The 510,363-nt window shown below is 34.3% G+C and overlaps 15 protein-coding genes across 18 annotated transcripts; 5 read left to right on the forward strand and 10 right to left on the reverse strand.

Moving 5' to 3' along the window:
- Positions 1-2,552: 2,552 nt before the first annotated feature.
- On the reverse strand, positions 2,553-5,919 carry LOC129751530 (uncharacterized). The gene has a single exon (XM_055747080.1). It carries the CDS (start codon positions 5,456-5,458, stop codon positions 5,036-5,038), a length of 423 nt encoding a protein of 140 aa, XP_055603055.1. The 5' UTR covers positions 5,459-5,919; the 3' UTR covers positions 2,553-5,035.
- Positions 5,920-11,027: 5,108 nt separating this feature from the next.
- LOC129751229 (uncharacterized) lies at positions 11,028-11,573 on the forward strand. Its single transcript, XM_055746598.1, has 3 exons — positions 11,028-11,062; positions 11,134-11,202; positions 11,289-11,573. Exons 1-3 carry the CDS (start codon positions 11,045-11,047, stop codon positions 11,517-11,519), a joined length of 318 nt encoding a protein of 105 aa, XP_055602573.1. The 5' UTR covers positions 11,028-11,044; the 3' UTR covers positions 11,520-11,573.
- A 1,411-nt stretch (positions 11,574-12,984) lies between these two features.
- On the forward strand, positions 12,985-16,531 carry LOC129755573 (protein maelstrom homolog). Its single transcript, XM_055752129.1, has 4 exons — positions 12,985-13,449; positions 14,043-14,244; positions 14,318-15,240; positions 15,304-16,531. Exons 1-4 carry the CDS (start codon positions 13,297-13,299, stop codon positions 15,937-15,939), a joined length of 1,914 nt encoding a protein of 637 aa, XP_055608104.1. The 5' UTR covers positions 12,985-13,296; the 3' UTR covers positions 15,940-16,531.
- Positions 16,532-17,109: 578 nt separating this feature from the next.
- Positions 17,110-21,348, reverse strand: LOC129755572 (uncharacterized). Its single transcript, XM_055752128.1, has 3 exons — positions 21,028-21,348; positions 18,629-19,863; positions 17,110-18,058 (listed from the first exon to the last, which is right to left on the reverse strand). Exons 1-3 carry the CDS (start codon positions 21,290-21,292, stop codon positions 17,120-17,122), a joined length of 2,439 nt encoding a protein of 812 aa, XP_055608103.1. The 5' UTR covers positions 21,293-21,348; the 3' UTR covers positions 17,110-17,119.
- A 7,083-nt stretch (positions 21,349-28,431) lies between these two features.
- LOC129756762 (1-acyl-sn-glycerol-3-phosphate acyltransferase alpha-like) lies at positions 28,432-51,723 on the reverse strand. Its single transcript, XM_055753755.1, has 3 exons — positions 50,892-51,723; positions 30,438-30,571; positions 28,432-30,213 (listed from the first exon to the last, which is right to left on the reverse strand). Exons 1-3 carry the CDS (start codon positions 51,071-51,073, stop codon positions 29,552-29,554), a joined length of 978 nt encoding a protein of 325 aa, XP_055609730.1. The 5' UTR covers positions 51,074-51,723; the 3' UTR covers positions 28,432-29,551.
- An 8,892-nt stretch (positions 51,724-60,615) lies between these two features.
- LOC129755460 (NADH dehydrogenase [ubiquinone] 1 beta subcomplex subunit 8, mitochondrial-like) lies at positions 60,616-69,210 on the reverse strand. Of its 2 annotated transcripts, XM_055751968.1 has the most exons (4): positions 69,047-69,210; positions 68,614-68,837; positions 60,746-60,968; positions 60,616-60,691 (listed from the first exon to the last, which is right to left on the reverse strand). In XM_055751968.1, the coding sequence occupies exons 1-3, from the start codon at positions 69,132-69,134 to the stop codon at positions 60,756-60,758; spliced, it is 525 nt and encodes a 174-aa protein (XP_055607943.1). In that variant the 5' UTR covers positions 69,135-69,210; the 3' UTR covers positions 60,616-60,691; positions 60,746-60,755. The 2 variants fall into 2 exon arrangements, with proteins under 2 accessions (XP_055607943.1, XP_055607942.1); XM_055751967.1 differs by having other exon boundaries at positions 60,616-60,968.
- LOC129755459 (uncharacterized) lies at positions 60,739-62,267 on the forward strand. Its single transcript, XM_055751966.1, has 2 exons — positions 60,739-61,224; positions 61,281-62,267. The coding sequence occupies exons 1-2, from the start codon at positions 61,162-61,164 to the stop codon at positions 62,229-62,231; spliced, it is 1,014 nt and encodes a 337-aa protein (XP_055607941.1). The 5' UTR covers positions 60,739-61,161; the 3' UTR covers positions 62,232-62,267.
- A 2,373-nt stretch (positions 69,211-71,583) lies between the features above and the next one.
- LOC129753929 (collagen alpha-1(III) chain-like) lies at positions 71,584-75,578 on the forward strand. Its single transcript, XM_055749782.1, has 3 exons — positions 71,584-71,590; positions 71,667-73,118; positions 73,513-75,578. The coding sequence occupies exons 1-3, from the start codon at positions 71,584-71,586 to the stop codon at positions 74,340-74,342; spliced, it is 2,289 nt and encodes a 762-aa protein (XP_055605757.1). The 3' UTR covers positions 74,343-75,578.
- Positions 75,579-80,770: 5,192 nt separating this feature from the next.
- On the reverse strand, positions 80,771-82,268 carry LOC129753930 (uncharacterized). Its single transcript, XM_055749783.1, has 2 exons — positions 82,130-82,268; positions 80,771-81,824 (listed from the first exon to the last, which is right to left on the reverse strand). The coding sequence occupies exon 2, from the start codon at positions 81,818-81,820 to the stop codon at positions 80,771-80,773; it is 1,050 nt and encodes a 349-aa protein (XP_055605758.1). The 5' UTR covers positions 81,821-81,824; positions 82,130-82,268.
- A 323-nt stretch (positions 82,269-82,591) lies between these two features.
- Positions 82,592-84,851, reverse strand: LOC129754073 (poly(A) RNA polymerase, mitochondrial-like). The gene is made up of 2 exons (XM_055749934.1): positions 84,536-84,851; positions 82,592-84,472 (listed from the first exon to the last, which is right to left on the reverse strand). Exons 1-2 carry the CDS (start codon positions 84,702-84,704, stop codon positions 82,725-82,727), a joined length of 1,917 nt encoding a protein of 638 aa, XP_055605909.1. The 5' UTR covers positions 84,705-84,851; the 3' UTR covers positions 82,592-82,724.
- A 2,508-nt stretch (positions 84,852-87,359) lies between these two features.
- Positions 87,360-89,920, forward strand: LOC129754585 (ESF1 homolog). Its single transcript, XM_055750726.1, has 2 exons — positions 87,360-88,292; positions 88,352-89,920. Exons 1-2 carry the CDS (start codon positions 87,486-87,488, stop codon positions 89,900-89,902), a joined length of 2,358 nt encoding a protein of 785 aa, XP_055606701.1. The 5' UTR covers positions 87,360-87,485; the 3' UTR covers positions 89,903-89,920.
- Positions 89,921-93,400: 3,480 nt separating this feature from the next.
- Positions 93,401-371,922, reverse strand: LOC129757891 (disheveled-associated activator of morphogenesis 1-like). Of its 3 annotated transcripts, none has more exons than XM_055755265.1 (9): positions 370,709-371,922; positions 126,622-127,137; positions 107,618-108,178; positions 106,060-107,550; positions 105,380-105,516; positions 105,138-105,299; positions 104,515-105,075; positions 104,281-104,452; positions 93,401-95,762 (listed from the first exon to the last, which is right to left on the reverse strand). In XM_055755265.1, exons 1-9 carry the CDS (start codon positions 370,754-370,756, stop codon positions 95,373-95,375), a joined length of 4,038 nt encoding a protein of 1,345 aa, XP_055611240.1. In that variant the 5' UTR covers positions 370,757-371,922; the 3' UTR covers positions 93,401-95,372. The 3 variants fall into 3 exon arrangements, with proteins under 3 accessions (XP_055611240.1, XP_055611239.1, XP_055611241.1); XM_055755264.1 differs by having other exon boundaries at positions 105,380-105,534; XM_055755266.1 differs by lacking the exons at positions 126,622-127,137; positions 370,709-371,922 and adding an exon at positions 108,239-108,375 and having other exon boundaries at positions 105,380-105,534.
- On the reverse strand, positions 129,836-130,546 carry LOC129757893 (tetraspanin-3-like). Its single transcript, XM_055755268.1, has one exon. The coding sequence runs from the start codon at positions 130,498-130,500 to the stop codon at positions 129,847-129,849; it is 654 nt and encodes a 217-aa protein (XP_055611243.1). The 5' UTR covers positions 130,501-130,546; the 3' UTR covers positions 129,836-129,846.
- LOC129757892 (tetraspanin-11-like) lies at positions 138,124-138,852 on the reverse strand. The gene has a single exon (XM_055755267.1). The coding sequence runs from the start codon at positions 138,812-138,814 to the stop codon at positions 138,161-138,163; it is 654 nt and encodes a 217-aa protein (XP_055611242.1). The 5' UTR covers positions 138,815-138,852; the 3' UTR covers positions 138,124-138,160.
- A 116,417-nt stretch (positions 371,923-488,339) lies between the features above and the next one.
- Positions 488,340-495,479, reverse strand: LOC129755685 (uncharacterized). The gene is made up of 6 exons (XM_055752302.1): positions 495,278-495,479; positions 492,581-495,212; positions 490,628-492,520; positions 490,353-490,567; positions 488,824-490,296; positions 488,340-488,769 (listed from the first exon to the last, which is right to left on the reverse strand). The coding sequence occupies exons 1-6, from the start codon at positions 495,341-495,343 to the stop codon at positions 488,416-488,418; spliced, it is 6,633 nt and encodes a 2,210-aa protein (XP_055608277.1). The 5' UTR covers positions 495,344-495,479; the 3' UTR covers positions 488,340-488,415.
- Positions 495,480-510,363: the final 14,884 nt, after the last annotated feature.

Consider the following 510,363-nt stretch of genomic DNA (forward strand, 5'->3'; position numbering starts at 1 on the left):
TTCATAAATTCAGCCGCTTGCTGCAAGACAGACGCTGTTTGAGCCGCCCCTGACCTGGAGAACAGACGCTCGGTTGTTGTTGCATGCCGCCCCTGACCTGGGGAACAGACGCGTGCGGCCACCTTCTCAGTCTGCATGCGACCAAAGCATCCACTGGGATTGGGTACCCGATCTCCGCTTAGGTTACTCGCATCCCAGCCGGTACCACGGGGAGGTAGAGATAGGAGTTGTGAATAAGAGGTGATATGACCACTATGGGGTCTCGTGTTGCACATTATTCACCGTTTACCAGCCCCCCACCCATAACCCCTAAATGATTTTTTTTTATGAAATATGTAGATTTATAATATCAAATATTGGTCATAACGGAGGCAATTGAATCGAACAGACAATATGGTACTTGCAAAACATTGCATTGTTCTCATTGAAGCTCTTTAGACTGAAATAGATATATTATCAAATGAAAATACCTTTGAGATTTGATCTCGTTAATTTGAGCTGGCTTAGCAACCTGTCAGGTCAGTCACGTGGCCACAGGGATGAAGTGTGGGACCAGTATTTTTATACCATCATCGTTGCTATCTTAATTTGCATGTCTATTTCCACGTGAACCCATCGTGAGTTGTTGAGTCGATAATTGGTGAAATACGTTGACTGGTTGGCAGATGATAACGAAAACGCGAACGAAAAAATCTCACATGTTTCGTTGAATAACAGATTGTATCTAGCTGATGTCGAAATGCAATCACATAAAATTGCATCTCCATCCATATGGTCCATCGACGAGTCAGACGAGCAACTGCGCCGATACCAACCAACTTTTTTTATTCCGATCCCATATATTAAAATGTAGTCTCTTGATTGATTCGAAGGAATTCATTGACGGAATTCAACTACATATCTAGCAACTAGCTGCCAGCTGCCACTCAAAAAAGCTGTATGCTTAGCACAAACAACAATATTGCGCAAATTTGCGGTCATCGCAAGATGAATAGGCTCAAAAGAAACCGGCTTCGAAGCTATATAGAATGCCTGCCTACCGGTAATCGTGTAAGTATAGCACTTAAAACTATTGACTAAGCTTCGCAAACTAGGTAGGGAGATACATACATATATAGATATGTTAGTACGAGAGAGTGTTCTATTTCTGTACCCGCGAATCTCATCATTCCGGGGGCGGGACCCGGGCAAAAATGTGCAATCTTTTTTTTTCACATTTTTTGTTGCGCTGAGCTGCGCGGCACGAGATTGTAAACATCTTGGTTCGTCCGTTTTGGATGAGAAATCGTGCTCGTGCATCCTCGGCGATTTTTGCACGGGACGTGCGATTTGTGAAAAATTGGTGTTAAAAATATCAGAATCCCCACCATTAACCATGAGGGAAATCTGTAACCTGTGTTAGTAGGCATAAGGCCGGCTTTTCAATGTCTTATTCTAGAAAAACAGGAGGGAAAAAGCAACAAAATTGGCGACTTGAAGTCGCCAGACCCAGTTGTGTGGGCCGGATTTTTTTTATGTAAAAAGAGTAAAACAAGAAAATCGAGGTAGAGTTTTTGAAAATATTTATACTTATGAACGGCAACGATTGACGCACGTAGAATCATCTGTGGAATGTGGAATTTAATGACGGTAGTAAGAATTGAATACATACTCAACTAAAAAGACATTGACAAACGTGAATTGAAATAAATTAAAAGAAGAATGATGTACCTTTGACATTTGAGGACAAATTTTAATGGTTAAAACTGGCATCATAATGTCATTTTACCTAAATTTGTACTGCGACCCAAGTTTCATGATAATGACCAGAAATTGCAACAGATATTAATGAAGACTTGAAACCAGGTCGTAATCATGTTAACTATACAAGCTTTTCAAAATGGTATGGAAGTCGAGAACAATTTGTCGTAATCCTTAATTTTGCGAGCTGAACTTAACAGCTAAAGAGAAACATTGATCTGTATGGACTGTTTCCAAGATCCCATAGAAGAATATTCAATCAACCATGCACTGCAGAGTCCGTTTACTTCGATGTCTGTTTTAGTGAAATACCACTTTAACTTCTTTATACTTCTTTCCTAGTCGAATCGAAGTCTTCTGGCTGTGGCTATACCGCTATATGGCTCTCTAAACTATTCTGTTCTTGTTATATAACGATATAAACCCAACAGCTCTGCATTATAATTTTAAGTTCCTGACACGTTGTAGAATGCGTATAACTGTCAGCGTCAAGATGATATGATTGAGATCTCTACGGGTTCTTCAGATCATGTACGACAATTCCAATTGTTTCTCACACTATTGACCGGCTTTTGAAAGCTACCATAAACTATTTTAAGACGGGAAATGAAGTCGGGGTTAACGATCGATGCGATCAGAGGTTACACTGTTCAGCGGAGAAATGTTTTAAAAATATCGACCAGAAGAATGACAACAAGTTACAATGACCCAAACAAGCTGAACCAGTCGGGACACCCTTCTGACCGAGAAACAATGAACCAAACACTTGGGAAAAGAACTTTCGGAACTTTGAAAACCAAAAACAAAGAAACTGATATGACTTAATAATCGTTTATTGATATTTATTAGTATTGATATTGTTTAAGGTTTTTTCATGGGTGTTATTATTTGTTATTTTTATAATAGATATTGTATATAAAATATTCTGCTTACCGACTAATAAAAACAAGAAACAATATTGTTTTCCTATCCGATCGCCTAAACAATACATACACAATCGTGCCCGCATTTGTTGTTGTTGTTTTTTAAACAAGTTATAACTGATCTTCAAAATATTTTTTTTTTTTTTTGTTTTGAAACGTTCTCTCTCCGATCAACAGATTTAAACAGTTTCCAATAAAAGTGTTGGTAAGTAGTTTTTCACCAAAAATAAAAATTCTAATGTTTTAGAGTCAACTGAATGGAATGTTTCTCTTTCCGGGGGAAGCTTTGCAAAAACCGAATGGCGCGGAGATAGGAATTTTCTAAAAAATTACAATCAACTGCTATCACTCGAAAACAGTGTAAGCTGACCAATAGAAGACACATAAACAATTTTGTTTTCATAATATTTGAAACCAAAAAAAAAAGGTTACCCAAATGTGGGACAAGAAACATACATTGTACATTTGTATACAATGACAATAATTACAATAGCGACTATGCGTAAATGATCTTACAGATTACAAAATGTATAGTAACTCTTTTGAATAGTCTTACAGCTGTACATGATGATGTAATAGTTAACTAAAACGGGTGACCTAACATTCTAAGCAGCAGTCTTCAATCAATCGAAATAAAGCTCAATCTCAACGGTTTTTTTTCTTTCTAGCTTATATTAATTTTTTTAACATGATAATGTAGATTCTGATCAATGTCGACCGAGAGGGGTAATTTTATTTAGCTCAGTAGAAGAAAGAGCAAAGCTTAACATCCAGATTGCAAAAGTTGGTGCAACACTGCGTTTTTCCAATAGAATATCATTTTTGTAAGTAAATATTTTTCTCAAGCGTGTGTTGAAACGGAATTTTAGATACGGTAATAATATCCATCTTTAAACTATTGTGTGATTATGTTTCTTAGACTTTCCTCCATAATTTGAAGTTTGAATGCAAATCCAAATGCGTTGCAATGGTTTGGTCTCTGATTTATTTATTTTTCAGCTTCATTTCAATCACAGTTAAACAAACGCGCTTAGCCAATATAAGTATGAATATAGAGATGGTGTTTTGCTCATCGTTTCGATCTATTGTCTTTCGCCAGTTCAAAACCGCGTTTCTGCCAATGAGTTTCGTTCAATGAGACACACACAAAACATCAATACACAGCACAGGACGTTTCCAGATCTCTCATAAGGTTGATTATTTTTTTCTGATTTGTAATAAGACATTTTTCCGTTTATTCGATATTGGTGTACGGTTTTTAATATCAAATCCCTTTTAAATCAGGTCGATTGAGTAGAATTGTATATATAGTGTACCCTTTGTTTCCAATTTGCCTTCTGAACATCTAATTTAAATCTATGTATATTTAGCACATATCACAGATTTGGATTAGATCAATTTAAGTATTGTATATCCCGTTGTGTTTTGCGTTTTTCACTGTGGTTTTTAGAATTTTCGTCCACTATGCAGCGTGATTCGGCACAGTCCAAACCGGATTTCGGTTTGTGACCCAGCAGAAGCGGTTACGTAAGCTACCAGTTTTTATTTCTGCCAACTTTCCTGCATTCAATATTGCCAATCGCAACATAAAATACAACTATAAGCGCGATGTATCGGTTAGATTTGAGCAACTAAGCGAATCAGTGATGGATATTTCTATCTACAGATATGAATGTACATTTCTCCAGTGTGTGTTTGGCTCCACAAATAATTTTCTACTTAACGGAAAGTAAAATTTTTCTTATGATTATTGACCGGTTATTCGTTGTAATTTTGCATGAGCTAGAACCTAAGTTAACAAACTTCCCTAACTGCTGCTTCCTAAGCTACATTCAGTTATCGAAAAAAAAAAACTTATATTTGACGAAACCAGACAATTCCAAAATGAAACATTGTGCATCCTCTCAATGGGGTAAACAAAACGTATATCCACCGGTTTCGCTCCCACCATTTCCGTTCAAAGTTTATTAATACATAGTTGTTGTTGTTAAATGGCACCCGTTTTTCCTGGATGATGGTTTTGCTGATGGTTATTGGTCATTTAGATAAAACTTACAGAGTTAACAATACCCGATAAGATCTACACCGCTGCCGTACACTGTGAATGACTGTGTGCCGCCACTCGACTGACATCCCGAAGGGCCAAAAAGTTACCTCGGGGCGCTGAGAGTGCCACGCCTGGTTCGAGCCCTCCCACTGTGCCGGTGCGGAACGCTGGCACGGTGCGGGAGCGGTGGTTTGGAAGTGATGTGCAACACACTGTCCGACAGCACTAGCTCCCCATCCCCATCTTCGTCGCCCTGTTCCTCCTCGTCATCCTGTAGATCCGTATCGGGGTCCGGAGGTTGACTACTGGTTTTCGATGTGCCTTCTCATGACCGTCCGTCGGAAGACTTGCTCTTCCGCAACGATTTTCGCAACTTGTCGACCAATCGGATGTGGAACTTGTTCAAACTGCTTTGACTTCCGGAGGAAGCCGGCTTCGGTGGACTGCTTCCGGTGCTGGCCTTCGTCGGACTTGTAATCAGCGAACTCTGTGAATTGCGGGACGAGGTCCGGGAATATTGTGGCCGCGCCAAATGAGACATATACATCGGGTGGCTGCGATGACGAGCCGGCGATCCAGCAGCAAATTCATTTCCAGGCGACGTCGACAAACTGGGACAGTCTGATCTAGAACTTTCTGACACTTTCCGGGAGCGGCACGCACTCTGATTGGAACATTCAGAGACACGCCGCTGACGACCCTTGTATATGTCGAACTCATTCTTCATCACTGGCATCATGAAAGCCATCTTTCTCGAATGTTTCTTTACTTCACTTTCCTCCGATAAACGTTTAGTAAAATTCAATTAAAGCTATCGATTTTTTCGATGTACACAAACTTGTTCGGCTTCAACAAAACCGTAACCACGAGCGTTTTTTCACGTAGGTATCCAACGATGTTTTTCTCGGCACACACCAATACTCGAAAAATCGATACTCAGCGTACGGCAAAATTTTCCGCCAGTCACACAATTTTTCTTACGACAATCGTAGTCGGCTATGCACTCTACACACTCCGACTTGGATGGAAAAAATAACCTTTTGCAATATCCGAGCGATCGCTATCGATGGAAGAAAAAATCGAAAACCGGAATCCAGTTGGTCGGTATCTTTTCACTTGCGAGAAAAAGTTGCTTTGAAAATTAGGCCTGCCCGCGGTCGTCGGTTTGGTTTCCGTTTTTGCTTTCGCGATCCGTACTCGTTGCCGTTTCAAGACTGATTGAGTGAACGCGGGCCGATGCAGTTGCTTTTAACGATTTTCTTTCGGCCGATGACACCGGCGCGGTGCCGTGCCGGTGGGTGGTGTTCATTTTTAACCGTTGGCCGTTGCGTACACTGGTGTTCGTTTGAGGTGCTGTTAAAATTTTCATACTGGCATTCATTTTCAGAAAGACTTTGATGCATACAAAACACGTGTTCAACTTTTTCCGCTACTTAGAAAATGTTGATTGGTTTTCTGTATTACATGATTTGAACGTTATGATTTCGAATCAGTCTAAAGATTGCCTATCGTCTAGCTTTGTCGATTTATGCCTTCATACCTACATAATCTTCTCTTGTCATTTTTTTTTCGTAATTTCTTGTCGTTTTTTTGCATTTTTCTGTTTACTGTAAATTTTGTTATTTCGTCATTTATTCTTTTTTTTAAATTTGTCAATTTTATGTATTCCGTAAATTTTGTTAATTTGGTATTTTGATGAATTATGTCAATTTGGTTTTTAAAGCCCTTTTTTTGTCTTCAGACCATTTCGGTTTATAAAACTTTGTTTTTTTGTGATTTATTCAATTGCTGTTCGCTTGTGTCATTTTGGCAAATTTGTAGTTTTTAATTATCGTGTTCTATTTTCATTTTTGTAATTTTTATTCTGAATATTTTTTGTCATTTAAGAAATTCTTGTAATTTTTGTCATTTTTGTAGGGGAAATTGGGGTATCATGCGCCAGTTTTTTTATTTGCTCTATATAACCTATATATTATAAAGGATAAAACGAAAAAGATAAATTATGTGGTTTTATACATTTCTAACGTATCATTTGGCTATTTCTTTTATTTTTTATTTAATTTATTTCTCTGGTTCTCGCTGATTTAAAAAAAAATCTTGGTATTGAACTATGGGAGGAATTGAGGGCCACGAAATCGAAAATGACAAAATAACTTGCAAAGTTTATGAGATGACCCAACCCTGTAATTTACACAATTCATTGATTTAATTTAAAGCAATTGCGAGTGAAGACATCAAAAATAAAAAGTTATGTATATGACAGATAAATCAAAAACCTAGATCGCGAACGTTTTGGTAAAATTACTTGCATAAGATTTATGTCCGTCTCTCTCGTATTGAATGAAATTGAAAGAATATTTTTCATAACTTTATATTTGGCATAAGAACTTAAGTGATAGGAAAATTTATTTTAAGTTATGATTGAGTATAAAAACACCGGAGGCCCGAGATACCTCACATTATGTGTCCCATGATGCCATGTTCATGATTTCTGTAGTTCTTGAATTTTTTGTCATTTTCATGAAATTTTTGTATTATTATTTTTTAAATTTGTCATTTTTGTCAATTTTGTCATTTTTGTCATTTTTGTCTTTTTTGTCATTTTTGTCATTTTTGTCATTTTTGTCATTTTTGTCATTTTTGTCATTTTTGTCCTTTTTTTTATTTTTGTCATTTTTGTCATTTTTGTCATTTTTGTCATTTTTGTCATTTTTGTCATTTTTGTCATTTTTGTCATTTTTGTCATTTTTGTCATTTTTGTCATTTTTGTCATTTTTGTCATTTTTGTCATTTTTGTCATTTTTGTCATTTTTGTCATTTTTGTCATTTTTGTCATTTTTGTCATTTTTGTCATTTTTGTCATTTTTGTCATTTTTGTCATTTTGTCATTTTTGTCATTTTTGTCATTTTTTGTCATATTTTGTCATATTTGTCATATTTGTCATTTTTGTCATTTTTGTCATTTTTGTCATTTTTGTCATTTTTGTCATTTTTGTCATTTTTGTCATTTTTGTCATTTTTGTCATTTTTGTCAATTTTGTCATTTTTGTCATTTTTGTCATTTTTATCATTTTTGTCATTTTTGTCATTTTTGTCATTTTTGTCATTTTTTGTCATTTTTGTCATTTTTGTCATTTTTGTCATTTTTGTAATTTTTGTCATTTTTGTTATTTTTGTCATTTTTGTCATTTTTGTCATTTTTGTCATTTTTGTCATTTTTGTCATTTTTGTCATTTTTGTCATTTTTGTCATTTTTGTCATTTTTGTCATTTTTGTCATTTTTGTCATTTTTGTCATTTTTGTCATTTTTGTCATTTTTGTCATTTTTGTCATTTTTGTCATTTTTGTCATTTTTGTCATTTTTGTCATTTTTGTCATTTTTGTCATTTTTGTCATTTTTGTCATTTTTGTCATTTTTGTCATTTTTGTCATTTTTGTCATTTTTGTCATTTTTGTCATTTTTGTCATTTTTGTCATTTTTGTCATTTTTGTCATTTTTGTCATTTTTGTCATTTTTGTCATTTTTGTCATTTTTGTCATTTTTGTCATTTTTGTCATTTTTGTCATTTTTGTCATTTTTGTCATTTTTGTCATTTTTGTCATTTTTGTCATTTTTGTCATTTTTGTCATTTTTGTCATTTTTGTCATTTTTGTCATTTTTGTCATTTTTGTCATTTTTGTCATTTTTGTCATTTTTGTCATTTTTGTCATTTTTGTCATTTTTGTCATTTTTGTCATTTTTGTCATTTTTGTCATTTTTGTCATTTTTGTCATTTTTGTCATTTTTGTCATTTTTGTCATTTTTGTCATTTTTGTCATTTTTGTCATTTTTGTCATTTTTGTCATTTTTGTCATTTTTGTCATTTTTGTCATTTTTGTCATTTTTGTCATTTTTGTCATTTTTGTCATTTTTGTCATTTTTGTCATTTTTGTCATTTTTGTCATTTTTGTCATTTTTGTCATTTTTGTCATTTTTGTCATTTTTGTCATTTTTGTCATTTTTGTCATTTTTGTCATTTTTGTCATTTTTGTCATTTTTGTCATTTTTGTCATTTTTGTCATTTTTGTCATTTTTGTCATTTTTGTCATTTTTGTCATTTTTGTCATTTTTGTCATTTTTGTCATTTTTGTCATTTTTGTCATTTTTGTCATTTTTGTCATTTTTGTCATTTTTGTCATTTTTGTCATTTTTGTCATTTTTGTAATTTTTGTAATTTTTGTAATTTTTGTAATTTTTGTAATTTTTGTTATATTTATAATTTTTGTTACTTTTGTCATTTTTGTCATTTTTGATTTTTAAAATTTCCTGTGATTGAGTTTTAACATTTTTGAAATTTTGTTATTTTCTGTGATTGTAGTTTTGGTAATATTTGATAATTTTTCAACATTAAATGTCATTTTGTCAATTTGTTTTGTACTTTTTGTATCTTTTGATTTTAGCTTATGGAACTGATGATAATTTGTCTATTTTTGTTGATTCCTAATTTCTTTTTTTTAATTTTATAAAGGTTTTTGTTTTTTCTTGCTCTGTTATTTTTGCTACTTATGTAATCATTGTTATTTCCGTAATTTTTTATGTTTTGCGTGTTTTTTCATCCTTTAGTTTTGATGAGTCTTTAAACTTACTCCTAATTTTTCTTATAAAAATATCACTAAGAATGTTTTTTTTTTTGTTCTGAGTGTCATTAGTGCAACTGTTTCAAATAGGGGGCCGTTCAGATACCACGTGGACAGAAAAATGAGATTTTTGACTCCCTCCTCCCCCTCCGTGGACAAGCGTGGACATTTGGCAAACCCCTACCCCCCCTCCCCGGATGTCCACGTGGACAAATTTGAAAAAGTTTTTATTATAAATACCTATAATTTGACAGTTAGAAAACACCACTTTTTGCCTTTTTGTTATAAAAATGGCTGATTTTGTAAAACCGAACAAGATTTTCCTGGTATGAAAAAAAAAATAAAATTTTAAATTTCTTATTTATCATATTTATCACTTGCTTTCAAGTAGCTACTTATTGTTTGAACTTAAACTGGAAAGGTATGCCACTTTTAGACTTTGATTTAAACATCTTAATATTTATTCACCTTCAAAAAATATTTTGAAAGGTCCTACGCCGTTTGGCCTAAAGTCATTTGGCATAAAGCCGTTTGGCATAACGTCGTTTGGCATAAAAGTCGTTTGGCATAAAGTCGTTTGGCATAATGGCCGTTTGGCATAATGGACGTTTGGCATAATGGTCATTTGGCATAATGTCCGTTTGGCATAATGGCCGTTTGGCATAAAAATATAAAAAATTATAAGGTAACATAAAATGTTGCTAAACATTAAAATACATAAGTTTTTTTCAATTTACCGATTTTCTAGGTTTAATCAAATCCCTAGGAAGGCCCCGTGTTTCTAGGTTTACCCAAAGCTAGGGACAATCCCCTAGCCCGGTCCGCAACGCGAAGCGTAAGGACCATACTTCATTTTAGTTCGAAAGCGAAGCGTGAGGAGGCTTCCTCGAAATTTTGATTCATCATTTTAGGACGGCCACATCTTTCTAGGTTTATTCAAAGCCCTAAGAAGGCCCCGTGTTTCTAGGTTTACCCAAAGCTAGGGACAATCCCCTAGCCCGGTCCGCAACGCGAAGCGTAAGGACCATACTTCATTTTAGTTCGAACGCGAAGCGTGAGGAGGCTTCCTCGAAATTTTGATCCATCATTTTAGAACGGCCATGTCTTTCTAGATTTATTCAAAGCCCTAGGAAGGTCCCGTGTTTCTAGGTTTACCCAAAGCTAGGGACAATCCCCTAGCCCGGTCCGCAACGCGAAGCGTAAGGACCATACTTCATTTTAGTTCGAACGCGAAGCGTGAGGAGGCCTCCTCGAAATTGTAACCGTCTGTTACATATTTTTGTGTGGCTCCGCCACAAAATCCAGTAATCCCTGTCCTTTACGGAAAAACAACAAATTTCACCCAAAAGAACGGCTAACTTCACCCATCCCAACTGTCATTCCGCACAGGCACTCTCTTTCTCTGAGTGATCCATAGGCGTCGTGCTCAACCAGGGTCGTCGCGGGGAAGTGTGGGCACCCAGAGAACGACGCACCATGTAATTTTGCAGGATGTATGGGCGTCGGCCGAAATTGTAGGTCTCGCGAATTTTGGCACCACTGAGCATGTTCTTTCTGTCTGTGATCTCGTTAAAGAAAAGTAGTGCGCGTCTTGTGTCGTTAAAGTAAAAATTTATTAAATTGTATGGTGTAAATTGATTAACCTATTTCTACTTATTCTAGAGTACAAAAACAAAAACACATTAAAAGTACAATGTTTAGTACAGTGTAAATTAAAATGCGGAAAAATAGTACGGTTAGTAAAATAAGAACGAAACATTGAAGTCGAAAAGCACATGTTAAAAGTTTTATGTAAATATGTTATAGCCAAAAAAATCGTTAAAAGAACAACACATTGTGAACGTTAAGCAGAACAAAACACATTTAAAAGAAAAGGTAAATGTTTGTGTGTAAAACAAAACAATTTGTGAACCACGTGGACGATGTTATTTAGTCGCTAGTATTATAACCTTACTTGGCAGGTCCAAGAGGGCCTTTTCTTGTTCGCATGCTTTTTCTCCAGTAACATCGTCCAGCTAGAACGCACAGCGGCACTAGAAACCCAAATCCAGAAGCAGACAGAAGAGACCACAACCCTAACCTTGCTCGCCACTTCAAGGTTGTCGACGAAGCCCTCCCGGTGCTTGGTAAAAGCTGAGATCATCAACAACAAGTTCCAGGCTCTTCCGGGACGCCGGAAAGAGGCCTGCTGAAGCTATCTTCGTCGTTGAAAACAACCCTATCAACTTTCGATGGAATTCCGTCGACTCAACCTAGTTCTAGCTTACAAACATCGTTCAACGGTTCCGCTGCATGCTGCAGCTAAGTACGAAGAAGAAAACCGCAAGTATGCTAAAATGAAAATGTGACGTCACCTTCCCAAAAATTGTTTAAAATAAACCCCAACATTATGTTTGTATACAAATTCAGGCTTTAGTAATTTGCAAGAGATAATTGGTTGATTTACACCTTTCTTAAATTCATACTCGTTTTTCCAATCATTTGCTTAAAAGTTCACTTTCATGAGATTACATGCTTTGCCCGCCTCGATTTAATGTTCATTAATAGTGTGGACTGGTTGCTAGCATGCGAAGTAATCACCCGTGTACGCCCCTGGTCGACTCGATTCTAACTGGATCACTCTGCTGCGAGTTCCGCGGAAAGGAAGTGTCGCGTTGCATCATCAAAACGACCCTGAGTTCCCATTTGTTTACCTTTCCCAAATCCCCACCCACTGAGCTAACTCCGTGTTACAAAATTTTGATCCATCATTTTAGGACGGCCATGTCTTTCTAGGTTTATAAAAAGCCCTAGGAAGGTCCCGTGTTTCTAGGTTTACCCAAAGCTAGAAACAATCCCCTAGCCCGGTCCGCAACGCGAAGCGTAAGGACCATACTTCATTTTAGTTCGAACGCGAAGCGTGAGGAGGCTTCTTCGAAATTTTGATCCATCATTTTAGGACGGCCACGTCTTTCTAGGTTTATTCAAAGCCCTAGGAAGGCCCCGTGTTTCTAGGTTTACCCAAAGTTAAAGACAATCCCCTAGCCCTGTCCGCAACGCGAAGCGTAAGGACCATATTTTATTTTAGTTCGAACGCGAAGCGTGAGTAGGCTTCCTCGAAATTTTTATCCATCATTTTATGCCAAACGGCCATTATGCCAAACGGCCATTATGCCAAATGACCATTATGCCAAACGGCCATTATGCCAAACGGCCATTATGCCAAACGGCCATTATGCCAGACGACTTTATGCCAAACGACTTTTATGCCAAACGGCGTTATGCCAAACGGCTTTATGCCAAATGACTTTATGCCAATCGGTATACAATCATTTTGAAAGCAAGTATGTACACGTGGACATGACCCAAACCCCTACCCCCCTCTCCGTGGACAAGCGTGGATATTTCCATACACCCCTCCCCCCCTAAGTTGTCCACGTGGTATATGAACGGCCCCTAGATCAATTTTGTTGGTTTAGCAAAATTAAAAATTTTAAGAATGAAAATAATTAAAAATTTTATAAATCGCTATTTTAAATTCAGTGTGTTTGAGAACATGAGTGAACTACAAACGTTTTGGAATCCATCTCTTCGTACTAAGCGGAACGGATGAACTTTTATTGGAAAGATCTTCTACTCGGGATCGCTTCGCTCCAATATTTATCTTTCTGCGCGTTTTCTTTGTAGCAGCTCTGTGGGCTGACATTTTGTATAGACTTTAGAGAGGGCTAGCGTGTCCAGAATTGATTGTGTAATTTCGTGTATATTTTAGAAAACTGAGTGTATATTTTATCGTGTTGTGCTACCGTGATATATGTTCTACCGGAAATAGTCGGTATTTGTACCGAAAGTTGATCGAGCTGCTCGAAAAATCCATGCGAAAAACTTTCATCCCGGAAGGCGATAATCTAAAGATAACTTTTTTTATTCCCCCTGTGACTGCACTGCGCGGCGTGTCCTAAGAAGAAAAGAGAACAAGCAAAAAATAAAATGGCTCCACCGCACAAGAAATACCGGAAGAACCAGTCCAAGGGGCCGTACTACTTCTTCATGATGGAGTACCGGAAGAAGCAGGAAGCGGCCGGGCATGTCTTCCGCGGCGGCAACCACGAAGTCCAGCTAAAGGCGTCCCCGATTTGGAACGTAAGTCGGATGTTGATCATAATCATAGTACTTTAAAATATTATTATTTTCCATTTACTATGGATCATGATCTTATTTATTTATTTAAAAAATTCGTCGTTGGGACTCTATCTCGAGACCATTGGCTCAGAAGGCAAGCGTTCTACAAATCAGCTATGGCCATAGTCCTTATTGAAATAAAAAAAAAACTAATTTGGAAAATCATTTAAGTACAAAATTAGAAAATTTGATTGAGACCCTTTTTTACAAAAAAATGCTTTTACAACCATTCTTCGAATACTTGGTAGGTATTTGCTATCATACTTTTTTAAGCTACATACATCATATCTCTTAAATTTGGTTGTCAAGATTTTCATTTTTCTTTGAGAAGTTTTTCTTAAGTTCGCTAATTTGTTAAAGGAAAAAGTAGAGTAACATTGAAATAGCTTCAAGTTGAGAGTTAATCGTATCTGAATTCTGAAGCACCTGTTCGAAAACAACTCTGTTTTTTTTAAAGTAATTTCTTGTTTTAAGGGATAATCGAGAGCAACGAACCTACAAGTGCAGTTTCGCATTTATTCTTTACCTTTATTTGCTATTCCTTAAATTCGCAGTCCATGGCGCCCGATGAGAAAACTAAGTACAACGAGATGGCCCGGGAGCATCGCGAGTGGCTCCGGGACAACGGAGAAAAGTACACCTCCCAGGGTGTACCGATTTCGGTCGTCGAAGCGGAACAGAAAGCCAAAGTCCAAAAGGGCGAACTGATCCGAAATACCATCAGCACCATGCTGGACAACGGCATCGCCAACAACGGTAGGAACGAATCCTTGGTTTGGTTGGTTTAAGTTGTTGAGCAGTTTTTTTAAATGGTTTTCTATATTTCCAGAGTTGGAAAAGGTCGAGTTCTATTTCATATCCTTTTCATATTTTTGCGTAACATCCGGGGGCACTTATATTCCGGCCGAAATGGGTGTGGTGCGCTACAGTTTGAAAGACGGTGTCAAGGATAAGTTGCACATGTTTATCGATCCTGGCAAACTTCCGCTGGGCATGGCCTATGAAGCGAAACAACACGCCGAAAGCGACCATCAGCTTCCGATCCCGCCAGATGCCATGGGGGAGAAGGATAACGATGAGATTATCCTGCGGCTTTTCAGCTTTCTTTCGAACCAGGAAAAACTACCGCCTCTATTTACCGATGCTCCTGATATCAAGGTGGTAGAAAATATCCTGAAGGGTATTCTGGCTCAGGGTGCCATGGACGATAATACTTTGCTGGTTTGCCCGATGGCCGAACTGTTTTATCAACTGAAACGTGCCACCGAGAGTTTTGGCATGGACATCAAAACGTTCCCTTCTGTGCACATTGCACAGGCCATCATTCAGAAGGACGTGTACGAGTACACGAAAGATATTGCATGCGACTACCACGAAGAGCTGGGCAACGGCAAGTATTGTCCGCTTTCTAAATGTGTCCGATGGGCGTTCATTATTTCCGACAGTTGCTGTCTGGATTTGAGCATCGAGATGAAACCGGGCAAACATTTGCCCAAGAACGCTGACACGGCCCTCTGCAGCACTACCGTGGGCGATACGAGCACTGTGCTCAGCAACCAGATGGATAACTGCTCGTTCGTTTCCTCGTCGGAGGTAACACATATAACGAACCCGAGAATGAACAAGCTCCCGCGGGACCACTACGATTCGTTCGACGACAAGGGGTCCAAGTTGTATAGCCAGAGCTATGGAATAAAGCCTGGGTCGTCTTCGTCGAGCTATCGCTCCAGCCGGGACTACGAGTCAACTAGGGTAGGTTTTTTTCTGCTTTATTGCCGAACAATTTCATTCTTGACCGAATTGTTTAATTTGCAGATCAAGGATGACCCGGATGCAAAATATGACGGTTACAGCAGCAGCAGTAGCCGACATGACTCCCGAGACCCGCGATACTCACGCGGTTCAACTTCTTCGTACCGTGGATCTTCGCCGTCTCGAAGCTCTTACGATAGTGGCTATCGCCGGGACAAAGATTCCTACAGAGATTCACGAGATCGCGACTCTTACAGGGATTCTCGAGATTCTCGAGAGCGGGGGCGTGATTCGTACCGAGATCGCGATTCGTACAGAGACCGGGACAGTTATAGTCGGCGCGGTCGCGATTCTCCCGATTACAGTGACTACAGTTCGTCCCGAACAGTCAAGCAGGAACGTCGTTCACCCGATTCGGACCGCGGTCGCTCGTCGCGTCGCCGGGTAAGTGACGACGATTACTCTCCGGTTCGCGTTAAAGACGAACGCCGTTCGCCGAGTCCGGGCGCCTCGAGCAGCCGTCGAGAAGACCGCCGCAGATCGCCACCGGCTTCAACAACCTCGTCGTCGTACAGTGCCGTTACCGGGTACGGGCGTGGTTCACTGTACAGGCCACCGGCTTCCCCGCCAGGAAGCAGCCAATTTTCCACTAGTGACTTTCCCGAGCTGGGAGCAGGTCGTGGCAAATTGAGCAAATAAGAAAAAAGAAATTTTACTACATATATTGACAATCGAAATGAACATCTTTTCGAAGGAACCGATTTTGCTAGCCCTCACACAAACAAAACACAGATACCTTTAAGAGAACCCTCTGGTGAAATCAATCATTTCAAACCAGTCTAAATTTACTAACTTTGAATTGTATATTAAGCTCACAAAGTTTTAATCTGTTCGTATCATTTCACGTAATCTCTTCATGTATATTTTTTTTGTGTTTTTTTGTATCCTTTTATGTTTTTCAAACAACATTTACCTATGATTTTACCATATTCTGCACCCATTTGCTAACTAGGCTTATCAGTTTTTTTTGTACACTGTAAGTAATTTTTGTGACAACCAGATTTTGAAGAAAGTAAATATCCCAGAAATTGGTCCTTATTGTCCAAATAAAATAATGATAAAATATAAACTATGATATGAAAAAGAAAAATTAAATCTTACTGGTTTCCCCTTACTAAATTCCAAAATGATGAGAGCTACGCCGCAACGCTTTTCTTACTACGATAAGAATCAAACTACAATTTGAAAGATAAGTTCACTGTCGTTCAAGTCTTGAAAAAAAAACGAAAATCTATAACTTGCTCTAGGCATTCATAACATTGAAGAAAAATATTACGTCTCAAAGGATAATAGAAATATATTTGAATCCCAGTCTCTGTCTGTGGAGAACCAGAAAGAAAAAATATGTGAACAAGTGTTTTTGAAATTGCAGTCAATGTGAGATAGAACTTAAACTTAATATTGGTACATCCTACTAAAAACAGGCGAGTATAAAATAAAGTTAAAATTTCCCGGTATCACCTAGTGAAAAAAAAATTGTGTTCACTTTTGTTTGATAAATTGTCTTCGAAAGCCTTAAACATTAATCGCTCAAAGCTAAAATGCTTCTGATAAGAGACAACAAACGGAAGTTTAAAATGTGAGCTAAGACTTTTGTGTTCAGGACCCGGAAACGATTCCAGCGCTTTCTTTAAGCTTACTCGACCAACTAATCCAGGTGATAAAAACCATCAGAACATTGTTTGAAGTCGTAAAAAATGCTTAAATACCTAGCTCACCCAGCATGCAGTTCGAGTCACAAGACAATCCTATCATTCTTGGATGTTTCAGAGCAAAGCAAAAGCCAGCACTACTTGGAAAAAGTACAGCTTTATTTCGTTCAACAAGCGTGCTGCAGCTGCCGGTTAAGATTGCTTAGCTTAATTTGTAACCGCTTCTCCACGTAAAGCCGAATAATGTCGACGCCCATCTTGGGATAACGCTTCGAAATCGAGCGAACCAAGTTCTCCACGATGCCTTCGTTCTTATAGAACGTTACGTCCCTCAAATAGCTGTCGAGCTTTTTGGCCTGTTCGGTCCACAGCTGTGAGGGTGTGACATTGTCGACTGCGCCGCGTCCATCCGGAGTAACCACGTAACAATCGTTCACCCGCTCGATGTTGCAACTGTAATCGCCCAGGTATTCGTACTTGTATTTGAGTGTGTTTGCAATGTTGTAGGTCAGGTAAGAGCACGCGCCCGCTTCGGTGATGGTATTAACATCGTAATCAAAGACGCTTTCTTCGAAGGAATGAACGTTGTTCGGCAGGTCCAGGCTGGATTGAACCTTAGCAGTAACGATTGCTTCATCCTCCTCGGTGCACAAGCTAAACTGCCAAAGGATTGTACTTATTGGGGTAGTTTCCTCTTTATGGTGGTCTTGAAATTTCGAGAACAGATTATTCATGTTATGCAACGTCAGTTGCTCCGTCGGTATCACGATGTTATATTTCAAATTTATTCCAGAAGCAAGCTTACGCAACGAGCTAATCGAAACCATCACAATTTGGCGAATGAAACACTCTTCCTGGTCTTCGCTCTTAACGGTTTCGAATATCTCGAAGAGATCATTCAACACCTTGGTTTGTCGTTTTGCCGCTTGTTCAGTTGTTGCCGCTGGCTTCAGAGTTGCAAGATCGAACCAGTCTCGCAAGATCTCTATCATTTTGCCCAATGCAGCAACTGAAGCTTCACCTTCCTCAGCTAGTGTTGTCAATGCTCGTGATGTACCGTGAGATATAAGGGTTTTCGTACCCTCAAAGTCTGTGTCATCGAATGTCTGCAAGGAAATTTTGAAAGAAATATTCAGTGAGATGAGAATTATCTACTAAAGTGATCGAACACTTTTTTTTTCAAAATTAGGCGGTGTAGTCTACTTGTAGAGTTAATTTTACAGTTTATCATGACAAACGATTTTTTTTCATAAATTTAATCTAAACCCATTTACAATAGAGATCTGATGGGATAGATTTAAACGCCTTTGTATAGGCAACGGAAAAATTATCATTGCTGGTGCCAAATTTCAATCAAAAAATTTAATGAGTTGCATTGAACAAGGTAGATTATATCTGGGATTCTTATCAGTTGATTAAATATAATTATGTTCGCAAGCCCAATCTGTGGAAATGTTGTATTCAAACGTGCCAATGCGACATTACGACGAATATTTAACCCTCAAGCAAACATAAGTATAGTTTAATATCTTCTAATAGCTGAGCGAAAAACATTGGTTTTAGACTAAAAACAGTGAAAACTTTGTCTCAGTTCATTGGAGAATTTTCTGTTTTCTTTAAATCAGGAATTCCTCATGACATTAGAGATCAAAGATTAAAGAGCACAAACTCCATACCTGCTCACTGATGAGATGTCTCGTTATTTCCAGTTTATCCTTAATGAGGGGGTGTTGCGATTCGAACAGCTTTTCAATCACTTCTTTCGATATCAGCACGTCGTCCTGTATCAACAGTCCCTCGAACACCAGTGTCCTGTGCAGCATCCTGAGTGTTGAATATGCACATCCAAATGCAAACACCGGTTGGTTCGTTTGTGGATGTCTTATGAAGGGTTGCTCAACGGTTACGTCCAACTCGTTCCACAGATCAAAAGTTTCCAGCTCGCAAGGTCCGCAAATTGCCAGGACATTGAATTCAATACTATGTAATTCATTGATTAAAGCTTCTATTAATTCGAGGGTGTAAGTTAAATCAAATTCCAGATACAACGGCTGGTACCAATTATCAAACAACCCTTGGACTGCTATACAGTACAACTGACCGTTGTGATCTATTACCTGATCACGAATGGGATCGTAGTGGTATTGAGTTTTGACTTTGGTTCGTCCTAATGTAAGAACGCATTCACGGTTTCGCGGCGATAGCTGTTTGCCAAATGCTTGTAGAACGCTAAGAACCCGAATGAGGTAACCTCTTTCTTTATAGCACGGTTGCAACCATTGAGCTATCGCCTCCGAAGAGGGTAACGGGTATTTCAGTTCTTTCCGAAGATTTTCATAGAAATCTTTTGCCATCATCCGAGTGTAAACAGCCTTGAACATATCTTCGTTGTCCCAGGAGACTACACAATCGGGATCTAATATCTTTTGTATTTGATTTTTAGTCAAACAGCTTTTCAGCACTTCATTCATTCTTATGGTTAGATTTTTCTTCTCGATGTCCTTCAGTTCTTGCAACGCTTTTGTTATATTAATCATTTCCGTTTTGGCAAGTTGAATTTTTTCATTCTTTTTCTCCACCGTTTGTTCCAGTTCTTTGATTCGGCGCTGAAGTGTGGCTACGTCTGGTTCGGCTGCTGAACCCAAGTCGCAAAACTCGATAGCGGTATCGATTTGAGTTGGTTCAGATTTATCCAGCTTTATAAGGAGGTTACGTGATCCGGATCCGTTGCCTGTTTCCGTAGCCTTTTTCAATGAGCGTTTCAGTTGACGAAAAGGATTTCGAATCGGTTCCGGCGGCCCCACTTGCAGCAGTTTATCAACCTCGGCTTTACGCTTTCGCCGCTGTTCTTCTTCATTGTCAATCAAAGGGCGTCTCTGTCTCTTCCGTGTTGTCCTGATTGTGGGAAAAGCTAAAAATATTTAAGAAATCAATAACACATTTTCTAAGTCACCGATCACAAGTGGTTAAATGTGGACAACAATATTCATCCGAGCGAAGATTGATCGATGGAACACCACAAGGTTCATGCCTGAGTGCCTTGTTATTCAGCCTTTACATCAACAGTATTGTCAAAGATCTTAAGTGTCAATATCACCTATATGCAGATGATCTGCAAATCTATACATCAGGTTCCATCAACAACTTGAATAACATGGTTACTTTGGTTAATGAAGATCTAGCCTACATTGAGCTCTGGAGCAGGCAGAATTCTCTTCATCCCAATCCGAAGAAGACTCAAGCTATCATTTTTTCCAAGACTGGTTCACTAACCACGAGCAATGATATAGTTTTCTGTGGAGAAATTATTCCGACACAAAAACACATCAAAAACCTTGGCTTGGCGATGGACGAACAACTGAGTTGGAATAGACAGGTGAACGAAGTGGTCTCAAAGGTATACCTGACCCTCCGGACTTTCACAGGTTTCAAGGCAGTTCTTCCTATAGCGACACGTATTAAGCTGGTGCAAGCAGTAATCATCCCGATTTATTCATATTGCGACGTAGTGTACTATCCCGGTCTGTCAGCTCAGCAAAAGAATCAACTACTTCGCAGCTATAAATCGGCAGTACGATTTGTATACGGTCTACGTCGCAGAGACAGTACTACAAATCTAAGGAACAGCATCCTGGGCCATGATCTACCAGAGAACTATCACCAACGCATTAGTTGTTTTATGCGTAACTTGTACTACGAGGGCGCCCCAGAATATCTGCAAAGTGAAATGCAAAGAACGCGGAGTGATAGATCCAAATCCTTCGTTGTACCTCAACAAACCACAACATCTAGGAAAAGTATCCTGATTTACGGCGCGTCTCACTGGAACCAACTCCCAATACAAACCAGATCAGCGGAATCCATGGCAATCTTCAAGCGGAAACTCAGACAGTGACTTTTGAACCTACAGAACCAGAGTTTTGTATTATTCAATCTCTCCTAAATTGTAATTCCTTGACCTTGTGCAATAGTTACATATAACTTTAAGGCTACCGTAATTTCAATGAATAAATTATTATTAATTAAATTATTATTAACTAATTAAATTAATTAAATCCCAAACAAAGAACATTACCATTCTTGTTCAGCACAGTTTTTTTGATGCCATCGAGCAGTTCCGATTTCAGATCTCTTTCGATATACTTTTTCTCGAAATGTTCGCTGCATACAAATTTATTGAAGATTGCATCGTTTTTCGTGAGGCCACAAAATTCGAGCCATTTTTTCTGCCGTTCCCCATTGGCCGGCATCCTGTGGTAGGTGATTTTCTCGAGTGGATCCACAAGCATCTTGTCGGTTACCTTCGCCCTGTTGTCACAAACTAAACATTGCTTGGCCATTGTTCCGGAAATCGTCGATTATGCGGACCGGTCAACGAAACTCCGAAATAAACAACGCAAACCATCTAAACAATAATAAATTATTTTTTTGTTTGATAACAACAACAAACAATTACCTATTGATTCAAAAGGTCGCATGTTGGAAACACGGACTATATGGTAAACAAGGTAAATATATAAAGATAAAATATGATCCGACATACATCATCCGCGCTGGGTGGCCTGGCAATTACTAGATCTCAAATGAGGAACTACATCGCCCGCCGTTGTCTTCTAAATGCGCTATGGATACATGGAAAATAATAAAAAGGTAAAATTTACCTTTTTGCGAGGTGCCTAGCAAAAAGGTAAATTTTACCTTTTTTCAATTCACCTAGCAAAAAGGTAGATTTTACCATTTTCTCATTCACCTAGCAAAATAGTAAATAATACCGTTTTCCCATTCACTGATTTAAAAGGTAAATGCTTAATTGTTTGTTTGATTGGTTTCTTCAATAAAAATTAATTTAAAAAAAACACAATTCATGAAAAAATTGGTATTTATTTAAAATAAATAGGGAGTTACCTAATATTTATTTTTGAAATATATCACCGTGTTCTTTAAAAATTGTTGAGGCAAGTCCTTTGTTCGCCAAGCTTGTCAGGTCCGGCTTGCCCGGAATAATATCTGAAGGCTGACGGGAATACAACACGAAGCTCTGTGGGCCGATCTGAAACAAAAGCAAAGTATTATGAAGAGAACCAGCACAACTAAAAGAAATCTAAGAAAACACTTACCATTTTGTTCCGATTTTCACATATTGTGCACGAAGCAGAACTTGTTCCTCAACGGAAAAACAGCTTAACCTCAATAAACGGATTCGTCAAATAGTTACTTTTTTTCGAGATGATTTGTACCGTTTTGTTGAGCTCAATCCAGGTCAACTTCACCTCGCTACGAGGTAAGTTTTACCTTATTTGGATTTACCTTTCTTTCTGGGTGAATTATACTTTTTGATTCAGCTCAATTCAGGTGAACTTCACCTCGCTACGAGGTGAAATTTACCTTTTTTGGATTCACATTTTTTCTCGGTGAATTGTACCTTTTTTCATTCTTCGTTTCAGGTATATTTTACCTCGCTGTGAGGTGAGTTTCACCTCGAATAGGTAGAAGTTACCTTTTTGGCTTTTGCGAGCATTCATCTTTGCTGTCTCGGTAAATTTTACCTTTTTATTATTTTCCGTGTATGAATTGGGTACACGCTGCGAAGAGATGAAAACAAGATTTGCAGAGGCGCGCGAAATGGAATCCAGAACACGGAAATAAAAAAAAAAAGGTAAAATTTACCGAGAAGTGAGGTGATTTTTCTCCACCCTGCTTTCTCGGTGAATTCAACCTTTTTTTCATTCACCTAGCAAAAAATACCTTAATTTTACCTTTTATTCAGATCATCTTGCAAAAAGGTAAATTTTAACTTTTTCGCATTCACCTTGCAGAATAGTAAATAATACCGTTTTCCCATTCACTGATTTAAAAGGTAAATGCAAGTTGGTTTGGTTGGTTTCTGCAATAAAATAAAACTAAAACTAAATTTATTTAAACATTGATGTGAAATTTATCTGTGGACAAATCTGAAACAAGAGCAAAGTATAATGACGAGAACCAGCACAACTAATCTAAGCGAACATATACCATTCTATTCCAATTTTCACATATTGTTCCTGACTGACAAACAGCTTAAACTCAATAAACGGTTTCGGCAAATACCTAGTTACTTTTTTTTTAGATGAATTGTACCGTTTTGTTTAGCTCAATCCAGATCCACTTCACCTAGCTAAGAGTAAGTTTTACCTTTTTTGGATTTACCTTCTTTGTAGGTGAATAATTCAATTATACAATTATTGTACTTTTTTATTCAGCTCAATTCAGGTGAACTCTACCTCGCTACGTGGTAAGATTTACCTTTTTTTGGATTCACCTTTTTCTCGATGAATTGTACTTTTTTTTGTCTGCAGAGGTCAGGTAAACTTTACCTCACCCCAAAAAGGTAGAAGTTATACCTTTTTGGCTTCCACGAGCTTTCACCTTGCTATCTCGGTAAATTTTACCTTTTTTTTCATTTTCCGTGGAAGGACATCGAAGGAGAGACTTTTTTTTAAACTCAAAATTAAGTATTTTTGGTTCAAAACAGCACTTCGATGGCTTCCCTCAACTTTGAGTTTGACTGGGCAATAGCAAAACTAAGTTCTGATACTAAGCCGAACTCGGATTTATCCTTTTTTTTCGAGGGTAGCTGATTCTCAGGGAATTAAAGGATGATTAAAATTTGTTGTACCCGGATGTTGCTGTTCCGGTACATTGCATTGCAATTACAGAGCGGTGGAAAGTTTTGACATTCCCGGTCAAAGAAAACTTCCGGATGTTACTTCCCACGGGAAGTAAACAACATCCAGAAGTTTCCGGACATTCCAAGCCACTCACCATATGATGAAAATGACGGACAGAATTTTACGCTGACACGGTGAACATGCATTTCATTATGAAGTTCCTTCATAGTCTTCCGGTAATTGTTCCGGAACGACATAATTTTGCGACGTGTTCGTTGGTTGCTGTTCCGGTTCGGACTGAACTCGCTAAGTGTTTTCAGTCCAACAAAGAGAGTTCAATTTTTAGTTCATAAGGTCGAACTCAGCTTTGATCCCTCGCCGAAAGAAAAAAAGGGATCAATTTTGAGTTCGCAGTTCGAACTCCGTTTTGATCCATCGCAAGGAGGAAAAAAGGGTACTTAACTTTAAGTTCATAGAATCGAACTATGTTTTGAACCTCGGTCGGCGGTCGTACTTAATTTTGAGTTAAAAAAAAAGAGCGTGTAGTGCCTGAAAAAGCTGAAGTTAAAAGCTATATGTTGCATATGTAGGAAAAAAAATAAAAATTTTTTAAGATCATGGCCCCAAAAAATGTTAAAAAGTGGTGTAAAAACTGTACTTTTTAATAAATCAACAATCAAAGCCGTTCCAGGAACAATAATTTTTTTTTGAAAAGTGAATTGGAAAGTTGACGTAATTTGTGACATTTTGGCATCTTTAGATTTACAAAAAAATGAAACACAGAATATTTGACGGCTATTCAAATGTAGCTGTTTTTAGACATTTTTATCAATTTTGATTTTCTGAGATTATTCCTCCACTTACGTTCCGCTTTGCTCTGGATTTTTATTATGTTAACGCAAGATTTGAGTAATAAAACTATATGCACAAGTAAGGCTGTTTTATACCGGTTCTAGTGATGTAATTACATTGTCAATACGGTGATTAGCAAAAATATTCTTATATATAAAAATGGAGGCATTTTCTTTGTAACAACATCACGTATGAATGGTCGGTCGGAATGAAGTGAAATTTGGTATCCGAGGTTTTTTTGGGTCAGAGATGGTTTGTATAATAGTTTCAAGAATCTCACTTTTTATGAAAGGGGGGTCCCCATACAAAGTTATCTCTTCTTCACATCTTCTTATATATAAAAATGGAGGCATTTTCTTTGTAACAACATCACGTATGAATGGTCGGTCGGAATGAAGTGAAATTTGGTATCCGAGGGTTTTTTGGGTCAGAGATGGTTTGTATAATAGTTTCAAGGATCTCACTTTTTATGGAAGGTGGTCCCAATACAAATTCAACGTTATTTGTTACGATTTCCATAAGAATCTATTCGCGAGCACGATGCAGTTAAGGACGTGTAGATGAAATTAAACATTTATTACGATTTATACTTAAGAAAGTAAAACGAAGTTTACCGGGTCAGCTAGTGATAAATAAAATAGGCAAGTAGCTTCTGAATTTTTAAAAGTCAGCACAAGTTCTTGCTTGGCAGACGGGCGCAGTGGGTGGCAATATCTCAAAGCCCCGTTCACGAAGACGGGTGAAAGGAAACGAAAAAAACCAACAAGCATTAGCGCAAATATTCTGGTTATAATTTCATAAAAATATTTATCATAATTTTCTAAAGCATTGCACCGCTAATATAATTTCATCACTAGAACAGGTATGAAATGACCTTTCTTGTGCATATAGTTTTATTGCCCAAATCTTGCGCTAATATACTCAAAATCCAATGCAAAGCAAAATTTAGGTGAAAGAATAGTCTCAGAAAATGCAGATTAATAAAACTTCCTAAAAATAGCTTCCTTTAACCCATTCGAGACGGCAACTTTTTTCGAACGCGTCCCCCAGGAGCGAAAAAATTTTATTCTTTGATTCGATCAATTTTTATCTGAAAAACATGAATTCAATGAAATTTCCAAAATTTAATAGTTAATTCACAAAAAATGTCCATTGCACACCGTGTGTGCAGTCCGCTCCTCGAAATAAAATTATTTCGAAGAGCCGCATTGCACACACGGTGTGCAACGGGTAGACAAATGAAAATACACCATTTTTGACATGTTCATCATTCGTTTAATTTTTGTTTGGATATAAAAGAAAGAATATAAAGCAAAAAATATTATGTAGTGTGGTTTAAACCAACAATAAGTTTTTTTAAGCTGTATCCTGTATCCAAAATGTGTTTACTTTTGTGATTCATGACCATGATTTAAACTTTGTCGGTTTAAACCCAATTTTTTTTTGTGTCTTCCTATTGATTTTTTTCTATCTGATAACTATTTAATGAGTTCAACTATTTAAGTCCGGCTAACTAACTCTTATAATAATTTAGATCAATATTTCATAAAAAATAGACATTGAAAAATCTTACGATCGTCACATAATCTTGCGTATATTCTACTGAATAGAACCTTGAAATGGGGGTGATTTGCCAAACATTTCATGAAGGCACATCGAACGGAACGTTAAAATTTCAAAAATTTCAACACAATATAAAACAAGAAGTTACTAGAAAATCATGTTATTATTGTTTGAATACATTCCATGAAAAAAAATCCATGATGATGATATTATTAGCAGCTATTGGTAATAGCTGAAGTTTATTTCATTTGTTTTTTTAGATAAATTGTTTAAAAGTTACCAATAGTTTATTTTATTCAATCATCAGTTAGTTGAAAAGCTATCGTAAATAATGTTTTCAACTATAAGATACAGATTTCGCCTGGGTGAAAGCGGAATTTACTAAAATTACTCCGTCAGGGGCCTGGAGAACCCAACAGCACGCTCTAAAGCTTGATTATTTGAAAATAAGACTTAACAATACGAAGTTCACACAAACGCTATACACAAGGTCCTAGATGCATATCAATTTCAGTTAATCTCCCCTCACCATAACCTTAACAATCACCGACGCACACTTCCACAAAAACAGCACAAATAGCCTGCAAATGACCTACTGTTTGTATCGACGAAACGAAACTCTGTCTGCGCTGCCTTATTTTCTAGGTCATTTTCAACCTCAGATATTTTGAAAACATTTTCATACACAGTGAAACCAATGCCAAATTACGATTATCTATGCTTTTAAGATTATATTGGTTCAAGAACCATGAAAATTGGTCCACTGGTTTATTCAAAATCATGAAAAAGTTAAAACTACTTCCATTGCACACACGGTGTGCAATCGGTCTTAAGCCTAGTCCACACTTGGCAACTTGAAATGCGATTTCGGTTGCTGAGACTTGTTTATGTTTACATCTTGGTTGCTGAATGTCTCCTATACTATTCGGGAGACTTGAGACGAGCATCTCATCAAATGTAAACAAAAACAAGTCTCAGCAACCGAAATCGCAGTCCAAGTTGCCTAGTGTGGACTAGGCTTTATAGCCTCGGAAAGTCATTGCACACACGGTGTGCAATCCGTCTCGAATGGGTTAAACAACCGTCAAGAATTCTGTATTTCGTGTTTTATAAATCTAAAGATGCCAAAATGTCACAAATTACGTCAACTTACCAATTCACTTTTCAAAACATTTCTACTATGACTAGGACAGTTTTCGCGGTTGATTCTTTGAAAAGTACGTTTTTACACCACTTTTCTACACTTTTGTTGGCCATGGTCATACAAAATTTTAAAAAAAATTTCCACATGCGCAACATATAGCTTTTAACTTCAGCTTTTTCAGGCACTAAGTGAATTTTTCTTCGAGCACTTATTAACAGACTTACAGACTTTTCCCCGAAGCATGTTTTTTCGGACTTTTTTTCTTTGACTTCGAACAACTTTAGAATCGATGTTTGAAGCTCAATGTTGTCTGAAAACTATATTTGAGCCACGTTACAAGCTTTCCAAAAATATAAATTTTGTAAAAATCGGTTAAGAAACAAGAGAGTTTTAGCGGAAAAGGTGTTAGGGGTCATTTGACCCCCGGCGGTATAAATAGGTATATACAGAGTGCCGGTATGTTTAGTGTTAAGTATGTACAGTACAGGGGGGGGTAGGGTCTAACGGGTATAAAAAAAACACCATTTTCACGATTTTTTTCTAGAGCTATCGTTCAAACAAATGTATTCAAATTTTTTGCATTATACAAATCATTGTTAAAAGAACATTTAGTATTGTTTTCGTAGAAAAATATTGAAAAATGAGCCGGTGACGGAGCACTTTCGAGGATGCCTTTTAGAAAACAGGATTTGCGGTGGACACTGTATCTCAGCACAGAATCATCTGAAGGTAAAAAATCAGAGCAAAATATTTTTAATAGATGTTTTTCTGGACCCCAACGTTTTTATTTAACTTAAAAATATTTTTATGAAATTTTTGTGGCTGTTTGAAGTAAAAACTACGATTTTTCACTTAAAAATCCGCCATTTTTCACCTGTAAAATCTCCCCAAAGTTAAAAAATCAAAAAAGAAAAACGTTGGGGTCTGGTATTTTATATGTAGAAAATATGTTCCAAATTTGAAAAGAATCGGATAAGTAGTTTTCAAATGACGATGTCCACGGACTTTAAAAATGTGCTTTCGAGAAAAACGCGTTTGAAGTTTCTGCTCTTGCTTTCTTGCAGTATTAGATAGGAGGAATTAAAGGCCTATAACTTCTACAGTTTTGCTTCAATTGACTTGAAAATTTGACACAACATTCTTGAAATGTTTTACAATAAGAAAATAAAAAAATGAAAAAATCGATTTTTTGAAAGTGTTAGACCCTACCCCCACCCCTTAAGTAAGGGTAAGTGATACATCACAACGCGAAACAAGTTACCAAATAACAGAATTCTTCTTAGGAATGTCTATTTCGATAGTTCGAACTGTGGGAGATATTTGTACGGGAATCCAATCATTTCTTCGATAGATGACAATAAAAATTAACAAGAAGTTCACGCAAAGTGATCATCGACTGCTTTACAAAACTAATAAATACATTGGTGAATATAGGTATCTTACAATGGTTCACTTTCATAACCTCCTTTCTCTTTAAAATAGTTGACTTTTTTGCATCGGTTTCGAAATCAACTACCATTTTTCCCTTCTTTAAATACTGACGACGAAAGTTGAGATTTAACCCGAGACCTGCCGGTAGTTGTGTGATTTTGCCATAGGTCGTGAGGCATCAGAATAACATATGAATACGGAATTAAGTATGTGTGTATATGATTGGAATTTTACTCTTGTTATTTTTTTTTTGTAATATTTATTGCGCCACAAACTTTAAAAGAAAATTTTCAACTTCAAACTTCTTGACTATTTGCTACTCTGATTTGCATTTTGTTTATGTTCTCATAAATAATGTTTGTTAATTGTTGTTGAAAATACACATAATTTCAAATTGAAATAGAATTGAAACTGCTTTTTTTTAATGTAAGCTTCGCATTTCCTAATTTGAATAAGTGTCTGTTATGGGTTGATTTTTAATGATCATGTCACATTAAAATCGTACAAATCAACAATTTGATTTGGTTTTGTTTTGGTTCATTCTAGGCCAATAATTTGGTTCCGAAATAAATAAGGCAGTATTTGTTAACGATAACTAAAACATTGATTGACTGTTGTTGCTTTGCGATTATGATTGATAATAAATATCGAACTATGGGTTTGCAGTACTTTACAACGTTAAATTAAACGATAAAACAGTTTTTTTTATGTAAAAATAAATAAGAAAAAAGTTAACAAAAGCTATCTGGTGCGCTTGCATCAGATCAATCCATCTAAAAAATGTTACTGTCTATCGTCATTTGTCCGTTGATCCTCAACGGACTATTTCAGTACTATATCCAACCTCTAGCTCGAAGCTCTGTTCCCTTATTCAGCGGGAACAAACATTTCGATCAAAATACACACTTTTATCACACACCGGTTGCATTATCTAGAATTGTCACGTTCGTTAGCAGTGGACATTACTCCTTCCGTCGGTGGATTTCTTGTCCGTCTGCAGTTGTTGCCGATTTGACGTTGTTGCTGCTGTTATTAATGGTTTGGGGTAACTTTGGCTTAATGAGATCATCGATGCATCGCAGCCGAGATTTAGATACGTTCAACCCGTTGTTGGCACTGTTACCGTTGACGGAGTACTTATTTTCCACTTCCTTGGTGGTGGCCTTGAAGGTTTCGATCATGACATTTCGAACCCGGTCCATCAGGTCCGGAATGTCGTCACAGGTTAGGCCTTTGGTTTCGATAGGTTCCAGTGTGGTCACAATCACATGGCCGTTGTTCAGTATCTTTGCTTTGTCGTCCAGGAATGATCCGTACGAGCTATACACAACCGGCATGATCGGAATCTGGGCCCGAACGGCCACGTGGAATGCACCCTTCTTGAACGGGTGGATTTCATTAGTATTTCGACGCGTTCCTTCCGGGAATACCCACAGCTTAATGCGTTTCTCCTTCAGCATGTCGGTGCAATCGTTCATAGAAGCGTGAGCCCTTTCGGCATTCTTCCTATCAATAAAGATCAATCCGCACAGCCAGGATGCCAATCCGAAGGGGCCGGTGTAAAGCAGCTCCTTCTTTGCTATGACCGTGCATTTGTTCATCACGTGCCAGAAGTCAAACATACCTGGAAGAGAAAATGGAATCTACACTAGGTTCTTTGATTCTGTATACAAAAAAAGTGGCTCCAGAGAGTGAACGCTGCACATGAGCTGTTTAGAAATAAAAATAATCCAGTACAAAAGGAATCTTAAATCGTTCTTGTAAAACACTCTCTGGAGCCACTCTTTTCAATCGATTGCACAATTTAACATGATAATACCTAAAACAATACGCTGCGCATGGACTTACCGAGAATGTCGAGCGAGCTCTGATGGTTGGCAACGATGATGTAGGCTTCGTCTCGGGACAGGATGTCTGCCCCGCGAAGTTCCCATTTGAGCCCGAGGACGGCAGAAATTGGTCGACATACAGTTCCAGCCCATCTGAAACGTACGGAAAGAAAAGTAAAAGTAAAGTTTCAATTATAATTAAGGAATATTTTAGGAACAGTCAATTGAGTGTGGCGGACCAAAAGGTTTTACAATCAAAGCTTCTAGCCTGATGACGATGACGGATCTCAACCCTCAACTCCACTTTGATTTCCGACATTGATTTTGAGACCTGCTGCCTTGGAATTTCCGGTGAAGTCGTCGAGAAACAAATTGTAGTTTTTTTTTTTTCTTTACAATCCGACACTGTTTTTAAGATAGGAATAGCAGACCTTTATGTAACCAATTTTAGTTTTTTTTTTTAAATGATATTTTAGTGCGGAGTTGCAGAAACATATTTTGGGAAAAAAACTTATGTTTCTTTTGAAAAATGACAATCATAAGTTTTTAAATTCAAACTACACTGAGTTTTTACCGATCATCATTGAGATTGACATATACCTTAAGGGTGCAAACTTATAGTGTTTTCGTTTATTGGCAGTGGCAACCTAGTTGCCCACGAGTTTTGCCCTAACTGCTGTTATTATGTTCGGTTATTAATTCAGAAGTCCACTAGTTTTGCCCGAGATTTGAACCTCAAGCAGGCGGTTGCACACCGTAAAAGTTGTCAGTGTTGGGGGTAAGCATAAGGGGGAGTATAGCAACCATATATTTGCATCGTCCCGGGTAACGATTCTGTTTGTTTATTCAGAAAAAGTTTTGACCCGCGCGAGTGGAGATAAACGAAAACGGCATTAATAACTTTTTTGTCGTTACTCGTGTGAGCTGACGGTTTTCAAAGGAAATATATGAAATATCGACTGAATTATGAAAACCAAAGTAACCGGTGAATATGCATAAAAGCTAGGGGGAAAAGTGGATTTTGCAGTCTTTCTAGAATAAATATTGGCAAATTTACAGGACTCGGTAGGCTGCGGCTGAAGGACGACGAAGGACGACGACGCATTATTTTTTGACAGTATAAGGTGGTATAAGTACTAGACTGCTCCAAATTTGTATGGGAAATTCAAAACCTGTGAAATATTATGCGCTGTAGGCTGAAATTGATTCTAGTCCTAGTACAAGATCTCATGCCAAATTTGGGCCAGATCGGATCATGGGAAGGGGTCGCTCAACGAGCCTGAAGTTTGTATGGGATTTTGAGACATTTTGTTCGGGAGAAACATGAAAAACCAGTTTTTCATCAATAACTTTGGTTCCCGTCGTCCGATTCATTTCAAAAATGGATTTTTTTAAAGCTCAATTTATGAAAAATATTTCATCCGAAGACTGCATTTCGATTAGATTTAAGACAAGAAAGTTATTAGGCTTCAAATATGGGCTAACTTTTTGAAGGACGGTATTCATCACTGTTAATGAGTCGAGGCGGTCGAACATATTGACGCCTCATTAACAGTGCTGAATACCGCCGTTAGAAAAGTTAGCCCATTTTTGAGGCCTGATAACTTTTTTATCTTAACTCTTATCGAAATACAGTCTTCGGATGAAATATTTTTCGTGATTTAGGCTTTTAGAAAACCCGTTTTTCAAAGAAATCGGCAGACGGAAACCAAAGTTACTGATGAAAAACTGGTTTTTCATGTTTCTCCCGAACAAAATGTCTCAAAATCCCATACAAACTTCAGGCTCGTTGAGCGACCCCTTCCCGTGATCCGATCTCGCCCAAATTTGGCATGAGATCTTATACTAGGCCAAGGATCAATTTTAGCCTGCAGCGCATAACTTTTTAAAAAGTCGAGTCATTTGGGGAACTCTAATAAGTACATATGATCAGTGTTATAAGTTCTCACAATTTTCAAAATCCGGAAGACTGAATTTTATCAAGTGGTGCGTAAATCTGGACGAATAGAACCGGTTCAATGACCATCACACCTTCGGGGAACCTTAAGAAAGTGGACTCCACCTTGCATACCAGGACGAGTTTTTCTAGGCGGACTACTTCCATATTCAAAATTGGCATCTTTTTTTTAACATTTTTGGTGAGCCCCTTCCATTTTTTTCAGTTGCTGTTAATGTTTCAGTTAGATTTTAGAAAAGGGGCAACATTCATGTTTGACTTTTATTTATCTAATTTGTAGATTTCAAGTTTATTGGTTCCTGATATTTTTTTCAACTGACATAGTTGTTGCTTCAGTATCTAAAGAGTTTTGATGTTTTCAGGTTTACGGTTTATTATGAACTAAATTATTAAGTACAATTCGTTTCTATTTATAGGCAAGACCCTGTTTACAGTATTAAAAAGTTGCCAAAGTGACTATGCTTGTTACGATGAACCTACTAGAAACATCTAATAAACTGCTTACTAAGAATTAAGACTCTAACTTTGACATCCCATCTCAGTTGATGACTTATTATCCTCGATCTCGAATGCGATGGTTGTACATAAAACTTCCAATACATGCCTTGCAATATTCTAAAGTTCATCCACGTAAACGATAGCGTAGGCTAAATATTTCTCTTGGTTTCGTACCCTCTCTCCTCATGAGGACTTTCGCCACCTATCTCGCTTTATAACGTAGGTATAGAAAACACTCGTTTACTCGGGTCAAGGACACAGGAAACCATCTCCCAAGTCTGGTTACGGTCCAACGACCTCAGCCTTTTTCTCTATCCGTCATGATGTCAGCGTATCACATGGGAACTTGAGAGAAATTATCACCGGATCTAGGGGTATCCGCAAGCTGTTCTTATCGATTTGTGGAGGAAACCTCTTCATTCGCTGAACCATCTGACGTCATCAGATCTGCATCATCTACATCTGGTGCATCGATCGGTGACTATCGGCGATGAATGCCACAAATAACGCCTTGACCCTTTCGTCCATCTGCTTGAAGGCCATTTTCTCCACTGCCGCCGCCGTCGCCTCTGGAGGGTCCTCCTCAATGGCGTCCTGTACGCCATTTGGCACAAGTTGGCTCTCGATACGGAACTTCCATGTGTCGTATTCTTCTCCAGCGAACTGTACGATGTCCGCTTTCTTGGCGCTAATAGCCTTTTGACTGAACCAGTTCTTCGAAATCAGCTTCAAGAATTTAACTATTCTTCAAGAACTAATTTTTCTTTTCAGAATCCACTTGGACCCATAACCTAAAGAGTTTTGATGTTTCCAAATTAACGGTTTATTATGAACTAACTTATAAGAGCAAGTTCACTGGTGTTGGGAAAAAATGGTAAAAATTTTGACATTTGGAAAATTTTATCATGCAAAAATGTTTTCAAGATCTTTAGGCGTTGTATTTTTTTTTACAGCACTGTTTCTATTTCAGTCATCTGTAATAGAAATATTGCTATTTTTGCATCACAGTATGCGAAACTACAACACGTGTTGTTAAAAAACTTGAAGGCCACAGATCTTGAAAATGTTTTTGCATGGCAAAATTTTCAAAATGTGCAAAAAGTGACAAAATTTCTACCACTTTTTCCCAACACCAGTGAACTTGCTCTAAGGTACAATTCGTTCCTATTTATAGGCAAGACTCTGTCGACAGTAGCAACAAGTTACGGTGAACCTACTAGAAACATCTAACTGCTTACTGAAACTCTAACTTTAACAGTATCAAATTATATTTTTAGTAATTGATTCATAATTAGTAATTAATACGCATTTTTTTTTTTGAAAATAAAACTTTTTTCTGTCAAATAGTCAAATATCAAAACAAATGACAAATTTGTAATTGCGATATAGGGCTTTTGCACAGTGCATTAGTATTAGTAAGCCGTTGGGCAAACAAATGCGACAGCCTCATGTGAATAAATACAAATCGACGAGAGAAAGATATTTTTCGAAGAATTTATGAAAACTATTGAAAAGTTTCTTATGTACGACACATTTTTCAAAAGCTGGATAATTTTTTGACTTGTTTGTGATTTTTTTTTTCTAATTTTTGGTGAGGTTCTTTCACAAAAATGAAGACTTTATACAGGATACGAGCGTTTTCAGTGGAAGCAGGACAAATATTGCTCAAGTTTCTTAACCAGTTTCGTGATGAAAACTCTTAATTTCATCTTCCTTGTTCTAAATTTTATATAAGAGACCCCAATACGTGAGCAAAGGATCTGGGGGAACCGTTTAATGTGCTCTACAATGATGGTTGGCTTATTTTTCCAATATCCAATGATATCCAATAAAATACTGACAGGATCGTTTCCAATTGTTAGCAAATGATACGAAATATACTTTTTGAATGATTTTCAGATAAATTTAGCATTCATTTAAGGGAAAACCAACGTCTTGATGGAATTTTGTTTTTTTTAGCATATAAAAACCCCTAATGTGTGCCCAACAGACCTCTTGTATGTGTGTGTAGCAAAAGCCCTATTAGTCACGCAGAGATAAAATTTTCATTGGAGGTGTCAGGATCATTGATGAATTCATGGTTGGTCCGCACTTCTCAAATCCGACAGTGCGCTGTGTAAATCGCACCGTTATCTTCTACGATTTTTAGAGCACCACACTTCATTCCGAAATGCTCTTTCCGAGTACAGCCGAAGCCAAGTGCCGAGGAAAACCGGTGCCCCAATAGCAACACTACTGTGTGAGCAAGAGAAATCCCGAAACACACAACCAGAGATGCCAATATGCCTGATTTTTCAGGGATTGCCTGATTTTTCGAGGCTCTGCCTGACAACCTGAAAAGCCATTAAATTTCCCTGATTTTTCAAAAAATGCCTGATTTTGCCTGATTTTTGCGAATGTAATGAAAAATGGGTAGTAAGGAACTAAATTAGGTACTATTGCTGAAGTTAAAAAGCGAAAATGTGGCTGAATGAAACCAATCGAAAGATTCCCATTAATTCATATCTTAAAAAGGAAATGAAAAGGAATCTTTCGGCTTTGATTCAGTAGAATTATGCAACCAAGTAGGCCCACAACACAGTAAAAATGTAGAGTGATGACCAAAAAAAAAAAAAAAAGGTCATCACTTTTAGAGGAATTTCCGTTACTTATGTAGCCTGGTTTTGCCTGATTTTTATTTCACCAGTTCCCTGATTTTTGAAAATATATGTTGGCAACCCTGCACACAACTGAAGTGCATTTTTTTCCTTCTCTTCCTACCACAGTAGGCAAACAAACATCACGAAACGATATTGCTTCTTCTTCTTCCTTTTCTTGTTAGGAAAGAACCAAGCCTACTGAGTTGCTTTAGCGCTGCTCCCCTACACTTAATGTGATGATTTTTTTCTCTTGCTCCCACCCTAGCGAAGAGTTCTCTGCTCTTTGATTGTGTGTACGCCCGGCGTCTTAACAGAGCAGGGCAAGTGTTTCAGAACGAAAAGTTCACTGAGTTGCAAGCCGCTCTTTTCAAGCTGCTCGGGGAGAAATGGATAACCATGATGAATATCATTGATATTTTCATTCAAAATTGTTTTCTAAAACTTTCATACAAATTTAAATTGCTCGCTTCATCAGATGAATGAAATGCTATTGTTCGTTCATCACATTGTTTTGTTAAGTCATCTTACTTAACCAGTTAGATATGTAGATACCGATGATACTTGGATAGAATAGTGTTTGCGCATCATACTCCAAATCAAATTAGCTTATTGTACAAATTTTATAAATACATAAAAAATATAGCAAATGTTAAAAAAAAAACGTAAAAATTTCACATAGAAATATTCATACGTAACTAAATCGGAAGTTCAAAATGAGCGATTATTTTAAACATATTGAAGAATTTGTTTTATACGGATACGGGATGATCTTTCAAACTAAAAGTTCGGGATAGGGCTTGATGGAATTTATAAAATTGTATACGATGCTTAGGCCTGAGATAATTATCCTTTTTTCTTAATCATATTATTTTATGCTGATAAGGGCTGAGTTAATTAAAAATTTTAATTGAAAATAAGTTTTTGGATCCATCAAATGAATTACAGAACAGCGCAGGGATGATCACAGCAAAGGCGTTTTAAATTCTTGATTAAAAAGTTATTACGATGCTGTTTCTGGACTAATGTAAAAGCTTTTGAAATGAGTCTTGAGTGCTGAAGGCAGAAATATTTATAGAAACTTAGAAATTTTAGGAGGATATGACCAAAAGCCACGTTGCTTACCAAGGTGACATTCCATGCCACAATACCTTGATCCCCAATAACTCAGCGTGAGATTTGTGGAGGGATGGCGTACAGCCGGTCTCCGCAAAACAAATTATCACAAGTGCTGCACTTCTTTTCCTTTATCGACTACATGGACTTGGCCGGCGTCGTTATTGATTCGTTTAAAGAAGACCCGAGCAGACTTTTTTGGCAAAAATATACATAATTTTGCTATTATGCCTTGAATGTAAAATGAGGAATCGTTTTACTCGAATAAAGGTGGTATAATGTCAAAATTTGGGTCTCGCTTTTCATATACCGTTAAAACAATTACACTATTTTTTTCCACTGAAACCTTAATAATACCTAGATTAACCACCCTCTGAAAACGCCCTTTCAGAGCACAATGATGCCTCTTTTTGGTTTCGATTACATCAAAAAATAATAATACCTTAATGATGTCTAGTTTTGATATTACTCTAAAATCAAAAGCCAATCAATGTGTGTTTGTTTTCAGTTCGTTCGACTATTTCATAAACTTTTTTTTATCCAAAAATTGAATCATGCTATCGTTTTGATCTTACTTTTATGCTCTAATGTGATAAATGAAACCGTAATGATGCCTCGTTTTGTTATCTTGGAAAAACACAAAATCAAATAGTGCATACATATTGGTCTTAATGGCTTATCTAGGTATTGATTTGGGTCGTTGAGCGACCCTTTAGAGTTAGTCATATGGGTTGAAATTTGGCTTCTGGCCTCCTGACAGGCTCAGGCAGCCACCAAGATTTCGATTCTAATTTATACCCCAAATTTTGGATCACCGTAATGTCCAGGGCAAGCTGCTAAATTAAATCGAAAACCCTACTTGCCGAACCCACTTTACCATTGAGGAATGCATCCCGTCCCCTAAGAAGCACAAGAACAAACAATTGCCGTTTAATTGGTTCTCTTGTTGACAACCGGCCAGGAGAAGAACGATACCTATTTAGCAGGCACACTAATCTCTCTCGTCCCCCCATATTGTAGGTTTTGATAACGTTTTGTGACTAACGCCGCAGATAAGACTAATAAAATGCGAACAGCAGCAGCATTTGGCACTCTACTTTGGAGACTTCTACTAGTGCCTCTATCAGATCTCGTTATCTAGCTAGCCGGCGTTTTATATGCCTATTGATTTTCAGAAAAATGACTGGGCCAGATGGTTATTAGGCGATAGTGATATTGAACTTGACTGCGTTGGCACGCTCAGTGTGGAATTTATCAGATCGCACAACATCGAAAAAAAACCACGTGTGCCGCTCTATATTTATCTGTGATACAGTTTTGGCGCGAAGATTTTTCCTCATTGAGAATTGAGTCTGGGTTTTTCTCGTACATTCAAAGATGTGAAGTGCATCTACACATCTTTGTTCATTTTGTTTCAAAATTGTTATCATTTGAAACTTTTCATCGTTCTCTGATGTGAATTAAGTCCGGGTGACAACATCCATCACCCAAGCATGACCAAATGCGTTTTAAATTGTATCACGCCTTCTAATATTAAATGGTCATAACAAGCATCACGTTCGGCGAAAACAACCAGACGTGAGCAGCGCATTTCGTACTGGGAAATAGGCGAAGGTCTTTTGCCGAAAAAATATACCGAACTAAATAGGTACCTATCTATAGAGATTACACACGTTGTATGACCGCCACCGGTAAGTGCAGGATATCATAGCCTAAATAGCAGATTAATTTAAGTTTCCCGGTTTTCGTAAACACATCGAGAGTAAACACAGACTAAATATTGATACTTTTACTCGGACAGACTCGTGCCTTTGACCGTCCCATTTATTCGAGGTGTTCCCAATGTTGTGACTTTTGGTTTAATCTAACTTTATTTCGTCTTACAAGTTACAACTCTACTTTTCAATAACACTTCAACAAAACCTTCTACCTGTATTAACAGGTTTTTTTTCGATAAACGATTCGTATCAATCTAAGCTTAAAGCGCCTCAAACCTCATATCCATATCGCTGTTACACTTACTTAGGTTAGGTTAAGCCTACATCCTCGATGACCGTCCGGTAGACAGTTGCACTTGACATGCATGTTGCTGGCAATAAACACATAAATAAGTCACCCCCTTGTGGTGCAGTGGGGCATAGACTCGTTGGCGCTTTTACAAAACAAATGTCGAACGCCACCGCGGCTGTCCGTTCGCTGTTCTTTGATGAGACATCAAATGAGGGAGTTTAATTTCTGCACTACCTGTTTGTCTGTCTGTCTCCTTTACGAGGTTGACCAGACTGGAGCGGAGTCGTCGGGTTCGAGTGCAGGAGAAACGATAACTGAATGTAAAATAGGTAGCTCGAAATGTAAAAAGCATTAAAGTACTGTCTGCGCTGCTGTTTTTACACATTCTAATTCTTGGCGTAATGTTACAAATTGTTTATGAGACATCATCAATGGCAATAAAGTTATATCTAAACTAGGGTGGCAATGGTTGTATGGGAAAATATTTCATCACCGAATTTCAAAAACTGACCATGACCAGTGTAAAATTTCAGCTCAATCGGAATTGACTTATGGATGCCTCAAAGTTTCGATTGGTTTTGACCCTTTAAAATTATCAAAGGATAATGAAACCTAGAAGATCGAAGTTTTTCTTGATGCCAACTGCCATAAAAAATATGGTTCAAAATCGACTTTCTACTTAGGACTATCATCGACTTTTCATGGTTAATTCATAAAATTCTTTCTTGCCTTGTGTTCAAAGTGTATCACCCTCAAAACGCATTGATTAGATATGTTGTCTTGTCAGCCATTTACTCAAACGGCCGTAGGCGCATTTTTCCCGATAGGGTAGGGCATAGGTCGGCAACCTGCGGCTCTTTTCATATAAAGCTGCGGCTCTTTAGTTCACTGCGCCAATATTATATTTATTTTTGAATAAAATATTTATAAATTCGTGCTAAAGCGATAATTAAGTCTTGAGACCTGGCAAAGGTATTTTCATAGGTCCAGAAGACAATTTTAAAATTACATCCGCTGTAGGAACAAGCGCAAAGGACGAAATGGCAAAATAGCATTTTTTATGCCTAATTTTACAATTTTTAGCTTTTTACTTATTTGGAAGCATCGGCATAGAGGTCAAGATTAAATTTATCATTTACCGGAAATGCAAAGAATAACTTTTAATAATAACATTAAATTTACAAAACTGAAATAGAATAATTTATTTCCAAAACGTGTGTATATTTTTCTCTCAATTGAAAACAAACACAAGAAAATAATCGTTTATCAATTACAAATGAGTACCTAGTTCTTAGACAGCTGTTTTATTATCAAACAACGTAATCTTTATTAAATTTTATATTTTAAGCTAAGCTTGCCAGAATACCTGGATTTCGCCCGTTTTTATTCGATTTATTTGAAAAATCGAACAAAAAAAAACAACTAACGCCTCAAAAACGATTTTTTAGAGAGTTTTATAAAAATAATCTTAAAAGATTTTTTGGAAGCCTTAAATACGATTCAAAATCTGTCGATAAACCTTGATGAAAAACTTTTTTTTTTAATTTTTTTCTTGAGTTTGATTGAGGAATTTCTGAGTATTGAAAACAATTGCCCGGCTATATCCCGGATTTATGGTGATCACTTTTGAAAACAAATGCCCGGATTTTATTAGAATTAGAACCATTTTTAACCATTTTGAAAAATATTCACAACTTTGATAGAAAAAAATTTGGAAAAAACCACCTTTACCCTATCATATTTATTTTTGAAAATAATAATTTTAATGTGTCTGCATATTGATACCTGAGATAAAATTTGAACGCCGCTGATGTAAGTGGCTTGTTAAAAATCATTTTTCGTCTTTTGTAGCTTTTCTAAAAATAATCCTGGATTAAGACTGAATTTGTTCGGTTATTAACCAGTTAAAATTTTATAAACCGAATGCCAGGATTTGCCGGTCTGGATACGTTCAGAAAAATTCTTGGACGTCTACTCCATAAGTAACGGATTAAAAAAAAGTGAATAATACATAAAATTAAAAAAACATAATTTCAAAACAAAGAATTGAGAATTACAAATTAAAGTTGGACAGCTTCTCAAAGTTGAATTAGCAATGAGAATGAGTGAAGTTTTTTTTCTTCTGAAAATCTATTTGAAAACTTAATAACAGGCTCAATTTTTGTTATCAATAGCTTAATTGACTTTTTTACCCCGAAGTCGTTTTTAATAATTAAATTGTATGTTTTAAACAAAATTAAAAACTTTTGAGCCTTAGAACACATTTATAATTTCAACTGTGATATGTGCAGCCAATATTTACCAAAAGCACACATACTTTGAACGAAGTTTCAGTAACGGACTTTTTTTTTTATTTTTTTTTTGTTTAATAGTTTATGATTTTTTCACCGTTGATTTATTTTCATAATTTATGTTTTGAATCTTAAAAAGTTTCCTTGAACTGAGTTTGCCGGATAAAATGTACTGTTTTAATATTTGTAACGAATTTTCTATGAAGGCTACAAAATCACATTATTGATGATTTATAGTGGTCGAGCAGCAGCTGCAAGCTTTGATGGATAGTATAAAATGTGTTAAATTTAATTTGTCAATAAATAGGACCCACAACACTGAAGAATCACATATGACATACATTTTTTTTTCTAGATGCATAAAATTCTGAAGACACGAAAATTGTATCAGTAGTCAGGGGCATAATTTTTGAAGATTAAATTTTTCGACTAAATAAATTTTAGCTTAATTTTACCTCATCCATCTGGATTGTGGAAAGGTTTAGCTTTTTTTTAAGGATTTTTTAACGGCTATCAGTCTCGGATTTTTTAAGTAAAAACAACTGTTTTTTACTCCAACGTTTCGATCCTTATTGGATCTTCATCAGGGACTAAAATTTATTGCTAATTTAGTGAAAATCAACTTCGAATTTTGTTGATGCTTACCGATAAAGTGTCGTTTTCTTGTTAAATTTGATTTGGCTTATCTTGAACTGCTGTCATTGGGTTTCTGTGTTGGATTATGTTGGTTATAATTTTGTGTTTTATGTATCTTAAAGTTTGGTGAGACTTACTGTTGACGAATTTTCGTAGAATATTCGTTTGTCTATTGAATATTGGGAGTTTTACAATTTTCTGCATCGGAACTTTACACTGTGGACTGTTTTGGTTTTCGAATTGTTTTTTAAATATGGCGTTCACTTATTTGTGTTGGTGTAATTTAATGTTTGTGATGTTGTGTTCTGATCCTTAGTATTGTGTTTTGCTTCTTGGGTTTTGATTTTTTCTAAACACTGAAAAATATTTGTGTATGTTGAGTGTAAAATATCTGTATCCTTTTTAATGTTAACTGATGATGACGTTGTTTTGATGTAGCAGCTTTCCAGCATCATGAGTTTGTTTTGATTGTCTCCCCTGTCGATGATTTTGGCCTTATCGATCTTGATCAGGGGGTGCATAGCTGCTTCATGAACTAAATTAGCAATAAATTTTAGCCCATGATAAAGATCCAATAAGGATCGAAACGTTGGAGTAAAATCAGTCGTTTTTTACTTAAAAAAATCCGAGACCGATAGCCGTTAAAAAATCTTTAAAAAATCAACCAAAACACTCGTTCCATTCATAAAGGAAAGGATTAGCTAAATCTGTAGAACATATCAGAAAAGCTCAATAATTAAATAAAAATCTCTTCATTTCCCTTTACTATTGTTTTTTAAAGCTTTTCTTGACCGTAGAAATTATAAATATTCAGCTTTTGTAAAAGTGCTCAAATCTTTCGCTACAACGTCATGCTAAGTATTCATTCAAGCTTAATATGGATTTAAACTTTCTTGACTCGATATTTGCCAACCTATTCAAATTGATATACCGTAAACTGGGGGAACTTTGATCAGCGGGTTGACTTTTATCAACGTGAAATTTTCGCAGAAAATCATCATTAACTAAGTATAATGTAAAAATATCTGGAAACTGTTTACTAAGTTTGAAAGCCTGTAAGTTGAGTTACAAATAATCTAAATTTGGTTTATATTAGGAGATTTTTTATTTTACTTAAAATATAATTTTAAAATCTAAAAATATCTGGTCTTTTGAAGGCTCACAAACAAACATCTCTCCTGATCAAATTTAAGCATTTAGGAGCAAATGGGTTGTTTAATGTGAAAGTTCAACTTTTTTCTTGGTCCAGGTTAAGTTTAAATGTTGTTTTTATGGTCATTTGATGATAATTTTTGGATACTGAAAAAACGGTCATTTGCCATGAAAAAGCACGTAAAGAAAAAATGGCTAAAAACCCTATCAAATGGTTAAGTTTGAAGAAAAAAAGAACATGGGAACAGCACGAGGACTTAGGAAATGGCATGAAGGTAAAATTTTATTTGTTTTTGAGGCCAAAAAATATTGAGAAATGTTTATAATTTTTTGCCCCTAAATGTATGCAACAACATCTTTCGAGTATATTTGTTTTTGAAAGAAAACGTTGAAAAATTCAATTGAGTCCAAACAAAAAATTACTGTTATCAATGTATTTAGCCTTTTGTCAGGTACTATCGGCTTCTGAGAAATTTTGGGGACAAAACACTAGCGCCAAAATAATATTGACGAATAAGACTTTAACCATTAATTCGAAAATTTTAACAGCATGCTTTGAAGTTTTTGTTTACACCTAGTGCAAGAGATATTTTCGTCAGTTATTAAAGCTCAAATGTGCCCCAAGCACGTCTGCACAATCTTGCCAGATGAATCTACAGGAAAATCAAGTCGGAATTGGGTAAGTCGTGTTCAAATTAGATTTTTTCGATATTTCAACTAAAGGGATATTTATTTATCAGATCCATCCTTAAAACAAATGGAAGTAGCGGAGGACCGGTTTGATTGAAAGATCCACCAGTGTCGGCGTTGTGCTGAATCATCCTCCCCAGTGTTAAACTCCGCCACCTCCCCAGGAAGATCATGGTAGCTATCGTAACGCGGGAACCCCGATCCATCAACCGGATGTATGCAACTGTCGGTATTTTTGCTAGTCAAATACGGAAGGTTGCAACAACTGCTCCAATCAACTCCCAACACACCCAGTTTCAAGAAACATCAAAAGAACCTCAGGAAAAACAGCAGCATAATGTGGAATAAAGAAGACCCTACGACGGGGTGGGAACAAAGTTGAAAAACGAAATCATCCAGAACAACGGGCTCGGCGGATCGCAGCAGAAAAACTTCTTCAGAAAGCAGCAGCGAATGGGAATGGGACGATTTCATCCATCGGAAGTGGGACTACAGTACCGGAGGAACTCCGTCATGCTACCATCATAGTAGATATGGTTCCGATTGCATTATCTGTTTGTGTGTTAACAAAAAATATGAACAATGCAAAAAAAAAAACGAAACGAAGTTATGAATAAATTCACCATTAAATCTAACGAAACCTGAGTTTAGTATTTTAAGTCAGAAAATATTGGAAAACATTATAGTTTCTCTCCCGAATTTACTGAACGTATTACAAGTTGTTTTTGTTCAGACGTTCAAACCGTCTTCAAACGTAAATTTTTGAAAACAATTCAGGATTCGCGAAACCACCATAACCCAAATCTGAATTGAACCCCAGAAATTAAAATTTGAATAGTCTCAGTGATGACGAATTTTGTTTTGATTCAAATCTTGATTCGGTATTCCATCCCAGTAGCTCGGAGAGTGCGGATGTGTTTTGTTTTTTCGCTGCTTTTCTCGTGCTATCGAGGTTAAAAATCAAACGAAGTTCCCTCAAGTAGTGGTCCTATTCGGTCGTCAATTGCCGAATTCATACAGCAGTGGAGGTTGGCCAACTGTATTCCTCCACCAGCCCAAGAGTGCGGTCCCGACGTCTGGACAGAAGCATCAATTTGTTTTGCCATCACCATCGGCACCAAGACCATCAGCAGAGCATCAATTGTGTCCCCCGATTATTCTGGATTTGGAAACCTTACGGAAGACTATCCGGGCAATCCGATTCTGTTTGCCGTACCCGGATAACGGATTTATTGAGCAGCTCCCCTGGGAATCCCTTGTTGACGTTTCCATATCAAGGCCATCTTCAATCAAAGAAGGAAGTCCGGTTGCCGTCGTTTCGCCGAAGCCTACTCCTATCAACGAGGTGTACCACGTGTCTGGACGACTCGAGAAGCTAACAGTGATTGCAAGTTTGTAAATTTTCTTTTTTCACTATCCTTTTTCTATATTTTCTCTGTATATAGTTTTCATTCATTGTGTGCTTCGTTTTTATTGCTGGAGCGGGAGACATTTGTCTTTCCGCTTTAAAATATGAACGAAGGCGGGGGGTTAAACCCAGTTGGGGATGATGGGAACAACATCTCCGAAGATGAGGAGCTTCCGGAGGGTTCGGCTGAAGCTGGTCCTTCCAATGCTCATATTTCTTCGATGGAGGGTAAATCCACATCATCACCAACTGAGAGTAGAGCAACCCGGCTCCGAACATATCCTGATAGTTCAACTTTTTCTGGGCCTTGGGTGGTTTTTATCCGGCCCAAAGAAAACGGAAAAAGCTTAAATGTTGTTCAGATTACAAAAGATCTGGCGAGGTGGAACTCCGTAACCAGTATCACTAAGGTAAGACCGAACAAATTGCGCATTGTTGTGGCCAATCGGAAGGCTGCAAATGGAATTCTTGCCAGTAATTTTTTCAAATTAGAGTACCAGCTGTACATTCCGTCTCGAGACGTAGAGATCGATGGTGTTATAACTGAAACGAGTCTGGAGGCGGAATATGTTAAGTCCCACGGCGTTGGTAAGTTTAAGAGCCTTGATTCGACTTCGGTCGAAATCTTGGATTGTCGTCAACTCACAACTGCCAACGTCGTTAATGGAGTTAAAAAGTATTCTCCTTCAGGCTCGTTTCGTGTGACCTTCGCGGGCACCGCTCTCCCTCACTACGTCTTGATTGACGGAATTTTAAGACTTCCTGTTCGTCTTTATGTGCCTCGCCCAATGCAGTGCAAAAATTGCATCAAATTGGGTCACACTGCGTCCCATTGCTGCAATAAGAAGCGCTGCCCTCTTTGTGGAGAGAGTCATGGGGAAGGAGCATGCTCAGCAATAGAGCAGAAATGCGTCTATTGCGGGGGCTCACCCCATGATATCTCGTTGTGCGAGGCATTTAAGGGCAGCTGGGATAAACAGAAGCGCTCTTTGAAAGAACGTTCCAAACGTTCTTACGCCGCTATACTAAAGAGCGCTTCTCCACCGACCCAACCTCAATCTAGTAACATATTTTCTGTGTTGTCAGTTGATCATGATGACACGGACACAGCTGATGATGAACACCCTGTCTGCTTTGTAGGAAACTCTCGAAAGCGCGCAAAAGCGACTTCTCCCAAAATACCTTACAAAATTGCAACCGTTATCCCTCCAATCACCATTGGGAAAAGGCCGACTAATGGGGAAAAAGTAAATCAAGTGCCTCCTGGTTTTCGAGGAAATATTTCTCCACAGAATAAACCGACAGCTTCGAGATCTTCAAATCCCGAATCCCAGATCCCGAATTCTAATCACTTTTCTAGTGAAACGCCTACTCAATCTGGGATTTTTAAACTAACTGAAATTTTAAATGGGATTTTTTCGTTTTTCAACGTTTCTGAATCAATTAGAAGCATTGTCACTGCAATGCTACCTATCGTGAAGTCATTTTTAATGCAGATGATGCAAACTTGGCCCCTTCTTTCAGTGTTTGTCTCTCTTGATGGCTAATTCAAGCCGAGAGGTCGGAGATATCACTGTATTACAGTGGAATTGCCGTAGTCTAATCCCCAAACTGGATCCGTTCAAATTTCTTCTGCATGAAACTAATTGTGATATTTTTGCTTTGTCCGAAACTTGGCTTTCTTCTCAAAATGATATCTCTTTCCACGATTTTAATATTATCCGCCTGGACCGTGACGATTCTTATGGAGGGGTGCTTTTAGGGATCAATAAGCGCCACTCATTTTATAGAATCCACCTTCCTTCGTCAGGTGGAATTGAAGCTGTTGCATGTCATACAACTATAAGAGGTAGGGACTTATGCGTTGTCAGTTTATACTGGCCTCAGAGAGTTACAGTGGATCGAAGTCACCTAGAGAACCTTTGCTCAGTTTTGCCTGAGCCAAGGTTGATCCTGGGTGATTTCAATTCGCATGGAACTGTCTGGGGAGAACAAATTGACGATAGACGTTCTAATCTTATTTATGGCATTTGTGACAGTTTCAATTTAACAGTTTTGAACACGGGTGAAAAAACACGAGTACCTAAACCTCCTGCAAGACCAAGTGCAATTGACCTCTCACTCTGCTCAAACTCACTATCATTGGATTGCCAGTGGAAGGTAATCCCCGATCCCAATGGTAGTGACCACTTACCTATCAAAATTACAATCACCAATGGGGTCAACACTTCAAATTCAACAAATATGGCATATGATCTCACAAGACACATCGACTGGAAAAAGTACTCGGACGCAATTGATTCAGTCATAGATTCTGCTGCGGAAGTTTTACCTCCGTTGGAGGAATATACCTTTCTTGCTCGCTTGATTTATGATACTGCAGTTCAATCTCAAACGAAACCCATCCCAGATCCATCTGTTCGTAGAAGGCCTCCCAATCCATGGTGGGACAGTCAGTGTACCAAAATTTACGTGAACAAATCGAACGCTTTTAAAGTTTTTCGGAAACACGGAACCTTGGATAACTTCAACGCGTATTTTTCTCTTGAGCAGCAATTCAAAAACCTGATCAAGGGGAAAAAACGTGCGCATTGGCGTAATTTTGTGGGAGGTTTATCGCGGGAAACATCCTTGAGCACTTTGTGGAATGTGGCGCGAAGCATGCGTAATCGTTCTTCCACGAACGAAAGTGAAGAACATTCGCATAAATGGATTTTCAATTTCGCACGGAAAATCTGTCCAGATTCTACACCTGTGCAAAAAATCATCCGAAGTGTGCCTCCGAATAGATGTGATTTGGATTCTAGTTTCTCGATGGTGGAATTCTCACTTGCTCTCCTCTCTTGTAACAATTCAGCTCCGGGATTTGATAAAATAAAATTCAACTTGTTGAAAAACCTTCCGGATTCTGCTAAATTTCGCTTGTTGAATTTATTCAATCAATTCTTGGAGCAGAACATTGTTCCCGAAGACAAGTGAGAGTTATTGCCATCCAAAAGCCTGGGAAACCAGCGTCCGATTTTAATTCATACCGTCCAATAGCGATGTTGTCTTGTATTCGGAAATTGATGGAGAAAATTATTTTGTTCCGATTGGATAAATGGATGGAAACAAATGGTCTCCTTTCAGATACTCAGTTTGGGTTTCACAGGGGCAAAGGGACAAATGATTGTCTTGCTTTGCTGTCTTCAGAGATACAAATGGCGTATGCGAAACGTGAACAAATGGCTTCAGTGTTTCTAGACATAAAGGGAGCTTTTGATGCAGTCTCTATAGAGGTTTTGTCAGACAAATTGCACTCCCGGGGTCTGCCTCCTCTTTTGAACAACATCTTATACAATTTGCTTTGTGAGAAACGTTTGAATTTTGCTCACGGAGATATTGCAGTTAGAAGAACCTCTTACATGGGCCTCCCGCAGGGTTCATGTTTGAGTCCACTTTTGTACAACTTTTACGTAAGTGACATCGACAGTTGTCTCTCTGAAGGCTGCACTCTAAGACAACTTGCAGATGACAGCGTAGTGTCTGTCACAGGTTCTACTGAGTCTCATCTGCACAGACCTTTACAAGATACTTTAGACAGATTATCAACTTGGGCTTTGGGGCTTGGGATTGAGTTTTCTCCACAGAAAACGGAGATGGTTGTTTTCTCTAAGAAACATAGACCTGCTCAACCTAAGCTTCAACTCCTAGGAAGAACGATCACTCAAACGAGGTGTTTTAAGTATCTTGGGGTTTGGTTTGATTCCAAATGCACCTGGAGAGCCCACATTAAGTATCTGAAAGGAAAATGCCAACAGAGAATTAATTTTCTCCGATCAATCACTGGCACCTGGTGGGGAGCCCATCCTGAAGATCTTTTAAAATTGTATCGAACAACTATTCTCTCAGTTATGGAGTATGGTAGCTTCTGTTTCCAGTCAGCTGCTAAAACTCATCTCATCAAACTCGAGCATATCCAATATCGTTGTCTCCGCATCGCTTTGGGCTGTATGCACTCAACGCATAACATGAGTCTTGAAGTTTTGGCAGGCATACTCCCACTAAAAGATCGATTCAATTTATTATCACTCCGGTTCCTCATCAGGTGCGAGGTCATGAACCCATTGGTGATTGTAAATTTTGAAAGGCTACTTGAGCAAAATTTTCAAACCAGATTTATGTCTGTATACCATGTCTTCATGTCCATGGAGGTGAATCCTTCTTCGTACTCTCCAACTCGTGTTTTCATCCCAGACTACGACAACTTTTCTGTCCAGTTTGATTTGTCTATGCAGCAGGAAATTCGTGGAATACCGGTATAACATCGTTCCCTTGTTGTTCCCGGGATTTTCTTTGCAAAGTATGGACACGTCAATGCTGAAAAAATGTACTTCACCGATGGTTCTCTAATAAACGAGTGTACCGGGTTTGGAGTGTTCAACCAAGTATCCAGTGCCTTTTATAGCCTGCAATGTCCATGCTCAGTGTATATCGCTGAATTAGCAGCTATTCATTGGGCTCTGGACAACGTGGCTTCACGACCTGTTGAACAATACTATATTGTAACGGACAGCCTTAGCTCTGTTGAGGCTATTCGTTCAATAAAGCCCGGAAAGAACTCATCGTACTTCCTTGAGAAGATAAGAGATATTTTGAGTACTTTATCAAAACGCTGCTTTTCCATCACCTTTGTTTGGGTCCCCTCACATTGTTCGATAGTAGGCAATGAGAAGGCAGATTCACTGGCAAAGGTGGGTGCAATGGAAGGTGACACATACCAACGGGAAATCGTCTTTAAAGAATTTTACTCTTTAGTTCGGAGAAACTCTCTTCTCAACTGGCAGCGAAAATGGGACGAGGATGAGTTGGGTCGGTGGCTCCATTCCATTATCCCAAAGGTAAGTCTTAAACCCTGGTTTAATAGATTGAACTTGAGTCGAGATTTTATTCGAATATTTTCCCGTCTCATGTCCAATCATTATTCCTTAGACGCGGTACTCTATCGTGTAAATATTGCTGGCAGCAATTTATGTAGTTGTGGCCAAGGTTACCATGATATTGAGCATATTGTTTGGTCGTGTGAGACCCACCTTGTCGCCAGATCGAATCTTATTGACTCCCTTCGGGCCCGAGGGAAACCACCTAATGTTCCAGTGAGAGATGTGCTAGCTGTGATAGACTTGGATTACATGTTTGAAATCTATCTTTTTCTAAAAGCTATCGATCTCCACCTGTAATTCTTTTTATTTTCATGTTTCCCTTTCTGTCTTCTTTTGCCTCTAAAAAACCGTTAGTTTTAAGCAATCAATTGTAAAAATCAAATCGAGTTTGGCTCCTTCAAACCTACTGGTACGAGCCGTTTCAAATAAATAATTGTTAAAAAAAAAAAAAAATCTTGATTCGGAAAGCCTAGTCCACACTAGGAGACGGTTCGTCTAGAAACGGTCTCAGCGTCTCAACACAATTTTACAAAAATTTTTATTAGATTCATATCGAAATTATGGGAAGCAAAATCGATTTAATATCTGTAGGTACGGTGCTGCATTATCAATCAACTAACAACTGGCAATTGGGCGTCGGAAATAAGTCTTCCTATCATAATTCCAAGACAATAAAAAAAAGTTCCAAAGCACTATTTAATAATGCCACGCGAGAAAACTGGTGCTGAGTGATGAATTTTTTAATACAAAGAAAAACTACAGATAACCAACTATGTATATACATCCCAGTGAAATTCTCAACAAAAACACGGGTTGTTTATCTTTTTTCCGTTTTTCTATTTTGTTTCCTCAACACTCGTTTCCTCCCCCATGTGCTTTACTCACTGACAGACGAACGACGATACGCAAACCACTCTTTGACGGCGACGGAGACGTCGGTTAGCTGAATATTATGTTATTGATTTTTCAACTCCTTGCTGGTTGATATTTCCACCGACGAAAAAATGGAAAGAAAAATAATCAATCGACGCTAGGCGTCTTCTAAGCACTTTGTTCCGGGGGAAATTAACTCCTAAATCACTTTTAAATGACTTTATCAGATGTTAGGATACTCCTTCAAATGGTTTTGGATTGTAAGGAAAGCGCTTAGTACTTACATCAGGTTGCGAACGTCCTTCGGGCGGAACATCATAGCAGGGATCACGAAGAGGGAGTTTATTAGCACCACCGCATAGTACACAAAGAACTTGAAACGGTATCGGAATTTTTGGGACGTTTCGTAACAGATGGGCAGCAGAATGATGCCACAGATAAGAAATATCTCAAAGTAGCTGGCCATCTCCAGGATTTGATCTGTGCTGGTCGTGGATAAATTTACCAAAAGCACCCTGCCCTCGAGGGAATTTTTCGTCCTTTTTTTTTCACCAAACGGTAGTTTCACTTTCTGTGACCATTTGGTGGCCACTAACTACACAGGTACAGGCACAGTCCACTCTTTGTATTTGACTCGACACTCGACGGATCAGCCACTACTGATGTGTCGTATTATTCAATTAGGACCAATAAACAACTATATAACTGCTGCGCTGTTTCCACAGAACATACTCCGAAATCTCGACCAGGAAGGGCTTGGCTGGGCACAAAGAAGTACAATCCACAATTCTCCAGATGATTCGCAACAGCTAGCTCACATCACACTTCAGCGCCAGTGCTCTAATTAATTTTGGGTTATGCTGAAAACTTAATATTACAATTACAATTCAGCCCAGGCTCACATCTAAGAGACGAACGTTAGCAGCAAAAAAAACGACTAGAATATACACAGAGCATAAATACGCGCGCGAGCTGCACGAATAAGCCGTCCGGAACAGACTGTTTGTGGCGTCGAACCGATTCGTTTATAATTTCTAACGTACGTAAGTATAATAAAAGCAGCATACGACACGATACGATACGTACGTCCGCCTGTAAGAAGACGGGTAAAGGCGACCGAAAAAAGGGACCCTTTTAGCCAGGCACCAGTATACTTTCTCTCCGTTCGTTCGCTCCCGCTCTGTGGTGGCAGGGTTTTTATTCTTCCAAATGATATGCTATGATATGATGCGTTCTGCTGTGTGCTACTGTGAGAGAGAACGACGACGATGACGATACATATTTGGAAAGGTCGAATTATGCATTTCCCTTCCTTCCGTTCTGAACTAAAGTCTACTGACAGTGCGGAACAGTGGGCGTCCATCACATGAGAGGATATTTTCTGTTTATGATGTGATGTGTTTTCCTTATTATTTTCTGTTTTGTTTAATTTTTCGTTTCTATTTATATTGCTTCCGTTGTCATTTTTGTTGGTTTTTTTTCAATATTTCTTGACTTAAAAAAAATCAATTCAACTTTACATTTGTTTAAAAAACATTTTTATTTTTCATTGTACTTGTTTTGGGTTCTTTTTACCTTTGATTTTTGTTTTTTGTTATTTTTTTCCTCTCAAATTTTTTTTAATTTTTTTTTGATTTTTTTTGTTTTTCTTGGAAATTTTCATATTTCTGTTTTTATTTATTTTTGATTTATTTTGATTTTGTTCCATTTTATTTTATTTGTTGATGTTTTGTATTTAATATTTATGTGTTCGTTTTTAAATTTTTGTGTTTTTCATTTCAATTTGGTTTTTTTTGTTGTTTTTATATTATTTTGTTTTTTTTTTGTATTTTTTTAATTTTTTGTTTTTTTTTTTTGTTTTTTTTCTCATTTTTTTGCGGTTTTTTTTCATTTGCTTTTTTTAATTTTGTTTTTTTTTTGTTCTTTTTTTCCTTTTTTCTTTTTTTTCCTTTTTTCTTTTTTTTTTTCATTTTTTTGGTTTTTTTCATTTTTTTTTTGTTTTTTATCCTTTTATCGTTTTTTTTTATTTTTTTGTGTTTTTTTTTATTTTTTCGGTTTTTTTTTCTTTTTTTTTTTTTGTTTTTTTTTTCATTAATTTTTGTTTTTATCATTTTTTTTAAATTTTATTTTGTTTTTTCATTTTATTTTTTTTTTGTTTTATTTTTTAATTGTTTTTTTTCTGGTTTTTTTTATTTGTTTTTTTTTAATTTTTTTTTTGTTTTTTTTTATTTATTTTTTTTTTGTTTTTCTTTAAATATTTTTAGTATTTTTTTATTTTTTATTTCGTTTAAATTTTTTTTAAATTTTGTTTTTGTGTTTTTTCATTCTTTTTTTGTTGTTTTTTAATTTTTTGTTTTTATTTTTTGTTTTTAATTTTTTTTTTGTTTTTTTAATTTTTTTTTGTTTTTTTTAAATTTTTTTTGTTTTTTTTAATTTTTTTTTGATTTTTTTTAATTTTTTTTTGCTTTTTTAAATTTTTTTTTCATTTTATGGTTGTTTTATTCTGGTTGCATTGTTTTCTTCATTTTATTGTTTTTGTATTTAATTTTATTGTTTTTTTTCATTTTTTGGGTTTTTTTTCATTTTATTGTTTTTTTTTTAATTGATTTTTTTCTTCATTTTACTTTTAATTTTTGTTTTGTTTTTTTTTTGCATGTTTCCATTGGTTATTTATCTTTTTTTTTCATTTTTTGTTTTTTTTAAAATTTTTTTTTGTTTTTTTTTATTTTTTGTTGTTTTTTATTTTTTTTGTGTTTTTTTTGTTTTTATTTAATTTTTTTGTTTTTTTTCCTTTTATTTCATTTTTTTGTGTTTGTTTATTTTTTTAATTTTTTTTTATTTTTTCAATTTTTTTTATTTTTTCTATTTTTTTTATTTTATTTTAATTTTTTTTTGTTTGTTTTTTGTTTGTTGTTTTTTTTCACTTATTTGTTTTTTTTATTTTTTGTGTTTTTTTAATTTTTTTTTGTTTTTTTTTTCATATTTTTAAATATTTGTTTGGTTTTTTTATTTTTTTATTTTTTTTTGTTTTTGTTTTTTCATTCTTTTGTTTTTTTTTCATTTTTTCTTGTTTTTTTCATTTTTTCTTGTTTTTTTAAAATTTTTTTTTGTTTATTTTTCATTTTTTCTTTTTTTTTCATTATTTTTTTTTTATTTTATTTTTTTGGTTTATTTTTCATTTTATGGTTGTTTTATTAATGTTTTTTTCATTCTTGTTGCATTGTTTTTTTTTCATTTTATTGTTTTTTTTTTCATTTTTTTTCATTTTATTGTTTTTTCATTTCATTGGTTTTTTTATTTTATTTTTTTTAATTGTTTTTTTTTTCATTTTACTGTTAATTTTTTTTTGTTTTTTTTTTTGCTTTTTTCCATTGGTTATAAATCTTTTTTGTTTTGATTTTTTGATCATTTAAATCGATTTGTTTTACGTTTCTTCATTAAATTTTTTTATCGTCATTTAATTCAATTTTTTTCAATTTAATTTTTTTTTTAAGTTTATTTCGATTTTTTTTATATTGTTTGAATTTGCATTATTTTCGTTTTGTTTTTGTTATTTTAGTTTTTTGTGTTTGATTATTTTTTTTGTTTTGTTTTCTTTTTTTTTGTTTTTCATTTTTTTTTTTAATTTAAAAAAAAATGTTTATGTTTTTTTTCTTTTTTTTTTATCTTTTATTTTATTTGAGTTTTTTTTTCTAATTGTGATTTTTTTTAATTTAAATTTAAACTTTTTAAAATTTTGATCATATTTTTTTGTATAAAATGTGGAGCATTTGTCAATTTTTTTGAAAATTCGGTACAAATAGTTGTTTGTCAGATGGTTTTGTGTTGTTGTTTTGATTTTCTGATAATTAACAGACGGGTGAATAATAATAATAATATTTATTAATGACCCTTTAACTTTATAAGTCATTCAGGTCAGAGACAGACGGGTGAAGAGAAACGAAAATAAAAAAAAAATTACTTACTAAGGTCGCCAGATTTTTTCCTGCACATCCCGAGGAAATCCGGGATATTAAAAAAAAAAAAAAAACTAGCAAAGTCCGGGCATTTTACTTACAAAATTTCAACCCTGCCCAAAATCTGGGCAAACTTAATCAAAAACTTGTCAAAAATTCAACAAAAATGAAAAACGTGTTATTCCGTAAGACATTTTTTTCATAGGAATACTTAAGCAGTTTTTAAATCATTTTTTTTTTTAATCCAGAAAATCGTAATTGTATTTATAAAAATTTATAAAAAAAATTGGTTTTTTGACGCAAAATTAGAAAAACCTAAGAACACAATTTGAGTTTTTTTTTTCTGATATTGCAAATAAAGTGAATAAATCCGAGCAAAATCCTGCCATTTTTTAACCGGGTGGGTCCGGATTTTTTCCAATTATTTGTGAAATATCCGGGCCAGTCTGGGTAAAATTGGGCAATCTTGTTGATCATATTTTTGGTAAGTTAGTATCACCGAGTAAATGAATTTACTACCGGTATGAAATAGTTTTTTTTTTTGGTGGGTATAGCTTTATAGCAAAAATGCTGCTTTTATATACTCAAAATCCAGCTGCAAACTGAAAGTTTGTGAGAATAACAAAAAACACAATAACAAGAAAAACAAAAGTTCGAAAAATAGTTCTCTTCGAAAAAAATCTGTATTTTTTTTGTATCCAATCCAATTTTTTTTAAATCCAATGATGCCAAAATGTGTCAAAACACGTTAACTTTTAAATTCGCTTTTCAATAATTTTAGTGATTTACATAAAGAAATTTTCAGCAACACTTTTCGGAAAGCACTACTAACAAGATCAAATACTCAACTATACATTTTTATAAACAAAAAGGAACGTTTTTCTCAATTTACTCTACTTGTTTTTTTTAGCAAAAATAGCAGTTAAAATGATAGAAAAAGTATAGCCATGTGACAATATTTCGTATAATTAGTAACGATATGCGTTCTGATTATACGCAAAAATGTCACACGAAGCAAATGATGGTTGAAACATTGCTCGGTTTTATCCGGGTTTGCTTGGATATTTAATAAAAAAAATTGAGAATATTCCGGTTCGGCCCGTGTTGCCAGGATTTCATTTAAAAAAGCCCGGATCTTGCCCGGATTTATTCACTTTATTTGCCAAAACTAACAAACAAAAAACAAATTGTGTTGAAATTTTTTTATTTATGTGATATTTTTTGAGCAAATTTCAGTAAAAATCATAAGAAGTTTCTATAAAGCCAAAAATACAATTTAAAATCTGATGAAGAAAAATATGTTTTTTATCATGTTTTTTTTTCTCGATTTGTGTTGAGCGATTTCTGGATTTTGACAAAATTTACCCGGATTTCTGGTCGACATTTTAAAATCAATGTTCGGATTCTGCCAGGTTTTTTAGATAAAATACAGATATGCGTTCTGATTCTACGTAAAAGTGTCCCAAAAGGCATTTTTGGCTTTGATTTTTGGAAATGACTATCGTGAACTGTTTAATATGAAAAAAACTAAGGCGGAATTTTTAATTTGAGAGAAAACTTGGAAATACAGCTGAAATTTCAATCGCCTTTTTCTCGTTAGCATTTTTTCTGTATGAGTCAATTTTTCTTGAAACGCAGTTTAATACATTAAAAAAATAAAAAAATAATAAAAAACCAGATCCATTTGTGCAACATTTCTTACTTCGGCTTTTTGTGCACTAAATATGTAGATTTTGTTTCCAGCATTTGATGGCGGATCTATAGCATTTTTTCTCCGAATTTGAATAATATAAAAATAATGATAATAGTTGTAAATGAATTTTATCCGAAAAACATATTTCAGTTACTTTACCGGGTTTCCAAAATATAAATTTTGTACAAATCGATCGCAATACGGGGGAGAAATAGCAATATTTACTAACTCTCTTTACTTACTCTTTTTATAAACTCTGCTTTAAGCAATACACGTGAATTTTTTTTTGAAAAAGTTGGATTGAAGCTGACAAAGGTAGAATTCACTCATCGTTGGACGGATCAATTCTGCACAAAGGATGAATTATCATACATCTGTTAAATAAAATTTACAAATTTTTACGATATTTCAAACTAAGTTTTTGATTTTTTTTTGGAAAATTTAACTTTTACCATAAGAACAGGTGTCCACTTTCCTTCGTGAATAGTCCTTATATAACTTTCCAATAAAAATTTGAAAATTATTGGCCAACTTGTTATGTGAAAATACACGATTGAATAAAGTAAATCTAAATCATTTAAGATAAATTTTAACTAAAAACATCTCTCTGTATTCAGTTTTGTCGGGATTGATAAGTTGCTTTTTTAATCTAAGAAATTTTTTAGATGTTGATTTAGCATGAAGATGTGGCTACTTTATAAAAAAAATACTGAGTTATCGATTTGCTTTGTTTATAAATGCTCTAACTCAAAAATCATTAAAAAAAAAATGAACAAGACTAAAATCCAACCATTTTAAGAAATTTTCTGGAAAATGTAACGAGATAAATTGTTATTATGGCATTTAAAAAAATATTTGGAAAATTTATATTAAAAATTTCCAATGGCAATCTACAATGGCAATTTTCCTGATCATGTATTGAAATTTCCAATTTTTTCAGATTTCTCGGAAAAGCAATTAAATTCCACGGTTTTTTCGCATTTCCCGGCTCGCTAGCCACTTTCTTAAGCTCTTCTTGACACGGCAAACTTTTTTGGGCGATAAATCACACACTTATACTTTGGAATCGATGTTGCTGAAATTTCTTAAGTTTTTGCGTTCAACCTTAAATTCTGAAGTATGGAGAAGAGTTCAAAATTCTGAACACTAAATCCGTAACATTTTATTTTGATTTCTAAATTTTTTGAATTTTTTTTTTCATTTGGATTGCCTTTAAAATCTTTGATTTGATAAATCCGTAGCCCGAATCGAATGAAACTTCACGCATTGCACAGTGGTGCAGAACATCAATCTAGCTGTACGAAATTAATAGCGCCCAGGGATGAAGAGATAGACATTTGATGTCTTCAGCAACATTGTTCAGTTTTACAAGGAGCATATTCTAGTATCAAAATTTTTGCCGAGGGGTCCACCGATAGCGAGATCAAAATGCTAACTTTTTTGTTTTTCAAGTTAGGGCTTTGATGTCTTCGACAAAGTTGTTTATCTGATCAAAATACATAAGTTTGTTGAATACGTCAAAGTCCTATCACATCACCCTCAGGAGTTAGAGTCAAAGTAAAAAAAATCTCTTGAAAAAACAGTTTTTTGAACCTGACACGTTGTAGATTGGATAAAATGGTTCACTGTCTTTGAAACAAAGTTGTAACAAGCCACGATCTACATTTGTCTCATACATTATGATGGGTTTAGAAGTTGCTGAAGCTCTATAGAAAGCATTTAGTGTATTTTTTGGCAATTTTGGAAGGCTCGTCCATCGAAAAGTGCACATTTTCGCAAATCCCCCTTTTTTGGCATTATTTTTTATGGTAAGCGGAACCATTTCCATTTAAAATGAGCGCGGAAATCGGTGGAACTAGTAAAGATTTGAATGATTGAAAATACACATTTTATGTAAAAATTACCTATTTTACTTATAGAAAAAACGTTTAAACATTTAATTGATTAAGTAATAAAATGTTGCAGTTTCTTTTTATATATTTTGTCTTATTAAAAAGCATTTAAATTTGATTAAAACTTGGGACGCAACGAAAAGACAAAAGCGAATAGCTTGTATGATTGGTTACTTGGAACCAGTTTAAGCAGTTATTTTGTAATGGCAAAATTCTATTATTCATTTAAGTGATATCAATTACTAATTTAGTGCTCTTCCAAATTTAACAGATAAGTTCCATTCATTTTTTTGGGGTTTTAAATGATTTGAAAAATCTAATTTAAATATCTTTAAAGAAAACAAAATTTATAAATGAAAACTGCATCACTTTATTAATTAATTAAATGTTTTAACGTTTTTTCTATAAGTAAAATAGGTAATTTTTACACAAAATGTGTATTTTCAATCATTCAAATCTCTACTAGTTCCACCGATTTCCGCGCTCATTTTAAATGGAAATGGTTCCGCTTATCATCAAAAATAATGACAAAAAAGGGGGATTTGCGAAAATGTGCACTTTTCGATGGACGAGCCTTCCGAAATCGCCAATAAAATACACTAAATGCTTTCTATAGAGCTTCAGCAACTTCTAAACCCATCATAATGTATGAGACAAATGTAGATCGTGGCTTGTTACAACTTTGTTTCAAAGACAGTGAACCATTTTATCCAATCTACAACGTGTCAGGTTCAAAAAAACTGTTTTTTCAAGAGATTTTTTTTACTTTGACTCTAACTCCTGAGGGTGATGTGATAGGACTTTGACGTATTCAACAAACTTATGTATTTTGATCAGATAAACAACTTTGTCGAAGACATCAAAGCCCTAACTTGAAAAACAAAAAAGTTAGCATTTTGATCTCGCTATCGGTGGACCCCTCGGCAAAAATTTGATACTAGAATATGCTCCTTGTAAAACTGAACAATGTTGCTGAGGACATGAAATGTCTATCTCTTCATCCCTGGGCGCTATTAATTTCGTACAGCTAGATTGATGTTCTGCACCACTGTGCATTGGTTACGCATTATGATTTTTAAAGTCGTCCGAAATTAACGATTGTGATAAAAACGGCATGATTTGAAATAAGTAGTATATATATAATTATTGTGAACTAAGCAAAATACCATCAAGACGCCATTCACCGCCCAGTTAAGCGGTTTTTCAACTTCAAACATGTGTAATAAAAAAACGACTGCAGATTTTTATTCGCTTTCTTTTCCAATACATCCCAAAACTGCTCTACTTTAAATAAAAAATTTAGTGGAATGCGAAAAATGTACGCTTTTCAAAATAATTAACTAAACTTTGGGGTATTCAACTGGCCCAATTACCGCCCACTCGACTTTTCCGAGTATCGATAATGCTTTCTCAAGGAAAAACTATCTAAACAACACGGAAACTGTTCTTTTTAGTATTTTCCATACAACGAGCTGTCAAAACCATATTTTGGCTCTTTAGAGAATGAATTTTGTGAATTTTTTTCCGCAAATTTAGTACAAATTTTAACTAAGTGCGTTGACTGACAAAATGATGATTCTCGGCAAACAACCTCAAGTAACCGGTTACTTTCAGCGATAAAACATCATTTTCTAACATAATCAAAATAAATGCTTCTTACAATTTACACATTTGACACAATACATGCGTTAAAAACAAAGAAATTGTGCATGACCGGTCATTAGGAACCCACACTTTATTTTAAACACCAATTACCGCCCATCACTAAACGCTTCAAAAAACAACAACTATTGAAAAAATCGAAAATTTTTTGATGCAAATCTATTCTACGAAAATAAAACTATCGTTTTAAGTCGACTTTAGGTCCAATAGGTACTATCTAGTAAACAAAAACCCTTTTTGCCCTAGGAGTACAGTAATGCTTAGTTCGCTAACAGGCGTCGAATTCAATAATTTGACCGGAAACGAAAAACCAAATATTTTATTTCTGGCTATAGTTAGCATAATTAAGTGAGTTTTTTCAGTGAAATGGTCGAACAATGATGCCGACACAGAACACAGGTCTTATATTTGGACAAAAAATCCCAGTTTTTCCAAAATACTCACAAAAGGGTGATTTTGGGCGGTAAATGGTGTCTGGGCGGTGAATGGCGTCTTGATGGTAATTATTCGGCCTATACTTAGGGCAACTATTCGGTGAGCCGAATATTCGGCTTAACGGTTTTTGGGCGGTATTTATTCGGCGCCGAATATTCGGCCAACAGAATATTCGGTTCATCTCTAATAAATTTTATAATAATGACTAAAATAATGTTAGTATTATTACCTATAAAACGTTAAAAAAGGGATTTGAACACAAAACAAAATGATGAGAACAAGAATTTCTTGACCACAAATAATATTAAATCCGTTTTTATCTAGGCTCTTTTAAAAACTTCCATGACAGTCATCAGAAATAAGTATAATGTTTGGTTTCACCAATTTATTTACATGATTTTGTAGAATCAATCTTTTTTCCAGGTGTTATTTATTGACAAGATGTACTAAAAAGATAATTCAAGATTTCGCAACAATTGTACCAAATAATTTGAACCTACCTTTCCTCGTCTACTTTTCATCGAACGTGTAATGCTTTCCGTCACGGGGATACTGCTTGGCCAGCACCGGCCGGAACATCTTGTAATCCTCCAGCCAGTAGTAGAACACGAAGCAACCGGTCATAACGCCCAGAAACGCCAGCCAGTAGGTTCTCATCGGGAAGCGCGACGGTTCTGCCGCACCATAACGATCCTCACTCCACAGGGGAGTTTCGGCGTGCAACTGAAAAGAAAAGAAAAGATCATACTTATTAGTCACAAGTTTCACAGGATTCTTGTTCAATTCACAGCAAGCTTTGAAAAATTGATTCATTGTTGGTCTGTTTGACTTATAGTTAAGAAGTTATTTTTCTTTCGGAACAATTTAATTAAAATATTCTTTAAATTATTTTAAATTATTTAGGAAATTTTTAATAATGGCTACCAATACTGGAGTAAATATATTTCGCGATATTTTGAGGGACAGCCCATGCCGAATGGTAGGATTTTACTTCAGTTAATGTGAATTGAAACTAAGATTTGCTTCCTCAATAAGGTTTATATTGCGGCTCAGCAAAACCTCGCTCAAACAGGTCGCTATAAAACGGCTTCGCTGGTCCACAAACTGTCGACTCGTCCTGTCACAGCACCAATAACGCCTTCGAGTTTGGCTCGCGCTATAATCCAACACCAATTGATGGACCCCGTTGAGAATAAAGTCCGACCGGCAACTACTACCCAAAAAATTAAACGTAGCCCGGACACAAATCGATTGCAGAAATTGTTGGAATTATCGCACAGGAAGACTTCGCCTTGCAGAGAAAGTTCCAGCGGTAAACGGAAACATGATGACTCTAGAAGAGGTTCAAGAGAATCATCGATCAGCAGAAATCCGCGGGGGCGAAAGTTACCTGGATGTGCCCCGCCCAAGCATCCTCAACCGACAAATTCGGAAAGGAAATCGCCTACGGATAGCTCCTGCAAAATTTGCAGCGAATTGCACCATCAACGTGAATTTATTCCAGCTAATTGGCAAGATCGTCTGATTGCAGCCATCGAGCCCCCAGAGGAAGACATTAACAGTCGAATTTCTAAGATCCGGTCAGCTCGGTCGCGACTCTTGGACGAGGAAATAATGCATCCACTAACCCTGCAGGAGTCACTCTACCTCATCAATGAAGTTCACCAGCACGCACCGGCAAATTCGTTCTTCGCAGATTTTACTCCATTGCACACGTCGTCCATTAAAGATAGCGCTAGCAACCCCCTCAATAGAAGGAAGAAACCCAAACAGATACATTTCGAAGGCGGACGAATTGTGGACCAAGATTTTCGAATAATGACCCCTCGGAAGCCCAGCAGTCGAGTCAGTTTGAGGGCTGGCAGTAAAGCGGTAAAAACTGCTACGACAAAACGTGCCGATGGCCCTTTAAGGTTGGCAATCCACTCTTCAAATTTAAATGACAGAGCTACGGAGAAGATTTTAAAATTCTACAATAAAATGTAACAAATTAAACACTGAAAGTAACTGAAAATGAGCTTTTTTTTAATAAGATTTTTTTTTCATGATCCCATTTCGTTCATTTCAAATTTTAGTAAACAAATAAAAATGGCTTTCTCCATCATAACTGATTCTACTCGCTAACTTTGAAATGCCCAGAGCCCAGCTCAAATTTGGTATAATGCCCACGTTAAGAAGAAAGCCTTTTTTTAGAGTACATTTGAAAAGATTAACTATAACTTTCGATCGTGTTTGGAAGTTTGGTTTATTTTTTGTCTAAATCTGATAGTTTGAATAACTGGAAGGTCAAAAAAGGCCACAAATTTAATGAAGTTTGAAGAGTAGGTTGAAAATTGGATTTCAGATTCAGTAGGGGCATAATGCGCATATGTGTGTACCCAATCGCGCCATTAAACGTTTATTACGTGTAGGTATATTGATTTAAGTGCCCCCAAAAGTGTTTGACAGTTTAAGATACTTGTATTTTACTTCACAGATTGAAAAATGTATTGCTACGCGCAGATAAAGCCTCGCGAAGTGTTGCATGGAAAGTAGTCACGCACTACCTCGCTAGGCACCCTGCAGGGATGTCAATTGAATTTATTGTTTATCAGTGCGAAGAGACATACCCCTGTTAAATAGCTTATAAATTTTTTTCCTAATAAGATACGAAGTTACGGTCTTCGACAAAGTTGTTCAGCGGAAAATTTCCTTTAGGAATTTTATAAATTGGCACAAAAACCATCAGCTGGCTCGGTTCCACAGACGAAACAAAATGATGTTGATTTTTCAGTACAAAATATTCAATTTTCCCATACAAATCTAAAAGTTCAAATTTACTCATGTAAAAGTTACTTAAAAATTTTGCAAAAAATCATGGATGAGTTTTGGACCAAGGCGAAGCTTTCAAGACCCCAGGGTTTGAAAAATTCAGAAATGACCCCAAATCGACTCAGTCTATTGCCTCACCTCGTCAATTTTATTTTAAATCGCTCATGTAATATGAATAATTATGCAATTAGGAAATGTTTTGTTTTTTTTTTTTTAATGAATGTTAAGACCCATGTTTATCATTAGAACAGATGACAGGTAATTTTTTTTTTGCTTTTAGTTGACGTAATTCCTTAGGAGAAAAGTTGAAAAAATGCAAGAAAACTGCAAAAAAAAAAATTATTTTCGTTTTTCGTCAAATTTACGTGATATAAAAAAAACTCAGAAAATCTTAAAATTTTTATAAACGCATAACTAAATAGAACAAACTGGCTTCTTCAGAAATGTTGAAACATGTTTGATTAGTGAAATACTGATGGTGGCACATCTTGCCCGCTGTGGGCATTTTGGACCCAGTTCCCCTATAAGGCCGATGACAGGGGCTTATTCTGCGACTCGAGTGACGTGACTCACGAAATTTCACTTCTTCGTCCTGACTCCAGAAAATGCTTCAGAAAACAAATTTGTGTATCGATGAGCTCTGGAGACCAAAAGTAGCTCATCCGAACGAAAATTTCGAGGCTAGAGAGGCTATTTAAGCCAGCAAAACGATATGAAATTTCGTAAGTCACGTCACTCGAGTTGCAGAATAAGCGTCCAATGAGAGCGCATTCGCGAACGCGACCAATGCAAACTCGAGCGGCGGCATAAATTCGCCGCATTTAGTACGTCAGCTCAAAGTGATTTCAATGGTAAGAAAATTGTCACTCAGCGAATTCGTTTGCATGGAGGCAACAACTAAGTATAAGGTATTAGTTCATCAGTTTGCTCAAATCACTAGACTTTTGTCTCTGGAATATGAAGGGACAAAAGGTTGTCGATTGATCCTATGAAGTATCCTACTAACAATCCTTCCTTCATTCCTTATTGACTAATAGGATGTGGCCGGCGCCGTTATTGATCATTTTCAAAGGGAGAGCATGAGTTTTGTGCATTGTGAATGAACTGCGAATCCCAAGCACCGTTTTTTTTACCCTTGCGCAAAACTGATGTTCCCGCGCCGATCCTCCGGTGCATAGGGCCGTGGTCAAAGACCTCCACTGTTAACAATCCGGAGCCAGCGTCTTCACTTGGTCCCATTCAAGACTCTCGTCGACAGTTCGCATTTCGGCGGCTAGGCTTCGCCGCTACGAGTTTCTGGATTTGCCTCTTTTTCGATGTCCTTCTGGATTCCACTCAAGCGCCTCTCTGCAAATCTCGTTCTCATCTTTTCGGAGCGTGTGCACAATCCATCTCCACTTACGTTCCCGAATCTCGATTTCAAGCGCCCTTTTGATGACACCGGCGATGCAGTTCCTCATTTGAGATCCAGTTGCCAGGCCACCAAGCGCGGATGATATTCCGCAGGCAGCGGTTTACAAATATGTACCTGCAGTTTTCGCGTCGTTACCGGAAATGTGCACCAAGTTGTGAGTGAGGGCCAGATGTTGCGGAGACTCGCACATGCAAATCGGGCTTTTCTGATCCGGGTTTCGATGTCTTTCTTAGTACCACCATCAGGCGTTATCTGGCTACCAAGATACTGGAAGCACTCCACTTTCTCAACTTGTTGGCGAGCTACCATGAAACTGGAGGGATTTCCTGTGTTGATCGCCATCGACTTGGTCTTTCCAACATTGACTTTGAGCGAAACAATATCGTCTGCCTGGTCGAGGTCGGTCAGTTGCTTCATTGTTGAAGAATTTAACGACAATCCAGTCAGAATCTCATCCATTACGTTTAAAAAAAGGTGCGGTGGCAAGATACATCCCTGTCTCACTCCAGCAGTTACCGGGATTGGATCGGACAAGACACCGTCGTGCAGAACCTTACACGAAAATGCCTCGTACTGTGCTTCGATGAGATGGACGACGCGCAAAACTGCAAAACCCTGCCGGTTGGCGAATGGTAGACAATGTGCAACTCGAGACCTCATACACCCAACCTTCGGGTAGTGGTCATATCACCTCTTGTCTTACAACTCCGATTCTCTATCTCCCCGTGGTGCTAGCTGGGGTGCGAGCAACCTCCAAACAGCAACATCACAACGATCCTCCTGCGAGATAGTGTGGTAAGCTGCGGGCCTTGCTAGCCAGTAACTGAGAAAAAAGAACCCGCAACGAGTAATGAACTAGAAATTTCGGATGGAAATCGGCAAAGACCCATGCAACGAAAAGGGACTAGCGATTGAAAACTTGGAACATGGAACTGCTGATCTCTTGTCGTGGGCACTCCCCACGTGCTCTTCAACGAATTGAGGAGGCGCAAATTCGACATCTTAGCGCTGCAGGAGGTAGGCTCTAAGAGCTCCAGGGTACGTGTGTTCCGAGATGGTCAAACCATCTACCAGAGCTGCAGCAACACAAATGAGCTTGGAACACGATCGACCCACGAATGTGTCTGTTGAGAATCAAGGGCCGCTTCTTCAAAATCAGCATCATGAACGGGCACAGCCCTCACCTCGGAAGTACCGGTTACTACAAAGACGAATTCTACGCGCAGCTGGAGCGTGAATACGGCAGCTGCCCAAAACATGATATCAAGATCGTCATTTTAACACTCAGGTCGGCCAGGAGGAGGAACCACTTTATTTTCCCTAGCACTGTAAGGTCGCAACACTGGACAGTGGACACTGGTAAGTGGTAAGATAAAGTGGTACTTAGGAACCACACGGTAAGTTCACCCCCGGGAAAGATTGTTTGGTCCTGCCTTAATAGCTGGCGTACCGTGTGCTGGCGTATTGCGGAGCTCGTCTGCGGTAGTCCCCTGCGATGGTCGGTGATAGTCTCGCCGTTGTTGTGTGGCGTCTCGACTGGGACTCAGTGGGCTTTGGACACCGGCACAAAACTGGAGACCAAACCACTGGCCATACTGACTGGACACTCGATTTCGTTTTCTGGATAATTTTTCCAACAGTACGCAATGTCGATTCCAGAGTGCGCATCGATCGATTTGAGAAATGCTATCCCAGTTAGGAAATGCCACCCAACTTTCAAAATAAAACACGCAATTTCTACGATAAAATCGGGCTAAACAGGACCATTTTTCCTACAGGGAATTTTTTGTCAAATTTTTCAGGTTCGCCACCTGCCGTCGGTATTGCGAAGCTGTGAAATCTAACAACAAAAAATTAGACAGAAAATGGTTGAATTTTTGTTCTAAGTGTCATGTCAGTGTGGTCAGTGCCAAACCTCGGGTGATAAGCGGTTCACCGAGTACCACGATAACATAGGCTGGATCTGGACGTTCCAGCATACAGCTCCTCAGATCGACGCTAGATTGACGAGCGAACGTGGCTGATTGTTCAGCAAAGTTTGTGGACGATCGCCAGGTGGAGCTGACGGCCAAATTCCAGCATAAAACTTCGGGGCCCTGGGAACATGATGGGGGTTGGGATTAGATACAGATTGCCTGGTACGGGGCTCGGGTTAGCGTTTACCTGGATGTCTCTTATTCACTATTTTTTATTAAATTTTTATTAAGATCATGGCCACACCAAGTTCCAGTTACATTTTGGCATCTTTAGATTTCTGAAATACGAAACACAAAATTTATGACAATTTTTTAAAAGTAAATGTTTTTCGAACTATTTACCAATCTGGATTTTCTGAGACAATTTCTACATCTAAATTCAGCTTTGCACTGGATTCTGAGTATGTCTGAGTATGTTTTGGCGATTTATTGTTAGAAAAGTACAGGTTTTATGCGACTTTATTAAAATTTTTGTGGCCATGATCTTAAAGAAAAGTCTAAAAAATATTCCATATGCGCAACATATAGCTTCTAACTTCGGCTTACTCAGGTATTAAATAAATTTCTTGTTTGAGCACTCAATAACTGACTTTAGCTGAATACTATCTGGGAATCATATTTGAGTCACGTCATAAGCTTTCTAAAATTATAAATTTTGTAAAAATCGGTTGAAAAACAAAAGAGTTTTGCGAAAAAAGTGTTTGCCGTCATTTGACCACTCGCAGTATGAATAGGTATACTTTCCACATGCGTTATTCGAAAACCACAAAACTTAGAAAAATTATAAAAATGCACAAATACTTGCATTTTAAAAATAAAATTGTTCTGTAGTTGAATTTGCGAAAGAAAAAAAAATTAGGCGTAATCATCATTTAAAGTTCAAAAACCGTCATTTGGCCGTCTCCGGTACGTTTAGTGTTAAAGAAAAGTATTTGCTGATAAAGAAACAGGCAGGCTTCCCGTAAGAACATTGCAAGGAATGTCATATTTTCCGGCCTATAGTTTAACATTATTATACACATGACACACGACGTATTGCAGGACACGACACATAACGTTCTTACTTTACGGTCTATGTGTCGTGTCCTGTAATACGTCGTGTGTTAAGTGTATATAGTTAAAAGTTCTTACGTAAGCACAAATCATATAAAAATGAGTTTAACATTATTGATATTGTAGAGCCAAATTTCTAACTAAAACCTTAAATGTGGATCGAGTTAGTAAGAATCAGGTTTGAACTGCCAAAATCAATCTATTAATTTTACTTTTGAAAATTTAATTTATGTTTATTGATGCGTAAAATCTTCGAATTTGTGCAAGACTTAGATAGCTTTAGTTTATTTGTTTTTTTTTTTTTTTTGAGAAATTGGAGGCTTGTTTAATGATAAAAACTTATTCTATATTCAAACCAACTAAGCAAAACTCACTAATTTTTAAGCAAATTCAAAAATTTTAACCATTGATTATAGTAAATTTCCTGTTTTGTTACTAAAGACATCCTTAAACAGTTCTAGTTTACCATTTTTAGATGCAGATTTTTTCAAAAGTTTCAATTTGATTCGAAAAACTATCAATGTCATTAATGTCCTAGACATAAATAAGTTACCATTACCATATTGAATTTCATCAAAACTTTTTCTCTGAACCAATAATCTAAGGTAAGAATAAATCTGTTTTTTTTTTAACTTTGCATAGATGAACCAAACATTTATAGCTATCTTTTAATTTCAATTTCTAACCTTTTGAGAGGAGAAATCACCGTGAATTTGTTTTATGGAATGAATTTGCGGCTTTATCGGTGAGGGTTCTAACCTTTTGTTATGAAGAACAACAATGATGTTCGTTAAAATAATCTCTAAAATCTCTCTACATCGAAATCTTAAGGCAGAAACACAATACAGCGTCGGTCGTCGCGTCACGTCAGCGGTCAACGCTGTCGATAAGTACTAAAACGCGGACGCGACGCACCAGACGATTTTTGCATCACAATTCAGCGTCAAGAGACATCGCGTTGACCGCTGACGTGACGCGACGACCGACGCTGTATTGTGTTTCTGCCTTTAGAATACGTTGAAAGCATCGAACATTTAGGTGCAGTTTTCAATGCACAAAATTTAAGTCGAATGCTGAAGATTACCTCAGTAAACAATTTTTGAAATACACTCACCGTATCGTGCAAGTTTCGCTTCAGCTCGGGAAAGTCGTACGGATAGTAGGGATCGCGTGCCTCCACGGGCACATCCGGCAGTTTGGGATAGTCACCGATTCCGGTACCGTCGTCGGCAAGTGGCTGATATTCCGACGGGTGCAGCCCATATTTACGAGCAGCCGCTTCCCGTTCCTTCTCCGTCTGTGGAAAGGGGGCTGGTTTGAAATCCTTATTCCATCCGTCTGTAAGCATTTGAAGAAGATTAAAGCAAGGCAAAAGTAACAAACGATGTTATCGTGAGTATAAACAGATTTTCGTTTTGGCGACCCGACCCGAAGATCGATATTACGTAAAGTGGCACAAAATACGCACATCTTCTGCTATTGATAGCGCAATTAATTCAAAGTGGCAGTAACATTTTCAATCGGATAACATTTCCGGTGATACTTACGGGCTTGTCGGGCGGCCAGAGCCAGGAGGGCCGGGTTTTTGGGTACTACTAGGGAGGCAAACTTTAATCCTTTGATGAGCGCTGCCATTTTTCGGAACACACACCAGTCGTCGTTCGCTGAAGACCGATTCAGATTTTTCTGATGTTTTGCGATCAAACGATGATGAAGAAGAAGAACGAATGAGCAAGCAAAACATAAACGTCAAATGAAATTTTAGTACAATTGTACTAAAATCCGCTATCCGACAGAACGAACACTGTTTCGAAAATGAATTGAACACTTTGTAGAAAATTTGAAAAGAAAGCTTTTCTAAATTTATAAAAACGCGTACTAGCGATTAATCAACCGCAGATCATACTCCAATTACTAGCTCTATATTAGGAGCACCATCATGCTCCGAACCAAAAAAATAGAAGATTAATGATTGTTTTTTTCACCAAAATGTAAGCGTAATTGTGCGGGCGCCTTTATACCACCTTTATGTCTACAACGTTCAAGTTAAAATTTAACTTTATATAATTCACTTAACTAAGATATCTGTTCGTATCTAATGAACATCATTTAAATGTCAATATGATGAGTTACTGAAACTCTTAAAAATTAACTTAAGTTATGCAATAAAAATTGCTTTTAATAATATATTGCCACCTACCAAAACAGTTTTTTGAAGTTTCGCTGAATATATACACAGTTTTAAAGGAAAAAAGAGATTCCCGCGGACTAAACCTATAAAATTTCTCATGCTGTTTTGTACATTCGAAAGCAGCAGCGACGATTCTTCTATATTAAATGGTTTGTTCAATAATTTGATATTTGGGATCCGAATCGGTCTTTTGAAAACCTAGAATATAATTCTAGAGTTTGTCTTGATTAGGTCGTATGAGCCACATGACTTGTTTCGAGAAAATAGCTGTTGAAGTTTTGTTACACATTTTTAATTCTCACATTTAACATATTGCTCAAAATTATCTAAAAACTTCGTTTTCGATACTAAAAAAGATGATAAATATGTTCGTGTATTGGATAGAGGCATACATTTAGTTGTTCAAGCAAACATGCACATACAACCTTATGCATTGCGCAATTGGTTGAAACGTCGTTTTGCAAATTAAAAAATAATATCTTTAAACCTTTGTTTACATGTCCTAAACTTCACTATTTCTAGTTAACATGTATATGGTGCCAAAGTTCTACGTGGTTCTACCATGATTAATGTTCTTAAGCATATCTGCACAATTACTTGCATGTAATTTTGGATGTTTTTTATGTAGCAGTTTTCAAAGCACCTTCTCACATAAAGCAACAGAAAGAGGACTTACCATTGAACGCGTAGAGTGTTGTCTGGATCCCCGTTGTGATATGCGCTCTACAGGATCTTCGGCTCCTCCGAATTGCAAAACAATCTTGGGACGGATCTTGCACAAGTCTCGAAATCTGCTTCGCCTACATTGCTCTGCCAATGGAAAATCTCCTTTTCACCGCTTCAGCAGCCTGGAATCGAAGCCAAGGGGGCTGCTTGCATCAGGAATATGCATTACTATCCGACTGGACAACTGATTTCTACCTGTGACTCCGATAACTGATCCACTGCCACTGTAATGAAAAATTATGAAGATGAAAATTTATCCAGCCATATAAATTACGCTTCTAGAACTTACCTAGCAACAGCAACGAAGAAATTGCTTAAACTTAGATTTAATAAACCACTTTTACAAAACGTTTTCGTTTAAATTTCTTCACTTTGTAACACTTGGTGACGCGATTTCGGCAAAAATGCAAATCGTCGCAAAAACCAATTAGCCAAACAGTTATTTTGCGTCCTTTGGCTACACGGCAATTCAGTACAGCGCAAAACGTCGTTAAAACCAAAATGCACTCGAAAATCAAAAAGTCATTATACGTCTTAAATTAAAATCAAGTTATTAAAGTTATTTATTGATCAAATAAAACCAAATTTTTACTTAACATAGAAAGCATGTTTATTAATCGTTTGCAGCCAATAACTCAGTTTTGTTTATATTGGTTCATACGACCTAATCAAAACAAACTCTAGAATTTAATGTTTCAAAATTCGTTCAAAATTATACAGAAAATTTTAAAGTTGCAATAAGTGACGTCACCGAGCAACGGTCCATGAAGCATTTTTAGTACTGGGAACAAATCGGAAAGTGAAACTGCCCTAGCGAAACAAACGCAAAAACGCGAATGAAAATATCAAAAAGAAGAGGAAGAAACCACATTCAAAAAGAAAGGAATTTCCTCGATCAAACTCCCCATCAAACCATCATCAAGCTGTCACATCGCGGCGGAAAATCAAAACTTTACCTATTGGTTCCGGATAATTGGGTGCTAAACTGGTGGAAAGTGCTGGCCGAACGCCGACTCTGGACATTAGAAGTGGTCTTGTGACGCGAAAATCGCTCGTCGAACAGTAATTAGCAATTATCTGAAGGTCGCTTTTTCCGGGGTCTTGTGTTTTGATTGTTGTGACCGCGCGTTTTCCGGATTCGCGGCTGGAGTTAGCTGGGTGTTTTGAATGACCAGTTGCTTCGAGCGGAAGTAATTTCGGTGGTCCGTTGTTTGGGAGAGGAACGATATAATCTCCGGTTTTCATTTTAGATGGCAACTTGAGTGGAATGTATTGCGATTATTTTCTGCCGTCGGAGCAACAGCAGCAGCAGCAACATTATCATCCCAGCGCAGGAGGAAGAGGAATGCCGAAAAAATCGGAACCAGGTGAGTTCAGCGGACCGGGAAGTCGTAGTAAAAAGATGAACAAGCTGGATGCTGGCGGAGGACCAGGCCAGCAACACCAGCAGGGAGGACCCGGAGCGGATAGTGATTTGATGAGTAGTTTTGGGCTGAAAGACGACGGTTCCCAGATTATGAAAGGAGGTCCTGGTAACGGATCCGGAATGAACAAAAACGCTGATCCATGCAGCATCAATAGCAGTGTCGCCAACAGTGGACCTGGTATAGACACTATGTCAAAAGTAGGACCTGGTATGGGCATGGATGGACATCCGGATGTGGGAAAAATGAACCAAGGACTGCCAGGAATGATGTCAAACAAACCATCGAATAAACTGGAATATACACAACAGCAAAGTCAGATCTTTGTGTTTAGCACGGCATTGGCCAATAAAGGGGCGGAAGCTGTAATGAGCGGCCAGTTCAACTCGATTATTGCATATCATTGTGCACAGATGCAAAAGCAGAATCGACTAGGTCCTTGTGGGCCAGAGGATGGCGTTTCCGGGGCCATGTCCCCGTGGATGGACCATGGACACGGATCACCGGATCATCACATGCGAATGAATCCAGGACCAGGTCCTGGGATGCCACCGGATGGAGTAAAAAAATCTGCCACAATACACCATACTCCCAATTCTTGCCTGGAAAACGATAATTCTGTGCCAATGTTCCCAAACGACCATCACATGCGAATGGGTCCTGGAGGGCCAGAAGGTGGCCCAATGGGAGGCAAAAAACCAGCAACAATCCACCACACGCCTAATCCTTGCATGGATCAGGACGGCTCACTTCCCATGTACCCAAACGATGGCCATCACATGCGGATGCCGGGACCCGATGGAATGAGTAAACCCTCGACGATTCATCACACTCCAAACTCCTGCATGGACGGGCCAGACCCAAATGAAAACCATCCCGGTGGACCCGGTGGTCATCCTCCGGTAATAAAAATGGAAAATCCATCGCCCGGTGGTCCAGGAGGACCAGGACCTGGACCCGGGCCCGGCAGCGGTGGCGGTGGACACTCCAGCTCAACGATTATCGATCAAATGAACTCACTGGTAGCTTCCTTACCGCTGATGAAGGGCGGCAACGTACTGTCTCAATCGCGCGGCCAACCGCAGCCCTCGTTGCAGGGCGTCAAAGTTCCCGACGAGAACCTCACACCCCAACAGCGGCAGCACCGGGAACAGCAGCTGGCCACGATCCGGCAGATGCAGAAAATGTTCTTCCCCGAGCAGCGGGCCATGATGGATCCGCACGGTATGGGCATGCGAGCGCCGTTCCGCGGTGGCATGGGTGGACCAGATTTTGGAGGTAAGGGTTTAACTGTTTCTAATCTCATCATTACATCGAAAATATTGATTTGTCTCCATAGACTTGTTTAGCTTAAACTACATGAACATGTAACATATGAGAAAGTCTGCTGTTTGATTTCTGATGCTTCAAACTAGTACTTTTCAAGTTGACAAAAAATCTAGAACGCTTTGAGAAAGTTTTCATTTGCGAAGCCAGTTCTTCTTCTTCTTCTTCGTTTTGACGATATGGCCAGAGAATGGTACTCTATAACACCACTAACTGCGAAGCCAGTTGAAGCTTTTATTTCTGGGCTGTATTTTAAAAAGTTAATCCCACCTCCCTTTTTTGTTATCTCATTGCATGGAGTTTTGCTCAATACTAACTTCTCCTAATCATCTTTAACATTCAACAGGAGGACCCATGAACAGGCCACTGAATCCAGCGTTCATGAATACCCCGCTAGGAGCGAACGGCCCTATGGGACCTGATGGGCCAGGACTCGGACCGGGAATGATCAATGAACAGATTCCCCCAATGCAATACAACAAACCGGGCATGATGAATCCCGGCATGTACATGGGTGGTCCCGGAGGTGGCCCCATGGGACCAATGGGAGGTCCGATGGGTCCTGGTGGTGGCCCGATGGGACCGGGAATGGGTCCAATGGGACCAGGAGGACCCGGAGGTCCCATGAATCGCATGTACAAACCCGACCCAGATCCGATCTTTCCACCGATGGGAGAAATGGGTGGCGGATACAATATGAGCAATCACGGTGGTTCCGGACCAGGTCCGGGTATGTTCAACCCCAATATGCAACGAATGGGCATGGCAGGTGGTCCCGGACCGGGAGGACCTGGCGGCCCAAATATGATGGCAAAAATGCCAGATCAAGGTGGCCCGTTGCCCCAATCACCGCTAGTGGATGATGTTGATCCTCTTAAGGCAGGGCCCCATCAAATGATGCTTCCCAACGCTCCACCTCAACAATCAGTCACCCCGGGCGCCAACGGCCCCGGTAGCAATGGGACGGCCAACTCGCAAAATCCTCAGAACCCATCAAACAATGGCAAATCGAAAGAGCAATCTGTTTCCCCAGAACACCACATGCAGCAGCAACAGCAGGGCGGACCCGGAAGCCAACAGGGTCCACCGACGCCCCAAACGCCGCAGGGAGGACTTCCGACGCCCGGCGGAGCAGGAGGTCCACTTACCCCGCAGACGTCAATGGCGAGCACTTAAGGGTGAGTCTCTTGTTTCTTTCGTTAACTCGAAATTGTGTTTTAAATCTGCCTTATGACAACAAAAAAAAACAAAACAAGCAAACAAACAAAAATCGGAAACAACCGAAACTGAGAGATTGCGCGAAACAAAAATTAATATCAACTGTTTAGCAAGAGACAAGTTTTTCGCGCGACAGAATGAATAGAATACAACAAATCTAGTTAAGTGTAAAACCGTGGCTAGACAAAAAAAAAGAAACAGATTTATTCAGATTTGTAAGGAAAACGAAAATGAAGCTCTTGTATGTTTTCTTCCCTCCCTTTCACCAAATCCACGAGTAGGATTTTGCTTCCTTTTGTTTCCCAAAGGGCTGCCTGTAGCTTTGAGACTCGTACGCTATACAGTCTTCCGATAGAAAAACGATTACTCAATTGACTATCCCCGTAATATGCTAATGATTTCTTTTTCTATTCTTCTGAAACTCTTTTATACTTTTGGATTTCAATTTGAACTTTTCAAATCGGTTAGCCTTTGTAGAATTTTTTATTCTTCTGGTTGAAATTTTACTATAACAGATTGGATTTTTTTTTACAAATTGATAGTGTACGATTCTCTAATAGGCACTTCTCATTGCTTAGCTTTTAACTAAAAGAGATAATCAAGTATAAGTCACTTACTATTTCTGGTACTGCGTAACAGTTTCACACACTCGAAGGTAGACATGATTTTGTTTTTATTTTTACCCTAAAAATAACTCTTGTAAACCTCATTTCTCAACCAGAGCTATGTGGTAGCTTAAAAATATAATTTCATTGTGATGCAGATGATTATCTCTCTTAGAAGGAAAGCTGTTTCAAATCAAAACCCCCCATTTAGGAAAACAAAACGACACCGAAAGATGTGTTTTCAGAACAAGAAAAACGCATCCATAAAATAAAATATGAAAACCAAACTTTCCCAACAATCAGATTGTGTAGAGACACCCGTTGATTCCTTATTGTTTGCTGGAGTTTCTTTTTTCCTCCCCCCCCCGTATCTTCTGTTAATCGATGACTGTCGGTTAACGAATGATTGGTCACGCGTAACCCTTTTCTCCATTCAAGGACCTGCGTCTTTTGTCGAAATTCTTTCTTTCGTTCTTGAGTATACTTGTAAGACTAACACACGTACACACAACAACAACACACACACACATACAGAAAGATAAGAATAATAACAGTTAAATAATAAAATAAAACGTGTAATAATTTTAAAGTGGGGTGATTGCTTTCCATTCTCCGTAGCAAACGATCACAATGTCCAGTTCAGTTCAGATATTTTAGCACAACAGTCAGGTAGGTACGGTACTTAAGGTACTTACTGGTACTTTACTGATTATCTTAAAAATTGAGGGTCGATTGTCCGAAGCAGCGCAGCTGTAGCGTGAATACGACCGCGGCCCAAAACATGATATCAAGATCGTCATCGGGGAATTCAAAGTTCAGCGCGCACTAGTTGACCAACGAAAACAATCTCAGACTAATAGATTTCGCCGCCTCCAAACGAATGGTCGTACGTAGTAATTTTTTCCTGCACCGCTTCCCATACACTTACACCTGGAGATCACCGTACCAAACGCAATCACAGATCGACTACGTTTTGATAGACACCCGGCACTTCTCGGACATCATCGACGTGAGATCATGCAGAGGCGCTAACATCGAGTCAGACCATTATCTGGTGATAGTGAAGATGCGCCCAAAACTCTCCGTACAGAACAACATACGAAACCGACGCCTGCCTCAGTTAAATATCGCACGACCGAAGCCCCTCTCGAGGACTGTTGGAATACCATAAAGACAGCCATTAACGGTGCTGAGGAGAACGTCATCGGACATGTGGAACGAACTCGACGGAACGACTGGTTCGACGTGGAGTGTAGGAGGGTGATGGACGAAGGGAATGCCGCGCAGGCGGCAGTAGTGCAAAGATTCACCCGTCGAAATGTGAAAAAACACCGACAGCGGAAGAGGCAGCGAGTCCGAATTTTCCAGGAGAAAAAGCGCCGCCAGAAGGAGAAGCTCGGGGAGCTGGAGCAGCTGCATTGTTCCCAAGAAACACTAAAGTTCTATCAGAAATAAAACGCATCCCGCAAAGGCTTCGTGCCGCAAACCGAAATGTGCCGGGATAAGAACGAATGCCCCCGGAACACCTGAACGGCGCACATGCACGAGATCAAGACGGTGGGGGAAGGTACATCGCCGGAGTAGCCAACGACGTAGAGGAGCCACTCCCAACGATGAGTGTTTAGTATCCCTACAATTACCTAATTGTAAATAATTAATTCTAAGCGTGAATCACCTCGAGAGAAAGAGAGAGAGAGAGAGAGCTCGCACGAGAACAAAAAAAAAAAAAAGAATAAACGATCATGGAAGATCATTCGAAGTCTAGCCATCAGTCAAGGTGGAGGCGAACAAATCTAAGAGTTTTATTCCTAGCCAGAGTCGGAAACCCTTAACAGTTTAAAAGTATTTTTACCAGTCCGTATTAATAGTTTTTCTAAAAGTAATTAAAGTGCGTATACAATAGAGTGAAGTTAAGGAAGCGATTCGCCAGCTGAATAGCAATGGGCCCGCACAAGTGGGCCGATTACCTACACCGGTTGATGGTCCAGATATGGGACACAGAACAGCTACCGGAGGAGTGGAAGGAAGGGTTAATATGTCCCATCTACAAGAAGGGTGACAAATTGGACCGTTAGAACTACCGAGCGATCACTATCCTAAATGCCGCCTACAAAGTGCTGTCCCGAATCCTACTCCGCCGCCTAACGCCACAAGCAAACAGATTCGTGGGAAGTCATCAGGAAGGCTTCATGGAGACAGTCAACTGAACAGGGTGGTTGAGAAAATTCCGAAGGGTGTCATTCAAATCCATTTGGGCGACTTCAAGGCAAAGATTGGAAAACGGAGAGCTGTTTGTAGAATTTTGTGGTTACAACAAGATGGTGGTCGGTGGATCGCTCTTCCCCCATCGACCAAGGTTATTTGGGTATCCCGAGATGGCCGAACAGAAAATCAAATCAACCGAAAATGGAGAAGGAGCCTCCTTGATGACCGCAACAAACGAAGCGCAGACATTGCATCTGTCCATCACCTCGTCCTTGGCGAGATACGACTGAAAATTGCGCGTGTCCAAGGCCCTTATTCTGCGCCGCGCGTGACGTGATGATTGTCACCTCACCTCGGAGTCACCGTGAGATTTGTCACCTTATTCCCGTAGTCGATATGGGTAAAGTGACAGAGGTTCATTCTAGGTGAGTGGCCGAATGAACACATCTGTCAAAATGGTAGAATTTGTTCTGTATTGTTTTTTTTTTCTCGCAATTCGAATTTTCCGAGCTGATTTTCCAAGTTTTTAGTAATAATTTCGGTTCGTAACTGGCCATCAACGGGTCGTGAGGTGAAAGCATACAACAAAAGAAAAAAAAACGGGCATTATTGAGCGCCCTAAGTGAAAACGCTGAATCCGGAATTCGCATCGAAAAGAACAAAAAAAAAAAACACAACAATCGATGGCTGCTGCTTCAACCAGCCGGGTCACAAAAGGCGGATTTGACCGCGGGACATGGGGAAGGCGTGGGATACTGCGAGTGAGGAAGAATGGTTTAGGGCAGGACTTCGAAGCCGAACCTTTAATTTGTCCGAAATCACCACTACTCGGTGCAAGTGAAATTCCCCCCCAGCGACGGGAAACGAATAAAATGGAGTGAAGTGTGTTTTTTTTATCATGTTAAATATTAACAGTGAAATAAAGTTAACCGTCGCCCAATTTTATATGCTTTTTATTAATAACGTATCATAAAAAAAATTGTTTCGCTGTATGAATAAATTTAAAAATACAAATATAAAAGTGAATTTTTCTTAATTGATTCTTAAACCATCATACTGTAGTAAAATTCGGTATTTACAGCCTAACTTCTCCGTTTTCAATAAAATTTCTTTTAAATTTCTATCTCGTCACCACCTGAAAAGGTACCGACAATTGTCACCTAAAATGGTCACGCAAATGCGACGATTCTCACCCAGGGTGACTACGAGAATAGGGTAAGAACTCAGAAAGTTCATCCAAAGTGACGTTTCTCACCTAAACCGACTGCTGGAATAGAGTGACTTGGGTGATTCGACAATCGTCACGTCACTCGAGGCGCAGAATAAGGCCGCAACTGCGCGAGGAGAAAGTCGGGTGTCGATACCACGTTCGCCGGTTGGAGAATCCAGAGGTGAACAGAGCATACGCTGAACAGCTAGAGTCCCGAGCCTCGGAATCGCCGACAAACAGAACAGTCGAGGAACAGTGGTGTGGAATCAAGAATGCCTTTATCACGGCGAGCCATGGTACTTTCGGTAAAGTTTGTCGAAGAAGAAGTGAATGGATGTCGGATGAAACTTGGAGGATGGTCGATGATCGGAGAAAGGCCAAAGTCGGAATTGAGCAGGCATGTACCGGGTCAGCCAAAGCAGCCGCCCGCTTACGATATGCGGAGCTGGAAAAGGCAGTTGAACGAGCTTGTAGACGAGACAAGAGAGCCTGGACAAACTCTCTAGCCGAAAAGGGAGAAAGAGCCGCCGCCAATGGAGATATCCGATTACTTTATGACATTTCTCGTCGCCTCAGTGGTGCAAGGACTAACGCAAGAATGCCGCTAAAAGACCGAGCAAGTCAGTTATTGACCGATCAGATCAAGCTTTGGCCTGAGCACTTTGAACAACATTCCCGGCCGACTGGATGCAGGGTATCCTCGTAAAGGTCCCAAAGACAGGAGACCTGACAGAGTGCGGTAACTGACGAGGCATAACGTTGATCCAGGATCCAGGAGAAAATCGACGCAACACTCCGACGGCAACAAGCTGAATTCCGATCCGAACGATCATGTGTGGACCACATCACAACGCTACGAATCATACTGGAACAAATCAACGAATTCCAGCACTCTCTTCTGCTGGTGTTCGTTGATTTCGAAAAAGCATTCGACCGACTTAACCATGAAAACATCTGGGCGGCCCTAAGGCAACGAAGCACAGTACGAGGCATTTTCGTGCAAGGTCTTGCACGACGGTGTCTTGTCCGATCCAATCCCGGTAACTGCTGGAGTGAGACAGGGATGTATCATGTATCTTATCACCGCTTTTTTTTTGTAATCGTAATGGATGAGATTCTGACTGGATCGATCGACGGTGCACCGAACCGAGGATTGCCGTAGAATCCTTCAACAATGGAGCAACTGAACGACCTTGACCTTGCTGACGATATTGTTTTGCTCGCCCAGACACAACCGGATATGCAGAGCAAACTTGACGATCTCACCGAAAGCTTCAAAGCAGCAGGTCTCAAAGTCAATGTCGAAAAGACCAAGTCGATGGAGATCAACACAGGAAATCCCTACAGTTTCATGATAGCTGGGCAACAGGTTAAGAGAGTGGAGTGCTTCTAGTATCTTGGTAGCCAGATAACGCCTGATGGTGGTACCAAGAAACACATCGAAACCAGGATCAGAAAAGTCCGATTTGCATCTGAGAGTCTGGAACATCTGGTGCTCACGTCAGATATCTCTACGAACGAAAATTCGAATCTTTAACTCAAACGTCAAATCCGTACTGCTGTACGGGTGCGAAACTTGGTGCAAATATGCGGTAACGACGCGAAAACTGCAAGTATTTGCAAACCGCTGCCTGCGGAATATCATCCGCGCTTGGTGGCCTGTCAACTGGATCTCAAATAAGGAACTCCATTGCCGGTGTCATCAAAGGGCGCTGGAAATCGAGATTCGAGACCGTAAGTGGAGATGGATTGGACACACGCTACGAAAAGATAAGAACGAGATTTGCAGAGAGGTGCTTGAATGAAATCCAGAAGGACATCGAAGAAGAGGCAGGCCCAGAAACTCGTGGCGGCGAAGCCTAGTCGCCGAAATATGACTGGGACCAAGTGAAGATGCTGGTTCCAGATCGTCAACAGTGGAGGTCTTATGCACCGGAGGATCGGCGCGGGAACAGTAAGAGGTATGTGAGTGCAATGAAACTTTCGTTGAAAGGGATATGCTCGAGTTTCGTATCGAAATGAAATTGACGAATGCCAGCTTCGAACGAAGGAAGCCGAGGTGAAAGCGGAGTGAAGTTAGCGTTTGGCGAAGGTGAAGAGAGGCTGATGTGAAATGAAACTGAAGGTGAAGCTCTTCAAACGAAGCGTTGTGTACTCATTCTCGAGTGACGATTGACGATTGCATGAAGCTGCATGAAGATAACTGGAAGAAGCATAGTTCTGCATAATCGACGAACCAATCAACGAAAATAGAAAGGTTGGTGGATGAGATGACTTTTATATTTGACGTGGGACGTGATATTATACAAAACGGTCATCGAGATAAGGACAATCTTCATGGAGTTCAAAAATAGGATTCAAATAATTTATTCAATTTCATCCTCAAAGCAAACCTCTGTCTTAACAAACAATTCATCGAGCGGATCTGGATCCTCTTCGTCGATTGCTGAGACTTCAAGACTTTCGGAAGCATCGATCGGAGCTTCATCGCCATCGTCCTTTACTTCATCCAACCGAGGCCGCTTAACCACCGGTGGTCCTCTCCGTTTGAACGCGTTGCACTTCTTCTCTAGCAGCTCCACTCGTCTATCCAACATTTCCACCAAATCACGAATCTGGGTAACGGTTCTCCGAAGCGCCCGTACTTCGTCGTCAAAATGATAACCGTCATCGATGATCTGTGGCGTCGTCGTCTCGGGGCTTTTTGCTTTCACAAGAGTTATAAAACGAGATGCCAAAGCCTCCGGCGGTTCATTTTCTATCAACGTATGCTGCATACGTGCAGGAGAGTTAAAGACATACGTGGCCCAATCCATAAAGGCGTCCGTCGTTGTCGGTCGCAGATTTGCTGAGTGAATCCGTTCCAAACGTTTAGCTATAGCTTGTAGTTTTTGAGTTTCTAGCTCTCCTAAAGATTTCGGCAGTCCTGCAGTTTCTTCTTTGTCCGGTTCCAACAGAACTCTGACAACAATGTCCCACGCAGACTTACTCACGATACCGTTTCCGTAGAGAAATATTTGCAAGACTATCACCCGACCGTCCCAACGGCTGAGCTGAATCCAATCCACCTGGTTGTAGGACAAATATCTCTTACCTTTGATATCTTTAAAGCTCACGAATCTATCCAGGTCATCCGTTGTCAGTGGTTTCTCGGAAAAGTAAGGGGTCTTTACGTCGGTGAAAAGAACTTCCTTCTTCACGTGGCACATGACCAACTCGAGCAGTTGATATTGAAAATCTTCAATCGAGTCCGATCGAACGACCCAATTGGCGGGTTCGATCGCTGCTTTTGATCCTTTGAAATTCACAGGGTTAATCTCGAATTCGTTGCTGATTACAGTGATATCTTCAGCTTTAGCTTTTTTCGATGATCCTGATTTTGAATTTCCCTCTCTGCCGCGGTTTAGTTCAGCCATGTCCCTAAAAGGGAAACGTTGATTAATGCGTTGATTCCCCATTGGATTATTTTTACGATCAACAAGTTTAGGGGTTTCAAATTATCTTTACATTCTGTTGTTTAGTTGGAATTATTCCAACTTTATTTCTCTAACTTCCACTCATTTTAACAAACAATGTTTCGTTTAAAAAGTTGATCTTAAATTTTCATTCGATTCAGCTTTCCGTTATCAATCATTGGCTTTAAGCGCATTTATTGTCAACAACTTGGGAAACTATATAGAATTTCTGAGCTAGATTAGTCAAACTGCTCTTCCTTATAAGCTTACCTGTGTACAGTCGCTGCTTTCACGATATGCGAAAATTGGGATCCTTTTCAATTTTCTATCATTTGACCTAATATTTGCGGTTAAGCACTGCTGCGGCCAAATCGAACCGTTTTGTTTTGATTTTGCGCTGTACTGACAACATTATGATGAAATTAGACACAGGAACTAGGGGTGCTCAAGTTCAAAAATAATACGCACTCGCTTCATGTTTTAAAGTTTTTAAGTGCAGTGTTTATGATTGTTTTTGTTGTCTGTGTAATGAACATTGAAAATGCAAGGGATCATCCTTAAATGTCTTACATGAATTGTGAAAAATCTTTTTAATTTTGAAAACAACATCTAAAACGTGCATGCTTGTTGCCCGTTTGTTTTACTGGAATCTTCTGAGGTTGTTTTCAACTTTACTTTTCAAATACGAAAGCCTGAGAAATGACAAAAAATATTTTATGCTGTTTCAGGCTCCATATTTAATTTATGCTTATATTTAATAATTTACATCTTAAAAAGAAGTGAAAACCAACAAAAAGTAAGGTTTAACAGTTTTTATTTTGTCCTACGCAATCGAAAAATAAAGCCAATGTCATCTAGCTAGCTATCACCGTCGTTTGGCGTTCCGCTTCATTTTCATAGGGCCCCCATTCGCAAAAGAACTAGGCGGTCCATTTTTCCCTCCGCCAAGTTTACTGATCTCCTCCCTGGTGCTTTTCTGTATGTGGGAAATTTGGCTCTTGACGGTTTGATTCTTGTACTCTACTGGGGCGCTATCGTTATCCCCACCCGCATCATCCAGTATATCCTTCACGTTGACCAATCGCTTGGTGAAGAACATTTGCGGCGTTATGCGGTCCTTGATTTTGTTACCAAACAAACTTATCAGGCCCCAATCTTCGCCACTGGTTCGGGTTGACTTTTCGTGAGTGTCCAGGAGCCACAGCGCGTTCCTAACCTGTATCCGGAAAAGTTCCGTTTCCTCCAGGTTTACATTTTTGCTCACGTTGAGAACCGTTTCCAGTGGGTTAACGATATACATTGGACTATGATCCGGTTTAAGGATGTGGGATCCGATGTTAAGACTAATAGCCCGTTGATTGAAATCGAAATGGGAATAGAACTCGAAAAACTGAAGCAGCAGTTCGTCTAGTGGGGTAGTATTTTTGGTACTGAAATTGAGTTTCTGAACGTCCCGCAGAAATGAGCAACTGATGTGATTCTCTGTAATTCGAAGATCCGTTTTTGATGCGCTCTGAATCAGCTTGTTAATGGGCGGAAGGATGGGTTCTTGCAGCTGTTGCAAGAAATACATAACTAACATTGTAAGGGAAAAGTTCGTTATCCAATAACCGGGAGCGTGATTTGTCAGTCCAACCGATTGTGCCCATCTTCGAACACAAAAAGTTAAAGGCTGAACACGTGGGTCAATTTGGCCGAACAGATACAATAGTTCCGACATATAGACACCAGTCATATTGTTCATCGTTAGATCGATTTCGAGATCTAAGTGCTCGTGGTGGTATTTGATTATAGGAACACGAGCCTTTAATATACGCCTAACACTGTTGACTCCAGGCAAAAACAGCTGCAAAACATCACCTATTGATTCCAGATATCGTTGAACTTGTGTTCGCTCATTCGAATTTGAAGCTTTTGTGTGGAAGACCAGTCGAGAGTTGCTGTTTTGGACTAAAGACGATTCCGAGTCTAGATCAAGGATAAGATCTAAATCACACCCCATCTTCCCAAATCCGTTAACGGATGAACCAAACGGGTATGCAACAGCCTGAGGAAACATCCCTTGGAGAGATGTTTCCATTTGTCGGACAGCCAAAAAGCGCAACCTTTTCCCCACGTCGTTCAGACATGTTGCCTGGTGAAGTATTTTAATCTGATCTTCGGCGTTCTCTGCCGACAGAAGCAGATTTCTCAGTTCCTTATCGTCTATAGTGCGGCTAGCATCGACATTGGTCAGCTTTGACTCGTTCGTAGATTTAGATTTTCCCGAAGCAACTTGTAGTTTCGCTCGTGGACCAGCTCTAAACCACAGAAATATCGATCTTGCCCTAACGCCTGGTTTTTCTTCGTTGAAAACCGCAGACCGTATGGCCGCATCAGCAGATTCCGGTTTCTCAAACTCGACCACGATGTAGTGACAGTCGGCCTCGTCATCCCCATAGCCGGAACAGGTTCCTCCTACCCGATAATGGTGGGAACTAGTCACCGTGCCAAACTGCGCACAATACGCGTCCAGTTCCGAAAACGATCGCTCTGAACTCACTTGGACTAGAATACTACGGCGAGCCTCAGATTTCCGACCGACCAGCATACTTTCGAAAGTATGAACTCCGCCTAAAAATATTAATTTCTTTTATCGTATACAATTGTTATGATAGGAAAGAAACTCAAGCCTACCGTGAACACTTCTCATTTGTGCATTGCTGTTAAAACCGGGACATACTTGCTTGAATCCGGTTTGTGGGTGTTGCGCTGATAAGACCTTTCGCAGTGCCTGTAAATTCCCCACGCCAGCACCGATCCTGTGCTGATAACTTTGCCAACCCGCTAGGTATAGCCGATACATGGCTATATCTCATCAAAGTAAATTACACCGAAAATTTCTTAGAATGAAAGCTAGAACCACAAAAACTATGCCTGATTTGAAATGCACAAACGAAATGCAATTTTTTATGTTACATGATTCCCGGAACTGTCAGTAAATTTCGATGCGTGTGCGACCATCACACACTCATCTGGCGCAACCCCTTATAGTGTAGTTTTGACCCGTTATCGGAAAAGACTGGGTTAACTCCTTTTTCATGTATAGTCCTTGTACCCCTTATAGTGTACACAGCATGTACGTCAAAGCAGAGGTGAAAATTAGTAATGTAAGCATGTAAAATCTACACATTATTTTGGAAGCCCACTCTGCGATGTCAGCCCTTTGATGTTAGCCCTTAAAATGTCAGAAGGATGGAAAGAAAATAATAAAAACAAATCAGTAAGTTTTGAATTTCTGTATTCGGCAAGGTATGATTTTCATGCTCCTGTTATAGAATAGGAAAATATTCAATCAACTTAATCAATTAAACTGATCTTTCAGCATTAACCGATTCATTGAATCGTCGAACGAGATCGGTTACGGTAGAAAGAGTTCTATATTCTGAATGACAAGTCAAAAAACTACCCTTTATTTAGTAAGCCAGCTTTTCTAAATAATGTGTTAAATTGACTCGAGGAAATGACACTTTTTTTGACAGATCTCGGCTGTTCGCAATAATGGGTCAATTTTACAAGTTTAAGGTGTTGCGCCAAATGAGTGTGCACACACTCATCTGGCGCAACCCCTTATAGTGTAGTTTTGACCCGTTATCGGAAAAGACTGGGTTAACTCCTTTTTCATGTATAGTCCTTGTACCCCTTATAGTGTACACAGCATGTACGTCAAAGCAGAGGTGAAAATTAGTAATGTAAGCATGTAAAATCTACACATTATTTTGGAAGCCCACTCTGCGATGTCAGCCCTTTGATGTTAGCCCTTAAAATGTCAGAAGGATGGAAAGAAAATAATAAAAACAAATCAGTAAGTTTTGAATTTCTGTATTCGGCAAGGTATGATTTTCATGCTCCTGTTATAGAATAGGAAAATATTCAATCAACTTAATCAATTAAACTGATCTTTCAGCATTAACCGATTCATTGAATCGTCGAACGAGATCGGTTACGGTAGAAAGAGTTCTATATTCTGAATGACAAGTCAAAAAACTACCCTTTATTTAGTAAGCCAGCTTTTCTAAATAATGTGTTAAATTGACTCGAGGAAATGACACTTTTTTTGACAGATCTCGGCTGTTCGCAATAATGGGTCAATTTTACAAGTTTAAGGTGTTGCGCCAAATGAGTGTGCAGAGGAAAAGGCGATCGCGCCCGGGTTTGTTTACATTTTTTAATACGCATGCGAGGGGCTCTTCGATGTTCAATTTCGTAGACGCTGAGCAATGTGATACAATGAAGGTGATGAACAAACACCACACTATTACCACTGACCACACTGACATGACACTTAGAACAAAAATTCAACCATTTTCTGTCTAATTTTTTGTTGTCAGATTTTGCAGGTTCGCAATACCGGCGGCAGGTGGCGAACCTGAAAAATTTGACGAAAAATGCCCTGTAGGAAAAATAGTCCTGTTTAGCCCGATTTTATCGTAGAAATTGCGTGTTTTATTTTTAAAAGTTGGGTGGCATTACCTAACTGGGATAGCATTTCTGCAAATCGATCGATGCGCACTCTGGAATCGACATTGCGTACTGTTGGAAAAATGATCCAGAAAACGAAATCGAGTGTCCAGTCAGTATGGTCAGTGCTATTACAGAACTCGTTATTCAAAAAGTAAAAAGGTAAACAAATTTAAGCTTACGTCACATGCCAGGATGTTTATGTATCCTAGGCGAGAATCGTAAACAGCAGTTGGCAATGATTTTTTTTCGTTAGTTTTCGCTGTTGGTTGTTTGTTTGAAAATGCAACTGACGTAACGAATTGTCATGGTTACAATGTTTACCGAAAAAAACTTTTACTAATAGTGTTTTCGTTTATTGGCAGTGGCAACCTAGTTACCCACGAGTTTTGCCCTAACTGCTGTTATTATGTTCGGTTATTAATTCAGAAGTCCACTAGTTTTGCCCGAGATTTGAACCTCAAGCAGGCGGTTGCACCCCGTAAAAGTTGTCAGTGTTGGGGGTAAGCATAAGGGTGAGTATAGCAACCATATATTTGCATCGTCCCGGGTAACGATTCTGTTTGTTTATTCAGAAAAAGTTTTGCCCCGCGCGAGTGGAGATAAACGAAAACGGCATAACACTTAGCACGGAATTTCCATCGCCACCTGCGATATGTATACAGGTTGCACGCTGAGCATGTGAAGTGCGAAGTTATGCGAAATGCAAATCCTACTTTTCTTTAACATAATCTTATAAACAAACGTATGCAAAAGTATTGTAAAGTAATTTCACATCTATCAAAAATATAAATCGACGCGTCGTAATGAGGCTATGTTTTTAGTTCGACTGTCGAATAACGTCAGTACCCAAAAATGGGTCAATCAGTTTTCAAGTTGTTAGCATCCGCGGTAATTGCATCCATTGAGGCACCCCTTGATTTGTGGAACAGTTCGGCAAAATGCGAGGCGCAACGAAAACATTCGGTAAAAAGGCGACCACGCTGGATTTGTTTTGTTTTGCTTGCACGGCACGGCATGCACGTTCAATTTTTTCTTGAATGAACGAAATTTGGTAGTTTTTCAACAGTCTCGCTTTTGTAACAAAATCAGATAAGTCTAAAAGTTTCTCTTGGTACGAGGTAAGATGGCCAAATCGAAAAAGGACAAACAGCTGAAAGCATACGGCACTCAAAAACAGCAACAATCTTCAAATGGCAAGGGACAGGCATCGTCGTCGTCGTCGTCCTCGCATATCTGGAACGATGCCCGTTTCGCGCACCTGGTCAACGATCCCCGCTTCAAGGGTATTCCGAAGGCGGAGAAAAAGGTCACTATCGACAAACGCTTCCAGTCGATGTTCAACGATGAGCGGTTCAATGTGAAGCACACGATCGACAAGTATGGTCGGAAGGTGAAACAAGGTGGCAGCGAGGAGTTGCGGAAGTATTATCAGGTGGAATCGAGTGAGGAAGGGTCCTCAACTGGTGAGGAAGAGGTTGAAGAGAAGAAGGTTAAACCTAAGCCTAAGAAACAGGTTGAGAAGAAACCTGCCGTTGCGGAAAAGAGTGATGAATCTTCCGGTGAAGATGAATCAGATTCGGATTCCGATTCCTTGGAGCTGGACGAGGAAGAAAAGGCATTTGCCATGTCGGATCAAGTCAAAAATCGTCTAAAGGATATGGAGGTGGATTATGCCCGTGGGGAGGCCGCTATAGCGTCGGACAGTTCCTCGGATGATGATGAAGATTCGGCGGGTGAAGGTGAGGGTGACGATGATGAGGTGTTCATAGAACATGTTTGGGGTGAGTTGGATGCGGATGCTGAAACTACGGACGAGTCCACGGCACGATTAGCTATTTGCAATCTAGATTGGGATCGTATCAGGGCCGTTGATATTATGGTTATGCTGAGCTCGTTTTTACCAAGAGGTTCCACAATTTTAAGCGTCACAGTAAGACCAACGACTTGTAGGTTATTGAATGAGGTTTTATTAATCGATTGGCTTTTTAGATATATCCATCGGAATTTGGCAAAGAGAGGATGCGCGAAGAAGAGGAACGGGGACCCCAGGAGCTGACTGGACGGGATCAGGCAATCGATGCAGATTCGGACAGTGAAGAACCGAAAACGGAAGAAGAGCTAAAGGAGGCCCAAATGGAAAAGTTGCGAGAGTACCAGCTCAATCGTCTAAAGTACTACTACGCGGTGGTCCAATGTGATCGAGTCGAAACGGCCGATAAATTGTACAAAGAATGCGATGGAGTCGAGTATGAGAGTACGGCCAACAAATTGGATCTGCGTTTCATTCCAGACGATATGGAGTTCGAAGATGAACCTAAAGATCGCTGCATTGAGCTTCCTGAGATAGGGAAATACGAACCAAGAGTTTTTACCACGACAGCACTGAATCAGGCCAAGGTTGAGCTCACTTGGGATGAGAACGATGTGGAGCGAAAAGAGTTCAATGAAAAAATTCGTACCGGTAAGCTCAGTGAACTGACGGACATAGATTTGAAACGATACGTCGCTTGTAGCAGTAGCGAAGGTGAAGGTGAAGACGAGGAAAGGGAAATCGCTGAGCCAAGTTCGGAAGAGGAAAATTCGACAGACGAAGAAGATGAACCGGAAAGCCAAAAGCTCAGTAAGAAATCTAAGAAAGAGGACATGATTTCAAAGTACAGAGCCCTCCTAGGAGAAATCAAGGAGCAAGAGGAGCAGGATAAAACCGATAAAGTTGAAATGGAGTTCAGTTGGAAGGTAAACGGTAAAGAGACCGAGGAAGCTAGCGAAAATGATTCCGAATCGGATTCAGGCAAAAAGAAAGCCGATAATGCGAATCCGTTCGAAAAAATCCTGGAGAAAGCTAAAGAGAAAAAAAAGCGTCGGAAGGAGCTGAAGAAGAAAAAGAAACGAGGTGAGCTGGACGGCGACAAAGATCAGGAAGGAAGTGACTCCGAAGACGATTTACCGTACGGTGTGGACCTGAACGACCCCTACTTCGCCAGTGCCTTCGATGAAAAAGAGTTTGACCTCAAAAAGTCGAAAAAGAAAGATAAGAAAAACAAAAGCAAGGATGAGGACGAAGAAGACGAAGAGGAAGCGGCTAGAAAACGTGCAGAACTTGAACTGATCTTAGACGATGCCGATGACGATAAAAGTCACTTCAACCTAAAACAAATCCTAGAAAACGAAATCGACCTAAAGTCAGTCTCCAAATCAAAAAGAAAGCGAATCCTCAAAAAAACTAAAAAACAGATCGAAGAACAGAAGCAGCAGAAATCAGCAATCCAGGGTGGTGATGATTTTCAGCTTGACGTTGACGATAGTCGATTCAATGCTGTGTTTGAAAAACCGGAGTTCAACATCGATCCAACGAATCCGGCCTTCAAGAAGACGAAGGGAATGGAGAAGTTGATCGAAGAGAAGCTGAAAAAGCGACCCCTAACGAAGGAAGATCTTCCGATCGAATCGTCGGTTGGGCAGCAGGAGGCGAAGAAAGCGAAACGCGATGTCAGCACCAGTCTTTTGGTTAAAAGTATCAAAAGGAAGATAGGAAAGTAGGTGCGCGGTTGTGCTGAGCGGAAAAGTTCATTTTAATAAATAAGTTGAATTTAGGTATTGATACACTTTTTGGGTCCGAAAGCATTACAACAGCAACCTAGGTGTATGTACATTTATTATTTGTTGGTACATTTAGGGATTTAGGGTTTTCGTTTCTTTCAAATCTTAAGATGTATTGTCAATTTTATCGAAATTTGAAGAAGCAAAACTCAAGAAAAACCTTCAGATTCTCGATTCAGCTGTCCAATAATCACTCGAAGAAGCTTCAAAACTCGTAACAAGCCTGCCGAATGGAGGATTTATCAACCTTGGTGTACCCCTAATTACAACAACCCGAGACCAAACCAAACGGTGAGATACGACGAAAGTTACTATCAAATATGGGTGGATTGACTATTGATTTTAATACATTTCCAGATTTCTTCGACGATAATCTCCACCATTGGTAGTATAATTTATGAGAAAAGGTCGGAGACGAAATCTCATATATTCTGCAACACTAACGCAGGTTAGAAGCTATGAGGACGTGCGGACATCATCACTAGTTATCATGGAAATTAGATAGGTAATTACTGATTATCGGAACTGCTGATAGACTAGAAGGAGGAGTCGTCAGGACCCTGAGGAGTCGTCAGGACCCTGAGGAGTCGTCAGGACCCTGAGGAGTCGTCAGGACCCTGAGGAGTCGTCAGGACCCTGAGGAGTCGTCAGGACCCTGAGGAGTCGTCAGGACCCTGAGGAGTCGTCAGGACCCTGAGGAGTCGTCAGGACCCTGAGGAGTCGTCAGGACCCTGAGGAGTCGTCAGGACCCTGAGGAGTCGTCAGGACCCTGAGGAGTCGTCAGGACCCTGAGGAGTCGTCAGGACCCTGAGGAGTCGTCAGGACCCTGAGGAGTCGTCAGGACCCTGAGGAGTCGTCAGGACCCTGAGGAGTCGTCAGGACCCTGAGGAGTCGTCAGGACCCTGAGGAGTCGTCAGGACCCTGAGGAGTCGTCAGGACCCTGAGGAGTCGTCAGGACCCTGAGGAGTCGTCAGGACCCTGAGGAGTCGTCAGGACCCTGAGGAGTCGTCAGGACCCTGAGGAGTCGTCAGGACCCTGAGGAGTCGTCAGGACCCTGAGGAGTCGTCAGGACCCTGAGGAGTCGTCAGGACCCTGAGGAGTCGTCAGGACCCTGAGGAGTCGTCAGGACCCTGAGGAGTCGTCAGGACCCTGAGGAGTCGTCAGGACCCTGAGGAGTCGTCAGGACCCTGAGGAGTCGTCAGGACCCTGAGGAGTCGTCAGGACCCTGAGGAGTCGTCAGGACCCTGAGGAGTCGTCAGGACCCTGAGGAGTCGTCAGGACCCTGAGGAGTCGTCAGGACCCTGAGGAGTCGTCAGGACCCTGAGGAGTCGTCAGGACCCTGAGGAGTCGTCAGGACCCTGAGGAGTCGTCAGGACCCTGAGGAGTCGTCAGGACCCTGAGGAGTCGTCAGGACCCTGAGGAGTCGTCAGGACCCTGAGGAGTCGTCAGGACCCTGAGGAGTCGTCAGGACCCTGAGGAGTCGTCAGGACCCTGAGGAGTCGTCAGGACCCTGAGGAGTCGTCAGGACCCTGAGGAGTCGTCAGGACCCTGAGGAGTCGTCAGGACCCTGAGGAGTCGTCAGGACCCTGAGGAGTCGTCAGGACCCTGAGGAGTCGTCAGGACCCTGAGGAGTCGTCAGGACCCTGAGGAGTCGTCAGGACCCTGAGGAGTCGTCAGGACCCTGAGGAGTCGTCAGGACCCTGAGGAGTCGTCAGGACCCTGAGGAGTCGTCAGGACCCTGAGGAGTCGTCAGGACCCTGAGGAGTCGTCAGGACCCTGAGGAGTCGTCAGGACCCTGAGGAGTCGTCAGGACCCTGAGGAGTCGTCAGGACCCTGAGGAGTCGTCAGGACCCTGAGGAGTCGTCAGGACCCTGAGGAGTCGTCAGGACCCTGAGGAGTCGTCAGGACCCTGAGGAGTCGTCAGGACCCTGAGGAGTCGTCAGGACCCTGAGGAGTCGTCAGGACCCTGAGGAGTCGTCAGGACCCTGAGGAGTCGTCAGGACCCTGAGGAGTCGTCAGGACCCTGAGGAGTCGTCAGGACCCTGAGGAGTCGTCAGGACCCTGAGGAGTCGTCAGGACCCTGAGGAGTCGTCAGGACCCTGAGGAGTCGTCAGGACCCTGAGGAGTCGTCAGGACCCTGAGGAGTCGTCAGGACCCTGAGGAGTCGTCAGGACCCTGAGGAGTCGTCAGGACCCTGAGGAGTCGTCAGGACCCTGAGGAGTCGTCAGGACCCTGAGGAGTCGTCAGGACCCTGAGGAGTCGTCAGGACCCTGAGGAGTCGTCAGGACCCTGAGGAGTCGTCAGGACCCTGAGGAGTCGTCAGGACCCTGAGGAGTCGTCAGGACCCTGAGGAGTCGTCAGGACCCTGAGGAGTCGTCAGGACCCTGAGGAGTCGTCAGGACCCTGAGGAGTCGTCAGGACCCTGAGGAGTCGTCAGGACCCTGAGGAGTCGTCAGGACCCTGAGGAGTCGTCAGGACCCTGAGGAGTCGTCAGGACCCTGAGGAGTCGTCAGGACCCTGAGGAGTCGTCAGGACCCTGAGGAGTCGTCAGGACCCTGAGGAGTCGTCAGGACCCTGAGGAGTCGTCAGGACCCTGAGGAGTCGTCAGGACCCTGAGGAGTCGTCAGGACCCTGAGGAGTCGTCAGGACCCTGAGGAGTCGTCAGGACCCTGAGGAGTCGTCAGGACCCTGAGGAGTCGTCAGGACCCTGAGGAGTCGTCAGGACCCTGAGGAGTCGTCAGGACCCTGAGGAGTCGTCAGGACCCTGAGGAGTCGTCAGGACCCTGAGGAGTCGTCAGGACCCTGAGGAGTCGTCAGGACCCTGAGGAGTCGTCAGGACCCTGAGGAGTCGTCAGGACCCTGAGGAGTCGTCAGGACCCTGAGGAGTCGTCAGGACCCTGAGAAGTCGTCAGGACCCTGAGGAGTCGTCAGGACCCTGAGGAGTCGTCAGGACCCTCAGGCGCTTTCAGACAGCCCTAGATCAAGTCCGATTGAGCTGAAATTTAGCACAGGTCAGTTTTTTGTGCCAATCTACAAAATTTATACGGCTGTATGGCTGCCTCCCAAATCGAGGTGGGTTGCCATAGAAATTTCAGCTCCACAAACAGGGATATTCTTCAAACCAGGTTCTCAACAAATTATTGTAATCTACTTTTATTTTTCATCCTTCATCAATTGTATTGGACTTTTTCGATCATTCGTTTCTATTCGGTAGTTATTGTAAAATGGTATCATAGCAAATGTTCGACGACCTCCCGCACGCTTCCGCGCTTCAACGCGACACATCTGCGCTGTGTGTATGATGAAAAAGTTCGATCACCTCACTGAGTGTAGGCGTGCTTGTTGGCGGGTCACTCTTAAAGTCATTGGTTGATGTTGTGGTTGTTGGCAATTTGTTCATTCTTTTTTTCAAACATCTATACTACCTTAGCAGTGAGATTTGTTTGTTTGTTTGTTTTTTTTCTCTCTTGTTAAACTTAAAACATTTTACATTTTGGGTTAACTACTTGCTTGTTTTTCTAGTTTGTGCATTTGTGTTGGTTATCATTTTATTGTATCGGTTCGGGTTTTTTTTTCAAAAACAACAGTTATTGGAAAACCTTCCATTTTTTGACAAAGCAACATTTAGAGTTCTGTTTTATAAGTTTTTTTATCTGTTATGTAAAGTGGTTGTATTGTTTCATACTCTGGAATCGTTCTATGAGGGAAAAAGGGACGAACAAATGGAAGTCGCGACAACTGAAACTTGGTGGTCTCTTTCTCAAACTAAACGACTGCTTCGAATCTACTTCTTTTAAAACTTTTCAGCTGTTGCTCATATTTTACTTTGAGTTTAAAAATTTCCATTTTACTAGACTACCGTTTTACCTAGCGGGCGTAAATGTATTATATACTTTCTTAAAAACACGACTATCATTATCCCAATCTTTCCATCGATCTGTTGTGTGAGTGAGTGTATAATATATGTTTTAATATGTATATTTATTTTTGTATATCGATTATCGATTACTGAAAATTCTAGTGGCTGTGCATTTCGTGTATGTGGGTGATTATATACAGAAATTAAAAAAAATGTCCCGTTTTTCATATCGAATTAGTGCGTGAGTTTTGTGAATTTTCCGGCCAATTACGGTGGAAGACACCTTGCTAAAAAAACCTATATCACTAATCACGAACTAGGTACTAATGAATGAAACCAATTGATAACCAACCGATCAATTGATTTATAGACAACAGAAATTTTGCACAAACTATTCCCTGTGGAGTAGCAGAAAGAATAACTCATTTAACATACATCGGTACGTAAAAGTAAAGATATGCTTGGGTTGGGGATTCGGGGAATTCCGATAAAAGCACTAGAAATGATATTACGAGGTTTTACATAGGGAGTTGTTAGAATATGCTGTTAGCTGCTGCTAGAACGCTACCGAGAGATAAAAGTAGAAAGAACGTTAGTGTTGAATAAATACAGATTTTGCTCTCTTTTTCCGAACGTGCGCGCGCGTTTCGAACAAACCTAAGATGCTAAGAGTAAATCTAGATTATACACATAATCGGTAGTAAAAACGTGGGACAAAAATATTACAATTTTTACAATCAATCTCCGGGGTTTTCTCCGATTTCTGGTTATATGGATATGGTAACTAAGGAGAATACTTTCTGCGTTATGGTGATCATCGACTTCTTGACTTAGAAGTCGAAAATTGCATCATGTTAGTAGAACCAAGCCAAAGGCTTTGTAGAAAGTTTGGCGATTAACGTCAGGGAAAGAAAAACGAAATCGAAAGCTTAAGCACAGGTCATCATTGAGTGAGAGGCTGACTTAGGAAGTGACTTTCGCTATTCCTTCTACAATAACAATAAAATTCCTATGATTGGTGGTGTTTCTGTTATCATCTGTTATATCTATTACCTACTACACAGTGCTCTTGACTACAATATTACGTGTAAAATTGCCCATATTTTGCCACCGAATAATCGAAGGGGGACAGTCTAAAAGGGATAAATCTCATTCCAAAAAAAGCGACACTCGACACTCAGCGTGACGACATCTGGCGGTGGTGACCTGTTTAAAGTTGTCGATTTCTAACAGTCTGCCCAGAGATTCTCTTATAACCACAATTATTTTACGGTTTCATAATTTTCTATACATTCATTGGATTACTTTTTTCCAAATTTTTCAGAGATTATTTTGTTGTAAAGCGTTTCCTTACATTGCTACAATCACTTGTAAACGATCCAATTACTTTTCGGGTTTCACAATTTGAGCTTTACTCACAGTAAGATTTAAATTTTTGGTCTCTCTTAGCCAAACATTAACAAAATTTTTCGAAAAGAAAATTTTCCTAACCATACACTTGAAATTTCAGTACGTCATCGTTGGCTTGATTTCTTCCTCCCTCAGATCGATTCACTGATTCCGCCGGTTGTTGTTCCCACCAGTCACGACAACGGTCCGTTCCCGGCTGTCCTCTCGGCCCACGCTGTTCCGGCTCCTCGGTGGGGAAGTATTGCTTGTCCCATTGTTGTTGCTGGGGCTCAGCCGAGTTTTGCGCGATCGCTTGAATTTAGCCATATCCTCACCGAACACGTCTCCCGTCCGCAACGCACTGATTAGATCGTCAAACTCACCCTTGTTGTTGGGATCGTTGCCGCCGGATGAGCCACCGTCGTGGTTTCCGTTGCTTCCACCGCTACCGGTTCCGTTGGACGATTTCGAACCCTTGGTGAGGCCGAGATTCTTCGCAACCGAGTTCAGTAGACCCTCCTTCGATTTGCGCTCGATGGTCCGTTTCTTCAGCTGAAAGTTGAAAGAGGTTTTATGAGTTTTCAATTTTTAAGCCATTCCTTCTTTAAGGTTATTTGTCAAATCTCAAAATAACTGGAGAGTACAAGGGTGGTACTGGAGGATTTTGTAGTGAATCGATCGAAGGAAGAGTTCACCGACAATCAGATCGCTCTACTAAACAAAAGTCTGAAGTACGCGGTGTCGAGGAAACCAAGGATGGACCAGAAAATCATCGACGGCTATCAGGTCCAGTAGGCTGTCCCCGGCCCAGAAGGATTGCGCCAGAGCTGAAGTGGCAGATGTCTTGAGAAAGGGCATCAATGGAAAATCCAACGACGAGGAAATCCAGATCGCGAAAGAGTTTAAGAAAAAGGAGGTGTTCTACGTCAAGGCGGACAAGGGAAATTCGGTGGTCTTCATGGACAAAACGGATTAGTACTGGTTGATACAGGCCAAAATCGACGAAGGATCGTACCGAGTTCGAAGAGGACCCACTACCGGAGATGGTCAAGGATGTGGATGAAACGTTAATTTTTTTTTTGTTTCGATTATAGTCGTTTTACCATTTTTATGGCATTCGCGACTTTATCAACGTTGCAGTTGGCGGATCGTTATTGAAAAACTTATCCGGTACAACTGTGTTCGATGTTTACTCTTGGGCTCGAACTCGCGGACATCGGCTCAAGAGACAACAGACTTGCCAACTTACTTACTTACGAATCCCGACGTCCGACGCATGAAACGTTAAAGGACTGCGGGCTTATCTTGGGGTTTGCGCCAATCGTCTTGAAAGTGTCCACCCATATCGTCCCTAGAATCAAAGGTTTACCGAAGATTCACAAACCAGGGAATGAGATGAGGGAGATAAATAGCTAGAGGAGGCTGTATTTCCCCGGATCTGGAAGACTGCTTCAATTACTCCAATTCATAAAGCTGGAAACATACACTGAGCTGTAAATTATTGCGGAATATCGATTCTGAGCTGTTTTCCGAAAATTTTTGAGAGTCTCGCTCGTTTATGATGTGTTTGACAAAACTGTGCGATAGACAATCTCTGAAGATCAACATGGGTTCATGAAAAGAAGATCGACGACCACCAAAATCATGACGTACGTATCGAAATTAGTTGACAGGCTTGACAAACGTAAAAAAGGTGACGCCGTGTACGTAGATCTAAGTAAGGCTTTCGACAGGGTATCGCATGATTTGGCTGTTGCGGCGATTGGGGTTTCCTGATTGGCTCTGCAATTGGATTACCCCGCATCTCATAGGCCGGGGACCTGGGACCTCTGATATTTCTTCTCTTCATCAACGATTTCAATGCTACTCTTAAGTCAGAAAAACTGCTGTACGCCGACGACCTCAAAGTTTTCCGGACACAAAACGGCATGACTCCGAATATTACCAAATGTACTACCTGTGTGGATGCGATACACCCCTGCTGTGACATAAACATGACATCTTCAAACGCCTTCTGTTGTTGGGTTCCCCAAGTCCAAGTTTTCCCTGAACACGCTGCCCAAAGGGGGCTCGTTAACTCACTAAAATTGTTGATATGCGGACTTAAAAAGGCAGCCAGGCCCAGGAAACTGCGGAATTCAGAGCTTGTTGTCGGAGGGCGAAAGTTTTTTATATCTTTAATCTTCGCTTCATCCACATGGAAGCCATGCTCGTCCAGCTCATGTCCGAGGAACTTGATGCGAGTCCTCTCATATTCGCATTTGGCGCTATTAAGCGTCAGGTTATTTAAGCGATTCCTCATACGACACACGCACACTAATGCTCTGCGACGTAGTTCCACCTCCCCGTGGTGCAGAGTGGAAACGTGTCTGCAAGTCCGGCGTATTGCAGATGTACGGCCAAGAGAACTACACCAAACCCACTAGAGGCCGTCGACGGGTCCCGCCAAACCCGCTCGGAAGAAGTGGTGCACCCGGGTACTTTGGTACCAGTACTTGGGTGTGAGCGTGATGGTCCAACACGCTTTCGGGGGGTCATGACCCTGATATGCGGATGCGACCGGAGGGAGAGCGATCGCCAACTTGTTTTGCGCTTCGGTGGGTATAGACCCGTCTCGCAAAATGAGTAGATGCGCAAAGTGGTGGCCAATGGTGGGCCGATCACTTAGGGACGTGTTTACACGTCAGTGTCCGAGAGGCACGTTCTGCCGGAGGTGTCAGGGTTCGACACGCGTTTCGGGAAATGTTGCACCCGAACCGCGAGTGTGACCTGATGAGGGCGTTCTATAGCTCGATCTGCGCTTCGGGTGGTCAAGCGCCCGACTTGAAGATCGGGTAGTTGCGCTGAGTGGTGACTTAAGTCAACACTATTTGTGAGTTCGGAGGAGTCTGAGTCCTACACGTGGCCTAGGGGGCTTACCCCCCCTACCCGCGTGTTTGAACAGAGAAAGTGCCGTCGACAACTCGCTTTGTGTTTCTGGATCTTGGACTGGATTCACAAAGTTAGTAGTTGCGCTACGTGGGGACCTCATTCACACGATGAGATGTCGGGTCCTAACTCGTCAGAGGAGGGGTCGCGCATCGAGTTGTGTTAGAATGAGGCTATGCTATCAGAGGGTTCGGAAACGAGTATTGCCTTGGAGCGCACTAGCGCGAAATGACCTCCCACTATTGAAGCAAAGTGTGTCAAACAGTTCGAGGTGGGAACAAAGGTCAGTGGCCCCAGGTGGACTTTATGGCGTAGGGGGTACAGTGTTCCTTAGCATTGTATCATGAGTCGTCCAATTGCACCCATGGACCCAGAGTAGCAAACTGGGGGGACGCGGTGGCTCGCCGTGCCTTGGAATGCAATCCGTAAAATGGATTTACCACCTGGGTTAACAACTAATAAAAAAAAAACACACGCACACTAATGGACCAAACAGTCCACGAGAGTGACATTCGACCGAACTCGTCCTCTTTCGCATTTTAGACGCCGGACGGACCAGAAGTGCTTTTCTCACGGTAAGTTAAGCCGCAGCAGACAAAGGTGCTACCTGTACACTACCATCACGTTCGCTTGAAAACGAAGTCCCATCACTTTCGAGTACAAAACGCCAACGACTAACTTGAACCACACATCGGTCGTCCTTGGTATCACTTTAGACAACAAGCTCAACTTCTCCCAGCACATTTACACGACAGTAGCCAAAAGTTTCGCAGTTTTTTCAGTGACTTCTACAGTCTGAAATCACTGTATTGTGCTCTTGTGCGTAGCATGCTCGAATTTGGAGTGCAAATTTGGGCATCATATCAGGCGGTGCAATCGAAAAAAATAGAGAGAGTACAAAGATGCTTCGTCAGATACGCTACCTTGGAACGACGCCCTTGAACTTCCGCCTTACGAACAACGTTGCTTGCTACTAAATCTACCGACGCTGCCATCAAGGCGAGTATTCTTACAACGACTCTTCATTTTCGACATCTTGCAAAATAACGTGGATTGTCCAAAACTCACATCTACCGTTTAATACTCCTCTAAGAACTACTCGATCCCAGGAATTGGCGAGACTCTCTCATCGTCGAACTCAATACGGTCAAAAAAGCCCTTTAGATGTATGTTGTGTTAGATTTAATAAAGTTGCTAGTGAATTTGATTTTAATATTTCGAAATCTGTTTTCAAATCTAGAATAGGAAAGTTTATTTTCTGTAAATTATTGGAAGTATCTGCAAAGATTGTTGAATAAATAAAAATACCGGATGTGAACACCTACCAAAAAAGTGGCTAAGTGATTATTGGACGATTTTAAAAGGATGCCGAAACTCTTTAAAACAAGATCAGTTACCAACACACTTAAATTCGTCAACCAACTTTAAACGTGGGAAGGTATCGAGAGGAGATCATGGTTTCTTTTGATGTTTCAGCTTTATTTGGAAGTGTTCCCATCAAAGAAGCTTCGAATCTGTAGATGATTGGTTGCTTCTGGTAAGAAGAGATGTAAGCCTATTCAAATTCGAAATTTATAGAAAGCCGACAAATACCATGAGAGTAATACCGAGTACCTCCGGCCATTCGTTCGAGCATAAGATGGCGGCGTTCCACCAGATGATCCATCGAATGAACTCCATTCCTCTCTCAACTGAAGGAAGAGAAAAGGAGCGTCAATATATTTTCCACACGGCCAATAAAAATGGATACCAAAGTAGATCTACCAAAGCCATCCTAAGGAAAAAAGAAAGATTGCTTCAACGGAAATCTTTCACTACTTTATCATCCATTCAGAAGGAGTTTTAACGAAGATCCAAGGAGTTCAACAGTGTCAACACACTTGAATTACGACAAAAGTTGACAAACTTTGATATTGAGCTAGTGTTCACTAACTCAAATAATCAACATTCGGAGGTTTTTGCTACCTAGTACCCAAGCAACCAAAAGTTCGGATAACATTCCTCTATCAGGTTTGATCAGCTTAATCGAGTATGCTAATACAACTTCTTTTCAGCTCAATTTTTAAGTAGTTAAACGAACTTTAAAGTTGACAAAAAGTTCGCATAAATCGTCAAACAACTTCTAACCAGCTTCAAAACCCACTTTATAAGCAGCATAAAAAATCGAAAAAATTACTCTTCCGCTCCTTCAATTGCCTTCTCAAGTCTGCTATTTTGATTCATATTAATCAACTATATTTGTTACTAACTCACATTACATTTAAAAAACATGTTCTTACCAAGCCTCGAACCCGAGCTCACCGCTTGAAAGTTGAGAAAAGTTCCACAGAACTTTTGTACAGCTATATATGAACTTATTAGTTCGTTCCTTAAGTGATATTCGAACTTTTGGTTGCTTGGGTAGTTGCTTACCTAACTCGGATAATATAAGGGAGGGAAATGATACAAAGATAGTTCTGCTCTTGGATCCGGTTAATTATGTGCACGTTCAGGAAGTCGAACTTCACATGAGGTCGAATCTGGAGAGAGCGTTTGAAGAATCCGGCACGGAACGCAAGGTTGGTTTGCTTAGAAACTTGATCAACCCGAACTGTGGTTCGATGGCTGAGTACGTTTATCGAATCATATCAACGTCCCACCAACTGCGATGCATCAGATTCGACGTCAGCCACGAATGGGTTGGAGCATTGCTGCTTGCTGGCCTTCCTTCCGAGTATCGCCCAAAACCAAATGCTTCAAGAATACGAGGATCCAGCGGCAGGTTCTGCACTCGTTACCAAGAACTACCGGAAGGTCCAACACAATTCTCAACCCAACCGAGAAGTCATCATGAACCGAAGTCACACAACGAAGAGCCGGAGGGTCGGGTCTGAGATGCCATGCGTGTTCGAAGGTCGGACACATTGGCAGGAATTGCCCTAAGAGGAACCGGAGAGGAGTCAGAAAGGACAACACGTTTTGCACGGTCCATCCTGAATCTCCGCGCTCTTAGCATCATGCAAAATAGTGAGATATTTTTTCTCGTCCGTGAACAAGAATTTATCCTTAGCACGTTCGTCGCCACGCTCATTTTGGTAGTTTTACTAGCCGGGCCCCAAAAAATTGTCAAAATGAAGAAGGAGAGCTCCTAGCTTTGCAACGTGTGCCTAAACTGAGCGGCTAACATGAGTAAGAGAGTGTCATTCGTTTTTGATGTGATGGGGCCTCACAGGAAATACACCCGTCATCGGAATGCACAACTTATCGAGAGCAAAATTGATATTAAAAAGTGCTGGTCTAGTGTGTTTGCGGATAAAAATCTCTCTCACGGGTGTTAAGGTCGTCAAATTTTATCGGATAATAACGATTTTTGGATTCTCTGCCTGGTGTTTACTCTTCGAAGCCGGTCGTCCGAAGTGTTCCTGGGCAGAAGCGATGTTCACATCCGGGCATGGAATTCCAAGCTGTATTCCACGCTTTACAATCAGGGGTTCCAGCTCTGCGAAGCGGATCCATGTCTCTATCGGAAGGTAGCAGCAGTACATCGATCAAATCATTCGAGAGACGGGTATGGCAGTTGTCAAGGACTCCAAAATTCCGTTTGATCCGGGATATATCAAGCAAGCAGGAAAGGAAGGACGCTCCGTTGTCTTATAATCAAGCGTACCAGAAGGTAATTGGTCAACTTCTCTACCTTTCAGTCAACACACGACCGGACATATCAGCATCGGTGTCCTTTCTGAATAGCCATACCAACTGCCCCACGCAAGGAGATTGGAACGAGGTCAAAAGGGAATCCGCTACCTGAAGGGAACCGGCCACTATCGTCTTCGATTGAGCAGAGCTGGAGATAGGTCCGAATTGATAGGATATGCAGACGCGGATTGGGCTGAGAATATTGAAGACCGGAAATCCAATAGTGGCCAAGTCTTCAAGTTTTGCGGAGGTACCATAAGCTGGAGCTGCAGGAAGCAAGCGTGCGCTTCCTTATCCACAGCGGAGGCCAAATTCATAGCATTATCCGAGGCGTCACAGGAAGCAATCTGGCTGACCCGCTTGTTGGCCGACATGGATGAGGATGGAGACGTTATAATTTAGCCGCCGACCGTGGCCTAGATGATAGCGTTCAAGTCTTCTAAGCCAGAGGTCATGAGATCAAGTCTTGGTCACGGCAAACGTAGTACTCTTTCTGTGGGTTGGTGGTGTTAGCATTAGTAAAATGCTAGCCATTATATCCTTGAAAGAAGTACGCTTAGTCTTAAGTAGAATTTAGATCTCTTCAAAGAAACATGAAGTTTCACTGAGATCCTATATGGGTGTGTTCGTTAAAAAAAAATCAACGAGGACAACTAGAGTTGTCTCGATATCAATGAAAAGTTCAACACATCGCTAAAAAATATCAATTCGTTCGAGACCACCTCAAGCAGAAGAAGGAGATCGACGTCGTCTTTTGCCCGACTAAAGACATGGTAGCCGATCTATGGACCAAACCCCTTTTGACTACACGACTCAAGAAGTTCAAGTTGGCGATTGACGCTGGATTAGAATCAGCCGATCGGGGAGGAGGAGCGTTGGAGTAGGCCGATCTCAAGGTGAAACTAATCACAGCAATGAAGATGCTCCAATGTCGTTAGCTCTTAAGTCATCATTCGCTAATACAACTTATAACTCTCAAGACGTATTTTTTCTTGAACTCTGTTGATTGATTGATTGAAGTGCGTTTATTTGGGAGGGTGCCGTGCGCCATGCGATTAAGCACCCTTGTTTCGGTTTTAAAACTAACAATTACATTAAATTTCTCCTAACCATAGACATTAGATTTCTTTCAAAAGGTTTGTTAATCTCAAAAATTTCAGCACTTTAGTTTCTCTAGCAGCATCGTAGGATAGTATAAAGCCGACATCATCTTCAAGTTCAGCCTCGTCACGTGCATCTTGGTATAGACGGCATTTGAACAAGATATGTTCCACCGTCATTCGTACTCCACAGGATTCACAGTCACCACTCTTTCTTTTGATGTAGCAGGAATGGGTTAGTCGGGTGTGGCCGATTCGAAGTCTAGCCAAAGAACGTTGCTCGTGCCTGTTGTCTCGGTCTTTCCAAGCACAAGGAGTCGGTTTAGTTTTGAGAATAAACAAGTCTCTCTCAGACAGGAAGTGAGAGTTCCATTTACACCACAGGACCTCATTGAACCAACGAACAGCATCCGGTGCTGGAACTTCTTGGGTAAGTAGGTCCCCGCTGCGCCCAATGTTTGCCAGAAGGTCTGCTTTATCGTTGCCAGGAATACCGCAGTGGCCGGCAGAGCTTGGTTTCGGTGTTTTTAAGAGCCGACCTGGCCTTCAATATCCAAGGGTGTGAAGATTTTTCGGAACAGATTGCATCAATGCAGCTTGCAGAGTCGGAAAAAATGATTTTTGGTTTGTTGGAGGGCAGTTCGATGGCAATAAGTAGAGCCAGCGCTTCGGCCGAGAAAACAGAACATTGCTTGGGTAAGCGTCCTTTGATTTCAATTTCTTCACTGTAGCAGCCAATGCCCACAGAGCCGTCCAAAGCAGCAGAGCCGTCGGTGTAAATCGCATGATGGTTTTGTTAGGGGGTGTTTATCAGATGATTGGACAAGGCTTTTGCTTTAGTAGGGGGATCGCCTACACGGAAAGCACACTACTCTGTTGAAACCCCATACTTCAAGACTATGATTCAAAAATTCGAAATCAGCGCGAGTTTAGGGCGCATTATAACACTAAACTGCACTTTACGTGTGTGGTGCGGATTAAAAGTTGTCAGCTGCTGACTTTCCTCAGCAAGGAGAAAGGGAGAAACTATCCGAAACCTAGTAGTATCTCGATCTGCCGTGACTATGGCTAAAAAATCTTACGGAAGTGAATGCTGTGGCGGGCGCGAATTGCTTTGAAAGCGTTACTTAATCGGCACACCTCTCGGGGTATTATGTACCAGTCAGAAGTTGGCGGTAAAGGAATTAAAAAAATTGTTGCGATCATAGGATATGAAGCCAAAATAGTTTTAGCAGGGCGAACCCACACACGGCAGTGTAAACGCAGAGTATTTCTTATTTCCATCAACAACGAACTCCATGTCATGAAGTTTGGCATCCTATAAAAATTTGTTAATATTGGAATGAGTTGTAGTTAGATGTACTCACCTCAGCTTCTTGCTTAGCCCGCCGGTCCTCTTCCTCCTGCCGCTTGCGGAAGTTCTCGTTGTCCTGCTTGGCCTCGATAAGCGCCGTCAGAAACCCGTCAAAGATTCCGAAGAACTCATCGGGTTGAACAACTGCTCCATCTTCCCCAAATAGCCGCACTGCTCGGTCAAATCTGTTGAAAAAAAAATTAAAATAAGGTCTTCCCACTTTTGCTTAATATTACACCAGTCATACCTAGTCTTCATATCCTGGAACTGATCTTCCAGTTCGGAGAACCGCACCGACGCTTGGGCGTGGAATTCACGCATCACCGGCAGGAACCGGTCACCGGGCTGCTGTGCCCCACTACTTCGGTGGAACTCGATCTCACGATTAACTTCCGCCAATCCAGCCCGCAGCATCGAGATGTCCTTCTCCATTTCGCCGAGCGAAACCTTCGACGCCTCCTTAACGTGTGGCAAATCATCCTCCAAGAGCAGAATGTCCTTGAACTTCTTCTCGACGATCTGCACCAGATAATGCAGCAGGGTGGTTCCCTTGACGGCACTGCTCTTGGTATCGGCTAGCCGATTGAGGGACGATAGCCGGAAACCGGACGCGTTGCCTCGAGCTCCCCGGTTCATGTAGTTACCGAGGGCTAGGACCAGTTCCAGGAGTTTTCGTAGTCGTCGAGATCTCGCGACTTCCCGGGAGGCTTCCATAACGCTGGCGATCCTCGGCGACAGGTCGTTGACTGTCAGCAGGAACCGTTTCTTGTAGTGCAGACTACGAAGCCGTTGCTCGTTATGAGGAATTCTACGAAAAGGAGAATCGAGGTTAGGAATAGAATTGATGGATCAGATTATGGAGGAGCTTACTTGGAAATCTCGTACAGAAACCGATCAGCCCGTGCAAGTGAATCGATATCTTCGGAATGTTCGTCGAGAAGGGCGCGTTCTTCAGCCGAGGGTGTGAACTTCAGCAGCTGTTCAACCATATCGATCGGAAGCTGTTCGTTTGAGTCCATTGATAGGATCGCTCTTTAAAGAAATAAAAATTTATTATTTTAGAGAGTGTTAAATTTACAAGACAAATTTCAATTTAGAAAAAGTTGGAATACTTGGAAATCTCCTCGTCGCTCATTTTGAGCTTGCTCAGCAGGATGGTACAGTTCTGGGCCCGCCGTCCCTCGATCACCGAGAGGATCTTCGTCTTCTGTTTGCCGATGAGCCGCAGGTCCTCGATCGAACCCTCGTTCTGGAACGAAAAATTATACTAGTGGTCTCGCCAGCTTTAGTCGAACTCAAAACAAACTCAAGAAGGGGCAACTTATACTTAATATATTGGTGGTATGAAGAGGGTACGGAGGGTGAAATGAAAAGTTTTGAACAGGCAAAAAATTATACAAATATAAGGATGAAAAATAGGGTGACCCTTTTTTGTCAATCTTCCTTAAACTCAGACCTCAAGCCAAAAGTCGAGCGTCAAGCGTCATCACTGTGATTTCCTATCTGCCGTGGTATGACGAAGGACGTACACAGCATTTTCAGGGTTTTTCCCTTGAATTATTTTCGGTTTCCTATTTTAACTGATCATAATTCTGTACAATTTTAATGTGATCTGTAAAAATCATTCATCAATGTAACATTAAATGAGTCCAAAATCTACAGTCTAGAAACGAGAGTCCACGAGATTCCAAATTCAAGTTTGAAAAACATTCACGAGTAGAAAGTCCAGAGTTTACAGTTAAGGGTCACCCCATTGAAGACACAAACTACTCAGAAAGAAGCTACCACTTACCGCGACGCCATTCTTCTGGTAGGCCGAGAACAGTTTGTCGATCGATTCCATCTCGATGGTGTTGTACCACTTGCTGTCGTCCAGCTCGCTCCAGACCGTTCCCTGTAGTTTCGAGTCGGGCAGCTTGGACCAGTTGAAGCTCTTCAACGGGTTGGCCGACTGGGGGACGTTCTTCTTGGGGGCTTCCATTTTTGGGGGTGCGGGATGATTGTTGGCGAGGTTGGGATTGGCGAATGGTTTCGGAATGCCACCGGGAGCGGGCGGAGGAGGTGGAGCAGCCATCATCATCATCGGTGGAGGTGGCGGGGGTGGAAGTTTGCTTGGAGGTGGTGGAGGAGGTGGAGATACGGCTCCATTGCATCCCTGTAGGCCAGCGACCTTCTGATCGTCCGGTATGCTACCTTCGGTAACGAGTCGTTCCAAGCGTATCCGTTCCTGCTGTTCGCTCAGGAATCGATGCTGCAGGTCTTCGATACGCATTTCGGCGTTGACAGCTCGTTGAACGGCTTGGGAATGATTTGCGCTCTCCTTTTCCAGTCTTTCGCGCATTCGAGCCAGTGAAGTTTCCATGTCTTCCTTCTCTTGCGTCCGTTGGTCCAGTTCTTGTTCCTTTTTGGCTAGCTTGGCTGTAATTTCTGTGTTTTCCTTTTCCAGATCATCGGCTCGTGTTCGAGCGGCGACTAGTTCTTCCTCTTTAACGAGCAGTTTGACTATTTTTTTAACTTCTATCTGAAGTGGGGCGATGTCTGGGTCTTGCAGTTTCATGGAAGACTCTGACGTTTTGTCCTGGTGATCGGGATCAATTTCGCTCGAGGGTCGTTCTTCCTGCTGAAGAACGATCTGCTGAACTATCCGATCGAACATCAACCAGTGTTGGGCATTGGCACCGCCTCCCGGTAACAACAGCATGTGCTCCAGCAGACTCAACAAATGAGGGTAGGCCGTTGAATGGCTCAACTTTCTTCGGAGGAGTTCAAACATTGCCGTAGCACTCTTCGTATCCACATGTTCATGGTTGAACTTCCGCGCCAACTCCTTCTCGTCTTCGTTTCTTACCATCTCGAAGAAGTCCAGATGCCGATTTAACGTCTCATTCTCGTGCTTCCTCAGCTTATCGATCACCGGTTGAATGCCCAACATGAGGAATTCATACCTCAGATGAAGTCGGAACTCCAAATTCTCCTGTCCCGGTCCATAGTTCAAGACGGCGTTGATAAACGACATAATCGCCGTTTTGAGATTGACGTCGTCCCGATAGGCTCCGGTTGATTTGTCCAGATCATTTACGATACCCTGAAATCGCGCCCGCTCTGCAGCGTATTCCTGATAGTTCAGCATCGCCGTCAGAACCTTCTTGTGACCTCCGGGAACCAAACACACCGCTCCGAGTATTTCCAGGGCTGCGATTTTGGTCTTGATGTTGTCCGCTGCCAGTGACCTCGCAATGGTATCGATTCCGGTGGGATGGGCCAACACATGAGAACGACCCGTCTAAAATTAGGAAAAAAAAATCTTTCAGTACAGTATTCAAGGCTTGAAATTTGTACAATAAACTCACCGAGTTGTTCATCAACGCCTTGATACACCCGATGAGACTAGTGTGGAGGGGACTGTTGGCCACCCGGATATCGAGTGCCTGTAGCAGTTCCAACAGAGCCGGCAGTCCCTGCAGCTCAATGAACCGGATCACAAAACTATGGGCCGAAGTCCGTAGAGCCGTCTTCAGCGCATCGAACAACGCCGTGTGCGATTCGATCTTCGGACTGTATTCGTGCGTCGGAGATTCATCCGGTGACGAGGCCTTCAGCTGCACCGCCATATCCTTCAGTCGTTCGATGTAGTGTTCCGGTGTCGGTGGAAGAGTTGCTCCCGGAAGGGGTGCCCCGTTCGGACCGGTCGCAGCATCCAGGGGACTCTTCCGGGAGCAGTAGATTTGCCACTTCTTCTGCGGCGGCAGACTGAGCATGGCCGCTTTATTGGGGGCCGTGAGATCCAGTTCCTCGACCAGTTCGGCGAACTTGCTGTCCAGCTCGTCGATGGCCGGCATCGGTTGGGTGGGGGTGAGCGTTTGCAGGGAAAAAACTCCCTCGACCACGCAGATTTCGGGCGGTTCATCGTCCTGGGGAAAAGAACGGAAATCGATTATTGAAAGCCTTTTCTCAGCATACAGAAACTATACTTCGTAAAACAAATCGGCGATGTACTGCATAAATTTCTTCAGTATGTTTCGTTCAATAATAATTTGGTTTCGAAAAAAGACTCTTCTTTTTGGCAGTTCACATCTTCGTAATTTCACAAGAATTTAGAATGACATTTTCGGCGATTTTTGCTTATAAGTAAAATTTGGAGCATACTATGATCTCCAAGAAGCACTTTACAATTATTATTTTTTTAAAAATCTAAAAACTTGAATATTACTTTCAAAAACATAAAACGACAAGCATTTTGGAAGCAGCATTTTCATAGCTTCCGGGACTGTCAACCAAGAAATTTACGTGAAAGAGTGTTTAAATAAACGTCTGCTGCCTTTCCTGAAGAAACACGGTTGTTCCGTACTGTTTTGGCCGGATTTGGCATGGAGTGGTACGCCGCCAACAACGTGCAGGTGGTTCCCAAGGACAAGAACCCTCCCAACACGCCAGACCTCCGTCCAATTGAGAAATACTGGGCTATTGTCAAGCGGAACCTAAAGAAGACCAAAAAAACTGCTAAGGACGAGCAGCAGTTCAAGGCAAACTGGCTTTCTGCGGCGAAAAAGGTGGACAAGGTGGCTGTACAAAATCTGATGGCAGGGTTTAAGCGTAAGGCCCGACAATTCGGATTTGGAAAAGCGGAAGCCTAACTGAATATTTTTCTTGAATTTTATACTAATTAAACTTGAAAAGGAAATTTAATTTGATTTTTTAAATAAACGATTTCACCGATTTACACGCGTTTTCCCTTGACCAAAGTTTGACCGTATCACCCTTTAAGGTCATCTTCATGGGCAATTCTTGTGAAGTTATAAGTTGTGAAGTTGTTGCTACCGGAGCAGAATTGCAATTGTGGCATCGTCGCTAAGGCCATTTTAACGTGAAGAGCCTAAAACAATTGAGAAATTTGACCACAGGTGTGAAGTTCCGTGATGCAAATATGGAGCATTGCGTACCATGTATCGAGGGCAAACATCAGAGGCAGCCTTTCAAAGCGTTGGGAATACGAGCCAAAGAAGTTCTAATATTGGTTCATTCGGATCTGTGCGGGTCCGATGGCGGAACCGAAACGTTTGAGAAGTGACAATGGAAAGGAGTACGTCGGGCAGAAGTTTTAAATGTTCCTCAACGCGAATGGCATCAGCCAAGAATTGACGGTACCGTACAATCCAGAGCAAAACGGATTGGCAGAACAAATGAATCGAAGCATCATTGAGCGAGCGAAGGCAATGTTCGACGCTGACATGGAGAAACGATTTTGGGCCGAAGCTGTTGGTACAGCGGTCTGTACTTAATCAACCGATCGCCATCCAAGAAAGTCGAGGTTACGCCGGAAGAGAAATTCACAGGGGTTCGACCAGATTGGTCGAACCTGCGAGTTGTCGGCACAGCAGCGATGGCTCACGTACCAAAAGTGAGAAGGAAGAAATGGGATCCGAAATCTCAATCCTGTTTATTCGTCGGGTATGCAACCAACGCCAGAGGGTACCGAATGTACAACGAAAGGACTGGTAAAGTGTTTTTTAGCCGAGACGTGATATTTTTGAGCGAGGGAGTTGAGAAAAACCAGAAACCAGAAACAGAAACTCCGAAGGTTGGAACTCTCGACTGAAGCAGTAGAAACGGAAATCGAATAATAGCTCTGGGAAGGGACGAGTGAAGATGAATCAATCTGGTGTGATTCAACTTTCACTGGTGAAGAATCCTACGAAACAACGGTGGAATCTGGAGCGGAGTCAATCACCGTATCATCTGCGCTCACGTCGCATTCAGAAGACCCACAGCCCGTATGCTGATTATGAAGTAACGTAGTCCCCTAGTCGTCCCTAAGAAATCCGATTTCACAGTGGGCCAGATTAGGCCGGAAATTTCCGCAGATTTCCCTTTCACAGCAAACATCGATCCTGAAAGCTTCGGTGAAGCGATGCGGCATCCACAACGAGAACGATGGACCAAGGCCATGCAGAAGGAGTATGAGTCCCTGGAGAGAAATGGAACCTGGGAGATGGCCGACTTACCGGAAGGACGAAAGGCTTTGAATAAGAAGTGAGTGTTCAAAGTAAAAACCAACGTAGACGGTTCCATTTAAAGGCGAAGGCGGTTGAGCTGAACTTAAGGATTCACCAACTCGATGCAGTGGCAGCGTTTCTTCAGAGCGAAAAAATTTGCATACGCCAACCAGAAGGTTTATGCGGTCCCAAAAAGGAATCGTAAGCTGGACAAGCAATTGCGGAAGATGGGTCTATCTCGATCAGGACATGACACGCGCGTCTTCTATCGTGCGGAAGGATCTAAGGTGCTGATTTTGACGATGTACGTGAACGATTTCTCATTTTTTCAAATGATGAGAAGATGGTCACTAAGGTGAAGCAAGGATTAACGCCAACATTCCAAATGAAGGATCTTGGAGTGGCTCGACAAATCCTTTGGCTACGTATCACCAGAAAAGAAGGTGAGATTGGAATTGACAAGGAAAGCTACATCGACGATATCTTGACGAGGTTCAATGTGTCGGAGTGTAATCCTGTTCAGACCCCTTTGGACCACGCTCAGATAAGACGTCACCATCGTTTGAACTTTTTCGGAGACGATCAAAAACACATCATTCCTGATTATCATGTTGAGCACTATCGATTGATCGGAGAGCAAAAAATGTCAAATGATATTTCGGATATTTGTGGTGGTTAGTCGTTTGCCTTTCATTTCATGCGTGTAAATAATCATTCCACATTGTTCGACTAATACATCCAAACATCGCCTGGCGCTGAAGAACAGAGAATTTTGCAAAGGAGAGAGTGAACAGAAAGGATAACCTTTCTTTATTGTGCCTATAGCTTCTGCTGCGTGAAAAGGACAGGCGACGTCGTAAACTGTCGCGAATTTCCTTCGTTTGACCACCAAATCATCGTTCTCGTGTACCATGACACGAAATTTCGTAGGTGAAGCGGATGATTAAAGCAAATCCCAACGTCTCAAGCCTTGATTTGGCCAAAAAGATCGGCATGTCGCAGAGCATCGTCCAGAATGCAATCAAGAGAGCTGGACAACATACGTACAAGGTACAGAATCTCCCAAACCACGATGAGCGGCAACAATCGACAACTAAAACTCGGGCACGGAAGCTCTACGAGAAGATGTTGACAAAATATGGCTGCTGTGTGATGGACGACGAAACGTATATAAAAGCCGATTTTAATCAAATTCTGCAAAGAAAATGTCGAGGTTCGCCTCCAAATATCCCGATTGGCAGGCATTCTGCTCTTGCGTACTGAGGAGTGAGCCTTTTGTGACAAAGGGCACAGTAAATGGCGAGATCCATCTACAGATCTAAGTGCCCCAAGAAGAGCCATTTGCCGTTCTAGCAGCAGCACGACGAAGCTCCGCTATTTTGGCCAGATATGGCATCATGCCACTATTCTAAAAGTGTCCCGGAGTGGTATGAGGTCAATTCTGTCCATTTTGTTCCGAAGAACATGAACCCGCCAAACTGTCCGAAGCTGCACCGGGTGGTTCAGTCCTTGGCAATAATGAAGCGGAAACTTCGGAAGAGTAAGAAGACAGTCAAAGACGAGAAGGACATGTTAAGAAAATGGAAAAAAACTAAAAAACTGGTTCCGAATGACACGTTTAGAAAATGCGTTCAATTTTACACTCAAGGCTCCAGCGATTAACTTTTCTTTTGAATTTTTAAGTAAATATACAACTAATACCCTAAAATTTTGGTGCGATTCTAAACAGTATAAGGTAATTGGCATGACATTTTCGGAGTCGCAATAATTTTGTGTTTGCTCTTTGTATGATCAATCAATATTTCCATTTTTAAAATATGAAAAACCTCGTGGGAAGAAAAAGGTTGAGGTGAAGGTGTTTATTTAATCGAAGTTGTATTCTTATTCTGGTTTGGAATAAATGGCATAAGATGATAGAATCTTGTTTATTTTCGGAGTCTTCCAACGCTGAATTCGAACACACCGAGATGGCGCACCCTGTATGAAATTGGCAAAATTAAGGGAAATCTAAATAACACAAATTAAATCTAACTGACATTACTTTGAAAATAAATTTGTCAGGAAATAGTTAGGCAAATTTTAAAAAGTTATTCAAATCAACAAAATTTTAGGAACTTGTTTTCATCTTCGATTTTGATCGGTTAACTTCTGCCAAGTTGGCTTTGGTTTTTAATGATGATTTAAAAAAAAACAGAGGAATTGTTATCATAATTTTGTAGAATAAAACACCAAATTCCAAAATGCTGGTCGGAATGAACGTTTCGGCCCTGAAGACATGGATCGTGCTGCTAAACTCGATCGGCTTCCTGGGCGGCTTTTCGCTGATCGTCGTCGGATCTGAAATATTCGACCACAGCTACGCTTTGCGGGAATTTTCCACGAGAAGTGGTAAGCTGCTGACCCAGGAAGTGAACACCGGAGTGCTGCTTGGACTGGTGCTGATACTGCTGACCGCTGTCGGAATCTTCGGAGTGGTGAAGGAATCTTTCTTGTTTATGTGGATTCATAGTATGCTTTTGGGGGCTATGATCGTAACGGAAATCGTGCTGGTCGTTTATTTCAATTACGAGATCGAAACGGCTGCCCTGGCTACCAGGAGAAGTTTACAGCGGACCATGAGGGAGGCCCGGATCGGAATATACCGGAGAGAAAAGATCCACTCGGTGCAGACAACGTTCGATTGTTGCGGATTGGAGTCCCACCGGGACTGGGGCTACGAAGTTCCGGCGACTTGCTGCCTGAATGAAGTGTTTCTGGTTTGTATTCCGCGGGAACGTGGCTGTCAGCTGGCCATCGATGAGTACATGACCGTTATGACCCTGAAGATCTCGTGGATTCTGGTGACCCTGATCCTGCTGCAGGGCCTGAATCTGTGCTTTAGCTGTTCCATTCTGAACTGTCTGAGAAGCGGCATCATGATGCCTTATTAGTTCGAAAATAAAACTTCCTCATAAGATACCACGTAGATTTTGGAAGTTTTGATTACCTTCGAAAGGACACCGATTTTCCTTAAATGGGCTTTAATGGTTATCGTCATCGGTAAAAGATCAGAACGTCAAGCGAAGTAGGAAATGAAGTAATAATTTTTACGCAATTAGCATCCCATCGATTCGGTCGATCGATGTCAGTCCATCAGTAGGTCACCCGGTTCATGGATTCGCAGCTTGACAAACAAGGCGCTAAGAGAGGGTCGGTCAAGACCCAGGTCGCGCACAAAAGGAACGTTCTTGCATATTTCCGACCCGCAGATCTGGGACGATACTCCGTTGTTGGCCTCAAAGAGCGCATGAAAGATACCGAGAAAAGAATCGCAAAGAGGTAGAGAGATTCCGCAAGGTAATGTCCGTTCATTTATCTCATCGTTATCGTCATCATCCTCTAGTTACTGCCGGTTTCGGTGAATTGTGGAAGCTGCGACATTTGCCGATACGCGTGCAATAATGATAAATATTTATGTCACGTATGTGACATTGGACGTTGCCGCCTGGTTCGATTTATGGTGCAGCAATTATGGCACCTTTTGAACTGCGCTGTGCGTACCGGAAAAAAGAACTGATATTAATAACTTTTTCAAGAGCAAGCTGTAGCAAAGAAGCTAATTTTGTAAGTTTGTAAAATAAGCAAAACCAAACAAAACTTTAGAAAACCTACGAAACTACAAAAAAAAATTGTTAAAAGGAAAAAAATTGTTAATTTGGAAAATTTACAAACTGTTAGAATCATATGAAATGCCATTTTTCTTTTTTTATATTTAAAGTGTTTTTGTAGACTTGTCCATCGAACCATCCGACACATTATAATTTTCTAATATTAACCCCTCACTTGTCCTAAAAAAGGCAGATGCAAGTGGAGTTTTGACCTTTCGAGAAAATTTATTATTTAATGTACTCCATTGATTGCATCGCCTACTAAGAGAAAGAAACATGTGGAACAGCCACTTAAAACCAGAGTAAACATATCGATCGCTGGCTTTTTACCACCCGATAAACGGAGCAACCAAGTTCAATAAATCAATTTAACATCATATCGATTGGTTGTTTGAAAAGCCCGTAACGACTAGTAGGCGCTGACCAGTCCAACTAGTAGGTAAGTAGGCTTCCTAGGAGCTCTCGCTAAAGGCAATCGCGATCGTTAGGTTGAACACCTTGTTTTGGCAAAAAAAATCTATCGCTAAAGCCATTCGCCGATCAACAACCGTTGTTGTAGCCCAAAACCTTTTAATCATAAATGTAAAGAGGCATTTTTGTTGTTGCTGAAAAATCTAACCTAACTTAACCTGATGTTAGAAACAGGGTTTAAGTTTATGGTTGCTCCGGGACTAATTCATTTTATAATTGCACTCGTTTGGCCTAACCATTTTTCGTAGGTGTTCGATTTAACAAGTGGAATAAATGTTGATAGTTATCGATTGTAAGCAGGGTTCAATGTATGTGGGGCTTTTTTTTATGAAATGAACCTTTTCAGGTATGTGTACAAAATTTGATTCAATATTGCGGTCAAAAAAGCAATAAAACAATCAATCTGACCACTATACATATCATAAATTTCGCATTTTGGAGGTTGATTCATTACAAAGTAAGGTTTTCACATCACATTTTTACATTTTCTGTAACCATGATCTGAAGAAATTTAAAAAAAATCATTTTCATATGTGCAACATATAGCTTCTAACTTCGACTTTCTCAAGCACTAAGTGAATTTTCTTTTCGAGCACTTAATAACTGACTTACAGCCTTTTTCCCGAAGAATGTTTTTTCGGGTTTTTTTTCCTAGACTTTGAATAACTTTAAAATCTGTAATTGTAGCTGAATATTGTCTGAAAATCATATTTGAGTCACGTTACTTTCCAAAACTATTCCAAAACTATACATTTTGTAAAATCGGTTTAGAAACAAAAGAGTTTTAGAGAAAAAAGTGTTTAGGTCATATTTCACTTTAAAAATTAAGCCTGAATGGTTGTTACTCTTAGACCTTAATGTCAATAACTTTTTATGAAGCTGCCAAAATAATAATCTAAAAAAAATAGGTCCATTTACAGATTTCTAATGTTTTTTTTTCTCTAAGCTATAGCGTTTGTGAACTGCTTATCAAACAGCTGCTATTTGTATGGTTTGTAAGATTTATATGTTTTGACACATTCCGCGCAAAAATTAGTTAAAATAATGATTAGCTTTGGATTTATGTTTATTGTTAAATGATAGAAAAATACCATAATTTAATTTTTTTTTCATAGACGAATGAAATATTGTGCACCATTCTATTCATATTGTTGTACCACTTCTTATTACGTTCGTGAACATTCAACAGCCAGTTCAATACCCTGGTTTGGGTTAGTGGTCCAAAATAAGTCTCTAAGGAGTCATGGGTCAAATTTTTCGAGTTTGCATACTAGTTTTTTAGTGTTTTATCATAGTGAGCCCGTTCTAAATTTTTTTTCAATATGAGATTTCTTCTTATATTTGTTTCATTTTTCTAAAAATGGTTTCCTCATAAACATGATTTTGGTATCCTTTTTTAACCAATTTTCAAAATCGATAAAAGTGTCTAAAATTTAGTTTTTTCTGTATTAAAAATGCAATGATCGATTTCTCATAAACTTGGCAGAAAATAAACTTATGGATTTTTTATATGTAGTTTGATGCTTTGGAGGCTGATTAAGTGAATTTTTAAGGCTAAATATAAATTTAAAAAAGTTAAACTGATTTCAAAGGATTGTTAACGTTTTAAACATGTTATATCATAACTGCAGTTTTGAAATTTGAGTAAAAGATGTATCCATTTTATCACTATTTTCTTAGATAATCGAATTTTAGTTGAGCTGCTAGTTATGTTAGGTATATTTTGATAACTAATTTGTTATTGATTGTTGAAAAGTTTTTTTTCGTGTTTAAAAGCTGTTGTATTCCAATCAGGTTTTTTTTTACTTGGCAGGATTTTAATAAATATTTCAAATTGATTCTATAAAGAAGTCATTATTTCTGTTTTCATGCATTACATCGTAGGCGATTTGAAAAAAAGAAAAGTAATGAGCAAATCATGATATCATCCAGGGATTATGAACACTGTTGCACTACAAAAATATCATTTTTCAAAGTATTGCAAATAATAGCAATGAGTTCTAATATTTTAAAGATTCGTTTAAACAAATCTTTAATGAAAAGAAAAGCAGCGGTTAATATGTTTTTATTGATCAAATTATATATTAAAAAGAGTTCGTGCGTTCTACACAAATAAATAGTAGGAGCGCAGGAATATACGAGGTTTATTCTACAAGATCACAACACAGTCTAAAGCAGTGGTTTTCAAAGTGGTCCCTACCGCCCCCTTGGGGGCGATGAGAACTTCCAGGGGGGCGGTGAGCTCAATGTTGAAATTTGGGGGGCGTTGGAAAAGCTCAGGGGGCGGTGAGGTCGTAATCCACATTTACACAAATCACGAAACATCATAAATTTCGAATAACAACGAGTAAGTGCGATGCAAAAAATGAAATTACGTTACAAAACTAGACACCAGGTTGAAGACTAAAATATTTATGATTTCATAGAGCTGCAATCAAATTTTTTGTTCTAGTATCTCAATAATTATTTATTAATGTAACTAAAAGATTTTTTTTAATTGTCCCTGATTTTGTATACGCTCTAAATGTTGCTCTTGTTTGGGAAGAATATTTTGGGTTATACTCAAACAAGAACAATTTTAGATGGCAATGCATGATATTGAAATGTATTGTCTTCAAAAATCTGATAAACAGAAAATACCTTTGAATAAATCTGTATTCAGAGGCGTTATCTGTGATTTAGTGATGGATTTTCTTTAAAAAAATTGTGTAAGAACTATTTTAGGTTAGAGAATTTTTATTTTAAGTTCTTTTTCGTTCATCTCGATTTCAATCGATGCACAATACCAATTATGCCATTTGGCATGGATAAACTTTTAATCTTTTTGGTTATCACGAACATTGCCTGGATTTAGTTATTAAAATCTTATTTAAACTTTAAGACCCGTGAATGCTGCATAACATTGAACAGAACTCAAATTCAAATATCGAGAAGTAATACTATTCTCACGTTATTTTACCGGCTTTACAGTATTTGTATTCAACAATAAAATTTAGTTTTCAACACTTATGCGAATTAATGGTAAATAAAAAAATTTGTTTACCAAAATTTAAGATATATGATTTTATATAAAACTTATTAATCAGTTAAAGTAAGTGTTCAGGAAACTTTAAATAGAATTAAGTGTTTACTGGAGGTTTGGAGCAATATAAGGCCCTTGGAACCAAATGGATGTACTTTAAGGTAGCCAGATTTGCCAAAACAAACTAAATAAAATCAAATTGTGTTTTTTAAATTTTTATTGTTACTTCCAAAAAGAATTTTTTTTGAGCAAATTTTAAGGAAATAATCATGAAAAGTTTTTTGAATACCTGAATAAAAACTGCTGATTAATTATGACGAAAATTTTTTTTTTCAAGTTTTTTTTTACTTGATTTTTTGTTAAGAAATTCCTAAGTTTTGAGAAAATTTGCCTGGATATTTTTGGTCTACAATTTTGGAATCAAATGCCCGGATTTTGCCAGGTTCTTAGATAAAATATCTCGGATTTATCTGGCTCGGGTACGTGCTAAAAGCGAATAAAAGCAAATTTTTAGAAAACACGCTTTTAATTTGTTATGTTTGGTAATTTTCCATACATTAAAAAAAATGCTGTTTTCAATGCAGAATTCAAATAATATTCTGAAAATCTGAAAAATCAAGAAATATAGTTCGAAATATAAGAATCGATTAACATTATTAAATCAAAATCGATCATTTTCACACTTATAATACCCTTTTAGCTCTGAGGGCCTCATATAAATTTAAATGAATTTTGAGTTAAGACTTACAACAACATCAAGTCAAAAGCTAATGGCTTTTTAACTATCTAAATTTTCATTTTTTCAATAAATTTTCTGAAAATTAGCTCAGGGGGGCGTTGAGTTCAAAAATTTTGCAAAAGGGGGCGGTGAGTGAAAAAAGTTTGAAAACCACTGGTCTAAAGGGTCTCCAGATCATATTCTTTTACCCAATCTCCCAAACAAAATTATTTGCTAGGATGCAGAAGTGACCTCCTAATGTACAATTTTTTCTTTTAACCTTTTCTTTTTTTTTCATATTCAATAAAAAGAAATGTTAAATGTCAATATAACAAGCTTAAAACAGTTAAAAAATTAAGCATTTTCGGGTTCCATAGTTTTAAGGTGGATGTGAATAGTCAATCAAGCTAAGCTAAGCTAAGCTAATTTTTAAGTGTTTTATCATAGCTGAGAACATATGTATTTGTAGTTGTTTAATTCATCACAGCTATGCAGAAAATCTCCTGAAAGTTGACTTCAACAATGGCACGTCCTCCTGAAATGAGCATGATTCGGCCCAACTGTGAAAAATTCAAACTTTATTTTCAATTTTCTATCCCTTAACAGCTTATTTAAATGAAATGTGAGATATGATAAGAATTATAGGAGCTTTAACTATATTCGTACAAATTTCTCATGATTGACTTGTTTATGAGTGAAATATTGGAAAATAGTTGCAAGGTGGTCCAAAATATGCACCCGGTCCAAAATAAGTCCGCTTCTCTAGTAACTTTTCTTTAACTTACTTCAACTTCGCTCATGTTTTCAATGGTTTAACTCATTGTTAAAAATTGGTTAAAATTAAAAATGTTGATATATGCTTAAATTTTGTTCAGATTTGCTCTTTTGAATAGTAAGTATGTAGATATGGTATGCTTAAGGTCAAAGATTCTTAAAATTCGACCTTTTTCTAACTCGATATCACACAAGCAATTTCAAATCGCTTGACACCTGTTTCAACATGTTTTGTTCCAGATTTCACAGGAACCCAATCTCTTTGGTGATAGACGTCCTAGAAGCGACAACTCATCTAATGTCATTTCAGTTATTGGTGACTTTTGAAAATCAATGAGACCCCTACTTGAAAAAGATTTTAAAATATTTCATTTGGTAATATCATCTGGTTGAAAATAATCGACTCATAAATTAAGATGGGCATTAAGATGGAAGAAAAAGAAGAAAATTGAAAAAAATGCTTATGTAATGTATTTTTACTGAAAACTCAATAAAAAAAATCGACCGAATATTCGGCCGAATAGTTGAAAAGGTCAAATGTTAGATATGCTTTTAATTTTCCACTTTTTGATCGTGTCATTCCTTTTTTTTCAATAGTACATAAAAAAGATACAAGCGAAGTAGGTTTGGAGCAAAAAAAAACCTATCAATTTTTATTGCCACCAGCCTTATGTACATCACATTAACCATGCAATATCTCTTGTATTTACTGAGGTACAAGAACAAAAAATTATACTGTTATTCTTAGAATCCGAGGAATCGAATGGTACATAATTTCTGATATTTTGAAGCATGTGTGACTTTGAATCCGCTCAACTACCGTGCATATGTTTTTAGAAATTATTTGCCTCTCGCTACTTTCTCTCAAGTATCCCACTCTTCACCCCCGGCGGAAAGCTGCTTGTGCGTTTTTTTATTGGTTAGAAATTTTAAAAATATGCTACAAGTTTTCGAAAACTGATATGAGTTACTACATCATTGCCTTTCTTAAAGTTTGTAGTTTACGCCAGTACGGACTTTCTGAGGATTTTTTTTTGTAAATTTTGTAAAGCGGCCCACCACACTCCCCCATACCAAGAGGCTCGTGTGATTTATGACCGTGCTAAGAAACATCGAAGTTGGATGTCTGATTTTCAAAATATTTTTGCTTCTAAATTTTCATTCAGATAAAATTAAAAAAAAAATCCTGAAAGTTATTATTTGTCTGAATATGATAACTAAAAAATTAAACAGGTGCACTTTTACATTAGAAATTCTCATTTTCTCATTCCTTTACATTTTGGTGTTTAGTTCCAAATTCTGAAGCCAAACAAAAAAAATGGTAGGGGAGATGAGGGCATAACGAGCACCCGAGGCATAATGAGAACTACGCTTTTCTACGAAAGTGCGTATTTTCTTAAATAAATTTTCATGAGGATTTGTTTCGTACTTCCTATAGTATTAATTTTTCACAAAAAAAGGAATCTCCTTATCATCTTTACAGAGATATTTAAAAAAAACTAGCTTGGTTATCAAGTTACGAAAATATTATAATTTTTGAGCACCACGAAATGAGGTCTTATGATGTTAAAATAACCTTGATCTATAATGTACGCACTGCAACATGATGTGCACATTGTTTCTCAATTTTTACCATCAAAAAATTTTTGATTTTTCACTTTTATCAATTTTTAAACACGTTTTTACTTAAATTTGTTGACTAGGGGCATATAGAGCACCATATTATCGAGGCATAATGAGCATTTTCTGCCGTAGAATCTAGCAGCGAATTAAAATTGATTTATAGCGCCACACCTTGACTAGTTTTCATCCGACAATTTAGCCTATTGGTAAGGTGTCGGAGAGGTAATCAAAAGACTAGAGTTAGATTTCTGTTCGAGGTGATTTTTTTCCATTCACAATTTATGATCGATTTTTTTATTGTTACATTATACGGCTAGTAGCATCATCCTCCGAACAAAGCACTTAATGTATGAGCGTGCGTGAATTGTTTGTATTCTACAAACAGACCTAGATTATTTTGTTATTGCTTTGATTGATGAATCTACGACTCACCTGACTTCATCGAATTGAATTCGCTGCTAGATTCCCCGGCAAAAACGCACATCTTGCTCTGATTAATGGTGCTCATACTGCCTCAGGGGGGGTTCTCATTATGCCTCCACAGTGGCTGGTTTTCAGCTTTTGGAAATTTTTTTTAAAATGCATTTTTTAACGTTCTCATCTAGTTTTTCAGGTTTCAGCCCGTTAGGGAATAGGCTTTTCAAGTGTCTGAACACGAAACAATAATGTAACCTCCATATTATAGCTATTTTCTATGGTTAAATAACCGTTTTCCTTAAGGTGGCCATTATGCCCCCATCTCCCCTATGACAAACAAAATCTTGAGATTTCAAATGGTTCAACGGAGTAAAGTTAACCCAAACAACCAAAAGAGACATATTTACTTAAATGAGGGCTTTGAAAGTTATATATTGGCTGACAAAGAGAAAGTTCCCTTGAGTGAATTGTATGTCCTCATTAACAGGGCCGGATTAAGCCATCGGGGGGCCCGGGGCAATTTTTCTCGGGGGGCCCCTATGACTGGATTTTTTTTCCAATGCTATGCCAGAGGATACAAACCATTTCAAACGTGTAAAAGAACTGGAGATGAGTTCAGTTTACTGTCTTCAAATAACCATGTTGTCTGCGAAGAAGATAGTTTCTGGTACCTTCAAATAAAAATTGTTAAATAATCACATGCAAACATTGCGGAAGAGTTTGGAAATTAAATGGATTAAATGGAAATTATTTACCAGATGACAATTAGGAAGTATCATGATGATTTGAAACATAGAATACAAAATTCAAAATAATAAACAAAATAATTAAATTCAAATTCCCTAGATATACAGATATAAGATTTTAAGAATTCAAGACAAAATTCAGGTTATATTCAGAACCATAATTCAGTGTCTCAAATCTAAATCATAATTTTAAATAAAGTTTTGAGAAACAAAATATGAATTAAATTAAAAAAAAAGAGATTCAAAGATACAATTAGAGCCAAAGCAGAAATTGAAACAAACGTGAATTTCAATTTTATATCTTTGAAACACAAAAAAAAACGTTTTCATGAAATGTTTATAAATATAATTCTCATCAGATAAAAAAAACTATTATCGTATTGTTATTCTAAATGTGGCAAAAGTTTCATTCGATGACCTTAACGCCAAAATGATCGATTGAAATAAAAATTCGGAATAGAGATTAAATGTTTAAAACACAGAATCAGTTATCACTGAAAAAAGTCAGATAAGGAATCCAAATGAGTTTAGTGCAAAGATCCTGATTTCTCAAAATACAGAAAAACCATGAAACTGAACTTTAGTAACTGAAAAAACAACACACGACTTCAAATTCTCAATGAATTGATTCTGGATAAAGATGAGATTAAAATCATAAAAATTTCGTGTTGAGAAAATCACTCAATGACATTAGCAACTGAATCGTTTTTATGGTAATTTGAGAATAATCATTTGGAAAATGATATGCTGAATTCAGGATATTTACTTCAGTAGATGATAAAATTTTGGTTAAATCAGTTGAAAATGTTTCAATACGAGTTTTTAGTCTTAGACAGTCAATTGGTTCAATTTAAGCAACTACAGATTTTTTTTAAAGATTTTATTTTCAAAAATAGGGAGGGAAAAGGGGTAATAATTTTATAAACCAACGGAAATTTTAATAATAATCATTGAAGGGTGAAAAGTTGTAATAATACCAGGTATTAACCCGGTATCGCCCGGGTAAAATTTTGAAATCATAAAGACTTTAAGTTTAATTGAGTAAACGTGAATATATTCATAAGTTGAATATTTAGAAAATTCCTGGCAAAAATGTAAAAGTTTGATTCAAGAAATCATAAGCACTAACGACTTTTCAAAATGGTATTCAACAAAAGCTTAAAAGGTTCTCTGTTCTCTATTAGCACTGTGAGCCAGTTTTGGAGAAATTAGCTGCTATTTTAGTACAGTAATCATTGATTGAAAAGTTAACGTGATAATGAACATTATTATTGCACAAGACGTTTTCATGTGATAAAAATGTGGAGATGTTTTTTCTTTGTTTTGCCTGTTCTGTACAGAAAATCCTGACTGAGATGTTTCTATAAAAAAATGAGGTGTTTTGCCTCATATTCTTCTTTATTTTTCTCGATTTTTTTAAAATTCGGTTTACATTATTTTTTTGTTCAGATTTTAGGTTGAAAATTTTGAAATTTTGATATCAAGATTTCAATATTCTCGGCCCGCAAAATGCGAAAGAACTTCTTCATTGCTTACCCCAGGGGGCCCCCTTAACTTATGTAAGAGAAAAACTATTCCAGATATTATTTCACGGTGGCCACTTTAGTTGTTATATTTCCATTTTTCATTCCGATTTTCTAGTTTTGATTTCTTTCCACAGATTTGTAGAACTTAAAGTAATCATAAAAGTTTTTTACCTCGGGGGCCCCCCCTGAGCCGGGGGGCCCGGGGCAATTGCCCCTTTTGCTCCCCCTTTAATCCGGCCTTGCTCATTAATGAACTCGAAAGTTGCGAAAGTGATTTATATGCACGTTGTAAGGGACTTAAGTCATAAGTGCTCAAAAGTGCACAAAAGTATTCAGTTTTAGTACATCAAGACATGGCCTTGTGGTCGCGTGTTCGATTGTCATCATGAAGGTTGGGGTTCGATCCCCAAGCCTAAGCCCAAGCAAGAATTTCAGATCAATGATGGTGCTGAGTAAGAATTTTCGTGCCTGTTTTATGGGACTTTTGGATGCTTGTTAAGGCTCAAGACCTGGCGTTCCCTCTTTTTTTTCTCGACTGTTCCTAATGTAGATTAAATATACATTGAGTCTTTGAGTATAAATTGGCGTTGAAGACTATAAATATTTTTAAAAAAAGTGAGAGTAAATATGCACTACTTATATGTGGTTTTACTCAATTCCCCCAAAAACTTTTGCCCAGAATTTAAAATCTCCAGAATTTCATTCGCGAGAGAGAAAATTTGGTCGACGGTCATTTTAACAAGCAAAATAACAGAGTGGTGCTATTCATGTTTCTTTCAGTGTATGAAGGCAAGAAAGGTAAGTAGTTAATTCAAGCTTAATCAATAAAAGGAATACTATGGCTAAATCGTGAGCAAAAGGTTGTACCGCGAGCAGTTAGAATTTTGAAATGCTTACTGAATCTGATATTCAGCAGATCTCCGGCCAGACTTCTTGTGTTAGCAAATCCCGCCAGAATATTCCCGGAAAATTCCCAAACAAAAAGTTGATAGGTTAACTCATCACTTAATATGTCTGACAATTTGTGAGGGTGCCAATATCAGTAAGTCATTAGAATAATTCCCCAGCTAACGGCCAAATGAAAAAAGGAGAATGTCCTAAAAAGTACTCGCTTAGCTTTCATGGGTCCTCACGGAGCTAATACGTTGGTTACTTCGGGCACTGTGTGAAAGCTGTTCCAATCACAGAAGAAATATTTTGAATAATGAATTGGAAAGTTGACGACTATTCAAAGGTAGCTGTTTTTCGAACTTTTTATCAATCTGCATTTTCTTTCGGAGACTATTCTAGCAACTAAATTCGACTTTGTACTGCATTTTGAGTATGTAAAGGGTGTTCACGATAAAATGCCCACTATGCAATTGCGCTAACTTCTTAACCGTTGGGTAGAATTTAATGAAAATTTGGGTGGATTTAGTTCATAGTGCATTGTTTACATCCTGCAAGTTTTAAATTCCTGTTATCAAAACTCGCGGAAATGGAGTCGAAAGAACAGCTCGTGTGTGATAAAACCATGCGCATTCATCACGAGAACAAAAATCTCTCGCATCGTTCCATCGCTAAAACGTTGGGAATCGCAAATTCCACGGTGTCGCTAGTGATTAAGCGGTTCTAGGAACGATTTATTTTTACGCCTCCGTTCGGGATGTGGCTAAGAAGCCGCACCTAAGCAGAAGTTTTGTCCAGAAGGCCAAAACTAAGGCTGGGCTTCGATCGTTCATGGTACAAAAGGCCCCTAATCGCGACGAGAAGCAGAATATGTCCGCCAAAACCCCCGTGCCAGGAAGTTGTACCTCATCATGCCGATGTGACAACATATGTGACGGCCGACTTCAAGCAGATCCCCGGCAACCTTTTTTTCACGGCCAAGGATAATTTCAGCGTTCCGGAGCATGTCGGAACTCTGAAGATGTACAAACTTGCGAATAAATTCCCTGTTTGGCAAGCCATCCGCACGTGCGGGAAGCGGAGTGCACCTTTCGTGACCCAGGACACGATGAAAGGACAGGTGTACATGAAACAGTGCCTCCAGAAGTGTCTGCTTCCTCTCCTGAAGGCCCACAACGTCCCAACAATCTTCTGGCCGGATTTGGCTTCATGCCACTACTCCAAGGGCGTGCTGAAGTGGTATGCGGACACAAAAGTCAATTTCGTGCCGAAAATGTTCAACCCTCCTTACACTCCGGAGCTCCGCCCCTTCGAGAAGTAATGGGCGATTATGAAGCAGCACCTTCTTAAACGACCTAAGGTAGTGAAGACAGTCGAGGAACTGAAGAAAGCATGGGTTTACATGCAAACAACGTTTAATTTACAGATTGAACAGAATTTTAAGGCCGGGGTTGAGGCCAAGGTGCGGGTATTTGCGTATGGACTGTAAATAAAATTCGAGTAAAATGGTAAAATGAAGTTTAATAGTTATTTTTCAATCCATGAAAATTTGATGGCAATCGGATGACAGCTCGAATTTTGCGCATCAATTTCGTTGTGGACACCCTTTAAGATACGAAGTTAAGGTCCTCGACAAAGTTGTTCAACGGAAAATAATAAATTGGCACAAAAATTAATAGCGGCATGGTTCCTAAGAAGAAATAAAAATGATGTTGATTATTCAGAACAAAATATTAAATTTTCCCATACAAACCTAGAAGTTTAAATTTACTCATGTACCTAAACGTTAAAAATTCTGACAATAACCATGGATCAGTTTTGAACCAAAACGAAGATTTTTAGACCCCAGGGTTTGAGAATTTAAAAAATTATCCCAAATCGACTCAGTGTAATGACCATATCTAATCGGTCCGGATTGAGGGAAATACACATTTCATGAACAAATTTCAATGAGATACAAAGTACAAAAATTGTTTAAATTCCAACAAGGTTTTGTAAAAATTTGATGCAATATTGAACTTTGAAATCATGAGTACATAATCTCTAAACAAAAATGTTTGTAGGGTTTCTTTCTAGTTTAGTTGAAAATCATAAATTCATTAAATTGAAGCTTTTAGCAAAGTTATGAATATGATAAGTTATTGATATAAGAGGCGGGTTTTCATTGCCCATATCAGGCAGGTTAAATGTCTATCACGAAAAAATAGGTTACTCATGTAAAATTTATGCTTTTTATCATTGAAAACTCTAATCTCAGCCCTAATGATAATCTTACAGTGAAAATAGAAGAGCTACCAACATCCTGAATGCACTTTTTTGTTTATTTTTTTCTTCCTGGAATAAATTATCCAATAGGATGAAAATCCCTCAAAATGTTTTTCTTATTTCACGTGAATGTTGTGGCCGAGGTACAAAGGGCTTTTCCAATCATATCGTCTTTGGTGTAATGCATGTTTCAGCGCATTTTTGGCATAGAATTCTATGCCAGCGCCGAGCGTACATTTTTTTTTAAATCTCGATTCGACTCACCTGCAAACACCCGCACCACCCTCGGCGGCCCCGAAAGCCGGGCATCTTTTTGTGTGCCTTGTAGAATTTGTGCAAGCTAGTCTGGTGGTTGTGCTGCTGCTGTTGCTGTTGCTGGTGCACAGCTAGGTTGAAATGGTGCTGCGGCAATGGTTGCTGTGTGGTGGTTGTAGGCGTCGGGGTGCCACCGTTAGATGTCGCCGATCCACCGCATCCACTCGTCAAGGTCGTCGATGCCGTCACACTGGACAGGGCCCCTAGCGACTGGGGCTGATAGAAGGAATCCGCCGCTGCCGTCGTGAGATTGTTCCCGTAGTTCCCGTTGCTGGTGATGTGGTGCTGGATGTGATGATGGTCTGATCCGGCTGCGTTTGGGTTGCTGCTGTTATTGTCGGTGTTATTGTTGTTGTTGTTGTTGCCGTTGACAGCTTCTTTGCATATGTGCGGCAGGCTCCAGTTACCGAGTTCCGGTAGCCGGTTGCGAAGCGTGGACAAATTAATCGGGCACGTCGGAATACCCTGTGGGGGATAAAGAGAAAAGGAGAAAAAATTATTCATTTATTCATACTTTTTACATTTTAAATATTTTTAAGTTTGCTCCAAAGGCATTAATTACAGTTCTAGAATGTACCTGTTCAAAAGTTCAATTACGAGATGAGGATCGTCAACCTGGATGCAAAATGCTTCGATCACACATAAGGGATATCGTATACAATTTTTCGTATTCGATTATGCGACTACCGAGAAGGAGTCCAGAAAGACATCGAAGGAGAGGCAGACTCAAAAACTTGTGGTGGAAAAGCCAAAGGAACCAAGAGAAGGCGCTGGCTGTGGATCGTCAACAGTGGAGGTTTTACCACTGACCACACTGACATGACACTTGGGAAACATGAACTATCAAAGAACGAAAGAACATAAGCCGTAAATATCATGAAAATTTCGAAAAAGATACAACGGCTCACCGACAGGACTTGAACCTGCAATCTCCGCTTCGGTACAACGGAGCGTTAGCCAATTCCACCACGGTGAACCACGGTGAACGTGCCAATTCCACCACGGTGAACGTGACGTTTTCAAATTTTTATTTTAGCTACAGCGTGAATTTTTACAGATCTCGAAGCTTTTGAAGTTCTGAGTTGTTGAACGAACAGTTTCAGTGAAAGTACTTCTAGAAATTTTGTACCTAACCGTGTCTTGAAATCTCATAAACTTTGTATGAAAATGATATTTTTCGTCTGTAGAAGAAGACTGTCTACCTCGTTCAAAAACATAAGCAAAAGGCATAAAGGTGTGGATAATGAAACCTTGTAGGAAGGAAATGTATTTCAACAAGAAAATTTGAGGAACAATTTCAATTTCGGCTCGAACCCTGAAAAGTTTGGTTAAAGTGATTTCAAATTTCAGTACAAAACATATTAAAAAATTTTTTTAGATAGGTCAGCATGTATATAAAAAAAAGTTACACTTTACCATCTTTGTGGCAATCGTGTCATTTGAAATGCAGTTTAGAGCTTTATAAAATCACATTCTCTCAGAGATTTGAGTAGCGATTATTCATGTGGGTCATCATTTTTTTTAAGATTTCAAAAACACTTCCCCTAATGTTGTTTTTCTGAACAAGTGCGCATGGGTCTGCCTTGTATGGCCTATTCTAAGCTTGCCAGATTGCCCGGTTTTATCCGGGTTTGCCCGGATATTTGATGTAAAATTTCGAGAAAGTCCGGTCCGGCCCGGTTGCCCGGATATCGTGAAAAAAGTCCGGATATTGCCCGGATTTTTTTCACAATTTTCACAAAGAAACCCAAAAAAAATCAAAGTTTTTGAGTAAGTTTCAGCAAAATCGACTAACGGTATGGAAATTTTCAACGGTTGTTTCAAATAATTTCGCTGATTTACTTTTATAAACCTTTAAATATTTAAGTGTTCCAAAAAGTTTTTGGAAGTCTGCAATTACATCAATAAAGTATTAATTTCATATTTTTTTGCATTTTTTCTTTGCTTTTATGTATAATAACACCTTAATTTTGCCCGGTTTTTGCCCGGTTTTTGGATTTGAAAAATTGAAATCCATGCCCGGATTTTGCCAGGTTTTTTTGAAAAAATGCCTGGAATTGCTAGGCCCGGATGGGAGTGAAAAAAATTCTGGCAACCTTAGCCTATTCTCAATCTTGGGCCAGCATGAAATCTTTATTATAATCCCAAAGAGATTTTTTCGTCATATATTATTGCACAGTAAATTTGAAAAAGGATCCTGGCTGAAATTCTTCCAAACATGGTAGAATCATAAAGCTTCAAGATATTTTTGCGATGAAAGACGAACAAATAATTGATAAAATAATTGATTTATTAAAAAAAACGGTAATCAATAATTCTTCCTTCAGAAGCTGCATATCACCTCTGGTATTGATGATATACCGTTAAAAATTCGAAAATAATCAATTCTGAGCATAATCAGCCATTGGAAGATAAAACCATCAAAGCTGTGGCGAACCTGAAGAAATTGACAAAAAATGCCCTGTAGGAAAAATGGTCCTGTTTAGCCCGATTTTATCGTAGAAATTGCGTGTTTTATTTTGAAAGTTGGGTGGCATTTCTTAACTGGGATAGCATTTCTTCAAATCGATCGATGCGCACTCTGGAATCGACATTGCGTACTGTTGGAAAAATTATCCAGAAAACGAAATCGAGTGTCCAGTCAGTATGGTCAGTGGTTTTACCACGGCGCTGCCGACCGTGGCCTAGAGGATAGCGTTCAAGTCTTCCAAGTCGGAGGTCATGAGACCGAATCACGGTCATGGCATATATAGAACACCTTCTGTATCGGTGGTTTTAGCATTAGTAAGATGCTAGCCATCTTATCCTTGAAAGATGTACGCCTTAGAGTTGAGTAAATTAGATCTCTTCAAAGAAACATGAAGTTTCACTGATATCCTATCCCAAGTAACACCGATAGTTTTGTTAGACTTCTTAAGCTCCTCATAAAACCATAACGTTATCTAGGAGCCTGCCATAAAAATTTAAATGTTACTTGGGATATGTGTGTGTTCGTTTTTGAGCGCGGGACAATCGACGCGGGACCATTAAGTAGGAAAACGAGTTAAGGGATGAAAACGGTTGAAAAAAAGCTCATATCTTAGATTAGAAAGCTTTAATGGTACTGATTTTGACGCCGGCTTATAAATTATTATAGTTCGAAATAGATTATCTTTTCCCTTTTTTCGACATTTTCTAGTAAAATTCATTGATCACAATACAAGCCAACACGAGTGCAACGAATTCCGCCACCGTGATCCCAAGTAGCACCCATCCGACCATCACACCAACACCGGAAGCGGCCTGCTCCATCATGGGTTCACATCCGGAGCTGTACGGAACGCAGCTGATCCTAGCGGTTCCCGGTTTGCAACAGGACCGTGGCACAATCGCTCCCCAATCGGCAGACGAGTGCAACCCACAGCACTGGTACTTCCGCTGGACCCAATTGATGACGAACTCCATCGACGGTTCCCTCAGGTACATATTCTTGGCGAAGAACGCTTCGAACCATTTCCGGATATCGTCCTGGTGGGTTTGGCTCATGTTCAACATGATGGCCAGCACTATTTGGGTGATGATCAGAGCGACCAGAAGTAGTGCATAGGTACACAACAGGCAGTAGGAACTTTGCAAGATCCCGCAAAGACCCAGCAACGACACCAGGACGATGAAAACACCGAGCGCCACATCGATGGTGGTCACGTGCAGCACTACTTTGTCGTTCAGATAGATCGTGTCGGAAATTGCGTTACGCAGCACCAGACCCGTGATGGTCAACGCCGTACCCCACACGAAGCAGAACAGATTGAACGCCACCAGGACCATCCGGATTGTGGAGCCCCCCATGGTCGGTCCGTTCGATTTGGTTACAAGCTGCCGGATTTACGCAAAAACTATAAACAAATATTTCAAAATAATGTTGACTTTTGTTCAGATCCAAGACCTTCTTGGATTTTTTTTTAAATTATTATTAACTATTTTCGAACAATTTCTATTCATAGAGTTCATTACTTCAGAAAGATCTTCAAGAGAAGCACTTCACTCCACTCAAGGAAACTCCAGCTTTAAAACTGTGTGAAAGATACGATGTCTTTTATTGTTTTCTCTTGAGTGTCCATATGACACTATTGGAAGTTTGGGAGCTTGTAACATAATTTGGACCCTCAATGAATTATTGAAATCTTTAATTTTGCATCATTTTTTCATGGACGCATCCTGAAAGCCCAGAAAAAAACTCCCTAATCAGACCTTGAGTGTCAATTTGATAGTCCTCGCTTAAAACCGCTATATCTCTCTTGTTCTCAACCAATATTTACAAAAACAATAATTTTGGAAACCTAGTAATGTAACTCAAATATGGTTTGACATTATTCACCAACAACATCTCTCAATTTCATATAAGAATATATTTTTTTGAATTTTTTAAAGATCGTGACCTCAAGAATTGTTAAAAAGTGGTGTATAAACCGTACTTTTTAATCGACGAACCGTCAAAATTGCTTAAGTCACACCAGATAAACATTGAAAAGAGGACTGGAAAGTTGACTTAATTTGGCACATTTTCACATCTTAAGATTTTCAAAATACGAATCACAGAATTTTGGACGAATTTTCAAAGGTAGCTGTTTTTCGAACTTTTAGTCAATTTGTAATTTCTCAGATTTTCTTGCACTTAAATTAGAATAAGACCAAGTCAGATAGGTTCAGAGTTCCTGCTGACCAGTGACACCCAATTTCGGAACGAACAAGCTGCTGCTAGCGACAAGGTTGCCGAGATCACAGAAAATTTGACATGACTTTTGGATGAAATTAATGGAAAAGCATCATAAAATCCCTCACAGAATTTCTGGGTAAAATCACAGAAAGTCAGATTTTTTTTCATCTAAACACAGATTTTTTTTGGCAACCTTGGCTAGTGGTAGTTGACGTTGATTTTTGAATATTCAGAAATTATGGCAAATTTCTATTTATCATATTTATGTAAAGTATCGCAGTGCTTATGTAATTAAACCACTAGAACCGGTATGAAATTACCTTTCTGGTGAATATTTATTTTGGAAATCTTGCGTTAATATACTCAAAATCCAGCGCGAAGTTGAATTGAAGTCATAGAATAAATATCTGAGAAATTGCAAATTAACAAAAGGTTCAATAAACAGCTATCTTTGAAAGTTCGTTAAAAATTCTGTGTTTCGTATTTTGACAATCTAAAAATGCAAAAATGTGCCAAATTACGTAAACTTTTCAATTTTTTTTTCATCTGGTGTGTAATCTAAACAATTTTGCCGGTTTGATTGATAAAAAAAACCGTTTTTACACCACTTAAAAATTTCTAACTTTAGCTTTCTTGAATAATGAGTGATTTTTTTTAGCATTCCTGTTGAAATCGAAGCAATCTAGCTATTCCAGTTATTATACATAGGTAGCATAGCAACCTTAGTTGCTATGTAGTTAATAAATAACAAACTCAGTGTATAAATACGATCACGTTAACCATTGTAAGTTAGTCTGTAATAAACCTCCAATCAACACACTAAAACGTGTTCTTCTTTAATTCCATAGCTGATCTGCAGTCTTTTTCCGAAGCATGTTTTTTGGGATTTTTTTCTTAGGCTTTGAATAACGGCAAACTCAACTGTTGTAGCCTAATATTGTCTGGGAAGCATACATATTTGAGTTACATTACGAGGTTTCCAAAACTATAAGTTTTGTAAAAATCGGTAATGAAAAAAGAGAGATATATTGGTTTCAGGAGTGTCAAATTGACTCTCCAGGGATTGTAACGGGTAAAAATTTGTAGGACGGATGAGGGTTAAACTTCTTGTGAGTCAGTCAAATAATTGTTCAAAACATCCAAAAATCCTAAAATATTTGCTCTACCAAAAACTAATTATTTGCTTAACCCATCATTGATTATTTCATCCCAACTGTCATTTCATCACTGTTAATATTTGCAGGCGAGGCGTTTGCAGTTTTTGCCTATTTTCTTTTAACCAAAATTGTTCACGAGTTCAAGTTAGACTCAAATAAAGATCCTCCATCTCCATGTCTCAACATTTTTGGGAAAGACATAATTTATTGTCGTATCGTATTTAATATCAGCAAAGAAACTGTCCAATAAAAACGCAAAAAAGAGGAGAACTCGTGAAACCATAAAACGGAACGGGACTCATCTAAATGAATTTATCTGAAAAGAAGGCTAGCAAAATTTTAAGATGCGCTTACTCCCGGCGGACGTTTAAAGTGGTCTTTATTTTTACTGTTCAGCAAACATGTTTTGAAACTTATCGAATGTTGTGTTTTTCGTTCATCTCTTGCGGTTTCAAAGCTTTGAAAACTACAAACCTCCCACCAAGACCACCCCGGATGGAGATAATTACCGATGCAGGCTCAAATGGCGACACCACCAAAAATTGGCAAACAATTCGTAAAAAGTGTGTCCCTCTTGTGACTTACGTGACTGCTAACGAAAAGTGTGTCGTTGTAAAACTTAAAAAACAAAAATTTAAAAAACCTTAAACTTCTCCACTTCAGCTCCCTTTTTCCATATTTCCAAATATTGGAAAAACATAAAAATCTAGAAGTTCAAACTACATCTGCGATTTATAATATAAACTTCAATAAGTAGTAAGGTACTTATGCATAAAGATTCAAGAAGAAGATTTTTGTAGACCGACTTATAACTTTTTTCCGAATTTGATGATTACGGTAAGTAAAGAAAAAATCGGGTTTTGCAGCGAGTTGCAAACACATTTTTTTGCAATTCCGGAAAATACTTTAGTGTAAGTACTACACTTGAATACAGTTGATTAAAAAAATCGGAAATTCAAATTTAAAACTCTTACAATTACTTACAATGATGAATCGAAATATATTAATAATTTTGTCAATTTTGATATTTTAGATAACTCTGCAAATCTTAAAAATTTTGTCAATTTTACCAATTTGGTCAATTTTGACATTTTTACAATTTTGTCAATTTTGGCAATTTTGAAAATCGAGGGAATATTTTCATTGAAAATTTTGTTTATTTTTTAAAATTTAGTAGATCTTGTCAATTTTATCAGGTTGAACTGTTTTATACCTTTTGTCAAATTCACGTGGACGATTACGGCCCCTCTTACTAACACCACAAAAAAAAAGGTGAAATGAATACTCGGCACAAAAAAATTTTATGAGTTAAATGCCTTAAAAAAACTACTTTTAAATAAAAAAATCTGATTTTTTTTTAAATTGCAACTATTTATGAATTGAAATCTAGCATTTTTTTCTTTTTTGACCAAATACATTAAAGACATTTCAAACCATGACCTTTGCTGTACGAACGATGGAGGAGGGGGTTTGGGGGTTAACCCCCCCTCCCCCTCCATTAGGGTCCAAAACTTTCAAGTGAAATGTTCTTCTTGAAATTGATGACTACAATTCTGCAATAAAATTGTTGATAACGACTAAAATGATTCAAGAGTAACAATGTCGACTCTAAACTAAAGCCAAACCCTAGAAATCTTCTCCCAGGTACACAATTCTAATACAGATTTTCAACAAAATTTCATTGATTGATAAAAATTTCATCCCGAATATCAAATTTTAACAAGATTAGACTGATGAAAATAATTTAATCACCGGTTGTTGTTATAATTTTTACACTTATTGATATTTCTCGGTGAGTAAAGCAGCAAATTAATTTTCACGTGACGTTTCGGGTTACTTTGCTTCACCCATCATCAGACGTAAAAATAGAAAGCAGCACAATTTTCCTCCTAATCAGCTGCTGGTCGATTTTTAACTTAAAATTTAACCATTACGGAATCAATTTGCAAGAGATCGCAGTTTAATAATTTTGATTCTTGATTCATAAGATGAGTTTACCATGAGTTAATTGATTTTCGTAAATTTATTTTCGGCATATCGGCGAAAATGTATATTCTTGGAGAAAGAATATCAGAATTAAAAATTGATTAATATGTATAGAAAAGTAAGGGGAAAATGCTCTTTTGCTCTTTTCAACATTTGTAAATTTTCTCCTAAATTTTCTATCCATTTTTATCAATTTTCTATGCTGATATTATTTCTCCAAGAATATACATTTTCACCGATTTGCCGAAAATAAATTTACAAAAAAAAAATTAAGATTTTTGATTCAAAATAAAATTTTACACTTTTACAGAGTCAATTTGGCAACACAAACCACCAGAAATCACAAATATAATAAAATTGATATTTATATTGAGGATCTCGTTATATGAAAAATCTAGATTTTATCTTAAAATAGTTATTCACATGATACTAATTATGAACTAAGATAATCAAACTTTTTTGTTGGTCATAAAACTTGTACTGAATCTTCAGGAGAAAATTCAGCTAGAAATATATTTTACAAAGTTTTAAACTAAAATCTTACTTCATAAAACAATGGTAGCTAAGTACTAATTTTCGAAAATTAGGATTCAAAATAAATATCTTCTAATGTGAAATAACTTAAATCTGAATAATTAGGTAGAATCTACACAATTTTTTTTCTTTTCTTTATGTATGCATAGTTCAAGCAGAAATATTTTAGGAAAAAAAAAATTGTCACCAAGCCGGAGCAAGGAGCAAGGTTGCCGAAATCACAGAAAAATCTGTAATTTCATAGAATTTTGAGCAAATTTGCATCAAAGAAGCTGTGTCACAGAACACAGACCTTTGAAAAATTTACAGATTCCTCAGATTTTTTAAATTTTGAACGGATTTCCAAAATTAGATTTTTTTTCCCAATATAAAATTTAGATTTTTTACTTTGAATTAAAAAAAAATATGATAACATTGGTTATTTTAATTGATTTTACCCAACTTAAATGTAAAAAAAATATCCAATTTATCATAAAATTCCAATGAAATTGAAGGAAATAGCACACAAAAAACTATCACAGATTTTTTTTCTCAAAAACACTGGTTTTTTTCAGCAACCTTGCTTAGGAGTCACTTTCTATTTAGTTTTGATTCATTTTAACTTTTTTCCGATCCATTTCTAAAGCATTTCGAAATCATTCGTCAATTTTTAGTTACTCAGATTAATCTTCTAAAATATTTTTGAGCCATTGTTTAATCACTAAGAAGTGATATTTTATTGAGTTTTGTGTCATTTCACAATTATTTCTAAGTAATTTTGGAGCTCGTTTCGGATAATTTTATAATACATTTCTGACATATTTTTGGGTTTTTTTTTGTAAATTTTTGACATTCCTGAGTCTTTTGATAACCCATTCAAGTTTTTAAAATATTTTTCAAGTCTTTGTTCATTCATCTCTCCGTCCTTTTAGATTTTTGGTAGTCTTGTGAGTAATCTTTATAAAAATTTGGAAACTATTTTGGGTCGTGTTTGATTTTTTTATTATTTTAGAGCCATTTTTGAGTCACTGATACGGTGACATGAATAAGAAAATAGCAATTACTTTGATAGCTTTTACTTTTGGTTGCTTAGGTTAGCTCTAACTTGAGAATGGCGAAATTAGGAAGCATTTTATCAACTAGCAAGGATAAAGGGGGGGGGGGGGGGTGGTGGGAGAAGCAATGAGGGAAATTGCCTCGAGCTCCGGCTCAAGGAGGCCCCCCGAGGAGATAAAAATTATAAGTTTTTCTGTAAACAGTTATCAAAACTAGCAAACTATATTGAAAGTTCAAAGTTTATGAAATCTGAGGCCCCTCAAAATATAAATTAATTCAGGATTTGTAATTCAGCGTTTGTAATTCAAACTATATTTGTTGATTTGTTTATTCAATACAAATTCTCCGCGACCTGAAATTGTATTGAATAAACAAATTGCAGGTTGCAAGAATTTCTGGCTTTTTTTTAATTTAAAAATATGGCAAAATTCGGACATTTTATTTCAAAATAGTCGAACAAAAATCAGGGCAATATGAACCTTGATATTGAAAATCCGAGAATAAAAAACGAATACGGTCTTTAATTTTTCAATTTTCAAACTTATTTGTTTGGTTTTGATCACTGCACTTTCTTGTGTTTTTCTTTAATTGATATTTTTCGGTGATTGACGACGATAAATAAGACTGCTTTTTTTTACGTTTCGGCTTACTGAAAAACTATATTTAAATTGATATAGTTTTTCGGAGGATGACTGAGCTTCAGTAAGCCGAAACGTAAACAATAGCAGTCTTATTTATCGTCGTCAATCGCCGAAAAACATCAATTAAAGAAAACCACAATTTTCAAACTCCAATCTGCCAGCCTTCGATATCCGAAATTTGAAAAATTTTTCTGCTTGTTTTCTCAGAGATTCTCAGCTTTGATTGAACATTACAATACTCATTAGTTTTCCTAAAGTTTGAGCCGTTTTCAACAAAGAAATGACAAGAATGCTCTTTGTTCAAATTATCCATTTGTTTTCTAATAAGAGTTTTGATTTTAGTTTTTGAAATTAAAGATTGATTTTGAATTTCTATCTTGATAACTGAACCTAGCTCTCTCTCTCACTGGATTTATATTTGAAAGTCTTTATTGTTGAATTCTGTTTACCTTTTATTTCTATTTTATGTTTTAACTGAATTTGATTTGAATTCTAGCACTTGAATCATGTTCTTTATTCTAATGTTCATTTCGAGAAATAAAAAAATCATCATTGTTCTTGAAATTAAGGATTGACAATAAACTTTCGTTTGCTAACCGACTCAGGTGGTACCACTGGATATCGGACTGGCGAGCCGAGATAAGATGTTGCAGTGAGTTCGATTCTCACTATATGTTTTTTGGGATGTATTATCCAACAGGATGAAAATCCCATAAAATGTTTTTCTGTTCGATAGAAGGTCCAGTAGTTGATCGGCAGAGCTCGATTGTTCGTGGTGGCCGATTTCATCATGTTCACCGTGGTGAAATTGGCTAACGCGCCGTTTTTTCGAAAAATTCATGATATTTACGTCTTATGTTCTTTCTTTCTTTAATACCTCATGTTTCTCTTATTCTTTCCATCACCTACGAAAATGTTATTATTTTCAGGTACAAAGATGTACCAACCGATTACATAACATTAGTATTGATGTTTTTCTTGTTTCACTCGAATGTAGTGGTCATGCATCATGTTGCTTGGGTGGGAGTATGAATTTATGCCAGTAGGGCTTTTCCAATTATATCATCTTTGGAATAATGTTTGCATGTTTAGGCGCATTTTCGGCACAGAGATTTGTTAAATAGGCATTGAATTTTTGCAACCTTTTATATGGGTATGCTAACCAAAACGTAAGGAATATTACGTTTTGGAACAATCAATATTGTCAGGCCGAAGACGAGTTTCCCCTAAGGTATTAGTTTCATTCCAGTTTTTCCTTTTGTCGAATAGAGCCATACTTCGGTAAAACATTCTCTCATTCATTTGCTCAAGTACGACACGGGTAAAGACAGTCTAAAAAAAGATAAAGTACACAACTTAGATTAAATACCGTTAAATTTATTGGTCTTAACCCCATCTCATAAGTTCAAAATAAATAGCCCTCTCCTCTTGTTTTTCCTCTAGGAAATTTCACCGATCACCGCATAAGTTAAAACAAGCGAAACAAATTCTACCACAGCGGTCCCGGAAAGCCCCCATCCGATGGTGGTTGCCACGTCGGATGCAGCTTGGTCCATCTTGGACTTACATCCGGAACTAAACGGAACACAGCCGGTTCTAGCAGTTCCCGGTTTGCAACAGGACCGGGGCACAATCGTTCCCCAATCGGCGGCCGAATGCAACCCACAGCACTGGTACTTCTGTTGAATCCGATTGATAACGAGCTCCATCGGAGGTTCCCTCCTCATGTACATATTTCTGGCGAAAACCGCTTCGAACGACTTACGGATATCGTCCTGGTGTCTTTTGCTCCAATTTATCTCGATGGTCAGCGTTATTTGGGCGATGATCAGAAGGACCAGAAGCATTGCGTAGATACACAACAGCCGGTGGGAAGTCTTCAGGATTCCGAAAAGACCCAACAACGATGCCAGGACGATGGAAATTCCGAATACGACATTGATGTTGGATACGTGCAGAGCCACATTCTCGTTCAGATTGACCGTGTCCATGGAATTCCACAGCACCAGACCGGTGATGAGTAGCGCCATGCCACACAGGAAGCACAGCAGATTGAATGCCATCAGGGCCGTCCGGGCTGTGCACTGCCCCATGGCTCTGGTGGGTTCTGTTAGTTTCGTTTGAGGCTTAAAAAAATTAGTTTAGACTTCAGATATAATCTACACAAAAATATTTACTTTTCAGAACAAAACAAGACCTACTTTGATTTTGTTTTTAAAAACTCTTTTACTTTCATCATGGTAGAATTAAAGTGTTTTTTTTCGTTTTTTTGCGTGAATATAGTTTTTAAGGCAAAAAATGACGTCATTTTAGACAAACAAACAAACACTTTAGCGACGAATGTTGCCTAAATAAGTAAAGCTAATATTCAAAAAGAAAATTTGAAGAACCTTATTGGCTGAATGAATCTACGAATGAAGGTAATCGATGGCAAACAGATGAACTTACGGCGCTTTTAGATAGGAAAATGAGAAAAATTCAGATATTCTATTCTACCACTACAATTTCTTATCATGACCTAATTTAAACACGTTGTAATTACGAGTACCTACTCGGTGCACAGTGGTCCAAAATGCGAAAAACGTGATCGTTGCTTATAACTTTTTTAGGTCACATTTTAGCATAACGGTGTCTTCGGAGAAGTTTGTCAGTAAAATCAGCTCTATAATAAAAAACTATCATTTTTCTGATTAATCCCCCTACAAGTGAGATAAAATTTCTAACTTCTCTGTTATAGGTTTTATCTCTTTAATATCTTCGACAAACTTGTTAAAAATCAAATTTTCTACAACTTTGTCTCAGATGCCAAGTTTCTAAAATAATTATTATCCGAGATATCGGCCAAATAAGAAACTTAACCTCTAAAAATCAGTTTTTTGATAATAACTTTTTTCAGTAAATTTTAAGTTTAATAAAATGTTCCACAAAGTTGTTTGTCTTACTAAAATACACCACTTTGTTGAACATTTTAAGTTTGTAAAATGTGATACTGCAGAGCTATGTTAAAAAGATTACCGAAAATAGGGCTTTTTCACGCATTATTTTACAAACACCGGGCAACATCGGGCAGCCCGCTTTAGATGCAAAATAAAGTCGAAGATTTCGTCTACAAGATGCAGGTACAATCGTCAGTATCCACTTGTATCCAAGCGAGATACATTATTTTTACTTTTCCATATTTGCATTAAAAACAACGATTTCTATGAAAGCACATACAGCGAATTCTACTAGGTAGGGGGAAGTGTTCCTAAATGCGCATGTTGGGTAATATGCGCATACAGCCGATCGACAATATGGCTGGAGATTCATGATATCTAATCAGTGCAGTTTGAGGGTAATACGCTTTTAACACATGGCATGAATACATTAAATTGTTATATAAAGTCGAAAAAATTTAAAAATTCAAACAAGATTTTTGTCAGTTTTGTTATAATATATTGAACTTTAAATATCGTGCGTACTGATTCTGTGAACAAAAATTTTAATGGTTTTTCTTTCTTCTTCATCTGGAAATCGGAAATTCAACAAATTGAAGTTTTTGGCAAAGTTCTAAATGATAAGATGATAATGATGATAAATGATTGGAATAAGTGACAGGTTCTGAATGCTCATATCAAGGCAGGTTAAATGCCTATATAAAAAAAAATAGATAAGTCTTATAAATTTTTTACTTTTTATCATTTAAACATTAAATCTACGCTCAAATCATGATCTTGCAACAAGAACAACAAAAACAAGAACTGAATAATGATCTGATAAAAATACGATATGATCAAAATATTTCCATGAAATATGGCCATATGGCATACTTAACTATGTTTCATGCAAAAGAACTAGTGATGTAAAAATTTTCACCAAAATTTCAGCTTTGACGTATGCTTAACATCCGTTCCTACCATTTTCAATGAAATAAAATCAAAATATTGCAAGTGTAAATGAAATATGGCTGAAAACACAAATATGCGCGTTTAGCCCGCCAATTTCGGAAATCGGCTATTTTGACTTCTTCTATTATAAAATTATTTTCACAAAAACTGTAAGAGATTTTAACAGAAAAATAGCTCTAACGTATGTAAAACAGATTTCCGCTCATGTGCATATAGTTTTCAGACTCCTATCTATTGGAATATGGAAGAAAATGAGTGCTTTCCTTAATATGCGCATATAGCCCGCCTCTCCTACGTGTGTTTTCTTCTAGCTTTTCCCTGCGCGATGTCAGAAGCAAAGGTTTGGAAGCGCATTTGTATTACTAGTACAGGTTATTGTGTGTTCAATTAAAATAGATATCCTCTACCAGCTGGAGATGCTAATAATACAAATGCGCTTCTAAACCTTTGCTTCTGACATCGCGCAGGGAAAAACTAGAAGAAAACACACGTACCTAGTAGAATTCGCTGTATGTGCTTTCATAGAAATCGTTGTTTTTAATGCAAATATGGAAAAGTAAAAATAATGTATCTCGCTTGGATACAAGTGGATACTAACGATTGTACCTGCAACTTGTAGACGAAATCTTCGACTTTATTTTGCATCTAAAGCGGGCTGCCCGATGTTGCCCGGTGTTTGTAAAATAATGCGTGAAAAAGCCCTATTTTCGGTAATCTTTTTAACATAGCTCTGCAGTATCACATTTTACAAACTTAAAATGTTCAACAAAGTGGTGTATTTTAGTAAGACAAACAACTTTGTGGAACATTTTATTAAACTTAAAATTTACTGAAAAAAGTTATTATCAAAAAACTGATTTTTAGAGGTTAAGTTTCTTATTTGGCCGATATCTCGGATAATAATTATTTTAGAAACTTGGCATCTGAGACAAAGTTGTAGAAAATTTGATTTTTAACAAGTTTGTCGAAGACATTAAAGAGATAAAACCTATAACAGAGAAGTTAGAAATTTTATCTCACTTGTAAGGGGATTAATCAGAAAAATGATAGTTTTTTTTATTATAGAGCTGTTTTTACTGACAAACTTCTCCGAAGACACCAATATGCTAAAATGTGACCTAAAAAAGTTATAAGCAACGATCACGTTTTTCGCATTTTGGACCACTGTGCGGTGGGGGGAAAAAAATCAAGAAATCATACGGTCCTTCGAGCCGGATCCCAGTCAGTTGTCTAAACACTAAGGTTGCAACATTGCGTATTGCTCCTGAAATTCGGAGAAAATCTTTTTCGAATGCTCAGGAACATGGGCAATCCAGAACACCAATTGTATGTAACGGGATTTTGGATTTTTTTTTGGGTCCAAATACTCAAACATAAAGCAGCTCAGAGAAAAATGAGAGTGTGTATGTGTTAGCTTTTTTTCTCCTCCTTTCGCCAGTTTTTTTTGTTTTGTTTATGTTTGCCCAGTTTTGTTCAAAATGCCGTCGAAACAAGAAGCGTGCCTCAAGAAGACAAGATCCCCAGAATACACTGAGGATCAGATTTCGACTCTTACATTCCAATGACGCTGGATAATAAACAATTATTCCGGAAAATGATTTATTTTGGAAGAAAGTTACTTCCCTCTTTCGAAGACGCACATCCCCGGAAACGATCGATACTATTTTAAGGATAGTTCTACTACATCTCCGAACATTAAATACAAGTTTAAACATAAGTCTAAACAGAAAGTGATGCTGTACATCGCAATTTTTGAAAGTGGTATTTCTAAGCCATGGTCCAAGCCGTCTGGTTTGGTTGTCAATCAAGATTTGTAACAGAATGAATGTTTGAAAAAAAAAAATTGGATGCCGTTTCTACACAAACATCATGCAGATGGATATAATGGTTCAAAAATAATTGTATATTGATTTGTCTTTGGTAAGTGGACCTCACAGACTTTGTATCTTAAGATTAAGGAAAACGACTTATAGCTATTTCAAAACTAATTTTACATATGTTAAAATCGAACAAATGGTATACTTAATTGGAACGTTCACAACATTTATCCAACGGGTGATTTCGGCTATATGCAGTATAGTGATAGGGGATCCAGAGTAATTGTCGTTGTTGAAGTGTTCGGGTCGAGACGTACATGTTGACACGTTGGAGAATATATGAGGAATCCATTCGGCAGGTTAGGGTATCGAAAGTCCCGCCGTCCCGCTTTGTCCTCAAAATGTCCCCCTTTTTTCATGGAAAACTTCTACCAAGTTCACTGACACACACTGGAAAATATCAAATTTCAATTCATTGGTTCATCACAAAAAATCTTTCCAATACGTCTTTTTTTTCAAAATAAGCAAAAAACACAAAAAAATCGATTACATATTTTTTTCTCAAAATAAGCATCAATTTTTCAGAGTTTACATGAGAATATACTGAATAACCCTATAGTTACAGCAAGATTCAGTTAAGCGTTTGTGGAGCACGTTCAACCAATGCAATATAAATAATTTTGGTATGAAGAAAATATATGTAGTTTAAGTTGTTTCCAAATGTTTTTAGAGCTTAATTTTTCGAAAGAATCTTAGTTAAATTGCCATACTCTACCTTATTCGACTAAATTGTTAAAAGTATAAAATGATGGCAGTTTTCTTGAGCTTTCAAATTTTTTAAAACAAATATGACATAAATTTGTTATTACACAAAGGTTATTTACGCGATATCAAATCCGCTGTTTACATGTAGAACTTGAAATATTTTTCTCACATAACGTGTTGATTTCCGAGAACCGTGGAAAATAACACTGGTTATTGCAAAAAATCTTGTGAATGGAAGTCATGTAAGAAAAACTGAGCAAAAACAATCCGCTTTAAAAAAAATCTTAGTGTACTTTTTATGAATAACTTTGGCTGATGGTATACTTGAGTAGAGTAGGCGTTGCCGGAGTGAAATGTCGAAAATTTTCTTCCGAAGAAATTTTTCTCTCTTAAATACCCCAAAAAAATAGGAAAAAATGTAATTATTCGTGTAATTATTAAGTGAAGTGCCTTTTACTTATCTCAAGCGAAGGAAAATATAAAAAGTATAATTTCTCCGGAAAAACAATGTTTTCCAAGTGACGAACCTGGGCTGGTGCTGGGCCCTCCGGACCGATATTGGATCAGTGGACATCGAAATAAAGAAAAGATCCAGATACAGCTAAGTGTTTTTTCTTGTGTTCTCTAGATAGTTTTTAAGCTGTTGATTCAACAAGTGTTTTTTTATACATACTTCTTAATTGAATCGAAGTTTTCGAAATTTTGACGATGATTTCACAGTAAAGGTTTAATATATCTGCAGACATTTCCACGGAAATATTTCAACGGTATGTTACCTTTAAACTTGTGCACAAGGCTTATTTAAAAGCAGCATACATTCAGGATTTTTTTTTGCAGAAATCGCATGAAGTTATGCAAAACTTTTTTTTTTAACATTAAGATTTTTTTCGGTTTGGTTTCAAGCTTGGTTACGGTTCCTGTGAATATGAAATGAAAATACGTTGTAAATTTTTATAATTTATTATTATTTAACAATTTGCTGCTGTTAATAAGGGATTTTTTTTTCTAATCAAATGAATTGTCCAGTGAGGGACGTGCTCGCTGTGAAAGACTTGGACTACATGTTCGAAATCTACCTTTTTCTAAAAGCTATCGATCTACGTCTATAATTCTTTTTATTTTCATATTTCGCATTCCTATCATTCTTCTTTCTTCTGAAAAAGTGTTAAGCTAAGCAGACCATTGTAAAAAAAACTAAAAACGGATTTGGCTCCTTAAAACTTAACGGTATGAGCCGTTTCAAATAAAGATATTATAAAAAAAAAGAATTGTGCCAGAAGAAATACTTTTAAAAAACGTAGTTCTGGAAAGTTAATTATACCGGCCTTTACTACTGATCGGATTTTTCTTAATACAAGTCAAAACTAGAAACAAAATCGAAATATAAGAGGATTACGAATTGTTTTATATATTCAATCATATCGCATAAACAAAATTAGAGAAAAATCTGTAAATTTTACAATTCATATTTATTTTAGTGAAACAATAAAAATTCTGTTTTTTTTTTATTTCTGATCATATATTCGTTGTTCATTATTAATTGATAGAGGAAATCTGAGTGGTTCTGCTGAATGAAAAGTTTAAAATATTTCAATCTGAGTCATGTTTATTGAATGATAATTAATTAATATCTCTAATAGAGGAAATAGTGTGCTTATGACTAATGAAACGTTCAAAGAACTTGAATTTGAGTATTTTAAAGGGCATATTTAACTTCTTGTGGATAATTTTTCCCCCTTTTTCAAGTTTTTTTTTGTATTCATATTGAATTGTATGTTTCCACCACACAAAATAGTAGCGAAAAAAAAATTTTAATTGATTGTTTATATATATGTTAACATTTTAATTTTGCTTTTGTTGTTATATCGTTACACTGCAAAAAAGTTATTTAAAGTAAAATATCAAATCATTGAAAAATATTTTGTTGACATCTGACAATACAGAGTTTTGATAATAGTTTTTCAATCAAACTTGTTTTGTACTTTATTAAGAAGAAAACTAATACATGTATGACAATGTTAAAGAAAAGGGTAAAATTTTGTTTACACAAACTCTCTACTAAACCTGGGGCTTATATTGATGGAGCATTGAAAGATTAAAAATTAGTTTTTTTTCTCTTTCGTATCATTTATTAATTATCTTGAGCACTGTTGATAATCCATAAAATCTTTTTATTTCAATCTTTTGTTGAAAGTTGATTAGCAAATTAATTGAAGAGTATACACTTGAGATACAAGTGTGTTATTATATATTAGGAAAGTAAGGTAGTTCTTCTTTTTTTACAATATCTTTTTATTCACTTAGATTGTAACGAATAACAATTTTGGCTTTTAGAATAGGACAGTAGGATGTTCAAATAAAAGGTCACACTAGTCAAACGTGTCTCCCGATCATATCCTTTAACCCAACCCTTCAAACCAAAATTACTTTGCTAGGATGCAGAGGTGACCTCGGTCCTAAAGCATGATTTATGAATCTTTCAATCCTTTTTCTCTATTTTCCTTCTATCTATTGACTACTAGGACGTGGCCGGCGCCGTTATTGATGTTTAAAGAGAGAGCATCAGTTTTGTTCATTGTGAATGTGTTGTCAATCCCAGACACCATTCTTTTGACCTCTGGGCAAAATTGATGGCATCGGTCATTCACGGAGTAGCAACCATTGGCGAAACCTTTTGCAGCAGTTAGCGCAATGTGCTCGGAAAATGTGAGTCGGCTAACACCTAAATCTACAATAGACTTCACGTTCTCCAAGCTCACTCCAGAAAGTTGATAGTTGTAATGAACAATATTACGTGAACGTTTGAAATTGACCAATGTCGGTTTGTAAGTCGTAGCAATCAAATTCGCTAAGAACTTTCCTAAAGAGTTTTAGATCGTCAGCATACAATGAGCGTGTCAGATTGAAGCATTGCAGACAAGTCATTTACAAAAATGATAAATAATAGAGGTCCGAGGTGACGTGACGATGGTGACGATCGTGATTTTTTTATTGTTGTGTACGCCTGACGGTTAGCAAGGTACGATGCAATCCACTCAAGCGACCAGGATGGAAAGCCAAATCTATCCATCTTTGCTATCAGTATTTTGTGCGGGACCCGGTTTAAAGTCTTCGCGAAGTCGATATAAACAGAATCTACTTGACGTCCTTTATCCAGATTGTTGTTCAGTAAGCTCACGTAGCACATTGAGTTGGTGACAGTTGACCTTTTTCATACGAAACCATGTTGAGAATCAGCGATCAAGGATTTGACGACAGCATACCATACGTTCATGCAACAAAAATTCGAAGACTTTGGAAATAGCACTGAGTATCGAAATCGGTTTGTAGTTTTCTACACAATGTGCGTTATCGGAGTGATAGCCGCAATACGTCAGGCGCTAGGAAGTTGCCTTTCTCTGAGTGAGCGGTTAAACAGGTGACAAATCGGTGCAGCTAAGATGCAGCGCATTTTTTTAGAGCTGTTGGAGGTATATCGTCTGGTCCAGTACCTTTAGATAGGTCGACTGTCGATAATCTTTCGAAAATTTTTTGTCAGTGAGGGATGGCGCTTGAAGAGTTTCCAAAACTATTGAAGGCGGCTGATGTGTTGACGATAAAGATAGTCGTTTAGTTCTTTAAAATCTCGTTCCAAAGACCTAAAACGGCGCCTTTGATCTTTGGTACGGTTCTTAATAAAACACCTGCGTGCCTTACGTAGCTGGTTACGTAATCGTCTAAGATCAGGTCCACCATGCATGTTTAAGTGACTGGGGTCTTGGTAAGTACTTCAAAGGCACGTACTGTTTTAACACGGAGTGGAATTTTCTGTAGAATGCATCGACTGCAGCATTGACGTTGTCGGTAACGGTAACGGTGACGGTCGTTGAATTCTCAGTTTGTAGAGTCAAACGCAGCAGCAATCAGGTCGAAGTTACATTTACTGTAGTCTAAGACGAAGTCGAATCTTCCTGTGCAATCGCTCGGGGTAAAAACGGAGTGAACTTCTACGCATAAAACGTACGGCTTGTGATGACGGTCGGTAGGAATAATCGAGATAGGTGATTCGAACATGATCTCATTACTAGGATCATTACAGAAAGCAAGGTCGAATAAGCTCATATTGTTGTTCGGTATGGAGCATATTTGATGCAAGCCAGCGGAAAAAAAACCATTTCAATTAGAGAATTTTCGGCTTCGGTGGAGGCGATTTTCGGCAGGTAGCTGTTTAAGTCATGATCAAAGATCCATTGCAGGTGTTTTTTACCCAGATGGTAAATTCGAAGAGGAATTTTACGAATTGGTACCGAATACTTCGGCAGGGGGTGTCTGATTCACGCATATGCGCTAGTTATGCAACACTCGCCAAGAAGTTCATATTTAAATTAAATATCATCCTGACCGCCCAAGATCATCTTCACGTTGTGGTCCCATCGGCTACGCTGATTGTTTTGCGTAGTTCATTTCATAGCTTCGGACTCTTTAAGCTTAGCAAAGTTAACCAACGTTATCCTACGTCAATCGCAATTTGCGTCAGTCTCCAACTCCTTTGCAAAGCAGTCATTATCCGAGCGAGCCCATCACTGGCTACCTGCCATGTGTTGATGTCATCACACATCTTCTGCAACATGTTATCCGCTGTCGTTTCTGGTCGGCAGGCGGGGAATATGTTGGCACGTTCCTCTTCAAATCTTGGACAATAGAATACCACGTGTTCGGGCGTCTCGTCCACGTCACCGCATGGTAAGCAGACCGGCGAGGCCGGATGTCCGAACCTGTGGTGATACTTCATGAAGCATCCATGACCAGTCAGGAATTTCGTAATGTAGAAATCCACTTCGGCATGCTTTCTCTCCATCCACTCCTTGATGTTTCAGATCAAACCATGGGTCCACCTTCCTCTGTCTGAGCTGTCCCACAGCTGCTGCCATCTCTGCTGCTATCTCTGGCTCGTGTTGTCACGTTTTGCGTGCCTCTATTTTCGTAGCAATAAAAATCCTCCGTCAACAAAACCGAGATGGGCATGACTCCCGCTACAACGCATGCAGCCTCCGACGAAACGGTGCAGTATGCACTGATGACCCGCAAATAAATTCGCCTTTGTATACTGTTCAGCTTCTGCTGGTTACACTGGATGTTAAGACCAGATTTCCGAAGGATTGACGAAACTACACTCGAAATTATCCTCCGCTGACTACTTCGGATCCCCGAGTTGTTCGCATTATCCTCGTGAGTGCGGCCGTTGCTGTTGCCGCCTTCTTGCATACATACTCAACGGGGTTGTTAAAGCTGAGCCGGTCGTCAATCATCACACCCAAATATTTAAGCTTACGCTTTGATTCGATAGTGCATGATCCAACTGTAATCCTGCATGTTTGCGGTGAAATCAGGTTTTATATCAGGACCATCTCGGTTTTGTGGTGAGCCAACTGCAAACTTTTGGAGTGCATCCAGCTCTCTACCGCTCCTACAGCCTCTGAAGCTCTTAGCTGGGTGATTTCTGTTGAGTAACCCGTCGCTAGTAGCACGACGTCGTCCGCGAAACCAACCAACTTTACTCCCTCTGGCAGCCTCAATGTCAGCACCTCATCATACGTAATATTCCACAGAACCGGGCCCAGTATCGACCCTTGCGGTACTCCAGCTGTAACATCCATTTCCTGAAATCCTTCGCTCGTCATATATAGTAGCTTGCGGTTCTGGAAATAGCTTTCCCCCAATTTGCAGAGATATTTCATTTTTATAAGCGAAGAAATAATCGCTGCCCAGCTGACACTATTGAAGGCGTTGCGCACGCCCAATGTTACTACCGCACAAACTTGCAGGTGTGGGAAATTGTAATCGCCAACAGCTATGACAGATCCAGTGCGGTGGCCAAATTCATTATTCGTTGTACTGCGGCAAAGTGTATTTCGTAGTTGCGAAGGCAGCTGTTAGGCCAAAGATATATGCAACATAGGTACAAATATCCCGAACCGGATCTGATTCTGACAATAGTTTGCTCAAGGTGTACACAACTATCTAAAGTTATTGGAATTGCATTCAACTCCTTTTTTTTCAAGCAATCAGGACACCTCCACCTCGTTGAGCCGTGGTCGTCTCAGCACTACAATCACAGCGGTATAAACCTTAGTCGAAAAAAGTTCGTATTTTGAAATTTGTCGTTCAACCATGTTTCTGAGATTAAAATGCAGTCATGGTCACTAGCAGAAAGCGCGTTGTAGAAATAAGTTGTTTTGGTGCGCATACCACCTGCATTCTGGTAGTAGTACTAGTAGTAGTAATACTAGTAGTAGTGTCGGTGGAGTATTGAAATTTGAAGTAATGGGTTCAAGGATCAAGCTGATCAAGCTGATTAGCGTCATCGCGTTAAGCCGAAAATACACAATCCTTCCTGAATACCCATCCGATCTCATTTGTCCCCAAGATCCACAACCCGACAAATCTGCCTCAGTGTCGCCCAATCGAAGATTTTTTCGGAACTTTGAGCTCATTGGTATACAAAAGTAGTTGGCAGCCAAGAACTGAAAACAATTGGTTGGTAGAATCAAGTGATGAATTCACAAAGTTGACATGAAGGCCGTACAACGCTCCTGGTCCGACATCAAACGGAAGCTTCGGCGAACAGCCGATTATGGAGCGTTTTCAACTGTTTACTATTTTTTTTCAACAATGGACAATGTACTTTCAATTCCAATTAATCAAATCTTTTTCAAGTACACCTGACCTTTTTTTACAACTTGAAAGAGAAATTCCAAAATTTTTGTTGTCACCCAATATATTTGTTATCCATTGGAATAGTTTGGAACCTATTTGTTTTAAATTTTCATTCATATTAGTGAAAATTTCAAACAAACAGAAAACTGAAACTTTTTTAACATAAGAGCATTATTCTGAAAGCGTATTAATCCTAAAAGTTTATTGACAATTCGCACCTCCGACTTTTTTAAAACAATACAATACATTGTTGTGCTTCCTTCCAGTGTAATATCAACAATTTCGTGTGGTCGGCTATTGTATTAGGGAGGCGTGTTTTCAAGAGACGGCCAATTTTAGGAACATAGAAATGGCCACAATTTGGAGGGGGGGCCACAATAAGGAACATTTCAATCAAAAGTTTGATTTGGGATTTATCTCAAATAATCCACAGATTTAAACCAAGCCAAATTTTTACTACAATCCAGTTAAGTAAGCAATCAATTTTGTCGAAGGACATTCAAGGGTGCACATTACAGGAAAGTTACAATCTTGAGAAACCTAGTCCACCATGTTTTAGGGGCTAATATCAGGTACATTTACCCTACATTTACCTAGATTTTTTTCATACTTTCCGACACTGTAAGATTTTATCCTACCACTCATATGCAACTGAGACAAAATTATTGCCACCGCCTTAAAAAAAGGATCCCGGTCAGTCACTAGTTCAATGGAAAACCCGCTGCCCATCATGACGCAGACAAAAACGAGGGAACTTGCGATCTAATGCATGATTGTAATTACAAGCCAAAATGAAGCTCTCACGGCAAGTAAGTTGTTCAATTGGTTCCGATGATATCTTTATCGTGTTAAGGATTGATGAAACGAAGCCGCGCCGAATTGTCTTGAGGTGTCAAAGTCAACCACATTAAACTGTCACTCGCTGAAAGTGACAACTGTCTGTCTTGCTTCTCACCCGCTGTAGATAGCTACTTTTTAACTTAATAAAGCTTTTCCAACTAACCAGGTTATGTGAAGGATTGTTTCTTTTAAACAATCCTTTGTACCGCAACTTTGTTGTAATGTCGTGTACAGTAGTCTTTCCAGTGTTTCGCAATAGGAATTTTTTTTCCAATTCAAAAATTTTCTTCTGAACTTGCCTCTGAGCAAAACAAGTGCTGTAGGTAGGCTGAAGCCTGTTTACATTCGGCTATTAAAGTCACCTTATTTTCCATATCAACTAGTAGTACCAACACCTGTAGGTTGAGTTGACTTAAAAACCCACGTGCTCGCAAATAAACAGACAGACAGAAAGACAACAGGCTGCCAGCAGCGGCCACTCGTTGTGAACAATTGCTGGAGGCCGTATTTGGCCGGAACTACCTCGTAGATACTACGACATAAACCGGCCTTTTAATAAACTCATTTAAAACCGGTCATTTGTCGCGGCACCGCACGAGTAACTCTACTTATACTAGGTGAGTTTGGTACCGTTTGTTGTTTTGCATTTTCTCCACAGGTCATTTTTCAGTCGTTGATGTTGGATGCTGCATGGCACTTTTTTTTTGTATGCGGTATTGGACTGGGTCCATTTTAGGTCATTTTAGAATTTCTCAAAGCCTGAGGTTTAAAAAAACAGTTTATATCAGTTAATTTCAACTTGTAGGTTTGTATGGGAAATTTAATATTTTTTTTCTGAAAAATTTACTTTTTTTCATTATTTTGCAGTACCTAGCCTTTTAAAGTATTTTGTGCCAATTAATAGTTTTTAGCTGAATAACTTTGTCCAAGACCGTACCTTTGTATCTTTTAAGACAAAATAGTTTTAACATGGTGAATATGTAAAAAAATCAATTCAACTGGCATCACTGCTGTTGCCTAGCGAGGAATCGCTTACAAAGTAGTCATTCAATATTTAGGTAGGCATTAGCAGTGATGTCATTGAACAGATTTTTTTAATGCCAAAAAACATATCCCTTTTAATTAGCTTATAACTTTTTTTTTGCTTTAAAAGATATGATATGTTGATTTTTCATAACAAAACATTAAACCTTCCCATAAAACATTAAAGTGTAAATATTTCTTAAAATTCTGAAAAAAAATCGAGATTTTCAGTCCTCGGGCCCTGAGAAATTCAAAAATGACTCAGTCTAATGCGGCATATGGTAATCAGTGTCCACCTCCGGCCTTCGGACGCCACCATCATCATTCAAACGAATGAACGTCTTGCTTGGAATGAAAATGTTGTAGAGCAGAGAAATAAGGAGTACAATTTTTCCCCGTATGCATAGAGAAAGGTGCGGCTGCTACTACTTAAGTAAGTAAAGTAGCTAAGGAGGAAGGTTCCAGATGACTTATTCAGTTGTTCTCAATTGAAGGTGTTCGTCGTTCGTCATTGAAAAGCTCGGGACGAGATGATTGCCTTGAGTGGAGATTTTCCAACAGTTCTGATGGAAGTAATCGGGAAGTGCTGTTTGTTTTATAGCTTTTTTTTGCGTTTCAATCGACAATTATGTGAGAATCCACTTCTACCACTCTGAAATATTAGTTTCCGTTGATCCGTTTGAAAGTAAAATAAAATAAATATTCACCCTCTTCTAAACAAATCCTTTGCTGAAACCCAACCATTGATTACTTCATCTGAAGTGTCATTACATCACCGCCAACATTTTTTTTTTCGGTGTTCGCAAATTTTGCCAATTTTTATTCACCAAACACAATAAAGATCTCTCAACCCCAACATTATAGGGGGGAGCCATCATTTATTATCGTATTATCGAATTACCAACAGCGAAAACCATCTGAGAAAAAGGAATGAAGAAGAAAGAGGAGACCCAACGAAACCCCCAAAAAAAGACGAAACGAGACTCATCCGAAAGGAATTTATCCGGAAAGAGGGGTCCCACACGTCGCGAAATTTTAAGATGCGCACAATCTCCGCGGGTGGGCGGTGGGTGATAGGTATTATGTTAAGGTGGTCTTTATTTCCTTTTTTTTTTCGAGAGAAAACATGTTTTGGGACTTATCGAATGTTGTATGTTTTTTTTTTCAAACTTTTTGGCAGATTCAAACCTCCCACTGGGACCACCGGATGGAGATAATTACCGAACGAAGGTTCAAATGGCGACACCACACAAAAGTGGCAAACAATTTGTTAGAGGTGTATCGGATTATTGGTTAAATATTAGCCCAACAATCTCCCTGATTCGTAATGATGCAGGCACACTGTTATTACCTAACACATAAAAAGCCTCACGTTGGAAATCATTTTCAAATCCAGTTTGAAATTTTACAATAATTATATTTCAATTTGGTTTGTTTGTTTGTTTATTAATAATGACTTTTTGAAACGTTTCAAATTGTTTGAAAATTTAAATAGCAGGAATATTTTGGGATTTTTTTAAAAGGAAAAAGATATGAACATATTGGAACAAGAAGAATATTTTTTTATTTTTGCTCGATAAAACAAAAACGTGATATGTCTAAGAAACGAAAAGACTTTTTGGTTGTTCAATAAGAGCAAGTTCACTGGTGTTGGGAAAAAGTGGTAGAAATTTTGACACTTGTGGCTCATTTTGAAAACTTTACCATGCAAAAACATTTTCAAGATCTTCAATTTAGTTCGGCCTTCAGTTTTTTTTTACAACACGTGTTCTATTTTCGCATGCTGTGATGCAAAAATAGCTCGATTTCTATCACATTCGGCTGAAATTGAAACAGTGATGTAAAAAATACAACGCTGAAAGATCTTGAAAACATTTTTGCATGGTAAAATTTTCAAAATGTCAAAATTTCTACCACTTTTTCCCAACACCAGTGAACTTGCTCTAAGAACTCTTTTTCTCTTATTATTTCCAACAGACATAGTATGCTGATTTTTTTGAGTCGGTTTTCGATGATGTTTTTGCACTATTTGCACTTTTATCTTTTTGTGGCCCGCGAACCTCATTTTCAAAAAGCCATGTTCTAAGAATTGGTCGGTTTCCTTGGTCTGCATATATCATTTGGAAAAAATATATTTGAATCTACTCTTACTAAAATCAAAACAAACATCTGAAAATCCCTTTAAAGTGATAGCCAAAGGGGTAAATGTGTATAAAAACTAATTTCAAGAAAACACGCTTTTAAATTCTTGTGTTTGGTAATTTTCTAGACATTTTTCAAACATTTGCATTTTTCTTTCAAACGTAAAAATATGCGAATATAATTTAAAAAAAATTAAGAAATTAAACATGGAGAATCGATTGGCATTATTAATTCAAAATTGGTCATTTTTGCACTTATACCCCGTTTGGCTCTGCAGGTCTCATATATTTTTTCAAAAAAGGTTATCGTCACTGAATAAAAACAATTACAATTACAATTTTTATATTATCAAAATTGTACGATATTTGACACATTGGGTGGTATGAAAAAAACTTAGTAATTGCTTTTGCTAAACTGAATCGAGCAGTCGAGCAGTCGCTTAAAGCAATTGCTTCGGTTGTTATGAATAAAGTTTTTTTGACAGCTGTTTTCTCAGTCAGGAGCTTTTACTTTTAGAACAAGCTAGTTTGGTATGAATAAAGCTCAAATCTGAAGCAATTGCTCGACAAATCTCATAGCAATTGCTCTATTTTCTAAGCATGCTCGGTAGCAGACTTTTCCAATAAAAAATTCTTTAATAACGTCATGAACTTATCAAATTAGCAATATTTCACTTCAAAACAATTCAAAAAGGTATTTTCAACATGGATAAAGAAAAGTCGAAGTGATAACCCAACTTTTTTCATATTCCTGTCGTTATAAAATCCGTATAAAATCATTCGTCTAAGATGACAATAAACAAATCAATTAGGAAATATTTCAAATTAAAAAAAATCCGGCTATAGTGGAAGAAGTCCCAATTGGCTCAAAGTAAGAAATAAATTGTAATAATTTAAAACATTATACAGATCTCTCATTTTTATATAATTTTTTATAATCCTAAGATTAAAAAAAAAATCTAAATTAAAATGCGCGCCTATTGCCTATTTTTTTATACATCGGATTATCCCGATCCGAATACATGTGGGAGAGCTTATGATAAATATTAAATTTAGGCCATTTTTTGTTTGACAATATTCGAATATGTATTCATTTTTCTTTAAACATCAACATACAAGCATAACAAAAAATTACGGTCGTTCTTACACCCACCACCCGCTTCGTCGACTTCAAGGCTGCTTTAGCCGTACTTTTCAATTTTTTGATCGTCTTCTTTCATTTTACTTTAGAAAACTTCAGATTCTGCTGGTTGGATAGCTCTATTATTCGAAGCAAAAGCTATGTTCTAAGACTTTAGTACACATCCGCTAAGCAAATATTTATTCATACCAAACTAAGCAAATGCTTTGGACTTTTGCTTTGATTGATTTCGAGCTAAGTAAAAGCTACCAAAGCGATTGCTAAACCTTATTCATACCACTAATTATCTGTAAATTCTATCACACATTTTTCAATGTTTCCCGAATGAGTTTATGTGACTACATATCATTGGCATGAAGATCATTCGAGCGTACTGCACCTCATCTCAGAAAGATAGTAAGGCCATATCAAATTCGTTCAAAATCGTAAAAATCACCAAAGCATATCAACATCATAATTCAAATTATACTTTTACAACAACTTCAACCATTCGTAACATGAATTCTATTTCAATAACTTCGTTCATCCATCAAAATTTAATAACTTTTGCAAATTATGTAAAATATCAAAGGTTTGATCTGTAATTTTTCCCAATTTGCTGTTGTTTGCTAAGCTTGAATAGAAAAGTGTATATTCATGAAAATGAGACCAAATCCAAATATAGTTTAATTGGCATCTTGCTCTGTGTACATGAACATCAATAATAAAAAATTAAAACGAATTTACTGTTGTGTAGTAAAATTCAACTAGAACCGGTTTAATAATGACATATCTTTCAGAAGAACGATTTATTTTAGCAAAACTTTGACTTGAAGAGGTGCAATGATTAAAAAAGACTCAAATTCGTATTTATCCTCTTCATAGAAAGCCTTCATAATTCACTTGAAAATTGGAAAGAGTTTGATTGAGTTGAAGTTGAGGTCCGTACTTTGAAAAATCAATATTATTTATGAAATAACTAGAGCTCGTTGAAGAAATTATTCTTTTTAATGTCAAAAGCTTGTGAATGCTTTTTTTTTCAACAATATTATTCTGCGGATTTTTTTCAAATTTGTCTACCTAATTTTTCTAAGGAACTAGGAAATTTTGAAAAAATGGGCGGTCATTTTTTATGTTTGGATATAAAATTGACTTTATGTCCATTGTAAACAGATGAGATTTTAAATGCCTCGGAAAGATTGACGTACATAAATTGGAAGGCATATTTCATTTCGTTTTGCGTAATGTTTATACTATTTTTGAAATGGAGCAAAATTTGTAAAAATATGCAAGTAACAAAAACGACTTATAAAGATGAATCTATAATAAGGTTGCCAGAATTCTTTCAGCCCGTATCCGGGCCGGAAAAAATCCGGACTATTTTCATTTAAAAACCTGGTTGAATCCGGGCATTTGGGCATTATCAATAACAAATCAATAACAAGAAAAACTTGGAAAAAATGTCCATTAAAAGTTATTAAAAGATTTTAAATCGTATTTAGGCTTTCAGAAAACCTGTCATGATTAGGGGAAAGGTTCCCTAAATGGGCCTATCGGGTTAAATGACCCTACGGCTGTTTGATGAAATGGCTGACTAGACAGCTTATCTGACCAATGCATTTTGAGGGTGATACGCTTAGAACATAATGCAAGAAAGAATTTTATGAATTTTCAAACTCAAAAAAATTTAAAAAATCATACAAGGTTTTGATACATTTTGATGTAATATTTCGACTTTTAAAAATTATACGTAAAGAAGTTTAAAAAATAAACTTGGATGGTTTTTGTTCCTTTCTCAAATGAGCTTAAGAAATTAAACATATTTCAGCTTTTGTGGAGGTTGAATAATGATTATATAGTGGAATAATACAATGTTTTTGTATGCCCCCATCATGTTTGTAAAATGCCTCCATCCTAAAATAACAGGTTAAATAGAATAAATAAATAATTTTTATAATTGAACCTTCTAATCTAAGCTCTGAATAACATCTTAAGAGAGAATTGAAGATCTAAAAACAGATTTGATAAAGTTTTTCTCATGGATTAACTGCCTCTATCTATAGTATGGCAACTCTAACTTTTGTTTTATTCCACAAAATTATAATATACATAGATTTTTATAAAACTTCAGCTTTGTCGTACGGAAATCATTACTTTCTAGAAGTTTTAATGAATTTTTAGGAAAAATTGCCCAAAAAAACAAAAATATAGTTAAAAACATAAATAGGAGCATTTAGCCCGCACGGTTTGAGGTTCGGCATTTTAGACAACACTTATAATAAAATCGTTTTCTTGGAAACAGAAGAAAATTTAAACATAAAAATTACTTCAAGGTATAGAAAACAGATGCCAGCATACGTGTATATAGTTTTTGTGTACATATTCGATGTGATATTTGATTAAATCAGTGTTCTGCATAATAGGCGCATATAGCCCGCTCCTCCCCTATATTTTTTGAATTTACTAAAAAAATTCTCGTTTTGGATGCATAAATAAAAAAAAACTTATACAATACAATTTGAATTTTTTTGTTCGGTTTGGCAAAAAAGGTGAATAAATCCGAGCATTTTTGAATGAAATCCGGGCAATCGAGCCAAATCGGAATTTTCCCAAATTTTGTGTTAAATATCCGGGCAAACCAGCCAACCTGTCAAGCTTTATTTTTACTCGATGTGACTTAGGCAAATGTTTTTATAGCGTTTTCGAAAATCTGCTATTTTTTTTCGAATACTCCAGAACAATTTTTCTTTGGCCCGCCAGCCAATCTTATTTCTGAAATTTGGCCCGCCTGTTGAAAATGTTGGCCACCCATGCACTAAAGCATAGTTCATCTTCTGAACGCACTGTATATTAAACCACAGCGCTCCTAGTGGTCGGAACTGGTTATAAGTTTGAAGAACTAGGTTGTATTCGAATCAAAATCGATTAATATTATTTTTCAATCTTTCAAAATTAGTTGCTTTCGAGCCGAATATGCTAAATATTATTGTCAATTAAATGAGGATAGGGCGTTGCCAAAGACGAGTAAGGTTTTTTTTCTTTCTTTTTTTTATAGAAATTTAACCGATTAGAGTCATTTTTCCTCGAAACGAGATAGGTTGATGATCTTGATACTTAACAAAAAGTTAAACTGATCAGTTCAACTTTTAAATTTAAAATAGAGTCAAGTGTAGGGCATGGTTTGATTGAAAGTAGTAAATCCAATAAACAATTTGACTTTGGCTGTCCAATCAAAAATTTGTGTTTTTTTTTTATTTTCGACGAACATGGTTATTTTTTAATTCCGGTTTTCGACCCTTATGACATTTTGGTTAATTTACACTATTTTCTTTTTCAAACTAGTCAAAAGTGTCCCCTTATCAAATTCTTCCTCCCATTCCCCAAAAAAAATCTTTGTAAGGATGCAGATCATGGATCTCGAAATGTATTGATCTTTGCGAAAATTTCATATTGGTACCAATTCAAAAACATCTTTAATTTCACTTTTCTAGAAATTGAGACTGCCTCACAAAATTTGCTATAACTTTGTCCAATTTTACGTGTTCATCTCAAAACTTGGTGGGGCTTTGTAAATAAGTACATTCTGGTTTGTGGCAAAATTTTATCAAAATCGATCAACGCGATCAAAAATTTATGCGGATTGAATATGAGGCTGGTTTCGGTACTGAAGATCCGAAAAAGGAGTTTTTCCTGAGCTTTAAGGAATCTTTCTTAAAAAAATATGTTTAATTTATTTTTGGTCACAAGATTTAACCTTTCAATAAAATGTTCCGTACATTTTTCAGAACATTGTTAATGTATATATTTTGTACAATTTCTTTGCCAAAAAAAAGTCAAATCACTCAATTGAAAGTTTGGTCCCCAATCATTTGTATTTGTATGCAATCTTCAACCATGCAGCTCATGCACAATGTCAACGGGAGAAAGTGACAACTTTCCCAAATGTATGTTGGGATATCCGTCCTATGTGGGAGAACCCAGCGCCCTCCCCAGTAAGTAGCCGTATTGCAGAATGACTGTGAACGAGGAAAGGGCCAAACGGCCGTCTGAAAACTATGTACGGTTAGGTGTTTGACCAGGTAAACAACGCCCAAGTAAGACATAAGTACATGGTCTCCTCCTCCATCATGTGTTTAGCATACGTAAGTCGATGGCAGTTTTATTTGCATGCATTCGACTCAAACGTAAATACGAGACGTGCACGTGGAAAGTTTAAAAAGTAAACTCGACGACGAGCTGGAAGCCATAAATGCATTTGTCAAATATGGACCTGAGCCCTTCCCTTTCAATGGGGAATGGGGCAGGTCAGACGCTGTCAATTTGAGGGCTCCCTTGACGTTTCTCAACAAGAAAAGAAAAAAAAACAAATTAACCGCCCATAATGTGTGCCTATTAGCATGGAAAATGCGCACCTTATCATTTCGCTTTGGTTTTCGCTTACCATAATAGTGACATGTGAAATTTTGCTGTCCAGCAGTTGAGCAGTGACCCAGCAGCAGCACCAGTCAGTGGCCTAATAAGGGTTTCTGAGTCACTTTTCATCAATATGGCTCACTCGGTCATCTAACTTTGACATACGAGGGTCTCTGACTGACTGCTTAGCTGTCCATCTACTATTGAATTTGATCTCCGAAAGTCATTCCCAAATAGGTGTATAATTACCTGAATTATGTCACCTCTTCACTCTTTTGAGGGTCTCAAGATGATTGACAGCTGCGCTGCTGGCCAACATTATACGAGTTTGACGAAAATGAATGGATGTTTTAGGCTGATGCTATATTTGACAATCGTTTACCCCGAGGGGTTATTTCGATATTTTTGACGCATAACGTCAAAAGTTGGAAAAACCAATGATCTTCAGCTTAGCTTGTTTGACTTAAATCATTAGGCCCGAAATGCTTTAATTAGTCTTCAAAAATACCAAAATTTTCTCATGGTTTTAATAAAAATATAATATTATATTGTATTAAATCATTCAATGCATTTCGAATTTTATGATCGCTGGCGTGGCTAAGTAGAACGAGTTCCACATCGCCAATGGTTGCTACTCCGTGATTGATCAAGGCCATCAATTTTGTACAAGAGCCAAAAGAATGTAGCTTGGGATTAGCAACTCATTCTAAATTCACAAAACTCATGCTCTCCCTTTAAAAAAAAAGATCAATAAAGGGCGCCGGTCACGTCCTAGTAGTCAAAAGGGATGAAGGAAGGATTGTTAGTAAGATTACATTTTAGGATCAACCATAAACCTGTTGTTCCAGTTTTCTTCAAAAGCTTGTTTTGAAAAACTCTAAAACAAAGATAAGTCAGTAACACCAGCTATAGAAACCGTCTATACGTCTGCGAAGGGAGAGGTTTGAATCAGAAACCATTTTTGGAAAATGGTGCGATTTTGGTTGATTTTTCCTGCACTTGTTTTTTTTTGCTGGAAATTTTCCAGCAATTGATACGTATTGCTGGAAAATCAGCAATCGATCTGTCAGATTCGACACTTGAACTTTGTTTTTCGCCGGTATGATGTCAGTAAGTGGAAAAGGAATGTTTTTTTTTGTAATTTCTTTATTTGAAACGGCTCATACCTTGAGGCTTTAAGGAGCCAAATTCGTTTTGTAAGTTTACAATTGTTTTCTTAGGTCTACATCACTTTATCACTTTTTTTTTTACTTTTTGAAGAGGAAAGAAAATAGATAGGGAAATATGAAAATAAAAAGAATTATAGACGAAGATCAATAGCTTTTAGAAAAAGGTAGATTTCGAACATGTAATCAATGTCTATCGCAGCTAGTACATATCTTGCTGGGGTACAGGGTGGTTTTCCTCGGGCCCGAAGGGAGTCTATTAAATTCGTTCTAGCGGCCAGGTGGGCCTCACATGACCAAACGATATGCTCGATGTCGTGGTAACCTTGGCCACAGCCACACAAATTGCTGCCAGCAATATTTATACGATAGAGTATCGCGTTCAAGGAACAATGATTGGACATGAGATCATTGGAAACTCCTTATAATATCTACGAGGTGTTTTAATTAGTAAATTTAAAAAGAATTAATAAATCTCAAATAATTAAAAAAGCAACCATTCGAATTTGTTTTTTTTTGTTCGATGTTTCCCACACTATAATCTGTAACACATCACTGATTCTCGAAACCACTCTGAAAAAGAAACAACAAATAATCACTAAAAAATTTGGAATGAAGAATCAAAAAGTCATAGATGATGCAATTTGAAAACATGTTGAATTTTAGGAAAGTTTTGCAGGAAGTTCTTTTGAAAAACTTTGCGGCTCGTTGACAATCTTTGCTTCATATGTTTGTAGTTTAATAATTTTTGGTAATTAAAAGAAAATAATTTTAAATTTTCTAAAATAAACTTCAAACGGGGGCAAAGGGTGGCACCCTTAGAAGTGATCTAAGATCAGTATTAAATTTTATTTTGTATAAATATTCACGTTTAAGAAAATGAAATGATTTTTGAAAGATCAATATAGCTGAGAGACTTGAAAGAACTTTATAATCTTTTCTAGTGAAACTAGGAAATAAACAGTTTTATCGTTTATCATCGATAAGTTTAGCTAAGAAACATGAGTGCTTTCGGTGTTTTTCTTGTACCTCAACTTGAACATAAACTTGTATTATATCAGGTATAAGACATTGGAAATATTTCATGTCTTACTGCTTAGCTGTCACAATTTTTCTTCCGTCACTATTTTTTATTCTTATTGCTGTAAATTCGAAAATGTTACAAGGTAAAAACGATGAAAAATTCCACTTATCTGAATATCCCGAACAGGTAACTTGAGCTCAATGCGACAACTCGTTTGAAGAATAGCATTCTTTAGATGGTCCTTAGTCCTTAGTTCCGGGGGCGTAACGCCATTCCTTCCAAGGGAATAACTTCTTTGAAAAATATGTACATTTTCTTAAAAATTTTATTTTAAGGTCAATGAAAATTCATAGATACAAAACTTTAATCAATAATTACTAATTTATATAACTTCATATTTTCTAAAACGAGATACGAAAACACAAAAAGAAACGCAGCGACAAGAAACAACGTCCGGTCTCGAACATGGATTGCTGCGATCATTCCAAAACACAAAAACCACAGTGTATTAACTATCACTAAGAGCAAGTTCACTCGTGCTAGGAAAAAGTGGTAGAAATTATTGGCGATTTGTAGCTAGAAACGACTCTCAGAGGGCACTGCGATTGAAATGATGATGTTATCGATTTAAACGTCATCCTTCATAGTATTTATTTCAAAACACTAAAGAAATTTGGAAAATTTCGTTATTCAAAGAAATTCTAGGTCAGATAGGGTTGGTGAATAAGGTACGAAAAACTGATGTTCATAATTGTTAATAGTTTTTAAAATCAGTTAATTCTTAAGTCTCTGATAATTTTTAGTATCCTGAAATAAAATGTGCCGTTAAAATTTGAAACAACCCGGAATCCCAAAGCTATCAAGTTTCCTTCGGAATCAAGAAACGGAATGGAGCAAGGTTTTTTATTGTCTTGCTAGAAACCGTTCGTAGTCAATTATTTCCAATTATTTGAAAGATGGCGATTTCTTTGCAGGTAAAAAATTTCAGCATTTCTAACATTGATCGGCTTAAATTTATGAAACTTAACATTTTAGATGCTTGAAGAATTAATTTGGTCAAAAAACCAACTGCATTGTTTGATTGCTTATCGCAGATCGCAGAAAAGCGAAAATTAGTCAGCCCTTCCAAAGTCTAACTGATCCAAGGAATTGAAAGAAAGTGCTCAAAGTTGACATCGTTTGGAATGTACCATCTACCTTATGTTTTATTGAAATTTGTTGACCCACGTTATTCCAATAAACTTGAAATTTTTTATACATTTTATTCTATCTTTGCATCATGCTCGACCATCATCCGTAGATAAAAGCTCTACTTTTTGGAAGATTAAAAAAAAAATTGTTGAAAACCATTTATAAAATAGGGTCTCAAATTCCCGAATTAAAACCGGTTGAAAGACCAAACATATATTTAATTTACGTGTCCTGAACCTGATTTTTCTTCTTTTTGCTTGAAAACGTCGGATAGAATCACTAACGAAGTTTTCCATATTTATCAAAATGATTTCTAACAGGAAAGCCTGTTGTTGATCGCAAAAAAAATCATCATTGATTTTGTTCATGTTGAACATTATTTTTTTATGCAAAAATCATCTGAACTACTAAATTGAAGATTTTCTAACTCGATGTAGCCATTTTTTTTTCTCGAAATCAAACGGGTTCTGCAAAAAACTCAATTTTAAAAGCAATTTGTATTCACTGTCATGTAAGAAATCTGCTATCATCACCCTTTTGTTAGTACCGTAAGTGAAAATCAGTTAGCGCTGCATGTCAAAAAGTTTTGCTGCAAATCGCCAATGAAAAGAGTAGCACATTTTGAAAACTTCAATATGTAAAAACATTTTCAAGACCTGCGGCCTTCAAGTTTTTTTGCAACACGTGTTCTATTTTCGCATGCTGTGATGCAAAACTAGCTTCATTTATATCCCATACGGCTGAAATAGAAACAGTGTTGTAAAAAAATTCAAGGCTAAAGTCTCAAAATTTTTACTACTTTCCCCAAACACCAGTTAATTTGCTCTTACTAAACAAGAAATTTCAGCTTGGAAACAATAAACGTATACTTAGCTCTGATTTGTAGGAGTATTGGAAGAAAGTAATAAGTGTAGCTGTAAATTTTCTTCCAGCTCCATCACCGGCCCCAGCTATTTAGCCTTAGACTATTTAGACTACTGGCTGAGGACTATGTCGAAGTAAACATAAAAAAACGACAAGAATACTCATGTATTTGATAACCTATTTTAAAAAAACTTGCATTTATTCAAAAAATCGAACAGTCAATCAAAAAATATGTATAGGGGAGAATGAGGATACTTGATCGCTGGGGATACTTGATTCCTCATATCTCGAAACTGGAATGTCTTACATAGATCAAATGTTCTAGAATTATTTACCAAATAGAACAAAACAAAAATTTTAAAAAAAATATTTGGGTTATGGCACTTTGTAAGAAAAATCTAACAAAATGTGAGTTTATGACCTTTTTCCACACGAAAAAGATATAATAAAAATATTTATTCCAGTAATAAAGGGTGATACGGTCAAAATTTGGTCAATATCAACTTGACGTATTTCTTTCAATTTTGCATTTAAAAAACCTGAACACCCCTCATTTTGAAGGTGTGTGTGTGTAGAATATTGCTCCTATTTTGATTTTGGAACTCACTCTTCAGTTGTCTAAATGCCGTCCAAGCGAGAAGAGCAGCGTATCAAAATTTTGCTCGCGCATCGCGAAAATCCGAGCTACTCGCACGCAAAGCTGGCAAAATCGCTAAAAGTTGCCAAATCAACCGTTACAAATGTAATTAAAGTGTTTGGAGAACGTTTGTCGACAGCCAGGAAGTCTGGATCGGGGGGAAATCGAAAACCGGAAGCCGCTGAGACGACAAAGAGAGTTGCCGGTAGTTTCAAGCGAAACCCTAACCTCTCTCTCCGAGATGCCGCAAATAAGCTGGGTGTATCGTCTACAACCGTGCATCGAGCCAAAAAACGAGCCGGACTATCGACTTACAAGAAGGTAGTGACTCTAAATCGCGATGTTAAACAAAATACGACGGCCTAAGCGCGATCCCGGAGGCTGTACACGACGATGCTGACGAAGTTTGACTGCGTGGTAATGGACGACGAAACCTACGTCAAAGCCGACTACAAGCAGCTTCCGGGACAGGAGTTTTATACGGCAAAAAGAAGGGGAAAGGTAGCAGATATTTTCAAGCACATGAAACTGTCAAAGTTCGCGAAGAAATATCTGGTTTGGCAAGCCATCTTTCCTGTGGCTTGAAAAGCAGCATTTTCATAGCTTCCGGGACTGTCAACCAAGAAATTTACGTGAAAGAATGTTTGAATAAACGTCTGCTGCCTTTTCTGAAGAAAGACGGTTATTCCGTACTGTTTTGGCCGGATTTGGCATCTTGGCATTACGGTAAAAAGGCCATGGAGTGGTACGCCACCAACAACGTGCAGGTGGTTCCCAAGGACAAGAACCCTCCCAACACGCCAGAGCTCCGCCCAATTGAGAAATACTGGGCTATTGTCAAGCGGAACCTAAAGAAAACCAAAAAAACTGCTAAGGACGAGCAGCAGTTCAAGGCAAACTGGTTTTCTGCGGCGAAGAAGGAGGACAAAGTGGCTGTACAAAATCTTCTGGCAGGGGTTAAGCGTAAGGCCCGGCAATTCGGATTTGGAAAAGCGGAAGCCTAACTGAATATTTTTTCTAAATTTTATACTAATTAAACTTGAAAAAGAAATTTAATTTGATTTTTTAAATAAACGATTTCACCGATTTACACGCGTTTTGATTTGTACAAATTTTGACCGTATCACCCTTTACTTTTAAGAAGAAGCATAAGCCCACAACATAAATAATACCCGACGTATTACAGGACACGACACTTAAAGTTCTTACAAATAGAAAAAAATATTCCAAATTACTTTTTTTTGTCGCCCGGATTCGGGCTCGATGTTGCCCATCTACAGGATTCGCGAAGACGTCAAAAACAGCGTCCTGGAAATAGATTCATAAAACCACTTAATTTTAATTTAAAAACAAATAAACAGTTTATCCCTCAAAACTTTGAAATTTTCCTAATCAGATGTCAGATGTCAGATTTCAAATTTCAAATTCAAATCTCAGATTCTGATTTCAAATTTCATATTTCAGATTTATAGTTCAAATTCTACGCAGAACGATTCAACGCAGAAGATTTCATTTCATTTCATCAATCACATTTTTGAGTTTTCGAAACAACATTGGCTGGTTTTTCCTCTTTCTTTGACAAAGCACTTTGAAGCAATGCAAATCTTTTAGTGGTCATTAAGCTAAGGTGATTAGCGCAGTAGTGCCGTTTCATCAGTAGTGGTTAGCTGCTCAGAAAAAACAAACAAATATTCCCATTGAAAAAAAAAAACTCAGAAAGGGTGCTTGAACCTTTTGTTGACATTCGAATGAATGGATTGCTTAAAAATTATTCCACAATTCACAATTGGATGCCTTACCGTAATTAGTATTAATCGCATCACAATTTGTTTCGAAAGTTTGGAAAAAGTGCTCCAAATTTTGTTCCGCGCACTTGTTTTGTTTTGTTTTGGTTTGGGCAAAAAGCTCAGCGGTGTGCCAAATTTTGACACTTCCAAGGCTCGCTTTCCAAGCAGATCGATTGTTCATGATTTGATTTGATTCGGCCGCAATGGACGATTAGGCTTTTCGGCTTTATTTCCGACTGTTTATGTTTTAAACCGGGTGGCCATTGTTGTCTGCAGAGATCAGTGTTGAAAAGTGTGGTTAGACTTTTTCGGTTTTCAGTTGAAAGTTTGCCCCCTTATTGCCCCTAGATGGATCCGTTAAAGTTAAAAGTTGATCGATCATTTATCACCAAGAGAAAGACGCCGTCGGATCCATTTGCATAATTTGACAAGCGTGGATAAGCGATAACATGCTGCTGCTGTTGGGTACATGTCATGCACGTTGTTTTGCTGGTTTCCTGTTCATTTGAAATCTTTCGAATCACTTCTCAGCAGCGTGCACGGTAGGCAAATTACATGACACGTGATTTGTATCGGATGCTTAAGGGCTCGAAACTTTTATCGTGAAGTTTTTCTATTGGCTTTATTTTTTCAAATTGTCTATTGATCAAATAAGATTTTGTTAAATAAATTTAATGAATTTTATCTCCTTAACATCACTTTAAAAAAAAACCATAAAAGATTTAATCTCCGAATACAGCATTGTAAATTTGCTTTAGAATAAAAAATCCACAACTGTCTAGTTCCAAATTAAAAAAATCCAGTTTTTTTACTGGGCCAAATTAAAACACATATTCTGATCTTAATCGTAATCTTGATCATGACCCAGATCTTGACTCTGATCATTATCCTGATGGTAACCTTACTGGACCCAGAGTTTGAACACATACCTGATCAAAGTATTAAGTCTCAAAACAAAACAACGCAAGAAAGATGTTCCAGTACCAGGACAGTATCAATAGGTTAGGACAGATACCCGGCTGTAATATTCACTCACAATTTGTTGATCTGGCAATGTACACAATGGTCCCGTTAAAATTTGACTGCATTTGGACAGAGATCAAGAAATCTGGCACTATACCGAACTGATCGGCTTCAAACTTTTCACAACATTGACATCAGAAAATGATCATAACTTTCTTAAGAGAATTCATTTTATCTCTTAATGGAATTGCAAAAAATACCTTTAAGTACAATCTAATCACGACCATTCACTGTCACAGGTCGTCAACGTTGAGTAGGTAAGTAAAACCACTAATTAAATCAACTTTGTAGCCAATAAAAGTAATCAAAAGACTATGTCAAAAATGTGCGCTTCTTACATACATGTGTCTATCTAAATAAAAGCGAGCTCCCGCCACCACCATATGTTGTTCACGGTGATGACGATGATGATGCATTACGAAACCTTAAACCAAAATAGTAGTATCGGCTTGGCAAATATCCGACATCTAAATGGACAGCTGCCCAGTCATAACGTGTGGCACCTTCTCTCTGGAGCGAACCATCAATGTACTTTAGGCTTAAGCTGATTTCAACTTGATTAAATTGTGAGAAGGAAAACCGAGTTGATACTAGAGAAAAAAAACACTGTCTGCAAGTCACGACAATTAAGAAGTGTTTCCTGGGTAAAGTAATTAGAAATATTGCATAATTATGTCACGATTGGATGACAAAATTGACTATCAAATTTGTCAAAATTGACAAAATTGCCGAAACTGACAAAATTAAAAAAAAAAAAAATCGAGAAAATCAACTAAAATGAAAAACATTGTCAAAATTGATGTAATCGATAAAATTCTAAACATTTTAAGTTAAACATTGGTCTACAAAAGCATTGTTAGTAATAAAAATATTTTTTTTCTCTTTGTCAAAATTGACGAGTTTTGTAGCTTTTGTCGATTTCGTCAATTTTGTCAGTTTTGTCATTTTTTTCAATTTTATCAATTTTGTCATTTTGTCATTTTGTCATTTTTTCAATTTAGTCAATTTGATCAAATTGACCAATTTGGTTAATTTTGTCAATTTTGTAAATTTTGCTAATTTAATCACTTTTGTTATTTTCGTCAATTTGGTCGATTTCGTCAATTTTGTATTTTTGCCAACTTTGTCAATATTGTAAATTTTGTCAATTTCATCAATTTAGTCAAATAAGTCAATTTTGTCAATGTGGCCACTTTTGTCAATTTCGTATTTTTTTCTAATTTTGTCAAATTTACCAATATTGGCAATTTTTCAATGTGGTAAAATTTGTCAGTTTAGTCACTTTTGTCAATTTTTGAAATTTTGGCATTGCTTATGTGTCTTTTTTTTTCATTTTTGTCATTGTTTTGTAATTTTTTTTCATTTTAATCAGTTTTGTCAATTTTTAAATTTTGTTAATTTGATCTATTTTATCGATTTTGTAAATTTTGTCCATTTCGTATGTTTTTTTGTTTGTGTTTTTTTTTCAATTTGGTCAAGTTGTCTTTAAGCCAATTTTGTCAATTTAGCATTTTTTTATCAATTTTGTCAATTTTGCTATGTTAATGTTCCCATTGCTTAAAATTTATCAAAAGTGATTAAATTGAAAAAAAAATATGAAAAAATGAAAAAAATTGTCTCTATTAACAAAGTTGACATTTTAATTTCAATAAAATTGGAGCATTATCATCACATACCAAATTTTTTTTCTGTTCGTCTATAAAAATTTCATAATCTTAAGATGTCCCTACTAAACAGCGCATCATTTTTCACCGATAAGGCCGATAAATTACGTAACAAACAAAAATTATACGGTAATTAATCTCTTCATAAAATTTCAAAGTATTTTCGAGACAATCCAAACACAATTTTTCAAATCAAAAAAGTGTTTTTGTCATGTTTTAGATTTCAGGCAATTTTTGTATTTGTTGTTAATTTTTTTTGATTTGTCAATTTTATCAGCTTAAGTAATCTAGAAATTTTTGGAAAATAAACAAAATGATCAAAACATCTAAAAATAATATAAAAACAATGAAAATTTAAAATTTCACAAAAAAAAACGATAAGGCAAACATTATTCAAGAACGCCTGAAATAAAAAAAAACTACTGTATGACTTGAAAAATTACAAAAACATTGACAAAATTGGAAAATAAAGACAAATTTGACGAGATCGACAAAATTGGCAGCATTGAAAGAATCGACAAAATTGCCAAATTTTAAAATATATTCAAAAATGTCAAAATAAAAAAAAAAACGAAATAAAATTAAAAAAACAGACCAAATTGACTAAATCGATAGAATCCATAAAGTTGACTAATCGCAGAAGATTTTTTTTTCAATCGAATTGACAAGATGAATTAAAAAAAATTACAAAAACATACAAATACAAATACAAAATATATAAAACTTACAAAATTGACAAGTTTTACAAAATTTAAAAAAAAAATCATTAAAAATAATTAAAACAATAAAATCGACAAAAATAGCAAAACAAAATAGACAAAAAGACAAAAAAAAAATTACAAAAATGACAACAATTACAAAAATGACACACTGAAAAAAAAAAACGAAAAGGACAAGAATAACAAGAATGTCAACGAAAAAAAAATGACAAAAAAACACAAATAACAAAATGACACACAGAGCAAAAAAAAACAAAAATGATCAAAAATACCATAATGACAAAAATGACAAAAATGACAAAAATGACAAAAATGACAAAAATGACAAAAATGACAAAAAAGACAAAAACGACAAAAACGACAAAAATGACAAAAAGGACATAAATGACAAAAATGACAAAAATGGCAACAATTGCAAAAATGATAAAAATGACAAAAATGACAAAAATGACAAAAACGACAAAAATGACAAACATGACAAACACGACAAAAATGGCAAAAATGACAAAAATGACCAAAATGACAAAAATGACAAAAATGACAAAAATGACAAAAATGACAAAAACGACAAAAATGACAAAAATGACAAAAATGACAAAAATGACAAAAATGACAAAAATGACAAAAATGACAAAAATGACAAAAATGACAAAAATGACAAAAATGGCAAAAATGACAAAAATGACAAAAGCGGCAACAATTGCAAAAATGATAAAAATGACAAAAATGGCAAACATGACAAAAATGACAATGATGACTAAAATGACAAAAATGACAAAAATTACAAAAATGACAAACATTACAAAAATTACAAAAAAGACAAAAATTACAAAAATTTCAACAATGACAAAAATTACAAAAACGACAAAACGACAAAAACTAAAGAAATACAAAAATGGCAAAAATGGCAAAAATGACAAAAATGACAAAAATGACAAAACTGACAAAAGTGACAAAAATGACAAAAATTACAAAAATTACAAAAATTACAAAACTAACAAAATTAACAAGAATGTCAACGAAGTCAAAATGACAAAAAAACACAAATAATAAAATGACACACTGAGAAAAAAAACAAAAATGACAAGAATGACAAAAATGAAAAAAATGACAAAAAATGACAGAAAATGACTAAAATGAAAAAAATGAAAAAAATGACAAAAATGACAAAAATGACAAAAATGACAAAAATGACAAAAATGACAAAAATGACAAAAATGACAAAAATGACAAAAATGACAAAAATGACAAAAATGACAAAAATGACAAAAATGACAAAAATGACAAAAATGACAAAAATGACAAAAATGACAAAAATGACAAAAATGACAAAAATGACAAAAATGACAAAAATGACAAAAATGACAAAAATGACAAAAATGACAAAAATGACAAAAATGACAAAAATGACAAAAATGACAAAAATGACAAAAATGACAAAAATGACAAAAATGACAAAAATGACAAAAATGACAAAAATGACAAAAATGACAAAAATGACAAAAATGACAAAAATGACAAAAACGACAAAAATGACAAAAATGACAAAAATGACAGAAATGACAAAAATAACAAAAAGTACAACAATTGATAAAATTACAAAAATTACAAAAATTACAGAAACTACAAAAATTACAAAAATGACAAAAATTACAAAAATGACAAAAATAACAAAAAAGAAAAACATGACAAAAATCTACTCTTGACTTTTAACTCTTGACTCTTGAATATTAACTTGTGATCCTTGACTCTTGACTCTTGAGTTTTGAATCTTGACTTTAGATTTTTATTCTTGACTCTTGACTCTTGGTTATTGACTGTTGACCCTTGACTCTTGACTTTTGACCTTCGACTCTTGACTGTAGATTTTTTCACTCGTGATCCTGGACTCTTGACTTCTGACTCTTGACTTCAAACTTTTAACTCTTGACCCTTGACTCTTGACTTTTAACTTTTGACTCTTGTCTCGCGATTCTTGACTCTTGACTCTTAACTTTTGACTCTAGACTCTTGTCTCGCGATTCTTGACTCTTGACTCTTGACTACTCTTGGATACTTTTGATCAGAATCCAGTAAAAATTTTCGCAACCCAATAAATGGAAAGGAAATCGATTTTATTTAATCGAACTCATGAGCCGGTCACTTACTTGTCAATGTTCCTTCGAGTCACCTACATGTGCCAATCATGACTGACAGGTTGCAACACCAAGTTACACATGGGTGCAATTGTTTTTTTTTTCTCCCAACTTATTGAATGAAATAACCCCGAGCTCCTATCAGTCAGTAGTGCTAAGCTGGGAAAAGTCAAACTCCTGCAATAGCGATGGAACTTGATTGGAGTAGATTGGAGCGGTAAATTCCTCTCGCTCTGGTCGGAAAATTGTGCCGACTGACCAGGGTGGATAAAAATCAATGATTTTTTCAAAAAAATCAAAAAAATCAGATTTTTTTGATTTAAATCGGATTTTTTTGATTTAAATCAGATTTTTTTTGATTTAAATAGGATTTGTTCTATAAATTAGATTTGAGGGAAATATTTTAGCATCCGAAGGTTCTTCAATCATGTGATAAAGCTGAGTGATAAAGTGTAATATTCATGATTCATGATTTTCAACATTCATCAAAGACCAATGCTTTTCAAACTGAATCCACATCGATTCGACTTTGTATCTAACGACTCGAAACATTGACGGTTGTGTTAGAAAATTTTGTTTTATTCCTTCGTAAGCTTACTCCTCTGTTATGCATGTTTTCCACTGTCCTCATCTAATTGGATAGTTTGAATACAATTTTTAAAGTTTTTTTTTAATTAAAATGGTTTATTTCATTAACAAATGAGCAATTCCTTTACTGAATGGCAATATTGTCGAAATTCACTAAACACTTTTTATAGACGGACTACGAATTTAGCACTCTACCAGCCTTCTATTTCTCTTGGTTCAGAGAAATAAAAAGATCAAACAAAAAGAATAAATTCTAATTCATAACTTTTAAAAACGTTGAGCGTAGAAATTTAAGCAAAAACATAAAGATCAGATGGTTTAAAAAAAAAAAAAAAGAAAATTGATTTCATTTTGCTTGAAAGAAATGAATATACATTATTTTGAGCAGACTTAAGCGGACATTGTTTGCCAATGCGAACTTCATATCAAAATATATTCATTGAATTAAATTTGAGTGATATTTATGAAGTATGTCCACAAGGACATTATCCAAACTCCAACCCCCTTCTTCGTGGACAAGCATTCGTCAACTTCGTCAATCACAACTTTCGGAATATCACAAGGAGCGAGAAAAAAAACAGTTTTAAATTCCCGAGGGGATGCTTCGATGCTTAAAAACGAGGAAAAATTAAATAAAAACATTCCATACTTACTAAATTTCAAGTATTTTATTCACTGAGGAACTTTGATTTAAATCACTGATCAAAATCAAGTGATTTAAATCGTGATTTAAATCATGATTTAAATCATTTTGATTTAAATCAAATCCACCCTGCGACTGACATGTGTGAAATTTCTCAATCGGCCGGCCGGTGGTTGGCTGCCAGCTCGCCAAATGTTGTCAACGTCACCGCTGCTAGAGAGTCAAACGGGGAAGTTTTTTGGTCCAATCGTTTACTATCTCAATGAATTAATTGTAAAGATTGCGGTATGTCGCAAAATTATCTCAGACGACTGTTTTTTTTGTTAAAATTTAAGATAATCTTACCATAATCCAAAAATTCAAAAGAAAATGTGGAAAGGCATACCTGAAAAGATAAAAAAAGGATGGTAGAAACAGTTAGTTTTGTTTTCTTTTGCAAAAAAAAAAATGATTTAGACAATTTTTTGAATCAGTTTGAAACAACGACGAGGTAAACTCAACATGAGTTCGATTCAGCTGTAAGACTATTACGGAACAATTTAAGGGAAAAAAAACATCCAAAGAATGGAAATCCCAGAAAAAAATTGGACAATTCGGATAATATACAAGTAAACTATGCAACGAAAGAGTAATTCTGATAAAACATTTATAATGCAAAAAATTTCGGAGAATTTATGAAATTTTTATAGACGGGTAGAAAGGTGGAAGAAATGGAAGATGGTGAAAATAAGCGGGTAGAATTTATTTAGAAGCATTATCATCACATACCTATTTTTTGTTCAATCTGTCTATAAAAAAAATTATAATCTTAAGATGTCCCTACTAAAAAGGGCATCACTTTTTACCGATTAGTCCGATAAATTAAAGAACAAACATAAATTACGGTGATTAATCTCATAAAATTTAAAAATATTTTAGAGACAATTCAAACGCAATTTTTAAATTAAAAAAAATGTTTTTGTAATGTTTGGAATTTCAGACAATTTCTAGTAAAATTGATCATTTCTGTTATTTTAATTTTTATTTGATTTGTCAATTTGACTAATTTGGGTAATCCAGTAGATTTTGAAAAAATAAACCAAAACGATCACATCATCAGATCTAAAAAAAAATATAAAAACAAGAAAAATATAAATTTTACAAAAAAACGACGTTGCAAAAAAAAAATTCAAGAAAAATTGCCTATGTAAGAAAAAAAACTACGGTACGACTAAAAAAGTTACAAAAAGTATTCAAAAAAAATGAAAAATAAAGTCAAATTTGACGAGATGACAAAATTGGCAGCATTTATAGAATCGAAAGAATTGTTAGACTTAAAAAATCAAAATTGTCAAAATTTTAAAAAATTCAACCAAAAAACAAAAAACAGACTAAATTGACAGAATCGATAGAACCCACAAAATTGACAAAATCGAAAAAATATATTTTTTTCAATCAAATTGACAAAGTGAACACAAAAAAAACTACAAAATACGACTAGATAAAACAAATTGGCAAAATTAAAAATAATCATAAAAAAATTAGCGAAATTACAAAATTGACCGGATTAACGAAATCCAGATAGTTGAAATTTATGATAAAGAAAATCTATAAAATTATTAAATCAGTCAAAATTGTCAAGTTTTAGAAACTTAAAAAAAATCATAAAAAAAGTTAAAAAGCAATAAAATTGACGAAAACAACAAAACAAAAATGACAACAATTAATAAATGACACACTGAAAAAATGACAAAAAACTACAAAACTGACAAGAAAAACGAAAATTACAAGAATTTCAAAACAAACAAAAATGACAAAAATAACATAAAATAACAAAATGATACTATAAAAAAAATTACCAATATTACCATAATCACAAAAATGATAAAAAATTATAGAAAATGATAGAAATAAAAATAAATAAAAGCAATTCAAAAAATGATAAAAATGACAAAAAACCAAAAAAGAAAAAACAAAAAAATATAAAACGTACAAAAATGATAAAAATCAGAGAAATTTCAAAACTAGCATAATTACAAAAACTCCAAAAACAACAAACATGACAACTAAAAAGACGACAGAAATGACAAAAATGACAACTACAAAAATAACAAATATTGAAAAAATTTCAAAATTAAAAATAAATCAAAAAAATTGTCAAAATTGACGAAATTGACAAAATTGACAAAAATCACAAAAATTGTCAAAGATAATAAAAATGATAAAAATGACAAAAATGACAAAATTGACAAAATTGAAAAAATTGACATAATTGACAAAATTGACAAAATTAACAAAATTGACAAAACTGAAAAAAGGATAAAAATGTCAAAAATGAAAAAAAATGACAAAATTTACGAAATTGACAAAATTGACAAAATGGACGAAATTGACAAAATTGACAAAATTGACAAAATTGACAAAATTGACAAAATTGACAAAATTGACAAAATTGACAAAATTGACAAAATTGACAAAATTGACAAAATTGACAAAATTGACAAAATTGACAAAATTGACAAAATTGACAAAATTGACAAAATTAACAAAATTAACAAAATTGACAAAATTGACAAAATTGACAAAATTGACAAAATTGACAAAATTGAAAAAATTGACAAAATTGACAAAATTGACAAAAATGTCAAAATTGAAACAAATGACAAAATTTACTAAATTGACAAAATTGACAAAATTGGCAAAATTGACAAAATTGACAAAACTGACAAAACTGACAAAAATGACAAAAATGACAAAATGGACAAAACTGACAAAAATGACAAAATATACAAAAATGACAAAAATAACAAAAACGACAAAAATGACAAAAATGACAATAATGACAAAATTGACAAAAATTACAAAAATGACAAAAATGACAAAAATGACAAAAATGACAAAAGTGACAAAAATGACAAAAATGACAAAAATTACAAAAATGACAAAAATGACAAAAATGACAAAAATGACAAAAATGACAAAATTGACAAAAATTACAAAAATGACAAAAATGACAAAATTGACAAAAATTACAGGAATGACAAAAATGACAAAAATATAAAAAATGACAAAAATAACAAAAGGAATAAAAATGATAAAAATGACAAAAGTGACAAAAATAAAAGTATGACATTTTTGTCAAATTGAACGATTGAGACCACAATAATTACGAGAATTTTGACAGTTGTGACAATTTGACAATGTTGAAATTTGTTTTTTTTTTACAATATGAGATTTGTTGAAATTTTTTGATTGAAGAAAATTTAAAAAAAATTAAAAATACTGCTGACAATTCCATAAGAACAATTTTTATCTTCAACCAAGAGGTGAAATTTTGCTTTCCCACAGTTTCATCTCCCAGCAACAATCGCCAATAAAATAGCGCCCCGAAAATAGTACCATAATATTTTATGACTATCATAGCCGAGCCACAAATCAACCGAGTTCAACTCATTTGGCAAATTTCAGGTGATCCAAGCTTGATTTGCTGGAGGCAACAAATCGACACAAATAATAAAACATAAAAACCGCGACTCCTCAAAATTTTAATCTTTTCGCCACGCAAAGTCACGCCACAACAAAACGATCGGAATTTTTTGCAACACTTTGTGATTAATTTGGAGCGGGGTTTCTGCTTTTTTGGGTTCTGATAGCAGAGTCATCGTTTTTTGGTAGATATAAATCAAAAGCGATAGAAAAGACCCCCTCCGGGAGGTCATAAAATAGATCCAGTTTCGAGCTCATTAAGATTTGGCGGAGAATTTGGACCAACAAAAATTTCTAGTGAAGAAGACTCTCAGCCTCGTCCAGTCGATGATGGGCGGAACGTTAATTAGATATCGTGTGCTAAGGCAAAATCCGCAAAAAGAAACACATTCGAATGAGAAGCCGCCATCGAAGATGCAAAAATTATGGAGGCATCTTTTTGATTTATTAGTACCAGGTCTGCCTGAACGATTTTTTTTAAATTGAGGTGAGCAAATTTTTACCTCTACTTTTGTGATTGGGTTGCGTCAATTTGGATGCACGCGACTGCCAAAACTAGGTTAGTAATCTTACTATTAGAAAGATTGGGACCATCAAAGGTTTGCCAAATTGGACTCTTGGCTCGATTTTCAATCCAAATTGCGAGAAATTTCATATGGTTGATGGCATTGGAACGATTTAGAAAGGCAATCTCAAATCTTGGAGACCATTTATTGGTTTTTTTTTCCGGTCGTAGAAAAAAATAGTGTCATTCAATATCTGTCTTGACAAATTACGGATGAGACACTATTTTTTTTTGGAGCCGTCACAAACCAATTAACACGCTAATGGATGAGCTAAAGGTAGTCACTTTTTTCCTTCTCAAAAATAAAAAAAATTAAACTCTAAGGTACACGCGTATCTACCTGCTGTGGGTCTAATTGAAGTCGAGACACAAGCCAGCCAGAAGTAAAAAAAAAACAATCGTGAAAGGAGGGTTAAGCTTTGCGTGACGAATAATGGATTTACGGCTGATTATGGATGCTCTCGGATGATGGCATTTTGGCACTCCAAAGCTATGTGGGAAGAAGATTTTGAAAGTAGACATTGGAGGGCCCAAAGCGTTCAGAAAGGAAAAAAAAGCGTCGTTCTTTCAAAAAATTACAAATGGTTTCGAACGCATTTGAAAGGTGAACCAATTCGTTTCAATCGAAAGATGTTTTCCGTTTTTTATTGAGAGAAGGAGTTGAATAACGAAAACGAATTTAGCCTGTTCACAAGTGAGAGTTCTTTAAAAAATGATAAATTTAGTCCATTTCCTACAAGATTGGATTCCAATCAATAGAATTCCCTAGGGCGTATACATAAGACCACTTCTTTTCAATGTGTTCATCTATCGGCTTTGTCAACGTTTATGTAAATTTGTCAATTCTATCAATTTGTCATTTTTGACATTTTTGTCATTTTTGTCATTTTTGTCATTTTTGTCATTTTTGTCATTTTTGTCATTTTTGTCATTTTTGTCATTTCTGTAATTTTTCTCATTTTTGTAATTTTTGTAATTTATGTTATCTTTGTCAATTTTGTCATTTTTGTCATTTTTGTCATTTTTGTCATTTTTGTCATTTTTGTCATTTTTGTCATTTTTGTCATTTTTGTCATTTTTGTCATTTTTGTCATTTTTGTCATTTTTGTCATTTTTGTCATTTTTGTCATTTTTGTCATTTTTGTCATTTTTGTCATTTTTGCCTTTTTTGTCATTTTTTAATTTTATTTATTTTTATCATTTTTGTCATTTTTGTCATTTTTACCTTTTTTGTCATTTTTGTCATTTTTGTCATTTTTATCATTTTTGTCATTTTTGTCATTTTTTCAATTTTGTCTTTTTGTAATTTTTTCATTTTTCTCATTTTTGTCATTTCTGTCATTTCTGTCATTTTTGTTATTTTTGTCATTTTTGTCATTTTTGTCATTTTTGTCATTTTTGTCATTTTTGTCATTTTTGTCATTTTTGTCATTTTTGTCATTTTTGTCATTTTTGTCATTTTTATAATTTTTGTCATTTTTGTCATTTTTGTCATTTTTACCTTTTTTGCCATTTTTGTTATTTATGTCATTTTTATCATTTTTGTAATTTATGTCACTTATGTCACTTTTGTCATTTTTGTCATTGTTGCCAATTTTGTACTTTTTGTCATTTTTGTCATTCTTGTTTTTTTTTTGTCATTTTTTGTCATGTTTCATTTTTTGTCATTTTTTGCCATTTTTGTCACCGTTGTCATTTTTGTCATCTTTGTCATTTTTGTCATTTTTGTCATTTTTGTTATTTTTGTCATTTTTGTCATTTTTGTCATTTTTGTCATTTTTGTCATTTTTGTCATTTTTGTCATTTTTGTCATTTTTGTCATTTTTGTCATTTTTGTCATTTTTGTCATTTTTGTCATTTTTGTCATTTTTGTCATTTTTGTCATTTTTGTCATTTTTGTCATTTTTGTCATTTTTGTCATTTTTGTCATTTTTGTCATTTTTGTCATTTTTGTCATTTTTGTCATTTTTGTCATTTTTGTCATTTTTGTCATTTTTGTCATTTTTGTCATTTTTGTCATTTTTGTCATTTTTGTCATTTTTGTCATTTTTGTCATTTTTGTCATTTTTGTCATTTTTGTCATTTTTGTCATTTTTGTCATTTTTGTCATTTTTGTCATTTTTGTCATTTTTGTCATTTTTGTCATTTTTGTCATTTTTGTCATTTTTGTCATTTTTGTCATTTTTGTCATTTTTGTCATTTTTGTCATTTTTGTCATTTTTGTCATTTTTGTCATTTTTGTCATTTTTGTCATTTTTGTCATTTTTGTCATTTTTGTCATTTTTGTCATTTTTGTCATTTTTGTCATTTTTGTCATTTTTGTCATTTTTGTCATTTTTGTCATTTTTGTCATTTTTGTCATTTTTGTCATTTTTGTCATTTTTGTCATTTTTGTCATTTTTGTCATTTTTGTCATTTTTGTCATTTTTGTCATTTTTGTCATTTTTGTCATTTTTGTCATTTTTGTCATTTTTGTCATTTTAGTCATTTTTGCATTTTTTTGTCATTTTTTAATTTTATTTATTTTTATCATTTTTGTCATTTTTGTCATTTTTACCTTTTTTGTCATTTTTGTCATTTTCGTCATTTTCGTCATTTTTGTCATTTTTGTCATTTTTGTCATTTTCGTCATTTTCGTCATTTTTGTCATTTTTGTCATTTTTGTTATTTTTTCATTTTTTAATTTTTGTCATTTTTGTCATTTCTGTCATTTTTGTCATTTTTGTCATTTTTGCCATTTTTGTCATTTTTGTCATTTTTGTCATTTTTGTCATTTTTGTCATTTTTGTCATTTTTGTCATTTTTGTCATTTTTGTCATTTTTGTCATTTTTGTCATTTTTGTCATTTTTGTCATTTTTGTCATTTTTGTCATTTTTGTCATTTTTGTCATTTTTGTCATTTATGTCATTTTTGTCATTTTTGTCATTTTTGTCATTTTTGTCATTTTTGTCATTTTTGTCATTTTTGTCATTTTTGTCATTTTTGTCATTTTTGTCATTTTTGTCATTTTTGTCATTTTTGTCATTTTTGTCATTTTTGTCATTTTTGTCATTTTTGTCATTTTTGTCATTTTTGTCATTTTTGTCATTTTTGTCATTTTTGTCATTTTTGTCATTTTTGTCATTTTTGTCATTTTTGTCATTTTTGTCATTTTTGTCATTTTTGTCATTTTTGTCATTTTTGTCATTTTTGTCATTTTTGTCATTTTAGTCATTTTTGTCATTTTTGTCATTTTTACCTTTTTTGTCATTTTTTTATTTATGTCATTTTTGTTATTTTTGTCATTTTTATCATTTTTGTCATTCATGTCACTTTTGTCACTTTTGTCATTTTTGTCATTGTTGCCAATTTTGTAATTTTTGTCATTCTTGTTTTTTTTTGTCATTTTTTGTCATGTTTCCCATTTTTGTCATTTTTTGCCATTTTTGTCACCGTTGTCATTTTGTCATTTTTGTCATTTTGTCATTTTTGTCATTTTTGTCATTTTTGTCATTGTTGTCATTTTTGTCATTTTTGTCATTTTTGTCATTTTTGTCATTTTTGTCATTTTTGTCATTTTTGTCATTTTTGTCATTTTTGTCATTTTTGTCATTTTTGTCATTTTTGTCATTTTTGTCATTTTTGTCATTTTTGTCATTTTTGCCTTTTTTTGTCATTTTTTAATTTTATTTATTTTTACCATTTTTGTCATTTTTATCATTTTTACCTTTTTTGTCATTTTTGTCTTATTTGTTATTTATGCCATTTTTGTCATTTTTGTCATTTTCGTCATTTTTGTCATTTTTTCATTATTGTGATTTTTGTCATTTTGGTCATTTTTGTCATTTTTGTCATTTTTATCATCTTTGTCATTTTTATCATTTTTGTCATTTTTGTCATTTTTTGTCATTTTTTGTCATTTTTTGTCATTTCTGTCATTTTTGTCATTTTTGTCATTTTTGTCATTTTTGTCATTTTTGTCATTTTTGTCATTTTTGTCATTTTTTGTCATTTTTTGTCATCTTTGTCATTTTTGTCATTTTTGTCATTTATGTCATTTTTGTCATTTTTGTCATTTTTGTCATTTTTGTCATTTTTGTCATTTTTGTCATGTTTGTCATTTTTACCTTTTTTGTCATTTTTGTCATTTTTGTTATTTATGTCATTTTTATCATTTTTGTCATTTATGTCATTTTTGTCATTTTTGTCATTTTTGCCATTTTTGTCATTTTAGTAATTTCTGTCATTTATGTCATTTTTGTCATTTTTGTCATTTTTGTCATTTTTGTCATTTTTGTCATTTTTGTAATTTTTGTCATTCTTGTTTTTTTTGTCATTTTTTGTCATGTTTCCCATTTTTGTCATTTTTTGCCATTTTTGTCACCGTTGTCATTTTGTCATTTTTGTCATTTTTGTCATTTTTGTCATTTTTGTCATTTTTGTCATTTTTGTCATTTTTGTCATTTTTGTCATTTTTGTCATTTTTGTCATTTTTGTCATTTTTGTCATTTTTGTCATTTTTGTCATTTTTGTCATTTTTGTCATTTTTGTCATTTTTGTCATTTTTGTCATTTTTGTCATTTTTTGTCATTTTTGTCATTTTTGTCATTTTTGTCATTTTTGTCATTTTTGTCAATTTTAAATAACTTGATGTACCCTGAGGATTATTTTCGGATTCCTTTCTTTTCAAATAGATATTCTTTGCCAAAAATTCTACATTGTTATTATTCTTGTACGATTCGCATAAAATCGATCGCAAAACAGGACTGACAGTCATTCATATTCCACAACTGTTTTCCCATTTTAGACTTATTAAAATACAATTGTTGTTCCCATTTATTCGAACCGAAAATGCATCTTCCATAAGCAATTTTCCAGCAGAATTCCTTCCGACTTTGGTCACCAAAGTCCGGTACCGGTACTAGAAACTTGATTCAATTTTCAGATCACGTTCTTTGGTCATCGATCAATCAGCCCTGGTCATCGACCGACCGAGTTCAACTCTCCTCAGAATGGAAACAGACTGAACAGGCAGACAAACTGTCCACACCCAGTGCGTGCAAGTTAATGGAATTTTACACGTGCCGGGAATGCAAATTAGAAAAATATCGAACAAAGTTATCTGGTTTCAATGTGGTTGGTTTTGGGAATCCTTTGAAAGTGAAAGCTCACTGAAAAACGAAAACTGTAAGTGGTTTTTTCGATAGCGCAACTACATATTTGTCACATACGTGGGTGGTTTCCTTATTGAGAAAGTTATGTGCGTGCTGTACAAGTTGAGTTTATTGATAGAGAATAATGTAACCTTAGACTTGAGACATATGATTTGAAAAATAAGACCTGAATCCAGAGACCTTGCAAGAAATTCGTTCCAATCGAACAAACTCGCTTTTCGATCTAAAGCGTAATTCTTTTAGAAATGGGACACTTTCTTCTGCTATAGTAGCTCATTTACTAGTAATCGGACATTCAAAATTTTGACAGCATTTTGCTGCCTGTGAAAAGTACTTTTAGACCCATATTTTTTTTTAAATTTAAAATTCACGCGTTTTTGGGATATTTACGATGTAAGAGAAAAAGAAAAAAATAATTTTGCACAGTTTCCTTCAAAATCCGTCATTATTAAATCGAGAGCTGACAAAACCGTTGATTATTCAAAGAAAAACTGTATGTGAGTGGTGAAAAAGTATGCAAACACTGTCAAAAATGTACACCAAATTCAAATCAAGCATTGGAGTGATGCACATGATTGGCAACTACAGTTAAGAGTCATCAGGGAAGTGAAGTCTCATACCAGATTTTTAAATATTGAATAAGCGAAAAATCTACACTTAGTTCGCTGGAATGTCCAAAAATTGTCTCCGATAAGCTGACAGGGTTGCCTAGTTACATATAAGTTATTCAAACCTAACCTCAAACAACATATTTTTCCATGTTCCAGAGCTCGTAAGCTGTATAGCCGGTACGGAGGCTATGTGACTATGTGGTTGATGAACGACCAAACTTATGAAAAACCCTATTTCAAACAACCTAGCATATTTAAGTATGTGTTTGCTCTGGTTGTTTTGTATAAAATATAATGATTTGCCAAGATTCCGCTCCTGTGGAAAAAAAAATTTCGAAACGAAAACTTTGGTTTTATGCTGTTTTTAAAGCCTGAAATGAGTAATCTTGTATGTACACTTCGCAACCTACGATCTATATACTTATCGATTGTACTACAAGTTCAATCTCATGATGGTTTTACTTCGTTATTGTCAGATTTTGCCAGCAGAATTTACATTAAAAACGCTTTAAAGGGGCTCAAAAATAATCAAGTTTTGTTAATTTCAAAACAGCTGTATCCACTAAATTGCCGTCAGTTTTTTTTTAATAGAAGTATTGGACCGAAAAGTAACAGAAATTGAAGGAGGAGGATGCAGCCACCTAAAATACAAATTAGACGAAGTATAAGTTTGAAAAAGTGATCAGTATCATGACTGAAAAAAGTGTGCGCTGGCCGATAGGTGTACCAAGAATAAAGTAAAGAAATTTCTTACAAAAACGATAATTTTTTTTTACCTTCATTTCCTTCATAGAAGGGGTATTTAGATCAAACGAATGGTTTTTGAGTTACACGCATTCGTAACTCTCCCATTTCTAAAAGAACTCAGCTTTGGAATAGGGATTGTACGAGATTCCATTTCGGTTGTTTTTAAATTTTCTCATGGCGCTCAGTTCGGTCTGGTTGCAGCCCGGCCAGTTGGAGTCAAGGTTGCCGAAATCACCGAAAAATCTATCATTTCACAGAATTTTGAGCCAAGTTTCATCACAGAATCTGTGTAATAGAACACAGAATTTTTTTAATATTCACAGAATTTTAAAATTTTGGACGATTTTTCAATTTTTTTTTTGTTATGTCAATTTAAATTTACGATAATTATCTTTGATTTGGAGAAATATGATAAAACTGATTATATTAATTGATTTTTCTTGAGTAAAATGTAAAAAAGACACATGACATGACTTTTTAATGAAATTGATGGAGAAAGTATCGCAGAAAATCGTCACAGAATTTTTGGGAAAAATCACAGAAATTCAGATTTTTTTTTTCGTCAAAACGAAGAATTTTTTTCGGCCACCTTGGTTGGAGTTCAGGAAAGTGATGATGATTGGAAAAAAGCAGTCAGTAACCATCTTTAACGTTATCAATTTTTAACAGCTGTGCCTAGAAAGTAAGTAATGCGATTGTCTCATTTTTCGCATGTCTTATGTCCATGTCTCCGAAAAAATACAGACGAGACTTGTCAACGAAAAGTATCTGATTGGAAACCTGCCAGGTGACCGCTTAAGAGTTCGTTTTGCTATCGATTGCGAAATTTTTCAAAATATCTCCCCACAGTCCAAATATTTTGCGCACGATTTGATCACCTTATTTTGTTTATTTTAGCGGAGGCAGCTTTTTTACCTTGTATAAATGAAGTCAGGCCTATTTATAAGTTAGCTAGACGAAGTAGTCCGAAAAAATTGACTTTTTTATCACTTCCTCTATTCATATTTTCGGAAGAAGCTTGAAGAAACCCCTCACATGGAATCAATTATCTTTACTTTTATTAGAATATTAGCTCACTATTGGGTCCTCTGGAACTTCTTAAACGATTCACCATGTGAAGTTTGGCCGAAAAGTTGATTTCCAGCTGTTTTTGGATTTCCCACTGAGACTTTTCGAGATTTTTCTCGATCCTGCCCAAAAAATTTTGTCAATGAACTTCAGTATTGGACGCTATATCAAAAACCACTTGTACTCCAATTTAGAACACGTACACAATACATCAAAAGGTATTGCATCAATTTCCATCGATAAATCAAAAAATTATTCACAAAACAAAGTTTTGCATTTTTTTCGAATACACTTCTTAGTTATTTTAGTTTTTTTAAGAACATCGCAAATTTTATACACAAAATTAAACTAAAGTGTTTTGATAAGTATTAATTAAGGATTCGAATTCAACTCGACCTAGATTCGATTTCATGACCGTATGGGGAAAAAAGTGTATAAACCACGAAGAAATTCAATATCTTCCCTTCATCATGAACCAAATTAATGAACATATACTTAGTGAGAATGTCCGCAGAATCGACTAAACATAGTTTCAGATGCCGCATGAGCTTACAAACGGAGATATAGTGCCATTTTAACCTTTAATTCCCTTATATTTGGTAAACAATCCAGAAAAACCATGATTTGGACAAAAAAATTTTGAACACGAATTGACCTATTTTGTGAATTTTTTTTTCGAGTAGTCGAATGAAGGCTGTTTGAGTCACCGCACGCATTGTAAAATGGAGTTATGGCCGTTTTACCCCCAATTTCCCTACAATTTTATTATGGTTTAGAAAAAGCATGTTCGGAATTAAACATTTTGAACCAAATGAGACTCATCTTGCGTGGTTTTTTTCCAAGAAATCGAATGAAGACTGTTTCAGCCACCGCGCGCATCGAAAAATGGAGTTATGTCTGAATTTACCCTCGAATTCTGTATTTTTTTTATTTTTTATTTATTTATTTTTTGCCAGGAATTTACCAATTCGTGTAATTCTTCCCTATGTGTCCTCAAATTCTCCTACATTTTTATGTTAATTATGAAAAAATTAAGTTCGGACTTGAATGGATCTATTTTGTGTGATTTTTTTTCGAGGAATCAAATGAAGGCTATTTGAGCAAGCATCGGAAAATGGAGTTGTGGCCTTTTTCTTTTTTATCCTAAATTCCCCCTACATTTTTCAAACATTTATGCCATAACTCCATTTTACTAAGCGTGCGGTGGCTCAAACAGCCTTCATTTGATTCCTCGAAAAAAAATCACACCAGATAGTACCCATAAGTTCCAAAATTGTCCGGTGCGAACAAGCTTTTTCTCAATTAATTGAAAAATGTTGGGAAATTGAGGGTAGAACAGCCATAACTCCAGTTTGCTATGCGTGTGATGGCTGAAATAGCCTGCGTTCAATTCCTCAGAAAGAAACACATAAGATTAGTCTCATTTGGTTTAAAAATGTTTCAGTCCGAACAAGCTTTTTCTAAAGTAATAAAAAAAAATGTTGGAAATTTGATGGTAAAATAGCCATAACTTCAATTTTCGATGCGTGCGGTGGCTCGAATAGCACAAGATAAGTCTCATTTGGTTTAAAATTTCCAAGTCAGAACTTGTTTTGTTTCTGAATTACTTGAAAAATGTAGGGGAATAGAGGGTAAAATCAGCCATAGCTCCTTTTCCCAATGCGTGCGGTGGCAAAAGTAGCCTTCATTCGATTTCTCAAAAAAAAAAACACATAATGAAAATTTTTTTTACAATTTTTAAGTCCGAACATGCTTTTCTGCAATATGTTAAAAAAAATTGTGGGAAATTAAGATTAAAACAGCCATTATTCCATTTTACGATGCATGCAGTGGCGAAAATTCAATTCCTCGAAAAAAATCACACTGGAAAGGTCTCTTTTTCTTCTGATTCCATTCGCCGATGCTATTTTTATCACGACTTGGAACTGCCTTATCGACTAGCTCCTATAATGACAGTTACAGAGACTATATGACTAACGTTTCTGTTTCTACCCCGTAGTGTTTACAATCTCTTTTTCTATACCCCATAGAGATATTATTCATTCTTCTATACTCAGTAGAGATTACAATTCTATTTTTGTTTCTTTTTTTGTATTACATTTTTCGTTGTGTGTGTGTTCATTTTAACGTCCGTGGACTTACAAAATTTCTTTAACCTAGTTGGAGGCGGCAGGATTCGATCCCCGATCGTTTGATTGCAAACTAGACACGCTAGCCATTAGGCAAAACCCCTGCAAGGTCTCATTTTCTTAAAAAATTCCCAAAGGTTGGGAACTTGAAGGTAAAACGGTCATAACTCCATTTTCCAAAGCTTTCATTCGATTTCTCGGAAAAAATCACTCAAGATAGGTCTCATTTGATTCAAAATTTTCAAGTCCGAACATGTAGGGAAATTGAGGGAAAAAAACAGCCATAACAGCCTTCATTCGATTTCTCGGAAAAAATCACATAAGATAAATTTCATTTGATTCAAAATGTTTCAGTCCGAATTTATTTTTCCATAATTAATTAAAAAATAAACAGGAATACGAGCGTTCAATCGGCCATAACTCAATTTTACGAAATGTGTGATGGCTCAAATAGCCTACATTTGATTTCTCGAGAAAAATCTCACAAGATAGAACAATTTTTGATCAATATTTCCTAGTACAAATCAGTGTTTTTTTTTCTGGATTGTTTACAAAATATAGAGAAAGTAGGGGTTAAAAAGGCACTGTATCTCCTTTCGTAAGACCGTGCGACGTCTGAAATTATGTCCAATTTTAATTTAATGATTAATCGCATCTTGGTGAAGTGTACATTCTAACAGGAAGAATTCCGAATGAAAGTAATGAAAATTATAGACGGATAGATTAGATTAGGAAGCATGAAAGGTGTTGAAAATGAGCCAGGAGCGTGATTTGGGAAAGCTTCTTGCCGCACAAGACCATTTGTCCCGCACCGTATTATTGTCTGCTGTTCTATTCATTCGCATATCGGTAATTTTTTAAATTTATTTCAAGCTGTCCTCTCAAACTGTTTGATTACCAAGTTGTAGGAGGACAGGAGGACTCGCTTATCGGTGATTTCGCTTTCACTTTTCGCTTTTTTATCATAATTTAGTAATTTTAAAACTCCTTAATATTTATCCATTTATTGATAAAATTTTCTGAGCGTGCACAACTTTGGCGATTGTTGTTTTTAATCAGTTCACGGGAAAAAATAAAAAAGGGAAAAATTCACCAAGATAAAAAAGTGAATGCTTGTGAAATCCAAAAAGATAACTTTTACCTTGTCGAGGGGAAAATTACCTCACAAAGAGGTGAAGTTTACCTAAATCGAGCTGAAAAAAGATTGCATTCACCTAGAAAAAAGGTAAATAAAAAAAAAATGGAATGTTTACCTCGCAACCTCTAAACGAGGTGAATTTTCTTAAATTGAGCAGAAAGAAAAGGTACAATTTACCGTGATTGAAAGGTAAATCCATAAAAGCTACTTACCTTGTAGCGAGGTGACATTGTCCTGGATTGATAAACAAATAAATCTGTACAATTCACCTAGAAATAGGTAATTTTTTTCTGAAACCGGTTATTATAGTTGAGCTACTATTTTACTGAGGAACAAGTTTTGCATTCGTTCGCAAAATGTAAAAATCGGAACAGAACGCAGCTTAAAATTCATTTAGTTGTGCTAGTTCTCATAACTCTGCTTCCATTACAGATTGGCCCATTCAGTGAGCTACGAAGTGTTTTCCACATAATTTCGGAACAGCCACAGATAATTATTATTATCACTCAGCTGGCCGGATGAGTCAAACGAATGTGCTAACCAATTTAGAAAGATTCAGCGGCCGGGGTTGCGCGGAAGGACACATAGATGAAGCAAAAATGTTAACAAAAAACTAAGTTGACTGACCGTCGCACACAGGGGTAAATGCACCTAATAAGCGATCAAAATTATTTGCGGACGAACGGTAAACGGTAGACATTTGATGTCTTCGCAACATTTTTATATTTTTAGATGATCTATCAAATACTTGAAAGGAAAAAGTGATTTTTCCGCCTGGAAGGGAGATAAAAAATTATTTCTTGAAACAATTAATTTAGAGACTTAATGTCTTCACAAAAGTTGTAGATCTTATTATTTTAAGCAACTTTGTTGAAGACACCATCAAGATCGCATGAAAACCATAAAAGTTACGAGCATTTTAAAAATAACGAGCCTTTTAACAAGTAATTTTGAATTTTAATTTAATATCTTTTTTAGTATACGATTTACAAACTTGATATATTTGAAAAAGTTGTTCAAATTGTTAAAACACACAATTTTATGGAACATTTCAACTACATATTTTAACTAAGAAAGAGATATACTACAAAATATCCAGAATGATGCCCTTTTTCATTAAGTTATAACTTCAGAGTTCGGACGAGTTCGGATAATTTTTTGAGTGGGTTTTGTAGGTCAAGTTATTGGCTTTCTACTGATATATAAACTTAACATTAGTTTTGGATAGGTTTTCTGCAAACTAGCAATCAAAAATGAGATTTTTCCTCTAAAAACAGGAAAAATTGGGGTTTTTTTTCTTCGAATTTTAAGTGTTTCTAGAGGAAAAAGCGCATTATTGATTGCTAGTTTGCAGAAAATCTATCCAAAACTAATGTTAAATTTATATATCAATAGAAAGCCAATAACTTGGCCTACAAAACCCATCTAAAAAATTATCCGAACTCGTCCGAACTCTGAAATTATAACTTAATGAAAAAAGGCATTATTTTGGATATTTTGTAGTATATCTCCTTTCTTAGTTAAAATATGTAGTTGAAATGTTCCACAAAATTGTGTGTTTTAACAATTTGAACAACTTTTTCAAATATATCAAGTTTGTAAATCGTATACTAAAGAAGATATTAAATAAAAACTCAAAATTACTTGTTAAAAGGCTCGTTATTTTTAAAATGCTCGTAACTTTTATGGTTTTCATGCGATCTTGATGGTGTCTTCAACAAAGTTGCTTAAAATAATAAGATCTACAACTTTTGTGAAGACATTAAGTCTCTAAATTAATTGTTTCAAGAAATAATTTTTTATCTCCCTTCCAGGCGGAAAAATCACTTTTTTCTTTCAAGAATTTGATAGATCATCTAAAAATATAAAAATGTTGCGAAGACATCAAATGTCTATCGTTACCCGTTCGTCCGCAAATAATTTTGATCGCTTATTAGGTGCATTTACCCCTGTGTGCGTCGGATCGCCGAAAAGAAGGACTTTATTCCAAACATATTTAGACAACAAACAACAAACAGTTTCAAATAAAAATTTAATCTTGAATGAATTTTTGTCTTTTTTTTTTCTTTTTATTCGGTGACAAGCTAGAATAGAACCTTTTTAGGCAGTGAATAAACCTTTTTGGAGAGTGAATCCCAGAAAGGTAAAAACCACTTTTGTGCTAGATGAATGAAAAAAATGTAAAATTCATCTTTTTGTACCCTGGTATAATTTACCGCGAAAGATTGGTAGAAAAAATTACCTCATGTGCATTCACATGGCGGTCGAACCATCCATAATTAACTGTATCGAAACACGTAGTGCCTTCTCTATTGGGTACTACTTCTTCAATACAGTTAATTGGTGTGGGACAAAGAATTTAGTATGTGGTCAAGCTTCTATTTCAAATGCTCTTCGCTCTTTTCACCACCTTAGAATTTTCTTCTTATACTCTATCCGTCCTTCATTTCAACTCTTTAACCCTCACCGATAAAGCCGCAAATTAATTTCATAAAACAAACTCACGGTGATTTCTCTTCTTAAAATAATAAAAATAATTCGGCTATAAAAAATCAATTACAAAACATCGTTCAATAATCGAAAAAAGTTAGCCCAAGATTTCTGACCGTTGACCGTAGGCGACAACACAATCCAATTACCTCTACTTTTCGGTAATTTGTACATTTTTTTTTTAATTTTCCGTGGTTCGATTTTTTTTTTCTATTTTTGTAACAAACCACAATTCGATTAGCAAACACCTGTCACGGTCGCCAAATGTGCAGACGTTGGGCACTTGACTGCATCCACTTAACTGAATTTTTACATCTAAATCTGTAATCTTAAAATGAAATTATATTCTTGTATTGGTCCCGTTTAAATTTTTCAGAATTTTAAATCCAGTTTGTTAGGTACCAATTATCAACCTCTCCAAACTGTGACTCGTCTTCCCTTTTAAGAGTCTTCAAATCAATCAGAGCCACCAACGGACAGACAGTTTTGTTTTAAAACCTTAATCCCCCACACATAACTTCTTGAAAGCCGATTCGGAAAGCTCCCCTGCGAATGGTTATGCAAACTGGGAATAAATATTATGTCAAGATTGAAAAAAAAAAAAAAAATCATAACATAAGCTGCTTGCTCGCTCGTGAGGTTTGCTGGTTTGTTTTTTCCATTTTTTTTTTCTAGATGACGCCACCCCTCCCTCTCGTGTCTGTGTGAGCATGTGTCGATATAAATATTATGGTTCCAAGAGCCGGTTCCTCGAAGCAGTTGCCGTGGACGGCTTATCAAGTTCATTAACATATTTTGTGCGACAATTTTCTTCAGATGTATTTTTATGCCTTTTTTCTCCGGCATTTTCTACACGCCCACTTACCTCTGGAATGTGGTCAAATTGGTTGGAAAATTGTTTAAAAATTGATAAAAAATTAACACAATTTTTACATATTTATTTTTAAAATAAGTTTAAACTCAGAAAAAATGTTATTTTCAAAATTTGTTTGGAAATACTTGTGTTCAGATTCACAAAAAACCCGTTGTCTCGCAGATTGAGACCACTTTCATTCAAGGTGGGCGATCGTGTCTTCGCCAACTATTTGCTGAACACCACCCGAGCCCAGAGTAAGTAGGGGTTGTTGTCGAGTTGACTTTAATGTTGAGAAAAATGTATGCACAAATTTAACGATCACCAATTAGTGAATCACGGGAGGTGCCATTCGATGCCCGTGGATTCCGGTCGTCGTTTCAGGAGCTGGAAGGCGTTAAAATATGACCAGGTGACATTTCATTGGATTGAAAAATTGTTCCGGCTAGTTCCGGCAAAAGTTCATTAGAGGCGTGGTGAAGTATTTCCGTTTTTTATCGGTTTGATGACTGAAAAAGTTACAATTTTTTTGAGAAAAAAGGGGTTCTACTTCTACAAGGTATTTATTGGAAAAACTCTTCGTTTAAGAAGCTCAGGAACAACTGAACAGATTTAAAAGAATCGTTTCAAAATATGGGTCAAAGTTCTCTGGGATCGGGTGCATTAACCTTTGATCGTCGAGTCGTGCGTCGGCTACTTATGTATCTAAACGATCAAATCACATTTGAACCTGACGACGCCGACGCCGAGCACTTCCTCGAATCATTGAACCGTTAACCGATTGATAGGGGTAAACCACACTCTTTTTTCAATAGCCCCTCACTCGATCGAACAGGTGGTAAACAGCAGTAATGCTATCAACGACTATTTGTGGCTACTTTATCGTTTTGGGTCCATTGTAGGAATTAATTTACTACCCCATTCGATGGCGGCAATTAGGTTATTAACAATTAACTACGCATTATAAATGAACGAACAATTTTGGCGATGAAGCACACGTTCGGGAATCATCAGCAAAGGGTCAATGTGCTACAGTTGGAAGTACAACATTGATGATACAATAACGATTGGTCGATAATTTGTAACAAAAACCACTCACAAAGAAAAGACGTTGATTTTCAAACGATTTAGTTAAAACATTTCTGTGATGTCCGTTCAATACTCGTATCAAACTTGGACAAACCCCGTTTGTACACCCAAAATTCAGTCTTTACTTCAATCATGATTGGCATAAGATGTAAACGCCAGCGGCGATCATTCGATTTGAGACCGTCGGCGACCTCCCAGCGCAATCCCATTGCGTATAACTAAAGAAAACAAAATAAACACGTTTGCATGTCATTGCATATCCCATCACAAGATAAAGCGTAAGGTGGATGTAAGGCGGCTTTAGGAAAACTTCAGAAAAAAAAAAAAACATTTCCTTGTTTCAAATCACCGCACAATGAGGAAAAAGTGTATAAACTAGGGTTGCCATCCGTGCCGCAAAAGCGGGACATATTCCGCTTTTAAAAAAAAAATCCTGCTGTCCTGCTTTTCTCCTAAAATGTCCCGCTTTTTCCTGAGAAAACTTTTGCGGTGGACTCAACCATTTCTACCACTTCAAAAAAGTTGCTCCGTGCTTGATGTAAATGCTTCTTATAAAATTTCTGCTCGATAATTTTCAACTCCTGTCTTTTTTTTCTATTCTTCTTTTATCCATTTATGATTTTCAAAATTAGAAATGTTCTTACTTAAAAAAACATGAAATTTACTAACAAGGCTGTAAAAATAAAAAATGTAATACTTTTATGAAGTTTCACTGATTAACTCTGGAAAAACCCTCTGGAAAAGCCTCAATTTAAATTGAATGGTTCAACACAGAGAATTTTTGAAATATAATGTTTTTTTACTTTTTTTTTTCTCAAAATTAGCAGCATTTTTTTTAAGTTTACATAAGACAAGAACAAATAACTCGTTATATTCTTAGCATGGAAGGTTGCCGGAATATTTTCCAGACATACCCGGACCGAGCGAATTCGGCAATTTTATCATAATACCAGGCAAATTTTCTACCCAAAATCCGGGACATAACAAAAAATATTTTATATCAAAACACAGCAGATTTTAAATCGTATTTTAGGCTTCCGAAGAATTGTTCAAGATTATTTTGATGAAACTTGCTAAAAAATTAGATTTTAGACGCGAAAATAAAAACTTTAATAACTTAATTTGAATTTTTTGTTTGATTTTGGAAACAAAGTGGATAAATCTGAGCAAAATCAAGGCCTTTTTTAACGAAGTCCGGGAAACCGGGCCGTGTCAAATATCTGGGTCGTGTCGAAGTCCGGGTAAGACCAGGCAATCTGGCAAGCTTATTTTAGCATCACCATAACAATTGGGTTAAGTTAAGCGTTCTAGCGATGCGAATATTTTTCTTCTGATTTGATTGCTCCAAATTTTCTACGGAATCCTTGCAGAATCTCTTCAATGTAAAGCTTAAGGAAAAGGTCAAATTCCGAATAAAATAGAACAAGGCTACCTATAAAAAATCTGTTTTCAATGAAACAATGAATGAATAAACGAATTCAATTAAATAATCTTGGTAGATGATCGAAAAAGGCTGTTTAGAAATATAAAAACTTTCCTCCAATTTCGGACTTAAAAACTAATCTGAATCACAATCACAAAATTTTCGACCGAAGTGTTCGCAGTTTACAAAGATGGAATTGAAGTTTTCTTGAGAATTCTATACTTTAAACAAATTTCATTTATCCATATTTTATTACTTTCTAAGACTATTTTAGCTGAAGAAACATATAAATATGTATGGGAATGGTCATGAAAATAAAGTTTTTAAGAGTTTTCAAATTTTCATTTTCCGGCGATGTCCAGCTTTTTTCTGTGAAATGTCCCGCTTTATTTCTGAAAGTATCTCGTATGCCTAGTATAAACCGCGAAAAAAATCAATATCTTCCGTCGTACATGAACCAAATCTATGAAAATATACTTTCCTTTAGTGAAAATGTCCGGAAAATCGATTGGACATAGTTTCAGACGCCGCACGAGCTTACGAACGGAGATAGAATGCCTTTTAACCACTATTTCCCCCATATTTTGTATACAATTCAGAAAAACACTGATTTGGACTAAACAATGTTGAACAAAAATAGACCTATCTAGTGTGATTTTTTCCGAGGAATGAAATGAGGCTGTTTGAGCTTCCGCTCACTTCGGAAAAAGGAGTTATGGTTGATTTTACCCTCAATTCCCCTGTATTTTTCAATTAATTCAGAAAAACGCATGTTCAATCTTCAAAATTTTGAACCAAAGGATACCCATCTTGAGTGATTTTTCTAAGAAATCGAATAAAGGTTGTTTGAGCCGCAGCACAAAAATGAAGTGACTGTTTTAACCTCGATTCCCCTACATTTTTCAAAGAGTTCAGAAAAAAGCATGTTCGGAATCAAAATTTTTGAACAAAATACTTGTTTTTTGTGTTTTTTTGAGGAATCAAAGGAAGGTTATTTAAGCCACCACTTGCATCGTAAACTGGAGTTATGACTGTTTTACCCTCAATTTCCCAACATTTTCAAGTAATTTAGAAAAAAAGCTTGTTCGCTCAGGAAAATTTTGGAACTAATGAGTACTATCTGGTGTTTTAATTTTTTTATTTTTTTGGAATTGAATTAAGTCTTCGTACGGACTTGAAAAGATAAAACCTAATGAGACTTATCTTGTGTGATTTTTTTTTCGAGGAATCGAATGAAGACTATTAAAGTTGGAGTTAAGGCTAAAATATATGAAAAATGTAGGGGAATTGAGTTTCTCGTTAACAATTTCCTTTCCCATCACAATGACACGGTGCGTTTTTTTTGGTGATGGGCCTCGTTCTCCATCTAGCTCAGGTGGTAAATACACTGGTTAAGATGCGGTTTGACAAGAAGAAGGAAATTAATGTGAGTTCAATTCCCGAATAGGATGAAAATCCCATAAAATGTTTTTCTTGTTTCGTTTGAATGTTTGAATTCTTAGAGGTGCTGCATGATTTTGCCCTAGAGCTCAAGTCTTAAGGCCAGTGACGGGAAAGTAACATCTGTTTTGAGTGGAGCAGTATAAGCTTAATCAGCGACAAATTGAACAGGAGCTGATAGAAATTGAAGTTTTAAGAGTGTATATTGGATGAATTTCCTTCCAAGCTGAATTGAAGACGCTATATTCAAGCATGAACTTTATATCGGTGTTTTGGTAATTTTTGTATTCTTTTTTTATTTTTATGATTTTTGTAATTTTTGTCGTTTTTGTAATCTTTTAAATTTTAGTAAATTTAGTAATTTTTGTAATTTTTGCCAGTTTTGAAATTTTGAAACTTTGATCGTTTTTGTCATTTTTGTCATTTTTGTCATTTTTCTAATTTTCGTCATTTTTGGTATTTTTTTCATTTTCACGATTTTTGTCATTTTTGTCAATTATGCCAACTTCGACAATTTTGTCAATTTTGTCTATTTTTTCAATTTTGTCAATTTCGCCAATTTCGTCAATTGTGTCAATTTTGTAAATTTTGTCAATTTTGTCAATTTTGTCAAATTTGTTTATTTTGTCAATTTTGTCAATTTTGTCAATTTTGTCAATTTTGTCAATTTTGTCAATTTTGTCAATTTTGTCAATTTTGTCAATTTTGTCAATTTTGTCAATTTTGTCAATTGTGTCAATTGTGTCAATTTTGACAATTTTGACATTTTTGTCAATTTCGTCAATTTCCTCAATTTTGTCAATTTTGTCAATTTTGTCAATTTCGCCAATTCCGTCAATTGTGTCAATTTTGTAAATTTTGTAAATTTTGTAAATTTTGTAAATTTTGTCAATTTTGTCAATTTGGTCAATTTTGTCAATTTTTTCAATTTTGTCAATTTTGTCAATTTTGTCAAGTTTGTCAATATTGTCAATTTTGCAAATATTGTCAATTTTGACAATTTTATCAATTATGTCAATTTTGTCGATTTTGTCAATTAGGTCAATATGGTCATTTTTGTCATTTTTGTCATTTTTGTCATTTTTGTCATTTTTGTCATTTTTATCGTTTATAACATTTTTATCATATTTTGTCATTTTTGTCATTTATGTCAATTTTCGTCATTTTTATCATTTTTGTCATTTTCGTCTTTTTTCCAGTTTTGTCATTTTTGTAATTCTTGTAATTTTTGTATTTTTTGTAATTTTTGTCATTTTTATTTTTTTGTAATTTTTGTCTTATTGGCATTTTTGTCAATTTTGTCATTTTTGTCAGTTTTGTCATAATTGTCATTTTTGACATTTTTGTGTTCTTGATTTTATTGAATTTTTCTATGAAAAATGATTTAATTTAAAGGTTTTGTGCAGTGATATAGTATGCAATTTTGTTGCATACAAGCTTTCGTGCAATTTATTCAAATTTATCTGTTATTCGCATTATTTTTTTTCCTCCTCTCCCCTCGCGATGTTCCAACTATGAGTGACAAAAGAAGGATTTGAAATTTGTTCCGGCCTAATTTAGCAGAAATTTTATCTGTGTGATGTTTTTGGTTCACTTTTGTGCATTTAGGTGTTATACTTTTGTATTCTAGAGTTTTTGTGTTATTTTTGTTATTTATTTATGACAACCTCTCAAAAGAAAAACGAAAGAAAATTAATCGGTACCGTAGTACAAAATCTTAGCATGACAATACTGCATATCGAGTTGCGATAAAAGCATTTGAAAGCTTGCAAAAAGCTCAGCGTTGTTTGTGCCTTGAAAATCTTCAAAGAGATATTGAAATTGAATTGAAAAACTTTTGAAAATATGTTAACTCAAAGCTAAGGTTTCCAGGATTTTTCTAGCACTCATCCAGGCCGGACAAATCCGAGCAATTTTAGCTAAAAATCTGGCAAAATCCGGGCCTTTGATTTCAATCCAGGAATATCTTGGCAAATTCGGTCAAAACCCAACAATTTTTCAACAAAAATCAAGAAAAAACACTTGCATCATTTTTGTTTTCATCGAAACGCATCAGCGGAGTTAAAGTCATACTTTAGGCTCTTGAAAACTGTTCATAATAATTTCGATAAAATTTTTTGATAACTTTTGAAAACTCAATTTGATATTTTTGTTTGATTTTGCAAATACCTAATGTGAATAGATCCGGAAAAAATCCGTGCATTTTTCAACGAAATTCGGGCAATCGGGCCGGACCGGATCTTTCCAAATTTTGTATCATGGACAAGTCTGGTAAAATCCGAACCGACTGTGACAAATCTCGGCGAATTTGTATCGCGAACTTCACGGTGGATAATACGAGGACTACAAGTTGATACTATATACACGGACATGTCGAGAGCATTTGATGTTATCGAAATCAACGGTCTTTTCTCCGCACTTTGCTATTTAGGATGGAATTGCCGGTACCTGTATACATTTCTTTCTAATTGAAAAAAAAATGAGTACGTGAGGCTGGGAAATGTCTGATCTGATCTCGCCTCTCGGTTTACAGTAGTGTACCACACTACTGTCACACTGGAGTCACTTGGGACCCCTTCTTTTCATCACTTTTATAAACGAGTTTCCCGAAATTCCCGATAGACTTGTCCGTGCTGATATACGCAGATGATCTGGGAATCTGTGTCACGAAGCACAGAAATTGGAAATATTCTCAGACTTCACAGAATTTTTAAATTTTAAGTCGATTTCCAAAATTATATTTTTTTAAACTAAAAATAAAATTTAGAATTTTTACCTTACAATAAAAAAGTATGATAAGATTGGTAACGTAATTAATTTTACCCAACTTAAATGTAAAAAAGACCCAATTTATAATGAATTTTCAATGAGATTAGAGAGAATAAATAAAAATAGCGTCACAGAAAACCATCACAGAATGTTAGGGTAAAATCACAGAAAGTTTTTTCTCAAAAACACAGTTTTTTTCGGCAACCTTGATTGAGAGCGCAGTATTGTTTGGCAACCGTGCTACAACTTTCACGTTATTAGACTGGAGAGAGTCCTAAAGAAGTTTCTCAAGTACGCACCAAGAGGAAATGTTGGATAATCGAGCTCTGTGCATGCTGGATCCGCTTGAAAATCGCGGGAAGTCAATCAATGCGTTGTTTTTGAAGGATTTGGCAAGTGGAAGGTATAATTCACTGCACATGTTTTCACATGTATCTACTAACGAAAGACGAAATAGTTTGCGCAGCGTGAAGAACACGTGTACCTGTACATGTGCCAAAATCGGATGTTGCTAAAAACGAACGGGATCTGTATTAAGAAATGTTTTACAACAAATTAAAGTGTGGTCGATGTTGTTTTTCTAAGTTCAGACTCTGATGAATGTTTCTCTGTCTGTCTGTTTCCTATAGACTCAAAAGTTACTTGACCGATCAATGTGATATTTTTTATACAAGTGCTTGACACAATTTGAACGATTTTCGGAAATTACTGAACCGATCAACGTCAAATTTGGTGTGTTGCCGTTTTCAAGACCGGGAATAGTTTCTATAATACTTTCAAATTCTTCCAAAACGAAAAATGGGGGGGTGTTGTTCCCATAAAAAATTAACAAAAATAGACAAAGTTAAAAATTGATGAACTTTATCGTTTTGACATACTGAAATGATTTATTGAATTTACACATAAATTTTAACAACATTTGATGATATATTGTATTGATAGAGTCTTCTATTACTCTCATATTCAATAAATGTAACATACATATAATTAACAAAATCAATGTATTAGTGTTTTCATAACATTTGGCACACTTTATGGTTATGTAAAAATTTGTTTGTATTTAAATACTCAACCCGCATAAAAAAGGGCGATTTTTTTTTTCAATTTAATGTAAAGGTTTTATTTATTGAATTGAAGATCCCTCCTATTTTTCTTATGTTAGACTCAAGACAATCTAGAAGCTCAGATGCCATGAAAAATAGTTCGCTTTTGAATAATGTTGAATTTTAATTCAAAAGCCAGTTTATTTCAATTATAATAATTTTGAGGAACTTTATTTTTTCTATGGAAGAGGTATCAAAGCAATTTTGTTTGGTCTTGCCTCGAAAATTTCGTTGCAAAACCGGGCAAGTCTTGATAAATCCAGACAATTTGGAATGCTTAATTTTAATTGAGTAGATTTTGCAAACACATTTCACTTTTTAGTTCAGTTTTTGAATTCTAAAATGGAATTTAGATTTAGAAACAATATTGAAATTCGAAAACAGATAAAAAATTTAAACTTGAAATCACGTTCAAAATTCAGATAAAGAATAAATATTCAAAATTTAGATTCTTAGTTGCTCATAAATGAGTTTTGCAATCTAAAACTATGAAGATGATTATTACGTCGAGGAAATCAAATCGCAAGAGATAACAGACCAACCATGCTAAATTTTAAAATATAAAATTTTTAACCCAAGTCAGTCTGTATACACAACTCAGCTGAGAATCAGAAATATTAAGAAGAATTTTATTTTATTTTTCAAGTGTTTTTTTTTTAAATCATCTACCAAATTCTATTTATGGAATTGATTTTTAAAATATTTCTGAAATAGAAACATTAAATCTTCACGTGAAAAAATCAGCAGTTAATGCCATATTTCCTCAATGTTGAACTTTATAAACATTTTTAGTTTTTTTTAAAATATCAAATTCCAAACTACAATCTTAAACTTGAATCAAGTTTGCAAAAATTAAGTTTGAACCGCAAAAGTTCTACCTCTAACTTTTTCTTTGTGAAAGTTATTTTAATTCCATAAACGGTTGAAGTGTTTGAATTTTTCCAAAAATTTTATTGAAGAGTTTGGTATATTAATCTATATTAGTCATTTTTGTTATTTCTGTTATTTTAAACATTTTCGTCAATTTTGTCATTTTTAGTCATTTTTGTCATTTTAGCACTTTTGTCATTTATTTCATTTATGATATTTTTGTAATTTCCTTAAATGTTGTTAATTTTTTTTATTTTTAACATTTTTGTCTTCTTTTTCATTTTTGTCATTGTTTGAATTTTTATCATTTTTGCCAATTGCTTGTCATTTTAGTTATTTTTGTATTTTTTGTAATTTTTGTAATTTTTGAATTTTTTCTATTTTTTGTCATTTTGGTAATTTTGGTCATTTTTGTGGTTATTTGCAGTTTTGTCATTTTTGCCATTTTTTTTTCATTTATGTCAAATGACAAAATTTTTTAATTTTTATCATATTTGTCATATTTTCTTTCAAATTTTTGTCTTTTGTGTAATTTTTGTCATTTAATTTTTTTTGTCATTTTTGTTTTATTTATGTAAATTTTTTACCTACCTTTTGTCATTTTTATCACTTTTGATTTTTTTTTGTAATTTTTATATCATATTTGTGTCATTTTTGTGCCAGTTTTGTGTCAAGTTTTTGTCTTTTATTATTTTTTTGATTTTTGACAGTTTTTCTATTTTTACTATTTTTTTTTGTTTTTCAATTTTGTAAATTTTGTCAATTTTATCATTTTTGTCATTTTTGTCAATTTTGTCAATTTTGTCAATGTTGTCAATTATGTCAAATTTGTAAATTTTGTCGATTTTCTTAATTTTGTCATTTTTGTCAAATTGTCAATTTTGTCAATTTTGAGAATTGAGTCAATTTTTTCAATTTTGTCAAATCTATCAATTTTGTCAATTTTGTCAAATCTGTCATTTTTGTTATTTTGTCCTTTTTGTCATTTTTATCATTTTTGTTAGTTTTGTCAGTTTTGTAATTTTTGTCATTTTTGTGATTTCTGTCAATTTTGTCATTTCTGTCAATTATGTCATTTTTTTTCATTTTTGTTAATTTTTGTCATTTTTGTCATTTTTGTCATTTTTGTCATTTTTGTCATTTTTGTTATTTTTGTTTTTTTGTCATTTTTGTCAATTTTGCCATTTTTGTCATTTTTGTCATTTTTGTCATTTTTGTCATTTTTGTCATTTTTGTCATTTTTGTCATTTTTGTCATTTTTGTCATTTTTGTCATTTTTGTCATTTTTGTCATTTTTGTCATTTTTGTCATTTTTGTCATTTTTGTAATTTTTGTCATTTTTGTCATTTTTGTCATTTTTGTCATTTTTGTCATTTTTGTAATTTTTGTCATTTTTTGTCATTTTTGTTTTTTTGTCATTTTGTCAATTTTGTCAATTTTGTCAATTTTGTCATTTTTGTCAATTTTGTCAACTTTTTCAATTTTGTCAATTTTGTCAATTTTGACAATTTTGTCAATTTTGTCAATTTTGACAATTTTGTCAATTTTGTCAATTTTGTCAATTTTGTCAATTTTGTCAATTTTGTCAATTTTGTCAATTTTGTCAATTTTGTCAATTTTGTCAATTTTGTCAATTTTGTCAATTTTGTCAATTTTGTCAATTTTGTCAATTTTGTCAATTTTGTCAATTTTGTCAATTTTGTCAATTTTGTCAATTTTGTCAATTTTGTCAATTTTGTCAATTTCGTCAATTTTGTCAATTTTGTCAATTTTGTCAATTTTGTCAATTTTGTCAATTTTGTCAATGTTGTCATTTTTGTCAAATATGTCAATTTTGTCATTTTTGTCATTTTTGTCAATTTTATCAATCTTATCAATTTTGACAATTTTGTCATTTTTGTCAATTTTGTCAATTTTGTCAATTTTGTAAATTTTGTCAGTTTTGTCAATTTTGTCAATTTTATCAATTTTATCAATTTTGTCAATTTGGTCAATTCTGTAAATTTTGTCAATGTCTTCAATTGTTTCAATTTTTCAATTTTTTCATGTTTGTCATTTTTTTCATTTTGATCAATTTTGCCAATTTTCTCAATTTTACCAATTTTGTCAATTAAGTAGATTCTGTCAATTTTGTTAATTTTGACAATGTTGTCAATTTTGTCAATTTTGTCAATTTTTATGAATTTCAACAACTTTGTCAATTTTGTCAATTTTGTCAATTTTGTCAATTTGATCAGTTTTGTAATTTTTGTCATTTTTGTCAATTTTGTCAATTTTGTCAATTTTGTCAATTTTGTCAATTTTTGTCAATTTGGTCACTTTTGTCATTTTTGTCATTTTTGTCAATTTTGTCAATTTTGTCAATTTCGTCAATTTTGTCAATTTTGTCAATTTTGTCATTTTTGTCATTTTTGTCATTTTTGTCATTTTTGTCATTTTTGTCATTTTTGTCATTTTTGTCATTTTTGTCATTTTTGTCATTTTCGTAATTTTTGTCATTTTTGTCATTTTTGTCATTTTTGTCATTTTTGTCATTTTTGTCATTTTTGTCATTTTTGTCATTTTTGTCATTTTTGTCATTTTTGTCATTTTTGTCATTTTTGTCATTTTTGTCATTTTTGTCATTTTTGTCATTTTTGTCATTTTTGTCATTTTTGTCATTTTTGTCATTTTTGTCATTTTTGTCATTTTTGTCATTTTTGTCATTTGTGTCATTTTTGTCATTTTTATCAATTTTGTCAATTTTGTCAATTTTGTCATTTTTGTCATTTTTGTCATTTTTGTCATTTTTGTCATTTTTGTCATTTTTGTCATTTTTGTCATTTTTGTCATTTTTGTCATTTTTGTCATTTTTGTCATTTTTGTCATTTTTGTCATTTTTGTCATTTTTGTCATTTTTGTCATTTTTGTTATTTTTGTCATTTTTAGCAATTTTGTCAATTTTGTCATTTTTGTCATTTTTGTCATTTTTGTCATTTTTGTCATTTTTGTCATTTTTGTCATTTTTTGTCATTTTTGTTTTTTTGTCATTTGTGTCAATTTTGTCATTTTTGTCAATTTTGTCATTTTTGTCAATTTTGTCATTTTTGACAATTTTGTCAATTTTGTCAATTTTGTCAATTTTGTCATTTTTGTCAATTTTGTCAATTTTGTCAATTTTGTCAATTTTGACAATTTTGTCAATTTTGTCAATTTTGTCAATTTTGTCAATTTTGTCAATTTTGTCAATTTTGTCAATTTTGTCAATTTTGTCAATTTTGTCAATTTTGTCAATTTTGTCAATTTTGTCAATTTTGTCAATTTTGTCAATTTTGTCAATTTTGTCAATTTTGTCAATTTTGTCAATTTTGTCAATTTTGTCAATTTTGTCAATTTTGTCAATTTTGTCAATTTTGTCAATTTTGTCAATTTTGTCAATTTTGTCAATTTTGTCAATTTTGTCAATTTTGTCAATTTTGTCAATTTTGTCAATTTTGTCAATGTTGTCATTTTTGTCAAATATGTCAATTTTGTCATTTTTGTCATTTTTGTCAATTTTATCAATCTTATCAATTTTGACAATTTTGTCATTTTTGTCAATTTTGTCAATTTTGTCAATTTTGTCAATTTTGTCAATTTTGTAAATTTCGTCAGTTTTGTCAATTTTGTCAATTTTGTCAATTTTGTCAATTTTATCAATTTTATCAATTTTGTCAATTTGGTCAATTCTGTAAATTTTGTCAATGTCTTCAATTGTTTCAATTTTTCAATTTTTTCATGTTTGTCATTTTTTTCATTTTGATCAATTTTGCCAATTTTCTCAATTTTACCAATTTTGTCAATTAAGTAGATTCTGTCAATTTTGTTAATTTTGACAATGTTGTCAATTTTGTCAATTTTGTCAATTTTTATGAATTTCAACAACTTTGTCAATTTTGTCAATTTTGTCAATTTTGTCAATTTGATCAGTTTTGTAATTTTTGTCATTTTTGTCAATTTTGTCAATTTTGTCAATTTTGTCAATTTTTGTCAATTTGGTCACTTTTGTCATTTTTGTCATTTTTGTCAATTTTGTCGATTTCGTCAATTTTGTCAATTTTGTCAATTTTGTCATTTTTGTCATTTTTGTCATTTTTGTCATTTTTGTCATTTTTGTCATTTTTGTCATTTTTGTCATTTTTGTCATTTTTTGTCATTTTTGTTTTTTTGTCATTTTGTCAATTTTGTCAATTTTTTCATTTTTGTCAATTTTGTCATTTTTGACAATTTTGTCAATTTTGTCAATTTTGTCAATTTTGTCAATTTTGTCAATTTTGTCAATTTTGTCAATTTTGTCAATTTTGTCAATTTTGTCAATTTTGTCAATTTTGTCAATTTTGTCAGTTTTGTCAATTTTGTCAATTTTGTCAATTTTGTCAGTTTTGTCAATTTTGTCAATTTTGTCAATTTTGTCAATTTTGGCAATTTTGTCAATTTTGTCAATGATGTCAATGTTGTCATTTTTGTCAATTTTGTCATTTTTGTCATTTTTGTCAATTTTGTCAATCTTGTCAATTTTGACAATTTTGTCATTTTTGTCATTTTTGTCAATTTTGTCAATTTTGTCAATTTTGTAAATTTTGTCAGTTTTGTCAATTTTGTCAATTTTGTCAATTTTGTCAATTTTATCAATTTTGTCAATTTTATCAATTTTATCAATTTTGTCAATTTGGTCAATTTTGCAAATTTTGTCAATGTCTTCAATTGTTTCAATTTTTCAATTTTTTCATGTTTGTCATTTTTTTCATTTTGATCAATTTTGCCAATTTTCTCAATTTTACCAATTTTGTCAATTAAGTAGATTCTGTCAATTTGGTTAATTTTGACAATGTTGTCAATTTTGTCAATTTTGTCAATTTTTATGAATTTAAACAACTTTGTCAATTTTGTCAATTTTGTCAATTTCGTCAATTTGATCAGTTTTGTAATTTTTGTCATTTTTTGGCATTTTTTGTCATTTTTTTCACTTGTTTGTTTTTGTTTTTTTTTTTAATTCAAGGAAGTTGCACAGATTTTCCACCCCACTGACTAACGAGGTCCCCGTAAATCTTTCCGCAGTACATGATCGCCACGATTTCGTAACACTGCATCCTGTTCTCAAATTTCCCACCGAACGAATGGAGCCGCGCCGGGAAGTTAAACGGTCTGGCTGACCACCATCAATGGTCTTCTCCGAGTAGTTCGATTCAACAAGATAAATGAATCTACATAAATGTATGAACGACTTCTGGGTATCATCCAGAGCCAGACCGTTGCATATCTCGGGCACAGCTTCTTGAAAACAGATCAGATCCAATGTTGATTTATGTTGAACATGGAAAGAGAAATTTGCCATCTCGCATTACTTTTGGCAGTGCGGCAAAAAAGAGGTTCGTCGCTTGTTAGAGTGTGTCTTTTGTATTTCATAAAAAAAATTCACAAGTTTGTTTTACGAGTTTTGGTTGCTTTTTCATTCTGAAAATATCTAGTAAAGTATTGGTATTCAGTATTGAGTAAAGATAATAAAATTTCCAATTTCAAACAGTGATGAACTTTAGAAAATTGCTCTAATCGACACACTTTATTATAGCCAAACTCCCACAGCCACAGAAACAGGCGGCAAGCCAATAAGTTTATGTCTTTTCGATTGAAGACATGAAGCGCCCCTGATTGTGTACACTGACCATTGGCAAGACGAAAGCTGTTGATGTTTTTTTCTGGTTTCTTGTTTACCACCCTCTTTCCGCCCACACTTTTTTCGGATTGGGGTACAGGATTTGGCGGCAGATTGGCGTTATATTTCACACAGACTGTTTTTTCCTCTGTCTTCCACAAGATGATCACCAAAACTATTGTCAACTACTTTCCTGCTGTCGGTTACCTTTTCAACATCTTTTAGGTTTAGCGGTTTGCCATTCTGTTTTATTTCATCCGACTGAACTCGCCCGAAGAAAAAAATAAAGCAGAGTCGGCCGGCCGGAAAATTTCAAGCGAGCAGAAGCCATCTGAAGAAACCCGGACCCGGAACTTTGACGACGGTGCTGATGCGTTTGGAATTTGTGCGTTTGACATTTGCTTGAGTCGTCACCTGGATGGCAGGCGGCACCTTTGATTTATGTCACTTAGTTTTTGGCAAAACTCTTTTTTGCTTGCGACTCGATGAACCTCGCTTACCTGTTGGAGAAAGGAGAAAGGAGAGAAAAAAGAAACAATTAAACAACTGCCAATATGAGTATCAATATGGTGTTAAAATTAGGCGGTGTCATAAATCAACTTCCCCGAACGATGGGAACAAAATATATAGAAATTTCTATTATTGAGTTGATTTTGAGTTTGCAAAAAATAAAAGTCGAGTTTTCAAATAAGAAATTTGTATTGGAAGAGATTAATAACAACACCTTGTTAATACAGAAAAAAAAAAATAGAATTGATATGAGTGGGCCTAGGTGACTTCCTTCTGGTACGTGTGAATGAATTTCCAATTCAGTCACAAAGAGTCTACCTTTAAGAGCACAACCTTGAAATATCGCTTAACAGTTTATCATGTTGTTATGTTTTAAACATTGATATGAGATTTTGAAATAGACTTCCGTCTTAAATAAGTTTACCGGAAAACTATCTTTTTATGATTTTTTTTCTGTGCTGTACAAAATTTCAGCTCAATCGGACTTGATTTAGGGGAGTCTCAAAGCGCCCAAAACTCACCAAAAGGAAATCGCAAAACTCGGAATTTTAATTTTGAGCCAAAGGTCTAAAAAAATGCTTGAATTTTGTTGAAATTTTTTGTCAAAAATTTACTTCAAAATTTGAAAAAAAAATCACATAAGGGCGGACCAAAGAAAATCTGGAAAATCAAAATTATAATTTTGATGCCAAGTGACTTCAAAATGCATGAAACGTTGAAATTTGGAGTTATCTCGAAATTTTGTTTGGCTAAAATTGACTTTCTGGAGTGGTTTTCGGAAAAACAGTCCCAAAAAGTCGATTTTTTTGCGAATTTTTTTTTAAACAACACCAGATTTCGACGTTTCATGCATTTTAAAGTCACTTGGCATCAAAATTAAAATTTCAATTTTTCCGATTTTTTTTTGTCCCTCCTTACGTGATCTTTGAAGTGAATTTTTGACAACAAATTTGTTTTAAGAGATAACACCAGATTTCGACGTCTTATGCATTTTTAAGTCATTTGGTATTAAAATAAAACTTTTGATTTTTCCGATTTCCTTCGGCCCTTCTTTTGACGGTTTTTGAGGGTAAAAAAAACGAAATTTTGAGCTGAAATTTTGCACCGCTCAGTTTTTGAACCAATTTACAAAATTAATATGGTCCTTTTGCAAAATTCGACATGACCTATTTGGTTTCCACCCTTGGTAAAAACTTTTTTTTATCAGGTTTCACTACAACTACATATCTTGATAGCTTTTTTTCAGAAATTAAATTAAAAAAAATTTAAACTCTTCCTGGGCAACGATTGACAAATCACCCAATAAAAGATAATTTTATGTTAAAAATACTCTAAAACATTACGAGTTGAACTGATTTTCAATATTTTTTTAAAATATGACAAAGGAAGCACTCAGTAAAAAAGAGAAATAACGCATTCGAAATGGAAAATATGAAAATTTAAATAAAAACCCGAATCTAACCAAGATCATCCTGTACTCGAATTTACTATCTAAATTCAGAATCTGCATTTGAAATCAAAATCAAAATCTATAGAAAAGAATAGAATCATAAAACACAATTCAGATTAGAGTTACTATAAACAACATAAATAAAAATTGAGATACGCAGAAAACGGCATAAATCTTGTGGATTTTATTGGCTTTCGTCATTAATAGATCGTCTGAGAATCAAAATAAAAATCAATAACGTTATCGAAAACAATATTCTGGTCTTAATAAAAAATATAAAAGTTTTCTAATTTTTTTCTAGGTCGATAAAAAAATTAGAGTGACAGTTTTTCATCCACGGCGAGCGTAAATAAATAATCGGTTATATAGATTTTATCTCTGGTATTTTTACTAGTTTTTTTTACTAGTTTTTTACTAGTTTCTTTTTTAGTTTTTAAGAAAAGTTTCTCGTTGTCAAAATTGGGTGTTTTTTTTCAGATTTCAAATGGCCAATTTTCAAAACGGATAAAATGGCCAGAAGCGCCAAGTTGAAAAATTGTTTATTTTACAAAACTATCCCAATTGTAAAAATAAAACCTTCAAAACGGTTGAAATGGTCAATACTGTCAAACTTTTTCTCATTCTTCAAGATCAACAAAAACAAATTTATAAATCGTTGATCGGAAACATGAATTTTCATTGAGGTTTTCATTTTTAAATTTTAAATAAAGAATTAAATTTAAAACTCAAGTTCACATTTCTGATGCCAAACAAACTGCATAATTCGAAATTGAGTTCAAATGCAAAGTAAAATTTCAATATTTATAAATTTGCTCGTTCAAAGAAATTCAATGAAATGTTAAATTAAACAAAAAAGTTTTCCAATACCACACAAGACTTTTTTTGGCAAACAAATGCTAAAAAATTATTGCTTGTGAATAAAGCTTGGAAGACAATATTCAAAGTTTTCTGATTCACAGCAAAGAAATCGAAGAATAAATGAGCTATTCTTCAATATTCACAATATTCTAGTTTAACTTAAAAAAAAATAAAACAATAGAAAATAAATTCGAAAATAGAAAAAAATTCGAAGGGAATCTGAAGGATTCAACGTTAGATTTTTGTGGAACTAACCGAAAATTAGTTCCAGTTTTTTCGGCTTTTGATTCGGTGAAACGATCAAAATTGATATTAGGTTAATAGAAAATAGATTGAAAAAATCACGTTTGAAAACTTGAATAATATAATCTAAATTAAAGTCCTCAAGTGGGTCTCAAAATGACGGTAAATATCCGCGAATTTTGTCAATACCCAGAAATTACTCAACAAAAATCAAGAAAATATTTTAAAAAACAACATTTAAAAAAAAACTCATCAAAACTCATCGACTGTTTTTAGATAGCTTCCAAAAAGCCTTTCATAATTATTTTTATAAAACTTACTCAAAAAAATTTCGCTCTGGGAGCATCAAAATGTTTTACCTACAACACGATTTGTTTTTTTTTTGTTTGATTAAAAACAAATCGCAAACCTTTTTTTTGATCTAGAAGTTAAAGTGAAAAATTCATCGTTTGAAAAATTATGCAAATTATTAAGATCATTGAAACTAAAATTAATAAATTATTGATATAATTATCAAAATAATTAAAAAAAAAAGTCATGAAATTGACAGATAAATTAAAAATGTCCAATTTTTATATTATTTAAATTGTTGAATTGACGAAAATTTCTTTATTCTAAAATAATATTTTTGTTGGAATTGATGAAATTGTCAAAAATTAGCAATTTTTTAAAAAAAGCTAAAATAGTCAAAATTATCAAAATAGTCTAAATTGAAAACTATGCAAATTTATCTAAATACAGAAATTTTCCAATTTATCAAAATGGTCGAAACTGCTCAATTGTTCAAATTAGCAAAACTGAAAAAAAAATCAAATTGTAAAAATTGTTGGAAAGTCGAAATTGTCAAAAGCAGCTAAACAAAAGTGAAAATGATCAAAATTGTCAAAATTGCCAAAATAATCAAAAATAATGAAATTATTGAAATTCTTCAAAAGTTAAAATCGTCTGAATTTTCAAAATTGTCAAAATATCTCTATTTTTATAAGTTTAAATTATGAAAGAGTCAATATAAACTAGCAAATTGATTTTTTTTTTATATCAAAATAGTCGAAATGATAAAAAAGGTTAACAAATTCAAAATTGAAAAAAAAAAACAATTTGTCTTGCAAAACGATGAAAATTTTCGCAACGGTTAAAAAATTTCGAATAGTCTAAATTGTAAATTTAAAAAACTATCCCAGCTGTCAAAATGTTCAAAATTATTAAAAAAATAAAAAAAAATTATGAAAAATTTAAAAATTTTCAGAATTGTTTAAATTTAAATAAAAATTTTTAAAATTATCAGAACTGTTAAAAATTAAATTTAAACTATGTTTGAATTTAAACAGTACTTTAATCAGTAAATTTAAAAATATAAATTTTTTCATAATTTTTTTTTTTTAATTTTATTTTAAACAGTACTGATAATTTTTAAAATTTTCATAATTTCCAATTTTATAAATAACTTTAAACATTTTGACAACTGGGATAGTTTTTTAAGATTTTACAATTTTCACATTTTAAAATTTTTTACCGTTACGAAAATTTTCGTCGTTTTGTTAGACAAATACAGTGAGCGAAATAAGAATAGCACCACTATGTGTTTTGCTTGTAAAATTATGAAAGATTGAAAATTACGAAAATTTTCTTCCACAGTTTGTTCTGAATTCCTTAACGGATGAATCAAGCATAAGTTTACTTTTTTTGGACGTAGCAATTGGCGTTGAGGACCAAAAATGTAAAAAAAGGGTGCGAAATAAGAATAGAACCACTTGAGTTTTTAACAAAAACAAGATTATTTAAAAAAAAAATACTGTGTAAAAGTGAATAATAATGCTTCTGCGAAGTATTTGAATAGATAACTGCATTTTAAGGAGTTTTCCAGGATTCCAAAGGTTTTCAAAGGTATTAAAAGGGGGTTTTAAGGGATGCTCCTCTAGCGTTAAGGAATTTGATATTTGAGCTATAAAACTTTATCAAACTGCATGATTTCTTCATTAACATTCATAAGTATAATGCAAAATGATGAAACATAGCTTTGAGGCTGAGTTTGAATCCATAAAGCAGGTTGAAATTCAAAAATACTAATTTATTTTAATATTCAAACACTATTTCTCTAGTTTTAAGTCATAGATGGCAGCACTATCTTGCCATTTAACCAAATTCATGCCCATTTTCGAATATCCGGGATAAATTAGGGAGTGCTGGATGATTTTGGTCAAGAAATAAAAACATGTACCGTGTGAACGCTTTGGAAATTCTAAGATCACTAAATCCAAAAAAAAATTAGAATTGCATCAAGGTCACTAAAAGTGAATTTATGGACCGATTATTAACATTAAAGTTATACTTTGCGATGGAGCTTGATGGACCAGACAGCCAGCAGTATTATTGGTATGATGGGCAATTGAATCGGAAGTTGAGACGAGCAGGAATTTTGGCGGTTGTACATTTTTGTGCTGGTGATTCTTTTGCAAATCTGGAAAAGCTTTCTGCAGCGTTAACTTTCAGAAAACTGTGATGGGAAAATTCACCAAAATGATGGATATGGACGTAAATAAACCTGCAAAATCATTATTGAGACTAAATTTGGGCTTACATGCAAGAAAGTGCTGCCATCTACGACTTGAAACTGGAAAAAGTGTGGTTTACTGAACAAAATCAAAGTTTTTTATTTCTAACCTATTTTTTTCTGATTCAAAATTATTCCCGAATGTTTGTTTCACCATTTCACGTCATTTTAATGAAGAAAGCAAGTAGTTCGGTAAAGAATTACAGCCCAAATATCAAATTCCTTAACGTTAGAAGAGCATCTCTTAAAACCCCCTTTTAAAACTTTTGAAAACCTTTGGAATTCTGGAAAACTCCTTAAAATGCAGCTATCCATTCAAATAATTCGTAAAAGCATTATTATTAACTTTTACACAGTAAATTTTTAAAAATAATCTTGTTTATGTTGAAAAACTCAAGTGGTTCTATTCTTATTTCGCACCCTTTTTTCACATTTTTGGTCCTCAACGCCAATTGCTACGTCCAAAAAAAGTAAACTTATGCTTGATTTATCCGTTAAGGAATTCAGAACAAACTGTGGAAGAAAATTTTCGTAATTTTCAATGATTCATATTTTTACAAGCAAAACACATAGTGGTGCTATTCTTATTTCGCTCACTGTATGATATTTTTTTTCAATTTTTAAATTTTTATCATTTTTTCCTAATTTTGATAATTTGGATATTAAAAAAATCAATCTGCCAATTATTGAGTCTTTACCAATTTATATTTATACAAACTAGGATATTTTGACAATTGAAATGTTCAAATCTGTGCAAATTTCTTAGAATTACAAAAAAATATTGTTTTTTTAAACTGCCATCACTCAACTATCAACATTTTTTAACAGAGCAAAGATAAAAAAATAATTGTTAAATTGGTCCAATGGTCAAAATTTTCATCATTTCCAAAGTTGTTAAAAGTGTCAAAAAATCGAGAAGTGGTGAACGGTAATTTAAAAAAAAATCTAATTTGTTGAAATGTTAAAAAATGTTAAAGTTGTGCAATCTGTCAAAATTGTAACAGTTTTCAACTTCGTTGAACAAAACTTTGAACATTTTTGTTACTGTAAATGTTTTGAGAATTACCATTCTAAGCTATCAAAATGTTCAAAACTAAAAAGATTTAAAACTATTAAAAAGTATGAAAAAGTATTAAGAAAATTGTAAATTAAAAAAAAAACGAACGCACACATATAGGATCTCAGTGAAGCTTCATGTTTCTTTGAAGGGATCTTAATTCTACTTGAGACTAAAGCACAAACCCACAAAAAGACTACTATGTATGCCGTGACCGAGACTCGATCTCATGACCTCTGGCTTAGAAGATTTGAACGCTATGATCTAGGCCACGATCGGTGCAAATATTGATAGAATTGTCAAAATTGTGAAAACTGTGCAAATTTTTTGAAAAAGCAAAAATTTTCAAATTTGTTTGAATTGTCAAAATTTTCGAAACTGTCAAAGTGGTCGAATAGTTGAATATTTTCGAAATTGTCTTAATTTTCTTATTGTTAAAATAATCCAAATTGTAGAAATTTCTAACACTTTTCAAAGTTTTCAAAACTGTATAACTGTCAAAATTGTCCAGAATAAGGTTGCCAGAATTTTTCCAGCACGTATCCGGTCAGGACAAATCCGGGCAATTTTATACAAAGACGTGGCAAAATCCGGGCATTCGATTCCAAAATTGACGACAAAAAATCCGGGCAATATCTGCGAATTTTGTCAATACCCAGAAATTACTCAACAAAAATCAAGAAAAAAAAATGAAAAAAACACTTTTTCCATCAAAACTCATCGACAGATTTAAAATCGTATTTTAGGCTTCCAGAAAACCTTTCATAATTATTTTTATAAAACATGCTCAAAAAATTTTGCTTTGGAAGCATCAAAATGTTTTACAACACAATTTGTTTTTTTATTTTGTTTGATTTGCCAAATAAAGTCAATAAATCCGGGAGTTTTTTAATGAAATTCGGGTAATCGTGCCGGACTGTTTCCAAATTTTGCATTAAATATCCGGGCAAACCCGGATAGAACAGGGCAATCTGATAACCTTATTCTAGAAATAAACAAAATTGTTTATCTTGTTAATGAACTGCTTGCTTTTCCAATAAACTTTTCAGCTTGTACTCATCTCTAGTATCAGATCTCATTAGCATAATGATATGATGACATTTTTTCGGAAACTGACTTTTTCCTAATGCCCCAATTCTCACCATTCTAATCCGACAGAAGTCGACGACTCCGTCACGATGCTCCAATTATTTTCTCAAGATCACCCACCTGCCTCTCGTGTTGACACATATTTTGTGTTTTTTTTTTTCACAACAATCCTTCGTGTGGTGGTGTGATAAATGAGCGATCAATCTAGAAGTTAAGGTGCCATTGCGGGACCCTCATCATCTGCATTTCAAACTGAAAGATTGCATCCCCGAGTGGAGCCCACCCAAACGAATCGTGTGCATTTTATGCAGATGTCATTAGCCTGTCTACCTTCTGAGAAGTTGTTGGATTTTGTCGTTTCTCGTTTGGATCGTCTTCGCCTTCATCGAGGCAAACCTCGAGAGAATTAAGAAATGCAGCTGAGCCGTTTTCGAATGTAGATTGCAGCATCCGAAAAAAAAATCCACCAGATAAAAGGGCGAAGGCGGGGAAGTTGCTTAGTAGATCTCCCATAAACTAGTCCAACCAAACTTGGAAGCCGGCTGAGTTCGTCTAATCGAGGCACTTTTTTAAAGGAGGCGCACCACACGATGCTTCGAGCGATTGATTTGATTAGCAAATTGCAGTCAGGTTTTTTTTTCTCAAATTCAATTGAATGTAACTCGACACAAAAGAAGGTCACCTGCGCACCTTTCGTTGATGACGACGCCATGATGAGGTGGTGCAGGGTGATTCGTTTCCTAAGACTGCGATTAGCTTAGTGCAAGGGGTTCTAAATTTCGAATCATATAAACGAAGGGAGGACGCCGACGTTGAGCTGATGTTGGCAGAAATGTCAACGTGATCTAATGGGGTAGATTGAAAAATGGTAAATTGCACAACCGATTGACTAATTGTTGTAAGTTTGAGTGTGTTTTAACATTTTTAATGCAAGAAAAATCTTAATTTTGTCTGTTTTTTGACGGTCGCCATGTAAGCATAAAATGTTGTCCTTGCAAAACATAAGACGAGCTACTATGAAATTTTTTTGTCTTCCGTGGCCACCGTAAAAAAAAAATCTTGGGAGATCCTAAAGTACTCAATCACTTTTTTAGAGAAACCTGCTTAGCTGATATTTTTGAATTAAGGCCGAATTTAGCCTTCGGAGAGGACCCGGAGATTCCCCACCCCGGAGAGAGATTTTTATTTGTTATTAGATTTTACAATTCTTCAGAGAGCAAGTTTCGAACCTCAATTTAGATAAAACAAATATGGAAATAAGAATATTGATTAGATGATCAAAATAATAAGATAAAAGTTAAATTGCAGACATTGCACAGTAGGAAAATTTGTACCCGAAATCAACAAATAAGTGGAAGCCACATGTTTTAGGACTTGAAATAATACTAATGTTTCGTTAAATTTTCTCAGAAATTCAAATCTGCAGTCATATTTGACCGGAGCCATCTGAGTGGAGTGTCGTTTGGCCCTTATTACCCAGGAAAAAATAGCCTTTACTTCGTTAAACTATACTGCCGTTCCAAGCAAAACTGTCCCATGTGACTTTTGGGTCATTTTCACTTTTTTTTTTGGAAACGGTCTCTTTTAGTGTTAACTTTCGAATAAAAACACAAACATATTTTTTTTTGTTCTGAACTTATACGAAATTTTTATCAAGGTGGTTGTCTCTATGTTGAAATTTCTACGCGAGAATGTCACACTCGAGAAAATTCTATGAAAAATGCATATTTTATAATAAAAAAGTCTCTTAAGATGAGTTTAAACACTGTCGAATAAAATGTTATCCACCGAAAAGAATTCTAAAATAGAGGGGAGCGAATAGCCCTCATGATTTACTTAAACAAATTTTCACCAACACTTTTCGGTAAGCACTACTTACAATATTACGGTTCAACTTGATTTTATTGGGTAAAATAGAAGCTATACAAGCTTATAAAATGGTAGAAAAAGTGTAACCGTGAGACAGTTTTTCGTAGAACTAGCATCGGTATGCGTTCTGATTCTACGCAAAAAAGTGTCACACGAAGCATTTTTGGCTCTAATTTTTCGTTTGTTGTAGGAAATGTAATTTTTTTTCGTGGAAAACATTGTAAAATGATTAATTTGAACTATTCACTACGAAAAAACTGTCTGCGAACTTTTAGTTTGAGAGAAAAATAGGAAATCTAGCTCAAATTTCAATCACGTTTTTTCTCGTTTGCACGTTTTTTCACATGGGACAATTTTGCTTGGAACGGCAGTATATAAGATTAAAAAATTTCAGGAGAAATATCTAAAGGAAACATTTTATGAAAGATTAACTAAGATTGATAAAATGCTACAGATGTTACATGCATAAAAAATAATTCCACTTTCATCTAGAATGGCTTTAAGCCATTTTTTTAAACGTAAATGATTAAAAAAATATTGGTATTTTTTGGGCGATTTTTGTTCTGACTAATACTTAGGCCACTTATGGGAGTTTTTGCCTGGGTATCAGCCAGTTTCGTAGCTTTAGCAAATAGGCTGATGAGTTGGATGACTGTCTTAATCAGGTTATTTATAAGACGAAAAGGTAACCCTAGGGAAAACAACTTAGTAAGTCGACTCATCGAGGGATTAGTTTTCATGATTTTTTACCATTCTACCCTATTCTTTGATAGTGTTCACTAAACATGACTCTCTCAATGGCATAATTTAAAGATTGGTTCTCCATATAGTAAATTGTATGAAATTTTGGTAAAAGTTCTCAAAATAGAAAAAAATTATAAAATTGACGAAATTGACAGAATTTTCAATTATGACAAAATTTACTAAATAGGAAAAATTGATGAAATTATTAAAATTGATAAAATTTACAAAATTGACAAAATAAACAAAATTGACTAAATTACCAAAGTTGTCAAAATTAACAAAATTGCAAAATTTATTAAATTAATAAAATATACAAATTTGACAAAATTGACAAAACGGTCAAAATTGACAAAAATACCAAAATCTTCAAAATGAACCAATTGACAATTGATCCACATTGTCCAAAATTTATAAAATATTGAAAAATTGTCAAAATAGAAAAACTTTACATAGACGACAAAAATGACAATATGTCAAAAATTCACGAAATTGAAAATCTACCAAAATGCTAAAAAATTGACAAAGAATGACAAAATTCTCAAAATTTACAGAGATGAAAAATTCCCAAATTAATAAAATATTGAAAAACTGTCAAAATAGAAAAAATGAACAAAACTTTACATAGACGACAAAAATGACAATATGATAAGAATTCACGAAATTGAAAATCTACCAAAATGGTAAAAAATGACAAAAAATGACAAAATTCTCAAAATTTACAGAGATGAAAAATTCCCAAATTGACAAAAATAGCAAAGAAGATAAAAATGACCACAATAATAACTATGACTAAAGTAATCAAAATGACAAAAATTGACAAAAGCAACCACAACGACAAAAAAAAAATGACAAAAATGAGAAAAATGACGAAATGTCAAAAATAACAAAATAACTCAAAGGATAAAATTAATTAAAATTTATTAAATTTGCTAAATTGACAAAATATGCAAAATGGACAAATTGACATAATTGACACAACGGACGAAATTTACAAAATTTTGAAAAATTATATAAGAGACAAAATTGACAAAATTTAAATGAATGACCATTTTGACCAATTTTTGACCAAATCGAAGAAAATGAAAACAGCAACAAAATTTACATAAACGCCAAAACTGACAGATTTGAAAATATTTGCAAAATTGACAAATAAGTCATATTAACACAAAATTTACAAAATTGAAGTGATGGGCAAAATTGACAAAATTTACAAGATTAAAATAAATTGATTGAAAAAATTTTAAAAGTCAATTTTTTCAATTTTGTAAAATTTGTTAATTTTATGAGTTGTGTTTATAAACAATATAGTTTGTGTCCATTTTGTCAATTTTGTAAATTTTTTGAATGTATTGAATTTTGTAAATTTGGTCAATTGAATACTTTTTTTTCAATTTGATCAACTTGTTCAATTATGTGAGTTTTGTGATTTTTTCCAAATCAGCCAATTTGGTTAATTTGGCCAATTTTGTCAATTTCGCCAATTTTTTGAGTTTTTTACCAATTGGTAATTTTTGTTATTATGACAATTTTTCAATTCAATTTCAATTCAATTCATTTATTGACAAGTTGGCTATTTTTGTCAATTGAATCAATTTTGTCATTGATGGCAATTTGGTAAATTTTATCATTTTTGTCAAGTTTTTCAATTTTGTCAATTTTTTCAATTTCGTCAATTTCTTCAATTTTGTCAATTTGGTCCGCTTAGTCAATTTTTCTCAATAGTGCGAGTTTTGTCAATTTTTTTTAATTTGGACAACTTGTCAATTTTGTCGTTTTTGTCATTTTTGTATATTTTCTAAATTTTGTTAATATTGATATTAATGTCAATTATTTTCTATTTGGCAAATTTCAAACATTTTTTTTTATTTTGTCAATTCGGTAAATTTAATGTCAATTTTGTCAAGTCAGTATATTTGGTCAATTTTGTATTTTTTTTAATTGTGTTAATTTTATTTATTGATTTAAATTTATTTGTATGACCTTTTTTGACATTCAGGTCCAAGTGTTAATTTTAAAAATTCATCAACTTTGTCAATTTACAAATTTAGTCGTTTTGACAACTTTGAAATTTTTTTATCATTTTTGTAATTTTTGTCATTTTCCTCAAATTTGACAATCGTTTGGGCTCCGTATCAGCTCAGCTGGATTTTACGAATCGAACGTGTACAAAAACGGTTTATTAGATTCGCTTTACGCCATTTGCCTTGGAGTCATCCCGAAGATCTGCCCCCTTATTCTCATCGATGCCAGCTCTTGGGCCTAGATACTCTTGAACGTCGCCGAAAAACTCAACAGGCCACGTTCGTCGCAAAAATGTTGAACGGAGAAGTGCAATCGCCAAACCTGCTAAGGATGATCAGCTTTAGAGCTCCGTCGAGAACGTCACGATCTCATTCGCTGTTGTCGAATCGAACTCATAGGACATCTTACGGCTACAATGAACCAATCAGCGCAATGATGCGCATATTCCAGGATGCTGAGCACCTACATCAGTTCGGAGAACCATCAAGCCGTTTTGTTCGTCGTTTACACCAATCAAGATTGTTTAATTCTTTGTGATCGTGTACTTATTCATTTAAACACATTTGTTCGATGAATTAATAATAATAAATAAATAAATAAATAAATAAATTTTGTCAAAATAATCATTTTGGCAAATTTTGTCAAACTTAAAATTTTTGCCAATTTTTGTCACTTGACATAATCGACGAAATTTTTCAAATTTACAAAAATGGCCAAATTGGCATTATTTTCAAAAGTTAAAAAAAAACAGGTGGTTTTGCATTGGAGTGACATTTTCAGCTTTCAGCTTATTATTATTTCTTTAACCTCGCTTCCTTCACTTCGAAGGTTCTCGAGGCAAACACTGAATTAGTTTAAACACATGGTTGGGCATTTTTTTTTAAATTGTTTTCTTTATTATTTTTATTTGTTTTTTTTAAGGTTGCTATACAGAGTACGTTAAGATTAGGTATACCTATTTCAATTTTTTTTTATAGATACAAGATCATACAGGAAATTCAAGGGTCTAGCCATTCAATAATCAACCATAAGTTGCATATGATGTAATTCATATCAAAATTATGATTAGGTACTTTAAATACTTTTATCCAATAAACAATATCGAATCTGTAAGTATTTAATTCATTTGGATTTACTACTTTCGAAATTCTTTAACCATAATTTAATGATTTAGAATACAGAAATCTATAATTCGTTTATCATTTTGTGACATATGTATCCAAACAGCCCGTAAGAAAGGCTCCACTGTCAAGTGTATTAAACCAGATTTTTAAATAAGTTGTCTTCATTAAGGTACATTTAGGCTTTTCATAATCTGAGAATTGTTTTTTGCATTCTGACTATAAATTTTATCCACTGGAACATCAAAGAAAGAAAAGACATTTCCCGAAGCAGAATATTTTTGAAGATATTAGTTTTGATTCATCGCACTCGTCAGTTTTTAAAACAGTGATGCCATGTGAGGCGTTTGAGCCAAAGATGTACAGGAGCGAGAAAAAAAACCAAAGTATTTCCCATTAATAATGCCAAACGAATTTTAGGTAGGGGAGAATGGGGATACTCGATCCCTTTTTTTTTATTTTCATGATTTCTTTTTGGGAAAATTTAGCAACTCGCCGCCTTTTGCATTTTCTGATAGCGTGTAATTTCAAATCTATATGCTCCAAAAGTTTGAACGATACATGAACTCGTAAATGAAATAAAAGTATTTTCGTGAAACTAAAAAAATTGTGAAATTTTTAAAGTTACAGGAGACTAAATCCTGAAGTAAGGAAGATTTCATCCTTACTTCAGGGTGCCCTGACCCTAGGTATAAATCTAGTAAAATCCGAAAATAAAAGGTCCGGTGACTATTTTTGCCATATTAGTTCTCATTTCACAGTTTATAAGTATCAGACAAAAAGAATTCTAAAAGATTGTTTAGTACCCTATAGTCATTGCATACTTTAAGGCGTGATTTTCTAGTTTTTCATAAATACAGTATTTTTAGTCCATTTTAACAGATTATACTGGATAAACATAGGTTATTGAACAGATATTAGTAATTTCATGAAAAAAATAAAATAAAAATAGTAATTTCATGATAACCAATGATCATGATCCATTCAGAAGAAAAATATATCTTCTTTGGCTCTAGGGATCAATTATACCCGTAAAATTCATTTTGAAAAACTTCTTCCTTAAAAAATTGAGAGTTTTCTATTGCTATGGCAATATCGTATTATTAAGTTCATGTAATACTCTAACGATTGACACATTGGCATAAATTTTTTTTATTACTATTTTTTTCATGTGAGAAATATTTTAAAGTTATAAAAAAGATCTTCAAATCACATTTTGTTGAAATGTTCAAACATTATTTTTATTTGGCATATTTTTCTAGAACATTTGATATTTGTAAGACATTCCTATTTCGAGGTATAGCGAAGGAATAAAGTATCCCCAGGGATTATGCTCCCCTTTATTTATCTACGACTCTGATGCATTTTTTTAAAATTAAATCTCCATCATCATTTTTTTTTTATTAGAGTCATTTCCTTCCATTTTTAACTTCTTTCTGAAAGCCACATCTGTACAAGGTTTTGAAAGCTGAGAAAATTTAGTTCTGAGACGGTGTTTAAAAAAAAAGAAAATCTCGGAGGTTAAATCAGGCACTAAGGCCATCAGCACACTGAGCTACTGATATTCCTAGCTTTTCAACTGCGTTTGTTGAGTTGCATTGAGTGAAATGTTCATTTTTTAGAGATTTTGGTTGCTGTTTTTTTTTCGGCTTAAACTAAGAACAGATTTGAATTCCTGAGAAAATTTGACACAAGATTGATCAAATTTCGAGGTAGTAAAAAAAAAATATAAAAAAATCAATCATCGTCTATTCTTACAAAAACATAAATTACCTGCACCGCTGATTCATTCGAAAGCTCTCAAGGAGCAACCATGCGACGCATCAAAAACATACCGCCATGTTCCAGAAATCGTGAGTCGGTAGAAGTGGATGGACGTTGCTAACTTTTTTTTCTCTCGAAGTGTAACTTGTTTGATCTAGAACAATTTCCTAGGCGCGGGGTCTAACGAAAACGTTCCACATTCTCGACCTCTTCTAGGGAATGAATGGTGGGTAGACGGTTCTAATTTTTTCTCTTTAATGAATGCGGTTGACCTTGAAGGAATCACGGTTGCGATTGAACGAAGTGAAAAAAACGTAAAGCGGCGATCTTATCTAGATCGTGAGAAATGAAGAGGTTGGGCTCCGTTGAACTTGACATAGCTGAACGATTTTTCGATTGCTTCCTAGCTCAATAAGATCATCGAATCGATTCGATCGATTTGGAGTGATCCAGATCAGGTTGTGTACCACAATTTGAACACTTCCTAAGATCTTAAACAAGTTAGAATATTGAATCGCTGATCAGTCCTTGGATTGTCCAACGACATCCATCGACACTTTATTAATCGCCCGCATCGACAAGTTGATTGATTGAAAAATCAATTCAACAACTCGTCACACAAATAATAGATCGACCTCCAGCGACGACGCAGCCACGCGTTTTGATGACGATCTTGACAAACGGTACACACAAAACTGCATCTCTGCAACATCGACCGACAATTCCGGCAAAAATCTACCGGTTTGTTCAGCTCCTCCCCCATCAGCCTCCCACACTTGCAGAAAGGCGAAAAAAAGCATCGGTTTGCAGTCTGACGATGAATGAGAAAAATGTCGTTATTTTGCCGGTCGTTGTTGCAAGCAACAATAATGCAAATCGATCTCTCGAATCGTGGGCCCCTTCCGTCGTTGACTTTTTGGGGTAGAATTGATCTTTCGAACGAAACTTCTCTATTGCATCCATCAAGTGTGTTGCAATTTGTATCCAACCACCATTAATGCAACCGGTGAATCGAGCTTGACAAGTGCAACACCCCTGACAAATGTTTCGTGGCATCTAAGAAAGAAAAAAACTGTTGACATTTAGAAACCGAGGATATTGATTTTGGCGGCATTGAACCGAACATTGTCATAAATTACGGGGAGGAAACTATTTGACTAATTGAATATTACGTTTTTTTTTACACTGAGTTTTTACTTCAAATTGATTGAAACTCATGATAAAAACCGTAAAATTTGATTGGATGTTGGAATATGAGTTCGAATCTTCAGTTTGATGCATTACAATGTTGGTATTTAAAATTCATTATTTCTGTACCAATTATGGATAGTTAAATTGGCCCCAATTAAAAATAATTTTAAAAAATGCGAAAAGAAGACAAAAGATGCAAGAATCACAAAAGGCTACAAAAATTTACAAAATAACTAAATCTACAAGAAATAAAAAAAAATCGCCAAGGCATAATAACTTAAACTGAAACAACACTCAAACAAAACTGAAACAAATACAAAATTGCACAAAAAAAAACATAAAAGCGACCATGAGACAAAAAAGTAGGGCAAAATAGTTAGTTTTAGGTAAAATTAGGGTAGAAATAGTGACCAGATCAAGTCGAAAAGTAACTCAATGGTGATTTCATAAATTCCTATAGAACGATTCCAAGACAATTTTACTTGATGAAAATAAGATTCTTGAAAGGTTCTTGGCCTTCCTAATAGAAAGGCATATGTTGGATAAAAAGGAGCATTTTACCTAAATAGGTTTTGATGATTTAGAAATGGCTACTACAGAATCCTCAAGTTCTGAAACACTAGTGGGAGAGAACTAAGAGATCGCTTCTGAATGACTACGACAAATGAGCCCGATGGAAACTTGGAATTTATCCATTTTCTTTGAAAAAACCTACAAATTTATCAAGTTCATCCTACATCCAATCAGAGTTTTTTTAAAAGCCAATAACACAGTTGAAGAAGACTCAAATTTAATTGAAAACTCTACAAAACTACAAAATTCTAAAAACAATTGAAGTTAGAAACTAGCAAATGTTTGACGAAAGGCTTAAAAGAATAGACTCGAGGTTAAGTTTGGCTCAATTTTGAAAAAAAAAAACAAAAAAATTACAGATAAATAGAGAAAATAATGACGTTACAATTGGAAGATCCTCATAAAAAAGTGACAACACATTGATACAAGATTGAAAAAAGCTTAACCACAGTATGTTGACCGAATATTGACAAAAGACTTACAGAAGCTTAGTGAAAAAAATAACCAAAGATTCAAAGTAAACAAACAAAAAAGTGCAGAAGTTTCACTAGAATAAACCTCTACGTAGAATATAATTTGTTAATTCAGAACTAACTCAAAGAAATAAGTAAATGTTCGTTAATGTGAATGTAAGTTAATGAAACATTAAGCAGAATTTAAAAACAAATTATTAAAACATTTAAAGCGGTTTATGAAGTTTGACAAAAGCGCCTTAAATTTTTTTTTTTGGAAACATTTCAGAAGTTTCTCAGATTACTGTAGAAATTTCATAGGTCAACCTGCAATAAGATGGAGAGATAACTGAAATAGGTTTTGAAATCATAAATTGATACCAAGTTATCTTTTTAAGGATAATGCCTATGCAAACTTTGAAAAAAAAAAAACTGATTTTTTCGATTCGATTGAGTTACCTTTCACAGATTTACCTCACATTCAATTCAACCAAAAACATTGATAGCATAGTAAATGTTACCTGCCATGCCATTTTTTAAAGTTCTAACGCCTTTTGCAATTTTCCGATAGAGCACTCGTTTTCATCATGATATAGTATATGACATAGGGGAGAATGAGGATACTTGATCCCTGGGGATACTTGATTCCTTAGCTATATCTCGAAACTGGAATGTCTTACAAAGATCAAATGTTCTAGAAAAATGTGGCAAAATGAGGAAAATAACAATGCATGTAGTTTAAAAAAATTTAACAAAATAATTGTTTGAGTAATTAAACTTTGTTTGAAAAATTTCACAAAATGTTACGTGAAGATCTTTTTCATCACTTTAAAATGTTCCTTACATAGAAAAATTATGAAAAAAATATTTATTCCAATGTATCAATCGTTCGAGCGTAAAATGAACTTCATAATGCCATATTTTCAAAGCAATGGAAAACTCTCAACTTTTTTCAGAAAAAGTTTTCTAAAATGTTGATAATGGGTACAATTGATCCCCTAGAGTTGGGTACAATTGATCCCCCTTCCAAACAGCATATTCTTCTTCTGAATTGATCGTTATGATTGCTGATTACGAAATTACTAATATTTATCCAAAAACTAATATAGTATCAAACAATTGTCTGAAGAAAAGAGCAAAAATAATTAATGTTCTCTTAATTATAAAAAATAGTGCCTTTAAGTATGCAATGTTATTAGCGTTGAGACAAAGTTATAGAATTTTCTTCTTATGTCTGCTATAAATTGTGAAATGTGAACAAACATGACCAAAATAGTCAATTAACATTCTATCTTAGGGTTTTGTTTGATTTGTATACAAGGATTAGGGCTTTCTGAATAAAAGATCAAGTCTCCTTTAATAGGGGATCAAGTCTCCCCTAACTTCAGAAAAATCGCAATTTTTTTACTCCCACGAAAATGCTTCTAGTTCATCAACGGGTTCAAGTATCGTTCTAATTTTCGGAGCATAGAAACTTGAAGTTACAAGCTGTCAGAAAATGTCAAAGACAGCGAGTTGCTAATTTTTTTCAAAAATATATGGTGAAAATAAGAAAAGGGGATCAAGTATCCCCACTCTCCCCTATACATATTTTAGGAAACTTTTAGCACTTAAATGTGGTAAGTATTATTTTTCGAAATGCTTTCAGCTTTGCGAAGTTCACAGCATCAACGTTGCGCAGATGTGCTCCGTATTTACCTATTTTTGTTTAAATTCAATTTTTCCAACCAGAAATTGTTCACGATTTAGCCATATATCAAGGCAAAACAATCAACTTCCTCACTGGATCAGAGTCATTCATCAAATTTAGATCGTGTGAATTTTTTCACAATCGAAAGTAAAAAAAGGAACACGTCAAATTGTCGTAGAACTAGCGTTTAACCTGATAAATACTTACTGCGTGTCTTGAAAGGAGTGACACAAAACGTCATTTTTGTCATTTTTGTCATTTTTGTAATCTGTCTAAATTTTGTCATTTTTGTAGTTTTTTGTAACTTTTGCCAATTTTGTAGTTTCTTATAATTTTTTTAATTTTCGTCATTTTAGTCATTTTTTTCATTTTGGTCATTTTGGTAATTTTTGTCATTTTATTCATTTTGGTCATTTTGGTCTTTTTTGTCATTTTTGTCATTTTAGTCATTTTTGTCATTTTTGCCATTTTTGTCATTTTATTCATTTTGGTCATTTTGGTCTTTTTTGTCATTTTTGTCATTTTAGTCATTTTAGTCATTTTAGTCATTTTTGTCATTTTTGTCATTTTTGTCATTTTTGTCATTTTTGTCATTTTTGTCATTTTTGTCATTTTTGTCATTTTTGTCATTTTTGTCATTTTTGTCATTTTTGTCATTTTTGTCATTTTTGTCATTTTTGTCATTTTTGTCATTTTTGTCATTTTTGTCATTTTTGTCATTTTTGTCATTTTTGTCATTTTTGTCATTTTTGTCATTTTTGTCATTTTTGTCATTTTTGTCATTTTTGTCATTTTTGTCATTTTTGTCATTTTTGTCATTTTTGTCATTTTTGTCATTTTTGTCATTTTTGTCATTTTTGTCATTTTTGTCATTTTTGTCATTTTTGTCATTTTTGTCATTTTTGTCATTTTTGTAGTTTTTGTAGTTTTTGTAACTTTTGTCAATTTTGAAGATTCTGGTAATTTTTATAATTTTTGAAGTTTTTGTTTATTTTGTAGTTTTTGTAATTTTTGTATTTTTTTGTCATTTTTATAATTTTTGTAATTTTTGTATTTTTTTGATATTTTGTAATTTTTGTCTTTTTTGTAATTTTTGTCATAATTGCTATTTTTGGAATTTTTGTCATTTCTATCATTTGTGTTTTGACAGAAAATTGTTGTCATTTTTATCATTTTTGTCATTTTTGTATTTTTTATAATTTTTGTAATTTTTGTCATTTGTGTCATTTTGGTCCTTTTTGTCTTTTTTTTCATTTTTGTCATTTTTGTCATTTTTGTCATTTTTGTCATTTTTGTCATTTTTGTCATTTTTGTAATTTTTGTAATTTTTGAAATTTTTGTCATTTTTGTCATTTTTGTCATTTTTGTCATTTTTGTCATTTTTGTCATTTTTGTCATTTTTGTCATTTTTGTCATTTTTGTCATTTTTGTCATTTTTGTCATTTTTGTCATTTTTGTCATTTTTGTCATTTTTGTCATTTTTGTCATTTTTGTCATTTTTGTCGTTTTCGTAATTTTTGTAATTTTTGTAATTTTTGTAATTTTTGTAATTTTTGTAATTTTTGTAATTTTTGTAATTTTTGTAATTTTTGTAATTTTTGTCAGTATTGTTATTTTTGGAATTTTTTTTCATTTTTATCATTTGTGTTAATTCTGTAATTTTTGTCATTTTTTTCATTTTTGTCATTTTTGTAATTTTTGTAATTTGTGTCATTTTTTCCTTTGTGTCTTTTTTTTCATTTTTGTCATTTTTGTTGTTTACATCATTTGTGTGTAACTTTTTTAATTTTTGTATTTTTGTGTTTTTTGAAATTTTTGTAATTTTTGACATGTTTGTCATGTTTGCAATTTTAGTTATTTTTCTTGTCGTTTTTTCTTGGAACAAACCCCACAACGCCTCTGTCCTAATTGCGATCAGAAGAAAAATAGCTGAGGACCAAAACAAAACGCAAGATGTCATCTACAACATCAATTCACAAAGATGGAGGCGGTGCAACCTGGTCAATCAGTTTATCAGTTGATCAGGAGATCGATCTTCAGCTAGAGTTACCTCCACTCAATGATTGTTGTTGTTTATTTTAGGAGGACTGCTTGCTGCTTAAGGGGTACTTGGCTCAATTGAGTTATTTCTCGGTTTATAGCTTATTACGAGCGAAGGGAGCTGCGCCTAAAGTCGTTCAAAATTGCGTTTTTGTCGTCTTCTGCGTCCATCCAGTGTTGTTCGTTACTCCCGCAGCATTTTCGAAGATGGATTGCGTGTGGATTTGATCCAGCGCAATGAAGTAGGTTCAGTTGTGCAATGTAATAATTTTCTTAACTTTGATTTGTTTCTTTTTTTTTTTCATTTGAAAAACTTCAAGGGACCAACCGGGGCCCAATGGAATTTTTCGATCAACCAGTGAGTCGTCATTTTAAGTCCGGCCAAGTGATCTACCGCATTGTTGGCAGCAGTTATTAGCCGGTACACGAACTTTAGGCGGTTAATTGATTGGATTACGGGTGCGCAGCGCGTACACATTTATTTTTTAACTCGTTCATTCATACAAATACACACTCGTTGCACCGCGTAATCGAGAGCTTAACTCACTGCAGGTGGTAAATCGAAAATGTAGAAATGAAAAGGTTCGGCCAATTGCGCAACTTAGTGCTCGGTGCCAATTGACGACTGACTCGATTACAAGGGCCAAAAGTTCCTGAATCGACGGCGATTTCGATTGGCACGCATTACGCGAAATGACTTGGGAATCTTGACAATTTTTGTTCGACAGAAGAAGAAAAAAAATACCGGTCTGTGTTTTCCAAATCGGGAACTGAACTGACATACCAACCCACATATCGATCGAGCCCTGGCCGCCAGCCAATGTCGGACGACTGTTTGAGCAAGTTCAATCGGTGGAAAATTACGTGTCCCACCAAACAAGGAAAGTGTAGGGTTTTTCGAGCTTCAGGTTGGAAAAAGTCTCCGGCTAGAGCCCCTTCAAGATCGAAGAAAAGTGAATAACAGTGGAGAGCTTCTCCTGTAATGTGATTAAACTTTCAAGCATTCCGAGTGCGATGAATGTGTCAAGAATGCGACATGGAAGTTGTCTATTATCGTCGCTTGTTCGGTGTTGCAATATTAAAAGAAACAAACTATGCTCAGAGAGACACATGTGAATCTTGAACAGAAAGCTTGAAAGGGTTTTAAGGTTTTTTCTGCATCTCTTTCAGTACAAAAAATACAACTTAGAATTCAAACAACGTTTCTTTCAAATTAAATGAATGTTTATTTTCATTTTTGGATACCAAAATAGATCTACATTCGTAAAAATCTCAAACAATAAATAGTTTGCTAAATTATTATCTAATAAATAAAAATAAATTCAATTTTTTGTTTTTCAGTTAAAAAGTATATCAAAAACAAAATTAAAATGTTATCGTTGACTTTTTTTTGATAATTTAACTGTCAGAAGATCATATGAGAAGAATTAAAACTTTTGATAAAAAAAATGTAGAGCTTGAGATATAGCTCAGTTGGCAAGTCTGTTGTCTCCTGAGCCGATGTCCGCGAGTTCGAGCCCAAGAGTAAATATCGAACACAGTTGTACCGGATAAGTTTTTCAATAACGTTCCGCCAACTGCACCGTTGATAAAGTCGCGAATGCCATAAAGATGGTAAAACGGCTATAATCGAAACAAAAAATAAAAAAAAATTTTTTGTAGAGTTATTTCTTATTTACAGAATTTGGTCAAATTTTTTTTGACAAAATATTTAAAAAATCATAGAAATGAAAAAAAAAGGTAAAAATGCCCAACATTTTAAAAATCACAAAAATAACAAAAAGACAAAAAGTTTAATATCATTTTTTACCAATTTGTGAATTTTGAATTTTGAAATTCATCAATTTTGTCAATTTGGCCAAATTTGTCATTTTTGGGTTTAACTTTTTTTTCGTTTTGTAACTATCTTTATAGTTTTAATATTTTGGTGTTTTGAAATTTTTCCATTTTTGTAATTCTTATATTTTTTTTCTTTTCCTTAAGTGAGTTTGAGGTTTTCTTATTCTGAAAAGAGCACATTTGCACGGTTTTCTGTATTTTTGATTAGGAAAAAAAATCTTAAACTTAGTATCAATTACTTTATTACTAATCACTTTGATCACTAATCACTTTGATCACTAATCACTTCATAAATGAAATCGTTTATGTCACTACAATTTTCAAGCTGATATGAAACATTCTTCAAGAAACCAATGTCAGCCGCAATTTTTTATTATGTTTCTTACTTTTTCTAAATACACAACTTCAAGTTCAAACTTCACATTTTTCCAATGTGCAAGAATCAAAGAGATAATTTTGATTAATTTGGGGGCCCTGAATCCAAATATGCATTTTTTAGCAGCTTAAGATTTGAAAAATCTTGTTGAAAACTAGTTAAACTCTTTTAAAAAAAATTCTGGTTTTTTTTAAACTTTAAAGCATTACAAAAAAGTTAAACTCTTTTAAGAAATTTCTGATTTTTTTTTGAGAAAACTGTAAAGCATTACAAAAATGTTCAAAATAAAATTTTTAAATTAACTATAAGTTTTCCCCAAGACCATACCTAAGTTTGACTTCTGTGAAAAAGTTACAGAATTTTTTTAAAAAAATTTTCCCTTTCTGTAAAATGGGGGAATTTGAACGAATTTAAAAAAAAAGATCTAGATCAAATTGAATTTAAGATATATTTTGAAGCAGAAATCAAATCGTTTTGTGTAGAATTTAACTCATTTTTAAATCATTCATTATCATTAGAGATGTACCAAATAGTGGTATTCGGCGAACGGCCGAATACCGAATATTAACCTTTTCAACTATTTGGCCAAACGAATATTCGGCCGAATGTTCGGTCGAATATTCTGTTGAGTTTTCAATAGAAATATTTCTATTTCAACTGCTATTTCTAATAAAAACTTTCTATATCTGCCATTTTAATGTCCTTCATGTTTTTAAGTCGGTTATATCAACCAGATCTTTCAGATCCTCAGATCTTTTTTAAGTAGAGGTTTCTTTTATTTCCGAAAATTCACCATTAGCAAAAAGGACATTAAATGACTTGTAGCTTCTAGGACGTTTATCACAAAAGAGATTGGATGCCAGTGAAATCTGGGACAAAACATGTCTTTTTTATTATATAGAAATAGATGAATGTCTAATTTTTGCTAAATGTCATCAAAATAGTTAATAAAAGAACGATGATATTAAACCTTAAGCATCCAATACTTCCTACGAAACGTATTCACACGGCCGGGTCTGAACGATTTTTCGAAAAACTTGTAAAAATAGGGAAAATCTGGACATAAACTAGGCCTTATTCTCAAACATACAAGAGAAAATAAGAAATAAAATCACTTGAAATTTAAAGTTATCATCGAATCACAACAGCAGTGTTCAAATCGTATCCAACGAGTATATTTACTCTAAAAAATCGATTTGTAACAGACAATTTGAAAAATTTCAAAGAGACATTTTTTTTATTTGATTAAGCAACAAATCTGAATAAACCCGGGTAAAATCCGGAAAGTTTAAAAAAATATGTGGCCATCGCTATCAGATTAAATTTTCTCGAATTCTTTATGTGGTTCATGGGCAAGCCTGGATATATCAAGAAAATTTGTAATAAACGATAATCAAAGTATAAAGCTATCTACAGTGAAAAACACACGGATACATCTGAAATGTTTTACTGAAACCAAAAGTTTTTGATGATTTTAAAGGTTTTCCAATATTAATTTTGGAAATTTTATTTATTATCCAACATCAGTTGAAAATATTGAGAAATCTGTTTATGTATATATTTAAAAAAAATAAATATTCGCCCTATTCGGCCTATTCGGCCGAGTACCTAGCTCAACTATTCGGTGAGCCGAATATTCGGCTTAACGGTTTTTTGGCGGTATTCGGCGCCGAATATTCGGCCGACCGAATATTCGGTACATCTCTAATTTAATCATCATCATCGAAATATTATTCCTTAACTGAATGAAGTATAATAAACAAATTCAGAATCGGTTTTTTTTCTTTCGTACAGATTTGATAGTTCATCAGTTATAAATGATTGATTTCACTTAAAACTGATTCATTTCAAAATTTATTAAATCCATCTCATCAGTTCTGATGTGGTGTTAGACAAAATGTGACAAAAGATTCGAGTTCAGGACGCCAAAATATACCAAATCAATCATTAAAACATAGGCACCAAAATGTTGTTCCCTTGAGTTATCAATCAAATTCTATATGTTCCGGATCGTCCCAACAGAAACGACTTTTCTTGTAGTGGACTGTATTAACTTACAGTTGGGCGACCGGGGGAACACTTCACTAACAGTCTATGCTCTTCTGTTGCTTCAACTTGGGTGCAATTAAGGCTACCCTGCAATGCACTGAACTGAACCTCTTTTGCAGCACTAGAGGTGTGTGATATTGATCACAATCAATATGTTTTCCGGAGATAAATGAAAACCGACCGATTTGGGAGGAACTTCAACTTTATTCCCAATGACTAATTAACGACCGACGGTAGTAAATTGGAGGCGATGTGTATCGTATGAAGGTTGCTGCGAACTGATTTTTATTTCTCTTATGCTGGGTAAACAAATCGTGAGTGGAATGGAGAGTGAGTTCTCGAGAGAGAACTCACTTTTATGATCAGTCGCTAGGGTGGCTCTTGTATTATAGCTACCAATTTATGACGTTTCACAACATGCCGGCCCCCTTGAAACCATACGGGTTTCGAAACAAAACATTACAATCAACGAAACTTAAGTGCTAACAATTATGTTCAATGCTTATCAACTAACGTTATACAATACAACATAAAAACTTCACTATACAAAATTTTCAAAAACTATTTCGGTGACAAAAAGTTTGCCCGTGTAAACGCTGCTTGAGACACTGAAATCTCTTCGACCAAGTTGCATTGCTCTCTCTTCTCGTAAGCTTTTGGGTGAGTGGGGATGAATCAAAACAAACATATTTTATCGTGGTTCTTGCTTGCTCAATGTGATACAGGTTGGTTCCGAGAAGTTTGGAAGATTGCAGTTCGAAATACATGATTTTCCAAGTTTTTCCGAAAAAATCATCCCAATTTCGAAGGTAAGTGCACATATAATAACATTCGAGCTGCAGCTAATGGACCTTTCCATTCTACGTGCTCAGGTGCTGTTGCTGTTGGTACCGCTGTGTGCCCTCCGTTGGGTGGTGGTATTATTTTTTCTCGCTGCTGTAGAACCCTTTGCTGGCTGGCGAACAGCAACGAACAAACATAGGCCGTGTCGATTTCCTGTTGAACGTAATTTCTTCAAACGTTTGAAAAAGTTCCGAAATTCTTCAATTTTCTTTCTTTTTGTTGTAGGTGATGGTGAAACAGGTCGATTGCGGATACGATGTAGCGGTGGAACCGGATAAGGATGATTTGATGACCATTTAAGCGTTGGTTGGAGCGTACGGTGGATGCTATTGGTGCCATTTTAAGACGATTTGACAGCCTGTCGACATCCGACCAGAGGCTGGTTCTTACGATGATCTGTGATGTGAACCTGTCGACATTCGACCGGAGGATGACGCAGATCTTGTGCTGCGCCGATATTAAACGCACCAACCTATCGACAGTCGACCAGAGGTTGGGACGTGTGCTTGCCGCATAAATTGTAGACCAAAACATGCTCGCTCTAATGACCAACGCTTAGCCGATGTATGACCCGTCGACCATCGACCAGGGGTTCTTGCTCGACTATGTATCAACGTATCAACCTGTCGACTTTTGACCAGAGGTTGATACTTGATAGATTAATCAATAAAGAGATAATCAAATGATGAACTTGTTGTTGATGAATGTTTCCGGAACCGATGATAAGATGATGACTTCCTCTCTATGAACGATGACCTCCTGATGCACTTTGAACTGATGTTAGTACTTGACCGGGGAGCCAATGAACCTTCCTTCGTAACTGGATGAACTTGTGTGCTTATTTCCAATTTTATGAAGCAGTTATGTGAACGAAATTCGTTGCTGTTTCGGAGTGCGATAATTCCGAAGTGTGTGCTTAGCCGAACCGGACTTGTGGTGCTGGGCCGGACCGGAAGTTCTCGATGGTGGGTTATTGAAGGCATCGATTGTACAAGCAGTTGGGGTCATGAAATAAAATAATCGTTCGAAAGGACTTTAGCGGGTTTTTTGAAAAACTGTACAGCACATGCATCCTTTAACCAATTTTAAAGTTCTGACAAACATATTCTGACGTAAACAGACATATACATAGACTGACGTTTCCGATAAATGCGGATTCTGACAATGGTTCTGAATGTTAAATCTGACGTGTTTTATTTTCCAACTGACAAGATCATACTTGATCAACTGACTCATGTTGTCGACATAATTGCTATCGCGAATGGGAAGTAATAAGGTTATTTAGATGTCTCGATCTTAATTTCTTACTCTTACCGTTCACAGGTTTTCATCTTGCTCGTTGATTAGGAACAAAGTTTAAACATTCGACCATAAACTTTGAGCTCATGATTAGCTCCAACTACCGTTATATTGTCACCCATGACAACCTCTGCTTTTGATATCTCTATGCTGCATGCAGCTTCCAATAACTCAAACTGGATTCCAACGCTTTACTTTTCGTCGATTTTAGACCGCAAGTTATACAGCAATAGCTTGTTCAAACGTTTCGATGGGTTTAAAGTAATTCAGCAAAATATGTTACAAGTGCGAAGAGTTCTTCTCAACGTCTGCACTGGAAGCATGTCAATGCAGACGGAGGCGTAGAATGATGAACATTAAGTCATTCTGACCGACTAGGTCTACCTTCAATTCGTCGTTCGACAAACGAGGATTGAGGTGCGACACGATGTAGCAAAATTTCAAATATTTTTGCAGTTGTGTTATCCGACTCCAACACCATGTATAGTTGCAAATTAAGAAACGGTCTAAAAATATGGACCAATGAAGAACCTGGGTGAGTTGGTCTCCAACGGAGTTGTTCTACTCGCAAGTCTTCAAAGTGAGCTGAAGACATTCCAAAAAAAGCAAAGTAATGCGAGTTGATTCAGAAAGGCCCGACTGACTGATTTCTGACGTAAAACTGACACAGATTCTGACTGTTGTACTGAATGGATTTCTGACCGTTTTCCGATAAAGTTCTGAATGTTTTTTCCGAATGTTTTTCTGAATGGATTAGAAAGTTGAGTTTCTGAATGTAGTTCTGACAAGTTTCCGCTTTGTGATCTGAATGTTTTTCTGACTCAATAACCGACTGATTTGCTGACAGTTTTGCTGACCGATCTTCCAACTATTGTCCAGACACAATCTCACGAGTACAAGATATTCAATTTCCGTAAAGACCGAGACATAACCTGTTCCGGGTGATCTCAACATTTCTGGAGATTTAGTTGATTGCAAAACTACAAGAGGCATAGCAAAACTATGTATACCACTCCAACGTTCATGCAAACGTGTGTTTTCAAACCGATTTTCAGCGCGAATGATAGCAGTCGACAACAAAAAACTGACAAACTCATACTCTGTATGGGTTACTAACTGATTCCAAAGTGTGCAAAAGATTGTCTGTGGTGTGTTGTGGGAATACTTGTGGGTTGACTTGTGGGATGGGTGCTTGAATGACTGGGTACGAATTGGTAGATGGCCGACTTGTTTGATTGTGTGTACGCTGTGTGCGTGGGCTTTGCCTCCAATGGTTTGATTCACGCTGATTGGGAGAATCGGGTCTACTGCGCGATGGTGAAACGGAGGAGGAGTAATTTGGCGAGGTCGGCCGAGCGGAATTACGAGAGGATTCGACATGGAGAAGTGTGTGATGATTAAAAGAACATATTTTGCATTTTCCTCTGGTGCAATTTATGGCAAAATGATCGGGTCTTAAACAATTCAAACACAAGCGACGTTTTCGTACTTCGGAAATCCGTTGTGGAACTGACCAATCCTTCATATTCAAACACTGGAAGACATTGTTATGACGTTGTCCACAAAAGACACAACGTTCAGGAGGCTGCGAGGTGAGATGTGTTGTTGTGTTCCTGAAGCGTCGATACTCTGTCTCAGGTGAGCCTCTTAACCGGTGATAGTGTGACACAGGATTATTGTTAGCGACGAGGGACTGGAGAACTAAGCACTGATCTCGAAGGAAGTTCATCAAGCTGGCGTAGGTGGGCACTTCCTTTGAGTTGTGATGCGTTTCCCACTGCCGAAGAGTTACTGGATCCAATCTCATGCTGACCATGTGAGCTAACAATGTTGACCAGCTTTCCGTGTTTTCCCCAATCTTGTCCAGCATCTGTAAGTTTTTGTCGAAGTCACTGATGAGGCGATTCAGCGAATCACTGTGCTCTCGACGTATTGGCTCTATCGCAAAAAGCGCGTCCAGATGTGCTTTGACGATGAGCTTTTTGTTTTCATAGCGCTTTTCCAAAATGTTCCATGCCACCTGGTAGTTTGCTGCCGTGAGTTCAATTGAGCTAATCTCTTGGAGTGCTTCGTCCGTCACCGATGACCTCAAGTATGTGAATTTGTCAATTGGGGAAAGCTGGTCGTTGTTATGGATCAGGCTCTGGAACATGTCGCGGAATGTTACCCAGTCTCGAATTCTTCCACTGAAATGGGGCAGCTGGATTTCAGGAAGTTTTACGCGAGACATAACCGAACTTGAAGATGTTTCTGACGATTCAACTGACACTGGTTTCGTACGTTTGAAAGCTAGCAGGGAAGATTTCGCTGCGCAGTAAACTTCTTCGATCTGGGACGCAGCCTCGTCAAAATCTGCCTCACGCTTGGCAATTTTGGATTTCACTCGTTTATCGCGCTGTCCGTCAGTTTCCTTTGATTCGGGCTTTAATTCAAGGTCTTCTTCGTCCAAAATCATCTTGATTTTTCGCTGGACGACGTGGAATCTCCTCATGGCATCTTCTAACAACTCTAATCGAACGTCGATTTGATTCTCATGCCGTTCCATCGAAAAAGTTTCAACAAACCTTGCCACTCTATTGATGGTCCGCTTTAACTGCCTGTCTTGCTCCTTGAGCTCGTTGAAATCGACGTCCTCCATAATGATCTGAATAAAAACTGACTTGGATTCCACAAAAAACTGACTTAAATTCCGACACAAACTGACTCAGTCCAAAATTTCAAAAGAAAAACTGGAATTCCAAAAAAAGTATGAAAAAAAACTTTGAATTTATCACGTCGACACGTCCGCTTGTTTCAACTGCACTAATAAATTGCCAATCACACATGAATTTTCCAAAATTATCAAAATAATTAATTTTGGAATATATTGTTAACACCGACACGACCTAATGATCTCCGCTGATCATTAAATAATTATGCTGACACAGGTAAAAACCACTGACTTGAATTAACTCTCACTGATTGATAAAATAATTGCCGTACGCTCACCTTGACTTTGAATGTATAAAAATCTCGACTCAACTCAACGTTCTTTCTCATCAAAAATGTACCAAAGCGCCCGATTGACAAATGAAATGTTCAATAATATACTGCCAAGTGAACCCAAACGAAATAGCGAATGATGAAAGATGTATGACCAAGGACTGCGCACAATATCGTAATAAAAAGTGACCCAATTCGTAGAAAATGATGCAAATTCAATCAAATTTATTAACCCACAAGTTTTCAAAGAGCAAACACCACCAATCATGCACACTTTACTTCCCTGGATTCCGTGAACCGATTCCGTAGGCCTCAGGGAATGTTTCGACCTATTGTTCGCCCTCCGTGAATGCTCCGTGTTGTAGCAATGGCGCAGTGATGAAACCGTGAATAGCGCTGAACAGCGCGATGGCGTAGCAGCGATGGCGTAGCGGCTTGATGCTAGATGAAGTGCAATGGCCGTGCACTGATGCCTCTTGATAGGCTTTCCGGGTTCTTCCGTCGGGTTTACTGGCCTTATCCGGTTCGAAGGACCAAAAAATGTTCCGGATCGTCCCAACAGAAACGACTTTTCTTGTAGTGGACTGTATTAACTTACAGTTGGGCGACCGGGGGAACACTTCACTAACAGTCTATGCTCTTCTGTTGCTTCAACTTGGGTGCAATTAAGGCTACCCTGCAATGCACTGAACTGAACCTCTTTTGCAGCACTAGAGGTGTGTGATATTGATCACAATCAATATGTTTTCCGGAGATAAATGAAAACCGACCGATTTGGGAGGAACTTCAACTTTATTCCCAATGACTAATTAACGACCGACGGTAGTAAATTGGAGGCGATGTGTATCGTATGAAGGTTGCTGCGAACTGATTTTTATTTCTCTTATGCTGGGTAAACAAATCGTGAGTGGAATGGAGAGTGAGTTCTCGAGAGAGAACTCACTTTTATGATCAGTCGCTAGGGTGGCTCTTGTATTATAGCTACCAATTTATGACGTTTCACAACACTATAAATTAGTTTCTAAATGGTGAGACGTTTTAAAAAAAATCCTTCTAAAATGTTAAAAAAAATCTTTTTAATTTTTATATTTTGTATTAACTTTCAAATATATTAACTGAAATTTGTAGGGTTGTCTCTGTTTTCTATTCTGATTGTTTGTGTTCTGAAAACATAATTTTCTTAATCTATATTTTTGATAAGAAAATCATAATTTTTTCCCTTTGTCTTTTCCAGGACCCAATATTTCAATTGACGGTGACACAAGTTTTAAAGCTTGACATTTTTAACTATCGAACCTGCACTTGAAAATTCATAAACGTTTCGCTTTTGTTTTTAGTATTTTGAATTTCAAAAATTAACTTTCTTGGCCTTTAATATTTATAACTGGAAAATTATATATTTGTTTCTTTTTTTTTTTAAATTAAAAATCTTTCTTTCTTCTTTTTATCATCGTCAGCTCTGACTTCGATTACTGGCACTAAAAATTATATTAATTTTTCTGCAATTCAGTGTTGAAATGTGAATATTTGACACAGAAAACAGTATCGAAAGATGCTACTTTTCAGCACTCAATTCTCCATCGAAAAATACCCTTCAAGGTCACCCACATGTTGTTATTTGTTTAGGTACGCTTTTTGTTTGTAAATTAATTAACTTTCAGGGGAATTTTTTAATTCGCATAAAATTGTGTATGTATGCAACTTGTTGCAAAACTCGATTTTGTCAGCCCTCGCCGTGATTATCCAACGTGGCAAGCCTGGTTTTGAAATGGTGTTTTTCGATATTAACTGCAGGCCAACCAAGGTTCTTCTCGCTTCAGTTCCATTATTTGAGGCGCAGCAGGTTGCTATATTTCGCCTATAGCTATGCAATTTAAAGCAGAGCTGCACGTTATTTTCATTAGTGGTGTCCTGGAAAATCCTGATTTTTTCAACGCGGTGTCCTGATTTTTGACAAAACGACCTGGCACCTCTGCTTGACATACTTAGTTTTCCCAAAAAAGATCTAGACTAACATTTGAAAAGGGCCAAATTGTTATGAAAATTTTAAGCTTTAAAATTAAAATTCCTACTCAAATGTGGTCTACGGGAAGGTTTTAGAAAAAGGATTGAATTTTTTTCAAAAAAATGTATTGACAAGTCGTCTATATAAAAGTTTTTCTACCAAAACTTTTTCATAATTTATTTTGAAAATCATATAATTTGCTTTTTCGGGGTATATTTCCAACCTTTAATTCTAAAACTTTGAAAATTGATTGTACTGATTTTGAAGAAACCATCAATTATTACAATCGAAGCTTTTATTTATGCAAAGTCAGTACAATCAATTCAACGAAGCAGTTTTTAAATTAAGGTTGGAAATCAACACTGAAAAAATAAGTAGGGGAGAGTGGGGTATCGTGGGCCATGTGGAAACGTGCGCCACTTTAAATATCTCAGATGTGTATTGAGATAAAAATCTCAAACCAACTGTCATAGTCGTCGCTTTGCGTGCGCATATATTTCTATATGTTGTTGACTTAAATTGCATCATAAGCTTCTTTTATTCATGAAGCTAAAAAAAGTTAGAAAAATTTACTAACGTAATTAAAAAAACACCCGCTAATTGCAACGATGGAGAACCTAAAATACATAACAAAAATGCGCTCATACGCTTATGATCTTAGTTTTGTCATGATCTTTCACGTGGAAGAGGAATTTTTTATGAAACATCAATAAGTCACACAAACGCAACCAATTTGCAAATCATAGCTTGTGGGGAATAGTGGGCCATACATCTTGAACCACCTATATTTTTATGTTTTTATACACATTCAGAACTTATAATTCGTTTTTCTTATCTGTAAAGTTTTCTTATGCCAAATGAAGAGTTATGAAAAATATTTTGTCCATCCTATATAAGAAATTTTGCCAAAACGTTCGCGAGTCAGGTTTTGGAATCTATTCGATCGTACACAGCTCTATTTTTTATTTCATCATCTGAAATTGCTTTAAAATAATGAAATGAATCATGAAATCACAGTTTTGGGTCAACTCATAAACTTTGCATGTTATTTGGTCAATTTGGATTTAGTGGCCCACAATTCCCCACCATTTTTCAAAATCCAAAAAAAATCCTTTTTTTAAAACAGTTAGAATTTGGGGAAAATAACTTATTACAATTAAAAAAAAAAACCTCAAGATACCTTGAAAATGTAGAAAACCATGCCATTTTTTATTTTCATTTTATCTTTTATAATAAAGAAGTTATGGAACAACGAAAAAAAGTGGCCCATGATTCCCCACTCTCCCATACCATTATTTTCAAAAAAAAAAAAAAAAGATATTGAAAAAGTTTTGTTAGAAAAACTTTTTTTTCCTTAAATATGCACAAGTTTAAATGTATGGACGACTTGTAGGCCTTATTATTACCTGGCTTGGAAGTTGATGGCAGTTTTTGCGAAATTGAGTTTTAGTTTTTGAAATGCATTTTTCTCAGTGTAGGACTTATAAAAAAAATCTTTTATAAAAATTCCGTTATTTTTCCTCCTCTTTCTCTCTTGATTCACATTTGTGTAGGAATTGTAATCTTCAAACTAAAAATGTTAATAAAATTTCTGCGTGAAAAGTTTGGCCCTTTTCAAATGTTAATCTATATAACTTTGGGAATACTAGGTATTGCAAGTTGCTTTACTAGGTAAGATCTTTATGCCTACAAAATTTCATTGAATTCGGAGAGGGTCATGCCAACTTCGTGTCGATTTGGCGTGAAATCCGTCTTTTATCAAAGTGTATTCAATAATGAATTATGAGTTTGAATAAATTCTCTTGAGTTCAAAATAGAATTTTATTTCTTTATCAAGAATTCATAATTCAAAACGTGAGAAAATATTTTTTTTAATTTGAGATATTACAGCAAATAAAATCCAATCAACCCTTCAATTAAAAATGCAGAAATTATTATCATTTTGCCCAACAATATAAATCATGGTTGATTTTTTATTTAATTTCTTTTGATTTTCGGTGATATATTTAAGGTTAAATATTTCTGTGCACTGATTCTTATGTGCGAAGCTTCAAATTCTGGTTTAATTCAAAATGTTAATTTGGATTCGATTTCTGGTGATTTGAAAATATTGATTTCAAATTTGTAAAGCAGACTGCTTACAATTTATTTTCAAGCAAATTTCCAGTTCAGAATAAGGAGCATTGTTTTGAATAATTTATCAACGACATACCGGGAATAGAAATGATTTGAAGCTTTCATTCTGATTTATTTTAAATCATATCAGTAAAATTTATTATTTTTTCCGAGTTCGTGTGATGTTCATGAGTAATATAATGGCTTTAGGAATTTATTTCTTATTTATTGTGTTTTTTTGTTATTGTTATAAGTTTAAACTATATTTTAATTTCGAAAACTCCCCTTGGACGGGTCCTTCACATGAGCCTGTAACCCGGAATTTTCCGGGCCGGTTAAAAGTGGGAGAAATTCTGATATGTTTTGAAGTTTCAAATAAATCAAATAATTTTTTAAAGATGACCAGGCTTATAATTGGTTGATCTAGAAATTAAAATTTTTCAAGTGGTTTTGTAACAATTTTTAACTCAATTCTTTGTTTATTTATGTTTTTTTTCCTGTACATTTTTTTCAACCTACGAGCTAGAGTTTTTTTTAATTAAAAAAAAACTTGGTGAGTCTGAAAGCTATCACTAAAGAATAGCTTTAGTTGAAGAAATCGAATTTTTCTTCCTATGTTCTAAGTGTGAGATTGTTTGTCTTCAACTATGCAATAAATTGCTTTAACTATCTAAGAACATGGAAAAATCCATTTCCCTCCTCCATAAATTACTAACCGAGCAAATTCTCGCCTGCGTCGAAGTCACGAAACGCCAATTGAGCAGAACCTTTAGCAGAACATTCCTCCGTATGATGACGGCATGGAATAATTTCTCACCAACTGCCACGGTTCCATTTGTAAATCTTTTAACGCAAAGTCCAGTGCAATATGATCCATTCCTTTGCCAGAACAACTCAGACCTGAATGTGACTCAAATTTGAATAAATTATCCAACCTTGGAAAATTGAGCCTTCCAGCCAACTGGCGAAGTTGCCAGGTGCTACAAGTACCTAGTATATATCACAAGGAAATATTTTTAAGACCTCAAACCTCCACAAAGCAACTGATGCTGGACCAAGGGCTCAAGTCCCATCCAGATCAACGAACACTGGCTGGCTGCCAAAAGTTTCTCAATCCCAATCAATCGGCGCTTTGCAATCGTGACAAGCCCTAGCTGTTTGATGCTAGTTCCATGTTTTAGGATGTTGTTTGCCACCTTTCCACCTCAAGAATGCAACGGCTGTAAGACGCTCATAAATTAATTGGTAGAACAACGGGTCAATTTGCCTTACAAGTTACTAATTCCTACTCTGAATTTGATTCTGTGCAATAATGGTTTAATTTTTTTTTTTTTCGAGACAGTTCGTGACAGCTCTTTTGGGAAGTTTTTGAACATTCTTCAAACGATCATGTCTAATAACATCTAAAGGTATCTCAGGATCTTTCCTGAAAAAAAAAAAACATTGGTTATACAATGCAAATTACACTTCGACTCCGACTCGAGGACTCCCCGAAAAAGCGATAAATCTCAACCTGGAAGTGGTTAGTTACATTTTGAACAAGCTACAAACAGCTAGGCTGTAGATCTGGGTCCCAGATCTACGGGCAGCTAACAACTTTAATGGTAGATCCCCATTCGTTGATCCCCTATGGAGTTCGCAATTGAGTGAGTGTGTGCGGTCGCACTTTCCCTCTGTATCTGAATGGAGGAAATCGATAGTCATTAACGGTCGCCATGTAGCAGATCCGCGCAGCCCATTCGTTGATCAATGAGTCAACAGTTGACCAACTAGTAGGTAGTTACCCTAGTAGACGACATAGTAATAATAAATGACTGCGTTAGCGCCAAACCATCAACGGGAACAACAACAGCAGCAACAGCAACATCAAGAGAATCGATTTGCCATGCCCGATTATCTAATAATGCTTTGAGCTTTCGACTCGTATAGGTTCATGTTTTGAGTTCGTCTTTTCGAGGGTTTTGGAACTGTTTGTTGAGTGGCGTTTTATGAGATCATATGCCAACCTACAACAACTGTCTCTCGAAGCAATCAAGATCGAAATCCGATAGAGGGAACTCGAGCTGGATGCGTACAATTTCTTGTGTGGCTTTTGATGGAAATACCCATCTATTTATTTATTCATTTATGATTACATGTGCACAAAGTTGGAGCTGATGATCCATTATGATGGTTCCCCTCAAAGCTCGAAGATCACTCATTGGATGTGAGTTCTTTGATGTACCTCAAGGATAATTCCAAACCTGTAGGCACTTCCATCGACTTTCGCTAAGATGAGCTTTAGAAATCTTAATTAGTTACAAGATTTCAAGCAGGGGCGTTTCAAATCTTAAATATTAAATCTAATTCTAAATCAAAATTGGAATGGAACCTCAGAGAAATATTGCCATAGGATTTAAAAATCAGAAGCACCCCAAGCAATCAAAAGTCCCATTAAACAGGTACGAAAAAGCTTACTCTGCTCCATTAGAGAACAGAAGTACGTTCTATGCAGCTCAAAATTAGTTCTTATTGATACTTTCAAGTTTCAAAACAAATCTAAACGACCTTCTATTCAGGTTGGAAATGGAAAAATGTGTTTCTTTGTCAGAAAATATGTAGCTATCAAAGACTCCATTTAAGTGAATTTGTAAATTTTGGTTGCCTGAGTTGTCTCAAAACTCTTTCAACTGTTTGAATAATTTTGTCACCTTTTTCGAATTGATTCGATCCAATTGAAAAAAAAAATGGATTTTATTTGAAACAACCTTACCATACATTAACGTTGCCAGAAAGCTTGAAAACATACCTGAAACGAAAAAGAGGAAGATAAAAGTTAGATGAAAGTTGACACATATAAAATTTTTAATAATGGACTCAATGAAATTCATCATATCATACCCGTGGAAAACTTATTTTTTGTTAAATTTTTGTGTGTGTGTCATTTATGACATTTTTTGTCTTTTTCTCATAATTTTCAATTTTGTCATTTTTGTAATTTTTTAAATTTTAGTATTTTTTTGTAATTCTTGTGTTTTTTATAACTTTTGTAACTTTTCTAATTTTTGTCATTTTTGTAATGTGGTATGTTGTAATTTTGTGATTTCTGCTATTTATTGTAATTTTTGTGTAATTTTTGCTATTTTACCATTTTTGCTATTTTTTCCATTTCTGAAATATTTGTGTTTTTCTTTTGATTTTTGGAATTTTTGTAATTTATGTAATTTCCCAAGCAACCAAAAGTTTGGATATCACTTAAGAAACGAACTCATAAGTTGACATAGAGCTGTATAAAAGTTCTGTGCAACTTTTTTGCTGATCAAAATGCTATTGCGAGGCCCATGGAACTTCATTCTTTATCAAGTTCAGCCAAATCTCAAAAAAGTTTAAAAGTACTGTTTTGGTTTCTGTTTCTACTTTTTGGAAGTTTTAAAGTTGGTATCAAGAAAATCAGTCAACTTGTTACGTACTTCTCATGTTTTCAACATCAAGTAGCTATCGAAGGGTTGCAAGAGTTTTTGTGCAGCTCAATAGTTCGGAAAAAATCTCGTTGTAATCTTTTGTAAATTTGAAAGTTTTTAATTAGTTCCAAAGGGCGTTCAAAAGTAACTTCGCAATAAAGGAAATTGGAAGTAGAAGCTTAATTTTACTTATTTCGTACTTCAACTCACGTTTGCATAAAGAAACACGTCGTTAATTGGGAAACGACAATGTGAAGAACACATTTAGTTTCGGAAGAACTTTTTAACAACTTGAAAATGGAAATGAAGTAGAAATTGTGAACCGGAAAGTCGTTTTAAAGAAAATCATCACATCAAGTAAAATCGTTGCCTACTCATGATGATGTTTATATAGAGCAGCAAGTATGTAGCTCGATTTTCCAGCGATGAGCTTGGGTTCGTGGCTTGGAAAGAAAATGTTATTTAATTGTGCGTTAGTAATAAATATGGTTGATTGATTTGAATCAAATTAGCGGACTTTAGATGGCGGCAAATGAAGGATGAATTGATTGAATTGAAGGATGAAAGTGATTTTTTCGATATTTTGTACTGCTTATAAAAGTGCTTTTAGAAGTTCGTTAGAAGTTGTCTTCTCGTTATTTTTTTAATTTTGATTATTTTTGTAGTATTTTTTGAAATAATGTATTGTCATTTATGTAATTTTTGCAATATTCGTAGTAATTTTTGTTATTTTTTTAAAGTTTGTAACTTTTGTAATTTTTGTAGTTTTTGTCATTTTTGTAATTTTTGTATTTTTTTCTTTTCAGTGTTTTCTGTCTTTTCTGTTTTTTTTTTGTGTCTTTTCTATTTTTCGTGTCTTTCCTGTCTTTTCTGTCTTTTCTGTCTTTTCTGTGTTTTCTGTCTTTTCTGTCTTTTCTGTCTTTTCTGTCTTTTCTGTCTTTTCTGTCTTTTCTGTCTTTTCTGTCTTTTCTGTCTTTTCTGTCTTTTCTGTCTTTTCTGTCTTTTCTGTCTTTTCTGTCTTTTCTGTCTTTTCTGTCTTTTCTGTCTTTTCTGTCTTTTCTGTCTTTTCTGTCTTTTCTGTCTTTTCTGTCTTTTCTGTCTTTTCTGTCTTTTCTGTCTTCTCTGTCTTTTCTGTCTTTTCTGTCTTTTCTGTCTTTTCTGTCTTTTCTGTCTTTTCTGTCTTTTCTGTCTTTTCTGTCTTTTCTGTCTTTTCTGTCTTTTCTGTCTTTTCTGTCTTTTCTGTCTTTTCTGTCTTTTCTGTCTATTCTGTCTTTTCTGTCTTTTCTGTCTATTCTGTCCTTTCTGTCGTTTCAGTCTTTTATGTCTTTTCTGTTTTTTCTGTCTTTTCTGTCTTTTCTGTCTTTTCTGTCTTTTCTGTTTTTTCTGTTTTTTCTGTCTTTTCTGTCTTTTCTGTCTTTTCTGTCTTTTCTGTCTTTTCTGTCTTTTCTGTCTTTTCTGTCTTTTCTATCTTTTCTATCTTTTCTGTCTTTTCTGTCTTTTCTGTCTTTTCTGTCTTTTCTGTCTTTTCTGTCTTTTCTGTCTTTTCTGTCTTTTCTGTCTTTTCTGTCTTTTCTGTCTTTTCTGTCTTTTCTGTCTTTTCTGTCTTTTCTGACTTTTCTGTCTTTTCTGTCTTTTCTGTCTTTTCTGTCTTTTCTGTCTTTTCTGTCTTTTCTGTCTTTTCTGTCTTTTCTGTCTTTTCTGTCTTTTCTGTCTTTTCTGTCTTTTCTGTCTTTTCTGTCTTTTCTGTCTTTTCTGTCTTTTCTGTCTTTTCTGTCTTTTCTGTCTTTTCTGTCTTTTCTATCTTTCCTGTCTTTTCTGTCTTTTCTGTCTATTCTGTCTTTTCTGTCTTTTCTGTCTTTTCTGTCTTTTCTGTCTTTTCTGTCTTTTCTGTCTTTTCTGTCTTTTCTGTCTTTTCTGTATTTTCTGTCTTTTCTGTCTTTTCTGTCTTTTCTGTCTTTTCTGTCTTTTCTGTCTTTTCTGTCTTTTCTGTCTTTTCTGTCTTTTCTGTCTTTTCTGTCTTTTCTGTCTTTTCTGTCTTTTCTGTCTTTTCTGTCTTTTCTGTCTTTTCTGTCTTTTCTGTCTTTTCTGTCTTTTCTGTCTTTTCTGTCTTTTCTGTCTTTTCTGTCTTTTCTGTCTTCTCTGTCTTTTCTGTCTTTTCTGTCTTTTCTGTCTTTTCTGTCTTTTCTGTCTTTTCTGTCTTTTCTGTCTTTTCTGTCTTTTCTGTCTTTTCTGTCTTTTCTGTCTTTTCTGTCTTTTCTGTCTTTTCTGTCTTTTCTGTCTTTTCTGTCTTTTCTGTCTTTTCTGTCTTTTCTGTCTTTTCTGTCTTTTCTGTCTTTTCTGTCTTTTCTGTCTTTTCTGTCTTTTCTGTCTTTTCTGTCTTTTCTGTCTTTTCTGTCTTTTCTGTCTTTTCTGTCTTTTCTGTCTTTTCTGTCTTTTCTGTCTTTTCTGTCTTTTCTGTCTTTTCTGTCTTTTCTGTCTTTTCTGTCTTTTCTGTCTTTTCTGTCTTTTCTGTCTTTTCTGTCTTTTCTGTCTTTTCTGTCTTTTCTGTCTTTTCTGTCTTTTCTGTCTTTTCTGTCTTTTCTGTCTTTTCTGTCTTTTCTGTCTTTTCTGTCTTTTCTGTCTTTTCTGTCTTTTCTGTCTTTTCTGTCTTTTCTGTCTTTTCTGTCTTTTCTGTCTTTTCTGTCTTTTCTGTCTTTTCTGTCTTTTCTGTCTTTTCTGTCTTTTCTGTCTTTTCTGTCTTTTCTGTCTTTTCTGTCTTTTCTGTCTTTTCTGTCTTTTCTGTCTTTTCTGTCTTTTCTGTCTTTTCTGTTGATTTTTCTGTAATTTTTGTCAATTTGTTTATTTTTGTCATTTTGTTCATTTTTGAAATTTTTTTATTTTGAAAATTTTGCATTTTTTGTAATATTTATAATTTGTGTAATTTTTTATTTTTTCATATTTTTTGCTCTTCTTGTAACTAGTTTTTTTTTTAATTTTTATGATTTGTAAATTTTTGTTATTTTTTGTATTTTTAGTAATTAATGTTTTTTTTGTCATTTCTGCCATGTTTGTAATTTTTGTTATTTTTGTAGTTTTGAAAATTATTTTATTTTTCTTATTCTTGCATTTTTTCATTTTTTTCTTAATTTTGTTATTATTAAAATTTATTGAAACAAAAAATTTTTACATTTTTTTAATTTTTGTCATTTTTATAATTTTGGTTATTTTTGATTTTGATTAAATTTTTGTGTTTTTGTTATTTTATAACTTTTGTCATTTTTGTTTTTTTGTAATGTTTGTCATTTGTAATGTCATATTGTCATTTTCGTCATTTTTGTCATTATGTCATTTTTGTTAGTTTTTTAATTTTTGTCATTTTTGTCATTTTTGTCATTTTTGTCATTTTTGTCATTTTTGTCATTTTTGTCATTTTTGTCATTTTTGTCATTTTTGTCATTTTTGTCATTTTTGTCATTTTTGTCATTTTTGTCATTTTTGTCATTTTTGTCATTTTTGTCATTTTTGTCATTTTTGTCATTTTTGTCATTTTTGTCATTTTTGTCATTTTTGTCATTTTTGTCATTTTTGTCATATTTGTCATTTTTGTCATTTTTGTCACTTTTGTCACTTTTGTCACTTTTGTCACTTTTGTCACTTTTGTCATTTTTGTCATTTTTGTCATTTTTGTCATTTTTGTCATTTTTGTCATTTTTGTCATTTTTGTCATTTTTGTCATTTTTGTCATTTTTGTCATTTTTGTCATTTTTGTCATTTTTGTCATTTTTGTCATTTTTGACATTTTTGTCATTTTTGTAATATTTGTAATTTTTGTCGTTATTTGTCATTTTTGTCATTTTTTGTAATTTTTGTAATTTTTTCATTTTTGTCATTTTTGTCATTTTTGTCATTTTTGTCATTTTTGTCATTTTTGTCATTTTTGTCATTTTTGTCATTTTTGTCATTTTTGTCATTTTTGTCATTTTTGTCATTTTTGTCATTTTTGTCATTTTTGTCATTTTTGTCATTTATGTCATTTTTATCATTTTTGTCATTTTTGTCATTTTTGTCATTTTTTTCATTTTTGTCATTTTTGTCATTTTTGTAATTTTTAACAGTTTTGTCATTTTTGTCATTTTTGTCATTTTTGTCAATTTTGTCAATTTTGTCAATTTTGTCAATTTTGTCAATTTTGTCATTTTTGTCATTTTTGTCATTTTTGTCATTCTTTTCATTTTTATCATTTTAGTCATTTTTGTAATTTTAGTAATTTTAGTCAATTTTGTCGTTTTGGTCATTTTTGGTCATTTTTTGTCTTTTTTTTTCATTTTTTGGCATTTTTGTTATTTTTGTCATTTTTGTCATTTTTGTCATTTTTGTCATTTTTATCATTTTTGACATTTTTGTCATTTTTGTCATTTTTGCCATTTTTTTTCATTTTTGTCGCTTTTTGTCATTTTTGTCATTTTTGTCATTTTTATTATTTTTGTAAATTTTGTATTTTTTTGTCATGTTTTGAATTTTTTGTAATTTTTGTAATTGTAATTTATGCCATTTTTGACATTTATGTTTTTTTTGTCATTTTTGTAATTTTTTTGTAATATTTGTCATTTTTATAATTTTTCAGTTATTGGTATTTTAAATAATTTGAATCATTATTCCTCCAAAAGGTTTTACCTTCCCGAGGCTTAAAAAGCCTTCAATCTATCCAAAGCATTTTTTACGCATTGGAGAATTCCAAATCTCCAAAGTTCCAAGGGTGCAGAGTTCAAATCTGTTTGTACACAGTATCAGACATTAACCTGCTCCAAAAATTTGACATCCAAATTACAGTCGCAAACCCGCAATCATAAGTCGGCTGAGGTCTGACTGAGGGCGTCGTCGAACAAACATTCGACCGTTACAATAAGTAATTCCTACAAGGCCTACACAGTCGAGTTACCTTGCCCCCAAAAACTGCACCGGCTGCACCGAAATCGATTTACCACGTTTCTCAACCATCGAACGCCCCCTCGGCTTGGTTTCTCGCTAGTTTGCCTATTTCACCTGAAGAATAAAGGTGAGTATTCAATCTCCCAGAAATCCACTCGACGAGAGCTGGGGGCTTCTGTGTCAATCTGTGAGGCCCAAAACCAAGTGTAAACGACCCACCATAACGATAAATAAACAGAAATCATTCATCTTTACAGCCTTGTGAGATTTTTTTTTTAAGAAAGAAGGGCTGCTGCGTAACTTGACAACCCGAAAACAAAAAAAGAATAACTCCAGTAGGAATCCGTGATTTATGGTGGGTCTCAAAGGGTCTTAAGGTATGTCAAACAACGCCAACAAAAGGGCATAACAACATCAGCTGACACAAAACAGGTGATAACGAGGAGACACCTTTCCCCATATTTTTCTTTCATCGAAATGTCACAACGCAGCATCACCTTCGTCCGAAAAAAAAAACATATAAATAGATTGGACCTTTGACTTGGATCTTTTTTTTCTGAAGGGCTCCACAAAATGTTGCCACTCGACAACCGAAATTTATGCTAATTGGTTGCACTCTAAACTGCATTCGAAACTTCGATTTGCTGACCAGTTTCATTTCGAGCTGCTCGAGTGAGCCCCAAAAATTGGAAGGTCAAGCCAAAAATTTGCATAATATTTTTATTGATTTTCTAAGGGTGCGCTTTTCTAGTGGTTTTCGGGGCATTGGGCGAGATTTTGGGGGTGGTGGCGGTCAGAAATGTGAAACAAGTTTATCTTCTCTCGAATAATGGTTGTAGCTGTGTCTAACCCTTGACCGAAATTTTATGGAGATTTTCTTCCCTGTGATCTGGCGCGAGGAATTCAAGTCAATGGCATCGGTTGTGACATTTGATGCAATAGTTCTGCAATTGTTGTGTTGTGGTTCTTCTTAACACTTCAAAGCTAAACGTCTTTTTCTATCTTTGGAAGGTTCAAGATCTATTGATCTTCGGAACATGCTGAAAATTTATGAAAATTAAAGAAAATTGGAGATTACATGTTTCTGAACATTCATGGTATTATTCTTGTTTACTTCTATCAAAAATATTTAAGGTTTTTGAATCTCATAACATAATTCATCTATCTATAGATTTTTTTTTAATTTGTCTTTTCATTAAAAATCAACTTTGTTTAAGGGGTTTAGAGATCGGAACCCGAGATCAAGTATTCAGAATCCCAGATCAGGATCCGAAGGCAGTTCCAGGATCAGTTTTCCGGTTTGAGATCAGTGAGCATTTAAGACCGGGGTCTAAGATTCTGTATCAGAATTGAAATCCGTCATCAACTTCCTCGATCAAGATCAGGGATCCGGATACGGAATCCGAGATCTTGATCCAGTACTGAGGATCGTGTATGAAATTAATGGAAAAAGCATCACAAAAATCCGTCACACAATTTTTGGGTAAAATCACAGAAAGTCAGAATTTTTTATCGTCAAAACACAGAATTTTTTTCGGAAACCTTGATCAAGAGTCCGGGATCAGGCTCAAGAATCTGGGATTTGGATCCTGGAACAGAATCCCACATCGAGATTAATTAATGACAGATTATGGGATCTGTGTGTATGGATTAAAACCGACACTTGGTCATTTTTCAGGATATAACTAGATTTTCGAAAGACCATCCTGATTTTACAAATCCTCTCGAATTGTCCTGATTTACGAAAATAGGTCTTTAAAATGTCCTAAATAGCTCTGATTATGAAAAAAAACCATCTCAATTACACTAGTTTACAGCCTTTAGCATTTAGCTCAAGTATACTGAAGATTACTTTTAATGTGAAATCGGGCGCTGAATCTGAAAATAAAACTTAAAGAAATCTCAGTAGAACAGTTTTTGAGTTATGCTCCAAATATCAAATTTTGGAAAAAAAATTGGATTATAAAAAAAATCAGCGAAAGTATTAGACTCAAAGATAACATTTAAAAAATATAATTTTCTATTCGCGGCTTTATAAATCAATTCTAAACGAAAACTTAAAGTGGTTATTTATCAAAATCGGTTGAAAATCGAAAAAGTTATGGTTACTTTATTATAACAGTAATTTTTGCATTTTGGAATAATTTATAGAATCGCGGTGTACTTATATCATAGTATAGAAAGAATTAAACATGGTAAATCTCACTCGTTTCAAGTCAAAATTTATTTTAAGCTAACCAGCAGGTCACATGCCAAATTTCAGAACGATCTGACCGTGGGAAGGGGTTTACTTGAGTGTCAAACGTGAATAGGATTTTAAGGTTTTTTTTTTCGGAAGTAACAACATGGTTTTACATTAATAACTTTTTTCTTCACAAGCCGATTACTTTTTATGAAAAATTTTCTTAAAGTCTAAATTAAGACAAATATTTCACTCGAAAACTGCAACACGATTGGAACTGATACAAAAAAGTTATTACGGTTCAAATATTGTATTTTCACCTAAAATTCTTGTTTGGAAAGCGATACGTAGAAAGTACTCATTGCGTGTTAGACGACAATTTTTGGAACGAATTGTATGCCAGCCAAGAAGCTGTTCACCGTTGTTGCAGAAATTAAGACCGCTACAGCACCTGTCCTGGTGCTGTCCTTAAAAAAGCCTAATTTTTTCTCCTCGTTTTCCTGATTTTTTACAAAAACCACCTGGAACCTCTGATGTAAACAAAAAGCCAAGCATAACACACGCATAAATATGTTCACCAATTTTAATCAAGTATTAAACCCATGCACAGTGGTCCAAAATGTGAAAAACGTGATCGTTGCTTATAACTTTTTTAGGTCACATTTTAGCATATTGGTGTCTTCGAAGAAGTTTGTCAGTTAAATCAGCTCTATAATAAAAAACTATTATTTTTCTGATTAATCCCCCTACAAGTGAGATAAAATTTCTAACTTCTCTGTTATAGGTTTTAGCTCTTTGGTGTCTTCGACAAACTTGTTAGAAATCAAATTTTCTACAACTTTGTCTCAGATGCCAAGTTTCTAAAATAATTATTATCCGAGATATCGGCCAAATAAGAAACTTAACCTCTAAAAATCAGTTTTTTAATAATAATTTTTTTCAGTAAATTTTAAGTTTAATAAAATGTTCCACAAAGTTGTTTGTCTTACTAAAATACACCACTTTGTTGAACATTTCAAGTTTGTAAAATGTGATACTGCAGAGCTATGTTAAAAAGATTACCGAAAATATGGCTTCTTCACGCTTTATTTTACAAACACCGGGCAACATCGGGCAGCCCGCTTTAGATGCAAAATAAAGTCGAAGATTTCGTCTACAAGATGCAGGTACAATCGTCAGTATCCACTAGTATCCAAGCGAGATACATCAATTTTACTTTTCCATGTTTGCATTAAAAACAACGATTTCTATGAAAGTACATACAGCGCATTCTACTAGGTACGTGTGTTTTCTTCTAGCTTATCCCTGCGCGATGTCAGAAGCAAAGCTTCGGAAGCGCATTTGTATTATTAGAACAGGTTATTGTGTGTTCAATTGAAATAGATATCCTCTACAAGCTGGAGATGCTAATAATACAAATGCGCTTCCAAACCTTTGCTTCTGACATCGCGCAGAGAAAAGCTAGAAGAAAACACACGTACCTAGTAGAATGCGCTGTATGTACTTTCATAGAAATCGTTGTTTTTAATGCAAACATGGAAAAGTAAAATTGATGTATCTCGCTTGGATACTAGTGGATACTGACGATTGTACCTGCATCTTGTAGACGAAATCTTCGACTTTATTTTGCATCTAAAGCGGGCTGCCCGATGTTGCCCGGTGTTTGTAAAATAAAGCGTGAAGAAGCCATATTTTCGGTAATCTTTTTAACATAGCTCTGCAGTATCACATTTTACAAACTTGAAATGTTCAACAAAGTGATGTATTTTAGTAAGACAAACAACTTTGTGGAACATTTTATTAAACTTAAAATTTACTGAAAAAAGTTATTATTAAAAAACTGATTTTTAGAGGTTAAGTTTCTTATTTGGCCGATATCTCGGATAATAATGATTTTAGAAACGTGACATCTGAGACAAAGTTGTAGAAAATTTGATTTCTAACAAGTTTGTCGAAGACATCAAAGAGCTAAAACCTTTAACAGAGAAGTTAGAAATTTTATCTCACTTGTAGGAGGATTAATCAGAAAAATAATAGTTTTTTATTATAGAGCTGATTTAACTGACAAACTTCTCCGAAGACACCGATATGCTAAAATGTGACCTAAAAAAGTTATAAGCAACGATCACGTTTTTCACATTTTGGACCACTGTGCCATGCAGCCAATGAGTAATTTAACTACCAATTTTGGATCAAAAAGTACGATTCGGGGTAAATTCAATTTGAAAACTTTTTACTTTTGAAAAAGGAAAACACGAGTGATTTTGCTGAATTTAACGTCTAGTGCGAGAAAAAAAACGGAGGTTTAGAAAAAACAGGAGTGACAGAATGAATGTAGCCCCGGGGAAAAACAAAACAGTGAATCGAAAGGGAAGCTGGAAACACATGTAAAGTGCGCTGAGAGAAAACAGTGGAACTAGAAAAAAAATACGGCTGAAAAAAATATCGAGAGGACCGCCTAACAATGCATGTGTAGTTTTCAAGCGGGTTAAGAGGACAGCTTGAAACTGCAAGAAGCGAGTTGAGAGGACCGCTTTACAATGCATGAAACTGCAAGAAGCTAGTCGAGAGGACCGCTTAACAATGCATGTGTAGTTTTCAAGCGGGTTGAGAGGACAGCTCGATATTGCAAGTAGTGAGTTGAGAGGACCGCTTAACAATGTATGTGTGTATTACAAGCTAGTTGAGAGGACAGCTTGAAACTGCAAGAAGCGAGTTGAGGGGACCTCTTAACAATGCATGTGTAGTTTTCAAGCGGCCAGTCGCGAGTTAAGAGGACCGCTGAACAACGCATGTGAAGTTTTCAAGCGGGATGAGAGGACAGCTTGAAATGGCAAGAAGCGAGTTGAGGGAACCGTTTAACAATGCATGTGTGCATTATTTCAAGCGGGTTAAGAGGACACCTTGAAATTGCAAGAAACAAGTCGAGTGGACAGCTTAACAATGCATGTGTGCTTTTCAAGCGGGTTGAGAGGACAGCTTGAAATGGCAAGAAGCGAGTAGAGAGTATGTATGCATTTCAAGCGGGTTGAGAGGACAGCTTGAAACTGTAAAGAGCGAGTTGTGAGAACCGCTTAACAATGCATTCGTGAGTTTGAAGCGGGTTGAGAGGTCAGCTTAACAATGCATGTGTAATTTTCAAGCGGATTGAGACAAAAGCTTGAAATTGCAAGAAGTGAGTTGAGAGGACCGCTTAACAATGAATGTGTAGTTTTCAAGCAAGTTAAGAAGACAGCTTGAAACTGCAAGAAGCGAGACGAGAGGACCGCTTAACAATGCATGTGTAGTTTTCAAGCGGGTTGAGAGGACAGCTTGAAACTGCAAGAAGTGAATTGAGAGGACTGTATGGGTGATTTTCAAGCGGGTTGAGAGGACAACTTGACATGGCAAGAAATGAGTTTTGTGCTTTACAAGCGGGTTGAGAGTACAGCTTGAAATGGCCAGAAGCGAGTTGAAAGAACCGCTTAACAATGCATGTGTGCATTACAAGCGGATTGAGAGGACAGCTTGTATGTATGTGAATTTTTGAAGCGAATTGAGAAGACAGCTTGATACTGCAAGAAGTGAGTTGAGAGGACCACAAAACAATGTATGTCTGCATTTCAAGCAGGTTGAGAGGACAGCTTGAAACTGCAAGAAGCGAGTTGAGAGGACCGCTTAACAATGCTTATGTAGTTTTCAAGCAGATTGAGAGGACAGCTTGAAATTGCAAGAAGCGAGTTGAGAGGACCGCTTAACAATGCTTATGTAGTTTTCAAGCAGATTGAGAGGACAGCTTGAAATTGCAAGAAGCGAGTTGAGAGGACCGCTTAACAATGTATGTGTACTTTCAAGCGGTTTGAGTAGACAGCTTGAAACTGCAAGAAGAGAGTTGAGAGGACCACGTAATAATGCATGTGTGCATATCAAGCGTGTTAAGAGGACAGCTTGAAATTTCAAGAAGCGAGGTGAGAGGACCGCTTAACAATAATGCATGGTTGCATTACAACACGCAGATTTTTTTTAACCATTTATGTTCTTAAATGACCATTTTATGGTTTCCGCTTCGAAACCGTCAGTATGGTTAATTTTTTTAACCATTATGGTAGTTCTCGATCATTAATCACAAAATGGTTGATAAAATGGTGTTTCTTCTTTGCCATTTTGGAAATATTTGCTTTTGCAGCCGGGTGTGTTTAAAAAAAAGTTGATTTAGTAGTAAAAATTATACCTTAAACATCCTCTGCTGAAGGTAAGTTTTCAATAATTGCCTATAGGTTCTTGAAATTAACTTTTTTTTAATTCTTTCTTCCCCAATAGAATACTAAAAATTGAGGTTCCTCCGCTAATTGAGCTTCGAGAAGCTGGTACGGACATTTTCAGACACCTCCGGAAAGTTGAAGCGGATCGAACTGCCCACAAAACACCAGCCGTAGTGAAACCTGTATATTTGTGTGCTATCCGTTGTTTTAACTGCGACGGCTACGTTGCACAAGAAGAGCAGAAATGATCCCAATCAAGGTGCATCTTCCCGCAATAACGGAACTCCAAAACCCTTTTCAAAAACACATTCAATCTCCAAACCAGCAGCAACAACAGAGTCCCGGGTCGCACAACGGAAGCCTGCAGCTGGATCGAAATCAATTCGGTGGTGGCTTTAACAATTGATAAGTCAATTATTGCCACCATCAGACCATCATCAGAACAAGATGGACAGAATGCATCGAGGCAAGCAGCAGCAGCAGAAGCCCTACTCCAGGGGATCATAACGCAGGTGTCGAAGGATTCTCGTGGGATCGGGGACGAAGTGGCGCGAATCGATGAAGACAAGGAGGTGGTGCAGCTAATCATCGGAGAAATATGGGACTTTCACAAGAAAGCCATTTAAATTATTTGTGAACATTTTTACGCTTATTATCTTCCCCTAGAATGCTGGTGAAAACAAAAAAAAATCTCTGGATGCTTCCAAATCATGAATTTTTAATCTCAGATGCAAATGAAACGAAAAATAACCATTTTGTTTAGCATGTTCTCCAAAGTTCGAATTTGGTTTGAATAATAACCATTTTTCAATTTCTCCGCCTTTGTTTCTAATGTTTAAAAAATAACCATATTTCAATTTCTTCCGAAAAAGTCATTTTATGGATTCTCATGGAGAAGTCAAAAAATGCCATAACGCCGAAAAAGGTCCATTATGGTTATTCTTTATCCATAAATGGTTATTAATATTCGAGCGTGAAGTGGGATGAAAGGACAGTTTGAAATTTCAAAAAGGCTGTTCTTAACAAACGCGGAATATTTAAATCACCAAAAAGGCGGGTCAGAGGACAGGTTGATGAAAAAAAAAACTCCAGCGGGTTGAGGACAGCTCGAAGGAAATCGAAAAAATCATTAATCTTAGAATTATAAATATTGTTAAGCGAGTTTAGAGGAAACCTTTAAGTGGATGGAAATTCAAAGAAGTTGATAAGACATTTTCAAACCAGGTAAAAAAAATTATTGTTAAAGTTCAGATGATAGTTTCGAATTTCAATTGATATGGATTCAGAGAACAGCTTTAAAAGTCATAGGCAAGTTGAGAGGGCAGCCTATGCATTTTAATAGGAACATCAAGCGAGTTGAGAGGAGAGCTTGGAAATTCGTAGGCGAGTCGAGAAGACATCCTGATCGTATTTAAAAGAATAATCAATCGGATTGATTTCATTTATCAAAAAAATTTCAGTAATTTGCTGAGAGTTCAAATAGTGATGAGTACTACCGGCATCTAAATGCTACTTTTTCACTCATTTATTCAATTATGTATCGTAATGTGTGCTGTAGTCTTAGATAAGAAACTCAGCTTTTCAGTCGTAATAACGCGTAAATTGATATTCAAATTTCAGTTGCTAAATAACGGTCTAATTACAGTTCAAAATGGTACTATAATTACAATGCTTGACAGAGAATTAGAAAGAAGCCTATACAGTTCATCATCGGTGGGTACTACTAGACTGGCTCATATTGGATATTTTCACAGTACGATAAGCATAAATTCAAGTTTAAAATAATTTTTGAGAAAATTTTGCGACTCTAGGGTGTTGACATAAGTTGTTTTGAAAAATGTCAAGTATATATTGCTAGACCGAGTGAAGTTTACTAGGAAAAGCCATGCTAGGACGAATGCCTCCTGTGGAGTGAAAATATCTTAAAAAAAGCCATTTTGTAATCCGGCAACATTCCCAAAACATTTTAACCCTTCGTTCCATAAAGTAACAAATTTGCAACAATAAATGTATGAAAAAAGTGAAAATGATATTTTATTTAATTTTTTTTCCTGATGTATTTCCAATTGTTAAAACTGATTTTTAGCGAAAAATAAAAAATCATGAAATGAAGGGTTAATGATTAGAAAACAATTGCAGTGATGGCCTGTTCGTAATTTTTTTTTTATATAAATTTTTATACATTCTAAACACAAATCAAACAGAATTTTTGAATTGGTCTCTCCCTTGATAAAAATCACTCTCTGATAAAACTTTTATATCAACGACTCAACATATTCAGCAAACGTAATTTTGTACTCTTCGATATTTTCAAATTTAAAATTTGAACCGATCTACTCCTCAAATGGCTCTAAGCGACGACGCCACTCAACGGCAGTTTAGTATTTTTTTTTTCTTCAAATGCCGTCCCGTAGTCGGTGATCAATTGATTTCGCCTCACAATCATAACGTAAGCGAGCTTAAGCAGTCCGGAAATTATGCACCCACCTGAGATAACGGTCCAGACTGGCTGGGGTGGGCTACACTTCTTCAAACGATTCAGTTCAGTTCAGTTCAGCTCAGCTTAATTCAGTCTGTGAGGCGCGCGCGTAATCGATCTTTAATTAATCACCGGTGTCGAGCCATTTGTGGCGGCTTCAAGCGACCACAAGTGGCGTCTACTAAAGTCTATCTTGTGGAGAGAGAGCAACAAAAAATGCAGCCACTCCAGATATGTAGTTTTTGCCCCTAGCTACGCGCTGGAAACGATCTGTATCGATTGACGCCGCACACGTTCCTTCTTCGAGGAACAATCTCCATTCAAACACAAAGTATCGGTGGGTTTTTTTTTTATGCTGTTTCATTTTTCCTTAACGCAAGTCCCAGGACGCCTTCCGAGAGCTGCTATTTATCTATTCAATAATATGCTTTCGGCACAGGTGACGTGAGTCGTTTTTTAAAGTCCAGTCAGCAGACCCCATGGCTGAGGTTAATCGTTGAACTCACTCCTATCGGTTTCAACCTCCTTCCCGGGACACAGACAGATATGGATGAGGTTCGGAGACTTAAGCGATGTTTTACTCACCGAATCCAGGGTCCCGGAGGGAAAATGCCGCCGAAAACGGAAGTAACGATACCATTGATCATGTCAGTTTGCAATGGAGGAGCTTAGGTCGGCAGCTCACATACTTTGTTGTAGTCACGTGTAAGGCTGATACTTATTCGCACAGCGAATATTTAGAACCGTTGATTGACGTTTTCTAAATTTTAATATGACTTAAGGACTTCAACATGTATCAGTTATATTGATCTTTAGTTTTGATTAGGACCGTATTAAGGGGCGGGAGGGGGGCAGTAGTAGCAATTGCCCCGGGCCCCTGAGGAAAAAAAAGTTTTAACATTACTTTAATCAAACTTTACAAATCTTTGAAAAAAAATCAAAACTAGAAAATCAGAATTAAACCATGAGATGTAACAAATAAAGGGGACCCCGTGAAATAATATCTGGAACAGTTTTTATCTTACATAAGTAAGGGTAAGCAGGGAAGGAGTTCTGCCGCATTTTGCGAACTGAAAATACCAAAATTTTGTTATTGAATTTCGAAATTTTCAAACCAAAATCTGGACAAAAAAATGTAAACCGAATTCGAAAAAAAAACTAAGAAGAATGTGAGGAGAAACACCTTAAATTTTCATTTTTTTTTATCGAAACATATCTGATTCTGATACTTACGGTTTCGACTTATTTCGGATCCTTAGCCACTCCCACATTGCTGCCAATTGCAGCAGAACCAAAACAATATTTGTTTTGGTTCTCCACTTGCTTGGGGCAATTCGCAATTGATGATTTCCGAACAATAGGATAGTAATGATGATGACAGTATAAATGTTGACATCATCACACGGTTAAGTCGAACTACTCAAACTGAGTTCGTGGTAACTCAGCAGTGTTGTCAGATATTCTGAGTGAATAACTCAGAATATTCGCACAGAAATGAGTAGTTTCTCATTTACTCATTCAGAAATGAGTACTTTCCCGGTTAGGAAAGATGATAAGTGGAGAGTGAGACAATAGCAATCGCTAACGAACTGTGTAGTTATGTAATGACTAGACTGACGAAACATGAATAAAGATAAATACCACTGAAACCTGCGTTTTCAACAGGTTATGGGTCCAGATACGTCTGGAAAATTGAGAAATGAGTTAGTGCGAGGGGTACTCTCAATACTTGCGGTTAGCAAGTTCATCAGCGACCAGCGCAGAAGGACCAGCCAGATTGAGGGGGCAGTCACTAGCCAGAGGACCACCGCAGAGGGCCAGCCAGCTGATGAAGGATGACGTTTCGTCGGAGGTCGAGTCTAGGGAGGTTCGTGGACCGAGAAGGTTTCTCAGGAGGAGTCTCAGCATCCGCAACCAGGCTGCACAGAGGTGAACGGGTCCAGCTGCCGCAACACCCCGCATTAATTGGGTGGTGCTGATAGCCGAGAGGGTTACTCTCGTGCTTTGGTTGTGCGCTGTGGTCAGCAGTTATGAACTGATCCAAGCGGAGAGGACCACCAGCGCAGATGATCACCAGTGCAGAGGCCACGAGATGCTCCAGGTCAGCCAGAAGGTGTCACTGGAGTTTGAGGCCAGAAAGTCGGGTTTCAAGAAGGGTTACTCTCGATGTCGTCACCAGGGTTGGCAACTACATAGCGCTACGTGTCTAACGTAGCCGCTGTTGTTGATGAGGAACTACCTCAGAACATTACTGAGCTGAAGTGCCCCGGGACGACTGGGATTCCTGGAAGGTCGCCATCGACGAGGAGATGACAGCCCTGAAGGAAAACAACACTCGGGAAGCAGTGAGCTTGCCCCCGGGTCTCAGGAAACCCATCCTGACCGTCACAACCCCCGTGTTTAAAATTTTAACCTCAATCCGATGTATCACCACAACATCAATATCACAACAATATTGAAAAACTGGATCGATTGCCCGTCCCTGATAACTTCCGTGTACCATTTTTCATCTAAATCCGATGTATGATAACGTCAATATCGCATTAACAGTGAATAGTTAATATGGACGACCCCTTTGGATAACTCCGCATTTAATACTTAGAATTGATTGCGCGTCACTCGAAACTCCTATGTGAAAATTTTCATCTCAATCCAATGTATAATAACGACAATATCGCAAAAATATTAAACAGTTGATACGGACGATCCCTTTAGACGACCCTGTTCCTAACTTTGATACCAATAATCAATTGCTTGTCTCTCAAAACACTCATGTGCAAATTTTAATCATCATCCGTTGTTATTATACATTATTATTGTTGAAGTCTAATAACTTTTTCATCATAAGTCGAATTGAAATTCAGTCTTCGGATAAAATATTTGTCATAGTTTGGGCTTTAAGAAAAACCGTTTTCAAAAGAAATCGACCAAAGGGGACCAAAGCTATTCATGAAAAACTGGATTTTCATGTTCCTCTCGAACAAAATGTCTCAAAATCCCATACAAACTTCAGCCTCGTTGAGCGACCCTTTCCCGTGATCCGATCTGGCCCAAATTTGGCATAAAACCTTGTACTAGGCCTAGGATCAATTTAAGTCTGCAGCGCATAACTTTTTCAATGTCGACTTTTTCAAGATAGATAAAATAGTTCCACCTTTATCCCGTCCTACTTCTCCTAGATAATAAAATGTTTCGGGGTAAAGTACGGTATTCATTTACCCTTTAATGCATGACCTTTTTTTTTTAAATAAGAATAGCAGTTGTTCATTCAGTGAAATAATAACATTTTAACTCGAATAACACAAGTCAACAGGTTTGAAGTCGTTATTTTGAGCTTTATAAAAGTTATGGCCCGTCAAAGTTGAAAAATACTTTTTGAAATTCATAAATCATTACAATACGATTTTGCAAATTTCTTCCAAACCTTGTTTATTGAGTGCAGGGAGGTGTTTGTGATCAATCTGCATTCCTGATCAGAATTTCAAATAAAGTTTAATGAAATAATTAAATGTATAGTAGAAAAATGAGCCAAGAAATGATATTTATTTCAGAACCTTCAATCATGAGTTCTAATTCTGATATTCTGGGGTTCAATCTGAACTCACTATTTCAATTGTTTATCTGAATCCGATAAGTGAATCTGAATAACTATATATATTTTGTATGATGAATCTGATTTTGATTTTCAAACTCAGCATCGAAGATCTGAAGCATTGTTATGTTTTAACTCTTCACACGAATCAATGTTAAGATATTCGGTTCTCAATAAAAAACAAAACTTCAGGATGATTTTAAATTTTGCTTTTTGTTTGAAAAGTTTAACTTTTTTCATACTCGGAAAATTATTGTTTAAATATTGAAAATGCATATGAGTTTTTTTTAAACATGAATCAAATTTTAAATGAAATGCAAAATCAAATTTGAAACAGTTTTTCATTACTATTTTCTGATGATGATTCCAGCTGAAAATCAAGAATACTTAACAAGATACAGAATCCGAAATATAAAAATTGGAATACAGTTATCATTTTGGTAATATGGGACCAGAACATACGAAAAAAGTTTAATTCCGCTTGGAATTTAATATTCAGAACTGATTTTCAGTTAACAATTGTGAAAAATTCGAGAAATTGAAGCAGGGTTCTGAACCTATGATCAGTTTTCGAGATTTTCGTATCAGTTTAAAAACAAGGATGATTTACTCTTGAATAACTTTACTCAATTATTAAAATTTGATAAAGAATTTGCTGGACCTTCATGGGGGCGGGGGGGTGCTGTAAATGGCGTTAAAATTGACAAAATGAAACATATCAAGATATTTCAAGCTATGAAAAAATGATTTAAGCTCGCCATTTCTTTTTTGTCATTTCTGTCCTTTTTCCAGTATGTAACTTTCGTTGTGTCTGACATTTTTGTCATTGCATCTTGCTTAACATTTTTTGTCAATTTTTGTTAATTTTATTATTTTTTCCTCATTTTGCAATTTGTTGTCATTTTTGTCATTTTGTTATTTTTGTTATTTCTGTTATTTTTGTCATTTTTGTAATTTTGTCTTTTTTGTTATTTTTAAAATTTTATTCATTTTTGTAATTTTCGTTATTTTTGTATTTTTCTACGTTTTTGGTATTTTTTTTTTTGTCATTTTTGAAATTTGTGTAATTTTGGTCAAGCTTACCAGGTTGGTTTTTTCATCATTTCGATCAGTTTTTGACATTTAGTTTTTTTGTCAATTAATGTAATTTTTGGGCATTTTTGTAGTTATTTTTTATTTTTGTTCTTTTTGTCAATTCTCTTTTTCTTTTTATGTTCGTTTTCTCGGTGTGTAACTTTTGTTGTTTTGACATTGTTGTTAGTGCGTCTTTAAAAAAAAATCGATTTTAGAATAATTTCCTTAATATTTGTTATTTTCGTCATTCTTCACATTTTTCGTAATTTTTCCTCAATTTTTTAATTTCTTGTTATTTTTTTATCATTTCTGTAATTTTTTAATATTCTTTTGTAATTTTTGTAATTTTTGTCGTTTTGTAATTTTTGTCATTTTTTGTCGTTTCCGCATTTTTGTAATTTTTGTAATTTTTGTAATTTTGGTAAATTTTGTAATTTCTTTTATTTTTTGTCTTTTTTGTCATTTTTGTCATTTGTGTCAATTTTGTCATTTTTGTCGTTTTTGTCATTTTTGTCATTTCCGCATTTTTGTAATTTTTGTCATTTTTGTAATTTTTGTAATTTTTGTAATTTTCATATTTTTTTTATTTTTTGTCATTTTTGTCATTTTTGTCATTTTTGTAATGTTTGTAATTTTTAATTTTTGTAATTTTGGTTATTTCTGTAATTACTTTCATTTTTGTCATTTTTGTCATTTTTGTCATTTTTGTCATTTTTGTCATTTTTGTAATTTTTGTAAATTTTGTAATTTTTGTAATTTTTGTAATTTTTTTCATTTTTGTCGTTTTTGTAATTTTTGTCGTTTCCGCATTTTTGTAATTTTTGTAATTTTTGTAATGCTGATTTTTGTAATTTTGGTAAATTCTGTAATTTCTTTTATTTTTTGTCTTTTTTGTAATTTGTGTCAATTTTGTCATTTTTGTCATTTTTGTCATGTTTGTCATTTCCGCATTTTTGTCATTTTTGTAATTTTTATATTTTTTGTATTTTTTGTTATTTTTGTAATTTTTGTCATTTTTGTCATTTTTGTAATGTTTGTAATTTTTAATTTTTGTAATTTTGGTTATTTCTTTAATTTCTTACATTTTTGTCATTTTTGTCATTTTGTCATTTTGTCATTTGTGTTAATTTTGTCATTTTTGTCATTTTTGTAATTTTTGTAATTTTTGTAATTTTTGTAATTTTTTAATTTTTGTAATTTTTGTAATTTTTGTAATTTTTGTAATTTTTGTAATTTTTGTAATTTTTGTAATTTTTGTAATTTTTGTAATTTTTGTAATTTTTGTAATTTTTGTAATTTTTGTAATTTTTGTAATTTTTGTAATTTTTGTAATTTTTGTAATTTTTGTAATTTTTGTAATTTTTGTAATTTTTGTAATTTTTGTAATTTTTGTAATTTTTGTAATTTTTGTAATTTTTGTAATTTTTGAAATTTTTTTCATTTTGTCATTTTCGTCGTGATTTAAGCTCGTCAGTTATTTTTTTGTCATTTCTGTCCCTCTTCCAGTGCGTAACTTTTGTTGTGTCTGACATTTTTGTCATTGCATCTTGCTGAACATTTTTGTCAATTTTTATAAATTTTATTATTTTTTCCTCATTTTGTAATTTGTTGTCATTTTGTTATTTTTGCCATTTTTGTCATTTTTGTAATTTTGTCTTTTTTGTTATTTTTAAAATTTTATTCATTTTTGTAATTTTCGTTATTTTTGTATTCTTTTACGTTTTTGGTATTTTTTTTGTCATTTTTGAAATTTGTGTAATTTTGGTCAAGCTTACCAGGTTGGTTTTTTCATCATTTCGATCAGTTTTTGACATTTAGTTTTTTTGTCAATTAATGTAATTTTTGGGCATTTTTGTAGTTATTTTTTATTTTTGTTCTTTTTGTCAATTCTCTTTTTCTTTTTATGTTCGTTTTCTCGGTGTGTAACTTTTGTTGTTTTGACATTGTTGTTAGTGCGTCTTTAAAAAAAAATCGATTTTAGAATAATTTCCTTAATATTTGTTATTTTCGTCATTCTTCACATTTTTCGTAATTTTTCCTCAATTTTTTAATTTCTTGTTATTTTTTTATCATTTCTGTAATTTTTTAATATTCTTTTGTAATTTTTGTAATTTTTGTCGTTTTGTAATTTTTGTCATTTTTTGTCGTTTCCGCATTTTTGTAATTTTTGTAATTTTTGTAATTTTGGTAAATTTTGTAATTTCTTTTATTTTTTGTCTTTTTTGTCATTTTTGTCATTTGTGTCAATTTTGTCATTTTTGTCGTTTTTGTCATTTTTGTCATTTCCGCATTTTTGTAATTTTTGTCATTTTTGTAATTTTTGTAATTTTTGTAATTTTCATATTTTTTGTATTTTTTGTCATTTTTGTCATTTTTGTCATTTTTGTAATGTTTGTAATTTTTAATTTTTGTAATTTTGGTTATTTCTGTAATTACTTTCATTTTTGTCATTTTTGTCATTTTTGTCATTTTTGTCATTTTTGTAATTTTTGTAAATTTTGTAATTTTTGTAATTTTTGTAATTTTTTTCATTTTTGTCGTTTTTGTAATTTTTGTCGTTTCCGCATTTTTGTAATTTTTGTAATTTTTGTAATGCTGATTTTTGTAATTTTGGTAAATTCTGTAATTTCTTTTATTTTTTGTCTTTTTTGTAATTTGTGTCAATTTTGTCATTTTTGTCATTTTTGTCATGTTTGTCATTTCCGCATTTTTGTCATTTTTGTAATTTTTGTAATTTTTATATTTTTTGTATTTTTTGTTATTTTTGTAATTTTTGTCATTTTTGTCATTTTTGTAATGTTTGTAATTTTTAATTTTTGTAATTTTGGTTATTTCTTTAATTTCTTACATTTTTGTCATTTTTGTCATTTTGTCATTTTGTCATTTGTGTTAATTTTGTCATTTTTGTCATTTTTGTAATTTTTGTAATTTTTGTAATTTTTGTAATTTTTGTAATTTTTTAATTTTTGTAATTTTTGTAATTTTTGTAATTTTTGTAATTTTTGTAATTTTTGTAATTTTTGTAATTTTTGTAATTTTTGTAATTTTTGTAATTTTTGTAATTTTTGTAATTTTTGTAATTTTTGTAATTTTTGTAATTTTTGTAATTTTTGTAATTTTTGTAATTTTTGTAATTTTTGTAATTTTTGTAATTTTTGTAATTTTTGTAATTTTTGTAATTTTTGTAATTTTTGTAATTTTTGTAATTTTTGAAATTTTTTTCATTTTGTCATTTTCGTCATTTTTGTCATTTTTGTCATTTTTGTCATTTTTGTCATTTTTGTCATTTTTGTCATTTTTGTAATTTTTTTCATTTTTGTCATTTTTTTCATTTTTGCCACTTTTGTCATTTTTGTTATTTTTATTATTTTTGTCATTTTTGTCATTTTTGCCATTTTTGTCATTTTTGTTATTTTTGGTTTTTTTTTTGGTCTTTTTTGTCTTTTTTGTCATTTCTGTCATTTTCGTCATTTTTGTCATTTTTGTTATTTTTGGTTTTTTTTGGTCTTTTTTGTCTTTTTTTGTCATTTCTGTCATTTTTGTCATTTTTGTAATTTTTGCCATTTTTGTCGTTTTTGTCATTTTTGTTATTTTTGTCATTTTTGTCATTTTTATCGCTTTTGTCATTTTGTCATTTTTGTTTTTGTCATTTTGGTAATTTCTGTCATTCTTGTGATTTTTTTTCATTTTCGTCATTTTTATCATTTTTGTCAATTTTTTAATTTTGTAATTTTAGTCATTTTTGTCATTATTTTCATTTAGTCATTTTTGTCATTTTTTTTTTTTCATTTTTGACATTTGATACACTTTGCGAGAAAAAAAATCCTCAACTGTCCCAAAACAAAAGATTTTTTTTATCGAAAACTGATGCCCTTAGCTCAATTTTTTTTCCCCTCAGAAGTCGAAAACCGTGCTTAAAAAAATTAATATTATTCACCAATAAACACGGCCAATAGATACAAGTGTTTATTATTTGAAATTAAAATCAATTAATGTTTAAATAAGCTTCATCGAATGCACAGAATTAAGACTCTAAACATTTAACAATTATCACGGTCGCCATATGGCTAAACCTTGACGCACCCAATTCAAATCTGAATTTTGTACTGCTGCTAGACAACAACCGTTTATTAAAACGTGATAATGCTCTAGCAGAAAATTTATTAAACCTTTTAAGGATCAGTTCGAGGAAAACATTTTATTCAGAAGTATTGCTGCAATTTCTAGCGGCCAAGGAACGGTAATTTTCAATACATTAATAAGATAATAATAGCGATAGACCATTACACATTGAAGATAAATTTACTTTAATCTTTTTTTTGTCACGGTCGCCATACAAACCTTGTTACTTGTCATATTTTTAGTGTTAGTTGATAGTTGAAATTGAGGCTTTAAAATGATGCATACCTGAAATGAAAAAAGTAACAAAAACACTTTTAGTAAACGGTTTGAGATAAAAAAAATCTTTTTATTTGTAGTCTGAAAACTTTTTATAAGAGAAAATTTCTGTAAATTGGTCTGTTTCGTAAATAAATAATAAATCAACCGGATTACACCACATATGTTAAAAAACATACCGGAGAATTATTCCTAATAACCACGGACAGCATTTGCAAATTCGTTACATGGCACCCAACAATTCGATTGGAAAACCATAAATTTTACTCCGAGCTCCTCCTCACCCACAACTGTTGAATGCATTGTTCAAAATAAGGCAACCGAAAAACAATGCCATTCTTGCGCAATGTTTGAAGGTGCAAACTAAAGAAGGAAAGAAAAACCCATGAATGGGAAACCTAAGCGACCAAAAAAAAAAAAAATTGGCAAACCCTCCTCGCATCGACTTGGTTTGGTGTGGTACCATTATATGTCCTTTGGTTTGTTTGATGACTTCCTTCTAGGTTTACTGATCCAACAGCTGCTGATGGTAGCTGATAATTTTTTTCGGTTGTGTTTTTCAATTTGGCGGTCCACGTGTCTTCAGCTATACAAGCACACGTGGTTTATGGGGGAGTCATTCCAAAGACATGATTGTCTTTCGGCTTTTTCGGTTGGATTGATGTTCCGCGAACTTTTTTTTTGTACAACGAAACGGCGTTGAGCTGAGCTTGTTGAGCTCATTATTGCGAAAGAAATTTGTCGATTTGCAGTAGCTACATAGCTGCAATTGCACCTCAGAAATGCAGTTGGACTATTGCCTGAGTTCATTTGCACCCAACATCTCAGCCCACCCCCGCATCAAATCGTTACCGACGTTGTCGAATCGTTGTAAAACTCATGTTGGTTGATACATCTACATGAAGTAATTGACGGGTAAATTATGGACCACAACCGGCTCTCGTTGATGATCGTACAGTTTGAGATAAACTAACGGCAGAAAAAGCAAACATAGTTCTTCGAAGATGGATCGACCATCGGAGATTTGTTATTCTTATGCAAATATTGAAGATATGGTTTCGATAGATTTCTTTTGGAGAGAAGATAATCCAATGATGATGAAGGGACAGAAGAAGAAAAAAAAACATGAATGGGCCACCGCATCAATGCAACCGATTACCACGCTTCATGTTGTAAGTGAACTAACTAGCAGATGTGTGATAATGAGGTTGAAGGTTTACAATTTAGAAGAATGCATCTCAAACTATGAATGGAATCAAGCTTGTGGATAGGCAAACAGGTAACAAGGTTTTTGGAATGATGAGAGATTACAATGAGAGATCAATTAACCTCGAACAAGTTTTCGAAAAAAAAAATGAAATGGCGAAACAAAACAATGGAAATAGGTTCTCTATTTTATTACATTTATTGACATTCAGTTGAGATTCTTTCAGAATAAGGTTTTCATAAAGGTGTTTTTATCATTTGAAGCCCTCAGAGCCAAAAGGGTACAAGTGACAGAATCGACGATTTTGAGTTAATGATGCCAAACGATTCTTCATATTTCAAACTGCATTTGGTGCTTTTTTCGAATTTTTTTAAAATACTTATACATTTAAAAGCAAAATACAAATTCTGGAAAAATACACAGAAAATGCCCAAATTTAAAAACGTGTTTTCTCGAAATAAGCGCTTATGCACTTATAACCCCTTTGGTTCCTAGGGCCTCATTTCTTATCATGAGTTAGAACCAGTAGATTAAGAACTAACTGTATAGTTTTTCGTACATGGCTATATTTAAATGAATTTCATTACATTTCAAAACATTTCAACTTCCAAATTCAATAAATTTCGCATATTTTCAACAGACAATGGATACTTATACTAAATTGATAATCCATCTTTCAGACAAAACTTAGATTCTAAAAATTTCATTTAACAAAAATTATTCCAAAAAATTTTAGAAACAAAAATAAGATTCACGTCGAGGCGGTTATTTTGAATGTAGTAGTAAATAGTTTAACACAACAAAAAAATAAAATCAGAACCAAAAAATCTCAAGATGCAAGAAATAAAAAAAAACGTGTTTTTTTCGAAGATAACGGTCAAGTTTCAAAACACAAATGCTGAGTTTTCAAAATGTTTGCCAAATTCTCAAATGAAATGTATTGAGTTAAAAGAGATGACCTGGTGAATTTCTTAAAAAAAAACTTGTAAACTTGTTCTCAAAAAAAAAAAAATGAAATTAAGTAGAGCTCTGGAGAGCTCGATGATATAAATTTTCATGATTTCAAAATATGATATGATATAAAATAGAAAAAATATATAAAATAAAGAAAAAATACGAAATAAATCAAGTGAATTTTCAAGATAAGGATTGTTTGATCTTCGGAAAAAGATAGCTTCCCAAGATCGATTCAGCTGAAAAGTTGAAGGATCGATGAGAAGGGGTGCTGTCTGAGGGCTACTTAATGATGAAGCAAATAGCAAAAAACGACAGAAAACTTGTACATTAGATTTGATTTGAAATTAGTATATTTTAGAGGGTGCCATGTGCTATCTCAACAAGGCACCCGTTTGTACATTTTGAATATATTCGAAATGTGTACTAAAATTTATCCAATTAATATTGAATGATTTTTTACCCAGCTTATAAGGTCCATTAGAAGTAGATATAAATTTAAATTTAACATCAGAATGGTTTGACACAAAATTTTGGAAAGGTCCGGTCCTGCGCGATTGCCCGAATTTTGTTAAAAAAAGCCTAGATTTTAATGAATTATGTTTGTACACATAACTACTTATTAGGTATTATTTGTAATTTTTCCTCCAAAAACGAAATTTCTTATGCAAGTTTCATCAAAATACATTTGAAACATTCCACGGATTCACGGCCCGGAGTCACGCGGAGGAAGTTCTGGCAACCTCAGTTTATGACATATCAAAATCAGAATAAACTTATTAACTTATAAGCCTCTTTGGAATAAACCAGATTTTTCAGGATTTGTCCTAACTTTCAAAAAACCATACAAATTTTTCTAAAACGCTTGAATTTTCCTGATTTTCGACAAATGGTCTTAATTTTCAGGAAAAAAAAATCTAAAATATAATTGAATTTTTTTTGTTAAATGATAAGAACATCAAAAAAATCTGTAATAAAATATCTTAACCAATTAAACCGGTGATAATCCTCGATTTAGATGATATTTTAATGGTGTTTTTCCAAATAAACTACATCCATGCTCCCTTCAGTAGCATGCATTAAGACGTCTCCAGACAAAGGTTGCCAAAAAAAAAAATCTGTGTTTTTGAGAAAAAAAATTTGACTTTCTGCGATTCTACCCAAAAATTCTGTGTTGGTTTTCTGTGATGCCATTTCTTTTCATTTCATTGAAAATTCATGATAAATTGGGAAATTTTTAAATTTGAATTGGGAAGAATCAATAAAAAATACCAATCTTATAATACTTATCTTATTCAAAGTAAAAAATCTTAACTTTATAATGGCCACAAAAAATTATAAATTTGAAATTTTTCTAAAATTTAAAAAATTCTTTGAAATCTGTGAACACTTTAAATTTCTGTGTTCTGTGGCTCAGATTCTGTGATGAAAATTTCCCCAAAATTCTATGAAGTTACAGATTTTTCTGTGCTTTCGGCAACCTTTCTCCAGACTCTGTATTTTGCCTTTGTTTATGCAGTTTAAGCAGAGCTTCATGTTATTCATACCAATCTAGTGATATCCTGTAAAATCCTGATTTTTTGCATCGCGATGTCCTGATTTTTGACTAAACCACCTTACACCTCTGTTTTGAACTTGAATCTTGACTGATATTAATAATTCAATCATTGGATAAAAGTTTAGGTATACCTCAAAAGGCTGGACCATATGGGTAGCACAAATGTTAACCAAATAGCCTTATTTTGAACCAAAAAAACAATTTTGTATGGAAATTTCTCATCTTGGATCCGCCAGTGGGCTGTTCGTGTACAATGAAAGGGAACAATGTTTGCATACTTCTGGGGGTCGTAAACAATAAAAAACTATGTGGTCCGCATTTTGAACAATCATGCCTTAAGGTGTCAAAAAGTTTAAAAGTTATTGAACGAGTTAATTATGTTGCTAGTACTTTGTCTAGGGTTGATATTCAAGAACTAGTATTAAAAAAGATCTTATAACATTCCGGAATTTTCAGAAAAAAAGAAAGTTTATAGGGTGCCCCATAATGTCTAAGCACGATTTTGATGCAACCCTGCTCATTCCGTTCAAACAGCTGATTTCTGCTGTGTGTTGTTGTTAACAGTTCAACTTAAAACTCTATGTATCGTGAGATCTCGTTTTGATAATTAAATAAATGACGCATTTAAAGAGAAGCAAAAAAAAATATCGTGCACAAATGGTGTACTTTCCCCTATATTTCGCTTAGTCAGTTGGCGAAAATGGAAGAAAGAAGCATTGAAGCGGTCCAAAATGCGATTCCGAAGTATGGAGAGGAAAGTAGCTTCGTGGACAAAAAAAAAATCGAGACAGAAACCGGGTCCGGTGGACAAAACTTTGGACCAGAAATTCATGCGTGCTTAAATACGCCAGAAGCCTCAGTTCAAGATGTGACCAAAAAGTAGGATTCTCTCTTCGCACCGTCCATCGTGCTAAGGTCGAAGACTTATAAGAAGCAGAACAAACCAAGAGCTCGTAAATTATATGATCAACTGCTGTGTGGAAAATCGGTGTGCGTTATCATCGAAGAGGCAGGAAACCTACTGCAAGTTTCGGGGTAACTTTGATCACTATGATTTTTGAGGACCTCAACATCATCAAAATTATTGTTATGGTGCAATTTAGTACAGAAGGCATTAACATTAATAACAGTAATTTTTTATAGGACTGAACTAATTTTTTCAAAAATATTTTTAATCAAAAGATGGACGATTTTTCTGCATACATCTAGCGGTAAAAATTATAAACATTTCTCAATTTTTTTGGCCTCAAAAACAAATGAAGTCTTCCCTAGGTCCTTCCACTGTTCGCATTTTCTTTTTTTTCTTTAAATTTAACCATTTGATAGGGTTTTAGCCATTTTTACTATACAATCTTTCTCATGGAAAATCACCGTTTTTTTTTCAATATCCAAAAATTATCACCAAATGACCATAAAAATAACACTTAAACTAAACCTAAACAAAGAAAAAAGTTGAACTTTCACATGAAACAACCCATTTGCTTCTAATTACTAAATTTTATCAGAAGAGATGTTTGTTTGTGAGTCTTCGAAAAACCAGATATTTTATATAGATAGATATAATATAAAAAATCTTCCAATACAAACCAAATTTAGCTTATTTGTAACTCAATTTATAGTTTTTCAAACGTAGCCAACAGTTTTCAGATATTTTAACTTCAGACTTAGTTAATGATGATTATCTGCAAAAATTTCATGTTGATTAAAGTTACCCCGGTGATCAAAGTTCCCCCAGTTTACGGTACATCAGGATGGCAGCCAAATGGGTCATGTCGAGTTTCGCAAACCAACCATATACATTTTGTAGATTCGCCCAAAAAACTAACTCAAATTACTCAAAGTTTTGGTGTTTTGACCCGCAAAAATCATCAAAGAAGGAAAGGAAATAAGAAAAATCGAAATTTTAATGTTAATGCCAAATGACTTAAAATACATAAAACGTCAAAATCTTGTGTTATTTCGAAAAAAAAAATTGTAAAAAATCAACTTTAGAATTTCAAAAAACACTTAAGGTTGAAAAACAATTTTGTTTTAAAACATTGTTCTTTTAATGATCATCGCCGATTCTCTGATGGTTATGAAAAAATTGCGCGTTTTTAACGCGGCTTGAAAAAATAAAACAAAAGTATGATCAATGTTATAAAAACAAGACAAAATTATATCAAAACTGTGCCAAAAATATTAAAAAAACTATGACTAAAATTTGTCAATCAAAAGACATATAAAAATCTGAAAGAACTATGACATAAAAATGATCAACGAAAAAGTCAGAATTGACAGAACTACTGGATAGAAAACGACAGATTTGGTAAAAAAATATACCAAAAATATGACAATTATTACAAAATTATGGCGAAAGATAAAAAAAATCACAAAAGTATGAAGCACGACAATAAAATAACAAAAACCTTACAGAACTAAATCAGGATAAATATTTGACAATACAAATTAAAAATATGACATAATAATAACAAAAAAAAATAAAATCACAAAAATCTGACAATTTTATGATAAAACTATGGAAAATTATGACAAAGGGGGAAAAATATATCAAAATTAAACATTAAAATGAAAAAAAATGACAAATATGCTAGACTATGACATGGTTCTGACAAAATAATGAAAATAATCTGACAAAATTAGGAAGAATGGGATAAAAATATAACAAAATGCTGACAAAAATATGACAAAAATTTTGCCAAAATGACAAAACTATGACTAATGTGATAAAAAATACGACAAAATCTAGACAAGTAAGACAAATTTATGATCGAAATTTGACAATAAAATGACAGAAACCTGACAGAACTAATATTGGGACAAATATTTAACAAAAAATTTACAAGTGTGACATAATAATAACAAAAAATTAACAATAAAATCACAAAAATCTGAAAAACATATGATTAAACCACAAAAAAAATATGATAATAGTGGTAAAAATATGGCAAAAAATTGACATTAAAATGAAAAAAAATGACAAAGTTCTGACAACTATAGGAAAAGTTTCACAAAATCATGAAAAATGGGAAGGATGGGACAAAATTGTGTTAAAAATATGAAAAGAAATTTGACAAAAAATGAAAAAACAATTATGATCAAAATTTGACAATAAAATGACAGAAACCTGACAGAACTAAAATTAGGACAAATATTTGAAAAAAAGTTTACAAATATGACATATTTATAAGAAAAAAAAAGGGAGAGTGGGTAACGTGGGACATGGGGAAACGTGTTTTCAAATCGAGAATTTACATTTCAATTTGTGATTAAATATTTTCTCTAATTCATGTGCTAATCGCGGAATTTTTTGATTAACCTTTTCATTTCAAATGATGTGAGAAAAAAAATTGATCAATATGATAGAAAATTTACAATTATCTACATATTATGATTTTGCTCAACAAATCTTAATCTTGGTAAATTACTGATTTGATCCGAAATTGATTTTAGAACTCGGATTTAACTTTTTTTTTATAAATGTATTGTTAAATTTTGTGTATTCTATTTCTGTGCACTGATTCTTATGTCCGAAGTTTTAAGTTATGATTTTATTACAAATTTTTATTCGTATTATTTTTCTGGTACTCCGGCAATATTGATTTAAATTTCGTAACTGCTTTAAATTTATTTTTCAGCCAATTTTAGGTTCAGAATAAAAAGCATAATTTTGAATAGATTATTTACGACTTGCCAGAAAAAGGATCGATTTGAAACATTGATTCTGATTATTTTCGATCGTATCAGTAAAATTAACTATGATTTCGAGTTTAAGCAATAGTCTTTAGTATAAAAATAGTTTCAGGAATAAATTTTCTTATTTAATGTGCATTTTTGGTGTTGTTATTATTTCTAGCTAAATTTTATTTTTGAAGAAAGTCCTCCCCCGTCTCCTCTCCTATCCTATTGACAGGTCCTCCTTCGCACGGGCATGATCACATTCGACACAATTCTTAAGAAAGATGACACGTAAAAAATCCAACTCTACAAAGGGATGCTGCTCTCTTTCATGACTTATTGAATAACTAATATCGGCAATAACAGAAATATAGAGTTCTATCTATTTTTTTTGTATTTTTTGTCAGTTTGAATTTTTTTTCATGTTTGTGTCATTTTTTTATTTTATTAGTTTGTCATTTTATCTAATTTGTTTTTTTTTTAATTTATGTGATGTTTCTAATCATAATTGATAGTCAGAATTCAGATTTTAAATTTAGAAATGGGTCAGCATTCGGAATTATCGCTCCAAATGATAAAAAAAACCAAGTTCGAAATCAGAATTAAAAAAAACAGATTTGAAACAATAATCATGGATAAATTAAAAAAAAATGAAAAACAAAATTCAAAAAAGAAATAAGAGTCCAGAGTGAGCATCCAATATTTAATTTTTTTTATTCTTTGAATTCATCACGAAAAGGATTTCAGAACTGGAATGGTTTATATATTCATCGTACGTGTACCAAGGTTGCCGAAAAAAATTCTGTGTTTTGACGATAAAAAATTCTGACTTTCTGTGATTTTTCCCAAAAATTCTGTGACGATTTTCTGTGATGCTTTTTCTATAAATTTCATTCAAAAGTGATGTCAAATTGCGTTTTTTTTACATTTTACTTAAGAAAAATCAATTCACATTATCAATTTTATAATATTTCTCAAATTCAAAGATAATTAATTGAAATTGAAATTAACATAAAAAATTAATTTTGAAAAAACCTCCAAAATCTTAAAATTCTGTGAAATCTGTGAATATTTCTAAAATTCTGTGTTCTGTGACACAGATTCTGTGATGAAGTTCGGCTCAAAATTCTGTGAAATTATAGATTTTTCTGTGATTTCGACAACCTTGACGTGTACGTGAACGTGTAAAGATCCGAAAACAGATGATTTAAAGATAAATTCACGAAGAAAAAAAAGCTCATTACGCAAGCTTGTTTGTATCGCAGACTGTTCTACTGATAATAGAAATTAGTTAGTAGCTACTCGAAGTGATAAGAATCGTCCACTTTATCTCGACATCTCGAAGATTGCTAGAATCAAAATACAAATAGGCGGTCCAGCTTCAAGTGTCATGTGAATTTGAGCTGCATTGAGATAACCAGTCGCAAAAAATATACAGGTTTTGTGAGGACTTTTTTTAAGACTGAACTACAAATCTTCTGACGTGAAGAATATTGTTTTTGAAAAAATCAAACATCGATGAAATGTGTAAGTTAAACATTCTTCTATTATCTACTTCCTACTTTGGAAAAGGCTTTATTGATCAAATATTTTTTAATATAAAATAACTGTACGTATATCACAGGAAAATTCAAAAATAAATCAGATGATGAGTTTTTCAGGAAATATTTGATCATTTTTGAGGGTTCCCTAGGGCTCTAGACTCGGACCTCTTCTTTTAAAATTGATTGTTTTATATTTCTAAGATAACTCCTGCAGAAACTTCCTTAGCTTCAGCGCCATTGGAAGGTTAGAAAGTGCCAAAGATTAACTGCCAACCCATCACCTCTCGAGGAGGTTTGAACAAATAATAGCTTCAAGCACATCGAGACTAATTACCAGTTAGCTGTAAGTCATAAAAGAAGGGAAAAAACTAACAGATGTACCCGAATGGGGGACATTTTCCCCATATTCAGCTAGGCTAAGGCTATGCCCTCGATTACAAAACTTGTGCCTGTGGACCTTCCCTTTCATTAACGATAAATTTTTCTTCCTTTTGCAGCAGCAAAGTAACTATACTTTCGATTCTGGAACCCCGCGTTCGAAATGGGGATGTTATGCGAGTTCATTCCGCGCGCAAGACACGGGGCAGATGTGATGCAATTCCGCGCGCGGAAGATAACCTGTTCGCATAAATCAGCGATAAAAACCGCTTATTTAAAACAAAAAAAAAAAGGCAACACAACCCAAACGGTCCTCCTCCCAAATACGAAAATATAAATAATCCGCGTTGAAAGTCGAAAGATACAGCAGAAACCAAAACATCCACCAAGGATCAACCCCCCATTCGAAAACAGGGTTGGGGATCAATGAACGGAGGAATGAATGAACTAAAACTACCAACTCCGATCCGGGGAAATGGTCAAACACGAACGAGCATCACTAATTAAATTACAGCCCATTTCGGTCGTCCGTCCATTTGAGATTCCGTGGCTTCTTAGAGAAATTGGCGCCTTCTTTTTGTCGGACCGACCATCGAATGGCGTGGCGCGAATGGAATCTTTCACGTGAGTGTGGTTCCACCAAATGTAAATATCAGCCAGCACGAGTAACGAAAACGCAACCGTGTGCGGCGTTGGTCCGGCCGGATTTGTAGGTTTCCGATTTTGATTCGATTCGATTCTACTCAGCCCATTACGTCATCCGGTTACTTCATTTCTACACTGTATCAACAATTTGAAAAATTTAAAACAAACACTAAACTGAAAAAAAGTATTAAACATTTAAAAAATGTTAAAAAAAACTCAAAAATTTCAATTATGTCAACAAAAATGTCAAAAAAAATTCAAAAATTTCAAAAAGATTAAAAAATATTTTGTAGTAATTTTGGCTATTTTTCGGTCTTGGTATTCAATCGAACAACTTAGGTTTTGAAATGCCCGATGTTTTGACCATTTTTGGTGGTCTTTCTCAAGGGAATTATCTGTCGGTTGTTCTTGTCAATTTGTCAATGTTGAACAACAACTAAATTGACAAGAACAATGGACAGATATTTCCCTTGAGAAAGACCACCAAAAATGGTCGAAACGTCGGGCATTTCAAAAGCTAAGTTGTGTGATTGAATCCCAAGACCGAAAAATAGCCAAAATTACTACAAAAGATCAATCTCACGGTCGAAAACATAAAAATAAAAAAAAAATATGTCAAAATATCAATCAAAAATGCAAAAGACAAAAGCATGAAAATTGTCATAAAAGACCAAGGCAAAAAGTTAAAACTGTTAAAAATTGTAAAACTTCAAAAAATGCCACAGAATAAATATGTGGAATACAGACATCAAAAATGGTAAAATTGATAAAGATGATGATAATGACGAAAATAATTTTTTTTCAAAATCGTCAAAAAACCAAAAATGACAAAAATAATTAAAAAAATTGAAAATATCAAAATGATGAAAACGAAAAAAGTACAGTAATAACAAAAAGTTATCAAAAAAAAAAACAGAATTCGAGAAAAAAATTTAAAACAAATAAAGTCAGAAATAATAAAAATGAATAAAATGAGAAAAAAACTCAAAAACCTCTGACTATTTGGAGTTTGTCAAAAATGGTAAAAACGATAAAATTGACTTCAAAACTTTGAAATGTAAACACCTTAAATTAGCCTGAGCCGTTTCAGATTAAAGCGATAAAAAAACAGAAAAAATGTTAATAAGTGACAAAAATGACATGATCCAAAGACCAAAATTATATGTTTTTTTTTAACTTCTAAAGATGGGGATTTTTTTTATTACCTGAAAATTTGCGCGGAAGGTTTCAAGAACTTCCCAAAAATTGTAAATTTGGTTCATTTTTACTACTTAAAACACATTTATCTTTTCAGATTTTAAAAATTTTTATTTTTCAAGTTATATTCACTGCGTTTTGATGTGCCAATTTTTGATTTTCGTTGAAAAATTACAGAACTGTGTAGCTTTGAAATGTGGTTATATTTTATTTACAAAACTAAAAATTTAAATAATCTAAAAAAAAACATATACTTTTAGAAATGAAAAAAAAATCGAATTTCGGGGAAGATTTGAAGAACCCTGGCCCGAAGCCATCAGATTATGAAAAAAAAACCCCATTATCAAAATGCTTAGGGCGATAAATTCAATTTTTTTTAAATCACCCTTAAAGATGTTATATATTTGTTAAATTTTTATGATGTTTGACAAGTCTGAAATTTGAAGCCGAAAGCCTGGAAGACATGTCGAAAAAAAAAGTCTGAAAGATCCAGACAAAATTTTAAAGGTTAGCATCATTGATCGTATTCGTATCATATTCGTATCGTATTTGTATCGTATTCGTATCGTATTCGTATCGTATTCGTATCGTATTCGTATCGTATTCGTATCGTATTCGTATCGTATTCGTATCGTATTCGTATCGTATTCGTATCGTATTCGTATCGTATTCGTATCGTATTCGTATCGTATTCGTATCGTATTCGTATCGTATTCGTATCGTATTCGTATCGTATTCGTATCGTATTCGTATCGTATTCGTATCGTATTCGTATCGTATTCGTATCGTATTCGTATCGTATTCGTATCGTATTCGTATCGTATTCGTATCGTATTCGTATCGTATTCGTATCGTATTCGTATCGTATTCGTATCGTATTCGTATCGTATTCGTATCGTATTCGTATCGTATTCGTATCGTATTCGTATCGTATTCGTATCGTATTCGTATCGTATTCGTATCGTATTCGTATCGTATTCGTATCGTATTCGTATCGTATTCGTACCGTATTCGTATCGTATTCACGCCACACCAAAACGACGAAACCAAACAAAATTTCTCCACTCTCTTTCTCCGTTGCAAGAAAACAGAAAAAAATCTACATCTCCACATCCCTGCTGGCTGGAATCTTGGTACCCAAACAGCCTCTCTTTCTTGAGACGGGGTGACAGGGGGCCGATCTTTAACCTTCGCGTGATTATGTAGGCACGCAGCAGCTGATGATGCAAAAGAAGATCGGATCATATGCCATCACCGGCAACACCAACTAGCCAGCCAGATGGGTGATGATGCGTCTACACCCCTTGAAATTTAGAAAAAAAAACCTCTCAACGAGAAATGTCCAAGTCAGCGAGAGCCAGAAATCGAAATACTATCTCCAGCAGCAGAAGTTCGTTCGTAGTAGATAGAAGGAAAAAACTTGTTTCCTGTTGTTTACGACCGCCATTAATAGGGGAGGTTTGGTTTTTTTTTTCTCGGCAAGCACCGAAGTATCCACATAATTTCTCCTCAAGGCTCCGCCTTCCAGTAGAAATGGCAACATTGCTTGCACAGATCGAAAATTACATATTCCAACTGGCTCCGGATTGGTCCCAGTCGTATTTGACAAAAAGTTTGCCAAAACCTCCCTTTAATTTCCCTACAAGAGTCCTATGTAGACAGTTTTATTTTGCTGTCGACAGCAAAATTTTCCTGAGTTCCGCTTCCTCGAAAACAAGGAGAAAAAAATGGAGTTCCTAAAGTGTCGAAGACTGTAATTTGTAGCAACCCCTAACCGATTAATCATCCACGGTCACGGGAAAACCTCCCGAAGAGCGAAAAAAAATATTTTCGCATACTCCCGCCGTTGATGGTATAATTTATCGTATTTTGATCGCAGTTTGGATTCAACCAAATCGACGAACGAAAGCGAGAGTGAATTTGTTTTTTTTTTTTTTAATTTATTTTGAAGCCTTCGCGCGCCCTCTCACTTTCAACGTCGTCTTGTTATGGCATCGGACTCACACACACATAAATTGTGGTGACAGGGTATGACCAAAAAGAAAGGTTGTAAAAACTGGAGGAACTCTACAATTTACGATCGACCGCACATACGCCCCCAAAAGGATGAGGTGTGATTTATCATACAGTGATGAATAATGTTACATTTGCGTTGAATTTTTTTTTATACAATTGAAAATTTACTCAAATACTGGAGCGAACCAAACTCACATTTTAAGGCTAGAAAAATGTCTTCAGAATTCATAAAATCTACAAAAAAGGCTAATTCGACAAAATTGACACCATCGACACAATTGACAAAACTAACAGAATTGACAAAAATGACAAAATTGACAAAAGTGACCAATCAATTTACACAATTCACAAAATGAATAAAACTCCCATAAAAAATATAAAATTAACTAAATTGTAAAAAAGTAAATGTATAAATTGACGATATTGAAAAAAAAAATTAAAAACTTTACCAAATTTGACCAAATTGACAAGACTAAAAAGCGTGTCAAAATTGTTTGAATTGACAAAATTGATAAAAAAAAAATGACAAAATTGAACAAAATTTAAAAAAAATGGATAAAAAATTTATAAATTGAAAAATCTGACAAAACTGACAATATTGACAAAATTAACACAATAAATAAAATTAAGAAGAATGACAAAATAGACAAAGTAGAATAAATTGACCAAATTTAAATAAAATTGATATAATTGGCAAAATTGAAAAATTAACTAAATTCGACTAAATTGGGAAAATAATTACAAAATTAACAAAATAAATTAAATTGATAAAATTGAACAAAATAAATAAATTTACTCACTTAGTGAAATTGACGAAATTATTAAAATTGAAAAAAAAAATGATTAAATAGACAAAACTAACAAAGTTTAGAAAGTCAACAAAATTAAAAAAATACACAAAATTTGTAAAAAAAAGTTGTACCTTGATTGCCCAAATTGACAAAATTGACAGAATAAATAAAATGGACCAAATTGACAAACTTTACAAAATTTTCAAAATTAACAAAATTGTAAAAATTGAAAATATAAACAAATTGACCAAATGGACAAAATTAACAAAATTGATAAAATTGAAGACAAAATCGACAAAATTGACAAAATAAACAAAATTTACAAAATTGGTCAAATTAAAAAAAAAAATTAAGACATTATCGTCTAACTTGATCCAATTGAAAAAAAAATATCAAAATTGGCAAAACTGACAAAATTGCAAAAAAAAAAAACAAAATTGACCAATCGAAAAAAAAGTTGACAAAATTGAAAAAAATTTACAAAATTGAAAAAATTGACAAAATTTACGAAATTGACAGAATTTATAAAATTGGCAAAAGTGACAAAATTGAAGAAATTGTCAAAATTGACAAACTTAACACAATTGACGAAATTGACAAAATTAACAAAAATGACAAAAATGACTAAATTGACAAAATTGAAAACACTGTTAAAATAGACAAAATTTAAAAAATTGACAAAATAGACAAATGAAACAAAATTGACTAAATTGACAAAATTGACAAAATAGATAAAACTGACAGAATAGACAAAATTGACACAAATGACAAAATCGACAAAAACGACAAATTCGACAAAATCGACCAAATGTACATAATTGACAAAATTGACAAATTTAGCATAATTTTTGTTTTAGACAAAATTTAAAAAAAAAAACAGACTAAATTGACAAAATTGTGAAAATTGAAAAAAATGACATAAATAATTAAGAAAATTGACAAAATTTATAAAAAGCGGACCAAAGAGGCAAAATTAACAAAATTAGTCAAATTGATAAATTTGACAAAATTGATAAAAAAAACAAAATTGAAAAAAACTGACGAAATTCACAAATTTAGAAATTTGACGAAATGGCAAAATCGACAAAATTGACAAAATTGAGAAAATTGACAAAATTGACAAAATTGTAAAAATTTTGATAAAAATGACAAAATTTCAGTTTTATCAATTTTGTAAATTTGGTCATTTTAGTAATTATTGTTTTTTTTTTTGGTAGTTTTCGTAATTTTTGTAATTTTCGGAATTTTTGTCATTTTGGTCTTATTCATCATTTTTGTAATTTTTGTATTTTTTTCATTGACATAATTGAAAACATTAAAAACATAAAAAAAAAATAAAGAAAAATGACTAAAACTAAGAAATAAACCAACTTGACGAAGAAATTATTAAAATAATCAAAATTGACAAAAAACAAAATCGAATAAATACGAAAAATTCGATTAATTTGAAAATAATTGTCAAATTCTAAAAAGCACACAAAGTTGACAAAAATAAATTGACAAAATTTTAAACTCAGCAGACTTCTTAATTTTGTCAACTAAGTTAGCTTTGCAAATAATATCATAATTTTTTTCAATTTTATTCATTGTGTTAATTGTGAACTTTGCAAATCTTCTCAATTTTTGTCAAATATGGCAATTCTGTCACATTTGGCAGTTTGGACGATTTCGTCATTTTTGACATTCCTTTCATTTCTGTAGAAATTAACAACAAAACAACAGAAAAAAGTTACAAAATTGACAAAATTGGATGCACTGGCAAAATTGAGTAAATTGAAAAAATTGAAAAAAATGACACAATTAACAAAATTGACGAAATTGCAAAAAATAGCGAAATTGAAAAATTGATAAAATTGACCAAATGACCTTAATTCAAAAAAATAGACAAAATTGAAAAAAACTCAAAAGATTGAAAAAAATAGCGTAACTGGAAGAAAATTAAAATATTGATAAAATTGATAAAATTGATAAAAATCACACAGTTGACAAAATTGAAATAAAGACAAAATTGACAAAATTTTTAAAATCTGACAAGATTGATAAGTTTAACAAAATTGACACCATTGACAAACTGACAAATTTGACAAAATTGAAAAAATTGACAAAATAGAAAATATTTACAAAATATAAAAAAAAAATCACAAAATTGACCAAATTGGCAAAATTGACTAAATTGATTGAACCGACAAAGTTTTCAAGATCGATGAAATCAACAAAATTTTCAGAATTGACAGAATTGACCAAGTTGAGAAAATTTACCAAATTTACAAAATTGAAAAAAATCACACAATTGAAAAAATTAAAAAAAAATTGATCAAACTGACAAAGTTGAAAAAATGCTGATAGATAATTGTTAAAATTGACGAAATTGAAAAAATTTAAAAAATCATAAAATTAAAAAGATAATCAATATAGACAAAATCGACAAAATTTTCAGATTGATCAAATTTTCAGAATTAACGAAAATGACAAAATCAATATTGACAAATTTGACAAAAATTAAAAAAAATGAGAAACTTGAAAAAATTGATCAAATTGATGAAATAGATAAGATTGACAAAAATAGACAAAATTGTCATTTTTTTCAAATTTTTGATTTTTGTTATTTTTGTCATTTTTGTCATTTTTGGCATTTTTGTCATTTTTATCAATTTTGTTATTTTTATCATTTTTGTCAGTTTTATAATTTTTGTAATTCTTGTCATTTTTGTCATTTTTGTCATTTTGTCATTTTGTCATTTTTTACATTTTTGTCATTAATTTCTTAATTTTTTTTTGTATTTTTTGTAATTTTTTTTGATTTTTTCAGTTTTTTCAAATAAATTTTAATTTAGATGATTCTGTCAAAATTTTGATAGCTATCGATTTTGTTTATTTGTCAATTTTTACCATTTGATCATTTTTGTGAATTTTGTTATTTGAGAAATTATTTCATTTTTATCGTATTTGCTCTTCTGTCATATTTGTCAAATAGAATTATTTTTTTAATTTTGAAAAAAATAATTGAAATTGTTTGCTGGATTGATGAGAATGCAAACTATTTTTGATAAAAGTATTCGAGTTGAATGCTAATAAATTTAAAATTTCAGGTAAACTTTGCGATCAAAACTTGAGTCATCTTCAAGAAGGTTTATTTCAATCGTCTAAAATTTGAATCAAGCCTCCGGGTCCATTCGATAATTGCTCGATTATCGCACCCTGAGGTGGTATGTAAGCCCCAAACTAGTAGTTGCTCATTAATCGAGTGTGCCCAATGACTTCGAAACACCAAAACGTGTCGCATTCAGCTCCCTCTTACATGAGCCTGAGTTGCGTTAAGTGTCAGTCAGTCAGTCAGGCAGGCAGTTATGTAGCTTAGCAGTAACGACTATGAAATTGCAACGAATTGCGATCGAATAATTTCTCCTTTCTTGTCAGCCGCGACGGAGTGAGTGCGCGGGAATGCGAAAATAAAAACAAGTCCCTTGAATCGAAACTCGGTAGCTGCATTAACTAAAACGCAAATATGCGCAGTTCGTTATCGAATAAGTAAGGTTGTTTTTCATTTTTTTTTTACCTCTAGTGTTAATCGCGTACCCACTTGGCGCGTTTGAATAAAAACTTGGAGCCGCGAAAATTGTATCACCTGCTTTTGTGGACATGAGATGGGAAGTTGCACCCGCGAAAAGGTGTCTTCTGTACGTGTGCGTATGTGTACCTTGAAGGAAAACATGTTACACTGGACTTGGATTACCACCGTTTGATTGAAATTTTATGCCTGGTTTAGTTGCACTCCAATTCAAGTTATCTAACATTAAAAGTTGATGGCATTAAGGCAGTTTGCTTCCAGTTTGAAGTTGATCCGGTTGAGATTAACGAAGAAGCTTGGGAAAATCTCCAATCTTGAGGTTCTGAAAATTTTTATCAATAAATATGGGTTGATTTTAAAAAATTTTATCGAGTTTATAACTTTTATTTTGATTCAGATTTTTTTTTTTCATTCCTAATTTGGGATCTTAACCAAAATTCTCAAAATTACATTTGGATTCAATTCCAAGGAAATTCGAATGTTAACGATTACGCTCAAATATTAAAGTAACACCAATTCAACTTCTGGTTTCCGACCGCCTCGCTCTGAAGGAGACTCAATTTTAGGACTCCTCCAAATTTAGAAATCACATTCGACAGCGCAGCGGCCGGCAGATCTCAGAAGATAGATCTCGACGCTGGCTCACCCTTGTCAAACCGGCTAGGACAGTTTGAAGCAGCCAAAAAAAACAAGGTGTTGTCTCTTTGATCTGGAATTTCGACAACCTGCCATATTTGTTGCTATCAGTATTGTAGCTCTAGGCAGGGTTGCGGTTTGTTATTTTCGTAATTTGTTTTTTCGTACCATTTTCTTGAAATAAAATTTGAATATTCAATATTTTCCTGAAAAAGTTGAAATGTAGAATGAAATGCTATTAAATAATTGTCATATACAACATTATATGTTTGTAAAATTAAATGTCATCAAAACCGCTTGCGTAGAATGACCTTTTCCAACCCTGCCTTTCGAGTGAGGGACCGGTTCGTTTTGGGCTAGCCAATAAATCGCGGCGGCCCAACATGGTCGAAGACCTTGGACCGGATTGATGCAAATTCCGCCGAAGGGAGTCCTCCAGAGCTCCCAGCTAGTATGTATTTAGTATTGATTGCGACGCTCTAGATGACCTAATCGGTAGATTTATGGCGGTTTCAGTTCTCGACCATCTTTTTTTTGTCAATTTTTCTGTTTCGATTCGTGTCTCAAGAATTGGAGTACCGGATGCGGCGTTGTGACATCTCACGGAAAACGACAACCGACTCTCGCCTTGGAAGCGTCAAATTTGACACTCGAAAGATGGTGATCGTCAATTTATTGGGGAGGAAACTCCGGAATTGTGACAGTTCACTTTCAAGACTTGGGGCGTCTCATTGTTTTATGATTTTTTCATCTCTTGACAAACCATTTCTGTGGGAAAATTGCTGTTGCGAAACGCCAAAAACAGCATTTGGCGAATGTCATGCAATGGTTTTACGATCAAGTTCATGGTTTAATGGGTGCTAGTGTTGGAGTTTGATTTATATATTTTGATCTCCGATTCATCTTTGGTTAAGATTGTCTATTTGTTCGATTGAAGGAAATTGCTTAGTACGTGGACTTTGCGGAGCAGTTAATTTACCAAAAATATTCTAAATAATTAAGAGTTTAAAATTTAAACTTAAGATTTTTGTTTTTCAGAGTTCATGAAAATTTCTGGACAACTCAATAATAGTTTAAACAACAGTAAGTAAACTCAATCACTTCAATTCTTTAAAAAAATTATCAAATTGATAACGTCAAACAAACCAGGATTCAACTAATTGAAAATTCCTTCGTTCTTTTGTTTTATAACATCTGATAACATGAAACGTTTATCGAATTGAACAGCTTTGAACCAGAAGCTGATTTTAGCTTGTTCTGGCTAGTGTTTTGTTGAAGAAACTAACTAGCTGGGGCTTACATAGGGAGTGTTCAAACTTAAGGAAAAGATCGATCTCGAAGATCGATTCAAATGGACGGTCGCAGGATCGATCCACCTGAAAAATCGAAGCTTGACGATTCTAAACGTTTTAAAACGATCGAAAAAATCTCAAAAATGACAGAAATGACAAAAAATTACGAAAACAACAAAAATTACAAAAAAAAATGACAAAAATTACAAAATCATAAAAAAAAAAACAAAATGACAAAAATGACAAAGCAGACAAAGATGGCAAAAATCCCAAAAATAAAAAAATACAAAGAAAACAAAATTGAGAAAAATGACGAAAATTCCAAAATGAAAAAAAAAATCACGGGAAAAAATTAAAAATATGAGAAAAATAAAAAATTTACAAGTGACCAAAATGAAAAGATTGACCTAAAAAACGACAAAAATGAGAAAAAAGACGAAAATTCAAAATATGTCAAAAATGAAAAAAATGAAGAAAATTACGAAAATAAGAAAAAGAGGAAAATAACATAAATTCAAAAAATGAGAAAAATAAATAAAAGATAAGAAAAAATAAAAGAAAACACAAAAAAGTGACAAAAATTTAAATGAAAAAAATTTGAAAAAAAAATTGAAATAAAATAACAAAAATGATAAAAATTACAATAATGATAAAAATGACAAAAAAGTAGCACATAATGGAAAAAACTCACAGAAATAAAAAAATCCAAAAAATAGAACAAAACCACAAAATTGCAATGACAGAATAACAAAAATGAAAAATACCTCAAACAATAAAATAACGAAAATGACAAAAATACTAAAAAAAATGCAAAAAAAACCAAAAATTTAAAATGATTAAAATAAAAAAAAAGACAAAAATAAATAAAATTAAAAATCTCGCGTGAGCTTTCATTACGTCGTATGAAACATCCTGAGAATTCAAAGAAAACTAAATGGAAAGAAGTTGCGAATAGTTAATGTCAGTTTTTGTATTTTTTCGTAATACATAAAACTCTTTGTTTACATTTCGTTTCATACGACGTAATGAAAGCTCAAGCGAAAAATGAAAAAATAAAAAATTAAAATTAAGAAGATAACAGAAACAAACAAAATAACAAGAATGAAAAAAAAACAAAATAAAAAAAGAAAGAAATAACTGAAAGTCAAGAATGACAAAAATAAAAAAATTATCTAAATTACAAAAATAAAAAAAAAAATGCTGGAAAAAAAATGAATGATAAAAAAATATGTCAAAAATGACAAAATGTCAAAATGACAAAATTGACAAAAATGACAAAAATGACCAAACTGACCAAAATGCGAAAAAGACAAAAAGGGAAAAATGACAATATTAATAAACAAGGAAAAAATGAAAACTTTGACAAAATTGACAATACTGACAAAATTGACAAAATTGACAAAACTGACAAAATTGACAAAATTGAAAAATTGACAAAAATGAAAAAATTGACAAAACTGACTGTTAAGGCCAATCCCTTAAAGTTGCTGGTTCGGTAAACCACGGAAGATCCCCGACGTTTGAAATTCAACCAATAATAAATTAACACGGCACTGTGAATCGATCACGGACTTTATTACTAAAACGAACACTCTACGATACAAAAAAGAACAGTGGACTGTATTGAATGCGACCGATACGGGTGGTTTATTGGTTCTATCTGACTAGCCACTTTCTACCTAGCTATCAAAAGTTCACAATAGCGGCTCGAATCCGTTCGGTTATCACACATTCCCTTTCCTACGCTATTGACTAGGTACCTAGGTACATATTTCTGCACACGCACTGCTATCTCTAGCAATTATCACTGCAGATACGTGTGGTATGGATAAAACAATTGATGCTGCTTATGGGTTGATTGGGATGTTATTGCGCTTGGCTCGCGCTGCTGTTTTTTGGCGTTAACATACCGCCCGCCTTGAGTTGACTCAACATGAAACTGTTTTCTCAAGGTGGCGACTCCATCATCTTGGACCTCGTTTTACTCAGGTTGCGATGGACTGTTGGTTATTGGACTGTTTTCCATGAACGTGGACGCTTCCAGATCGATGTTGCCCTGCTGAAAACGAAAAGGATTGATTCTGGGTTGATTTCTAAATGACTGCAACGTAACTTGCACAACGGCCCCCAGGCATCAACAAAGAACAAACTTTGTCAAAAGCCTTAATGCGCCCCTCTCGGGGGCTGATGATACTCAGTGTTTTTCAGCTTTCCGGCAATAAGAAAAGGTCCCAAGTTTTATTGCGTTCCAGAGGTCCTGTTGAAGAAAAAACGCACGACAGTATCGCCAAAATATTTACGATTGAGGAGAACATAACTTTTATATCGCCCCCTGGCATCGACGGCTAGTATGCCGTTCCTAGCCACTTTCGCCCCTATTGGGGGCATACTTATCTTACGATGAAACATTTTGATCAATCCAAGACCCAATTAGCAGCAGCAGGTGTCATCACGAGTGAGGAATTAGGAAATCTTCGACCATCATACGCGGTACAATTACAAATCCTAGCGGAGGAAAATTCTGTAGGTTTCGCTAACAAATAGGTAGAATGAGACGTAACTTAATGCTTGGCCCCCTGGCAAATACGGCAAATGTGCCGTCAGTGCCAACAGTGCCCCTCATGGGGGCGCGATATACTTATTTTTGAGTTAACCGGGAACTATGAACGAACGTTGTTACATCCGAATGAGAAAACGAAGGAGCATATCGATGACATGTGTTGACCATCCTGGACTTCAATGACAAATGATGATGTGTACAACCCTGGCGGAGGAAAAAAACACTATATGTTCCGCAAACAAACAGGTGGGATTACACGTAACTTAACGGTCGCCCCCCTGGCAAATACGGCCAAATATGCCGCCAGTGCCAAAAGTGCCCCTCACGGGGGCGGAAATACTTATATTATAACGGCTGTCCAGGAATTGTGGTGACGTTGGTGACATACTATTGTTGCGATTGATTCCTAAACTTTGGCTTATCTTCTTGGGTCGCTTGGTGGTGCTGCTTCGTTGGTGCTTTCAGAAGGGTCTTGTAGTCCATGGATGTCGCATGCAATCACATTCTTGTGGAATGTAATCCATGAGCTGTTGAGCCCAATCAGTTTGTCCCTCAATTTCTGCCAATGCAATTGGTGTTCATGTGTGCATGATTCGTCGCAAGAATGCTTTAATTTCCAAAGCTCTTGGAGAAACACATTAACTAGGACAATAGCTGGGCTTGCGAGAACACAGTGGTCGAATAAATACGCAGCGACGAAACAGACCAGACAAAACATAAATAACATAAAACTCCAGCAAGGTGATTTGGTAACGGTTAAATTTTTCGGCGATTCAGTGGGCATCAAAGCACTGCAAGAATAAACGGTCGTTTCCGGTAGCTCTCCAGCAACAATCCATCCTAGGTGAGAATTCTGGAGGATTGGACCGACCTCATCAATTCTCATCTGGTGCGGCAACAAAACTTCGTAGAATGTGGAAACTCCTAGTACTAGATCAATGGGACCGGATTTGTTGAAATCGGGATCTGCCAGGCTGATAGAAGGCGGTATTTTCCAAGTCCTAGTATCGACGCTTCTTTGAGGCAAATCCAAAGTAATTTGGGGAAGCACAAAGAATTTCCTCTCGCCAGTAGTGAACGCAGATGTACACGATATGATACGAGCAAATACAGCTTCCTTCGAGATGCTTGAAGACCCTCCAACACCATTCACAGGAAGGTTTTCGCGAATACGCTGAAACTTGAGCTTTTGCGACAAATTCTCAGTCATCATACTAATCTGAGATCCATTGTCCAGCAGGGCACGAGCAAGAACTGTGTTACCACTGCTATCAGCTAGCATGACAACGGCTGTCGACAGCATAGCAGTGTGAGTGTTTCGTTGTGTACTGAGTAGTGTAGTGTGATGACTTACAGTGGGCGTGTTTGTGGGAGGTGGCTGTAGTGTAGTTTGCGAATTGTTCTCTGTAGATTGGAAACTGTTCGTCTGGGCCTGATTCTGTAGTGTTTCAGGTTCACTTCTCGATTGACTGATCGCGCGTTGAGGTCTTCTTGGGGAACGAGAATAGAACTGCAAGTTAGACTGGCTATCTTGGTTCGGAGAATAAGGATGCAGTAATACATGATGACGTTGTCCACACTTCGAGCAGGAACAACACGAGCAGTTTTCGACGAAATGTCCGGAATCAAGACAGTTAAAGCAGAGTCTCAACCTCCGAACCAAATCCTTTCGGTCAATCACCCTCATCCTGTAGAATTTGGCGCATTGTTCGGTCTTGTGCGATCCACTCCTGCAGACAGGACAAAATCTCTCCATAGTCACCGTGCTGTGACTGATGGGAGCTCTGTAGCTTCGATGGTCATCATTCCCATTTCGACTCGCAGTTGATTGTAGGATCGAGCATTGGTTTTCCAAAAACACAATCATCGATTCGTATGAAGGTACGTCTTTAGAACCGTGATGTGTTTCCCAAAGACGGTATGTGACTGGGTCCAATTTTTGAGAGAGCATGAACGCCAACAATGTACTCCAACTGCTAGTCTTCTGGCCCAGTTTCTCCAACTGCTGGAGGTTGATTTTGAATGTTGATATCAGTACATTTAAGGCTTCAAAACATTCTGTCGGCATAATAGGTGCTTCGAAAAGAGCTTTCATATGCTCCCGAGCTATCAGCTTATGATTCTCGTATTTTGCTTGCAAAGTGCTCCACGCCAGACTGTAATTAATCGCTGCTACCTGGATCTGATTAATCTGCAGAATGGCATCACCTTTCAACGATGTTCGGAGGTAGTTAAATTTATCCATGTCATTTAGCTGTGCGTTGTCATGGATCAATGATTTGAAGTTGTCCCGGAAGTTAATCCAATCCGAAAGTTCTCCAGAGAAGGTTGGCAACGTCAGCTCAGGATACTTGGTGTGGCATGGCAAAACTGGGTCAGAAACGAACGGGCCAAGGTTAGTAGGCTGAGCAGGAATCGACTGGATTTTCGAAAGCATTTGTTGTTTCAGCGAGAAATATCTGTTTACGAAATCCTTGTACACAGTCTTATTTTCCATTTTCCAAGTTTGCTTTTTAGCAGCATCATCAACAGAATCATCTTCAGCATTAACGTCTTCCATGATTACTTCTATCTGAACGCGTAGGTCACAAAATCTCTCATAAGCCTCGTCTAATTTTGCTAGCCGAGGTTGCAGTGAGCCATAGTCGCTATCATCCTCGTAATCTTGCAGAAAATCCTCCAAATTTTCAAGTAAATTCCACAAAATTTGTTCTTTTTTGGACAGACGCCTGATATCATCAGTCATTTTGAAACACAGGACACTTTACAATCACTTCTCACTTGATCACTCCCGAGACCTCAACGGCAATGGCGACGAATTGACAAAGGTATTCAATGTTGACTAAACGAAATATCAATTTTCCAGATCACTTGATCAGTTTGTGTCTTATTGAATATGTTTCCAATTTATTTTAACTTCAGCTATCTCCCGGAAAACGCTTCCCAGGAACCATGTAATGCAATTCTTACAGTTTTCAACAAATCGCAAATTTTAAATCAAATCAATTTCTCGCATTCAGCCACCTCAACCATTCATCAAGTCAATCATACACACACACTACAACTACAAGTACTTATCTTTTTATCCGTGACGTCCTTCGGTTTGCGATGAATCCTTCCAAAACTCAGCAATGTACTGTAGCTCAGGTTTCGATGAACTTTTACAAAGTTGCACTCAACAGGAACACGATGCTGGATTTCACCATTTTCACAATATTCACAATTCACAATTCAATAATTTACGATTGTGCTTAATATTTCAAAAAATCGGCTTTTCAAAGCGTTCACTTGATGCCGATTAACCAACCCAAAAACTTTCGAGGTGTTTTTAAAATCCAATTTATACACTGCCCCCCAGGGAACACAATTGCCGTTCTAGATAGGCAAGCCTTCAATCAAGCTTATTTTCATCACTACCCCCACACCAAGACTTCTTGAGAACACTTTCTTATCACGGGTCAACTCAAGCCTACGAGCGTCGAATGGGACAAACCCAAGCCACCCAGTTTCAAAGAGGAACCGCGCAAAATGGAGCAAACCCAAGCCAAGCCGGTAAACACAATAGGTTTTCTTCCTAGAAGACTTTCACGCACAAAAGATTCACAAACAAAACGTGCACAAACTTCGCGGTTTAATCCGGTCGCTAAGGACCAAATGTTCAGGCCAATCCCTTAAAGTTGCTGGTTCGGTAAACCACGGAAGATCCCCGACGTTTGAAATTCAACCAATAATAAATTAACACGGCACTGTGAATCGATCACGGACTTTATTACTAAAACGAACACTCTACGATACAAAAAAGAACAGTGGACTGTATTGAATGCGACCGATACGGGTGGTTTATTGGTTCTATCTGACTAGCCACTTTCTACCTAGCTATCAAAAGTTCACAATAGCGGCTCGAATCCGTTCGGTTATCACACATTCCCTTTCCTACGCTATTGACTAGGTACCTAGGTACATATTTCTGCACACGCACTGCTATCTCTAGCAATTATCACTGCAGATACGTGTGGTATGGATAAAACAATTGATGCTGCTTATGGGTTGATTGGGATGTTATTGCGCTTGGCTCGCGCTGCTGTTTTTTGGCGTTAACACTGACAAAATTGACAAAATCGACGAAATAGACAAAATTGACGAAAATGACAAAAATGGAAAAATTGACAAAATTGACAAAATTGAAAAAATTGAAAAAAAATGACAAAAATGAAAAAATTGACAAAAATGACAAAATTGACAAAATTGCCAAAATTGACAAAATTGACAAAATTGTCAAAATTATCAAAATTGACAAAATTGACGAAATTGACAAGATTGTCAAAATTGAAAAAAAAACAAAATTGTCAAAATTGACAAAATTGACAAAATTGACAAAAATGACAAAATTGACAAAAATGACAAAATTGACAAAATTGACAAAAATAAAAAAAATTGAAACAAAAAACAAAATTGACGAAATTGACAAAATTGACAAAATTGACAAATTTGACAAAATTGACAAAATTGACAAAATTGACGAAATTGACAAAATTGACAAAATTGAAGAAATTGACAAAATTGACAAAATTGACAAGATTGAAAAAAACAACATTGACAAATTTAACAAAATTTACAAAATTGAAAAAATTGACAAAACTGACAAAATTGACATAATTGACAAAATAGACAAGATTGAAAAAAAAGATAAAATTGACAAAAATGACAAAATTGACAAAACTGACAAAATTGCCAAATTAACAAAATTGACAAAATTAACAAAATTGACAAAATTGACAGGTTTGAAAAAAAAAATGACAAAATTGACGAAATTGACAAAATTCACAAAACTGACAAAATTGACATAATTGACAAAATTGACAAAATCGACAAAATTGACAAAATTGACAAAATTGACGAAATTGACAATATTGACATAAGAGACAAAATTGACAAAATTGACAAAATTGACAAAATTGACAAGATTGAAAAAACTGACAAAATTGACATAATTGACAAAGTTGACAAAATTGACAAAATTGACAAAATTGACAAAATTGACAAAATTGACAAAATTGACGAAATTGACAAAATTGACAAAATTGACAAAATTGACAAAATTGACCAAATTGACATATTTGACAAAATTGACAAAATTGAAGAAATTGACAAAATTGACAATATTGACAAAATTGAAAAAAACAACATTGACAAAATTGACAAATTTAACAAAATTGACAAAATTGACAAAACTGACAAAATTGACATAATTGACAAAATAGACAAGATTAAAAAACTGATAAAATTGACAAAAATGACAAAATTGACAAAACTGACAAAATTGACAAAATTGACAAAATTAACAAAATTGACAAAATTGACAAAATTGACAAAATTGACAGGTTTGAAAAAAAAAATGACAAATTGACGAAATTGACAAAATTGACAATACTGACAAAATTAACATAATTAACAAAATTGACAAAATCGACAAAATTGACAAAATTGACAAAATTAACAAAATTGACAAAATTGACAAAATTGACAAAATTGACAGGTTTGAAAAAAAAATGACAAAATTGACGAAATTGACAAAATTGACAAAACTGACAAAATTGACATAATTGACAAAACTGACAAAATTGAAAAAATTGACAAAATTGACAAAATTGACAAAATAGACAAAATTAACAAAATTGACAAAATTGACAAAATTGACAGGTTTGAAAAAATTTGTCAGTTTTGTCAATTTTGTCAATTTCGTAAAATTGACGAAATTGACAAAATTGACAAAACTGACAAAATTGACAAAATTGACAAAATCGACAAAATTGACAAAATTGACAAAATTGACGAAATTGACAAAATTGACATAATAGACAAAATTGACAAAATTGACAAAATTGACAAGATTGAAAAAACTGACAAAATTGACAAAATTGACAAAGTTGACAAAATTGACAAAATTGACAAAATTGACAAAATTGACAAAATTGACAAAATTGACAAAATTGACAAAATTGACAAAATTGACAAAATTGACAAAATTGACAAAATTGACAAAATTGACAAAAATGACAAAAACGACAAAATGACAAAAATGTCAATATAGTTAATTTTGGCATTTTGGTTTATTTTGTCAATTTGTCAATTTTGCCAATTTCGTAAATTTTGTTATTTTTGTCATTTTCGTCATTTTCGTCATTTTCGTCAATTTTGTCAATTTTGTCAGTTTGGGCAGATTTGTCTATTTTATCAATTTTATTAATTTTGTAAGTATTGACACTTGTCATTTCTATAATTTTTTCAATTTATATTTTTTTCAATTTTGTGAATTTTTTCAATTTTGTCATATTGTAAATTCTGTGATTTTTTCAATTAAGTCAAATTTTAAAATTTTGTGTTTTTGTCAATTTTTTTAAATTTTTTGAATTTTGTGAGTTTTTTCAAACTTTTCAATATTTTCGATTTGGTTAAATTTGTAAATTTTTGAAAACTTTTGGATTTTTTTGTTTAATTTTATCGATTTTTCAATTATGTCAATTTTGTTAATTTTTTCACTTTTGTTCATTCGGTAAATTTTGTTAATTTCATCAATTTTATCAACTGGCTCTTTTAAGTCAATGTTATTAATTTTATCAATTTGGTCAATTTTGCCACTTGCATCAATTTTTCAATATTGTTAATTTTTAAATTTTGTGATTGTTTCAATATTGTCATTTGGGTTAAATTAAAAAATTTCGGAGTATTTTTGAATTTGTCAATTTTCTCAATTTTGTTAAGTTTATCAATCATGAGAATTTCGTCATTTTTTTGAGTTTTATTAACTTTTCAATATTGTCAATTTGGTTTATTTTGTCAAATTTTGTCAATTTGGTAAATTTAAGTAAATTTTGTCAATTTTTCAATTTTGTCATTTTTTTTATTTTGTCAATTTTGTGAATATGGTAAATTTTGTTAATTTTGTGAAATGGATGAATTTTGAATTTTTTTTTAAATTTAGTTACTTTGTCGATATTTTCAATTTTGTCCCATATTTTTTTCAGGTTTTTCTATTTTGTTAATTTTGTCTGTTTTTTTTTTTTATTTTGTGAATTTGGTTAATATTGTGAATTATGAAAATTGTGAATTGTGTCATTTTTTTCAATTTTTTGTATTGTTTATTTCGTCAATTTTGGAAATTTAGTCAATTTTGTAATTTTGTAAATTCTTCTGTTTTTTTTAAATTTTGTGAATTTTTTCAGTTTTGTTATTTTTGTCAATTTTGTCTGTTTTTTTCTGAATTGTGCCTATTTAGTCAATTTTTCCAATTTTGCCTTTTTTTTTTTAGTATTTCCAGTTTTCACAATTTTGTTAATTTTTTTTTGTTGTAAATTTTGTAAATTTTACAATTTTATCAATTTTACGAGTATTATCAGATTTGTGAAAAATGATAAATTTTGTCTATTTTTTGAATTTTCAAATTTGGCAATTTTTTACAATTCTGATAATTTGGACTGTTTGGGCATTAATAATAAGTTTCATTTTATTACTAATTTAAATTTTTTTACAAAATTCACATAATCAACAAAATTGAAAAATTATAAATACCTTGAAAATTTGATAAAATTGATCAAATTAACAAATTTAACAAATCTGGCATAATTGACAAAATAGACATAATTGACAAAATTGACAAAACTCACAAAGTTGACAAAATTCTATTAATTGCGAGTGTTTGGGCATTTTTAACAATATCAATTTATTACAATTTTTTAAATTTGGACTATTTATAACATTTTTAACAGATTTGATTTTTTTTAAAAGAAGCAAAACCAGCGGTATATGAATTTAGTTTAAATTATTATTCAAAAATGTTCCTCAGTATTCAAGCTTTATAATTGGAAATTTTGTTAATTGATTTTCAGAAATTCAGTCAGAACGTACACAATACTAGTACAGAAAAATCAATAATTTTAAAAACTGAAAAAAAACACCAACAAACTGGTAACGTTAAGCAAACCGGCATCCAACTTGTTTGAAATTCCTCCGTTTTTTGTGAGTGTGAGTGTGAGAAAACGTTTATTGGCAAGCGAAACAACATCAGAAAAAAAGTCCAAACAGCTTTTGCCGGCCAGAAGTTGATTTTTTTTTTGTGTGACGCCAAACGATCAGGCTTGTTTTGGCAAGTGTTCAATCGAGATAGGGACAGATATTTAGTAGGTAGTGATCGGTTTCACTGAATGTTTTTTTTTTTTGAGTATTTTGCCTCTTCTATTTAAGTTGTCAAGCTGGATTTTTCGATAAGAAGTTGTCTTAGTTTTCTTAGGCTGCTCTAGTTAGAAGTAAAACGAACAAAAACTCTACCTGATTTTTGATAATTTAGTTGTTTTTGGGTCATGTGAGAATATTTCTCTTCAATTTACAACGAGAACCAAACTATGTCAAAACACCGTAAGCGTTTTTGTTGGAATGCAGTTTTCGAAGCAGCATCATCGGTCTTAAGCTGGATGGCGTCAAGCAAAACATTCGATAATATTTGTTTGTTAAACTATCACGTTTAAGTTGAACTCAACGAAGCTGAGAACTGTCGTGGTGACATTCTTAAGCGCAGAAAAATGTTTTCTCAGCTGAGTTAAGCCCCGTTTCAGTCATCATCCCAGGGACTACTTAACAGATTATTAAACAGCATGTCAGCGCGTGATGCCGGCATTATTTCAGCTCAGGTTCTACTTATTGGAATTTTAGTTACTGAGAATGAGTGTGGGTCCAATTTGTCTTCTTCTGACACCAGTCGGGATTTAGTTGTAAGAATCGGCTGAAGAAAGCTGGAGGCACTTTCGAGCTTATTTATGCCTGATGAGCGGCTTTAATCGTCTTGCCAAATTGACAAATTAACAACAAAACTTTCGGAGCTGAAACCTTTCTAGAGGAGGAGGAGGAGGAGTTTGCAATCATTGAACCAATGACGACGCTTGAGAATAAATAAATCATTAAGGAAAGTGACAAGAAGATATGATCCAAAATTTATTTTACTATCCTGTGGAAAATAGCAAAGCATCTTAACGAAAACATAAAAAAAATATATTTTGAAAATTGCTGAAAACTAATAAACTCGTTCTACACTGATTACTCAAGCCAATCAATCAACCGGGTTAGTTGCCCTTTTAAATCTAAAACAAAATGATTCATTTGTTACTAAGCTGTTGGGGTGAGCCAGAGGGAAAAGCCCTTTCTGTCGAAAATCCGCCTTTCAATGTTAATCACATTTAGCTCGGAATATTCGCACGTGTCTGCTTGCTCTTACATTTGCATGCTGCAATCTTATTCAATCTTTTTTCAAAACTAACTGTTAGACGAAAGGTTGGTTCGTTTTCTTTTATTCATTCTCAACTTTCTCGACTTTTCTGGCAGCTGCATCGCGAGGCAAAAAGTCTGTCTGTCTGTCTCGAGCTTTTGTTAATTTGCCTATCATCGGCCCTATGTTGATGAACTTTTCACAGTTTTCGTTGAAGGGTACCTGCTGCAGTACCCCTTCAAACGGATTGATTGATAAAATGGTCAACTAATTTGGACGAACTCCAGGCTGTGGCTGCTGCTGTCCAAATGCAAAGGAGAAAGGCCACTACATTGAGGGATTCAGACATTTAGACGGATCTCACACCGACTTGCAACTTCCTTCTCGAGTCAAGTCGAGTCAGCCAGCAACAAATTGGACCCGCGGAGCTTTCACTTTCATCGCGAACTGTCAATAAATGCGATCACCCACCCACCAGACCTCCCCTTCTGAAGACAAACTTCGAGGAAAGAGGGCAAAAGTTGAAAGGTACTTGTCGTAATAACCTAATCAATGAAACTCTGATTTGAGCGAAGTCCTTTTCTGGAACGATTTTTCTCCGTCTAAAGATCTGAATTGAGCCTAAGACGACGACTGGTTTGGGTCCTTTGTACTGTCAATCAAAATCTCTCGAATGACTTTTCCAACTCCGGACACAGAAAAGTGAGTGAGTGAGATTTCAAACTTCACCGATTACACAACTGGAAAAATGTTCGATTTGAGCTTTCTTGAAGGAGGATTAAACTTTATTTTTCTCCGCGATTTTCATTCTTTAGAATTCCTCAAACCCAAGGTGAATAAAACCGTTTTGTATACTTGACACAAAATTTTAAGTAGAATTTTGTCATTTATGTCATTTTTGTCATTTTTGTCATTTTTGTCATTTTTGTCATTTTTGTCATTTTTGTCATTTTTGTCATTTTTGTCATTTTTGTCATTTTTGTCATTTTTGTCATTTTTGTCATTGTTGTCATTCTTGTCATTTTTGTCATTTTTGTCATTTTTGTCATTTTTGTCATTTTTGTCATTTTTGTCATTTTTGTCATTTTTGTCATTTTTGTCATTTTTGTTATTTTTGTCATTCTTGTCATTTTTGTCATTTTTGTCATTTTTGTCATTTTTGTCATTTTTGTCATTTTTTTTCATTTTTTTCATTTTTGTCATTTTTGTCATTTTTGTCATTTTTGTCATTTTTGTCATTTTTGTCATTTTTATCATTTTTGTCATTTTTGTCATTTTTGTCATTTTTGTCATTTTTGTCATTTTTGTCATTTTTGTCATTTTTGTCAATTTTGTCATTTTTGTCATATTTTTCATTTTTGTCATTTATGTCTTTTTTGTCATTTTTGTCATTTTTGTCATTTTTGTCATTTTTGTCATTTTTGTAATTTTTGTCATTTTTGTCATTTTTGTCATTTTTGTCATTTTTGTCATTTTTGTCATTTTTGTCATTTTTGTCATTTTTGTCATTTTTGTCATTTTTGTCATTTTTGTCATTTTTGTCATTTATGTCATTTTTGTCATTTATGTAATTTTGTCATTTTTGTCATTTTTGTCATTTTTGTCATTTTTGTCATTTTTGTCATTTTTGTTATTTTTGTCATTTTTGTCATTTTTGTCATTTTTGTCATTTTTGTCATTTTTGTCATTTTTGTCATTTTTGTCATTTTTGTCATTTTTGTCATTTTTGTCATTTTTGTTATTTTTGTCATTTTTGTCATTTTTGTCATTTTTTGTCATTTTTTTTCATTTTTGTCATTTTTGTCATTTTTGTCATTTTTGTCATTTATGTCATTTATGTCATTTTTGTCATTTTTGTCATTTTTGTAATTTTTGTAATTTTTGTCATTTTTGTCATTTTTGTCATTTTTGTCATTTTTGCCATTTTTGTCATTTTTGTCATTTTTGTCATTTTTGTCATTTTTGTCATTTTTGTCCTTTTTGTCATTTTTGTCATTTTTGTCATTTTTGTCATTTTTGTCATTTTTGCAATTTTTTTCGTTTTTGTCATTTTTGTCATTTTTATCATTTTTGTCACTTTTGTCATTTTTGTTATCTTCGTCATTTTTTCATTTTTTTCGATTAAGTCATTTTTGTCATTTCTGTCATTTCTGTCATTTCTGTCATTTCTGTCATTTCTGTCATTTTCGTCATTTTCGTCATTCTTGTCATTCTTGTCATTATTGTCATTTTTGTCATTTTTGTCATTTTTGTCATTTTTGTCATTTTTGTCATTTTTGTCATTTTTGTCATTTTTGTCATTTTTGTCATTTTTGTCATTTTTGTCATTTTTGTTATTTTTGTCATTATTGTCATTATTGTCATTTTTGTCATTTTTGTCATTTTTGTCATTTTTGTCATTTTTGTCATTTTTGTCATTTTTGTCATTTTTGTCATTTTTGTCATTTTTGTCATTTTTGTCATTTTTGTCATTTTTGTCATTTTTGTCATTTTTGTCATTTTTGTCATTTTTGTCATTTTTGTCATTTTTGTCATTTTTGTCATTTTTGTCATTTTTGTCATTTTTGTCATTTTTGTCATTTTTGTCATTTTTGTCATTTTTGTCATTTTTGTCATTTTTGTCATTTTTGTCATTTTTGTCATTTTTGTCATTTTTGTCATTTTTGTCATTTTTGTCATTTTTGTCATTTTTGTCATTTTTGTCATTTTTGTCATTTTTGTCATTTTTGTCATTTTTGTCATTTTTGTCATTTTTGTCATTTTTGTCATTTTTGTCATTTTTGTCATTTTTGTCATTTTTGTCATTTTTGTCATTTTTGTCATTTTTGTCATTTTTGTCATTTTTGTCATTTTTGTCATTTTTGTCATTTTTGTCATTTTTGTCATTTTTGTCATTTTTGTCATTGTTGTCATTTTTGTCATTTTTGCTAGTTTTGTCATTTTTGTCATTTTTGCCATTTTTTGTCATTTTTGTCATTTTTGTCATTTTTGTCATTTTTGTCATTTTTGTCATTTTTGTCATTTTTGTCATTTTTGTCATTTTTGTCATTTTTGTCATTTTTGTCATTTTTGTCATATTTGTCATATTTGTCATATTTGTCATTTTTGTCATTTTTGTCATTTTTGTCATTTTTGTCATTTTTGTCATTTTTGTCATTTTTGTCATTTTTGTAATTTTCTTCATTTTCGTCATTTACGTTATTTTTGTCATTTTTGGCATTTTTGATTTTTTTTGGCTTCTTTATTTTTTCTTTATTTCGTTCTGTATTTTATTTTTTTAATTTTCTTTCTTTTTTGTATTTTTTGTCATTTTTTCACATTTTAAAAATTTTTTTCGTTCTTGTTATTATTGAAATTGTCATTTTTTTGTATTCTTAAATAAGTTGTTTTTTTCTTGTATATTTTTTTATATCATACTATTTTTGTCTTTTTTGACAATTTTTCTTATTTTAGTAAATTTTGTTGTTTTTTTCGCTTTTTTGAAATTTTTGTCATTTTCAATATATTTTAAATTTTTTTTTAAATTTTTTCCTTTTTCTTTTTTTTTTGGTTTCCATTCATTATTGTTTTTTTTTTAATTATTTTAGAAAATTTTTTTTTATTGATTTTATTTTCTGCAAATTTTTGTTATTTTGTGTAATTTTTTGTAATTTTTGTAATTTTTGTCCGTTTGTGTCAATTTTTTTTGTTTTTTGTTATTTTTGCCATTTTTGTAATTTTTGTGTTTTTTTTTGTCATTTTTTTTTCATTTTTTTTTCATTTTTTTGAGAATTTTTGTCATTTTGTCTAATAAGCAATTTTGATTTTTTTTGTCATATGTGTTGTATTTTGTTATTTTTGTATTTTGAGTCATTTTTGTCATTTTTGTCATTTTTTTATCGTTTTTGTCATTTATGTCGTTTTTGTTCATTTTTGTCATGTTTATCATTTTTGTTATTTTACATTTGAGCCATTTTTTTTTTGTTTTTGTCTTTTTGGTGGATTTGTTTTTTATGTTTTTTTTTTCAAATTTTTGTCATTTATGATATATTTTTTGTAATTTCTGATAATCGTTGTGATTTTTGTTATTTTTTTGTAATTTTTGGTAATTTTTGTAATTTTTATTGTTTTTTTGAATTTTTATCAGAAATTTTTTTTCTTCATTTTTGTCGTTTTTGTCATTCCTCATCACTTTTTGCATTTTTTCATTTTTGTTGTTTATCTGTGTTGTGCCTAATTGTTTTTTTGTCATTTTTGTAATTTTCGGTATTTCTGTTTCTTTTTCATTTTATTTTTTTCGTTTTTTGAAATAATTATCATTTTTTTGTCATTTGTGTTTGTGCGTTTTTAGTCTTTGTGTCATTTTTTTTCGATTTTGTCATTTTCAAATTTTTGTAATTTTTTCTTTGTTTTGTCTGTTTACCTTTTTTGTTAGTTTCGTCATTTTTGTTTTTTTTTTCATTTTTTTTTTAATTTTTAAATTTATGTTGATTATTTAAATTTTTGTCATCTTTTGCATTATTTTCATTTTTGTCATTCTTATCGTGGTTTAAATCTTATTCTGCTTTTTTCACTTCTCGTATGCGACGTGAATCATTCTCAAATTTCTAAAGAAAATATAGAAAGAATTACTAATATATTACATTAGACTGAGTCGATTTGGGGTCATTTTTGAATTTCTCAAACCCTGGGGTCTAAAAAGCTTCGTCTTGGTCCAAAACTCATCCATGATTTTTTTGTAGAATTTTTAAGTAACGTTTACATGAGTAAATTTGAACTTTGAGGTTTGTATGGTAAAATTGAATATTTTGTACTGAGAAATCAACATCATTGTTGTTTCTTCTGTGGAACCGAGCCAGCTGACAGTTTTTGTGCCAATTTATAAAATTCCTAAGGGAAATTTTCCACTGAACAACTTGTCGAAGATCGTAACTTCGTATATTATTGGGCAAAAAAGTTATTAGCTGTTTAACAGAGGTATGTCTTTTCGCATTGATAAACAATAAATTCAATTGACATCCCTGCAGGGCGCTTAACGAGGTATTGCATGACTACTTTTCTTGCAATACTTTGCGAGGCTTCAGCAGTGATGTCGATTGAATTTGTCGTTTATCAATGCGAAAAGACATACCTCTGCTAAACAGCTAATAACAAAGTTGTTCAGCGGAAAATTTCCCTTAGGAATTTTATAAATTGGCACAAAAACAGTCAGCTGGATCGATTCCACCGAAGAAACAAAAACGATGTTGAAACCTAAAAGTTCAAATTTACTCATGTAAACGTTACTTAAAAATTCTACAAAAAATCATGGATGAGTTTTGGACCAAGACAAAGCTTTTTAGACCCCAGGGTTTGAGAAATTCAAAAATTACCCCAAATCGACTCACTCTAATATTACATTCTAGCAAAAAGCAAACGAGAGCAAAAAGTTTTACTCTTACCCAAAAAGATTATGCTACAACCATCTGAACAAGTTCGGTACATACCTGAAATGAAAAAAAGAAAATATATAATTAGATATTTGTAGGTAGTTTTTATTTTGGTTTTCGCAAGTTCGTAAACATAGTTCAATTCGTTATGTTAAATTCTTTTGAGTTAAGGCAAGCATTCATGGCCCAAGACTGGGTAGCTTATATTAATTATCACGGTTTTGAGCTCTAGAAAATCGGTTGCAAAAATTTGTTTTTTCAAGCAAATCGTCGGAAAGTTAGGCAAAAAACTTCAAACGACCCCTTCAAAAGTTTCACCCCCGATTGACCGAGTCAGCGGATTGGAACTAAAAAAAAGCCAATTCAGAAGTTGCAGCTCTCGGTTCAGTTGAATGACCACCAACCATAGCATCGGTTCGACACCAAAGTGCTAATTAAAATCCAATTCAAGTTGTGCCAAATGGTTTTTGACGAGTAGATATCTTCTTACAGCTGATTTTTCAACTCAAATTTTACTATATATGGTGATCTCCATTGAGGGGCGCTTCTTCGATGAATCAATCAATCGATAATCACTAACCAAAATTGATTTAGTTAATATGCTTTAATGCTAGAGAGCGTCTCTATTGAGACGATATTTCTGTTTTGAAAGTTTCACCATCGAAACGCTATTGGTGCTGTGAGGTAAAAAAAACATCAAGAAAACAAACATAAACATAAGCAGAGATGCTTTTCTCTGTAGTGCTTCTCGGTGCCCGGTGAAAATAATCACCACAGTATGATTGTAGCAAACTCTCCTGCGAGATTCTTTATTTTTCTCCAAACACTGCATGCTCTCCCATTTCGAGTTTCATAATCACTTACAAAAACTCGCACCGACACCTGTTTCTCACGCTAGAGCTTGAATGTGTCCACCGTAGAGCACCGTAGAGAGGTAAATTTCCTCACCGGCGTGAATCACTTGCGTTTTTTTTGCAAATTGACTTAGCTTCCCAGAAAGAAAAGAAAAAAAACATTTCGCAAGGCTGAGAGTCTCTATTAAATAATGTACCCTAGGAAAAAGGTCCTTTCTTTGCCATTCTGCATTCGATTCATTTTAATTCAAGATTTTGTGGACGTAGTAGTCTGAGGGCTAGGATGAATATGGAAACATTGTTTTTTTTCAATCGAAGTAACTCAATACAGTTGAGAATTGACATTTAGTTAAAAAAAATAAGCACTGCAGCAGGAAATACAGAAAACACGATCGTTTTGAAGAAATCTTTCAAAGTGCTCAAAGTTAAATGAAGAATCCTTGTTTGCAATATCTCATTTGTTATTTATGTAATTTTCACTAATATTTAATTTATTTTAGGAAATATTCAAGTTTTTCAAAATTAGGACGATTGAAACATAATTTCAAGATGGAATCGTATCCTCAACACAATTGAGTCAATTTCGAGATCATTGTTCAATAGGAAGAGCCTTATTTTTATTCCTCTAGCCATTTAGAACTTTTATTGGTGAGTAATGCATTTAATATTATTTAATGGTTAAATCGTTTGTCGGCCTGCCTTGCACTTTGATAAGGGGTATTCAACTCAGAAGGACTCGTCTCCTGAATAATTCCCAAGTGATAGTTTCTTGTTGAATGAAATACCATTAGTGCTCTTTAAGGACTTTTCCGATTTTTCCTGATGACGACTTTCTTAAGAAAAAAGACTAAGTAATTGAAACATTAAAATGTCAATGATGGTCGGCCCCTTTTTTCTTTAGTGCTATTCTTCTTCAATTATAGATCCTCACAATTAAAATACTAGGTATAGTTACTATTAGCAATGGTTGCTTCTCGATTGTTTGGTCCTCTTATGTTCTGTTAGTTAGGAATATTAGGAATTTTGAAAAATGACTGCCTCATAAATTCCCTCATTGTAACAAATACATAATAACCAAAACATTAATTCCACAAAATAAGAGTTTACTTTTTCAATTTTCATTCTGGGAGTCAAAACGCGCCGACATTGGTGGTCTAACAATACTTCGTGCTGATGGCAAGGTTCCAATGCCGTAGAGTATTGCCACAACAATGATTGGTTAGCTGTAGCTCATAACCGAATGATTATGGAATGTGGCTCCACTACACTACACAAACATGACGTTACACAAACATGACATTACACAAATAAGAAACAATAATTCGAACATTAAATGAAGGCTTTTGAAAAATGTCATCATTTCAATTATAACTTTTCCGTTTGACTATAATAATTGGATCGCACGTCTGTAGAAAAGATGATTAACCAACGTGAAGGAAAAAAAATCTTATTTTCAATTAGATTATTTTCTCGATCATAAAATTTTGCCACGTTATTTGCCATCCTTTTAGGCAATAATGAACGTTCATGCAAAAAAAGGAAAAACAAAAATTTTTTTTTAACTATTTTTAAATTTTATTGAAAATGTTTGAAAATTGAAAAAAAACAGTAGTTTAAAGAACCCTTACAAATTAACCAGCAACGTCTTCATCATCTCCAAAATCAATAAGTTCTAGGATGTCTTTATTGCATTTGAGGAATAAAATGTTTTCTAGAGATACGGTTCCAAGCTTCATTCGGAATTTCGTTAAGACTTGTCCTAACCCATTGAAGTTTCTTTCCACCGAAACTTGGGTACACGGCATTTGTAAAGCTGTCAATGCAAGGATCGCGAGTTCTCTATCGTGCTTTTTCTGCTTTTCCCACCAATCGATAACATCCGCATCCAGCGGAAGAGAATGCTCCAATTGAATTTTCCGTATGCGGTTTTCCAAGTTCAAATCAATAGCCTGATTGTGCCGATTTGTCACTAGTAATGCTCCTACGCGCGTTAAGTTCGTGCATCCCGAAGTTGATGGTTCTGGTAATGGTGCAGTGGCAATCACATTTAATCCCTTCATCGTTTTAAATGTGTTCATTAGATGTCCCTGAAATGTTAAGATTTGTTTAGATTTGATAAAGTTTGATATATATCTTTTTTTTTGTAAATTCGTACAATTGCCTGCTCCTTTTGTTCCAACGATAGTACAGGTGGATGAAAGTCACTAAGCCGTGGGTCGACAAGTAATGCAGCCATAAAAGCTAAATTATCAAACCACATATTCCTTCGCTTTTGAAGACAATCTTCCAGCTGCTTTGCCAACGTAGTTCCTATTTCGTTAAGCTCCAGAACACATTCTTTCCAGTAAAGAAAGAATGTGCCGCAGGTTAACTGTTCTTCTTGGACTCTTTTCGACAAGACGAAGACTGGTTTTGTAGATCGGACAAAACATTCAACATTTCTCCAAAATTCTAGGTTGTAAGTTCTAATCACATCTCCTGGTAATATGGTCAGGATGAAATCTTTCAGGTCCAAAATTCTCTGAACCATGAGGTGTGATGAACCCCATCTAGTATCTCCATCCAAAAATGGAACCGGCTTTGTTTTATCCATTTTAAAAGAGTTAGTGTAGGGCTGCAGCTTCAGTAGTTTGACCAGCTTCCTCACTTTGGCCAGAAACGACGATAGTGATTTCTTTTTAAGCACATCGTTTACTGAAAGCTGGACGTCGTGGGCAGCACATCTAGCACTGCAGACCCGAGGCTGGTTCAGAATTGGCAAATCGTCTTGATTTTCCTCTTCAACCAAATCGTCCGAAAAGGTTGAATGAGCATCGTCATTGGTTTCGCTGGAAAGGCAAAAAAAACTTTTGTATCGATTGTTCATTTAATTATTGAATTTAATTTTTACTTACATATCCTCTTGAGTTCTATCAAAATCTTCCAACTCCGATGAAAAATCTTCATCCTGCCAGCTCAGTTCGTCATCATCGTCATCGTCTGACTCAAGGTGGGCATGAAATTGTTTCTGGAGAATTTTTCCTGCTTTGATGAAGTTACTTCCATTATCCGTTGTGATGGTATAAACCTGCCGAATATCGATCCCGAACTTTTCCATCACCTGAAGTAATTCAACGGTGAGATTTTCGGCGGTGTTCCTCTCAAACCGCTCCACCATAGCCAGTGTGACTACTTTAATTTTACCATTGCTGATAAATTGGCAGTTGATGCCGAGAATGACTCTACCTTTTCTGGTAGCAAGATCTGCTTTTAAGCAGATCATCTTCCCACGCAATAGTTCTTCAATGTATTTTTTTGTTTTCTTTTCGGCTTGGTCCAAAAGTAGGTGGATATTTGATCGGTTCACATTTTGAAAATCAAGTGCTTCCTCGATTGGGTTCAAAATTTTTCGGACGCATTTTTTCGAAAAAAAATTGAGCGGCAAGCTACACTCCGTCACCCACTGTACCATTGATCGGCAATATTCATTCCGGTTGTAAGGAACTTGTACACGTTTTTTCCGCGGTTTTGGAGCTATTTGTGCTAGCGCTGGGCTTAATTCTGCCATCAACCCATTTTCCGCCGCAATATCTCGGTGTTTGTTTATCAGATGCCGCTTCAAATTGAATACCGTGGCCACTTTAAAATGTTTACCTTCGTCTCCGCACAGTAAGCAGTTCATTTGATTTTTTTCTGGTCCATCTCCCTGCCGAATCTTTTTTAACTCGAAGAAACTGCGCACAATTTCGTCTTGCTTTCTTTTTTCTGCCATTTCACAAAAAAAAAAAAATTTACCGGCACTGGAATGATAAGTAACCACCTTTCGTTCAAAAGTTTCGCACCAATGTGAGAAAACGAAAACAGCTACCTGTCGACTAACTTGCTCTCCAGTGCGACCATCAAATTTCTGTGTGGTGAATATATAAACATACGGACTCTCACTGTTATTCTCTTTGGTGGTGGGTTCAATATTCTCTCTGGTGGTGCTGGCAAAATTTCTCCATGGAGATAAACAGAGAATCTCGACAGTGATGCAAAAAACCTGCACCACGGTGAATCTCTATAGAGAAAAGGCAAGCCTGAACATAAGCCACCATGCTTGGGTGGAGTTAGAAGGCGAATTTATGCTTCATATTTTCAACTTTCGAAAACAAACAAAAAATAGACGAAGAAACACATATGCATTGGATCAATCGACATTGAATTCTTGTAAAGGCATATGATTTGCATTTCCGAAACATCATTACGGATAGATTACAATCTTTTTGAGACCTCTCAATAAACAGAATTTGAAAAGTGTTTTAACTATTTCTCAAATACAACCTAGCCAAAAAGCTTATTCGAACGATTTATCGACACTAGCCGGCAGCTTCCCACGCCTAATTAGTCCACTAAAAAGTGTTTTTTTTTTCTCTCTTCCCCCTCGCTAGAGATGCGAGACGAAGGAAAATGTCTTTTTAAACTGAGAATAACGGATTGATTTTTTTCGACTCTTCCGCTTTTAAAAATTAAAAAAAAAACATCCTATATTCAAAACGTAACCGAACAAAATGTCTGGGCCGAAATTGAATCGCACGCATACTTAAGGTTTTTGCAACACGACGTATGTTCATAAATAAACACTTAATAGGGAGAACCAGCCTACAGAAACTTCCCCTCCGAATGTATCCATATCTTCATCATACAAATAAACCATAATGCGTAGGTGCAATGCATTGCGGCCATAATCTTGTTTGGGCTCTGGAATGCTGTTTTGATTTGGCGATCCTGCTGCCAAAATCGTGTGCGAGACAGCAAGTGGGAGCTAACCTCACGAAAAAAAAACTATCAACAACTTCCCTCGAGAGTGCCTCCCTCTTGAGAGTTTTTGGGCCTCGCCGGCACACTTGTTGTGGTGTTGTCGAATTGAGCAGGTTTGCTTTTAATTTTAATTACGTAAAGAAGGGATACCCCCCCACCCCTTCTTTTCCCCACCCCACAAAAATGAGTGGTGTTTTGGCTGTTTTTTTCCCTCATTCGCTTGGATTCATTTTGGAAAACCGGCTCTCTCAAGGGAATCCACACCTGCTGCAACATTTTATATTGATTTATGTGCTCTGTGAACTCAATTGAAAGTTTTACGGGGAATGTCGAGAGCACAAAACAATTGCATTCGGTAACGCGATTCAAAATTGTAACGATTGACGTTTCCACCATTCGTAGAACATTTTAAAATAATATCTTTTATTTACAATTTTAAACTTTTGAAATTTTTTGTCCCTCTTGTCCTTGTTCCATTTTTGTGTCATTTTTGACATTTTTGTCTTTTTAGACAAAAATGACAAAATAACAAAATTGACAAAAATAACAAAAATGACAAAAATTACAAAAATGACAAAAATGGCAAAAATGGTAAAAATGACAACAATGACAAAAACAACAACAATTACAGAAAGAAAAAAAAAATGACAAAAATGACAAAAATGACAAGAATGACAAAGACGAAAAAAAATGACAAAATTGACAAGAATGACCAAAATGACAAGATGACAAAAATGACAAAAATGACAAAAACGACAAAAATGACGAAAATGACAAAAATGACAATAATGACAAAAATGACAATACATAATGACAAAAATTACAAAAAATGACAAAAATGACAAAACCGCCAAAAATAACAAAAATCAATAAAATAACAAAAATGACAAAAATGACAAAACCGACAAAAATCACAAAAGCAACAAAAATCACAAAAATGACAAAAATGACAAAAATGATAAAAATGACAAAAATGACAAAAATGACAAAAAAGACAAAAATGACAAAAATGACAAAAATGATAAAAATGACAAAAATGACAAAAATGACAAAAATGACAAAATTGACAAAATGACAAAAATCAATAAAATAACAAAAATGACAAAACCGACAAAACCGACAAAAAACACAAAAGTAACAAAAATCACAAAAATGACAAAAATGATAAAAATGACAAAAATGATCAAAATAACAAAAATGACAAAAATAACAAAAATGAAAAAAATCACAAAAATGACAAAAATAACAAAACCGACAAATATAACAAAAATCATAGAAATAACAAAAATCAAAAATGATAAAAATGACAAAAATGACAAAAATTACAGAAATAAAAAAAATGACAAATTTGACAAAAATGATAAAAAAGCCAAAATGACAAAAATTGGCAAAATTGACAAAAATGACAAAAATGACAAAAATGACAAAAATGACAAAAATGACAAAAATGACAAAAACGACAAAAATGACAAAAATGACAAAAATGACAAAAATGACAAAAATGACAAAAATGACAAAAATGACAAAAATGACAACAATTACATTTTCATATGTGATGAAAGAAATTAGAGAAACATGAACTATCAAAGAACGAAAGAACATAAGCCGTAAATATCATGAAAATTTCGAAAAAGATACAACGGCTCACCGACAGGACTTGAACCTGCAATCTCCGCTTCGGTACAACGGCGCGTTAGCCAATTCCACCACGGTGAACGTGATGGAACCGGCGAACACGAGCAATCGAGCTCTGCCGATCAACTGCTGGAACTTCTGCTGGTCTGCTCGGAACCTTGAGCGGCACTGATTGCTTCTTCATCTGACCGTAAGTTGCGGCAAACCCGAAGCAATCGACCATGTGCTCGCTCGGCTAAAATCCCGAGTCGATGGGTGGGGTTAGAGAAACAAGAGAGATCAATAGCGGGAAAGATCACATGCGGGATATACATGGTGTTTCGATAGAAGTTCCAGCAGTTGATCGGCAGAGCTCGATTGCTCGTGTTCGCCGGTTCCATCACGTTCACCGTGGTGGAATTGGCTAACGCGCCGTTGTACCGAAGCGGAGATTGCAGGTTCAAGTCCTGTCGGTGAGCCGTTGTATCTTTTTCGAAATTTTCATGATATTTACGGCTTATGTTCTTTCGTTCTTTGATAGTTCATGTTTCTCTAATTTCTTTCATCACATATGAAAATGTGATCATTTTCAGGTACAAAGATGTACCAAGCGATTTCATAACATCAGTATTGATTTCAACAGAGCAACACCTCCCTGTGTAACTGGTCTGCTCGGAACCTTGCTTTGACAACAATTACAAAAATGACAAAAATGGCAAAAAATGACAAAAATGACAAAAATGACAAAAATGACAAAAATGACAAAAATGACAAAAATGACAAAAATGACAAAAATGACAAAAATGTCAAAAATGACAAAAATGACAAAAATGACAAAAATGACAAAAATGACAAAAATGACAAAAATGACAAAAATGACAAGAATGACAAAAATGACAACAATGACGAAAATGACAAAAATGACAAAATTACAAAAACGACAAAAATGACAAAAATGACAATGGTGACAAAAATGACAAAAATGACAAGAAAGATAAAAATGACAAAAATGGCAGAAAATGACAAAAATGACCAAAATGACAAAAATGACAAAAATGACAAAAATGACAAAAATGACAAAAATGACAAAAATGACAAAAATGACAAAAATGACAAAAATGACAAAAATGACAAAAATGACAAAAATGACAAAAATGACAAAAATGACAAAAATGACAAAAATGACAAAAATGACAAAAATGACAAAAATGACAAAAATGACAAAAATGACAAAAATGACAAAAATGACAAAAATGACAAAAATGACAAAAATGACAAAAATGACAAAATTGACAAAGATGACAAAAATGACAAAAATAACAAAAATGCCAAAAATGAAAAAAAATACGAAGATGAAAAATATTACAAAAATGACAAAAATGTTTAAAATGACAAAAATAACAAAAATGACAAAAATCACAAAAATTAAAAAAAAATACGAAAATGAAAAAAATTACAAAAATGACAAAAATGTTTAAAATGACGAAAATGACAAAAATGACAAAAATTAAAAAAAATACGAAAATGAAAAAAATTACAAAAATGTTTAAAATGACAAAAATGACAAAAATGACAAAAATGACAAAAATGACAAAAATGACAAAAATGACAAAAATAATCAAAAATCACAAAAATTACACAACTGACAAAAATGACAAAAATGACAAAAATGACAAAAATGACAAAAATGACAAAAATGACAAAAATGACAAAAATGACAAAAATAACAAAAATGACAAAAATGCCAAAAATGACAAAAATGACAAAAATGACAAAAATGACAAAAATGACAAAAATGACAAAAATGACAAAAATGACAAAATGACAAAAATGACAAAAATGACAAAAATGACAAAAATGACAAAAATGACAGATACTGACAAAAATGACAGATACTGACCAAAATGACAAAAATGACAAGAATAATGACAAGAATGAATTTTTGTCAGTTTTGTCAGTTTTGTCATTTTTGTTTTTTCTCTCAATTTTGTGATTTTTTTTAATTTTTTTGTAATTTATGTCATTTTTGTTTGTTCTGTCATTTTTGAGATTTTTCTATTTTTTTTTTAATTATTGTAACTTTTTGTCATTTTTGTCATTTTTGTCATTTTTGTAATTTTGTAATTTTGTAATTTTTGTCATTTTTTGTCATTTTTGTCATTTTTTGTCATTTTTGTCATTTTTGTCGTTTTTGTAATTTTTGTCATTTTTATCATTTTTTTGTCATTCTTGTCATTTTTGTCATTTTTGTCATTTTTGTAATTTTTGTAATTTTTGTTATATTTGTCATTTTTGTTATTTTTGTTATTTTTGTCATTTTTGTCATTTTTGTCATTTTTGTCATTTTTGTCATTTTTGTCATTTTTGTCATTTTTGTCATTTTTGTCATTTTTGTCATTTTTGTAATTTTTGTCATTTCTGTGATTTTTGTCATTTTTGTCATTTTTGTCTATTTTTGTCTATTTTGTCATTTTTGTCATTTTTGTCATTTTTGTCATTTTTGTCATTTTGTCATTTTTGTCATTTTTGTCATTTTTGTCATTTTTGTCATTTTTGTTATTTTTGTCATTTTTGCCATTTTTTTTCATTTTTGTCATTTTTGTCATTTTTGTCATTTTTGTCATTTTTGTCAGTTGTGTAATTTTTGTGATTTTTGATTATTTTTGTCATTTTTGTCATTTTTGTCATTTTTGTCATTTTTGTCATTTTTGTCATTTTTGTCATTTTTGTCATTTTGGTCAGTTGTGTAATTTCTGTGATTTTTGATTATTTTTGTCATATTTTGTAATTTTTGTCATATTTTGTAATTTTTTGTAATAGTTGTGGATTTTGTAATTTTTGTCATTTTTGTCATTCTTGCCAATTTTTCCGTTTTTTTTTTGTTTTTGGCATTTTTTCTTCTTTGGTCATTTCTATCATTTTTGAAATTTTTGTTATTTTTTTTATATTCGTAGTTATGTTCATTTTTGTATTTTTTGATCATTTTTGTCATTTTCGTAGTTTTTATTATTTTTGTCATTTTTGTCATTTTTGAAAAATGGAAATCTTAGGAAAAGATCCAGTGAACTATTTTTCTTTCCCTCTTCAATTCCACACGCATCGATTCAGTTCCATCCCTCCGAAGTCAGTAAATATTTTCGCAGAGTCCGAGCAAGGTCAACGGTGAATTACAAATTAATTATGATGCCTGCCATTAGCCCACCCTCTCTGAGCTGAGCTGAGCTGGAACAGTTGAGGATCGATTTACTGAAGGCAGAATAATGTGTAAAACAAACCAAGTCCAAAAGTGAACGTCAAATATGAATAAAACCAAAAGTTGAGTTGAATACCTGCGAGAATTCGTAGGGGTGAAGGTTTTCCTCCGATGTACATTTTGCGCGCGCCCGATCAATAACAATTCGACAGCATTACTGCTTTGAGCCCCCGAAACACGATTCTTCATCGAAGAGTGACTCAATGTTATGAGCATTTTGAAGAGAAGGAGGAGGAGAGAATTTAAAAAAAAACAGACACACAAACCAATTAGTGACTTCGATCCTCTTATTAGATGGCGTCGAGCTCGTTGCCAAATATTGTCGGGCTTGTTTTGCGAGATGACAGCAACGAATTTAGTTAGATTTTTGCTCCCCGATAAGTAGTCGATAGTCGATAGTTTTCGTGTGCTGGTTAAGGATTGGGACAGCTTCATACCTAATTGGTTTGAGTAAGCCTAAAATGAGCCTTTACCGGATGTTTACCGGATGCTGGCTGTGAGCTAATCGTGGCGGTTGATCGACAGGTTTAATAGGGGTTGAAGGATGCAGAAGCACACACCTTGGATCTGTCAAAGAGAGCAACTGAGATATCCTATTTCAGCATGTGAGCTTTGCTGTGAAAACTTTCATCAAAGTGTTATCTGTCTACTATATGCAGCTTTCGAATGTTCTCTCATAGTTAAAAGCTCAATGCAAAAAACACACAATGGAAAACTTCTGGTTGTTTTGAATGGGCTCTGGGTCGAGGCCAATGTGAACTCCGGTATTACCGTGCTGCTGAAATATGGGGGGAGAAGGAGAATCGAATTCAAATCTGAACTATCCTTCTCATCTATCCAGCTGAGAGTTTTGCCAACTTCGTGAGCCTTTAGGAGATTTGAATGTTTACTGTCGAAATCAATCGTTTTTAGGTCAACCCTACCCTTATTTGTATTATTTCTTATTTCCAATCCAAATTAATCCCAATTTCGATCGACTGGAATTCTATTTTCCAAATAACCAAGTCCAACATTACAGCACCAAACTCCCCAACTATTACTTAACATCCGAAGAAATGCATTCGAGTTGTGAAGTACCCAGTTGAAAGGAGAAAAAAAACCTCGTTCAACGCACATTCACATCTCGCCTTCAGCCCTAGACACTGGCACTGGTCTCGGTTATGTCAAGTTTAATCAACGCCGTTTATTTCTTTCTCACGCGTAATCAATCACAATCAACCGCCCAAAATCTTTCCCCGTCTTTCTCTTTACGAGTTTTTTTTTCTATTTTGCTGTATTTCGTGTCTCTTTCTAAACATTTGGCTAATAGTCAAGTAACTCATACTCGAACTCGGAGCATACGCGTGGTCTTTAAGCCTTCGGGGCAAAAGTTGAAAGGGCCTCTTGACCAATGCGTTTTTTTCCCTCTACTACTTTTTCTACCATCAATTACTTACGAGACGGAAGATTGGAGTAACGAAAAGAAGGTAAAATAAAATCATCGCCTACAACCCAAACATATTAAAAAAATCAAACACATTCATTCAGACGGCAGAGCGAGGTAAAACATTTTAATCAAGAGCCCCAAAGTCGAACCGAAATAAAAGGCCCAACCACTTTTGATTTCATTTGAGTCGTAAGTGAGAATAGGTTTGAAGTTGCTTCAACTCGAACTTTGGAGAGTTGATGAAAAAAATTGAATAAAATTTTTACAAAAACACTTTTAAAAATTATCAAAATTTTCCAAATTGACGAAAGTTGTCAAAATTGTCACAATTGTAAAAATTGTAAAAGTTTTTCCAAATTGTCACAATTGTCAAAACAATAAAAAATTTCAAAAATGTCAAAATCGCCAAAATAGTAAAAAAAAATTTAAATTGTTAAAATTGTCGAAAGTTGTCAAAATTGTCAAAATTGTTGAAATATTCAAAATTGTCAAAACTATCAAAATTGTCCAAATTGTCAAAACTTTCAAAATTTTAAAAATTGTCAAAGGTGTCGAAATTGTCAAAGGTGTCGATTTGTCAAATATGTCCAAGTTGTCCAGATTGTCAAAATTGTCAAAATTAACAAAAATTGTCAAAATTGTCAAAACTGTCAAAATTGTCAAAACTGTCAAAATTGTGAAACCTGTCTAAATTTTCAAAATTATATAAATTATCAAAATTGTCTTATTTGACAAAATTGTTAAAATGTAAAAATTGTAAAAATTGTCAAAATTTCCAAAATTTACAAGATTTACAAAAACATAAAAAATTGTCAAATTTCCAACATTTAAAAAATTGACCAAAATATCAAAATTGACCAAATTGACGAAATTGACTAATTTTCTATAATTTTAAAAGTATCGAAATGTCAAATTTGACAAAATTGTCGGAAATATAAAAATTTGCCAACATTGTGAAAATTGTCAAAATTGTCAAAATCCTCGAAATTCTCGAAATTGTCAAAATTTTCAAAACTGACAAAATTGTCAAAAAGGTCAATATAGTCTAAATTTCCAAAACTGTAAAAGTTTTCAAAATTATCAAAATTGTCAAAAGTGTCAAATTGTCAAAATTATAGAAATAATCAGAATTTTCCTTTTTGTCAAAATTGTTTAAATGTAAAAACGGTCAAAATTGCCAAAATTTACAAAGTATAAAAAATAATTTAAAAAATTGTCGAAATTGTCATTATTCAAAAAATTGACAAAAATATCAAAATTGAACAAATAGACGAAATTGACTTATTTACCAAAATTTCGACAGTATCGAAATTTTCAAAATGACAAATTTGATAAAATTATCGAAATTATCAAATTTGCCAAAAAGTCGAAAAAAGTCAAAATTGAAAAAAAAATCAATTATATCAATAATTGTTAACATTGCCAACATTAACGAAATTGACAAAAATATAAAAATTGATCAAATTGACAAAATTGACTAATTTTCTATAATTTCAAAAGTACAGAAATGTAAAATTTGACAAAATTAATGGAACTATCAAATTTGCCAACATTGTCAATATTGTGAAAATTGTCGAAATTGTCGAAATTCTCGAAATTGTCAAAATTTTCAAAACTGTCAAAATTGTCAAAATAGTCAAATTGTCAAAATTGCCAAAATTTACAAAGTTAACATAAATATAAAAAATTGTCAAAATTGCCATTATTAAAAAAATTGACAAAAATATCAAAATTGAACAAATAGTTGAAATTGACTTATATACCAAAAATTCGAAAGTATCGAAATTTGACACAATTATCGAAATTATCAAATTTGGTAAAAAAGTCTAAAAAGGTTAAATTTGATAAAAAAAATCTTCAATTATATTATATATATACATTGCCAACATTTACTAAATTGACAAAAATATCAAAATTGATCAAACTGACCAAATTGACTAATTTTTTATAATTTCGAAAGTATAGAAATGTCAAATTTGAAAAAATTGATGGAATTATCAAATTTGCCAACATTGTCAATATTGTGAAAATTGTCGAAATTGTCGAAAATGACGAAATTGTCAGAATTGCCAAAATTTATAAACATTGTCAAAATTGTCAAAACTGTCAAAAATGTCAAAATTTTTTAAAATTGTATTTTTTTTTGTCAAATATGTCAAATATGTCAAAATTGTCAAAAATGTCAAAATTGTCAAAGTTGTCAAAATTGTGTAAATTGTCAAAATTGTAAAAACTGTCTAACTGTTTAAATTATTAGAATTTTCAAAACTGTCATAATTGTCAAATTGTTAAATTTTTCGAAACAGCCAAAATTGTCATAATTGTCGAAAAAATAAACATTGCCAAATTGTCAAAATTGTCAAAATAGTCAAAATGGTAAAAACTGTCAAAATTATCAAAACTGTCAAAATTGTTCAAATTGTCAAAATTTTCAAAAGTACAAAAATGTCCTGATTATCGAAATTGGCAAAACTGGCAAAATTGTCAAAATTGTCAGAAGTGTCAAAATTGACAAACCTGTCTAAATTGTCAAAATTGTCATAACTGTCAGAATTGTCAAAATTGTCAAAATTTTCAAAACTGTCATAATTTTCGAAATTGTAAAAATCAACAAAACTGTCAAAACTGTCATAATTGTCTAAATTGTTAACATTGACAAAATTGTCAAAATTGTCTAAGTTGTCTAATTGCTAAATTGTCAAAACTGTCAAAATTGTCAAAATTGTCAAAATTGTCAAAAACGTCAAAATTGTCAAAAACGTCAAAACTGTCGAAATAATCAAAATTGACAAAACTTTCATAATTGTCGAAATTGTAAACATTGACAAAACTGTCAAAGTTGTCAAAATTGTCAAAACTGTCAAAACTGTCAAAACTGTCAAAACTGCAAAAATTGTCAAAACTGTCAAAATTGTCAAAATTCGCAAATCTATCAAAACTATCAAAACAGCTAAAATTGTCAAAATTGTCAAAACTGTCAAAATTGTCAAACTTGTCAAAATTGTCAAAACTGTAATAATTGTCAAAATTGTTAAAATTGACAAAACTGTCAAAACTGTCATAATTGTCGAAACTGTAAACAATGACAAAATTGTCAAAATTTTCAAATTGGTACAAATTGTCAAGAAAGTCAAAATTGTCAAAATTTTCAAAATTGTCAAAATTGTCAAAAATGTCCAAGTTGTCTTGTGAAATTGTTAAAACTGTCTAAACTGTCAAAATTGTCAAAATTGTCAAAACAGTCAAAACTGTCATAATTGTCGAAATAGTAAAAATTTACAAAACTGTCAAAGCTGTCATAATTGTCGAAATTTTAAACATTGACAAAATTGTCAAAATTGTAATATCAGTCAAAATGGTCTAAATTGTCAAAATTGTCAAAATTTTTAAAATTGTCGAAATTTTCAAAATTGTCAAAACTGTCAAAATCGACTAAATTGTCAAAATTATCGAAATGGTCAAAATTGTCAAAATGCTAAAAATTGTCAAAATTTTCAAAATTGCCAAAATGGTCAAAACTGTCGAAATTGTCAAAATTGTGCAGATTGTCAATATTGTCAAATTTGTCGAAATCGTCAATTTGCCAACATTGTCAAAACAGTCCGAAATGTTAAAATTGTCTAAATTGTCTAAATATTCAAATCTGTCAAAAATTTAAAAACTGCAAAAATTGTCCTGTCGAAACTATCATAACTGCAAAAATTGTCAAAATTGTCAAAACTGTCAAAATAGTAGAAATTGTCAAAATTGCCATAATAGTTTTAATTTTAAAAGTTGTTGTCAAAATCGACAAAATTGTAAAAATTGCCAAAAATGTCAAAATTGGCTGAATTGTCTTAATTGAAAAATTAAACATTATTAAAAAAAAAAGAAATGGATCTCTTTAAAGGAAATTTTCTTCCATTGAGATCCTTATCGTAATATTGTTTAATTATAGCATACATAAAAAAAAAAAAAAAAAAAAAAAAAAAAGAAAAAATACACGAAATGGTCAAATTTGTCAAATTTTTCAAAATTGTCAAAATGGTCGAAAGTTGTCAAAGTTGTCAAAATTGGCAAGTTGTCAAAATTTAAAAAAAGAATGTCAAAATTGTAAAAGTTATTAAAATTATTTAAATTGTCAAAATTGCCAAGTTGATTGGCACTCCGGTAATTTTTTCAATTTTTTTTACCTCAGAAAAATTGTTGTAACTTGTTTTGATAGTTTTGATGTTGATGTGGGTAGTTTGGTCATTTTTTAAAACATTATAAATTTGACCAATTGGGAAACTTCTAAAAATTTTGTCAGTTTTTACTAAGTTGAAAATTTAGGCAATTTTGACAGGTTTCTCGATTTTTGACTATTTATAAAGTTTTAAAGATTTTGACAGTTTTAACATAATTTTTTGTCAATTTTGAATATTTTTATAATTTTGAAAATTTGGCCAATTTGACAGTGATGGCAATTTTGAAAATTTTAAATATTTCGACAATTTTAACAATTACAGTTTTAAAATTTTTGAACAAAATTGAATTTTTGTGCTTGTCCTGTAAATTGTTTATATGAACTTTATTTTAGTTTAAGTTCGAGTTGAAGCCATCCAACTGTCTGCGAGCGCCCAAAAGGCGGTGATGTGAAAGTTTACCGGCTGACTTCACAACCCGGAGGAGCGAAGCGATAAACTTTGGCTAATAAGGGTATTAAAATCATGCCCCCGGGGTCCAGGAAAAGGCCTCTGCAAGATGCAAGATGCGCAAAAGAGAGGTAACCTAACCTAGGCAGAGTTAGTCTAGCTAGCCAAGGCTTTTTTCTGAGATTAGCCATTGAAGCTAGGTCCTAAACATTTGTGTTAAAGGTAATAATCGGTTGGGCGGATTCAACGAGCTAGCTGCTGGTACTTAGAGACGGATGAGTCAGCCCAAAATGACCAAAATCCGTCAACTCAGATTGAACTCCCTTTTATTCGTACCGCAGTTTTTGAACTAAAGAGTAACGTTTTTTCTCCAGTCATCCCCATCAAAAGAAAATAAGAGGTAATTTGACTTTCTTCGTTTGAGAAATAAAACCTTCCAGAGCCAGAGGCAAGCAACTCGTTACCGTCTTTTTTGCGTCTGGAACTTCCTTTGAATCCGGTGAAGTTTATTAGAAATTTGACGCGACAGAAAATGATACCCTTAGTTTGAAGTCCAACTAAACTGCGCACCATTTTCCGGACTTAAACTAGCTAAATCATGTTGGAATCATGGCTAAGTCGAATGAGAAAAAGGATCCTCAACTCACCACAATTGAACGCTTTAAGCTGACAGGCCCCTAACCTCAATCATGCCAAAACAGAGATAGATAGAAAAAAAAAACATCAACCGATGTCAACAACGACTTTGTTGAAAGTTGAAAGTGGCAATCAGTTGGTGTTTGAATTTGAAAGTTGATAAGTTTGCGTTGTTTGGGGGATGATAATATTTCGCTCAAGCATCATCTCTAAACACCGGCATCGTCATTCAGGAGGTGTTGTTACATAATCATCACCTCGGTCATCTTCATCATCATCATCGTCGTTGAGCAAATTGTCGAGAGGAGCCGCCAATTCCACAAACCTCTCCTCTGACGACCGAGAGACGGACGATGGCACATTCGTTCGGCGATTGCATAAAATAACTAATGTCCAGGCTTATTAAGACACTTGGACTGCCGGCTTTGCGGAATTGGATAATTAGTTTTGATAACACAAAAAACTACAAATAAAACAAATCACTGAATTATGATGGAGATTTCTCTCTCTCATTTTACGCTTTCACTAAATTCTGGGTTTATCTGGTTGATTAGTTCCGGTCAAATACGTGAAGAAAGTATTGAATAACTGTATTGCTTTGGTCTCTGGTAATTTTTTTTATTTCCTTCTCCGATATTTTGTCCGCATTTTCTTCAAGGAACTCATAGTCATTTTTACAAAAGTTTCAATTTCAGTTGAAGAAACATAAAGAAAATTATAAACTAACTACTTCTTCTTTTAACAGCAACGTGGCCAAAACTTGTACATATGTATCCTGAAAAATGATGAATTTGCGTTCTTCGTTTTTCTTCTCAACCTAGCAACTAATACCAAGGTTGCTAAAATCACAGAAAAAAACTTTAATTTCACAATTTTTCGAACAAAATTACATTACAGAACACAGAATTTTAGAAAAATTCACAGAATTCGACAGGGTCCGACATTCAACCGCTACATATCTTTAAGAGTGATTATCACGAAGCATAGAGAACCGAATTATATGACGCCTTGGCACTTTGTCAAGCTACAGTGGCGACACCTACCATGGTAAAGATCATTATGATGCGCTCTCAGAGAGTTTCTCGACGTGGTATAACTAAATTGGCGATAGATTTCAATATACCAGATCAAGATCGCCGTCAGATATTGAAAGATTATCTTTACTCCACGCCTTACAAGATCCCAAGGTTTCAAGAGCTTTCGGTAGAACAGAAGCAAGAACGGGTAAAAAGAGGAAAGGTGCAGGTTACGGGCATGAAAAATTTGGAGAATATCGTGTTTTCCTACCGATGAATTTGTCGCCGTACAGAGGTTCGTGAAAAAATAGCACTACAGATTTTGGTTGCCAGAAAGAACACGAACGTACGCAGAAGTATTAAAGGCCACCGGGCGAAAGAAACCTGCACTTTTAAAGATCTTTGTCGGAATCACCGTGAAGATCAACCGAACGCCCTGAAGAGGTGAAGATCAATCAATCTTATTTTCGGGAATAGTTCTACGGCATGTCCTCGAACTGTGAACACTTCCCATTATGCTTTTAGCTATAAGTTTTACAGCAGGACTTTGCATCGGGTCTCGAAAGGAAGAAAACCCAATTTTTGTGTGAAATTTTTTTTGAAGGTTATCTTCGAGCTCGGAGTGGCCGGTGAGTTTGCCTGACCTGAACTACACACGGAAAAAAATCAATCATATTGATGGTTGATTGCTAATAATTTCCTGTTTTGCCATTGATAAACACGAGCTGCCTGCTGCCGAGGGCACACTAACTTCACTTATGTTGTAATTGGATGTGTAGTAATTATTCAAGTATCACAAAGTCAATCATAAATATTCTGTTGATTTTACAACACTTATAGTTCAATGCCTAAAATCAATCATACATTTTTAGTTGAATCTATCATGTTAACAGTTTAATGAATCATACCAATTGAATCTGTCATATTTATAGTTGAATGTGAGACGTCAACCAGGAATTTGTAGATGAAACTATTATATTTATAGTTGAATGCCTAAAATTGATCAACCAATTGTAGTTGAATCCATCATATCTACAATTCAATCAATTATACCATTATAGTTGAATCTATTATATTCATAGTTGATAGCGTTAGGTCAAACATCAGTTTGTAGTTAAGTCTATTATATTTATCGTTTTATGTATGTATGTATGTATGTATGGTTCCCCCATCGGTAGCAAGGTCCTACCTATGTCTGTGTGGCTTGGCCTTCGAATTTCTTCTAGGGCTTCCACGGTCCGATGGTTCGTCGAAAGAAGGCATCCAACCCTCAGAAACCTACAATGGCCGGCTACCCGTGCCGCTGGCAATAATTTCTTCGGGTTAGATACAGAAAGAGTTGCATCTAGCTCTACACATTAGTTGGCCAAGCTTGGTTCGCCCCATAACCGCAAACTTGCAGTGCGAACGCAACAAATATGTTTGGTTGAAAAAAAAAAACAATTTTCAATTTTAACAGTTTTGAACAAAGAAAATAATAATAATAATAATATTTATTAAAGACCTTTTAACCTTTAGAGGTCATTCGGGTCTGATGAACAAAGAAAATGTAATTGTGGAATTTTGATCATTATCATTCTAAATACAAAGAATTTTCTCTCCATCTCAGTTCCTCGATTCTCGCAACTCTGCACACACCTAGAAAATGAGGGGTGTTCAGGTTTGTTATGTGAATAATTAGAAAAAATACGGCGAATTCAGTTGACCACTTTTTGATCCCTTTATGATTCAGAAAGGTTTGAGAATTGAGAAACTGTAAATTTCAATTACAAATTCTAAAGATTAACGTTTTGGAATTCAGCAGAAATCAGCATTTTTGATTTTCTGATTGGGGAAAGGAAACTCATTAGACAAAAAAATCGAGTTCAAATAGACAAAAATTTGAGAATTCAGGTTAAAAAATGTAAATGACAATGGTCTATTTAAAAAATTGACAATAAAATACCAATAGTATCATAGTTTGACCAAACTTTAACCGTTTTGAATAACTGGATGGAACATAAATTTTGAAAATATTGACTTATTTGAACAACCTCATCACTAAACAAATTAACAGTTTGAAATTATTTTTCAACTCAAGACGAAAATTTCCCAAATTTTGAAATGAAATTAAAATTTTTAAAGTTTGTGCGAGTTGTTTTGTTTGTGAAAATTTACAAAATACTATTGTTTGAAGAAGAAATCAGGCATTCCCCGATGAGCTACTAGCCGAAACAAATGTTTTACCAACAAATGATATTTCTAGCAAGGCAACGATTGAGGAATCTGGTGAGATCTATTCTTTGTATATTCATTATCTATGTACATACAAGCTGAAATCATGAAACTTGCAGAGATTACTTTTGGATTCGCATTTTGCTGTTGATATTAAATCGTCTTGATCCAGTCAAACTAAGGTTGCCAAAAAAATTTCCGGTCCTATCTGGACCGAACAAATTCGGGCAATTTTATCTGAAAACCTGGCAAAATCCGGACATTTGATTTCAAAATTCCCAACCCAAAATTTGCGCAATATCCGGGCAAATTTGGTCAAAACCTTGTAATTATGCAGTCAAAATCAAGTAGAAATACTTTTTTTTCATCAAAACAAGTCAGAAGTTTTTAGATTGTATTTTAGGCATCCAAAGAACCGTTTATGATTGTTTACATAAAAATTGCTAAAAAAATCATTTTAGGACGCAAATCTCAAAAAAATGTGTAAGAGTGAGTATGGGGTTTTTATTGGATTTTAAAAATAAAGCGAAAAAATTTGGGCAAAATTTTGGCTATTTTAAACGCAATTCAACGAGCAACCAGGCCGAGCCAGATTTTGCCTACATTTTGAGTCAACTGTGCAAATTTTGGTGGCTCTAGCAAAAATTCAAAGTTTGTGTGGAAACTGGTATGGAAAAAGTGACTTTTTTGCTTAAAAAATCCTACAGCCTCACTGTTACACTGATCTCATATTCTTCAAGCTGCATCTTATTGCTGAAGATTTTGAAACCACTTTGCTCAAGACCTCTTTAATACGTTAGGATCAGAAATTTTGACGATTTCAAAATTATATTTTTTCACATTCCTGCACCCCTGCACAGAATTTGAGGTAGGAGCCATCATACGTTGAAAACTAGCTGGCGTGTTTTCTTATATCTATACTGAATCGTTTTCGTGTCATTATCGAGAAAGTTGATATAACACAGTGATTTTCAAAGTGGTCCCTACCGCACCTTTGTGGGCGTTGAGAACTTCTACGGGGACGTTCAGCTCAGAGGGAGTGCTGGAAGGGGCTCAGGGGGCGGTGAGACGTTCACAAATCACAAAACAACGTAGATATGAAATGACAACGAGTAAATACGAAGCAAAGCAATGTAATTACGTTACTAAACATCAAATGCCGGCCAGGTTTAAGACTAAAATATGTATAATTTCGCAGAACAGCAAAACATGTTTTGCCCCTGTATTTGAATCACTAGCAGTTTTTTTTTGTTCAAATTGTCATTTTTATACGATGTTGATCTGCTTTCGTCAGTTTATAGTGGATTTTCTTAAAAAAAAATAATTAAAAATGTGGAAAGAAAAATGAAAGAATTATGACATTATAACCAAGAGCATTTTTACTTTAAACCTTCATTAAAGTTACAAATTTGCAACAGATTTTGTATGAAGAAAGTGAAAAATCAAATTTTTTCAATATTTTTTCTTAATGTACACAATGTTTTCAACTGTTTAAAAAGCGCTGATGTGGCCTAGTGGATAGGCTGGCGCGAGTCTGGTAACCCAGGCGTACTGGGTTCGATTCTCGGTATCGGCAAGAAAAACAAGAAAAAAAAAATAAGTTGCCGTCAGGTAAGATGTGTTTCATTGTAAAAATAATTATATATTTCAGAGGGAATGCATCTGGGGTTAATCTGAAGAGACTATTGCAAGCGGAATGGATTGCCAACCATTGTAGGTCTCTGAAGGTTGGATGCCTTCCCTCGACGAACCATCGGCCGTGGAAGCCTGAGAAGTGATTCGAAGGCCAAGCCCCACATACTGATACATAGGCTGGACCTTACTACCGATGGAGGAACCATACATACATACATACATACATACATACATACATACATACATACATACATAAAATGTTTTCAACTGTTTAAAATAATTTAAATGAAAAAAAAAAAATAATGAAATGAAGGTTAGGTTAGCATCAAACTTTCCAGACTTTTTTCTGAGATTTATCTCAGACGTATCTGAGATTTTTACCTAAAGACCTGTCAAAATTGCGGGCATTGGATTTCAGAACTTACAACTCTAAAACCGGGCAAATTCGCTCCTAAAACAAGGAATTTATCATAAAAATAGGAAAGAAAAGGTGAAACATAAACACATGAATAATTATTGTCTATCCAGACACTTCAGCGGCGTTAAAATCTTATTTCACAATTAAAAAACATTTTTGTATAATTGTTTCGATGCAACAAGCTAAACAATTATTGTGATTTGACAAAAAAAACATTAATAATGTGAACTCAATTAGATTTATCGGTTTGGATTTTCCTGATATTTTGGATAAATCCGGACTATTTCCCTCGAAAAACGGAAAAGCGGGCCGGACCGGCTTTTCTATTTTTTTTCTCTGAAAATCCGGACAAGCCCTAAAAACCGAGCAATCTGGAATGCATAGTTTATCACTATCATTGCCAGAGTTTTGTTATTAAATAGAAACGGTTTTTTGGAAATAAATATGTAAGAAGAATTGAAGACTTTAAATCAAAACTTCAGATCTATCAATTTGATGATACGATAAAAGGATATACTGAAGGATCTAGGCTCAATTTAATTTCTAATTTCGCTCAATTTTATCTTACTTGAGTCTTATTTCTGTCTCAATTTTATCTAAATCCTTCTCAATCGTTTCTCGGTTTCGCCTAGATTTTGTGTCAATTTTGTACGGTCAATTTTCAAACGGTCTCCGTTTTGGCTCAATTTGGCGCAAATTTCGTCTTGATTTTATATCAACCCACATGAGCCCAAATTTACCTTGATTTTGTCTCCTTTTGTCATATTTATGACTCACTTTTGTCTTTTTTTTTCTCATTTTGGTCTCATTTTGGTCTAATTTTTGTCTCATTTTTGACTCGTTTTTGTTTCATTTTTATTTCATTTTTGTCTTGATTTTGTCTCAGTTTGATCTCAATTTCTTGCTAATTTTGCCTCAATTTTGTCTAGATTTTGTCTTAATTAAATTTCAATTTTTTTTTCCCAACTTCAAACCAATTTTCTCCGAATTCTTTTAAGAATTTTTGTTTCAATGACAACCTCAGTTTGGTTAGAATTTTTTATCAATTTTGTCTGAATATTATCTCAATCTAGTCTTAATTTAGTGTTAATTTGGCCTAAGCCTCAATCCTATCTCAGTTCTGTCCCAAACACGTCTGTATTTCGTCTCGGTTTTTTTTTCTAATTTTCTGACACTTTGTTACAAAAATTGTTCTGAATGTGTCTAAATATTTTCAAAGTTTTGTCTTAGTTTTGTCTCAAATAAGTCGCGATTTTATCTCAACTTTGTTAATAATTAAGCATCAATTTTTTCTCAGTTTAGTCTGCATTCTATCTCTATCTAGTCTCGACTTCTTAATGGAGTAAAATGTCTCAATTTTAGCACAATCTAGTCTCAATGAAATCTCTAATTTAGCTCAATTTTGTCTTACTTGAGTCTTACTTCTGTCTCAGTTTTGTCTAAATTCTTCTCAATCGTTTCTCGATTTCACCTCAGTTTTGTCTGAATTGGATCTTTTTTTCTAATTTTTATCTTTTTTCAAAACGGTCTCCGTTTTGGCTCAATTTGGCACAAATTTCGTCCTTATTTTATATCAACCCTCTTGAGCCTAATTCTACCTTGATTTTATCTCTTTTTTGTCTTATTTTTGACTCATTTTAGTCTCATTTTTGTTTAATTTTTTTTTTCTCATTTGGGTCTTATTTTTGTCTTTGTCTTATTTTTGTTCATTTTTGTCTCATTTTTTTCCTGTTATTGTCTCATTTTTGTCTCATTTTTGTTTCATTTTAGTCTCAGTTTTATCTCAATTTCTTGCTAATTTTACCTCAATTTTGTCTTGATTTCGTCTTGATTAGGTCTCAAATTTGTTTTTATTTTGTCCCAACCTCAAACCAATTTTGTCCGAATTGTTTTCCAAATTTTGTTTCAAAAGCAGCTCAGGTATAATTTTTGCTGAATTCAAGCATTTCTGTTTAAACTATGTATAAATTTCGTACCAATTTTCTCCCAAATCAAATTGGTCTAAGTCCGGATTTCGATTAAAAAAGCCCGTATTTTGCTCTGATTTATTAACTTTATTTGCGAAATTACACAAAAAAAATTACATTGTTGTATCTATTATTTATTATTTTATTATTTCATCAAAAAAATTATGAACGGTTTTTAGAAGCCTAGCGTATGACTTGAACGCCGCTGATTTTTTTTAGGTGAAAAAAATGTTTCAGATGGTTTTTGTTTTCTCGATTGTTGATGAATAGTAGCTAGGTTTTTAGCAAATTTTCCCGGATATTTCCCGAATTGTGACTCATTTTGAACTCATTTGCCCGGATTGTGACATGTTATAAGATAGAATTGTCCGAATTTGTCCAACCCAGATGAGTGCGAGAAAAATTCTGGCAACCCTAGTCTAAAATTGCCTTTCACGTTTGAAAGATTCAATTTATTGCCTAGATTCATCAAGTTTACATTTAACATTATATTGATTGAGTATCAGTTTTGTCTTAATTTAGGGATCTGTCGCTGTTTTGTCTAAATGAAGTCTAAATTTTGTCCCAATTTTGCTTCAATATTTTATGGACAATTTTTTTAATACCAATATTTTTACAAGTATTATTGTGCCGTGGGTCAAATGGAATAGGTTTTGGGATGAGAAGCAAGGGTTTGGGGAAGGAACACGATTAGTAACTTTGATCAATTTCCGAGTCTCGGAATTGATAATTGTATCATTTTGTTGTTGGTCATCTTCAGCCTTGTCGCCAGAGGACATATTTTCAGTTTTGTTTTATTTTAATATTTTTCTCAATTTAATCGAAAGATTCCCTTTAATTCAACCACAATATAAGAAAAGTTCAGATACCGGTATTTCGACAGTAACTTACTATCTTCTTCAGTGAACGTAGTAAGTTGCTATCGAAATATAGCAACTAATATAGAAATTGGATGCAAGAATTATGAGATAAATATTCACAAAATAACCATATTTTCAGTTGCAGCACGTAAAACAAGAAATTGAATTTCAAAATTTAAAAAGAAAATGTAAATGATTTAGAAGAAAAAAATTAAACTAAAAATATAACTATGGAATTATAAAAAATTGAAAAAAAAAATTAAAATATTGCACAATGGGGAAAAAGTGTATAAACCGCAAAGAAATTCATTTGGACATAGTTTCAGACGTCTTACGGGCTTATGAAAGGAGTTATACAGTGAGCGAAATAAGAATAGCACCACTATGTGTTTTGCTTATTAAAATATGAATGATTGAAAATTCCGAAAATTTTCTTCCACAGATTGTTCTGAATTGCTTAACGGATAAATCAAGCATAAGTTTACTTTTTTTGGACGTAGCAATTGGCGTTGAGGACCAAAACTGTGAAAAAAGGGTGCGAAATAAGAATAGAACCACTTGAGTTTTTCTAACAAAAACTAGATTATTTTCAAAAATTTACTGTGTAAAAGTGAATAATAATGCTTCTACGAGTTATTTGAATAGATAACTGCATTTTAAGGAGTTTTCCACAATTCCAAAGGATTTCAAAGGTTTAAAATGGGGGTTTTAAGAGATGCTCCTCTAGCGTTAAGGAATTAAATATTTGGGCTGTAATTCTTTATCAAATTACTATCTTTTTTCATTAAAATGACGTAAAATGATGAAACAAACATTCGGGATTAATTTTTAATCAGAAAAAATAGGTTGGAAATCAAAAACTTTGATTTTGTTCAGTAAACCACACTTTTTTCCAGTTTCAAGTCGTAGATGGCAGCACTATCTTGCAGTTAACACCAAATTTTGTCTCAATATTGATTTTCAAGGTTTATTTAGGCCCATATTCATCATTTTGAGGTATTTTCCCATTACAGTTTTGTGGAAGTTCACATTGCAGAAAGCTTTTCCGGATTTGCAAAAACCTCACCAGCACAAAAATGTACAACCGCCAAAATTCCTGCTCATCTCAACTTCCAATTCAATTGCAAATCATACCAATAATACTGCTTGCCGCCTGGTCCATCAAGCTGCATCCCAAAGTATATTTTATTTCTGATAATCGGTCCAAAAAATTCACTTTTAGTGACCTTGATGCAATTCTATTTTTTTTGGATTTAGTGATCTTAGAATTTCCAAAGCGTTCAGACGGTACATGTATTTATTTCTTGACCAAAATCGTCCAGCACTCCGTAATTAATCCCAGATATTCGAAAATGGGCATGAATTTGGTTTAATGGCAAGATAGTGCTGCCATCTATGACTTAAAACTAGAGAAATAGTGTTTGATTATTTAAAAACATTAGTATTTTTGAATTCCAACCTGCTTTTTGGATTCAAACTTAGCCTCAAATCTATGTTTCATCATTTTGCATCATACTTATGAATGTTAATGAAGAAATCAAGCAGTTTGATAAAGTTTTATAGCTCAAATATCTAATTCCTTAACGCTAGAGGAGCATCTCTTAAAACCCCCATTTTAAACCCTTTGAAAATCTTTGGAATTCTGGAAAACTCCTAAAATGCAGTTATCTATTCAAATAACTCGTAGAAGCATTATTATTCACTTTTACACAGTAATTATTGAAAATAATCTAGTTTTTGTTGGAAAAACTCAAGTGGTTCTATTCTTATTTCGCACCCCTTTTCCACATTTTTGGTCCTCAACGCCAATTGCTACGTCCAAAAAAAGTAAACTTATGCTTGATTTATCCGTTAAGTAATTCAAAACAATCTGTGGAAGAAAATTTTCGGAATTTTCAATCATTCATATTTTAACAAGCAAAACACATAGTGGTGCTATTTTTATTTCGCTCACTGTAGTGCCTTTTGAACCCCTAATTCCCCGATATTTTGTAAACAATCCAGAAAAAAATTAATTTAGACTTGAAAACATTGAACAAAATAGACCTATCTTGTGTGATTTTTTTCTGAGAAATCTAAAAAAGACTGTTTGAGCAACCTCACGCATCGGAAATATAGTTATGACTGTTTTTGCCCTCAATTCCCCTACATTTGTCAAAAAGTTAAGAAAACGCATGTTCTGACTTGAAAATTTTGAACCAAAGGAACGAATCTTGTGTGATTTGTTTTCCGAAGAATACAACGACGGCTGTGTTTACCCTCAAATCCCCTACATTTTTCTATTATTTCAAAAAAAGGAAGTTCGGACTTGAAAATTTTGAACCAAATGGGACGTTTCTTGTGTAGTTTTTTTCGAGAAATCCAACGAAGCCCATTTGAGCCACCGCACGGATTGGAATCTGGAGTTATGGCTGTTTTACCCTCAATTTCCCAACATATTTCAAATAGTTCAGAAAATGCATAATCGGACTTGAAAATTTTGAACCAAATGGGACTTATCTTGCGTGATTTTTTCCGATAAATCCAACGATACCTGCTTAAGCCACCGCACAGAATGGAAACTGGAGTTATGGGTGTTTTACCCTTAATTCTCTTACGTTTTTCACATAGTTCAGAAAAAGCATGTTCGGACATGTAAATTTTAAACCAAATAAGACGTATCATAAGCGATTTTTTTCGAGGAATCCAATGAAGACTGTTTGAGCCACCACACGCTTCGACAACTGGAATTATGACTGTTTTTCCCTCAATTCCCTCTACATTTTTCAATTATTTCAGAAAAAAGCATTTTCGAACCTGAAAATTTTGAACAACATGGGGCGTATTTTATGTGATTTTTTCCGAGAAATCTAACTAAGCCTATTTCAGGAATCGCACGCATTGTAAACAGGAGTTATGGCTGTTTTACCCACAGCATTTCGATTAATTCGGAAATTTGAGGGTGAACAAGCCATAACTAAGGTGGCTAAAACAGCCTCCATTCGATTCTTCGGGAAAAAAATCGCATATGATAAGTCTTATTTGGTTTTAAATTTTCAAGTCTGAACATGCTTTTTCTAAACTATTTGAAAAATGTAGAAGAATTGAGGGGAAAACAGCCATAACTCACTTTTCCGAAGCGTGCGGTGGCTCAATTATCCTTCATTCGATTCTCCAGAAAAAAAACCTATCTTTTTCAAAATTTTAACGTCTATATTAGTTTTTTCTGGTTTGTTCACAAAAAATAGGGGAATTAGGGGTTAAAAAGGCACTATAACTCCGTTCGAAAGCTCGTATGGCGTCTGAAACTACATCCAATCGATTCTCTGGACATTTTCACTATAGGAAATTAATTTTTCGTAGGAGAAAGATGTTGGATTTCTTCGCGGTTTATACACTTTTTTCCCTATTGTGGATTGCAGTTCAAGAATTCGGATTTGAATTTGCAACATACAATATAAGTTATAATTGATTCGTTCAACGTTTGTTTCATCAAGAAGTACTCTCGCAAAAACAATTTTACAATATTTTCACAAGAGTTGATTTTTTTTTAGAATGAGTGAAGTACATTTCCAAATTTTGTAATATTTGAATCACAAGCATAGCATTTGTTTAAAGATTTTAAAAACAGAATTGGACGTGATTTTTCAATTCTAAATAATAAATTCAATTTTCAATCCTAAATTAAGAGGCGTTTCAAATTTTAGAATGATTTTTGGATTTAAAAGTTTCACTTTTTGGCAATTTGAAAGAAATAAAATTTTAAAATTTCAATCCCCTAATAAAAATTTACCCAAATAAGTCAACTTGTAATCCAACGGACAGAGCTTTAGAAACCTTAAATGTAGAAGATACACATCTGAAATCAATCAAGTGTAATTTTTCGAACATCATACACTCATACACTCATACACAGAAAGTTTTAATCAAACTGATTTCGTGTCTATAAATTTATGAACAAATTTAGAAACATGTTCTCAAATACTCGGAACCCTGAACAAAATCGCCTGACTTCGAGTTTGGGTTTGCTGAAATCTTAATATCTCAAGGTTGCAAGATTCCTCGGTTTTATACGGGTTTGCCCGGATATTTAATACAAAATTTGACAAAAGTCCGATCCGGCCCGGTTGCCCTGAATTCATTTAAAAAATACAAACTGTGTTTTAAATTTTTAATTTATGCTTCCAAAACTAATTTTTTTGAGCAAGTTTTATAAAACTAATCATGAAAAGTTTTTTGATAGCCTGAGATACGATTTAGAAGCAGCTTATGAAAAAAAATAGTTTTAAGGATTTTTTCTTGATTTGTGTTGAATAATTCCTGGGTTTTGACCAAATTCGCCCGGATATGCCCCGGAAATTTAGTCGAAATTTTGGAATAAAATGCTCGCATTTTGCCAGGTTTTTAGATAAAATAGCCTGGAATTTTTCCGGCCGTCTACATGCTGGAAACATTCTGATAACCTTATAATATCTCCAATAAATGGCATAATTTTTTGATATTTATGTTAAAAAACAACAAGAAGCTTGGGTTTTCGGAAAAAAAAAATTCCACTAGCTTTCGGTATTGTACATTAATGAAAAGTTTCCGTTCACCATTTTGTTCGACTTTCGATTTTCCAAGTTTCAAGGGATTCGATTTTCGATGTGCCTATTTGCAGTACGATTGATGCGTCTGCATTTCAATTGAAAGCAGAATGTGGTCTGCTGATGAATCGATAATCCATAAATGTGCGCGCACCGGGTCAATGGCACATGTCTGATGGCAAATAAAAAGCAAGCAGCCATCACATCATGACTGAAAGTAACTTCAGCCAAGTCAATTGAACATTACATGCGCTTGACCCAGAGAGTCGCAATGGATGGATTTTCAATGCTAGAGGTACTCACTCACTTAATTATGCATATATGCAAGCAGAAGCCATCCTCTGACCGTGGATTGTGAAAAGTGAAGTGAAAGTTCAATTGAAGGAAAATTTCTGAATTGGAGGTTACAATTGTAGCGGTCAAATTTTGAATCTGAATTTGAAATTTCTAATCCTTAATTCACATATGAGGAAAGAACGCTAAGTCGATATTTTTAATTTATTTTTTTTAACTAAACAAAAACTCATAAATTCAGTCTTCCGCAAAAAAAAAAAAACAACTCAAAGCTAGAAAAATTGCACCACAAACTAGGTAAATCACTTGGATTACCCAAAAAAAAAACGATACGTTTTGCATTTCATTTCGGCCGGGATCGTTTGAGGCGATTCGACTGGCTGATTCGACGAGCATCGTATATCGCGCTGATTGATGATTCGATAAGTACTTGCTCCTCGTATGCCCGGTAGTGTCTCGGTTGTGTTGTTTATTTTGTGTTCATCATTTTTTTTTTGGCAACAACAATTCGAACAAACAATTCCGCATCCACTCCGGCTGGCTGGCTGCCTGGCTGACGTTTAATGCCCATTTTTGGAGGTGTCTGTCGGGCAGTAGTGTGAGTTGCCACCCGAAGTCAGCAAGCCAGTTCACGGTCAATTGAACCCAAAAGTGTAGGTACTTGTTGTGGTTGAAATTGACGAATTATAATGAACACATGAGAAAAAAAAATGCCAGCAAAATCAACACCGGTTTCGAAGCTTACACATTGTGGCACGGTCGCCATGTGACGATTCAAAACAGTTGTTTGGCGACAAAAACAAAGTTTTCGGTCCAGTCGTTAAGCAGAGTAAGTGGCGAGTTGGGAAATTTGATGTCAAAAATGTTTCTCAGTTTTAAATTTCACATTTTGAATTTACGAACTATGAATTTCGGATTTGAAAATAACACTCAAGCTGCAAATCAAACATCCGGAAAATTACTGTTACCCACTTGTCATTTAATGCATTTTCATGTGGTCTAGAAATTCACCGACAAACAAAAACAAACGATAAATAACCGGTGACGTCATACTTAATCCAAGGAAAGCGTGTGCTGGCAAGTGGTTTCAAATCCGAGTCAATTACCTGGAAAATAGAGAAAAAGAAAAAAAAGATTAGCATAAATTGTGTTAAACTGACTTAATTAAATACGTCTTCAGATGAGTTAAGTTGATGCTGGAACGTTTTAATTTAATAAAAACAATTCCATTTACTAAGGCGGTATGGCGAGGTAAACCGTTTTGATGTCGGGAGCCAGTAAAAAAAAATTACAACAACGGAACAACACCGAGAGAGAGAGAAAGGAAACGGTACCCTTCCGGAAAATTTGGGGCCACTGCTGCCGGCGCACTAGCCACAAAGAGAGTAGTGTGGCTGTTCCATCCCATGAACAGCTAGGTTTAAAAGCCGAAAATTAATTAATTATCCCGACCAAAATGGTCTTATTCAATGAATGAACGCTTTTGTACGCACCCGTGTTTTATGTGGAATGATTCCGGTTGAAGATCAAAGAAGTTGAGGGGGGCAAAACTGTTCGGAAAGTGTTTTGGCTTTTGGGCTGTGGGTCTTTTAAAGTATTTTTTTTTATCAAAGCCATTCCTGAGCAAAATAATGAGATTCAGATGTAAAGTTAAAAATCAAAATTCAGAGTTCTATATAATTTATGTTCAATAGTCAATTTTGAAATAAAATTATATTGTTCAGTAAACTGAAGAAGAATCAGAAGTCAAATTTGGATTCTAGATTTAAAATTATTCATGTTTACATAGCCGACTTTCACCAATATTTACAGATATAAAACTTTTGAATTTGATGGTATTTTCAGACTTTAGAGGTTTAAAAGTTAAAAAAGCAAAACAGATTTTTTTTCTTTCAAACGATTTGATACCTCTCCTGTCTATAAAAATATACTTTATTGAATTTTTTTCACCTTCAAATTAAAACAAGCGTAAAATTTTGACGTGATAAAAGAAAATTTCAGAATACCATCAAATTTGCGAAATTAATAAATAAAAAGGTTTGTGAAAGTCGGCTCGCCTGGTACATTTTTTTCCCGATTTGTAGACAAATCCACACATTTTCGATTCCAAAAGCAGACATATCCTGAATCCAGAAACATAAGGCAATTTTGAAATACAAAAACGAAACTTAAATTCGATGAACAAACATAACTCAGTATTGACATAGATATTTTTCCAATGAAATTTACGAAAAATTGTTCTAAAATTTCTTTTTTTTTTGTTTTTTTTTAAAGGAATTTAACCCATTCAAGTCATTTTCCTCGTTCTAAAATATCATAAAATGTCAAACAATTCACAAAAAATACTAAATAAATACAATGACACCAAAACAACAAAAAATTAAAGCCAAAAGAACGTAAAAGTGGCGCAAAAAGGCAAAAAAGGTTATACATAAAGCAGTTAGTTAAGAAGTAGGACACTTTCAGCATTTTTTTGTCTGTAAAAAAAAAATTACCCGTCCGATTATTTTTTATTTAAAATTCACACATTTTTGAGATAATTACGATACAAGAAAATAGGAAAAAAATATTGTGCACAGTTTTCTCTAAATCTACCATTATCACATCGAGACCTAAAAAAACCGTTGATTATTCTTAAAATTACTGTGCGTGATTAGTGGAAAAGTATGAAAAAAACACTGTCAAAAATGTTCCCAAAGTTGAACAAAAGCGTTCGGCATTACGTTCGGCAATTAAATTACAGCATGAATTTAAATTATTGGCGAAAACTTGAAAATTTTGCTTGTGTATTTTGTTCGTAAATCTTCATAAAAAAGTTGTTCCAGACCCCTTGATCGATTTTTTTTCTATTCGAAATACTGCGTTGGATAGAGTAAAGTCTTCTCTTGTAATGTGGCAAATTATCAGAGATACTGATTTTTTTTCTTTTTAACGGCCCAAATTGCCCAAAATTGGGGAACAGTTCGGCCCGGATTTATTCACTTTATTTGACAAATCAAGCAAATTGCGTTTTAAAAAATTGTTTTATACCTCCAAAACGAATTTTTTTTAGCAAGTTTTAAAAACTAATCTTGAAATGTTTTTTTGGAAACCTTAAATACGATTTGAAATCTGTCGCTAAGTTTTGATGAAAAAAATTTGTTTCACATTTTTTTCTATTTGGTCGTCAGTTCTGGAATCAAATGGTTTATGTATAAAACTGCCTGAATTTGCCTAGCCGGTATACGTGCTGAAAAAATTCTGGCAACCTTAGTTTGAACTAAGGTTGCCAAATTGCCCTGTTTTATTCGGGTTTGTCCGGATATATAATACACAATTTAGGCAAAGTTCAGTCCGACCCGGTAGCCCGAAATTCATTGAAAAAAGCTGCGATTTTGCCCGGATATACTCACTTTATTTGCAAATCAAACAAAAAAACGAATAGTGTTGTATTTTTTTTTATTTAACGAAATTTTCAAGTTTCATGAAAATAATTACAAAAGGTTTTTTGGAAGCCTGAAATACGATTTAAAATTAAATTAAACAAGATAAATTTTTATGAAAAACATTTCAACAACTTTTTCTTTATTTTAGTTGAATAATTCTTGGGTTTTGAACAAATTGGCCGGGATATTGCCCGGGTTTTTGGTTGACAATTTCAAAATCAAATGTCCGGATTTTGTCCGATGCAGAAAAAGTTCTGGCAACCTTAGGTTAAACGTAGTATTTTAAGAAAAACTTATAAATATTATAACTGGAAAAAGTGTACAACGGCCGATGGGATACACCATGAATAAATTAAAAACATTTCTTACTTAAAACGATAAATATTTTTTTAAATGACATTAACACTTGAAAGTCCAAGGTTGAAAAAAGTCGGACCTCCAAACTCAAAACGCTGTTTTGTCATTTTTGTCATTTTTGTAATTTTTGTCTTTTATGTCATTTTTGTGATTTTTGTGATTTTTTTTCATTTTTGTCATTTTTGTTATTTTTGTAATTTTTTAAATTTTTATAATTTTTGTTATTTTGGTAATTTTTGTAATTTTCGTCATTTTTGTCATTTTTGTGATTTTCGACATTTTTGTATCTTTTGCAATTTTTAAAATTTTTGTCATTTTTGTCATTTTTGCGATTTTTGGATTTTTGTGATTTTTGTGAATTTGGTGATTTTTGTCAATTTTGTCATTTTTGTCATTTCTGTCAATTTTGTAATTTTTGTCATATTCAACATTTTTGTATTTTTGTAATTTTTGTCATTTTGGTAATTTTTGTGATTTGTAATTTTTGTGATTTTTGTGATTTTTGTCACTTTCGTCATTTTTGTCAAATTTGTCATTTTTGTAATTTTTGTAATTTTTGTCATTTTTGTTATTTTTGTCATTTTTGTCATTTTTGTCATTTTTTTCATTTTTGTCATTTTTGTCATTTTTGTCATTTTTATCATTTTTGTCATTTTTGTCATTTTTGTCATTTTTGTCATTTTTGTCATTTTTGTCATTTTTGTCATTTTTGCCATATTTGTCATTTTTGTCTTTTTTGTCATTTTTGTCATTTTTGTCATTTTTGTCATTTTTGTCATTTTTGTCATTTTTGTCATTCTTGTCATTTTTGTCATTTTTGTCATTTTTGTCATTTTTGTCATTTTTGTCATTTTTGTCATTTTTGTCATTTTTGTCATTTTTGTCATTTTTGTCATTTTTGTCATTTTTGTCATTTTTGTCATTTTTGTCATTTTTGTCATTTTTGTCATTTTTGTCATTTTTGTCATTTTTGTCATTTTTGTCATTTTTGTCATTTTTGTCATTCTTGTCATTTTTGTCATTTTTGTCATTTTTGTCATTTTTGTCATTTTTGTCATTTTTGTCATTTTTGTCATTTTTGTCATTTTTGTCATTTTTGTCATTTTTGTTATTTTTGTCATTTTTGTCAATTTTGTCATGATTGTATTTTTTTTTTTAATTTTGTCGTTTTTGCCATTTTTGTAACTTTGGTCATTTTTGCCATTTTTGTTATTTTCGTTATTTTTGTCATTTTCGTCGATTTTGTCGTTTTTGTCTTTTTTTCATTTTGGTCATTTTTGTCGTTTTTGCATTTTTGTAATTTTTATCATTTTTGTCATTTTTGTCATTTTTGTCGTTTTTGCATTTTTGTAATTTTTGTAATTTTTATCATTTTTGTCATTTTTGTTATTTTTTTTTATTTCTCGCTGATGACATACACAATACATTGCCTTCCTCATAAAGTTGGTTAATCGCTTAGATTGAAAAAAAAAATCAATGTGAATTTCAATTTAAAGAAATTTTTCCAATGCTTCCAATCAACAAATTTTGGGCCTTCCAAAAAGTGAAAATTACGTTGGGCCTCGAAAAAAAATGACACAGAAATGATAGAAGTGATGAAGAAATCGCTAAAACCGATCTTGTGATCAAAACTATGTCATGTCCAAACAGTCAAGAGCCAATAATTAAAAGAAAAAAAGTTAAGAATTGAATGTAATAGAGCTAGTAATTTTTTTTCAATAGTGAAACCAAACCTGAAAAATAGAAACAACATATCTGTATGTTCTTGATACTGTTAATTTTTCGATCGAAGCTTCAAAGAAAGGATTGTGAGTAGACAGAAGAAGGATTAAAAATTTTTTAGGAAAACAATAGGCTAAATGAAATTTAGCCAACAGGTGTTTACAAATAGTAAACGCTTCGAACTGATTGAATATTTTCGATTAGGGAAAAATGGAAAAAGAAATGGAAAAAAGTTTAAGAGACCTTCCTGCATAAAAAATAGCAACAAAAACACAGGTAGGAGCTGTTCAAAAGGCAAAAACAAAAAGAAATAAACGAAAATTTGCGCCTGCTAGCCTCAAAGCTAGAAGGCATACTCTCGAAAACTCGTTTTGGATCCGAAATCGGCCCCCCTCGAGGGGTCCGTTATTTTGGGGGAAAGAGACCTCTTTTCCGGAACTTGACCAAGTCCAGCCACAAACCAAGTGCACTTATCGGTGGTAGTTGTTGAACTGAAGATTGCCAAAACGAGTTGAGTAGAGAGGAAACTCCCCAAAGGGGGGTTGCGCGAAATTCAAAGGCACCACGGGTTTTTTACGCATCGCTCATTCGAGATTTGGGTGAGAGCTCACACACTCGGGTAGTTTTTCTTCCACCATTCATCTTAAATGAACAGTTTCTAATCTTTTATTCAGTTCCCGAGAAGATGAAAGAGGGGATTGAAGTGGGAAAACCCCCATAGGTGGATTCGCTTTTTAAAAAAAGAAACAAATTGCCGAAAAATGGCTGGCTACAATCAAAATCGTTTTGTGCATGATTGAGTACTCGCTCTCGCATCATGCTTGTGAGCTGTGTGGCCTCAATTTTTCGGACCCGCTAAATTAAACCTAAATTAGCTTACAGATGATTTGGGTACCCGAACAATTGCCCCAAAGAAGCTGGGACGAAAAAAAGAACCACAAAATCATCATCGGTCCATTGCCATCGATTAGGAACGGGAACACGGGGTTCGATCAATTCATATTGCACAAAAGGGGGTGAGATGATTAACAGACATGATCAATCGCTTCGTTGAGCTTCATTGCATTATTTGCGAAATAATGAGCTGGGATTTCGTGCTATTTGGATCCGATCTCAGCCGAAACGATTCGAGAATTGATGACCATTTGACAACTTAAGGATAATCAGGAAAACCTTGAGGTCGAATTGGTTGTTGAGCTTTTATTCATGAACTCAGGATTTCAGAAGCCGGCCGAGTACAACAAAAAAAAAACAAAATCTGAACTAAAAAAAATTTACTTTGAGGTGTACCAAAGGGTGGCATTTTCGGAACGATAAAGTTAACGATATTTATCAGTTCTTGAAATAATCATACAGTAAAACCAGCATTGTTCAGAGTTTTTGTGTCATTTTTTTAAGAATCGTATCTCTCGTTCATGACCAAATTAACTGGAGTCCGCATACGCCTTCCGCAGCATACAGCTCATAATCGGAAATAAGGGGACCCACATTCAGCAGTCAGTCATTCAGTTTTTGGAGGTCAACTCCATCTTGTGAGCTACAACACTTGGTCGGTCACGTGCCGGGCGACAAAAAGTAGGAGCAATAAAAAAATGCTTCCGAAATACGTTATCGGTTTCCATTGGCGATTGTTACTGTTGGTCTCCGTAGACTTTTTTTTTCTATATGAACATATTTTGCGGAAAGCTTTTGTTTCCAAGATCAGATGTCAGATGTCAGACACTAACTAGTCGGTCGGTAGTCAACTGGCCAAACAAAAATTTTTTATGTTTGTCCGAATGGAACTTTAACTTCCCAGGTGAGTTTTATGAGCCAGCTAACTTGAGTGATGTGTTGACTTCTTTGATTTGTAGCTCCCGGCTGCGCATAGAAAAAGGAAATGAGAACATCAGGAATGACGACGTAGGGAGGATTTTGATAACATTGTAAAACATATACATTATAAAGCTAGGTTAAATGAACTCTGAGGACCATTTTTGGAGGCCTTAGTTTGGAAACATCTTCAAGACCCTTGAGAAGTTGTGTGCAAATTTGTCTAGCATGTCAAATCCAGCATTTATGACGTTTATGTCATTTATGTCATCCATGTCATTTATGTAATTTATGTCATTCATGTCATTTATGTCATTTATGTCATTTATGTCGTTTTTGTCATTTATGTAATTTACGTAATTTATGTAATTTACGTTATTTATGTAATTTATGTCATTTTTGACATTTATGTAATTTATGAAATTATTGTTATCATAACTGATGTTAACTCTTTACTCTTTACTCTTCATTCTTCACTCTTTACTCTTTAATCTTTACTCTTTACTCTTTATTCTTTACTCTTTACTCTCTACTCTTTACTCTTTACTCTTTACTCTTTACTCTTTACTCTTTACTCTTTACTCTTTAACTTTACTCTTTACTCTTTACTCTTTACTCTTTACTCTTTACTCTTTACTCTTTACTCTTTACTCTTTACTCTTTACTCTTTACTCTTTACTCTTTACTCTTTACTCTTTACTCTTTACTCTTTACTCTTTACTCTTTACTCTTTACTCTTTACTCTTTACTCTTTACTCTTTACTCTTTACTCTTTACTCTTTACTCTTTACTCTTTACTCTTTACTCTTTACTCTTTACTCTTTACTCTTTACTCTTTACTCTTTACTCTTTACTCTTTACTCTTTACTCTTTACTCTTTACTCTTTACTCTTTACTCTTTACTCTTTACTCTTTACTCTTTATTCTTTACTCTTTACTCTTTACTCTTTACTCTTTACTCTTTACTCTTTACTCTTTACTCTTTACTCTTTACTCTTTACTCTTTACTCTTTACTCTTTACTCTTTACTCTTTACTCTTTACTCTTTACTCTTTACTCTTTACTCTTTACTCTTTACTCTTTACTCTTTACTCTTTACTCTTTACTCTTTACTCTTTACTCTTTACTCTTTACTCTTTACTCTTTACTCTTTACTCTTTACTCTTTACTCTTTACTCTTTACTCTTTACTCTTTACTCTTTACTCTTTACTCTTTACTCTTTACTCTTTACTCTTTACTCTTTACTCTTTACTCTTTACTCTTTACTCTTTACTCTTTACTCTTTACTCTTTACTCTTTACTCTTTACTCTTTACTCTTTACTCTTTACTCTTTACTCTTTACTCTTTACTCTTTACTCTTTACTCTTTACTCTTTATCCTTTACTCTTTACTCTTTACTCTTTACTCTTTACTCTTTACTCTTTACTCTTTACTCTTTACTCTTTACTCTTTACTCTTTACTCTTTACTCTTTACTCTTTACTCTTTACTCTTTACTCTTTACTCTTTACTCTTTACTCTTTACTCTTAACTCTTTACTCTTTACTCTTTACTCTTTACTCTTTACTCTTTACTCTTTACTCTTTACTCTTTACTCTTTACTCTTTACTCTTTACTCTTTACTCTTTACTCTTTACTCTTTACTCTTTACTCTTTACTCTTTACTCTTTATTCTTTACTCTTTACTCTCTACTCTTTACTCATTACTCTTTACTCTGATAAAAATGACAAAAATGACAAAAATCACAAAATCACAAAAACCTCAAAAAATGATAAAAATAATAAAAAAAATCGACAAGAATAACAAAAATGATAAATAAAAACGATAAAAAAACGAAAAGAATGACAGAAATGAAAAAAAACTACAAAAAAGCATAAATGACATTAATGAGGAAAATGACAAAAAACCTAAAATGGACAAAAATGATAAAAATGTAAAAAACCGACCAGAAAGGACAAAATTAAACTGTCAAAAATGACAAATAATATAAATGACAAAAACTAAACAAGGACAAACATGTCAAATTAAGAATGATTAAAATGACAAATAGTAAAAAAAACTACAAAAACAAATAAAAAAATTACAAAAATGACAAAAAATATAACAAAAGAGAAAATAATGACAAAAAGGAAATGTCAAAAACGATAAAAATGAGCAAAAATGACAAAAATTAAAAAAAAAACATAACAAAAAAAGATAGGATTTACTAAAATATATAAATGAAAAACAACATAAAAAAAAATTAATGAAAAAACGACAAAAAGACAAAAACGATAAACATGAAATAAATTTAAAAAAACGACTAAAAGATAAAAATGAAAAAAAATGCCAAAAAATGATAAAAAACGATAAAAATGACAAAAACTACAAAAAAGATAAAAATGAAAAAAATGAAACAAAGACAAAATAAGAAAAAAAAAATGATAGAAACAACAAAAAGACAAAAATGAAAGGAGTGAAAAAACGACAAAAATGACAATAAAACGTAAAAAATGATGAAAATCATAAAAATGAAAAAATGAAAATAAAAAAAACTAAAAAAAAAAACAAAAAGGAAAAAAATCGACAGAAATGTAAAAAAACGAAAAAAATGACAAATTCAAATTTAAAAATGACAAAAACGGCAAAAATGAAAAAAAAAATGACAAGTATGACAAAATAAAAATGACAAAAGTGACCGAAAATGTCTAAAATAACAAAAATGAAAGTAAAGAAAATGAAAAAATGAAAATGATAAAAACGACAATAATGACAAAAACTGACAAAGCATAACAAAAAAGATAAAAATTACTAAAAAACTAAATTAAAAAAAAGTCGAAAATGACAAAAATGAAAAAAAAAACAAAAAAAAAACAAAATGACAAAAACGATAAACATGACATAAATGAAAAAAAAAAAATACAACAAAATGATAAGATTGACGAAAATATCAAAAATTACAAAAACGAAAAAAATAACAAAAATGAAAAAAACAAAAACAATAAAAAGACAAACTTGACAAGAATGAGAAAAAAACGACAAAAATGATAAAAATAAAAAAAATACAAAAATGAAAAAAAAAAACGACAAAAATAACCAAATCGAAAAAAATACATAAATACAAAAATGACAAAAATGAAAAAAAAACTACACAAAAAAAACCAGAAGGAAAAAATTACAAAAATGAAAAAATTGGAAAAATGAAAAATATTTTCGAAAAAACTACAAAAACAAATAAAAAAAAAATACAAAAATGACAAAATAAAAACTACAAAAAAAAAAAATGACAAAATGGAAATGACAAAAATGACAAAAAACACCACAAATGACCAAAAATGACAAAAATGAAAAAAACATAACAAAAAAAGATAGAGATAAATTTAAAAAAAACTACAAAAAGATAAAAATGACAAAAATGCCAAAAAATGATCAAAACGATAAAAATGACAAAAACGACAAAAAAGATAAAAATGACAAAAATGAAAAAAAGACAAAATTAGAAAAAAAAAATGACAAAACAACAAAAAGACAAGAATGAAAAAAATGTAAAAATACGACAAAAATGTAAAAAAACGACAAAACTGAAAATGACAAAAACGACATAAATGAAAAAAGAAACGGCAAAAATGCAAAAAAAATAACATGTTTGACAAAATAAAAATGACAAAAGTATCAAAACATGTCAAAAATGACAAATCAAAATGAAAAAAAAAATTAAAATGAAATAAAAGACAAAAATGAGCACAATTGTCAAAAATGACAAAAAATAACAAAAAAGATAAAAATTCAAAATTAAAAATGACAAAAATGAAAAAATTGAAAAAAAATAAAAAAATGACAAAAATTAAAAAAGAATTATTAAAAAATTAAAAAAATGACAAAAAAGACAAAATGAAAAAATAAAAGAAACAAAAATGACAAAATGGAAATGACAAGAACGACAAAAATGACCAAAAATGACAAAACATAACGAAAAAGATAAAATTTTGAAATGAAAAATAAAAGGACAAGTATCACAAAATAAATATGACAAAAGTTTCACAAAATGACAAGAATTACAAAATGAAAATGGCAGAAACGCCAAAAAAGACCAAAATGAAAAACCAAACAACAAGAATGACAATATTGACAAAATGAAAACAAAGAGAAAAATGGAAAAATGGAAGAACGACAAAAAAACAAAAACACAAAAAGGACAAAACAATAAACATTTCATGAATAAATAATAAAGAAAGACAAAATGATAAAAAATAACATAAATGACAAAAAATTATATAAATGACAAAAACGACAAAAATGATAAAAATGGTAAAAATGAAAAAAAAACAAAGATTAGAAAAAAAACAAAAATGAAAAATGAAAAAAAATAACAACACAAAGACAAAAAAGAAAGGAAAAAAGGAAAAAATTGACAAAAATGAAAAACGACAAAAAGACAAAAATAACAAAAACAATTAACATGACCTCAATGAAAAAACGAAGAATTGACAAACACTACAAAAATGGCAAAAATGACAAAAACGAAAAAAAAAAGACTAAAATGAAAAAAATAACATTAAAAAGACAAAAATGACAAAACCAAAAAGAAAAAAAAATGACAAAAACGACAAAAATGACCATAATGAAAAAAAAAACTACAAGAATGACAATATTGACAAAAACGACAAAAATTATAAAAATGGTTAAAATGATCAAAATGAAAAAAAGGACAAAAATAACAAAAAGGAAAAAAAATTCAAAAATGATAAAATCTACAAAAATGCAAAGAATATTTCCAAAGTACATTCGTAGTTTAGTTTATCTAAAACATCAATTTGATGACTCTAATAAAACTTTTCACGAGGTCCAAAAATCTGACCAACTCAAATAAAACATCTCTAATGGCCCAATCAAATTTATGATGCCCTTTGCCCAAGAATTTTTCCCCAAACCTAGAGTTTAGGTGAGTTACACTACCTGTCACAAATTGGACAGTTTACTTCGAAAAAAAAATGTAGGAGGGCTTCGATTCTACACCTACACAATATCCCACAGAAATCGGCTCAGTATTTATTATAATTCCGTGCCCAAGTTCTTTCTGCGGCAACCTGCCTGAGGAGTGGTGCCGATTGGATGCCGAAGATCTACCGCAGTTTTCAGCAGTGATGTTGAAACCGTGCCTTGTCTCTCTCGTTCAAATCAGCTGAGCCTAAAAGCTCGAACCAACAACAACAGTGCCATTTTTATACAACTGCGACTGCGACATTTAAGTAAGCGGAATCTCACCCGTAATCAAATCGAAAAGCAAATAAACAAACAAACAAACGAACAGACCCAGGAACAAACAGGCAGCGGGGCTAGCCAGCTGATATCTCTAAAATTGGTCTCTCAAGACTTAGTCGGTGACAGTTTGTTTACTGCAGTCCATGCAGAAGGGAAATTTAACTGAGCAGCAACACAACCAAGCCTCCGCGATATCTTCAAATTGCTGCTCGAGAAACATCTCGAAATTGTTCCCTAATAAACCTGCTGTAAGTACTGTAGAATGGGGTGAAGTATTTCTCAACAAAAATACAAAAATGATTGCTCAATTTTCATAATTTTACCTGAAACCTTAGAATTACTCTTCACGAGTGAGGAAATATAATGAGACCTGGCTCACCGATCCAAATTACCTAACTGGACGGTACCTCGAAAAATTTGACATTTCATCGAACCAGCTTTGTTGGCAAATCCAATACCAAATATGTAGAGTCGAAGTTAGCGTACAGCTTACTATTTCAATTTCACATCTCCTCGATCTGTTTACAATTGGTGTAAAACTCCAATGAACTACTACAGCACAGTAGTGGGTAGGTTTGAAAATGGGTGGCCCCAGCAATCATCATCAGCTCGGTCTATGGGATTTCAACAGCCACCTTCCCTGCAACCTCATCTGAATTGCTCTCCCAAAATCAACCGCGATCACTTGATCGTTGGATCGTTGGGTAAGGTAGTTTCACCTACCATTCATCGTTGATCTACAATTAATGTCTCGACTTGGGATCGAGAGAGCACCGCAGACTGGGCCTCGTGAGATGGCCTGACATAACCTGTAAATAACAGAAACAAGAGAACGTCGTCGTCGAAACCTGTTGTTGTTGGATTGGGAGTTTCAAGATAAACTAAAGGCTTGATGCCCGAGGGTAGGTAGTTACCTTACCTTTGAGAGGTCGATGAAAACGAGCGTTAACTCGATTAAAACCGTACGGTGTATTTAGTTTACTTTCCTTTTCCGATTGAAATTACGAATGGTAATTTCTAATTTCAAGATCAAGAGTGTTTTTCTTGAGAATGACAACGCAATCCTGGCATTTAAATCTTCCTTGAATACTTGAAAAATTTAAGGTTTTTATTCAAGAATCAAACTTGTAATGACAATTCCAAAATCTTCAAATTTTTCATGGCGACCGTCAGAAATTTGACCTTCAACGTAGATCACTAAGATAGTCTGCAAAAATTTTATGATAACATGTTGGCAGCAGATATTCAAAATGAAATTCCTCAAAAATTGTAAGATTTTAGTCAACAATTTATGATGTTGCTTATTTCCAATCATTTACAACCTCCTGTTAAAAAAAACAATTGAAGTTTATAGTTATCAACAAAAATTCAGAATTATACTATCTATACTGGAATCCTAATTATCACAATTTTTGGTTTCATATCTTAAGTTTTATGTTTCTATGGCGACCGTTAAAAAATTGTTTCTAAATTGAGGAGGAAGTCCGAAACTGAATAAATATTTATGTCAGATCGATTGGTGTAGCGTTCGCTCGTTTCGAACGTAACTGTGAAACTTGTTAACTGCCCTGATATGGCCCTGAGTGACGTGTATTCATTTTTATTTATATTAATTTTAAGTGTTATTCGATGCATTGTTAAATACGCTTTCGAAGGCTCTAAAAATCTTCGTGAGTGTCAACCGCTTTATGAATGAGTTGAGGAAAACGAAGTGGCGAAATTTTCCATAGTGATCATTTGTGGTATCATCTAACTATTATATTACAGTTTCTATTGATTTTTTTTTTTGCAAAATTTATAGGGGTACTTGAATCAGGGCCATGGGAAGAGCCGCCGCACAGTGGTTCAAATCCCTAAAAAGCTGGAAAAAAGTCAATTTTTCAAGTCAACGACAATCAATTTTTTTATATATAGGATTTGAATCTCCAATATTTAAAGAACGTTCTGATGTAATTGGATATTTTCTAGGACTTTTTATACACCGTTCATGGAACAAACAAAAACGACAACTGGAACACAAAAATTAAAAATAGGATTATTTTTTACTCCGAAAAATTAAAATGGGCATTAATATCTTTAAAAATTCATAAATGTCTATGCTAAAGTTATATATTATAATCTATTTTATAGTTTGAGATGAAAAACCTCCCTGAAATCATGAACTAATAAAGTTTCACTTAGTTGGGAACCCAAAAATTTATGTTAAAAAATGTTAGATTTTCTTTGTTTATTTTTCGGAGGCAAAAATAAAGCTTGCACTTTCGATCGCCGTGGAAATTTATATACCGTTAGATAGGTGGAAGCCTCAACAAACACATATCTTAAAATCAACTGCTAGTTTTTGCTATATTTCGAATATGATAGCTTTGAGTGGAATGCTGTATGGTTCAAAAATGAAAAATTTAAAGTATTTATACAGAGAAAATCAAGCAATATGAAAAAAAACCTAGCAATTGCTTTTGCTAAACCAAATCGAGCAGTCGAGTAGTCACTTAAAGCAATTGCTTCGGTTGCTATGAACAAAGTTTGCTTTGACAACTGTTTTCGCAGACAGAATCTTTTACGTTTAGAACAAGCAAGTTTAGTATGAATAAAGCCCAAATCTGAAGCAATTGCTCGACAAACCTTCAAGTAATTGCTTCATTTTCTAAGCATGCTCGGTAGCTGACTTTTCTAATAAAAAAATCTTTTATGACGTCATAAATTTATCAAATTGGCAATATTGCACTTCAAAACAATTCAAATAAGCATTTTCAACATGGATAAACAAAAGTAGAAGTGAAATCCAAAGTTTTTGTCACATTCTTTGCGTTGTATGAAATGATTCGTCTTACATGAAATTGAACAAATCGAGATGCAAACATTCCATATTACCGGGAATAGTGGAAGAAATCCCAATGAACCCGAACTTGGAATAACATTTTAATAATTTTTAACGATTTTTTTTAAAGTTTTGACAAAACAAACATTTTTTATTGTTAAAGCTTATTTAATTGGCAAAACATTTTGTTTTTCAGGTGAACACACTGTTTCTTTTTTGCTAGACCAATTGGAATTGTCCTATCAACAAACGAACATTTCAACCTGCGCTTTTTGTAGCTTGTCATGCATTGCCCAAAATACTTTTTGATCGTTCTTACCCGCACCGCTGAGATGGTTGCTGTTTCAGCAGCAATTTTCAATTTCTGGTCGTTTTATTTTCATTTAATTAAGAAAACTACAGATTCTGCTTGTTGAATAGCTCCATTTTTCAAAACAAAGGCCATGTTCTAAAGTTTTAGTGCACATCCGCTAAGCAAATGTTTATTCATACCTAATTAAGTAAGTGCTTTGAGCTTTTCATTTGCTTGATTTCGAGCGTAGTAAAAGCCACCGAAGCAATTGCTAAATCTTATTCTTACCACTAGATATTTGCTTCGATAGATATGCCATGAAACATACTCATACAACTTATCTCGAGGAACTTTGGAGCTCATACTTAATTTTAACAAAAATATTTATGTGCTATTGGAAAATATTCAAATTTCCAGTAAAAAGCTCAAACCCCTTTTTTGCAATTATGGAAAAAGTAGCTAATTTTGGAAAAAAAAAATGAATTTATAATTTTTTCAACTTTCCGCATACGATCTTTAACAAAAAAAAGCTTTTTATTAATTTTTTCCAACTTTTTTTTATTACGAACCATTGTGCGCCGGGGTCCATTTAGTCACTGATTTTTTTCTGAGATATTTCAGCTCAAACGCTTTAAAAAAAAATTAATACTATTTTTAAATTCATTAACATTAGTAGTTTTTCGTATTGAATTTTATATTTTGAAAATACGTCCTAAAATCTAAGCTAGTAAGCTAGGTAAGCTAGTTTTTTTTAGATGAACCTTTAAGTGACAAAATAGGGAAATTACTTTAATCAATTTTCCCATATTTTCAGTTCTGGTAGATTTAGCTAAGAATAGATTGTAGAAAGCCATCAATTTAAATGAACTTATTGTATGCTCAAATCAAGTAAGCAAAATGAAGCAAACGCTTTTATCAGCACGAACCCGGGTCGGACAAATCCGGGCAATTTTATTTCAAAAACTGGCAAAATCTGGGCATTTGATTTCAAAGTTTTCGACCAAAAATTTGGGCAACATCCGGGCAAATTTGGTCAAAATCCAGGAACTACTCAACACAAATCAAGAAAAAAAAACTTTTTTCATCATAACTCATCAACCGGGCCGGGCCTGACTTTTGTCAAATTTGGTATTGAATATCCGGGCAAACCCGGATAAAACCGGACAATCTGGCGACCTTATTATAACTGCATAAAAGCTGATTTCGAGAAAAAAAAGCACTTGTGTTTCAGTAAATTCCATAGCTATATTTAAGAACTGTTTTCATAAAGATGATCTTCTTAAATGAGAGCAAAGCATTTTACATCACTTTCCTAAAAAAACAACGACGTTAATTGAGGAGTCACATTTTTTTTAATTTTATTTATTTGGTGTTTTGATCTTGTTGATTTTGGTAAGAAAGCATAAATATTTATTTCTAAAATATCAATTAATTTTTTGCTGATTTGATGGGAAATATACTCTGGTAAGTTCAGTAATTTTATGTCTGAAAATCGACCTGGTCTTGTCAACTTCTAGTCAATCTCTCCTAACAACAAAGTATTTTTCCACTAAAATTCCACTGTGTATTTTTGTGTGCCTTTGCCTGATCAATTAGGCATAGGAAAGGGACTTGAAGTCACTTTAAGTTGTTTTTTAACAGTGAATTAATGAAAAGGGCTTCAATATTAACCTAATATTACAAAAACATTTTTGTACTTTTCAGGCTTTTGTATAAGCCTTAAATCCTTAAATCAAATTTTTGAATCTAAATTCCAGACCAAATAAGAAATATGATCCAAGATCATTTTTTTGAGAATCCTAAATCATGAATCTTTGTTTTAAATTTTGAAGGTTTTTTGTTTTAATATGCATTGAATTCAAATATAAATTTCGAATGATTATTCTTCATTTCTGGATAGCCATTTCGAAGATTTATTTTGTAGGAATTCTGCATAAGAATCAAGTTCAAAAACTTCGAATCTGATTATGAAACAAAAACTCGGGACGGTTTCTTCGTTTCGGAAATCATAAATAAAATTTTGTTTGAAAGGCGAAATCAAATTTGATATAAGCTATTCATTTCTAATTTCTGCTTATGATTCGAATTGAAAATCGAAAATCCTAAACTGGATACAACAGAATCAAAAATATAAATTTAACATAAATAACTGAATTTTAATCAACACGTGAGAAATTTTTTGAAAAACTGTAGCCGACTTCTGAACTTGGGATTAGTTTCTGGTGGTGTTGGCATCAGTTCTGAGCCAAGATTGTCACTCTTGAATAACATTACGCAATCTTAAAAGTTTGATTGAGAATTTTGAGAATTTTCAGTGAAGACAAGAATTTCAAAGAATAATAGAATATTGAAGAAAACAGTGAAACCTTTTTCTTGTTCTTCAGATGTGGTCCAAGGTGACTTCTACATTTATTTATTTATGAAGCCCGTTTTGGCAGACGTAGGAAATCCGTATTTTTGGCTGAATTTATAGACAAAATGATGACAAACTAAAGTATAATGAGATTGAAAGTGATCTGGGTAATAAACAGGAGAAGTTAAACTTTTCCAATAAATTTCGTTCCAGACTCTTGGGCCTTTAAAATACTAAAAGCAAAGCCGCTTTTTTTTAATTTGAAATTATCTTGGAACAAATCAATATTTATTGGAGGAGATTGTTTTCAAATTGTTTAGATTAAACAAATGTAGAAAAATACAAACGCTCTTGGCGTTTACCCCTTAAAGAATGGCATTTAAATCTGCAGGGTGGCCACTCGTTCGGGAAAGTCAGGAGATGCGGGATTAAAAGTCCATCGAGAGAAATGCGAGAAAAAAATGGGAATTCAGCCGAGAAATCGGGAATTTTTGGCTCAGCCGTTCAATGCATATATTTCAATGCCTCAAATGCTCCAGGAAAATAGAAAACTTGTGCAACTAACACTTAAACCATGTTCTGAAAAATTAAACTCAAAATATCGAGCAATTCAAAAATTATAAAACTAAATAAAATTTTTATTGAAAATACTTGAAATTTGGCCAACAGATGTAAAAATGTTGGATGTAAAAATGTTGGCCGAGTTTCATCAAAATCGATAGCCGCGATTAAAAAATTTTTCAAATCCAAAAAAGCTCATATGATCGACGGAAATCAGTTTCTTGATTAACTACTGAACCTGGTTCTTACAATTCACAAATTTTGTCTGTTCTAGTTTAAAATAAAAATTCAGAAAACAATTTCGGATGAAATTTTGAGTAGAAAAAAAATTTTTTTTTTTGTATCACTGTGGTCTTATGAATAAAAACAACGAGAAACATATCACCTAATCTCTGACCTAAATTCCTAAAACCTAAAAAACTAAACAGAATTCAGGTCTTAAAATCTTTTTTTCTTGAAAACCATGGGTTATGAAATACATTAAAACTAGGATTTTGAAACAAGCAAAACACATAATTGTACATAAGATTCGAAAATGTCCTTCTTTGGAACCTGAATTCACTTACATATATGCGGTTGTTTTGAATCATTTATTCTAAATGTGCCTTTCAATTTTTACTAAACTTTGCCACTGTTTTTTATCATATTGAAACTCTAAGTGCAGAAATTTCGATAAAACCAAATATTTCAAACTTTGTTTTAAATCCCTTTATTTAAAAAAACATTAAGTTCAAAATGGAAAATTATCTATTATCTCTAATATATTACTGCTTTCAAAAGTTCTTATGAATTACCCAAACCGTTAAAATTTCCGTTTCATTCCAAACATTTGCATTTTGTCATTTTAGTGTGGTTATGTTTTAAGTGTTTTTATTGATTTCAAAATTTGTTTTCTTGTTAACAAGATATAAAAATGCGCAGAATTAGAACCGGTCCAGTGAAGTTTTTTAAAAATTAAATCTTCTTCAATATGCTGGAATTTTTGGCTTAAATAGAGCTACCTGATTGTTTTTTTTTTTTTTAATCAGAAATTTCAAGAAACTATGTGTTTTCACTCTGGAAAAATGCGGGAAATCAAAATTTGAAATTAAGTGGCCACCCCGAAACTGTAGGGGAGTGTGAGGATACTTGATCCCTGGGGATACTTCATTCCTTAGCTATATCTCGAAACTGGAATGTCCAACAAAAATCAAATGTTCTAGAAAAGTGTGCCAAATGGAGCAAAACAACAATGCTTAAAGCTCAACAAATTTTAACGAAATAATTGTTTGAGTAATTGAACTTTGTTTGAAAAATTTTACGAAATGTGACTTGAAGATCTTTTTTCATCACTTTGAAATGTTCCTTACATTAAAAAATTATAACCAAAATATTTGTTCCAATATATCAATCTTTCGAGCGTAACATGAACTTCATAATACCATACTATCAAAGCAATGGAAAACTCTTAACTTTTTTCAGAAACAGTTTTCTAAAATGTTGATTATGGGTACAATTGATCCCTAGAGTTAAAAACGATGCATTCTTCTTCCGAATTGATCGTAATCATTGCTAATTAAGAGATTACTGATATATATCCAATAACTTATATTTATCCATCAATTGTCTGAAGAAAAGGGCTAATATAATTAATTATCTCGTAATTATAGAAAATAGCGCCTTTTAGTATGCAATGACATTAGCGTTGAGACAAAGTTTTAGGATTTTTTTCTTCTGTCAGTTATAAATTGTGAAATGATAACAAACTTGACCAAAATAGTGAATTGACATTCTATCTTGGGGTTTTGTTTGATTTTTTTTTTCCAAGGACAAGGGTTGCCTGAATAAAGAATGAAGTGTCCTTCAATAGAGGATCAAGTCTCCCTCAGCTTCAAAAATATCGCAATTTTTTTACTACCACGAAAATGCTTCTAGTTCATCTACGGGTACAAGTATCGTTCTAATTTTTGGAGCATAGAAACTTGAAGTTACACGCTGTCAGAAAAAGGAAACGAGTGCGAGTTGCTAAATTTTTTCAAAAAGATATTATGAAAATAAAAAAAAGGGGATCAAGTATCCCCACTCTTCCCTACGTTTTTTTATATAAAAAATAGAAATGACCTAGTCTTGAAAATTACAGAAAAAAAACTTTTAAAATCTTAAACATAAAACAATTATGTATTCCTCTTTTCAAATATCTCTAAAATTTTAAAATATCGACTTTCTACTTATGTTTATACATAGCTCCATAAGGTTTAAGTCAAATTGCACGACGAAAAATTCAAATTAGGGTATTAGGTATAATAGGGTAAAAAAAACTAAAAAAACATGCTTTTTATATTTGCTTTTTTTTAACAAATTAAGCATAAAAATAAAGCAAAACAACAATAATCGGCGCAAAGGTTCGATTTTTTTCTATTAATTCTTTTGAATTTTTTTGCAAATATAAAATTTGGGATTTAATCTCTAATCAATGAGCAAATCAATGAAAAAAATACAACTTGTGTTAAAAAAATTGTCATTTATGTCGCCAAAACGAAATTTTTTGAGCAAGTTTTGCCAAAATAATCATAAAACGTTTTTTGGAAGCCTTTAATTTTTTTTTTCAGATTTAAAATCTGTCAATAAGTTTTGACGATTTTTTTTCTTGATTTTTGATTTTGATTTTTGATTTTTTTCATTTCTGGATTTTGAGAAAATTTGGCCGGATTTTTGGTCGTGAGTTCAGAAATCAAATGCCCGGATTTTATCAGGTTTCTATATAAAATTGGTTGGTTAGACCAAGTGGAGCGTGATCTGGCGAACGTGGGGTGCCCGAGAAATTGGAGAACGGTTGCCATGGACCGAGTGAATTTTAGGAATTATGTTCGTCAAGTTATGTCGTGAGACGGAATACTATGAAAATAAAATAAATAATATAAAATTGTTCTGTTTTATCCAGCCCGAATACGTGCTGCAAAAATTCTGGCAACTTCAATTTAATAACTATTTTTGTAACATTGGGGCTCAACTGTCGAGCAAAATCCGAAAAAATGTTCATAGTAATGAGCATCGATACATCGGAAGCGGAAATAGTATCTATCTTCGACCAGCAACAGAAAAATAAGTTATTCTGAAAATTAGTAAGCTTGATACTTCAAAAAGTCCGGGACCAGATGGCATTCTAGCGCCCTTTGTCAAATCGAATTATATCTTAAATACCATTTGTTAAAGAGTATTTTCGATGACTGCATACAGAACGGTATACACTACCGGCCAAAAGTTTGGGATCATCACTTTAAAAACATAAAAATTGTGATCGCCCATATCTAAACCATGTTATGAGATATTGCAATTCTTTTGATCTCATTCAAGAGATCGTGAGCAAAAACCTTCTTTGTATGTTTTTGAAAAACTGTTAATGTTAAGTATACATATATGACTTAAATTTAGCTTAAAGTTGGGACTTTTTCCAAAAACTGCACCTAATATTCCAACCAAGGTTGCCGAAAAAAAATCTGTGTTTTTGACAAGAAAAATTCTCGAATTCTGTGATTTGAGCCTAAAATTCTGTGACAGTATTTTGTGGCGCTATTGTTATGAAATTAATTGGAAAATCTTGTAAAACACAACAAATTAAAAAAAATTTACAGTTTTAATAGAAAAAAATCAATTTTCATTACTTTGATTTCATATTTTCATGAATAAAAGTAAGAAATAAAAAGTCGAAAGTGACAAAAAAAATATAATTTTGGAAATATGTTCAAAATCTAGAAAATCTGTGAATTCTGTGAAAATTTTAAAAATTCTGTGATCTGTGACACAGAATCTGTGACGAAATTTTGCTTAAAATTCTGTGATAATACAGATTTTTCTGTGATTTTGGCAACCTTGATTCAAACCCGTTATTTTTCATACTTATCCAAGCCCGGATTAAGGGAGGACAATGAAGGCAATTGCCCTGCTCCTCCTCCCCTCCCCCGGCTTTAGGGGGCCCCGAGGAAGCAGAGTTTTTTCAATGTTAGATTAACTGAGTAAATTTGTTCAAGACATAGGTCTAAAAAATGTTACCACAATTCCCCAAGGCTGTTTGACTTGAAACGCCAAACAGCTGATCAACAAATAAAAAAATCGTTAAATCACATCAAAATAATAATGGATATAAATAGTGAGAACAAATAGAGAGTGATAATGAATGACCATTAAGATCTGTCATGATAAGTTTAGTTAAGAATTCAGAAACAATATCTTCTTCATTCTATCTGCCAGACACCTTGAAGCTCCAGTTCCGAAAGAATTCAAGCTGTCAAGTGGGCGGATGAGCACCTGCCAGCTGAATTTCAAACTTATGTCTTTTGTAGACCGCCAAAATAAACGACAAACAACGAACTGGAAGTTCACTGCTGGAACAAATCTCATTTGGCTCTAATTTGCTGTTGGCATTATTTTCCCGGATCGTTTTGGTTGAATTCTGCTTACAAACAAACGACCTTTCCCAGCTAAGAAAGAAACATAACGATGTTGGGTGAGGCTGAGAGTTACACACCCCCAAGTCACGGAATTGGGTTAGTTGGGCGCATCTAACAGGTGCACTTTTGAGGCTGAGAAGATATCAACAACTGAAGCTAACTAAGCTTACTGAAATTGTTGAGGGTTAATTTGGAATGCAACTTGGCATGAAACTCAATTCACTGAAGAGGTTAATCTACTTATTTTTTGTGTTAAAATTTATAAAAAATCGAATTCAAACCTCGAAATGTGTCAAATTCTGATTATGAATTTAAAACATATTTAAAAAAAAATTGGCAATCAACATTGAAGAACTCATTCTTTGATAAAGTTTTTCACACAAAATATTCGTTTTGAGGTTGAAAATTTAGGATAATAGGTGTAGTTTTTACCCTTTTGGATAAGCAGTTAATCTGTTAAAGGCTACCCAAAGCAGTTTTACGGCTTTTCAGCTATTGAAGTACCGTTGCCAATTACGGAATTTGTACGGGTTGACTAGTAAAAAAACGCTCAACAGGATGATGTTTTTTGCTCGCCTTCCTTTAAAGATCCCAGCCGCTTGCTTTTTCTCTTATCTTTCCGTCTTCTTTCATACATTCATACATACATGTATCACGGGATGGACACATAATGGATTTTAAAGTAATATTAATGAACAAACTGTAACAACAACACATCTGCTTCCTTCCCGAACGACCGACAGATAGAAGCAAGTAGAAAAAAATGTTCCGCGCCAAAGTTCGCGGATTAACTAGAGCGGCTCGAATTAAGTAAGTTGAACCTACCCATTCAGGGAACATGACTTTGCGGAGGGTCGTAAATTTTCGAATCTTTTAACTTCAAATGGGAACAGTGGGAGAGATGGCTCTTTTGAGGCAGGTTAAGTTAATCTAAAGTCAGTTAACGGTTTCGGGAACCTGGATGCGGTAATTGAGTTACAATGTATTTCGCGTGATCGCGAGACTTGCTCAATGAGATTAGGAAGGCGATTAGCGGTTGCCCCTTTTTTTTTTGCTTCGACCATTAATGTGGATTGTCAACTGTGGTCTGTTTTGAGGTTATATCTTAATCTTAAATTTTCCTTCTTCATGTTAGGTTTTTTTTTTTAAATAAAAACACACAACAAAAATTAAGAATATAGAAACACTTGATGTTCGTGAGAAAAATTTACAATCAGTAAGGGAAAGGAAGAAGCGAAATTTTCCCAAGCAATCAACGCCTCAAGGACGACTAATCTTGGTGAAGTCGGAGAGTCCATTGATTGAAACCCATGACTCCTGCCTGATCGTTGAGTTCCGTTTCCAATTATGTGGAGCCCAGTGCTAGAATGAGGGTTTCGAGTTTTGGTCAATCTGAGGTCAACCTTGACAACTGAACGGTTTTCAGCAAGTCTTGCTTCGGTGCCGGTAATTAGCCATTTAGTGAGCTTTGAAGCTGTGAATCTGTGCAGGAATTAGCCCCGAAAATTGATCGCGCGTTTAGCGTCAATTATCTTGGCAGGTGGGCACAAAAAAAAAGATTCGACAGCACTTCCTTCTAGACAATGAGTGCGTAAGACGGACACTGCACAATTATATTGCTAATGGAATTAAATTTAAAGTTTGAATCTGCAACCAAAGTTATTCTAGACTCAAATTTCAATATTCAGGTTCTGCCATACTAAGTGTACTGTAGTCTGCCCCAAATTTGTACAAGAAATTTTAAACCTGTGAAATATCATGCGCTGCAGGCTAAAATTGATTCTAGGCCTAGTACAAGAACCTATGTTAAATTTGGGCCACATCGGATCACGGGAAGGGGTCGCTCAACGAGCGTGAAGTTTGTATGGGATATTTAAACATTTTGTTCGGGAAGAAAATGAAAAAACAGTTTTTCAACAATAACTTTGGTCCCTTTTGGTCAAGTTCTTTTGAAACCGGGTTTTTATGAAGCCTTGTTTAAGAAAAATCTTCAAAAATGGGCTACCTATACAAAGGGTGATATTCATCTCTGTTGTTGATGAGACATCAAAATACTCGAACGCCGACCGGAACGCTATTTGAAATGCGTTTTCAATGCGTTGAATTGCAAAATCTTTAGACTTATCAAACATTTGGTTGTTGGTTATATGCACATGTTAGTTCAAAGACTAATTCAGGCGAAACTGTAGAGGAGAGTTGGATTATTTGATTTCCTTTTCATATTATCTTGTAGGGAAAATTATCCTTTTTAACCCCCATTTTTTCGCCGAAAAATTCACAAAAGTTTAGTTATATTTTTTTAACTTTCGTTGAACGAAAAACTTAATCGAGAAATACTGTTTGACAATTTTTTTTTAAAATTGCGTAACCAAAGTGTTTAAAGCATAGGTGGCCAGAATATTTCAACAAGTGGGCCAAATTTTAGAGATGTGAGAGGCTGGCGGGCCACACCGGCTTTTTTTTAGAGCCAATATATATGAATAGCTACTTTTCAATGATGGTATAGTAAAAAAGTTTTTGTTTTCATTTGTTTTCATTAAAAAAATGTATGTAGGTATGTATGAAAGACAGGTTAATGAGATTCCGTACAGGTTTCTGCTGATTCTACTTGGGTTGATTTAAAAAAATTAAAAAATAATTGTATGGGAATTCAAAAGTACATTAAATTTTTTTCATAGTCTTGCGTTTTTTTTTTCAAAATATAAAAATTCTGTTTATTGACTTCTGCATCTTGTTGAGTTGTCTAACTTTTTCTTTAAAAAAATGACAAACAAAATTATTAGATGATATGTATCGACTGCGAGCGTCCTAAAAGAATGGTTAACTTACTTCTTACATGTGCGTACTGTTTCACAAATGGCCATTTCAGATGTCGTAGTTTAATCGGCAGTATTGCACAAAAATTGAAAGATTTGTTATTTTTTTGCAAACCAAGTTGTTCATAAATTTATTTGTTAAATAATTAATTCAAAAGTTTACCAGTCCTCCATCATTGAAAGGTTCAAAACTGAACCAACTTCAACAGTTCAAAATGCAATTTCAAATGAAATGCGTACTATGAAATCGGATTAACAAAAAGTTATCACGGCTATAGAAACGTTCAAAAAATTGTTGTCTTTAAAATTTGACTGTATCTAAACAGGTTTTTCAAAATTTTAAGAATGAAAAGAAAGATTGAACTAAAAAAACGCAACGCAAAACGGAAAGAAAATTCCGGCAAAGTTGCAAAGCTCAGTTGGACAAAGATTAAGTTTGCTTGTAGATTATTTCCTAGCAAAAAAATATGGATCCTCTTGTACTAATTAAAGTGATCTTCAAAGAAACCTCGACCAAGGAGGAATTATTCTTCCAAAAGCGTGCCTTAAGAAAACTCGACTCCACTGGCTAGTGACCCTTCTTCTCCATAAATGATAAATCTTCAAATATAATGATTCGAGATGAACTAACTCTTTTATCATCTATTATTTATCATCATTTACCATCTTCTCATTGAAATCCGAGACTCTCAGGAATTGCTTGACATGAAATATATCTCGCCTGGCAAGAATGGCGTTATATTAAAAAAACAAAAAGATTATGACTGAAAATATTGAAAACAGAGAAGATGTGGACTGCATAATGACCAAGTCATTTCTTACGCCAATCAATATGAACCTCTCCGTTTAAAACTCAACACCTTCGCTTAAGCGTAAGAAGGTTTGAATAAATATTACACATTTTTAAATACATTTAGTATAGCTTTCTCTTTCTTTTATAATGGGTAACAGATATTGTCAACTTTAAACAATTTGATTTTGATTTTAATTCATAACTTTTTTGTAATCTTCTGAAGTTTTGTTGAACTTTTTTTTTTATCAAATCTAATGCTGTGACACCTTTGGTTCTCTTCGTTACTAAAACTTATCAATTTTGGAAGATGATGGAAAATTTGAGAAAAACCCGAGAATCAATGAAAAGAACATCATAAGCCATATCATGAATATTTCAAAAAAGGTACAACGGTTGTCCTATCGCTAAGCCATTTTTTCTTTTAAAAAAAACATGATCTTCATGGCTTATGTGCTTCCTTGATTAATGCTCATGTTTCCTCAATCTTTTCATCATATTCGAAAAGTTGATTTTTTGTATATTTTGAGTGCGATCTTTTCATTTTTTTTTAAATTGCACAAGTTTAAAAATCGTGGTTTCCATACAATTTTTTTTTTTTATTTATAGAGGATTTTAACCAACTTGGTGATTCGTCACCATACAATTTGAAAAAAGCATTAAAAGATCTAATTTTGACAATGACGGCACATTTTCAACATGTATATCCATAATGGTATAATTATTTTAACATTAAAATAATAACAACGATTTTCAATAGTTTCAAACTCTCGCGAATGTATAATAGATATCGAAACGATTTTATTATCTGACGGGTTTGTGACAAGTTTCCTTAAATTTTCCATAAAATTTCAAAATTTGTTTATTCTTGTGACTCTAAAGTACAATTTTTTTTTGCAAATTAAATTTTTTTTTTTTTTAAATATGTCTTTATTTGTATCAAATCATCATTACACTTATATTACATTATTGCATTAAACTAGGTGTTCAGCTCAATAATGAACTGTTCATAGCCCTATAAGTAACTAGATTATAAAAATTTATTTATATGATTTTAATTTGCTGAGCGCAATCAAGTTTTAAATGTAGGAGAACATCCTGTAATAGCAAAAATATTTTATACTTAAAACTAAACACTATCTTAAAATTAAACTAAACATAAAGAGAACGAATCTCTGCGATGGAAGACTGCATCGATTTGCCTCTGAAGTTGGAGATGATTTTGTTGGCCATCTCTTCGATAGATTCAATGCCTGCAATCCGATGAAGATCTTCGGTGCTGTGCCAAGGTGGAAGCCGCAAAATCATTTTCAGAACTTTGTTCTGAATCCTCTGGATGGCTTTCTTCCTCGTCGCGCAGCAGCTAGACCAAATCGGAACTGCATACATGATCGCTGGTCGGAAAACTTGTTTGTAGATGAGCATCTTATTTCGCAGACACAACCGGGATTTCCTGTTGATGAGAGAATAAAGAGATTTAGTGTATTTATTACATTTAGATTGAATATCTTCAATGTGATTTTTAAAAGTAAGATTCCGATCAAGTGTAAGTCCCAAGTACTTAACGTGATCAGACCATTCTAATGAAACCCCATTAAAAGTTATGGAATGATTTTCATTAGGTTTTAAAAAATTTGCTCTTGGCTTATGGGGAAATAAAATAAGTTGAGTTTTGGAAGCGTTAGGAGAAATTTTCCACATTTTCAAGTAATTCAAAAAGGAATTTAAATTTTGTTGCAATCTACTGCGTACCACCCGTAAATTTCGACCTTTGGCTGAAAGCAAAGTGTCATCAGCAAATAATCTTCTACCTTTTCCTTCTAGGACATCAGGAAGATCAGAAGTAAAAATATTATATAAAATTGGCCCAAGTATACTACCCTGAGGGACACCAGCTCTAATGGGTGTCCTTTCAGAGCATGAATTTTGATAGCTTACTTGTAAGGTTCGGCTAGTCAAATAATTTTGAATAATTTTGGTGAGATATACAGGAAAATCAAATCGAGCTAATTTAGCTACTAAACCTTTGTGCCAAACACTGTCAAAAGCTTTTTCAATATCAAGAAGAGCAACACCAGTTGAATAACCTTCAGATTTGCTAGCGTTAATCATATTAGTTACACTCAAAAGTTGATGTGTAGTAGAATGTCCATGACGAAAACCAAATTGTTCATCAGGGAAAATAGAATTCTGATTAATGTGAATCATCATTCTATTCAAAATAACTCTCTCAAATAGTTTACTTAAAGAAGGAAGCAAACTAATTGGTCGATAACTTGAAGGCTCTGAAGCACTTTTTCCAGGTTTCAAAATTGGAGTTATTTTGGCATTTTTCCATTTATTGGGAAAATAAGCCAAATGAAAACATTTGTTGAAGATTTTAACTAAAAAATTTAAAGTGCTTTCAGGCAACTTTTTAATAAGAATATAGAAAATCCCATCTTCCCCTGGAGCTTTCATATTTTTAAATTTTTTGAAAATCAATTTAAGTTCATCAATATTTGTCTCACAAGAACTTTCAAACACATTTTGCTTGGAAAGAATATCATCAAATTCTAGGGAAATTTGAGCATCAATTGGACTTACAACGTTTAAATTAAAATCATGAGCAGACTCAAATTGTTGGGCTAATTTTTGAGCCTTTTCTGAATTAGTTAAAAGAAGTTTATCCCCATCTTTCAAAGTAGGAATTGGCTTCTGGGGCTTTTTCAAAATTTTAGTTAATTTCCAAAATGGCTTTGAGTAGGGTTTTATATCCTCTACTGCTTTAGCAAAATTTTCATTACGAATGAAATTTAAACGACGTTTGATCTCTTTTTGAAGGTCGCAATAAATTAATTTCAAATAAGGATCCCTAGTACGTTGATATTGGCGTCGACGAATGTTTTTCAGTCGTATCAAAAACTGAAGATCATCATCAATTAAAGGTTGATTAAATTTATGTTTAACTTTAGGTATTGAAGCGGCTCTAGCATTGACTATTGAAGTTGTCAAATTTTCTACAGCCAAATCAATATCTTCTATTGAATTCAATGGAACGTTTACATCTAAATTACGTTCAATAAAATTCATATATCGCTCCCAGTTAGCCTTTTGAAAATTAAAAGTTGATTTTAAAGGGTTTTCAATGGGACTTTGGGATAAAGAAAATGTTACTGGAAGGTGGTCTGAATCGAGGTCCGCATGAGTAACTAATTGACTACAATGCTCGCCTAAATCCGTTAGAACCAAATCAATTGTGGAGGGATTTCTAATTGAAGAAAAACAAGTATGCCCATTAGGATATTCAACAGTATAATAACCTGCAGAGCAGTCATTAAACAAAATATTCACATTTGAATTTGATGAAATATTATTCCAAGATCGGTGTTTTGCATTAAAGTCACCAATAATAAAAAATTTAGATTTATTTCTGGTGAGTTTTTGTAAATCTCCCTTCAAAAAATTTTTCTGTTCACCGCTACATTGAAAAGGCAAATATGCGGCAACAATTATAATTTTCCCCATAGAAGTTTCTAATTCAATTCCAATTGTTTCTAAGACTTTTGTATTGAAAGAAGGAAGAAGTCTAAATTTGAGACGACTATTGATGACAATAGCTACACCCCCACCTTGTCGATCAAGTCGATCATTTCGTAAAATTTTAAAGAAAGCATTGCTTTTCAAGTTATTGTCTGGCTTTAAAAAAGTTTCAGTGATGGCAGCAATATGTATGTTTTGAGTTTTCAAAAATAAAAAGAATTCATCTTGGTTAGCCAGCAAAGATCTAGCATTCCAATTCATAATATTTAAACATCTATTTGGATCCATGAGGGAATCGTAAACCCATAATAATTTTGTTAGCATAATTAAAAGATGTTTGGAAAGCTTCAAACATTGAATTTGCTTTCAACATAAGTTGCATCATTTCCATTAAATTTTGATGCAAAAATTTTAATTTTTCCTCAGTAATCTCACCCAAATCAACAAAATTGTTAGGATCAGAAAATGAAGGAGAAGAACAAGTATTTGAATTTCGGGGATTTTCCCAAGCCTTCGCATGAACGTTGAGACTTGGTTTTTTCCCATTTTTATTAGTTAAACCTGAAGAGGGAAACCCATTTTCAACCACCTCTGAGAACGATAAACAACGAGTCTGGGGCGCAGATTCAGCACAGGTAACATTAAAATCACTTCGGGTATTACCCAGCCGTGATTCCAATGTCGACCGAGGCTGACCGCGAACAGGCAGGTTGTTTGCCGGCCCGACGTGTGAAGACGAAAAAGAGGAAGGAGGAGAAGAAACTTTTCTGGAAACTTTGGGATTTTTCCTAGAAGCAATAATTTTTGCCCTGATGGGACAATCTAGCGAATTCGAGGAGTGATTACCTGCGCAATTCGCACACTTAAAAAATTCTGTTTTTGGCTTATCACCACCAAAAAGGCATTTAGATTTTTCATGATCGAATGAGCCGCAAAACATGCATCTGGCATTCATTCTACAATTTTTAGTGCCATGACAAAAAGCTTGACAACGACGACATTGCGTAATGTTTTGTAAAAAATTGGTAGAAGATTTACGAAAAGGTTCGAATTTGACTCGACAATGAAACATAAGACGAGCCTTTTCAAGAATTTGCAAATTATTAACCTGATCCTTTTTAAAATGGATCAAATAAAGTTCAGGAGCAAAACCAACACTACTGGTATTATTCGTGTTGGTTCTTTTCCTCATTTGAATTACTTGAATTGGAGAAAAACCTAACAAAGAATTTAATTCAGCTGTGATCTCATCCGGTGTCTGATCGCCAGTGAGACCACGAAGTACAACTTTAAATGGACGATCACTTCTAGCGTCGTACGTAAAAAATTGGTGTTTTTTATTATTCAAATAATTTAAAACCTTTTGAAAATCATTAAAAGATTCCGCCAATATACGAGCAGTTCCCCTTCGACCGATCTGAAAAGAAATCTTCACATCCTTGACGGAAGTGACGATTTCTTTTCGAAAGGCATTGAAGTCAGGAATCGTGACCGTTATTGGTGGAATCTTTTCGTTTTTAAGAGTATAAGAAGAAGAAGGTTTCTTAGTACTCTTATCAGAATTAAATATGAATATTTCCTCATCACCGATGTTATGAAGGACATCGAATGAATTGGAAATTTCAACTTTTTTGGCAGATGGCCCTGGATTAGGTTCAGCAATCCGTTTTCTGCCGGCCCTTGAGCCGGCCGAAGACTTCCCCATGCTGGAAAGAAAAGAGAAAATATGAATAAAAGAAAATGAAAATAATTTTAGCACTGAAAAGTGCTGATTGAAATACAGGTAAGGAAAAAATAAATAATGTAAAATGTTCCTGCAGGTACACAGCAACGATACGATGCTCCGGCGTACGTGTTGACGGCTCAACGGTACAGATGGAAGTGAATTAAAAATTTTATATTTTCCATTATTTGATATAACATTTTTTCATCATAAAAGCTATATTTTAAATCCATATATCTTTGTAATATTCAGTGGATATAATATTATGACATATCAAAACGTAATGAAATTTGAAAAAGTTAGTGGTGATAATCTATATGAAAATAATAATAAACTGCGAAAACCGTTAAATAATACCGCCTGCAAAAATGAGCTTATTTTAAAATTTGGTGAAAATCTGAAGGCACCCTGCATAAGTTGTGATATAATGTAGGTGTCTATTTTCCCTTGATATTTACAATAAATATTTCGTTGAGTTCAATGGAAGCTGACAAATAAAGAAAATTTGTCGATATAAAATGCTTTAATTACTAACCTTTAAGATATAAACTGTTTAATTTGTAGATAAATGTGTTTTGATATTCGGTATAACTTCGTACTAAATTTAACAGAGGTTTGTTTTTAAAAACAAACCTCTGTTAAATTTAGTACGAAGTTATACCGAATATCAAAACATATGTGTGGTGCGATGAATTTTCCTTATTTGACTACCTTTTACCATCATCCTAAAAGCGCAGAGAGCTCCTTCATGGGTACATGACACTAGTTTGAATTTTGATTGGTTTTTAAAGGCTTCATGGAAAGTGTAATATGATATTTAAATATCATATTACACTTTCCATGAAGCCTTTAAAAACCAATCAAAATTCAAACTAGTGTCATGTACCCATGAAGGAGCTCTCTGCGCTTTTAGGATGATGGTAAAAGGTAGTCAAATAAGGAAAATTCATCGCACCACACATATGTTATTCGAAAGTACAGTTCATATGTCCAATGCACATGTTCATTGGAAAATTACTGAAAATACAGGTTTTCTGAGACTTCTGTTTAGAATTCTTGAATGATTGATACAGATTGTGATAAACTTCATCTCCAAACGGTAAAGAAAACAAACAAAAAATCTCAACTCTTAAATAGAACTAAGATTTATGTAAATTTTGTCATTCTGGAAAAAGCTTCGCGGGCCACAAAAAGACCACCGAGGGCCACATGTGGCCCGCAGGCCATGGTTTGGTCACCCATGGTCTAAAGGTTGCCAGAATTTTTTCAGCACCTATACGGGTCGGATAAATCCTGGCAATTTTATCTTAAAACCTGGCAAAATCCGGGCATTTGTTTCAAAATTGTCGACCAAAAATCCAGGCAATATCAGGGCAAATTTGTTACAATACTCAGGAATTACTCCACAAAAATCAGGTAAAAAACTTGAAATTTTGTTTTTTTTCATTAAAAGTTATCAGTGTATTTAATATTATATTTTAGGCTTCCAAAATATCTTCAAGATTGTTTTTACAAAAATTGCTCAGAAAACTCGGATTTGGACGCATAAATTAAAGAAAAAATGCAACACAGTTGTTTTTTTTTTGTTTGGTTTGGCAAATAAAGTGAATAATCCGGGCAAAATTCGGGCTGTTTTCAATGAAATCCGGGCCACCGGGCCGGACCGGACTTTTCCCAAATTTTGTATTAAATATCCGGGCAAACCCCGATAAAACCGGGCAATCTGGCAACCTCAGGCTAAGGAACATGATTTTCAGTCCTTTTTTTGGTTCTAGTTTTAACGCATTTCAACTATTTTTGGAAACATTTTAAGACTGACTAATATGTACATTTCTATATAATTCTTGTTCAATTTGTTTCACAAATAACTTAATTTTTTTTAAGCATGCTTGGTAGTCAATCAAAAATTTCTTTAAAAGTACCGAATGAATTTATCAAACTAAGCAATTTCAACTTCAACACAATTCCCTCTAAACCAAGTAAAATACTTTTTTGAATCAAAACGCAACAAAACGATAAATAAACCTTCTTTCTTGATGTGAAAAAAAATTACAACTATTGGAAAATCATATTTCAAATAACTAGTAAAACCCTCGATACCTGGCACTACGAATACTGTAGTAGTAGACTGAGTCGATTTGGGATCATTTTTGAATTTCTCAAACCCTGGGCTCTAAACAGCTCCCTTTTGGTTCAAAACTCATCAACGATTTTTTGCAGAATTTTAAAGTAACGGTTACATGAGTAAATTTGAACTTTTAGGTTTGTATGGGAAAATTAAATTTTTTGAACTGAAAAATCAGCATCATTTTTGTTTCTTTTGTGGAACCGATCCTGGTAATGGGTTTAGTGCCAATTGATAAATTATTTGAAGGAAACTTTCTGCTGAACAATTTGTTGAAGACCGCAACTTCGTATCATATTAGGCAAAAAAGTTATTAGCAATTTAAGAAAGCATGTAAATTGAATTTATTGTTTTTCAATGCCAAAATACATGGCGACTGAATGATTTCAACAAGTAGCTTATATTAGTTTTTGAGGTAAAAATAACCTTAATTTCAAAACTTTCTTCTAAACAATCAATACAAATGGTTTTCTTCCAAATAAACTTCATTAAAACCATCTAAACAGAATATTATGTACTCGAGTTAAGAAGCGTAGCTTTGAAAAGACATTTTTCCCTTTTTTCTGCATTTAGTTTATAAAACACTTTCGAAGCCATATATAGATTTAGATATTGGAGAACGGCATTTTAAGAACGTTCTTGTTAACTTGTTTTTAATTTTTTTAAATGTCTATATTCTAACAAAAAAATTGTTAAAATTTTTGAACAAACAAATAAATGGAAAAATTGAATACTGTTTCATACTGCGCAGTTCTTGAAATTGTTTTCTCTAGCTAGCTCATTAAGCCATGGCCTTAAGTATGTCTCAGAAACTTATAGCAAACTTAGAACGAACCAACCACCCCATAGGGATCCATCAAAAGCCAGCAAGGTATTCTACTTTACATTCAACATTTGTTAATCTTAATCAAATTTAGATTTTGGAGTAAGGTTATTTGATAGTGAAAATCTTGACTCAGAACTGATGTCAAATCCTTGAAAACCAATCCCAGGTTCAGAATTCAGCTACAGTTTTTCAAAATTTTCTCACTGATTGAAAGGAATTCATTTCTCAATACTAAAAACTTCACTCATTTTAGAGATTCCCTTATAATCAAAATCAAAATTGTATTTGTGTTTTCATATTTAGGATTATGAATTTAAAATTCTGGATCATCATTCAAAATTGAAAATTGAAACCAAAAACTGCGTTTGAAATTGCCGTTTAAATTTGGTTTAATATTTCCTTCAAAATTTGATTCACGATTTTCGAAACTCAAACGCAATATTTACATTTCGATAATATTTTCCGAGTATGAAAAAAAACTTGGAAATAAATCTGAATTTTTGTTTTATATTCAGATTTTAAGTTCCGAGTAAACAAATTTCAAATAAAAAATCAGATTCGAAGTTCATGAACTTAATTCTAATGCAAAAATCAAACATAACAAAGTTTCCAAATAGCGATATAGGTTCATCATTCGAATTTTTTCTCATTATTTAGATTTGCAAGTCGGATATAAAAATACATTACAGAAATAAAGGATAATCATTGAAGCCCGAATTATTATTATGGTTCCATGATTGAAAGCTCTAAAACTGATTTCAATTCTTGGCTCATATTTCTGAATTCAGAAACCGTTTGAAAAACGTATTGAAACTCCGAAACAGATTGAAAATTCAAATTTTGAATTCAGGCTCAAAATTCAGATTCAGATACAACGACATTTCACAATACAAATAAATTTATCAAGATGACTATTTCGGTAAGGAATTTAAATTGTAAGAGATCGCAGGCTTTTAATGCTGATTGAGAGTTTGATTTAAAATTTTAACTAAAGTCAGCTTGTTTGCACAATTCAGCTAAAAATAACAAACAATAAATAGAATTTGAGTTCATTTTGCCAGTTTTGTCTTATGAAATACTTATTTTAAAATAAACAATCATCAGAAATTTATTTTTAAAGCAAAGTAATTGACGATAAGAAAACAAGTTTCTTCTCTTAAATAAATTGTACGGAATTCCATATGTTTGTTTCAACATTATTAATATTGCAAATTTTTCAAAATCGAGTTTGCATAGATTGAACCACAAAATTTGAATCCTTTACTTTTAAAAATTGGATTTCTTTTAAGAATTGGTTTTCGAAATTCAAGGCTTTCCTAAAATAATCATATTAAGTTGAAATCAAATAAGAAATATTAAGTTGGCCGAATTATCCGGTTTTACTCAGGCTTACTCGGATATTTAGTAAAAAAAAAATGGGAAAGGTTTTTCCCGGCCCGGTTGCCCAAATTTGTTGAACAATATCCAGATTTTGTCCGGATTCATGATTTTATTTTTTTGGAAAATCAAACGAAAAATTCAAATTGCATCATTATGACACCTGAAAACGAAATTTTCCAAGCTAGATTTGTTAAAATAAACATAAACGATTTTTTGGAACATGAAATCCCATTCAAAATATGGTTATGTTTATTTTTCTCTTGATTTTCGTTGGATAGTTTCAGGACTTTTATCAAAACGTATGTATTTAGTATGAAAATTTGTAAATATAATGACCAAATTTCGCCAGGTATTAGATAACATAGCCCAGATACGTGCGGGAAAACATCTGGCAATCTTAAGCTAAGTTCACCAGATTTTATTGCAAGTTTCATGATTTCAACAATCGATAGAAGTAAGTTTCCTATTTTGTTACCCAAGGGTTCTTTATACAAATCCTAATCATCTTTTGAAAGATTTTAGGATATATTTTCAAAAGTTTCTATTTAAAACGATAAACTATTTATATAAAAAAAAACTTAAAAATCAAATAGTATTTAAAAATAATATTTGGAATTTTTTTATTCAGGCATTGTTTGAGCAAAACTGACATAAAAAAATAGATCTCCAAACCCTAATTATGAGTAAGTTATTCCTACGGATCTGATTCTCATTAATGTTGTTTGGTGAACAAAATCATCGAGAACCCCCAAAGATAAAACCAGCGGTGATTTAAACAGTCGTAAATAAATTCCCATTTCTGAACTTTCTATGAAACACGATAAAAAATTTTCATATGAAAAAAAAAACCTTCTAAAACCTTCTCATATTGGTAAAAATTCATTGATTCATTGATTCATGCATTTGAGTACATTAGCTTGTCGTGTTCGTTGTGTTAAAATACTCATTTTAAAATATGGAATTCAAAACTGTTTTTTTTTTTTGTTATCGGTTGTCTGATTCTTTGATTTTGCTTCAACACACTGTGTTTGTTGTTATATTGGTTTGGAAAAAAGATTAAATAATTTTTCTCCAGCAGATGCAAAACTCAAAAAGGATGCCTAATCGCTTGGCGCAAGGCACTCTCTTATAAAAACGCAATTCAGTGAAATCAAAATTCAGATTAAGAAATCATATCGAAACATACCGTATTGATTTTCTCCATCAAAACCTCGAAGCTGTTTTTGCTGCACATGGTGGCGGTTTGTTGTCGTCTCGGTTTCAGTAGCAATTAATCCAAACTTCAAACAACGATTGATGTGTTTCGCAACTTTACACAAATCACCAATATCGAAGGTATCCAGATAAGGTATTGGCACAACACAAATAGGGGAACTACAGAATCACATCAAATCTTCACTACTTCTACAAAATCTTACAAAAGATCACAAGTTGTTGATTCATTCCATTCCGATCTGATCAGATCGCGGATCGAAGATCGGTTCACTGTCAAACTGGCGGCATTCCGCAACTCAATTAGGAATTCGGAAATAGGTAGCCCCTTTCACCCAGGTGGGATTTCATCAACACTTTGGGGAGAAACTCTCGTTTGAGGAAATGTCACAATGCGCGGGTCCCATAAATCATGCCACTCTCTTGTCGGAATTTGAATACCGAACCAGCTCGGAAGGGTCGTCCGCTTCGACGGAAATTTTCACATTTTATTCCAACCTTCGTCGTTCACACTACCCCAGAAGCTTGAAGATCTCAGCCAGACGTTTGGGGACCAACAGTTGCCGCATAATCTTGTGGACTTCCTCGAATCGTCTCGATCAATTTTAAAGGGACTCAACGACGACGATTAGAGGTAGATCTTAATCACTTTTACTCTCGACAACAACACGCGATGAGGCTATTTTCCCATACGATTTACACCGCGTTCCAGCAAAGTAACAAATCGTACACAATTTTTGAGCAGCCCGTCACTTTCCACACGCTTGAGTGATCGTCAGTCGATGATCAGCTCGCTTCAGCTCCTCCCTCAAAGCCACAGAAGAAGTAAAAAAAACATAAAACAAAACACGCCAAGGAACCAATCGTTTTGTACAAATGATCTTGCAGTACCTACTTGATAGGGATCAATTAGAGATACAAAAACACGCGATCGATTACCCAAACACCTTGATCCAGTAGGGATTCCCTTCTTAATCCAATAGGGAAATAGTCGATCTTATTACTCACTCCACAATACATCACACACTCTCCTACAAGTCGACATGCGTCGAGTCGACAAATCCCGGTAGGAATTTCGCACGCGTTTTTTTATACTGATCCGGAACGAAAATCGTACCCCGTAAACGAAAGTGAAACAAGAAAACTAAGAGAAACCCCGCATGGACTACGACCGTACTATCCACTAGCGATGACCGCGAACGAATGGCGCTGCCAAGCTGGTGGAGCAACTGTGCAACCGAGGCGAGTCGAAAAGGTGTGTGCGCCCCTCAATCCCCACGCGCGTGGTTTGTTTTTTTTTCGGCTTTCGATGGGCTCGTGGATCGTAACGAAAGAAACAAACCGCGCCGCCGTTCAACAGGTGTTTTTTGCATAAAAAGAGAGAACGAAGAAGGAGAGCGACTCTAACAGAAACCGGTTCGGTGTCCATCGCGGGAGATGGACGAACGACTATGCAATTCTCTCTCCTCAGAAGCATGGAACAAACATGCTGGGAAAGAGAGAATGCAGTGTGAGTGTCTCTCTGTTGACAGTTGACAGTGGATGAACTGAGTTTGATGAGAGAAGTTTGGGTGCCACACCACGTGTTCGGTACACGTTGGCACTCACTCTCATCGCGGAGGGAGTTGATGAACTAGTGAATAGCTAAAACTTTTAGCTCTAGTTTTGTTTTGATTTTGTTCTTGAGGTTAAACTTAGTTTTGCCACTAATTTCGTAAATTCGAGAGCGATATAAATGTGCAAGACCTAGCGGAATATCAGCAGTGTAGAAGTTCACTGCAAATCACGCCGAATCTTTACTCCGTCAATGTTTAACAGGGCAATTTATAGATTCGAGCCATTTTAAGCTGCTGGTGAAGATGGAAAAATACAAATTCAAATACAGCAAGGAAACCGAATGGTCACACCTGCCTTGAGAGTTGTTCGAGGGAAGTACGATCCTTTGTCGTATTCCGACTAAATGAAAAAGATACACGTTATCTTCAATCCGAAACTAGAGAAAAAAAAATTAAACTCAACATGAAGCATTCAGACCTAAGGAAGTATACTTGTGGAGTACATTAAATCCTAGGATATTATGTAAGGGAATGTCCTCAAGGTGGAGTTCTATTTATCACTGTTCTTAAAGCATTGGGTACCTCCAAACTTGTATGGGAGTTATGTTGCACTAAGAAACCTGGCGATAAGAAACATATTATAATTGTTGAGGGTTTTAGGCCATTGCGGTATTCTAGGGCACGAAGACGCAGACCAGCTAACTAGTGAAGCATCTCTGTTGATTCAGCCCTCTCGCGGGCTATGTCGAACACTGCAGCAGAACGAGGGTCCTGGAAAGCGTGACCTCATCCATTTTGCTGTACGGAGCGGCAGCCTTGGGCAGACAGTGTAATTTGCAGAAGCTGCGGCATGCAGCGTTTGACGAACCTGCAGGTTATCAGCGCATACCGAATAGTGTCCTGATGTTGTGGCGGGGTCATGTCCATTTCGGTCTTGTTAGAAGAAGTTATCTTCGGCTACGAGCACAGGTACATGCCCGATGTGCAGAAACATTCCAGAGAGGCCTCGATGTCCAACTGGAATCATCAATGGGACAGTTCGGGAAGCGGCCGGTGGACCCGTCGCTTGATCCCTAAATCGAATTTTGGTCGAATCGGAAAATTGGAGAGGTGTATTTCTGCACGAGGCAGTTCTAGACTGGTCACGAATGCTTCATGAAGTACCACCATCGGTTTGGACATGTGGCCTCGCTATCCTGCCTAACCTGCGTTGACACAGTTGAGACACCAGAGCACGCAGTGTTCAACTGTCCAAGGTTCGAAAGGGTACGCATTAACCAGCAGAAACCAGCACCAGTCCGCGGTCGATGTAGGGTGACTCCTTTGCAGAGGAGCAGCTGAGTAGAGTGCGTCCGAACCTAGCAGTAAAGCATACAAAGATAGGTTTTACCTTCTGCGTATACCGAGCTAAGTACGTCGCGTACGTTTGTAGGAATACCCGAGTAGAACGCGCCCTCTGTGACGGAGGCTGCGGAGATGAGACATGACGTTCTCCGCAGTCGAACTCGTAGGGGGAAGAGTATTCACGCTACTCTCACGAATACTCTCAGATGAAGTGACTTCACGTCGTCAGCGGATGAGTCACTCGAGTCGGTGTAGGATGACGTCTTCGCCGGGAATCATCCGAGTAGTTTCGTAAAGCCCTGGACGTGTGCTGTGACAGACGCGTGTCCAGGATAAGGTGCTCTTGATGGGTACATGGACATGCAAAGAGTAGCGGGCCTCGAGCTAAACCAAGCGGAGCCAAAACCTCAAGTAACTAAGCCAGCCTCGAGTTAGGAGTAAAGGCCGAACCTCGAGTCGTCAGAGGAGAGGTCCTTAGTCTTGAATCGTATCAAGAGGCAGTATATATGGTGGAGTTTTGACTTGAAACCGAGTAAGCCGATGAGTTTCCCATCACGGGTATAGCCTTCGTTGCAGCTCCGGATGGGCGTAGAGATACATAGTATCTAGAGTCGACCAATTGCACTCATGGACCCAGAGTAGCATACAATCCGTAAAAAGGATTTACCACCTGGATGATCAACTAATAAAAAAAGATATACACAAAGGATCAGATTGCTTCTCACTCAAAAATCTCCCAAGCAAATGGCAGCAGATGTAGCCTACCATATTTAGCGACTGTTTACCGCGTGAAACGTTCTCTCTTTGAAGGACCATGGCCACAGAGGCCGGGTAGTGGAAGAGCAAGGTCTGCACGCACTGTGAAAGTGGTAAAATAGGTCAAGTAGAGAGTGAAGCGTCATCCAGTAAGTTCAATCCAAAGGCTGGCTATGAAAACGAATATTCCGAATTCTTCCAAGCAACGATTGACTTGAATGCACCATTAAGGGCATGAGCTAAGCGCCATTTGATAGAAGAACGAATTAAAGCACTCCGACTTGATCGCTCGAAGCGGTTTCTGTCTAAGTTGAAGAAGAATCAGATCATCATATTCTCAGATGAAAAACTTTTTTGGATCGACTCGGTGTCCAAATCACGTTCGTACAATGCTTTTGAAATGCAGCATAGCTCTAAATCAGAATAATAAATGCTATATTTTCTAACCATTAGATTATCATCACAAAATCTTGCTTTAATGCTTTTAAGCACTACAGTGGCATTAGGCCAAAGCACATTAGCATTGATTGATGCTTAATTAATCCAAATTTAGGGCACTGGTTGCTATAAATTTGATTCAAATAGGGGTTCTTTCAAAGATTTAACGTGGACCTGATAGGTTCACAACAGAGCCACTGAAAAATGTCCGAGCCATAGAATTCATCAGTTTGATTACAGGTCATCTTCAGCAAAAAATTTAAAAAAAAATCATGCAGGAAATTCAACCCAAGAGATCCCCCCTTAACACGTTCGTCGCCACGCTCATATTGGTAGTTTTCAGTGATTGAATTTTGCTGAGCATGAATTGATCAACCATCTCTCGCTCAACGCTTTACTCGGAAGCAAAGGTTGCTTTGAGGCAGCGAAAACGACAAAACCGATGATGCATACGCTCTCATATGGCCCGCCTTCAAGAAGCAATATACATTCGAGGCAGCGAATCCAAAAAACCAAACCAATGGCTCTCACTCATCTCCTGTTACATTCTTGAGGGAACCGAATTCAAAAGGCAGAGCAAATCCGAGTCTCCTCGTTTGTGCCTGGATCGAATACCCGAGGTTTTTCTGCTATTGCTATTATTGCACAGCAACCACACGCAGGCAGCTAGTTTTTTCGTTTCTTTCCTCCCCTCTCCTTGCTCCATACGTTGCGGGCCTATGCAATGCAATAAGTTCGGTTGTTGTCGTTGTTGCCTCAACCTTTGCGGCGAGGTTGAAGATGTTCTCCTCAACGACAGCTATCGGCTTGAGTCCCTCAAATTCAATAACGTAAATGAGTATGTGTGCCTCGTCTTCTTCATGCATCATGTAGCGACCGAACGTTGAGAGAGTTCGTTCTGAGCAGCGAACGGATAGTGTCTCTCGGAGCAGATCCTCCTCATGGGGGGAGGTTTGAATGAATGTATATGTATCGTCTCCTGTATTACTATACGAGGCCTCAAAGTGTGTATTTTGAATGCCTCTGATGAGAAAATGGTTGAGGATTTCAATCACTGGTAGCAATGATGCCAACTGTTTTTCAGAAATGTCTGGAATATTTTGAAAAAAATGTCTGGAAAAGTCTGGATGGCTAACTTTATACGTGACGACCGTTTTTTTTGGTCGCCAGATCGCAATATTGTAGTCTAGGGATCAATAATCATTACTTGAAAATAATCAATGTCTGAGTCTATGTGAACAAAAGCTTGAACAGCCGAAAGTTTAAACCCATTCAGCTGTCAAAATAACTTCTGTATTCTAGTTCACAGTAAATTCAGTGTTTTCGTTATAGCTATTGTATTTCAATAGTATTTTTTTTAATAAAACGTTGAGCTCATAGAAATTTCTGGACAAATCTGGATAATTTATGAAAAGTCTGGACCAGAAAACACGAGGTCTGTATATCTGGATCACACATAAAAATCTGGAAGATTCCAGAAAAATCTGGAAGGTTGGCAACGCTGACTGGTAGTTTTACTAGCCGGGCCCGAAGAAATTCTCGGAGCGAGAAATTGAAGAGGGAGAACTTCGACACCCAAAATAATCTGCACGTAGCGGCTACGTGAAAAACTACATGATTATCATTATGTAATCATTATGTAAATGCGCCCCTATAAATTCATACTCCATTAAACTCACTTCTAATTTACGTGAATTTTTAATAAGTTCAACGCGGTGAGTTTGTGAAAGCTACTGAGAAACTATTTAGTATTGAAATGAAATTTATGTCGTTTTTTCTTTTGAAATGTTGGTTTTTTTATTATGATTAAAATAAAACAAAAATTCATTGTGAATATATTTTATTTTCACCTAATTTTAACACTTACACTATACTACATTTCATAACACTTTAATTCTTGCAGCTCCTGCAACGCAGTTTGGTTTTAGAATCCTGCAAAAATTTAAAAGCGTGCTTTAAGAGAAAATTAATTATTCAGATAAAAACTTATTTACCTTTGTTGCTTTCATGATATTCTGTTAAACATCTTTTCCGGACTCCAACCAAAAAACGAGCGATTGTCACCAAGTCCAACAAAAGGGAACTTGCATCCAGAGCCATTGTTACCAAATTCTCAACAGCTAACGAAATCAGCTGGCTAACAATTCCCATTTCTAATAAGAATTTTCAACCACACGAGTAAGAAAAATGAACAAAACGGACCTTAATCATCCACTTAGACTTTACGTGAAATTCACGTGTCAGTTATGTGGAAGTAAAGCGTGGTAAAGTAGTTAATAACTGGGCTCCTTTTATACATAAACTGTACTTACTACAAGACACACGTAGAACCGATGTTATACAGTAAAATCTTAGTTTACGTGAGAAATCCCGTACAAATAATTTCTAAATTATTCTGCGTGAAGTTTGCAACGTGTGGCTAGACTGAGAGGCTAACATGAGTTAGAGAGTGTCACCCGTTCTTGATGTGACGGGGCCTCCCAGGAAATAGACCTGTCACCCAAATATGGGTCCCATGGCGACGAACGTGTTAATATGCATAAGCGAATATCAAAAAAAGACAAATTCAGTATCATGGCAGAAAAATGCAGCTAAACAAGGATCAAAAAAATAATTTTTCATGCAGGGTCGTACCTCATTTGAACGCCAAGCGCATTTCCCCAGCATTTTGCAGGCCAACGCTATAGCATCAACTAATGCTAATGCAGTGCTTTTATAGGGTTATACCAGTTTCTGCACTAAGAGAGGCAGTTAATTTTGCCAAACCTACCTTATAAAGCTAATACGATTCACAGAATCTAGCACCATAGCTGACGTTAGAGTTTTTAGTGCTTATGAGCACTTAGAGAGGATGTTCTAGAAAATGTTAAATTCAAGTTAACTACCCATCCTACCAGAGTCGAGATATTTGGAGCGGTTGCTTCGAATGGATTAAAGATGCCTCCTGATTTTATAAATGGGTGGAGTAAAAGTGAATACTGGAGATTCAGGTGCTTCCGTGGATTTGGGAAAACTTCGTCGAACCCGATAATGTTGTTTCCTAACATGATGGAGCCCATGTCCATGTCATGGCTCGAAATGGACCCAAAACTTGTCTGGAGAAGGAACTATTGGCCGAAGGATCTTTGGCCTCTGAGCAATCCGGATTTGACTATATGATGGTATAGGCGTATTTTTAAGCGAAAGCCTGCGGATTCTTCGCCCTTATGCCAATTTTCTGAAGGCTTCCATCTATAAGGCGTGGGCTTCAATGTCATACCGTATCGTATTACCTTTCTTCCAGCAGCTTGATAAGAGTACAAACACAGTGAGGGTGAAGCGAACTGCGAAGCGAAATGATCATTCACCGGATGAGTTTCGCAGGTTTGTTTTTGAAGGCCGGCCACAGTGCACATACCGAATATTGACCTTTTCAACTATTTTTTCCATCTGAATGCCCCTAATGTACTTGAGATATTTTTTTTTAACCAGATGATATAATCAGATGATGTATTACGATGTTCATGTTCATCTTTTTCAAGTAGGGGTCTCTCGGATTTAAAAAATGTCAACAATAACTTAAAGGACATCAGATGACTTTTCGCTTCTACGGACTTTATCATTAAACAGAATGGGTTCCTGTAAAATCTGGGCAACACACCGAAATAGGTGACAAGCAATTTGAAATTGCTTATTTTATGTCAAATTAGATGAAAGTCGAATATGAGCTAAAATCTTCAAAATATTTGTCAAAAAGAAAGATGATCTTTAACTTTAAGCATACCATAGTTTAAACCGCACGGTTGGGCAATCGAGAACGATTTTTTTGTTAAATTGAAAAAGGGCAGTTTGAACAAATTCTAGGCCAAAAGCATACAAGAGGAAAGTGGAAGAAATAACTTGAATTTTGAATTTTTCATTAAATCAAAGCAGCTGTTTTAAGAATCTAGGGATTGAACAAAAATTTATGTTCATTTTGAAATAGTTTCAAAATCGTTTCAGAACACAAAATCTTGAAATTTTTAAAGGGAAATTAAAGTTTTTTATTTGATTTAGAAAATAATTTGAATAAATCCGGAAATTCCGGCCAGATTTTTCTTAGCTCGAATTCTTTATTGGATGTATGGGAAAGCCTTGGATATTTAAAGAAAATCTGGAATAATCGATAATCAAAGTATAAAGCAATTGTCAGTATTCTCATGTACAATGTACAGTTAAAGATACACGAATACACCTAAGATGTCCAATATAACTTTTAAATATTTAATAAATTATCCAAAATAATTTGAAAAATTTGACAAACATGGAATTGTATAGATTTCAAAAATAAATATTCGGACGAATGTTCAGCTCAACTATTCGGCGAGCCGAATATTCGACCTAACGGTTTTTGGGCGGTATTCGGAGACAAATATTCGGCCGACCGAATATTCGTTACATCTCTGAAAAAAACCTTCGGTGTTTTGCAAAAATTGAGATTTTTGATGCCATTTTAAACTCAAAAATGGCGGCTTCCGCCAAACTTCAAAATGCCTCAAAATGAATGAAAATTGAATAGAAAAAACACACAACATGGGTATACGGTGAAAGGACTCAATTAGTAAAAGTCAAATATCGCTGCCTGACGCTATGGTACGCCATCTTGAAATCCAATATGACGGCTCCCACTCAACTTTTAAACATTGTAAATTACTGAAAATCTGAATTAAATATGAACATATAACAAGAATATGAGAAAAATGTAGCTAAAATTAAATAAATTTGACAATAAAATGACAAAATCATGACCTAAATACAACAACAACAAAAAAACAGATGGCAGAAACTTGACAATAAAATGGAAAAAAAATCTAACAAAAATATTAAAAATGGAAAAATAATGACAAAATATTAACAATAATGACAAAACTCGGAAACAAATTTTAACGCAAATTTGACAACATTATGGAAAATATGATGAATGTCAAAAAATTACAAATTTGACAAAATTTGGCAATTAATCTAATTCATGACCGACTACTTCACAAAGGTTGTCAATGAATAAATTGAACCAAAGTGGACCCTGTTGGCTTCCTTGGGGAACTCTGGGTGTTCCGAAATATGATGTGACCTTGTCTGACGAAACCAGTTATACCTTGGAGATATGACTCAAGCCATTTGACCAGCAAGTTTGTGAATCTCATTTTGCAAAATTTATCGAGTTTATCGATCGAACGCCTTTGCGAAATCTACGTATTGTACAATTATCGAGAACTATTGTTTTAGAATAATTAAAAAATACAATTTAACAGGTTTTTTTTTACTGTTTTGGAATAACACTTCTATGCTAAGCCCATGCAATGAGCATCGGATAAATAATCTGTTCCCACATTGAAATTAAAGTCCTTTTGATGACCGTTTCTAACTAAACTTTTCATCGAGACACGGAGCTGTTGCTCTCTGCCGTATATGATTAGTTCAAGAATAATTCTCTCAGTTGAAAATGAACATCGTTTTGAGAGGAACATGCGAAAATTAGAATAGAGAAAAAGCTTACCTGGCGACCGTGAGAATACTACCCGATGCACCAAACTCCCTACGCTCTCTGCTTCTCTCTCTCACTAGTTGTTATGGTTTTTTTTTGCTTTTCAACAAAGAAATAAGAGAGTAGGTAATGAACATTTGTCAGCCCACGATAAAAAGTCGCTCACCAACACGAGGGTGCCCTCCCGCGGAATTTAGTTGTACCCATAACCCCAATGGTATGTTTACGGTTATTTTCCCGGAGCAGACCTAAGACTTTACTCTGATACGGTAAAGCTTTGCTGTTGTCTGGGCACCGGCAAATGCAAATACTTTATTTACAACCCCAACCGATGCATGGGTTTGAGGGTTCGAGGAGGGTTTAGAAAAAAAAAACCGCGAAGCACTCGGTAACGTTAAACGGTGCTTTTCGGAGCTTGTAACTTATTGCCGACTGCTGGGGCTAATGGGAGCTGCGATTAGAATCGGGCAGAGCGGGCGGCTGCGTGAAAGTTAACGAGTTGGCGATAAATAAATTTAGATAAACTTGCCCGATTAGGACATCTCTCCTGCTGCGTCGTTACTGTTACTGTTGTTGCTTGAAAACTGGTCGAGCAGGAAGTTCGGCTGACTCCTACTAGCTGCCTGAGGTTGTTTGGGCCTCAACTGTTTTGTAATCTTCTAACTACCCTTTATTCAAATTAACTGGTAAAAAATCTATTGAATAATTTTGAAAAAATCTAAAAAAACAGAAACGAATATTTTTCTCACAGAATCCACCCATCATTCGTCACGCATCACAGGGCAGCGGATTTTCACACCATGATAATGCATTTGTCAAACGGAACCGCTTAACCAAAAGGGGTTAAGTTAAGCAGCATAGCCGAATCTGTTGAGAGATGTGATGATGAATTGAAGAAAGTTTGAGGCACTTAAACTTTTGCCGCTTTTTCATGCCTTTCTTTCATCATGCAATGGTTCAACTGAACGCCAGTCATCTCATCACCACATGCATGTCTTTCGTGGGGCCAGCCAGAGAGGGCTTGAAATGGTTGTACATTTTAATTGCAACTGCCTGCACAGCAACCAGCCAAACCGACAGACAGACAGATATCAGTGGGAAAATGAGCCATTATCGTAAATCATGGTCGGCAAAACGAAAGGATGCAACGGAGTTATTAATCATATTCTTGAAAATCAACATCCATAAATCAGCTGGCAAATATTTCTAGAACTTTCAAACATTATCCAAAAAATCTGAGAAGAGGGACAATAAAATTGATAACATTTTCAAAATTGTCAAATCTTTCAGAAGCATTGGAAAAACTGGGGAAATGTTAACATAGTCGATACAGTCAAATTAGTCGATAATAATTTGTAGAATTTTTCTAAATTGACATTAAAATTTAAATAGAATGAAAAAAAAGACTTGATTAACAATTCAGATAAAAATGACAAACTTGTCCCACTCGTAAGATTTATGAAACATGTCAGAATCTTCGAAGAGTCAAAAATTTCATAAATTCAAATAATTAAAATGGACTAAATGATTAAAATTGGAAAATTCTCAAAAATACTCAAATTTTTTAAACTGATAATACGATAAACTGCCAATATTGTAAAATTTGAGAAAAATTGAAAAGTTGACGAAATTAATCAAATTGACAAAATTGATCAAATTAACAAAATTTACAGAGCTGTTAAAATTTACAAACTGACGAAATTAAAAAAAACGGAAAACTTGACAATTTTGATGACAGTTGTCAAAGGTATCAAAACTGACGGAAATGACAAAATTCCAAAAATTCGCTATAATGAAAAAAAATGGTCAAAATTGACCAAATTGACAAAATTTAAAAAATTATAAAATGGAAAAAAATGGGAAAAATGATAAAATTTGAAAAATTGTGTGAAATTACAAAATTGAAAAAATAACGAAACGGATAACATTGGAAAAACATACAAAAATTATCATCAGCAAATTTTTTAAATTGTCAAAACAATCAAAATGGTCAAATGAATCTTAAAAAACATGAGAAAATCAGAAAAAAATTAATAACACATCGAAATATACCGAGAAAAAACAGTCATTGGTTTTTGTTGTGTCTAAATAGTTGAGAAATTAAATTGTACTTGGGAAAATAATTTTGTTGAAAAAAGCCGAAAATTGAAATTTAGACTAAAAACAATTAAGAATTAAAAAAAGCTAAATGTAATAAACTTACGAAAGTGGCAATATTTTAAATATCTGGACATTATTCTCGTTTAATCTTAACTGACCAGATTAAGGAATTGAAAAATTTGATTCAAAACACACCTGAAAAGAGAACAAAAAAACCAAATTACCTCTTATGATTAAACACAAGTTACACATTTTAGTTATCTTTGGAATTTGCTACATGAAATGTAAGAAAAATTCTCATGGAATATTTAAAATAATAAAATAAAAACACAAGATTTACATCAACTTCCGCCAATCTAATAAAATAATGTTCATTTCCAAATTATGTCATTTTTGAGATAATTGTGAAAAAAAATTAGTGTCATTTTTGTCACTCTTGAAATTTTTGTCATTTTAGTGTAATTTCCGTGACAGTTTTGTGTCGATTTTGTCATTTGTGTCGTTTGAGTGTCATTTCTTTGTCATTTCTCCCATTTTTGTTTCATTTTTTGTCAATTTTGTCATTTTTGGTCATTAAAAATAAACAAAAATAAAAAAAAAAGAAAAAAAGACAAAAAATGAGAAAAAAAAATTTCAAAAAAATAACAAAAAAATGACAAAAATGACAAAAAACAAAAAAAAGACTAAAATGACCAAAAAGACAAAATTAACAAAAATTACAAAAAAAAAGACAAAAATGAAAAAAATAACAAAAATAACAAAAATGTCAAAAATATGATGAAAATGACAAAAATGAAATAAAAAAATTAACAAAAATGACTAAAATCATAGATATGACAAAAATGACATAAAAGAAAACATGAAAAATATAACAACAAGCACAAAAATGACAAAAGTGATAAAAATGACAAAAATGGCAAAATTTTTATTCTTAAAATTTTTGTCATTTCCGTGTCAGTTTTGTGTCATTTTTGTTAATGGTCATATTAAAAAAAACCACAAAAAAAATGAAAAAATGACACAAATGACAAAAAATGAGAAAAAAATTTCAAAAAATGAAAAAACATGAAACAAAAATGACAAAAATGACAAAAGTGACATAAATGACAAAAAAGACAAAAATAACAAAAATGACAAAACGACAAAAATGACAAATATGACAAAAATGACAAAAATGACAAAAATGAAAAAATGACAAAAAGACAAAAATGACAAAAATAAAAAAATGACAAAAAACACAAAATGACAAAAATGACAAAAAATACAAAAAAAGACTAAAATGATAAAATTGACAAAAATGACCAAAATGACAAAAATGACAAAAAAAAACAAAAATGACAAAAAAACAAAAATGACAAAAAACAAAAATAAGAAAATATGATGAAAATGACAGAAATGAAAAAAAAAAAAACAAAAATGACAAAAATGACAAAAAGACAAAATTGACAAAATTAACAAAAATGACAAAAATGACAGAAATAAAAACGACAAAAATGACAAAAGTGACAAAAATGACAAAAATGACAAAAATGAGGAAAAAACAAAACGACAAAAATGACAAAAACGACAAAAATGACAAAAATGACAAAAATGACAAAAATGACAAAAATGACAAAAATGACAACAATGACAAAAATGACAAAAAAGACAAAAGTGACAAAAATGACAAAAATGCCAAAAACGACAAAAATGACAAAAATGACAAAAATTACAAAAATGACAAAATTGACAAAAATGACAAAAATGACAAAAATGACAAAAATGACAAAAATGACAAAAATGACAAAAAGACAAAATTGACAAAAATGACAAAAATGACAAAAATGACAAAAATGACAAAAATGACAAAAATGACAAAAATGACAAAAATGACAAAAATGACAAAAATGACAAAAATGACAAAAATGACAAAAATGACAAAAATGACAAAAATGACAAAAATGACAAAAATGACAAAAGTGACAAAAAAGACAAAAATGACAAAAATGACAAAAATGACAAAAACGACAAAAATGACAAAAATGACAAAAATTACAAAAATGACAAAATTGACAAAAAATGACAAAAATGACAAAAATGACAAAAAGACAAAATTGACAAAATTGACAAAAATGACAAAAATGACAAAAATGACAAAAATGACAAAAATGACAAGAATGACAAAAATGACAAAAATGACAAAAATGACAAAAATGACAAAAATGACAAAAATGACAAAAATCACGAAAAAGACAAAAAAAACAATGACAAAAATGACAAAAATGACAAAAATGATAAAAAAATAAATATGACAAAAATGACAAAAATGACAAAATTGACAAAAATGACAAAAAAGACAAAAATAACAAAAATGACAAAAATGACGAAAAAGACAAAAAAAAAACCATGACAAAAATGACAAAAATGAAAAAAAATGAAATAAATGACAAAAATGACAAAAATGACAAAAATGAAAAAAATGAAATAAATGAACAAAATGACAAAATGACAAAAATGACAAAAATGACAAAAATGACAAAAATGACAAAAATGACAAAAATGACAAAAATGACAAAAATGACAAAAATGACAAAAATGACAAAAATGACAAAAATGACAAAAATGACAAAAATGACAAAAATGAAAAAAATGACAAAAATGACAAAAATGACAAAAATGACAAAAATGACAAAAATGACAAAAATGACAAAAATGACAAAAATGACAAAAATGACAAAAATGACAAAAATGACAAAAATGACAAAAATGACAAAAATGACAAAAATGACAAAAATGACAAAAATGACAAAAAAGACAAAAATGACAAAAATGACAAAAATGACAAAAATGACAAAAATGACAAAAATGACAAAAATGACAAAAATGACAAAAATGACAAAAATGACAAAAATGACAAAAATGACAAAAATGACAAAAATGACAAAAATGACAAAAATGACAAAAATGACAAAAATGACAAAAATGACAAAAATGACAAAAATGACAAAAATGAAAAAAATGACAAAAATGACAAAAATGACAAAAATGACAAAAATAACAAAAATGACAAAAATGACAAATCGACAAAAATGACAAAAATGACAAAAATGACAAAAATGACAAAAATGACAAAAATGACAAAAATGACAAAAATGACAAAAATGACAAAAATGACAAAAATGACAAAAATGACAAAAATGACAAAAATGAAAAAAATGACAAAAATGACAAAAATGACAAAAATGACAAAAATGACAAAAATGACAAAAATGACAAAAATGACAAAAATGACAAAAATGACAAAAATGACAAAAATGACAAAAATGACAAAAATGACCAAAATGACAAAAATGAAAAAAAATAACAAAAACGACAAAAAGTGGCAAATTGATGAAAATGACAAAATTGACACAAATGACAAAAATGACAAAAATGACAAAAATGACAAAAATGACAAAAATGACAAAAATGACAAAAATGACAAAAATGACAAAAATGACAAAAATGACAAAAATGACAAAAATGACAAAAATGACAAAAATGACAAAAATGACAAAAATGACAAAAATGACAAAAATGACAAAAATGACAAAAATGACAAAAATGACAAAAATGACAAAAATGACAAAAATGACAAAAATGACAAAAATGACAAAAATGACAAAAATGACAAAAATGACAAAAATGACAAAAATGACAAAAATGACAAAAATGACAAAAATGACAAAAATGACAAAAATGAAAAAAATGAAAAAAAATGAAAAAAATGACAAAAATGACAAAAATGACAAAAATGACAAAAATGACAAAAATGACAAAAATGACAAAAATGACAAAAATGACAAAAATGACAAAAATGACAAAAATGACAAAAATGAAAAAAATGACAAAAATGACAAAAATGACAAAAATGACAAAAATGACAAAAATGACAAAAATGACAAAAACGACACAAATGGCAAAAATGACAAAAATGACAATTTTGTTATTTTTGTCATTTTTGTCATTATTGTCATTATTAACATTTTTGTCATTTTTGTCATTTTTGTCATTTTTGTCTTTTTTGTCATTTTTGTCTTTTTTGTCATTTTTGTCATTTTTGTCATTTTTGTCATTTTTGTCATTTTTGTCATTTTTGTCATTTTTGTCATTTTTGTCATTTTTGTCATTTTTGTCATTTTTGTCATTTTTGTCATTTTTGTCATTTTTGTCATTTTTTTCATTTTTTTCATTTTTGTCATTTTTGTCATTTTTGTCATTTTTGTCATTTTTGTCATTTTTGTCATTTTTGTCATTTTTGTCATTTTTGTCATTTTTGTCATTTTTGTCATTTTTTTCATTTTTTCCATTTTTTTGTCATTTTTGTCATTTTTGTCATTTTTGTCATTTTTGTCATTTTTGTCATTTTTGTCATTTTTGTCATTTTTGTCATTTTTGTCATTTTTGTCATTTTTGTCATTTTTGTCATTTTTGTCATTTTTGTCATTTTTGTCATTTTTGTCATTTTTGTCATTTTTGTCATTTTTGTCATTTTTGTCATTTTTGTCATTTTTGTCATTTTTGTCATTTTTGTCATTTTTGTCATTTTTGTCATTTTTGTCATTTTTGTCATTTTTGTCATTTTTGTCATTTTTGTCATTTTTGTCATTTGTGTCAATTTTGTCATTTTCATCAATTTGCCACTTTTTGTCGTTTTTGTCATTTTTTTTCATTTTTGTCATTTTGGTCATTTTTGTCATTTTTGTAAGTCTTGCATTTTTTTCAATTTTTATAAATTTCGTCATTTTGTGTCATCTTTTTTGGCATTTTTGCCATTTCTGCCATTTTTATCATTCTGGCCATTTTTGTCATTTTTGGTACTTTGGTTATTTTTATCATTTTTGTTATTTTTATCATTTTTGTCATTTTTGTTGTTTTTGTCTTTTTTGTCATTTTTGTCATTTTTGTCATTTTTGTCATTTTTGTCATTTATGTCATTTTTGCCATTTTTGTCATTTTTGTCATTTTTGTCATTTTTGTCATTTTTGTGTCATTTGTGTGTCATTTTTGTGTCTTTTTTGTATCATTGTTGTGTCATTGTTGTGTCATTTTTGTGTCATGTTTGTGTCATTTTTGTTATTTTTGTCATTTTTGTCAGTTTTGTCATTTTTGTCATTTTTGTCAGTTTTGTCATTTTTGTAATTCCATCATATTATCCCATTTTTTTCATTTTTTTGTCATTTTTATCATTTTTATCATGGTTGCCATTTTTATCATTTTTATCATGGTTGCCATTTTTGTCATTTTTGTCAATTTTGTCATTTTTGTCATTTTTGTCATTTTTGTTATTTTTGTCATTTTTGTCATTTTTGTCATTTTTGTCATTTTTGTCATTTTTGTCATTTTTGTAATTTTTGTAATTTTTGTAATTTTTGTAATTTTTGTCATTTTTGTCATTTTTGTCATTTTTGTCATTTTTGTCATTTTTGTCATTTTTGTCATTTTTGTCATTTTTGTCATTTTTGTCATTTTTGTCATTTTTGTCATTTTTGTCATTTTTGTCATTTTTGTCATTTTTGTCATTTTTGTCATTTTGGTCATTTTGGTCATTTTGGTCATTTTTGTCATTTTTGTCATTTTTGTCATTTTTGTCATTTTTGTCATTTTTGTCATTTTTGTCAATTTGTCATTTTTGTCATTTTTGTCATTTTTGTCATTTTTGTCATTTTTGTCATTTTTGTCATTTTTGTCATTTTTGTCATTTTTGTCATTTTTGTCATTTTTGTCATTTTTGTCATTTTTGTCATTTTTGTCATTTATGTCATTCTTGTCATTTTTGTCATTTTTGTCATTTTTGTTATTTTTTTCATTTTTGTCATTTTTGTCATTTTTGTCATTTTTGTTATTTTTGTCATTTTTGTCATTTTTGTCATTTTTGTCATTTTTGTCATTTTTGTCATTTTTGTCATTTTTGTCATTTTTGTCATTTTTGTCATTTTTGTCATTTTTGTCATTTTTGTCATTTTTGTCATTTTTGTCATTTTTGTCATTTTTGTCATTTTTGTCATTTTTGTCATTTTTGTCATTTTTGTCATTTTTGTCATTTTTGTCATTTTTGTCATTTTTGTCATTTTTGTCATTTTTGTCATTTTTGTCATTTTTGTCATTTTTGTCATTTTTGTCATTTTTGTCATTTTTGTCATTTTTGTCATTTTTGTCATTTTTGTCATTTTTGTCATTTTTGTCATTTTTGTCATTTTTGTCATTTTTGTCATTTTTGTCATTTTTGTCATTTTTGTCATTTTTGTCGTTTTTGTCATGTTTGTACAAAAATGACAAAAATTACACAAATTACAAAAAAGACAAAAATTACAAAAATGACAAAAATTACAAAAATTACAAAAATAACAAAAATTACAAAAATAACTTAAAATGAAAAAAATTACAAAAATCACAAATATTTCAAAAATTACAAAAATTACAAAAATTACAAAAATTACAAAAATTACAAAAATTACAAAAATTATAAAAATAACAAAAATAACATAAATTACAAAAATTACAAAATTACCAAAATGACAAAACAAAAGTTTACAAAAATTACAAAAATGACAAAACGAAAAAAATGACGTTTTGTCATTTTTGTTATTTTTGTCATTTTTGTCATTTTCTCCATTTTTGCCATTTTCTCCATTTTTGCTATTTTTGCCATTTTTGTCATTGTTGTCATTTTTGCCATTTTTGACATTTTTGTCATTTTTGTCTTTTTTTATCATTTTTGTCATTCTAGTATTTTTTTGTAATTTTGTCATTTTTTCAATGTCGTCAGACATTTCATTTTTTTTCTCAACCTAATTGCAAAAAAAAATGCAGAGAAATTTGAAACAAAAGCAGGTGCAAAAAAATCTCAGCAATTTGTCTTAAACCACCATGCTAAAATTTGCTTGCTCCCCAGGTGGAGAAATGAAGAAATCGCAACTCGCACTGGCTCACGCAGTTCCACAATATTTTTTCTTTTTTGGTTGGAAAGAAACTAACCGAGGGGCAGCTGGATGACCAATTTTGGAAACGGTATGTCGCCTTGTATCGAAGCATATCGCGAGAAGCCCGAAGGCACCATTATTATTTTTTGGGCAAATTTGAGACAAATTTTGGTCAAACAACAAACGTTTTGCACGATCGGGTCTCGAACAAACTGAGTGGAGTTGAAAAAAAAAGCGAAAGCGTGTAGGATCGGGTGTGGTGCGGCGTTTTTGGCAAAAATTATTGCGGAGACGAAAAAATAAATAAAAAAAACAATGGAAATAGAGTCAGGCTCTAAGAGAGAAAGGAGGTTTACGGAACAATTTTGGCGCTCCGCGGGCGCTTACTTTCGACTAATCCAAAGCTAAGCAACAAAGCCCAAAAAAGCGAGCGTGACAGCATCGCTGATCGTGCCCAAAAATTGATCGTCAACAAATCGAAGGTTTGTCGATAATGGCCGTTTGGTCCCGTTTTGTTTGTTGATCGCGATCCGGAATCGAAACTCGGCACAGGAGGGATCCCCGAAAATAGGCCAGACAGGTGCGTTATGTAACAACAGACAACAGCCACTTCACGACGCAGCACGAGTCCCAAAATGAAACGAAATTCAGAGCCTAAACTAAAAAGAAAAAAAAGAAACGAGAACCGGGAACAGGTTCCGACGATATGTGTTCCATTCGTTTTGGCCGGCCCCGCTAGTTAGCTGGACCGAGTGGCGTCTTTTCACTTATTTTTGTTGACGTAACCCGGCGAGTCGATCGCGAATGCGAAAGTATCCTTATGATTGTATTTTGGCGAACAACCATGTCGAAAGGAAATAAATCATCATGGGTAATCGAGTGGTTTCCGCGTAGACAGCGGCCAAAACTTTGGGGTCCTGCGAATGTGCAATGGTAATCCGTGAAAAACGAAACATTTGCAGTTGGAATTAAATTTTGTTTTTTGCACAATTATCGACTTTTGTCATGAAAAAACGTAAGCTAGGTTATAACATTGATTTTGAGATCTACTTCCATGGAGCTTTCGGTGAGGTCGTTGAATTTGCTCTATATTTGCGCTGGGAGGACACTGCCAGCGATGAGAAAGCTTGTTAGTGCCGGTCTGGCATACAATCTCATGCCGATAATTCCACCTCCAAGGAAGATAATTATTGGAGTAGAGTCTTATGTGTGGGAGTAGGTACTCAGGGTCTTTCGATCATCCTCGCATTCAGTCGGAAACAGTGGACACCATCGTACTTTAGTGTTAGGACTTTATTCCCATACCATTTGGCATAAGAAATGCGAGCAAAACTTTTCAACGAACGATACACAGCAAAGAGTACCATGGGTGCACGGCCTTACCAGAAGTGTAATTTTTACAAAAAGTAAGTCATTCAGCCGTAGAGTAGTTTAAGGAAGCTGTCGTTGCTCTTACAAACAAAGGAAATGAATAAAATTGGACCAGCCAATCATCAATAAAGTAAACTCAACGCTTCGTTTTCTTCGCATTCTGACCGAGAGCGCGAGCTTTCCATGTCCTTGTCCACGGATTCGTAAATTTGGACATGTCCAATTTTCTACGGATCCCAACGCGAAAAAAAAACGAAAAGAAAGAAAGGAAACCCGTAGTTTCGTAACAACCTGCGAAAATGCAATTTCGGTGCACTTTCTGCCACTATTGACTTTACTATGTCGTAGGATATGCACTGGTGAAAGAAAAGTTATGGAAGATAAAAAAACTCTACTCAGACCCAATATCAACAACATTGCACCTTCCCGCCGTTTTCTCGATATTACGGTTGCTGGACCAAGAAAAAAAAACAAAATTCGCGAACGAAAACCAACCTGTTTTCCGCATTCCGAGTTCATTTTTTGTTTATCTCTAGTCTCGTTCACCCCTTGAATTCGTCGAATTCACCATCATCGTCGGGGTCTCCCTGACTAAACTGACTAGGTTCAGCACCAGCAGATCACACCCGGGGGCGAATGTGAATGTCACAAAAATTTACCTCACAACCCGGTGGAAACGGATAAGAAAGCAGATATGATACCCATTTATTTTTTGGGGAACCGTATCTTTCGAGACACTGCCACAGTAAAGGTTGTTGCAAAGCAATCATATTTATGGGCAGCTGAGGGTTTTATTTTAAATGTGTCTGTCCTAGCCCCGTAATGACCTTTCGTTGCATTTTCACTTTATATAATTTCTGGATTAATAAAAAAAAATTAAAACCAAAAAAACGACATGGACAAGATTTTTACTCTGGAGCCAGATTTGATCATCAAAATAAAAATTTCTTCCAGACTCATCCAAACTGCTTTTCAGATATTAAAAAAAATCTTTAGCAATATAGAAAAAATATTGTTCACTATTCTGAATATTTGAGTAGATTGGATAATCTCAACTGTCATTTCCTCAAAATAACAGTCAAAACAAATCGTCTGACTCATCGTACCTGTTCGGTGTTATCTCAGAAACTGGTCCGACAACCAAAAACCAATATCCGAATTTCGTAGATTTCTTCCCATACACAACAGGTTCGGTTGAAGAATTTGCAAAAGGTGGACACCGAAGATCAACAAACCATAACGTGTGCTCTCACACTTTACGTAACTTCGAGTGGAAATGTAAACAGAAAAAGCAGCAGAAAAAACCGGTGTTTTAAACAGATCGAATTGGGATGACTTTTCGGGGGGGTTGTTCTGAAGCGAAACGCGACCGTCGTCTTGCGCTTATCTCAATGCAGAGAATGTATTCGATTGCTGAACAAAATAAATGCATCGGTTTCGTGAGAATGTTATTTACGTGAAATCATAATGACAGAAATAATAAAAATTAAAAACTAAAAAAAGGTATAAAAAAGGCAAAAAGACATTTTTGAAAAATACGAAAAAAAATCCTCTTCATAGAATTTCAGTGTTCCCAGGGATCTAGTTTCAGACCCCTTTTATTTAAGCTGTTTAAAAATGATTTAAAGGGAAAAATCATCAACATTTGCTAAGCCAACCACAGATTTTAAACAACGAAAAAAAGTCATTTTTGTCATTTTTGTGAATATAGTCATTTTTACCATTTTTGTACTTTTCGTCATTGACAACGACAAAAATGACCAAAATGACAAAAATAACTAAAATGACAAAAATTCAAAAAAATAAAAAATGACACATAAATGACAAAAATGGTCCAAATGACGGAAATGACAATAATGACGAGAATGACAAAAATAACAAAAATGACGAAAATGGGAAAAATAACAAAACCGACAAAAAAATTAATGAAATGACAAAAATGATCCAAAATGACAAAAATTGCAAAAATGACAATCGAAACAAAAATGACAAAAAAAGTTACAGAAATGATAAAAAAAACAAAAATGACAAAAATGACAACAATAACAAAAAAGACAAAAAAGGTAGAAATTACAAAAATGACAAAAATGAAAAAAAACAAAATTGAAAGAAATAACATTAATGATTAAAAAAAAATAACAAAAATGACAGAAATCACAAAAATGACAAAAATGACAATAAGACAAAGTGAAAAAAATGACAAAAATGACAAAAATGACAAAAATGACAAAAACGACCAAAATGACAAAAATGACAAAAATGACAAAATGACAAAAATGACAAAAATGACAAAAATGACAAAAATGACAAAAATGACAAAAATGACAAAAATGACAAAAATGACAAAAATGACAAAAATGACAAAAATGACAAAAATGATAAAAATGACAAAAATGAAAAAAATGACAAAAACGGCAAAAATGACAAAAATGACAAAAATGACAAAAATGACAAATATGACAAGAATGACAAGAATGACAAAAATGACAAAAATGACAGAAATCACAAAAAATGACAAAAATGACAAAAATGACAAAAATGACAAAAATGACAAAAATGACAAAAATGACAAAAATGACAAAAATGACAAAAATGACAAAAATGACAAAAATGACAAAAATGACAAAAATGACAAAAATGACAAAAATGACAAAAATGACAAAAATGACAAAAATGACAAAAATGACAAAAATGACAAAAATGTCAAAAATGACAAAAATGACAAAAATGACAAAAATGACAAAAATGACAAAAATGACAAAAATGAAAAAATGACAAAAATGACAAAAATGTCAAAAATGACAAAAATGACAAAAATGACAAAAATGACAAAAATGACAAAAATGACAAAAATGACAAAAATGACAAAAATGACAAAAATGACAAAAATGACAAAAATGACAAAAATGACAAAAATGACAAAAATGACAAAAATGACAAAAATGACAAAAATGACAAAAATGACAAAAATGACAAAAATGACAAAAATGACAAAAATGACAAAAATGACAAAAATGACAAAAATGACAAAAATGACAAAAATGACAAAATTGACAAAAATGACAAAAATGACAAAAATGACAAAAATGACAAAAATGACAAAAATGACAAAAATGACAAAAATGACAAAAATGACAAAAATGACAAAAATGACAAAAATGACAAAAATGACAAAAATGACAAAAATGACAAAAATGACAAAAATGACAAAAATGACAAAAATGACAAAAATGACAAAAATGACAAAAATGACAAAAATGACAAAAATGACAAAAATGACAGAAATGACAAAAATGACAAAAATGATAAAAATGACAAAAATGACAAAAATTTTATTTTTGTCATTTGTGTCTTTTTTGTCATTTTTGGGTAATTTTTTATTTTGGCCTTTATTTTTCCTTGTCATTTTTGCCATTTTTGTCATTTTTGTCATTTTTGTTCCATTTTTGTGCCTTTTTTGTGTCATTTTAGTGTCATTTTAGTGTCATTTTAGTGTCATTTTAGTGTCATTTTTGTGTCATTTTTGTGTAATTTTTTCATCATTTTTGTGTCATTTTGTTGTAATTTTTGTGTCATTTTGGTGTCATTTCTATCATTTTTGTCATTTTGGTCATTTTGGTCATTTTGGTCATTTTTGTCATTTTTGTCATGTTTGTCATTTATGTCATTTTTGTCATTTATTGCCATTTTGTCAATTTTGTCAATTTTGTCAATTTTGTCATTTTTGTCATTTTTGTCATTTTTGTCATTTTTGTCATTTTTGTCATTTTTGTCATTTTTGTCATTTTTGTCATTTTTGTCATTTTTGTCATTTTTGTCATTTTTGTCATTTTTGTCATTTTTGTCATTTTTGTCATTTTTGTCATTTTGTAATTTAAAAAAAACTAAAAATTCCAAAACCATGAGGTCATTTTTGTATTTTTTCTAATTTTTATTTTTTTCAATATTTCAAATTTTTTTTTGTTATTTTTGTCATTTTTGTCATTTTTGCAATTGTTGCCATTTTTGTCAATTTTGTTATTTTTTTTTGTCATTTTTGTAATTTTTGTAATTTTTGTACTTTTGGAATTTTTGTCATTTCTGTAATTTTTGTCATTTTTGAAAATGACAAAAGTTACTTAAGTCTAACAAATATAAGTAAAGCGGTCCTAAAGTAAAACCCTAGGGAAGACTGAAGTTCCTCCAAGAAAAACCTACGATTTTGTTTTTGTTTTTTCATCAAACCTTATAGCCTGAAGAAACACGAAAGTTATTTGGTGAAATAATTTTGATTTATTTTTGGGATTTTTGAAATTTTAAGAGACCTTAAATAATCGGAAAGCTACGTAATTCACCATCCAGCTGGGTCCCCGAAATCATCTGAAAAGTCTCACACATGTGGCCAATCATAATTTATCATAATTTTGTTTCGCTTTCAATTCAGCTTCAGGGGGGCTGCCCAGAAAAAATGTTGGTACCTTCGACTGTTGCTGCAAATTGTTGCGGCGGCTGCACCAATTTCCTACCCAAGTCAATCCGAGGTTCGGTACCTTTTGGGACGGAAATCTGGCTGATGTTGTTATAATTGCTCTAGCTAGGGGGACCAACAACGAGCGCGAGCTGTGAGAAATGGCACCTTACACAATCCTTCTGGCAGAAAACATATGTGAACTCGGGCCCAGGACAGCAGGAATCGACAGAAACACTCTTGGTTTGGGTGCAGGTTTGCTTTTCACCTAACCCGTGAAATAATAATAAATCAGGACCGGACCAGGTTGTGGCTGTTTGATTGGCGTGTCAATGGACTTTTTCGAATGGTTTGCTGGGTTTTGCGTATTTACGAGGTTGTCAAACGCGGTTGAAATATGGACCAGTTTGATGCTATATTTAGCTCCGAAAGATTTGGAATTGAAAAATGATGGTAAAGTTTTTTTTCCTACCTGACAAGCTTTAAAGAGCCGTAAAATGACAACATTTAATCAAGTGCCTTTTTTTTAAATAAAAATGAAAAAAAAACTGGACTTAAACTACATAATTAAGGAAGCTATTCTCCTCAGTTATGATTCAAAGTTTTAAGGAACCAAAATCTGCAGCTCTATATTTCCATCCGGGTGAACGACAGCGCTCTTATAGTAATTTTGAAAATTTGCCGAGTATTTCGACTTCGTTTCTAGGGTCACTTTCCGAAGAAAAATTTTAAATATGTCGAGAACTGTGTAGGTATATTTAAGAAGTTTTTAATTCATTATTTAATTAAGATTTCATTAGGATCGACATGTGACACGATGATGTTTTTACACAAATAACCACAAATAACTTCACTCACCTTAGTTCACTAACGATACAGTGCCTCCAGTTCGATGGCCATCAATCTTGCAATACTGTGCAATCTCCAGTTTCCACCTTTTTGTGTGATTTGTTTTTCACTTCACTATTTCATCGAATCACATCCGATGGAGCTTGATTTTGATCAAGCACAGATAAAAACGAAACACCAACACACTTATTACATCACTTTTCTTCTATCTTAGACTCAGACAGATCTCAGCGGAGACGCACACTGAATTGTAACAACTTTTGATTCTCCCTCGAGAGATGTACCCAGGATTGGTTATAAATGAAAAAAATTCTTCAACAACCACCCTAAGCCAGTTGTGAAAATTCTTTAACTGTGCCGAGAAAAGTGAGAAATATTTTACGATTTTTTTAGCTAAATTTGTCAACTTCACTGCATCAGGATTTTTTTTTTGCGCAGATTCGATGATTCGTGGCAAAACAATCCGGAGATCAAGGCCTGGATCCTTTTAAATGATAACTGTAAAGAGAGAAAGAGAACAAATTAGAATAAGTTTATCACTCTCGATAGTTTAAAAAAAGGAAAAAAGTTAGATTATGATATATTAAAAATTTGTAAAAATTCCCGTAGAGCTAAAATTCTTGAATTTTTATCAAGTTACTTCGGCTTTTAATTTCACAAAATTACACGGAGAAAAAGTATGGTATTTTCAACAATAGTTCACTTATATTCAATCATATATCTGATTGCTTCTCGACAAACTATAATTATCAAAATTTCAACAATACATATTATAGACAATCTGATTTATTTAGTACATTCAACAATATTTATAACACATTCAACTATAGTTGTATGATTGATTTTGTGCATTCAACTATGCATATAATAGATTCAACTATAGTTGTAAGATTGATTTTATGCATTCAACTATAAATATAATAGATTCAACAATAATGTACGATTGATGTCATACATTCAAAGATGATTATAGAAGATTCAACTATAATAATATAATTGATTTGATTATGAAAATGATAGATTCAACTATTATATCATGATAGATTAAATAATGAATATGATAGATTCAACTATAATAATATGGTTGATTTAATTATAAACATGATAGTTTCAGTTATATTTCTATTATTTATTCAATTCATATTGGAAGTTATCATATCAAAAGAAGTTTTTTTTCGGAAAAAATATGGCTACAATTTATTTTCAGTTAATTTATAATTTCAGCATTTTGGATCCCGTTCATTTGAGCTTTTTAGGCATTTAAGCATTTTTGTCATTTTTGCCATTTTTGTCATTTTGGTGATTTTTGTCATTTTGATGAATTTGGTCATTTTAATCATTTCTGTCATTTTGGTCATTTTTGTCATTTTAATCATTTTTGCCATTTTTGTCTATTTTGTCCTGTTTGTCATTTTTGTCATGTTTGTCATTTTTGTCATTTTTGTCATTTCTGTCATTTTTGTCATTTTTGTCATTTTTGTCATTTTTGTCATTTTTGTCATTTTTGTCATTTTTGTCATTTTTGTCATTTTTGTCATTTTTGTCATTTTTGTCATTTTTGTCATTTTTGTCATTTTTGTCATTTTTGTCATTTTTGTCATTTTTGTCATTTTTGTCATTTTTGTCATTTTTGTCATTTTTGTCATTTTTGTCATTTTTGTCATTTTTGTCATTTTTGTCATTTTTGTCATTTGGGGATTTTTTTTTATTATCTGACAATTTGCGCCGGGGGTCTTCAGATTTTCCCCAAAATTGAAAATTTGGTTCATTTTTGCGACTTAAAAACACATGTATTTTTTTCAGATTTCTAACATTTTTATTTTTTGAGTTAGCTTCGGTTAGATTTTTTTGTCAATAAAAAATAACCATTTTTCAAAGCTACATAACTCTGTTATTTTTCAACGGAAATTATAAAATAGCACATCAAAATGCATTGGAATTTTATCAGCTTTCCAAATAATATAGTTGCAAAGAAATAAATAAAGACTTTCGATATGAAAAAGTGTAAATAAACTTTAAATGGCGTCTAAAAGTACCGTCTGCACCACCGAATATTTTGCAAAAAATACCATTGAATAGCTCAATTCATGATGAAACTTTCATCTGAAGACACCAAAGTGGGCCTTCAACTCCTTGAAGAGTTATGAAAGAAATAATGACGATAAAGCCCTTTTTTTGCGACGAAAACAAACAATGGTCGAACAACTGCACTCACATATGGAGATAGCGCGCACTTCTAACAACATGAAAACAAAAGAACTTACCAAAGCAGGTAAAAATCACTACTTTTTCGTTCTTTGTAGAGTGTTTGCAGCATAACTGACTTTAAATTTTAACCAAAATTCTCAGTATCGTATTGCTAATGTGATATAACAAGTAATGGAAATGTTGCTTTTACAACCTGGTCATATGCTATATAACTTTTCGATCAAAGATCATTGTGAAGCATAATCAATGCCAATAGTATAAGGTTCAGTCCCTGTGTTTGGGATCACAAAAATGTGATTAAAAAATGAAATATAGACGTGCTTTACATAGTTTTTATATCGGGAGCTAAGCACTGGACACCAAAATCCTTTCCCATTGATCAAAAACAAAGAGTGTGTCACAAATGTAGAAATAATCGAAGAGCTCAGTATGGCCAGCCCAGGCTGTAAAAAGCATCATTCCCATTGTAGGTAATATGACATTGAAAATATGATACTTTTACTGTATTCGTTTTCTCCATTCGCCCAGTTTTGAGGTTTACCATACTAGAACGAACATAATTCGTCGTCAGTGTTTTGCTACCTCGATCGCTCACAAATGAATCTTCAGTGTTCCACCGTCCATTTTAAATCAAATCTGGAGAATTACGGATGCAAATCTGAGCGCATAAACTTCTAAAAATGACAGCCAAATTTGCAAAACTTATTGTGACCTGGTGCAAAACTGGGTATAAACGAATGCGTTATTAGATTTTTGGATATATCATGAAGTCAGTTTAGCTGCAACACTCTACCGCCTCTACTTTCATAACAGTCCCATATGCAAAAACAAGCAAGCGAGAAATTCAGCTTTTTCTGTTTTGGAATACATTCTTAAATTGTGATCACTACTTTCGGCATAAACGAAAATCGTTTCTAGGTTGTCATAATAAATCGTAAGACCTGAAATTTTCGAAATTGGGTTATTGGTAAGGTCGAGAGCACCATTTTTATTCATTATGGGACTGTTAATCGACCATATTTGAAACCTTTTTCAAATCTACTCGCATAACAGTCCTATACAGAATATTTTTTTCTCGCCAAGCCACTTTCTAAGACTTAAATTTGATCATTTTTGAACTTCTAAATGCAATTTTCAGAAAAAGAAACATACAAAATATCGTAAAATCCACATTGTAAGTTGAATCTTTTTACGATTTTTGATTGCATCCGATAGTTTTTCGCTCAGGAAGTCATTCCTAAGAAAGTGAAATCTGCCTTCGAAAACTCATGTGCATCATTTGACATCAAGTGAGTTAAATTTTTTTAAATGATTCAAAGCAATAAATCAAAGACTATTTCGCTGAAAGAAGCATTGAAAAGTAGCTAAATCCGTGGTATTTCACATATGGAACTGTTATTCGGGTGTATTTCATATTTATAGGACAGCCACAAAATGATATTTTTTTTCGAAATTTGTAGAACAAAACCTCTTTTTTAGTGTTTTATTTTGAATCCCTATGTTGACCTAAAATGACGAAAATTCATATGGGACTGTTATGCAAGTAGGGGCAGTCTACAAAGCACAAAAATAGTGTTTTTTACCTGCTTTGATAAGTTCTTTTGTTTCCATGTTGTTAGAAGTGCTCGCTATCTCCATTTGTGAGTGCAGTTGTTCGACCATTGTTTGTTTCCGATGCAAAAAAAGAGATTTATCGTCATTATTTCTTTCATAACTCTTCAAGGAGTTGAAGGCCCACTTTGGTGTCTTCAGATGAAAGTTGCATCATGAATTGAGCTATTCAATGGTATTTTTTGCAAAATATTCGGTGGTGCAGACGGTACTTTTAGACGCCATTTTAAGTTTATTTACGACTTTTCATATTGAAAGTCTTTATTTATTTTTTTGCAACTATTTTATTTGGAAAGCTGATAAAATTCCAATGCATTTTGATGTGCTATTTTATAATTTCCGTTGAAAAATAACAGAGTTATGTAGCTTTGAAAAATGGTTATTTTTTATTGACAAAAAAATCTAACCGAAGCTAACTCAAAAACTAAAAATGTTAGAAATCTGAAAAAATACATGTGTTTTCAAGTCGCAAAAATGAACCAAATTTTCAATTTTGGGGAAAATCTGAAGACCCCCGGCGCAAACCCGTCAGATAATAAAAAAAAATCCCCATTTTTGTCATTTTTGTCATTTTTGTCATTTTTGTCATTTTTGTCATTTTTGTCATTTTTGTCATTTTTGTCATTTTTGTCATTTTTGTCATTTTTGTCATTTTTGTCATTTTTGTCATTTTTGTCATTTTTGTCTTTTTAGTCATTTTTGTCATTTTTGTCATTTTTGTCATTTTTGTCATTTTTGTCATTTTTGTCATTTTTGTCATTTTTGTCATTTTTGTCATTTTTGTCATTTTTGTCATTTTTGTCATTTTTGTCATTTTTGTCATTTTTGTCATTTTTGTCATTTTTGACGTTTTTGTAATTTTTGTAATTTTTGTCATTTTTGTAATTTTTGTCATTTTTGTCATTTTTGTCATTTTTGTCATTTTCGTCATTTTTGTCATTTTTGTCATTTTTGTCATTTTTGTCATTTTTGTCATTTTTGTCATTTTTGTCATTTTTGTCATTTTTGTCATTTTTGTCATTTTTGTCATTTTTGTCATTTTTGTCATTTTTGTCATTTTTGTCATTTTTGTCATTTTTGTCATTTTTGTCATTTTTGTCATTTTTGTCATTTTTGTCATTTTTGTCATTTTTGTCATTTTTGTCATTTTTGTCATTTTTGTCATTTTTGTCATTTTTGTCATTTTTGTCATTTTTGTCATTTTTGTCATTTTTGTCATTTTTGTCATTTTTGTCATTTTTGTCATTTTTGTCATTTTTGTCATTTTTGTCATTTTTGTCATTTTTGTCATTTTTGTCATTTTTGTCATTTTTGTCATTTTTGTCATTTTTGTCATTTTTGTCATTTTTGTCATTTTTGTCATTTTTGTCATTTTTGTCATTTTTGTCATTTTTGTCATTTTTGTCATTTTTGTAATTTTTGTCATTTTTGTCATTTTTGTCATTTTTGTCATTTTTGCCATTTTTGTGTCATTTTTCTGTTTTTTTTTTTTTGTTCTTTCTTTCAGTTACTGTAATTTTTGTGTCATTTTTGTCCTAGCGTCATTTTTGTCATATTTGGTCGTTTTGATCGTTTTTGTGTCATTGTCGTGTCATTTTTGTATCATTTCGTGTCATTTCTGTGTCGTTTTTGTGTAATTTTTGTGTCATTGCTATGTCATTGTTGTGTAATTTTTGTATTAATTTTCTGTAACTTTTGTGTTACTATTCTGTCAGTTTTGTGTCATTTTTGTGTTATTTTTGTGTCATTTTAATCGTTGTCGTTTTTTCTCATTTTTGAGTTATTTGTCATTTTTATCATTTGGGTCATTTTTGTATTATTTTTCTGTCATTTTCGTGTCATTTTAATGTCATTTTGTAACATTTTTTCATTTTTGCCATTGTTATCATTTTTGTTATTATTTGTCGTTTTTGTCATTTTTTTCATTTTTGTCATTTTTATCATTTTGAAATTTTTGAAATTTCTGGCATTTTTGTCATTTGATTTTTTCTTATTAGTGTTATTTTTGTTAGTTTTATTATTTTTGTGATTTTTGTCATATTTTTTTTATTTTTATAATTTTTTGAACATTTCTTATTTGTTTGAAATTTTTGTGATATGATTGTTTTTTAAATTTGTGTTAGTTTTGTACTTAATATTTTTGAAAAACTGGCATAAATGACAAAAATAGCTAAAACGACAAAAATAATTTAAAAATGATAAGATCGTCTTGAATGACAAAAAAACGACAAATATAATAAAAAAAATTAAAAACATTATAACGAAAATGACAGAAACGACAAAAATGAGGAAAATGGTATAAGGGACAAAAATAACAAAAGTCTTAAAAATATGAGTAAAGCGGTCATAATGTGAAACCCTAGGGAACACTGCAGTTCGTTCAAGAAAAATTATTATTGGAAATTATATGAGAAGTTATCATATCTGAAGCTATTTTTTTTTGGAAAAAAATTACGGCTACGATTTATTTTCTTTTAATTTATTATTTCAGCATTCGTTTCAGCCGTCGCGATGCTAGAAAAGCTATTTATAGTTCAATATCTAGAATAAATCATACATTTATAGTTTAATCTATCATATTTACGGTTGAATCAATTATACTACTACAGTTGAATCTATCAAATTTATAGTCAAATGTTATAGTTGTCAACTTGAAAAATATAGTTGAATCTATTATATTTAAAGTTGAATGCCTAAAATCAATCATACAAATGTAGTTGAATCTATCAAATTAACAATTGAATCATTACAGTTGTTTCTTTTATATTCATAGATGATTGCGTAAAGTCAATCATCAGTTTGTAGTTGAGCCTATTATATTTATAGTTGGATGCGAAAAAAATCAACTACGCCTAGATGATTGGTATAACCAGCTGAAATAATTAGAACAACTGTGGTCTTTTTTCTCCGTGTATGGAATTTTAAAGGATTCCATTTAAGTTATGATGAGGTATAGTATGTTATTCAAAAGTTTTTGAAAAATATTTTTTTACAAGTCTGACGTTTCCTCATTTCTATACGTCTTTTTCAAGGAATCTAATAAGTTAACTAGAAAACAAAAATTTATTTGTAACTCTTAATATGTTAAACGTTTCAATTTAAAAATTAAGACCATTTTAACGGTTGACATCATCAAATGGAAATAAAAACAACACCTCCTCTATCACTCGACACAATCATTCAGGAGAGAGACAAACACGTTCTTCTCGCCATAATGGAAGCTCAGCCAAGTATGAATGAAACCATGCTGCAAATCGAGATCATCAAACAATTTGTTCCTGCTCTTCTGCATTTCCCTCTTCTTTTCGCTCCACCCACACATTCGGGTTTGCTCCCCGATGAAAAGTGCAACTAGCATAGTGGCACTTAAGCATTGAGAGATGGGTTTGAGTTACAAACCAATTTGCATTTTTATTTCCATTTGAAGCTCGCTCTCGCCGATGTTTGCATATATGGACTCCGACGAGTTATTGTCCCCGTGACATGGAGTCGTCGTAGCCGTTAAAAAGGGCCACCTTCCATAAATCTATTGGCCCGGATTTATGAAATGCGATAAACGTGTAAGCATCTCCAATGACTCTAACCTCAAACTCGAAAACGGTTTCAACTTAATTTGTGTGTGCACGCGTCTGGGGCTCGTTTGAATGGCTCGTCGCCAAGTCGTCATCGACCATTCAGAGAAAAAAAACCTACAAAAGGGTTACACACTCTACATACCTAACATATATTGTGGCTTTTTTCCCTTTTCGGTTGCTGTTGTTTATGTGGTAATTTTATTTATTGTTCCTTGTTCCTTGGCTTTGGTCGACTATTCGAAATGTTGCATTTTTGCGATGGGTCCGAATGGCTTCTTTTTTTCATCATACCTTCTGTTGTTATTGTTTTGTAATTGTTAGTCGAAGGCATTGCGGCGGCGACGAACGAACGATGCTCTAGGTTCTTCCGGGACGGTTTTTGTGCGGCATCTTCTTCCTGCACAAACAAACTAACCAACAATGGACAATGATTTTTGTAGATTTCGAAAAAGACTTTTCGGGTTTCGCTTTCGCTGTGGCAGAACAATGGCGCCCGTCTCACCCGAAAGTGATGATTGATGGAAGTGAAAAGCGAACCAAGGTGACAAATTGTGTGAAAAATATATGACAATTTTTAAAATTTTCAATCTAGTCATTTTTGTGTCAATTTTTTGTCAATTTTGTGTCATTTTTGTGTCATTTTTGTGTCATTTTTGTGTCATTTTTGTGTCATTTTTTGTGTCACTTTTTGTGTCATCTTTGTGCCATTTTTGTGTCATTTTGGTATCATTTTTGTGTCATTTTTGTATCATTTTTGTTTCATTCCTGTCATTTCTGTGCAATTTTATGTCATTTTTGTGTCATTTTTTTTGTCAACATTATGTCATTTTTGTGTTATTTATGTGTCATTTATGTGTCATTTTTGTGTCATTTTGTGTCATTTTTGTGTCCTTTTTGTGTCATTTTTGTGTCATTTTTGTGTCATTTATGTGTCATTTTTGTGTAATTTTTGTGTAATTTTAGTGTCATTTTTGTGAAATTTTTGTGTAATTTTTGTGTTTTTTTTTGTAATTTTTGTGTTATTTTCGTGTTTTTTTTGTGTAATTTTTGTGTAATTTTTGGGTAATTTTTGTGTAATTTTTGTGTAATTTTTGTGTAATTTTTGTGTAGTTTATGTGTTATTTTGGGGTAATTTTTGTGTCATTTTTGTGTCAGTTTTGTGTCATTTTTGTGTCATTTTTGTGTCATTTTTATGCCATTTTTGTGCCATTTTTGTGCTATTTTTGTGTCATTTTTGTGTCATTTTTGTGTCATTTTTGTGTCATTTTTATATCATTTATATGTCATTTTTATGTAATTTTTATGGCATTTCTGTGTCATTTTTGTGTCCTTTTTGTGAAATTTTTGTGTCTTTTTTGTGTCATTTTTGTGTCATTTTTGTGTCATTTTTGTGTCATTTTTGTGTCATTTTTGTGTCATTTTTGTGTCATTTTTGTGCCATTATTATGCCATTTTTGTGCCATTTTTGTGCTATTTTTGTGCAATTTTTGTGCAATTTTTGTGTCATTTTTGTGTCATTTTTGTGTCATTTTTGTGTCATTTTTGTGTCATTTTTGTGTCATTTTTGTGTCATTTTTGTGTCATTTTTGTGTCATTTTTGTGTCATTTTTGTGTCATTTTTGTGTCATTTTTGTGTAATTTTTGAGTCATTTTTGTGTCATTTTTGTGTCCATTTTGTCTTTTTTGTGTCATTTTTGTGTCATTTTTGTGTCATTTTTGTCTTTTTTTTTGCCTTTTTTGTCTTTTTTGTCTTTTTTGTCTTTTTTGTCTTTTTTGTCTTTTTTGTCTTTTTTGTCTTTTTTGTCTTTTTTGTCTTTTTTGTCTTTTTTGTCTTTTTTGTCTTTTTTGTCTTTTTTGTCTTTTTTGTCTTTTTTGTCTTTTTTGTCTTTTTTGTCTTTTTTGTCTTTTTTGTCTTTTTTGTCTTTTTTGTCTTTTTTGTCTTTTTTGTCTTTTTTGTCTTTTTTGTCTTTTTTGTCTTTTTTGTCTTTTTTGTCTTTTTTGTCTTTTTTGTCTTTTTTGTCTTTTTTGTCTTTTTTGTCTTTTTTGTCTTTTTTGTCTTTTTTGTCTTTTTTGTCTTTTTTGTCTTTTTTGTCTTTTTTGTCTTTTTTGTCTTTTTTGTCTTTTTTGTCTTTTTTGTCTTTTTTGTCTTTTTTGTCTTTTTTGTCTTTTTTGTCTTTTTTGTCTTTTTTGTCTTTTTTGTCTTTTTTGTCTTTTTTGTCTTTTTTGTCTTTTTTGTCTTTTTTGTCTTTTTTGTCTTTTTTGTCTTTTTTGTCTTTTTTGTCTTTTTTGTCTTTTTCGTCTTTTTTGTCTTTTTTGTCTTTTTTGTCTTTTTTGTCTTTTATTGTTTTCTTTGTACGTTTTTCTTCCGGCTTTTGGTCATTTTTGCCATAATTGATTTTATAACCATTTTTATCCGAAGAATTCTCTGGTATCAATTGACAAATCATTTTTGTTTATTTTATTCAGTTGTTTTTTTTTTTCAATTTTTAAATAAAAAATGTGGCTATAAATTAGAAATTTACATCAAACCTTCCTAGTGTCAAACTTGGTCCACATACAGATGACCTTAACAATAAATTATCACTACTATTTTCGTCCTCGTCATCGTCATAATTTCCTGCACTGCTCTAATGCCAACATCCCATTATTATTTACTGCACTTCGTTACTACCTTCACTTTTTGCACATTTGAGTGCTCTTTGCCGGAGCAAATTTGTCTCGCCTTCCTTCCTAACCATGGTAAAAGTTCAGTTCTTCATTTTTCCTACCTATATAATAGTGCTGAATTATAATGTCAAATCCGTAACCGTGAAAATAACTGGATTGTCGTAGTCGGTAAATTTTCTTTGTCGGTTAGGATTGCAGATGGGGAATCGACACAATTATTTGCCAGCTGCTCTAGGATGATTGTGACTTTTCATGGCTCATGGAAAAACCCAACCCATTTCAAATCGGGCCAAGTGCATTTCCGTTTTTTGTTCCGGCTCAAATCATTTTCTATTTAGCTTGAGGTGGCACGGGTACAAGAAGTTGTCATGGTTTAACTTTTACTCCATTTCAGCTAAGTCGTAGTGTAGTCATTTATGACTATTAATTGTTTCATTTCAACGCCTTTTCTTATAATTTTAAGAAACCTACAATTTCTACAATCTTTTGGAATTTAAAGCTTTCTTCATCGATTCGATAAAATCGGTGTGGTTGAGTTCAAAGGAAAGACGGGTAAATGTGACTCACTTCCAGTGATGTAAAAATCTGATCCCCAAACTGTTACCCGAAACCAGCGCCTAATTTATGACAAACCGCTTGGCCCCCGAAAGTGACCACATAAACCATTGCGCGAAATTGGGGTCGTCCTTTCTGGAAGTCCATTGATGCACATAAATTTTATCCCGGCACTTTGATTCGCTAAAGAGTCCCGAGACGATCGGTCGTTCGAATCAAAAGTCTGGATGGGAGCAATCAAATTTATTTCGTTTGAGATTCCAAGCGCTTTTTATTGAAGATATCCCTCAATTGGTCTTGCAGAAAAAAAAACATTCAACTTTGCTACCCATCGGCAGAGTTGATTTTAGTCGAAGGATAAATACGAAAATAAACTGCCCGAATCGCTGTTTACAAACTGCCGTCAGAAGATTGTCGTCTGGGTGGGAATTTTCAATTGATCTCGAGGCATTCAGAACAATAAGTCGCCTACGGGTTAAAACAAAGGCCAATCCATCTTTGGAATGCTTATTTGATGTAAAAAAAATAAAATACCCATTCTGAGAACAGATTAATATCTTTTCTATAAGTTTTAAGGATATATTATATTATTTTGGAAGCCCTTGAAGAGTTTGTAATTTTTTTAAATATAACATTTTCTAGGCAACTTGTGAAAGCTTTTAGAAGATTTGTAAGTGTCCTGTAATAGTTCACCGCATTCCTTAACAACTGGTTAAAGTGCAAACCTCATATTTCATTCCACTTTTTCACCAATAATCGGTTTAAATTGAACCCGCGCGCGCCAGATGGGGATCGCGTCGTAGAGCCGCAAATAGCAAATCGAATCGAGGCGATGAAATGATTTATCGATATTTTCTCCCGACCACTTTGTCCTGTCCACTAACTACTAGTCAGTTAAGTAGTCGGATAGGCTATCGGGTACTTAGGGAGTGAAGTGGAATATGGGAGAGGGTCAGGTCAGGGGATCATAATTCATTCCACCAATTGATTGCGATGACAATGAAACCGGGCAATGTTTGCAGGAAAAAAATGAAAATAAATACTGGTGTAGCTCGTGCCAAAAAAAAGTATGGTGACAGTCGACCACACTACTAAGTTAACTTATGTTGCTCCAAACTCAATGATCGCAGTAAAATTCAATGGAATAGAAAGTCCCTTCGGGGTCTCTCCCATTCAACGGAGACCTTTCAGCGGATTGGATCCTGGTCAGTCGAATTGTCACCACCGGTTAATGTACCTTTAATATATTCACATCCGCCATTTTTGTGGGGCACAACAATAACAACGAACGACGTTAAAGTGACAGTTAGATGCGTGACTTTTTTACTCAATATGTTTGATTCACTTGCGCTACGCGCTCAATGACAAATTTGGATGGCACTTGAAGCTTATCAAAGGTGGATTGTCAGGTGAATCAGACCCAAGAAGACGATTTTAGTCCAGCAATGTTGTGTCGAGAAAGTCAATAGTCGTAAATTTGGGCCTCACGTTTTTGCCGCAGTACGGTCATCCTTGATTCCAATCTATCGAAAACGGAGGAAATGTTGGGGGTGGAATACCACTTTCGTTTACTGCCGAAATTGGGCGAACCAAGTTTCACTTTCAGGGTGATGAACTTTTAAATTGAAAGTTGTAACATGGCTGGAAAGTTCAGATTGAAATTAAAAGTTTAGTATTAAAATTCTAAATATTTCAAGCAAATGTATCAAACTCTTCCTCAAAATCCACAGAAACCATCAATTCTTGCACAAGTTTGATCACAAGTGGCCCGAACCAATTAACCTAATTTCAAAGAACAAATAATGCCGAAACATCATCATCAGCATCATCAATTGTGCCCCGATGGACCTCCTAACATAAATAAACATTTGACCGACTCTCGTCGATGCTGCCTTCGCGACTAATGTCACCACTGCATTGTGGTTGTTTGCATTTCATTTGTTTCATTCAAACCAAAAACTAAAATTGAGTTTATTAATGGCCAGCAGAAAAACACTCATCTGGTGATTTACCGCTGGATGGCTTCCATCGACTTGTTTCAGCACCTTTCCAAAGCACTAAAAACGAGACATTAGCCATCACTTACGATGGATTGATGCTAGTCAAGAGCTAAAGGCGATAGCTTGGTTTTTGTTTTGAAACCATTTGTTTTCGATTAATGGTTATTTAAATTCGGAAGACGTTTGTCACTTTTGTCATTTTTGTCATTTTTGTCATTTTTGTCATTTTTGTCATTTTTGTCATTTTTGTCATTTATGTAATTTTTCATTTTTGTTATTTTAGTAATTTTGTCATTTATATCATTTATTTTATTTTTTTTGTAATTTTTGTCATTTATGTCATTTATGTCAAATTTTTGTAATTTTTGCCATTCATGACATTTATGTCATTCATGTCAATTATGTCATTTATGTCATTTATGTCATTTATGTCATTTATGTCATTTATGTCATTTATGTCATTTATGTCATTTATGTCATTTATGTCATTTATGTCATTTATGTCATTTATGTCATTTATGTAATATCGGTAAATTTAATCATTTTTGTTGTTTATGCCATAAATGTTATTTCTGTCATTTTTGTCATTTTTGTATTTTTTTTTTTGAAATTTTTATAATTTTTGTAATTTTTGTTATTTTTGTAAATTTAGCAATTTGTAATTTGTGTAATTTTATGTAATTTTTGTAATTTTTGTCATTTTTTGTATTTTTTGTCATTTTTGTCATTTTTGTCATTTCTGTCATTTCTGTCATTTCTGTCATTTCTGTCATTTCTGTCATTTATGTCATTTTTGTCATTTCTGTCATTTCTGTCATTTCTGTCATTTATGTCATTTTTGTGTCATTTTTGTGTCATTTTTGTGCCATTTTTGTGTAATTTTTGTGTCATTTTTGTGTCATTTTTGTGTCATTTTTGTGTAATTTTTGTGTAATTTTTGTGTCATTTTTGTGCCATTTTTGTGTCATTTTGTGTTATTTTTGTCTTTTTTGTCATTTTTGTCATTTTTGTCTTTTTTGTCATTTTTTTCATTTATTTCATTTTTGTCATTTTTGTCATTTTTGTCATTTTTGTCATTTTTGTCATTTTTGTCATTTTTGTCATTTTTGTCATTTTTGTCATTTTTGTCATTTTTGTCATTTTTGTCATTTTTGTCATTTTTGTCATTTTTGGCATTTTTGTCATTTTTGTCATTTTTGTCATTTTTGTCATTTTTGTCATTTTTGTCATTTTTGTCATTTTTGTCATTTTTGTCATTTTTGTCATTTTTGTCATTTTTGTCATTTTTGTCATTTTTGTCATTTTTGTCATTTTTGTCATTTTTGTCATTTTTGTCATTTTTGTCATTTTTGTCATTTTTATAATTTTTATAATTTTTATAATTTTTGTCATTTTTGTCATTTTTGTATTTTTGTCATTTTTGTCATTTTTGTCATTTTTGTCATTTTTGTCATTTTTGTCATTTTTGTCATTTTTGTCATTTTTGTCATTTTTGTCTCATTTTTGTCAGTTTTGTCATTTTTGTCAGTTTTGTCATTTTTGTCATTTTGACATTTTTGTCATTTTTGTCATTTTTGTCATTTTTGTCATTTTTGTCATTTTTGTCATTTTTGTCATTTTTGTCATTTTTGTCATTTTTGTCATTTTTGTCATTTTTGTCATTTTTGTCATTTTTGTCATTTTTGTCATTTTTGTCATTTTTGTCATTTTTGTCATTTTTGTATTTTTTGTCATTTTTGTCATTTTTGTATTTTTTTGTCATTTTTGTCATTTTTGTCATTTTTGTCATTTTTGTCATTTTTGTCATTTTGTCATTTTGTCATTTTTGTCATTTTTGTCATTTTTGTCATTTTTGTCATTTTTGTCAATTTTGTCATTTTTGTCATTTTTGTCATTTTTGTCATTTTTGTCATTTTTGTCATGTTTGTCATTTTTGTATTTTTTGTCATTTATGTCATTTTTGTCATTTTTATCATTTTTGTCATTTTTGTCATTTTTGTAATTTTTGTCATTTTTGTAATTTTTGTCATTTTTGTCATTTTTGTCATTTTTGTCATTTTTGTCATTTTTGTCATTTTTGTCATTTTTGTCATTTTTGTCATTTTTGTCATTTTTGTCATTTTTGTCATTTTTGTCATTTTTGTCATTTTTGTCATTTTTGTCATTTTTGTCATTTTTGTCATTTTTTCATTTTTGTCATTTTTTCATTTTTGTCATTTTTGTCATTTTTGTCATTTTTGTCATTTTTGTCATTTTTGTCATTTTTGTCATTTTTGTCATTTTTGTCATTTTTGTCATTTTTGTCATTTTTGTCATTTTTGTCATTTTTGTCATTTTTGTCATTTTTGTCATTTTTGTCATTTTTGTCATTTTTGTCATTTTTGTCATTTTTGTCATTTTTGTCATTTTTGTCATTTTTGTCATTTTTGTCATTTTTGTCATTTTTGTCATTTTTGTCATTTTTGTCATTTTTGTCATTTTTGTCATTTTTGTCTTTTTTGTCATTTTTGTCATTTTTGTCATTTTTGTTTTTTTTTGTATTTTTTGTCATTTTTGTCATTTTTGTCATTTTTATCATTTTGATCATTTTTGTCATTTTTGTCATTTTTGTCATTTTTGTCATTTTTGTCATTTTTGTCATTTTTGTCATTTTTGTCATTTTTGTCATTTTTGTCATTTTTGTCATTTTTGTCATTTTTGTCATTTTTGTCATTTTTGTCATTTTTGTCATTTTTGTCATTTTTGTCATTTTTGTCATTTTTGTCATTTTTGTCATTTTTGTCATTTTTGTCATTTTTGTCATTTTTGTCATTTTTGTCATTTTTGTCATTTTTGTCATTTTTGTCATTTTTGTCATTTTTGTCATTTTTGTCATTTTTGTCATTTTTGTCATTTTTGTCATTTTTGTCATTTTTGTCATTTTTGTCATTTTTGTCATTTTTGTCATTTTTGTCATTTTTGTCATTTTTGTCATTTTTGTCATTTTTGTCATTTTTGTCATTTTTGTCATTTTTATCATATTTGTCGTTTTTGTCATTTTTGTCATTTATGTCGTTTATGTCATGTTTGTCATTTTTGTCATTTTTGTCCATTAGGTCGTTTTTGTCATTTTTGTCATTTTAATCATTTTTGTCATTTTTGTCATTTTTGTCATTTTTGTCATTTTTGTCATTTTTTGTCATTTTTGTCATTTTTGTCATTTTTGTCATTTATGTCATTTTTTGTCATTTTTGTCATTTTTGTCATTTTTGTCATTTTTGTCATGTTTGTCATTTTTGTATTTTTTGTCATTTATGTCATTTTTGTCGTTTTTGTCATTTTATCATTTTTGTCATTTTTGTCATTTTTGTCGTTTTTTTCATTTTGTTATTTTTGTCCTTTCTGACAAATAAAATTATTTTGCTAACATTTGTGAGAAATTTTGAATGCGAAAAATAACAGAAAAGGCAGAATTTGAGAAAAGTAAGAATTTTTGAAATGGTTGAAATGTTTAAAATGGATAAAACTGTAAAAAATTTCAAAATGGTCATAATTCTAAACTTGATTCTTGTCACAATTGACAAAATTAAAATTTTTAAATTCTGGAAAAAAAAAATTCGCAAAATTGTCGAAATTGTAAAAACTGACAAAATTGACAAAATTAACAAAATTGAAAAATCCGATGAAAATTGACAAATTTGACAAAACAGTTTAAGCTGTCAAAATTTAAAAAAAAAAAATGTAAAAATAAAAAAAAATAAAAAATGTGAAGTTTGACAAAATTGACAAAAATAAGTATATTGTGAAAACTTACAAAATAGACAAAATAGAAAATAAACTAAATTTACAAAATTGACAAAATTGTCAAAATTTCAAAATTGTCAAAATTGTCAAAATGTTCAAAATTGTCAAAATTATAAAAATTTTCAGAATTGTCAAAATTGTGAAAATTGACAAAAATGACAAATTTGACAAAATTGACATAATTGAAAAAAAAAATACAAAATTGACAAAATTCTTGGATTGATCTTGATTTTCGCATTAGACAAAATTAAAATTTTTATATTCTGTTAAAAATATAAGAATTCGCTTAGTTGTCGAAATTGGGACAAAATTCACAAAATCAACATAATTGACAAATCTGAAAAAATTGACTAATTTGACGAAATATACAAAATTGACAAAATTCAAAAAATTGACCAAGTTGACAAATTTTTTAAAATTGACAACATTGACAAAATTGACATAAATGACAAAATTGTCTAAATTTAAAAATTGAAAAAATATGACAACATTGAAAAACTTGAATTGTCAATTTTTTTGATTTTGTCAATTCTGTCAATTTTGTCAATTTTATCAATTTTGTTGATTTTGTTGATTCGGTTAATTTTGTTAATTTTGTCAATTTTGTCAATTTTCAATTTTATCGATTTTTTCAATTTTGTCCATTTTGTCAATTTTTTATTATTGACAGAAATTGACAAAACTGACGAAATTGACAATATTGACAAAATGACTTAATTTTTGAATACTTACAAAACTTAAAATATTGTCAATATTGTCAAGATTCATAAATTGTGCAGACTGACAAAATTGACAAAAATGAAAAAAAATGACACAATTGACAAAAATGAAAAAAAAATAACAAAATTGGCAAAAAAAAAAATACAAAATTGACAATATAGGCAAAAATGACAAATTGTTAATATGGTCAAAATTATCAAAATTTTCAATATTGCCAAAATTTTCAAAGTTGTTAAAGTTGTTAAAATTTTCAAAATTGTCAATGTGATAAAAATTAACAAAACTATCAAACTTGCCAAAATTGTCAAAATTGCCAAAATTTTAAAAATTGAAAGAATTGTCAAAATTGATAAAATTTCAAAATTGTTAAAAATGTCTACATTGCTTAAATGATCAAAAATGGCAATAAATAAAATAAGTTAACAAAACTGACATAACTGACAAAATACTCGTTTTGCAATTTTATCAATTTAGACTATTTTCACCTGTCAATTTTTAAATCATTGGTAATTTTGATAAATTAGTCAAATTATTTAAACTGACAAAAATGTACAAAAAAAAAATTGTTCAAATTTCCTAAATCCTCATAATTTCTGAATTACTCAAAATAACAAACACTAATACTAATTTGTCAAAACTACTTTTATTTTTAAATATGATACATATCTTTATAGGAATAAAACCCATTAAGGTCATTCTTTCTCGTGGAGAATTTTATGACAGTTTATCCCGCTTGTGGTTATCAGAAGGCAACTAATATAAATTCAAAATAGTTGATAGAAAAGATTAAAACTTTTCAAGAAGAAGACGTTTGATGTGATGAATGATGAAGAAACTGTGAAGAGTGTTTGGAATCCCAATATTGCTTCTTCATTCTATGAAGGTTGTGATACATTTCCGACTACAGGACCCACCTAGCAATATGATAGAAGACGATGGGAGTTTTTCTGATATTTATTTTTAAAAATCTGTCGTATGTACAGTGAACGAAATAAGAATAGCACCACTATGTGTTTTGCATGTTAAAATATGAATGATTGAAATTTACGAAAATTTTCTTCCACAGTTTGTTCTGAATTGCTTAACGAATAAATCAAGCATAAGTTTACTTTTTTGGACGTAGCAATTGGCGTTGAGGACCAAAAATGTGAAAAAAGGGTGCGAAATAAGAATAGAACCACTTGAGTTTTTCGACAAAAACATGATAATTTCAAAAAAAATAACTGTGTAAAAGTGAATAATAAATCTTCTACAAATTATTTGAACAGATAACTACAATTTAAGGAGTTTTCCAGAATTCCAAAGGTTTTCAAAGGTATTAAAAGGGGGTTTTAAAAGATGTTCATCTAGCGTTAAGGAATTTTATATTTGAGCTATAAAACTTTATCAAACTGCTTGATTTCTTTATTAACTATGATGCAAATTGATGAAACATAGATTTGAGGCTGAGTTTGAATCCAAAAAGCAGGTTGGAATTCAAAAATACTAATGTTTTTTAATAGTCAAACACTACGTCTCTAGTTTTAAGTCATAGATGGCAGCACTATCTTGCCATTTAATCAAATTCCTGACCATTTTCGAATATCTGGGATTAATAAGGGAGTGCAGGATGATTTTGATCAAGAAATAAATTCATGTACCGTAAAAACGCTTTGGAAATTCTAAATCACTAAATCCAAAAAAAATAATAGAATTGCATCAAGGTCGCTAAAAGTGAATTTTTTGGACCGATTATCAGAATAAAGTTATGCTTTGCGATGGAACTTGATGGACCAGACGGCTAGCAGCATTATTGGTATGATTTGCAATTGAATCGGAAGTTGAGATGAGCAAGAATTTTGGCGGTTGTACATTTTTGTGCTGGTGATTCTTTTGCAAACCCGGAAAAGCTTTCTGCAGCGTGAACTTCCACAAAATTGTGATGGGAAAATACCTCAAAATGATGAATATGGGCCTAAATAAACCTGGAAAATCAATATTGAGTCTAAATTTGGTTTTAACTGCAAGATAGTGCTGCCATCTACGACTTGAAACTGGAAAAAAAGTGTGGTTTACTGAAAAAAAATCAAAGTTTTTTATTTCCAACCTATTTGTTCTGATTAAAAATTTATCCCGAATGTTTGTTTCATCATTTCACGTCATTTCAATGAAGAAGTTAGTAATTTGATAAAGAATTACAGCTCAAATATCTAATTCCTTAACGCTAGAGGAGCATCTCTTAAAACCCTCTTTTAAAACCTTTGAAAACCTTTGGAATTCTGGGAAAATTTTTAAAATGCAGTTATTTATTCAAATAATTCGTAGAAGCATAATTATTTACTTTTACACAGTAAATTTATAAAAATTATCATGTTTTTGTTGAAAAACTCAAGTGGTGCTATTCTTATTTCGCACCCTTTTTTCACATTTTTGGTCCTCAACGCCAATTGCTACGTCCAAAAAAAGGTAAACTTATACTCGATTCATCCGTTAAGTAATTCAGAACAAACTGTGGAAGAAAATTTTCGTAATTTTCAATCATTCATATTGTAACAAGCAAAACACATAGTGGTGCTATTCTTATTTCGCTCACTGTATATTTAATTCAAATATGATTCTATTTTTTTTGTCAGCTAATAGTCCCCTGAAGAAGATTTCCTAAACAAATTTTCTCAAGAACCATCTCACGATTGACTCACAAATAAACATCACGTTCGACAGCACGTGCCTTCAGTTCGGAGGTCTGACTGCCGTTTGCGAGAAATATGTTAAAATCAAATTCAATCATCTTCCACAAATCAACATCTTGTTGCAGAAACCATCGCTTAAAGTAAGCATATGTGAGCCAGTTCTTTATGCAAAAAACTGCCACTCCACAAAACTGCAGCAGCTCCATAGCTTCGAAATGGCAAATTCGTTCCACTCGATTACGCAATTTTTGCCGGCTCCTAAAGTTTATTTTCCTCTCAATCAGTAGACGCTAGTGTATGGTTCATGAATTTAGCATTTTTTTTTACCTCCTTAGAACAAAATTATCAACATATGTGATGTGATGCTGCTGCTGCTGATGAGCACGAGCGCCGGTTTTTTTCCTCTTCGATCTTCTCGTTGATGGTAGCACGTTGTGGTTTTTCATTCATTCATTCGAAAATGTCTGGTTGCAACTTAGCCCTCCAGCATCATCAGAAGCCGACAACAAGCAGTCGTCACGGTTATTAGCACAAAAATTTGACATTTCCGAATTTGGAAATCCACGAGGGTTGGGGGGCTCTTCTTCAAGTGAGGAATTTTTCAAATACCAACTGAGATTTTTCTTCTTAAATGTTACCTTCGGTAGCACATCACGATTATTATTTAATTTCTATGGAAACAAATTCTTCTAGAGGAATGCAATTGACACCCTTAAAAGCATGTGACACTAATAAATAATTTTTCCCACTGATTTTTGTTAATCACTTTTCCAAACCAAACGACAGAACGACGACGACGACGACGCGACGCCTTTTAATGTTTTTGGGTGACTTAAATCACTGCAGTTTCCCCGCGGAAAGTTCTCAAGAATCACGACGACCGACGATCACTTCCAGCCAGAACCGGCTTAGAACTGACTGGACTGAATCAACTTCCCCCATGGGTGCTCGAGACGAGAGCATCGTCATTCTGCTCCATATTTTTTCCAACAACCATATACCGGTCGTTCGAGTGTGTATATTTTAGTTTCCATTTTTTTTGGGGGCCGGGAGCCAGCTAAGAAAAACTCTTGAAACAAGCTCTCGATGAAGACGACGAACGACGTTTGGTGTTCTTAATAGAATTGAATCAACGACGAAAACGAATCGAGAACTCGGGGAGATTCTGGGTGGATGTCAGACCCCGGCTCGCTGGCTCCAAAAGAAGACGACAACGAAACGACGTGGTGCGCTGAAAACGTTCTTACGCCCCAGCAATTATTTTATTGCCGGCATAAACGCAACACCAGACAGACCAGGCGTGTCGGTTTTGAAAAAATAGTAATGTTAACGAATCTTTCATCTTGGGAAAGGAACAAAATTGTCTCGAATTAACAGCATTTACTAATAAATAAAATGAAACTTGTAAAAATAGTCTGAATTGTCAAGACTTTGAAAGCATCAAAATTGACGATATTGAAAACTGCAAAATGTGGAAAAGTGAGAATTGACCATTTTCATTTATGCTCTTTCATGCATGACTTTTTTTTTAATGAGAACAGGTTTTCAGGAGATTTTCATAAAAAAAATCAGACAAAATCAGGCTTGTTTCCAAAAATCAGGGGAAAAAACGATAGGGTGGAAGCTAAAGGGTAATCCCTCTCAAAATAAAAAGTATAAAAAAAGGGAAAAACGAGGCTTATCAGGTTATCAGGATAGACCTTCAAAAATCTGGCACATCCTGAAAAATTATGCACATTGGCATCTCTGGCTGTCGCTATCAATGCCTGGGAATATACATGCTTTGCCTATTTCTCTGCAGCATTCCCCATTTTTAACATTTGTAATACCTTAATCCACATCGATTCGACTTTGTATCAAACGACTCGAAACGATTTACGGTTGTCTTGAAAAATATTGTTAAATTGTTTTGTAAGCTTACTCATGATTTAAATCAAAACCACCCTGCTACGATCAAAACATCTTCTACAAAATCATAAGTTCACATAAGATTGAGAAATTGAGGATAAAATTTTGTTTACTTTTCGATAAACAACATAGTACACTAAATTTGAAAAATTAATATGATTTTTGGTTTGGTAGTAAGTCGTAAGTTTATCGTCCGGTCTCCGCCTGGCATATTCTCATATTACCTACACAAATGTTTTTAACTTCCTTAAATGTCCAAACAAAAATTCTTGCATACACTTGCACTTGCTTACTATTTTCAATTCATTTGCACTTGCTTACTATTTCAATTTTAAAATTCAAAAGTTCGACTCTTAGTGTAATACAAATATATGTAAAGGAATAATGAGTTTGGGTTGTCAGGTCAAGAAATTTTTGTTTTGAATATATTTCGCATCTGATTTGCTTAAAAAATGAACATTTTTGACTGTGCTGTTATAAGCCCGAAAATTAAAAAAAAACTGATTCCTGAAAATTTGGTCCGAAAGGAGTTGTAGGGGAGATAAGGGCATAACGAGCACCCGGGGCATAGTAAGCACTTCCCTTTTCTACAAAAGTACGCATTTTCTTAAATAAATTTTCATGAGGAAGTGTTTCGTACTTCCTATAGTATTAATTTTTCATCAAAAAAGAAATATTTACTCGTTTTACTTTAAGTTGTTGACTCGGGGCGAACAGAGCACAATTAATCGGGGCAAGATGAGCGTTTTCTGCCGTGGCATCTAATAGCGAATCCATCTCGATGTAATCAACTGAATGATAGAGCTACAGCATCACCAATTTACATCTGAGATTTGGCCTATTGGTAAGATGTCGGAGAGGTAATCAGAAGACTCGGGTTCGATTTCTGTTCGAGGAGATTTTTTTTTCATATACCATTCATGATCGACTATTTTGATTGTTCCATTATATGACTAGAAGCATCTTGGCGGGTGATGCAAAGCACCAAAAACATAATATATGAGTGTGTGTGTGAATTGTTTCTATTCTACAAACAGTCATACCTACATTTTTTTAGTATTGCTTTGTTTGATGGATCTACGCCTCACCGTTTAGTGTAAAAAGCATCGATCATGAATGGAAAATGAAAAAAAAATTTCCTCGAAACAGGAATCGAACTCGAGTCTACTGATTACCTCTCCGACACCTTACCAATAGGCCAAATGGACAGACGAAACAAGTCAAGCTGTAGCTCTATTATTCAGTTGATTTCAAAGAGTGAAATTCGCTGCTAGATTCCACGGCAGAAAACGCTCATCGTTCCCCGATTAATGTTGCTTATACTGCCCCAGTGGGGGTTTTCATTATGCCCCTACAGTGGCTGATTTTTTAGCTTTCGGACAATTTTTTTAAAGTACATTTTAAAACGTTTTCATCTACTTTTGAAGTTTAATCCACTAAGGGAATAGACTTTTTTAGTGTCTGAACAAGAAACAATGATGTAAGTCATATATTAAAGCTGTTTTCTATGGCTACTGAATTTTTCTATAAAAATTGATGTCTCCGTTTCACCAAAACTTTGGCTATCCCAAAACGGGGAAATACTGGTCACCCGGAAGCGTTTTGTAATCAAACTTGCAAGAGGTTTCGTCGTCGATGATAACGCACACCGATTTTCCACACAACAGCTGATCATATAATTTACGAGCTTTTGGTTTCACAGAAGCAGCTTTTTTTGACTCCGCTTCGGCTTCTTCTGCTTCTTATATGTCTTAAGGCCCAATCTTACCTTGGCACGATGGACGGTGCTGAGAGGGAGTTCCACTTTTTGGTCACATCCCGAACTAAGGCAGTCTTGCTACAGGCGTAAGCGCACATGAATTTCCGGTCCAAAGTTTTGTCCACCGGACCCGGTGTCTCAGCGAAATGTTGTAGAAAGTACACCATTTGTGCACGATATGTTTGCTGTTTAAACGTCATCCGGAATGAGCAGGGTTGTATCAAAATCGTGCTTAGGGACACCCTGGTAAGCTTATTCCATTGCGTACTGCTACAAGCATACAATTGTCTATCCTTCAAATTGTTTATAAGACACAATATCCCGAACCTTTGAAGCTCAGTAGCCAAAACGTGAACTGCAGTTGCTATTTCATATCCGGCTCGAAGGACCAAATGCTGAGTAGCCCGATATTTAATTGTAATTCACTTACCCAGAACGTCACCTTAAGTTAAAGCACTGATCAGCACTTCAATTATTTGAAAACTTAAACTAATTTTCGAATAATTTTAATTTTCAACACGTCCCACGTTACGAGTTTGAGATGTCCCGCCATCATCCAGTCATGGTTTTTTTTTAAATAACATAAACCAACAACTGGATCCAGAATCAAAAGACATACTAAAAAATGTGCCACCAATATGGGAAACCAAAAAGTGGAAGATCTCTGGAAGAGCATCGTCTCTTATCGAGTTAACTTCTTCGGTGAAAGAATAAGAACTCGGTCTTTGAGGGACGAAAAAAAAAAACACCGGCCGGCACGTGTTCGTGACGAGGGGAGAGACCGTAGAAGCCCACGACATTATTGGCGTCCACCTTTTCCACCTTTGGGATGCAGCCTACACGGAACCTTCCTTATGGAGGATGAAGAGGCGGTATGTCTGGTAGCGTAGATTCGACGAAGCCCACTTTCTGGATTAAGTTTATATTGGAGGACTTTTTGCCAGCACTGATGATTTAAAAAAAAAGTGGAAAAAGACTATAGGTCTATTTTTAAAGTTTAAATTCAAAATTATATATATTTGCTGTGTGGTGGCGGCTTATAGAATACTACCACTGGGATACTGGTCCACGTCGTAAAAGGCGACTTATCCAGTACTTCCCATATGCGTTAGTCATTCTTCAAATGCGACTATCACATTGGGAGGGGGGAACCTTGGCTTGGTTCCAAGCCAAGTTTCTTCAGGGAGGATTCACCAATTGTGCTTATTGCTATTAACCCTCATCCGCATTAGATTTCATTACCCTAATCAGCACTAGGAGTGTCAATTTGACACTCCAAGCTAAAATCGTCATAACTCTTTTTATATCTAACCGATTACAATAAAACTTATATCACTAGAAACCTTGTAACGTCAGTAAAATATGTTTAGAACATCATATATAGCTAAAGCTTCTAGTTTTCTCGTTATTCAGCATGAAAGAAAAAAAATCCGAAAAAACATGCCTCAGGAGAACTGCTGTAGTTCATATATTATACGTCCAAAAAAATATTTGCTTTATACATATGAAAGCTGAAGTTAATGTTTACATCATGGAACAAAGAAATATTTTTTTAAAGTTTTTTTTAATGAAATGGTCACAAAAAGTTCAAAAAAGTGGTCTGAAAAACCTACTTTTCATTCGATTGCTAGTAAATACTGTTTGAGCGATGGTAGAGTTTTTTAAAAAAATATGACAACAAATTTCATCAAAATTCTAACAGTTTGCTGTCTTTAGATTTTCGATGCAACAAAAATTGAATTTACTGGAATGATGCGTGTCGTGCGTTTCTTGGTTGGAAATTTTCTATTGACAGGAGTTCACGTTTGCTTGTCACGACACGCATCAATATTTCGTCTGTCGGCTTCGCTCTCTGCCCGAATCACCACCCACCGTACCTACTCGGAGAGCAAACAAACACGTTTTGCTGGACGCGCTGCTTGTTGTTCTAGAAATTCAGGAATTATTTTACGTTTATAATTTTCATATTTTTGTGAAATCTCACAGCGTGATTTGTTGCACCTCACTAGAATGTAGATTAAATTCCCTTTTCAATGGATATAGTTTTGATTGCTTCAAGCGGCGAGAAAGCACTGAAAATCTGGGTGCAACCTGACGGTGGACCACAAAAACAGATAAAATTTCAATTAGTGAAAAAATCGCGCAAAGTAGTCAACTTTTAAAAATTCCAGTAAATTCAATTTTTGTTGCATCGAAAATCTAAAGACAGCAAAATGTTAGAATTTTGATGAAGTTTGTTGTCATATTTTTTTAAGTAACTCTACCATCGCTCAAACAGTATTTACTAGCCATTGAATGAAAAGTAGGTTTTTCAGACCACTTTTTTGAACTTTTTGTGACCATTTCATTAAAAAAACTTTAAAAAAATATTTCTTTGTTCCATTATGTAAACATTAACTTCAGCTTTCATATGTATAAAGCAAATATTTTTTTGGACGTATAATATATGAACTACAGCAGTTCTCCTGAGGCATGTTTTTTCGGATTTTTTTTCTTTCATGCTGAATAACGAGAAAACTAGAAGCTTTAACTATATATAATGTTCTAAACATATTTTACTGACATTACAAGGTTTTTATTGATATAAGTTTTATATGAAGTTCATAATAATTCAAACGACTTAAATGGATTTTACTTTTGGAGTGTCAAAATGACACTCTAAGTCGAAAAAGGAGTTTTTTTGTCCAGGCTTCCAGGTTTCGTCCATAAATAAAGTAAAGATGCAAAATTAAAGAACTTTTCAATTCATTTAGGGTCCCCGAAGAAATTTTTGTTTTTTGAAGCTTCTGAAAAAAGTTACAAGCATTCAAACTTGAAATAGTGTCAAAATGACACTCTAATGCGGATGAGGGTTAATGCGCATGCACGAGTTGTATTCTCCTAAATTTTGTAAACACCCGCTTCAAGGTGGTTCTGTGCCTGCGGGCCCCAAAGTGGGGGTAGGAGGGTGTATAATAATTCTATCTTAAGCAGAACGTTGTTAAGGTCTGCACTATAGCCAGGCACTGGTGCAAATGGCCGTATTTTTCCTGGCAACTCGTGGGATTCAGATTATACACACGATTTTAAAATTTTCATCCTGTATGGGATACCCCACTTCATGCGTCGATATGAAGGTGCAGAGGTTCTTGTGTGTAATGGAAATATGTGTGGAATTCTTTGATAGAAATGCTTTCTATTAAGGTTGCACAAATAAATCTGCAGCACAAAAGAACCGCTACACTGAACTTATGTCGTTTAATCCTTAATGGAACTGCATCAATCGCCTTGGTCCAAGAACCCTATTTACGAAATGGAACTTTTTACTTAGGGAATTTGCTCAAACCAAACTTTACTGTGTTCAGTGTAATTGGAATGACTAATGCCCGAATAATGCCTCGTGCATGTATATTGACAAACAATTCTTTAAATGCAACACTTATACCCAATCTAACAACAAGAGATATTTGCGTCGTTCAGGTTTCGCTGCCTGATAGAAAATACGTCTACTGTTCAGCATACTTGCCATATGAACAATCATCCCCTACGGATGATTTAAAAAATGTCATTTCATTCTGTGAATCACAAAATATACCTCTTGTAATTGGCTGTGATGCCAATGCCCATCATTTTGTATGGGGTAGCTCAGATATCAATCTGAGAGGCTTAAATTTAATGGAATATTTAAGCAGCACTGATTTAGAAATTCTAAATGTAGGAAATAAACCAACTTTTGTTAGGTGTGACAGAGAAGAGGTGATTGACATCACACTTTGTTCTAGAACAATTTCTCAGGAAATTTCAAATTGGCATGTGCCTAACGAAGAATCCATTTCTGACCATAGGTTTATCTATTTTGAACACTCAGGTGAGTTTTTAGAAACAATTACATTCAGAAACCCAAGAACAACTAATTGGGACCTATATTTGGAGCATCTTGCTACGAAATTTCATGGATATACACCTGAAATTACTACTCCTTTTGAGTTGGATGAAGTGGTTGCAAAAACCACCGAAATTATTTTGAATTCTTATGAAGAAGCGTGTCCCTTACGAACGTTGAAATTCAACAAAAACAGTACACCATGGTGGAACTCAAATCTCAGTAAATTACGAAAAAACTGCAGACGCTCTTGGAACCGAAGGCGCACGGAAGGTTTTGATGCTTTCAAGTTGGCTCGCAGAGCTTACCGGAAAGCTACAAGAGCTGCCGAACGCTCAAGTTGGCAGAGCTACTGCACAAACATTTCAAGCTTGCACGAAGCAAGTAGGTTAAATAAAGTCTTAGCCAAATCAAAAGATTATCAGGTTTCATACCTTAAAACCCCTAGTGGTGATTATACATCAAACGACGAAGAAACATTAAGTTGTCTATTCAATACTCACTTTCCAGGATGTGTTGATCAAGATTCATCGATAGAGCCTGAGTTCTTTTCTGGAAGTCTAGATTCCTTGCATTTTGCTCAGAAAATAGTTACTACAGAATCGATCAAATGGACAATCGATGGTTTTGCTCAATACAAATCTCCTGAAAGTGACGGTTTATTTCCAGTTTTGCTTCAAAAAGGTTTCGATCATTTCAAACACATATTAAGAAAAATAATGATAAGCAGTTTTGCTCATGGATATATTCCTAAACTTTGGCGGCAGATAGCCGTGAAATTCATCCCTAAAGGAGGACGATCATCATACGACGAAGCCAAAAGCTTTCGTCCTATTAGTCTAAGTTCATTTCTATTAAAAGCACTTGAACGTTTAATTGATCATCATATCAGGCAAGAATGCCTTGTCCAACATCCGCTTAATGCGACACAACATGCATACCAAACAGGAAAATCAACATTAACTCTTCTGCACAACGTAGTACATAATATTGAAAATAGTTTTTCACAGAAAGAATCATGTCTAGGAGCATTTCTAGACATAGAAGGAGCATTTGATAATGTCTCGTTTACATCAATAATGGATGCGGCACTACTTCATGGAGTGCCTAGTGTTAGCGCTAACTGGATTAGCGCAATGCTAAGTAACAGGAATCTTCATTCGTCTTTAAGACAGGCTTCAATTACAAAAGTTAGCACACGTGGTTGCCCACAGGGAGGTGTACTATCACCTCTTTTGTGGAACCTAGTTGCAGACGGCTTGTTGAGAAAACTCAATGACCGTGGAATACCAACCTATGGATTCGCAGATGATTATCTTCTGCTGGTAAAAGGTTTGTGCATAAGCACATTATTTGATATAATGCAACAAGCTCTGCGCTCTGTTGAACGATGGTGTTCTCATGTAGAACTTTCAGTTAATCCTCTAAAAACTAATATTGTTTTATTTACTAAAAAACGTATCACCCGCGGGGTGCGCCCTCTGCTGTTTTATGGTTCCGAAATCACCGTGTCTAATCAAGTTAAATATTTGGGTGTCATTCTTGACTCCAAACTAAACTGGTCTGATCACATCGAATTCAGAATCAAAAAAGCATGCATGGCCTTCGGACAATGCCGACGTGCAATCGGGAAAAACTGGGGACTCAAACCCAAACATATTCACTGGATTTACTCCACAATAGTAAGACCAATTCTGGCCTATTGGTCTCTGGCTGTCAGGAAATATCGAAAGATCATCGAGTCATACAAATGTGTGGCCTGAATTAGTTAGATTAAACAAGTTTAATCTAGCGCCAAACGATTTAACACTCTCGAGTAGTTTTCCCTACATGGGGTTTAAAGTCAAATTTCCTTCTCCTCAAGAATGGTTATCAGGTTTCGTAGAGGACCAAATGTCCTCTCATATTGTATTCTATACTGACGGTTCATTATCAAACGGCCGTGCAGGTGCAGGAATTTACTGTCACGAGTTGAACATAGAATATGCTCAACCTCTAGGAAAATATTGTACAGTCTTTCAGGCTGAGCTATATGCTATTATGTATGGAGTGCAAATTGCACTTCAAAAGAAGATTATGTTCAGAACAATTTACTTCTGTTCAGATAGCCAAGCAGCTATCAAATCACTCAGTGCTTCCAGTTCTAGATCAAAACTGGTAATCGCATGCCGGAAAGCAATCGAAGAACTTGCTGAAGGCAATGGATTAAACCTTCTATGGGTACCCGGACATAAGGGAATTTTTGGAAACGAATGCGCCGACGAACTCGCTAGAGCTGGGTCGGAAAAGGAATTTTACGGACCAGAGCCGGCTGTCCCAATATCGCCATGTTGGTTCAGAAACCAAATTCAAACTTGGTCCTCTAACCAGCATGAACGATACTGGGAAGAGTTGGACACTTGTCGTCAAACAAAATTATTTTTAGAAAAACCATCTCCAATCATATCGAGTTACTTATTAACTTTAAATAAATCTCATTGCAGCATCTTGATCAGAGCACTCTCCGGTCATTGTAAACTCAACTATCACATGCACAACATTCAGCGTGCTGAATCTCCAGTATGTGGTAGTTGTGAATCAGATATGGAAGATCCCTTCCATCTTATATGTAACTGTCCCTCATTTGCCAGACTACGTTTTCGTACTCTGGGATCTTACGCTTTAAGCGAATCTGAGTTTAAGAAATTAAACTTAAAAAACATTCTATCATTCCTTACCGAATGTAGAAAAGAGCTTTAATGCTAATAATCCCTAATGGAAAGGCTTTATGCCATCTTAAATAGATTGAATTTATTTCTTCCTTTTATAGGTTTTTCAGGTTATTTTATCTATTTATTATTTACATAGTATTCCGTCTTACGACATAACTTGACGAACATAATTCCTAAAATTCACTCGGTCCATGGCAACCGTTCTCCAATTTCTCGGGCACCCCACGTTCGCCAGATCACGCTCCACTTGGTCTAACCACCTCGATCGTTGCGCCCCCGCTCGTCTTGTTCCTACCGGATTCGTAGCGAACACCTGTTTTGCAGGACAGTCGTCCGGCATTCCTCGCAACATGTCCCGCCCAGCGTATCCGGCCAGCTTTCACCACCTTCTGGATACTGGGTTCGCCGTAGAGTCGCGCGAGCTCGTGGTTTTAAAAAAAAAAAAAAAAAAAATAAAAAAAAAAAATCCTTCGCCTCCACATTCCGTTCTCCTGTACGCCGCCAAATATGGTTCTTAACACTCGTCGCTCGAATACTCCGAGTGTACGCAGGTCCTCCTCGAGCAATATCCATGTCTCGTGCCCGTAGAGAACAACCGGTCTAATAAGCGTCGTATACAGGTTACACTTTGTGCGAGGGCTAAGTCTTCTCGACCGCAGTTGCTTGTGGAGTCCATAGTAGGCACGACTTCCGCTGATAATTCGCCTCCGGATCTCACGGCTGGTGTCATTGTCTGCGGTCACCAGTGAGCCGAGATAGACAAAATCTTCGACTATCTCCAGCTCGTCGCCGTCGATCGTGACCTTGTTATTACTGGACAAGCGGGTTCGGTCGGTCTCGGATCCGCAGGCCAGCATATACTTCGTCTTGGACGTATTAATCATCAACCCAATCCTTCCTGCTTCGCGTTTCAGTTTGCGGTAGATCTCCTCCACCGCCGCAGTTGATCTGCCGACTATATCAATGTCATCGGCAAAGCAGATAAGTTGACTGGATCTGTTGAAAATCGTGCCCCGCATTTCGCCCACCGCTCGTCGAATAACACCTTCTAGCGCCACGTTGAACATCATGCAGGATAGACCATCACCTTGTCGAAGCCCCCTGCGCGATTCGAATGAACTCGACAATTCACCCGAGATCCGCACACAGCACTGCGTTCCATCCATCGTCGCCTTGATCAGTCTGATCAGCTTTCCGGAAAAGCCGTTCTCGTCCATGATTTTCCATAGCTCGTTACGGTCGATCGTGTCGTATGCGGCTTTGAAGTCGATGAATAGATGGTGCGTAGGGACTTGGTGTTCACGGCATTTTTGGAGGATTTGCCGTAATGTGAATATCTGGTCCGTCGTAGACCGTCCCTCCATAAAGCCGGCCTGATGACTTCCCACGAATCTGTTTGCTTGTGGCGTTAGGCGGCGGAGTAGGATTCGGGACAACACTTTGTAGGCGGCATTGAGGACAGTGATCGCTCGGTAGTTCTCACAGTCCAATTTGTCGCCCTTCTTGTAGATGGGGCATATTACCCCCTCCTTCCACTCCTCCGGTAGCTGTTCTATGTCCCAGATCCGGATTATCAACCGGTGTAGGCAATCGGCCAACCTGTCCAGGTTTTTCAGGTTTCTCAGGTAAATGATGAAATCTTGGATAAAAAAAAGGCTAGGCACAATTTTCCCGTATGTTTGGATAACGTGCCGCTATTAAGCCTACCCCCATTATGATACCTGATACCTGAAATCACATGGTTTGAAAAATACAAATAAATATTTTCTATAATCATTTGTCCATTTAAATACTCGTATGAAAAAAGAAGAGTCAAATAAACAAAATTTGAGATCGAAAAGTGGCGGATCGCAACTGGCAATAGACGTGCTTTCCGTAAATCAATTTAAATCGTCGAAGGAAACGTCAGTCATACTGTGTAAAACAAAAACCAAAAATGAAGGCGTGTTTCAATCCGAGAATCAATACGCGCGTGACCCTGATGAGCTCTGACATCGGAACCGAAATCAATTTGCGAAATTCTAATAATGTAGTTTCTTTAAGGGTGAACTAAAAAAAAATTATTGAAAAAATAACCTTTAAAAAATAAAACACAAATAATATCTTCTCGTGATTCTAAATTTGTAAAGACAATTAATCTAAGTTAGTAAAACAATTTTTTTTTGAATAAATTTAAACTGAGACCAGAAGCATAAACGATTGTACATTTTGGGTAGAACCTTAAACAAAACTACTGAGCCGTCACAACGTCTGATGTCGCTTTCTGCCCTGTCTGTCTGTCTGTCTTTATGACAGGTAATTCGATATCTCCATTCATCCGTTCCGAGGAACAACATTCATAATTCCCCTTTTCGGTGATGTGAAAACAGACATAATAATGTATCATCATACCTGGCTGCTTCTGGCCCATCAATAATTGCTCATCATTTGCTGCCAACACGCAAAACGTTAGGGCAGCTTTTAGGTGTTTTTGGTTCTTTAATTTTCGGGTGTGCTATACCTAATTTTCTTTCTTCTCGGAAAAAAATATGAATAATAGCGAAACGAAACCCAACAGCTGTTCGCCGGGTTGACACGCGTCACAGTTTGTTACCTTTTTATGTATAATTTCTTTTTTACCTTTTTCTTCCGATTTAAGAAAAAAAAGGTTAATTTTCCCTATTCTTGCTAACAGTTGCAACCGATTTCTCGCTTCGATTTCGATCTTTTCAAACCCCACCAAATGGAACTCTTTTTCGGCTGCCCTTTCCAAACTCCACCGGTTTGAATGTGCATAAGAAGAAAGCATAAATTTTTCATCATTCTATTATAAGTTTGTTTCAAAATTCATTTAGCTCCCCCATTTTCTCTAAGCATTTGCGTGCGGCTGGTTTTGTTTTTGGTCTTATTTGGTTAAGACAAGAAAAAAAGACGGTGGAACCAAAAGAATCCAAAATATACCAGCAAACCAGAAACATCTGTTTTGCTCCGTTCGGATTTTAAGCAGCTTAAACACCATTTGCCGAAAAAGGGTAATTTTTCTTCTGTGCCTTTCTCCTTAAGCCAAAAAAAAACACGATAGAAAAACGCAGCTCTTGTGCAATCTGTTTTTGGGTAAACAAATCTTTTCTTGTTTTGTTTTTTTTTTTCTTCGTTCGGAGCTATTTTTAATGAGCCGATTTACTGCTTAGAATGATTCGGTTGCAATTTGAATTTTGGAAAGATTCTTTACGGTTGAGCGAAAAAATCCGTTAGCTTTCCAGCGATTTTTGCAATCGAAACAGATGAATTTTCCACCAATTCAACGTTTCCGGTCTCAAGCTGATGTGTAAGGAAATGCTAGGCAATTAGTTTTGCTATTCTGAAGAATTCCTAACATGTCTTAGATCATCATCTTTCGGCGAGAATTGTGTAAAAGGTGAAAAAACAGAGAGTTGAAATCAAAACCAAATTACAAAAAACGCACAGATTGTAAATCCTTTAATTTTTTTTATATATTCCTTAAAATGAAATATGAAATTTGGAAACCAAATCTAAATTTACAAACTGAATCTGAAATCTTAAATCTGAAATCTGAATCTGAAATCTGAAACAGAAATCAAAAATCTGAATCTGACATCTGAATCTGAAATCTGAAATCTGAATCTGAAATCTGAATCTGAAATCTGAATCTGAAATCTGAATCTGAAATCTGAATCTGAAATCTGAATCTGAAATCTGAATCTGAAATCTGAATCTGAAATCTGAATCTGAAATCTGAATCTGAAATCTGAATCTGAAATCTGAATCTGAAATCTGAATCTGAAATCTGAATCTGAAATCTGAATCTGAAATCAGAATCTGAAATCTAAATCTGAAATCTGAATCTGAAATCTGAATCTGAAATCTGAATCTGAAATCTGAATCTGAAATCTGAATCTGAAATCTGAATCTGAAATCTGAATCTGAAATCTGAATCTGAAATCTGAATCTGAAATCTGAATCTGAAATCTGAATCTGAAATCTGAATCTGAAATCTGAATCTGAAATCTGAATCTGAAATCTGAATCTGAAATCTGAATCTGAAATCTGAATCTGAAATCTGAATCTGAAATCTGAATCTGAAATCTGAATCTGAAATCTGAATCTGAAATCTGAATCTGAAATCTGAATCTGAAATCTGAATCTGAAATCTGAATCTGAAATCTGAAATCTGAATCTGAAATCTGAATCTGAATCTGAAATCTGAATCTGAAATCTGAATCTGAAATCTGAAATCTGAATCTGAAATCTGAATCTGAAATCTGAATCTGAAATCTGAATCTGAAATCTGAATCTGAAATCTGAATCTGAAATCTGAATCTGAAATCTGAATCTGAAATCTGAATCTGAAATCTGAATCTGAAATCTGAATCTGAAATCTGAATCTGAAATCTGAATCTGAAATCTGAAATCTGAATCTGAAATCTGAATCTGAAATCTGAATCTGAAATCTGAATCTGAAATCTGAATCTGAAATCTGAATCTGAAATCTGAAATCTGAAATCTGAAATCTGAAATCTGAATCTGAAATCTGAATCTGAAATCTGAATCTGAAATCTGAATCTGAAATCTGAATCTGAAATCTGAAATCTGAATCTGAAATCTGAATCTGAAATCTGAATCTGAAATCTGAATCTGAAATCTGAATCTGAAATCTGAATCTGAAATCTGAATCTGAAATCTGAATCTGAAATCTGAATCTGAAATCTGAATCTGAAATCTGAATCTGAAATCTGAATCTGAATCTGAAATCTGAATCTGAAATCTGAATCTGAAATCTGAATCTGAAATCTGAATCTGAAATCTGAATCTGAAATCTGAATCTGAAATCTGAATCTGAAATCTGAATCTGAAATCTGAATCTGAAATCTGAATCTGAAATCTGAAATCTGAATCTGAAATCTGAATCTGAAATCTGAATCTGAAATCTGAATCTGAAATCTGAATCTGAAATCTGAATCTGAAATCTGAATCTGAAATCTGAATCTGAAATCTGAATCTGAAATCTGAATCTGAAATCTGAATCTGAAATCTGAAATCTGAATCTGAAATCTGAATCTGAAATCTGAATCTGAAATCTGAATCTGAAATCTGAATCTGAAATCTGAATCTGAAATCTGAATCTGAAATCTGAATCTGAAATCTGAATCTGAAATCTGAATCTGAAATCTGAATCTGAAATCTGAATCTGAAATCTGAATCTGAAATCTGAATCTGAAATCTGAATCTGAAATCTGAATCTGAAATCTGAATCTGAAATCTGAATCTGAAATCTGAATCTGAAATCTGAATCTGAAATCTGAATCTGAAATCTGAATCTGAAATCTGAATCTGAAATCTGAATCTGAAATCTGAATCTGAAATCTGAAATCTGAATCTGAAATCTGAATCTGAAATCTGAATCTGAAATCTGAATCTGAAATCTGAATCTGAAATCTGAATCTGAAATCTGAAATCTGAAATCTGAAATCTGAATCTGAAATCTGAATCTGAAATCTGAATCTGAAATCTGAATCTGAAATCTGAATCTGAAATCTGAATCTGAAATCTGAATCTGAAATCTGAATCTGAAATCTGAATCTGAAATCTGAATCTGAAATCTGAATCTGAAATCTGAATCTGAAATCTGAATCTGAAATCTGAATCTGAAATCTGAATCTGAAATCTGAATCTGAAATCTGAATCTGAAATCTGAATCTGAAATCTGAATCTGAAATCTGAATCTGAAATCTGAATCTGAAATCTGAATCTGAAATCTGAATCTGAAATCTGAATCTGAAATCTGAATCTGAAATCTGAATCTGAAATCTGAATCTGAAATCTGAATCTGAAATCTGAATCTGAAATCTGAAACCTGAATCTGAAATCTGAATCTGAAATCTGAATCTGAAATCTGAATCTGAAATCTGAATCTGAAATCTGAATCTGAAATCTGAATCTGAAATCTGAATCTGAAATCTGAATCTGAAATCTGAATCTGAAATCTGAATCTGAAATCTGAATCTGAAATCTGAATCTGAAATCTGAATCTGAAATCTGAATCTGAAATCTGAATCTGAAATCTGAATCTGTAATCTGAATCTGAAATCTGAATCTGAAATCTGAATCTGAAATCTGAATCTGAAATCTGAATCTGAATCTGAAATCTGAATCTGAAATCTGAATCTGAAATCTGAATCTGAAATCTGAATCTAAAATCTGAATCTAAAAACTGAATCTGAAATCTGAAATCTGAATCTGAAATCTGAATCTGAAATCTGAATCTGAAATCTGAATCTGAAATCTGAATCTGAAATCTGAATCTGAAATCTGAATCTGAAATCTGAATCTGAAATCTGAATCTGAAATCTGAATCTGAAATCTGAATCTGAAATCTGAATCTGAAATCTGAATCTGAAATCTGAATCTGAAATCTGAATCTGAAATCTGAATCTGAAATCTGAATCTGAAATCTGAATCTGAAATCTGAATCTGAAATCTGAATCTGAAATCTGAATCTGAAATCTGAATCTGAAATCTGAATCTGAAATCTGAATCTGAAATCTGAATCTGAAATCTGAATCTGAAATCTGAATCTGAAATCTGAATCTGAAATCTGAATCTGAAATCTGAATCTGAAATCTGAATCTGAAATCTGAATCTGAAATCTGAATCTGAAATCTGAATCTGAAATCTGAATCTGAAATCTGAATCTGAAATCTGAATCTGAAATCTGAATCTGAAATCTGAATCTGAAATCTGAATCTGAAATCTGAATCTGAAATCTGAATCTGAAATCTGAATCTGAAATCTGAATCTGAAATCTGAATCTGAAATCTGAATCTGAAATCTGAATCTGAAATCTGAATCTGAAATCTGAATCTGAAATCTGAATCTGAAATCTGAATCTGAAATCTGAATCTGAAATCTGAATCTGAAATCTGAATCTGAAATCTGAATCTGAAATCTGAATCTGAAATCTGAATCTGAAATCTGAATCTGAAATCTGAATCTGAAATCTGAATCTGAAATCTGAATCTGAAATCTGAATCTGAAATCTGAATCTGAAATCTGAATCTGAAATCTGAATCTGAAATCTGAATCTGAAATCTGAATCTGAAATCTGAATCTGAAATCTGAAATCTGAAATCTGAATCTGAAATCTGAATCTGAAATCTGAATCTGAAATCTGAATCTGAAATCTGAATCTGAAATCTGAATCTGAAATCTGAATCTGAAATCTGAATCTGAAATCTGAATCTGAAATCTGAATCTGAAATCTGAATCTGAAATCTGAATCTGAAATCTGAATCTGAAATCTGAATCTGAAATCTGAATCTGAAATCTGAATCTGAAATCTGAATCTGAAATCTGAATCTGAAATCTGAATCTGAAATCTGAATCTGAAATCTGAATCTGAAATCTGAATCTGAAATCTGAATCTGAAATCTGAATCTGAAATCTGAATCTGAAATCTGAATCTGAAATCTGAATCTGAAATCTGAATCTGAAATCTGAATCTGAAATCTGAATCTGAAATCTGAATCGGAAATCTGAATCTGAAATCTGAATCTGAAATCTGAATCTGAAATCTGAATCTGAAATCTGAATCTGAAATCTGAATCTGAAATCTGAATCTGAAATCTGAATCTGAAATCTGAATCTGAAATCTGAATCTGAAATCTGAATCTGAAATCTGAATCTGAAATCTGAATCTGAAATCTGAATCTGAAATCTGAATCTGAAATCTGAATCTGAAATCTGAATCTGAAATCTGAATCTGAAATCTGAATCTGAAATCTGAATCTGAAATCTGAATCTGAAATCTGAATCTGAAACTGAAATCTGAATCTGAAATCTGAATCTGAAATCTGAATCTGAAATCTGAATCTGAAATCTGAATCTGAAATCTGAATCTGAAATCTGAATCTGAAATCTGAATCTGAAATCTGAATCTGAAATCTGAATCTGAAATCTGAATCTGAAATCTGAATCTGAAATCTGAATCTGAAATCTGATCTGAATCTGAAATCTGAATCTGAAATCTGAATCTGAAATCTGAATCTGAAATCTGAATCTGAAATCTGAATCTGAAATCTGAATCTGAAATCTGAATCTGAAATCTGAATCTGAAATCTGAATCTGAAATCTGAATCTGAAATCTGAATCTGAAATCTGAATCTGAAATCTGAATCTGAAATCTGAATCTGAAATCTGAATCTGAAATCTGAATCTGAAATCTGAATCTGAAATCTGAATCTGAAATCTGAATCTGAAATCTGAATCTGAAATCTGAATCTGAAATCTGAATCTGAAATCTGAATCTGAAATCTGAATCTGAAATCTGAATCTGAAATCTGAATCTGAAATCTGAATCTGAAATCTGAATCTGAAATCTGAATCTGAAATCTGAATCTGAAATCTGAATCTGAAATCTGAATCTGAAATCTGAATCTGAAATCTGAATCTGAAATCTGAATCTGAAATCTGAATCTGAAATCTGAATCTGAAATCTGAATCTGAAATCTGAATCTGAAATCTGAATCTGAAATCTGAATCTGAAATCTGAATCTGAAATCTGAATCTGAAATCTGAATCTGAAATCTGAATCTGAAATCTGAATCTGAAATCTGAATCTGAAATCTGAATCTGAAATCTGAATCTGAAATCTGAATCTGAAATCTGAATCTGAAATCTGAATCTGAAATCTGAATCTGAAATCTGAATCTGAAATCTGAAATCTGAACCTGAAATCTGAATCTGAAACTGAAATCTGAATCTGAAATCTGAATCTGAAATCTGAATCTGAAATCTGAATCTGAAATCTGAATCTGAAATCTGAATCTGAAATCTGAATCTGAAATCTGAATCTGAAATTTGAATCTGAAATCTGAATCTGAATCTGAAATCTGAATCTGAAATCTGAATCTGAAATCTGAATCTGAAATCTGAATCTGAAATCTGAATCTGAAATCTGAATCTGAAATCTGAATCTGAAATCTGAATCTGAAATCTGAATCTGAAATCTGAATCTGAAATCTGAATCTGAAATCTGAATCTGAAATCTGAATCTGAAATCTGAATCTGAAATCTGAATCTGAAATCTGAATCTGAAATCTGAATCTGAAATCTGAATCTGAAATCTGAATCTGAAATCTGAATCTGAAATCTGAATCTGAAATCTGAATCTGAAATCTGAATCTGGAATCTGAATCTGAAATCTGAATCTGAAATCTGAATCTGAAATCTGAATCTGAAATCTGAATCGGAAATCTGAATCTGAAATCTGAATCTGAAATCTGAATCTGAAATCTGAATCTGAAATCTGAATCTGAAATCTGAATCTGAAATCTGAATCTGAAATCTGAATCTGAAATCTGAATCTGAAATCTGAATCTGAAATCTGAATCTGAAATCTGAATCTGAAATCTGAATCTGAAATCTGAATCTGAAATCTGAATCTGAAATCTGAATCTGAAATCTGAAATCTGAACCTGAAATCTGAATCTGAAACTGAAATCTGAATCTGAAATCTGAATCTGAAATCTGAATCTGAAATCTGAATCTGAAATCTGAATCTGAAATCTGAATCTGAAATCTGAATCTGAAATCTGAATCTGAAATCTGAATCTGAAATCTGAATCTGAAATCTGAATCTGAAATCTGAATCTGAAATCTGAATCTGAAACTGAAATCTGAATCTGAAATCTGAATCTGAAATCTGAATCTGAAATCTGAATCTGAAATCTGAATCTGAAATCTGAATCTGAAATCTGAATCTGAAATCTGAATCTGAAATCTGAATCTGAAATCTGAATCTGAAATCTGAATCTGAAATCTGAATCTGAAATCTGAATCTGAAATCTGAATCTGAAATCTGAATCTGAAATCTGAATCTGAAATCTGAATCTGAAATCTGAATCTGAAATCTGAATCTGAAATCTGAATCTGAAATCTGAATCTGAAATCTGAATCTGAAATCTGAATCTGAAATCTGAATCTGAAATCTGAATCTGAAATCTGAATCTGAAATCTGAATCTGAAATCTGAATCTGAAATCTGAATCTGAAATCTGAATCTGAAATCTGAATCTGAAATCTGAATCTGAAATCTGAATCTGAAATCTGAATCTGAAATCTGAATCTGAAATCTGAATCTGAAATCTGAATCTGAAATCTGAATCTGAAATCTGAATCTGAAATCTGAATCTGAAATCTGAATCTGAAATCTGAATCTGAAATCTGAATCTGAAATCTGAATCTGAAATCTGAATCTGAAATCTGAATCTGAAATCTGAATCTGAAATCTGAATCTGAAATCTGAATCTGAAATCTGAATCTGAAATCTGAATCTGAAATCTGAATCTGAAATCTGAATCTGAAATCTGAATCTGAAATCTGAATCTGAAATCTGAATCTGAAATCTGAATCTGAAATCTGAATCTGAAATCTGAATCTGAAATCTGAATCTGAAATCTGAATCTGAAATCTGAATCTGAAATCTGTATCTGAAATCTGAATCTGAAATCTGAATCTGAAATCTGAATCTGAAATCTGAATCTGAAATCTGAATCTGAAATCTGAATCTGAAATCTGAATCTGAAATCTGAATCTGAAATCTGAATCTGAAATCTGAATCTGAAATCTGAATCTGAAATCTGAATCTGAAATCTGAATCTGAAATCTGAATCTGAAATCTGAATCTGAAATCTGAATCTGAAATCTGAATCTGAAATCTGAATCTGAAATCTGAATCTGAAATCTGAATCTGAAATCTGAATCTGAAATCTGAATCTGAAATCTGAATCTGAAATCTGAATCTGAAATCTGAATCTGAAATCTGAAATCTGAATCTGAATCAGAGATCCTAGATCTGAATTTTGAATTTCTGAATTCTGAATTTGGAAGTTTAAATCAGAGTGTGAATCATTACAGTTTACTTCTTTGTTTTTATAACTGCAGTTATATTTTCAATAAGCTTATTGAATTTTTTTTGTTATTTTGTTATACGCAGTTTGCCAATATCAAACTTTGTATAACAAAATTCCCCTTTCCCTGAAAAAAACCCTAGCTCCACCAAATTTTTCCGCAATCCGTTCATGAATTTCTTATGAATCACTTGCAGGAAGTCGAAATTCATCGGGAGATATGAACGACCAGAAGCCGCCTTCGCCGCAATAAATTATCATTATCCCCTCGCGCTAAATCCCTGCAGAGTTTTCATTCCCCCCCCAACACGCGCCAAGCCAGAATTATTGGAGTCAAGTTGTCGTCATCGGGTTCCAAGAATGGACGACAATCCGAAGGGAAGAAATTCTTCCACTTCGAGTTCCGAATGACGATGGTCGATGGAAAAGTCTGATTCCATCCTTAAAGCGACCAGACACTGTCCGGGTAATGTTAATTCCGATAAAACCCTGGCAGCCACCCAAGGGAGACGTTCCAGCCAGTGGCACACCTGTTTAGATTTTAACTTGATTGCTTTTTCTAGACTCTATGTCTTGGATAACGAACGATTGGTCTCCCAAGAATTGAAGTTGCTCCGTTAACAGTGTTCGTCGATATGCCAAAACTTTGGGAAGGTTTGAAATATTCAACAACTTTTCGATAAGTTCGGTTATGGTTCCGAATTTAAAATAAGGTCTTAAAATAGCTTACTTCACTGGTTGGTCTTACACTTATCCAAATCGAAAAGTGGTCGCGTGACTTTGCCAATGATGACGGCATTCGAGCAGTTTTGAATTTGAAGTGAAAAAAAACGCCCGACAGGTATGCAACCATAAAAGCGAGTAGCACTGGGATGGGACGTCGGTAGACTTTTTGCAAACTTGGGCGGGTTTCTTGTCGGTACCTCAGAAGGTATTGCGTGTTTCCAGACACTTTTATTCTAGTTGCTCAATGGGGTTTTGCGCTCGGTAGTAAATTTTTTATCAACTATATTTTCTGGCACGTAAAACTTCACAGATATTCTACGTCAAAGTAGAGAGGTTTCCATCACAAACAACAAATGAATCCGCAATCCTACGGCAACATCAACAAAAGCTGCTCTACTCTGCTTTGATGTTTTACACCGGTACTTCAACCGACACCCCTGGGTTTCATCCCCTGAGCGGAGGAACAATGTCATCTTCCGGTGAAGGGAGAGAACGAAAGAAAAAAACTTTTCCCCGGAACCATAGTTGTTGGGAACACTTCGTAATAACAGTGATTTGTTTACCTGTGAAGGACCCTTTCAGCTTCATTTGCACAACTAGCTGGGGAGCAAACAATCGGAAGAAGCGGTCGTTGACTTCTATGTAACTTTTAACAGCTGAATGGAAGGAAATATCCATTTTTCACTCTACAACAAAAAACGTTTGTTGAGGCAGCTTCTTTTTTTGTTTCAAATAGGAACAAAATAAAAATTTAGAAATCAGTTTCAGAATTTAAAGCAGATTTTAGTTTGTATTTGGTTTCCATTCAAGTTACATACACAGAGGTGCGTTTTCAACCCGAATTATAGATTTGGATTCAAGTATTCACATTGACAATCAATTTTCGAATGCAACAATCACATTTCAAATCAATATTCTGAAGTTTAAATTAAATTTATGCTTAGATTTAGGAGTCACAATTTCCTGGACGAAATTTTACAAATAAATCAATTTTGTGTTACGGCAAATGTTGTGTTCAATTTTGTCCAGTAAAGTTTAACAATTAAATTCAGTCCATTCAAGTTATGCTTAAAAGTGTTGGCGAGCGAAAAAACAAGATATCTCGTATTAGGTCCGCAATGTGTTAAGACTTTGATTTTGAAACCAGAAGAAGCTAACAAAAAAAAAAAATCATTGATGGATTTATGGACAAGGGCTCCAATTTTAATCCCACGATCATTTTATTTTAATTTTTATCATTTTATTTTTAGAAGAATATTTCTGACACAAATTACAGAATTCTTAATGAAATTGAGGACTAAGGCTGTAGACTAAGATTCCAAATATTTAAATTTCAAATTAAGTATCGAGATTCAGATTCCAGTATAAAGATGCGGTTTTTTATTCAAGGAATTTACTTTTAAAACTCATGCAGTATCATAAGTACATTCTTCTATATTTTTTCGTACATATAAAAACATTTTTACTAGTGATATCTTGCAAATACAAAAAGGAGATCTGAGACCTAGACCAGACACCTAAAAAATCTAAGATCTGAGGCCTAAAATCTGAGATCTGGAAATGTGAAAACTTAGAAACGAGACCTGCGTCCTGAGACTTAAGCCTGAGACCTCAGACATGAGACGTGGAAATCAAGACATGAAACGTAAATCGTGAAACCTGAGAAGTGAGACCTGAGACATGAGAAGTTGGAAGTGATACGTGAGATGTGAATAATGAAAAGTGAGACTTAAGACGTAGTTAAGAAGTGTGAAGTGAGAAGAGAAACATGACACAAGATTCATTCAAACACGAACCATGAGACGTGAGAAGTGAGACGTGAATTGTGAGAAGCGAGACGTGAGCCGTCAGAAATGAGAAGTGAGATGTGAGACTGGTTTTATGCCTTACTTTCCGAGTTTCATATCTCATGTCTCAGTTCTCACGTCTCATTTCTCATGTTTTAATGTCACAGGTCTCAGGTCTTATGTCTCATGAATCAGGTCTCTGGTTCCTCGTTCATGTTTTATGCCTCATATCTAATGTCGTATCATGTCTCAAATCTTCAACCTCAGGTCTGAAGTCTCTATCGCAAACTTTGTAACATTTGTAGGAACTTCTTTCCAAATTTCTGAAATAATCGAGGTTTCATGACAAAACCTCAAAGTTTGGAAACCATAAAAATGGATCTTTTTAATTCTAACCTGTCCGGAAGCTGAGCTATTAATAAAAGTTTGTAAATAACATAATGTTGCTTCATTGGGGAACAACTTTACAATATAGTTTATTCCCTTCAAATATGTGTGCTTTCTGTTGTTTGATACTTCTTTAACACAAATCTAGACATTGCAATGGTGAGACAATTTCACATAAGAACCAATAGAAATCCAAATTTAATATTCCTAGTTTCCGAGACATTAAAGATTGAACAATTTTTCGGGATTTTTTCGGTCCATAGAACTAAGTGATTCCTCTGCTGTCCGTCAGGGTGGATATGAAAAAAACTACTTACACCACACCCATAGAAGAGGTTGCAAAAATCCAATGCCTATTTAGCACATCTCTGTGCCGATAATGCGCTGAAATGTGCACTGTGCCGAAGATGATATGTTTGAAAAACCATAACTGGCATAAGGACTCGGCTCCCAACTAAAATGATGCATGACCACTACATTCAAGCAAAACAAGAAAAACATTTTATGGGATTTCGTTCCTATTGGATAATTCATCCCAGAAACAAGAAAATAAAAATATAAACCACAGCGCCCGTAGGAAGAATCGAACTCAAATCACTAACCAAATGGTCTTGCCAGACCGACATCTTAACCAGTGTACTATTTGAGCTTCATGCAGGAAAAGGGATATTTGTCATAGGCTTTCTGTCACCGATCAATCACAAAAAAACGCACAACGGCGGCTTCCCGGGGTTTGGCCTCCTTTCAATGCATTCCATTGTCTTGTGAAGGAAACGGGAAAGGGAACGGGAGTGGAGGAAACGGGAAACCCATTGAATGAGAACTGTGCTTTGCTTACTGCCTGCTATTACATACACACGCTACATATACACAGCTGCTAAAGCCGGGCAGCTTGGCCGGTGCTTGTTTGCCGGTGAATTGAAGGAATATATTATTGTTGCTTTTGGGGATTTTTTTTTATTATCTGACGGGTTTGCGCCGGGGGTCTTCAGATCTTCCCCAAAATTGAAAATTTGCTTCATTTTTGCGACTTAAAAACACATGTATTTTTTCAGATTTCTAACATTTTTATTTTTTGAGTTAGCTTCGGTTAGATTTTTTTGTAAATAAAAAATAACCATTTTTCAAAGCTACATAACTCTGTTATTTCTCAACGGAAATTATAAAATAGCACATCAAAATGCATTGAAATTTTATCAGCTTTCCAAATAGAATAGTTGAAGAAAATAAAATAATGACCTTCAACATGAAAAGTTGTAAATAAACTTTAAATGGCTTCTAAAAGTACCGGCTGCACCACCGAATATTTTGCAAAAAATACCATTGTATAGCTCGATTTATGATGCAACTTTCATCTGAAGACACCAAAGTGGGCCATTAACACCTTGAAGAGTTATGAAAGAAATAATGACAATAAATCTCTTTTTTTGCATCAAAAACTAACAATGGTCGAACAACTGCACTCACATATGGAGATAGCAAGCACTTCTAACATCATGGAAACAAAAGAACTTATCAAAGCTGGTAAAAACACTATTTTTTCGTCCTTTTCAGACTGCCCCTACTCGCATAACAGTCCCATATGAATTTTCGTCATTTTAGGTCAACATAAGGCTTCAACATAATAGACTAAAAAAAGAGGTTTTGTTCTAGAAATTTCGAAAAAAAAATATCAATTCGTGGCTGTCCTATATGAAATATACCTGAATAACAGTCCCATATGTGAAATATCACGGATTTGATTACTTTTCAATGTTTCTTTCGGCGAAATAGTCTTTGGTTTATTGCTTTGAATCATTTAAACATTTTTTTTAACTCACTTGATGTCGAATGATGCACACAGTTTTCGAAGGCAGGTCTGACTTTCTTAGGAATGACTTCCTGAGCGAAAAACTATCGGATGCAATCAAAAAATCGTAAAAAGATTCAACTTACAATGTGGAATTCATGATATTTTTTTTGCAAAAGTATGTTTCTTTTTCTGACAATTGCATTTAGAAGTTTAAAAATGATCAAATTTAAGTCTTAGAAAGTAGCTTGGCGAGAAAAATATATTTTGTATGGGACTGTTATGCTAGTAAATTCGAAAAAGGTTTCAAATATGGTCGATTAACAGTCCCATAATGAATAAAAATGGTGCTCTCGACCTTATCAATAACCCAATTTCGAAAATTTCAGGTCTAACGATTTATTATGACAACCTAGAAACGATTTTCGTTTATGCTGAAAGTGGTGGTCACAATTTAAAAATATGTTCCAAAACAGAAAAAGCTGATTGTCTCGCTTGCTTATTTTTGTATATGGGACTGTTATGAAAGAAGGGGCGGTAGATTGTTGCAGCTTAACTGACTTCATGTTATATCCAAAAATCTAATAACGTATTCTTTTATACCCAGTTTTGCACCAGGTCACAACAAGTTATGCACATTTTACTGTCATTTTTAGAAGTTTATGCGCTAAATTTTGCATCCGCAGTTCCCCAGATTTGATTTAAAATGGACGGTGGAACACGGAAGATTCGTTTGTGAGCGATCAAGGTAGCAAAACACTGACGACGAATTATGTTCGTTCTAGTACGGTAAACCTCAAAACTGGGCGAATGTAGAAAACGAATACGGTAAAAGTATCATATTTTCATCATTTTACAGCCTGGGCTGGCCATACTGAGCTCTTTGATTATTTCTACAACATTTGAGCCACTTTCTCATACTTTTTTGATCAATGGGAAAGGATTTTGGTGTCCAGTGCTTTTTTTAATCACATTTTTGTGATCCCAAACACAAGAACTGAACCTTCTACTATTGGCATTGATCGAATAATTAATAAGTTATATAGTATATGACCAGGTTGTAAAAGCAACATTCCCATTATTAGTTATATCACATAAACAATACGATATTCAGAATTTTGGTTAAAGTTTAAAGTCAGTTTTGCTGCAAACACTCTACAAAGCACGAAAAAGTAGTGTTTTTTACCTGCTTTGGTAAGTTCTTTTGTTTCCATGTTGTTAGAAGTGCTTGCTATCTCCATATGTGAGTGCAGTTGTTCGACCATTTTTTAGTTTTTGATGCAAAAAAAGAGATTTATTGTTATTATTTCTTTCATAACTCTTCAAGGTGTTAATGGCCCACTTTGGTGTCTTCAGATGAAAGTTGCATCATGAATCGAGCTATACAATGGTATTTTTTGCAAAATATTCGGTGGTGCAGCCGGTACTTTTAGACGCCATTTAAAGTTTATTTACAACTTTTCATGTTGAAGGTCATTATTTTATTTTCTTCAACTATTCTATTTGGAAAGCTGATAAAATTTCAATGCATTTTGATGTGCTATTTTATAATTTCTGTTGAGGAACAACAGAGTTATGTAGCTTTGAAAAATGGTTATTTTTTATTTACAAAAAAATCTAACCGAAGCTAACTCAAAAAATAAAAATGTTAGAAATCTGAAAAAATACATGTGTTTTTAAGTCGCAAAAATGAACCAAATTTTCAATTTTGGGGAAAATCTGAAGACCCCCGGCGCAAATTGTCAGATAATAAAAAAAAATCCCCTTTTGCTACATACACACGCACAGCTTAGCCGTGGTTGTTTGCCGGCGAATTGAATTGAAGGAATGTTTTTTTTGTTGTTGCTTTTACTGCATACACACGCACAACTCGGCCGTGGTTGTTTGCCGGTGGATTGAAGGGATTGAATTAGAAGGATGTTTTTGTTGTTGCTTTTGCTACATTCACACGCACAGTGCTCGGTTCGCTGGTTGCCTGGTGTTGGCCGGTATTTATTTCCATCCTTCTTCGTCTTGTGATGCGATAGGGAGGGACGTGAAAGCGTTTTTATTTTGTTTCTTTCAGACATACGCAATTCGGTTAACTTGGGAGATTAATGCCGGTGGGAGCAAATCGAATCAGCACCGATCGCGTTATCTACTTGTACCAATGATGCTATGTAATTGACTACACGCCATTGGCACAGAGGCTGAATTTTGGGTGCAGACTCAAACATTTGAAAGCTGGACATTTGCTCCTTGACCTGTTTAGGAAACCCATACTAATTTTCAACTCATTTAGTCAACTCTGTTCCAGAAAACCGAAAATTCGTATGACATTTGGCTGACTGAATTTTGACGTAATCAGAAACAATTTCGTTTCAAACCGTAAGATGATTCGAGCTAAGACAACAAAGTTATTAAGTCAAAGTAAATTATTTACAAAAAAAATCAAACAAATATAGCTTGGAATTTGGAATCTCTTAGAAAATACCTTTCTTCCTAGCTCAATAACTTTTTTGTCTTGGCTGGCGACATCTCACGGATTTCAGTCAACCATATTTGTCAAGTTTTTCACCAGGGTGGCCACTCAATTTCAATTTTCGATATCCCGGATTTTTCCCGACTTTTTCTAACTTGGTCTCACAAAATTCCCGATTATTCATAACAAAAAAATTCGCAAAAGCTCTTTTAACGGTTTTCTATCTTGAGAAGTAATTCAATTTTTTTTACTTAACCCAAAAATCATAGCATATTTAAAAAAAAAATCAATTTTGAAACATTTTTTTGTTCCGGCCCCAATTCTTCGCATTTTCAAATCTCGCTAACAAAAAAAAAAAAAAACAACTTAAAATAAAAATAAGAGCCAAACCAAAATGAGAAAATCCGAAAAGTTTGGAACTTAACAGAAATGGTATAGATTTGGGTAATTTATAATTTTTATAATATACGAGAAAACAAGTAATTTCTCATCTGAAAAAATGAATTTAGAAGCACACGATTGCACATAAGATTATAAAAAATCTTCTTTGAGACTCAAGTCAAATACAGCAGAAGAACAGAGGTATTTAAAAAAAGGTGAAAAGATTTTGCTTTATCGGGAATGCTGTAAATACTTAAAGTATGAACATCATTAAAAGTTAATTTGAATTTACTTATTTGCGGCTGTTTTAAATCGTTTATACAAAACGGGCCATTTAATGAACATGAATTTTACTATTATACTCCTTTTCATGATGTTCATATACTTTAAGTATTTACAGCATTCCCGATAAAACAAAATCTTTCCAATTTTATTTAAATACCTCTGTTCTTCAGCTGTAATTGACTTGAGTCAAAAACAAGAATTTTTTTAATCTTATGTGCAATCGTGTGCCCTTTAAATTCAAAAACCTTCATTATATGTATGTTATAAACATTCCTAAACCCTACGCTTTTCAAGGAAATTGATTAATTGTTCAGTTCAAACTGCTCTGAGTTTACTTGGTGGTATGAATAAGAAAATAGCAATTGCTTCGATAGCTTTTACTTAGCTCGAACTTTAGAATGGCAAAATTTGGAAGCATTTGCTCAACTAGATATGAAAACGCAGAGTAGAACATTTACTTTCAACCAGCTCCGGATTAAAAATATGCATGCCATTCGAAGTATTTGACTCACAAAACTGCTCGAAAATAGCAAAAGCATTCACTAGAGCTTTATTCATATCAACCACTGCACAGTGGTGCAGAACATCAATCTAGCTGTACGAAATTAATAGCGCCCAGGGATGAAGAGATAGACATTTGATGTCTTCAGCAACATTGTTCAGTTTTACATGGAGCATATTCTAGTATCAACATTTTTGCCGAGGGTCCACCGATAGCGAGATAAAAATGCTAACTTTTTTGCTTTTCAAGTTAGAGCTTTGATGTCTTCGACAAAGTTGTTTATCTAATCAAAATACATAACTTTGTTGAATATGTCAAAGTCCTATCACATCACCTTCTGGATTTACAGTCAAAGTGAAAAAAATCACTTGAAAAAACAGTTTTTTGAACCTGACACTTTGTAGGTTTTATAAAATGGTTCGCTGTCTTCGAAACAAAGTTGTAACAAGCCACGATCTACAGTTGTCTCATACTTTATGATGGGTTTAGAAGTTGCTGAAGTCCTATAGAAAGCATTTAGTGTTTTTTATTGGCAATTTTGGAAGACTCGTCCATCGAAAAGTGCACATTTTCGCAACACCCTCTTTCTTGTGATTATTTTTGGTGATAAGCGAAACCATTTCCATTTTAAATTAGCGGGGAAATCAGTGGAACTAGTAGAGATTTGAATGATTGAAAATACACTTTTTAAATAAATATTACCTATTTTACTTATAGAAAAAATATTGAAAACATTCAATTTATTAATAAAGTGTTTCAGTTTTCTTTTATTTATTTTGTTTTATTGAATGACATTTAAATTCAAATTTTCATAACATGTTATCTCAAAAAACTTATCTGTTAAATTTGGTAGAGCACTAAATAAGTATTTGATATCATATAATTGAATAATAAAACAGGTTTTGTCAGTACACAGTAGTAATCGAATTAACATGTCTTATAATAAAATAAAATATATAAAAAAAATGCAACACTTTTTTAATAAATTAAATGTTTTCAACGTTTTTTCTATAAGTCAAATTTTTTTTTTAATAAATAGTGTTATTTCAATCATTCAAATCTCTACTAGTTCCACCTATTTCCTCGCTAATTTTAAATGGAAATGGTTTCGATTATCATCAAAAATAATCACAAAAAAGAGGATGCTGCGAAAATGTGCACTTTTCGATGGACGAGTCTTCTAAACTTGCCAATAAAAAACACTAAATGCTTTCTATAGGGCTTCAATAACTTCTAAACCCATCATTAAGTATGAGACAACTGTAGATCGTGGCTTGTTACAACTTTGTTTCGAAGACAGCGAACCATTTTATAAAACCTACAAAGTGTCAGGTTCAAAAAACTGTTTTTTCAAGTGATTTTTTTCACTTTGACTGTAACTTCAGAAGGTGATGTGATAGGACTTTGACATATTCAACAAAGTTATGTATTTTGATTAGATAAACAACTTTGTCGAAGACATCAAAGTTCTAACTTGAAAAGCAAAAAAGTTAGCATTTTTATCTCGCTATCGGTGGACCCCTCGGCAAAAATGTTGATACTAGAATGTGCTCCATGTAAAACTGAACAATGTTGCTGAAGACATCAAATGTCTATCTCTTCATCTCTGGGCGCTATTAATTTCGTACAGCTAGATTGATGTTCTGGACCACTGTGCACTTTGTGCATTTACTTAGATTAGAAATTAAGCGATGTGTTCCTCGATTATTTTATCCATACATTCACAATGATACCAAAAATTTCATTTTTTTTTTCTCTTCATTTCATCTGAAAATATTTCCTGATACCGGAGCACGAATGTTCGAAATTTGACCAGCCATAAGCATTTTTTTGAGAAGCTTCTGTTGATTGCACAAATCATTCCTACGGGCTACAAGAAACAATTTATGAATTTTTAGGGACCAGATTTAGTAATTTTTAATACCAAAAACAAATTTCCGACATCGAAGCTGCTTTTTCGGTCTTGTAAATGAGATTCAAATTCTGTTGTTTCGAAATTTTCTCCTGGTGCTGGTGCATAGTTTGGTATGGTCAAGCCCAACCAAATATTCGTTAAAAAGTTCACTAAAGATTCTAAATGTTAAATTCTAACAAACATAAGAAATAAGCCCTAGAACACGAAACTAGACTACGCATTTGTTGAAAGTTAGTTCATTTAACAAGCTATTGTTTTCGTATCATTTTTTGAAGATTCAATAATTCAACAAATCTCTCTAAAGAAAGTAAACGACGAATTGTCCGGAGTTCCAATTTCTAATGCTTTTATTACACAAGTGCATCTTGTAATTTTAATCAGATGTTTCATTAGTTGTGTTCGGAATTTTGGATAAGACATTCCGTTATTTAAACACAAAAACAAGTTAAACGGGATTTGAAATATTAAAGATCGCAAAGAAATTCATACGCAAAAATATCATATTTCTTCCAGCTTTTTCTCGGTAACAACAGGACTGAAATAAACAATTTTATCATTTTTGAGTTGCTCGAAGTTTAGAGTTTAATTTTATTGGTTTAAGTTTTTGTTTCATTACTTTTCAGTTACTCTGGAGCATTGGAAGCACTGAAAAACATGCAGCTGAGCTAAAGATTTCCGGCTTCTTGTAGGAATTTCCGATTTTTTGCCACTTTTTTCCAGATGGATTTTAAATTCCGACTATTCCCCGCATTTCCCGAATGAGTGGTACTTTCCTTTAGTGAAAATCAATGTTCCTAAAATCAATCATTTTCACTGAGCCATACTTTACTGCATTCTGAACTAAAGAATCGAAGCAGTCAATTTTTTTTCTCCATTCAAACCATAAAAACAATCATGCATGACAACGACGCTCCTGTATTTGAAACACTCTTTCAAAACATGATGCGGTAAAGAAGGACGCGGACTATCAGCTATGAACGTCTCGATGATGATAACCTTCCTTGATAATTTTGTACCTTCTAGGATCACAACTGATATGTATCAGTTTTGAGCGATCTGTGGAGGCTATCAGTTGATTTTTGAATTTTCGCTTTGCATAGAAGGACAAATCATTACTAGGTAACCGCAATGAACTGTCCAGCACTTTTTTTTTAACATTTGGTCCAGGAATTTCTTTAATTTTTCCTTCTGATACATTCATGATCGTCTATCAATAACGAACATTATACACAATGATGCGTGGATAGACGTTCGTAAATGATTGTGGGAGCGACGTTCAAAATGTATCATCAAGTATGTCGTTCATCTTTGAAAAGCCACGTGACGAAAACCAACGGCAGCCCCCGATGGGGCATGGTATATTTTCTTGTATCGAGTTAGTGATGATGTTCGACAAATATGCAACGGAGTCCATAACAATGTGCGTATCACAGCACTCGGAGGTATACGTTTTCCAGCTTGAAATGAATCCTGATTGCTTTTCTTGAGCGATTTTCCGAACATTGGTGAAAATGTCCGGAAAATCGATTGGACGTAGTGTCAGACGCCACACGAGCTTAGGAACGTAGTTATAGTGCCTTTTTAACCCCTAGTTCCCCTATATTTTGTAAAAATACAGGAAAAAAACTAATTTAGACTTCAAATTTTTGAACAAAAATAGACCTATCTTGTGTATTTTTTTCTGTAGAATCGAATTTGAGCCACTGCACGAATTGGAAACTAGAGTTATGGCTGTTTTACCTTCAATTTCCTTACATTTTCCAATAGTTCAGAAAAAGCATGTTTGGACTTGAACATTGTGAACCAGATGAGACCTATCTTAAGTGATTTTTTTTTTTTTGAGGAATCGTATGCAGGCTGTTTTAGCCACCAAGCGTTGGAAAATGGAGTTATAACTGTTTTTACCCTCAATTCCCCAACATTTTTCAATTTCAGCCTTCAATTGGATTTCTTAGAAAAAATTACACAAGATAGGTCTATTTTTGTCCAAAGTTTTGAAGTCCAAATTAGTATTTTACTGGATTGTTTACAAAATATAGGGGCGTTAGGGGTTACGTTAAAAGGCACTACTCAAGCAACCAAAAGTCCCGTAATACAGGTACAAAAACGCTTACTCAGCCCCATCGTTAATATGAAGTACTTTCTATGCAGCTCAAAATTTAAGTTCTTATTGTTACTTTCAAGTTCCAAAACGAGTCTTAATTCAGCTAAAAAATCGTAAAATGAGCAAAAAATCTCTCTCTATCTCAACTGCACCCTTAGCATCGGTTCATAATACCTTCTCTTGATTATTTACTATGTTCTGTACATGGTGCCGCCATGATGCCACGCGCCGGATTCTAAACTCGACAAATTGCTCAATTGCTTCTTTCCTACATTTCCTACATATACCGCATCAGAATGGTAACTCAAATACCAAATTGCTTATTGAAAAAAAATTGCCCGGATCGAACCCCGACCTTCGTGGTGAGAATCGATCACGTTACCACCAGACCACGCCTAGATGTTGTTCTAACTGAAACTAAAATTAAAAGTGGTGATTTGATTTTGAAAGCACTTAAATACACTTTTTGTGACTTACCAAATCCCGTTTTAAGCACTTTTGTGCCCTTTATGTGACTTAACTCCTGTTCAACGTACATATCAATCACTTTTGCAACTTTCAAGTTCATTAATGAGTACATGAAGTTCACTAAAGGGAATTGGGCAATTGATTCTCCGTAAGTTCGTCAGATTCTCCGGACATTTTCATTAAAGGAAAGTATTATTTTATAGATTTGTTTAGGAGGGAAAATATTGAATTTTTTCGCGGTTTATACACTTTTTCCCCATTGTGCGGAGGACAAAAATCAATGATTTTTTCAAAAAATTAAAAAAAGACGGTTGTTTTTTGTTTAAATCGATTTTTTTTTAAATTTTAATCAGATTTTTGTGATTTAAATAGGATTTTTTCTATGAATTGCATTTGAGAGAAATATTTAAGCACCCGAAGGTTCTTCCATCATGTTATAAAGCTGAGTTGTTTAACTGTAGCTGTATAAGTGTAACATTCATGTTTCAAGATTTTCAACATTCATCAAATGTTTTTCAAATTAAATCCACATCGATTCGACTTTGTATCTAACGACTCGAAACGATTGACGAATGTCTTGGAAAATTTTGTTAAACTCCTTCGCAAGGTTTTTCTTTTGTAATGCATGTTTTCCACTGTCCCCGTCTAACTTTATAGTTTAAATAAAAAAAAATTAAGGTTTTTTTCAAATTAAAATGGTTAATTTAAGTTACAAATGTGCAATTCCTTTACTGAATGAAAATATTATCGAAATTCACCAAACACTTTTTATAGACGGACTACGAGTTGGTATTTAGCAATCAATCTGCCTTCTTCTTCTCTTGGTTCAGAGAAATCATAAGATCAAACAAATAGAATAAATTCGTATTCATAACTTTGAAAAACGTTGAGCGTCGAAATTTATGCGAAAATATGAAAAATCAGATGATTTTATTAAAACAAGAAAATTGACTTCAGTTTGCATGAAAGAAACGAACAAAAATTATTTTGAGCAGACTTAAGCGGACATCGTTTAGGTTATTTGATTGAAACACCAACTTCTTATCTAAATATTTTCATTGAATTAAATTTGAGGAACATTTATGAACTGCTAGGGTGTCCCAAAATTGCATAATATCTGGGAATCTGGGAGTTAACCCTCTAAATGGTAGATTAGGATGTGGAGAACGAACTTTTGTATGGGGCCAACTAAAAAAAATCATGTTCAGAGGTTCCGCAAACGCGATCTTTGAAAAAAGTACACTTTTTAAAGATTTGATTTTAAATAAATTTTGGGTCCAAAAATTTTCACAAAATTTAAACATTTTAAATTTTTTTAAATTTTGTTTGCATTAAGTACAACACGTAAAAAATTAAAAATTAATCAAATTTGTCTAGAAATCTATAATTAGCAAGCTATTTTCCGAAAAAAAAAATTTTGTTCTCCAAAATGTATGCAACAGACCAAAATGTGTACCTGGCGTACATTTTTTTTATATCAATGCCATCAAAAGAAGCGGATTTTTGTGTACTTAATCTTTGCTGAGTATGTTGTTTATATCATCGTGTGAAGAAATGTGTACGGTTCAACCCTTTATTGAAAATCACATTTTAAGATATTTTATGAAACGCAATGAGTAAAATGTACTCATTGCGTGTTAAACGAAATTATATAAATATTGTGAATTTTTTTGGACCCAGAATCAATTCTTTAAAAAGTGTACTTTTTTCAAAGATCGCGTTTGCGGAACCTTTAAACATGTTTTTTTAGTTGGCTCCATACAAAAGTTTGATCTTCACATCGTAATCTAACATTTGAAGGATAAGCACCCAGATTCCCAGACATCATGCAATTTTGGGATACCCTAATGTCCACGTGGACACTATCCAAACCCTACCCTCTTCTACGTGGACAAGCATTCGGCAGTCTCGTCAATCACAACTTGCGGAATATCCACAAGAAGCAAGAAAAAAAATCTATTCTAAATTTCCGGGGGGGATGAATAAGCGTTCGATGCCTAAAAACGTGGACAAATAAAAAATAAACTATTCCACAATCACTAAATTTCAGGTATTTTATTCACTGAGAAACTTTTATTTCAATCACTAATAAAAATCAAGTGATTTAAATCTTGATTTAAATCATGATTTAGATCATGTTACGACATAACTGGCGGACCTCGCTGAACAAACCTAATGCTCGCGGACTTGAAAGTGACATTTCTCTTGATATGGAAAATAAGGGGAAGAAATATAAGAATATCAAATTTGGATTATCATCTTGTCGGAAAACTACATACAGTGTGCTTGGGATTTAATACAACTTTAATTTCACTTCAAAAGTAGAAACACTCACACATTCTGTGATTTCCCAAACCGAAATATAAGAGGACACAATTTGTAAATTCGAGGTGAGGACACCATCAATTGTGAGTAACATATTTTCCTATAATCTACTAAATTGTTTCTAATAAAAATGTATAGTTTTAGCTATATTTCACACCCAGAATCGTGGTGTATTTTCGCTCAAAAAAGGTGGCAAAAACCCCTCAACAGATCACTTCGATTTAAATCAAATCCATCCTGTATTCAACATTACTTTTCTACATGTAATTGAGCTTTTTTTTAAAAAAATGTTTGATTACAGTTCATGTAGAATTTCATTTACAACAAGACTCTAGAACATGGATAAGTCCTAGGTGTAGGGATGAGATGAAGAATATACAGAAAATAAATCAAATTTAATTAGGAATAAAATAAAATAATAGTTGTATTCGGCAACACTGTAGATGAATAAAATAAAATAAATTTCTATGACAACATTTGCTATTTTGGCAGCACTTGACAAACAAACAAAACAAAGTGAGTCATTGATCTATTCTTGCGAGCGACAGACGTGTTTAAGTGAAGCTCTGAATTGAGATTCGTAAAATCACGACACTAGGGTTGCCATCTCTCCCGCAAAAGCGGGACATGTCTCGCTTTTTTAGAAAATGTTCTGCCGTCCCGCTTTTTACTCAAAATGTCCCGCTTTTTTCTGAGAACGCTTTGTGGTAGACTCAACCCTCTCCGATTCTACCACTTCAAAATAGTTGTTCCGTGAAAACGCTTCTTATAAAATCTTTCCTCGATCATTTTCAACTCCTGTCATTTTTTTCTAATTTCCTCTTATTTAAATTAATTTATTTATTTAAATAACATTTTTATGATGTTATTTATTTAAATAACATTTTTATGATGTTTTACTGACTAACACTGGAAAAACCTAAATAAAGCCTCAATTTAAACTCATTGGTTCAACACAAATCATTCACAAATGTTTTTTAATGTTTTTGTGTTTTTCTTTCAAAGTTTATAAAAGACAAGATTAAATAACTCGTTGGGTTCTTAGCATTTAAGGTTGCCACAATATTTTCCAAACATACCGAAACGAGCGAATCCGGACGTTTTTATCTAAACAACCTAGTAAAATCCGGGCAATGGATTTCAAAATTTTCAACCTAAAATCTGGGCGATATCCGGCATATTTGATCAAAATCGCGGGATTAATCAATAATAAACAAAAAGAAAACATTTAAAAAAAAATTTCTCAAAAACATATCAGCAGATTTTTAGCCGTATTTTAGGCTTCCCAAAAACTTTTCGTGATTATTCAAACAAAATTTGAAATTACTCAATTTAAGTTTTTTTTGATAAGTTTCCGAAATAAAGTGAATAAATTGGGCAAAATCCAGGCTTTTTTATACGAAATTCGGGCAACCTGACCGGATCGAACTTTTCTTAAATTTTGTGTCAAATATCCGGGCAAGTCATGATAAAACCGGGCAATCTGGTAAACTTTTCTTAGCATCACCTTAACAATCTGGTTTAGTCAAGCTTTCTTTGAGCACGTTCTAGTGAGGTTATTTTTTTTTTTTAAAGAAAATATTCTTTAAGTTGCTTCCAAATGATGGTGACTCCAGATGTTTCTCCGGAATCCTAAAAAAATCCTTTGAGTGTAAAGTTAAGGAAAAAACAAATTCCGGATTAAAAAGAACAAGACTACCGAGTGAAAATAAAATATTTCCAATAAAACAATGAATGAAGGGATGAATTAAATTGAAGAAACTTGGGAGGTAGTCAAAAAAGGCTGTTAAAAAATTTAAAATCTTTCTTCTAATTTCGTATTTTAAATTACTCGTAACTAGGTACAACATTTTCAACTTGTGTGTTCGCAGTTTAAAAAGATGGAAAAGATGGAAGTTTTCTTGTAAATTCAGTTTCCAAAAAAAAAAATTCACTTATCGACATTTTATTACTTTCCATGAACTATTTTAGCTAAAGGAACTTATACATATGTACAGGGTTGCTAGCGATTTTTCGTTTTGAAATTCCAAAGTTTTTCCCGGTTTTTCCCCGGTTTATTCCCGGTTATAAATGATACTCTTTTTTGATATGAAGTAATGGTGAATAAAAAAAGTTCAATGTAAAGGGCTTCAAACGTCCAATAATTGTATCCCAAAACTTATTAACCGGTTAGAAATCATGACAAATACTTCAGCGTTTTCTAACACGTAGTCTTTTCGTATCAAATTGACAGATTTCCATGGTTTTTTTAAACAAATCTAAGGAAATTGGCATCTATTCGTTGTTTTGCTCCACAATTAAGGTACGCACTCCCTAATCTACCATGGAATGAACCTCAGAGACTTCCACCTTATCATGACCGATGTGGGAACCTGAACATCGAACCGATCGGCTCACGAATTATACTTCTTCGTCGCCTGTTTATATTCGACATTATATCCGGAAATATAGACAGTGCTAACCTCGTCGAAATGATACCGTATCATGTCCCAACTCGCTCTCTACGGAATTTTGAGCCTCTAAGAACAATTAATTATGGAAGAAACGAATTTTACAACCCATTTGATACATCGTGTAAATTGTTTAATCAAGTTTGTGTTTGTTTTGATTATAATATAAGTAAAGATAGTTTTAAGCATAGATTAAGAAATCAGTCTGAATGATATAAAGTTGTCGAAGACCGTGAACAATAAATAAATTTCAACTGATTTGCAAAAATAAGTCCGGTCAAATTGATCTTGTAACTTTAATGTTGCACTTTTCAGCCACTGTGAAATGTTATAAAATTTTATAGAGTTCTAAAAAAAATGTATGGTTGGTACCGGAATGTGTAAAAAATACAGACCCCGTTCGTTTTTGGCAACATTCGATTTTGGCAACATTCGATTTTGGCAACATCCGATTTTGGCACATGTGCCAAAATCGAACGGTTTTTAGAAGCGACATTACCTTTAAGTTTTTTCTATAACGGGATCGATAAAATTTAGACAAACACCAACAATATGTTTTTAAGTTCAGAAATGGTGATAGAATACAACAAAAAAATCAAAAGTTTTTTAAAAAAATTTTAAAGTACTCAAAAATTACAAAAAGTTGAAAAATTAAAAAAATTCAAAAACAAATACAAACAAAAGACTAAAAATTACAAAATCAAATTAAAAATGACAAAGAACGACAAAAACAGCAAAAATGACAAAAAAAACAAAGATTATGAACAAAACAAAAATAGTGCAAAATGCATCAAAAACATGAGGAAAAAAAATATAAAAATTCTAAAAATGGTCGGAAATTGACTTAACTAAACGTTAATGATTATTAAAATAGTTATTTTGTAAAAATAAGAGAGAAAAGTTTCAGAAAAAAAAACCGTTCGATTTTGGCAACATTCGATTTTGGCAACACAAAATATTCGGGCATGTTGCCAAAAACGAACGGAGTCTGTACATCGAAACATAATATTATTTATTTGTCTTCCGAAACTTAAAGAAAAATCAGATTCCAAGAAAATGTTTTGTAATTTTCTAAATGCAGTTATATATTTTTTTGTACAATTCCAAAGACATGTTCAAAATTTTTTTTTTCTTTTACATAACAATGAATATCTTTAGAAGCAGTCATTTGAACTAAATATTCGTGAATATATTAAAAATCGGGTATAAGATATGGCTGAACTTTAATCGTTTGAATGTAAGATATTATTTTGTATCAGGATAAAGACATTAGATTTCGACAGGAGCTTTTTTTGGTACAATTTTAACAGAAGACATATAGTCCAGATAGAAAACTTTAAGCAAAAGTTTAACGCAGAAAGAATTGAAAACTTAACTCTTGCAATATAATGCTTCGTTCTTTAAGCCAATTCAAACGAAATACACAACAACAAAATTAAACATCCAATATTTTTTTCTGCTGAAACAGCTGTAACTCTGCATAAAAACGTCTCACGCTGCCAAATTATTTGTATTTTGAATAAAATAATTTTATGAAATAAGTATATATCATTTGACGTCGAAAACTAAAACTGATACAGTCGCACCTGGATAAGCGAGAAACCTCTATAAATGAGAGAAAACACCAAGTCCCAAACTTTTTTCAAAACACACCTCTTTAAGTGAGAGTTCAAAACCTCGTTAAGCCTGACTAGACCAAGGAAATTAAAGAAAATACCACTTTTGTTTGCAGTTTTGGTACCAAAATGATACCGAGTTACCAAAGAACAAATATCCATATTCATATCCATCCGAATATCATACATATCGAAACTGCTCTTAAATTTAGAAATAATTTTAAGAATATTTTAGAAATTTTGTGAAAAAAATCCAAACATGACAATTTTCCCGGTGAGGTGCCGAAAATCCCGGTTTTTTCCCGGTTTCCCGGTGACGTGATAAAATTCCAAAGTTTTTCCAGGTTTTCCCGGTTTTCCCGGTTCGCTAGCAACCCTGTATGTATAGGAGTTACCATAAATATTAGGTTTTGAAGATTAAATGTCCCGTTTTTTTCGACGATATCCCGTTTTTTTTTTTTTGTAAAATGTCCCGCTTTTTTCTCGAAGTATCTTGCAAGCCTAATTAGTCCTAACATGTAAGACTGGCGAGCAATTTGACTTCTGCGGAAAAGTTTTGAAAGAGTCGTTTTCTCAACCGTTGTCACATTCCGCTTGTTTTTCTTGAAAAACTTCCGAACGCTATGTCACAAAATGATAAAAAGCGATGCGTTAGATAGGAAATTTGATATGCTTTACAAATATCCATAGTATATGAAGTTTCATTGAAAAATAAAGCAAAACTTTGAATTTTAAGCAAAAATAAAGTCAAAAAGTAATCACGTCACGCTGAAATGTGTCTATAGCAGAAATGAAAAATTTGGAAAATTCACTTTTATTACAAAATTTGTGGTAAAAGTGGAAGATCGTCGATAAAATTATTCATAAAAAGTATTTATTAACAGATTATTTATTTGTTTTCACACAAATTCATACAACCGGATCTATCATACATAATCCTTTTCCAATTAAAACGAAGGCTATTTTTTTCTCCATGAATCGGATCGGATTTCTAATTACTCTTCTATAACACACCAGAAAAATGGATTCCTTCATTACCTTTTAATCCTTCAGAAGCGCCGCTGCCACTGAGTCTATTCCGACTCGTCCGAAATCCGAAAGCCGGTACCGACTTTTAGCAAAACTTCAAACGCCCAACGACTTAAACCCTTCCCAAGAAAACTGCAGGATTCACGGTTAATCCCAACAAACCTCACTCCAACCGGGAGGACGGTAAACAAACACTAATCACTCCGAGAAAGGAGAAACACAGCTTGTAAGTTGACACCTGAACACTTACTTAGACTGTGACGTTTTTGGCACACACTTGTTTTGGGCTTTGCCGGTTTTGCGAATTAAGGGGAATCGATCCCTGTTTCACTTTTTTATTATTTCCACCTGGAATCGTGTTGAGGGAGCAGGTTCTCAAATTTCCACTAGAACCTGAATCTCGACTTGTATTTTTTTTTTCGTTTTCTTCTAATCACTTGCTCTATGACTCAATACACTGGATCATCAATCAGCTGAGTGAGGGTAAGTAACGATTGTTTGGAATCGTAGTCGCAGTCGTTCCAATGGAAGATGAATTGCAGCTGAATCACCTCACTGCCCTGGTTGGTCTTATTCACGGTTTGTGGTTATCTGGAAACACGTTAACACCTTCCCTAAATCAGCAGCAATTACACCGAAGCTAATTGATCACACTTGCTTTATTACAGCGATTTGGACACCAAACACACACACACGAGTTCTGCAGCAGCACTTCTCCTAACAGATTAGTAGTGCATCGCAACATCTGATTAAAACATTCATCCGGTCCGAGGGTCCAGTCGGAGTTGGGAAGAATCTGTTCAAGAGAAGAGAGAAAAGAGCGAAAAAAAAACAACATTTAGTATCCAGTCAGTCAGTTAAGCGATTTAAGTCAAGTTCAAGTCACTTAGCAATCTTGTTCGGATGCACGCAATTCAAGTTCCCTTGCCTCTTAACTCAACTTAACATTAACCGGGAAATATGAGGGGGTGCAAACGCGAGAATTCCAGTGAAGTCTCGCTCACTGAACACAGCATTTGCGTGCGGGTGTCTTTCCATTTTAGTTGATCTCCGTCATCATCACCTCCACGATCAGATCATCACCTTTTTTTCCCGCTTTTAATTTAACTCATTTGTGTTGGCGCACTATCAAGAGATCGCCACTTGGACTTTTATGAAGTTCACTTTCAAATGAAAGCAACTATCGGCGGGGAAAAAAACAATACATCACTGCGCAATGCAAAACAAAACAAAACGGACACTATCTACCAGTAGCTAACAAGTACTTTTTTTCTGTTGTTGTAGCTTAGAGATCTACAGAGGTTTCAATTACCATCAATTGAAGGCAATGAATGCAACACCAAGCCAGAGCTTCGTGTGTACCCTCATATCTGCTTTGGACTGCTGCTAGTTTAAAGTTTTGATTTGTCGACTCGGAATTGGAACTGATTTAGTACGATCACGAACGACGATTTGTTTTCCGTTGCCGGCCAGGCAGGCGGATTAGTCAAAACAATCTCTGTTTAAGCCACGCAATAGACAACACCTCTAGAAGCGTTGAACCCCGAAATACCCCTGGGCATAATGTGAGTTATTGGGTGCATTTGGCACGCATCAAATGTTAACATCACTTCCACCTTATGTATGTGATATGATTTATGAATGAAATGATACAAGTTAGTAACTATTAATGGATGTACTGTTCACTAATTTATGTTATTACAAACATAGAAGAGGTTTCCAAAATCCAATGTCTATTTTGCAAATCTCTGTGCCGAAAATGCGCAAATTGGAAAAGCACTTATGGCATAAAGACTCGAGATCCCAAGCCAACTGATGCATGACAACTACAGCCAAGCGAAGCAAGAAAAATATTTTATGGGATTTTTATCTTATTGAATAAATCATCAAAAAAAATAGTGAGTTCGATACTGCAACATCTCATCTCGGCTTGCCAATCCGATATCTTACCCAGTGCACATTCTGACTCAGGTTAGCAAACGAAAGTTTTGTGACATAGTTCAGGGTGGCCACAACTTTTTCATTTTGAAATTCCCGGTTTTTTCCCGGTTTTCCCGGTTTTTAAATTCAAGATTTCCCAGGTATTGATGATCCAATTTCATTGACGAAAAGCAATATTTTCAACTAATTTCATTAATTTGATTGTTTCATCACATTCATACCATTGAACATTTAGACAAACTCGATTCTATTTTCAGTTTTTATCACCTTTTATCAAAATGATTAAAAAACACCGTACACAAAATCGTTATGGGAATAGAAAAGCTGGTGTCGACGACACTATGATGCATTTAAAACATATTTTCGATAGATAAGTTAAAATCATGTTCACAAAAAAATTAAAAATGGTGTGCTAAACAATGTTTACAATAAATCAGTCGTCATTATGGCTATGGTAAGAACCAAAAAGAAATCAAATAAATCAAATGTGATATTCGATCATTTTTTAAGTTACAGATACCAAGTGTGTCATTACAGTTCACAACATTCATTTCTCTGGAAATTTGTTTGATTACTTAACTTACCTTTTATGATTAAAAAACCAATAACCATCAAAATGTTGAAAATAAACCGTTCTACATAACGTATGAAATGTCAAAACGAAATTACCCCATGACTAATCAATGGTAATATTAGAAAGAACACAAATCGTATCTAGACGCAGTGAAAAAATGGTCTAGAAATACTGTCAATACTTAAAATTATAACCTAATAAGCAATTAAATCAATAATGATCATAATTACCTTAGATGACCCTACCATTTTCCGACATTCTTGTCTTCTGTTTATTAACCCGAGTCTCAAAACGAAAAATATTTTATATACAATTCAGTAAAAAAAATTTCTATTTTGAAAAGGCCCATAAATTGAAAAAATCTAGATCATTTTTAACTCCTTGTTCAAGTAGTTAAAAATGTATCAAACATTATTTTTGCATCATAATTCCAAAGTTCTCATTTCAGAACTTGGAAATCACGATTTCAATTAAGAATTCTCATTGCGAAATTGAAAAAAAAATATGGGCAACAAGTCACACAGACTAGATTTACAGTTATGGGGATTATTCAATACGATAACAAAGTTTGAGGTATAAAAATATAAGAACCAATTTAGATTCACCCACTGTTTATTTTTTTAGTCAAGGGATTTTAATTCCAAAATACAAATTTATGGAAAAGGTATTAAAAATTATGGTTTTTAAATTATTGATACTAAAATCAAAGTTCTCAGACAAATAAACATTAGAAAACATTTAATGATTGATTTCATAGCATAGTAATGTTGTAATTTTGACGTTTTAATCGATTGAAACTCGAATTTAACTGTGTTTTTAAACACTAAACTTTTGAACACTAAATTCAGAACCCATGAGATTCAGAGATCAGTTTTTTCAATCAGTGATTCAATATAAAACTGTACCGGATATTCAGGCCGAATAGAACCCAAATTTTAAATTTGTCGAGTTAAAGCAACAAATAGTTGTGCCTAGTATTCGGTCAAATATATGCAAATTTTGAAAGAAATTTTCAAATTAAATTGACAATATTTTTGAAGTAGTCATAAAATTTTTAAACAAAACATTGTAAATAGAGCATTCTTAAATCCTCTTCTGCATACGATGCATACAATATATGATCTCGATTTTTTTGAAGTTTTAGAGCTTGATTCAGTACTGCAAAACATTTCAAACCAATTTCATTGTTTATAAAATTTATCTTATTTCTTACACTTTTTAAAGAATTCAATATTTTTTTGAATAAATTTATAAGTTAAGGTCGCGGTACACCTCAGGTTAAATTGAAAATGAAAAATCTTATTTCGTCAATAACTCAAAAAAGCTATATGAGTTGGTTTCGTAACATGGTGGAATTCATGGGGAAGGATTTTGAACTAGTCTCAGTGTTCAAAACCTTTTTTTGCCAGGAATTTGAGTGTTCAAAACCTCTTAAAAATGTTTGAATTTCGATTCCCCGATTTTTGCCGCGGAAATTTTCTCATAATGGGATTGGAATTGGGAATCGAAATAAAATCAGTTTAAAGAAGCTTTAAAGACTGAGACCGATTCAAAATTCAGCTTTTCACTATTCCCCATTCATTCAACCATGTTACAAAGCCAATATGTGTCGCTTTTTTGAGTTATTGACAAAATAAGATTTTTCATTATCATTTTTACCTGAGGTGTACCGCGACCTTTAGAGGTGAATCAAGTTATTTCCATCGACACTTTTTGTTCTAAACTTATTCATAATTCATGCACACAGTAAACGAAAATTACCGAGTTCGGTAATTTTTTTTACCGAAATCCTAACATGCGTAAATCGTTAAACTGTTCGGTAATTTTTTCGGTAAAAAATAAACGAACATCGGTAAATCGACTCTTCGTTTACCGATGTTCGTTTATTTTTTACCGAAAAAATTACCGAACAGTTGAACGATTTACACATGTTAGGATTTCGGTAAAAAAATTACCGAGCTCGGTAATTTTCGTTTACTGTGCAGTAGAGGGTAAGCTTTGTTATGCAGAAACATGTAAATTTTATTTCAGTGAAAATGTTTTCAAATTTGTAAAGCAACGGAACTAGAAATTATTAGGGCAACAACAGCAAGGAACAGTTTTGCCTTTGTTTCGAAAATTTATTTTCAAAAATTATACCGTTTTGAATTCGAAGTATTTGTCAGATTCTGTCTCAAACCTCTGGCTCTGATGGTATTGCTTTTAAATTAAGAAACCATTAAGTTTCGATTACAATTAATCATTGATAACAAATGAACCGACAATCCTCTACAAAAATAAAAACTGATTTCAAATCTTTGTATTATCCCCCATTTGATCAAGGATTAAGATATAAACTAACCATTCTAGTTTCAGAGAAACAAATAACATAAACTAAAAGAAAACACCGGTCTTGTTAAAAGTTAATTAAAACTACACGTGGCCTTCAAAAAGTTGATCATTATGTAGTTCAAAACTTGTTTCGAGTATCATATAAATTTTCTAATTTTTCATAAAAGATATTTTTTTCAAAAATTTACCTTTATGTTCAAAAATTAACTTTTGAATCTTTAAAATTGTAGCTGGTAGGAAGAAAAAAAGCATATTTGGACTTAGCGCCCTCAAATAAGTTAAAATTAGCTCGTAAACCTTTGGCACCACGAATTTTGTTGCCTAGTGAATCTAACAAAAAAACGAAGTAAAACAAACAATTCGAATGCAATAATTTAATTAAATAAAATCTCTTTTGAACAGTTAAATACAATGATATTTTCTTTAAGTACTTCACTTGAAACACAAACATATTTTGAGAAAAGTATCGATGTTGAATAGTTGTAAAATAACTTCATCAAAAGCACTTATAAATTCTTTACAGTCCTATTTCAAGGCCATTTCAAATAAATTTTAACTGAAATTTAAAGAAATTTCCTTCAAATTTTATGTCACGAATCAGGTAAAAAATCTGTTCATTCGAAATTTTTATAATTTTTTATTAAATTCGTAACATATTCAAGCTTTGTAAAGTGTAATTTGAAGTTTTTTGGATAAATTATGACTACTAATTTGTTTCGAGAAAATTAAATTTATAAAATCAACTTTAAAAATGGTTCACGGATGAATTTTTTTCCCAAGGAGATCGTTTCCTCAAATTTTAAGAGATGTTTGATTTGTTGTTATTATGCTACAAAAATGCGCAAAGATGATATGAAGATTTGTTTTTATTTTCTGTGTTGTTTTTAACTCTTGAATTAAACACTATCACTGGAAAGTTATAATATTAGCCTCTTTTCACATTCTCAAGTGTACAACAAAGAGATCTGAATTCTTGATTTGACTTCAATTCATTTGTTTTTATATGATCAATGGTTTTTTTTTTTAAATGAATGTAGTGACATGCGATACTTGAACAAATTTTAAGAGACTTTTCGAATTTCATATTTCATTCATAAAGACAGTTTTGAACTCTGGGTTCCGGTGATAATTTAGATTCCAATTCAGATTAATTGACGAGATCCTATAGTAGTTTTTAAATTTCACAACTTTTGATTTTCTTACCACACATTTTTTGAACGTTTGTATTCTTGCAAATTAAAATAATAATTCCTAATTTTGAATTTTGGGGTGAATCCCGGGTCTTGAAACCAAAACTAAATTTTGATTTCTTTTTGTTGATTTTCCCGGTTTTGGGTCTGAATTCCCGGTTTTTTCCCGGTTTTCCCGGTTCGATTTTCAATTCCCGTTTTTTTCCCGGTTTTCCCGGTTCTGTGGCCACCCTGCATAGTTTTTCTGCCACCGCCGATTACCAAAAAACGCACTGCATTGGCCGTCTGCCGTTTGGCCGGTGTTTTTTTTTTCATCCTCCTTTGTCTTGATGGGGAAGGGATGAGAATGGGAGGGGAATGGGATGGTAAACTAAGAACTGTTTCCTACTGCCGGTGGTTTATTGCCGTCGGTTGGAAAGATCTAGTGACGTTTCACACACACACATACCGAGCTCAGTACATCATTCGACAATATCCTAGTTAGCGGTTGCACTAAGAGGACAATGCCAGTTATTTGAAAGCTTGTAGATTCCACCTCCACGAAAGATCGTTATTGAAGTCTTGGAAAGTTTTATACAATATCTGGACATCCCGACGAGATTTCTCTTACTCGAATTATGGGAATTGGATTTATGGGCAAGGCTGTATATATTAATAAAATCTGGAATTAACGATAATCAAAGTATAAAGCAATTATTATTTATTATTTAAATGGTGTTCCGTCTCACGACATAAGCTGATGACCAATATTCCTCTAATTCACTCAGTCCATGGCAACCGTTCTCCAAATTTTCGGGCATTCCACATACGCCAGATCTCGCTCCACTTGGTCTAACCACTTCGCTCTTGCGCACCTGCTCATCTCGTATCTACCGGATTGGCAGCGAACACCTGTTTTGCAGGACAGTCGTCCGACATTCTCGCAACATGCTCTGCTCAGCGTATCCGTCCAGGCTTTACCACCTTCTGGATGCTGGGTTCGCCATAGAGTCACGCGAACTCGTGGTTCATCCTTCGCTTCCACACTCCGTTCTCCTGCACGCCGCCAAAGATGGTTCTTAATACTCGTCGCTCTTATACTCCGAGTGTGCGCAGGTCCTCCTCGAGCAATATCCATGTCTCGTGCTCGTAGAGGACAACCGCATCAGAGATGATGCGTAAGGACTTGGTATTCACGGCTTTTTGGAGGATGTGCCGTAGTGTGAAGACCTGGTCCGTCGTGGACTGTCCCTCCATGAAGTCGGCCTGATGACTTCCCATGAATCTGTTTGCTTGTAGCGTTAAGTGACAGACTAGAATTCGGGACAGCACTTTGTAGGTGGCATTGAGTAATGACTCGGTAGTTCTCACAATTCAATTTATCGCCCTTTGGTACAACCTTCTCCTTCCACTCCTCCGATAGCAGTGTAGGCAATCGACTATCTTGTCTGGGCCCATTTTGATGAATTCAGCTGCGATGCCATCCTTCCCAGCCGATTTGTTGCTATTCAGCTGACGAATGGCTTCTTTAACTTCACTCATCGTTGGTGAAAGCTCATCTACGTTCGTTGACTACGCCGGCGATGTAGCTTCCCCCACCGTTTTGATCTCCTGCATGTACGCCGTTCAGGTGTGCATCAATTTGCTGCTTCCACCTTCTTATCACCTCACGATTGTCCGTTAGGATGCCTCCGTTCTTATCCAGGCATATTTCGGCTTGCGGCACGAAGCCTTTGCGGGATGCGTTGAGTTTCTGATAGAACTTTCGTGTTTCTTGGGAACGATGCAGCACCAGCTCCTTTTTCTCCAAGTGGCGCTTTTTCTCCCTGAAAATTCCGACTCGCTGCCTCTTACGCTGTCGGTTATTTCCCACGAGGGGTGCGATTGCGCGTAATCTGCTACGACCTCAGGTTGCTTCAGCCGTGCGATATTATTCACCTGTACGATCTCAGGTATCAGAAAGGGGCTAGGCTTAATAGCGGCACTTTATCAAAATGTGGAGCTTTTTCAACATTACTTTTGGATATTTTATACACTCTCCAAAATAAAAACCAAAAAAATTTAAAGTTATGTTTTAAAAATAAATATTCGGTCTATTTGACCGATAACTTAGCCCAACTACTCCGTGAGCCGAATATTCGGGACATCTCTTACAAATTTTAATAACAATTAAAAAAACTTCAAACAATGCATTTGTTTTTTTTAATGAATACATGTCCATTTCAAATGCTATGAACATCAAATAAATTAACCACCCAAAATTCCGGTGAGGGATGAGCTGGCTATGCTTGACTTGGACTACATGTTCGAAATGTACCTTTTCTTCAAAGCTATCGATCTTCGCCTATGATTTTTTTTATTTTCATGTTTCACTTTCTGTTTTTCTTTTCCTCTAAAATAAAAGTGTAAAGCTAAGAAATAAATTCTAAACTAAACGAGTTTGGCTCTTAAAACCTTTAAGGTATGAGCCGTTTCAAATAAAGGATTTACAAAAAAATATCAAATAAATATCGTTTTCTCGTCAGAATAGCTGTCTCAATTTTGGGGTGTGAGAAAAAGCTTGATACTCAAGTTTGTGAAAATTCCTCCAAACTTATTTTCGTCGAGAGCCAGTTTCATCCGATTTTGCGGCATTACAAGTTTGTTTTGGGTTGTAGCGGCCTGGAGTGAAGCATAAATTTGAGTACAAGATTTAAGTTTCACTATCTTGACTCAGTGTTTGCTACGTGCTTGTAATATAACGTGCGGCAAGATGTAAAATCAGATCATTTTCAATTTAGACAGAACACTATTAGCACAGAGAACAGACGTACAAGCTAGCCCACGAAACTTGTGTCAAATTTCCAACGACCGTTTTGGACCATATTTTGTTTTTTTGGCTGGGCCACCAGATGTCTTCGAACACACCAGAGAGAACTTTTAAAACCAAACTAAGAAAAAAAAAGCAAAATTTTGGTCAGTTTTGAACAGGTCGTATGAACTGTTTTCATATTTCAAGAAAATCGCTGTTAAAGTTTCGTAACACTTTCGTCACGTTGCGCAATGGAAAAATATCTTAGAAGTTATTCGCTATTTCGTTCAAGCTAGAAGTACTAAATTTTGAACAATGGGATGCAATAAACTTACTTGAAAGTTACTCGCTTTGAGATGTCTTGAACCAATTCTGATGGGTAAGACTGATCGTCAAGAATGTTCCTAATTGATTGGATATAACCGATTCGTCCTCTAACGACAACTGTTGAAGAAGTGCAAAAACTTATTCCAAAACTGTTAGTTATTTTGCCTGCATCAGGAGTGCAAAAAAAAGGAAGTGAAATTCTGTCCAGTCAAAGATAACTCTTATTGCATTTATCTAGCAATAAATTAAACCCGCCGATTTTAGAGCGGCGTTAGTTTAACAATTAATTCCTATACGATTGAGCGTTTTCGAAAACCGAGCAAAATTTTATCTGTTACTTTTGAACGGCGCAATAGATTGCACCAGTGTTCGGCATCGCTAACTGAAAAGTTAGCGGCGCTAATTAGATCGCTATCTGGGCCAAAGTTAGCGATCGCTAATGAAAGCCACTAAATGTTGCGTAAAAGTTATCGATCTATAATAAAGCGCTAATCGCTAATCGATAGTAGAAGGTTTTGAAAAAGATAAGCAAAACACAAATTTTTTAGCCATCTTTAATTATGATATTAACTAGAAAAGTTGTTAAATGATATCAACAAGGGCAGTTTTCGAACTTATTTTGTAATATTTCTATACATAATTTGCACTTTAACTCAACCGCCTATGTCCTACACCTACAATGATTGTTATGCCCATTAATCTACTTTATTTTGAGTATTAGGATGCAAATAAAATTATAAAACATTTATTTTGCGTTTTTCTCGCATTAGTGTTCATCGCACATTAGACCGTTTATTAAATGTGGGCAGAGCGTGATCAGGTCAACAGAGCGCTAGTCGACACCAGGTGGAGCTGAAGGACGCGTTATGGTAACGGTAACGCTAACGCATCGAAGCGTAACAGGGCATGAAGGGAGGAATTATAGGACGGACCCTAAATGTCTTTGACCGGAGTACGGGGTCAATAGTCTAGCTAAGAAACAGGCTCATTTGGATCCATAAGCTCGAGACGTCGACATCACCATACCACACAACCACACAAAGCCAGTAGGCAACCCAGCCAGTTATCTGGGACACACTGAAAACCAGGACCTCGTAATTTTTGGCTGAACAACAACATCAGCTCCACCGGTCGGTCCACCGAAGGTTTACCCTTGAGGTCGCCATCCAGGGAACCGCCAATCCGCTCCACCTAAACTGCGAGTGTCGTGAACTACCAGCCGATACCCAGCGTGCTTCGTCCGTCGTAGCTACAACCCACCAAGAGATCCTTGGATCCCTGTCACCAGCCGTCGGGAAGACGCTAGAAGGTAATCGAGCCGAAGCCAACCCACAACATCGTCACGTCACCATTGTCACCACCGCAACACGAGATTGGACAGTTTTAATTCCTTGGGGAAAAACCCCCATATCGGGGGAAGTGAACAACCAAAAAGCCATTCGCCCAGTGTCACGTTAGTGCTTTACGTTTTCGGGAAAATAAAGTGGGAGTTCTCTTGACCGATCTATAGTGTTTCCTTGATTCCGTGATTCCATTTACGAGTGCCGACCCTGAGGCTAGAGGGGGGTTCTTGCTCCACAGAGCAGTAGGCTAGCCCGTGGTTACACTATTTGGCAGCTTCTGTAATCTTTCAACACTGCCAATAACGTAAACATTCAGATGACTTCTTTTTGATGTGCAGCTATGTCGCAGATTGTGAAGTTGATTTTCGTTTTGTGGATATTATTTAATTTGTTCTCCGTTGTGTCAATTGTTAAAATAAAAATGAAGTGCTTCTTTTCGTTTTGCTCCAATGAATTTTCTCTGCAATCTTGATTAATTTCAATTAAAAAATTGATAGTCATAGTCACACAGATTACAATACTTCCCACGAATTAGAGATGGTAAAAATGTTTATGCTCGATTGGAACGACTTTTGACAGCTCGATTGGAACTCCGCGGTGACAATCTGCCGCACTTTTATTTTAGGGCTTTAGAAAGAATAACTTTTCGATTCCATCGCCCATTGAACAATAGATCGATGATTCTTGATGACAGGTGATGAGAAACACGGTACAAATGTTTACATCATCACACGATAAACCTGAACGACTTAAACTGAGTTCGTGGTAACTCAGCAGTGTCGCCAGATATTCTGAGTGGATAACTCTGAATATTCACACATAGAAGAGAAGTTTCTCATTTACTCATTCAGAAATATGTACTTCTCGGACAAGGAATATGATAGGTAGAGAGTGCGACAATAGCAATCACTAACGAATTGTGTAGTTATATTCTGACGAAGCATCGATAAAGAAAACTCTATTCCACTACCGAAACCTGCGTTGTTATTTAGTTTTCAACACGTTATGGGCCCAGATTCGTCTGGATTAAGGAACAAAGAGTTAGTGAGAGGCGTTCTCTCAAGTTTATCAGACTTGCGGTTAGCAAGTGCTCCTGCAGCCAACGCAGAAGAACCAGGCAGGGTCGAAGAGCCAGCCACCAGCAAGAAGACGACCAGGAAGATGGTCACTAGCCAGAGGAACCAGCCAGCGCCGAGACGAGCCAACCTAGGGGGACCAGCCAGCGGAAATGGACCAGTCAGAGCAGAGGCCAGGCTGCCAAAAGTTCACGGCCAGCCAGGAGGTACTGCCATAGTTCGGGAAGGTTCACGGATCGAGAGAGTAACGTCCCAGGATCCGCAACCGGCAAAGTTCAGCTGTGAGCTGAGGTCAGCATACAGGATCTGATCCAAGTACAGACGACCACCACCACAGAGGATCGGCAGCGCAGAGACCAGAAGATGCTACAGGTTGGCCAAAAGGTCCACTGGAGTTCGGAGCCGGAAAGTCGGGTTCCGAGAGGGTTACACTCGATGACGTTGCAAGCCACGCACGGTCAACAGTGTGTGGTCCGAATACTCAAGATGGAGGATAAGCCGGGGTCGGAGATTGGAGGAAGTTATGCTGCCGACAGCACGTGTGAGTTTATCCAGACTCACAGTTTGATTTGTCTGTGGCTTGGGAGGAGGTATTTTGGGTGACGGTTAGTTGCCTACAACTTTAACAACACAGAATCAGATTGAACGTTTGTTACTGAACTTTGCCTTCCGGCTTTTCGTAGCGATTACTATCAGCAAATGACTGCCAGACAAGGAATAAATCTTTATTACAATCTATTCACCTTATATATTTTTTGACGGAAGATTCTGAGTTGCTGCGATAAGAATAAATGCACTCTATGTTGCTATTATCAGATTGCTAACAAAAGTCATGAAAGTTTTTCATTCTATTAAATGCACCATAATGTTTAGAAATAAAGAAACGATTATCTGAAAATTCAATGTCGTCTTATTATAAAGTTCAACCTATGATGAACATCTTTAACATGAATCATTCTTTGTCATTTTTAAACAAACTGCTGTTTAAAGTTTGTCAATGTCATTTCTACTTTAATTTTTATATGCTGTTTAGGAAACCACTGCAAATGCACCGATTTGGTCGGTTATTTTCGCCAATGTGTGCTCTTTTTGCTTGCTATAAAAAGGGTAAAATTGCATTGAATGTAACATTTCGAGTAATGTTTTGTCCGAACGTGGTACCTCTGAATCCGGAATCAACACTGAAATTTAAATCCTTTAATTTTACATGACGTAGAACACGATTTATTAATGTAAGTTTACATAACAAAAAAAATTTCAACCCTTAACAAGACACTTGAAATTTTCTACTAATAACGAAATTCATTATGTTTATTAACAATACAGAATCAAAAGTTCATAATCAAATGAATCCATTCCAGACAATTCATATTTTATAATCAGAATCAGACAACAGCGCTTTGCGTTTAGACTTGAAACTATTGAGAATTTTAGATAAGAAAAACCGAACGAATCATACTGCTTGCCAGCAATGAAATGCTGCAGCAATTAAGAACAATTTCCTCACTCCTAACAAATCTAACTGTTTGCAAAAATAAAAGCACATTGATTGTTGAGAAATCTAGAAAACTATCCGAAAGCAAACCGAATGAGAAAGCCTCCCAAAGAGATATGTAGACTAATTAAAAAATGATCTGCACACCTACTATAACTACAGGCGTGTATCGGATCGGGTCAGATTTCTCCAGCAATCAAATACCTTGTTTTCCGGGGAAGGAAAGTATTCAAAACTGTTTCCTCGGTCCCGTCAGACATGTGTTGTTCAATAGAATATCAGCACGTTTTACCATTTGGATCGAAGAAAAGCTGTTCTATAATTATTATTATTGTAAAATCGCTCTTGTTCTATGCTCTCTGAGGGTAGAGCTATCTAGCAAATGTTGTTAATAAGCTTCGAATTTGCCTAGAATCTAGTAGCGATTCCACCAATAGTTCTTGACAAGAGTATGGGGATTGAGCTTTCTTATGTGTCGGATTTAGCCCATCTGTCAAAATTAAATCAGTCGGGATGGGAAAAGTAATATCACTTAAAGGCTAAATTATATTTTACCATCAGATGGAACCCAGATTTTTAACAATCTAGCTTCAGAAAAGAATTGCTCTGAGTCCAATTTTACACAAATTTTCTTCCCAAAAACGTCGTTGTCGTTCACACATCAGTTATTAAACTACGCCGGCTTCCTTTAACGAGAGTATTTCAGCTAATCAGCTGATATCTGAATCATTCCACTGGGATAACCCCTATAGAAAACGATTCCCTTTTTCCCCTCCACGGATTTACGACACGTGCCATCTGTTCCCTAGCTCAGCTCCGGGTAGAAGGAACTGTTTAGTTATGCAGGCAGCTTGAACCCTCGCTCAAGTTGTGTCACTCAAAGCATGACGTAGGCCTCTTGGTACACACATTTTCGTTTAGAAACTCCGAAGCCTACAAGAACAACATGTGGTATACCTCCTCTAATACTTAGCAAACGGATAAGGAAGGGGATGATTATATTGTCGCATGCGTACTTTCGGGTGTGACTCAAATTTTCAAGGGTTCTCGCTGACTATGTGTATGTGTTTAGATTTCTTATCACGACAAGACAGGATTTCATTCGTCACTTACCACAAACTCAATTTCGGTGGCGGTTAGCAAATTTTGTTACTCAAAGCCAAGGGACAAATTTGGAACTGGAAACAGTTTGATGCCGGGATAATCGCTCCAAAAAGTCACATCGAGACATATCCAACTCACAAATCACTCGTTTTTTTATCACGTTTCCTAACACCGAGAGGATGGCTTTTGCATATATGAGCTTGTGGATTTTTTTTATCTTCTCTTCATTCTTTATCTGCAATCGCAGTTGTTGGTTTGACCACAAATCACTATCATTAAAATGTAGATCACGCGATTGGGGCGAACGACGAATTCGCTGATCTGAATACTTGTTGAAAACTTGCTCACATACACTGACTGAGGTGGTAGCTTCACACCAGCATTTCGGTCTTGAGGTCTTGAGAGTAGGAGATTATTTTCTTTTTAATTTGCCAGACCGCGGCCGTTGCCGGAGTCCGTTGAGAGTATATCGGATTGAAATCGCCGCGGATAGTTATCAAATCGCGCCGGTATTTCACGCGGGGTATCTTTTTGCACCTCTTTTTTCCAATCCACTTGGAGCCACCTCACGGGTTATCCACCTCAGCCACACAGCCCGATTACATGAGTGATTGACTCACAAAACGCACCCCGGAATAATTCGTCTTCATTTCAAAATGCTTCACCGATATGATGGAAAATTGATGCTGCTGCCGCCAGTCGGTTGGATTCCGAAAAAATTGCGATTCAACGCATCATCACTTTCTCTCATCCATATTGAGGATTCCCGACCATCAGGCCTAAGTATCTATATGTTTTGATTCGATATAACATTTTTCTCCGAAAAAACTCCGTTTTCCGTTAATTTGAAGCACCTATCAGCAGCTCGAATCCGATTTTTCTGGCCGCCGCAGCCGCTGCCGTTCGTTGTTTGTTATCAATGTTTCACTTTCCTCGGAAAAAATAATGTACCCCTCCTTGTAGGTACACCTCGATCGAATAGTAGCAGCTAGCTATGTTGTTGTCCAAGAGCAGCGATCGGAACCGAAAACACGAGACGTGTGTGAAAACCGACCGTACTACGTCCGTCCGACTCTAACTGGCCACCGGAGAGTTCAAACTCTAACTGAACTGCTGGTTGCTGCCGGATGCCATGCTGAGTTAATCGGATCAGAAGCAGCACCCTATCGGAAGAATATTCTCTGCTGCTTCGTTCTGAGTTTTGGGTAGACCGGCTCGATTTCTAACTTGTTCGTTAACTGACGGTTTGGTTCCTTGGTCTCAACTTGAGAATCGCAGACAAACTTGCTGACTAAAAAAATATGAAAAACACTAAATTTCGAAACATATAGACATTGTTTTAAACCAACTACTTAGTATTGAGTGATATGCGATACGCGATACGAAAACTATCGTATATTATCGTAAACTATAAGTATGTCTCACGCAGTGACATCCTAAACACTTCGATGGAATGAGAGTTCTTTTTAGATCATCGATTAGCTTTGCAATGGGAATATACGCCTATGTTCTCCTTTCAAGTTGTCCTCTCAGAACACTTCATAGTTGAATCATTTCTCAAGCTGTTCTCCCCAACCGTTTAATACAATTTAATTTAAAACGATATTCAAAAAGTCTTCTCGACCCGGTTTTTCCCAAATTTCAAGTTGTCCTCTCGACTCGCTTTAATTTTCAATCTTATTTCAAGTTGCTTCCTAAACCTGTTTCATTAATATAAAATTTATTGCTTCAATTCACTAGGGATTAAAACATATTTACTCTGTCCTTACGATGCGCACTATGAATCTTCTTTTTTTCAATTATTTTTTTTCACAAGCTTTCCTGATAAAGTACATCAACTTTCCTCTCAACTTGCCTTTCAATTTCATGCTGTCCTCTCAATTCGCTCGAAATTTCTATCGATACGCTTAGGCTGCCCTCTCAATTCGCTTGAAGCTTCTATCGATGCTTTCAGGCTGCCCTCTCAACTCGCCTTTCAATTTCAAGCTATCCTTTCAACTCGCTTGAAATTTCTATTGATATGTTCAGGCTGTCCTCTCAACTCTCTTGAAACTTCTATTGATGCTTTCAGGCTGCCCTCTAAAATCACATTACAATTTCAAGCTGTCCTCTCAACTCGCTTGAAATTTCTATCTATACTTTAAGACTGCCCTCTCAACTCGACTTCAAATTTTAGTTCTCCTCTTAACTCGCTTGAAATTTCTTTTGATACCCTCAGGCTGTCCTCTCAACTCGCTTGAAATAACTATCGATACCCTTAGGCTGTCCTCTCAACTCACCTTCCAATTTCAGTTGTCCTCTCAACTCACTTGAAATTTCATCGATTCTTTCAGGCTATCCTCTCAACTCGCCTTCCAAATTCAAGCTGTCCTCACAAACACTTTTCTATTCTATTCTATATTTTTTTATTTATAGAGGATTTTAACCAACTTGGTCATTCGTTCTATTAAACAAACACTTTTCAGTTTTGGGAATATCAATCTCAAAAACGACTATGTTTGTCGACTCGTTTTTTATACCGAGAGTTTATGAGGTTAATTGTCCCGTCTCATCTCTACACGCTCAGCAATTTTGCGTAAGAAATGTCAAAAATAACTCTATTGCCGAGCATTTAAGCTATGATGAAAGTTCTCACTTCTCTGTGCCGTACAAAATCAAAGCATTGACACGTAGTAAAGGGTGTCCACGATGAAATTGCCACACTTTGAAGGTGTTTTTTTAAATGTTGGGTAGAATTTAATGAAAATTTAGGTGGATTTAGTTCATAGTGCATTGTTTACATCCTGCAAGTTTTAAAGTCCTGTGATCAAAATTCGCAGAAATGGAGTCGAAAGAACAACTCGTGCGTGATAAAATTTTGCGCATTCAATAAAAGAACAATCTCTCGCATCGTCCATCGCTGAAACGTTGGGAATCGTGAATTCCACGGTGTCGCGATTGATTAAGCACCAAAAATCATAACCACGTAGTTGGGGCCTTCAACCGAAACCCGAACGCCTCCGTTCGGGATGTGGCTAAGAAGCTGTACCTAAGCCGATGTTTTGTCCAAAAGGCCAAAACTAAGGCTGGGCTTCAAACGTTCAACGTACAAAAGGCCATCAATCGCTACGAGAAGCAGAACAAGTCCGCTAAAACCCGTGCCAGGAAGTTGTACTTCAAAATGCTGACGATAGTTGAATGCTGCAACATGGACGACGAAACATATGTGAAGGCCGACTTCAACCTTTTTCACGGCCAAGGTTAAGTTGAGCGATCCGGAGCATGTCCGCACTCAGAAGATGTCCAAATTCTTGAATAAATTCCTGGTTTGGCAAACCATCTACACGTACGGGAAGCGGAGTGCACATTTCGTGACCCAGGACACGATAAACGGACAGGACATGAAAGAGTGCCTCCAGAAGCGGCTGCTTCCTCCTCCTCCTCATGCCACTATTCCAAGGACGTGCTTAAGTGGTATGCGAAAAATAAGGTCAATTTCGTGTCGGGTTGAACACCCTCCCAACACTCCGGAGCTCCACTCCATCGAGAAATACGCGGCGATTATGAAACAGCACCTTTTCAAACGACCTAAGGTAGCGAAGACAGTCGAAGAACTGAAGAAAGATTGGGTTTACATGCAAAAAACGGTTGATTCACAGGTTGTGCAGAATCTTATGGCCGGGGTAGGCGTATATGCGTGGGAGCGCGGAAATGAGAGCGTCCACTGCGTGGCAGACCGTGGGGCGCCAGAAACGGAGGGCAGCCACCAGACGAATGAGGTCATGGGGCCAGACGATCCGGCCCTGGTCCTTTTTGGTGAAAATCCTGTCCATACATGGCCTATGGACTAAATTGGTGCTATGGTGGATAGAGTCGTCTACGAACTTGCGGGTAGCAGCCCCGTGGTTATCCGCGGGGATTTCAACTAGGGGGGCACCTTACAAACTCCAGAGATCAACTACTACTGGAAGCCCTGGCAACGCTGAATGTTAACCTGGAGAACGTAGTGAATACCAGAACCTTCCATAGGAACGGGCACGGATCCATTGTAGATATCACGTTCGGTAATCTGAGCTCGACAAGACCATTTCGCGATCCGCTATAACGTGATCTAAAACACACACGCAAGTAGAGCAGCAAGAAAACAAGGTCAGGCGAACGCCTTGAAAGATAGCACAGTTCGACCAGCGCGTCTTCGTCGAGCTGTTGAAGTGAGAATCGAATCTAAATAATATGTCCGCGGTAGAACTGACGAAGGTGCCCGCTCGCGTTTATGGCGCAGACGCATGCTGTTCTTCACATGTGTGGAATACGCTTTCCGCAAGACAATAAATGCTAGTAACAAGAAGGTAGGTTCAGGCAACGCAGCATATGATTGCCAACTGATCTGTAACCGTCGTTACAAAGTCCTTAGGTAATTTTTCCATTTTGTTTTAATTGTTGTTTCGAACTGTTGTTTTTCTATTTGTTAATTTAGTTAGGATTAGGAAAATTTTAAATAAATGTTTAGAAGATAGGTTTTAACAAATACGGGAAACGAGTAGGCCTTGGTCGAGTGCGGTCGCGTTTGTTTTTTCTGCGTTGAAATTGGTCGTTTTCTGTCATTTTCGAGAGAAAGTTTGGATTTTTGATACCAATAATCAATTGATGAATGATTCATGAGTATCAGTTTTTATTGCACTGAATATCGTTGTTGTTTTTGAAGTGCTCAGATCGGTAGCTTCAGGAAGTTTTTTTGCTCAGTTTAATTGCCGAGGAGGGTTTGATTTTGATGGTTTAGAAGTGTTGTAAATGCAAGGAACGGGAGGTTTGGTTTAATTGTTTAGATACGTGCGGGGGCATTGGGGAATGGACATTGCAAGTGATCGAAGATATTTATTATGGTTTCTTTTGATATACAAGTGAAAATAAAAGTAGATAAAAATGGGATGGAACAGAAACAAGGTTCTAATGTGTGTCTCGAGTTGAAGAAAATACCTTCTACGTAATACGCTCAGGAGTGAAATCAGGAAATTGAATTCTTGAGAAATGTGTGACAAAATTTTTGATACCGGAAGAGGTCAGCAGCGAGAGGCGGAAGTTAGCAGAAAACCGGTGAGGACGTTCCTTTTTCTTTTTCTAGTTATTTAATTTTCAATCTTCGATCAGTTTTTCAATCTATAACTTTAGTTAAGAACTCCAAATATATGATTTGTGGAGAACTTTCGAGGTAATTTAATGATTAATTTTGATTATACGATTAAAAACATTTTAAAAACTTTTCGAGCTCTAAGGAGATCTCGAAAGGTTTATTGTTTTATTAATATTTTTCGTTATCTCTTTTTTATTTTCAAGAGCGAGTAAAGGCGCTTTATCCTTGGTCGATAACCAGAAATGATCGTACATCGAAATCCAAAACAGTTCAAGAAAAAAGCTTAAATTTTTAAAGATTTTTTTTTGTTTATTACATTTCTCAAAATACTTAGGTTTTGGGATTTCTGTGTACAAAATAAATCATTTCCAGCCCCAGAACGATCCTAGTGATTGGCAAAATAACTTTAGATTGCACATGGTTTCTTCATCAAGGAGCATTTTTCTTAGCATGCTTCCAACAATAACCATTCGAAACGTATGGTACTGGTGGTCCACGTTTCTTCCTGTTCCTGTGTTCCGGATGTCTCTGCGTTCTCTGCTCTATGGTAGGCCCAACCATTTTATGGTTTTGATCATTTTAATGTTTTTATGTTAAAATAATTAAAAACATGGACAAAGACAAGAAGAATAATAAGATACTTATTATTCTTTGGGACTCAGACATAAGTTCTGGCTATAGAAGTACGATTAGTGATTAGTGATTAGTGAGAAGATAGGTTTTAACAAATACAGCTATTGTTAGTTTTAAGTTGGGCGTGTGGCATCTTCGTCAACAAGTCTGCAACCAAGACTGGTGGCAAGGTCGAATGCATGTAGGTTGCATGCAAGGTGCAATAACTCGCCTAAAATATTTTGAATGGAGAAGGTGGAGGAAAGGAGCGAAGGATCGCGCCAAAAAGGGTCTTTGACTCTGGGCTTTTTTCTTCCGGCGTTCGTGCGAGTCAGGTGTGTTCCCCAACAGCCAAGAAATTTGGAAAACCCGTGTGTTTTGTTCTTGTGCCATCCACACCACACAGTAGAGAGGTTAATAAAGCCAAAATAATTAAATCAAAGTTTAAAAGTAGTTTCGTTTCTTTGAAATAAAAGTAATTTTTCGTCCCAAGTTTTATTTTGTTAATTGTTTTTGATTGTAGAAAACCCACAGTTTGTTTCCTTAGTTTTTGTCCGCGTTCCCCTCCGATTACACAGCCGTAGGCCGACCCTGAGATTAGTCAAAGGGTCTTCTGCGACTGAGCTAGAAATATCCGGGAGTTGCTGGCCAACAGTCTCAGATCCAAGTCCCGTACGACTTGAACACGTGTCAAGATGAGAGAATTACGATTGGGGAACTACGCGACACCAAGATCCTCGGACCGGAGAAAGCTCTCGGTCCGGATGTCATTCCGAATCTTCTTGTTTGACCAGCATTGACTTGAAGCTTGAAATACTGTCCTGAGCTCTTTTGCATGATAGTTAGCATGCATAGCCAAGATTCCTCAGAAGTTTTCTGTATATATATTCTACAAACTGGACGGTCCAATGTCGGAATATTTTTCTCGTCGAACCAAGCCTTCGGCTTCTACGAACTTTTATTGCTGTATTGTCTCTTGCACGGTTTTTTCGCTAAACGATCGAACCTTGTATTTCCGTACCGCTGATGGTCAAGATTTTGTCTTAGAATTAAGAGGAGACTGGAAGGAATTTTTGGATGAGGTGGAGGGTTTTGGTGAAGAAACACGATCTATTTCACTTGTTGCGGCCACAGATACATCTGTCGACCCCTCGGTTTCACACGTCACGTCCTAGGGAAGAGGGAAGCTGTCAACCATAAGTGAACGAAGCTAGAAGATAGTTAAAACAAAATACAAATTAAAAGGGGGCAATTCTAAAAACGTGTTGGAAGTGAAAGCTAGGTGGAATTCAGGCAGAATAATTTACATTTATTACTTTACTTTATTACTTTAAACACTAAATCGTAAGTCTGAATTCAATTATTACTTAAAACCAGTTTCTAAAATATAATATTTAGCTTTTAGCTGTTTATACTGCTGAAGAGGAAGTGTTTTAAAATTTACATAACCTCGTCACGAAGATTAACCGTGACACACTGGTCGATTTCCGAGCCTCGAAATTCGTAAGTGAATCGGTTTTTTGCTGTCGTTTATCTTCAGTCAGTTTACTTTCCGATGTCCGTATTTTGAACATGTACTGTAAATAAGCGGCTGGAGGTAATAATGTCGTGTTCGCAAGTGGACGAAACCGAAATTTGTAAATTCCGGAAGAACTGTATAATCAAATGTAAGAACCAACGTCGGTTTTTCAACAAGTCCAGGCGTTGGTGTTTTCTTTATACGTCGTACTGTTATGATTTTTTGCGAGGATAACTCTTTGAAAGCTTTTCCTCCGACATCGCTTTTGGCTATTTAGCGCAGGATGACGACCAATTTCGATTGGCGTGCCATCGATGAGGGTAGTTAGAGTAAAAAATTCGGGCTTGTTCATTGCTGCGAACTTTTAGAAAGTATGGGAGAGTGCGGAATCATGGGCCACTTTTTTTTCGTTGTTCCATAACTTCTTTACTATAGAAGATAAAATGAAAATAAAAAATGGTATGGTTTTTTACATTTTCAAGGTGTCATAAGGTATTTTTTTAAATTTTTAAAAAGTTGTTTTCTCCAAATTCTGACTGTTTAAAAAAAGCAATATTTTTTGGATTTTGAAAAATGGTGGGGAATCGTGGGCCACCAAATCCAAATTGACCAAATAACATGGAAAGTTTATGAGTTGACCCAAAACTATGATTTCCTAATTCATTTCGTTATTTTAAAGCAATTTCAGATGATGAAATTAAAAAAAAGAGCTGTGTATGATCGCATAGATTCTAAAACCTGGCTCTCGAGCGTTTTGGCAGAATTTCTTATATAGGATGGACAAAATATTTTTCATAACTCTTCATTTGGCATAAGTAAACTTTACAGATAGGGAAAACGTATTTTAAGTACTGAATGTGTATAAAAACATAAAAATATAGGTGATTCAAGATGTGTGGCCCACGATTCCCCACAAGCAATGATTTGCAAATTGGTTGCGTTTGTGTGACTTATTGATGTTTCATCAAAAATTCCTTTTCCACGTGAAAGATCGTGACAAAACTAAAATCATAAGCGTATGAGCATATTTTTGTTATGCACTTTAGGTTTCCCATCGATGAAATTAGCGGGTGTTTTTTTAATTATGTAAGTAAATTTTTCTAACTTTTTTTAGCTTGATAAATAAAAGAAGCATATGATGCGTATTTCAGTCAACAACATCTATGAATATATGCTCACGCAAAGCGACGACGATGACAGTTGGTTTGAGATTTTTATCTCAACTCACATCTGAGATATTAAAAGTGGCCCACGTTTCCCCATGACCCACGATACCCCACTCTCCCCTACCAATTATTATTCTTCACGAGATATCTACTATGTATCTTTTAGGCCCGCGTGCTTTTAGATCGATCTTACAATGACGAACAGTTTTTTTCGACAGTTCGAAAACTTTTCTTGCTTTCAAGAACATGAAGTACAATCTGCCTTGCATGCCTTAAGAATCCATTAATTCCGGAATGGTCCTATCCGGATCTCTTCCGGGAAAGGACTCCTCCCACCGAAAACACACTTGTTGAACTTTTTGTCATTGGAAGAAAAACCATAGCTTTTCTATTGTGATTTTGCGCGCGTTGAAGTAAATACGTCCGATTCTACTAAAGGTTGAAGACTAATTCCTCTTAACATTCTTTCAAACGTAAAAAATGATTCAAAAATACCTTTTTGTCGACCGGTTTTTGGCTCGTTGTTGCCCATCTACAGGACGATGCTGTAGCATCGAAGATTAAGTTTATATGGCATTTTATACCATAATGCCCTTTCTTATTATGCATGTCGAGTTTGTGTACCAAAGCATGCCTTGCAAACGAACATTCGTTGCGGGACAACCAAGCCAAGAGTACAGACGGCGCGTAAATTAGCTCTGTGTGCGACACTAAAGATTATTTATTTATTGATTAGATCCTAGGCTTCAGACCAGATGTCTGACTGATCACACGAAGAAATAACTGGCAGGCAGTATCGTACTTCGAATGTTGTATTCGTATTCGTCGAACGAAGGTTTGGTTACGAAGTTTTCCTTTTGGTGAAAGTGATTTTTTTTCAGGGAATTTAACATCAAAGGCATTCTTCCCAAAGGGGTAAAAGTGAAAAGCAACATCATTGATGAGTCCTATTCGTCTCACAAATTCCTTATAGATCACTTTTTCCCAGTTTATGGAGTGATACATGTCTGTTGCGTGGGCAGCTACGCTGGATTCGTTGGCCCTTTTGTCTTGGCCAATTGACGCGAGTTTGGCCAATGCAAACAGCAGGGCAACTCAAACAGGGAATTGAATAGATTCCCAGATCTCTCATCTTGCTGAATTTTATCCTTCGGGGAGACCAACCGTGTTGCCGCTCTTGAATGCTGTTTTCAGACTGTATTTAGGGCTCTTCTGTTCTGGCCTGAAAGTGGTTGCATCACTTCGGTACTTCTTTCGGGCATGTTTTCAGAGTATTTTGAGGACAAATTCTTTGTCAAACATATTCAAAAAACTCCGCCTCAACGATTTTATGGAGTTCCAAAATTTATCTCACCTGAACCAACACATTCGATAGTCAAGAGTTTTAACAACAAGTCGGTCTAATAGCGACCGACAACAGTACCTAGTACAGAATCCCAATCCGTTTGCTTCGCACGGAGAAGCAAAAGAGAGAATACTCTTCCTGAAACTGTTATTACGATCTGATCTGTGATGTGCTGTTGTATAGCAACCCCTGCCTGAATGCTTCGAAGTTAAAGGGATGAATCGTTTTCCCTCGTTGTTGTGTAAAATGGGAAAACGCACAGTCAACAAAAAACACAGAGGAAACAAGAGAGGATGAAGTAAGAGAGCGTGCGTGTCAGAGAATTGGAAGGAAACCCTTCGCGATTTCGAAGCTAATTTTTGACAGCTCGTGTGTGTGCAAGAAAATGTAAACAAACGGGTGGAAATACTAGCTTCTGATAAATCATTATTTTCTTTGATTTGGTTAGGATTTTCAGAAAATGACGGATACAGATTTGAAGTAGAAGGTTCAGAGATTATTGTGAGTTATAGGAGAAAATCTGTATGTACCGTGAAGCATCGCAAATCGACATCAAAAAAGGTCAATTTTTTACTACTCCAAAAACTATTCTGAGTATTTCACATATTTTTGAATGAAAACTCGAGCCAAATGCACATTTTCAATTGCAGTTTGTTAAAAGAGTAGTCAATTAACGTTCCTTTAAAATTTGGGAAAGACCCAACAATTGGTAAGGTAGAATTTTTTATTCGAAAAAACATAAATTTTTGCTATTTCCTATTAGGTTTCCTTCTGCAGCTGCATACAATCAGGCGTAATAATTTTAAAGCTGGAAAGCGGATTTTTATATTTGATGGTCGTTGACATGAAAAAAAAATTATATCCTTGGATTACTACACAATTCAAGTTTACGTAAATGCTTTTCAATTGCCATCGTTCAAGGGTTATAAAATGTTTTGTATTTTTATCGGACCTCATGATCTTATTTTTTTTTTTGGAAAATTTTATTGAAAATTATATTTATACAACCACTAGCCGTAGAAAATTTTAAATTAAAACTTAACATTTTATACTGTCTTAGGCTGAAACTATTTAAATTTTTATATAACGTATTTATTAAATGTAACAACTAAACCAAATCCAATAGTTATAGTTTAAAGTAACAACGAGAAAATCGTTCTTTTATATAGACTAACGAGAATCGCATAAAGTTTGATATGAAGATATGATAAAAAATATAGATTATTGGCAAAAATTAAAAGTTAAGAAAATGGACGAAAAGATTGATTCACATAGGGGCCGTTCAGGACAGAAAAATGAGATCTTTGACCCCCTCCTCCCCTTCCGAAGACATTTGGCAAACCCCTGCCTCCCTTCCCGTATGTCCACGTGGACAGATTTGAAATTGTTGTTTTTTAATCTAATATGTAATAATTATAATTATTATTAATTTCAAAATTATCATATTTATAGCTTGCTTTCAAGTGGCTACTAGTTGCTTAAACTTAAACTGGAAAGCTTTGCAATTTTAAGATTTTGATTAAAACATCTTAATATTCATTCACCTTTAGAAAATGTTTTGAAAGTAAGTATGTCCACGCGGACACTACCCAAACCCCTATCCCCCTCTCCGTGGACATTTTCATACTCCCTCCTCCCCCCTAAGTTGTCCAGGTGGTATCTGAACGGCCCCATGTTAGTTTTCTCTGACCGACTGACTTTTTAAAAATGGAACTATCAGATAGAATTGACTCTCCTACCAGACTAATTTATTTAAATTTACTTTAAAACAAACTCCAATTTTTCAAAGGAGTGTTTTATTTTTCAAAATCATTTGGATTTATGAAAACTTAACTCGAAGCAATGTAAAGTTGTCTATAATTAATCGTTCACCCAGAATGTTGCTCACGCTACATCGTACTACCCCAGATGGCAGCAGCGCAGCTTCGAAAGAGCGGCTCCTTGGAGGGCTGAAGAATCTTCCTAGGGGGTGAATTTTTTTTTTGATTATTACTTTTCCTTTTCGACTGCCATGCATTTATTGATGTTAACCATAATGGGGTGTCGAGTTGAAAATGTTCCATCTGTCAGTTTGCCTTCGGAGCGATGGTTTTGCAATTAGCTTTTGTGTGTAGTTTTGTGCACGTGATGACAATTATAGTATGGCAGAATACAGTCCGTTGCAATTATGTGGGCGAAGTTCCGTATTTGGAAGGTTCCGTTCTTGTGTAAGATTGATTGGAGATTTTCTTTACATTCTGCCTGATTTAAACGAAGTTTTAAATCTCAATTTTTAGCGCTAATCACCACGTACTCAAGTGAACATCCTGACACCTTATTACAACAGCCTAGTTCAGAATGATATTTTTCAAAATTGATCTTCTTTAATTGTGTTTATCATTCAAACATTCTCATAGTAAAATTCCGAATTTCTCACCTCTAAAAAATCAACAAACTAAAAGAAAGAGATTTTTTTAGTTACAAAGATGTAAAATTAGAATGAAGATTTCAGTTATCATCATGAATTTGACATTTTATTTGGCTTTGATTTAGATTCTCAGCATTGCATTTGATCTTTAGTTGCAGTTTGCTTTCCGAATCTTAATTTTTATTTGGTTTTGAGGTAGTGAATTCTGATTTTGAATAAAATTTGATTTAAGGTTTAAATTTGATTCTTAGATTTGATCCGCCAATTTGAATCAGATGTTTAAATGCTGACACTAATCGGATACGTAAATTTTGTTGTATTTTGGTCTAGAATACTTCAGTTGAGGGGACCACATCACTTCCTACGATGACTACCGATATGCAGTTGTGAATTTGAAGTTTCTCGAATGCCATCGCTGTCACTTTTTTTCTTCAGATGTTGCACATGCGCATCGTCCGAAGTGCAACTGAAGAAGAACCTGTCCTCATTGTATTTTGTGATCTGCGGATGCCCTTCCCGGATAATTAAAATCCCGAACAAGCAGGGAAACAACCCCTTTTGCTGGAATCGTTTTTGTGTGGAATGCACACAGAATCCCTATTTCGCATTACAGAATTTTGGTTTCAAGGAAAAACCTTTACGACGCTCAGGAATTGCAATCCCAAAAGCAACGAAGTTGGGGGACGCATCTGGATGGGCATCATCAGCTGAATCTTCACCGTCACCCCAACAGGTTCCAGCGCATGGAATCCGGGAAACAGTGGAACGGGAACGGAGGTGGTTTCGTACAATTACCCCCCGGCCCTTTTCGACGTGGAAAATACGATAAGCACTGGTGCTGAAAAGATAAAAAGCGGAGTCGACTAAAGTCAAGTGTCCCACCGTCTGTCGGTCCGTGTTTTGCTTTGGAGGTTTTTCTTTTTTTCCAGCCCTCACCCCCTCCGGTTTGGTTGCGAGGAAAATATTGATCCGATTCCGTCTGGCTGGCTGGAATGCACACAAGGACGCAAAACAATGGAAATCGACTCATCTTTGGGGTGTTTATTTCTATTCCGGATGATGATCATCCGGTGAAATGGATGGAATTCCTTTTCAGTCAATAGACGAGGGACACCCCTTCCTGCATCCGATTTTTCTCATCTCGTCGGATCAAGTAATAACCCTTCTTTGTTATACCGTTTTCTAAAACTGGGTGTAGCCCCAAGCTGGTTGATCGGGAGAATCGTTTTTCATCACTTAGAAAACTTACCACATGGAACGATTTATCGGCTAATCCACAATCCGAAATCCTGTGATCGGTTTTCACATCAAACTTTACACAAAAACCCCACTGATTTTGCGACCGAGAAGGTGCGAATTTCTTTTTCTCAACCCGAATCCTTGCGGAGGGAACAATTCTGCTGCTGCGAAAACGACCAAACCGAACAACGACCGACGCCAGTAAATAAAGTCCGCGACGACCGTCTTCAAACACGCCCGAAAGTGAACTGTCAAAATTCGTGGTCCGTTTTTCCAGCGCCGTCGCCGTCGTGCGCAAAACATGAGAAGAGAAACAGAAACGAAACGAAACGCGCAAGTGGAAAATTCGAAGTTGTTTGTTGTGTTGTTTTCCTGCTGTGGAAAATCTTTCACCCACACCGGGCGCTCGGCATTCGCTTCTTGGGGGTGAAAGAGATAGAGTGTGGAAAAGTTTTATCGTTTTGTTTGCGGAGAGAGAAAAATGGACGAATGGAGAATATGATATCGTTTTTCCCAGTTTTTCCTTCGGTTGTTTTGAAGTTTTCCACGCCGCTTGATGAAGGGATGTTAGCCGTTTTTCTCGGATCTGGAAAACAATCAACCCTTTAATTGACTGATTTTCTGAAGGAGTTTTATCACGGACGCCTTAAAACCTATCTTAAAAGGTAAACATAAATTCCCGAATTATAACGAAACGGATTCCCAAATTATAACGAAAGGTATTATGTATAGAATTATTGAAAATAGAATAATATGATTATTCCTATAAATTACCCTCAATCTTTTTTACGAAACCAAATAAAAAGATGAATTGAAACAAATCAATAGCAAATAATCAATGATAAATTTAAAAAAAAATAGTAGAAAGGCATAAGAAAATATGACAAAAAGTCGAAAATAATAAAACAAACAAAAATATTAAAAGAACAAATCGAAAACAAAAAATAATAAAATACGAAAATGCCAAAGGAAAAACTAACAAAGACAGCAAGGACGACAGAAATTTGAAATAAAAAAGACAAAAAAGGGAAAATATAATCTGGCGATAATATTTTTTTTAATTTCACAAAACCATCAAAATAGACAAAATTTGACAAAAATGACGAAAAGAAATGAAACTGACAAAAAAAATTAAAATAACTGCAAAAATGATAGAAACGAGAAAAAAATCAAATATTATTAAATAAATGAAATTTCATTGGATGAAATACAAAAAAATAAACACAAGACTAAAAGAACGAAATGAAAAATATTAATGATCAAAACGAGAAACGACACGAAAACCAACGGTTTGAAAAATTAAGTAGATATAACAAATTTCCACAATAACCAAAGTAAAAATAATAGAAAATAACAAAAATAATTGAAGGGAAATAATGAAAAAATAAAAAAACGACAAAAAAAAATACAAACCTACAAAAATTTAAAAACAAATAAATGTCAAAATTATGAAAATTTATAAAAGTAACAAAATGACGAAAACGACAAAATGACCTTTCTTTTATTTGACTATTTTGTCGTTTTCTTCATTTTGTTTAAAAATTGAATGGAATGGAAAACAAATTAAAAATAGACAAGCAAGAAAAAGCCAAAATCAACTTCTTCTTCTTCTTCTTTCTTCTAGTCGCCGATGCTATTTATAGCACGACTCGGAACTGCTTTATCGGCAAGCTCCTCTTAATGGTCCAGTTACTGAGACTATATTGACCAGCGGTATTCATTTATACTCCGGGGAGTTTACAATCATTTTTATACTCCGTAGAGTTTACAAATTTTTCATGTTCTTGTGTTGTATTACATTTTCTTGTGTTCGTTTTTATGTCCGTAGACGTACAAAGTTTTTTCCTTAACCTAAAATTGGGGGGCAGTGGGATTCGATCCCTCAAAGTCTGACTTACCAGTCAAACGCCCTAGACAATTGCGCCAGGCACCCACCCCGCCAAAATCAACGAAAATAATCAAAATTTTAAAATTGATAAAAATTACAAAAGTGACAAGAACAAAACGATAATAATAATAATAATAATAACGAATCTTATAACAGTCACAGAAAAAAATATTAAAAACAATGACAAAAAGAACGACCTAAAAAATGACAAAAATAACAAAAACAAAAAGGCAAAAATGACAAAAGTCATGAAAATGATAAAATTACACCAATTTAAATAACTTCAAAAACTAAAAAAAAAAATAGAAATGTATACCCATTCCAGGGGATCACTCACCATTTCTCCACTTTTTATTTCTCATCATTTACAAAAAAATAAAATACTGTTTTTTTTAAGTTTCAATCATCACGTAACTTATTTCGCTATATAGTTTATTGAGTTTCGAAAAAAAAAATTTTTTTAGAACAAAACATTTGAAAAGTGACGCGTCGCGACTTCACTACTTAAAACTTACATAACAATTACTATTTTATCGAGGAAAAACTGCTAATATCAAAATTTAGTTCTTTTAACTCTGAATCTATTGATATAACTTTAAGTTTTGTACGCTATTTATGTTAATTTTTATAAACGAATTACTGAAAAAGGGCTCAAAAATTCCGTGACGTCACTATGGAATGGGTCTATACAATTTAGCATTAATAAATAAAAAAAAACCACTAAAATTACAAAAAAATAACAAATTAAACTACAAAAGTTACATAAATTAAAAGATGACAAAAAAAAAATAATAGCTACAAAAATGATAAAAATAACAAATTGACAAAAAATATATAAATTTTTATACAAAAATGACACACATTGACAAAAATTAAAAAAAAATACAAAAATGAAAAAAAAAATACAAAAATGAAAAAAAAAATACTAAAATGACAAACTTACAAAAATGACGAAAAATGACAAAAAATAACATAAATTTCAAAAATAACAAAAACTACAGAAATGATAAAAAGGACAAATTAACAAAAATTATATAAATGAAATAAAAATAACACACATGAAAAAAAAACACATGATTAAAAATTGCCAAAAATTAAAGAAATTTGAAAAAAAATACTAGAGAAAAAAACAATGACAAAAACATTTTTTGTGGATTTTGACATTTTTGTCATGTTTGGTATTTTTGTTAGTGTTATTCTGTTATTTATTTTTGCACCCGTTCGTAAGTTTTTCGTTTTTATCGTTTTGGTATTTTTTTTTCGTCATAGCTTAATATTTTCTAATTATTTGTCATATGGGTAATTACATATTAGATTTTTTTAGACATTTTTTTATTTTTTGAATATTGGTAATAATTTTATTTTACTTTTTGTAATCGTGTTAGTCGTGTCAGTTCTATCAATTTAATCACTTTTTTGTAATTTTTTATTATTTGATTTTTTTATGCTTATTTTTCTTTTTTTTTCATTTTTGTTATTTTTTATAATTATTTGTTATTTTTGTTTTTTTTCTCTTCTAGCTTAAAATTGGAAAACTTTCTGCATGAGTGTTTCGAATTTGGATAAATAATTTTCAATCCAAATTATTTGGAGTTTTTTTTTTGAAACGATAACTGGGCGAAATATTTTATTTTCATCACCTAATTTTTCATACACTCTACGAATCTACACATTTATAAAACAATGCATTCGATAACGAAAACGATATAAACAACGATAAATTATACAATTCACATTGTAACAGAAAAAAAAAACCCAAATTCTCTTCCGAAATGTACGTTCATTCCAGATCGCAATCGACTTCGGCGATAAGTCCACAATCGCCTTGAGTTTTGGCACGCAGCAGCACCAACTCCTGTTTGGCGGTCGCTATCGCCAGGTAGTGAATTTTACAGCGGAGCAGCGATTTCTGAGGTAATGCTACGGCCCCCATTTGGATGGCTGGGGCCGCAAGATGAAAACTTTGGCTTCGGACGAACCCCTTGAGACCTCGGTAGATGTAGATTTGTACGGTGTGCCGCGATTCCAGGAAAGCCAGGACCGTTTCGTCGCGAAGCTCCAGGGCGGTGAGGTGCGAAGGCCTGTAGCAAGGGAGCACCTGGTACAGGTCACCCATCTGGATGTCCAGGTAGATCTGAAAAAGGGGGTTGGGTGAGTAGAAATTTTTAAAAGGGGCTTTTAGTCGTACCTTGATCGCGTCGTGATCACCCTTAATAACTGTACTGGTCAGAAAGGTGACGGCCGTAAGTTGATGCTTCCTTTTCGGTGAACCCACACTAAACGTCAGGATTTCTCCTCTGGAACGACCCGGGAAGTGCGGAATGTCTGCGGTTAGAATTCCGCCCAAGGGAATGTCTCGAGCGATAGTTTCTTCAACAAGAGAATCTTCGTCCTCTAGAAGATCTTCTGTTGCTAGAGACCTTAGTGGAAGACTACGAGAGCGTGAATCGATGTCTTCATTGGCATTGAAAACCTCTGGTTCAATTGAGTCAGTCATCTGCCAAGCTCTTGAATTCGGAGACATTCCTACCATCGACTTGTTGGACATGCGATCGTAGACGCTTTGACTGTTGAAGAGGGCCATTCCTAATGTCTCATTGGTTGACCTCCTAGTTCTGGGAAGGTTTTCCGCTTTGTTGACATTCGAGAGCAGAACTACAAGTTTGCCGTCGGTTAATGCCAAGCCTAGACCGACCTCATTGGGTATGAAACGGTAACCGTCTAGGCTTTTCGGTAGCTCCCACTGTTCAAGAACGTTTCCATCGATGTTGTACTCCATAACCAAGCCATCCTTCGAAATGTAGAAGCTTTCCGGTTTAGTGACCTCCGTGTGGATAGCATCCGCAACGTCCGCAGAAGCCGCGTTCCAAAGTTTCCTCAGTTGAACACCGGTAAACAACCACACAGTAACACCAACGATCTGACAATCGGTAACCTCGCTAGGGGACTTCGTCACCAAATAAACGGCTCGATCACCGTCCACAATCGACTTCCACTCTTCAACAACCCCTGTGTGGAACTGGAACAGAGGCAGGAAGAGCTTCCCAATCGTATCCCACTGGTAGAAGTGTGTCGAACATCCATAGTTGACCGCCAAGAAGTAGTACCCCAAGTGGTTGAAGAAATGGAACGAATCGATGTCCAGATGCTCGTTGATCACCTGTCGCTGCACGAAGTACTTAAAGAAGAATGTTCGACGTTGCGTTTCCTGAACCAAGCCCTTGGTGGATGAGCACAGCGCTCGATACTCGGACCGGAAGTCACTGAGTCGTAGCTCCACATTCCGCTTGGCCGCCCTCATTCGATGGATGACATCCTTGATGTCGACCCCGTTGATCATTCCATTGCCTTCGACGTCTTGGTCGAAGCGGACGTTGCGGGCTCGCACCTTGGATTCGATTTCCTGGTGATCTCGACCGCGACTCCACAAACTGTTCTCGTACCACCAGTCGAAGTTGATTCCGGAGATGGTGTCTTTTGTTTGCAGGGATGTGGCGATCACATTTCGGAATGAGATTGGGGATGTGATCACCATTTTGGGACCTCGGAGAACCGGGATGCCTAAGAGTTTGCCGTTGAGTACAGGAGGCAGCATTAGAGAGTCCACCACTTTGATGGAGTTGAAGATTGATGGCGTTCGGATGTGTTGTGTTCCGTAAGTCTAAAATCGAGAAGTCGTTAATTATGTATAGAAGTTGTTAAGACGAGGTTACTTACCATTAACGTATTCTGACGCTCGTAACCAAAGTTGAACCCATTGATTAGTCCACCAACTTCGAGCGGTTTGGTGATCGTCACTTCGTCGAAGAACAACTCTCCCTGGATCGTTTGGTTTGAGCTCAGAGAAATCAACCGTTCCATAGGATAACCATTGATGAGGCTAGCCTGAAGATCGTTAAGTTCCAGCGCTCCCGGCGCAAACACTACCGGACCTGTGAATTAAAATTGAACCTTCAGATTCTACAACTCGGTTATCACTTAACTAGTCCTACCAGTAATTTCCGCATCCTGATTAACCATTATACTGTTCTGAATCCAATGATTCGGACTACAGCCGGCGATGTTCGGAGTGATCAAGTCCCCTTGCATTTCGATCGAACCGAAATGCACGTGCTGGTCAAAACTAACGACTCCCGTCAGCTGCACTGGTGTTTCCTCGTTGATCCGTACAATATCGCTCGCAATATTGGAGATGTCAACACCGTTGAGATGGCCAATCTGAGCACCCTGTTCAAGGACCACAGGACCACGGAACGTGATCGGCTTAGTGAAGTTGTAATTTTGATTCTTCCGAATCAACGATCCCAAATAGGCGTCGAGGTTCGATAGCTGATTCCAGCTACCTCGAACATTCATCGATTGCACTGCAACTTTGTTGAAGAAAAGATCACCTCGGATGACGTGGACGTCCCGGTGCTCATCGTAATGATACTGCTCCAAGAAGTTTTGAATAGGTTCTCCGTTAAGATATCCCTCCAAAATTAAATCATTAACATACAGATTTCCTGCCACCTCAACCTCTCCACTGAGATATACTGTTTGGTTCTTCAAAGCTAAATCCTTCACAAAAATATTGTTAATACTCTCCGTATCGGCGTTTCCTTCAACGACCAAACCATTGGTGAAGATTTTCGTCGACTCAAGCTGTACAACTCCATCCGACTTCCGAGCAACATCTCTCACATACTCGCCAAAATCAATCCCGTTGATTAGTCCCTGAGTCGTCAGATTACCTTGAACGATCAGCGGATCCAGGAAGGTTATCGACCCCGGAATTCGATTGGGCCTATCCAACCAGATCACGTCCTTCAGCAGCGAGTCGAAATGCACGTCGTTAACCATGTTGACCTGTAGATTACCGCTTATGTAGAGATTCTCCACCGGAATACTGCCCTGAAGTAAGTGGTTCTTGATATTCTCGACCTTGTCCAGATCCTGTTTCAGGCTTCGGAAGTCTTTTCCATTCACAAACGGAGTCGTAAGCTGGCTACCCACCACTAGTTTATCTACGAAAAACGGAGCAGAAATTTTCTGCGGTCGACTCAAGCTAAACCTCAACTCATCAAACGTCGGTAGGTGGACGTCATTGATCATCTTTGATGGTCCATCAAGCGAAGACTTCACCATTTGCAACTGCTCAACTTTCAGTTTGTCCACAGTTATCTCACCGGACAGCACCAAATCTCCCTGCTCCGTGTCCAAAAACTCGGACCGTCTCTTGTTGTTGAGGGTCTTCAAAATCTTAACCTCGTTCGCTTCGATATCTGGATAGCCAAAATCTCTCGGATTCTGGAAGATCAACGACGCCTCCGTGTACTGATCCCCGTAAAGCTTAATCGAGCTGTAGTCCACCTCGGTTACGTTCAACCCATCGAACAGACCACCCAAACTCAAATTTTCAAAGAAGACATCACCTTCAATCTCCTGAACCGGCAGCTCCTGTTCCGTACTCCTCGTCACGAAATCGTCCAACCGGAACTCATTGATCATATTGGAGCTGACCGTAACTTTTCCCAGAAACTCAGCCGTTCCAATACGCTTACCGGAAACGATCTCCACATTGTGCTCGGTATCGTAAACCACATCCCCCAGTGTAGCATCAACGTTCATCCCTGCAAACCTATTCTGAACGATAACCGGTCCATCGACGTGCAGCTCCCGGAAGTGACAGGCGGCTTTCACCAGCTTCGTCTGCAACAGGCTAGGATTATCGAGGAACGCGTCCAGATGTGGGCCGCGGACTGCGCCACGGATTTCCAACCTCTCGGCTACGTGTAGATCGGCAAACGTTACGTTACCCGGGATGTGCTGATCGTCGTCCAGGGTTATAATGTCCTTCAGGTCGATCCCGTTGACCGTCGTTTCGATGTCCATGATGTTGATGTCTGTAACCATTTAGAGGACATTAAAAATTTATTAGGGTATGAACAATTGGTACAACTTACGCGTTACATTGAGAAATCGCTTATGCCCAGTTACAACCGCCTCTCTGGGACTGCTCGAAAGCAGATAGTCTCCCGGGAAGGCCAGCTCGTTCAGATGGAACACCGTCGTGTTGGGATGCTCCAGGATTAGGTTCCCGTTGATGCGCAGCTCCGGCAATCGATTGGGTCGATGTTTGAGCACAATTTTCTGGATGAACTCGTTCCATGGGACTCCGTTGACGTTTTGGACGTACAGCGAACCATCGAGGTGAAGATGTTGAGCATTGATGGTGTCTTTTCGAGTAGAGGGGTTTGAAGCCTGATCCAGGTTGCGGAATTTGGTCTTTAGGGCGTCCATATCAAGTCGAATACCATTGGTGGAGTTTTTAACCAGAACGTCTTCGACAGCTTCGAGATGATCAAAGTGTAGATTCTTCCAACGTCGATTGTCGCAGTTGAAGTAGATTGTAGACTCGCTTAGGTCCCTTCCATTGACTAATCCACCTTTTGGTAAAACTACGTTTTGAGCGATGAACGAACTTTCCACAATCAATGTTTCGTTGAGAACAACCTTATCACCCGTATTGAACACCAACTCGCTAGCTGGTATACCATTGACAAGATTAAACTTCAGATGCCTAACTTTGAGATGTTTGAGGTGCAATTCTTTGATCCTCTCCGCCTGTCTCGGGAGTCGAATGGTGAAGGGTTCCTTTTCCAGCTTGCGGACGTACAGGTCGTCCGTAACCAGTGATCCATCGATCTGAACTTGACCCTCGATGTGGAGAGGTTTGTCGAGGTCCAACGAGAAGCTGTCGTTGTCGTTTCGGATAGCGTACTGCAGCTGGTGTTCCAACTCACCGAGGGCGCTCAGTTCGAGTTCGATATCTCTCGCCATAGCTGGAGCGTCTACATGGGTGTCTTCCGGGGTCCAAGTTACGTTGCCGATGGTGATCGGACCTAGATGGAAATTTGGGTGGAGGTAGGTGATATCTGTATGAACTTCCTTAACGGAACAGTTTTTTAGGTCTAGGAAAGGTTGGTTCAGAGATTTGGTCTCGTCAACTAGGTCGAGCGCCTGGTGAATGATCGTGTCTTGGTATTCAACGATTTTGGTAAAAGCTTCGATGGTTTCCCGAATTTCTTGGATTTTTTGGGTTATTGGATGTTCTCCTGAGAGCATCTCCACCTTGAGATGGTACAAGCTAGAGTGAGCTTGATAACGTGGTACGATCATGGAAACGTGTTTACCACGTTGGACGATCGTTGAGCCAACGATTCCGGTAGGTCGATGCAGATCTAGCATGCAGCTCACTTCGTAGTCAATTATTTCGTCTTCCACGTAGCAAGGAATATTACTTCGGATATCGAAAGACTCCCCGTTCCAAACAAGGGTATCCAGTCGGTGAAGTTCATGGGTCGAAAAGCGCATCTTGTGTTGGACTAAAAGAATCAGATCATCCCGATAAGTCCTTGTCGGTATTTCGAAGAAAGCTTCCACAGTTTCCAGTGCGTTCGTAGACACATTCTGTGAAGTAAAGTTCCCGTTTGAATATCTCAGAATCTGGGGAGATTTTCCACCAATGGCTACGTAGGAGTATCGACCTATTTGAAAAGCACCAACGGAGTTGATCTGCTCCGAAGTAAAATTGGCTAGCTGAGTGAATTTTCCCCGGTACTTCTTTCCAACTTCCAGTGAGTAGATCATGGCGGTATCGTTCTGAGGGAATGCAACCAAAAACTCGTTGCCATCATTAACCAATCCAATTGTCCGGCAGGGAAAGTCCAACGGAAGCATCTGCATCAACCAAAACTGGTGCCGCTCGAAGCTGAACTCATACAACGTAGCCGATACCGATTTCTGCTTATTGGGATGAGTCCCAACCAACAGCAGCATATCGATATCCTTGTGCTTGAGCCACTTGATCAGAGTCGTAGTCTTGTGCAAAGGCCAACGCCATTCCTCCGCCAGCTGATAGTTAGCCGCAGGTCTCAAACTGTACCAAACCAACGAAAGCTCCGTCGACACGATCAAACAACTAACGGCCGCATCTTCCGCCGTGTCCCAAACCGTGATCACCTCGAACGCCGTCGGAACCGTTTCCATGGCTATCTCCTGCTGCAGTTTATACTCCCCGAAGTGCTCGCTCAAAATGATGATCCCACTCTTGCTCAAACCCACGATCACGTGCTGATCGTGGCTCTTCAGCGTCAACGTTTTCCAGGCAAACACCCCTTCCCCAAAAGTGAAGTTCACATCCTCCTTGATCGATTTGATCAACAGCGTATCCCTCCGGTAGTCATTGATCAGCGGCGCCTCACCAACCGACGCCAACGTCTGAATGAAACTCGACTCCACGATCTTCTCATCGATCGCCTCATGCAGTGCGTTGAACATCACGCTCTCCCGCACCAGTTGAACCTTCTCGTCTTTGGTATCGTTGTTGCTCTTCAGCAGCGCATGCAACACATCCAGAGCCCCTTCGCTCTTCTTGGCATTGGCCTTGGAGTTGATCTCCTGGGCCAGCTTCTGAGCGGCGACCGGATCTGGTTGGCCGGCGGAAGCTGTCGGAATCGGACCCGGTTTGCCATGGGGTCTGGTATGGGCGGGTTGAACCACCACTGCTTTTCGATTTGCCGAAATAAACGTAAACTGCAATTGGTAAAATTGGATTACCACGTGGTTGACAAATTCTCCTTGAACATCAACAGTCTTACCTGTAAACAAACGGTTAAAAGTACAAGTATAGTGGCGGCAAAAACAGTCGACCGGCTTCGGTTCATTGTTCGATCACATTCGGGTGATCTTGAATTTGATCAAGCCGACAAGGTCAACACAACACGCACGACGTGGAACAATGGGGAGTGACAAAAATTTACGACGATTGTCTAAAGCCGGCGTTTTCTTCGTGATCTGCGATTTTCTAAGAAGGTAATCGAACAGTGACAGATGGTTGCGATCATCAACCCGAATGACAGTTCGATTGGAAAGCTGGTTTAGAACAAATATAACAGTTACCTATTGTTTATGGCAAGAACGATTGCAAGTTTTACACCGCAGGGTAAAAATCCAAATACGAAACACATATCAAATGGAATTACAGAAAAATAAAAACCTTCATTGTTAAGAAATTTACCGCCATTTGTCTTTCTGTCATTTATGTAGTTTTTGTCATTTTTAGCAATTTTGTAATTTTTGTCATTTTCATAATTTCAGTAATTTTTGTTATTTTTTTAGCATTTTCTGTCATTTTTTGTCATTTTTGTCAGTTAAGTCGTTTTTGTCATTTTTGTTATTTTTGTCAATTTTGTCTTTTTTTTGTCATTTTTATCATTTTTATTAATTTGATCATATTTTTAATTTTTTTATCAATTTGGTCAGTTTTGACATTTTGATCATTTTTGAAATTTTGTCATTTTTGTTATTTTTTGTCATTTATGTCAGTTTTATCATTTTTATCAGTTTTGTAATATTTTATAATTTTTGTCAGTTTTGTCATTTGTATCTGTTTTGATATTTTTATTATTTTTATATTTTTTGTAATTTTTACCCATTTTATAAGTTTCATCATTTTTGTCATTTTTGTCATTTTTGTCCATTTTTGTCATTTTTGTAATTTTTGTCATTTTTGTAATTTTTGTCATTTTTGTCATTTGTTTCATTTTTGTCATATTTATAATCATTGTCATTGTTGTCATTTTTGCCATTTTTGTTGTCATTTTTTTCATTTTTGTAAATTTTGTCATTCTTGTCATTTTTTGTCATTTTTGTCATTTTTGTCATTTTTGTCATTTTTGTCATTTTTGTCATTTTTGTCATTTTTGTCATTTTTGTCATTTTTGTCATTTTTGCCATTTTTGTCATTTTTGTCATTTTTGTCATTTTTGTCATTTTTGTCATTTTTGTCATTTTTGCCATTTTTGTCATTTTTGTCATTTTTGTCATTTTTGTCATTTTTGTCATTTTTGTCATTTTTGTCATGTTTGTGATTTTTTTCATTTTTGTCATTTTTGTCATTTTTGTCATTTTTGTCATTTTTGTCATTTTTGTCATTTTTGTCATTTTTGTCATTTTTGTTATTTTTGTCATTTTTGTCATTTTGGTCATTTTTGTAATTTTTGTCATTTTTGTCATTTTTGTCATATCTGTCAGTTTTTTTATTTTTTATCATTTTTGTATTTTTTGTCATCTTTGTCATTTTTTGTCATTTTCGTAATTTTTGTCATTTTCGTCATTTTTGTCATTTTTGTCATTTTTGTCATTTTTGTCAATTTTGTCAATTTTGTCAATTTTGTCATTTTTGTCATTTTTGTCATTTTTGTCATTTTGGTCATTTTTGTAATTTTTATCATTTTTGTAATTTTTGTCATATCTGTCAGTTTTTTTAATTTTGTCATTTTTGTATTTTTTGTCATTTTTGTCTTTTTTGTCATTTTCGTAATTTTTGTCATTTTTGTCATTTTTTCATTTTTGTCATTTTTGTCAGTTTTGTCATTTTTGTCATTTTTGTCATTTTTGTCATTTTTGTCATTTTTGTCATTTTTGTCATTTTTGTCATTTTTGTCATTTTTGTCATTTTTGTCATTTTTGTCATTTTTGTCATTTTTGTCATTTTTGTCATTTTTGTCATTTTTGTCATTTTTGTCATTTTTGTCATTTTTGTCATTTTTGTCATTTTTGTCATTTTTGTCATTTTTGTCATTTTTGTCATTTTTGTCATTTTTGTCATTTTTGTCATTTTTGTCATTTTTGTCATTTTTGTCATTTTTGTCATTTTTGTCATTTTTGTCATTTTTGTCATTTTTGTCATTTTTGTCATTTTTGTCATTTTTGTCATTTTTGTCATTTTTGTCATTTTTGTCATTTTTGTCGCTTTTAAGATTTTTTTCATTTTTGTCATTTTTGTCATTTTGAACATTTTAATCATTTTTGTCATTTTTGTTATATTTGTCATTTTGTCATTTTTGTCATTTTTTGTCATTTTTGTCATTTTTGTCATTTTTGTCATTTTTGTAATTTTTGTAATTTTCGAATTTTTGTATTTTTTGAATTTTTGTCATTTTTGAAATTTTTGTAATTTTTGTCATTTTTGTCATTTTTAACAATTTTGTCATTTTTGTCATTTTTGTCATTTTTGTCATTTTTGTCAATTTTGTCATTTTTGTCATTTTTGTCATTTTTGTCATTTTCATCATTTTGATATTTTTTGTCATCTTTTGTAGTTTTTGTAGTTTTTGTGATTTTTGTGATTTTTGTAAATTTTGTCATTTTTGTCATTTTTGTCATTTTTGTCATTTTTATCATTTTTGTCATTTTTGTCATTTTTGTCATTTTTGTCATTTTTGTCATTTTTTGTCATTTTTGTCATTTTTGTCATTTTTGTAATTTTTGTAATTTTTAACATTTTTGTCATTTTCGTCATTTTTGTCATTTTTGTCATTTTTGTCATTTTTGTCATTTTTGTCATTTTTATCATTTTTGTCATTTTTGTCATTTTTGCATTTTTATTATTTTTATCATTTTTGTCATTTTTGTCATTTTTGTCATTTTTGTCATTTTTGTCATTTTTGTCATTTTTGTCATTTTTGTCATTTTTGTCATTTTTGTCATTTTTGTCATTTTTGTCATTTTTGTCATTTTTGTCATTTTTGTCATTTTTGTCATTTTTGTCATTTTTGTCATTTTTGTCATTTTTGTCATTTTTGTCATTTTTGTCATTTTTGTCATTTTTGTCATTTTTGTCATTTTTGTCATTTTTGTCATTTTTGTCATTTTTGTCATTTTTGTCATTTTTGTCATTTTTGTCATTTTTGTCATTTTTGTCATTTTTGTCATTTTTGTCATTTTTGTCATTTTTGTCATTTTTGTCATTTTTGTCATTTTTGTCATTTTTTTTCATTTTTTCCATTTTTTTCATTTTTGTCATTTTTGTAATTTTTGTCATTTTTGTCATTATTGTCATTTTTGTCATTTTTGTCATTTTTGTCATTTTTGTCATTTTTGTCATTTTTGTCATTTTTGTCATTTTTGTCATTTTTGTCATTTTTGTCATTTTTGTCATTTTTGTCATTTTTGTCATTTTTGTCATTTTTGTCATTTTTGTCATTTTTGTCATTTTTGTCATCTTTGTCATTTTTGTCATTTTTGTCATTTTTGTCATTTTTGTCATTTTTGTCATTTTTGTCATTTTTGTCATTTTTGTCATTTTTGTCATTTTTGTCATTTTTGTCATTTTTGTCATTTTTGTCATTTTTGTCATTTTTGTCATTTTTGTCATTTTTGTCATTTTTGTCATTTTTGTCATTTTTGTCATTTTTGTCATTTTTGTCATTTTTGTCATTTTTGTCATTTTTGTCATTTTTGTCATTTTTGTCATTTTTGTCATTTTTGTCATTTTTGTCATTTTTGTCATTTTTGTCATTTTTGTCATTTTTGTCATTTTTGTCATTTTTGTCATTTTTGTCATTTTTGTCATTTTTGTCATTTTTGTCATTTTTGTCATTTTTGTCATTTTTGTCATTTTTGTCATTTTTGTCATTTTTGTCATTTTTGTCATTTTTGTCATTTTTGTCATTTTTGTCATTTTTGTCATTTTTGTCATTTTTGTCATTTTTGTCATTTTTGTCATTTTTGTCATTTTTGTCATTTTTGTCATTTTTGTCATTTTTGTCATTTTTGTCAATTTTGTCATTTTTGTCATTTTTGTCAATTTTGTCATTTTTGTCATTTTTGTCAATTTTGTCATTTTTGTCATTTTTGTCATTTTTGTCATTTTTGTCATTTTTGTCATTTTTGTCATTTTTGTCATTTTCATCATTTTGATATTTTTTGTCATCTTTTGTAGTTTTTGTAGTTTTTGTGATTTTTGTGATTTTTGTAAATTTTGTCATTTTTGTCATTTTTGTCATTTTTGTCATTTTTAACATTTTTGTCATTTTTGTCATTTTTGTCATTTTTGTCATTTTTTGTCATTTTTATCATTTTTGTAATTTTTGTAATTTTTAACATTTTTGTCATTTTCGTCATTTTTGTCATTTTTGTCATTTTTGTCATTTTTATCATTTTTGTCATTTTTGTCATTTTTGCATTTTTATTATTTTTATCATTTTTGTCATTTTTGTCATTTTTGTCATTTTTGTCATTTTTGTCATTTTTGTCATTTTTGTCATTTTTAACATTTTTGTCATTTTTGTCATTTTTGTCATTTTTGTCATTTTTGTCATTTTTGTCATTTTTGTCATTTTTGTCATTTTTGTCATTTTTGTCATTTTTGTCATTTTTGTCATTTTTGTCATTTTTGTCATTTTTATCATTTTTGTCATTTTTGTCATTTTTGTCATTTTGTCATTTTTGTCATTTTTGTCATTTTTGTCATTTTTGTCATTTTTGTCATTTTTGTCATTTTTGTCATTTTTGTCATTTTTGTCATTTTTGTCATTTTTGTCATTTTTGTCATTTTTGTCATTTTTGTCATTTTTGTCATTTTTGTCATTTTTGTCATTTTTGTCATTTTTGTCATTTTTGTCATTTTTGTCATTTTTGTCATTTTTGTCATTTTTGTCATTTTTGTCATTTTTGTCATTTTTGTCATTTTTGTCATTTTTGTCATTTTTGTCATTTTTGTCATTTTTGTCATTTTTGTCATTTTTGTCATTTTTGTCATTTTTGTCATTTTTGTCATTTTTGTCATTTTTGTCATTTTTGTCATTTTTGTCATTTTTATCATTTTTGTCATTTTTGTCATTTTTGTCATTTTTGTCATTTTTGTCATTTTTGTCATTTTTGTCATTTTTGTCATTTTTGTCATTTTTGTCATTTTTGTCATTTTTGTCATTTTTGTCATTTTTGTCATTTTTGTCATTTTTGTCATTTTTGTCATTTTTGTCATTTTTGTCATTTTTGTCATTTTTGTCATTTTTGTCATTTTTGTCATTTTTGTCATTTTTGTCATTTTTGTCATTTTTGTCATTTTTGTCATTTTTGTCATTTTTGTCATTTTTGTCATTTTTGTCATTTTTGTCATTTTTGTCATTTTTGTCATTTTTGTCATTTTTGTCATTTTTGTCATTTTTGTCATTTTTGTCATTTTTGTCATTTTTGTCATTTTTGTCATTTTTGTCATTTTTGTCATTTTTGTCATTTTTGTCATTTTTGTCATTTTTGTCAATTTTGTCATTTTTGTCATTTTTGTCATTTTTGTCATTTTTGTCATTTTTGTCATTTTCATCATTTTGATATTTTTTGTCATCTTTTGTAGTTTTTGTGATTTTTGTGATTTTTGTAAATTTTGTCATTTTTGTCATTTTTGTCATTTTTGTCATTTTTAACATTTTTGTCATTTTTGTCATTTTTGTCATTTTTTGTCATTTTTGTCATTTTTGTAATTTTTGTAATTTTTGTAATTTTTAACATTTTTGTCATTTTCGTCATTTTTGTCATTTTTGTCATTTTTGTCATTTTTGTCATTTTTGTCATTTTTGTCATTTTTGTCATTTTTATCATTTTTGTCATTTTTGTCATTTTTGCATTTTTATTATTTTTATCATTTTTGTCATTTTTAACATTTTTGTCATTTTTGTCATTTTTGTCATTTTTGTCATTTTTGTCATTTTTGTCATTTTTGTCATTTTTGTCATTTTTGTCATTTTTGTCATTTTTGTCATTTTTGTCATTTTTGTCATTTTTGTCATTTTTGTCATTTTTGTCATTTTTGTCATTTTTGTCATTTTTGTCATTTTTGTCATTTTTGTCATTTTTGTCATTTTTGTCATTTTTGTCATTTTTGTCATTTTTGTCATTTTTGTCATTTTTGTCATTTTTGTCATTTTTGTCATTTTTGTCATTTTTGTCATTTTTGTCATTTTTGTCATTTTTGTCATTTTTGTCATTTTTGTCATTTTTGTCATTTTTGTCATTTTTGTCATTTTTGTCATTTTTGTCATTTTTGTCATTTTTGTCATTTTTGTCATTTTTGTCATTTTTGTCATTTTTGTCATTTTTGTCATTTTTGTCATTTTTGTCATTTTTGTCATTTTTGTCATTTTTGTCATTTTTGTCATTTTTGTCATTTTTGTCATTTTTGTCATTTTTGTCATTTTTGTCATTTTTGTCATTTTTGTCATTTTTGTCATTTTTGTCATTTTTGTCATTTTTGTCATTTTTGTCATTTTTGTCATTTTTGTCATTTTTGTCATTTTTGTCATTTTCGTCATTTTTGTCATTTTTGTCATTTTTGTCATTTTTGTCATTTTTGTCATTTTTGTCATTTTTGTCATTTTTGTCATTTTTGTCATTTTTGTCATTTTTGTCATTTTTGTCATTTTTGTCATTTTTGTCATTTTTGTCATTTTTGTCATTTTTGTCATTTTTGTCATTTTTGTCATTTTTGTCATTTTTGTCATTTTTGTCATTTTTGTCATTTTTGTCATTTTTGTCATTTTTGTCATTTTTGTCATTTTTGTCATTTTTGTCATTTTTGTCATTTTTGTCATTTTTGTCATTTTTGTCATTTTTGTCATTTTTGTCATTTTTGTCATTTTTGTCATTTTTGTCATTTTTGTCATTTTTGTCATTTTTGTCATTTTTGTCATTTTTGTCATTTTTGTCATTTTTGTCATTTTTGTCATTTTTGTCATTTTTGTCATTTTTGTCATTTTTGTCATTTTTGTCATTTTTGTCATTTTTGTCATTTTTGTCATTTTTGTCATTTTTGTCATTTTTGTCATTTTTGTCATTTTTGTCATTTTTGTCATTTTTGTCATTTTTGTAATTTTTGTCATTTTTGTCATTTTTGTTATTTTTGTCATTTTTGTCATTTTTGTCATTTTTGTCATTTTTGTCATTTTTGTCATTTTTGTCATTTTTGTTATTTTTGTCATTTTTGTCATTTTTGTCATTTTTGTCATTTTTGTCATTTTTGTCATTTTTGTCATTTTTGTCATTTTTGTCATTTTTGTCATTTTTGTCATTTTTGTCATTTTTGTCATTTTTGTCATTTTTGTCTTTTTTGTCATTTTTAACATTTTTGTCATTTTTGTCATTTTTGTCATTTTTGTCATTTTTGTCATTTTTGTCATTTTTGTCATTTTTGTCATTTTTGTCATTTTTGTCATTTTTGTCATTTTTGTCATTTTTGTCATTTTTGTCATTTTTGTCATTTTTGTCATTTTTGTCATTTTTGTCATTTTTGTCAATTTTGTCATTTTTGTCATTTTTGTCATTTTTGTCATTTTTGTCATTTTTGTCATTTTTGTCATTTTTGTCATTTTTGTCATTTTTGTCATTTTTGTCATTTTTGTCATTTTTGTCATTTTTGTCATTTTTGTCATTTTTGTCATTTTTGTCATTTTTGTCATTTTTGTCATTTTTGTCATTTTTGTCATTTTTGTCATTTTTGTCATTTTTGTCATTTTTGTCATTTTTGTCATTTTTGTCATTTTTGTCATTTTTGTCATTTTTGTCATTTTTGTCATTTTAGTCATTTTTGTCATTTTTGTCATTTTTGTCATTTTTGCCATTTTTGTCATTTTTGTCATTTTTGTCATTTTTGTCATTTTTGTCATTTTTGTCATTTTTGTCATTTTTGTCATTTTTGTCATTTTTGTCATTTTTGTCATTTTTGTCATTTTTGTCATTTTTGTCATTTTTGTCATTTTTGTCATTTTTGTCATTTTTGTCATTTTTGTCATTTTTGTCATTTTTGTCATTTTTGTCATTTTTGTCATTTTTGTCATTTTTGTCATTTTTGTCATTTTTGTCATTTTTGTCATTTTTGTCATTTTTGTCATTTTTGTCATTTTTGTCATTTTTGTCATTTTTGTCATTTTTGTCATTTTTGTCATTTTTGTCATTTTTGTCATTTTTGTCATTTTTGTCATTTTTGTCATTTTTGTCATTTTTGTCATTTTTGTCATTTTTGTCATTTTTGTCATTTTTGTCATTTTTGTCATTTTTGTCATTTTTGTCATTTTTGTCATTTTTGTCATTTTTGTCATTTTTGTCATTTTTGTCATTTTTGTCATTTTTGTCATTTTTGTCATTTTTGTCATTTTTGTCATTTTTGTCATTTTTGTCATTTTTGTCATTTTTGTCATTTTTGTCATTTTTGTCATTTTTGTCATTTTTGTCATTTTTGTCATTTTTGTCAATTTTGTCATTTTTGTCATTTTTGTCAATTTTGTCAATTTTGTCATTTTTGTCATTTTTGTCATTTTCGTCATTTTTGTCATTTTCATCATTTTGATATTTTTTGTCATCTTTTGTAGTTTTTGTAGTTTTTGTGATTTTTGTGATTTTTGTAAATTTTGTCATTTTTGTCATTTTTGTCATTTTTGTCATTTTCAACATTTTTGTCATTTTTGTCATTTTTGTCATTTTTGTCATTTTTTGTCATTTTTGTCATTTTTGTCATTTTTGTAATTTTTGTAATTTTTAACATTTTTGTCATTTTCGTCATTTTTGTCATTTTTGTCATTTTTGTCATTTTTGTCATTTTTATCATTTTTGTCATTTTTGTCATTTTTGCATTTTTATTATTTTTATCATTTTTGTCATTTTTGTCATTTTTGTCATTTTTAACATTTTTGTCATTTTTGTCATTTTTGTCATTTTTGTCATTTTTGTCATTTTTGTCATTTTTGTCATTTTTGTCATTTTTGTCATTTTTGTCATTTTTATCATTTCTGTCATTTTTGTCATTTTTGTCATTTTTGTCATTTTTGTCATTTTTGTCATTTTTGTCATTTTTGTCATTTTTGTCATTTTTGTCATTTTTGTCATTTTTGTCATTTTTGTCATTTTTGTCATTTTTGTCATTTTTGTCATTTTTGTCATTTTTGTCATTTTTGTCGCTTTTGTGATTTTTTTCATTTTTGTCATTTTTGTCATTTTGAACATTTTAATCATTTTTATCATTTTTGTTATATTTGTCATTTTGTCATTTTTGTCATTTTTTGTCATTTTTGTCATTTTTGTCATTCTCGTCTTTTCAGTCACTTTATTCATTTTTGTCATTTTTGTCATTTTTGTCATTTTTGTCAATTTTTGTCATTTTTGTCATTTTTGTCATTTTTGTCATTTTTGTCATTTTTGTCATTTTTGTCATTTTTGTCATTTTTGTCATTTTTGTCATTTTTGTAATTTTTGTAATTTTTGTAATTTTTGAATTTTTCGAATTTTTGTCATTTTTGTTATTTTTGTCATTTTTGTCATTTTTAACATTTTTGTCATTTTTGTCATTTTTGTCATTTTTGTCATTTTTGTCATTTTTGTCATTTTTGTCATTTTTGTCATTTTTGTCATTTTTGTCATTTTTGTCATTTTTGTCATTTTTGTCATTTTTGTCATTTTTGTCATTTTTGTCATTTTTGTCATTTTTGTCATTTTAGTCATTTTTGTCATTTTTGTCATTTTTGTCATTTTTGCCATTTTTGTCATTTTTGTCATTTTTGTCATTTTTGTCATTTTTGTCATTTTTGTCATTTTTGTCATTTTTGTCATTTTTGTCATTTTTGTCATTTTTGTCATTTTTGTCATTTTTGTCATTTTTGTCATTTTTGTCATTTTTGTCATTTTTGTCATTTTTGTCATTTTTGTCATTTTTGTCATTTTTGTCATTTTTGTCATTTTTGTCATTTTTGTCATTTTTGTCATTTTTGTCATTTTTGTCATTTTTGTCATTTTTGTCATTTTTGTCATTTTTGTCATTTTTGTCATTTTTGTCATTTTTGTCATTTTTGTCATTTTTGTCATTTTTGTCATTTTTGTCATTTTTGTCATTTTTGTCATTTTTGTCATTTTTGTCATTTTTGTCATTTTTGTCATTTTTGTCATTTTTGTCATTTTTGTCATTTTTGTCATTTTTGTCATTTTTGTCATTTTTGTCATTTTTGTCATTTTTGTCATTTTTGTCATTTTTGTCATTTTTGTCATTTTTGTCATTTTTGTCATTTTTGTCATTTTTGTCATTTTTGTCATTTTTGTCATTTTTGTCATTTTTGTCATTTTTGTCATTTTTGTCATTTTTGTCATTTTTGTCATTTTTGTCATTTTTGTCATTTTTGTCATTTTTGTCATTTTTGTCATTTTTGTCATTTTTGTCATTTTTGTCATTTTTGTCATTTTTGTCATTTTTGTCATTTTTGTCATTTTTGTCATTTTTGTCATTTTTGTCATTTTTGTCATTTTTGTCATTTTTGTCATTTTTGTCATTTTTGTCATTTTTGTCATTTTTGTCATTTTTGTCATTTTTGTCATTTTTGTCATTTTTGTCATTTTTGTCATTTTTGTCATTTTTGTCATTTTTGTCATTTTTGTCATTTTTGTCATTTTTGTCATTTTTGTCATTTTTGTCATTTTTGTCATTTTTGTCATTTTTGTCATTTTTGTCATTTTTGTAATTTTTGTCATTTTTGTCATTTTTGTTATTTTTGTCATTTTTGTCATTTTTGTCATTTTTGTCATTTTTGTCATTTTTGTCATTTTTGTCATTTTTGTTATTTTTGTCATTTTTGTCATTTTTGTCATTTTTGTCATTTTTGTCATTTTTGTCATTTTTGTCATTTTTGTCATTTTTGTCATTTTTGTCATTTTTGTCATTTTTGTCATTTTTGTCATTTTTGTCATTTTTGTCATTTTTGTCATTTTTGTCATTTTTGTCTTTTTTGTCATTTTTAACATTTTTGTCATTTTTGTCATTTTTGTCATTTTTGTCATTTTTGTCATTTTTGTCATTTTTGTCATTTTTGTCATTTTTGTCATTTTTGTCATTTTTGTCATTTTTGTCATTTTTGTCATTTTTGTCATTTTTGTCATTTTTGTCATTTTTGTCATTTTTGTCATTTTTGTCATTTTTGTCATTTTTGTCATTTTTGTCATTTTTGTCATTTTTGTCATTTTTGTCATTTTTGTCATTTTTGTCATTTTTGTCATTTTTGTCATTTTTGTCATTTTTGTCATTTTTGTCATTTTTGTCATTTTTGTCATTTTTGTCATTTTTGTCATTTTTGTCATTTTTGTCATTTTTGTCATTTTTGTCATTTTTGTCATTTTTGTCATTTTTGTCATTTTTGTCATTTTTGTCATTTTTGTCATTTTTGTCATTTTTGTCATTTTTGTCATTTTTGTCATTTTAGTCATTTTTGTCATTTTTGTCATTTTTGTCATTTTTGCCATTTTTGTCATTTTTGTCATTTTTGTCATTTTTGTCATTTTTGTCATTTTTGTCATTTTTGTCATTTTTGTCATTTTTGTCATTTTTGTCATTTTTGTCATTTTTGTCATTTTTGTCATTTTTGTCATTTTTGTCATTTTTGTCATTTTTGTCATTTTTGTCATTTTTGTCATTTTTGTCATTTTTGTCATTTTTGTCATTTTTGTCATTTTTGTCATTTTTGTCATTTTTGTCATTTTTGTCATTTTTGTCATTTTTGTCATTTTTGTCATTTTTGTCATTTTTGTCATTTTTGTCATTTTTGTCATTTTTGTCATTTTTGTCATTTTTGTCATTTTTGTCATTTTTGTCATTTTTGTCATTTTTGTCATTTTTGTCATTTTTGTCATTTTTGTCATTTTTGTCATTTTTGTCATTTTTGTCATTTTTGTCATTTTTGTCATTTTTGTCATTTTTGTCATTTTTGTCATTTTTGTCATTTTTGTCATTTTTGTCATTTTTGTCATTTTTGTCATTTTTGTCATTTTTGTCATTTTTGTCATTTTTGTCATTTTTGTCATTTTTGTCATTTTTGTCATTTTTGTCATTTTTGTCATTTTTGTCATTTTTGTCATTTTTGTCAATTTTGTCATTTTTGTCATTTTTGTCAATTTTGTCAATTTTGTCATTTTTGTCATTTTTGTCATTTTCGTCATTTTTGTCATTTTCATCATTTTGATATTTTTTGTCATCTTTTGTAGTTTTTGTAGTTTTTGTGATTTTTGTGATTTTTGTAAATTTTGTCATTTTTGTCATTTTTGTCATTTTTGTCATTTTCAACATTTTTGTCATTTTTGTCATTTTTGTCATTTTTGTCATTTTTGTCATTTTTTGTCATTTTTGTCATTTTTGTCATTTTTGTAATTTTTGTAATTTTTAACATTTTTGTCATTTTCGTCATTTTTGTCATTTTTGTCATTTTTGTCATTTTTGTCATTTTTATCATTTTTGTCATTTTTGTCATTTTTGCATTTTTATTATTTTTATCATTTTTGTCATTTTTGTCATTTTTGTCATTTTTAACATTTTTGTCATTTTTGTCATTTTTGTCATTTTTGTCATTTTTGTCATTTTTGTCATTTTTGTCATTTTTGTCATTTTTGTCATTTTTGTCATTTTTGTCATTTTTATCATTTCTGTCATTTTTGTCATTTTTGTCATTTTTGTCATTTTTGTCATTTTTGTCATTTTTGTCATTTTTGTCATTTTTGTCATTTTTGTCATTTTTGTCATTTTTGTCATTTTTGTCATTTTTGTCATTTTTGTCATTTTTGTCATTTTTGTCATTTTTGTCATTTTTGTCATTTTTGTCGCTTTTGTGATTTTTTTCATTTTTGTCATTTTTGTCATTTTGAACATTTTAATCATTTTTATCATTTTTGTTATATTTGTCATTTTGTCATTTTTGTCATTTTTTGTCATTTTTGTCATTTTTGTCATTCTCGTCTTTTCAGTCACTTTATTCATTTTTGTCATTTTTGTCATTTTTGTCATTTTTGTCATTTTTGTCATTTTTGTCATTTTTGTCATTTTTGTCATTTTTGTCATTTTTGTCATTTTTGTCATTTTTGTCATTTTTGTCATTTTTGTAATTTTTGTAATTTTTGTAATTTTTGAATTTTTCGAATTTTTGTCATTTTTGTTATTTTTGTCATTTTTGTCATTTTTAACATTTTTGTCATTTTTGTCATTTTTGTCATTTTTGTCATTTTTGTCATTTTTGTCATTTTTGTCATTTTTGTCATTTTTGTCATTTTTGTCATTTTTGTCATTTTTGTCATTTTTGTCATTTTTGTCATTTTTGTCATTTTTGTCATTTTTGTCATTTTTGTCATTTTTGTCATTTTTGTCATTTTTGTCATTTTTGTCATTTTTGTCATTTTTGTCATTTTTGTCATTTTTGTCATTTTTGTCATTTTTGTCATTTTTGTCATTTTTGTCATTTTCATCATTTTGATATTTTTTGTCATCTTTTGTAGTTTTTGTAGTTTTTGTGATTTTTGTGATTTTTGTAAATTTTATCATTTTTGTCATTTTTGTCATTTTTGTCATTTTTAACATTTTTGTCATTTTTGTCATTTTTGTCATTTTTGTCATTTTTTGTCATTTTTGTCATTTTTGTAATTTTTGTCATTTTTAACATTTTTGTCATTTTCGTCATTTTTGTCATATTTGTCATTTTTGTCATTTTTATCCTTTTTGTCATTTTTGTCATTTTTGCATTTTTATTATTTTTATCATTTTTGTCATTTTTGTCATTTTTGTCATTTTTGTCATTTTTGTCATTTTTGTCATTTTTGTCATTTTTGTCATTTTTGTCATTTTTGTCATTTTTGTCATTTTTGTCATTTTTGTCATTTTTGTCATTTTTGTCATTTTTGTCATTTTTGTCATTTTTGTCATTTTTGTCATTTTTGTCATTTTTGTCATTTTTGTCATTTTTGTCATTTTTATCATTTTTGTCATTTTTTTTTCATTTTTTCCATTTTTTTCATTTTTGTCATTTTTGTAATTTTTGTCATTTTTGTCATTATTGTCATTATTGTCATTTTTGTCATTTTTGTCATTTTTGTCATTTTTGTAATTTTTGTCATTTTTGTCATTTTTGTCATTTTTGTCATTTTTGTCATTTTTGTCATTCTTTGTCATTTTTGTCATTTTTGTCATTTTTGTCATTCTTTGTCATTTTTGTCATTTTTGTCATTTTTGTCATTTTTGTCATTTTTGTCATTTTTGTCATTTTTGTCATTTTTGTCATTTTTGTCATTTTTGTCATTTTTGTCATTTTTGTCATTTTTGTCATTTTTGTCATTTTTGTCATTTTTGTCATTTTTGTCATTTTTGTCATTTTTGTCATTTTTGTCATTTTTGTCATTTTTGTCATTTTTGTCATTTTTGTCATTTTAGTCATTTTAGTCATTTTTGTCATTTTTGTCATTTTTGTCATTTTTGTCATTTTTGTCATTTTTGTCATTTTTGTCATTTTTGTCATTTTTATCATTTTTGTCATTTTTGTCATTTTTGTCATTTTTGCCATTTTTGTCATTTTTGTCATTTTTGTCATCTTTGTCATTTTTATCATTTTTGTCATTTTTGTAATTTTTGTCATTTTTGTCAGTATTTTTAATTTTTGTCATTTTTGTAATTTTTGTCATTTTTTCTTCTTTGTCATTTTTGTCATTTTTTGTCATTTTTGTCATTTTTGTCATTTTTGTCATTTTTGTCATTTTTGTCATTTTTGTCATTTTTGTCATTTTTGTCATTTTTGTCATTTTTGTCATTTTTGTCATTTTTGTCATTTTTGTCATTTTTGTCATTTTTGTCATTTTTGTCATTTTTGTCATTTTTGTCATTTTTGTCATTTTTGTCATTTTTGTCATTTTTTTCATTTTGTCATTTTTGTCATTTATGCAATTTTTGTCATTTTTGTCATTTTTGTCATTTTAGTTATTTTTGTCATTTTGGTCATTTTTGTAATTTTTATCATTTTTGTCATTTTTGTCATTTTTGTCATTTTTATCAGTTTTGTCATATTCGTCATTTTCGTCATTTTTGTCATTTTTTGCCATTTTTGTCATTTTTGTTATTTTTGTC

This window comes from Uranotaenia lowii, chromosome 3 (assembly GCF_029784155.1).
Source record: "Uranotaenia lowii strain MFRU-FL chromosome 3, ASM2978415v1, whole genome shotgun sequence".
Lineage (NCBI taxonomy): Eukaryota > Metazoa > Arthropoda > Insecta > Diptera > Culicidae > Uranotaenia > Uranotaenia lowii.

What these genes read in the sequence shown, in the direction of transcription:
- LOC129751530 (XM_055747080.1), bottom strand. Translation starts at nt 5,458, where the DNA reads ATGGCTTTCATGATGCCAGTGATGAAGAATGAGTTCGACATATACAAG.
- LOC129751229 (XM_055746598.1), top strand. An exon ending in AAACACATTTAAAAGAAAAG is followed by an intron (nt 11,203 to 11,288) that starts GTAAATGTTTGT and finishes CTTACTTGGCAG; the next exon opens with GTCCAAGAGGGCCTTTTCTT.
- LOC129755573 (XM_055752129.1), top strand. Translation starts at nt 13,297, where the DNA reads ATGGCTCCACCGCACAAGAAATACCGGAAGAACCAGTCCAAGGGGCCG. An exon ending in AGGCGTCCCCGATTTGGAAC is followed by an intron (nt 13,450 to 14,042) that starts GTAAGTCGGATG and finishes TTAAATTCGCAG; the next exon opens with TCCATGGCGCCCGATGAGAA. An exon ending in CAACGGCATCGCCAACAACG is followed by an intron (nt 14,245 to 14,317) that starts GTAGGAACGAAT and finishes CTATATTTCCAG; the next exon opens with AGTTGGAAAAGGTCGAGTTC.
- LOC129755572 (XM_055752128.1), bottom strand. Translation starts at nt 21,292, where the DNA reads ATGGCCAAGCAATGTTTAGTTTGTGACAACAGGGCGAAGGTAACCGAC. An exon ending in AACTGTGCTGAACAAGAATG is followed by an intron (nt 19,864 to 21,027) that starts GTAATGTTCTTT and finishes AAATATTTTTAG; the next exon opens with CTTTTCCCACAATCAGGACA. An exon ending in GACATCTCATCAGTGAGCAG is followed by an intron (nt 18,059 to 18,628) that starts GTATGGAGTTTG and finishes ATTTCCTTGCAG; the next exon opens with ACATTCGATGACACAGACTT.
- LOC129756762 (XM_055753755.1), bottom strand. Translation starts at nt 51,073, where the DNA reads ATGGCCAGCTACTTTGAGATATTTCTTATCTGTGGCATCATTCTGCTG. An exon ending in AAGGACGTTCGCAACCTGAT is followed by an intron (nt 30,572 to 50,891) that starts GTAAGTACTAAG and finishes CGTACGTTTCAG; the next exon opens with ATGGGCTGGAACTGTATGTC. An exon ending in GAGCTCGCTCGACATTCTCG is followed by an intron (nt 30,214 to 30,437) that starts GTAAGTCCATGC and finishes TTTCTCTTCCAG; the next exon opens with GTATGTTTGACTTCTGGCAC.
- LOC129755459 (XM_055751966.1), top strand. Translation starts at nt 61,162, where the DNA reads ATGGCTACCAATACTGGAGTAAATATATTTCGCGATATTTTGAGGGAC. An exon ending in GGGACAGCCCATGCCGAATG is followed by an intron (nt 61,225 to 61,280) that starts GTAGGATTTTAC and finishes TTCCTCAATAAG; the next exon opens with GTTTATATTGCGGCTCAGCA.
- LOC129755460 (XM_055751968.1), bottom strand. Translation starts at nt 69,134, where the DNA reads ATGGCAGCGCTCATCAAAGGATTAAAGTTTGCCTCCCTAGTAGTACCC. An exon ending in TCTGGCCGCCCGACAAGCCC is followed by an intron (nt 68,838 to 69,046) that starts GTAAGTATCACC and finishes AAATGCTTACAG; the next exon opens with ACGGATGGAATAAGGATTTC. An exon ending in AGCGAAACTTGCACGATACG is followed by an intron (nt 60,969 to 68,613) that starts GTGAGTGTATTT and finishes TTTTCTTTTCAG; the next exon opens with TTGCACGCCGAAACTCCCCT.
- LOC129753929 (XM_055749782.1), top strand. An exon ending in GGGTGGACCAGATTTTGGAG is followed by an intron (nt 73,119 to 73,512) that starts GTAAGGGTTTAA and finishes AACATTCAACAG; the next exon opens with GAGGACCCATGAACAGGCCA.
- LOC129753930 (XM_055749783.1), bottom strand. Translation starts at nt 81,820, where the DNA reads ATGGCTGAACTAAACCGCGGCAGAGAGGGAAATTCAAAATCAGGATCA.
- LOC129754073 (XM_055749934.1), bottom strand. Translation starts at nt 84,704, where the DNA reads ATGTATCGGCTATACCTAGCGGGTTGGCAAAGTTATCAGCACAGGATC. An exon ending in ACAAATGAGAAGTGTTCACG is followed by an intron (nt 84,473 to 84,535) that starts GTAGGCTTGAGT and finishes TAATATTTTTAG; the next exon opens with GCGGAGTTCATACTTTCGAA.
- LOC129754585 (XM_055750726.1), top strand. Translation starts at nt 87,486, where the DNA reads ATGGCCAAATCGAAAAAGGACAAACAGCTGAAAGCATACGGCACTCAA. An exon ending in CCACAATTTTAAGCGTCACA is followed by an intron (nt 88,293 to 88,351) that starts GTAAGACCAACG and finishes TTGGCTTTTTAG; the next exon opens with ATATATCCATCGGAATTTGG.
- LOC129757893 (XM_055755268.1), bottom strand. Translation starts at nt 130,500, where the DNA reads ATGGGGGGCTCCACAATCCGGATGGTCCTGGTGGCGTTCAATCTGTTC.
- LOC129757892 (XM_055755267.1), bottom strand. Translation starts at nt 138,814, where the DNA reads ATGGGGCAGTGCACAGCCCGGACGGCCCTGATGGCATTCAATCTGCTG.
- LOC129757891 (XM_055755264.1), bottom strand. Translation starts at nt 370,756, where the DNA reads ATGTGCAGCAAAAACAGCTTCGAGGTTTTGATGGAGAAAATCAATACG. An exon ending in GGTGGTGCGGGTGTTTGCAG is followed by an intron (nt 108,179 to 126,621) that starts GTGAGTCGAATC and finishes TCTTTTCCCCAG; the next exon opens with GACGATGAACCGCCCGAAAT. An exon ending in ACCAGAAGAATGGCGTCGCG is followed by an intron (nt 105,535 to 106,059) that starts GTAAGTGGTAGC and finishes CGAGACCACTAG; the next exon opens with TATAATTTTTCGTTCCAGAA.
- LOC129755685 (XM_055752302.1), bottom strand. Translation starts at nt 495,343, where the DNA reads ATGAACCGAAGCCGGTCGACTGTTTTTGCCGCCACTATACTTGTACTT. An exon ending in TCAGGATGCGGAAATTACTG is followed by an intron (nt 490,568 to 490,627) that starts GTAGGACTAGTT and finishes TTTAATTCACAG; the next exon opens with GTCCGGTAGTGTTTGCGCCG. An exon ending in GTGATCACGACGCGATCAAG is followed by an intron (nt 488,770 to 488,823) that starts GTACGACTAAAA and finishes CCCCTTTTTCAG; the next exon opens with ATCTACCTGGACATCCAGAT.